This window comes from Bos indicus, chromosome 25 (genome assembly GCF_029378745.1).
Source record: "Bos indicus isolate NIAB-ARS_2022 breed Sahiwal x Tharparkar chromosome 25, NIAB-ARS_B.indTharparkar_mat_pri_1.0, whole genome shotgun sequence".
Taxonomy (NCBI): Eukaryota; Metazoa; Chordata; class Mammalia; order Artiodactyla; family Bovidae; genus Bos; species Bos indicus.
The window spans coordinates 29,671,838-30,185,497 of NC_091784.1; the positions used below are offsets into that span (position 1 = coordinate 29,671,838).

The window sequence follows — 513,660 nt, forward strand, 5'->3', positions numbered from 1 at the left end:
AAAGATAACCAGCAAATCCCCTGCCCAAAGGTACCACTGGGCACCATTGAAAAGACCAAGTGTTCTTCAGGATCTTCTTTCTTCCAGGTTCCTCTGTGGGTTGGGGTCTGTCACAAAGCAAAGTTATTAATACCATTTGGGGATGTGAAGAATCTGAACCACTGTGGGCCCATCCAGAGGAAATTGATCAGAAGAGTGGTCACCCCTGAGGACAGCTCTCTCACCTGGAGAGAGAATTGTTACCTCCAGACATGAATATACATTGTGCCACGTGCCAGGGATACCCTGTAGGGTAGGGACTGCCATCATCCAGAGCTCTGGGGTGGGAGTGGCGAGGACAACCCCACCAAAGGTAAGGAATGGGGAAGAGCACACAGATAGAGGGGGGCTCTGTGTAGAACTTGGAGACCCAGTGATCACTGTGATGGAGCCTAAGGTCCATACACCCCAGGGCAGACAGGGTGACCCCCAGACCCGTTGATGAGGCCCCCACAGCCATGACTAATGGACATGAAGAGCTAATGGACTCCTCTCCATTCTTCAAACCTCTGCCAACACTGCCACCAAGAATAACAGGCACTTAGAAACTAATTATACATCTGGGCAAATCTGTCTCAGTCTACTGGATTGAACATAATCATATTAAAATGTAATGAATACATTCAAACACACAGTGGAACCAGCGCCAGCAGGGGAGGCTGGCAGCTAAGAGAGCGGGGCTTACGGAGCCTGGGGCTGCAACACATGGGAGCAAAGCCCCCATGGACCTATTGCTGCAGTCCTTGTGCCCTGATGTCTTGTCCACACAAACTGTGGGTGGTTCTGACCCTGACTTTGTTGTCTGATGTTTAATCTTTGTCTCACTTGGGTTGGAGAGGTGGAGCAGGGGTTGCAGGATGTTTTTAGTGTCCTGATGACCACAGCCCTCAACTATGGGCAGCCAAATTTGCTGGGAAGGTGGGTATATGCCTGCTAAGTCACTTCAGTCTTGTCTGACTCTTTGTGACGCTATGGACAGTAGCTGGCAAGGCTCCCTTGTCCATGGGATTCTCCAGGCAAGAATGCTGGAGTGGGTTGCCATGCCCTCCTCCAAGGGATCTTCTTGACCCAGGGACCAAACCCATGTCTCTTATGTCATCTGCATTGGCAGGTGGGTTCTTTACCACTAGTGCCACCTGGAAAGGTGGGTGGAAGGCATAAAACAGCACTCGTGCTTCCCGAACCCTGGCCTCCAGATCCAGTCTGAACCCCTTCAACTGTACTCATGGAGCATAGTCCTGCACCCCAGCTTGGATGAAGATTCAGGCCTCTCCTGGGAATCCCTGAGAAGCTGAGCCCCTTCCAACAGCCGACCCAGCACCTGAAGCATGTTTTGGCCCCTGGACCAACGCCTTGAGCTCCCTGCGGCTTCTTGCTGCCACCCTGCACTTCCATGCCTCCTGAATAAGCCAGCCCAGCCCAGCTCAGTCTTCAGCTGGGTGTGGAGTTCTAGGGCGAGGCTTGGAAAGTGTCAAGGGTGGGGTGAAAGGGCCCATGTAGGCATCAGTAGTAAGCTTCTGAAAGAAGAGCACTACAGCGTGGAAGGAAATTTGAGTTGGGGGCCAAGGCTGTTTCTCAGTTTTTGTGCTGCCTTTTAATGGAGAATCCTGGATGATACATCAGAGGCAGGCATCAGGGTGAGTACTGTTGAAGGAAGCCACAGGTGAGAGCTCGATTGCACCACCCAGCTGGGTCGTCATGGTGAGGCCAGTGACCCACTTTGTGCCCTGCAGCTAGACATTCTGTCCAAGGCCTCTTCCCACCTGCTGGGCTCCCAGCACCTTAGTCACTGCCCTGGCTTCCAGAACTTCCCAGGAGCTGCTTCTAAAATGAGATTGTGAACTGGTGGCTCCTGGGGCCAGAGCCAGCTCACAGAGAGCTTTGCCATTGTTGTTGTTTGGTGTTTTGTTTGTCTTTTTTTTTTTTTTTTTTAAGAAATGCATTCGTTTTATTTATTTAATTTTTGGTTGCACCCCACCACATGTGGGACCTTATTTCGCTGACCAGGATTTGAACCCGAGTCTCCCATGTTGATGGCAGAGTCTTAACCGCTGGACTGCCAGGGAAGCCCCAATTGCTTGGTTTTGTGTTGTTGCATTTTTTAATTTTGTTGTTTTCTCACAAAGTGTTTTAAACCTTTGAAGTAGTTGCCAGCCCTTAAAATCAGTTGATTTATTGTTTTAACTATCCAGATTTCTGGCTTTTCTTTAAACATACATCCAGCCATGCTGGGCCAGATTCCCTCACACCATAGTTGGCCAGGAGCTGTGGCCACCCCTTTGGACAAGGTGAACCGTTCCACTTTTGTCATCCACTTGCTTGACACTGGCTGCTTTGCCTCTCTGTTACTGCCCAGTCCCTGAAGGCTTTGGAATCACCATCCCCCATCTCATCGTAAGAAGGAAATAGTATTGATGAATCAGCAGTGGGTCACACACTAGTATGAATTAGATTCTAGTGCCCTGGAAAGGAGAAGGACACTAACCTTCTGTATTAGTCAGCTTGGGCTGCACAACAAAGTACCACCGACTGGGTGGCCTAAACAACATTTATTTTCTCATAGTTCTGGAGGCTGGAAGTCTGAGATCAGGGTGCCAGTATGGTCAGCTTCTGGTGACGGCTCTCTTCCTGACTTGGAGAAGTCTCCCTTCTCATATGGCAGAAAGAGACAGATGGAAAGAGAAAGAGATAGATCACTTCCTCTTCTTTCTTTCTTTTTTTATTTTGGCGAGGACCATCTTTAAAGTCCTCACTGAATCTGTTACAATAATGTTTCTGTTTTATTTTTTATGTTTTGGTTTTTTGGCTGTGAGGCATGTTGGAACTTAGCTCCCTGATCAGGGACTGAACCCTTGCCCCCTGAACTGGAAGGTGAAGTCTTAACCACTGGAGCACCAGGGACATCCTCCCTTCCTCTTCTCTTAAAACCACAATTCTGTTGTATTAGGACCTTTCCCTTATGACCTCATTTAACCTTGCTTACTCTTTTAAATGCCTGTCTCATATGGTAATGTTGAGGGTTAGGGCTGCAGTGCATGAATTTGGTGGGGACACAGTTACAGTCTACAGCGTACCTGGAATTCAGGACACACATTTGGAGGCAAGAAAACAGTCACAGGGATGGGAAATTAAATGCCGAATGGAGTCTCAGGCCATCCAGGCATGTCACAAAAATGGAAAGAGCTGCTTGTGAAAGATACTCAGCAGCCAGGAAGGCTGAGGGCAGGGAGCACACTGAGCCATGTGTTGGCAGTTTACCTTGGCTATTTCCAAATTCTGCTCTTCTTTCATATCTCTGGACAGTTTTAAGCTCCCATATTGGGATGAGGGTGATTGCATTGGGGGTTTCTGGGAAGGTGGTATGAGCGTCCTTCTACCGCCTGGTGTGAGAGCTCCTGGGCTTGCATCAGGAAGGCCTCTGGCCTGAGAGAGAAGCTGTGTGACCTTTAGAAATGGATTGACCTCTTTGAGTTTCAGTGTCCCCAACTGTGAACTCAGGGGTGGAGGGACCAGATTGGTCCCTTTCTCTGGTTGCATGTTTGATTTTAGCACATAATTTCTAAAAAAAATGTATTTGGTTTTGACTGCACTTGGTCTTTGTTGCTGTGCCCAGGCTTTCTCTGCTTGTGGTGCGCGGGCTTCTCACTGTGGTGGCTTCTCTTGTTGCAGAGCACCGACTGTGCAGTGTGGGCTCAGTAGTTGTGGTGCACAGGCTTAGTTGCCCTGCAGCATGTGGGATCATCCCGGATCAAGGATCTAACCCATGTTCCCGGCATTGGAGGGTGGGTTTTTAACCACTGGACCACCAGGGAAGTCCCTTTAGCACATAATTTTAAGCCCTCGTTAAGGACCCAGTTCTGAGTGGACACCCAAAATGGATGGTCTGGCCCCAGTCCCACCACGGGCTGTCCCGGGCCTTCTGCTAAACTCCCTGATCACACATCCTTCCAGTCTGACTCCAGCCCATGAGTCAGCTTCCTACCTCACTGCTCCCCACCTGACGAGGGCGATGAGAAGATATATTAGCTGCTAATTAAGTTATTAGCTGCCAAAGCTTCTTTGCTCTCAGGAGTATTTTAATTTTAGCAGGGGGCTCTTTAAAACAGAAAGCCTTAGAGACAGCAAAGACATGCTGGAAGCAGAAGAGAGGGTGTGTGTGTGTGTGTGTGTGTGTGTGTGTGTGTGTACACATGTGTAGCGGAATCTGGCTCTGTAACCTCTGCCAGTATGCCTGGCAGTGAAGAAACAGACGCTGACAACTGTCCATGCATGAGGCAGCCCCCAGATCTGAAGGTGGGACTGCTCTGTTCTGGGGTCTGGGTGCCAGCCTGCATGGCCTTCATGGAACATTCTCAGGAAGCTGGCAGGAGCAGGACCAGCTGTGTGCAGGAGACAAGTGGATAAACATTGTCCTGTAGGGAAAGCCAGCCCTGGACTGTAGCCTCTATGATCTGGGAGTTTTTTTGTGGGGAAGAGGTAGGGAGAGGCTGAGGACACTGGTTTTCCTCTGTCCCATGGTTGACTGGCTCTGGAAAATTTTATTGGTGATGGGGACAAAGGACTTTGATAAAGGCCTGGAGTTTGATGCAGAATGTGGGGTATGTTTGCTGTTCCACTTTATTCATTCTAGTGCAGGTTCAGTGGGGCAGGTTTGGGGGAGAGGGGCTGGGGGTCACCTCATCCAGTGTCTGGCCCTGGGGGAGGGGCACTGAAAGCAAAGGGCATGGCAGGCTCAGTGGTGCTGCAGGTGACAGCTGGGGCCCCTTTGTGCCAGGGTGGGGTCCAGGAGGCAGGCAGCACTTTAAGCACGGATTTGGGATTCATCTCAGTACCTTCCATTGTCCTTAGACAATGAAAGTCCACAGTGCCCTGATCCCAGCTGGGAGCCTGGGTGCCCTGAGCCTCATCCCTGTGAGGGGAACAGGGTGGAGCAGTGAAGGCACCAGCCCACCCCACCGTTCACGACAGGATGCCGAGAACCTGAAAGCTGAGAGCACACCACTGGCCCCTGATGTTCTTGACGTGCTTGAGGGGCAGGATGTGCAGTGTTTGCCACCCATGTTCAGGCTACGGCACGTGTAAGAAGTGACAACATATGTACAGAGCGCTAGGTAAAAAGAGGAGCTGCTGGTGACCAGAGTGACCCTGCCAGGATGCTCTGGGGGCCCCACTCGGGGCTGGGGGAGCACTGCTAAGTGGGGAGCTTGGGTAAGGAGCGGTGTGTGAGAGTACAGCTTGCCATTCTGCCCACCTCTGAGCCTCGGTTTTTTCATCTCTAATATGGGGACAGTATTAATCTTAGCACCTGCCTCATCAGGATATTATAAGGATTAAATGAGTAAATTCATGTAAAGCTCCTCAAAGTATACCTGGCACAGAGTAAGTGTTCAATTTGTGTAATGATTATTAGCTATTTCATACAATTCAAGATGACAGTGATTGTACCTTGATTTCAGAGCTGTTAAAATATGAAATAATTAGTCTTGGAACTGATGATAGACGGAACCAGCTGGTGTTGATGATGAGGGGATCAGGGTAAAGGGGGCCTGCCTATAGGGAAGCCCAAGACCACACAGCCAGCAGGACACCATCTGACTTCGGACGCTTCAGGTCCCATGTCCTAGGTTCAGAGGATGGATGTGGGGCCAAGTCATCCAGGGCTGGAGTGACAGTAAGGTGGTGAGGGAACAGCATGGGGTCCCAGCAGAATAACTGGGCCCAAGAGGCTGGGGCTGGTATAATCCAAGTCCTGCTGGGGCTACTGGCCTGGGGGAAGAGACATTCTGCCTGTTGTCCTTGGACCTTGAGCAGAACTGAGCCTCCTAGGGCCTTCGAAGAGGCAGTAGATAGATGTTGCCTCCTATTGTGCTGTTCCATGCAAGACTGTCTGGTTATGTTAATATCCTGGTACTATGAAGTAAGACTCACAATTTACTTCTCTTATTATTATTATTAGTTTTTACTATTTTAGTAACAACTTGCTTGCCATTTACCTTAGAACCAATGGTGACACTTTATTGTGTAGAGATCCCACATTTGAAAACAATTGCTGTAACAATGCCAGGGACCGAGGGAGCAACTATGATTAGCAACTGTGATTACAGAGGTTAGAGTCATTGTCATAGGCTAGTGTGAGCAGGGGCAGATTGTTTAAGACGTATTACAGCACATCCTATAGATGATTGACTTGATAATGTCTGGCATTCATTCAACAAACGTTTACTAGATGTCTGCTGATGCCAAGCTCTGAGCATACTTGTAGGGACAAGGCTGAGCAGTGATATCCTACCCAGCCCAGGAAAGCTAAGAAGAGACCCCTGTCTTGCACCCTGGTTTCTAAATATTTACTTATTTAGTTATTTGGGTGCATCGGGTCTTAGTCGCAGCATGTGGGATCTTTCGTTGTGGCGCATGGACTCTCTAGTAGTGGTGCTAGGGCTCAGTAGTTGTGGTGAGCAGACTCAGCTGTTCTGCGGTTTGTGGAATCTTAGTCCCCTGACCAGGGATTGAAACCACGCCCTCTTTGCAAGGCAGATTCTAAAGCACTGGACCACCAGGGAAGTCCTTGAGCCCTGGTTTCTAACCTGGCCTCCCCACCTCCATAACTACTCATCTCAGCAAATGCTGTTAAGTGTCAGTCCCACTTGAATGCAGAACTGACCTTATGTGTCCAGAGTGTATTTCTTTTCTTTTAAGACACACAAGATACTATGCTAAGATCCAGATCCACCAGGCTCTGCTTGCAACCATTTGAAAACTGTGGAAAGTTTCAAATATACACCAAATTAAGAGAGACTAGTATAATGAAACTAATGTGTCCAAACACAGACTTCAGTAATTACTGATGTTCTTTCAATCTTGTTTTATTTTTCTTCTTATAACATGTAATTTACATGTAAATACTTCATTATGTATCTCTAACAGATAAAGATGCCTTTTACTTACTACAACTAAAATACTATTGTCAGTCCCAACAGAATTAACAATTCTTATATCATCTCTGTGTTCTGTTTTCCCTGTTGCCTCAGTTATGTGCGTGCATTCATGCTGAGTTGCTTCAGTTGCGTCCAACTCTGTGGGACCCTATGGACTGTAGCCCTCCAGGCTCCTCTGTCCCTGGGTGTTCTCCAGGCAAGAATACTGGACTGTGTGCCATGCTCTCCACGCCCTCCATGCTCTCCTTCTCTGGCATTGGCAGGCAGGTCCTTGACCACTAGCACCACCTGGGAAGCCTGCCTTAGTTATGTACTTTATTCACATCCAGATTCAAACTGGGTCTGCACGTTACAGTTGGTTGATAGTTCTGTTCAGTATCTTTTAATCCATCATCGTTGCCCTTCTTTTCTTTCCATACCATAAATTTGTTACAGAGATGGTATAATTTTCCCATAAACTCCCCACATTCTGGTTTTGGCTCCTCTATCCTCACGTGTTGTTGAACATTATTTCTCTATGCTCTTGTGGCCTTCTATTTATAACTGAGGGCTTGATTAGATTCGTATTCTATTCTTTATATGAAGAACACTTTTAGGTCATGCCATGCGCTTTCTCTTGCCTCACATCAGAAGACACTTCATGTCTGGTTATCCCGCTTTGTTGATGTTAATTAAGGTTTAAGGTTCTGTCAGCCTGATTCATCCATGATCAAGTTCATGATCAGTCTTACACCTAATGGTTTAGTAGCCATTGATGATGATTCCCTAGAGTTATTACTTCATTTGAGGTGATAAAATGTGATGTTCTCATTCTATCATTCCTTCTTAATTTCTTAGCTGTGATTCCTCACTAAAGAAGAACTTTGTCTTATAATACAGTCTATATAGAAAAGGTAGAGTCATTGCTTCTTTCATTTATAATTTTTTAAAAGTAATAATTAGTTGTTGCCTCAGCAGTTTCATTCATAACAATTTTCAAGATAATAAATTTCCGCACATCTGGCCGTTGGACATTTCTTCAAATTTGTTCCACTGTCAGTTGGCATCGCTGGGAGTTTACCTGTATTCAGCCTTGATAAGAAGTCCCAGGCTGAGTTTTTACATTTCATCCCCTGGAGCTGATTACTCAACAGCTAGAAATGGTATTTAGAGACCACAGTCCTGCTAATGGTGCTCATTAAAGCTTTTATAGAGACAAAACTGGGTCCTACATTATCTTGAAAGAGAAAAATAAATCCTGCATTCATGCTAATACTCTCATTCAAATTACATTTCAGGGTTTTTATTTTGCTTTAAAAGTTTATATTTATGTTTCTTTTCTCTAACACTGAAAATCTTGATTCCTAATGACATTAGTTACATATACTTTCTCTAGGGTTTTTTGTTTGTTTTTGTCCTGAGGATATGTCTCAGTTGGAATTTAGAGTCAAAAAATTATGTGTTAAATTAATTTGAAAAATTTCTTCTTTCTGTATTTAAGCCATTAACCTGAAATAAGTTGTATTTGCATGTTTTAGTTTATTTTCTGTTTTTAGAAATTGCTTTACTTCTCCTTTTGATATAATTTAAAAATATGTAGCAATTCTAATTTATTTACTTTGCCTTTGTAAATAGGTTCTGCTCATATATTGCTTCTTTTAACCAAGTATTATTTCTTTATATGATGTATAATAATATGATGTTAATTTTACACCCTACAATTTTACTAAATTCTCTTATTATTTGTAATTGGTTTTTCTTAAAAAATTTTTTTCTTCCAGCTTTATTGAGCTATAGATAACATTGTTGCTGTTGTTTAGTCGTTAAGTCATGTCCAACTCTTTGCACCCCTATGGACTGTATCCTACCAGGCTCCTCTGTCCATGAAATTTTCCAGGCAAGAATCCTGGGGTGGGTTGCCATTTCCTTCTCCAGGGGATCTTCCCATCCCAAGGACTGAACCCATGTCTCCTGCTTTGGCAAGTGGGTTGTTTACCACTGAGCCACCTGGGAAACCCTATAGTTGATTTACAGCATTGTATAAATATAAGCTGTACAGCACAATGATTTGGCTTACACGCATCATGAGATCATTGTCACAATAAGTTTACTGAACATCCATCATCTTATATAGATACAAAATTAAAGAAATAGATAACATAGTCTCCTGTAATGAGAACTCCTAGAATTTATTCTTTTAATAACTCATATATATGTGTGTAGTTACTCAGTCATGTCCAACTCTTTGTCACCCCCATGGACTGTAGCCTGCCAGTCTCCTCTGTCCATGGGATTCTCTAGGCAAGAATACTGGCATGGGTAGCCATTCCCTTCTCCAGGAGAGCTTCCAGACCAAGGGATTGAACCCGAGTCTCCTGCGTTGGCAGGTGGATTCTTTACCACTGGGCCGCCTGGGAATCTGTATAACATATAGCAGTGTTAATTTTATTTATCAAATTTTCCATCACATCCCTAGTACTTTATCTTACAACTGGAAGTTTCTACCTTTTGACTGCCTTCATCTAGTTCCCAGTCTCCCTCAAGCAACCAAAAATCTGTCTCTCTTTCTATGAGTTTTGGGTTTATTTGTTTTTGAAGTATAATTGATCTACAACAGTATTTTAGTTCCTGTTATACAAGGTAGTGACTAGATATTTCTATATATTTCAAAATGGTTACTCTGGTAACTCTAAGTGTTATCTGTCACCATAAAAAATATTACATGGTTATTGGCTATATTTCCCACAATGTACATTTAATACCTATAATTTATTTAATTTGCAACTGGAAGTTTATATCTCTTAATCTCTCTCACCTACTTGTTTTCTTTCTGTACCCCTCAGCCCTCTGGCAACCACCTGTTTGTTCTCTGTATCTGTAACTCCGTTTTTGTTTTGTTAGGTTTGTTCATTTGTTTTGGTTTTTAGATTCCGCTTATATGTGAAATCATACACTTGTCTTTGTTGGACTTATTTCACTTAACATAATGGGAATCACTTGTTGCTCAGATGGTAACAAATCCACCTGCAATGCAGGAGACATGGGGTTGATCCTTGGGTCAGGAAGATCCCCTGGAGAAAGAAATGACAATCCACTCCAGTATTCTTGCCTGAGAAATCCCATGGACAGAGGAGCCTGGCAGGCTACAGTCCATGGGGTTGCAAAGAGTTGAACACAACTGAACGACTAACACTTTCACTTTTCATTTTCAATACCCTCTAGGTTCATCATGTTGCCATAAATGGCAAGATTTCATTCTTTTTTTGCAGCTGAGTAGTAATCCAATGTATATATACATTCTTCTTTATCTATTCACCTATTAATGGGCATTTAGGTGCTTCCATATCTTGACTATTATAAATAATGAGGCAATGAACATAGAGGTGCGTATATCTTTTTGCACTGCTGTTTTTATTTTCTTCAAATAAATACCCAGGAGTGTAATTGCTGGACCATATGGTAGTTCTATTTTTTCATTTTTTGGATAATTTCCCTACTGTTTTCCATAGTGGTTACACCAATTTGCATTCCTACCAACAGTGTGCAAGGGTTCCCTTTTTCCACATCCTCACTAGCAATTGTTATTTGTTGTCTTTTTGATAATAACCTTTCTGACAGGTGTGAGTTGATAAGCTCATTGTGGTTTTGATTTGCATTCCTCTGATAATCAGTGATGTTGAGTGTCTTTTCTTGTGCCTGTTGGCCATTTGTATGATGTGTGTGTGTGTGTGTGTGTGTGTGTGTGTGTGTGTGTGTTTGATGCTGATTTGAATGCGTGTTTTTGTATATTTTGGATATTAATCCCTTATCAGATATATCATTTGCAAATATATTCTCCCATTCAGTAGGTGGTCTTTTCATTTTGCTGATAGTTTCTTTCAGTGTGTAAAAGCTTTTTAATTTGATATGGTCCCATTTGTTTATTTTTGCTTTTGTTTCCCTTGCTTGAAGAGGGAAACAAAAAAAAAATATTACTAAGAACAATGTTAAAAGGCTTATAACCCATGTTTTCGTCTAGAAGTTTTATGATTTAAGGTCACACATTTAAGTCTTTAATCCATTTTGAATTTATTTTTGTGCATAGTGTGAAGAAGTAGTCCAATTTGATTCATTTGCATGGAGCTGTCCAGTTTTCCCAGCACTATTTTTTGAAGAGGCTGTTTGTTCTCCATTATATATTCTTGCATCCTTTTTGTAGATTAATTGCCCATATAAATGTGGGTTCATTTCTGGGCTCTCTATTCTGTTCCATTGATCTGTGTGTCTATTTTAGTGCCAGTAAATTGTTTATAATAGGTTTTTTTTCATGAATCCTTTTGGGTTTTCCAGATATATAATCATATCATCTTCAAGGAGAGATTAATTTTATTTTGTTTCTTCCTGTCCAATCTTATGCCTCTAATTGCTTGTCTAGTCATGTTGGTTAATGCCCACAATGCAGTGTTTATAGTAGAGGAGACAGTGAAAATGCAGTGGATAGTGGTGGTGACAGTGACTTTTCCCTAATTTTAGCAATTGAGTCTCTGATATTTCTTCAGAAGTAAGAAACTGGATGCTGGCTTTTGAACTGTTGTGGATATATGTATTTATATTCAAGAAATATTCATTGTTTCCTATTTTTTTGTGGTTTTCAACTTAAGTCACTCTGATCTATTTACAGATCCTGGTTTTCATTTTGAGGATCTAGGATTTGGAATGTCTTGCTTATGTGAGCCTGAGCCAGCAATGTGAAGGGACACTGGGGCTCCTGAGACGTAGCACTTGCAGAATTGTGTTGCAGTTTTATTAATAGTTTTCTGACTTAGGCTTAGAATCTTGGCTTTACCTCGTATACATTTTATCTTCTTGATATTGAATTGTTTTTTGACAAGACCGAGAGAAAAGAAACTTTCATTTTTATGTCACAGTGAAAGGAGCACTTAGCATATGCTTTTGCATTTTTCAGGATCTCATTGGAGATTTCCTATGTGTAAACAAGCAGGTTATTGTATATTTTTATTTGTGCTTTTGAATGCTCTTTAGTATTAAAATACTTGAGGCTGGTGAACAATTACCTCCCAGAATGACAGCATCTCAGAGTCAGTAAACACCAGCACAGACTTTTTCGCTCATCATCTCTTTAAGCATCTCTCCTCTATAGAGGAGCTCCAGTGTTCACATGTTCCAGTGAAGGCAGGACTTAGCTTGGGGGCTGACTGGACCTCACACTATGTCTCTGACTTCTTGCCAAGAGGCAAGTTGTTCCTCACCAAATCCCACGTGGCATGACTCTCTCCATTCCACACTTTGTCCAGAAGGTACCTTCAAAACAGAATTATATTAACAGAAACATTTGTGCATTGTTGGTAAGAGCGTAAATTGGTATAGCCACTACTAAAAATGGTATGGAGGTTTCTAAAACAATTAAAATAGAACCAGTATAAGATCCAGCAATCCCACTTCTAGGTATATAACCAAAGGAAATAAAATCATGGTCTTGAAGAGATAGTTTCTCTCTGGTGTTCACTGCAACATTATACACAGTAACCAAGATATGGAAATAACCCAAGTGTCCATCAACAGATGAGCAGATATAGAAAATGTGGTGTTTACATACAGTGGAATTTGGCCATAAAAAAGAAGGAAATCTTGTCATTTGCAACAACATGGGTGAACCAGGAAGACATTATGTTAAGTGAATTAAGACAGATTCAGAATAGCAAATACTTCATGATATCACTTCCACATGGAATCTTAAAAATAAAAAAAAATTAAGTTCATGGTAACAGAGCAGAATGGTAGTTATCAGGCTTTAAGGGGTAGGGACAAAGGGAAAATATTGACCTTAGGGTACAAACTTTTAGTTACAAGATGGCTAAGTTTTGGAGACCTAATGTACAGTTCGATGACTAGTTAATAATAATGTATACTTGAAGTACTCTAAAAAACCCAATAACAAATTTATTAAAAGTGGTGAACAAAAAAACAGGATTATATTCAGTTGTAACAAAAATAAATTTTACTTGTGAATCAAATTCGATGACACCTATATAGAGGGTTTTGATAGAAAAGACCCACATGCAAAACCCTTGTCAAACAGGAACAGAGGACTCAGTTATAATTATTCAGGATAATGTGGCCATCAACAGCTGCCAACTATATTAGGGAACACAAGACACAAGAGTCTCTAACCTGATGCCCAGTATGATCACAATAGAATGGAGTGATTTTTGGTGGATATTTGAACTGGGTCTTAGAGTATCAGCTTGAGAAGCATTGTTTATTGGGTTTTCCAGAAACTGAATAGCACCAGCTACCCCGTATTTATGAATTATTCATGCCAATAAACGATGCTGGCTCATACACTCCATTCACACACATTAGATTTTCATCCATCCCCTGCTCCCACAGTGATTGTAGTTTTAGATCTTCCAACAGGGACAAAAATCTGTGAAGGACTGAGTTTGCCTGTGACCTGAGCACCCAAATGGATGCTCAGAGCCACAGATGCTAGAATGATGAGGTTGACCATTTCTCCCAGACTATATCCATATGACCCCTTGCTCAGAGGCAGGTGTGGGATCCATTTAAGGACATACTTTGTGGCATTGAAGAGGAGACTCAAAACCTCCCCACCCAAATACCCTCAGGGACAAACTGACTCTTCAAACTGAAGGAGTAGGAGCAGCTTCCTTCTCTGGTCTTGTGTTTGTGTCTGTGCCCCCAGCTTGATTCTGAGCTCTGTGGGGCTGTTCCTATAGTGGATTCACTTCTGCCTCTCCCTGCCTGACTCTATGGTGTCAGTCTAGCACCATCTGAGCAGAGTAGGTGCTTAGCTACTGCCTATTAAGGGAAAAAGGAAGGAATGAATAATGATAGCTAGTGCATATGGTACTTACTCTGTGCTAAACACTTTATATTAACCTACAAAGTAGGTGTTATTATTATCAAGTCTATTTTGCAGGTGAGGAAACTGAAGCACCGAGAGGTAAAGTTGTCTAAGATCACACAGCCCATATGTGGCAGAACCAGGATTTGAACTGCATGGTCTAATTCAATTAGCCATGTTCTTAACTATGCCACTACCTTAGTCTCTGCATATTATAGGTTGCAGTGGGGTCAGTGGAGGACCTTGAGGGTAGGATGAAGATAGCATCACATGTTGGGGAGCCCAGAGTGACTCACACTGAGTGGCCAGTGCTCAGGGAACATTTTAGGTGCTAAAGGATGTAGATGGGTCATTTGCTGAAATGAAATGCTGAAGACAACACTCATATGGGTCCAGCAATTAGTCCAAAGTTCTGACTTCAAGGCTTGGGCTCAAAAACCAGCTCCTGGCCAATCTTTCAGATGATGACAATAAAGATAACTGGCAAATGGACTCAGAGGAGAAATTTTGGAAATTTATTGCCCTTAGGTGTCTCACGAGGAAATGAGGTAACCGGTTAATTTGGGAACAAAGAGTAATTCCTGTAGGTAGGTACTGTGGGTCCCAAGGTGCATAAGGCCGTTGGTGACTTGGAAGTGCATGTACCACGGCTCAGTCTTTGAGAAGCTCCTGGTGACATGGGGAGATGCAGGTCCATCTTCCATCCAGATTCTGACTTAGGGTGGTTCATTAGTTGGCAGTGGGCAGTCAGTCCTATCCTGTGAAAGGTGGCTTGGCTTCCGTCATTGTGTGTCAGGCTAGTCGTGACCTAGGGAGGAGCATTCTGGTGAGATGGCTTCTGGCTGGAGAGGCCAGCTCCCTTTTCAGCTGAGGGACCAGCCCCTGGCTTTGTGTTTCTCTGGCACATCCCAGGTGCTGCAGTGAAGGGCACCAGAGGCCAGTCGAGCAGCAGGAGCAGTTGTTCCTTGTGGGGAACTGCCACCTCCAGTGCCACGCTCCTGTTGAGCTTCGAGCAAGTTCCAAGTAATTAAGTGGATTGGGTTCTGAAGCCTCTGTGACCATCAGCTTGGACATCCCTGCTAAGTACTCCTGGCAGATCCCGTCACCTGCCATCCTGGAAGCCAGAATACCACTGGGGGCTGCCCCTGCCCTGGTGTCCACTGGGCCTGGAGGCAACTGGTGAGGGAGGGCACCCTTTGGATATTCTTGTGTATGGGGAGCTAATTACTCTCTTTAGAAATCTGCATTTGCCACCAATCACAGCTTTCATGGTGCTGGCACTGTCATGGCAACTAAAAGCATATCTGAAAATAAAATGTCACTTTTCTTTTGCATTTCTAGTATAATGACACAGGAAACTTGTTTTTCATTTTTAACTTAACATAACTAGAGACTCAAAGAGTATAGGTGTGAGTGCAGCACATGTGGGCAAGTGGGTGTTGTAGTGTGTGTGAACATGAGAGTTGTGTGTGTATGTGTGTGAGGGTGTGTACAGGTGCTCATGTTGATAGGGGTCGTGTATGTGCAGGTGTGTGGCTGTTGTTGAGTCCTCCTTGTGTGTCTGTCCAAGGTTAGGGGCTGACTTTGGGGTTGAGATCACACATGGGCTGTGAATATTTGAAGACTGATCTGTGACTGTGTGTGTGTGTGTGCGTGCCTGAAGCAGTGTTGGGGGAGGTGAGTCTGCAGACAAATGCTCTTGCCTGTATGTGTTATACTCTCATTTGGTGACACAAGCCTTCGGGAAGCTTTTTCACTATAGCATATCTCTGTGGTCCCAACTTTTGGGAGGTCCCAGCCAAGTCATGGCTTCCCAGGTGGTGCTCACGGTAGAGAACCCACCTGCCAATGCAGGAGACACAAGAGACACAGGTTCAATATCTGGGTTGGGAAGATCCTCTGGGAAGAAGGAAATAGCAACCCATTCCAGAATTCTTGCCTGGAGAATCCATGGACAGAGGAACCTGGCAGGCTACAGTCCATAGGGTCACAAAGAATTGGACATGACTGAAGTGACTTGGCACACCCAGCGCAGTCATAGGAGATCCAGCACCTTATTTTGGGAGGACCCAACTCCTTGCCACAAACTTCAGAGAATCAGAGATACTGTAGATCATGAGCAACCAGACACACTCTGACACAGCCCAGAACTAGATGATGAGGGTTTCTGCTCAAAATGGAAGGTACAAAGCATGCAGATGGTCTGTGTGTCATACATTCTAGTAACTGACACACCTTAGGCTTAGGGCTGAGCCTGTCCTATTTGACCTGGGGTAGGGCTGGCAGTGCCTACCGCATGTACAGATTTGCAACCATAATTTACGACAGTGATCGCGTTTGCACACATCCAAGGCCTCATGCTTCCTAAGACTGTTTTCTGAGCCTCTTCTCCTATGGGCTGGATTCTCCAGGAGAACACTTCCCAAGCTTGGAAATGTGCCTCTGGTCAGCATCAGAAGGCTGCAAGTAGAGTAGGGAGCCTTTTCCCAGGAGGCGAGGTGCTGGGGCCGAGCCCTGAGGGATGGAGACTCATCTGCCTGTCTCTGGAAGAAGCTGCCACCTGCTGCCATGAGCAACACCCCCTCAGGGGCCAGCTTTCTCAGGTAGGGGCTCCATCCATGGTCAGGGCGATTTCTTTGCATCACCAAGATTCTTGCAGTTAACTTCCTTGTACTTCACATCTCTGGAGATTCTTTGTTTTATTATCATGTTTTTAAACTTCAGTATGAAACTAAAGAGAACCAGTATCGATTAAATAGTTAGTTCAATAAGTGTTTTATTGATCACCAGTTATTCTCAGATTGTCTCAGCCTGGGCCCAGGTGATACAACATGCATCTGAATGATTCCCTACCTGGAGCTTTTCTCAGTGCAGTGTTGTGGGGATGGAGGGAAAGAGGGAGGCTGTGGATGACAGCAGATATAGGCACAGTTGAGGGGTGCCTTAATCTAGCCAGGTGCCTTAACCTAAGCAGGGTTGTAAAGAAGGGTTGACCAGATGTCTGGGGTCAGGGGAGGCGTGAGAGGAAGTCACCACTTGATGACATCAAACCAACCCAGAGGCTCTATACATATGAGGGGCAACTCTAGACCAGAGCTGGTAAAGGGGCACTTAGTCTGGGATGCTCTTTGCTTTGTCTAAGGAAGTTAGGATGATGTTGTGTTGGGTTGGCGAGCAGCATCACATGCTTAAGAGCTTTGGCAAGAGTCCACTCCATTAGATGGCTGTGCAAACTCCTCTGCACCCCTCCCCACACATATACACTTTGTTTCTGTGGCTTTGTTGATGTCAACTGCCAGGAAACAAATTCTGCTGGCAAGGTGCTGGGCTTTCTTGCAAGTTGCAATCACATTGGCTATTCAGGCTACCTCTGCATAGCTTACACCACGGCAAAGCCCATGGGAGTGGGAGTGGAAAAGAACCTGTAAATATGAAGGTCGGTTCCAAAGGCACATTATTGGTTTCTTGTGCAATAATACCCTCTGGTGACATTGAGGCCTTATTAATAACTAAACATCTGTCACAACTGTAATTATATTTCTTGTGCCAGGATTGTGTTTCTAATCATTGTCCTGTTTAAACACGGAAGGGAGGGTGTGAATTATTTAGGCAACTGACTTTGAGTAAATAACCCACCAGCGCTGTGCAGGCAGTAAGTTTCTGTCAACTCCTTGCAGAGTCTCAGTGTCTCCGCTGACGTTCCCTTGATGTGCTCACAAATCTCTCTGAAAACATCGCCCTGGACCCCCGATGCGGCTGCCTGAGCAACCCGGAGAGGGAAAGCCTGAGAATGAGGAAAAGGGGGGCAGAGGAGCCCCTGGAGGGGGAGAGGAGCCGCCGAGGACCCAGGCCCCCGACTTCCCCACTTGGCAAGTCTTCTACCCCCAACCCCCCGGAGAAACGAGCTTTCTCGAATGTTTGCTCAGGAGTTGATTGTGTTCAGCCCGCAGGTAGGGGGTGGTGTGGGGGCTGGGAGCCTTTGTGCTGAGTGTCCAGGGACAGGACACCCGGGAGGGGTCCCAAGGGGATGCATGTCCCAGCGGGGCCAGAGATTTGACGATCTATCTTGAGCCTGACAGCTGTTCATTAATTAAATCTGAAATTAAAGCTGTGTGGATGGGTGAGGGGATGGGTTTGAAAGCTGATGCTATCAGGGACTGATCAAGTTGGAGGGGGTGCTTATTAGAAAAAAAGCAACAGATATGTTTTATTGAGTGCATATTCCATGGCAGCATAGAAGTGGGAGCTCTGCATAGGTAATTTCAGTTAACCTACGCAACAACCCCATACGGGTGTTATTAACCCCATTTTTGCAGGGGAAAAGTAAGACAGTTGGTAAGTAGCATCACATAGGCCATATCACAAAGGCAAAGGTCAATTCAGGACTCCTACCCACATCTCTGAATACAAAAACGTATTCCTAACCATTAGATCATCGTGCTACTCCCTTGCTTATGGGTGAGGAGGTCAGCTCAGGGGGAGGGGTTGTATGTTTTCTGAGCCACAGGCTTCCCAAGGTTTGAGCTCTTTTTTTTCCTTGGTTTTTCATGGCTGTAAAAACTCAAGAGGAATTTTAACTCTGGGTGGTTTTGTGTAGAAGGAAATGTTGATCTATGTGATGCTGACATCGAGGAGTTGGTCTGGGTGAGTCCTTTAAATGGGTATGTTCTGCTGTGGTCTCCCCAAGGTTGTCTGGAATGGGATCTCCAGCCCTCTCTGTCACTAGCTCCTAGTGGGGGCCACGAGTGTTCATGGTGGGGGCCATGAGTTCATGATTAGGGTTATGGCGAACTAAAGGAAGTCTGAATCTCTGCAACCCCATGGACTGTAGCCTGCCAGGCTCCTCTGTCCTTGGGATTTTTCAGGCAAGAATACTGGAGTGGGTTGCCATTCCCTTCTTCATAGGATCTTCCTGACCCTGGGGATCAAATTCAGGTCTTATGCATTACAGGCACATTCTTTACCATCTGAGCCACCAGGGAAGCCCAAAGGAAGTGAACACATTTCTGATGAGTAGAGCTCTCGAACTTCAGCACTTTCTCTCCATAACTGGGAGCTGGACTGCAGGGCCCAGCACAAGATACTATAAGATTCTATGCAGAACCTTTTCCAATACAGCTCACTGGGAATCAGTGTGGGAGCTGGCAGAACCCCTGGCCAAGGGCATGCTGGCCTGCAGGTGTGCCCTTCTCATCAATTCTGAGGACAGATCTGGAACAGGGCAACATGAAACTGGAATGCCATACACTGAAGGCAGGCTCAGAGGAAGGGTCTGCTTCAGAAGGCTGGTCAGGAGTCAGAGGACAACCTGGCCTGGGCCTCCCCAGCCAAAGAGGAGCCCCAGCAGGAGACAAAGTCCAGTCCAAGATGAAATTCCTGGTTGGTTTATTCTCAGGCTGGGATAAGCGGTACCATCCTGGGCACTTTCCCTGGGAGATGGGTGGTGTTGAGGGAAGGAAGGTAAGGATTGGGACAGAGAAATGGTTCTGTATGTCCTACAGGGTCTGTGGCAAATGACAGATGAGGCTGATGCTACAGAGGATACAGAGAGTTGCCCACCTTAGTGAATGTGCAGGTATGATGCAGCAGACAGACAGAGAAGTCGGATGTAGTCAGAAACCCTGTTTACTCAACACACACCCACATTACAAATATTTCCCTGTTTGTTCCAGTGACTTTGGGTTTTCGAGTTTTGGAGCCAGAATTGTGATGGGCTTGAATTAGGCAGGTTAGTTTCTCTTGTCTCTTGGGGACAGCAGTATCCCAAGAGGAATGAATGAATCTGCTCCTCCCAAGCCATCAACTTCTCCTTTCGGGGAGAGTAAGAAATCTACTTGGACCCCAGGGCTGAGAATCTCTGCCTGTTCTCATCACACATTCACACCCCCACTCATACACAGTGCACATGGCACTTTTGTTTACTCCTTCTTTGGGGGCAAATGCACACATTTCTCAAAGATTTCTTTGTGCAGTGGGCAGAGAGAGAGAGACAGCTAAAAGGAAGAGGGGTAAGACAGGACCAAGAGATGGATGGTGGTCACAGTCTCTGCACCAGGGCTTGGACGTGGAGGGAGAGGGAACACAGCTCACCTGGAACACATTTTCATATCACTTTCCAGCAGTAAGTTCTTGAAGAGTACATTGTCTCCTTGTCATCCAGTTCCTTCGCTAGGAGCCTCCTTCAGATAAAGTATAGGTATTGGGTTTTGCTTACAGGGCATCGGGGACCTCAGACCTGAAAAACTGTCTGGGCCCACGTGGCTGTGGTTGATGTGGGCAGGGTCAGCAAATTAGAAAGTCAGAAAGAGTCTCCTCCATACACCCCATTTTCCTGCCCTGGATCATTTTCCCAACTCCTGGTACCATTTTAGTTGCTAGTAATGGAAATCCAGTAGAACTTACTTCAGTGAAAAGAGAAACACAACGTTCCAACAGAGGATCCAGGCAAGGGTGGATGGTGGGGGAACATGTCTCAGAGAATCCAAAGCCTCAGGGATGTAGAAAATCCATTTAAGTTTTCTGCCAGTTTTCATCTCTTTGGTTTCTCTGTCCATGTGAAAATTAGTCCTTTCAAATAGCTACCAATTTGGCAGTCAGCCTCAACTGGGAACTTGTATGGTTTCAATTCAAAATTCCCTGGGGGAACAGGCTTATAGCTGCCCATCCATGAGCACTCCATTGTGTCTGACTCTTCATGACCCCATGAACTGTAGCCTGCCAGGCCCTTGTGTCCATGGAATTTTCCAGGCAAGAATACTGGAGTGGGATGCTGTTTCCTCCTCTAGGGTATCTTCCTGACCCTGGGTTTGAATGTACATCTCACACATCTCCCGCAGTAGCAGGCAGATTCTTTACCACCAGTGCCACCTGGGAAGCCCTCATAGCTGCCCTCTCCTGATGAAGTCGACACTCGCTGTCTAGGGGAGGAAGGTCAGTGGGTATGAGCATGGCTGCTTCCACTATAAATACATGGATGGAAATGGTGGCGAGACCACAACCAGAGGAGTCGAGCAGCTCCTCACCCCAGGTCCTTCACATAATGGTTTTGTATTCCATTCTTGAAGTTGGTCAGCTATCCATGAAGTGCTGGTAAGATACTTGCTAGTCATGCTCTAAGTTAGTGACTTTATTTATATATTTTTGCCTTTATTTTTATTTTTTTATTTTTGTTTTTTGCTGCTCTGCATGGCACATGGACTATTAATTCCCTGACCAGGGACTGAACTTGCATTCCCTTAATTGGAAACACAAAGTCTTAACCACTGGAGTGCCAGGGTAGTCCAACATTAATTTGTGTTTGTGTATTAATTTGAAGATAATCTGTAGACATTTTAAATTGTAAATGATATCAATTTCAATGGAAACTAGGAATAGGCAGTTTTGAATGCTTTTTTTTTTTTGGCTATGCCGCATGGCACGACCTGATCAGAGATGGAACCCTGGCCCCCTGCAATGGAAGCACAGCATCTTAACCACTGCACCACCAAGGAAGTCCTTGGAGCCTTTAAAAGAAGGTGGTCCCCAGGAGACCCAGAGGAGTGAATGATCACTGATGGGACAAAAACAGTGGGGTAGCTGGAGCTGGCTGGGGGCACCACAGTGACCTGTGGAGAGAGACCTCACGCAGAGGCAGGAACCGGAGAGGTAGGACCTAATAGCCTCCTCCCTGCCTATTCTCCTGCTTGTCAGCCTGGCAGCTTACCAGATTCCCCCAAAAGTCTATTCCTAGGTCTTGGCCAGGCTTTCTCTTGATGGATCTGGAGGAGATGACCTGTAGATGGGGATGTTCCTTCTCTTCTACTCTGAATAGTCTCACAGGGACCCACAGCAGTGGATCCCTGCTTGTCTCTGGCCCACCTAGGTACTAATGTTTTAGGCTGGAGGCTTGAAAAGATGCTCTTCCCCTTTGTCCATATTCTGAGATCTGAAACTCTTCTGAGTCTGGAGCTGACTCATGAGTGGTCAGCAGTTCTAGGAGATCAACTGGAAGAGAGTCCTAGGGAACAGAGAGATGCCCAGGTAGCTTCAACAATCTACTGCTAATAAACAGCCCCACTATCATGCTCCTCCAACCCAACCTGAAGGGAGCTTTTCTAATAAAGGGAGAAATGGATGTGCACTCTTGATATATGAGCTAAAAATAGCCCATGTTCCAAACAAATTGTTTTTTAGTATTTTGAAATGAAAATGTGTAGACAAAGCAAGTATTTAGAATGTATGACTCATTAAATTGCTGACTCTGAGAGCAATGAGAATTCAAAGGGAATCTTTCTCTCCCTACTTTTCCCTCCCACCCCTTCTCTGAATAGCTTATAAAGAGTCTCTTCATAAACAGGACCCATAAACTCCTCCATGATTTAAGGTCCTGCGCAGTGAGAGGCAGATGAAACTCAAAGTTTTATTGCCTGATTACTAAGCTGGCTTCCCTAGTTAGGCTGGAATCATCAACCCGAGTTGCCCCCTGCCCATGGCCCGCCCATCCTCATTTCTCCTCCTCAGGTCCCTAACAGGTGCCCAGGGAATTCCATGGCCCCACTATGGCCACTGCTCTTCCCTCCCCACAATGCAGAGCTCTATTGGACCTCAGCAGCCCTCATGTCACCAGCCCTAATAAGGATGTCTCATCACCGAGCATCAACTCTGGGCCTACATCCTTGAGAGAGCACACACTGGATGGTTCTGTGGAAGGATGCAGCCATGGGCACCTCCGTCAACTCACTGGGGGCCTCAGGCTCATTATTGGGTTGAATGGAAAGGTTAGGTCTCATCAGTGGTGTTCAGGGTTTTTGTTTCTGTTTCTTTTGCTAACAAAACCTTTCTAGATAAGTCTTCTGGGGAAATCCCAGTATGTAGAACAAAAAAGAGATGACCCATTCTGGTTGAATCAAGATTTGCATGTGTTTGGGAGGGTGGGGAGGCCCTTCAGGACCCTTGAAATGAACAGTGAGACTTTTCACTTGTGGGGTCTGTTGCTCAGCCTTCATAGCATGTCACCTCTCACCCCCGTACTCCTTGGATGTCTTAGTGCTTCTGTCTTTCATCTGCCCAGAGTCCTGATAGGAGGAAGCTAAAACCGTGTGAATGACCAGGCAACAATTCTACCTCATGTTACTTCAAATTCAACTGCAGACAACTCACACTGCAATGCTGTCCTCTTTGACAACCTCCCTGATGGTGTTTGACACTGTTATTCCTGTTTTAGGATGTAGAGAAAACCGTACATGGATACAAGACATGGGTAGGTGGCCCTCAAAACTCATAGCTTTCAATCCCAATGGGTCCGCACTGGGACTAAGAGATTCTTCTAGCAGCCAGGTCTCTTCTTCATTCTCCACCATGACTGTTTCACCCCTTACCCACTCATCTAAGGATGATGCCACTTCTTCATTCACAAATAAAACAAAGGCCCCGGGAGGAAACTTCGCAACTTCTTGAGCACCTCTGTCCCATTTTCTGCGTCCAGGTTCATCTTTGCCACTCCCTGCCCATTATGGTAGAGGAGGAAGCCTTTCACCAGGTTGAGGATTATGGTAGAGGAGGAAGCCTTTCACCAGGTTGAGGACCAGCTGCCGCAAGAGCCTAGACATCTGTTCCCTGTTACCCTCTCTTCAGGGACCTTATTTCATCAATTGTTCCTCCTTGGTTATTCTTCAGCTTCTTTCATCTTTCCCTAAGCATAACATTTGTTCTGACGCAACGTATCTTGGAAAAAAATAAAGGGCTGATACGAACTTTTTTAAAAAACATTTTATTTGTTTACTTATTTTTGGCTGTACTGGATCTTTGTTGCTGTAGTTGTGGGGAGTGAAGGCCCCTCTCGTCACAGTGTGTGTGGTTTCTCATTGCACTGCCTTCTCTTGTTGTGGAACACGGGCTCTGGGGCACATGGACTTCAGTAGCTGCTGCACGTGGGCTCAGTAGTTGGGCTTACGGACTCCAGAGCATGGGCTCAGTAGTTGTGGTGTGTGGGCTTAGTTGTGCGCTTAGACGTGGGATCTTCGCAGACCAGGGATCGAACCTGTGTCCCCTGCATTGCAAGAGAAATTCTTAACCACTGGACCATCAGGGAAGCTCTGATATGAACTTTTAAAAAGTTCTTCGAACTTCTTGGAAAAATTGCCTACACTTGTTCCATTTCTCCATTTTTCATTCGCTACTCAGCCCTCCCTTGCTGTGATCTGGTCTCTCCCCACATCAGGCCACTGATCCTGCTCTGACTGGAACAAGGGATAGTGTTAAAGCAGAAGGACCAATGCCAAGGTATAGTCAAAATTTATCTGGTGAGTGTACAAAATCTATGTATGTATTACTAAATCAGAAAATTTTCAAGTAGCACCCAGGAATCTGCTACCCCAATTCCCTTCTTCCTGAGACCTTCACCAACAGCTCACCCTGGTCCCCAGAATTGGGAGGGTCTCATGGACAGAGGAGACTGGTGGGCTACAGTCCATGGGGTCGCAAAGAGTCAGACACAACTGAGCACACATCTCCTCTCCTCTCTTGACACAATTTCACATCAGCAAGCATGCTTCACGTACTCTTATTAGGGTGGTCAGATCTTTTCCTTTTCCCTTTAGCAGGTCCAGCCATCCAGTTTGAATTTCAAATGATCTTGGTTAAGAAACTTTTAATCACTCTTTCATTCTTCTGGAGATTGTCTGACCCTATCACTCAGGACCTATTTACTTCCTTTGTGATTCTTCTAATACAGCGTGTTCCAAATTGATGATCCTCAGACATCAATGTTAATAAATATTCCTCTAAAAGTGCTTCATGGTCAGTAAAATTCAGATTATGCTCCTCACCATATCTACTTGTTAGAGAACATCAGTGCATATTAAAATCCTAGAGATATCCTACTGCAAAGAAAATGGTTTATCTTGGCTTAAATCAACTTTTCCAAACACAGTTTGAGCCTGGAACACTGGATATGAGTAAATATGTGTGTATAGGTGTGTGTAAAGGTGAAAAAATCACCTACTAAGTGTTTATTTCCTCTTCCTAGGGCATACCTAGTTCTATGGAAATGATACATAACTGGTATTCCTGGGTCCAAGAAATGCTAACACCCATGTATTCACAAAAACACCAATAATTGATGTGCCAGGCTTTGTGCTGGGTGTTGGGAATTGAAATGAATGATTCCTTTCCTCTTATAGGTTATAGGCTCATGGAAAAGATGGATTGATACTCACCATAGTGTTTATGTGTTAGGATAAATTCATGCACAGGGCGTGCCTTGAAGCATCACCGTGCACACACACACACAACCCAGGCAGTTATACAGCTCCAGGGTCTGCCATTCACTTATAAAACAAGAATACAATGTGAATTTCATCCCCTGAAGTTGTGTAATATTCCTAGAATAAATAAACCCATATCCATCTAAATATGCAGTTTGTTCTCACTGATGTGGTCACATTACCCCACAAGGTTTTTTCATTCAACAATTTATTGCCAACATCCTTTTCTGTTGTACTGTGATTGATTTCTCCAGTTCAATGGCTGTTTAGGCTGCCGTTTTTGCTTTCACAAGCAGTGCTGCAATGAGCAGCTCTATTTATCCTTATGAACTTGTGCAAGTCTATCTAAATATAAATTTTCTAGAAGTGAAATTTCTGGGTCAGAAAGTATATACTTTTTTTTTCCTTTTGCTAGATTTGCCAAATTGCTCTCCACAATTAGGTACCAATTTACCTAAGGGAAGGGCTTCTGAGGACAGGGGACACTGGAATGGAGGGGAAGGAGGCAAGAGAGGAGAAGGGCTTGAAGGTGATAATTAATGGAGTACTGTCTCTTAGGGAGTGAGGGGGCATGGGATCAAGAACATAGTCTTCATGAAGAAAAAATTTCTACATGCACAGCCAAAGTGTAAATTCTGGACTCTACAGAGAATATTACAAATGATCTTAGCTGAGAATTTTTGATCACTCTTGCACTCTGGAGATTCTCTAACTCAGTCTCTTGGAAATCTTCTTTCATTCAGGATCCATTATTTCCTGCATGATTTTTCTAAGAAAAAAATTCTTCAAAATTTTTTGAATTTTATTTTATATTGGGGTATCGTTGATTTACAATGTTGAGTTAGTTTCAGGTATACAGCTAAGTGATTCAGTTATACATATACATATATCCATTCTATTTCAGATTCTTTTCCCATGTAAATCTACAGAGTATTGAGTCGAGTTCTTTGTGCTATACCAGTAGGTCCTTGTTCATTAATAGTTTATATATAATAATATGTATATGTTAATCTCAAATTTCTAATTTGTCCACCCCCCACTTTCCTCTTTAGTAAGCATAAATTTGTTTTCAAAGTCTGTGAGTCTGTTTCTGTTTTGTACCTAAGTTCATTTGTATCCTTTCTTTAGACTCCACATATAAGTAATATTATGTAATATTTGTCTTTGTCTGGCCTACTTCATGTAATAATCTCTAGGTCCATTCATGTTGCTGCAAATGGCATTATTTCACTCTTGTTTTATGAAATATGCCACAAATTGATGTTTAATATTGACATTGATAAGCATTCCTCAAGAAGTGCCCCATGCTCAGTAACAGAGTTGGCCCCTAGGAATCTGATTTCTTTGACAGAGCTTTGGGTATTAGGATGCTATATGCTTGTCCTCCTGGCATTTGCATGGGGGATGCAGCAATGGATCGAGGATGTCTAGCATCATTGGATAAACGGGGTACCCATTCATGCAATGTCCACTTCACCTTATGGCAGGTAATTGAAGATGGTTTAATATTAAAACCATGCTTGATATGTTCTTGTGCAGGACACCAGTTTTTAAGACAAAAATCTTGGGCTTCAAAAGCAGGTTCTTGATTGCAGGGGGATGTTTGGGGTATCACCTCATCATTCTTTTATTAACAGAAGCTCTTTTATGAAAAAATGGAGGATTCCCGGACCTGATCTAAATCATCAAGCACGTTCCCTGTGTTTGTATCAAATTTTAATTTGAGCATTTTACTCCTATTGGGAAAGTGGGGCAGGGGGAGGGAGAGGCAGTGGAATCTATGCCCTAACAGACTTGCTGTCAGCAGAATACTGTAGAAAACAGCACTTTCCCTTAAGGTTAAGCCAGTCCTGTCCATCACAGAGTTCAAAGGGGACTAGAGGGACAGAAAGGACCCTCGGGCCTGTCTTGCCAGGTGCTCCTTCCCCAGACTCTCCCCTCGGAGCCACGTCCAGCTCTCTGTCCATGGTCCATATGTGGCCATTGCAGGAATCTTTTCTTCCTGGACCTCTGTCTCTTCTTAGTCCATCTACTACAGCTTTGCAATAAACCACCCCAAACTCGGTGGTGTAAACCAACAAACACCTTATGCTCATGGAGACTCTGGGTCAGGAACTCAATGGGGGTTTATCTCTGCTCTGGGATGTCTGGTGCCTCTATTGGAAAGACTCAGATGGCCGGGGGATAGACTCATTTGGTGACTCATATGTTTGGTGCCTGGGCTGGCTGAAGGACCAGCTCAGCTGGGAGTATCTACATATGACATCTCCACATGGCTTGTGCTTTTCCCAGTGTGGCATCTGGCTTCTAAGACAAGCATCTAGAGATGAACCTTCCAAGAGCACCAGCTGGGACCTGGTTGGCCTTTTATGACTTGGCCTTGGAAGCATCACTTCTAGCATATTATGGCAGTCAAAGTAGTCCAAATCCTCCTGGATTCAGGGGGTGGAGGCATAGAGAGCACATATCAGTGGTAAGGAGATTCGAAGAATTTGGGACCCACATTTCAAAACTCCCACACTTTGCCTTCATGGATCCTGGATCCTTCTGTTATGTGGTCCCAGTGTTGCACTTCTTTTAGCATCTTCTGGATTCTTCCCAAGCAGCATGGAAGAAGAGGATGCTGGTTGGGGCGGGGAGAGTCAAGATAAAGGGCTTTCCCAATGATCAGAGAATCCTGTGCATAACTCAGAACATGATTATGTTAGAAAAGTGTTTGTCTGCCTTTTAATTACCCTCACCTGGTGTGTGCCAGGCTCCAGGAGGAAAAAGGAACTGGGAGGAAAGATCCACGTTGGCAAGTAGAGGAAGTTTTGCCACATGGGCAGAGACATTGACCAGGACAGGGTTTCAGGAAAATTGATAAAGTATGTTCCAGGAGAGAGAGTGGCCAGGCCACCTATATCATGATGCAAGGACTTCCCTGGTGGTTCAGTGGTTAAGAATCTATGTGTTCCCAATGCAGGGGGCGTGGGTTCGACCCCTGGTTGGGGAACTAAGATCTCACATGCCATGCAGTGTGACCAAAATGGATTAATTAATCAATTTAAAAAGTGGTCCACTCCACAACTCTAGGGGGCACTCAGAGTATAATTAATTGGGTCGTGATCACACAGAACTTTGATGGAACTTACTTAAAGAAAAGCAGTAGTTGGTACCACTGTGTTGGTGTTGGTCAAAGGTCTGTCTCATTCCCTTACCCTGGCTATCTCCTCATATTATATTTCGGGGAAACAGATTAGACCTTGGGTCTGTATGTAAGTCAGTCCGCCTGCAGCTGATTCTGGTTCCTGCCCCCATATAAGGGCTTAGCACCATCTCAGCTTGGTGCAGCTTCACTTCCAGTCACATGGGGGCCACCATATTCTCCCGATAAGCAGCAGCTACGGAGTCACCAACCCCTGGAGGGGCAGTGCTGGCGTATGGGTGCGATTTTTTTTGCCTCCTCTCAATTTCCCACCCAGCCATCATCACACAGCAGATGGATATAAATCACAGATTTTACTGAAAGTTTGGGAATAACTGACATAGGGAATATTTACCATCTACAAAGAAATCTTCTTAGAGTCAGAAAAAATAATTTCAAGGCAGGGAAAAACTACCATCTACAAAGAAATCTTAGAAAAAACAAAAATATTTTTAGAGGGACTTTTCATGCTTGCATCCCTTTGGCAGTTTGGTGAAGCCTGTGAATTGTGTTTTTAAATGCATGAAATAGAATATTCAAGGGACCAATAAAGGAAATCAATTATTTTTAAGTATAGTGTGGCAATATTAAACAAAACAAATGGGTGATATAATAATACATGTGCTTCCTTGTTGATGTGTTAAAAAATAAGATCTGGCAGTGGGTGTAATAACAACAGTAATTTTGAAATACTGTGGCCATAAGTGTAAACAACACGGGGAGATAATTCTGACAACTGTAACCTGGTAGGCAAAGCCACGGTACAGCTAATTCCACTGAGCCATGAGACTTGCGTTCACAATGGAAGGAAATGCTAGATTCCATTTAGAGACTGATGACAATAAAGGTATACTCTTTCCCACCCAAATTCATGGGCCCCTTGATTCTGTCCTCGAGCCTCCAAGAGTGAGAGTCCCCCAGAACTCCTCTCTGGTGCATTTCTTAGCCTCTTTTCCTGGCTTCTTTTCATTTTCTCGTCAAAAGTTGGAGGGAAGAGTAGAAACGAAAAAGAGGCAGGAGAAAGAAGGCATGTGCTGCTTCCATCTCGCTTGGCGCCCAGGGGCTGCCTGAGGTCAGCACTGAGGATGAGCTCTGACCTCACTCCTCCTTGGGGGACCTTGGAAGCCCACCAGACACGGCCCCTGCCCCAGGATGTCATCTCTGGCCTGGTTCAATGTGTGGAGAGTAGATGGAGGCAGATCCCCTGAATCTCACTGAGTCGCTGTGGGCATAGACACTGAATGAGGAGGCGGCTGGTCTGTCACAGGGGCAGCGCCAAGGAATCCCCAGAAGAGAGATGTGTTTGTCAGAATTCTCCACTGCAAAGTTACTAATTTTTCTCTTTTCTCCATACTGTATTTTTTGGAAGGAAGTTACTGCACTGGCTACACAAGAAATGAGTCGTGCCCATCTCCATGAAGGCAGAGTGTCTACATAGATTGTCTGGAATTATTTTGTACAAGAGATTTTATCTTTTTCCCTATTTAGTTTTGCAACCATGTATTTTCATAGTATGGACTCATGGATATTTATATGTAGTTGACGATGCCATACAACTTAGTTTTGTGGCCCAAATGGTTGCAGCCTTGGTTATTGGGAGCTCTTGGCTCTTGCCTTTTGAACACTTTCTTATTTCCTGGCATGACAGGATGCTCCAAGCTCATCTTGTGTACTTCCTGACCCAGTTTCCTGGCCTGGTTTCTTTTCTTAGAGAATGGTGTTAGAAACCAAGATCTGAGCCCTAGGCATGCTTGTTGCTGTTGAAGCATTGTTGCTTCTAGGCCCTGTCACCTGACAGAACAAAAAAATATTTATGTAAACATTAACCTATATATATACATATATCTATGTATATTTCTTTTTTTTTTTTTTTTTTATCTATGTATATTTCTATATGTAGCATCTGTACTTGTATCAAGCTAAATATGGCTTTATACTGATGTTTCCAACTCAACTCCGTTAACACAGATCCTTCTAGCATCCTCCCCTTTGTTACCTGTAAACTCCCACTCCAACAGAGAGAAATCTGGCTCCTACCATCCACCATCCATTTACTTAATTGTGGTTTTTTGTTTTTTGTTTTTTGTTTTTGGCTGTGCTGGGTCTTTGTTGCAGCGCTTAGGCTTCTCTAGTCGTGATGCCTAGGCTTAGCTACCCTGCAGCATGTGGGATCTTAGTCCCCCAGGGATTGAACCTGTGTCCCCTGCATGGGAAGGCAGGTTCTTAACCACTGGACCACCAGGGAAGTCCCTACTTGTTTAACTGTGTTAACATGTAGAGCAGTATCAGAACTGTTAATACATACACCTGTGGGAAACAGTTTTACCAACTAAAATTCTTCAGAGTCCACTCATTTCCAGAGTTACCTATGTCAGCACTTTCCCTGTCTCTTCTGTGAGGTTGTTTCATATACATGTGTAATATAGATTGATTTGTCACATTCTGTATTCCATCCTGAAAATCTATTGATCTCCTAAATTATTTTTTTTAATTTGCATACAGTAAGGTTCAATCGTTGTGCTGAAGTTAAATGGATTTTGACAAGTGTATATTGTCATGTATCCACAATTATAATATCATATGGAATATTAATAGTTTTGCTGCCCTAAAAATATCCTGAACTTCACCTATTCAACCTTTCCCTTTGATTTCTGAACTTCTGGCAACCACAGACCTTTTCAATCTCAATATTTTTGTCTTTTCTAGAGTGTCAAATAATTGGAGACATACAGTATGTAGCCTTTTTATATTGGCTCCTTTCATTTGCATATATCCATTTAAGATCCATTGGTGTCTTTTTGTGGGTTGGTATCTCATTTATTTTTATTGCTGAATAATGTTTCATTTCATAGATGCACCATAATTTATTCACCTATTAAAGAACATCTTTGTTGCATCCAGTGTTTTGGTGATTATGAATAAAGGTGCTATAAATCTATATATTTTAGATTTGCATATGTATATATAAATATATTTACAAGTAAATATGCTATATACTTTGGCCACCTGATGTGAGGAACTGACTCATTAGAAAAGACCCTGATGCTGGGAAAGACTGAAGGCGGGAGGAGAAGGGGATGACAGAGGATAAGATGGTTGGATGGCATCACTGAGTCGATGGATGTGAGTTTGAATAAGCTCTGGGAGTTGGTGATGGACAGGGAAACCTGGTGTGCTGAAGTCCATGGGATTGCAAAGAGTCAGACACAACTAAGCAACTGAACTGAAGGGATATAAATCTGCATGCAGGTATTTTGTGAATATTAGATTTCAAATTAGTTGGCTAAATACCTAGGAGTATGCTAAGACTATCTGTAGCTTTCTAAGAAACTTCCCAACTTTCTTCCAAGGTGGCTGTACCATAATTGTATTACATCAGCCGGACAGAAGTTCCTTTTGCTGTATATTTTTTTATAGCAATTGGTATTATCATTTTTGGTTTTGGTTTTAGCCATTCTGATAGGTGTGCAGTGGTATCTTATTTTAATTTGCATTTCCTGATGACATATGATGTGGGGTATCTCTTCATATGCTTGTTTACCATCTGTATTTTTCCTTTGGTGAGGTGTCTATTCAGGGATTGTCCCATCTATTTCACTGGGTTGTTTGTTTTCTCATCACTGAATATCAAGATTTTTTTGTATATTTTGGCTATAATTCCTTTATCAGATACATGCTTTTCAGATACTTTCTCCCAGTTTGTGGTTTTCTCTTTTCATTCTCTTGATGGTGTCTTTTGTAGAGCAGATTTTAATCTTAATAAAATTCAACATACCAAATTTTTCTTTCATGGATCATGCTTTTACCAGAAAGATCATTACCAAATGCAAGATCATCTAGATTTTCTCCTATATTTTCTTCTAAAGATTTTATAGTTTTGCATTTTACATTCATGTCTATGATTCATTTTGATTTTTTATGAAAGGTCTAATTTCTGTATCTTGTTTTTTTGTTTTTTTTTTTGCATATGGACATCCAATTTTTCTAGCTCTATTAGTTGAAATCTACATATGCTTTCATTCTCCCTGTGGTCTCCTGGTGGGAATTTTGGAGAGAATTTACATGCATGCTCACATTTGTGAGCAGTCCCCTCCCAAGGACAAACAGTAATTCCCAGAGATAGTTTAGTATAGGTCCTTATAAAAGAAGAGAACTGTTTTATTAAGGGCAACATAATCTGCAAAATGTCCCCTACCCATAATGGAGAAAGCTTTTTGTCTCCTTCTCTCTCTGGGTCATTCTCAGGGATGCAATTATGCACAAGAAATGAGAATTGTTGTGATGATCATGTTACAACAGGATCACCTGCTTTATACCCCCACCTTTAGCTACACTGGATTGGAAATTAGCTATGAAATCCCTGCTGTTTCTCTAGATGGGAAGGACTCCATGTTTTTATAGGACTTTTCTCCTCTTTGGTATAAAAACTACCCCCACACCTTCCCAGAACAACCTCCCAGAATTATGAGCAAGTTTGTGTTTTTGGAGCTACACAAGGACCTTCTGTGCCAGTTATGGGGCACAAAAGTGAAGATAGTATCATATAGGTTCTGCTCTCCAGAGGCAGACCTGATTCTAACAGACCTGATATTTAAATGCAGTGATGAGAACAGTCATCAGGTAGCATTTTTCTGACTACCTGCCACTCATTCTTGGGGAACTTAAGCTCCCCAATGTCTCTAGAGGTGTTTCTCATATGTCTGTGCACACCGGTTGTCTTGACTGCAGCCTGACAGTTGACATAATTCTCTTCTTATCATCCTTCATCATCAAGGTGATACCTCCTCTCTTGTGAACCTCTGGTGCCTGACAGGAAAGTTTCTATTCCTGGTGTGGCTGGTGCTGGGCCATGGCTGGACCATGCCCATGAACTTCAATCAGCCAGAGGGCTTGTCACCAGCACATACAGTTTTGATTCATCTTACAGTCCTTCCAAGAGGCTTGGAGTTTTTGTGTGTGTTTGTGTGTGTATTGTGTTGTGTATTGCCTGTACAGTCCAATGATTCCCACCCCCCCTTATCCTTGAATTAAAAAAAAAATTATCAGTACATCTCTATGTGTGAGTCTCTTCTTATTAACTTTGCCAAGAATATGTGATCCACTATGATCTTCATTCTTATTCTTTAACTAGTTCAAAAAATTTTCTTTTTTCTTTGCTATGATGGCTTTTCTATAGTATTGATTTATTTCTTGGGAACACCTATAATTCTCAGGTTGCATCTCCATTTCTTTGCCCTGTGTATATATTTTTTCTCTCAACATATTTATATCCTGTTCTTTCCTTCTGCATACTGAGAGAGTGCTTCTAATTTTTCTCTCATATCAAAGCTTTGATTTATTTTCCAATGAAGCATCTGCTTTTTATTGCTTCTTTTTTAAAGTTTGTTTTTATTAGAGTATGGTTGCTTTACAATGTTGTGTTTCTACTGTCCAGCAAAATGGATGAGTTATACATATACATATACCCCTTCCCTTTTGGACTTCCTTCCCATTCACATCACCATAGAGCACTGAGTAGAGTTCCCTGTGCTATACAGTAGGTTCTCATTAGTTATTTATACAATAGCCAGGTCTTGGAAGCAACCTAAATGTCCATCAACAGAGGAATGGATAAAGAAGATGTGGTACATATATTCAATGGAATATTACTCAGCCATGAAAAGGAATGAAACTGGGTCATTACTGCTTCTGATGAGGGCTTTCATTCTGCAAGATGTTTCTTTCCTTTTTTCTCCTTTCCCCATTTGCCTCTTTGTCTTCACCTTGGTTTGTTCTTTCTGTGTCCCTGTCTCACAGAGTTCATGCCTTCTTTATCCTTATGATGACCCTGAGGACATGGTTTCTAAAATTTACTTCTGTTTCTTAAGATGGTATCTTCAAGAACAGGCTCTTTTCTTAAACCTTAAGGATGTTTCCCTTCCTACATGTTACAACATCATCTGATTGGCTTCCCCTGAAACAGTAACAACAACAACAGAAAACTGACAAGTATATGAAACAGTGGTTTTCAAGGTATTATAATAGTGCAGTGATGACTAGGGAGACATGAGAAATAGGAAACAAAATGAGTGCTATGCCTTCTTACTGCCTGAAGAATTTCCAGGCCTCAGTGCAGGAAGGGAGAACTTGGGAATGGCGGAGGTTTAAAATAAATAGAGTAGGGGACTTCCCTGGAGGTCCAGTGGCTAAGACTCTGTGCTCCCAATGCAGGGGGTCTGGATTCAGTTCCTGGTCAGGGAACTAGATCCCACAAGCTGCAACTAAGAGTTCGCTTAGGATAACTAAAGATCCCGCATGCCGCAACAAAGATAGAAGATCCTGAGTGCTGTCATAAGAACTAGCACAGCCAAAACAAAACGAAACAAAGGCTAAAAAAGAAATAAAACTGAAATACATGGAGTAAAAACTTATAGGACTTTCAGGAGAAATAGACATATCTACAGTCACAGTTGGAGAGCTTAACCCTATTTCAGACTTGAGTTGAACAACACTATCCTTTTATTAATATTTCCTTGTTACTCTCTAATTTGGTTCTCTAGTTAGAAAGCTGAAACTTTACCCCAATTTATTGTACCCTTTGTGCAACTGCACTTGTGTCCGGGACAAGCCAAGGGAGGACGGAGGGAGACAAAAAGAAATGGAGATCCTTCCCACTCTTTAGGGACCACATATTATCTCATCAGTGAGTACGGTTCTCCTTCCTCAGAATTTTATGTTGCTACTGGCTTTCAGTCAATCTTAAAGGAAATAAATCCTAAATACTTTTGGAAGGACTGATGCTGAAGCTGAAGCTCCAATACTTTGGTCACCTTTGGTCAGATGCGAACAGCTGACACATTGGAAAAGACCCTGATGCTGGGAAATATTGAAAGCAGAAGGAGAAGAGGGTGTCAGAGGATGAGATGGTTGGATGGCATCACTGATTCAAGGGATGTGAACTTGGGCAAACTCTAGGAGATGGTGAGGGACAGGGAAACCTGGTGTGCTGCAGTCCATGGGGTCGCAAAGAGTCGGGCACAACTTGGTGACTTAACAACAACACTGGCTCTCATGGGCTTCCCAGGTGGCTTTGTGGTAAAGAATCCTCCTGCAGTGCAAGAGACCCGGCTTTGATCCCTGGGTTGGGAAGATCCCCTGGAGTAGGAAATGGTAACCCACTCCAGTATTCTTGCCTGGAAAATTCCATGAACAGAAGAGCTTGGCGGGCTACAGTCCCTAGGGTTACAAAGAGTTGGAGACGACTGATCATGCATGACTACACCTATACTGGCTCTCATTTCCACTACCATTTCTGCTTCCAAGTTTCCTATCAGGGGCTGAGGCACAAGAGCACAGAGAGAAAAGAAAGAATGATGGGGAATTTCCATTCTTCTTTTGTGTGTTAGGAAACAACTTTCCTATTCATCCACCGAGAACCTGAGGCATCTTCTAGAACCTCCTCTGTTATGCTAACGCTCATTTTCAAGTTTCAGGTTGCCTTGAATTCAAACCTGTAAATACCAGAAAAAAAGAAAGGATTAAACTCACCACCAGTTGAGTTCAACAGTTGAGTTCAACTCAAAACTCCTTTGAGTTTTCATGTTCTTCCCCAATTTGCCTGTTAGGAGTTATTTTCAGAGTCCTCAGTTAGCTGCTCCACGTATTCTGCTCTGATCATAGGCTGCATTCAGTGGAAGATATAGGTGGAGTATACTTAACTTCATCTTACCCAGAAGTGGAAGCCTGGTAAATTGATTATTTCAAGGAAAGTGAAAAGGCAATTCAATGGAGAAAGCATAGTTTTATCAACAAAGCTTGTTGAAACACCTGGATGCCCATACGTAATACTTGCATACATACATATATTCTTCAGTCTCTACATCTCACTTATATATACAACTGAACTCATAATGAATCATAGACCTACATTTAAAGAAAAAAAATTATAGAACTTTTAGAAGAAAACATAAGAGAAAACCTTTGTGACCTTGGATCAGGTGAATATTTTAAAAATATGACCCCAAAAGAATGATCCATAAAAGCACAAATTAATAAACTAGACTTGATCAAAGTTAAGAACTATATTTTGGGAAGACACTAAGACTTTATTTTCTTGGGCTGTAAAATCACTGCAGATCGTGACTCTAGCCATGAAATTAAAAGACGCTTACTCCTTGGATGAAAAGCTATGACAAACCTAGACATCATATTAAAAAGCAAACATTACTTTGCCAACAAAGGTCTGTCTAGTCAAAGTTATGGTTCTTCCAGTAGTCATGTATGGATGTGAGAGTTGGGCCATAAAGAAGGCTGAGCACTGGAGAACTGATGCTTTTAAACTGTGGTGTTGGAGAAGACTCTTGAGAGTCCCTTGGACTGCAAGGAGATCAAACCAGTCAATCCTAAAGGAAATCAATCCTGAATATACATTGGAAGGACTGATGCTGAAGCTGAAGCTCCAATACTTTGGTCACATGATGCACAGAGCTGACTCACCGGAAAAGACCCTGATGCCGGGAAAGATTGAAGGCAGGAGGAGGAGATGACAGAGGATGAGATGAGTGGATGGCATCACTGACTCGATGGACGTGAGTTTGAGCAAGCTCTGGGAGACTGTGAAGGACAGGGAAGCCTGGCATGCTGCAGTCCATGGGGTCACAAAGAGTCAGGCATGACTGAGCGACTGAAAACAACAACAAAGAGGATGAAAAGACAAGCCACAGACTGAGTGAAAATATTTGTAAATCGTGAGTAAGTAGCCATTCCCTTCTCCAGGGGATCTTCCCAACCCAGGGATCGAATCTGGGTCTCCTGCATTGCAGGTAGATTGAGCCACTAGGGAAGCCCTATCTTATAAAACACTTGTAACCAAAACATGTAAGAGCTTGCCAAGTTCAATTAAAAAAACCCAATATAAAAATTAGTAAAAGATATAAAGGTAATTCACCAAAGAAGATATGCCGATAGCAAATGAGACGAGCACCTGAGAAGATTGATGATTCAACATCATCAATCATTGCGCTTGTGCTTATGAGCAGTCACTCAGTTGCATCCAACTTTTTGCAACCCCATGGACTGCAACCCACCACCCTTCTCTGTTCATGAGATTTTTCAGACTAGAATACTGGAGTGGGTTGCCATTTCCTACTCCAGGGGATCTTCCTGATCCAGGGATCAAACCCACGTCTCTTGCATATCCTGCATTAGTATGCCGATTCTTTACCACTGTGCCTCCTTAGGGAAATGCAAATCAACAACACAATGAGATGCTATTATACACCTATTAAAACATATAAAATTACAGTGACTGTCTATACCAAGTGATAATGAGAAAGCAAAGCCACTGGAATGCTCATACACTGCTGGTGGGAATGTAAAATGGTACAGTCACTGTGTAACAATCTGGCTTTTTTTTTTTTTAGACAGTTAAACATACATCTTAATACATTACTTTTTGCGTTATTTATACATGCCATATGAATACATGGCCATATGATCTGCCATTCCACTTCTAGATATTTAACCTATATACATGAAAGCGCATGTTCGAACAAAGACTAAACATGACTGCTCATTGCAGCTTTATTTGTAATAGTCAAAACTGGAATTAGGTTAGTGATGGACCAATTGCTACCTATTTATACAATTTAATGTTACTCAGCAAACTATTGTTACATACAAAATTATGGATGATTTAAAAAATCATTATGCTTTAATAAAGAAGCCGGACAACAAAAGCATATATAGTACAATGCTATAATTTCTGTAAAATTCCAGAAAATAGAAGCTGTAATGATTCTTATGGATGAAGGGTAAAGGTGAAGGAACAAAAATTGCAAAGAGATATGAGGAAACTTGAAGGCAGTGAGTATATTTTTCATCTTGATGGTGGCAGTTGTTTCACAGGTGTATACATGCATGCATTAAACACATCAAATTGTACACTTTATATGCAGTTTATTTTATGTAAATTATACCTCAATAAGCCTGTTTTTAAAATGAGTTTTCAAATCATTCTCTGTGATGGTGAAATCAGGAGAAATCCCTCTAGTTCTTGGGTTTATGGTTAAAATGCTATTTTCCACTGTGTCTTTTTCTGTAAAATATAAGTTCGTTAGTGGTCATTTGAAAGCAAGTGTATCAAATCCTTTCAGGCTACCTCAATATTATCTGATTGTTACCTAGCTCTTATCTTGATTACTTCATTCAACCCTGTCTCCATTTTGATTATTTATTTTTCTAACTTCTTGAGGTGAATGTTCAGTAAATTTATTTTCATTCCTTCAGTTAGATTGTGTTTTTCTGTATATAAATCTAGTGATACAAATTACACAGAAAGAAGCTAAATCATGCTGAACTCCTTCATCAGATAAAACCACTATTAACATTTCTGCCAGTATCCTTTCTGACATCTTTCTGTGCATGTATATGTATATACTTTGAGTGTGTTTGCGTGTGTCCAGAAAAGTACACAAATCATAAGTGTACTGCTGCTGCTGCTGCTAAGTCGCTTCAGTGCTGTCCGACTCTGCGTGACCCCAGAGACGGCAGCCCATCAGGCTCCCCTGTCCCTGGGATTCTCCAGGCAAGAACACTGGAGTGGGTTGCCATTTCCTTCTCCAATGCATGGAAGTGAAAAGTGAAAATGAAGTACAGATGATCACAAACTGAACATACCCAGGTAACTAGGATTCAATGAGTTAACAAAACCTTGCCGCCTTCCAGAAGGCATCTTTATATCCACTCCTAGTCATAGCCTATTCTTCACCAAATCAAAGATAACTACTGCCTTTTTTTCTTTCCTTAGACGGTTTTTGAAAAAAATTATTTATTTTTATTGGGATATAGTTACTTTACAACGTTACAATGTTGATTTCTGCTGTACAAGGAAGTGAATCAGCTATATGTATACATATATCCCCTCCGTCTTGTACTTCCCTCCTACAGCCCCGTTCCACCCCTCTAGGTCCTCACAGAGCACTGGACTGAGCTCCCTGTGCTATGCAGCAGTTTCTAACTAGCTATCTATATTATACACATGGTAATGTTTATATGTCAATCTTAATCTCCCAATTCAACTACTGTCTTGACTTCTAATGAAAAAGATTACTTTTGCCAGATTCAAAATTTCATTTAAATGTAATTATGAAGCATGTATTCTGCTTTATTTGTCTATTTTCATTCAACATTCTATTTGTGAGGTTCATCTATAAGGCTTTATTTTTTTTTTTTTTATTTTATTTTATTTTTAAACTTTACATAATTGTATTAGTGTTGCAGTTCATTCACAGCGGAGGTTCATTCTTTCTCCCTTGGGTGAATATAGCATAACTTATTTATCCATTTTATTGTTGGTAGGCATCTGAGTGGTTTCCAGTTTGGGGCTATTATGAATAATGCTGCTATAAATATTTGAGTGCATGTCTTTCATGAGCTTATGTACATCTTTTTTTTATTAGTTATATACTTATGAAAGAAATTGCTGGGTCTTATACATGCAACTTAAATGTATATAACTGAATAAATGATATCATATTAGACAAACTGTTTTGTAACTTGTGTTAATCACTGAACAATAACTTGTAGGCATCTTCCCATGTCAATTAATATTATTCATTATATGGGTGTACCAGGCTTTAATCATTTACTTGTTATTGATGGACTTCTATTTTGCTTTCAGTTTTTCAATAATAAGCTCTGTTTCATATCCTTATAAACATTTCTTTTTGTAATTCACTGGTTATCACTTCAGGATAAACGCTTAGAACTGAAATTCTGCATCCAAGGGTATGGCCACGTACGTTTAAATTTTGATGCATGTTGTCCAGTTTCCTTCTTGAAAAGGGGTACAATCTCACTAACATTGACTAAAGGCAACATTTTCCTATCTCTTCACTCACTGTGAATTTTATCTGTATTTTTAACTTCTGTCAATCTGATAAGAGAAGAATAACTTCAAATTTTGCATTGTTATATTTGTTTATTAGTGAATTTAAATATCTTGTTATAATTGTACTCCTCATTTTATATACTTTGCTCATTATCTTATTGTTACCTTTTAATCATTAATTTATATGCATTCTTTATATGCTGAGGAAAATAATTCTTTGACTCATCTGTGTTGCAAACAATTATTTCAGGCTTTTGTTTACCTTTTAATTTGGGTGCATGTATTGTGGCTGCTGGTTTGGGTGTTTTGGGGGCACATGTTTTGTTGTTGTTGTTACTGTTTTGCTTTTTCTTTAAATGGGATCAACTTTTAAAATCTTTTCCTTTACCGTTTTCATTTCATATTTTAGAAGGATTCTTGCCCCTCAGGATTATAATAGAACTACTGTATTTTTCTTGTAGTGTATTGTCATTGTATTTTTTTATATTTACATCTTTGATCTACCTGGAATCTTTTTTACCATATGGAATAAAGAATTTAGTTTAGTTCCTTTCCAAACAGCTAACCAGTTGATCCAACACATTAATTGTTTCTGTTCTAATATGAAATTTCAGTATATCAGTATCCAGAATCCCTGAGTATCTCTGTAAATCTATTTCTGTACTGAGAACTCCATTCTAGTACTTTGTTCATCCACTCATCCACTTTCTAAACACTGGAGCTACATCAGTAAAAAAAAAAAGAGGTGAAACTCCTCTCCTCATGGAGCTTAACTTTCAGAGGGAGATATAAAGACAGATAATAAACCATACACATTAGTTTTATTTTATCTCCTGAATTAGTTGATGAGGTTTTTACTACTATAGATTTAGGGTATATTTTAACACCAGCTATAGCTAATTCTTCACATTTGTCATTTTGTAAATATTTGGAAACATTGAATCTTACAGATGAACTTTTGAATCATTTCATCAAATTCCAGTGTCAATCCCACTGGGATCTGGATTGTGATTGCCTGAATTTTGAAATTAATTTTGGGAGATTTGACTTCCTTACAGTGTTTTTTATTTTTTCTTTTCTAATGGTAATGTGGGTTTCTCTACTTACATTTTCTTTATTCATCTGTACCCTATAGATCCCTTAGTAGAATTTAAACATTTTCTCCATATAGATTATTTTTTGGTTTCTGTTGTGAATGGAATTTTATTTTGCTTTCATCATGTTTCATATCTTGTTACTGTTATATATAAGAAAGCTATTGATTATGGCACATATTTCTATAACCTCTCACCTAAGTGAATATTATTCATAATAGTTTTTCAATTGATTTTTCCTTAGGTTATTTGTTGCATTTGTACTTTGTACATTAGAAATATTTCCACTGTGGATTGTACGCTTTATCCTTACTAAGTGACTCTCTTTATCCTGTTTAACCATTTTCATCTCGAATTCAAATTTCTCTGATATTTAAACTGTGAATTTCATTTTCTTGTTTGAACTGGCCAACATTATCCATACTTTCACTTCAAACTTTTAATTTCTATTACAAAATAGTATATGCTTGTTATTTAAACACCAACTGTTCTATTCTAATTCCAGTTGATTACTGAAGTTCAGTTCTGATTCTAACCCCCTAGAGTTAGTGCAGACCCCACAGACTAAGGGCTCAGTCCTATTTAAGACTATCCCCACTTCAGACATCAGTTTGAAGTTCATGGGATTCCCAGGATGCTTCAGTTCAGTTCAGTTCAGTTCAGTCATTCAGTCATGTCCGACTCTGCAACCACATGAACTGCAGCACACCAGGCCTCCCTGTCCATCACCAACTCCCAGAGTTTACTCAAACTTATGTCCATCAAGTCGGTGATGCCATCCAACCATCTCATCCTCTGTCGTCCCCTTCTCCTCTCACCTTTGATCTTTCCCAGCATCAGGGTCTTTTCAAATGAGTCAGTTCTTCACATCAGGTGGCCAAAGTATTGGAGTTTTAATTTCAGCATCAGTCCTTCCAATGGATATTCAGGACTGATTTCTTTAAGGATGGACTGGTTGGATCTCCTTGCAGTCCAAGGGACTCTCAAGAGTCTTCTCCAACACCACAGTTCAAAAGCATCAATTCTTTGGCGCTCAGCTTTCTTTATAGTCCAGTTCTCACATCCATACATGACTACTAGAAAAACCATAGCTTTGACTAGACGGACCTTTTTTGGCAAAGTAATGTCTCTGCTTTTTAATATGCTGTCTAGGTTGGTCATAGCTTTTCTTCCAAGGAGCAAGCATCTTTTAATTTCATGGCTGCAGTCATCATCTGCAGTGATTTTGGAGTCCCCCAAAATAAAGTCTGTCACTACTTCCATTGTTTCCCCATCTATTTGCCATGAAGTGATGGGACCAGATGCCATGATCTTCGTTTTCTGAATGTTGAGTTTTAAGCCAACTTTTTCACTCTCCTCTGTCACTTTCATCAAGAGACTTTTTAGTTCTTCTTCACTTTCTGCCATAAGGGTGGTGTCATCTGCATATCTGAGGTTATTGATATTTCTCCTGGCAGTCTTGATTCCAGCTTGTGCTTCATCCAGTCCAGCATTTCTCATGATGTACTCTGCATGTAAGTTAAATAAGGATGGTGACAATATACAGCCTTGACGTACTCCTTTCCCGATTTGGAGCCAGTCTGTTGTTCTATGTCCAGTTCTAACTGTTGCTTCTTGACCTGCATACAGATTTCTCAGGAGGCAGGTCAGGTGGTCTGGTATTCCCATCTGTTTCAGAATTTTCCACAGTTCGTTGTGATCCACAGAGTCAAAGGCTTTGGCATAGTCAATAAAGCAGAAGTAGATGTTTTTCTGGAACTCTCTTGCTTTTTCAATGATCCAACGGATGTTGGCAATTTGCTCTCTGGTTCCTCTGCCTTTTCTAAATCCAGCTTGAACATCTGGAAATTCATGGTTCATGTACTGTTGAAGCCTGGCTTGGAGAATTTTGAGCATTATTTTACTAGCATTACTTTAATAGAGATGAGTGCAACTGTGCAGTAGTTTGAGCATTCTTTGGCATTGCCTTTCTTTGGGACTGAAATGAAAACTGACCTTTTCCAGTCCTGTGGCCACTGCTGAGTTTTTCAAATTTGCTGGCATATTGAGTGCAGCACTTTCACAGCATCATCTTTCAGGATTTGAAATAGCTCACCTGGAATTCCACCACCTTCACTAGCTTTGTTCATAATGATGCTTCCTAAGGCCCACTTGACTTTGCATTCCAGGATGTCTGGCTCTAGGTGAGTGATCACATCATCGTGATTATCTGGGTCGTGAAGATCTTTTTTGTATAGTTCTTCTGTGTATTCTTGCCATGTCTTCTTAATATCTTCTGCTTCTGTTAGGTCCATTCTGTTTCTGTCCTTTATTGTGCCCATCTTTGCATGAAATGTTCCCTTGGTATCTCTAATTTTCTTGAAGAGATCTCTAGTCTTTCCCATTCTATTGTTTTCCTCTACTTCTTTGCATTGATCACTGAGGAAGGCTTTCTTATCTCTCCTTGCTATTCTTTGAAACTCTGCATTCAAATGAGTATATCTTTCCTTTTCTCCTTTGCCTTTCACTTCTCTTCTTTTCATAGCCATTTGTAAGGCCTCCTCAGACAACCATTTTGCCTTTTTGCATTTCATTTTCTTGGGGATGGTCTTGATCACTGACTCCTGTACAATGTCACAAACCTCCGTTCATAGTTCATCAGGCACTCTATCAGATCTAATCCCTTGAATCTATTTGTCACTTCCACTGTATAATCATAAGGGATTTGATTTAGGTCATACCTGAATGATCTAGTGGTTTTCCCTACTTTCTTCAATTTAAATCTAAATGCAGGTTCAATAATTTGCTAGAATGACTCATAGAACTTAGGAAGTGCTTATACAGATGGTTACAAACTATATAACTCAGAAACAGACATGTAGGGGGAGTTTGGAATGTACAGCTTCTGTGCTCTCGCCTCATGGAATCAGGACATTTCACCCTCCCAGGCAACACTGATGTGTTCACCAACTGGGAGCTCCACCAAGCCTTGGTGTTCAGAGTTTTTATTGGAGTTTCTTTCCATAGGCACGGTTGTTTAAATCATTGGCTATGTGTTTTAACTCAACCTCCAGCTTCTTCCCTGAGGTCAGGCTGGCTCAGAGTTCCAACCCTCCAATCATGAGATTGCTCTTTCTGTTGACCAGCCTCTATTGTGAAGCTATGATAGGGCTCACCATGACTCACCTAATTAGCATAAACTCAAGGGTGATCCAGGGGCTCAGGAATGGCAAAGACACTCTTTTATCATTTGGGAAATTCCAGGAGTTTTAGGAGCTCTGTGCCAGGAACTAGGGCACAAAGTTCAGACAACTTCCCTATTATATTGATACAACACTTATGTAAAACACAGAAAATGCATAGAAAGCAAAAGTTACCCTTCATCCCCCAGTGCAGAGCTGACCACTGCTAAAGTTGAGGGAATGTTCTTCTAGAGTTATTTTCTGTGCACATATCAGCATATAAACAAAATTGCTTTTTAGGCAAATGCCACTAAATTTAACATACTGTCTTGTAACTTGCTTTTTTCAGTTAATCATTTATTTTGGACCTTTCTCTATATCACTGTATATAAACCAATCTTGACCTCATTTTTTTAAACTGGTGTATTAAATGTACTACTGCTTATTTTCTAAAATTAAAAACAAAAAGAAAATACCCCTAAAATGACTTAGTGGCTAATTAGGGTTGTTTCAAGGCTTCCTTTCCTTCTTTTGGAAGTTACTACAATGTTTCCATGAACATAGTTATGCACTTGCTCAAATACACAAACACATACAAAGGAATACAGAAAGGAATTCCTGTAAGAGAAACATGAATGAAAGGCTACATGCATGGTAATTGTTAACAAATATTGTAAAGTGCTAGTCGCTCGATCATGGCCGACTCTTTGCAACCCCATGGACTGTAGCCCATCAGGCTCCTCTGTCTATGGAATTCTCCAGGCAAGACTACTGGAGTGGGTAGCCATTCCCTTTTCAAGGGGATCTTCCCAGCCCAGGGATTGAACCTGAGTCTCCTGAATTGCTGGTGAATTCTTTACTGTCTGAGTCACTGGGGAAGCCAGTGACTTATTATTGTAAATAAATATTTATAAGCCCATATATTGTAAATAGCTCTTTAAAACATTTAACTCATGTATATTCCCACCAATGCCTGCTATCAGTTCTTTTACTTTCAGCTCTTTGTATCTTAAAATATAAAACCTAGCCTGATACTTTTTTTCTTTTCTTTTTATTTTTTTATTTTATTTTTTAACTTTACAATATTGTATTTGGTTTTGCCATATACAGAGTGAAGTAAGCCAGAAAGAAAAACACCAATACAGTGTACTAACGCATATATATGGAATTTAGAAAGATGGTAACAATAACCCTGTATACAAAACAACAAAAGAGACACTGATGTATAGAACAGCCTTGTGGACTCTGTGGGAGGGGGAGAGGGTGGGATGATTTGGGAGAATGGCATTGAAACATGAATAATATCATATATGAAATGAGTCGCCAGTCCAGGTTCAATGAACGATACTGGTTGCTTGGGGCTGGTGCATACGGGGAGGGAGGAGGAAGGAGGGTTCAGGATGGGGAACACGTGTATACTTTTTTTCTTTTAAAAGGTGAGTTTTATGTGCATTTGTCTTCAAAAAATAATATGTCATATAATTAAATATTTTTTTCTCTTTGGTGATTTGGAATATATATGTATATATGGATATTTAGTTCCACTAATTTATAACTTTAATTTACATGCTGAAGCATGTTTTTCAATTAAACAGCTTGAAATAAAACAGGTCCTATTTGAAACTTTCTTCTGAAAGATAAGGAAACAGATTATATTCTTCCAGCTGTTCTTATTTCTCCTCCTTTTCTTCCCCCTCTTTCTGAGTCCAGTGTATGATAACCTGGTAAACTATGATAACATAGTCTAACATGTAAGTGTAGAACATACAGGGTATGATATCATGGTAAACATTTTAAAAAACATCTATAAACTAACCTCTGGATAGGCGGAATCTTTAACATTCATCTTATATGTCTGTCTGTCTGTATGCACTCAGTTGTATCTGAGTCTTTGCGACTCCTGGGGTCTAGACCACCCCTGGCTCCTCTGTCCGTGGAATCTTCCAGGCAAGAATACTGAAGTGGTTTGCCATTTCCTACTCCAGGAGATCTTCCCAATCCAGGGATCAAACTTGCATCTCTTGTGTCTCCTGCATTGGCAGGTGGATCCTTTAACAACTGTGCCACCTGGGAAGCCCCAATGGATACTTAGCATCCAGCCCTAGGGACCAGGGTTCTAGGAGCTTCTTGCTAAGCCCTGGTTGCCAGGTCAGGGAAACCCATGGGCTCCAGAAGTGGGGCGAGAGAGATTGGGTGTTAATCATGATTAAACATGCTTAATCATTGATGTTTAATCTTGATTTGGGCTTCCCTGGTGGCTCAAACAGTAAAGAATCTGCCTGCAATGCGGGAGACCTGGGTTCCATCCCTGGGTCGGGAAGATCTCATGGAGAAGGGAATGGTAACCCACTCCAGTATTCTTACCTGGAGAATTCCATGGACAGAGGAGCCTGGTGGGCTACAGTGCATGGGGTCACAAAGAATCGGACATGACTGAGTGACTAACACTTTCACTCCTAATTTAAACATGAATAAACAATGGAGATTTTTTTAAAGTTATCAAAACTAAACTTTTTAAAATACAAAACATTTTTTAAAAATACATTCTTATTGTAACAAATGCCAGCAATGCAGAAGTAAATAGAATGAAGGAGGTTGGGACTTGCCTGGTGGTCCAGTGGTTCAGTTCAGTTCAGTTCAATTGCTCAGTTGGTCCAACTCTGCGACCCCATGTACTGCAGCACGCCAGGCCTCCCTATCCATCACCAACTCCCGGAGTCCACCCAAACCCATGTCCATCAAGTCGATGATGCCATCCAACCATCTCATCCTGGTCCAGTGGTTAAAATACCACAATTCCATTGCAGGGGGCACAGGTTAGATTGCTGGTCTGGGACCTAAGAACCCACATGCATGCGCATGACAAAAAAATAGGGGGAGAAAAGAATAAGGAATGTTATGGTAGTTACCCTTCTGTCAAATGCCACCCCATTCTACCCTGCTCTGAGAGATGACTGATAGCCAATGTTATCAGCTTGGTTTTTATTAAACTCATTTTAAAATGCTTATATAAGCATGTATGATGTTTGCATTCTTTATTTTTTTAATTAAAAAAGGTTAAATCTAGAGAAAATTGCAAAAAATTAAAAACAACAATAACAAAAAACACTACCCCTTCACATCACCCCCTCCATTTTGTCTGTTTCTCTCTCTCTCCTGAATCTTTATTAGATGAAAATAAATTGAAGACATCACAATAGACTTCACCCCTAAATATTCAGCATATATTTCTTAAGAACAATTGCATTCCTTTATATGACCACAATATAATTATCATACTCAAGAAATTTAACCATTGATATAGTAAAGTAAATACAGACCAACATAAAATTTCCCTGATTGTTGCCATAATTGCCATCATATCCTTTACAGTTATTTGTTTGTTTTAAATCCAAGATGCAATCATAATTACACATTACATGTAAGTTGTCAGGTCTTTAATACAGAACAGTTTCCTAGCCTTTTTTCATGTATTTTATGGCATTGACATTTTTGCAGAGTTGAGGTCATTTGTTGAGCAAAAGGCCCCTCAGTTTGAGTTGAGCAAAAGGCCCCTTAGTTTGAGTTTGTATGATGTTTCCTTGTGTTTGGAATCAGGTTATTTTTGGCAGGAATACTCCATATGTGATGTTATTTTATCAGCGTATCATGTTCGGACCTACATGCCAGCATGCCCCATTATTTGTTATGTTACAGTTAATCATTAGTTAAAGTCATGCCTGCCAGATTTCTCCATATTCTGTTCTCCAACCATCTCTCATCTAATGCAGAGGTAGGCAAACTTTTCTGTAAAGGGTCAGATCGCACATAGTTTAGGTTTTTGCAGAGTGCATAAGATCTCCATCACATATTCCTTTCTCCTCCAACCATTAAAAATGTGAAATGTGAAACCATTCTTGGCTGGAGAGCTATACATAAACAGACAGACTGACAGTTCTTGCCTATACCAATCATGACTGCAGTGGTTGTAAAGTGATGACTTAAATTTCTGTTATTCCTTTTATGTTTATTAGTTGGCATTTCTCTGCAAAAAAGAGCTGTCCCTCTTTTCCTCCCTTTTAGAAAATGTCTTTGGAATCAATATGAATTTATTATGAAGTTATGGATCTGTTTCCATTTTTTAATGGCTGCAAAAAATGCTGAATGTGTTAATTTATTTTTCAATTAGAAGGTATAAAGTGCAGACTGTGATAATCCCTGGAGATGCAATGTTGAACATAAGTAGATATAGCCCATGTCCCCATGGAATTCACCTTCTCGTGGGGGAAACAGACATTGATCAAATGATCACATAAATTAATGTAAACCTTCAGTTACAATTAGTTCTGTAAAGGGGGAGCATTTAACAGAGCAATATGAGCTGGTCAGGGAGGTCAGCAGGAAATGAATGCTGCCCTGAAGAAGTGATGGCTGAGATTCAGAGAATAAGTACCATGACTTTTGTGAAGATGGGGCTGGAAGAGCACGGTCCTGAAGTCAAAGAAACCCAGGGGAACACCTGAGAGATGGGTAGGAGCCAGGCACACAGGCAGAACTCATTGATGGCCAGTAGTGTGGAAAGGTAGAACAAATACACAGTAAAAAATAGTATCAGAGAAGCACAAAGAGGTCATGGAACCAGGCCGTTGCAGGGGGGTGGTGGGCATTGTCCATGGAAGAATTTACATTTTCCTCCAGAGAGTGAAGAAAAGTCACAGAAGTGTATTTTATAGATAGGATAGTGCCCAGACCAGATGAGCCTTTGAGAAAACCACTCTGCTGGAGTTCCATGCTGGGAGCCCCATCACTGGGCCACCGGATAAGCTGGTAGAGAAAGGATGGCACCTTGAACAGAGTGTTCTATTGGCTATGGAGACAAGGTAACAAACTGAGAACTATGTATGGTGTGAAACTAAAAGCTAATGCAACTCTGGAAACTAATGGAAATATTTGAATCTTGATTTTGAGGTGGTCACATAGATGTTGCCATTGTTGTTTAGTCCCTAAGTTGTGTCCAACTCTTTGTGACCCCATGGACTGTAGCCCACCAGGCTCCTCTGCCCCTGGGATTTCCCTCACAAGAATACTGGAGTGGGTTGCCATTTCCTTCTCCAGGGAATCTTTCTGATCCAGGGATCGAATCTGCATCTCCTGCATTGGCAGGCAGATCCTTTACTGCTGAGCCACCAGCGAAGCCACATTGGCTTATCATTTAACAAAAGTCATCCAAGGGGCACATGTAAGATACAGGCACCTTGCTAGATGTAAATTTTACCTAAAAACAGTATCCTGCTAAGTGAAAAACGATGGTGCAAAACAGTATACAGTGTGGTACCTTTTATAGAAAGCAGCAGCATATACCTGTACGATGTACTTGGAAGGACACATAGGAAGGTAGTAATAATGCTTGATTGGAGGAGAGCAGTGTCTGGTAGACAGGTAGTAGTAGGGAGCTTTTTCTTGAATATTGTTCTTTACTTTGGAATTTTGAACCATGTGAGGGGACTTAGAGATGGATTGGAAATACCTAATAACATATGCTCAAAATATTGGGTTGGCCGAAAAGCTCATTGTGTTTTTCTGTAAGATGTTAGTGATAAACCTGAGTGAACTTTTTGGTCAACCCAATACATAAAGCAAAATTGATAGAATTGGACACATAGCCTAGTCCAACCCAAGCGATACGGTAAATAATCAAAGATGTAAAAAAACCCCATAAATCAAAATATATAATATCTGTAAGTTAAGGGAGAAAGCCTGAGCCTCTTATTTAGTCTGTACATGTTGAAAAAGATCTGTTTAAACATAGTTGCCTCAGGGCGGGTGAGAAAGCCTGGAGCAAGAATTTATTGCTTTTCAATGTAAATACTTCTGAGCTTATTTTTTAAATTCAGGGCAGGAAGGAGGGACTTCCAGGAAATAGGGCAGCATAAGTAGACATTTTTAAAGCCTCTTCCTTGAAACTTACAAAATTAACAGAGGCGTTACCAACTAAAATGAAAACTAAGCTGAAACTTGGGGACAACCTTATCCTTTCTCTACAAATGCTGAAGAATTGTTGCCAGACACAGCACAATTGGAACCAAAATGAAATAGGATGCTGGGGGTTGACCAAGTTTCCTGAGCTTGAGAACCAGCACAGAACTGTCAGTCAGAGAACATCCTGATAGTGTCCCCCACCCGGAACAAGAGCAGAGATCTGGAGAGGTGGGTGGGCTCAGAAGGAGCTAGGCCTCCCTTCACCTCAGATCAGCTTACAACAGAGAGGCTAGGGAAGAACGGGTTGGGGTGCTTCTGTGTCCAGCATCACCAATTTTCACATATCCTGGCTTTCTGATTGGGAAAGGGAGGAATTCAACCAGAAATAAAGCAAATTTCTAATCAAGGCAGAACATCCAAGGCAGAGAGAGATATTTGCTGTCACCGGTTCATCCTTCCCCCAATAAAAATGTCAGTGCTTTCTCCATCTTAGCTCTATAACATGATTGTCAGGGATGAGATTTTTGAATGTTTAAAATATTTTAAATATGTCATGCTAAACCAACCGAATCTGAATCTTACAAAAATGAGGTCCAGGCAATAACTGAAGTTGGAAAATTTCTCTGTAACAAGATAACATTTTTAGCCCAATCAATAGGTAAAATTTTAAGTATTCATAGCACTCAATATTGGCAGAAATGTGGAGAAATATGTTTATAGGAATACTGAGGGAAAAGTGAGTGGTAGGAAATCTTTTCTTGGATTTCATGTTTCCACACGGAGTGATATCAATTAGTATTGCTACTACTACTAGAATTGCTGTCTTCTTGCCCACATCTCCAATTGGTAAGTTTGGAGGAAGAAAAATGCGGATAGCTTAGCCTTTCCTTCTTTTTCTCATGGGCTATTCTTATCTGTGAAAAGCACTGCTGGCCTTGAGCTTTCATTGGCCCATCACCTCCTGTGACTGGCCAGGTGGTAAATTACCTAATTCTGCGTGCAGCATACGGAAGCTGACATTTTGATCTCTGTCTTCCTGGCCCCAGCATTAAAAAAAAAAGCCAACCAGAGAGAGAAAAAGTGCAATTTATTGATTCCTCTCCATCTGTCATCAGTGGCAAAGTCAACAAAGATTTATGTAAAAATAACATTGACTGCTACCTACTAAACATACCTGCCACCTTCATGGCATGCATTCTGCATCCTAGCTTCCTTCTTACCCACAGAAAAGCCCCAAGTCTCTAATTGCCTTAAAATTCATTCTGTTTGATATTAGCACACCTGTTCCAACTTTCTTTCAGACAGTGATTGCATGTACCACCCTTTCATGTTCGAAAATCCTGCAGCCTCCTCTTTAATGTGTGTTCATTTGGAGCAAAATCTATATCTAATCTATTTGTAAATAATCTAACAGTCTTTGTCTGGAGGTTAGAATATATTTAGTCTGGTAATATTGAATGCAACTGCTGATTTATCTGGCTTTCAATCAATGATTTACTTTCTGCTCATCTCATCTGCCCTGTGTTCCCCTTTTTCTCTCTCCTTCCCTTTTTTTGAAATTCAATCAAGTGTTTTTATCATTACATTCCTTGATACTAATTATACATCATTTTATTATTCTTTTAGCGATTACCCTAGAAATTGCAATGTATATCCTTGACCCACTGGTATAGATCTTTATCACTTCAATATGATGTAAGGACCTGAGAATACTTTTAACTATATTCACTCCCATTTTTTGTATAATTGTTATCATGGATTTTATTTCTTTATATATTTAACAACTTACCAAACATTGTTATTAAGATGTATTATTAGAAGATTAAAATATAATAATTGCTATTTAAATTTACCACCTATTTATTATTTCCAAGCTCTCTGTTCTACTATCTACATTCTTCTATCTGGAATCTTATTTCTTCTGCCTGAACAATTCAGTCTACCATTTCTTTTATGATGGGTGTTTGTGAAAAATTTTCTATCTGTATGTTTAAGATGTATTTATTTCACAAATTTTTTAAACATAATATTTTTAAGGGTTCACTTTTTTTCTTTTAAAACTAAGTTCGTTGAGGACAATTTACATACAATAACATGCAATCATTTTATGTGTACAGTTAGATGAGTTTTGACAAATGTATACACATGTGTATAACCATCAGTCAAGACATAAGCATTTCCATACCATCAACCCTAAAAAATTCCTTGGTGCACCTTGGCAGTCAACACTACCCACCCTGCCCCAGTCTGTACCCTAGGCATCCATTGATTTACTTTTCTGTCACTCTAGATTTATTTTTCCTGTTCTAGAATTTTGTAAGAATGGAATAATGGAATATATACTCTTTTGTGTCTGGCTTCTTTCACTCGGGATAACATTTTTGAGATTCAGCCGTGATATGGTAGGTATCTAGTTTTGTTCCTTTTAATTGCTGAGCAGTATGTCAGTGTATGCACATGCCATCAATTGTTTATCCATTCATTCAGTGATGAACATTTGGATTATTTTCAGTTTGGGACAGTTATGAATAAGGCTGCTATGAACATTCATGTAAAAGTCACAGTGTGGACTTCATTTCTTTAAGAAAATCACCTACAACTGAAATTGCTGAATCATAGTGTAACTGTGTGTTTAACTTTATAAAGAATGGACAGTTTTTCAAAATGAGTGAACTATTTATATTCCCAAGAACATGTACGAGAATTCCAGTGGCTCCACGTTTTTACCAGAACTTGGTACTGTCAGGTGTTTAAAATGTATCTGTTCTACTGATTGTGTAGCAGTATTCCATTGTGGTTTTACTTTGCATTCCCTGATGACTAACACAGTTGACCATTTTTCATATGCAATTGGCCATTTCTCTTTCTTGTGAAGTAATTTCCTATCACTTGCCCATTTAAAAATTGAATTATTTTCATTTTATTGAGTTACAAGAGTTCTCTTAAAAATTTATTTATTTATTTTTGGCTGTGCTGGGTCCTTGTTACTGCACGGGGTTCTCTCCAGTTGAGACAGGTGAGGGCCACTCTTCGTTGCAGTGAGTGGTTTTCATTGCGGTGGCTTCTCTTGTTGTGGAGCAGGGGGCTCCAGGCTGCGGGAGTTCCAGTAATTGCTGCACATGGGCTCAGCGGTCGCAGCTCCCGGTCTCTCGAGCACAGGCTCAACAGCTGTGACACACTGGCCTAGCCGCTCCTCCCAATGTTGGACCCTCCTGAATCAGGGATCGAACCCATGACTCTTCATTGGCAGGTGGGCTCTTCACCACTGAGCCACCAGGGAAGCCCCCCAAATTTCTTGATATAGTCTTAATTCAAATTATTTGCCAGATATATCGCATTATATACATACAAATTGTATATAATATAGGAATATAAATTATATGTGTAGAGCTTTTCACTATCTGTGGCCCTTTTTTTTTTTGGTCCTGCTGTGCAGCTTGTTCCCAGACCAGGGATTGAAACCAGGCCACGATAGTGAAAGTGCTGAGTCCTAACCACTGGACTACTAGGGAATTCCCCATTTTTCCCAATCTGTGGCTTTTTCCATTTTTTTCAAGGGTGTCTTCTGGAGTACAAGATTTTTATTTTGAAGTAGTAAAAGTATCAGTGTTTTCCTTTGATAATTTGTGCTTTTTATGTCCTGTTTCTAAAATATCTACTCTATTTGCTCAAAGTTGTAAAGATTTTCTCCTATATTTTCTTTTAAAAGTTCTGCGGTTTATGATCTAATTTTGATTTACTTTTATGTGTGGGATAAGGTAAGAGTTAATTTGGCACTTTTGTCAGAAGTCAGTTGATCACATACATGTAGATCTGTTCCTGATCTATTATTTCCTTGGGTCTATATGTCTATTTTTTTGCCAAAACCACACTCTCTTAATTAGTTTTATAGTAAGTCTTAAAATCAGGTAGTCCTTTCCAACTTTCTTCTTTTTAAAAATTGTTTTGGCTATTGTATGTATATATATCAATACAATTTTGCATTTATATATAAATTTTAGATTCTGAAGAAAAACTTTCTGGCATTTGGATTTGGATTACACTGAACCTATAGATCAATTTGGGGAAGAATTAACATCTTAAACATATCAAAACTCCAACAAATCATGAACATGTTATATCTTTCCATTTAGTTTCAATCTTTTAAAATTTCTCTCACTAGTGTTTTGTAGTTTTAGTATGCAGACCTTGGACTTATTTGTTAAACTTATCCATAGTATTTCATGGTTTTGATATTATTGTGACTGGTGCTATTTTTCCAATTTCATTTTCCAGTTGCTTATTTGTAGTGCTGATCTCACAGAATGTGACCTTGCTAAAGTTAAGCTTGTTGTTTTTGTTGTTGTTGTCGTCGTTGGTAGATTCCTTAAGATTTTCTACATATACAATCATGTTGACTTTGAATAAAGATAATTTTACTTTTTTCTTACTAATTTGTTTGCATTTTATTTATCTTAAATGATTTACTTGACTGGCTGGAGCCCCCAGCAAATATTCCATAGAAGCCTTCTTTCTGGTTTCCTAGAGACAGCATTCAGTCTTTGACCATTTGGTATAATGGTAGCTGTCCATTTTTTGTAACGTCTTTTATCAAATTGAGGAAATTTCCCCTTCTATTCCTACTTTTCTGAGAATTTTTAATTGTGCATGAGTGTTAACTTTGTCAAATGCTCTATATGTATGCATTAAGATGATCATGATTTTTTCTCCTCTGAATATGAAAATTTAATTGATTTTTTAAAACACTGATTAATTAAAAAAAATTAAACCAACTTTGTATGCCTGGGAAAGATCCCATTTTGCCAAGACGTATCATTCTTTTTATACATTGTTGGGTTCCATTTGCTAATACACTGTTAAAACTTTTGCATTTATATTTGTTTTATATCTGACTTTGGTAATGGGGTAACACTGGTCTCATAAAATGACCTGAGATGTGTTACTCTGTATTTCTGTATAAAAATCTGTATAAAAATTTGACAGATTTTATATCTGATTTTGGTAATGGGGTAACACTGGTCTCATAAAATGACCTGAGATGTGTTACTCTGTATTTCTGTATAAAAATCTGAAAGATTTTTATAAGATTGGTGTTTGTTCTTTGTTAAATGTGTGTTAGGATTCAACAGAGAAGTCATCTGAGCATAAAGGGATTTGTTGTGTTTGGAAGGAGGAGGTTATTAATTATGAATTAAATTTCTTTAAAAGGTATGAAACTATTCATATTTTCTATCTCTTCTTGTGTCTACTTCTCAAGGAGTTTTTTCTATTTTGTCTAAGTGGTCAAGTTTTTTGGAATAAAGTTATTTATAATATTTCTTTGTTATTTTTAATGTCTTTAGGATTTATACTGAAGTCCCTTCCATTAGGCCTGATCTTGGTAATTTGTATATTCTCCAGATTTTAAAATCAGGTTAGAGATTTACCGGGAGAAGGCAATGGCACCCCACTCCAGTAATCTTGCCTGGAAAATCCCATGGACAGAGGAGCCTGGTGGGCTGCAGTCCATGGGGTCAATAAGAGTCGGACACGACTGAGCGACTTCACTCTCACTTTTCACTTTCATGCATTGGAGGAGGAAATGGCAACCCACTCCAGTGTTCTTGCCTGGAGAATCCCAGGGACAGGGGAGCCTGGTGGGCTACCATCTATGGGGTCGCACAGAGTCGGACACAACTGAAGCGACTTAGCAGCAGCAGAGATTTACCAATTTTACTTATATTTTCTTTGATTTTCTCTATTATTTGTACATTTTCTATTTCATTGATTTCTTCTCTTACCTTTATTATTTCCTTCCTTCTGTCTTCTTTGGGTTTAACTTGTTTTTGTTCTAGCTTCTTAGAGTGAAATCTTAGAATATTACTTTTAAATCTTTCTTTTTCTAAAATAAATATTTTAAGTTATAATTTTCTCTCTAAGCACTGTTCTAGCTGCATTCTACAAAGTTTAACACATTGCATTTTCATTTGCTCTAAAATTTAAAAAAATTGTTTTTTTAATTTTTTTTCCTTTGACTTTTTATCCTTTGTTTTTTATTCTTTGGCTTGTGCATTATGTAAACTGTGTTTTATTTATAAAATATTTGAGAATGTTCTAAATGCCTTATTGTTATTTATTTCTAATACATTTCCATTGTGGGCAGAGAATGCTTTCTGTGTGATCTCAATATTTTTTAATTTATTGAGAATCATTCTGAGGCCCAACATATGGTCTTTTATGGACATTCCATGTATACCTGAAAAGATTGTGTATCTGGCAGTGGCTAATGCAATGCTTTATAAATTCAGGCTGGTCAAGTTATTTCCTAGTGTTTCACAAATCTTCTGTATCTTTACATGTTTTATCCATGCTGAGGGAGGTGTGTCCACTACGTGTGTGGATTTGGTTTTTACTTCATGTATTGTGCTTCACCTATTTTAAAAGCTTTATTATGGGTACATTTTGGATTATTATATTTTCTTAATTAATTGGCTTTTTATCTTTATTAATTAACTCTATGTCTGGCAATACATTTTGTCCAATATTTAATGTAATTGTTCCATATTTCTTATGATTAATATTTTCATCTCTGTACTTTTTTCTTGTACATTTTCATTCTTGTACATTTTTCTATCCTTGTACTTTTAACGTATCTGTGTTTGTATATTTAAAGAGTGCATTTTGTAAACAGTCTCTTTTGGGTATTATTGTATTTTTTATCCAGCCTGATGTTTTCTGCTCTTTAATTATAGCATTAAACTCTTTAAATTAAATGTAATTCACAGTATATTTAGTTTTCGATCTACTAGCCTAATGTTTATTTTCTATTGTCCTGTCTGTTCTTTCCTCTTTCCTCTTTTATGCCTGCTTTAGTGTTAATTATTTTTCAAATATCTGGATTTTGTTGCTGTCCTTAAAGAGTTTTGAAGTTTGTTTCTTACCCAGGTGAGTTTACCTGAGAATTGGCTTGATTTATCTGATGATTTTTAAAGCTTGGTTATGGCAGTAGAGTAACTTCTATCCTAAGGCTAGTTCAGTCCTACTTCTAAGGTACAATCTACCTGCGGTCTCTACCAGAATCGCAGGTGTTTTGTCCACTCAGGCTCATCAGAACTTAAATGTCTTCCAGTTCTTTCTTAGCTCTAGGAATTGTTCAACTTACAGCCCTCCACCAGCTCTTCTTTGCCTGACCATGTGGAATTTTATCCTGTGAATGTGCATCTTAGTTATCAACCCAGAACTCGCAGGAATCCCTATAAAGATTTTCTCAGCTCTTTGCTGCAGTTTTCTCCCTCCAGTGTTCTGCCTGACAAATTCCAGCTCCCTAAGCCTCCATGAAGAGTGAGCTCTGTTTCCTCAGCTCAGTGAGACCACGGTGCTGTTTTGGTTTCTTTTTCCTCTACGTTGTACAGAAAATGACTCTAGGCAGAGACCGGGCAATTGTAGGGCTCCTCTTACTTCTTTCTGTTCTCATGTGGATTACCGTCCTTCACTGGCTATTGTCCAATTATTGAAAACAGTTAATTTATATGTTTTTATACGAAGTTTTCTAGTGGTAACAGTGTGGGAGGTAGGATGGGGGTAAGTCTAGCGCTAGCTTAGAAGCAAAAATTCCTCAGCTTTCTTTCTAATGGATATTTTCACTGCATTCAGAATTTTACATGGACAGTTGTTTTCTTTTAACACATCAAAGATTATACCAATGTTTCTAAGTTATACTTAACTTTTGTCATTTTGATGAGAAGTCATCTGTTGTTCCTTTGAAAGTAGTGTGTTTGTGTGTGTGTAAACAGGAGGGACTGGGTTCTTTTAATATTAATATTTTGTCATTGGTTTTTAGAAATGTAATTATGATTGCCCATGTATGTCTTTCTTTGCACATATCCTGTTTGAGTTATTAGGACTTCCTGAAATTGTGGCTTAATCAGTCTTTGGAAAATTCTCAGCCAAGATTTTATCTGTCCACATTCTGTCCACCAACCCCTCCTTTTTTTTCAGACTTCAATTACATGTTTGACCATTAATGATATTCTATGTATCTCTTAAGCTCTTTTCTCTATTTTTCTTTCTTTCCTCTCTTTATACTTCAATAAGATATTTTCTTCTGACTTAATTAACAGTTCACTGATCTCTTTTGTTGTGTTGGTCCTGCTTTAAGAACATCTACTGAAGGAATTTTTTGTTGTTGTTGTTCCAGAATTACCATTTTATTCTGTTTTCAAAATAAATTCTAGTTCTTCCCTGGTAAATTTCTTTGTCTTATCATTCATTTTCTTGAACATGCATCGCAGTTATTTTAATGTTCATTTTACATAACTCAAGTATCTGGATCACCTATGTTTTTACTGTCTGTTGGTTTTTCTGTTGGTTTTTCTTATTTTGGCCTCATTACCTGACATGTTTGGCAATTAAAAAATTAAATGCCAGATATTATATTTGAAATGTTTTGTGGTTCTACATGTTGTTCTGTCTCCTCAGAGAGATAACAGTTTTCATCTAGCAGGCAGTTAGGAGAGATGTAGATCAACTTTTACTAACAATAATTGAGATAATTTGAAGATGAATTTGATTCTCTTAAAACTTCTGGTCTGCTATTCATCTTAATACATATTGTCTTTTAAGAGCTTCAGATGAAACCCTGGGGTATTTATTTGCGCTTTCCTCCTTGTCAGGTTCTAAGCTCCAGTTTTTCATTCTGCTGGCATTGTGAGGTTCCTAAGTACTCTCCTTCTCCGTGTAGCCACTTAGCCTCGGCTTGGTTTCTTTTCTTTGTTTTTCACTCTGTGCTGCTTAAAATGAGGCAAGTGCCTTTAGGGGGAGAGTGGAACAGAATAATACATTCACTTTTCTGAGGTTTTCTTTCCATGGATTTTAGTCCCTCAGGTCCTGACTGTCTTGGTAGTACTGCAAGCTGATTATTTTCTCTCTAAGTCTGTGATATTCTCAAAATTTCTGAGATAGTACTTTCTTTTTGGCCTTTTGGTCCAATGCAACTTGGAAATCAGGTAATGTTTCAAAATCAAAGGCAGCAGAGAATTTCAGGTTCACACCAGTGCCCTTTCCTTCTCTCTGGATTCCTGGACCCATTCTTGAGTTCTTCACTTTGATTCCATTTTTTTTTTTTTTTTTAATTGGCTAATGCAAGTCTTTGAGTGTTTTTCCAGAATATGTTAAAAAAAAAAAAAAAAGACCATTTATTTTCTCATTTGTTTCATTTGGAAACTATTTTCTTCTTAGTTTCATACATGATAACAACCTAAATATATGTATAAGTCCTATATGAGACCAGTTATCCTGTTTATTGGTTCATTTTAATTCTGTGATCTAGTGTTACATACACTCCTGAAGCCAGTCTTTCTCCCCCTTTGTTGATAACTTGTTTTTGCTTTGTTGGGAACTTAAATTTTCTTTATCCTAGAGATGAAAAGAATTATCAGCACGTATATCAATATAATCTCTTTTCACTAATAATCCAGTCACAGAGTAAATCCTTTGTTTTTTTTTTTTTTTTTAAAGCAGAGAGTGTGTTATTCTTTTTATGGTTGTATACAAAGTGTTTATTGCTTTGAAATAAAATAAATATGGGATATTTTCTCACTTAAAAATTAAGCCAATATGAAAAACCTTTGTTACAGAATGTTCACAGAATGTATATCTAAAAGTAGAAATCTTCTTAGTACTGATTCTCCAGAGTTAGGTCATGTATAGCATTCTAGTTATATTATGTATATATGGACACTATGTGCAAAGTTTTCTTTTTCAAGAATGTTGTCATGTGTGTTATTTTGCAATTCACTCTACAATATAGTTTGTAAATCTTTCCAACTTACCACATTCTTTCCGGTTATCTACTGCTGCATAACAAATCACCCCAAAATTAAATGGTTTAAAACATCAATGTATTACTATACTACCTCTTTTAGTCTGTAGGTCAGGAATTCATATAGTCCTCAGCTGGGAGGACTCTTACAGCAGGGGCTAGAATAGCTGAGGACTGACCAGATCTCTCTCTCTCCTTCAGCAGCCCCGCTCTCTATTTCTCCTTCCTTACCTCCCAACTTCCTTTCCTCCAGCTCAAGCTAGCTTGAGCTGCCTTGCAGCATGGTGGACTGTGGGTAATTGGCCTTCTCACATGGTGACTTAGAGCCCTAAGAGAGTGTTTCAAGAGACAGAAAACAAGAGCTTCTGGTTTAAGTCCTAAACTAGAACCTGGCACAAAAATAACTTTAATTCTTTATTCGATTAAAGAAGTAACGTATCCTAGCTAGAGCAGGATATCAAGGGAATCCAGATAGTCCAGATTCAAGGGAAGAGTGATGTAGATTCCAATTTTTTTAAAAAGTTAATTTATTTGCCTGGGCTGGGTCTTAGTTGCAGCACGTGGGATCTTTACTTGCAGCATGCAGGGTTTTTAGTTGTGGTATGCAGGATCGTTGGTTGTGGCATGTGAACTCTTAGTTCTCTGACCAGGGGATGAACCCAGGCCCCCTGCCTTGGGAGCATGAAGTCTTAGCCACCAGAGAAGTCCCGTAGATTCCAACTTGATGACAGGAATATTAAAGAATTTAAAGCCATCTTTAATTCAACACAGTCAAAAATTCCCCTTCAGCCAAGCATTATTTATATTCTTCTAACATAAAACATATCCAGACACATTCACAAGCTCCAGAAAGTCTCATCTCCTTGTGGGCACCATGCTCACAGGTCCTGGATCTGTTTATCTAAAGCAGGTTCAGGGCAGGTTTTCTCAGCCTGAAGATCTGTAAGCTCCTTTTGCCTCTCCTCTAAACACCCCACATATGGCAGTGAGGCAGAGATACAGTAACTTTGATAGAGTTTACTGAGTGTGACTGCCAGTCGCTGTTGTGACTGAGTGACTCTTTGCAACCCCATGGAATCTAGTCCGATAGTGTCCTTCTGTCCATGGGATTTTTTTGGGTAAGAATACTGGAGTGGGTTGCTATTTCCTCTTCCAGGGGATCTTCCCAACAGAGGGATCTAACCTGTCTTCTGTGTCTCCTGCACTGCAGATGTATTCTTTACCCAGTGAGCCCTGGGGGAAGCCCAATTGCAATGGACACCCATTCAGTAAGGGAGGATGTAGGTAGTGTTTCCCATAGCAGTCACTCCAGTTCACAGCAGTTCTGAAATCCAGCTGGGAGCATGTCATCAGTTCTTTAATTAAGACCCAGTCCTGCTTCTTGGGAATGATTCTTCACGGCTCTTGGCTTTATCTTTTGGGCTCTTGGTTCCTCCAAGAGTCCTTCTCCCTCAGAAGAAATGGCTCCTGTGTGCAGCCATTAAGGGTTGGGGATCCAGAGGCCTTCTTTCCTTTTGTACCACCTCTGTCCCTTTTAGTCCCAAACTGATCCAGTTCCAGTTCATTCGCTCCATTGTGTCTGACTCTTAGCGACCCCATAAACCGCAACACGCCAGGCCTCCCTGTCCATCACCAACTCCCGGAGTCCACCCAAACCCATGTCCATTGAGTCGGTGATGCCATCCAACGATCTCATCCTCTGTCGTCCCCGTCTCCTCTCGCCTTCAATCTTTCCCAGCATCAGGGTCTTTTCAAATGAGTCAGTTCTTCACATCAGGTGGCCAAAGTATTGGAGTTTCAGCTTCAACATCAGTCTTTCCAATGAACACCCAGGACTGATCTCCTTTAAGATGGACTGGTTGGATCTCCTTGCAGTCCAAGGGACTCTCAAGAGTACAGTTCAAAAGCATCAATTCTTCAATGCTCAGCTTTCTTTATAGTCCAGTTCTCACATCCATACATGACTACTGGAAAAACCATAGCCTTGACTAGACGGACCTTTGTTGGCAAAATAATGTCTCTGCTTTTTAATATACTGTCTAGGTTGGTCATAACTTTCCTTCCAAGGAGTAAGTGTCTTTTAATTTCATGGCTGCAGTCACCATCTGCAGTGATGTTGGAGCCCGCAAAAATAAAGTCAGCCACTGTTCCTACTGTTTCCCCATCTATTTGCCATGAAGTGATGGGACCAGATGCCATGATCTTAGTTTTCTGAATGTTGAGCTTTAAGCCAACTTTTTCACTCTCCTCTTCCACTATCATCAAGAGGCTCTTTAGTTCTTCTTCACTTTCTGCCATAAGGGTGGTGTCATCTGCATATCTGATATGTTTTCTTTAAAACTATTGAGGACTTACTGTGACTCAAGCTATTGGTGAGGCGGCTGAGGCACCATATCTCTAAGATTCTTGAAAGCTCGTTTAGGCCTGCACTTAAATATGTGTGAGGTTTTTTTTTTTAATTGTGCTGGGTCTTTGCTGTAGCACACTGGGCTCCTTGCTGCTGTATGAGGGCTACTCTCTAATGAGGCACATGGGCTTCAGTTGCCTTGTGGCATGTGGGATCTTATTTCATGGAAAGGGATCAAACCTGTGTTGCCTGCATTAGCAGGCAGATTCTCAACCACTGGACCACCAGGGGAGTCCCTGTGTGAGGTCTTAACAAAAGTTCTGACTGCCTCATCCCTAACTTCATCTTTATCTGCAGACCACATTTTACTGCCCCGGGATTTGAATGTTTTTGCAAGGAGATGTCAGAATCAGGAGGAACAGTTCTCCACTCTAACCCAGCAGGTCCTGGTTCTATTTCCTCTAAATTCTACCACAAAAAGGGGAATAATTTCTGCTTTAATTCATCTCCGCTTGTCTTTCATCATAGGCATCTCAAAAAGCCCAGTTGGCTTCTTCTGTGCTCTACTTGGAACTCTTCTAGTCAGGTCCATGAACTCATTAGGTTGCCTTCTCATCTGTCATGTCTTGCTAACTGACCCATCAGTCCATGGCTTAGGTGCTCTTTTGTCCAGGAACAGTGTTCTCAGTGTCCTTCAGGTCCTCTCCAAGAGTCTTCCTGAGGCCCTTGCAGCTTTCACTAACAGTCTTATGGGGCACATCTAGCTTCTGTTCATTGTCCAGTCCCAGAGCCAATGTTTTAAGTGTTGGTTACAGCAGCAGTCTACTTCCAGGTACCAAATTTCGTTTTGATTATCTGTTGCTGCCTAACAAACCACTCTAACCTCTTGCCACAAAGTAAAGAATGTGTATTGTAAAGAAGCCAATGCATTCCATAGTCTGCACTTTGATAAGATACATGGAAAATGTTATCCTCCAACACGTACCCAGATGATTTTTTCTTTTTCTGCTCATTTCTTTTCAGAATGCAACAGACCCTTCATCACCCCCTACCCTTGACTGTCTTGGGCACTTGAAGTAAAGATATTTATTGAAGGTAAAATAAAGGAAGGAAAGACAGGGGAAGGGCTGAGGTAGAAGTGATAAAATCCCCATTTTTACCTCACTGGGGACAGTGAGGTTTTTATTTACTTATTTAATTGGAGTGTATTTGCTTTACAATGTTGTGTTAGTTTCTGCGGTACAACAATATGAATCAGCTATCTGTATACATATATCCCCTCCCTCAGGAGCCTCCCTCCCATCCCCCATCCAGCCCTTCTTGGCCGGCACAGAGCACGGAGCTGAGCTCCCCGTGCTGCACAGCAGCTCCCACCAGCTACTTCACACACGGCGGCGTATGTATGTCCGTGCTGCTCCCTCAGTCCATCCCACCCTCTCCTTCCTCCTCTGTGTCCACAGTCCATTCTTTATAGAGGACAGCAAGATTTAGAGAGAACAAACAACTTACCCACATTCACACAAGCAGTGAGGGCAGAGATCTGATAGACGTGTCCTCCTCTGGTTAAAGGGTTAAATCTACTTTGTACCAGGAGCTCCATGTGTGTTTATAGACTCGCTTAAGGCTCTTTGGTGACCTGGTTGCCATCCAGAAAATGCCAAAACAACTGATTGCTAGGGGAGGAAACATTGCTAGAAGATGCAGCTTTCATCCAAACTTTCAGAGGGAAAGATGCTTCTGAACTCTACCAACTCTATTAGTTCATGTGCCTGTGACCTTTCAGAAAAACTTCTGGAAACGATTTCTATGTACATCGTTGAACTATGTACATAAGATTCAGCCAGTGGCTTAAGAAGATAATTTGGGAAGTAGGGCAGGTACAAGAAAAGATAGGAGAATACAGGGTAGCAAAGGTTGAATGCCCAAGGTATAGTATCAGCAATGAGTGTGTTACTAGGGCTCAGAGGAACCACACCCAGGGTGCAAACCAGGAGGTGCAGGGAAGGAGGGGACCCTGATTAACTTGTGCCCCTGGCTGGCAGCACCAATGCCCACATTCTCTTGGCACCTGCACCAGCCAGAAGAGAGGTGATTACTGAGCTATTTGGACCAGAGGCTTAGGGCAGTATTGCCTGCTTTGCTTCTGATTGGTGTGAGAATGTTTATGTATCTCTTTTCTTTGATACTGGGAATTGGAAGAATCTGAGCTGGTGGCTTAGTCTTTCTGCCACCTAGAGGGGGGCAAGAAACTGGGGACCTTGGAAAAGAGGGTGCTGTCAGGAAAGACTAGTCTGCTCCAGCCAGGTGAGTTCTTTCTCCTATGGCACACCCTTGGGAGGGGCAGAAGGAGACTGGTAGGTGTTTGTCTATGGGACAGACTGAGATGCCTCCTGATGCTTTTGATTTTTTCTTTTTGCAACACAAACCTTGGTAGCACTGTGTAGTTTGTCAGCTTCTGGGCACATGAGAGGTAGACAGGTAGGGGACTAGAAAAGGTGACTGGAGACTCAGTTAAAGGGTTGCCCTTGAGGCATGGGGCAGGGGAGGAAAGGGGCCTATCTGGGTATGGACTTGGCAGAGGGCAGTGTGAGGGCAGGTTGCAGACAGTCTTCGAGATGTCAAGCTCACACCTGTGTCCAGGCACCCTCAACCCCTCATCGAATCCATTCTGTGACCTTGGGAAGGGAGGTGAGGGGCCAAACCACGTGTTCTCAGACCCCCGGGAGCGGGATCAGAGGTCAGCAGGCGGTCGCTGCAGAAGTGCCTCCCTAGGTGATACTGCGGTGGGCACCCCGAACCCTCCTCCTCCCCCAGTTCTGGCCGCCAGTACCTTAACTCGGCGCCTGCCCTAGCCCTGGGCGCGGATGCAGGTGTGATCCTGGCGCCGGGGATGAAGTAGTTAAGGTGGGGGGCGCTTCGGTGAGCTGTCCAATACGGGGAACAGCAGTTTGCCGGAGTTAACGTGGGCAGCTTCTTTGGGGAGGAAGGAAGGAGGACCGTCTGCCAAGCTCCAGTTCGCCCCCCGCGCGCGTGTGCCTGTGTGTGCAGTGCGTGTGTGTGTGTGTGTGTGAGCGAGTGTGAGTGCGCGCGCGCCGAGGCGTTCCTCAGGTTGCGCTGCCTGGAAACCGAGGGAGCCATTGGCGAGGCGGAGGGGTGGGGGTGGGGGCTCCCCGACCCTCCGAGGCGAGGCGCGCCCAGAAACCCGGCTCCTGACGCGGGCGAAGGCAGGGCGGGGACAGCGCCGCGGGCTGCCTCAAGGCCCCGGGGGGCCCGCTGGGGAGGAGCCGGGGAGGAGGCCAGAGCTGCATGGAGTTTCTAGGGCGCGCAACTCCGGCGGGGCCTCGGCCACTAGGCTTCGGGGCGCAGCGAGGAAGCCGCGCACATGGGCTGAGCCCGCGCGCCGGGGCTCTGCACGGCCAGCGGGAGCGGGAGGGGTAGAGCCGCGCGCCGAGCCGGGGTGCGGGGCAGCGTCCCCAGACGGGAGCCGAGGACAAGGACAAGAGGAGCGCGCCCAGATCGCGCTCCGAGCCGACGAGGGGCTCGCGCCGACCCCGGCGCGCGCTTGGGGAGCAGCCCGGGGCGCCGTGGGAGCCGGCGGCAGCGAGGATGCCGGCGCGGGGCCGCGGCGGCCGGCCGGGGGTGTGAGTGTGAGGCTGAGCGCTGCCCGCCGGCGCCTCCCCCCGCGCCACCTCCTCCCTGCGGGCCTCGGAGGAAGCCCCCGGCGCGCGCGGAGGCGCCTCGGAACCCGGGCTTCGGGGCGGCGGGCCCGCGCGGCCGGCCCCGGCCCAGCCAGAGGTGAGTGCCGCCGCCCGCTCGCTCCCGCCCTCGCCTCTTCCCTCCGTCCGCCCTTCTGCCCCGTGCCCAAAGCCCGGGGCTGTGGCGGGCCCTAGCCCCAGAGTGGGCGGGCTGGCGACAACGCCTCCCATACCTGTTGGCGCTGGAAGAGGGCACCGGGCGGCTGGGGGTTGCCCGAGCCTCCTTGCTCTCCCTGGGGGTGGCGGGTGTCCGCCCGCCTGGGGGCGTGGGGTCCGGGCAGGGCGACGGGTGTCCCACCCGGGTGTCCCAGAACTGTGCGGGCTGCAGGCTGGGCGCCGTTCGCCGAGTCCCCGGCGCCGGTAGCCGCTTGTCTGCGCGCCCCCGGCCGCGGGCGCCTGGGCGGTGGAAGGGAGAGGAACTGCACCGCAGCCCAGGTGGAGAGCCGGGCGGCTTCCAGGTACCCGGGAAGCCGGGAGTCCTGGCATTCGGGGGAGGATTCCCTCCACCTCCAGCCCCGGCGAGGGCTATTCGCCCTCCCGGGCGCACGCTCCTCGCCGCCACCGCCCGGTGTCTGCCGGCCCTGGGGAGCGCGGGATCACCCGGAGCCCTCCGGCAGCCCAGCGTGGGACCTGGCTGTCACTCAGCTGGCCTCTGGGTCCCCGGCAGCTTCCAGAGTCCCGCGCCCCGGCAGAGGCGGGCGCCGACTCCGCCGGGCGGTCTGGGTTTACTGGATGCCCCAGCGTCCCCGGACTGGCGCGACGCGGAGTGAACTTCTTCAGACTTGGCCTGAGGGCGCCTAGGCAGCAGCAGGTAGTTCTGGGGACGGCCTCGGGGCCAGGGAGAGCGGAGGATGCCTCACCCCGACGGGATGGGGTGCTGAACGTGGAGCGAGGGCTACTTTTTGCTATCTAGGCGCCAGCCACGTGCGCCCTCTGCCCCCATCCCCAGCATCATTTCCCTCTGCATTTTTTTCTTTGAGGGCCAGTGTGTGTGTGCGGAAAGCGCCTTCCTTGTGTTGATGAAGTCCTTTGCCCCGTGAAATGATGCCTGCAGTTCCTGAGGTCCCAAGACTGGGGCGCCATCCCCAGGCCTTGAGCTCCGTATTTTGCTGGGCTCGGGGGAGAACAGCTCAGTGCCGGTGTGTGTGGCTGTGTTAGGTCGTGCCGACTGAAGTCTGATTAGTGCTAGTAATAACTATATAAGAACAGCCTCAGGGATGGGGTTGGGGTGGCCTTCTCTAGGAGGAATGGGTAGATTTCTTCCCTTCGTGTGTCCAGACACACAGAGCATTCGTGCAAAAGTGAAAACTCTTAGGATTTCCACGTTCTGCTTCCTTAACTGCTGACTGGCAGTCCAAAAGATAAACTCTCTTTCAGTTCAGGCCTCTGAGCCTTGGAAAGGGTTTTAAAGCCATTTGGTGTGAAATTGTCTTGAGGCCAGAGGAGGACACGGTTTTCATCCAACCCTGACCGCAGCTCTCCTCCTTGGTTTGTTGGTGGTTTTCATTTCATCTATTTTTTGGGGAAAAAAAAGTGTTGCAGGTAGAAGGAGGTGTTGATGGAATCTCCATTGTCTTTGCTACTTGGTTCTTTGAGGCTGTGAAGTCTGGAGGCAGCTCGGACGGCGCCTGTGTTGCTGCTCTCTTGAGACACCCCCAGCTAAGGATGGATTCTTGGGCTCCAGGAGCTGCAAAACTTTGCTAGTTCCTTAGGCAATTGGCCCCTACACATGCCTGATGGATGCCCCTGGGCAGTGTTTCCCCGCGGCCTGTTCTAATGGAGGCCCAGCTGAGGCCCCCCCGCCCCTTTCTGAGTTCACTGCAGACATGTGGGTTTTTAATGGCAGTAGCTGCCTGAAAAACAGCTATGTTTACCAAGAAGCTGGTCTACAACACTGATGTTGGTTACTGACTGTATCCAAGTGGAGTAATGAAAACAAAACTCTCTGGAAACCCAATCCCTCGGATATTTTATTGGAGGAGCGCTAAATCCTCTTAGAATTGTTCATTGAGATTACCTTTCTCTGAACTCGGACTGTAACTACTGCCAGTAATCAGGCCTTTAGTGAGGGTGCTGCAAAGGGCTTTGCAGAAAGAAAATAATTTCATTCAGCTGGTTCCATGGAGAACATGATGGGCAGGACGTGATGGAGACCCATGGCTCCCTTTCCTTGCGAAGGGATGGTGGGGATTGGGGTGAGGTGAGGGTGCAGGTGTGAAGGCTGCTTGGTTAACATTTATCTCCACAGTGGGAGGCCTCTGATCAGTGCCCAAGCATTGGGCAAGGTTAGGCGGCCGTCTAGAAATTTCTTTTCCGTTGCAAGTGGCTTTGGGAGGGACGGCGTGCTTCTGGATCAACAGTGGGAGAGATGTATCTGAGGGCTGGTCTTAGGTCCTGGCACTGTCTGCTAGCTAGATTTGGCAGCCCACTCCGGCTCCGACAGCCTCTGCAGTGCCCATTGGGTGGCAGAAGGGGGCGCTAGTTCTTACATAGAGAGGAATTCTGGTGGCTCAAAGAGAACTTGGACGTTTAAGGCCTTTGCACACCCTCTTAATTCAGATTTCTGGGACCCTTCTTGATGTCAGACACTTCTACACATTGGAGCTCACGTAACCTTCATGTTTTATATTTGGAAACTGATGCTGAAGGTGGGTAACTAACTTTCATGTGAGCAGGTAGTTTGTGGGTAAGAGGCAGGGTTAGGGTTTGATTCTAAGAGGCTGGTGTTCCTGATTGTAGGTCCAGGGCTCTTTGCACCCTGCTGCTCATGATCTGAAGAGTGTTTTAGTAACCTTTGACCTTCAGTGCCTTGTCCAGGATCAGACCCAAGGCGGGTGCCCCTTCTGTGCTGAGTGAATCCAGGGCAGCATCTCATTCCTTATTCCTGACAAGGAAACTCAGGCATGGAAGGAGCTCTGTCTTGTGCAGTGGGTCAGGGAAGGAGGCCTTGCCCTCCACGTGTGCCCACATTGGAGCCACGTGGGGCTCAAGTCCACGCTGGCTTAATTATAGATGGTGGTGCCTTTGGTCGCTTGTTCCCTCTCTGTGCCCACAGTGGTATGGAATTGGGTGACATCTTTGCCCTTCCCTTGAAGCTTAACCTGATGTAGTCAGAGTGTCTGAAATGTCTTTTCATGATGGAGAACCATTAGGCTGCGCAACGAGCCACAGCCTCCAGTGCTTGTTAAGACAGTGTGCATCCCAACTCGCAAACAATGAAACTGTCCTTCAAGATGGGCAAGGCATTGGCTGACCCCTCAGTGGCTCCCTTGGAGGCTAATTCTGCATGTGGTTTGAAAGGAGGAAAATGAAAGCACAGTTGTGGCATCCAACCTGGGGCTTTCTGAGTGAATGATGTTTTTAATCATTTAACATTGAACAAAAATGTATTCAGTGCCTATTATGTGGTATGGATATAGAAATGAACATGAGATGAATATGACACAGCGGCTGCCATCAGAAAATTTACACATTAATGGGGAAGGCAGACCATGTGTGAGGGATACACATTTGTGAGCAGAGATGGGAGGCAGTCAGTCTAGTGTGACACTGATGTCTGAGCTGAGCCTGAAGGATGGCTATGAAGTAGCCAGTCCTCCATGGGTATTCCAGGCAGAGGATGTTATGGGAGAGGTAAGAAAACACATGGAAGATATGATAAAGCAACTGGTAATTTGGACCCCCTGGAGCTTCAAGAGTGAGGCAGGGAAGGACGAGAGAAGAGGCTGGAATGGTAGCAGAATGCTTGTGGTCAGGACTAGGGGGCGAGTGGCAAGGTCAGATTGGAGTTTTAGGTAAGTCTGGTTGGAGACCTTGTGGAGAATGGATTTGGCAGTGAGAAGACCAGAGGCGTAGATACCGGTGAGGTGGCTGGAGCTGAGGCTATGGTGGGGACTATGGAGGAGAAGAGATGGATTGAGCAAACATTTAGGAGAATTCTCAGTTAGGGTTTCTGGGTTGCAAGCAACAGAAACCAGCTCTAGCTAGCAACTAAAGCCCACAAGGAGAATGTTGTACAAGCTCTGATGGAAATTCACAGGGCTGGGGACACGCCTGAAGAGCCAGGCTTGGAGCAGTTGGGAATTAGGTAGTCGAGGGGATCTTGGTGGCTGGAGTAGTCTTATGGTTTCTCTCAGGTGATGCTATGAAAGTAAATGATCTCTATCCTTTCCCTCCATCATCATCATCATCATCTTATTATTATTATTATTCTGCTATATTCAAAATGCTCAGAGGAAATCTCTAACTGGCAAAGCTTTGGGTCTTCATATCAGGAATAGCTTTCTGAAATTTCATTGGACTGGGGAGAGGTAGTTTTTCTGAAAGGAAGCTGGAATAAATCTGCTGGAAGACTTGGGCGTGTCCTCCACAGGAGGCTTAGTTGGTGGGACTCACTGATTGAGTAGGAGTATTAGTAGGAGAAGGGAAGGGTGTAGCATGACCACAGAGTTTCCAGCATAGGTAACGAGGTGGATAAGCAAAATGAAAGTCTGGCCAGACTAAATAACTCACTTGTTTCCTCACTGGCAGAGCTGTGGGCAGTTCTCTGTGATCAGGCCGTGGGAGAAGGTAACAGCCTATTTTAAAAAGTCTCATTAAGGGGCAGTGCTGCTGAGGATAAGGCCTGTTTAAATAGGTTACTTTAGCTCATGCCCCACAAATCTGGGTAGTTTGAAAGCATTTTCATTCATTCATCCTGTATTTATTGAGCATCTCTGTACCAGGTACCAGGGACAATGGCCAATTAGATAGAGGTGGTACTCTCATATTCTAGTGGTGTAAGACAATGAAAAAACAAAAATGGAAAATAAAATTAGGTGATATCATGGAGGAAAAGGCAGGGATTTCTTCAGATTGGGTGGTCAAGAAAGTTCTTACTGAGGAGTCATAGTTAGGCTGGGTAAGTTGGGAGAAGGTCTAGGCAAGAACTTCCAGGCAGTGTCATCTGCCAGTGCAAAGGTCCTGAGGTAGACACTGCTGGGTGTGTTGAGGAACAGGAAGGAGGCTAGCATGGCAGGAGATGTGTACCGAGAAGTAGGGGCTAGTTCATGGGGGGCCTCGGAGGTCACCCTGCAGAGTTTGGATTTGATACTGAATTAGTTAGGAGGACCAGGAGGGGTTTTAAACAGCAAACTGACATGATCCAATTTCTGTTTTCAAAAGATCACCCTGGCAGCTGTGCCTTCTGTGTGTACTACCTTAGTGCAAGAATGTGAATCTCTATTCATCAGAGTCTAAAATGAAATGTAGTATTTGAGAGTAACAGATGGAGAGAAAATGCTTTAGTGACCTTAATTTAGTGGTTTCTCATGTACCAATTAAATGTGGGTATGGACAAAACCACATTTCTAGTATGATTTCAGTTTTGTTTAAAAATGTGGTATAGAAGAATAATAGAAAGAAGTGGACTTAAAATGTTAACAGTGCTTGTCCAAAGGAATTGGCATTATGAATGATTTTTTTTAAATGAGCTCAAATTTCTTTTATAATCAGAACCAATTTTTTTTTTAATGTATTCACTGATGACCACCAATGTCATGGATGGGGTGTTTTGAGACTGTATCAACTAAATACTCTTTTCCTACCGTTTTATTTCTGGAAATTTTAATGTGAAAAACCCATGGGTCCTGGTTGGGGCCGAAATTAGGGTGCTTAACCTTGTACAAGCTGTCCAGTGGGTGGCTCTTTGTTTTATGCTTAAAAAATATTTTCATTATGAAAGCAAACATTGTTTTTTTAAAAAAAGTAATTAAAGTCATATGGAAATGTTACCTTAAAAAACGAAAGCACCTTTCTGCATTCTCCTTCCCCAGATCATTCATATTTTTGTACATGTATCATTAGATTTTCTTCCTCAGCATTTCAAATACCTCCATCTATATTTTGTTGAAGGATTTTTGAATATTGCTGTAACAAGTCACCCTTTCTCCAAATGACTCTCCCAGACTCCTTCCTCTAGAGCTTGAAACCTTGATGACCTTTACCCCCTTGAAACAAAATCATTAGGAAACTTGAACACATAATTTAGCTGGGAGAAACGGCCTCTTGCCTTTTCAGTATTCAGAGTGTTCACTGAAAGCATACTTTATACTTATAAAAAATGGAGCAATTAAATATTCATTAAAAGTTCATCTCTGAGCATTTAAACAATATTACTCTAGTGTTAGAACCCCAAAGTTGGGTTTATGATTACAAATCACTTTTGTTTCATTAACACAAGTTTGCTCCTATGAAAACTTGAAAGTGCAAGTCAGGGAGCTTGGTTCATTATTTTGGTGACATGTTTATTACCTTGGAATATTATCCTTTGAAAACAGGAAAAGCAAAGCATTCCATGGAGTGTTACTCAGAGCCATGGATGTGTTTGGGAAGTGCTTCATGGTCTCATCCTGCAGACTGGCCTTGGGGGCTGAAGTGTCAGGATTGAACTGCCATCAACTCCGTGCTCCTGTGTTGGATGGGAGACTCATGTGATTCAGCAGAATTACTACCTTTCCCATCAGTTCTTTAATTAAACACATCCTTTCTTGGGGAAGAGGAGAGCAAAGACGTTCTTAGAAGAGAATGCTTGAAAAGTAATAGAACCATGGAGTTGATGAGTGAGCAGGGACCTTGGTTATCTCATTTTACAGATGGGGAGAAAGAAGGACTGGAGAGAGCACATGACATGCGTTCTGTTAAACAGAGTCGATTTCCCCACCCCAGGGCCTCTTCCCTACACTCGGCACCCGCTCTGTGTTGTCAGAAAGATGAATTTATTTTGGTAAACCCAAGAATTAGGAAAGCATGCTGAACCTGATGAAAAATGGGAGGGTTTTTGTGCTGTTCATTCATTCTGTAAAGTGTAATCTGTTTGTGTACTGATAACAGGCCTAATTACTGTGTAAACATTTTTATAGCCTGGTAAGAAAAACCTCAAAACATCTGTACTGCACATTGATGGAGCCATTCAGCCTCCAGCATCCCACTGCTCATTCTTAAAACCAGTTGCTCTGTTATTTCATCTGGTCTATGGTAGATGATTCATTTGATGCACAGACACATAAACACACACTCCAGATCCAGCGGGAAGTGACAAGTAATATTAGGAAACTTGCATCGTACTTACTACGTGTCATCCACTCTCTGATTATGAGCATTTCCCCCATTTTACAGATGAAGAAATGAACAGACAACTCAGGGTCCCAGGTTCACTACACTATAGACTCCCCTCTAGAGATAGATGTGTAACTCACTAGTTAAATCTCCACCTTCCCTCTTCTCCCAAAGAGAAGCAGACTTTCTACCACAAAGATCAGGTGTGACTTTGTGAAATCACTTTAGTCAAATCACTTTTCTTTTGGCCAGACTCATGAACACAGAGCTGCGAAGAGTCCTCTGAGGGGATGGCGTTTTCAAGTCTGTTTGGTGAGTTGTCCCAGTCCCTTTCGTTCCCGAGTCACTTGGCGGTAGCTAGTCCACACATATCATCTGCCCTCAGCTGAGGCTGGTGGTTCTCCTTTCATTTGGAGACTCAACTCTCAAGTTAGTTGTACCAACACTAACCAACCTGTGAGCCCCGGTATACTCAAGAACTGCTGGCTCCCAGCTTGGCTCCTACAGGGTGTTTACATGTAGGCTCCTACAAGGCTCCTTTGGTGTTTACATAAACACCAAAGTTCTCAACTTCTCACACCCAAGGAGGTAGATGTGTCTTTCAAAACCCCAGAAGCACAGAATCCATGGAGCCTTCAAAGGGCAGGAGGCAACAGGGAGGAATCATATAATTGAAGAGGAGGGAAACAGACATGCTGGTGGGTACTGTCAGTGGGTCCTCACACAGAGACCTTGGGCTTAAGGCGTTCGTTCTGACGCAGGCTGACTCAGAATCTGGCACACTAGAAGGGACTGAAGCCAGGGAGGACGTGCCCTGGACTCTCCTGGCTGCGGGTTCCAGCCGCTGGCCGGAGGATTCCCTGTACTTGGAGATCCTTGCATGAGAGGTGTTGCTAAATAAGTGAGTTCTTTCCTCTAATTTGGAGTGTTGTGGTTGTCATGAGAGACAGAGAGAAGGAAAGAAAGAAAGAAATAGCAAGTCAGTGCTGCCAGGTAGCTTTCCCTGGGAGTGTCCATGTCCTGCAGGACCTTGGGGGCTACAGGGCCGTGATCTTAAACACAAAGGTACATGACAGAGGCCGGGCCTGACTTGGGACGGTGACCCTTCATCAGGTAGAACTCCAGGGAGTGGGTGACCCCGCTGTGATCTTGGGAAAGGTGATGCATATCTTTCTAGGGGGAGGTTGGCTGGCTCTGGGCTTCCTTTGTGGCTCAGCTGGTAAAAAATCCACTTGCAATGCGGAAGACCTGGGTACGATCCCTGGGTTGAGAAGACCCCCTCGATGAAGGGAAAGGCTACCCACTCCAGTATTCTGGCCTGGAGAATTCCATGAACTGTTTAGTCCATGGGGTCGCAAAAAGTCGGACATGACTGAGCAACTTTCACTTTTTCTTTGGCTGGCTCTGGATTTGAATTTTAGAACCTGAACTTGAGAGTTTAGTTCAGTACTTCACAGACTTTGCTGCATGTTAGAGTTCCCTGGGAAACCTTAAAAATGTCCCAGTGCCCCATCACATCCTAGGCCAGTGAAACCTGAATCGTCGCTGTGAGGGTGGGGGAGGGAGCGAAATGGGACAAGGTTCTCGCCCCACCCCCACCCCAGGTGATTCCACTGTACAGCCAACTTGCTTTCCTCTAAGGAGAGTGCCTGCCAATTGCCTGAGGATCTTGTTCAAGTGCAAGTTCTGATGCCGGGTCTGGAGCAGGCTGGGAGCCTGCATTTTTAACCAGCTCCAGGTGCTGCCACGGGGTCGCAAAGAGTCGGACATGACTGAGCGACTGAACTGAACTGAACTGAGGTGCTGCCAGAGAACAGGGCCCAGTTAGAAGAAACATGTTCCAGACTTACTTAGCCTCACAAGGAGGGCTTCTGGGATCATCGCTTTTTCATGAGAGTATGGCCTCCTTAGTTCATCCGAGTTTGGAGAACAAGGGGCCCGGATCCTGCCTTTTCCACTTTGTATTCTTATAAAGAACAATAGAGCAATTGAATATTCATTAAAAGTTCATCTCTGAATATTGAAATGTTATTGCTCAGGTATTGGAGCCCAAAAGTTAGCATCATAATTACAAATCACTTGCATTATTTTTGTCTTTCTGGATCCAGAATGTTGTCTTGTCCCTGGTCAGCATTTATAGAGTCAGAATCAGAGGTTCTGACTGCTGGAAAGGACCATAGGACTTATTTTATCTAAACCACTCAGTTATGGAGAGGAGTCTGCTAAGACTCAGAGAGGTTTGTCCAGAGTCACAGATCATCAGGCTGGGGCTGCTGTGAATGTGAGACCAGGAGGAGAGACATGACAGGATGAATCCTGGGGAAAAGATCCCCCTCCCTCCCACCCCATGCTGCTCCTGAAGCAGGGGAATCAAACGACACAGGCATCCAGAAAGATGGCTAGTTATAGTCATGTTCAAACACCTGTTTCACAATCCAGAATCATTGCTGCCAATGATACCTGTGTTTTTCCATCAAAATGTCTCAAAATCCAGAAATATTACTGCCAATAATATCTGTGTTTCTCCATCCTCTCCCTGCAGCTTCAGGTAAGGATGCAGAAGCACGACTAAGCACTTTGCTTCTGCAGTTAGAGTTGACACGTTGACAGAGATGTTCAACAACCCGGTCCCAGGCGGGATGCTGACGCAGGCTGCCCTGCATCATGCAAAACAATTACATTTACCATTTCTACTCCAAATATTTTCCTCCTGTGGTCCAAACAAATAAAGAATATTCTCAACATATAGGTTTCTGGATGTCGTGGTGGATAATGTTAAACCTGATGTAAGAATAGTTCATAATTGATGTTCTTGGCATTTATCACCCAGCCATGACATGTTCAGCAGGTGATGACTAATAAATTATATTTTGTTGGATCCTTTTTTCCCCCCAGTTTTTTCAACTCCAGACACCTGTTTCAGCATGTCAGTGCTGGCAGGGACATTTTCTGCCTTGTCACTTTTATGCTTTAGAAACTAACTTGAGATGAAGACCGGTGGGTGTGAAACTCAAGGACCGAAATGGACACTGCTTTCTCAGGGTGTGTGTATTTTGACCTAGGAGGTCAAGTCTTTAAACAGAGTGGGAGAAGACTTACGGGCACATGAAAGTTAGTAGAAAGATGAGGCAGTATAATTATAGCTAATGGTTATATAAGTCCTCCTTTCTGAGTACTTGGTGTGTGTTAACTCCTTCAGTTCTTTCAGTGAAGCTTTGATGAAGTAGATCCTGCAACTGTCTCTATTTGTGTGGATGAGGACCCCAAACCACAGAGAGGTTAAGTACTTTATTGAAGGTCCCGCAGATAATGACTACTGAAGCTTGACTCATGACTCTAAAACTCATGTCCTTAAGTCACCAGGCTATACTACCTCTGTAACTTTGATTACCCAAGACATGCCAGGGGCTGCAGAGGACTTCCACAGGACATTGTCACCCAGACCCCAAGTCTGCCATTCCCCTCCTGGAGCACCCTTTGACCTTTGAGTGGAGGCCTGCTCCCTCATACTGCTGGAGTGGGTGCTGATGACATTGGCCTTCTCCTGTTTCCCCCATCTTTGCTTTTCTAGCTCTCTGTAGATGTGTCCATGATGGGCCCACCTCTGGGCAAACCCTAGTTCATAAACAAAGAAGAGGATTCAATATGTAGGTTTGGAATGTCTTGTGGGGCAACTCTGTATATGGAAGCATCAGATACTTGTGTCCTACTTGATTTTCAGACTTCTACTTTCTCTTGTTGGCCACGCACATACTCAATTCTGGCTTTCATCTTCCCATTAAACTCAGGGGTGAGAACTCTGCCTTAGTCTCTGCCTCATCCTTGCTGAACTGTTCATATTGGTTGATATTATCTCCCTAATATGAGCTTCCAGTGGGGGTTCTGTGCAGATTAATGGGACACCCCGAGTTCTCCCTTTCTTCAGGCCTGATCTCTGGCCTGTATCTCCTGGGTCCAGACCTTGCCTAAGTTGTGCCATGATTGCTCTGCCCTGTGGGCTTGGGGGCCCTCATGCTTCATTCTCTCAGCCCATACCCATTGCCTTGGGTTCTGATTAGCCTGGTTTTGGCTCTCCCTCTCTTTCTGCCTGTCTGGTGTTGCTCTCTGATTTTCATGTCCATTCCTTAGGGGTTGGCAAACTTTTTCTGTCAAGAGGTATACAGTAAGTATTTTGGGCTTTGCAGGTCCTGTGATCCTTGTTGCAGTGACTCAGTTCTGTTGTAGCTGGAAAGTAACTATGGACAAGGTGTAAATGATGTGAAGAGCTGACTTATTGGAAAAGACCCTGCTGCTGGGAAAGATTGAAGGCGGGAGGAGAAGGGGACAACAGAGGATGAGATGGTTGGATGGCATCACCGAATTGATGGACCTGAGTTTGAGCAAGCTCCAAGAATTGGTGATGGACAGGGAAGCCTGGGGTGCTGCAGTCATGGGGTTGCAAAGAGTCAGACATGACTGAGTGACTGAACTGAACTGATCAATAGGTGTGTTGTGATAAAACTTTATTTACAAAAGCAGAAGGTGGGCTGGGTTTTGGCCCATGGTTGTAGTTTTCTGACCCCTGTTGCAGAATGCCTGTTGGCTGCCTCTTTCTGACTTCAACCTTCAATTCTGTCTCTTAGAGGTCCTTGGCATGGGTAGCCTAGAACCCTGCACTATGATTTCTATTCTGAATTCCCTGTACATGTTGACCTTCCTGACCTATTGCTATATTCACTTTGCAACCTTGACTTTGAATGAAACCAACCATTCACTTTTTCAAGTTCTCAGTCAGCTAAATCAATTCTACTAAAAATGTAGGTTGTTCAACAACAGGTAGGTCTTAAATCCATTCTGCAAATCCTTGTATTGAATTCTGGCTGGTTTCTTGACCAGAAATACATTGGTTGTATCCCCGAGTCTTTTCTGTCAGTGTCCTCCTCTCCTCTCCCACGTGTGTTCTTGGCAGTTATCCTTGCTTCCTGCTTTGAGAGATTGGGGCCTGTATCCCATTGCCTCTTCCCTTGACCTCAACATTCTCCATCATTTCTGCTTCAAAATTTCTCCTTTCTTCCCATTTCAAAGGAAGATGTATCCTTACTCTTTTACAAGGAAAACTTGACTGTGCCATGAATCTCATGTGTTTCCATTTCTCCTTTGTCAGATCTCAAATTTTCCTTTCTTTATCTCATCGTCGTAAGTCTCTCTAAAACTTCGCTTGACCCTGCTACCTACCTAGCCTGCCATCCTATTTCACTTCCTCTCTTTAAAGGGAAGCTTCTGAAAAGAAGGCTCTGCCCCTGTCACTCTCACTCTTTGACCTTATTCTTGTCTTTTCTGTTAACCCTTGGCTGCTGGCTGACCCTACTGTTGGGCCCCTATGAGAGTAAGTCTTAAATACTTAATATACCGTAAACTTGCTTTTGGAAAGGTCACTGACAGCCTCATTTTAAAATCTAATGATGTGGACTCACTTCTCATGCTTGGCAATATATGATGCCATCAGCCACCCTTTCCTCAGGTAACTCCCCCTGAGTGAACTCTCATGGTTTTATTCTCACCTCTTGGCCTTTTATATGAGTCCGCTAGGGCTGCTGTAACAAAGCACCACAGGCTGAGTGGATTAAACAACAGGGATTTATTTTCTCATAGTTCTGGAGGCTGAAGCCCAAGATCAGGGTATCAGCAGGGTTGGTTTCAGAGGTTGAGGGAAGGATCTGCTCCAGGTCTCTTTCCTTGGTTTGCAGACAGCGCCTTATCTCTGTCTTCAGATGGCCTTCCCTGTGTCTGTATCCAGTGTTCTGTTTCTTATAAGGATACCAGTCATATGGGATGAAGACCCACTCCGATGATCTCATTTTAACTTAATTACCTCTTTAAAACCTATCTCCGGACATGGTCATGTTCTGAGGTTAGGACTTCAACATATGAATTCTGGGGAAAGACACCATTCAGCCCGTAACACTTTTCTATCTCCATATTTCCCTTTGTATGTGTGTATGTGCTCAGTCCATTCAGGTGTGACCTAAATCAAATCCCTTATGATTATACAGTGGAAGTGAGAAATAGATTTAAGGGACTAGATCTGGTAGATAGAGTGCCTGATGAACTATGGACAGAGGGGTTCATGACATTGTACAGGAGACAGGGATCAAGACCATCCCCATGGAAACGACATGCAAAAAAGCAAAATGGCTGTCTGGGGATGCTTTACAAATGGCTGTGAAATGAAGAGAAGTGAAAAGCAAAGGCAAAAAGGAAAGATATAAGCATCTGAATGCAGAGTTCCAAAGAATAGCAAGAAGAGATAAGAAAGCCTTCCTCAGCGATCAATGCAAAGAAATAGAGGAAAACAACAGAATGGGAAAGACTAGAGATCTCTTCAAGAAAATTAGAGATAGCAAGGGAACATTTCATGCAAAGATGGGCTTGATAAAGGACAGAAATGGTATGGACCTAACAGAAGCAGGAAATATTAAGAAGAGGTGGCAAAATACACAGAAGAACTGTACAAAAAAGATCTTCACGATCAAGATAATCACGATGGTATGATCACTCACCTAGAGCCAGACATCCTGGAATGTAAAGTCAAGTGGGCCTTAGAAAGCATCACTATGAATAAAGCTAGTGAAGGTGAAGGAATTCCAGTGGAGCTCTTTCAAATCCTGAAAGATGATGCTGTGAAAGTGCTTCACTCAATATGCCAGCAAATTTGGAAAACTCAGCAGTGGCCACAGGACTGGAAAAGGTCAGTTTTCAGTCCAATCCCAAAGAAAGGCAATGCTAAAGAATGCTCAAACTACTGCACAATTGCACTCATCTCACATGCTAGTAAAGTAATGCTCAAAATTCTCCAAGCCAGGCTTCAGCAGTACGTGAACTGTAAACTTCCAGATGTTCAAACTGGTTTTAGAAAAGGCAGAGGAACCAGAGACCAAATTGCCAACATCCACTGGATCATGGAAAAAGCAAGGGAGTTCCAGAAAAACATCTATTTCTACTTTATTGACTATGCCAAAGCCTTTGACTGTGTGGATCACAATAAACTGTGGAAAATTCTGAAAGAGATGGGAATACCAGACCACCTGACCTGCCTCTTGAGAAACCTGTATGCAGATCAGGAAGCAACAGTTAGAACTGGACATGGAACAACAGACTGGTTCCAAATAGGAAAAGGAATATGTCAAGGCTGTATATTGTCACCCTGCTTATTTAACTTATATGCAGAGTACATCATGAGAAACACTGGGCTGGATAAAGCACAAGCTGGAATCAAGATTGCCGGGAGAACTATCAATAACCTCAGATATGCAGATAACACCACCCTTATGGCAGAAAGTGAAGAGGAACTCAAAAGCCTCTTGATGAAAGTGAAAGAGGAGAGTGAAAAAGTTGGTTTAAAGCTCAATGTTCAGAAAACGAAGATCATGGCATCTGGTCCCATCACTTCATGGGAAATAGATGGGGAAACAGTGGAAACAGTGTCAGACTTTATTTTTTGGGGGCTCCAAAATCACTGCAGATGGTGACTGCGGCCATGAAATTAAAAGACGCTTACTCCTTGGAAGAAAAGTTATGACCAACCTAGATAGCATATTCGAAAGCAGAGACATTATTTTGCCAACAAAGGTCTGTCTAGTCAAGGCTATGGTTTTTCCAAAAAGTGGTCATGTATGGATGTGAGAGTTGGACTGAAAAAAGCTGAACAACGAAGAATTGATGCCTTTGAACTGTGGTGTTGAAGACTCTTGAGAGTCCCTTGGACTGCAAGGAGGTCCAACCAGTCCATTCTGAAGGAGATCAGCCCTGGGTGTTCTTTGGAGGGAATGATGCTAAAGCTGAAACTCCAGTACTTTGGCCACCTCATGCGAAGAGTTGACTCATTGGAAAAGACTCTGATGCTGGGAGGGATTGGGGGCAGGAGGAGAAGGGGACGACAGAGGATGAGATGGCTGGATGGCATCACCGACTCGATGGACGTAAGTCTGAGTGAACTCTGGGAGTTGGTGATGGACAGGGAGGCCTGACGTGCTGCGATTCATGGGGTCGCAAAGAGTCAGACACGACTGAGGACTGAACTGAACTGAACTGATGTGCTCGTCAGTCAGTTGTGTCCAACTCTTTTGCAACCCACCAGATGGATTGCAGCCCATCAGGTGGATTGCAGCCCACCAGGCTTCTCTGTCCATGGAATCTTCCAGGCAAGAATACTGGAGTGGGTTGCCATTTCCTTCTCCAAGGGATCTTCCTGATCCAGGGATTGAACCCACACCTTTTGTGTCTCCTGCATTGCAGGCAGATTCTTTACCACTGAACCACTTGGGAAGCCCTATGTTTTCCCTTTCTACCCCTCAAATGTAGCTGTTCCCAAACTCGATACTTTGGCCCCTTTGTTTTTTAAAATTTATTTATTTTTAATTGGAGGATAGTTGCTTTACAATATTGTGATGGTTTCTGCCATACATCAGCATGAATTAGCCATAGATATACATACATCCCCTCCCTCTTGAGCCTTGGCCCCTTTCTTTTCACACTCTCTCTAGTTTCTCTCTTGGAACAATCTTCTTTCCCTCCACACTTTAATTAGCTTTTGTAACATCACCTCTTATCAGACATGAGATGTAAGTATTCTCATAGGCACTCCAAACTCAGCGTGTCCCAAACAGAATGGACCATTTCCTCCACAACATATAGCACATTCTCCTGCCTGGCCCTCATCCCTGAGCCCCAAGGATGATCAGGATAAGATGCTGGTTGTCATCTCTGACCCTCTGTCTCCACCCACCTGTGATTGATGGGTGTGTCACGGGCACCGACATTCCAACCCCACTGGCACTGCTGTTATTTTGGCCTGGACTTGAGCCTATTCCTCCAGGTCCATCCACTGGAAACACGATGGGAGTCATGCCGCTCAGGACTTCTAGAACCTTCCAGCTGCATCTCACTGAGGTTGAAATTCCAGCGCCTTAGTGCCTTTCATTTGGTCTCCTTGGTGGTTGACCACTGTCACTTTCACGATCCATGTATGTCTCTGCGCCAGCTGCTTCTGCAGCCTAGAAGCCCCTTGACATTTCAAGGCAGTTAAATCTGAGTTTCCCGGTGGAGTGTTCTTGATCCGCATGATGGATTTTATTTCTCCTTCCTCTGTGTTTGTGTAGTTTTTATTATACAAATATGTTTGTTACCTCGACATTTACTCTAATTCTTATTGGATTGGGCTAGATAAATTTAGAATTTCAGAGTCCTGGAAAAGTAAAAAATAAAGGGATTTTAGAAGGTATCTGCTTTCTTCCAAGGAGGAAATAGACCCTCAAAAAATTCACCTGCTGTTCCGTCTCTGATGGAGAGGGTTGTTGATGGTGTGTGTGTAGATGCATGTGTGTGTGTATTTGTATGTTTTCTCCTCTGTTTAGGGCACAGTGCTTTGCCTGTAAGACGTTAGGAGATGTTTCTTAATTTTAATTGGAGGGAAGTGCTGTGGGGAACTAGCTGTGCTTTTGGCCCTCTGTGGCCTTAAGACATGGATGTTAATGTTGGAAGAACAGACCTATGTTGGTTGGCAAGATGGTTCTCATTGCAAGTAACCTTTGTCTCCATCACTTGCTCAATGATTATTTGCTGTCTTTGAAGATGGAGATGATGGGTGCTAGCAGAGGAGGAATGGAAATAAAAAAACTCTTCTTTCTGGTCCTTGAATTTCCCAGAGAAGAGGCAGGAAAGGAAACAAGGAAAATTAAGGTGCTTCTTAAAGGGACCTTTGAATCTGAACAGATGAATAAGGGAATCATTATTGCACTGAAATAAAATGATTCACTGTAGGGCTCTCTTAAAAATGAACTCCCCTCCTGAATTTAAGTGAGGTTTCTAGATCAGTAGGTAATTAACAGAGAGAGGTGAGGGCAGGGGAAACCATCCCCATGAACAGCAAAAGGAAGCCCAATCAGAAATAATGGCACAGGTCAGATATTACAGTGTAGATCATTGGGAAATACAGTTTAACCTATTGTTGCTTAGTTGCTACATCATGTCTGACCCTTTTGCAATTACATAGACTGTAGCTTGCCAGGCTTCTCTGTCCATGGGATTTCCCAGGTGAGAATACTGGAGTGGGTTGCCATTTCCTTCTCCAATGCAGATCACTGGAAATTAGGGTTTGATTTATTGCATAAATATTTTTCTGAAAAGGTGTGGTGGTTTAGCATTCTTCTTTCTACCTTTCCAATGGTGGTGGTTTAGTCACTAAGTCGTGTCTGACTCTTGTGACCCCATGGACTGTAGCCTGCCAGGCTCCTCTGTCTGTGGGATTCTCCAGGCAAGAAAGGGTGTGGTGACTTAACATTCTTCTTTCTACTTTTCCAATGCATGCGTGAATCTCTGCATTTCACTGTTATCAAGAAAGTCTTTGGGGGACTTCCCCTGGTGGTCCAGTGGTTAAGCCTATGCACTTCCAATGTAGGGGGCACGAATTGGATTCCTATTTGGAGAACTAAGATCACACATGTTGCATGGTGTGGCTGGAAAGAAAAACCTTTAGGTCTCTGCATTCACCAGGGCTGGTGGTCAGTGGTACCTCCTGGAAGGTCCTTGAGTCCTTTCCCCTGGAGGAGCTGGAAGAAATGAGCACAGCCCTCGCCCCTTTCTTTCCTCTGGCTCAGAGCTCCTGGCTGTATCTGGGGGGCACTTCCTAGACCAGGACTTTCTGGGGGTCAGGATCTCTGTCCCCATCATTTGCTGATCTGTCATCCTGCCCTGCCAGATGCTGGCTGCCATGGGTCCCCTGGTGGAGCCAGCCAGGTGGAGTGAGCTGAGTTGTGGGAACAGTTGTAGCACCAAGCCACCCAGGTTAGATGCATTCAGTCTTGGTTTAGAAGCACTTGGGAGTAAACTCTCCTGTGGGATGATGAGAACTCAGACTCCCCAACCCAACGGGGCCCTCTGAAGGAGTAAATTCCTGCCATCTGGTCTTGCCTGTCTTGTATTAAAATGCTGCTCTAAGTACAGAAGTGAAAAACGTGCCATCAAGCTTTGGAGAACAAGTGAAGAGAAGACAATAAAATTTACTCTTAATCCTGTGGACCCAGAGATAGCTCAAGGATCACAGCTTGAGGATAAAAGCTCTCAGAATTTGTATTTGTAAGTGTGGGTGTTTTATATGTATTTATGAAATAGTCCTCTATTTATTGGAAGGAGTCATGATATGAATACTTTTGTATAAGCTGGTTTTTTTTTTTCTTATACTGAATATATTGTGGGTGTCTCTCCAGGTTGTTATATGTGTTCCCACCTCATCATTTTTAATGAATGCACTCTATTCCACAAATGGCTGTGCTGTGTGTTGTTTTTGATACGTGTTATTTTTCTAAGGATAAGTTCTTAGACATGGAATGAACAGATCAAGGATTTGGGAATCTTTATTAAAGATTTTTTTTTTCCCATTCCCACTTCTGATAATGTGGGATGGCTCATTCTGATGACTTATTTCTATATATCCTCACCATCCGCTATGGGCATTAACTCATTTTTGAAATTTGGTAGCCAGGTGGTTTTACATTATTGTTTTATTCTGGATTTATGGAACCATAAGCAAACATACACATTTTTTCATGTGCTTATTGGCTGTTTGATTTTTCCTTTTGTGAATTATGTATTGATATATCTATTTCTAAAAAATAATTTAGAACTATATTTTCAACTAATTTAGAACTATTAAGAACTATAATAAGAAGAATAGGACCCTTTGTTTATTCTATGTTGCAAAAATTTCCAAGTTTGTTGGTTACCTTTTTATTTCTTTTATATTATTTTTAACTTACTGGGTTTTTGATGATGTTTTAATAAATTTTTTATCCTCCCCCTTTAAATATTTCAGTTTGAAAGTCATGCATAGAAAATGTTTCCTCACAACTAAGACTGTATAAATATTTACTTCTAAATTAAAAAAAATCATTAATATAGCATATTACATAGAGCTAAAAGTTGAGTAGTATTCAGTGGCTTCTAAGACCAGATGGTCTTAGAAGTCCTTTGATGTCCTTGGGAGTTGCTCTGTGTGGCAGAGGCCAAGGAGCTTGGGTACAGGAATTATGCCATCAGGTCCCATTGCCCCACCAGTCCTTTGTACAGACTGGCCCCTACATCCTTGTGGGCACTGCATCCTATTCTTTAAAGGATGCAGTTGTCATTTGTTTCTTTGACTTACTTGTCCTTCCTGAATTTTCTAAACCTGAAGCATCTTTAATGAAGTTATATTTTTAAAAATTATATTGCAAAAACAAAAATCCCCCTGGAATGGGGATTTCTTGGTGTGCAGGTAAACTATGCATGGTTTTACCTGTAATCCAGTCTTCTATCCCCTTAGGTTCAAAGTGCAATCTGTCAAGGGGAATACAGCTAGTGGATACAACCTGTGTTTGAAAGCAAAAATCACCACACCATAAAGGAGTGACTCATTGGAACCAGACTTCTCCTTGTAGTCTGGGCAGATGGCCCTTGGCAATGCTGGGAGATGTCAGCTGAATGTTCCAGGCATGAGTGGATCTTACGTGGTTGGAAATGGCTGCCTTGTGGCAGGTGCCTTCTGTCATCTTTGGTTTGCTCCTTCCCTGTTTTATCACCCACTTTCCTGTGCATCTTTCCTATTCCCTGGGTCATCCATATTTTTATTTAAAGTCTGGGCTTGGCCATGGCATTCAAGGGCTTCCTTGGTGGCTTAGCAGTCAAGAATCTGCCTGCAATGCACAAGACACAGGAGAACGGGGGTTAGATCCCTGGGTCGGGAAGATCTGCTGGAGGAGGGTATGGTATCCCACTCCAATATTCTTGCCTAGACAATCCCATGGACAGAGGAACTTGGCAGGCTACAGTCCATAGGGGCACAATGAGTTGGACATGACTGAAGTGACTGAGCATACATGCATGCATAGCATCAGAACCTTTACAGGTCAACTTACTCCTCTTTAAAACATACACACACACACACACACACGTATTTGGTTGGCCAAAATTTTCATTCAATTTCTCTGTAACATCTTATGGAAAAACCCACACAAACTTTTGGCCAACCCCAAAAGACGTTAAGACAGCTGAGTGCCAAAGAATTGGTGCTTTCGAACTGTGGGACTGTAGAAGACTCTTGAGAATTCCTTGGACTGCAAGGAGATCAAGCCAGTCAATCTGAAGGGAAATCAACTCTGAATACTCATTGGAAGGACTGATGCTGATGCTGAGGCTCCAGTACTTTGGTCATCTGATGTGAACAGCTGAGTCACTGGAAAAGTCCCTGATGCTGGGAAGGATTGCAGGCAGAAGGAGAAGTGGGCAATAGAGGGTGAGATGATTGGATGCCATCACTGATGCAATGGATGTGAACTTGGGCAAACTTTGGGAGATGATGAGGGACAGAGAGGCCTGGAATGCTGCAGTCCGTGGAATCACCAAGAGTTGGACACGACTGGGTGACTGAACAACAGCATATATATTCCATGTTTTTTGATCCTTTCATAGTAGACCGTCTGCATTTTCCTTGTTGGCCACTTCTAAAATGTCACACTTTTCCTGGTATGTTTCAATGTCAATGTCATCAGATTTCCCTACCTCCATCCCAGTTGCTGATTGAGGTCTAGAGCTCTCCAAGGTCTTGTCTAAGATGGCACCAGGTGGGTATCAGCATCATAGCCACTGAGGTCACATTCTTTTTGCTCTTTCCTCTCCCACCTTGGACCCTCCTGACCCACTAATGTTAGTGAATGAGGTCATTTCTGTGGGTGATAGGATCCTGAGAACCAGGAGCAGATGTGTTCCATGTGCCAGGCTCTGCACTAAGCATTTTCTGGAGAATCCCAGGCAGCACCCATCACTGCCCAATACTTTTGATTCCCATTTCATGGATTGGGGAAACTAAGACTCAGAAAGGTGGTGTTGGTAGGGCCTTACCACTAGAATGTGGCAGAGCCAGGACTGGATCAGGGGTCTGTTTGGCTTGAATGCCTGTCAGCTGTGCTGCCTCTATGTGAGTGCTTAGAGGTTGAAGGCAAAGGCCTCCTCCCCAAGCAGGTCCTTAAGGTGGACATAGGGAAGAGCCACTTACATCAGTCAGAGGCTGATGACCTGAAGGGGCGGTATGTGGGGCATGATAGGAAACTCTGGTAGGGCACTGAGGTGGGAGAGGGCTGGCAGATGTCCTTTTGGAGGTGTCAGCACCTTACCCTCTGGGTCTGAAAACCTCCCTACCCCTGGGCATCCTTGAAGCAGGAAGCCCAGGCAAAGCACATCCTCATTCAGACTTGGACCATCTCCCTGGCCCTGGTGAGTAAGGTCATTTTAGGAGAGAGTGAGGAGAAGATGACTAAATTAGGTTGGCTTTTGTATCTCTTTGGCTGGGAGTGCAGTGTGGGAAGTGATCCAGTGTTGCTTTTCCTGGCTGACTGGAGGACAGAAGAAGACAGCAAACAGTGGGGGACCTTGCACTCGGGTTTGTTTGCCTCTTGGTGCCCTTCCCTGCCTGCCACTCCTGATCCATCAGCTTGCCTCTGATGCCTGCAGCCAAGGGCTCTTGAAGGTGGCTTCCTTTCCTCCATCATGGTCACTTCGCCGCATTCCAGGAGTCCCCATTTGTTAACTGATGTGAATGCTTCCCTCCACCCTGTTTTTGGGTGTTTTGTACTGCCTTGTACACCTGATAGGTTTGTGTTTCCAACCCACATGACCTTGGCGGGGACCCTTTGTCAGAGGAGAGAGTTCCATTCCTGAATTTCTTGGACCTTTTGAGTCTCACACTGGCCTCCAATGTATTTCTATTAAAAAAATTTTATTTTATTTATTTATTTTTGACTGTGCTGGGTCTTCATTGCTGTGCATGGTCTTTCTCCAGTTGTGGTGAGCAGGGGCTACTCTCTAGTTACAGTGCATGGGCTTCTTAATGAGGGGGCTTCTCTAGCTGTAGAGCATGGGCTCTAGAGTGTGGGCTTAGTTGCCCCACAGCATGTGGAATCTTCCCAGACCAGGGGTCAAACCTGTGTCCTCTGCATTGGCAGGCAGATTCTTAACCATTGGACCATAAGGGAGTAAGTCCTCCAGTGTATTTCTTTGTAGACAGACTAATATGCACATCTCACAGAACAGAGGTCCTCTCTCATATTATGGCATCAGAAAGGCAAATACACATTTCTAGAATAAACGAATGCCTTCATTGTTGTTCCTTGTCTGTCCCAGGATGAGTTCTGAACATTCTCTCACAGGATCCTGTCTCTAGGTCCCTGTCTTAGGAGGCAGCTGGGGAGGTTGTCTTAAGGTGTGACCTCTGGAGCCAGGCCACTTGGGTTTGAGTTCCTGCTCTACCACTGATGTACTCTGCACTCTTTGGAGCAGTTGTAAATTTTATGACTTCATTTTCCTCATCTGTAAAATGGGGGGATAATATTAATCCTGCCTAGCAAAGTGTAACTGAGACATTACTTAACATTGCTTAATTAGAATTGCCTATCACACAGTAATCACTCTAAAAATAGTCCCTCTGTTTATGCCTGACCTATTCTCAGAAATTTTCCTTTGGTATGTTCAGGCCAGATGGGCATGGTCCCCAGAGAAACTTCTAGCATCCTTATGGCTACATGAGAATTCTCATTCCTGAGTTTTTCTTTTCTGCCTCTAATGGCCCCAGGGATGTGTTTCATCCTAGGTTCACAGTGAAAGGATAGTGACTCCAGAAGAATCATTTTGTTTCCTCTCTGTCATGTTGGTTCTCTGGAGGGCAGGCTTCTCCATATCATTCATTCATTTGTTCATTCATATATGCATTCATCCAACATATATTTTGAGTACTCCTATGGCTGATGCTGGGCTCAATGCTGGGGCAACATTGTGTTTGAAGAGCTCAGTGTCTGGTTGTACTTTCTGGATTTTTTAAAATATAACTTTAAAAAAAGTTGATATGTTGTGTTTTCATTTTTATTCAGTTCAGGAGATTTTCTTTTTCTTTTTTTGCTGTGTGGCATGAGGGATCTTAGTTCCCCAACTAAGGATTGAACCCATACCCCCATGGTGGAAGTGTAGAGTCCCAGTCCCTGAACTGCTTGGGAACTCCCTACTTTATGGATTTTTGTTGTTGCTGATGCTGTCTGGTTTTTCTTGTCTCTTGAGCATAGAATAGCTTCTCATTTCTTTTAGTAGATTATACTAAAGATTAAACATTCACAAAGACTCCTCTCTACTACAGAGTGTTTGTGAAGGTTTGATTGTGATGGAGAGGCCTCATGGGATGTCCTCCCAGTGAACTCAGCATCTTGGGTTATGTTCATTTTTGGTCTCTGCATGTGACTTTTCCCATCAGCTAGGACTCTCTTCTTGCCAGCAGATATTCCTGAGGTGACTGCCTTCCTGCCTTCGCTGTCCTCTGCCCTGCTGCCAGGGTGACCTTTTTGTCCTGTTTGTGACATTCCTGGGGCCACGTGCTACCTTGGGCATGGCTGCCTGCAGGGCTTCAGTGTCTAGCCTGCAGGTGAGAGGCCTATGCCCAGTGTCAGCTTTCAGATACCACCTGGACCACAGGCTCAGTCAGGATGCTTGCTTCTGAGCCTTGTTCTTTCTAAGTGGATGGTTCTGAGAAATATAATATTTCCTGCCATATCAGTAAACAAGGATGTCACAGTCATCAGTGAGCTGATGAGTCTTGAGGGAACACAGAAGGAAAAGAGTGCCTGCCATCTAGCAGCCACCAGACTGCAGCCACTCCTTATGGTGAGCCGCAAGGAAGCTCAGGATGTGAAAAGCACAGAATACTGGCCCCAGATAGCTGAGACGCATATCAAAGGAATAATTTCAGTGAGCCCAGACTCTTGCATCTTCCCATATATAGAAAAGCACTGAATTCCTTTACTTGGGATGTCTGGTTTTCTTTAATTAGCAATAATCTTTCAATGTTCAGACTACCTGTCCTTTGTTGCAAAATTTCTATATAACCTGGCTTCTCCCCTTATCTACTCTGAGCAGTTCTCTTAGGGTTACTTGAGTTGCTGTCTCCCAGGCTTGAAGTCCTAAACATTTCCACCAAATAAAACATAACTCTCAACTTTTAGGTTGTGAATATTTTTTAAGTTGACAATTCTCAAGCGGTTGCATGGCTCAGATAGTCCTTAATCTTGAGGACATGGGCTGTGCCTTCCTCTGTAACACCATCCTGGATCATAGCATTCTAGGTGATCTAAGTCCATACTGCCCCAACAGCTGAATGGATGAACTGACCTTCCTTGCGGCTAGATCTGCTTCAGCCCCCTACCTGAAATGCCATCCCTGGGCATATCCTCAGTTTTACAGCAGAATGAAAAGAAATCTTAGAAAAAAATGAAGTCCTTGTCCTCAGTGCTATTGCCCTATTTCCAGATAGTCTTATGCTCTCAACTCCAAAATAATAGTTAAATTTCAAACCACTTTCCATTCAAATGATGGATTGAATGAATCTAATTTACATGCTTTTCATGTAAATTGGCCCAAATGACGTTCAATCTCCTGGGGTCCTGTACCCTTGTCTGTCTATCTCTTATAGCCTCTTCTGCATAAGTTAGGGCTAATTCAAGTTTGAAAAAATAATGAGAAGCAGCAGATTTTTAGACTTTTGCTTGGTCTTGTTGTTGTTTAGTTGCTAAGTCATGTCCAGCTCTCTCACAGTCCCACAGACTGTAGCCTGCTGGGCTCCTCTAACCATGGGATTTCCCAGGTGAGAATACTGGAGGGGTTGCCGGGCCCTCCTCCAAGGGATCTTGCCGACCCCTGATTGAACCCGAGGCTCTTGTGCCTCCTGCATTGACAGGCAGATTCTTTACACCCAAGCCACCTGGGAAGACCTGGGAAGCCCCTGCTTAATCTCGTCCATCTTCAAATATATTTACTCTCAACTTGGTTAGTGCTATGGAAGGAATTGTGTCCCTTTCAAAATTCATATGTTGAAGCCCTATTCCCTAGTGGGGTGGTCATTGGAAGTGGAGACTTTGGAAGATCATTATGTTTAGATGAGGTCATGAGATTAGTGATGGAATTAGTGCCTTTATAAGAAGAGCCCCCACAGTTTGCTTGCTCTCTCTCTCCTTCCACCATGTATGAACACAGTGAGAAAGCAGCTGCCTTGACCTTGAACTTCTAGGTTCTGTAACTGAGAAAACAAATTTCTGTTGTTTAAGCTACCCAGTCTAAGATATTTTGCTTTGGCAGCTAGTAAAGAACTGGAAGGGCCATTCTGGAGACCTCTTTACAATCAACATTGGGGACCATGTGCAGCGATTTCCCACAGATCCAACAGTTTCTTGCTTCACACTGTCTCAGGTGGAGGGTTCCCAACTTAGCCTACAGAAGCCCCCATCTTTGCAGAAAGGTGTCTGTGAAGATACAGATGCCCCAGCAGCCAGAAATGTCTAGAAGAGATAGCAGGACAGATATATATATAATATATATATATATATATATATATATATATATATATATATTTATGGATGTCAGGGGAAGAGACATAAAAATATATTAAAATCAAGTCCTTTCATATTCAACTTATTAATTAAAAAAGGTTATAATAGCCTTCAGGAGGAGACTTAAAAAGCAGTTGAACTTTTTGTGTAATTACATTCAGAAAGAACAACTCAAAATCATCTGCCAGAAGCCTCTCTGTTGGCAGGAGAATTTCAACGTCCGTGTGATGCTGGTGTACAGCTTCTTCCAGCAGGTGCATTCGTCTAATTACCCGCAGGCTCTCGATCCTTGGAAATTCTCGGAGAGACAGTGCCACTCAGAATCAAGATTGGTTTAGGAGATGCATATCCGTTCTTGTTGACACAGCCTGTTGTTGACACTAGCCCTTAACGTCCTCCAGTCAATGCTTTCTCTTCGAGGGCCTGTGCTGTAGCCACATCATGTGCTCATTGATGGCTGTGAGTCATTTGAGTCCTGACCTCGAAGCAGCCTTGATCTTGCCTTCAGATTCCCTGGTACCCTCCCTCCACGTGGAGGGAGTTCCAGGCAGGCTCTTTAGTTTGTAAAATCCTATTAGTTTCTTTCTAGCTCTAGCTCTAAAAATGAAATAGACCCATGGTACTAAGTGTGGAAGGCTTGCCAAGTGGTGCTAGTGGTAAAGAACCTGCCTGCCAATTCAGGAGATGCAAGCGCCTAGGATTCAATCCCTGGATCTGGAAGATCCCCTGGAGGGAGGGCATGGCAACCCACTCCAGTATTCTTGCCTGGAGAATCCCATGGACAGAGGAACCTGGTGGGCTATGGTCCATAGGATTGCAAAGAGTTGGACACAACTGAAGCAACTAGCATGCATGCACACACTAAGTGTGAAAAGTTCAAATAATAAGAATGCAATAACAGTAAATCCATCACTCATCAGTGACTGGTATTTACATTTTAGTTGATTTCCTTCAAATAACGTTTCCTATGAATATGTATGTATTAATATATCTATATATGTGTGACTAGGTAATTATATTTATATGCTTACAATTACATTCTCCACATAACTTTAAGGCCTGACCTTATAAAAGTAATACAAGAATAAGATAATAAAAAAACAATAGAAATGGGTATACATGAAATGTAAGAGTTCTTACCAGCTAAACTTTATTTACGTGTCAGAGGTGACTATTTTTAATTATTTTCATTGTGAGTGCCTGTGGTGGATGAAATCGATCCAGATAAGTGCTTCTGTGTTTTTGCTTCTCCACTTTAAATGGAATCTCTCCATCCTGTATTATGAATGATAGATCCCTGTTGCTTTACAGCACCCTTCCCATTTACCTGGGGCTTCTGTGATAGCTCAGTTGGTAAAGAATCTGCCTGCAATGCAGGAGACCTTGGTTTGATTCCTGGATCGGGAAGATCCCCTGGAGAAAATGTAGGCTACCTACTCCAGTATTCTTGGGCTTCCCTTGTGGCTCAGCTGGTAAAAAATCTGCCTGCGATGCGGGAGGCCTGGGTTCAATCCCTGGGTTGGGAAGATCCCCTGGAGAAGGGAAAGGCTACCCACTCCAGTATTCTGGCCTGGAGAATTCCACGGACTGTACAGTACATGGGGTCGCAAAGAGGCGGACACGACTGAGACGCTTTCACTCACTTCCCTTTCACCTTACACTGATTTTTATTTTTATTTTATTTTTACCAATTTTTAGTGTATTAGGGGGCCCAGGTTCCATTCCTGGTCAAGGAACTAGATCCCACATGCCACAACTAAGAATTCAAATGTCATAACTAATTTTTAAAAAGATCCCATGTGCCTCAACTAAGACCCGGCAATGGCAACCCACTCCAGTACTCTTGCCTGGCAAATCCCATGGACGGAGGAGCCTGGTAGGCGGCAGTCCATGGGGTCGCTAGGAGTCGGACACGACTGAGCGACTTCACTTTCACTTTTCACTTTCATGCATTGGAGAAGGAAATGGCAACCCATTGCAGTATTCTTGCCTGGAGGATCCCAGGGATGGCGGAGCCTGGTGGGCTGCCGTCTATGGGGTCGCACAGAGTCGGACACGACTGAAGTGACTTAGCATAGCATAGCATAGCAGTGTATTTAAAAAATATTTACTATTTATTTGGCCATGCCGAGTCTTAGTTGAGACACATGGGATCTTTTTAAAAATTAGTTGTGACATTTGAATTCTTAGTTGTGGCATGTGGGATCTAGTTCCTTGACCAGGGATGGAACCTGGGCCCCCTGCATTGGGAGTAGGGAGTCTTAGCCTCTGGATCCCCGGCAAGTCCCAACAGTGATTTTTGTTTTTAAATCTTTAAATAGCTTTATTGCTTCAGCTCATCTGCTTAAATCTTTATTGCTTTGTTCACTTTAAACAATACATTTGACCCCCCATCATGAAAGACGAGGTACTTGAACACCACAATCCTTTTTCCTTTTTTTAAATCACTTTTATTACAATGGACATGAACTTGGGAAACCTCTGAGAGATGATGAAGGACAGGGAGGGCTGGTGTGCTGCAGTCCATGGGGTCGCAAAGAGTCAGACACAACTTAGCGACTAAGCAATAACAATCACTGGAGCATCAGAGGGTCAAGCATTTACACTCTGTTCTTTGTCTAGAATGGGAACTTCCATGATTTGTCTGTCGATTTCAGATTCAAAAATAATAGTGTTTCTAATACTATGATTATGTAAATATTTTCCCCTGCAGAAACAAACACTGCATTGTTAACCCTTTGCCATTTGTAGGAGAAATGCATAAAAAAGATCCAAACAAATCATAACTTGGAAGCAAGAGTGAAGGAGGGAGGGGAAGTCCGTTCTGTTTATATTTGACATTTTTTAGAAGTGTTTTAGAGGTTTTGTTTTGAATTGATGACATAAATAGTATTTCTATTTGAAGTGTAATTGATTTACAGCATTAGTTTCAGACAGGTATACAACATGGTGATTGAATATTTTTGTACATTATACTCCATTTAAAATTATTACAAAACAATGACTGTATTTCCTTGTGTTGTACAATATATCCTTTTTGCTTATCTATTTTTTGGTTTCTTTGTTTTAATTTTTTAAAAAAACTTCTGGCCATACCATGATGCATGTGGGATCTTAGTTCCTCCACCAGGAATTGAACCCATGCTCCCTGCATTGGAAGCACAGTGTCTTAACCACTGGACTGGCAGGGAAGTCTCCTTTGCTTATTTATTTTGTATGTAGTAGTTTATATCTCTTAATTCCCTATCCCTGTTTTTGTCTCTCTCCCTTCCCTCTTTCCACTGGTAAGCACTCATTTGTTCTCTGTATCTGTAAGTCTGTTTTTTTTTTTTTTTAATTCTATATATTGGTTTATTTATTTTTTAGGTTCCTCATATAAGTGATAACATACAGCATTTATCTTTCTCTGTCTGACTTATTTCACTAAGCTTAATACTCTCTAGGTCCATGTCCACTGTTGTAAATGGTAGAATTTCATTCTTTTTTATGGTGGAGCAGTATCACATTGTATGTGTCTAACGCATCTTTATCCATTCACCTGTTGATGATGCTTGGGTTGCTTCCATGTCTAGGCTATTGTAAAAAATGCTGCAGTGAGCATTGGGGTACATGTATCTCTTTATATTTGACATTTGTTATGGAGATTTGGCCTCTCCTTCTTCTTGGGCAGATGATTCAGCTTCAGCCACTGTAGGCTGCTGTGAGTCCCTTTCCTTCCTGCCCTCCGGACTCGTAGTCTGATTTGCCCCCTGGTGATCCTCCAGGGTCACACCTCATCCTGAGATTTCACCCTTGATATTCATCCCACATTCTGATCTCTTGGATTTCTTTGTATTTTGCTGAAATAATTTATTGAGTAATCCTGTTTGCAAGTGTCCATGGATGTAAAGCTTTCTAAGCCTCTCTTTTGATTGGATGTTGACTGGGTGTAAATTTTTACTGTGAGGCTAAAGGACTTGTTTCACTGTCACCTAGTAGCTGATGATGCTGATCTGCACCTGATGCCTGTATGATTGTCATTCATTAGCAAGTTGTCTCGTCTCTGTTAGAAGCTTGACAGTGCTTTCTTTATGCTTGTGTTCTGAAACATTATGAAGTTTTGGATGATTGACGAAGTTTTGGCTCTATGACAGGGCTTTTCAGTCTGAAGGTTCATATCATCGGCTCTTGAAGTTTTTTCTTCTGTTACTTCCTTTCCTCTGTGTTCTCTCTTTCTGAAATGCTTCTTAGGTGGGTGTGGCCCTTCTTTGTTAATCTTTACTGTTTATTAATTGAAATTTCTACTTCTATTTTGCTATATTGTCTGTGTTTTCCATGACTTGTTCCTCTAGTTCTTCTGTTTTTTTCTCCAGCCAAAATTTTCACTTCCCTGACTTCCTAATCTCAGACTGCAAATTTTTCGTGGCAGCCTTTCAGATCTACCTGAAGTATTACATGAACATTCTTTCTATTAATAATTGTCTACTCTTTCTAGAATCATCCTTGTTATTTCCAGGGTCACCTTTTTTGGTAATGCTGATTTTCCTGAAGTGTCTGACAATTCTTGTTTGGCCCTTGGCGTTCCTGACTTGTCTGAATGAAATATGCCAACAAGAGTCAGGTTTCCTCTGAAAACCTTCTTTCCCTCAAATGAGAGATGGCAGCAAACCTTCAGAGCATGGGCCACGTTGATAAACAAGACTCATCTTAAGATTCAATACCAGGAGGGGATGAACAGGATGCCCCCATGCAAATGCCAGAGGAAGAGAGTCTCACCCCAAGGCACCCCTCCAGCCCTCAGGCACATCTTTCCTTTTAAAAAACCTTGTTCTCTGAATGGGAGACTCAGCTTGGTGCTCCAAGTAAAGGGCTTTAATCAGTCCCCTTGGGGTCCACCCCATCTCCATTTAGTTCTTTGTACCAGTTAACTTGGGAGTGCTCTGTAGCGCCCTGCCACTCCTCTCTCCACCATGAACGGTCTTCCCTTGTCACACTTTCAGCCCTTCCTTACTCTGCTCATTTGGCTTCCCTGGTGGCTCAGATGGCACGGAGTCTGCCTGCAGTGTGAGAGACCAGGGTTCGGTCGCTGCGTCAGGAAGGTCCCCTCAGTGCAGTTCGGTGCAGTCATGCAGTTGTGTCTGACTCTATGAACCCATGGACTGCAGCACGCCAGGCTTCCCTGTCCCTCACCAATGCCTGGAGCTTGCTCAAACTCATGTCCATCAAGTCGGTGATACCATCCAACCATCTCATCCTCTGTTGTCCTCTTCTCCTCCCGCCTTCAATCTTTTCCAGCATCAAGGTCTTTTCTAAAAGTCAGTTCTTCACATCAGGTAGCCAAAGTATTGGAGTTTCAGCTTCAGCATCAGTCCTTCCAATGAATATTCAGGACTGATTTCCTTTAGGATGGACTGGTTGGATCTCCTTGCAGTCCAAGGGACTCTCAAGAGTCTTCTGCAACACCACAGTTCAAAAGCATCTGTTTTTTGGTGCTCAGCTTTCTTTCTAGTCCAACTCTCACATCCATACATGACTACTGGAAAAACCATAGCTTTGATTAGACAGACCTTTGTTGGCAAAGTAATGTCTCTGCTTTTTAATATGCTGTCTAGGTTGGTCATAGCTTTTCTTCCAAGGAGCAAGCATCTTTTAATTTTCAGGGAAGATCCCTTGGAGAAGGGAAAGGCTACCCACTCCATTATTCTTGCCTGGAAAATTCCATGGACAGAGGAGCCTGGCAGGCTTCGGTCCATGGGGTCGCAAAGAGTCGGACAGACTGAGCAATTTCACATGTATATATATTACTCTGCTCAATCTTGCCCATCAAATGAGCCAAGTAATTCTACCTTCCAGAGAGTTGCTGATGTTTTGGAGTTATGTTCTCCCTCTTCTCCACATTCAAAGCTTTTATGATTTTATTCCATTTTGTCCCTTTATACCATGATTTTTATGGGATTTTAGGAGAGAAAAATATGTTCCGTTTTCCGACTTGAAATACTTTGTAGAGTTGAGAGCATGTTATAAAGATTTCTACATCATTAAAAATTTAGGAAACAACATTGATATACAGCATACTCTGATATAAATGTATTTTGCTTATTGATTTCTACGTTTTTAGATTTCTGTTTTGTTTTGTTTTCTTCTTTCTTCCTTTCTTTTCATTTCTTATCTTTGTTTTTCTGATTTAAATACAACACAATGCTTTTTTTTTGGTGCACAAGTCTTTGTCCTTATCTCTGGATAGATTTCAAACAATAGAATTTTGGGGTTAAAGGGTGAGAACCATTTTTTGAATGGATACCTAATGACCAAATTGTTTTCTCCAAGCTGTTGTTTTAACTGCTACAAAGTACTAGTCCCATTACAGTGTAACTAGCATGTTAAAAGTACCCCCTACCCCACTTGAAAAAGCAGATAGCCACAGTACTCTTGCCTAGAGAATCCCGTGGACAGAGGAGCCTGGTGGGCTGTAGTCCATGGGGTCGCTAAGAGTCGGACACGACTGAGCGACTTCACTTTCACTTTTCACTTTCATGCATTGGAGAAGGAAATGGCAACCCACTCCAGTGTTCTTGCCTGGAGAATCCCAGAGATGGGGGAGCCTGATGGGCTGCCATCTATGGGGTCACACAGAGTCGGACACGACTGAAGTGACTTAACAGCAGCAGCAGCATACAAATTACACTTCTTGACTACTTAGGAGTTCAACTATTGTTTTCATATTTTTTGTGTTTATTTTTATTTATTTATTTTGGCTGCTCTAGGTCTTAGTTGCAGCAGTTGGGATCTTTGATCTTAGCTGCAGCTGGGATCTTTGATCTATTGCGACATGCAAGATATTTTAGCTGTGGCATGTGAACTCTTAGTTGTAGCATATGGGATGCTACAATATAGGAGTTCCCCTCCCAGAGATCTAACCTGGGCGCCCTGAATTGGGAGTGCTGAGTCTTAACCACCAGACCACTGGGGAAACCCTTTATATGTTTTATTTAGTTATTGTCTTTCCAGTTTAGCGAAGTGTTTGCTTCTGTCCTTTTTGTACTCCCCGTTTACCTCATTTTATTTTTGGTGTTTATAATGATTAGCAGTTTATGTTTTTGTAGTGGTAAGGTTCTCAGTCTTTTCCCTTGTGATTTCTTGAGCCATATTTAAACTGTGAATGTCCTTTAACTATAAAAGACGAGTTAAACATTTACATATATTTCACTCTAGGTTTTTGCTTATTTGGTTTTTTCTTGGTCTATTCCTTTTAAATAGTCTGGTGGTTTTGTTTATGTCTGACTGCATTAAATAGAAATTCTAGGGAAGTGTTACTTAATAGCAGAAGTAATGGGCATCTTGTCTTTTTTCTCATTTTAATGGCAATGTGTCTGCAGTGATTTTCAAAGTGAGGTGTGTGAAGTGTTTTTTTGGGGTGTAGGGAGAAAAAAGACAAAGAAGGGAATTAAGCTTTGCTAATACCGACTGTAGAGAGTGGCACTTACATCCTCAATTGGCCATATGTGTGCCAGTCTGGTGTGCCAGGTGTGATATGTTCAGGAAGGTGGATGTCCCATAAAGGAGGGCATTGCCATAGGACCTTCCCTGTGCACTTGTTACCAGTTACTTGTGACACAAATGCGTGACTAGGGAGATTTAGAGATTATATTAATCAATTTTAACTAGACTAATATCCAGAAAATAAACAAGATATCTGCCAATGAGCCCCAGCTTTTGGATCATCCTGATCATGCAGGCCCAAGTGGATCACAAGGCAATGGCTGAGTTGGCATTTCCTGTGCTTCCCAGGGAGACCTTAATTAACCACTTTATGGGTTAAAATGATAAGCCATCAGACTGGGCAAAAGTTGACCAAAACAATTAAAAAACTTCTAAAATACTATCTAAAATGTTGATCTGTATTCACTTTCGTGAATAATGAAACCTGGCCTGGTCTTTAAAATGAGATGGAAAATGATTCTAGATGGCTTTCGTACCACAATAGAGTGTGCAGCTTTTATCAGGGCAAATTTCTTCCAAGAGTTGTCAAACAAAAATCGGAGTCACACACTTTCTGTCATAAACAGGCAAATGGTCTGCATTTGTGATCTCTTCTGAGATGGCAGGATGTCGTCTGCTACATAGACTTAAAGATGACATTTTAACAAAGACTGAGGAAATAAATGCTTTTTAAAGGAAATTCATGCTAGGGAAAGAACAGTTTTGAGAATGGATGTTTCTGGAAATGTTTCAACCATTACTTGATTTTGTGATTAGAAAAGTATTGTGAGTGTGCTATCTATAAGCTCAAATCTGTGAAGTAAAAAAAAGTGGAGACAGAATTTTGTTAATTTCTTAATCTTCTAAGTGAAGAGATCAAGTATTTTTGGTTAAAAATAAGAAAATGCAACCGCTTTCAATCAGTTTGCAAAATCATCTGTTGACATTAAGCGAGATGAAACTTTACCAGCCAAATATCAGCAAAAATCTTGGCGTGTTTGTGGGATGGATTGGAGAGCAAATATTATGATTTAGTGAATACTGACAATGACATTTTTCTCCCATTTGGATCTGTAAATTTTTCTGAGGTGTATTTTTGGTTATGGCAGAAGTTAAGTATGGACATACACACAACCTAAAACCATATCTTCAGATTACTATATAACAAAATGTTATGTCAAGATTTTCAACAAGCATGAATAATATTAAGTCACAGCTTTCCATAAAAATCCAATTTCTGTATTTTGAGAGAAAAACTGTTCATTTAAGTGGTGTTTTAAATTTATTAGTCTAGAGTTGCACGTAGAATTCTCATATTTCAGACTGCTCTATTCGTGCTTTCTCTGTTTGTTTTAATAAACTTGTCAGAGATTTGTCTGGTTAATTGCTTTTGTTTCAGAGAGCCAGCTCTTTTAATTTATCTGTTTTCTAATTTATCTCTTTCATTATTTCTTTTTTCTGTTTTCTTAATTTATTTTGTTGTTCTTTTTCTAAAAAGTTTGTGTTGAAGACTTATTTAGTGTTTGCATTTTTCTCTTAAGAATACTAAAAAGACCTCGCAGTTTATCTGAATGCTACTTTGTTATGCCTAATATGCTTTTTAATAAGAATCATTTCCCTTTTAAAATTTTAAATATAGTCTATAATTTTAATTTTAATTTAAGCTTTGATATAGGAGTATGTTAAAATTTTCCATTTTAATGGATAAATTCTAGAAGGCAAAGGTCCAGCTTGGTGGTTATAGTTAATAACACTGTGTTATATACTTGAGAGCTGCTGAGAGAGTAGATCTTAAATGTTCTCACCACAGAAAAATGGGTAATTACGTGACATGATGGAGGTGTTAGGGAAAGCTGTGGTGGTCATCATTTTGCAACATATAAGGGTATCAACACTTTGTATGGCTTAGGCTTACACAATGCTGTATGTTGGTTATAGCTCAATAAAGTTAGAGAAAATATCCATTTTAGCATTTAAAATATTGACTTGTTATTGTTTCTATTTATATTCAATTGTGTCAGACCTGCTTTTGAAGATCTTTATTGAAGCTTGCTTTGTGGTCTTATATTTGATAAATTTTTGTACGTTTTGCAGATATCTGAAAAGTGACCTCTGGGTGGGCAATGGGAACACACACACATACACATACACACACTATATCAGCCTCCATAGAAAAATGTCTACCTCATTCATATCCTCTTTGTTTTTATTTTTTTGTCCTGGTGATTTGCCAAAGGCTTAGAGAGTATCTTTAAAATATTCACCAATTTAATATATCAAAAATGTATTTAAATTATTTTTACTTTATAATGATATGATACGTGATACAGAGGTTTGTGACTAATATATGATTATTTTGGATTTTACTCTTTTGAAATGTACACTGACCTTCACTATATTTTCAGTGCTTTTTATTTTGAATTGTTTTGCAGTTAGAACTTTCTTTTCTTTGACCTTTGCCTTTAAGTCTTTTTCCATAATTTATTTGGTAAACTTCTCTACTCATTTTAAGTGACCCTTAAAGGCAGCTGGGATAGTTTCTCTGTTGGTGGATGCTTGCTATTGTGAAGGGAGCTGAGTTTCGTCTTGATCTTTTGTGGGTAACCTGTTTTTTCCAATCTGGATGCTCAGAAGAATTTTCCTTATCTTTGAAATTCAAAAATGTTGTAAGGATTTCTGGTTCTGTCAGTGTGGTCACTAAGCTCACGTGGATTATTTTCCTGCCATAAATACAGAGATGCAGGATAAAAATATAACAAAAAAGTTAAATCTGTAGCTCAACCAATTGTGTGCTTGCTTGCTTACAGATTTATCCTTCTCTTTCCTCCTAATTCACTCTGTATAGTAAGGTCCATTCAAGCAAAGTACATTTCCAGATTCCCTGACCAGAGGGAGGTGCCAGCAGGAGGTGAGGAGGTGAAGATGGATTTGCCTTTGACAAATGTCTCCATGGTGCCTCTGTCTCTTAAGTGTTCCTGTCCTTGATCTTTGCAGAGCAGAGCTTTCCCTTGCACCGTCTCAGATCTTATTGGGCATCCTCTACCAGTTCTAGTTCCTCTGGGCACCCCAACTTTGAGGTCCGGGTAATACAGCCCTTTCCGTATGTGCCTCCAGACTAGGGGTGGGAATAACTTTCTGCTATTGCTGATCTCTGCTAACCAGGCTCTGGGGGGCTTTGCAGCCCTTCTGCCTGCTTGGTAGATAGCTCACTGTTTCAAATCCTTTTAATGAATTAGCTGACCTAGGCTCTGTTTTCCTGACTACATTCTTCCTGTTATTTTCACACTAAAATAACCTAGTGTGAAAGAAAGGAAGAGGAGACTCAGAGCCTAAAGATGAAAGAGTAGGGGTGGGTGCTGCTGCAGGGTAAGAGCACCCCATAAGACTCTGGCAGTTGGGAGTCTTGATGTCCATGCAGGGAAGAAAGGCGTGGGCTTAAATCCATAGCAGGCAGGAAACAGGAACTGAGACCCTGCTTCTACTGATGGCCGCCCCTCTCGTAAGTGGGGATTAGAGTCAGTCAGCCCACCGCTCAGCAAAGTGGCCAAGAAGCTTGTCTACTAGGAACTGTGGCTGCCAAAGGAAGAGGCACACGTGACAAATCAGAACTGCAAACCTGTGCCTGGGGTGGGGGTGGGGGTGTAGTCGACAACTGAACAGCCCACGTGGTGCAGGCCTTCCAAGCTAAGGATGAACGGACAAACTTGTCCTCGACTGGTGAAGCCTGGGGGACCAGTGCCATGGATGTGGGTCGCTACGCAGGTGCGGCTCCAGAGGGAGAAAATGACACCCACTGAAGATGCTCCTGCCCACAAAGGGAAATCACACCTGGAAACTGTTTACTGCTAGTGACAGAGAAGCACCAAAAAGAAGATTAGTGCCTTAAGAAACTGAGGTAACAGAATGACATTCCAAAAGAAAATATGAAAAGGACAGAGAATAAAGATTATAATGAAAGATTATGCTCAGTGATAAATAAAAGATGGATTTATAAAAGAAACATTACACTCCTAGTAATGGAAAACATCATCATTTACATGAAAACCGAGCAGACAGGTTAAACTGTAACTGTTACAGTTGTAACTGAGTTACGTTACAACTGAAAAAAAGAATGTGAATGTAAAAATAATTTTGAAGAAATTGCTTATAACATAGATACACAGATTTAAAAAAATGAAAAATTTAAAAAAATTTTTAAAGAAAGTTGGAAGATACAGTATCAGTTAAGGTTTAGTTCAAGGACCAGTAGAGTTCAGGGACTGGGTATTTTAAGAAGGAAGGGATTTAATACAGGGAGTTTGATGCTTACAAAATTGTTGAAGGGCTCAAGGACTGGATTTTGGATGAGTCTCCAGAATGACTCCCAGAATAATTCAGATCAACACTCTAGGAGGCTTACTGCCACTGAGACCCCACTGGCATATGCTTCTTGTTCCTAAAACTTCCTCTTGACTCCTCAAAAGCTGGAGGATGAACTTGAAGTTCATCTGAGGATTCAGAAACCATTGCTCTTCTGCCAACACCTTGACCACTCCTTCACAGCCAGGAAACTAGACAGTGGACAGAGGAACACTGTTGCAAGAAAGCATCATGTTTGCATGACTTTTCTTGCCTGTAGCAACAGCTGGAAATGGTCAGGAAAGAGACCTTCATCCAGTGGTGTGCTGCAGTCAGCTCATACCAGCCCATGAAAGCTACAACTGGTGAAGCTGGTGGCACTGGTGCCAAGGGTGTGGATCTTGTTAAATGTTCAGGAATTTTATGAGCCAGTTATTAAACATGGCTATGCTTAAAGGCATGATAAGAGAAATCTAAATGTAAATTCTCAGATGAAGTATAGACTTACAATGAAATAAAGAAATGAAATGGCCAAAAACCATATAAAAAGATGCCTGAACTAGCAGTTAAGGAAATCTAGTTAAGAAAAATGAAACGGTCTGCTTATACTCAGTGTCAGCAAGGCTCTGGGGGAAATAGACATGCTGATCGGTTAATGGTGGGTCTGTAAATTGTTACAACTATGGTGATGGTTTTAAAAGATGTCTACAAATTCTCTGATACTTCATCTTTCAAAAGATAGAGCCTAATTTCCTTCCCCATGTGTGTGGGCTTCGCTTAGCATCTTGCTTCTAATGAATAGAACGTGTTGAAAGTGACTGTGTGATTTCTGAGACCAGTTCATAAAAGCACCCTCCTCCTGTGTCTTGGAACACCTGCTGGGGAAGCCAGCTGTCCTATCATAAGAACACCCAAGCAGCCCTCTGGAGAGTCCCCCGAGGATGTTGTTAACAGCCACGTGAGTGCCGTCCTGGAAGTGGATCCCACAGCTCCAGGCATACCTTCTGATGGTGGTAACCCTGGTCAGTGTCTTAACTGCAACCTCATAAGACCGTCTGAGCCAGAGCCACCCAGAGAAGCAATTCCTGATTCCTGACCCATGGAACCTGTGAGACAATAGATATTTGCTGTTTTAAGCCACTAAGTTCAAGGGTAAGTTGTTATATAGCGATAGACAGCTAAGCCGACCACTTTGGAGAGCACTTTGGAAAAATGCTGTAATATTTGATCTAGGTATGAAGGATGGAGAAATTTCCCGAAGTATATGCAAAGAGACACATATGAGGATGTTCACTGCAGAGTGCTTTTCTTTCAGTTGGATAGTAGATAAATAAATTGCAATATGGAAAGCTGTGGCACAGTTAAAAGTAAATTAGGTATGTGTATATGGATTTGGCTAAGTCCCTAAGCTCTAAGATAGATTGAAATGTGCACATTGCAAGAGCATATGTATACTGTGATATATTATTTATGTAAATTGAAAGATAGATACAGCAATACTGTGTGTGTGTGTGTGTGTGTGTGTGTATGTTGCTCAGTCATGTCCGAAACTTTGCAGCCCCATGGACTGTAGCCTTCCCAGGCTCCTCTGTCTGTGGAATTCTCCAGGCAAGAATACTAGAGTGGGTTGTCATTTCCTTCTCCAGAGGATCTTTCCAGGGATCGAACCTGGGTCTCCTGCATTGCAGGCAGATTCTTTACCGTCTGAGCCACTGGGAAAGCCCAGAGCAATAATATAATATATTCTATATAATTATACCCATAAAACCATGAACCAGAAGGATACATTCTGCCTCCTGAATAGGGTTGTTGCAGCAGAGTGAAGGAAGTGGAGAAATACAATAGGTGGGCAGGGCTTCAATATAAGATATTTCTAAAAAGAAAGCTAAAGCAAATGAGGATAAATATTAGCCCATATTCAGTCTGGGTGGTGGGGCCATGGCTCATTATATTATTTGCTGCATAGTCTGTTTACTTGAGATATTCTTTGTTGCCATTAATGTAGATTTTCTGCTACTATTTTTGGGTTTCTCCTTTGCTTTGCAAAGACCTGCACCTTTTCCAAATCAGCTTGCCTCTTAGCAAGCTGTCTTCTCTTTTTGACTTGATATCTCCTCACTGTACTCTGAGATTTCCTCATGAATTTGCATTCTTATTCTTATTTCACAGGCACCCTGCTTTCTTATTTTTAAGGATGTAACCAGAAACTTATTGTCTTCTTTCTTGTATCATACTGTTGTTGACAATCTGCTTTTGGCTGTACATCTTCTTGAAAGTGCTTCCTCCTCTAATGATGCAGAACTTTTATTTAGCCCCTCACGTTGGTGTTTTCTGCTTACTCATTCCTGTCTGATTTGAGCTCTGTCCAAACCCTCCTTGCCAATTGGCCTGCCCCTGCAGGATCTTTATAAGAGAACACAATTGTTTTGTAAGTACTTAGCCAAACGCTCTGCTGGCATCCATCTAGTGCATCTTTGCTGGAATGAGAAGGGATCTTCTTGTCCCTGTAATTTAACTCTTGGACTCTGAGGAGGAGACATGCATTTCTAGGGTATCTGAGGTTTTCTGCAGTTCTTCCCTAATCAAAAGCAATATGGGGAAGGCCTACAGCAAATTTCACATCTTCACGTGCAGGACCCATGCCTCAGACCCTTCTGTTCCTAGCTGTGTTGCAGACTGGGAGGGATGATCCCTGCCTAGCCATAGGCCGGGGATTGTTGCTTCCCAGTGGTGCTAAGGACCGAAGGAACTGGATCCAGACTCCTTTAAAAAAGCAGTTCCAGCATGGTCAGTTTGAGAAGCACTTCTCTCTAAACTACTTTAAGTTGCACTTTGAGAAAATTTCGGAAAGAAGTTCAGGTGGATTTCTCTAGATGTCTTTCTTCTTCTCTCTCTGTAGCCCATTACCAGTAATTGATGAAACAAAGTAGTTTAGAGAGAATTACTTCTCAAACTAAACTATTTGTGGGGAGGGACTAGTGTTTTGTCTTTTTTGTTTGTTTTTTTCCCATTTTTTGTTTAACACCTCCATCCTTGGCAGACTGATTTTTGTAAAATGCAGAAAGCGTGAATTAGTGGAAAAATAAAGTTAAAAAAACAGAGATATAAAAAAAAAATCAAGTCCACTGTTCACATGCTTAGGTATTTGGACAATGCTCCAAATTGGTATAAAAATTTCAAAGCTTTCATTCAATTCTTGTCCTTATCTCATTGCAGACAAGCAGCAAATAATATTCAGTTGGCAGTGGTCCACACACTACACTCTGAGTAGTGCTGCTTCAGAGGCCCTGCAGAATTATGTCCTGGAATACTCTTTATCCAGAATAATAATATCAGCCTACAGCAATGTGCCTGGGTCTTTGGTACTGCAGAGAAAAAAAAAGAAAGTTATATTACTCTACGTTTTTTCAGAGAAATATAACCAAATATAACCAATAACATATATACATATATATACACATAGAAAAAAGTTTATTGTAAGGAATTGCTCTGGTGAGCCAGAGACCCAGGAGAGTTGTTGGTGTAAGCTCCAGCCTGAGCCCAAGTCAAAAGGCAGGAGAAGACCAGTGTCTTAGCTCAAACAGTTCAGACAGAAAGAACAAGTTTTCCTTTACTTTTCCTTTCTGTTCTATTCAGACCTCTAACAGATTGGATCAGGCCCAACCACCTTGGGGAGGGCAGTCTTCTTTACTCAGACTGCCAATTTAAATGTTAATCTCACCCCAAAACACTCTCACAGACATACCCAGAATAACGTTTAACCAAATATCTGGGCACCCCGTGATCCAGTCAAGGTGACAGAAAATTAACTGTCGCTGAAGAGCATCATCTCAAGGCAAGGGGAGTGAGCCTCTTTGGTTTGTTACTTTGCCAAGAAGTGTACCAGTTCCTCAATCCTGAAAACAGGAACTTCTTTTGTTTTTAGCCTCCTGACAACTCATCTTTGATATGACCATGGAGCCTGGTGGTACCCAGGAAATAGACTCTTTTTCATCGCTGGTGCTTTTCATTCAAATAGCCCCCTCCTCCTGATACAGTCAGGCTTCCCTGGTGGCTCAGATTGTAAAGAATCTGCCTGCAATATGGAAGACCTGGGTTCACTCTCTGGGTCAGGAAGATACCCTGGAGAAGAGAATGGCAACCCTCTCCAGTATTCTTGCCTGGGGAACCCCATGGACAGAGAGCCTGGTGGGCTGCAGTCGATGAGGTTACAAAGAATCGGACACGACTGAGCAACTAAGCAGGAGCAGAGCCTGGTACAGTCAGCTGCTTGCTGACACCGCTCAGTGCTGGGGCCCCTGGTGCTCTGTTGTGTACACACTGAATTGCTTGGCACATCCATGGCATGCAATGCCAGCCAGCTTCTCTCTGAAACTCACCCTTGGCCAGGTTCTTCCTGATCCTCCTTCAAAAGCCAGCGTGTTTTATCTTCCACCTGACATATTGTGACCTTCTTCTGCCCCGCATCCCACTTCATGTAATCCTTAGCAAATAATTACTGATGATATTTATTGAGAACATTTCTGAGGCTAAGTCAAGTGCTTTCTGTATCTTATCTTATTTCATGGTTACAAAAATCCTATGCAGTACATGTCAAACCCCCAGTTTTACAGAGGAGAAGGCTGAGGCTTACAGAGGTTAATTTATTTACCTACATGGCTAATCAGTGCAGAGCTAGGATTTAAATCTAACACTGCTTTTGACCAGATAGTCGTGTTTCGTAGCCAGGAAACTACAAATTCACAGAAAATACAGAAAAAAATGTTCACATGATAAACAGTCACTTAATAGTTCTCAATGAGTAAAATAACTATTTAAATGTATATATAAGGACCCATCTCTAAGCTTTAGTTCAGGACCACGTCTGTCTTTGCTGATGAACTGATATGTTTCCCTTCCTTCCATAGCCAAACAGAGAACCTTAAAAGCCTGGATTTCCCCAGGTGGCTTGGGGTGAAATTTAGTCTTTAATTGCAGCGGCTGTTTTTAGCTTACTTGGGATAATGTTCTTCCCTTTCTCGAACATGACTTTATTTATCTCTACGGATGGCTCAATTGCACGTGTTTCCTTTCACACTAGACTTTGAGCGAAAGTTTCGGGTGAATGAACTGAATATGTATCTAATTTTGTAGACTGCTTTTTCCAGAAGCAAATTATGTTGGTCTATCGAGTGGGACTCAGTTGCGACCAGTTTTCTCTGCAGAATACTCAGCATTTATTCTGCAGCTGAATGTGGCTTGGACACATGTGTTTGAGTATAACCTTGTTACGGCAGCTGTAAAAATGCGTGTGGTGGGGCCAGAGCTTCAGACAACCAAGTAGAAGGTGATCATGGGAAGAGGTTTACAAAATGCTGAGACACTGGAGTCATGAGCGGTGGCGTGGGAAGAAATGCTTTCCATGCCTTACTGACCTCAGTGGGGCCTCCTTCCAGGTGGCAAAATTAGAGATCAGTGTGGGTGCTTTCCTATGTTTATGAAGGATTTAAACGATGGTTAAAACAACAGATTGACTGGGTCCTGGGGCCAGTGCTGAGAGGGATGCTGAAACCACACAGGAAATGTTAGCCAGTATGGATATATCACTCCCAGGACCATGGGACTCAGTCTAGGCTGAAATGACCACGGTGGCACATGGTGCCCCAAATCAGGGCTAGCCATAGGAAAGGGAGAGTGGCCCTACTTTGTGCGTCTGATTCTCATCTTTAAACCTGTTTGGTCTGGAATTTAACTTTGAGAAAAGAGGTGATGGTAATTGAAGTTGTCTTCCGAAGAAAGATTCTTTAAAAAATTTTTTTGTTATTTTTATTATTTTTAAATTTTATTTTATTTATTTGGTTGCACTGGGTCTTCATTGTGGCACACAGGATCTTTTGTTGTGGCATGTGGGATCTAGTTCCCTGACCAGGGATGGAACCCAGACCCCCTGCATTGGGAGCTCGGTGTCTTAGCCACTGGACCACCAGGGAAGTCACCCAAAGAAAGATTCTTGCCCGTTTACGTATAAGGATAGATTTGGCTGGGAGGGGAAAAGTCTGACTTATAATTAGCTGGAGATGTGCCCCTTCCAATTGTCAAAGGCTTGCATACTCTGTGATTCCCTCCTGTTACTTGCGATCGGCCCATGGATGGAGGGATGTTAGCCGTGGAAAGATTAAGGGTGCATTGGAGGCTGGTGGCTGGCTCCAGCCTCAGCCATGTGTCTGTTTTACTTTTCAGGGCCCTGAACATTTGTGAGAATCGTCCCAGGTGTTATGATGAGAGAAAAGTACCTTTGATAGAAATAGAGAAATCAGGAAGTGTGGCCTATTTTTTTTGAAGATAATTAATTCATTTTTCGACATCTTAAGTTTGAAATGAGGGTTTGACATCCGGGTGGAAATGTCTGGTGGAGAGCTAAGGTTGCTTAATTGAAAGAGAGCTTAGGAGGCTTGTGTTCTAGAATGGATTCTTCCACTCACCGGCTTCCTGCTCTTGGTCAAGCCCTGTAGCTCTTAGGAGTCTCATGGGTTGATCTCTAAGTCAGTAGCTCTCAGTCCATCCAGGAGTATGCTGGAGTGGACTCTAGTCAGGAGGGAGAGAGAGGAAGGGGCATCCTGCCGGCCTGTCACTCAGGCCTGTAGTGTCACAGGGAAAAGAAGACAGTACCCTGCCCCCACAGCATCCATCACCAGGGACAGTTGATTGTCATGAGTGTGACTTGAGGGACACAAGGTTTGGGAGCCCGGAAGCCCTGAACAGTCATCCCCACAGACTGGCCTTCTGTTGGCTGTCTCTTTCTGTAATTTACACCTGGTTGCTCAGCAGTGCCTTAAGGGGCTGTTAGGACCACTCTGGCTTAACACACAGATGCAAATTTTAATGCCCAGAGGGACTCTACAAGGGACTCACTTGGAGAATGATTGGTGTGTGGGAGACAACACAGGGGCCATTTCTCTCCCACAGAACCCCTGGCAAGGGAGGCCTCAATTTCTGCTTGCATGCCCCCAGTGGTGGGAAGATTACCCCTTCCTGTGCCCCTGTTCACCTTTCTGGAGCTCTGTTAAAAGGGTGTCCTCTACCTGCACCCGGGAATTGACTCCTGCTCTTTCCTGCCTGTTCCCTAATTCCACCCAGAGGCTTCTCTATCCTCTTACCCCCTTTGCAGATGGGGAAGCAGAACCAGATATGCCCCATGACTCACTCACTATAACAGAACTTGCTCTTTCCGCTATGGGGAAACCCAACTTTCTCTCTCTCTCTTCTTTTTTTCATATTCTTATCCATTATGGTTTATTACAGGATATTGAACGTAATTCCCTGTGTTACACAGTAGGACTTTTTATGTATTCTAAATGTAGTAGCTTGCATCTACCACCCCAAACTCCCAGGAAAACTCTTCCCTGCTTCCCCTACCCCTTGGCAACCACAGTCTGTTCTTGTGTCTGCGAGTCTGTTTTGTAAATAAGTTCATCTGTGTCGTATTTTAGATCCACATATGTGATATCGTTTGCTGTTTGTCTTTCTCTGTCTTCACTTACTTTGGTAATCGCTAGGTCCATCCATGTTGTTGCAAATAGCATTATTCCACTCTTTTTAATGGCTGAGTAGTATTCCATTGTGTGTGTGTATGTCTCTCACATCTTTACCCGTTCATTTGTTGATGGCTATTTAGGTTGTCTCCGTGTCTCAGCTGTTGTGAATAGCACCACTGTAAACGGGCGTGCGTGTATCTTCTTGAATTAGAGTTTTGTTTGCGTCTGTGCCCAGGAATGGGATTGCTGGATCATCTGGCAACTCTGTTTTTAGTTGTATGAGGAACCTCCATGCTGTGAGAGACCAACTTTCTAACTGTATCTCTCGTCCCTCCCTTTCACCTTAGTCTGGAGCCTCTGGCCCCCTTGCACTGGTGGGAACTTCACACCCCCAGGGGTAGCGCTCTGGGCCGAGGATCCCAGAGGGTTTGTTAGTCTGGTCTAAGGGGATGCTTTCATTTCCTGTGGGAGTCCTGGAAGCTGCTTCGTTCTGAGACACCTTGAGATGCTGCCCGCCTTTCCAGCAGGTCAGGTGTGATTGACACCTCAGAGGGCTGTGCTCATGAGCCACTCGTGCTAATAGGCGCAGGGCCGCTTCTCAGAGGTGCAGGCTGTTGCCTGTGTTCGCTCAGAGCCTGGCACGTCCGACCTGCTTTGAGTGCAGGATAAGTGCAATACCTGCTTTACTTGGGGAAAATGAAACACTTGGATTTCTATACAGTCATAGCTAAGACATCTGGTCCCTGGATAAACTCACATTTCTAGGGTGTTCAATCCTTTCTTATGAGGACAGAGAAAGTGTTTATCAGGCCAGAGAAAGGAGCAAGTGCATCCTTGTTTGCATGGAGAGACAGCTGGTTGATGCCAGGGTATCCCACAGTCTGCCAGAACCCCATGGCTTAAGTTCATTATTAAATGGGGAAAATGAAGTAAGATGTACAGTGAAGGAAAGGATAGAATTTGGGGGCATTTGGGAATCGTTCTGGCTAGGGGGACCCTGGTACTCTCTGACTTTCCCTCTACCAATGTTATTGTTATTAAAAAAAATACCCCTGGCCGTCCAAACACCGGGATGGTCCTTCAGGAGGGAAAAGAGGAATGGATGATGATGTCTTTCTCTCCCCCTCTACCTCCTGTCTCTCGTGAGCAGGGAGAAGATGCCTTTTCACCATGTGACCGCTGGCCTGTTGTACAAGGGGAATTACCTCAACCGATCTCTCTCTGCTGGCAGCGACAGCGAGCAGCTGGCTAACATCTCCGTGGAGGAGTTGGACGGTAAGGAGCCCGCCCAGCCTGGGAGGTTAGCCACCCAAGGGAGCCATCTGGGGCTGTCGTTCATCTAAGACCCTGGCCATCAGTTGTGGCCAGGTCTAACCATGATGCGGCAGGAACAAGTTCAGAGATCACTTTTGCCCAGACGACTTCTTTGTGTGAGATGGACCTGGTGCCCTGAGAAATCTATGGTGAATGTTTTGGTTCCTTTGGATACCAACTTGGGAGACAGCCTTCAGCTCCCCACATGTTATTTTCCAGTTGATGGAATCTTGATCACCGATAGTGTGGCTCTATTTCCCTCTTGTCCAGGATGGGGCCCAGCTGTTGGGGAGATTGTAGCCCTGTTAATGGCCATCTGTTGACTTGAGGCCTTTGAATGGTGCTTTGAATCTTGTCCAGATCAGAATCATTTGAAATCTGTGTCCAGGTGGAAATAGCCAGCAATTATTTTGATTGCCTCTGTAACAGTGTAACCCTGCCTTAGGGTTGGGAACGAACCAGAGAACATGGTGACTGAATTCATCCTGGGACAGTGCCCCCTCTGTAGCCTGGTGAAATCAACTCCTTAATTAAAAAATTAAAATGAGGAAGACAGAGTTTTTTTTTAGGATAGAGAATTAGGTTGATTCGGCCAGATGTTTGCCTAGGTACTACATCTGCTGAGGCCAAGCCAGATCGGTTTCCCGTCTTGTTTTGGAATGCTGTGTTCCTGGTAACACACTGTTTTAAAACAAGAAGTTGAAATTTACTTTCTAAAATAGGGAAGTTAAAATTACCTCACATGGCCCGTATCTTTGCTTTTAAGTGTAATAGTCTGAACCAGTGCGCTTTCTCTTGGCACATTTCTTCCAAGGGAAAGGTGGGGAGTTTCAGTTCTGGGCCAGGGAAGCCGAACTTGCTTCACAGTGATCAGCAGGAAAGGCAACAAGCAAGGACAGGGACATGGGATAGCTTTCTTGCTCTCGCCCATGTTGTTTGCTTACTTCTCGACAGTCATACCACGTTTTATTACACTTTGCCTTATTGCACTTCTCAGATACTGCAGTTTTTTGTTGTTTTTTTTTTAAACAAATCTAAGGTTTGTGGCAATACTACATTGTAAGATGCTGGTTAACATTTTTTATTGCTAAAATGGTTTTTAATTAAGGTACGTACACTGTTTGGACATAATGCTATTGCACACTTAATAAACTACACAATGTAGTGTAAACACAACTTTTTAAAAAAGGATATTTTATTTTATTTATTTGGCCGCTCCGTGTGGCCTATGAGATCTGAGTTCCCCAGCCAGAGATTGAACCCATGCCTCCTGCAGTGGAAGCTTGGAGTCTTAACCACTGGACCACCAGAGAAGTCCATAAACATAACTTTTACACTGGGAAACTAAATGATTCAGTGATTCCCTTCATCGTGATATTAATATAAGCTTTATTGCAATGGCCTGGAACTGAACTCATGGTATCTCCCAGGCCTCCCTGTAGAGGCTTGCTTATTTCCATGATGAAGCAGTGAAGCTCAGGGCCCAGTGGGTTTAGGGGAGAGGCCGGAGGGGGTCAGAGGAAGGGGGAGTGATGTGGCCAGAGCCAGGCTCCTCAGGCCCAGCAGCTGCTCACTATGGTCCAGACAGACTGAGGGCCAGAGAGGAAAGCTGTGCCTGCATATCTCCTTGCCTTTAGTTGGCTAGAGGATATTCAGACAAGGACTTGGAAGCAAAAAATAGAGCCCTGACTGCCTCCAAAAGGAGCCCATCCTGATGGCCACAAAGAAGACTGAGGCTGAGCTGTGGGTGTTTGGCAGGTGAGGTGAGGCCCCGTCTTCCTTGTGTCCCGAGCAGGGGTCTGCTCCAGTGGGGAGCTGGGCAGTGGTGCATTGATTCGGGGGGTGGGGTGCTGGTGTTTGTTTGAGTAGGTTCCCCCCGTTCAGTCACCAGTTTTCAGGAGGGACCAAGAGCCTCCTGTGTATTTAGCCCCATGGAGAAGAAGCCATGAGAACTGGGCCAAAAGTCTATGTGTTTCAAGCAACTCTCTCTCTCTCTTTTTAAAGTATAGTTGATTTAAAATGTTGTATTAGTTTCAGGTATACAGTAAAGTGATTCAGTTATACATACGTATGTATCTATTTTTAAATATTCTTTTCCTTTTATTACGAAATATCAAATATAGTTTGATATTTAAGTTTCCTTTTAAGTTATTACGAAACATCAAATATAGTTCCTTGTGCTATAGAGTAGGTCCTTGTTGTCTGTCTGTTTTATATATTGTTGTTTAGTCTCTCAACTTGTGTCTGACTCTTTTGTGACCCATGGACTGTAGTCCGCTGGGCTCCCCTGTCTGTGGGATTTCCCAGGCGAGAATACTGGAGTGGGTTGCCATTTGTAGTGTGTATGTGTGTTAATCTCAAACTCTTAATTTGCCCCTCCCCTACCTTTCCCGTTTGGTAACCAGTTTTTTTTTTTTATGTCTGGGTCTGTCTCTGTTTTATATATGTTCATTTGTATCATGGTTTTATTTCACATGTAGGTGATATCAAATGATACTTGTCTTTGGCTTACTTCGCTTAGCATCCATGTTGCTGCAAATGGCATTATGTCATTCTTTTTTATGACTAATATATTCCATTGTATATGTACCACATCTTCTTTATCCGTTCATCTGCTGGTGTTCATTAGGTGATTTCCATGTCTTGGCTATTGTAAATAATGCTGCAGTGAACACTTGAGTGCCACATATCTTTTTGAATTATAGTTTTCTCTGGATATATGTCGAAGGGGTGGGGGTCAGGGGTCCCTAGTTGAGTAAAGCTGGACTTTATGGTGTGATGTTGGCTGGGGAAAATACTGTATTTGTTCTTTAGGAGGGTAATCCATACTCTGAGCCTGGAGAAAGGCCATTTATTTTCTGATGGAAGATTCCTTCTGCTTATTTATTTATTTTTGCCAAGGTGAACCCTGAGTTATGACTGCTCACGCTTTGTTACAAGCATCTTGGGGCTGTGGCAGGGCTGTGAAGATGTGTTCTGCGTGTAGAGCAGGTGTTCTACGTTGGCTTGCATCAGTTCAGAGGACTGCAGGTTGGTTTTTAGGGAAACTGCCGTTTCTGAGACGATGTCTGTTTGCTGTTCTCTTGGGACTGCCTTGTGTCAGGTGAGCCCTAACATCCTACTGTTTGGGGGTCCACTCATTTATCCCTGCAGGACACAGGGTGTTGCACAGGGAGTTGATGTGTTGGCCACTGGTGGATACTGAAGCATCCTCTGTGGTCGAGCCATATTGGGCACAGATGTTAGTTGGGTACCATCCCCACCCTGCCATAGCTATAGCCTCGGGCTTATGGATCACCAAGGGCAGGTTCCCTCACCTGGTCAGTGACTGTCACTGGGGATGGAGTGTCCCTTTCCTTCAGTGTAAGGAGCAAAGGCACCCACTCCATGAGAGGTTACCCTCTGAGAACAGGGCCACTTGCCATGCAGGCTACCTCCCTCTGCCATTCACTCTGAGAAGTTTCTATTTCTTCTCTATAAACAAAGTTCAGGAGGGAATAATGCAAAGCTGCATCAAGTTGGTCAGACTGGAGTTGGAAATCACCCAACAAACTCAGCAGTGACGATTTGGTTGAGATCTTAATGTTCATTCATTCATTCATTCGTGTTCATTCATATATTCATTCCTAATTACTCATTCATTACAGGAATGTTTACCCAAATGTTTTCTGGGTGGAAAGAAAGTGAAAGTGAAAGTGAAGTCACTCAGTCGTGTCCGACTCTTTGCAACCCCATGGACTGTAGCCTACCAGGCTCCTCCATCCATGGGATTCTCCAGGCAAAAGTACTGGAGTGGGTTGCCATTTCCTTCTCCAGAGGATCTTCCAGACCCAGGGATCGAACCCAGGTCTCCCGCATTCCAAGCAGACGCTTTAACCTCTGAGCCCAAAGAAGTATAATATTTGTTGTCTGGTCCAAGGAGTTTACAATCTACCCAGGGAGTTTATGTACATACCGAATTTATTAGTAGATCTTGTGTTTTTAGAATGTGTCATGTGGAATTTTATTAGACACATGAATTATAATATTTTAAAAGCAGTTTTCTCAGTGCTATTTATTGAATAATCTTGTGAGGCTGTCTTAAACTAAACTTGCTTCTTTCTGAAGTTTACTTATTTTCATGAACTATGGTGTTCCATTGTATATAAATATATCTCAGTTTCTGTATCTGTTCCATTCAGGATGTATTTTGGGGTTGTTTTCAGTTTGGCGTTGTTAGGATGTAGTTTAGCCTCCCCTTCTGTTGCAGCTGTGATGTTGCAAATGCTGTCCTCATGGTTCTCCGTGACCATTGTGAAATGTCCGAGTGTGGGTGTTTCACGTTATTCTTGCCAGTCACAGTGTCAGCTTCTTGGATTAATGTCTTGGGTCTTCCTTCTAGCCTAGGTTAGTTTGCTCTCACATCTTGAATGGTTGTTATTTCTGTTTTTTTTTTTTTCTTTTCTTTTCTTCAGGAGTGCCTCCCATTCGAATGCTAGATCTTCATTTGATATTTTCCACAAAACGGGTCTCTTCTCACATCATTTTTCTCTTTTTTTGCAATTCTCTGTTCATTCTTGAGTCTGTCTACCACTTCATGGATTTAGTTGTTTGGTGTCATTTAAAACAATTTTTACTATTGCCTTTAGAACTTATTTTCATTATGGTTGAAAGTTTCAGTTTCATTGTAGCTTGATTTTATTTCAGTAGCTATCCTTTAACATTTTGGTCAAAGTGTGATACAGAAAAGTTTGAGAGTACAGTTCGATTGTTATCAAATATGAACACTCATGCAACAACCCCCCAGGTTAAGGAATAAGGTGTTACCAGCACCCTGAAGTACCTTTGAAGTTTTTCCTATTATCTCTTCCTCAGTCACCTATCATTGTTTGTTTTCATGTTTTACCTTCATCTCAAGGGGGTCACATTATATTTATGGTTTTCTGTTTAGCTTTATACTTGTGAGACTCAACCATGTTTTTGAGGGTAGATGAAGTTCATTCATTTTCATCAATATATGGTGTTTCTTGAGAGGTAAATACCTAAGTTTATTTATCTATCCTATTCTCTTTTTTTATCCATTCTATCTTGGCAGGTATTCAGTTTGTTTCCAATTTGTAGCTCTTAGGCTGTAGTCGTTGAGTTGCTGCTGTAGTCTTAGGCTGTGCTCTTCTCATGGCAACTTCTTTGTCTTTTACTGGAGTCATATTTTTTTATTCTCTCCCAACCCTTTGTCTTATTGAGAACAACTTGTACACAGTTTATCCAAGTCTCTTCTGTTTCTTGTCATAAATTATATAGAGAGATCTTTTTATAATAAAAATCTGTTTTTCTCCAAGTCTCCCAGCTGATGCTACCTTTGTTTTCCATTAGAAGATGGTTTTATATGTTCCCTTTTGCTTTTTCTGTTCTGTTCTGTGACTCAGCAATGGAAGTTTCTTGTAGACCCAGGATCTGTCAGCAAACAAGATTTATAAAGAGCCTTTAGCCTTCTTCATTCTATCTTCACTTTATTCCAGACCTGGGGTAACGTCCCCCCTTTCAGCCCCAACTGGAGAGTCCAGTTTCTAGAAGGCATTCCTCTAGTCCATGGCTGCTGATCAGAAGTGGGTTCTTGATGGCCCCTCCTATTAAGTTGGCTCTCTTATGCCACAGAATTCTATTAGTTCCTTTATTCTTCCCTGCTTTTGGTCTCTTTCCTGTTCCCAAGCTTGTATTCAACATTCTGGTACATTTGGGTTCTCATCACTCTCGCACAGATAATGGGGATGAGACACACTCACCCATGGCTCCTGTACCATTAGAGAGTTGTGTTCCCCAAAGGAGCTTAGAAAAGAGGTGCTGTTACATAGATAACCAACAAGGACCTACTGTATAGCATGGGGAGCTCTTCAATATTCTATAATAACCTAAATGGGAGAAGAATTTGAAAAGGAATAGATACATGTGTATGCATCATGGAATCACTTTGCTGTCCACCTGAAATTAACAGCATTGTTAATCAACTGTGCTACAATATAAAATAAAAATTAAAAATAAGAAAGATGCTGCTGAGGTGGGTTTGGGTTGAGGAGTAGATCTCTGTGGAGAACACATGCTGTGAAATAGAGATCGATTGCTTGATTTGCTGGTCGGTGTAGCCTCTGGGTTCCTAGCAGGGCGGATAATGGTGATGAGCCATGTCTTCTGTATGTGCCTCTGTGGTGGGTGGAAATTATGTTACACTAGTTTAGTTAGTGTGGCAACTAGTGAAAATGTCTCCTCAGCCTCTGACATATGTGTACATCTCACAATAAATGTTTCTGGGGATGTGCATACATTATCCTACCTTTTTGGAGAGTATTTTAATTTGAATTTTAGAGCGATGTATCAATCCAACTTTGTAACCATAAGTACCACTTTAGTAGTTGGCTACCTCCATTTGGACTCTTCTAGACCCACTGCATCAGCACAGCCCAGTTTCCTCAATAGCCTCCTGTTTGCCTGATGCAGTAGACACTCAATGTTTATCCGGCATCTGGCAACGTTGCTCACACCCTGGGTTTTGGTTTGTCACTGGCTTGGCATCCTTGCCGCTAGCTGGCTCTCCTCCTCCCTCTTTTCTACTTCTTTGTCATTTCCCTCATCTTCTGCCCACTCCTGATGCACTGTTGTCTCCTAGGATTGGTTTTGTTGTCATCCCTAGGAGCAACTGTGTACCAATCACCTCAAGATAGCTATATTCGATCCATGCCTCCCTCCTGAGTTTTAGATCTGCTACTTATAGCCCTATATGCTGCTGCTGCTGCTGCTGCAAGTCGCTTCAGTTGTGTTCGACTCTGTGCGACCCCAGAGATGGCAGCCCACCAGACTCCCCCATCCCTGGGATTCTCCAGGCAAGGACACTGGAGCGGGTTGCCATTTCCTTCTCCAATGCATGAAAGTGAAAAGTGAAAGTGAAGTCGCTCAGTCGTGTCCGACTCTTAGCGACCCCATGAACTGCAGCCCACCAGGCTCCTCTGTCCATGGGATTTTCCAGGCAAGAGTTCTGGTGTAGGGTGCCATTGCCTTCTCTGATAGCCCTATATTCAGTTCCTTAAATTCCAATGTCCAAAGATGAACAGATTTTCTTTTTTTCCCTTAAATTGCCCCTCCTCTGGATTTTTTCCCAGAAAATTATATCCTATTATACCCAGTAAGGCATGATGGTAAATTGGGGATCATCCTGGACCCCCATCCCCGCTTTTGTCTTACTCTACACATGGCATTGGCAAAGCCTTGCAGATCGTCTTTCTTCTTCTCCAGCCATGTTGCTGTTTTCTTGGGCCAGGTCCCCCACCTCCTAGACAATTGCAGTCACCAAGAGGTGATCTTGTGCCTCATCCAGGATGAGGCCCTATATCAGTTCAGTTCCATTTCACTGGAAGAAAGCATCTCAAATACAAACTTGATTAAGTTATCACATTTTCCTTCTTGTCCTACAATAACACACACAAAGATATATACATAAAACAATAATGTCTTTAATATTTCTTTAATCATTTCTAAAAATTTTTTAATCTATAGGGATTCTGGTAAGTACAGTAAATAGCTGTGTACCCTTTGTCAACTGCTAATATTGCAGCATTTGCTTTCTTTCTATTTCCATTTCTCTCAACACACACACACACAGTTTTTTCAACTCTAGAATTTTAATTTGATTCTTTTTTATAGTTACCATTTATTTGCTGAGATACTCTGTTTACTCATTTAAACAATATTTTCTTTAATTCTTTGGACATATTTCTTACATTTGTAATAGCTCTTTAAAGTCTTTAGTGCTAAATCCATCATCTAGGTTCTAGGCCATGTGAGGGTTGATTTCTATTGTCTTTTTTTAGATTATGATCAAGTTTTCTTGTTTCTTTGTATGCCTGTTAATATTTGACTGTATGCTGAACTTTGTAAGTGCTATGTTGTAACAACTGTGTTCTGTTAGCTTTCTTTGAAGAGGGCTGATTTTTTGGTTCTAATAGGTAGTTCAATTACTAACCGACCTCCTTAAACTTCTGTTGGTTTGATTTTTTTGTTTTTATGTTAGGGTAGATCTCTGGAAATCCCATGGTGGCTGGCTCCCAAGCCTGTCTAACTTGATGGGGACTCAGCTTCCAAACTCTTGTCTTCCTTGTGGATCTTGTCAGGGCTTGGTTTTAGGTTTTGTGCAGGTGGATCTTATGTAGACCTTCAGAATGTTTTACTCTTAAGTTGTGGTCTTTCTGGTGTCTGGATGCCTGGGGTATTAATAAGATTTTTCAGATATCCCCTACAGATGCTTAAATTTTCATAGCTGTCTTCCATTTTCAATCTCATAGTGGCTGCTCCCTGGTAAGTCTGGTTTAATCTCAGCTTGCACTGGGCTGCCCAGCCTTCAGCCAGTCACTCATAGGGAACCCACACACAAGCTTCTGAGGCCCCCTCTCTGCCGAGTTTTCTTCTGTCTGTGGCCTGACCCTATAAATTCCAGCCCCTTCTGCTACCCCAACATAAGACTATGGTTGGGAAATTGTCCCCAGGCAATGAGCCAGGGAGGACATGGGGCTCACCGTATGAATTTCCTCTCACCCTGCAATTGCAGTCTTGTGCTGCCTGTTGTTTATGACCTGAAAACAGTTGCTTTATATATTTTGTTTAGGTTTATGCTTGTACACCATGGAAGGGTTGTTCTCATATGGTTACTTTGTCACAGTAAAAGCTTATTATCAGTAGTTTTTTTTTTTAACCTGAACCAGTTAAAAGTAATTTTCAACCATTCTAGCATTTTACCCTTTAATGTTTCACTTCTGCTGATAATTCTGAAATGGCTCTCTGCAGCCTCCAGCTGTTAGCTACAGCGCATCGCTGTGACAAAGTGTATGAAGCCCTGTGTGGCCTGGACCCTTCCTTTTTGTCTGCTTCACTCCCACCTTGCCTTCCAGATGGCTTCCTGCTGCCTCACCATCTCTCTTGCTTCTCTGCCTTTATTTTAGTTGCTTCTTTCAAGAATGTTCTATGCACCTGGGAAACACCTAATCATCTTGTAACTTTCAACATTGTCCATTGTTATCCTCATCCTATCATTACAACTGGAGTTTACTGAGTGCTTACTATGTGCCAGGAACTGTTCAACATGCAGGTGATGGTTTAGTCCATTTAACCCTCTCAGTAATTCTATGATACAGGTGCTATTATGAACCTCGTTCTTGCAGAGGTGGAAAAGGGATATGTTCACTAATAACCTTCTCCAAGGTCGCATAACTTGCACGTGTTGAAACTGGGATGCAGACTGCCACCTGGCTTCAGAGCTCATGCTTTTCAAGTTCTATGCTCCGAATCCTCCTGCCTGCTAAGTAAGACCCTTTGTGCCTTCCCTGCACCCTCATGTCACTATCATATATATCACTGCCACCTCTGTGACACCTGGGTGAGAACTTGGCTGATTAATCAGACTTTCAGTGGGTGGAGAGATATTTTTAAAGCTCTGTGTGAGCCCAGTGTATTTCTCATGAAGAGCAGAGGTGCACTGCAGCCCAGGAAAAGGCTGGTGATGGGCTTGAGTGCACGTTGGAAGGAGTCTGCCTTCTGTGCTGTGAGCTCTGAAGAGCCCCTTTCCACCCTCATTTGTCTGGTCCATCATATATTTTCTTGTAAAGAAGACTCCTCCCACCCCCTTTTTTTTCCTTCTCTACTTTTGATGGTTGATTTAGAAATCCCAAAGGCACACCCTACTTGCCTTTTTTGAGATCCTTCCCTCTCCAGGCCTTTCAAGTGGGGTTTTAAGAAGGCAGAAACATTACTGTCACAAGAAGAGAAGCTCTCAACTCTTATCTGAGAAGGCTGATGGCTCAGAGTTCTCTCTCCAGAGGAGGCGATAAAACCTACACAATGAGCCACATCATCCAACAGGAGTGGGAGTGCCAGATAGATAGCTGTGCTTCTGAGCTGGGAATTAGCCTTACAGCCTGGGCCTTTTATCTACCTGGCTACTTTCTCCTGGAGGCTTGACTTGCCTTGGAGCCTTGAGAGGGTAAGTCATTTGTGGAGAGTTGTGGAGCTTTGTTAGCAGTGCCAAGGAGGGATTTCTCTGATGCTAGCTGCTTCTGAGGGCCCACTCCTTAAAGGGACATTTGCCTAAGTCTTCTTGGAGTTCCTTGCACCTGGTTCTGAAAGTGCTTTTTGATAGCTGTGACCAAGAAGAAAACCTGAGTACTATCCCTGCCACTTTCATTTTCTTCATTGGTAATTTATATGCTGCATGTTTCCCAAAGTGATAGAGACATCATATGATAAAAGAAGAAACATAAACTGCAAAGGCTGTCGGAATAGAAATAGGAAATAAAAATTCACATACCAAGAGGAAGAAAAAAACATGACGGCCCCTAAAACTAATACATTTACTGTGAGCATTAAATTTAGCTCCAAACTTCCAATTGATTGGGGCAAAAAGGTAACATACCTTATTCCAATCACAGCCTTCAAGGATCCTATTGGAAGAATCATCTTCTCATCTATATTTTAAATAAGAGCTCCTTGAAAGTGAAAGTGATAGCCACTCAGTTGTGTCTGACTCTTTAGAACCCCATGGACTATGTCCATGGAATTCTCCAGGCCAGAATACTGGAGTAGGTAGCCTTTCCCTTCTCCAGGGGATCTTCCCAACCCAGGGATCAAACCCAGGTCTCCCACATTGCAGGCAGATTCTTCACCACCTGAGCCACAAGGGAAGTCCATAATAAAAATACCCAACATACAAGAACTTTGTATTGTTATGTCAAAGGTGTTGGTAGGTTTCAACTTTTTCTCAGCCTCTAATTTCTGAAGGTTTTTTGAAACCTGTTTTCCCTAGTAATGGTGGCTTTTGATGATGGTGATTCTCAGTGAAGGACTAGGTGCTAATTTTAGACTCCAGATGCAGAGAGAGGAGGGCAGATTGTAGTTTAAAAAGTCTTTCCACCAGATGATACCAAGTACCCGTGTTGGGACATGTTTCTCTGGTTTCCCTCTCCCCCTGCTTGAGATAGTAGGCAGAGGTGATATCTTGGTATGAAAGTTCAAGGACCTGCATTGTGAAGCATGACCTTTGACTTGGGATATTTGTGGAACAAGATCTAACAATTCATCTCTATCATAAAATACCCTTGATATTCTTCCATGGAAGCTTCTACTTTCAACAGAAATGCATCCTAATAGATCTGCTAAGGTAATTAAGCTCCACGGTGCTTCCCCAGATAACTGAATAAGTTAACCTGTTGAGTAGAATTATTCAGCGTTATCCATCTGGATACTGAAGAGAGTTTGCCAAAACTCATCATTCTGATGTTGGCTTCATTGATACTGAGCTGTTTCTCTTGGTGATAATTGGCCAACAGCAGGTTCAGCTGTTTCCTGGGATGTGATATTAGCAATATGTTCTAGCAGGAATGACCTACTGGTTTTTCCTCCTCACAGCAGTATCCAGAGCATCTCATCCAAACACATCTACAAAATATTTAAAAGCAGGTCATGAGCTAGGACACAGCCATTTGAAATACAGATTTTGTCTATCAAGGTGGTCTTTTCTACTTTCTCTAATTCTCAAATCGGAAGAGCACTGAATTTGCATTGAGACCTATGTTGTGGTGGTGGTGGTTTAGTCACTAAGTCAAGTCTGACTTTTGTGACCCCCTGGACTGTAGCCCACCACACTTCTTTGTCCATGGGATTCTCCAGGCAAGAATACTGGAGTGGGTTGCCATTTGCCTTTCCACGTGATCCTCCCAATCCAGGGATTGAACCTGCATCTCCTGCATTGCAAGCAAATAAATTCTTTACCGCTGAGCCACTGGGAAGACCTTTATTGCTGTGTGACAAAGTACTCCTAAAGTTGCTGGTTTAGAACAGCAAACATTTTTATCTCACAGTTTCTGTGGATCAGAAATTCAGGAGTGGCACAGGTGGCTGGTCTAGCCCCATGTCTTTCAAAAGGTCGTAGTCAAGACACCTGATGGGACTGCAGTCATCTGAAGGTTTGTGACTGGGAAATCCATCCAAACCCACTTCCAAGGCTGTTGACTGGAGGTCTCAGGACCTTCCATGAGGGCCTCCCCATAGGACTACTTGAGTGACTTCATGACATGGGATCTGACTTTTTCTAAAATGAATGATCCTTTTATGATCTTGTCTCAGATGTCACATATTTTCACTTCTGCCCCATATATTTGCTAAAAGTGAGTCACTAAATAGAGCCCCCACTTAAGGTAAGTGGAATTAAGCTTTATTTTTGAAGAGATGATTATCAAAGCATAAGCAGGTATATTTTAAAACCACCAAAACACATACACATTAGCTTGGAGATGGTTTCTAGCTATTGAATTGAAAGCTAATGAAATGTTATAGAGTGTTCTAAAGTCGTACTTAGCAATTTCTTTATGCAGTGAGGAAGAGAGGACCAAAAATCTTTGCTACAAAAATAGAATTAAAGCCTACCTGACAGAGTAGGGTCTCAGCAGTCCCACAGATGTGGACTGTCTGAATTTTACTACTTAGCAGCTACAATAGAGTGGGTTAGCTCTTCCCCAATATCATTTGTTCTTCAGTAGAAGAAATTTTAGCTGGACAAATGTGTGCTCAAATACAGACTACATTTCCCAGTCTCCTTAAGAACTGGGTATGGCCATATTAGTAAGTTCTGGCCAATGACACCTAAGCTGAAGTGACATTGGGCAACTTTGCTGCACTTTGCCCTTTCTATATCCTTTCCTCCCTCTTATTATTGCCGTGGGAATGTCATCACTTGGCACCATGAAGACAAAGGTGGCAGAGTGGTGAGCTGGAATGACGCTGGGTGCCTGAGGATAGTGGAACAGAGAGAAATTGGCTTCTGATTTGTTTTTCTTACTCACAGCCAAACCTACACCCACCAAATCAGCAACCATATGACCACAGACAATTAATCCAACCTGTAAACCTATTTTCCCATTTTAAAATTAGTGTCTTACACATAATGATACTTTGAAGAATCTTCTGCTTACTATTTTTAAGGAGGAAGTATTGTTGAATAAGATTAGAGATAATGGATCTACAGTTTCAAAGCATGGGAGTTTGTCCTTTTTCTAACATATATAGACTGTATTTCAAGTTCATTTGTTGAAATGTGAAAGGAAGAGGTTTAGCAGGGCAGAAAGAGTGGAACCAACAGGGAAGGCTGGATGGCAGAGACCCAAAATGCCTCCAGGAGAACATTAACTTTTGCTGGGTGTGTTTCATTATGACGTTGGGGCCCAAATACACCATGTTCATCCCTGTGAGCAAATGTACTGAATGTTTAGACAAACAGTGAGTTCTCAGAAATATTTGTTTTTAAAAATTTAGATTGCTCTCTCTCTCTTTCTTTTTTGGTGGCACCATGGGGCATGTGGGATCCATTTTTGCTTTAGTTCCCAAAGCAGCAATCAAACCCATGCCCCTTGCAGTGGAATTGCAGAGTCTTGACCACTAGACCATTGGGGAAGTTCCCCAGAAATACTTGCTAAATAAAAGAATGCCATAAAATTTGTCCCAAAGTGAGCTAGTTGCTCCTGATTAATCATTCTATGAAATTAAAAGATGCTTACTCCTTGGAAGGAGAATTATGATCAACCTAGACAGCATATTAAAAAGCAGAGACATTACTTTGCCAACAAAGGTCCGTCTAGTCAAGGATATGGTTTTTTCAGCAGCAACAGCAGTAGTCATATATGGATGTGAGAGCTGGACTATAAAGAAAGCTGAGCACTGAAGAATTGATGCTTTTGAACTGTGGTGTTGGAGAAGACTCTTGAGAGTCCCTTGGACTGCAAGGAGATCCAACCAGTCCATCCTAAAGGAAATCAATCCTGAATATTCATTGGAAGGACTGATGTTGAAGCTGAAACTCCAATACTTTGGCCACCTGATGCGAAGAGCTGACTCATTTGAAAATACGCTGATGCTGGGAAAGATTGAAGGTGGGAGGAGAAGGGGATGACAGAGGATGAGATGGATGGATGGCATCACCGACTCAATAGACATGATTTGAGTAAACTCCAGGATTTGGTGATGGACAGGGAGGCCTGGCGTGCTGCAGTCCATGGCATCACAAGAAGTCAGACACAACTGAGTGGCTGAACTGAACTGATCCATTCTATGGTGAGAGTAGAATTGGGATGATATATCTGGTGGTGAAATATGGTTGATTATACATGGCATTTAGAGTCAATGATCTACTTCAATGCTCCATGAGTTTTGGTTTTCTCGCCTGTATGTGTCAGTTGCTCAGTTGTGTCTGACTCTTTGTGACCCCATGGACTATAGCCTGCCAGACTCCTCCATCCAAGGGATTCTCCAGGCAAGAATACTGGAGTGGGTTGCCATTTCCTGCTCCAGGGGATCTTCCTGACCCAGGGATTGAACCTGGGTCTCCCTCATTGCAGGCAGACTCTTTCCTGTCTGCGGCACCAGGTAAGATGTTCTCGCCTGTACAGTGTGGATAACAGTATGTAGTTTAAAGGGATATTATGAGATAATATATGCAGAGTGAGTTACTATTGTATTTAGTATGTAGTAAGTACCTAATAAATAGTAACAGTAATAGTATCAATTCCCTGGTGGCTCAGATGGTAAAGCGTCTGCCCACAATGCGGGAGACCTGGGGTCGATTCCTGGGTTGGGAAGATCCCCTGGAGAAGGAAATGGCAATGCACTCCAGTACTCTTGCCTAGAAAATTCCATGGATGGAGGAGCCTGGTGGGCTACAGTCCATGGGGTCATGAAGAGTCGGACACGACTGAGTGACTTCGCAACTCAATAGTATCAATAATAGTAATTATTGCTATTATTGTTGTTATGATAATAATGATGGTGATGGTCACTACAAGAATGACAAGACACATCCAGACAGGATTATTACTTCCACCTTGGGGCAGATTGGCTCCTTGGAGGAGAGAGTAAAACACTAACCAGTGTCCTACGCAGTTGTCCTGTCAAGACAGGCTTGCTTCAGGAGGTGAATGCCCCTAATTGGAAAGACCTTTCAGTGTGGAAGAATCTGGACACCCGATCACAATTCTCAGTGTTTAAGCCCATAAAGATGCCTTTCCTACTCCTCTGGCTTTAACCTCAGCACTTTACCTTTCAAAGACCCTGTCCTCCCTGGAATGAAGGTTAAGAGTTTGAGCTAGTGACACCAGCTTTCAAACCTTAGGTTGTCCTGAGAAATAGAATTAGACGTGGGAAAATTTTGTGAGTGGCTGACAATTCAGGCCTTCCAACTCCTCATTGTCACTTCCAAGGATCAGGAATGAACATGCTCATAAATTTCCGTTTTAAAAATATCTCACAAGACTTATTCCTTGGGTTGGAGGGGAGATGGTAATGGGAGACAGGAAGGCTGAAGTCACGGCCACATAACCAGAACCCATTCCCTCTTGGAAGGGGACATTGCCAGCTCTTTGCATTCAACACGTTGAAAAGAAGTCTTCCATTCCTTCCTCTCTGTTGCAGTAGTGATGGTTTCTGGAAATGGAGGAGTCTAGGCATCGGTTTTGCTGGGTGTAATTTTCTATCCGTTTCCTATTGAGTTTCCTTTCCTGGCTTTTTCTCACTCTCCTAAGTTTCCCCTAACCTCATCTGGTTAAAATTCAAGGCTATTTTTGTTTTAATGTTTCTCCCAGACTAGAAATGTCAACTTCAGTATTAATGGTTTGTTTGTAACACTAAAGTTTTATAGTGATAGTGAAAAAAAGTGTAGTTTTTTTTTTTTTTTTTTTTCCTCCCTGTAAAGCTGCTGAAACGAATGGCCCCAGGACCTAAGTCATGCTGGCTTGAGGAATGTGCTACCATTTTCATGCTCAGGCATAGGGCTGGTTCTTAGGCTGGTGCCAGTTGGCTTTGCTGGTTATTACTCTGCTGGTATCCAGTAAAATGAGCCTCAGGATACATAGCTCACCTCAACCATCTGGGTGGCAATCTAATGTCTCTGTCTCGAAGCATTATAGGAAGGATGGGTTCTGCAGTTCTTGGTCTGATGCCCCTAAGCATCTTGTAGGATTTACAGAGCTTAGTCTCTCTGCCATCTGGTGCTCAGGTGGGGAGCGCTGGGGAAAGGGGGTCACGGGACACACCTGAGAGGTCAGTGTTTCCTGCCCCTCCCTGGTGCTTCTTCCCAGACCTCCAAGTGCAGTTTTTTAGTTGCACCTACTGAGGCTGCAAAAACTTCTGAGTTTTGATTGATCCTAATTTGATGCTACTTTCTTTAAGACCCCTTCCAAGGTGCCATCGATTTCTGGGAAACAAGTCTTCAGCTGCTTGCTAGATTTTCTTGCTGGATTTGGGGGACCCTGAATATGCACGTGAAGAAATGTGCTGTTTCAGATTTTGAAGCCTCAGTGATTGAGGTTAATCCACCTGGAGGACAGGTTAGGATGAACAATGAAATTACCAAAAGCCAGGCTGAAGAATGTTCTAAGTCAGGGTTTTTAAAGCTGGGGTCTGTGTCTCTCCTATGCTGCTGCTGCTGCTGAGTCTCTTCAGTCGTGTCCGACTCTCCTCTAGCTTCTGACTATTTTGTGTGTTTATACGTAGTGCTTTTTTCCTGGGGAGAAGCTCTATATCTTTTGTCATATTCTTTTTTTGTTTAATAAGGTATTTTTTTCGTTTTATTTTTGGCTGTCCTGAGTCTTTGTTGCCGCTCATGGGCTTTCTCTAGATGCAGCAATCAGTGGCTACTCTAGTCGCAGTATGCGGGCTTCTTGCAGTGGCTTCTCTTGTGGCGGAGCACAGGCTCCAGAGCTCGAGGGCTGCAGTAGTTGTGGTACATGGGCTTAGTTGCCACACGGATCTTAGTGCCCTGACCAGGGATTGAACCTGTATCCCCTGCATTGCAAGGCGGTTTCTTAATGACTGGACCACCAGGGAAGTCCCTTGTCATTTTCTTAAAGGGATTCAACAAAGGGTAACACAAGTTGCTTATCTACACCTCTTGAACTGGACGTTTTATACCCATTACTCCATAAAGGTTTTGTTTTGCTTTCCTTTGGGAGACTGGACAAGGTGCATCCATGCATGCTGGGGAGGTTCTTTATGAAGACTGCACTTGTGATGTGGAGAAAGGGTATGAGGGGAGTGGGTCTAGAGGCTGGAGCATCACCAGCCTCTCATAGTCAGGGGAGAAGTGGTGAGGGGTTAAGCTTAGCAAATGACAGCGAGCCAGAGAGAAGTGGGCTTGGGATGTTAAAAATACAGACACTTGGCAGTGTTTGGGCTTCCCAGGTGGCACTCGTGGTAAAGAACCCGACTGCCAGTCCAGGAGACATAAGATATGTGGGTTTGATCCCTGGGTCAGGAAGATCCCCTGGAAAAGGTATGGAAACCCACTGCAGTAAATCTTGCCTGGAGAGTCCCATGGACAGAGGAGGCTGGTAGGCTACAGTCCAAAGGGGTGCAAAAAGTTGGACACGACTGAAGGACTTAGCACACACTCACAGCAGTGTTTATTTTATCCATTTTAATGTTTGCAATACCTCTTGCAGACATCATTGTCCTCATTATACAGATGAGGGAGATTGGTGTGAAAGTGATGAAATTACTTGCCCAAGGTCACACAAATAATAGTTAATGGACTAGGATTTGTATGTAACTTCCTCTAATGCCAAAGCCCGGGCTTCCCAGGTGGCTCAGTGGTAAAGAATCCACCTGGCAATGCAGGAAATGTGGATCCAGTCCCTGGATGGGGAAGATCACCTGAAGAAGAAAATGGCAACCCACTCCAGTATTCTTGTCCAGAGAATCCCATGGACAGAGGAGCCTGGTAGGTTATAGTCCATGGAGTTACAAAGAGTCAGACATGACTTAGCAACTAAACAACAGTAACAACGCCAAAGCCCCCACTCTGCACTAACTCCCATGCTATCCTGTCTCCACATTGTAGGTCTTGATGTGTGGGTGTGAAGCAGGTGAGGACAAGAGGAGTCAGGTGTATGGTTAACTAATGAGGTGACTAGGTGCAGCGATGCCAGTCACAGAACAGGGACACGGGAGTTTGAACAGAATTGGAAGAAGCTGATAAGAACTGAAGATATCCCATTGAGACAGTCAACAGCCCTTCAATATTAAATTCTGGCACTCATTAGCCTTAAGATAAAGATTTTGGAATTTTCATTATTTTGAAGTGATGGATTGAAGGAAAGAGAGCCAAAGACAAGTACCCAAGGCCCAGAAGCCATTCATTCCTTGGACCACAGGCAGTCACTGGTGACTGGGTGTTTGGGAGGGACCACATCTCCAGTTAAGCTCCTTCATGTCCTTGAGCCGTGCTTTATATGTCATGGTTAGTCTTGTGGGACTGTGAAGGATATGGCATCCTTCATATTCTCAAAAGCCAAAATCCCATATAAGGAGGAGGTACTCTTTGGGTTAAAAAAAATAGGTCACCTATTTGTGCTCAATTAATTTGCTTTATTGATTGATTGATAACACCCTCTTTTTCAAACTCTTCAAGTGAGAAACTTGCCTAAAACCCACTAGCTGTCTTAGATTTTAAAAGAAGTTCACACACTGGCTCCTGGCCACAGAAATCTCTTTTTCAGGGTACCATAGAAATACTCTCTAGTTTTCTCCACTAAATAGACCTACAAATAGACTGTGTTACTCCAAATGTCACTCACCTAAAATGAGAACTGCCCTAGGCCACTCTCAGGCCAAGGATAAAGAGCTTGACTTCTTGGGACTTCCTTGGCAGTCCAGTGGTTAAGACTCTGTGCTTCTACTGCAGGGGGCATAGGTTCAATCCCTGACTGGAGAACTAAGATCCTGCATGCCATGCAGCACAACACCGCCCCCCCCGCCCCCCCCCCCCCCAAAAAAAAAAGAACTCGACCTCTTGCCTGCAGTGGTGAATTTCAGGGATTCTGGGATTAGCCTGAACTTGATTCAAACCTTTGACCTGTCATTTATTATCTCTGTGCTTTGGCAAGTTTTAAAAACACATCTCCATGTCCTCATCTGTAAGATGGGGTCATATAGTTCCCACTTTGTTGGGAAGAGCGTGTAACATGTGGGCATGGCAGCGTGCTCTACAGGGGCTGTTGGTATCCTTGCTTGGCAGGCTATGGGGAAGGAATAAGATGAGAGAGAAAGTCTGAATTTCTTTCCTTTTTCTTCTCCCCAGCCAATTCTTCTAAAGTGGATTGAAGCAAATTAGGAAGGGTGAAGGATGTTTCAAAGTGAATGAACAAAACTAAGTCTCATCTGTGAATATGAAATTTGGTGTCACCTTTACATCTTTTTCAGGTGTGTGTGTGTGTGTGTGTGTGTGTGTATAGGGCTCAGGGGTACTTTCTGGGCTTGACCCTGAACCTTCTCCATAGAACATCTGGAACTCCCCAGACCACAGTAGCCCTTTCACCCCTGACATGCCATCACAGTTATTACAATCCAACAACATTTTGCTGATGTAATTGTACTGGGCAAGCAGGGCAGAGGAATCCACATTTATACTTATATTTATTTCACACACACAGTAGGCTATTTCTCTGTAATTCTTTGTCACCATCATCATCCCAAAGGCTTGATCTCCTCACTTATCCAGCTCTCATTTCCTCCTTCCTTTTCTTTGACCCTCAGCCATACACTGGTTCTGCTGCAGGAGAACCAGGTAGGGGTCCTGAGATGTGGCTAATACCCAGGGGTAAAGGGCCTACGGTGCATTTCCGCATCATCTGGGTGTGACCAGGGCTCATTTGCCAATGATTAAGGCAAGAACTCCTCAAGATGGAATGTCTTTCTTGGAGCATAGAGGTACAACAGTAATAATGTCCCCACAGGTTGTTAAATCTTGAAACTTATCCATCTGTTCAGTATATTCTGTCTTTAAAGAATGTTTATTTAAGGGAGATAAGACATCAAGCTAGGTGCTAATGGCTTCAGGTTGACTTGTGGCCCTGTCACCCCTGTGCGCTCAGAAATAGACTGTCCCCTCCATGTGCAGGCATGCACAGACACACACACACACAACTGTAGAGGGATCGTGTTTTCCTCCAAGCCTCTGATGATAGTTTTTTATTATAATATGTTTTTTGGCTCAAAGCATTGCCTACTCACGGCAAAACACATTTGTCTTCATAGAGAAAGCGGCGCAGTATGTGTGCTCGGCATGGTTACAAGTCACTTGGGAGGCTGATGAGTGGGGATAGCAGACAGTAGATCCAGGGCAGGGTGCTCACACATCACGTCGTACCTTCATGGCCTTAACAAATTGCCAGGCGGAGACAAATCCACTCCACTCTCATAGTCATGTTCTTTACGTTCTTCCCAGATTTGATCCAGTCCTGGGGAAATGCTAAACAAACAAACAAAAAAGACCCCAGACAACCCCCCTTCCCCCAAACCCAGTGATTTGTAGAGAAGACAGCTGTACAACTGTCCATTTCCAGGCTAAGGAAACCTAATGAGAAAAGCCTCCTAGCGAGACTCTGCAGTGCACTGGGCAAGACAGACAGCACAGAGGCTTCTTGAGTCTCAGTTTCTCTCTCAGTAAAATGGGCATTATCTCAGAATTAATCCTGCCCCACACAGAAAAGTTATGAGAACCAATGCACCAGTTATGTAGAGCTAATACCTACAGGAGAAATAAAAGCCCAAGTTGTGAATTCAGTGTGTTGAGTGGTTAAGAGCAGAGGCTCTGGAGCCCACTGTGCACCCTGCACCCCTCTCATCCAGTTCTCACATCTGCTCTGCCAGGCCCTTGCTGTTAGGATTCTCGTTTCCAGGTGAGGCCACTGAGGCACAGAGAGGTTAAGTCACTGCTTCAAGGTCACACAGCTTGTGAGGACGAGCCAGGTCAAAGACTTAGGCTGTCTGACTCCCATCCCCCACAGTGTTAACCTTTAATGGTGGTTTAGCTTCTCATAATTCTAATTCAGAGGATAAGCTCATTTAAAAATATTTCATTGAAATATAGTTGTTTTACAGTGTTGCATAAATTTCTGCTGTATGGCAAAGTGATTCAGTTACCTATCTATTCTTTTTCACATTCTTTTCCATTATGGTTTGTAACAGGATATTAATATAGTTCCCTGCGCTATACAGTAGGACCTTGTGGTTTACCCATTCTCTATATATGTGGTGTGCATCTGTTAATCCCAGATTGCCCTCTCTTCCCTGCCTCCCCTCGCCCTTGGCGACCGTGGGTCTGATCTCTATGTCTGTGAGTCTGTTTCTGTCTCATGGATAGGTTCATCTGTGTCCTATTTTAGATTCCTCGTATAAGTGCTGTCATATGGTATTTGTCGTTCTCTTTCCAATAAGCTCAGTTTTTCAAAGGGGAGGAGTCAGTAGATAGGAAAAAAGAAATCTGAGTGCCTTTGGATAGAATTTTATCGTTGAATCTGAGGAGGGAGTGTCAGAGAGAGTATGATGGAGTTGGAGGGGAAGAGGAAAGATTTGGAGTGGGGACTAAGGAAATTGTGGAGAAGAGGCTGAATCAAAGGAAGGATCTTCCCAGGCCCCAGCAAGATTCACTGAAGGTTTATTTATTGTTGAAGATTCTGTGGATGTGTTGCTGGCTACCCGGGGAAAGGTGTACTCTCTGGGCTGATTCTGCCTATTCCAGTAATTAAGCATGTGACTTTGGTCAAGCTTTTGACTTCTAGACCTGGCAGAGGGGGTGGATATGGTTGGGTGGCCTCTCTAGTGGCTTCTCTGCAGGGTTAGGGTGATGGTTTTCTGGGATGTGCACTGGCTTGTGGCTGGTGCTTTGTACAGGAAGATGGTGCCTCTGTGGTTCTCAGTTTACAACATGGGCCTGGCGAGTCCATTGGAGTTTCGGCTGCAGCAACACTGAGCTAGGCAGTGGTGGCCTGAGTCTGTCCCCACTCGGGAGGAGGCATTGGGTAGAACGATGAATCGGCATGTCCCGTGTTTAATCAGGTCACTTGGAACTATAGGATTTCTAGTTGCTTTTTAGCATAAGCTGTGTGATTTTCCAATTTTTTTTTTTAAACGAAGGAATGTGTGACCTACCACTGCTTATGTGATTTTTATTTTACCTAGCTTTTTTTCATAGTCTTGATTAAATTTTTTTTTAATTTTTACTTTTCTTTTGTATCTTGGAATACCATCAAATTTAAAATGCCTCTCACAGCACCAAAAATGTAATCTATTATAGACTGTTCTGATTCTCAAAATGTGATTGAAATGATATTTTTGAAAAAAAAATTCAGATTGAAATTTATCAGGTCTTCTGGTAGGCTGAATAACACCCCCCTCCCCCACTGCCAAGTATGCCCATGTCCTTATTCCTGGTTCCTATGAATATGTCACTTTACGTGGTGAATGGTCTGTTGCAAATGCGATTACATTATGATCTTGAGATAAGACTATTACCCTGGATTATCTGAGTGGGAGCTTATGTAATCATAAGAGTTCCTATAAGTGGGAGGCAGGAGGCTCAGTGGTGCTAGTGGTAAAGAACCAGCCTCCCAATGAAGGAGACATAAAAGAACCTGGGTTCCATTCCTGGGTTGGGAAGATCCCCTGGAGGAGGAAATGGCAACCCATTCCAGTATTCTTATTTGGAGACTCCCATGGACAGAGGAGCCTGCTGGGCTGCAGTCCATAGTGTCACAAAGAACCCAACACAACTGAAGCGACTTAGCACACATACGTGGGAGGCTCGGAGTCAGAAAGAATATGAGGATTAAAGCAAACAGAGAGAATGATTGGAAGATACTACGCTGCTGACTGTGAAGATGGAGGAAGGGGACACAAACTGAGGAATGCAGGCAGTCTTTAGAAGCTGGAAAATGCAAAGAGGTAGATCAGTCCCCCGAGCCTCTGGAAGAAATGCAGCCCTCCTCAAACCCTGACTTAGGACTTCTGACCTCCAGCACTCTACAGGAGTAAATTGATTTGTGGTAATTTGCTGTGTGTGTGCTCCATCACATAGTTGTGTCCAACTCTTTGCGATGTCATGGACTGTAGCCCGCCAGGTTCCGCTATCCATGGGATTCTCCAGGCAAGAATACTGGAGTGGGTTGTCATGCCCTCCTCCATGGCATCTTTCCGACCCAGGGATTGAACCCCTGTCTCTTGAGTCTCCTGCATTGGCAGGCAGGTTCTTTACCACTAGCACCACCGAGAAGCCCTAACACAGTTGGTTACTTACCCCCAGAGCCAAGTCCTCATACTTGGAGTCAGTCTGGAATAGTTTGACTGTCTTGAAGGTGTCAACATTTTCAGGCCAGTTCTTAAGTTTGAAATGATACTTTCTGTCTTCTGCCAAAGGTAGGAACTTCAGGTGTATTTGAGGGAAGGAAGGAGAGAGTGAGGGAGATGGCATTTTTGAGGTAGGGCTTCCTATGGTCCAGAGGTCTCACTGCCTAAAGACTTGCTTATTCACCCCAAGACGCAACATGAGTGCACTTAGGAAGACCTCCCCCCAGGAAGATACCTGGAATGACTTTTGTCAATAACATGAAACTGTGGCTCTAGGGGTGGGAGAAGGGACCCTGTGTGGAGAAAAGAAATAGAGTCTACGTACATCTGATGTTTGAGTTGTGTTTTATAGTGACTTTTTTTTTTTCAATTAAAAAAGGTGGAGGAGGCATAATGATATAAGCATTGTCCCAAAGACCAGGAGACTTTGTGGGCAGCTGCGTTTCTTGGCAGTTTGTTGCTGGTGGAAGAGAAAAACAAATGTAGAGACAGTGACTAGCAGAACACTTGTGCATGCTTCCTGTGGAGAAAAGAATTGAGCTTTTGAATTGTCTGAGGCTCCAGCACAGCAAAGACCTGGCTTTGGAATCACATATACCTGGGTGAGAAGCCCAGCTTTGCCTCTAGCTGACTAGCATCTGGGAAGTTACTTTGACTCTCTGATCTTGATTTGTGTGTGCCTGTGTGTGTGCTAAGTCACTTTAGTCTTATCTGACTCTTTGTGACCCCATGGACTATAGCCCACCAGGCTGTTCTGTCCATGGGATGGATTCTCCAGCTAAGAATACTGGAGTAGGTTGCCATGCCCTCCTCCAGGGGATCTTCCTGACCCAGGGATCGAACCCAGGTCTCTTACATCTCTGGTGTTGGCAGGCAGGTTCTCAGTATGCTGCTGCTGCTGCTAAGTCACTTCAGTCGTGTCAGACTCTGTGTGATCCCATAGACGGCAACCCACCAGGCTCCGCCGTCTCTGGGATTCTCCAGGCAAGAACACACCCCACTCCAGTACTCTTGCCTGGAATATCCCATGGATGGAGGAGCCTGGTAGGCTGCAGTCCATGGGGTCGTGAAGAGTAGGACACTTCCAATTTTCACTTTCATGCATTGGAGAAGGTTCTCAGTATACTCAACTTTATTTATTTATTTTTTAAAATGTTTATTTGACTGCACTGGGTGAGTCTTGATCCCACCCTGCGGCATGTGGGATTTAGCTCCCTGACCAGGGATCGAACCCGTGTGGAGCCTTAGCCACTGAACCACCAGAGAAGTCCCGGTTTACTCAACTTTAAAATGACTCACATTCCAGTACACCAGGTAGTGTTGTGGGTGAAGCCTGGCACATCACTAGCACCTAGCAACGGATAGCTAGGGTGATGATGGTCCTTTCCACCGTTGGACCTAGCTGCCTGACACAGGGCATGCAGGACAACTTGAACAAACTGAAGGGAGTGGGGGAAATAATCAGCCTGCCGGCACCTCTGGAGGGAAGTGATTTCTCTGCCTCACCTCACTCAAGCACCTTCCTCCGATAGAACATGTTGCAGATGATGTTTGGGGATGGGGAAATGTAATGCTGCTGCTGACTAATGTCCTGATTGATTTCCCTTCTGGGAGAAGCCCTAGCCCACGACAAGGATGAAGCCATGGGGAGTTGGGGGTAAAAGGCAAAAATGGTTGGGTGTAATTTAATTCATTGTAATTTGAGTTTTTTCTCTCTTCCATGTAAGTGCTAGGTTACAGAAGTTATTGCTAGATACAGTTGAGAAAGGCAGTGATCACCCCTTTGTCAATTAGTAATACAGAAAAAGTACATTTTTGATCTCCAAAGTGTTTATAAATATTTTTCTTCTGTCTGGGCAGCCCTTTCTACCCATCCTTGAATTTTTTTATTTTATTTTATTTATTTATTAAAACTTTTTAAAAATTTATTTTGTATTTCTTTGGCTGCGCTGAGTCTTAGTTGCAGCACACAGGATGTTCACTGCAGGATGCAAACTCTTAGCCGCAGCATGTGGGATCTAGTTCCCCAACCAGGGATTGGATCTGGGTCCCCTGCATTGGGAACATGGAGTCTCAGCCACTGGACTGCCAGGGAAGTCCCTCTGCCTGTTTCTTTATCTGCTGGGATCCTCCCTGACCCCCTTCTCTTTCAATTGCCACCTTGTCTATGAAACCCCCAAAACCTTATCCCACCTAGACAGAATTTATTCTCTGTGTTCTAACTTGGCTTATACCTCACTTATCTCACAATAACAAATTGTAGAGTTTGTTTGGGTTTTTTATGGTGTCTCTTAGTTTCTCCAGAATAGATACCAGATCATAACCCAGAGGGTGCTGTGCTGTGCTTAGTCGCTCAGTCGCATCCGACTCTTTTCGACACCGTGGACCGTAGCCCGCCAGGCTCCTCTGTCCATGGAATTCTCCAGGCAAGAATACTGGACTGGGTTGCCATTCCCTTCTCCAGGGGATCTTCCTGACCCAGGGATCAAACCTGGATCTCCCGCATTGCAGGCAGATTCTTTCCTATCTGAGCCACTGGGGAAGCCCTTCAGGAATATACTGACCAGTAACAAATTCTCTCTCTTTTTGAGAGAGATTTAGCATTAACTGATAGCTGTTCAAACTGTGTGGACCAGTTGACCAACTGAACTGGTAGTGCTGCTGGCATGATGGCCCTAGAACCAGCTTGATTTGTCTTCCTTGGACACTGGCTTTAACGGACATTCAGAAGAAGGTTCCTTGAGTGTTTTGAGCAATGGCAGCAGCCGAGATCCTGTGAGACTCCCCTTAAAGGACCCCCATGCTCACTGGAGAATGTTAAAGACATCACATGTCAAGACAGAACTTTAGGGTGAGCAATGAGCTGGTTGTAAGAAAGACTCACTCATATTTAAACTTGAAACTTGATTTCAGCGTTGCAGTGAGACTCAGGCACAGTTCAGACCTGGACTGGGAACCACCAAGTTGTGTAACCCTTGGCTTGACTTTGAATGTCCCTACCTTTCCTGGCTGTGATTGTCCAAAGCTCGCCTGCTTTCAGCAGGACAGGTGCTTTGAGGCTTATTCTACTGGTTTTATAAAGGGGATGGTGCTGATCTAAGCTGTAATTGCTGTCTGTTCTGAACTTGCTGGCATTGAGGACACATTCATTGCCAACCAGCAGGGGCTGGGCAGGCTGAACCATTAGACAAGCCACACTTTGGTTTTTCTGTAGAATTACATTAGCCTGCTGAGCCAGCTGACCTACCAGCCCACTGACCTTGGGGATTTAGAAAATGAACGCCTTAGAAATGTGATTCTCAGAGTTTAGAAAGGTTTTGCTATTTTCATATAAAATACAGTATGTATACATGTGTGCTCAGTCATGTCTTATTCTTTGCAACCCCATGGACTATAGTCTGTCAGGCTTCTCTGTCCATGGAATTTTCCAGGCAAGAATACTGGAGTGGGTTGCCATTTCCTCCTCCAGGGGATCTTCTGAACCCAGAGATTCAGCATCTCTTGCATCTCCTGCATTGGCAGGCAGATTCTTTACTACTGAGCCACCTGGGACAGTAGTGCACTGAATTTTATTGTATGTTGACACTACTCGTGTGCAGAATTATTTCATGCAGGATATAACAGAAGTGAAACACATTGTCCCTGCACTTGGAGGAGGAGCTGAGATGGCAGAACACCATGGAACGTTCAAATGGGTGATGCTCTAGAAATCATGGCATGGGACTTCCCTGGTGGTCCAGTGGTTGCAATCCAGGGGGCACAGGTTCAATCCCTGGTCAGGAAAATAAGATCCCACATGCCATAGAGCAACTGAGCCTCCAGGCCACAATTGGAGATAAGACCTAGAGCCACAACTAGGACATAACACAGCCAAAAATAAAATAAAGAAAGAAAGGAAAGAAATTATGACCTGCCCCATCTTATCTGACAGATGAGGAAGTGTAGGCACAGATGGGTTTAGACACACCCATGATTTACTGTCAGTTGGGGGGACATGGACATCTGAGGCCCCTCCCTCTTGCTCCTTGTGAAAGTGAAAGTGAAGGTCGCTCAGTTGTATCTTGACTCTTTGTGACCCCATGGTCTATACAGTCCATGGAATTCTCCAGGCCAGAGTACTGGAGTGGGTAGCCTTTCCCTTCTCCAGAGGATCTTCCCAACCCAAGGATCGAACCCAGATCTCCCACATTGCTGGCGGATTAGCCTAGTCTATTTCAGTGGGAGCTGTCTGACCATGGTGGGACATGTCTGTCTCATTATAATCTTTTTCTTCTACTATATTATGACCAACCTAGATAGCATATTGAAAAGCAGAGACATTACTTTGCCAACAAAGGTCCGTCTAGTCAAGGCTATGGTTTTTCCAGTGGTCATGTATGGATGTGAGAGTTGGACTGTGAAGAAAGCTGAGCGCTGAAGAATTGATGCTTTTGAACTGTGGTGTTGGAGAAGACTCTTGAGAGTCCCTTGGACTGCAAGGAGATCCAACCAGTTCATTCTGAAGGAGATCAGCCCTGGGATTTCTTTGGAAGGAATGATGCTAAAGCTGAAACTCCAGTACTTTGGCCACCTCATGCGAAGAGTTGACTCATTGGAAAAGACTCTGATGCTGGGAGGGATTGGGGGCAGGAGGAGAAGGGGACGACAGAGGATGAGATGGCTGGATGGCATCACTGACTCGATGGATGTGAGTCTGGGTGAACTCCAGGAGTTGGTGATGGACAGGGAGGCCTGGCGTGCTGTGATTCATGGGGTCGCAAAGAGTTGGACATGACTGAGCAACTGAACTGAACTGAACTGATACCCCTCATTCTATGAACTCCTCTGAAATAAGTGCTGGCAGCTCAGGCCCCTTGCTACCTGTCCTGCTAGCAATTTATTTCGCTGCTAAAGCAGGCTCTACATAAAATGGAAAAGGCCAAGAAAAACAGTTCAAGCATCGAGACTCCATTTCAATGTACCCTTAGAACCAACTTGAATTATTGCTGAGCACAGTTTCAGTGCTTCCCACAACCAAACCACACCATCCCTGGATAGCCAGCCCTCACCTGGAACTTGCTGAACCTGCCTGTCTTTCACAGGTCTCCTTCTTTTTGGGGTCATTTCCCTGACAAGCTTCTGGAAACCACCTCTGTTCTTCAAATGCTTTAAGATGCTAGATTATGCACATGCATTATTCAGGCAAAATCTCTTCTTTTATGCATTCGTGGCCAGGCAGCGAGGGCCGTAATGTTGCAGGCACTTCCATTTTTCGTGGTAATATTTCTTGGACACTCTGTGTGGAACAGTTCCATTCCCCAGGTGTCTGCCGTCTTGTCTTTCATATAGATTTCCACACGAGTAGCCACAGGAACTTAGGTTGGTGGAGAGTGGAGAGAAAGATCTCCACCTTTCTTAAAATTTTTAAAATTTATTTTGGCTGTGGCACACCACATGCGAGAAGTTAGTTCCTCTACCAGGGAGTGAGTCTGTACCCACTGCATTGGAAGTAGAGTGGACTGCCGGGGAAGTCCTGGGTCCCTTTCTTCTTTGCCTTTATGTTAGGCATTTTGAAGCACTCCATCAGCTCAGGGCTCTTGAGTGAAGTCAAACCACCTACAGATCAGCCCCAAGCACCTTAAAAAGCCCCCCTCCATGGTCCAACTGCCTGCAGATGGGCCTTCAGGATTTCTCCTTGTTCTGATGCTCGGGCCTGGTCTGGCGTCTCCTCTCCCTGCTCTGTGTGCTGATCTTCCTGTGATCTTGTTCTGGCCTCTGTCCCTCCTGGTCTGCCACTCTCTCTGGTTCTTAGTCTACTTGGTGTGGCTGCCTCTCTGGGCCTGTGCTCTCCGCTTCACCTCCCTCATCTGGAATGAGGACCCCTGACCGCAGCTTCCGGGCCAGGAGTGGAGGATTCAGACCTCCAGATGTTTGCCAGATGTTTGCAAGACTGCATGTCATGATACCTCAGATCCATTCCACTTACTCCTATCAGCATAGTAAGAATTCCCCCAGCTAGTCAGACTTCATCTTCTCTGCACATCCACTAATTTGGGCAGAACTACAGGTCCTGAGGGGTGCCGTAGGACATAAACCTGCCCTTTGGATACAGACCATGAATATTACATATGAAATAATAGCAACTAACTCACAAGTACTTGTATTATATTGTTTAGGTTGAAAATCAATGACCTCCCTTATTCACCTTCCCCCATAGCACAGTTTGCTCTGGGGTATTTCATTCAGAAAAATTGTAGGGATAATCTGATTTGGGGAGGGCTTGGTATTATCTGCCATCATACAAAAGCAAAAACAAACCAACACCACTACCAACAAACTGCAACCCTGAACTTCCATTGCATCCAGATGAATAGCACGAACTAGGTTTCTCATTGTGTCTTTGCTGTATCTTTATGGACAGAAGTACTGCTTGCCTGTTTTATTGAAAATATTTATTTGAGCCTCTGTTTTGTGTGTCTTCAGCAGAATTTCCTTGGGGAGAGATCACCCCATTTTGTTGATTTCTTTTCTGGTAGATCTGGATGGTGGGTGAACTACATGAGTAAATCTGATGCTCTTGAGTACTTTGTCTCTGGGTATTTTGTGTGTTTGCTTTCAACCCTATAAACCAATCAGTTATTCATTAAAGACTTAATACTGAACCTTAATGAGTCCTGATTCTGTGACAGGCATCATCTTGTGTACATAATAGTCCTTAAACTTAGATGACCACTGTTCCACTTTTAAAGATTAGGTGATTTTTCTGAGATTTTGCAGCTAGTAAGGGCTGGAACTAGGATGTGAAATCAGGCCTTCTGAACTCTGGAGCTTGGTCTTAATTAGGACACGATCCTTTCAGGTGCTAGTAATTCATCTTATAGGTGGGGATGGTGCAGGTATGTGAGAGTGGGGCAAGGACTGGGTAGGGCTTAGAGAGAAATCTGGTCCTGACTTGACCTTCCAGGATTGTCTGGCCAAGTTGAGGACAGGAGGCAGAGATCTGATTGACAGATTTAATCACAACATAAGACAACTGTGCGAGAGAGATCATGGCAGAGTCCAGCATCAGGGGAAATGGAGAGCTTTTCATACTTTTAGAAGTGTGCCAGGTCCCCTGAGTGGAGTCCCGAGCGAGCCCTTTCATAGTGGAGTCCGTGAAGGCTGCTTTAGCATCCTTCTCTGTTGCACAGCATGGTGTGTGGGACTCTTTCTGGTGAGTCTGTGAAGGGTTTCATTTGCAAGCCTGTCTGTCCTGGTGTTAAATAATTTTTACACCATGATGATACTTCTTTAGGAGTTCATGGATTTCAATAAAGCAGATTCTTTTAAAAATGCCTTAATGGAGCTCAGTATTTAAAGACCTTCTGTAGGGCAGGGTCATCTTAATTTGTCTGTTTTATACATTTTTATCTACTGTGTTTTTTTTTTTTTTTAGTTGTGTTTCTTTAAAGCAAGTTTTAAACAATATGTTGGGCACGAATATTGTTCTCTAAATATTGCTCCTCTCCCATGCCTTGCCACTCATCGCTGAGTCCTCCTTGACCATTTCTGAGATCTAGGATCTAAGGTGAATGCAAGCTTAAATTAGAAATGGTCTCTGTCCTCAAGAAGTTGGGAAGATTAGACAAACCAGATGCAGATAACAGTTGAAGCGACAGTTCAGGATTTGTGATGGATCAGCCTCAGCTGTGTCAGGCTTTTGGGGGTGATACCAGGTGGCTGGAGGCACCAAGATAGTCTAATCTTGGCCAGGCTCTGATGGATGTTTCTTTTCTTCTCTTGTTGACATCCAAAACTGAGCTCTTAGCTTTTCTCTGCTCTCCATAAGGCTCTGACAGCCTCTCTATTTGCCAGAAAAGATTGAGGCTGTCCAAGGCGAGTTCTTCTCAACTTTACTTTTTTCCTAGTAAAATATCATTTGATCCCTTTTTAGTCATGCTGTCTCTCTTCACTTAAGTCTCTTTGTTTACACCATCTCCTTGTGTGTGCATGCTAAGTGTCTGACTGTAATCCTATGGACCATAGCCTGCCAGGCTTCTCTGTCCATGGGATTTCCTAGGCAAAAATACTGAGTGAGTTGCCATGCCCTCCTCCAGGGGATCTTCCCCACCTGGGGACTGAACCTGCGGCTCTTAAGTCTCCTGAATTGGCAGGCGGGTTCTTTACCATTAGCACCACCTACACCACCTCCTTCTCTCTGCTCAAACTCTTAACGCCCCATCTCCCTGCCCCCTAGTCCTAATCTATCATCCACCCTCCTACTTTCCCCCAAGAATTCAAGTGTGTTCAGGAGCCTTTGATAGTAAGAAACACTTTTCTTCCATTTAGCTCCCTGACTGGCTACCATTTAATCCTCTCCTTTTCTCCATCTTGCTTCGTGTGAATCTAAAAAAGGGTTTTTTGTTTTGTTTTGTTTGTCACTAAATCATGTCTGACTCTTTTGCGACTCCATGAGCTGTAGCCCACCAAGCTCCTCTGTCCATGGGATTTCCCAGGCAAGAATACTGGAGTGGGTTGCCATTTCCTTCTTGGGGGGTCTTCCTGACCCAGGGATGGAATCCCCATCTTCTGCATTGGCAGGGAGGTTCTTTACCACTGAGCCACCCAGGGAAGCCCAGAAAAATGGTGTAGATGAACTTATTCGCAAAGCAGAAAGAGAGACACAGGTGCAGAAAACAAACCTATGAATACCAAATGGGGAAGGGGAGATGGGATGAATTGGAAGATTGGGATTGATGTGTATACACTACTATGTATAAAATAGATAACTAAAGAGAACCAATTGTATAGCACAGGAAACTCTACTCAATGCTCTGTGGTGACCTAGAGGAAAGGAAATCCAAAAAAGAGGGGATATATATATATACATATATATACATATATACATATATACATACATATATAGCTGATTCACTTTGCTGTATGGCAGAAACTAACATGACATTGTACAGCAACTATGCTCCAATAAAAAATTTTAAAGATAATAATAATTTTAAAATTTTTAAAAAGGAATAACATTTAAAAATTAAAGAAAAAGATAATATCTCTTCTTCCTTCAATCTCTTACTCCAGTTATCCCTGTAAATCCAGTTCTCACTATTACACCAGCATTGAATTAGCCCTGGGAGGGTCCCAGATGACCTCAAAACCCTGTGCTCCTCAGGCTCGTACTCTGCCACCTGATTTGCTACTTCAGCTTCTCCTAATGCCTAAATGTGCCCATGACCTAAGTTGTCCCCTCCAGGCTCTGCCTTGCCATGCTGGTGTCTGCTTCCACCACCCCAGTCACTTTTGGCTTTCATCTTGGCACTTGCAACTGCCAGGCTTTTGACCCAAGTTGTAAATTCCTTGCTTGATGCCTCCATTGGTTTATCCATGTCTCCACCTCCTCTTGGTACCTCTGCCCTCCTGTGGCAGTCAGCTCTCCCAACCCGGTCGATGGGATCACTGTGCCAGCCTTGTGGGTCTCTTGGAGTCTCTTTTGGCCCTGGCATTCAGGAAGTTACCAGATCATGTGTATCTACCCTCTCCCCTCATTCTCCAGCAGCTCCACTCCTCACCATTTCACAAGAACAATGTCCTGCCTGGCCACCCCGCTCCCTCCCTCCTGTTGCTCTAGGGGACCTTACATGCTGCCAAAAATTAATCTCACAAAACATAGCTCCAGTTTATCCCTCTTCCCCTTAAATCTGCTCTCACCCTGAATATCAAGGATTTCTGCAATGTGGTCCCTGTGTTAGTTTCCTATGACTGCTGGTAAACCATTACCACAAACTTAGTGGCTAAAAATATTACAGAGTTATTATCATACAGTTATGGAAATCAGAAGTTTGAAATGGGTCTTAAACTTGAATGATGTATAATTTACATACTGTAAAATTCACCTGTTTTAGGTTTATAAATCCATGACTTTTGTAAATTTACTGAGTTGTGCATACATCACCACGGTCCAGTTTCAGAACATATCTATCACCCCTAAAATTTCATTAGAGAAGATCTCAATCCAGAGGGGAAGCAAGATTTCTGAACTAATTATTCTATGATTCACTCATCTCAGGAATACTTACTGATGTGTGTTACAGAAGCACAGAGGCTGGAATGTGGGGGTGGGGAGAAGGAAAGCTTTCTAGCCCTTAGAAAGACTACTTTGTCTCCTTGGCCTATTTAAATAGATGAGACAAATAGCCACTGGGTCCATGGATAGCTCCCTGACTTGAGCTCAACCCTGGTTAGGCTGTTGCATTGATGGAAGTTCCCACCACAAGGAAGGGCAAAGCTGCATTGATGGACACTGCAGATATTCAGTATTCCAAAGCCTGGTCTGAACTGTTCCTGTTTGCTGTGAACCTGAAATCTGGCATTAGAAGGGCTCCGCTGAAATGAGATTGGGGTCCGGGTGTCTATGAGCAGCCTGGCTCCTCAGGCTCCTCTGGCTCCACAGCACAGTCCACGCTGTGACCCAGGAGGAGCTGCCCCCATATTCTGGTGCCTCCCCCTCTTGTCTTCATAATGGTCCAGAGACCTCCTTCTCTCCTCATCTCCAGGGAAGATGCAGTTGGTAATGATAACATACATCTTGTTCATGTAAGCCCAGAGGAAAACATAGTTGGTGGAGTTTGACTTTGGATGACATGTCTGAGGGGGAATGCTAATAATGTAGGGAGTTGAAGTTGGGTCATCTATTATCGCTGTCTCTTTTCTCTACCCTTTCTTGCAGTTTATTAAGTGAGGAAACCGAGGCCCCAGAGGGGAATGGACAGGACCTACTAAGGTGGTGTACTCTGTTCCAGGTGTGTCTGTGCTTTATGCTATCATGTCACCCCTGAGAGGTAGATGGAATCATCTTTCTTTTGCAGGTGAAGAAACTGTGGTTCATAAGAGTCTGGATACCATTCAGAAATGGTATCCCCACTGCTATTTCTCTCCCAGTACCCTTTTGCTCACAGAAAATATGTGTAATTGAAACTGCACGCCTTAGGCATGTGGGTGCTTGTCACGGGTTCAGAAGCAGCCGAGTCTGATTTTCTTGCAAAGAGCACAGGGAAGTGGGGAATGCACAAGATGGTGTGACATTTTCTGCCCTTTCCGTGTAAATTCTACAAAATCATCAAGGTATCGCGGAGGGCTTGGCTTTAAAATGGAATACACACTGAGTTATCTACCTTCAGAGACTGAGCTATGTCTGATCTTCCTGTCGAGTCACTGGTCTTAGGTGCTGAAAATGGAAAATGATCCCTTCGAACCATCTGTCTGCTCCTTTTGAAGATCCACAAACAGGCTGAAATCCCTTGGTCACTTTTTGAAAAGGACCCCTTTGGGGTGTCGTTTCCTACCCTATCTGACTGGGAATGGGCACTTAGAATACTAAGTCACTTGGAGGGGCTTCCCAGGTGGTGCTAGTGGTAAAGAACCCTCCTGCCAATGCAGGTGACATAAGAGACTCAGGTTTGATTCCTGGGTTGGGAAGATCCCCTGGAGGAGGAAATGTCAACCCACCTCAGTGTTCTTACCTGGAGAATCCATCCAATGGACAGAGAAGCCTGGTGGGCTACAGTCCATGGAGTTGAAAAGAGTTGGACACGACTGAGTGATTTAGCACTCATGCACAGAAGAGGAATAGGGGGTAGGCATGGGTATGCAGGGATACACCAGAGGATGGCTCTGCCCGAGGTTTGCCCTGCTGGCCCAGAAAGCACCCCTGCAGCTGATCCAAGTGATGGAGCCTCCCCGAGATGAGGAGACATCAGGGTTGGTCTGAGCTCATTGGGTAAGGGCCTGCTGGGAACCACCAAAGGTCCATGAACAACCAGGTTCAGGTAAAGTACTGAGACTATCCTGTTCTTTCTAAGCAGCAGAACTGTCTTCCTTCAGTTCAGTAGGTTCTATTTCTAAGCAAGTGTAGCAGCCGTGGGCGAAAACAGCTGTTTTCTTTATCCCCCTATAATGTCTATCAAGGAATCAGTTTCCAAATGAGCTTATTTTCAAAACAAATAGAGTCTCAGACATAGAAAACACACTTATTGTTACCAAAAGGGAAAGGGAGGGGGTTGGATAAACTAGGAGTTTAGGATTAACATATACATAATACAGTATATAAAACAGATGAACAACAAGGACCTACTGTATAGCACAGGGAATTGTATTGAATATCTTATAATGACCTATAATTGAAAACAATCTGAAAAAGAATTTATACATATGTATGTGTGCTAAGTCACTTCAGTTGTGTCCAACTCTGTGCAACTCTATGGACTGTAGGTTGCCAGGCTCCTCTGTCCACAGGATTCTCCAGGCAAGAATTCTGGAGTGGGTTGCCATACCCTCCTCCAGGCAATCTTCCCGATTCAGGAATCAAACCCACATCTCTTATGTCTCTTGCCTTGGCACACACATACATATATGCAATATCAGTTATATAATATGTGTAACTGATATTGTACCATATATTATACCATATGTATATATAGTGTATATAATCACTTTGCTGTACACCTGAAACTAACACAACATTGTAATCAGCTACTCATTGGAAAAGACTCGGATGCTGGGAGGGATTGGGGGCAGGAGGAGAAGGGGACGATAGAGGATGAGATGGCTGGATGGCATCACTGACTCGATGGACGTGAGTCTGAGTGAACTCCGGGAGGTGGTGATGGACAGGGAGGCCTGGCGTGCTGCGATTCATGGGGTTGCAAAGAGTCGGACATGACTGAGCGACTGATCTGATCTGAGCTGATACTTTAAAAAAAAAAAAAAAAAAAGCCATCACCTTCCATCTTACTGTGATCAGAAGGAGCAGTTTCTCTGTGTGGGCTCGTTTCTAGTTTTTCAGTGTATAGGTAATGTTTCTTTGTGCTTGCCCTCCACCAGGTCTTTGGAAGTCATTCCTTGGGACTGTGGTTCTCCTTGGTAGTTGAATGCTGTGCCCAGCTCTAGCCTCAGTTTCAGATCAAGTTCAGCTCTGCTGGCCCTTAAGAACCAGATCATCTCTTCTCCCCTCCACTTGACAGCCCACCAAGCACCCAGCAGCGAGGAAACCAGCCATCCTCCTTCTGGTTGACTGCCCCTTCCCCAGCATTGACAGCTTTCCTGGGAGCCCATGGCTCACCCTGGCAACCTGTCCCCTTGCTCGTAAAGTGGTGTAAAGAAAGGTCCTGAGGGGTGGGTAGGAAATAGCACTGGCCCATCCAAGCCATGCATGTGGTGGCACTGATGTTCTTAAGTGCCTGTGTGGGAGCCCTGTGCACCCCAGAATTACCAGAGAGCAGTTCCTCATACGTGGGCTGGTGGCATGCCCAGATTCTGACACAGAGCATCTCTGGGAAAGCATGGGCACGGGGTTGGCATAAAGCCCACACACAGATAGCCACCCAACCAAAAGTCCTTCTATGATTGTTCCATTCTGCACCTTAGTAGTGAAGCATCATTATTCAGAAAGGTTTGCTGGCATTTTGGTGGTGGGCTGGGTTGATGATGGAGTGGGGCATTGGGGAGAGTTTCAGGAGTGGGTCAACCTTAGCTGGGGTTCCGTTTATCTTGGCCGGCATGGGTGTGCCACCAGCTCTGTTTTCCAATCTATCTCTCTGACTTGTAGGTTGTAGAAATGACTCTGTGTTGTTCTTTGGTCTTTTTGTTTGTTTATTCATTGGCATCTAGTGGGAAATGGATGCTGTCTCAGAGACAACAGTCAGATGCCACTTGAACTTGAGCCAGCTTTCATGGATTGAGAGCCTAGTGTGTCCCTGGCAGCCCTGCCTCAGTCATGCTTCTCTAAAGGTGGTTTGGGTACAAACGAGAAGGTTCGAGAAGGAACTAGACCCTTCTTGCCCTCTGAGCCTTACTGTCTAGTGAAGGAGACACAGGACCACTGAGAAGGTGAAAAGGTGTGAGAGCTCACATCCAAGGAGGCCAGAGGGAGCTTTCCCTGTGAATTCTCATCCTTGTTATATAAAGCCATATATGAAGAAAGTATGAATATCTCCATCTAATTTCAGTACGTGGTAATAATGCATCTCTCCAATGGATTCTCTCTGTTTTTAATCAGACAGTAAGAACTCTATTACTCAAAGGGTTTCCTATTCTACTGAAGCTGTCAGGAGCCACAGCGCTAAATTCTGTACCTTATTGTAATAATCACTCCCTAGTGTCTGGTGGCAACTAGATGCCTGCCCCTTTTATCTCTTTTCCATCCCTTCCATTCTTATTGTTAATTGTTCTTTTTTTTTTTTTTTTTTTTGGTGGGTTTAGTTTCATAGGGAAATCAAGTCGCTTTAGCCTTTGGAAGGAACCTGAGGGTAGAAATCTCAAATAAGTAAGATTGATTGGCCATCCTGCACCCTTGTGTTCCTTCCTCTATTCATTCCCCCCTCATCCCCCCACAGATGTTTTTGCTTCAGCTTACCGTAATTCATCTCAGATTCAGAAAGTCAACTCCCTATCTTGGTGAGACTCACTGCAGCCCTGAGCAGGAGGCCAGAAGCTGATTCGGGGCAGAATCTGCCTAAGGGGGCAGAACGGGTTAATGGCAGGTCTTAAAAGGAAGTGCTTCCTGGAAAAACACAGCTAATGGAGAGATACCTTTAATATCATTTATATAGTCCTCCCCCTGTTGTTAACCGTATTTCCAGTTTTCCCTGATCATGTGCGCTGCCATGATGAGTTGCTGTAGAAGAAATCTTTGCCTGTATTTGTGATTGTTTTAAAATTTTTAATTTTATATTTTATTTATTTAGCCATGCCTTACAGGATCTTAGTTCCCCAACCAGGGATTGAGCCCATGCCCTCGACAGTGAAAGCCCAGAGACCTAACCACTGGTCCACCAGGGAATTCCTTGTGATCATTTTTTAAAATCCAGACTTGGACCAGTGAAAACACTGGTTCCCTGTGTGTAAAATGTTGTGGGCTCTTGTGATATATGGCCAGATTGCTGCCTAAAAAAAGTCTCAATTTCTACTTCTCCCAACCATGTATGAAAATTCCATTTCATTCTCTCTTACTAACATTATCTTTAGAGTTTTAAAAGTTGGTGCCTATTTGGTAGTTTTAATTAATGCTGTCTTTTGGTTTTACTTTGATTAGAAGTGAGGTTGAATTTTTTTTTTTCTTTTCTATAGTGGGTTAGTCAAAGTCTTTTCATGCATTCTTTGATATCTATACTGTTCTGGTTTAGAAGGTAGTTCTTGCCTGTTCCAGAATTTTGTTTCTCAGATTGACCCTACTCACAATTTAGCCATGGAAATTTCTTCTGTTCACATGTGACATTCTCTTATATACATTATTTTCTTATTCGATTGTCTGTGTGTATGTGTATGCACGCACATGTATGTGTAGAGATATGTGTGCATGTTTATGAGTGTATGTATTTAAGTATGCATGTGTGTAAGTGTGTATGTGTATAGGTAGGTGTGTGTGTGTGTGTGTGTGTGTGTGTGTGTGTATTTTAATGGAGAGTTGGGTCAGGGTTTACTGAGTGGTGTGCATCTCTGCTTTCCATGTTGACTCAAAAGTTGAGTTGACTCTTCAATAGAAGGCATTTGACTCAATGAAGAATGGCTGTGTGGTGGCCACTCCAGAGGGATTTTGTATGTTCTGTGCTCATGGTCGGATCTTAGAATGACTAGAGGTAGTTAGGGAGTGGAATGGCTGTGATCTCATTTACACAGTGTGTATCCAATAAAAGTGCAGGTTGGCAGAATCAGAGTCAGGGTGGGGAACCCCAGGTGGGGATGTTTCCTGTTTCACTTGTGTGCTGCCCGGGGTTTCTGCAATTCTCTGCATCCAGCTGCTCTTGGAACAGCCAGATCTGCACCTCTTCCTCCCCCTTGATTTTTTTTTCAAGTTTGAAACATATATCTAAAATATAATTTATAAAATGCTTAATTGGCTGCCTCAGGAGCCTGCGGTGAGGAGTGGTGTAGGGTGGGCAGCTGCCCACTGAGCACCAGAGCAGGACTGCAGGGGTATAGCCCTCCCTACCTCCCACACTCTTCTATTCAGATACCCAGGGGCCCATGTGCACCTCTAGGATCAAATGGCCAAAAACGGGACCCCAGAGGTTTCCAGAGTCTCTGTCTGTCACAGGGGTTGGGCAGCCCTGCTGGCCCATCCCTGAGCGGAGCGTCCAGATGGTGCAGAGCGGGGTGTGGCTGGGCTGGACAGGGTAGGGCAGTGGGCTCTGGATGGGGCTGATGCTAGGAGTTGGGTGTTGCTTCCTGCCTGCGGGTGGGGAGCACCCTGACTGAGTGGGTGGAGAAGCGTTGGTCACCAGTCCAGACCCCCAGCTCCTTTGGTTAGAGGCTGCCTTCAGAATAGTGGCTCATCTCCTTGGACTTTTCTGGCTAGAACAGGTGAGGTGAGTTGAGCCAAAGTATCAATATCGCTGAGTGGATCTTGAGGCCTTATCCCCCTATGGAGGAGACTCCAACAGTAGACACGATGCCTGCTATGGACTGAAGGTTGTGTCCGCCCAGAATTCATAGGTTGTTATCCTAACCACCCAAGGCGATGGTAATAGGAGATGAGGCCTTTGGGAGGTGATTAAGTTCAGATGAGGTCCCCATGATGGGATTAGTGCCCTTAAAAGAAGAAATACCAAAAACTTCCTCTCTCTACCACGTGAGGACACAGCAAGAAGGCGGCAGTCTGCAAGCCGGGTCTGTCACCTTGATCTGACACTTCCATGATCCAGAACCATGAGAAGTAAGCATCTGCTGTTTAAGCCACCCGGTCTGGTATTTTGTTAAAGCAGCCCGAGCAGACTCTACTGTTACTGTTGTTGGATCACATCCACTAAGTGGCTAAGAAGGACTCAGTGGCCACATTGCACCTACATGTCCGGTGTTGCCATGAGTGGCCTTTCGTTCTTTGAAGGACAATTAACATTTATTTAGACCTTGTATACTAAAGCAAAATAATGTTTATTTTTTGGAAACTTCTTCAGCGAACATGCTATTTTCTGTGTGGTGAGGGTAGAGATTTCCCCCACCCCATTCCCAACCCCGTAGAACAGAAAACCAAGCAATCACAAAACAGACCATGTCACCGTTGCTTGGGACACTCTGGTCCAGACTTGACGATGCCTGTGACATCTCTCCAGACCTTCTTTGGTGACAGCCTCTCAACTTTTCTTCGTGACTTTCTGGCCAATTCACTTATTTGGCACGACTTAGTGCCTTCAGTTTTTAATTCTGTTTTTCAGTCTCCCACATTTTGCTCTTTGAAGTGCACTGGTTGCCATAGAAGCGGTGATGTCAGGGCCAGGCAGAGAGCTTTATTGGCATGGACAAGTGCTTTATAGAGTTGTTTTCTCAAATAATGTTTGGAGCTGGTGTTAGTCATACTATGAGCAGCAGGATGCTCAGCTGTAGACCTGCCGCTATCCTGAGGCTCCTGAGTTCTACTACCCACCTGGGGACTCTGCTCTACTATGCTCGCTTTTCTGGAACCCTCCTGTCTGTTTAGCCACATCCTACGGAGGGTGCAGTCTTAGAGGGAACCTGGGGGTGGGACAGGCCTTCATCTTCATCAGCAGGGAAGCAAACCCTTCAAAAAGACATTTACTGCCACCTTTCTGAGTCCTCACTGGCGTTCTCACTATTTCCTGTAACATCTTGTCACATTCACACATTGATTTTAAAATGCTGAAAATGTGCCTCTTGGAGAAAGAGCTTGGGGGAGAGGAACCAGACAGGTACTGTCCTTTGCTTTATCTGGGCATCTGAGGGGCACCAGACCTACCTGACTTTTGTGTCCAGTGTCCACCAGCAAGAAGATCTCCCCAGCCCCAGTTTATGTCAGACCTCAGGAGTGAGAAGACAGGTGAGAGGGAAAGAAAGGGATGAGAAGGTTAGAACCACTCACCCCAGGCTTCTCTTCTCCAGGCTGATGCTTCTGTACCTCCCAAGGTCAAGGCATCATCCATCGGGCTGTGCTCGGTGGTAGGCAGAATATTGGCACCTCCAGAGATGCCCATGTCCTAATCCCCAGCACCTGGGAGTTATTATACATGGCACGGGGGAATTAAGATCACAGACAGAACTGAGGTTGCTAGGCAACTCACCCCCATATAAAGAGACCATGTTGGATTATCCAGGTGGGACTGATATAATCAAAGGGTCCTGAGAAATGAAAGTAGGACACTCAGGATGGGTGATACAGAAGGAGGAAGACTCATCCGGTGTTGCTGGTTTTGAAGATAGGAGGGACCCCAGAGCCAAGGGATGTGGGCAACCCCTGGCCATTGGGATAATCAAGAAACAGACTACAGGCTCAGAAGGAACTCAGCCTTGCCAACACCTTGATTTTTGCTGAGACCCGTGTCAGACTTCCGGAGAAGGCGATGGCACCTGACTCCAGTACTCTTGCCTGGAAAATCCCATGGATGGAGGAGCCTGGTGGGCTGCAGTCCATGGGGTCGCTAGGAGTCGGACACAACTGAGAGACTTCACTTTCACTTTTGTGCATTGGAGAAGGAAATGGCAACCCACTCCAGTGTTCTTGCCTGGTGGGCTGCCGTCTATGGGGTTGCACAGAGTCGGACACGACTGAAGCGACTTAGCAGCAGTAGCAGCAGTGTCAGACTTCTGACCTCTAGAACTCTAAGATAGTACTTTTTTCTGTTGTTAGAAGCCACCAAGTTTATAGCAATTTGTTACAGCAGCCATAGAAAACTGATTCACACCTCTAGGTCTCCTCCAAATATTTGGCTATCTACTAAAGAGACTCCAGCCCCTTAGACTGTGTCCCCCATGAACTGAATCTCTTTGGGGGTTCATGACCCTTAGGACAAGAACTCTTTGCCTTAGAAGTAAGACTGTGACCGATTGTAGAGTTAGGTTTGTACATGGAAAGGGGGCATCACCGTGACTTTTAAGGTCATCAAGCGTGTCAGCTGGGTCTTCCTGGGAGCAGAGGCTGAGATGGAGGGTGCAGGGCTTATTAGGGGGAGGCATGGAGATAATAATGCCTGTCAAACATAAGGGGCCAGAGCAGGACTGGGCAGGGAGAACTGCAGACTACGATGAAGATCTGACCAAGCCTTGGCCAGACCAGTGGGCAACTCTACAGCAAAGACTGCCCATCAGAGTCCTGTGTTGATCAGAGTGGCCCAAGTCCCCTTGTCTGGGGCTTCCTGGGAAGAGTGTGACCATGGTCCCAGAGCTGAGGCAGGATCTTTCTTTCTTTTTTATTTTTTTGGTGGGAAGGAAAGTTTGCTTTATTTTGGATGTTGGCAACCAGAGGAGGGGTGGGTGAGGGAAATATGTCTGTCCAAAGGCTGACTCCCCCGCACTGACAATCAATGGCAACAGCTTTTAAAGACAGAGAAGGGACTACATGCAGAAACAGCAGAGTCGGCTCTGATAGTCATCTTGAAATAGGTCATCAGTGGTCTGAATAGTGTCATCTTGGTTGCTTTAGGTGCAGTTAATCTTCAGTTCCAGGGTCAGTTTGTTTCCACTTCTTTGAGGCTGATTCTGGAACTGTGGCAGCTTATTTTGTTGGTACAGTCTGGTCATCACATAGTTAACTTCTTCCACCTGGTGGGGATTTCAGTATCCACAAGATAGCTCACAGGCTATGCTATTCATACTCCTTGAGAAGGAACTAAAGGTCCTTGACTATGCTTAGTGAGTGGTAGTGGTGGTTTAGTTGCTTAATTGTGTCTGACTCCTGCAACCCCATGAACTGTAATCTGCCAGGCTCCTCTGTCCATGAGATTTCCCAGGCAGGAATACTGGAGTAGGTTGCCATTTCCTTCTCCAGGGCATGAATCTGCCTGCAATGCAAAGAAGACTTGGGCTTGATCCTTGGGTCAGAAAGATCTTTCTTTTTTTTTTTAATTAATTTTTTTTTTTTTAACTTGGCTGTGCTGGGTCTTAGTTGCAGCAAGTGGGATCTAATTCCCTGACCAGGGTTTGAACCCAGGCCTCAGTGCATTGGAAGCATGGAGTCTTAGCCACTGGACCGTCAAGGAAGTCCAGATTCTTTCTTGAAGGGAGATCCTGGCGGTGCATCCATGACCACTATATGAAGGCAGTAGTTACTTGGGAAGTTATCTCTTGGTTTTAAGTCTTTCAGAGTATTATGGGACTACAGTGATTCCCACTGGGTCTTCACTGCCTTTTCTCTCCTCTGACTTGAATGTTTGAGACAGGTGCCATTTCAGTTTGGGCCAGGTTTCTGTAAATATGATGTCATCTGGTGGTATAGGCTTTGCAGAATGGACCAGATTCAGCTTAGGCACCACCTAGATCTGTGCACCCAGATCTTTGTCATCTGAGGCCGGGCCACCCTAGTGCCACCCTGGCTTCTCCTCTGATTGTAACAGCCACCCCTCTACCTCCCCTGCCACTCCAGACCACAGACTACCCATGGCAGCTGCGCCTAGACCCTCTACTGGCTCAACGCGTGTCCCAACAGTGCCTCTGCCTGGCACTCTAGTCTCTCCCCTTAGTCTGTGTGGCCCCTGAGGCGCTTGAAGCTGCTAGACCTTCTTTGGGCTCATATGCAACCTAGTAGTGCGGGGTGGGTGGTGTAGACTGGGCCTGGGGGTGCACGCCTCTTCCTCTCTACCTGGGACCCACAGTTCAGGGACAGGCCACCTTCACAAAGGTGTCAGCGAGGAGGTGTGGCCATGCCATCTTCCTGAGCATCTGTACCCCCTTCCCTGCCTCATTGCCCATCGCTTTTCTCTTGCTTGTCTGGGACTCTGTCTCCCAATAAAGTGTTAGCCCTTCAGCTTTTTTTTTTGGCGGTGCTGCCCAGCTTGCTGGATCTTGGTTTCCGGACCGTGGATTGAACCCACACCCACAGTATTGAAAGGGCTGAGTCCTAACCACTGGACTGCCAGGGAATTCCAGGGTTTTTTTTTTTTGTTTTTTTAAATAGCTTTACTGAAGTATCATTTATATACCATAAAATTCACAGCATTGCTCAACCATCACCAAAATCTAATTTTAAAACATTTCCATCTTCCCCCAAACATCCCCGGGGCTATTTCCCATCTTCCCTGTTCCTGTTCCAGCCCCCGGCAACCACTAAGCTGCTTTCTGCTTCTCTCGATTTGCCTTTTCTGCCCCATAAGCTTTTGCCTCGGGCTTTGTTGTTTCAGGAACCCATATTAAGACCCAGAGCAAATGCTGCAGAAAAGTCCTTGAAGGATTGCCACTTGGCCTCCTCTGACTCGGAGGCAGGAGCCACCATCCTGGGCAACTTGCTAGGAGTGGAGATAGAGGACGTGGGAACAGATTTGAATTATTTTTAATTAGAACATGAGATGCATTAACAATGATCATGATGAGGCAGGATAGAACGTGTCTTAGTACTTTAACAGTTTCTACCGAAATGGCCCTGTTTCCTGAGAGTGATTTTTATTCTGACCAGAAATTCCTCATCTGATCACATGCTCTGCTAAATGAGAGCCTGGGAGTCAGTAGGGCCCTTAGGTCCTGACCAGGGGAGCTTTTTCTGGTGATTCTATTGAGTTTCTTTTCAATTTGGGGGCCCCCCAGTCAAAAATTCCCCTCAATGAAAGATGTTCTGTGTTGTCACTCTTTACAGGGTAACGTGCTACCCTCTTTAGAAATGTGTTCATATTAAGTCAGGGCTTTGACACTAACCCCACAGCATCATTGGTAGTAGGCTGCTGATTCACAACAGCTTTGGTCGAGGCCTGGGGGCGGGCATTCCTTCACCAGAGTCCTTGGTTTCCCTGTTGCTTTCATATCAGGCAGGCTGAGACCTTTATGATGTTAAAAAAAAAAAAATGGTTCTGAAGTATAAAACAATTTGCTGTCTTGGAGCCAGGACAAAGGTTATTCTCAAGCATCTATTATGAGTCAGGTCTTAAATGATATATAAAGCAATTTGTTGTGCCTTTAATGTGGGCTTGAGTGTGTGCCAAGTGCATGTTATCCTCGTCTCCTTTAAATCCTCTTAACAACACCAACAGGTTTCCACTTTAGAGACGTGGAAACTGCCCAGCGAATGAGTAGCCAGGTATAAACTCAAACCCAGGCCTGATGCCATTGCAGGATGTATCATCATTGGCAGCAATGTAGATGAATAAGGTGGTGCTCAGGGGCTCATATTTTAGAAACATAGAACGGAAATAGAACAGGTGCATTCTGTGAAGTTTTGTGATAATAGCTGGCATTCATTGAACACATATGATGTGCCAGACACTTGCTTTTAAGTGTGTTCTCTAATTCTCAAAAGGACCCCAAGAGTTGTTTCCTTTAAAAATTTTTTATTTATGTATTTTTGACTTCTCTGGGTCTTCATTGCTGTGCACAGGCTTTCTCTAGTTGCAGTGAGCAGAGGTTGCTCTCTGGTTGCGGCACTTGGGCTTGTCATTATGGTGGCCTCTCTTGTTGCGGAGCACAGCCTCTAGCGGGGGTGCTCACTGATTGTGGCGCAGGGGCTTAGTTGTCTTGCAGCATGTGGGGTCCTCCCCGACCAGGGATCGAGCCCGTATCCTCTGCATTGGCAGGCAGATTCTTAACCAATGGACCAGGGAAATTCCCCAAAGAGCTGTTTCTGTTATTAATATCATTTTATTGATGGACACACTAAGGTTCAGGGGGGATTTAGTCAACCTGCCCAGAGTCAGGAGACAAGAGACACGCTATTCCCCATGGCCTTTTAGGTGATGAAATAGGCAAAATAGAACTTTGCTGATGAGCTGGTCATCCCTGCTATGAGGAGTAGGGAGGAGGTGTTTTACACAAGGCACCAAAGACAGATAGGCAGATGATTGTTTACCTGGCAGCCAGGGAAGGGAATAGAAGGGAAGGGTACTTGAGGCAAAAGGAGCAGCTTCAGCCAAAGCCAAGGTGTGTGGAAGAGTGTATGGATTTGGGGAACCCTCAAAGGCTCCCCTTGTCAGAAGCTTCGATTTGGGAAACAAGGGTTCCCTTTGGAGCAGGAATAGGTTAGGAAAAGAGGTGCAAAGACTGAGGTCTGTGAAGCTGGGAAAGGGGCAGATCAGGACAGCCCACAGGGTCAGGCTGCTGGGAGCCCGAGTTAATCTTGTTGGCAATGGAGAGCCTTTGGAAAGATTTCATTAGAGGTGTAGCAATCAAATTTTCCTTTTAGAATGACTACCCTGACAGCACAAAATATCTTAACAAAAATAATTTATAATTTTGCATCAAGGCTGTCAGGGATAGAATACACACAAGAGGAGTCTTATTAGGGTCAGGGGTAGGAAAGCAAGGAACTACCAGCGTGCCTGTTAGAACATACATTGGTGGTTGCTTAGGGCTATGGATGGGGTGATAGCCAAAGAACATGGGGTTTCTTTTCCAAGTGATGAAAATGTTCTAACAGAGGGCTTGTTCAGAGTTGGGCGTGGCAGGAGGTGGGAGGTGGGGTCAAAAAGGGAAAAGGCCAAAAGGCTATCAGCAAACCTCACCACCTACCATTGTCCTCAGTAGGGGAGGGGGACTGAGAAGGGACCTCCCCCAACCCTGCAACATGGAGGAGAATGGGGAGGACAAGCATCTTCAGAAATAACAGCCTCAGGTGGACACTGCTGGAACATGCTCTTTGGACTTTGTGTTTGATTTTTATTGTTTGGGATTTGTTATTGAAGTATCCAATATGCATAGGAATATGTAAAATGTAGTGTACAGCTCAGACAATTTTCACAAAGTCGGGTAAGCAGCACCTGTTTCAGGGAGCACAACATGAGCCTGGAAAACCTGAGGCTCACCAAGTGAATCCAGACATAAAAGGCCCCATGGTATATGATTCCATGTATACAAAAGGTCCAGAATAGATATATCTATAGCGATAGAAGATATACTGATGGTTGCTTAAGGCTATGGATGGGGTGATAGCCAAAGGGCATGGGGTTTCTTTTCCAAGTGATGAAAATGTTCTAAAGTTGACTGTGGTGATGACTGGATATGCACACACCTGTGAACATACTAAAAACACCATTGATATATAGAATAAAAAGAAAGAGGAAGGGAAGGATGGAAGGGTGTGTGGGTAGATGACCAGGATTTCAGAGCTAAGGTGGTGGTGCTTCCCAGGGCCCAAGCCTTCCCAGAGGGTAACCACAGTCCTCTTTTCTAACACAGTGTATTTGCTTCTCCTGTCTTTGCATCTTATGAAAAAGGAACCAAATGGTCTATTGTGTCTGGCTTCTTTAGCTCAACATTTTGTTTGTGAGATTCATACATATTGCATATGCCCTTAACTTTTTTAAGAATAGTTTTTTTTTCCCTCATTACAAATTAATACACATACATCCAAAAAGTCTCTGGAAATTACAGAAAAGCAAGAAGAAGGAGTAAAGAGCTCCAAACATTTCACAACCCAGATAGAACCACTGTTAATATGAGTGACTTTTTTCAAGTATTTTGACTCTGCATATTAACTTCTACACAATTGCCAGTAGGAGGTATCCCCCTCTAGTTTTTAAAATATTTTCCATGAAACTGCCATCTTCCGTGGACAAGCTTCAGTGGTTTGTGTAAATGTCATATCCACATTTAGTATTTTAAATAGATTCCAGTTTATTTAGAGCTGTAACAAAAATAACACACAATCAAATGCATAATAAACAAAATTTATTAGAAACTACTAGTGTGAAAATTTGTGTAGCTTGGTTCATTTGTGATGGTATAAACTTGAGAATAACTTTTAGATATCCTTTTAAATTTAAGAATGTCATAAGAACAAGTGACTTACTAAAAACTCTTACTATTGCAACTACCTATCTACATGAATCAGAGTTTTTCTCCATACCAAATGACTAAATTAAAATAAATGAATGTCATCTGAGATTGTCATAAGAGAAACTTTCATTCATACTCTTCAGTTTAAAATTTAAGTTTTCATTGAAATAGCCTCATTGTTTTAATGGTTGATTTTATAAGAAGCAGGTATTATAGTCTGAACTTTAAAACTCGTTGTTTAGTCACTAAGTCATGTCTGACTCTTTGCCATCTGGTGAACTGTAGCCCACCAGGCTCCTTTGTCCATGGAATTCTCCAGGCAAGAATACTGGAGTGGGTTGTCATTCCCTTCTCCAGAGGATCTTCCCGACCCAGGGATGGAATCTGCATCTCCTGCATTGGCCGGTGGGTTCTTTACCACTGAGCCACCAGGGAAGCCCTTAAAACTCACTGATAATAATGAAATACTTCTTTTGTCTCTTTTATGTATTGGAAAAATCCACACAGATTTTGTAGAACAATTTGCTGCTGAGAACTTCAAAATCCAGTTGTACATTTAAAAATTACATAGACTTTCTTGCTTTAAAATACACATTTAAAACTATAAAGGTAATATAAATGTAATTTATTATAAAATATGAAAAGTAAAGACAAATAAGAGAAAAATAAACTGAGAGTCCCACCTATTGTATAATCAATATTCACTCAACAAACATTACATGTCTGCTGTTAACACAAAATTGTTTTAGATTCTGGAGTTGCAGTGATGAAAAGACAGAGAAAATCCATGCTCTTACAGATACATATATTTTTCTTTTTTCCCTTGCCTTATATTGCTTCTCTCCCAACTGGTACCCACTGACTTGTTTTCTATATCCATGAGTCTGCTTCTTTTGTTTATTTGTTTTATTCACTCATTTGTTGTATTTTTTAGATTCCACACATAAATGATATAATACAGTATTTGCCTTTTTCTGTCTGACTTATTTCACTTAGCATAATGCCCTCCAAGTCCGTCCATGCTGCTGCAGAGGGCAAAATTTCATTTTTTATGGCAGAGTAGTATTCCATTGTATATATTATATACAACATCTTTATTCATTCATCTGACACTTAGGCTCCTTCCATACCTTGGCAATTGGCAAAACTGCTATGGACCAGTTTTACATATTTCTTTGACAGGGGACATATACATATAAGATAACAGATAAGCAAGATAGTCTTAGGTACTGGAAAATACTAGCAAGAAAATAAAACAGGCTGGTGAGATAGGAATGACATGGGAAGGTGGGCAGTTATGATGGTCAGGGAGGGACACTTGAAAAGAGACCTGAAGAGGAAGAAATGGTCTGCCATGGGAATACCCAAAGGCAAAGTATTATTTTCAACTCATAACTCAAAGATGGGAATATGTTTGTGCTTGATTGAAAGACAGATGCCAGGGTGGCTGGGGTGGGGAGAGAGTGGAGAAGAAAAAGCAGAAGGGCCAGATCCTGGAAGTCCTTGTTAGCCATGGTACAAAGTTCAGATCTTACCCATGTTTTGAGTAGTTACTTAGAGTCTTTTTGTTTTTGTAATGATTTGTTATTTGTATCTTATCAAACATTTCAATATAGAGATGATAGCGGAATTGTTCAGAAAACTTTCCAGTTTAGGCAGTGATATAAAGAGGGGTTAGGACTTCCCTGGCGGTCTAGTGGTTAGAACACTGTGCTTCTGTGGCAAGGGGGACAGGTTAAATCCCTGGTCAGGGAACTAAGATCCCACATGCTGCGTGTCTTGGCCAAAAAAAAAAATTAAGGAGAGGTTAATAACAGATAAAGTCTGCATTCGGGTAGATGATTAGTCTTTATTTCTCATAAAAACATAGGGATCTCAGTCATTCAATATGATTCCCAGCTTCCAGGTGCCATATGAGAAAAATATCATTAAAGGCTGCTGCTGCTAAGTCACCTCAGTTATGTCCGACTCTGTGCGACCCCATGGACGGCAGCCCATCAGGCTCTCCTGCCCCTGGGATTCTCCAGGCAAGAACACTAGAGTGGGTTGCCATTTCCTTCTCCAATGCATGAAAGTGAAAAGTGAAAGTGAAGTCGCTCAGTCGTGTCCGACTCTTAGCGACCCAATGGACCGCAGCCTACCAGACTCCTCCATCCATGGGATTTTCCAGGCAAGAGTACTGGAGTGGGGTGCCATTGCCTTCTCCAATCATCAAAGACTAAGTTAAGTGTATTCTCAGTGAAGACTAAGAGGAATAAAAGCCTTCAATATGGGATCTATAAACAAATCTGCAGCATGAATGGAGGTAAACATATCGTGCTCAAAGCAAAGAACGGGCATATTTTTAAAAAGTTTTTTTTTTCAAAAACAAATTTTAGTCAACATCTGTTTTAGTCATAAGGAAACTTAAGAAACTATAGACTCTAAACAAGAGATCAAATATAAGAAAGATAAGCTTAGATGATAAGGCAGCAGACCAAGATGAAAACTTTAGAAGCGAATGCAAGGAAGCAAGTCATTTGGGACCAAAGCTGTAGGTAGTGTTATAAGCACCAGTGAGCAGAATTAATATTACAATGAATCTATTTGGTGATAAGGAAGATGGGGTTGAGAAAAACCTGAGAATGAATAGGACAAGGATAAGAAGTTAAAAGTTATCTGAAAAGTTATGAACACAGAGGCTAGACAGTGAAGATCCAACATGTGGATAATTTATACTTCCAAAGAATCCAAAACAAATAGAATAACAGCTGTTGTGTTTCAAATATAACAGCAACAACAAAAGTCCCACAGGGCCTTTTTGGGGGCAGTGTGACAGAATAATTCTAAGTTCATCTGGAGAACAAATTGCTGTGAAGAGCCAATTAAGTCGTTTAAAAAACAAAAACATGTATACCTGTGGCAGATTCATTTTTATATTTGGCAAAACTAATACAGTTATGTAAAGTTTAAAAATAAAATAAAATTAGAAACAAAAAAAACAAAAACAAAAACAAAATGGTGAATGAGCACTTGCTCTTCCAGACATTAGAATTCACTTGAAAACTATTATAATGAAGAGTGGGGCTCTTGTCAGAATAAGAAAAACATGAAAATGGAAAGGAGAAGCCAGCGGTATATTTGAGTTTACATGTTTAATACATGGGGAAGATCTGAAGTCAGTAAGAAAAAGATTTAGTGAATATGGGTGGGAAAGTGTGTTCACATATGGGGAGAAAATTGTTAGTTTCTTTCCTTATGTTAATTCATAAATAAATTGAATTTGGATAGAATTAAAGTATGAAACATGAAACCACAGACCTGTCAGAGATGATAGTGTAGGTGAAATATATCTAAACTTGGGTTTGGGAATGCCTTTCCAACTGTAACATCAAAGTTTTAATTATAAAGGAAAAGTTTAGTAGATTTGATATTATAAAATATAAAGCATTAAAAAACCAAAATATTATAAACAAATGTTTGTAATAGCTAATGCTAATGACAAACTGAGGTAAAATATTTCCAATGTATAAGGTAAATGTTTATTCTTAATACATGAAATTTTTTGGCAATCAGTAGAAAAATACTCCTTAACAAAAAGTGGACAAAGCACCTGAACAGGTTTTGTGTAAACAGAATAAAATCAAAATCACATATAAGCCTTCCGAAAAATGGTCGGCTTTATTCATAATAGAAATGCAAAATAAGGAAACAAAATGTCGGTTTTATCCATTAGGTTAGTAGAGTTGGGGGAGAAAAAAATAGATATCCAGTATTGGTCAGGCTGTGTGAAAATAGGCATTTTCATTTATTTGTGGTTGGGATTATAAAATTGTACAGCTTCTTGATATGAAATTAAATAATGTGTACACAAGTTTAAAAGTGAATTGCCTCTGGACCCAACAATTCCATTTAGAAATTTATCCAAAAAAAAATCATATGAGTTTTTATGCTTTTAAGGTATATCCCGAAGGATGTTCATTCCACATTGTACCAAAGAACTGGAAAAAGAATAACCTAAATGTACACTGTTGACCAGGCTTCCCTAGTAGCTTGGCTGGTAAAGAATCTGCCTGCAATACGGGAGACCTGGGTTCAATCCCTGAGTTGGGAAGATCCCCTGGAGGAGTGCATGGCCTCCCACTCCAGTATTCTTGCCTAGAGAATCTCCAAGGACAGAGGAGCCTGGAGGGCTACAGTCCATGGGGTCACAAAGTTGGGCACGACTGAGTGACTAAGCACAGCACATATTGTTTACCATGTTGCAGAGGGTGTTCTAAAGCCTTTACATTTATTCATTCTTTTCATCCACGCAACTCTGAGTTAAGTACAGTTGTTAATGTAATCCCTGTAGTTATTAATATAATCCCCATTACGCTTATGAGGAAACAGGCACAGACTGTTGATCTAATGTTGCATGGCTTGTAAGTGCTGGAATAGGACTTGATCTCAGGAAATTTTGGTTCTGAATCTAAACTATGGTTGTTTCATTGCATGGTGTAATATGTACTGTATAGTATAATTCCTATACTGTTCAATAATCAGGAATTCATTAAGTGAACACCATTATTCATGGTGTGGAATGCTGTATGACCCTTCAAAATATTTTTTGATTGGGAATTTTGAAAATTGTATGATACATTGTAAGCAAACTATGAACTGTGTACAGTTAAATACATTCATATGAAAAATAGTACTCAAGAGGGATGTGTATGGAAATGCATGAATACCATGTATGTTAGCAATGTTTCTCTTTGAGCATCAGGATTATGGATGCTTGTCTGTATTTTTGGCATTGCATGTGGTTTGCTTCTGCATTTCAAAAAAATGTTTGTTTTTAAATTGGAATATAGTTGCTTCACAACATTGTGTTAGTTTCTGCTGTACAACAAAGTGAATCAGTGAGACATTATACCCCCTCTTTTTTAGATTTCCTTCCCATTTAGGTCACCACAGATCACTGAATAGAATTCCTGTGCTGTATAGTCAGTTCTCATGAATTATCTATTTTATTTTAAAATGTTATTAAGTCATAAACTGAAAATCAGAACCAAGTTGTTTGGTGATGAAAATACCTTTTAAACTGTTTATGTTGCCCTGTTCGGGGGAAGGAGAAGCAAACTCTTTGTATTATTCATCTATGGTGTGCAACAGTATGAATACTTTAGCCTTTGCTAGTTAGAAGGGAGCAGAGAAGCACCTGCTGTTGTTTGAAGTGGTGGGGAAACCTGTGGTTCGAACTGTCAGCTGTAGGATGTGTTCTTGGTCCTGGGAAGTGAATAGAGAAAGGCAGTTTCACAGAATACTTGGCCCAGGGTATCCAGAAACATCCCCACAGTCCTTAACCCACTTGGGTGCTGGAGTCTGGGGACTAAATTAAGTGCTAAATTGCTTCAATCCTGTCCGATTCTTTGCAACCCTCTGGACTGTAGCCCTCCAGGCTCCTCTGTTCATGGGATTCCCCAGGCAAGAACACTGGAGTGTGTTGCCATGTCCTACTCCAGGGGATCTTCCCGACTCAGGGATCAAATCCATGTCTCTTTTTGTATCCTACATTGGCAGATGGGTTCTTTACCATTAGCACCACCTGAGAAGCCCAAATTAATTAGGGAAAACCCCCAGTTCCATTATAGCATGACCTCATTTTGGGGCATAAGTTTAAATTGATTTTTTTTAAAAGATGGTAATTGGTGGTATACATTCTCAAAGGAGGAAAAGCCAAACATTGGCTTCACAGATGTCAGACTGCACAAGTGCATTTTCAAAATCTTGGGTCTCTAATCCTTCCCCTCAACTGTTAGATGGTGTTTCCATGTTTTCTAGAACTTTTATTACAGAGAATCTAGGATTGCTCTGATCTTTTTTTTTTTTCTAAGTATTTTTTCCCCTCAGCTCTTTGAATGGTTTTGATTTTTCCAACATTTTAATAAATATTTTGCTAAGATATGTCCATATGAGGATCTCTTTTCATAGAATATGATTTTTCTAAAGGTCAAGAGAAAGTGTTTTCTATTCCTTTTTTCCTTTAGTTATTCTATTCTTCTGAAAAAATCAATTATTTTTATATTGGAGTTTAAAAATTGGTTTTCCCTTGTCTATCATTCTCATTACTTTAATTTCTTGATCCTTTTCCTCTACATTCATGGGGAACCTCTCAAGTGTATTCTTCACATCTCTGATTTGATTTTTCTGCAGTATCTCTCTTTCCTCACCTCCGTGTGGATATTTAAATACATTTTGACTTCTTATAATTCTTGTATTACAACCCTTTCCATTTCCTCTTGTTTTCTTTTTCTCTTGGGCTATTCTCTTGCTATAGATTTTTGCTCCTGTTTCATGAAATTCGTGTGTCCTTGAATTCTTTGAAGCCATGCTCTTCTCCTGGGACTCTAGGATACTGCTCTGAAGTAGTTTTACAGACCTCCCTGTCAGATTTTACTCTTTGTTTTGAAACAAGGTCTGTCTGAATGATTTCCTGACAACTGACAGGGTATGTGGAATGTTCTGGGCTGCACCTTCTGTCCACTTGGGTGATGGGCAGTCAGATCTCTTTCTAAAGCTACAGTCAATTGTGATTCAAGAGATTCTGAATTTAGGTCTCGAATCTAGTCAACTTTCTCCTGATAAAGCTACTGCTTTGACATGGTGACATCTTGTCATGTCCCCAGTGTCTGGCTCTGTTTTATTTTAAACCTACAGTTTGCATTTGCAAAACAACTGTCATCACCACATACTGCTACCCAGCTTGGTTTTTCCTTTGTCTTCATATGCTGAACTTCATCCATGGAGGGCGGGAGCATGGTGTGTGGATCAAGAGCTGCTAAGTTTGATGTCAGCCCTCAATTCAAGTCCCAGCTCTTTCTCTGCTCACTCCATTGCCTTGGGCTAGTTTCATAGCTTTCTGAGCCTTGGTTCATCTGTATAATGGGACACCAAACATTTTTGTGGTGATTAAATGAGATAGTATGAGAGACTCATTATCCAGTGCTGGGAACCTGAGTGCTTACTATGGCCAAGTTTTGTTCTCTGTACTTCCCGTGTTTTAAAATAAGAGGGAGGCACTCAAGATTTCTGATCCACAGACAGGAAGGAGGCCCTGAGAGGTTTAGATACTTAACTGCGGTTGCACAGCTCATAGGTGCAACTCCAGGACTCACCCCAGGCAGTCAGCTCCAAAACCTGGACTCCTCACTATTATGTCCCCATGCAGACTGCCTCAGAAATGCATCACTGTGTCACTGCCATTCTCTCCATTCCCCACATTTCATATTCATTTGGCTCTTTTTGAGTTAATTGATCAGAATGTATGAAGAAGGATGATGGGATATAGTGAGGGAGGGAGGGAGAGCCCAGGGTGCAGAGTGCCCTGGATGGTGGGAAATTCATTTCTTTTAAAAAAAAAAAACAAACCAATTTCTTTTCTAAAAGATTTTTTTGGGATGTGGACCATTTTTAAAGTCTTTATTAAATTTGTTACAATATTGCTTCCATTTTATGTTTTGGTTTCTTGGCTGCAAGTCATGTGGGGTCTTAGCTCCCTGACCAGGGATCGAACCTGCCCCCCTGCACTGGAAGGTGGAGTCTTAACCATGGACTGCCAGAGAAGTCCTGGGAAATTCATTGCTTTGCAGCACAGTTTTCTGTTCTGTGAAGACTGAGGCAGGTGGGTGGATAGTAAGTAGAGGTCAGCTGAAGCATCCTGCTGACTTTCCCAGATGACTGTCTTTATTTCATGAGCAGAGCTGGGGATACCGTGAAGCCAGACCTGAGTACTTTTTGTCAAATCAGTCATCTAACTTGGGATGAGGTGGGGAGATTGTATCTGGAGTTGGGCTGTAGTTCAACCATCAGCTTTGTTTTTGAGGATGAGCTGAGTTCCCATCTTTTGGGGTTTTGACTTTCATGGGAAGCTAGGAGAATGGGCATTAGATGCTACCATTTAAGCCACTAGTTCTTATTCTTCAGATGGTTCTAGAAAGACCCTTCCTTCCATGGGGTGCCTTTGAGAGCACAGAGGTCACTATAGGGATTGGTGAGGTCTTAATGACACCCTCCTCTGATGGTAGCACCTCTTAGACTGTACCCAGGGATAAAAATCTTCTCGGTGTGGATATAACAGCAAGCATGTGGTCCCTGGGCATCTATGTGCCTTTCAGTATGGTCTGTATACTGTGTGGAATGACAAATATAGTGCCTGAGGACCCTTCCGCTCTTCTCTGGCACCATTTTGATGATGAATTCTTTGTGTACTTCCTTGTTCTTTTTTAGGTTGGTGTCTTACTATAAATGTAGTGGTTGGTAGAAGGCAGAATTGGTGGGAGTGGGTTATTTTAAGGGGAGGGATGTGTAGCAGGCAGGGAAGAGAGGGTAGGAGGGGTGGGAGGAGAGTGGTTTCTATGTATAATATACTTGGAAATCCTGTTCTGTAGACTTTGATGTCAGGACAAAGTGATCCTTGCTTGAAAAATTGCACATTATTTTAGGAAAAAGCCTGGTAGGATTTGATAACAGTGATGTTTTTATCTAATCTCAGGTAATAAATAAAGCAAGGTACTTGCGATCCTTTGCCAAAATTCAAATGTCAAATTGATTATGTAAAAAGCAGAGGAAGCCAAGTCTTTTACAAGTAGGTTTATATCTTTTTATGGCCATTCATAGTGCTGAAGTTAAAAGCTTTGCCAGTATCTAAATATCTGATTACAAATGGCTAGGTTCTTCCTGGCCTTTTGAATTACTCAGACGTATTCTTCCCCTTTTAACTTCTAAGTGTGTTGCTTGCATTAAGAATGTATTATTGTGAAGGCCATTGCTATTTTGAAAATAATTTAAGAGGAAACTGGAATTTTCTCTTTTGAAGGTCTGTAAATGATAAAATATATTTACTATAGCAGGGTAACATTTGGCACCTCCTCTGCAAAAGGGAGAATGGACCTTCTTTTCTAGAGTCCATGGGGTTTTTACAAAACTTGATAATGGTAGATCACAAAGAAAATGTATTAAATCCCTCAATGCAGAAACTGTGCCAGCCACATTCTCTGGGAATAAGGTAACCCAGTCTGAAGAAGCAAAGCTACCATTTGATAATGAAAAACCAACAAGAGAAAATCAAGTATTGAAAAAAACAAATTATTTGGACAACAAAAAATGAGGTCAGTGCAAAAGACATACAGCTGAAGTTCACTGAAAAATTACAAGGAGGTAATTTCAGAGATTTAAGTACTTCCATTATTAAAGCAACACATGAGTCAACCAAAGAACTTTAAAAGTTAAACTTCTCTGCAAGAACTGAAAAGGAAAAACTCCAACATACCCACCAATTCCATAAACAAAGCAAAATGGTCAAAGCATGTGGATTTTGGAGCTAGTCTGCTTGCATTTAAATCCTGGCTTTTGCCCACTGCTTGAGTGCTGTTAGGCAAGTGACTGGAACTATCTTTGCCTCAGTTTTTTTCATTCAAGATGTTTTGACATGGACCATTTTTAAAGTCTTTGTCACAATATTGCTTCTGTTTTTTGTTGTTGTTTTTTTTTTTTTTTTTTTGTCCAGGAGGCACATGGGATCTTAGTTCCTCAAGCAGGGAACTAAGGGAACCTGTACCCCCTTCATTGGAAGGAGAAGTCTTAACCACTGGACTGCCAGGGAAGACCCTTCTTCAGTTTTTTCTCACCTCTAAATGGGAATAAAAATATCTAACTCATGGGAATTAAAGGAGAAAATGCAGATAAAGTCCCTATAGCATAATAAGTGACACCGTGAGAGTTTAATATGTGCTAACTCTTACTCACTCCCCTATTTTCATCCACCATCAGTGGGGCTTATCTCCCAGTGCTTCTCTGACCTTTTAAAACATTTTTCTCATTAATGAATTATATTTGGTTCCAAATTTGACATCTTTTTTTTTTTGGTAACAGCTTTATTGATATATAATTCACAAATTCACAGCTCACCCGCTTTAAGTGTACAATTCAATGGCATTTAGTACAGTCGTGTAGTTGTGTGTCCCTCAGCATGATCAACTTTACAAGATTTTTATTGCTTCATAAAGAAACTCTGTACCCCTTAGACTTCCCTCCCCTCAACTCCTCACGGCCCCCACCCCCCAGCCTACTGGGGTGGGGCAGTAGCAGCTAACCTACTTTCTGTCTCTATGGATTTGACTGTTAAGGACATTTCACATGAATGGAATCATACAGTATGTGGTCTTTGTGACTGGTCTCTTTCTCTCAGCCTAACATTTTTGAGATTTATCCATGTGGTAGCATGTGTTGGTACACTGTTCCTTTTGATAATTGAATGATATTCTATTGTATGGATATCCCACGTTTTGGTTATTCATTTGTCCATTGATGGACCACATATGACATCTTGCAACTTGTAATGACTTTATTTTATTGATCATCTTTTTTCATTGATTCATTCATTGAACATTTATTTTGAGGTGCTATGCTATGTTAGCCACCAAGAATTGGGTGATAAGATATGCTCTTGATTTTGGAGTGCTTATTTTCCAACAGCAGGACACTTAGGGATCTAAGTATGTGCCTGTATTTAAATAAGGGAAACCCATACCTGACTCAGTGATAGGGGGAGGGCAGTGGTCATTCTACTGGAAAGGCCATAAGGGAATGAACAGAGGAACAAAGTCTCAACAGATGAATATGTGTGCACAGTCACAGTTGGACAATCAGGGCAGTGGTGGTGGGATGAATGGATGCGTGAAGACAGCTAACAATGAGCTATACTGGGTAATAGGAACCATAAAGTGATTTGACTTGGCTGACGTTGAGGGTTGAAATGGGATGAATGGTGAGAAATACAGCTGGAGGCATGGGGAGGGGCCAGACCATGAAGTGTCTTATATTGTAGACTGAGGAGTTGATTTTAATGTAAACAAGTATAAAATGAGGGGAAGGAGGAAGAAAAGGGAAGGGATCAGGTAAGAAAATCCGTTTGTCCAAATCTGCTCCACTTTGGAACAAGTTTCTATCTTGGTTAATAGCATCACACTCCTCATTCAATCAATCAAGTCTTTGTCAGTTATACTTGTTTCGGTTATTAGGAACCACTTACTTTCCCCGCTCTGCATGGTATCTTAGCAGATCTCCATGCCTCCAGTCTGCAGCTGCTCCAGGCTGTCTTTTTGTATTGCCATCAGAATTCTTCATCTTAACCTTATCACATCACTTTCCTGCTTAAAATATCTCCCAGGGCCCCTTACTGCCCATAGTGTCACATATAGTTGTGTGTCCATCAGCATGATCGATTTTACAATGTTTTTATTGCTTGATAAAGAAACCCTGTACCCCTTAGACTTCCCTCCCCTCAACTTCTCATGACGCCTGTCCCAAACCCTAAGCAACGAATCTACCTTTTGTCATTATATATAAATGTATTAGAGTCTTTTTCCATATAGATCATTACAGAATATTGAGTAGAGTTCCCCGTGCTATGTAGCAATTCTTAATTCACACACCATTTTTCTCTCTTCTCTTGCCCTCTCTTCTCATGATCTGTAGCCTCTTCCTAACTGCTGTGTGATTCTCTATTGGCTTTTTAGAATCTTTTTGAAGATGGCATCAATTCCTTCAGTCTGTTAGCCATTAAAAGTTGTCTTCACAGCCTGTTTGCCTTATTCCAATTGCATCCCTTATTACAAGGCATCGAAATTATTTGTTTATGTGTCTGTCCCTCACACTGATCATGAGTTTTCCCCAAATAATAACTTAGCCATTTTCATGCCTGGCTTCTACTCTGTAGTCCTCACTTCAGTCTTTGTTCAAGGAACACATGCAAAAGATGAACAAAGTTAGAAATGAAAATGTGTATAAGACAACAGTGAGGAGGCATATTTAAACATGAGAACATACCATGGAATGCTGATCAGGCTTTAATCTTTAAACAAAAGAATGCATTTTTTAACTGAAAAAAAAAATTAACCTGCTAAAAGTAGGAGACTCAACTAGGGCAGAGTTAAAAAAGTACTAAGTGAGACTTTATTGAGTTCAGTCTCTCATCATGTCCGACTCTTTGCAACCCCATGGACTGCAGCACGGCAAGAATCCCTGTCCTTCACTATCTCCCAGAGCTGCCATCCAACCTCTCTCATCCCCTTCTCCTGCCTTCAGTCTTTTCCAGCATCAGGGTCTTTTCCAATGAATCAGTTCTTCACACCAGCTGGCCAAAGTATTGGAGTTTCAGCTTCAGCATCAGTCCTTCCAATGAATATTGGAAAGAGTTTATAAAACTTCTAAAAAAAAAAGTCCCTTTCTCAGGAGATATTTTGTGGAATTACAGGGAATTCTTTCAAATTTTCAAGGTATAGGTGATTCCTCTATTTAAAAATCCCTTCTGATTCATGGACTCATTTATAAAATTTGTTCTATTATGCAAACATGATCCTGAATCCAAACCTTGATAAAGGAATTTCAGAAACAAATAAACAAGTCTTGTTCTTTGATTAACCTGCAATTTGAAAATGGGTGTTCTATAGCGCACCATTCTTAGAAATGTAAATAGATGTGCTGGGAAAAAGTTCCCTTGTCAAATAAGTTTGGGAAATATGGCACGATCTTTCCCCCTTTTTGAGATTCACAGAGCACGCAGCACTTTAGAGCCTCTGAGTATTCATGTAGGAGAGACCCGCTAATGTTGTTTTAACCTACCATCTCTCAAGCCTGAGAATAGGCCCTTTTAAAAAAATCATTACACATTTAATAGTATCCTGCTGAATAGTTTAGAAAATGCTATGTAGGCACAAAAGTCCAAACAAATTTACTAGGGGACAGAATTTGGCTATGTGCATTCAATGTATGGCACTCCAAGATAGGAAGGCTCATTTTAGAAATGCAAGGATAATTCAATATGAAATAATTAACACAGTACATCTTATTAATAGTTTAAGAAAGAGAAGAAAAAGAATCTCAATACCTATTGAAATGATTTAATAAGGTACAATACTTATTCCCAACTAAAGCTTTATCATTCTAATATAAAAAAATCCTATTTGAACCCAGGAGCCAAATTTTAGCTGCTAGAGAAACAAAATCATTTTCCATAAAGCTAAGAGTAAAGCAAAAATGTCCATTTTTCTCATAGTATGTGAATATTATTTTGGAAATTTGGATACAGAAGAAACAATATAACTTCTTGGCTCCTTGACATCAACTCCACAGGTTGGGATATTAATAGGCAGGCTAATTTCCTGTAGGTGATAATCACTGAGGATTCTCACCCATGATTATGTCTATACCATTTCTGAAGATAATTTATATTAAAGTTTTCTTTCTTTTAGCCCTGATTATATACAACAGCATCTAAGGACCACTCTTTTGTTCTTCCTGCTTCTGTTCATTGTTCTCACTGCCAGACCCATAGTCCTGAAGGCAGGGAGAGTCTTGTTGGGAGGATGCTTGTTTGCCTCTTCTGGACCAAGATGGGGGAACACCCTCTGTGTGTGTGGGAGCACTGAAGATGAAAGACTTGTGGAGTGATGGTTCCTACTGGGGACCCTCACTGCTTACCCACCTAGTTCCTATATCAAGCTTTCCTTTGGTGATAGTCCCAGAGGCAGCAGCTATCCACTGTCCCCGGTCCCCTGCCCAGGGGGAAGCCGAGTGTCAACCTTACCCTTTGTCAAAGTTCGTGGTTTTGGCCCTCGAGGCACCTGGCCCTGTGGCAGTACTGTTTGGTATCATAAAGTCAGCTCCTGGGAAGAAGGAATGCAGACGGACATAAGACAACTTTGGTTTTATCAGCTATGTTACAGTTCTAGCCTAGTTAAATATTACAGGGTGTGTTTTTGAAAATGTGAACTCATGACTATCATGCTGTATGCTTGTGCTTAGTCGCTTAGCCGTGTCTGACTCTTTGCGACCCTATGCACTGTAGCCTGCCAGGCTCCTCTGTCCATGGGGATTCTCCAGGTAAGAATACTGGAGTGGGCTGCCAACCTGGGGATCGAACCCTGGTCTCCCACATTGCAGGTGGATTATTTACCATCTGAGCCACCAAGGAACAGATATAAAATGAACATGCATCAAAGACTATATTTAAGTCATCAGTTGAGAGAGCCAGTAAGATGATACGCCTTGTTCTAAGGAACAGTCCAAGGACCAGACATATACAGGCAAATAGGAAATACTGATGTGGATTTACAAATGGGTGCAAAATGGTCCATCCACTGGGCACTCAGTGCTACTAATTGGCATCTCTATGGGAAAGAATTGCTTGCATTGTTATTAATTTTCCCAAACTTACAGATTATACAGTAGTTCAAAGTTGATGAAAGACTGAGAGAACCTGGCAAAGTATGTTAGACAAGACACCCGGGAATCCTTTTCATCCATTTCAGAGTCTCACAGTTTTCCCCCACAGAAAACAGGACAATAATAATAATAATATTAATAGTACTCTCTCACAACTCCTAACTGACTACAGCAATCACATTCTTTGACCAAACTCCATTAGGCTCATGGAGAAGGAAATGGCAACCCACTCCATTATTCTTGCCTGGAGAATCCCAGGGACGGAGGAGCCTCTTGGATGCCGTCTATGGGGTCGCACAAAGTCGGACATGACTGAAGCGACTTAGCAGCAGCAGCAGCAGCATTACGCTCAAATAGGTTTCACGTTCCTCTTTTTCTAAACAACCTTCCTATCCCATCACTTTTTAGCCAGTGGCATGCTCTTTGCTCTGCCCGTAACTTGTCTCTTGCTGTCTCCTGTCTTCTGACATATTCACAGACCTCCCACTTTCTGTTTGGGCATTTGTTTCCTGTTTTAAGAACGATCACAATCTTGGTGGTTTACTGCAACACAGAGTTGTTATCCTCTGCTTCTGAACGTCAGAAGTCTAAACTGGGGCAGCAGAGCTGTGTTCATCTGGAGGGTCTAGTGGAGAAGCCCTGGCCTTTTCCAACCTCTTGAGGCTGCCTGTGTTCCTCGGTTCCTGGCCGGCATCACTGTGACTCTGCGTCCCTGCCCACCTCTCCTCAGACTCTCCCTGCCTTCCTCTTAGTAAGAACCCTGTGATTATACTGGACCCACCCAGGTAATCCAGGAGGATCGCCCTCATCTCACAATCCTGAAATCACACCCACAAAATCCCTTTTGTGTGGAAGGTGACATCATCAGAGGACGTGGACAACTTTGGAGGGCCATAATTCTGCTCACCACACCCTGGTTTGCCGGCCTTGAGAGGGTGAGTTCTGTGCCGGTCTCTGCTCATCTCAGGGTCTTTCCAGGAAAGCTTTTTAAACAATCCTGAAAAATCTCTAATTTCCCCCACCTACTCATTTGTCAGAGCTTCCCAGGTGGCACAGTGGTAAAGAATCTGCCTACCAATGCAGTAGACACAGGAGACACGGGTTCAATCCCTGGGTTGGGAAGATCCCCTGGAGAAGGAAATGCAACCCACTCCAGTATTCTTGCCTGGAGAATCCCATGGACAGTGGAGCCTGGCGGGCTACAGTCCATGGGGTCACAAAGAGTGGGACATGGCTGAGCATGAGCAGCCATTTGTCACAGGCTCACCCTCTTTTTTGTCTTTCCTTTTTCTTTAAGGCAGTCTTCAGCATTTCAAGAACATATTCCATTTATGTGTTGGTGTACATTTTTCCAAAGAGGAAACTCTATGCTTGGACTCTTTGGGTGAGGTGCTGACCCAGAGAAAGTGTTAATGCAAGTTCCTGTGTCCAATGCACAGTGAGGCCAGACAAACTGAAACACAGAAATTTGGAGCAGAGAAAGGTTTATTGCAGGGCCATGTAAGGAGAGAGGTGGCTCATGCCCTTAAAAGCCTTGAGCTCCCTGAAGGGTTTCTGCAAAGCGCTTTTAAGGGCTAGGTGAGGGAGGCCGGTCGCAGGGTCTGTGACCAGCTTATGCACGATTCTCTGATTGACTGATGGTGAGAGAGCAGGGTGTGCCTGCTCCAGGCGGCCTGTGGCTTTGTGCTTATGGTCATCAAGCAGTTAGTTAGCTACTTCCAATTGTTGGTGGGGAGGGTTTACATCTGTAAAAGAACTCAGGAAATGTGCCTCAGATACTACTCTTCAGAGAGGAGCTAAAGCAGCGGATATAGGGCAAGGCCTGTCCTCCTCCCCAGCACCCCATAGTCCTGTTTGGTTACAATTCCCCTCTTTTCTTTGGTATTCCTCAATCTTGAGGATAACAAATTTTGAACAAGAAAAGCAATAAAGGTTCAGGAGGTTAATCATAAACTTGACAGAGGTACCCACAGGGTGCTGCTCGGTTACAAAAGATTCTTTGGGCCTGTTGTCCAAAGGATGCAAAATCCTCACACCCATGAAGAGATGCCTCGGGCTGTTGACTGCTTCGTCCCCTACACACCTGCAGAATTCTCACCCTGCTCTCTCCAGTTACGGCAGAGGACACATATAATAAGAACACCAGTCCTGCTGCTGCTGCTGCTGCTGCTGCTAAGTCACTTCAGTCGTGTCTGACTCTGTGCGACCCCATGGACGGCAACCCATCAGGCTCCCCCGTCCCTGGGATTCTCCAGGCAAGAACAATAGAGCGGGTTGCCATTTCCTTCTCCAATGCATGAAAGTGAAAAGTTAAAGTGAAGTCCCTCAGTCGTGTCTGACTCTTAGCGACACCATGGACTGCAGCCCACCAGGCTCCTCCATCTATGGGATTTTCCAGGCAAGAATACTGGAGCGGGGTGCCATTGCCTTTTCCGGAACACCAGTCCTAGCCGAGAATTACTGAATGCTTACTGTGTGCCAGGCCTGTGTCAAACACCTTAAATATTTTAACTTATTTAATGTTCACGGTGGGGGAGGGCACTATTTCTAGCTCCATTTTACAGATGAGGAAACTGAGGCACAGAGGCATTGAACAATTGCTCATGGCCAGAGAGTAAGGGCCAGAGCCAGGATTCAATACCAGGCTCTTCAGTGAGAACGTGACCTATAAGATCAAGGCCTCAGACATGTCAAGTCCTTTTGGAGAAGACAACTGAAAAGTTAACCGCTGTGCAGGGCTGTGCCTCCAGGATGGTACCAGTGAGAAGAGACTATTGTGTGCCAGGGTTAGTCAAGGATGGGAAACGGACACTAATATGTATTGAGGATTTTAGAAAGCTTTTTAGAGAAGGTTGCTATCCCTGGTGGCTCGGATGGTAAATAATCTGCCTGTAATGCGAAAGACCCAGGTTCGATCCCTGGGTGGGGCAGATCCCTTAGAAGAGGAAATAGCAACCCAGTCCAGTATTCTTGCGTGGAAAATCCCATGGACAGAGAAGCCTGGTTGGCTACAGTCCAACCAGGTCACAAAGAGTCACACACCACTGAGCCACTAACGCTTTGGAGAAGGTGCGATGCCCCCTGCTGGTGGAACAGCTTCTGTTTTCTTTGTACCTAAGTCCTAAGGTCAGTTTTTAATGATCATTTCTCCCTGCTCCTGTTTGAAATCTGTGAAAGACTTTACTGGGGAAAAAATGCCCATTTTTCTCTGCTCAAGGGTACTCTGGTTGCTAAGCAACCTCGACCTCAAATTTGGGACTCTTCTTTGACTCTAGGGACAGCATCCTGGTATAAGTGGACATCCATAATTTACTACAAGGAGAACATTAAATTTTTAACATAGACAGGCTATAGATGTTAGTGGCTCTGCCTGTATTTTCAAGATGGAAATCCGGAAGAGTTTATTTCTCTGAGATGTTTTTTGCAACCTGCCTATTGGCAAACACACTCCATATGAATTCTTTAATCCATTTGCACTCTGACTTGGCTCATTAGTAAATGGAATTGCCATTCCACTACTGCTTCTTGACCCTCAGAGACCTCAGTCATCCTCTAGTCTCTTTCTCCCTGACTTCTCACGTGTCCTCAGTCACCCAGTTTTTTTAAGGTTCACTTTTGAAAAGCTTTTTGATTCAATTTCAACCTCCTTTTCTCTACCTGGCAAATTCAGTATACTTCTAGGCCTCATGCTTTTTCATCAGGACTATAGTAAGCTTCCAGCTCATCTTTTTTCTGCATTTTTTCTCCCTTCTTATTCATGTCCCCTGCCCTGCTTCCCTTGAGTTACCCTTTTAAAATGGAGATGTGACCGTATTATTCTGCTTGCACAACCTTGATGGTTCACTGATAATATCCAGACGCCCTGTCCTGGCTGTCAGCACTTTCATCACCTGACCCCACCCCACCTTTCTCTGCTGCTTTACAAGCACACACTGTCTTCTGGCCACTCGCAATGTACAGCTGTGTCCATATGGCTATTACAAGTCTGTGCCTTTGCAGAAGCTCATACCTGCTGGAATGCCCTGTCCTGCTTTTCATCAACACTGGTTTTGTGTCATTGTTCAAAGCCTGACTTCTGTTTCTTTTCTCACTGAGATGTTTTGAACCACAGACTTACCTACATTCCTGTAGCACTGTGAGAACATATCACATTGTATTATATTAATACTTGTCTGATGATACATTTCTGTTACTAGGTGCATTTTTTTAGACGATGACACGCTTGATCAATGATGCAGGTGTATAGGGCTCCCTGCCGTGTGTAAAGATCCAGCTGTGTGCTCCTCCTGGCCTTCTGAATATTGAGATGCATTGAGATAGGCGGCACTGTAAGGCTGACACCAGACTTCTTCTCATTTACTGTTCAAAAAACAAGCCATTTGCAAACATCTATACTCTTATCTGCGGCTAGCAATAAATGGTTTACGACAAGCTGCCCACCTGATTCTGAAGAGCTGATGGGCAGCATGCTGTGCTCATAACAGCAGCTCTAATCCATCCCTCTTAAGAACAGGGCTTGTGTTTTATCTGTCTTTGTCATCCAGCTACCTCACACGGTGCCTGAGATGGAGTTGGAATCCAGTAAATTCTCATGATACAGATATATTGAATAAGCTGAAGACTTGTGTTCTTATTGATCATTTTTAAGTGGAAGTAAGTTTAGCTTTCATATAATCATAGATTAAAGTCATAAAACTTATGAGACACATGGTGTGTTAAGTCCAAAGACTAATGGGTCATCGTGAGAACTAAGAGTCACAAAAAGGTTCTGCTGCCCCTGTGTTCACCAGGGCCAGTCATCACTCTGAGTCAGAGTAGGGACATTCAAGAAAAGTCTATGTTCTTTAAAAAAGGATTTTAAATTTCAGGCATGTTATTTTTCATGCAAATGATATTAATTACCCATGAAATTTAGTCTTCAGAGCTGTCCTGGTTAGATATATAAATAGAACATTTTTCTTATCTGCTTCCTAATGTTATTGAATGCCCTTGAAAGTCATAATGAGGAATTTATTTTTAAGAATTTCTAATTCAGATCAACTTTCAGCCTAACAGTCCAACTGAAGTCTGAGTCTAACTAAGAACTTACTTGCACTTGATAAAATATCTAAATTTTACTCTTTGTTGATTTTAGTCCAAAAAAATTACCAATCTTCCTTTAACGTGTTGTATGTTTCAAAGAAAACCATCATTGTTTCAGAATTAGTCTTTAAGTCATGATGCCTAAAGACCAAAAGACCATTAAAATATGGGAAAGCTCAGACTTCAGATTTTATCAAGCACATGTAAAATACAAGGTTAAAGTATTTCAGAATTTACTGGTTTTTTTTAAATGAACTCTAAATTTGACAAAATGAATTTTGTAGTCTCTAATTGAAATAGACATCAATGATATGTTAAAAAGCACTAAGCATGTGAAAAACAAAATATGTCAAAGAACCCATTTTCAAATTTTATTAGTATGTAAGTTTATTAATACTAAAAGATGCTTTAGGTAGATTTGTCATCTCCCTAAATTAAAAAAAGAATTCATTTTCAAATTAGTAATCTTAGTGATTTTATGTGGATGTTATTCAATTTAATCTCTTGCACAAAGATTAAGTGCAGCCTTCTATAGAGCACGCACTTCCCGCTGTTAATGTAGAGCTTTAATATAGAGCTAAAATAATTCTCAGTGCTGACCAGAGCATGATCTGGATTTTCTGGAAAAGAGGGGAGGGTCTTTCCTCCTGGGCCTGACTCTACCTTTGTTTCCAACCCTTTGTTTATTCTTCCTGGATTCACTTTCCTTTACCCAGTGCACACTGGACCTTATTCTCCCTCTGAACAGCTTACGGATTTTTCCATTGCACTTTCCCAGTGTTATTTGGAAGAGCTAAATGCAAACACATCTTCCTATTATCCTCTTAAGTTGGGGCCAGTGAGATCAATGAAATTAAAAATACTCAGATCAAGCCTACTGACCAAATGAGCTGCTGCCTTCCCTGTATGAGTGAGAGCAGTTGGCGGGAAAGATAAATGGTTGGATCTGAGTGGGTTCTTTTTTTCACACTTACTCAGCCCCTGGTGAAGCTCTGAATGAACATTGACTTGTCCATAAAAGAGAGAGCTAGAGCAGGGGTAAGAAAGAACCAGAGCTTGGTTGCCTGGGTGGCTGGAGTCCTGGGAAATGACTCTTTATCCTATGTTAGAATCAGATCTCCAGAAGTTGTCCCATTTCAATAGAAAGCTTGGCTTAGAGGATATGAATCCCAAACTTCTCGAGCATAATCAGAAGTTAACAACGGAAATCCTGAACTATTTATCTGTCTAACACTGACCCTCCAGCCAGGCCTAAGTTACTTGAACTCCCAGGAGGTCTGTTTCTATATAACGTCCTTAAACGTGTCTCCTCCTCCCAAAGTCAGGTTCATCACTTGAAATTACAGTGAGAAGAATTCACTGTCAAAGCAGGGAGGAGAGCCTCCTGATGCATTAGAGTGCCCACGTGTTCATTGGCTGGCTGACAGATTGAATGAATGAATGAGTTCTTGCAGTTTTTGTAGTTTATCATGATGCCTAAGGCTGACATGCATGCATCTCTGCAACACACTGCTTCAGCAGAAGATGTGAGTGAATGTCACGTGATTGTGATGTTGAGAATATACTCCCACAAATTACACTCAGTGTTTCCACCAGTGGGTGTGCTCACTTCAGGCAAGTTATGTATGATAATATGGGCTTTTGGAAAGCAAAAGTCATCTCTGCGGGCTTCCCTGGTCGCTCAGTGGTAAAGAATCCACCTGCCAATGCAGGGGACACAGGTTTGATCCCTGATCCACTAGGATCCCACATCCTTAGTTGTCGTGGAGCAGCAAAGCCCATGCACCGCAACTACTGAGCCTGTGCTCTAGAGTTTGGGAGCTGCAGTTTCTGAGCCCACATGCTGCAACTACTGAAACCCAAGTACCCTAGAGCTCTTGAGTCCTTGAGCTCCGCAACAAGAGAAGCCACCACAATAAGAAACCTGGCGTATCGCTGCTAGAGAATAGCCCCCACTCACCCCAACTAGAGAAAAGCCTGTGCAGCAACAAAGACCAAGCACAGCCAATAAATAAATAAATACAATTTAAAAATGTCATCTATGTTCAGTGAACGTGTTCCTGGACCAAAAGAAAGACCAAGGTTGGATACCAAACGAAGAGGGCAGAAAATTCCTACTTAATCCCATCCTGACATTTTAATTGTCTTTGGGGCAAATCATCCAGTAAAAGGAGATGATGTTGACTTCGGGCTTCTTTTCCTTTTTTGTAATTTCTTTTCATTATCTTTGATTGCGCTGGGTCTTCGTTGCTGTGTGCAGGCTTTCTCTGGTTGCAGTGAGCAGGGGCTACTCTTTGTTTCAGTGCACGGGCTTCTCATTGCAGTGGCTTCTTTTGTTGTGAAGTAGGGTCTCTAGAGTACAGGCTCAGTAGTCCTGGTGCACAAGCTTAGTTGCTCCAAGGCACGTGGAATCTTCTCACACCAGGGATTGAACCCATGTCCCCTGCATTGGCAGGAGGAATCTTATGCACTGGACCACCAGGGAAGTCCATCTTTGGACTTTTCTATACTAACAGTAAACAACAGGGAATGTCCAGTCTTGCAGAATTCTAGAATCTTCAAGTTGAAAGAAGCCTTAAAATTCATCTCTACCTTTCCAAAAATGTTTCTCTGAAGTCTTAGTCAGCCCCGCTTCTCCAAGAATATCTCCAGTACCAAGAAACTCCCTCTTCAACATGGTGGCCAGTTTTTCTTTTAGATTATTCTTCTGTGTTAGGAAGTTGTTTATTTTTAGGTGAAGTTTGTTGCCTTCAGATTCCACCAGGTCACCTTGGTCTTGAATTTGATTGCCCACCAGACCCCTAATGGCAGAAATTACGTTCCCCAAGAATCTTCACTTTTTTTCTTAGATGGAATGCTTTCTTGCTCCCTCACCCTATTCTGAATTGGCTTTAGTTTATTATCATTTTGAAAAAGGTATTGAGATATAGTTTGCAGAGAATAAATGCACCTAAAGTGTGCAATTTGATGCATTTTGACAAAATACACACCTATGAAACTACCACCATGATCAAGACATCAAAGATTTCTATCTCATCCCCAAACCTCCTATTCCCCTTGTAATTCATCCCTTCCTCCACACACCTTCTTCCTTGTCCCTAACTGATCTGCATTCTTAGGCACAGATCAGTTTTCATTTTCTAGAGTTTTATATAAATGGAATCATACAGTATACACTCTTGTGTCTGGGGTTCTTCCTCATTCTTGAAGCTTACTGTTCTCTGGGGGAGTGAGAGAGTCAATGCCTCTGGGACTAACATTCATCCTGACATTCCTGAGACTTTGACTGAGTTACTTAAAAATGGCCGTGAACTTTTAAAAATTCTTTTTGCTTAATTTTTTTCAGTTTTAATATTTTTTTATGGAAGTACAGTTGATTTACAACATTGTGTAAATTTTTGCTGTACCTCAAAGTGATTTAGATATTTATACATATATGTATATATTCTTTTTTAATATTCTTTTGCATTGTGGTTAAAAATCCTTTTAAACATTGTCTTGCAAGTGGTTGCTGACTGCTGCTCATCTTCTTGGCTTGAAGTGGAGTTCTTTGTGGTTGAAGCCTGGATGATGTTTGCTAGAAGAATATGAGGTGCTTTTTAGACTAGCTTCAGAGTAATCTAGGCCATAAGTAGACAAGGGAGTGGAACTAAATGGCAGCAAAAGAATAAGTGAGAGAGAGAGTGAGGGTATAAACAAAAGGCCAGTAGGAGACATAGAGAATGAAATTCTCTTTTGGTGGGAGCATTTTTCTCTTTTAAGTCCTTTTGATAGTAAGGAGATGCAGTGTCAGAGTTCTGGCCCTTCATTCAATAATTATTTCTCTCCCGCTGCATCAAGTATGTGGAAATGTAGAGGAGGGGGTAATAAATCACATGTTGACATTACTGTCTGCATCCTTGAAGAAGTTATCATAAAAAAGACACAAAGCTTACTACTATGAAACTGACAAATAAAGGGTACTATGGTAAATCGTATTGGCAGGTTTATAGCAAAGAAAAAATATAATAATAGACTGAATTACACTGAGAGGAAGTCAGAACATGGTCCCTTTTTACTTTTCTAGTTATAGTCCATAAATCTGGTTTCAAAAATATATTGGAAGAGACAGATGGGCACAGTGTCTAGTTTCCTGCAAACATTATAAATAAAACATTTCTTGTAATCCTTGGAATTCTGCTTGGTGCATCTTAAAAGATCTATGCTTTAAAGCCCTGAGCTGTAGATTCACTAGAAAATGTAATTTTACTACTGATGCTAAACATAAATACAAATCCATGTAATTTTCTACAGCTTGAATAACTTTTTATTCCAACATATTCACCGTATACTTCACAAAAATCAACTTTTGCTTCTTCACCCTGAAGATTATCAGTTTTGTCTACACGACAGTTTCATCTCAGGCCTTCTTTCCAATTCACAATCCGAGTCACTCTTTGTTTGTCTGTTTTTTGCAAAAAAATGTGTGTCCTGACAAAATGTCAATGAACTTAATGGTGACTTCAGGGGATAAGTCATTTTACTATCTAAAAAAATCATTACTGTATCTCCAAATCAAATAAAAATGACTTTTGGCTGTAGATTGTTATAGCTGTGACAACAAAGTCACATCTTACCTGGACAATAATTCCTCCTTAAGTTCACGGCTGCTGTATTAGAATGTTGAGAGCTCTTAGAAAGTTATTATCTTTATTGACAGAATTCTGTCATCTATATCCTGCCCTAACCATTTATGCCAAGTGTTTGGAGCTTGGGATAATCAATTGCTATAGCTCCCTTGACAGGACTATGCTGTTTCATAAATGTTTTATGAATTGTTATAAATCTAGCCAAATTACTTGAGCCAAGTTACTTAAGCCAGACTAAATAGGTTGGAAATTAGAATGTTAAATCTTAAGTGGACCCTGTGGATAATTGCCTTAAAGAAAAGAAAAGCTATCCCAGAGATATTAAGTAATTCTCCAAATTCACAGAGCACATAAGTTGTAGTGTTAAAACTAGATTGCTGCTTATCTACTGATTCTCAGTCTGGTGCTCTTTTCTACATAATTTTGGTAGCAGTCCCAGATAGCTGGTTGACTCTAGAATCCTTACTGGTCATGTTTCTCAGCATTATCATGGTACAAGTGTTCCTACCTGAACTGATAATGCAATGCATATAAATCACTTAGAACCTAGTAAGCCATCAATAAATGTTAAAGTTCTCATTTGTCTTCTCTTCTTGCTGCTTTTATTAGAAACTGCTTTACTTTAAAAAAAAATCTATTTATTTGACTGTGTTGGGTATTAGTTGCAGCACATGGGCTTCTCTCTAGTTGTGGCATGTGGGCTCTAGGGCACATGGGCTCAGTAGTTGCAGCACATGGGCTAGTTGCCCCATGGCATGTGGAATATTAGTTCCCCAACCAGGGATTGAACCAATGTCCCCTGCATTGGAGGGCAGATTCATAACCACTGAACTGCCAAGGAAGTACCAACTGCTTTTACTTTGGTATTTTCATGCTAGAAGATGCCAATGAGTAGATTTATATCCACTCATAGCCTTCGAAGAATACTTGGTATATTTATAATTCATTTTCCACCCCCTCTTTTTCCTATACAAAATTAAAAGATACTTGCTCCCTGGAAGAATAGCTATGACATACCTAGACCGTGTATTAAAAAGCAGAGACATCACTCTGCTGATAAAATTCTGCATAGTCAAAGCTATGGTTTTTCCAGTAGTCATGTACGGCTTTTGAGAGCTGGACCGTAAAGAAGACTGAGCACTGAAGAATTGTTGCTTTTGAGCTGTGGTGCTGGAGAAGACTCTTGAGAGTCCCTTGGACTGCAAGTAGATCAAACCAGTCAGTCCTAAAGGAAATCAACCCTGAATACTCATTGGAAGGATTGATGCTGAAGCTCCAATACATTGGCTGTTTGAAGAGCTGACTCACTGGAAAAGAACCTGATGCTGGGAAAATTGAGGGCAGGTGGAGAAGGGGATGACAGGCGGTGAGATGGTTGAATAGCATCATCGATTCAGTAGACATGCATTTGAGCAAACTGTGGGAGATAGTGAAGGACAGGGAAGCCTGGCATACTGCAGTCCATGGCGTGGCAAAGGGTCGGACATGACTGAGTGACTGAACAACAATAACAAAAGAACTTACTTAGATATCATTTAAAAAATCTGATTATTCTTATCTGTTCCTATAAGTTTCTGCCTTCTTAGACCTAAATTTATGGGCAATTATCTTGAAGAAATTTGAAACAGTAGATTCCAATGGGTAGAAATCATGCTGAATCTGTTCCTTGCTATAAGAGTCTCTGATCATGTATCTTGATAAGGCATCTGCTTCCTTGCTTAAATATTTAAAAAAATTTTTTTCCCCTTTTTACTACCAATTTAGAAACACTGAAACACACAGGTCTTCAGTGCACATTTTGATGGGTTTCAGTAAATGTGTATGTTCATGTAACCTAGTAAATACATATATCTATGTAATCACGTGTATTATTTCTTCAGGGCCGCTGTAACAAAGTGCCACAAACTGGATGGCTTACAACATTAGAAGTTTATTGTCTCACAGTTCTGGAGGCTCAAAGTCTGAAGTCTGTAGGCAAGGGTCCTGCCTTGCTTATTCCTAGCTTCTGGGGGTTTCCAGTCATATTTGGCATCTTTATCCTGTAGCTGCATAACTCTAATCACTGCATTCATTGTCACATGGCCTTCTGCCTTTCTCGGTCACATGGTTGTCTTCTCATAAGGATGCCAGGCATATTGTTAATGAACCTGTTTCCAAATACTTTCACGTTGTTGGCATTACTTCACTATATTATATATATTCTGGGATGGACATAATTCAACCCAACCCTGCGTGTAAATGTTTACACCCATGAACTGTGTTATCCCACAGAATATGTACACACTGGAACAGAGGTCAGCAGCCACCACCCCCCCCCCCACTTTTTTTTTCTGTAAAGAACCAGATGTTATGGTTTGTGGGCCATCCTCTATTTCACCTACTCAACTCCGCCTCTGTCATCTAAAAGCAGCCATAGACCATTTGTAAACAAGTGAGTGTGACTGTGTTACAATAAAACTTTATTTATACAATAGGACCTAGGCTAGATTTGACCAATGAGTCATAGTTTGCTGAGCCTTGTATTAAGACAGTTCCACACCCCAGAAAGTTCCATCAGTCCCCCTTCCTGTTCAATCCTCACCTCCCATAGGCAAACACTCTGTGGCTTTCTATCGCTGTAGATTCATTTTGCCTGTATTTGGACTTCATATAAATGAAATCTTACAGTATGTGCTCTTTTGTGTCTGTCTTCATTCGTACAACATAATGTCTGTGGGACGCAACCAGGATTGTATTCTTCTTCTCCCCAGATTGATTGAGGTATAATTGACAAAATGGTAACATATTTAAAGTGTGTAACATAGTGATTTGATATGAATACACACTGTGAAATGATTATCATAATCAGTTTACACATCCTTCATCTCACATAATTACCTTTTTAAAAAAAATACTGTAGAGAATGCTTTAGATCTACTCTCTTAGCAGATTTCAAGTATACAGTGCAGTATTATTAACTATACATTGAATCTTCAGAACTTAATCATCTTATAACTGAAAGTTTGTACCTTTTGACTAATATCACCTTGTTTCCCACATACCCAGCCCTGGGCAACTGCTGTTTTACTGTCTGTTTGTATGAGTTCAACTTTTTTAGATTTCCCATAAAAGTGATACCATACTGTGTTTCCGTTTCTCTTTCTTTTTCTCTTCCTGGCTTATTTCACTTACATAATGCCTTCCGGTTTCATTCATGTTGTTGATATGGTAGAATTTCCTTTTTATGGCTGAATAATATTCTATTCTTTATTCATCTGTTGATGGACACTTAGGCTGCTTCCATATCGTGGCTATTGTGAATAATGCTGCAGTGAATGTGGGAGTGCAGATAGCTCTTTGAAATAATGATTTTGTTTCCTTCTGATACATGCCTAGAGGTGAGATTGCCAGGTCACATGGTAGTTTTTATTTATTGAGGAATCTGCATACTGTTTTCTATAATGGCTTTACCAGTTTACATTCTCATAAAAAATGTTCAAAAGTTCTTTTCCCTGTATCTTCATCAACAATTGTTATCACATGTGTTTTTGTTAATAACCATTTAAACAGGTGTGAGATGATATCTTACTATGGTTTTGGTTTGCATTTCTCTGATAATTACTAATGTTGAGCATCTTTTCATATACCTACTGGCCATCTGTATGTCTTTGGACAAATGTCTTTTTTTTTTTGCTATTAAGTTGTATGTGTTCTTTATATATTTTTGATATTAACCCCTTATCACATATACGGTTTGCAAATATTTTCTCACATTCCTAGATTACATTTTCATTGTGTATGTGTGTGTACGTGTAATCTTTTGTGTTGTCAATAAGATCATATTATCTGCAGATGTCATTTTATTTCTTCGTTTCCAATTTGGATGTCTTCTATTTATTCTTCTTGCATAATTGCTCTACTTTGGGGTTCCAATACTTTGTTGAATAGAAATAGTAAGAGTGGGCACTCTCGTCTTGGTCATGATCTTAGAGGAAAAGCTTTCAGCTTTTCACCACTGAGCATGACATTAGCTGTGATCTTGTTATTTGTGGCCTCTGTTATGTTGAGGCATATTCCTTCTGTATATAATTCATTCAGAGTATTTTTTTAGTATCATGAAAAGATGTTGAATTTTGTGAAATTCTTTTTCTGCATCTGTCAAGAAGATTACATGCTTTTTATTTTTAATTCTATTAATGTTATTACATTGATTGGTTTATGTATATTGAAGCATCCTTGCATCCCAGGAGAAAATCTTACTTGATTATGGTGTATGAGACTTTTAGTATATTTTTGAACTTAGTTTACTGATATTTTATTGGGGCTTTTTGCATCTGTGTTCATCAGGGATATGAAGTTGTAGTTTTCTTTTCCTGTAGTGTACTTGTCTGGTTTTGTTATCAGGGTTAATACTGGACTTGTAAAATGAGTTTGGAAGTGCTTCCTTCAATTTTTTTTTGGAAGGGTTTGAAAAGAATTGATAATTCACCAGTAAAGCTACTCCTGGACTTTTCTTTTGTGGAAAATTTTAAATTAATGATGCAATCACATACATGTTATCGCATGTTCAGATTATCTATTTCTTCATAATTCAGTTTTGGTAGAGTGTTTGTATCTAGGCATTTATCCTTTTTTTTTTTTTTTCTAGCCTATACAATTTGCTGGTGTATAATTGTTCATAGTATAGTCTCTCATGATCCTTTGTATTTCTGTGGTATCAGTTGTAATGTTTCCTCTTTCATATCTAATTTTACTTATTGACATATTCTCTTTTTTTCTTAATTTCATCTTTTCAAAACACAAAGTCTCAGTTTTGTTGATCATTTTTTGTCTTTCTAGTCTATTTCATTTATTTCTGCTGTGGTCTTTATATTTCCCCACTTCTACTAACTTTGGGCTTGTTGTTTTTTTTCTTCTTTCACTAGTTTGTTGAGATATAAAGTTAGGTTGTTTATATGAGATCATTTTTTTTTCTTAATGTGGGCACTTATCACAGTAATCTCTTCTAGTACTATCTTTGCTGTATCTCATTTTGGTATATTGTGTTTCCTTCACTTGTCTCAAGAAATTTTTTTCATTTCTCATTTGATTTGTTCTTTAACCTATTGATTGTTCAGGAGTGTGTTGTTTAATCTTCACAGATCTGTGAATTTTCCAGTACTCCTGCTCTTATTGATTTATAGTTTCATACCATTGTGGTTAGAAAAGGTACCTGATATGATTTCCGTCTTAAAGTTGTTTTGTGGCCTAATGTATGATCTGTCCTGGAGAATGTTCTGTGTGCCCTTGGGAGGAATGTATATTTTGCTGCTGATGGATAGAATATTCTGTGTTTATCTGTTAAGTCTCTTTAGCCCAATACAGTTCAAGTACTATGTTTCCATATTGATTTTCTGTCTGGGTGATCTATCTATTGCTGAACATGGAATTTTAAAGTGCTCAGCTGTTACTATATTGCTTTCTGTTTCTCCCTTCAGATCTGTTCCCATTTGCTTTGTATGCTTAGGCGCTTTCATGTTGGGTGTATCTTTTTCAGATGGATACATATTATTCTATTGCATCTCATTTGTTTATCCTGTATCCTGAGGATGAACAGTTAGGTTGTTTTCCATTTAGGGCTCTTACGAAGAAAACTTTTTTGATCATTTTTGTGGACATTTATTTTGGTGGTTATATATTCTGTTTTTCCTAGGGGTCAAATTTCTGGATTGGTATAAAGTTGGTTTTTGTAAGGACCTGTCAAACCATTCTCCAAAGTTGTTGCATCATTTTATATCTCCATATCTCACAGGACACTGAGGTTCTAGTAATATTTTTCTGTATCTTTTTCTTCTTCAGATTCAATGATTTCTATCGATCTGCCTTCAGTTCAATGACTCATCTGTCCATCTATTTTTCTGTTAAGCCTATCCAGTGAATTTTTTATTACTGACATTATACTGTTGAGTCTAGAATTTTTATTTGGTTCATTTAATAGTTTTTGTCTTCTGAACTTCCCCCATCTGTTCACTCCTTAGGACACATTTTCCTTTGAGTCTTTGAAATTATTTATAATTGCTGTTCTAAGGGCTTCGTCTGCCAATTTCAATATCTGGATTATCTTTGGTTTCTTTTGACTGTTTTTTCCATTAGCTGTGGGACACCTTTTTTGTTTTTTTGCATCTCTAATAAATATTTGTTGTATACTGTACATTTTGGATAATGCCTTGTAGAAACTTTTAGTTAATTTTTTTTTGGAATGATGTTTTTATTCTAGCAGGTAGTCAAACTGTTGTTGGCCAATCACCTGGAACTTAAAGGTTTTCTTTTATACTTTTTTATGGCATTTTCATTTAAATTTTACCCTGGGTCTTAGGATGAATCCATTAGTCTCAGAATATAGTCTTTATTAAGAGGAATAGCTGTTTGAGTGAAAATTCCAAGCTTTATACCAATTCTTCCAGTTAGATGTGACTTGAACCCAAACTCTGCCCATGCTGTGGAGGGGAGAAGCTGAAGTCTCTGCTCAGCTCTTTCAGCCTATAGCAATTGTGTTCTGTTGGGATCCTTAAATTCTTTCCTGTGCCTGACCAGTTCGAAGGTCAGCCATGGATTTGAAGTGTTTTTCCCTTTGTAGTTTCTTTTTTTTCTGGGATAATCTCCTATTTTCAACTCTTCTGGTGACCCCAAACTCTGTCTCTAATCTTTCAAGCCACTAAAACTTTAGGTTCTCCACCTTAAGTTTTAGTCACTTCATGACTCATACAGACTCAGGAATGGCCTCAGAAGAAAAGCAATATAAGCATGGATTTCTCCTTCTGGTCTTTTTAACCCCCTCAAGAGTCCAATACCATTTGGTTTTTGTCTGCTTTTGATCACCAGCCTGTGCCGTCAAATATTTCCTTTCTATATTTTATTTAGAAGTTATTGTTACCTGTGGGAGGGTTAGAGTGATAAAAGCTAGTCTGCCATTACTGGAACAAATATTCTCTGCCACAATTTTTATATATTTAGCTTAGGGCACAGAAATTGACTTTTAAAATCCAAGGCAATGGATTATGTGGCTCTCAGTAAAATTTGATTCCAAGCTGAAGGTACAGAGTAATAGCAAAGCTGTATTTTATTCTCTCTTTGCTTTAAGGACAGCTGTCTTTAGTGGACGTTTGTCCCTTCCCTATAGAATTTCAGTGAAAACTTCAAAAAGGAGCTAACACATACCAACATATGAAATTTTTCTACCATTTCCATATATATGTATATATTCCATATATGTATGAAAGTGTATTAGTTGCTCAGTCAAGTCTGACTCTTTGCAATCCCACTGACTACAGCCTACCAGGCTCCTCAGTCCATGGAATTCTTCAGGCAAGAATACTGGCTGCTGCTGCTGCTGCTGCTGCTAAGTCGCTTCAGTCGTGTCCGACTCTGTGCGACCCCATAGACGGTGGGCTGGAGTGGGTAACTATTCCCTTCTCCAGGGGATCTTCCTAACCCAGGGATCAAACCTGGGTCTCCTGCATTACAGGCAGATTCTTTACCATCTGAGCCACCAGAGAAGTTCATATATGTATATATATGTAAAATAAACAACATCCAGTCCTTATAATGAGCCAGGTACAAATCTAGAAGCTGAACCTGTGTTGACTGATATATAATTAGTTGACACAAGTTTAGCTCTTAGATTTGTATCTATATATATGTATATATATGTATGTATATATATGTATATATATATTATATGCTAATAACTAAATATATATTAGTTATATAGATATATTTTAGTATATGATATATACTATATATCACATTATATAGTATTACTATTACAACATACTATTATAGTATATCCATCAGATCAGATCAGATCAGTCACTCAGTCGTGTCTGACTCTTTGCGACCCCATGAATCGCAGCACGCCAGGCCTCCCTGTCCATCACCAACTCCCGGAGTTCACCCAGACTCATGTCCATCGAGTCAGTGATGCCATCCAGCCATCTCATTCTCTGTCGTCCCCTTCTCCTCTTGCCCCCAATCCCTCCCAGCATCAGAGTCTTTTCCAATGAGTCAACTCTTCGCATGAGGTGGCTAAAGTACCGGAGTTTCAGCTTTAGCATCATTCCTTCCAAAGAAATCCCAGGGCTGATCTCCTTCAGAATGGACTGGTTGGATCTCCTTGCAGTCCAAGGGACTCTCAAGAGTCTTCTCCAACATCACAGTTCAAAAGCATCAATTCTTCGGCGCTCAGCCTTCTTCACAGTCCAACTCTCACATCCATACATGACCACTTTTTGGAAAAACCATAGCCTTGACTAGATGAACCTTTGTTGGCAAAGTAATGTCTCTGCTTTTGAATATGCTATCTAGGTTGGTCATAACTTTCCTTCTAAGGAGTAAGTGTCTTTTAATTTCATGGTTGCATCACCATCTGTAGTGATTTTGGAGCCCAGAAAAATAAAGTCTGATACTGTTTCCACTGTTTCCCCATCTATTTCCCATGAAGTGATGGGACCAGATGCCATGATCTTCGTTTTCTGAATGTTGAGCTTTAAGCCAACTTTTTCACTCTCCACTTTCACTTTCATCAAGAGGCTTTTGAGTTCCTCTTCACTTTCTGCCATAAGGGTGGTGTCATCTGCATATCTGAAGTTATTGAGATTTCTCCCAGCAATCTTGATTCCAGCTTGTGTTTCTTCCAGCCCAGCGTTTCTCATGATGTACTCTGCATATAAGTTAAATAAACAGGGTGACAGTATACAGCCTTGACGTACTCCTTTTCCTATTTGGAACCAGTCTGTTGTTCCATGTCCAGTTCTAACTGTTGCTTCCTGACCTGCATACAAATTTCTCAAGAGGCAGATCAGGTGGTCTGGTATTCCCATCTCTTTCAGAATTTTCCACAGTTTATTGTGATCCACACAGTCAAAGGCTTTGGCATAGTCAATAAAGCAGAAATAGATGTTTTTCTGGAACTCTTTTGCTTTTTCCATGATCCAGCAGATGTTGGCAATTTGATCTTTGGTTCCTCTGCCTTTTCTAAAACCAGCTTGAACATCAAGAAGTTCACGGTTCACATATTGCTGAAGCCTGGCTTGGAGAATTTTGAGCATATGTATATACTATTATAGTACTACACGTGTGCTCAGTCATGTCCAACTCTTTGCAGCCCCATGAACTATAGCCCACCAGGCTCCTCTGTCCATGGAATTTTCTAGGCAAGAATACTGGAGCCAGTTGCCATCTCCTACTCCAGGGGATTCTTCCAGACCCAGGGATCAAACCCTTGTCTCCTGAATTGGCAGGCAGATTCTTTACCACTAGCACCACCCGGGAAGCCCATTATAGTACTATAATACTGTGTATTCACTATACTACAAACTAGGCTATGCTAACTGTAATACCACACTATATAATGCTACATATACTATGTAATAGTATATAGGTTTGTTGGATTTATTTGGGGTGGTTGCCCTTGCTTCTCTGTCCATTCTCAATCAGCCTTCACTTGGACATATCAAAGGAACCTCCACATTGTCCGCATCAGATACTCTTCCTGTGTTCCCTGACATTGCCAATGACCGTCTATTTGTCACAAACTTCAGGGACATCTGTTTCTCCACTGATAATTAATCACCAAGTCCTGTTGTTTCTTCCTCCTAAATAATTTTGCATCTGCCCACTTCTTTAAACTTCCACTGCCAGCATCCCAACATTGCACTGTTTTGGATTGCAGTAAATAAAATACCTGACAAAAAACAACTTAATCTCTGTAAGATTTTTTTGTTTGTTTCTCTATAAATCTCACATGGTAAAAAGTAAGAGGGCAGTTCCAGGGCTAATTTAATGGATTATAAATATCATCAAGACACAAGTGGTTTCAAACTTTCTACTCCACTATCCTTAAGTAATGTTATTCCCCTGGGGTCACAAGATGGCTATGACAGTTCTCAGCTCACTTGTAGACACAATCACATGAAGCAAAGAAGATGGACACGTCCTGCTTGCATGCCATTTTTTATGCGTGAGGAAGTCCTTTCTAAGATGTCCCTCTGCAGACTTACTCTTGGGTCCCAGTGGTCATCACTGAGTCACTTGTCCATGCTCTAGCTAAAGAAGGCTGGAAAAGTGAGTTTCTGGTGTGTTCAGTGGGTATAATGGAAGGCAGCTTCTTCTGGCCAGAAAGAAGATTGGGATGGGTGATGTAGCTAGAGGGGCTGTTATTTTAGAGAGGTGTGTAATAGGATCTAACACATACACACTCATCTGTCTCCTGGACCATGTCCAGAGCCTCCTATTCTTTCTCTGTGTTTCTAGTCTTACTCTCCTTCAATCCGTTCTCCCCCATTCCTGCTACCAGAGGAGTCTTTCTGGTAGCAGAAGCCCTACCACAAGTGCATAAATACCTGGTTCATTTCTTTGCTTGTTTATTGTCAGTATCTCTCATAACTATGTATACTGCCTGAGGCAGTATGTTCTGTTCCCAACATTATGCCTGAGACCAGGCCTCCCACATCAAAGGTGCTGTCACCAGACATTTGTTGGCTAGATGACTAAGATGCATACCTGGTTCCATCAGTGCCCTCTTCAAACCTTCAAATGTTCCCTTTGCCTCTGAGATGGGGTCAGGCCTTGTGAAAACTGTAAGGCTTTTCGTGAAGTGGTCTGTACCTGCGTTTGTACCTCTCCCCACTCCTTCTCACATCTGTCCTCTTCTCAAGCTCTCTAGAATGTTCTTCAGTTTTTCAAATGCACCATGCATTTTCTTCCCTCTAGAACGGTTTTAGCTTTTAACTTTGCCTAAGCCCTTCCCTAGAAATAAATTTCAATTTCAGTGTCACCTTTGCTGGAAAATCTTCCAGACGTTGTTGGAAGCCCCTGGACTTCTCCATCCTGGAAGTCTTCACAAGTTATTGTGACCACTTAATTATGTTTCTCTACCACCATCATTTTAAAAAATCAGCTTTATTGAGATAGTATTCGCATTCAAAACATTCACCTATTTAAAAGTACAATTCAATTGTTTCTAATATATTCATAGGGTTGTGCAGTCATCATTACAATCAATTTAAGAGCATTTTTTAATCATTCCCTCCAAATATGCATACCCATTAGCAGCTATTTCCCACTTTTTTTTTCCAGTCCCCCCAGTCCTAGGCAACTACCAGTCTTCTTGCTATTGCTATGAATGTGCCAATTCTGGGTATTTCATAGGTGAAAATTAACCTCTGTGTAGTCAGTGATTGTGTGTCCTGTCACCCCTGTATGTCCAGTGCCCACAGAGAACCTAGTATATTGTTGGCACTCAAGAAATATTTGTTGTATGACGGGCAGATTGAATAGTTAAAAATATCAATTTTCAAAGTCAATCACTCCCTTTTCTGTATATCTGCTACATTCTTACATATATTTATTGCTGTTTTTATCATTCACATTGACATTTTTAATGTACTTGTTTATCTCTGTGGATTAGGAGTTTCATGAGGACAAGAGCCATGCCTAATTCATCTTTGTATATCTTTGCTGAGTGTGTTACTTGGCACACCACACATTAGACAAATATTTGCCGGGTGGGTAAATGAATGAATGAGTTAGCTCTGAGCCCCCACTTCCCCAGATTGGCAGTCAAGCTCTCCCACTGGGACAGGTGGGCTCAGTACATTTGTTTGTTCATCCTGCCAGTGTTTATTAGCAACTTAGAGTGTTATTTTATCTTTCCCATCAGCATTCCATGAATGTTTGCCTCTTCCATGGTGATCATTCCCTCTGTGTGTAATCCTGGTGTCCCCTCAAGCCCTGCACAGCCACCATCCCCCAACACACAGATTTAGGAGTTCATCAAATGATGTGTGGTTTTGTTTTCTTTTGGCTGCACCATTCGGCATATGGGATCTCAGTTTCCCTGCCAGGAATCAAACCAATGCCCACTGCAGTGGAAGCAGTGAGTCTTAACCATTGGACCACCAGGGAAGTCCCACTGTATGGTTTATTTTTTTTAATTTTTAAATTAAATTTAATTTATTTGCTTTTAAGTCTTTATTGAATTTGTTACAATATTGCTTCTGATTTGTGTCTTGGTTTTTTGGCCTCAAGTCATGTTTAATCATAGCTTCCAACCAGGAATTGAACCCACGCCTCCTGCCTTGAAATGCCAAATGCTTAACTACTGGACCACCAGGGAAATCCCCTGCTGTGGTTTAAAGCCCATGTTTGAGAGGCTCTGAGGCTCTGGACATCAAGGGCAGGGTCACTGTGTCAGACAGGATCATGATGTTTAATTCCCTCATCCTGAGGTACATTAGTAGGTACTGCTGCCCAGAGGATTCAGCTGGAGTGGTCAGAGTGAGGGGTCATGTCACAGAGAGAACACTCTGCTTGGTGAGGCATCTGTGTCTGAAGGGTATGTAGAGAATGTCTCCATATGTTGGTTTACCTGGCTTGAATTGTACCAAAACCTTTTGCAGAAGGTCATTGGTGTGGCAACAAGGGAAACAGAAGGCCTATTTCTATAGGCTGGTTCTTTGCTGTTGGGGTGATGTTATTAAGTCGCTAAATCATGTCTGACTTTTTGTGACTCCATGGACTGTATCACACTAGGCTTCCCTGTCCTTCACCATCTCCCAGAGCTTTCTCAAACTCACGTCCATTGAGTCGGTGATGCCATCCAACCATTTTGTCCTCTGTCATCCCCTTCTCCTTTTGTCTTCAACCTTTCCCAGCTTCAGGATCTTTTCCAATGAGTTGGCTCTTCATATCAGGTGGCCAAAGGACTTCAGCTTCAGCATCAGTCTTTCCAATGAATATTCAGGGTTGATTTCCTTTAGGATTGACTGGTTTGATCTCTTTGGAGCCCAAGGGCCTCTCAAGAGTCTTCTCCAGCATCACAGTTCAAAAGCATCAATTCTTCAGTGCTCAGCCTTCTTTATGGCTCAACTCTCACATCCATACATGACTACTGGAAAAACCTTAACTTTGACCTTTGTCAGCAAAGTGATGTCTATGCTTTTTAATACACTGTCTAGGTTAGTCATAGCTTTTCTTTCTTTTTTTTTTTTGAGAGAGAAAACAAATTTATTATGACCTTGTGTGGATGACACCAATGAATTCAGCTTCTTACTCTGATTTGAGGTCCAGTATTTTTCCAGATTTCTTTTTTTTTTTTTTTTTTCTAATTTTATTTTATTTTTAAACTTTACATAATTGTATTAGTTTTGCCAAATATCAAAATGAATCCACCACAGGTATACATGTGTCATAGCTTTTCTTCCAAGGAGCAAGCATCTTTAAATTTCATGACTGCAGTCACCGTCCACAGTGATTTTGGAGCCCAAGAAAAGAAAGTCTGTCACCGTTTCCACTTTTCCCAATCTATTTGCCATGAAATGATGGACTGGATGCCATGATCTTAGTTTTTTGAATGTTGAGATTTAAGCCAGCTTTTTTACTCTCCTCTTTCACCTTCATCAAGAAGGTCTTTAGTTCCTCTTCTCTTTCAGAGCCAGACCTCCCGGTCTGTCAGCGTGGGGCTATAGCCAAGCCTGGTGGCCTGGGTCTTGGCTCTGTGTGTCCAGCTGCCCATGCTGCTGCTAGGGAGCATCTCCTGCAACACAGCCTGAGGACAAAGGGGCTCTGTCTGCAGTTTTGCCTTCAGTGCCTCTGCTCCTGGTCTCCCTGGGGAATGGCCAGCCATTGGCTGCTAACCTGTAACTGCCCTGCATATAAACTCAGAAGCCACTGCTGAACACGGGTGGCCTCACAGGACTCTGCTCCTCTGGACTTCGGCTTCTTCTGGGAATCCCCCCAAAATGCTTATAGCTGTTGCCTGTGGTAGGCTGAATGACAGCCCCCACAAAAGTACTCACATCCTGACCCTGGGACCTGTAAACATGTTACCTTATATGGCAAAGGGACTTTGCTGTTGTGATTAAGAGGTTTTCCTGGATTATCTGGGTGGGTCCAGTGTAATCACAAGGGCCCTTAGAAGAGGGAGGCAGGAGCTCATAGAAAAAAGATGCCACACAACCAGCTTTGAGTGTGGAGAGAAGGGACCTGAACATCCTCTAGAAGCTGGAAAAAGCAAGGCTTCTTCCCGGAGTTTCCAGAAGCAGCCATCCCTCCCAACACCTTCATTTTAGCCCTGAAAGACACCAAACCTCTGACCTCCAGAACTGTCTGAGAATAAATTTGTGTTGCATTAAGCTACGAAGCTTATGGTCATTTGTTACAGCAGAAATAGGATGTGAATATTATTGTCCTTACTGTGGTGTTGCAGCAGCCCTAGTACAAAGGGTTTGTGTCTGGCCAAATGGGAGATACTCAGTTTTTGAACCCAAAATGAGGCTGTGTTAGTCACCTTGGGCTACCAGAACAGAAGACCACAAACTGAGTGGCTTAAAGCACAGAAATGTGTTTTCTTACCGTTCTGGAGGCTGAAAGGTTAAGTTCAGGGTACCAGCAAGGTTGGTTTTTGGTGAGGGCTCTGTTTTTAGCTTGCTGATGGCCACCTTCTTGCTGTGTCCTGGCCTTTCCTCTCTGTGTGCATAAAAAGAGAGAGTGTGCTGATGTCTCTTCTTCTTATAAGGACACCAGTCCTATGGTATTAGGGTCCACCCTTATGAACTCAGTTAACCCTAACTACCTCTTTAAAAGTGTTATCTCTCAGTCACTTCGGAGGCTAAGGATTTAACATATGAATTTTGTGGAGATGCAGTTCAGTCTATAATACAGGCCCTCTGCAATTACCGATATCAGCAGAAGGAGCAAAGGTTCCTCAGGCCATTTACTGCCTGGGATCTCAGTGACCTTTGCAAATAACAGAGTGCAATATGGATGCCCTCATGACAGTGTCCTTGAGTCAATCCCTGTGTGAACTCACCTCGTGCTTCTGTCATCCAGGTCTTCATAGACTAACCAGAGGTGTTTGAGGCTTTTTTCACTGAACTTGTTTGGGCAGTCTGCTGTTGGCAAGTGTAACCCCTCTGGGATAATCATCAGAAAAGTATACTGAGAGCATTGGGAGTTAAAAGTACAAAGTTCTTAGGTGAAGTTCCATTTGGTTAAAGCAATCTGGTAGCCTGCCTCTTCCCCTACCCCCTTACTCCCCACCCTCCCCTGCTGTCTTTAGTAAAGGAAGCAGTTTGTTAGGTCCCTGGCCATGATTTCATCTTTCTAGAAGTTAAAATCATTTTATATCTTCCCATGCCAGCTTTCTCCGATCCAGCCTGATGCTATACTGTTCAAAGGATGCTTCTAACTCCATTCCAGGGCATCTCATCATAGCACCCAGTCCTAGGAACTTCCATCCTAAGGTCTAAGTCTCAAAAAAGTGACTTCTGGCCAAGTCCACTCCGCTGTGCTGGAATGTGAATTGTTATTGGTTTAGGCTACCCAGGAAACAGGGGAGCCTCATCTCAAGACAGCCAGACAGACACTGTGAAAGTGGTTTGTGGACACCAAAGCCTTCAGAGTGCTCTAAAGATGATGTCCTCTGATGGAAGCCACAGGCCCAGGGAACAATGGAGACCTTCCTACCCTGAGAGAGTCTCTTGTCTGGCAAGTTTCTGGAAATCCAGTGCTGGCAGCAGGCAGACAATTCTGATTAAAGATTCAGCCACCCCTATGCCCACCCCATATGTTCCCAAAGAGCAGGGTGCAGAAGGACCTCTCGTGTTGGCACAGTGGGCATGCTTCCTGGTATAGGAGCCCATGTGTAGATGTCACACTGGCTGGTGGGTCCTCTGCAGCCCAGAGGTGTTAGAGGCAGATCCTTAAATACACTGCTTGGAAGTGAATTCGGATCTGCAAGCTAAAAGTGTCAGTCTTAACAGTCACCATCTTAGACTGACGTGTAGGCAAAGGGACTCAATTTACTTGCCCGGAGAGCCCAGAGTAAGCCCTGAGTTTTTATCTTCCTCTGATGAGAGTTTTGATTTATACTCAGTTCTGAAGGGACATAGCTTCAGGCACTGAGAAAACAGCTGTGTATTTGGGTTTATTTGTCCAAGTGACCAGGGACAGTTTGGGGACAAACGGTGCCTTGTTTGGAGTTGTTTATGCTTCCTGTGCCTCTCCCCTATGGGATGACCCTGGCTAACCTTCCCCAGCTGGGGAAGACCTGGGTCATCTTATGTGCAGCCTAAGGGGACCTTGTCCATAGCTTGGGGGAAGCTTCTATCACATTCAGAGCCTTAAGGAGAACTTGCAAAGTCTCCAGTCCTGTCTGGGCCCCTCTCCCTTGGATGGTGGCGGGCAGTTAAGTCTGAAGACCAGTCTTCCTCCAGGGAATCCTGTGCTTGCCTTGGCAGCATCTCAGATTTCTGCTTCCAGGAACATAACTATGGATTTCTCTGAGTTATTCCTATGATTGTGCTCCTGGACTCTTGCAACCGTGGTTCCTCAGTGTTTCCTTAACATAGCCACTGTCAGTGCCACTCACTATCTTCAGTCCACGCACCTTCCTTCTCTTCTCTCAGTATCAGGCTCACCCTCTTAGGATCTTTGCCTTGGCTGCTCCCCTGCCTGGGTTGCTGTCCCACCAGCTTTCCGAATGACGGGCTCCTTTATCTCTTTGGGTCTCAGCCATGATGCTTTGTCTTTGGTGAGGGCCTCTCACTCTCCTCCTAGTCATCTCCACACACCGCATGTTTTATTTTATTTTTTTATAGCCCTCGCCACTGTCTGAAACTTCCTTCTTGCTTACTCATGAGTCATCTGTTTTAACCCATTGGAATGTAAGTTTTATGAGAACAGGGACCTTGCCTGGCTTCTTCTGTCCCAGTGTTCAATAACTCAGTTCCCTTTACTTAATGAGTCAAATAATCGGGGCCTTCTCAACCTGACTGGGTGCTTCCCTAGTGGCTCAGATGGTAAAGAATCTGCCTGCAATGCAGGAGACCTGGTTTCGATCCCTGGATTGGGAAGATCCCCTGGAGAAGGGAATGGCTACCCACCCCAGTGTTCTTGCATGGAGAATTCCATGGACTGAGGAGCCTGGTGGGCCACAGTCCATGGGGTAGCAAAGAGTTGTATATGACTGAGCAACTAACACTTTCACTTTGACAACCTGATTGAAGCTTGGGCCCCATCTTGCATAGGTAACAGATTTGGGAATATATTCTGCTAAAGAAAAAGTAGCTACTGTCTGTCCTTATAACCCTTTTGCAGTGTCAAGGAACTGGAGGAAGCTGTAACACTAGGCCTTCCCTGCTGTGGGCCTGTAAGTGGAAAAGAGAGGCAGGGAAATTGACTTTCCCACTGGGTGATTGTTGCCACCCTTCCCAGGAGGCAGAGAGGCTAGAGTCAGTGACTGTGGCCTTGGGTCAGTCAAATAATACTGTGCCAGATTAGGCTCACTCCCCAGGGCTGCTGTAGCCCGAGTCTGCCATGTTCCCCACTGGGAGATGGGTGTCCTCTACCCTCCATTAGAGGGAGATTCAGAAGGGTGCCACCTGCCTCCTCTCACCTGAACACCAGCTGCCATAGGGTTGTCAGGCAAGGCCCCAGTGCCCTGAGATAGGCAGCAGTGGTTTTCCTCAACACATCTTCCCTTTCCTATCCCAGGAGCCAGGGCCGCCAGGACTGTGTGTACAGAATCAGAGCCACATTCTAGTCTATTCTATGAGTCCGTGAGCTCCAACAGACTGCCACCTAGGACACCGCATGCAGCTTCTAGGCCCTGCCGAGGCTATCCTACTATTCCTGCATGGGGTCAGCTCACACGACTTGAGATCTACCCAGTGCTGTTCCGGTCATTCATTTATTCTGCCACTTGACAGACAGTTATTGAGCTCCTCTGTGTGGGGGAACAGATGGAGGGCCAGTAGCCACAGGAGCAGTTACAAGAGACAGTATTTCATGGGGACATGTTCATGAAGTGCCATCTGGCAGGTGGTTGGCCTTGGGTGCCCCAACCTCCTTCGCTGGGCAGAAGTGACTGGTCCCAGACTAACGGCATCCCACCTGCAGGGCTAGGGTTTTATCCCCGAGGGGGCTTCTTGCTATGTCTACCATCCTTTGACAAATGGCCAGGGGAAATGCCTTCCTCGGGATTTCCTCTGAGCAGGCCCCCCTATGCTGCCCCCTGTACAGAAGCATTGAGACAGCTCCAGCAGGAAGTTCAGGGGTGAGGGGGGCAGGGCTGAGCCCAGGTCACTTCTGAGCACACTTCCTAGCTGCCCTCGTGGAATAGTCCACAGAATTCCAGAGAGAATCAGAGCTCGCCTCTCCCTTCCCAAGGAAAGCTTGGTAAGAAACCTGACTTTGGTTATAAATCCTAAAGATTCAGTAGGTATTTGTCATTTGCAGAAGACAAACGGAAAAGGGTATTCTGAGTAGCAAAATAGTCTGTAGTCTAGGAAGAAAAGATCTGGTTCTGATACAGCAAAAAGCAGTATCTGGTGTGGAGTGGGTGAGGGATGCTGAGATGTGGGAAGAGACCCAGTTTGGCAAGAGCCTGGCACATTGAAGCTGGAGTCAGGGGGTGGTCTGCCTTTCTCCATCACAGTGGGCTCTGGCCTGGCATTGGACAGCAGCCCCATAAATACCGGGTTGGCCAAAAGGTGCATTTGGGTTTTTCCATAAGATGTTCCAGAAAAACCCCAAAGAACTTTTTCGCCAACTCAATACTTGCTACAGTGGTAAAGAATCTGCCTGCCCATGAAGGCAGTGTGGGTTTGATCCCTGGATTGGAGAAGGGAATGGCAACCCACTCCAGTATTCTTGCCTGGGAAATCCGATGAACCAGGGACTGGAGCCTGGAGGGCTACAGTCCATGGGGTCGCAGAAGAGTGGGACACGACTGAGGGACTAAACAGCAGCAATACTTGTTAAATGAATGAGGCCAAGCAAGCTGTGGTTGGATGTGCTGTTTGTTTTACACCCACTACCCTGGATGGTGGAGGCACAGTCACCAAGCAGGGAGGGGTCAAGGGAGTATTTTTGAGGTTGAATTGTGGATAATGACATTGAAACTTTTAGAATGTGTTCAGGGGAAAGAGCAGAGTAATGAAATGTTTTTGTATTTTTTTTCTCTCATAGAATGTGTGAACAGTCCCGGTTCACTGCTCTGGAATTTAAAAAATTGTCCCAACTTGTTTCTCCATTGAGAGACCTTCATTTTCCATTTGAGGTGACACATCCGAAAGAAAAGATGATGAGTTAAATAGGGAGGATGCGGGAGGGGAGGCAGGTCTGCCAACAGTTCCCCTCCGTGTCATTTTTTTTATCAGGTATATTGTTGTGAACCAATTTTCATGTTGAAATGGCTTTTCTCCCCACATAAAAATTGCTTTTTATGTTGTTGAATGGGATGGCAGGCGCCCTCTTTGGAGATTAGCTAACTCAGTTGTCAGCCTGTGCTAAAATACACACCTTGGAAGCCCCTCAAAGGGCAGAGTCTGTGACTAGTTTGCTCCTCACAGCTGAATTGATGAATATGAATTGGAAGGAAACAAGGAGTTTCCAAAGGAATCAGGTATAAAACAGACGCCTTGAGTTTTGTGGTTTCCCGTTTGAGATTTCATAGAGTCCCAGGAAAAACGGACCCCTGAAGGGAGAGAGTGTTTGTCCTCCAGCCCTCACTTCATTCATGGCTTTGGTTTGTTTTTAAAAATCACATGTGGTACTTATAAAAATCAGACACATGGGCACGTAAAGGAAAATTTAACGACCACTCCCAACTGCCTGCAATCATCTGGAATACTGCCATTCCATGATCATTTACCTATACATTCAGTTGTATTTCCTTTCTGTCTTTTTATCCTTAGGAATGTTTTAATAGTTAAAATCACAATGGACTGTAGAAAAATGGCATAGATGATCTTATTTGCAAATCAGAAATAGAGACACAGATGTAGAGATCAAACATACGGGTACCAAGGGGGAAGGGAGGGTGGGATGAATTATGAGATTGGGGTTGACATATATACACTGTTGATACTAGGTATAAAATAGATAACTAATGAGAACCTACTGTGTAGCACAGGGAACTCTACTCAGTGCTGTGTGGTGGCCTAAATGGGAAGGAAATGCAAAACAGAGGGGATATGTGTATATGTGTAGCGGATTCACTTTGCTGTGCAGTAGAAGCTAACATAACATGGTGAAGCAACTGTGCTCCAATAAAAATTAATAAAAATAATTTAAAAATCATGTTGCTTTTGTAAGTTCTTATCCAAATGTTGTTTTAAGAAAAAAGGCTTTCTTGTGTCACTTATCAAATGTGTTTCTTGATTATGTGTAAATTCTATCACAGGGATGTAATGAAATTGATGTTGCATAGTCTTTTTTGTTTTTACTGTTTTATTTTAGATAACTTCAAACTGAGAGGAAAGTTTCAAGAATAGTACAATGAACCGCTGTATGTCCTTCACCCAGGTTCCCTGAGTAATGACATTTGAATACATTTATTGCATCAGTCTTGCTCCCTTCCAAATCTATACAATTTTTAGAATGAGCAGCAGATATGATGTTCCAATGAGTCTTGAATTCTCTGTGCATATTTTTCACACCTTCCTGCATAACCATGACATAATCATCAGAATCAGGAAACATAGTGTAATACCGTTATCTAATCTATGGTCTCCATTCAGGTGTTCCCAGTGCTGCTGTTCATAGCTAAATCCTGCCACCTATGATCATGTTTAGCACTTCTCTGTGATGTCTTTTCCGTTTTCTGCAGTCTCGACAGGCCCCTCAGGTTTTGTGTTGTTACTTTACTTTCACTACCTGGACATCTTTGAAGATATTACTTTGTAACATACCCTTCATGTTAGGTTTGTCTGATGTTTCCTTGTGGTTAGATTTAAGTTGTGCGGCTTTGGCAGAAATGTCACAGAGGTGATGATGATGTGTCTTTCTCATGGCATCTGATCAGGTGACACGTAATGATGGTTTGTCCCATTACTGATGATATTAACTTTGATCACTGAATTAAGCTAGAGTCTGCCAGGCTTCTCATTGTAAAGTGACTTTCCCTTCAGATATCTGATCTGCATTAAACTTTCACCCACTAGTTTAGTATCCACTACTGATTCTTGCCTGAATCAATTATTACTGTGCTAGTTATCAAATGATGGTTTTTCCAAGTCCATCATTGCTTCTAGATTTGTGGGCATTACGCTGTAAGCAAGAGCCTTTTCTTATCCACATTCATTCTTTCATTTATATCAGAATGTTTTATGTAATAGATCATCAATCTCTTTCTGTGAGTATTTATTTTGATGCTACCAATAGTCCCCCTTCAGACTAATTCCTAGCTCTTCTTGGTATAATCTCATCATTCAATATGATGATCACATAACACATGAAGTTTAGAAATTTTTTCTACTTGACAATAAATTATGAACATTTTTTATATGACTAATAATCTACAACATTGTTTTTAGTAATTGCACATCAAATGTCCATCAAATGCACTTGATGCTTCAGCCTTCCTGGTGGCTGATGTGGTCTGGGAGAGACCCCTCCCATATGCTAATGCCTTTATTTCATTAGGCAGGGACAGAGAATATTATCAGAAACAGAGCTGGCACAAGAAGTGGAAGCAAGCCCAGCGTTATTTGGGCATAATCATTTCCTGGCCCCCAGCCTGAAACTTTCTGTGCAGCTGCTAAGAGTAGAGGCAGTGTCTACACAGGATGCAAGAATATTCATTGTGATGATACCTTTCATATAAAAACATTTTAGCAACCTATTAATATCTACCAATCAACTGGAGATGGAATACTACATAATCATTAAACTAGCGTTATATGAGTCGACATGTACATATATATGTGTGTGTGTATCCTTTATATTAGATATGCATACCCACCCACTCCCATACACATGCACACACTCACGAATGCATGTATATTCACAATAAAGGTGAAGAAGTCCTGGTGCTCAGTCATGTCCGACTCTTTGTGACCCCATGGACTGTAGCCTGCCAGGCTCCTCTGTCCATGGAATTTTCCAGGCAAGAATACTGGAGTGGGTTGCCATTTCCTCCTTCAGGGGATCTTCCTGACCCATGAATTGAACCTGCGTTTCCTGCGTTTGAAGGCAAATTCTTTTACCACTGAGCTACGTGAGCAACAGTAATTACTGAAATCATTATGGCCGTTACTATTGGGTTGAAAGAAAAGGAATAAAATTGGGAGGTGGTCTATAGGGAAGGGGTTTCAAGCTACTGAATATAAATTATACTTCCATGAAACCATTTTTAAAAAAGCAAGCTTTGAAATAAACAACTTATAATATATAAACCTGATTAGCCTGGATTAGGTAAACATTTGTTACTCTATTTTCCTTTTTTGGACTTACATTTGAAACATTTTATAAGAAATAAAGATTTTTAGAAAACAGGAATGGGAATGATAAATACCAAAACCAAGACAGTGATTATATCTGGAGTAGGGGAGAAATGGGAAAACAAGGAGAGAGATATGGAGAACTTCATTTGTATCTGTGATGTCTAATTTCATTGTGTTTTTCTAAAAAAATTAAACCAGATGGCAAAGTGTTAAGATTTGATAGAGTTTGGTTGTGGGATTTTAAGGATTTGCTTATATCATTCACTGGGCTTTTCTATATGTACAAAAAGATATGCTATAGAAGTAAGGGGGTAAAAAAAAAAAAAAGAAGTAAGGGGGTAACTAAGGTTCAAAGTTTCTGGACAAGAAGGAAGTAATGGGGTTAGTCATTGCATCATTAATAAGAAGGAAGTAATGGAACTCATAAGCTGCATGGCACCTTAGCTCCAAAAGGCAGAGCCTGAGGCAAGGGTTAAGTACTAAGATCTTTGGGGAGGTGCAAACATAGGGTAGCAAGAGTAGGAAAAGAGAAGTGAGAGAAAGAAGAATGGAAAGTAAACACCAAGGGATGCATTGCTAGGTTGACCACCGTGTCCTGAGGTCTCAGCTATGCAGTATGTCTCCAGATAGTGTAGAGAAATACTGTTTGGAAAGTCCAGTAGAGAGAGGAATGGAGAGGAAGTTTATTTCCTAGCTCTTTCCTTTCTTCTCTTTCGAATTGGTCAAAACTGAATTTTCAGGAAGTGAATACTCTTGTGCTTCTGGAGTGTCATCAGACCCATTTGGCCACCGCTTGGAGAACAGATTGCATACACTTCTGTGTTGCTTCATCCAAACGTAGAAACCATAGTGGAGTGAGAGACCTTGGCCATGGCTTTAGGCCTGGGGTCACAGGGCCCTAACGGACTCCGATTTGAGTCACCATACTGGCAACAGCTACAGCAAAGCAAGTGGCCAAGAGTTTGGAAGGGGGATGAGGTCAAGAGACTCTGGGGAGTCCCATTAGATGAGGCCGACACAGATGGGATGGGATTGTTGTTGTTCAGTTGCCAAGTCATGTCTGACTCTTTGCAAACCTATGGACTGCAGCACACCAGGCTTCCCTGTCCTCCACTATCTCCCTGAGTTTGCTGAAGTTCCTGTCCATTGAGTTGATGTTGCTATCTAAACATCTCAACCTCTGCTGCCCTCTTCTCCTTTTGCCTTCAGTCTTTCCCAGCATCAGGGTCTTTTCCAATGAGTTGGCTTTCTGTATCAGGTGGCCAAAGTATTGGAGCTTCAGCTTCAGCATCAGTCATTCTAATGAATATTCAGGGTTGCTTTCCTATAGGATTGACTGATTTGATCTCCTTGCAGTCCAAGGGACTCTCAAGAGTCTTCTTCAGCACCACAATTCGAAAGCATCAATTCTTCAGCTTTCAGCCTATTTTGTGATCCAGCTCTCATATCTGTACATGACTACTGGAGTGAATAGTCCAGTAGAATGGAATGGGATACCTCTTATCTAAAACAAGAGAGGGAATGAGAATGTATTTTGTGGTAGGTAAGTTTACAGGGGGAAAACGGTGAAAAATTAGAACCATTCTGGACTGATAACTCCTTTCTTTTATGAAGAACAACTTTGGGAATGGTTTTAGGAAATGGGATGGGATTTGGAAGAGAATGATGAAGATCTTGAACAGAATGATGGGGAAAGGATTGTGTCTGACTGTGGAGATGGGGAAGCGGCTTGAGGTGCACAGAAGAGGCCTCACAGGAAATTAGGAGGTGATGGTAAGAGTATTGGGAAGAGAGTGGATGAATTGAATTGGGCTCTAGGTAGCTTGTCTAGTGGGGCTGAACAGGAAAGAAAGACAAGGGCGGGCTGACAGTCTGGAGAAATGCTGAGGAATTAAGGTCTTAAAAAGGTAAAAGAGCATGCTTGTGGCAGTGACTGTTTGGAAAAATATGAGGTTGTGGTATGAGAAAGAAATGTTAGTGCTTCATGTTTCAGAGTTGGACAATGTTGGATAAGGCTGAGGACCAGAATGTGGCCAGGTGTTGGGTTTCTTGAATGGACTAGAAGTAAAAGCCATTCAAGAAGCAGTGGCTAAGGATAGTGAGTTTACTTAGAAGAGCCAGAGTCTGGGAATGTAGAGAGATTCTTGTTCTTTAACCTAGTCAAAGTGAAAAAGCTTGAAGAGGAGCCATGAGTGAGTAGATTCAGCTCAGCTCTGCACTGGAGAACCTAAGTAGATGATTAGGAACTGTTTCAGTGCTGAGTCACCAAGGGAGGCCAATTATAATAACAAATAGGGTCAGCCATTGCATCGTTGACCCTAGACTGAATCATCACCATATAATCCTGAATCCAATTACCATCCATCTTAAAAAATCTTATGCATTTTCCCCACTGAAGAATCAGTTTCCTCCTATGACACTGGGAAGCTCCCCTGCCCTGACTCCCAGCTTTCTTAAGTTGTGATTATTATAGCACTTGGCATGCTGCATGCAGTCCATTGGGTCATAAAGAGTCAGACACAACTTAGTGGCTGACCAACAACAGCATAGCACTTATCTCATAGCACTGTGATTGCCTGTTTGTGTTTCTGCCTCTTTCCTCAGCTGCCCCACAATAAGAGCTTAAAGGGCAGAGCCAGATCTCATCAGCATTAGGTCCTCACCCAGCCTGGTCCCTGCTGACCTGTGGATGCTCAGTGCACGGCCCCAGATGGTGGGGGAAGAAAGAGGGCAATGGCACCATCAGGCATGGGGAGTCTGTGGGTCACCTTCCGTCTGATGGTTGAGTCAAGCTCGTTGGTTAAGTTGTTTCCTGGTTTTTCTTTTTCAAATATAACCTCACTCTCTCCCCCAAATTACTTCAGAGATACGTAGAATATTTGGAAAAGAAAAATAATCACCTATAACCCTAACCTGCAATAATAGCTACCATTAATGATTTACTGAATATTTTAACAACCATACTTTTTATTTGAATATATAATACATTAGTCGGACACATTTCAAAAGGAAGAAAAGTGTATATAGTGAAAGTGTTTGTCCTGTCCTTCCTCTGCACCTAGTTCTCTTTCCCTGGGGAATCAGGCTTTCTTGAATCCTACATGTTGGGAAACAGTGGAAACAGTGTCAGACTTTATTTTGGGGGGCTCCAAAATCACTGCAGATGGTGACTGCAGCCATGAAATTAAAAGATGCTTACTCCTTGGAAGGAAAGTTATGACCAACCTAGATAGCATATTCAAAAGCAGAGACATTACTTTGCCAACAAAGGTCCGTCTAGTCAAGGCTATGGTTTTTCCTGTGGTCATGTATGGATGTGAGAGTTGGACTGTGAAGAAAGCTGAGTGCCGAAGAGTTGATGCTTTTGAACTGTGGTGCTGGAGAAGACTCTTGCAAGTCCCTTGGACTGCAAGGAGATCCAACCAGTCCATTCTGAAGGAGATCAGCCCTGGGATTTCTTTGGAAGGAATGATGCTAAAGCTGAAACTCCAGTACTTTGGCCACCTGATGCGAAGAGTTGACTCATTGGAAAAGACTCTGACGCTGGGAGGGATTGGGGGCAGGAGGAGAAGGGGACGACAGAGGATGAGATGGTTGGATGGCATCACCAACTTGATGGACGTGAGTTTGAGTGAACTTCGGGAGTTGGTGATGGACAGGGAGGCCTGGCGTGCTGCGATTCATGGGGTCGCAAAGAATCGGACACGACTGAGTGACTGAACTGAACTGAACTGAACGTGTTCATCCAGTGAGATCCTGAATGTTTACAAGGAAGTTTGTGTCCTCTTTTTTTTTCTTCTTTCTTCTTTCTACACAAATGATAGCATGTGACACACACCTTTCCGCATCTTGCTTTTCTCGTTTAATAATTCATCTTGCCTATCATTCCACATTAGGATATAAAGAACATTCTTACTCTTTTTACATCTGCATACTCTTCCATTCCTTGGGTGTACTCTGGTTTATTGAACTTCTTTTCTTTTTATGGGCATTTGAGTTGATTCTGATCTTTTAAATTTGTGGTGTTTGTTTATGGAAAATTCAAGTGTAATGAACACATGTGGGCCGATCACCCAGCTATAATTTCGGACCAAGCTTGTTTTAACTGTACCCCTTCTGCCAACCCTTCTCTTCCTTGTATTATTTTAGAGCAAATCCCGGACATTTTATCATTTCACCTGGAATTGTTTTAATATAGATTACCTGGAGAATCCACATGGACAGAGGAGCCTGGCATGCTACAGTCCATGGGGTCCCAAAGAGTCAGACACAACTGAGCGACTACACACAGCACACAACACACAAAAAGAATTAAAAGTAATACCAGCATCACACCTAACACAATTAACAATAATTCCTTAATGCCATTAAATCTATCTTTTGTGCACTGCCATGTGTAAAACAGGTAGGTAGCGGGAACCCACTGTATGGCACAGGGAGCTCAGCTCTGTGCTCTGTGTTGACCTAGGTGGGTGGAATGGGAGATGGGATGGGAGAGAGGTCCAGGAGGGAGGGGATTATGTATACATACAACTGATTCACTTTGCTCTACAACAGAAACTAACACAACATTGTGAAACAGCTATACTCAAATTAAAAAAGAAAATGTATATATAATCCCTGTGGCAACCAACAGCCTGATCCATGCTTCATTCCACGTGTATGAATGGAGCTGTAACATATATTTCTAGAGGTTTGTTGAGCTAAAGCGTGCCTTTTTAATAGAATAGACATCACCATTTTGCACTTCAAAGAGATTGTACTGATTTACAGTTCTACCACCAAAGATTCAGAGGATCTGCTTCCTCTTGGCTTTGTCTATACAGGATGTTATCACATTTCTTGATCTTTACTTGCCTCACAGGTGAAAATATACAAATGTGATTTTGATTTGCATTCCTCTTTTTTTGAGTTGGGTTGAACATTGTTTTATATATTTAAGAGCCATTTGTAATTCTTTCCTGGGGACTAACTGTCTGCCTAGATTCTTTGAACATTTTTCTTTTGGTTGGCTCTTTTTCTTATTGATATATAAAGCGTTAGTCGCTCAGGCTTGTCCAGCTCTTTTGAGACCCCATGGACTGTAGCCCGCCAGGTTCTTCTGTCCACGGAATTTCATAGGCAAGAATGCTGGAGTGGGTTACCATTTCCTTCTCCAGGGGGTCTTCCCGACCCAGGGATTGAACCCGGGTCTGCTGTACTACAGGCAGATTCTTTATGTCTGAGCCACCAGGTACCTTCCTTGTGTATGGAATCACAGCCCTCTAAATTGATATATACCAGCTTTTTTAAATGTGAAGGAATCTACTCCTCATTTGTAATATAAATTGCAAATATTTTTATTTTGTTTCTCATTTTTGACTTAGTTTACAGTGATTTTTGCCATGTAGAAGTTTTAAATTTTTAGTTAGAATTTGTCAGTCTTTTATTTAATGGCTTTTGGTGTTTGTTTCCTACTAAGTATAGTGTTATTCACTCAGATTATAAAAAATTTCCTCATGTTTTGTTTCCTCTTACAATTATGGCTTCATCTTAACATATTTAGTCTTTGGTTCTTTGGAACTATATTTCAGTATAAAGTGTGGAGTATAGTTTCATTGTTAATCTTTTCCATATATCTACTTACTGGTCCTAAAATTACTTATTAAATCCATCTTTTCCCTTTGTCTGAAATGTCACTCTTATTATATACTAAATTTCTGTCCATATCCAGACAAATTTCTGATCCTTCTACTGCTTCCAATCGAATGATTTATTATCATTTATTTAAATAGATTGCCTCTATTTTTTGTCGTTTCCCACTTGATTATTAAAAATAAGGCTGTGATAAGTAACTCTGTAAATAAATCTTTGTATACATAAATATAAATTTCCACAAAAGGAATTGCTGGGTCTAAAGATATGTATGCCTTTAAGATAGTTTATTATGGAAATCATCAGTCTTAGTGAAATACAGAGAGGAGAGTGTGAACCCTGAAATAGCCCCCACTGGGCTTCAGGGAATTTTCAGCATTTTGCCAGTCGCATTCATTCTGTCACCCTTGGCCCCTGCATGTTTTCCTGGAGTATTTTAGAGGAACATCCATAATCATTTCATCCATAATCCCATCAGTATAGCTCTCTAACTTAAATCCATTTACTTCTATATTATGTATCTCAAAATACATAAGCCATTTAAGATTTGCTCTATTTAGGATCCAAGCAAGATCCATGTTTGAATTTTGTAATTGGAGGATAATTGCTTTACAGTGTTGGGTTGGTTTCTTCTATCAGATCAGATCAGATCAGATAAGACGCTTACTCCTTGGAAGGAAAGTTATGACCAACCTAGATAGCATATTCAAAAGCAGAGACATTACTTTGCCAACAAAGTTTTGTCTAGTCAAGGCTATGGTTTTTCCTGTGGTCATGTATGGATGTGAGAGTTGGACTGTGAAGAAGGCTGAGTGCCGAAGAATTGATGCTTTTGAACTGTGGTGCTGGAGAAGACTCTTGAGAGTCCCTTGGACTGCAAGGAGATCCAACCAGTCCATTCTGAAGGAGATCAGCCCTGGGATTTCTTTGGAAGGAATGATGCTAAAGCTGAAACTCCAGTACTTTGGCCACCTCATGGGAAGAGTTGACTCATTGGAAAACACTCTGATGCTGGGAGGGATTGGGGGCAGGAGGAGAAGGGGACAACAGAGGATGAGATGGCTGGATGGCATCACTGACTCGATGGACGTGAGTCTGAGTGAACTCCGGGGGTTGGTGATGGACAGGGAGGCCTGGCATGCTGTGATTCATGGGGTCGCAAAGAGTCGGACACGACTGAGCAACTGATCTGATCTGATCTGAAAGATTAGTGATGTTTTTAGCCCCTTTTGTGTAGCTGTTGGCCACCTGTATGTCTTCTTTGGACAGAGGCATCCCTTTAACACAAACCACGTATAACCACGTCACACCTCAGCTCAACAACCTCTATGGCTCCCTCCTCACTCAAAGTAAAATCCAAAGTGTTGACAATGGCCTACAAGGGCCTAATGATCTGCGTTCCCACCAGTCTCTCTCCAGTATTCCCTGCTACTTCTCCCTGCATCCAGTTCCCCTTGACACTCCATCCCGCCTCTGCCACTTCACCCCCTGGCCAGCCTCCCAGCATTCCAAGCATTCCAGCATTCAGGATTTAGTCCTGACTGTTCCCTGGTCTGAAACACTCCTGCCCAGAAAGCCCATGGCTACACGCCTTGCTTTGAAGCCTTGGCTCAAATGTCTTCTTGTTGCGCCTCAGTTACCCTCCCTCTGTGTTTACTCAGGAACCTGTTCCTTGCAAGCCCCTCTCCCCCTCCCTGCCCAGTTCTGCAGTGCTGTTCCCTCTACCTTGTACCATGTATCACCTTCCTACACCTGGTGTTATTCATTTTACAAAAGGCCTGTTTTTTACTCTCTGTCTCCTCCCCACCCCCTTGGAATACAAGTACACGGTATCAAGGATCTTCGCGTGGTCCTATCAAAGCCTAGCTTCTAGAACATAGCTGGCACATGGTGGACACCAACAAATCCTTACTGGCTGAGTATAAATTCAATAGACAAAGCATGGTGTACTATGGTTCTACTTGTGCTAAAAAATTAATAGTAAAATGTACCACAAGTGAAAAAATTAATAATGAGATGGAACTTGATTTTATATGATTTGGGGCTGTCTGTATTTTTCCCCTTGGAAACAAGTCATTTGTGTTTTTCCATTGTTCTGTTGGGGTCTTCCAGTAAAACCTTTTACATAGCCACGATGATCCCTTTGTTTGCCATATGTTGATTCATCTTGGTTTATTTTTTAGGTTGTTTATTTGAGTTACCGGTTTTTTAATGTATCAGTCTGCCTCCCTTTTTTTTTTTTTTTTTTTTTTTATGGCTGTGCTGTACAACTCTTGGGATCTTAGTTCTTCAACCAGGAATTAGAACCCAGGCCCTCAGTAGTAAAAGCATAGTGTCCTAACCACCAGACCACTAGGAATTCCCAACCTTCAGTTCTTTAGAAAGAACTTCTTTTGCTGTTTAGTTATTATAGTTTTCATTCCCTCTATATTTTAATTTCTCAAAAGTAGGTTTGGGTAGATGATGTGAAGTTTATCTATAACTTAGTATTTTCCAAGTTCTCAGCTGATTGTTACAGCACTCGGTATGAAGCCACCTTTCTTTTCTGCCATGGATTGAAATGTTTCCTTTATCACACTGTTCGCTTCCATGATCCGAATAGCCACATGGCCAGATGTGGTCCTCAGCTTCCACCTTGTCTGCCAGTCAGGTTACCTCTTTCTTTAAGAGAAATCTGGAATGATCTGTGTGTGCACTTGTGTGTTCTGGAATGGTTGGCTTATTCTTTTGTGACTCCCTTAGGATTTAGCATCTGGTTAGAATTCCTAAAGCAATTTCTCCCCTTTCCTGAGCTGCCCTTGTAATATTGGAAGGTTGGCGCAGGATCAGTCTGCCTCAGCGGATTTCAGTTTTATTTCCCAAGCTGGAGCCAGTGCCAGGCTTTGCAAATAGTCTTTTCAGAGGTGCAGACTTAATTTGATAGAGAACCAGCACATTAAAACAAAATGAGCAAATTGGATATTTTAAGCAAATAAATTGCTTCCTATTGATAATGGGTGACCTGCAGTGGAGAACAATTCCTTTCATATCCAGGTCCTTTATCCATGCTCAGGAAGGCACAGTGGAGTAGGAAGCAATGGGATAGACAGGTTGCAGGAGTTTGGTGAGCTAATGGAGGGGGTTGCTCCTCGGACTTCTCACAAGTGTCTGAACCAGTCCAAACCTGTCTTTTTCATTGCACAGTTCAATGCGGGGCTTGGGCTCACATTATCTTTTTTTTTTTTCATATTTATTTACTTAAGTGGCTGCATCAGGATCTTTGTTGCGTCATGTGGGATCTTTTATTGTGTTGCATGGACTCTCTGGTAGTGGTGTGTGGGTTCAGCAGTTGCAGCTCGATGGCTCTAGAGTGCATGGGCTCCCTAGTTGTGGCTCTCCATCTTAGTCATCCTGTGGCATGTGGGACCTTAGTTCCCCAACTAGGGATTGAACCAGTGTCCTTTGCATTGGAAGAAGGATCTTAACCACTGGACCACATGGGAAGTCCCTCATGTTGTCTCGAATTCCAGAGATTCGAAATTGATCCCTGCTCTAGGAAGATCCCCTGGAGAATTAAATAGCAACCCACTCCAGTATTCTTGCCTGGGAAATCCCATGGACAGAGGAGCCTGGCAGGATACAGTTCATGATGTCACACAGAATTGGACATGACTTAGCAACTGAATGACAACAACAGCCTCTCTCTAGCAACAAGTTTGGGGCAGCTGTAGTTTTCATATGAGAAACAAAACTGGGCTGTGTTTATGTGCACCCTTGCCAGTGAGCAAAGGAAGGACAGGTTTGACAAGAGTTAAAATTGAAAAAGTTCACAACAGAAGAGGAGTTCTTTCCTGAATTCGAGTCAATTCCTACAACTCCCACCATTTGTCATTTTGCCCTGAGTCTCAGTGCCATGAATTGTTTGGAAGATGACTGTATGAGGATTTTTATTTCATGAGCTGAGCCTGTCTTTGGGGCATGACATGAGCTGGCCCAAGAACTAAATATGGATAATTAGGAGCAAGCAAGTCAGGCTACACACGCGTGACTGTCACTGTCCTCTTGTTTTGTCAGGCTTGGTCTGTAAAACTGGTAAATCCCCATGGCTGGCAGAATATGCCTGCTTCTGCCTCATCCCTAATGTTGGTATTGAACTCAGGTCCAGCTGCTCGATTCTCAAAAAATCAATACTTGTGAGAGAGATAAATGTTGGTATAAAGGAAAACTGCTTTTAATCAGAATGCTGGCAATCTGAGGAGATGGTAGACTCAGTGTCCCCCAAAACCATCTCTGTAGAGTCTGCTCTGCCATGAAAGCTTTGAAAAGGAAAAAGGGAGGTAAGCTCAGTCAGTCATTGGGCTGGGGGAGGTCAGAGTCATGGTCACCCCACTGTGTGCAGGCCTGTTGATTTCTTGTGAGTGTTCTCTAGATCCTATCCTATTCACATAATTTGTTCATGGATTATTGAAGGGGAAACTCTCTGATCATCTGTTAATTACTTATTCTTCATTTCTACTTCTTTGATCTATGGAAAGAACCTATGAGTTAGGCAAGGTATTGTGCGATCAAAAGCTCTGAGGAGTTTTCCCAGTAGTCCAGTGGTTAAGACTCCAAGCTTCTACTGAAAGGGCTTCGGTTTGATCCCTGGTTGGGGAACTAAGATCCCATATGCCAATAGATTTGGCCAAAAAAACAAAAGCAAAGTGAGATTTGAAAGGAGTGCTAGAGCCTGAGGATGACAAGAGCCTGGTTTGAGGTTGGTGACAAGACAAAGAGGCCTCCTGCAAAGAGCTTTTTCCTACCAAAAGCTGCTCACACCCTGTGATGTTGTTACAGGTAGGGCAGAGGGCGGGGGCAGACAGTAGATTGGGGTTGGAGACACAATTGGGAGGTTTTAGACTGGCAACCCACTCCAGTACTCTTGCCTGGAGAATCCCAGGGACAGAGGAGCCTAGTGGGCTGCCGTCTATGGGGTCGCACAGAGTCGGACACGACTGAAGTGACTTAGCTGCAGCAGCAATAGCAGACTTAAAACTAAACCTGTCACTGGGGAAGTCTTGAGTCCTAAGATTGGTAGGCCTATGGGGGTGCTAAAAAACAAAGACTTTCCTCTAACTCTCCAGAATGTAACATCCCTCTGGGACCCAAGAAAGATGTCTGTTAAGTAGACAGGGGTGCAAAGCTGGGTAGCTGTGCTGCTTTGTGGCAGTGAATGAGAGCTGACTGGTCAGTGCAGAAGTGGGAAATGATATGGTCCCAAGATAGCAGCCATGAGGGAGGAGGGCATTGATTTAGCGGAGACAGAGAAATGCCCGGAGCATCCTAGGAGGAGCTTGGGAGGCTGCTAGGGAGAGTCTGAAATCGTACCAGAGAGTCATAGAGACTGCTCTGGGGAACCCAGACAAGGGCAAGGGCAGAGCTTCTCAAAATGTGGGGCCTGAACCAGGCATGAGGAGGGAGATCAAACTTGCCGACTGGGGTATGCATGAAAAAAAATAAGAAGAAATAAATAGACTAGAAACTAAAATATGTCACAGGTGGGAAAAGTGTGTCCTTTTCAGGAAGTATGTGTTTAAAGAGGTAGACTATGAAGTTTAGGGAAGCCTGGCATGCTGTACTCCATGGGGCTGCAAAGAGTTGGACATGACTGAGCACCAACAATGAAGTTTAGGAGTGCACTCAAATCGCTGCCCTGACACTTAGAACCACATCGCCTGAGATGAAGGGCAATCATCCATGGGTTGTTGCCAGGAATAAATGAGCTTGATAGACAAGGATCGTTCAGAGCAGCGCCTGGGACTAGTAAACACACAGCAGATTTAGCTTTTACATAGTACCTGGAGCCAGGATAAACTGCTGCTGTTTGACCTTTTTTTTCCCCTATATAAAAGCAATTTTGTATGGTTCAACTTAATATACTCATACACCTCCCCTGTGTATATTACAACTATATTACACATCTGTCATGATGTACAATGCATTTGTTACTGTGAATTGGAATTAAAAAGGCTATGTGCTGTCTTGGCTTTCCCTGGCTAGGGAGTGGCTATGAGGCATCAATTTTAATACCCAAGTGTGATATTGCCATAGGTATTTCGCTCTGAAGGTCCATGACATGCTCTTTGACTGTCTTTTTGCAGCCCACTTCCACTTCCACTGAAGGGTGGACTGGGGGCTGGGCTTCCTGGAGGTCGCCCTTGCCTAGTGGTGAACAGAAGCATCTGGGTCACAATGGAGGTCCTGAGTCCACTTCGTGAGCCACCCAGGCCTCCTCCTTGGCTCCCTGAGTCTGTGCACTGGCTGCTGCAAGTCTTTTCATTAAGCCTGGATTGATAGAATCAAAACAGAGCTGTATTACAACATGGGTGGGCCTAGAGATTATCATACTAAGGGAAGCCAAATATCATAATATCACTCATATGTGGAATCTAGAAATGATGCAGATTAGCTTATTTACAAAACAGAAATAGAACTTATATTGAAAACAAACTTATGGTTCCCAAAGGGGAAACAAAAGGAGGAAGGGATAAATCAGGAGCCTACAGTTAGCACATTATTGACCAGGGGGGTTTTACAGAAACTAATGCCTGTGGCATTTATTGACAGGACATAGTACATGTCCAGTCGATAATGTGTTAACATACATGTGCACACTACTATATATTCCTATAAGGTAGGAATAACTAACAAGGACCTGCTGTATAGCACAGGGAACTGTACTCAATATTCTGTAGTGGCCTATATGGAAACAGAATCTAAAAAAGAGTGGACATACGTGTATGTATAACTGAATCACTTTACACCTGAAACTAATACAAAATTGTAAATCATCTATACTCCAACAAAATTTAAAAAACAAAAATAAAACACAAAAAAATTCAAAGCTGTATTGCCTTTAAAAATAATTTTTGCCTCATTAAAAAATAAAACCATAAAAGAGCCCCTCTTGTTTCCTTGGATTTTGTTGTTGTTCAGTTGCTAAGTCATGTCTGACTCTGTGACCCCGTGGACTGCAGCATGTCAGGCTTCCCTGTCCTTCACCATCTTCTGGAGTTTGCTCAAACTCATGTCTATTGTGTTGGTGATGCCATCCAACCATCTCATCCTCTGTCATCCCCTTCTCCTCCTGACCTCAGTCTTTCCCAACATCAGGGTCTTTTCCAATTAGTTGGCTCCTTGCATCAGGTGGCCAAAGTATTGGAGCTTCAGCTTCTTGGGTTTAGTGGTTCGTTTTTTGTTAGAAAGTTGTTTTCTGTCTTCAGCCTAGGAGAGATTCCAGAGGTCAGGGAAAAGACTTGGTTTCTAGAATAATGCTTTGTGAGAGCCAGAAAAAGAATCAGAGTTCCAGCCACTAAGCTATCCTCCACAGTTCCTTCCCACTGGGGGCTTTGGTCAGGGCCCCACCTCTGCCTGACCGATGTCCTGTTTTCTATTATTATTTTTTAAAAGATTTATTTACTTGGTCGTGTTGGGTGTTTGTTGCCGTGTGTGGGCTTTCTCTAGCTGCAGTGCTCAGTGCTCGGGCTTCTCACTGTGGTGGCTTCTCTTACAGAGCACGGGCTCTAGGGCATTTGGGCTCAGTAGTTGTGGCACACGAGCTTAGTTGCCCTGCAGTATGTGGGATCCGAGTTCCCTGACCAAGGATTGAACCTGTGTCCTCCACATTGGCAGATGGATTCTCAAGTATTGGGCCACCAGGGAGTCCCCTGTTTGCTATTATACCTTGGTGTCCTGGGGCCTGGTCTCCAGCAGCACTCAGAAGGGTGCCTGACACAGTCGGTGCCCAAGAAATATTTGTTGGGTTGAGTTGAATTGAACAACATGAAGATAAACTTAGTTTTTCCAGAGGATTTTCAAGACCCCAGGGAGGGGAGGGTTGAGCCGTGCCTGAGAGGCCTTCTCCTTCTCTCCATGCAATTTGCTTCAGGTTTATTTCTGGAACTTGGATCTTGCTCTTCTGGCCACCATATCAGTGCTAAATCCACAGATTTCTCAGATGCTGATTAGTCTCTGATCTCAGGATATTCAGCTTAGGAACAGTGTGACTTAATGAAAAATTAATTATATTGATTATTACCATGTTGCTCACAGATAAATTCCACTCAATTTGCTGCTTGCAGATCCATGCAATACTGCCTTATGTGCCAAATGGTACGATGGCTGTTTTCTGCCTTGGGCTATTTCCCTGAGAAGGTGCTTGTTGCTGTGGGAGAAATGGGTCTTTGTGAGAAATAACTCCTTCTGGGGAGAAGCACCAGGCTTGTTCCCAGGATGCAGCTAGTCTGCTGGGCTGTGGGAGTTGGTCCATCTCCTCATAGAGGAACAACCCAGCATCCTGCCCTGGAAACAGTCCTGACCTAAAGCCAGGAGGGCAGGTCTCTCCCCTCTTATCCCTGCTCCTCTCATATTAGGGGAGCCCCTTTCTTCTCTCTGAGCCTCAGTTTCCTCATCTCAGCCATGAGTGTGGGTGTTTTCTGGGCACATCCTTTGGGCCAGGCTCTGTGCTGAGTGTAGGGTCCACTCAGGTCCTGCAGTTACCCTGCAGGTCTTTTTGAGACAATATCTGAATTGTCTCCCTTTTCCTGAAGCCTCCCATTATAATCATCTGGATATTGAACTTCAGAATGGCAGGATGAACAGTATATCTCATAGGAGATTGGGTTTCTATGCATAGAAATGATGAAAATGGAGGATGGTAAGGACTGATACTACCTTTTTTGGAGAGTATGATATTATGATATAATAAGAAATATGTATTTGGTCTTCCTCCCTAGTTCCTGGCTCAGAACTCCTGAAACCCTTGGAACCTCTGAAGTGATGAGAGTGTCATTTGTATGCTAAGGAAATGACTGGTGGCTGGGGTCCCTAGAAAGCTTCAGGATGGGGGCTGGTGACCAGAAAGACCAAGGCATGATTGGAAGGTTGGAACTTTTAACCCCATCAAGTGACAGTCCCCTGGGGAAAGGAATGGCAACTCACTCCAGTATTCTTGCCGGGAGAATTCCATGGACAGAAGAGCCTGGCGGGCAACAGTGCATGGGGTTGCAAAGAGTTGGACATGACCGAGCATCTTTGACTCACTCAGTGACCTCCAGGGAGAGAAAAGGGTCTGGAGACTGAATTGTGTTGCCAATGGCCAAAGATTCAATCAACTATGCTTACATAATGGAACCTCCAATAAAAACCCTAGATGATGGGGTTTGGAGAGCTTTCAGATTTGTGAGTACATCAAGGTGCTGGGAGGGTGGTGAGCCCAGAAAGGATATGGAAGCTCTGCAACCGCTTTACCTGGTCCTATGTGTGTCTTCCATTTGGCTGTTCCCAAGTTCGACCTTGTATAATAAACCAGTCAATGTAAATAAGGAGCTTTTATGAATTCCGTGAGCTATTCTAGCAAATTATTAAATCCAAAGAGGACTTGTGGGAACCCTTGACATTATAGCCAGCTGGTCATAAATCCAGATGACCTAGACTTGTGACTGGCATTTAAAGTGAGGACAGTTTTGGGGGACTTAAGCTTCAGGGTCTGCACTGACTCTAAGTAGTTAGTGTCAGAATTAGACTAAATCATTGGACAACAGATTAGTATCCAGAGAACTGGAGAATTAGTTGGTGTGGGGAAAACTCTGACACATTTGATGTCAGAAGTGGTATGAGTAGAAATGAATCATAGAGGGCAATTTGGTGATATCTATTAAATACCTTAAAAGAGTTTTTGCCTTTGACCTAATAGTTCTGTTCCTAGGATATCATCTGAAGGAGATAAACATCAAAATGCATGAAAATTTATGTACAAAGATTTCCACTGCAGCATTATTTAAAATCAGAAATGATCTAAATGACCCACACTAGGAGTTTGGTGATATCAGTTTGGCTATCATGATTTAATGGAATACTACACAGCCATCAAAAATGATGTTTTAAAGACTACTTAACAATATGGAAGATTGAAATGAAAAAAAAAAAAATAAAGCTCTAGAGAGAGCTTGATCCCAATTTAATTAAGGATATTTGTACATTAAAAAGTTTGGAATAAAGCACCCTAATATATATTAACAATGGTTATTACTTGCCAGTGAATTATAGATTTTTTTTCCTTTATATTTTGGAGGCTTTTTTGTAAAAAGCATCAATTAATGTGTTCGATTCTTTTGTGACCTCAAGGACTGTAGCCTGCCAAGTCCCTCTGTCCATGGAATTTTCCAGGCAGAAATACTGGAGTGGGTTGCCATTTCCTACTTCAGGGGATCTTTCCAACCCAGGGATCGAACCCATGTCTCTTGTGTCTTCTACATTGGCAGGTAGTTTCTTTACCACTGAGCCACCTGGGAACTAGAAAATGTAGCATTCCTCTGCAGATCTAGCTCTAGTCTTTTGACGGGGGTTGTCCCCATCCCAGACAGAGGTCAAGTCCAGAATCTCTCAAGACAAAGAAAACTGCTGCCTTGCTTGATGTCCTCTTCCTTTCTTCTTCACTCTTCACGCTGTTTTTCAGTACAGAGACCCTCTGACAATGCTCACTCTCATCCATATTCAAATCAGTTTAATGGCTCTCCTTTCATCCATGCTGGGCAGTCAGTCCATCACTGGGAGCCCATGGTCCAGATGGGCTTTCATTGTTACTTTCAGTTCTCATTTGCTTTGTTCTTTTGCTGTTGGGGAATTTTCCATTAGCTTCAACAGACCTGGCATGTTAAAATCAATTCAGCTTAATCTATGGAGATGTAAACTTTGGGGACAAATAAACTCTGATCTAGCTCCTAAACCCTTAGAAATGCCCCTGGCTTTCTGCTGCCCTATGTTAAGAAAGAATGATTACTTTTCGTGACCTATTCGGTCTGTAATTTCTCCACCTAGTAAATAACTGACAAGCTTTTCTTTCCAAATGCTAGCTAGGGAGGGAGTTGGCTTGATTTGTGAATTCAAGGTATCATTTGAGCCCTGAGGTAAGGAGAAAGGCCAGGAGCGTAGTGACACCAGGGATCCACAGTATGGACCTTGAACCATTGTCCCACCAGCCTCGAGCACTGTGCCTTTGAACTGTTTTCCCCAACACTGCCTTTTGCCTGCCCTCAGGGTTAACAGTGATTCCTGATGAGCCAGAGTGGGATCGGGGGTGGCCAGGGAACTTACAGGAGCCATGCTTAACCCTGAATTCTAACTGTAGATCCCAGATACTGTTATAGTCTCAGGGAGGAACAGTCAATAAATGAGCATTTATTGAAATGAATGCAATCACATCTCAAATAGCAAATAACTAGGAGTGAGGGTCCTTTGTTGTTTAATCGCTAAGTTGTGTCCAGCTCTTTGCAACCCATGCACTGTAGCCTGCCAGGCTTTTCTGTCCATGGGATTTCCCAGACAAGAATACTGGAATAGGTTTGCCATTTCCTTCTCCAGGGGATCTTCCTGACCCAGGAATCAAACCCTGGTCTCCTGCAGTGCAGGTGGATTCTTTACCTTCTGAGCCACCAGGAGGCTCCTTTAACCCTCTTTAAAATGTACCAAGAAAGCTAGGTTAAAAAGTGAATTAAAAGAAGCAGCATCATAACCCTTATCTTGCCCCCATCTGTTGGCATCAGCACTATTCAATGCAGGACACTCCTCTTTGCATCCCTACCTCCTCCCAGCATGTTTCCCTCCTCTTTCAGAGCCCCACTGCCTTGCTGCCTCAGCTCTCACCTCTGTCGTTCCCTAATTACTGAAACCAATTAGTTGTAAAGCTTGGGTGGCTTCTAGGGCTCTTTCAGTCTTGTCTTAGCGTAAGACTTCTTCCCCTTTGTCTCTCGATGTTTCTATAACCACTGTGCAGCCATGTTGAACATACCCATCTTGGTACATTTTCCCCACTCAGCCTCCTTTCCCTTCTCTCTGTGGCCTTAAGATTCAAAAGATTTCACAGAGCTGTCTCTGTCCTAAGGAAGGACTTCCATGAGATTTATGTAGACTTGTATTATTGTGCTTGTCATTCTCTGTTATGAATATCTGGTCACCCTCTGTCTCTCCAACTAGAATGTAAGCTTTTCAGAGCCTGGAAAGTTTCTTTGGCTCCCTGTATATCTCAGGATTGCATCTGGCATATGATAATTATGCAGTAACTATTCAGTGAATGAATGGTTGTATTAGTCATTTCTACATATGCATTTGTTGTTTTTCATCGAAAAGGGGGAAACTTTTCTAAATCTCTTTTGTCATTGGCTCAGCCCCTGTCCTATTATTTCTCCCAAATAACGAGCTGCAGACTTGTATCTTATAATCTGGTGTGTTTGTGTTCAGTTCAGTCAGTTCAGTTCAGTCACCCAGTCATGTCTGATTCTTTGTCACCCCGTAGACTGCATCGTGCCAGGCCTCCCTGTCCATCACCAACTCCCAGAACTTGCTCAAACTCATGTCCATCGAGTTGGTGATGCCATCCAACCAACTCATCCTCTGTCATCCCCTTCTCCTGTCTTCAGTCTTTCCCAGCATCAGGGTCTTTTCCAATGAGTCAGTTCTTCACATCAGGTGGCCAAAGTATTGGAGTTTCAGCTTCAGCATCAGTGCTTCCAATGGATATTCAGGACTGATTTCCTTTAGTATTGACTGGTTTGATCTCCTTGCAGTCCAAGGGACTCTCACGAGTCTTCTCCAACACCACAGTTCAAAAGTGTCAATTCTTTGGCATTTGTGTTACTAGTTCATAATTGCTCGCCTAGCCTTACTGAGCTGTATCTCTCCAGTTTTGCAGTTTCTCAATGATGTGAATCAAAAGAAGGCATCTTATTCATTGGTAAAGACCTCACATTTTGTGGTTAAAACCCAAGTGCTTCCTAAACATACCTTTCTGTGGATAATAAACAGATTTCAAGCTAATGAGAAATGAGATAGGAAAGATTGTTCTTCATTACTGATTTGAGTTTGCCAGTTAGCACAATGAATTTCAGCTGACTCTTCAGAGCTAGACCATTAGCAGATAAATACTGACTCTGCCTGGTATCTGGATTTCATCTGATACACACTCTGTTTAGGTGGCTTGACTGATGTGCCTCCACCATTGTTTCTGCCTGAATTGGCTATGACCCTAGAGAGCATCATGGAACCAAAGCATGGTTCTCAGAAGGCATTGGGTCAGAATGTAGCAGGTACCAGTGGTGGCTCCAGATATATTTAAGAAAATAGATTTGCTGGCATAATGCACTGTACATCTCTCGGTCTCTAGAGCAGGACCATTTCTATCCCAGGTCTTGCTTGGCTTCAGAACATTAGCCTCATTCCAAGGAGAAGAGGCTCAGATCCTTGTGGGAGTGCAGACTTTGATTCTAGAAGACTCCACAAGCAGAGAATGGAATCCTTTTTTCAGAAGATGTGTCTTACAATGTTACCTTTTGTACTCCACACAATGACAGTTGGACAGGCTCCTGTGGCCATCATAGATGGCCTGTGGTCCACAAGGCATCTTAGATGGGGTAGAATTGGCCATGCTGGTGCCTGGTGTGCACGTGTTGTGTGAGACTGCAATGCAATCAAAGACCAAAAGCACAGCATGGTTATATAACTCTGGAGCACAAGGGACTTCATCCTAAAGAGGGGATACATTCCAGTGGAAAGCACACCACGTGACTGAGTCGTTCTTGAAAACTTGATCTGTGGTCTCCACTTCCCGAGGATGTGGAAGGTGGCCAGAGCCCCTTCGTGCTGCACCCTGGCTGTCTGCAGCCGGAGGCAGAAAGATCCGGCCTGCTCCCATGTCTCCGCCGTTTTATGGGCATATTTCTCACACCCTGTTCTGCTATTAAAAACAAAATGAGGCACACATCACATGTCTCAGACTGCAAGACCCATTTCCTTCTAATAAGCTTCTCGTTTCCTGGGCTTTCCCTTCACTGGAAAGATTAAATGTCCAGAGGCTCCCATTATGGATTTCTAGTTTTGTACCTTCCTCCTCACCCCTTCTGTTATTTTGAAAGAAAAATAAGTTAGTAGGCTTTGTCTGCTTCTGTGCATGCGTGCGCACGTGCACACACACACAACAGCGGTAGATATTCTTTTTTAAAAAAATAATTTATTGCTTGATTATTTCTTAAGAGTTATCAATTTTGTTGATTTTTTTCCCCAAAGCTCCAGCTTTTTTCCTTTTTTTGGTGGCACCACATGTCATGTGGGATCTTAGTTCCTCAGTCAGAGATAGAACCTGCATCCCCTGCAGTGGAAGCTTGGAGTCCTAACCACTGAACTGCCGGGAAAGTCCCCTTGGGAGCAAACAGAGAAGGATGACTTTGTCCCACTGACCTGGGGCCAAAGAAAACAGAACTCTGAGCTGAGCTGTTTCTTCTCCATCCTGTCCTGGGCTGAAGCAGGGCCAGCCTGGATGCATATTGCAAACAGGAAAACCATGGGGATTTGGGGCCTCGAAGGAACATGTTCCTTCAAGCAGGGCAGTTCCGGAGGGATCCCCGTCTGAGGTCTGAGTTACCAAATCCAACAGTCCAGAGGTGAGGCAGCTTAGGGTGTAGCCACCAAGGCTCTCACTTCCAGGTCATATTCTCAAACATCCATAACCAAGCCCTCTGGAGTAGCTAATGTTAGGATGCAGGCTCTTTCCCTGGTAAGATCTAGGGCATGCAGAGGGACCACAGGGCTGAGGCCAGGCCCTATCAACAGAAGGGGATCATCCTTCAGTGCGACAGCATTAGCCCAGAGTTGAGGATGGAGTCAGAGGGATGTGAAGAGGAGATGGTGCCTTGGAAAGGAAGTGGTCCAGAGAGCAGGGGCAGGGCTCAGCCTGCAGCTGGCCATCAGGCTGGCCCACCTGGGACCCCAGCAAGGGTCCTATCATCATCTGAAATTTTCTACTGTTGCACGGTTTTGTAAGACCTGTTGTAAAACCCTGTCACAGAGGCTGGAAGGAGATCCAGCCCAACCCAGTTTTCAGATGGGGATATTGAGGCTGAGGGACAGGGCTGCCCTGATCATGGGGACTGGATGGACTTCTTTGTGAGCTGATTCCCATCTCAGGAGACCCTCCGTCTACATCCCCCTACCCTCAGTGTCTGGACTTAGGCCGAGTGAGGCATTACCTCTGCCCTGGTCCTTGAGTGCTGTGTGCCATGATCTCGAGCTGAGCACTGGCTGTAAGCTGTTTTAGGTCCACCCAACACATGGTTGGAAAACATATGGCTGCTTTAGATAATCTTGGGCATGTCTCATTGACGAGAAAAGTCTAAACATGCAGACAAACCCCTTAATTCAGAATTTGGAAAGGGCTAAAATGTTTTCTGTATCATCAGTGGAAAAAAGAGGGGTGTTTGAACAGCAGATTAATAGGGTATGAAGAAGAACACAGGCTTCCTATTCTTCTTTTAAATACTGTAACGATGTCCACGGATCCTTAGAAAGGGGCTCAAAGGACCTCACGGAGTCTCTTGGCCAACCTGGTTCATTTTACACATGAACAAACCAAGGCCTCAGGGTTTGGCTGCAGACCTAATTCGCTAATAGGCCTGGCTGGGAGCCCAAGGTCCTGACTCCCAGACTAGTCTTCCTTCTGCTGGAGCACACATTTATTCATGGAACGCATCCAGCATGCTGAATTAGTATCGATAATGAATCTGCTGCTGATATCTGGTGCTTACTTGTTCAGAATCATCATCTATTGAACAGCTGTCTGTCTAGCACCTCCTTCAGCACATAGGTGGGAACTTACAGCCTTGAATGAAATGTACAAGGCACTTGTAGCTCACAGAAGCCATGATTTCGGCACCTTGATTTCCTCATATTTCTAGGTGGTATGGGCTAAGTGTCATGAGGCAGTAGTAAATGTCCTGCTGACCAATCAGTAGTGAGGGAGGTAACTTGGCTGTGGTGAGTGAGGGCATTGCTGTGAAACACACAACCCCTGACTTGGCCTTGGAGGACCAATGTGATTTGGGCAGGTAAAGAGAATGTCAAGGTGTTTCAGATGGAAGAACTGGCTGGGAGAGTGCAGAGGTCTGAAAAACAATCCCCAAAGGAATCAGATCCTCAAGCCTAGAACTTATAAATGTTACTTTGGAAAAAATGGTCTTTGCAGCTGCCAATAAATTAAGGATCTTGAGTTGAGGAGTTTATCCTGGATTATATGGTGGTCTCTAAATGAAAGCACAAGTGTCCTTGTAAGAGGCAGGCAAAGGGAGATCAAAGACAGATGAAGAGAAGGTAACCGCAGGGCAGAGATTGGAGCCTTGCAGCCACAAGCCAAGGAAAGTAGACTTGTAGGAAAAAGTGGGAAAAGAATCTTCCCTGGAGCCTCTAGGGGAGGGTAGTCTGTCCTCATCTTGATTTTGGTCCAAGCGTGCATATTAAATCACTCAGTCGTGTCGGACTCTTTGCTACCCTTTGGGCTGTAGCCCGCCAGGCTCCTCTGTCCATAGGATTCTCCCGACAAGAATACTGGAATGGTTTGCCATGCCCTCCTCCAAGGGATCTTCCTGACCCAGGAATTGAACCTGTGTCTCTTACGTTTCCTGCTTTGGCAGGAGGGTTCTTTACCACCTGATTTCAGATTTCTAGCCTCCAGATTGTGACAGAATAAATTTCTGTTGTTTTAAGCTACTACATTTGTGTGATTGATTAAAGGAACCACAGGAAATTAATGCAAAGAGGAAAGGAAAAGCATGCCTGGGTCAGGGTTCAGTGTGCTTGCTGGGAGGATAGTTAGATATTTCGAGAAGTGGTAACTACAGTTGGCCCTTCATGGATGCTGAACCCGTGGATACAAGGTCTAGCTACCCAATTCCATTTTATACATTTTATATTAGGGGACTTGAGCATCTGTGGATTTTGGTATGCACAGGGTCCTGGAACCAATCCCCTACCAATACCAAGGGACAACTGTAAATGGCTAGGGCCGATGTCTTGCATTAGTTCAGAGTTCCTGCAAGTTTTTGACTGGATCTTATCTTCCTACCTAGAGTATGGGTCTCTGGAGGGGAACCATGATGCTGGGCAGATCACTGTCTTTATTCTCTGCAGTCCTAACTCCCGTGCTCCTCAGGTAAAGGCAGCTTGTTGAATGGCCCCAATGAGTGCTGGCAGCTGCCGCAGCTGAGCTCACACTGGATTTATTGATGAAAAATCAAAGCTGTCCATGTCTGGTGCTCAGATACAATTGACGTACCTCTCATCTCTAGACTGTGATCTCAAATCGAATTCTCATGCCTCACGGGAGTGTGAGGTGTTAGGAAATGCTTAGCCAACCCACGATGAACAGAAGGCGAAGAGAGATCAGGGCTCTGGAGGTAGGGACTCTGGGTTTGGAAAGCAGAGCAGCTCTGGTGGTGGGTAAGAGGATGGGCGTCCCCCTACTGGGGGAAATGACCTTCTTGATGGTAGAGTCAAGTTCTCTGCCAGCCCCAGAGAATGTGATTAAAGATGCCTCTGGGGCTTTTATGACACTCTTATTGATCTGAGGTTGTTTATAGCCATAAAACAGCTGTAAATTAGAGGAATGAAATAAAAACAGCAGGATACTTCAACTCCTGTCCTCCTAGGAGGTTGAGAAAGCTTTCTGCACAGCTCTGTGGCAGCAGGGAGCTGAATGTAAGTCTGCAACAGGGACTCTCATTCTCCTTTCCTCCCTAGCCCAAGCTGGGAGGTCACTGTCTTCCCGTCTTATCCCCACTGAAAGAGAAACCTCAGCCTTGCCGGGGAGTGTCCATGGCTAATGCGATTCCCAGCTGGGACTCCTGTATAATTGTGCACCCCCTACTTTGTGTTGGGCGTTCCTGGTGACTCAGATGGTAAAGAATCTGCCTGCAATTCAGTAGACCTAGGTTTGATCCCTGAGTTGGGAAGATCCCTTGGAGAAGGGAATGGCAACCCACTCCAGTATTCTTGTCTGGAAAATTCCATGGACAGAGGAGCCTGGAGGGCTACAGTCCATGGGGTCGCAAAGAATCAGACACAACTGAGCGACTAACACAACACTACATTATGTTAGCTGCTTAGGGTTAGTTATCTCCTCCTTCCAAAGTTGTTTTTCTGGTTTTTTTTTTTTTATTTGTTTGTTTCTTACCCCCTTCCCTCCCCGTCTTTTCTGTCTTTTTTTCTTCCTCTTCTGGCCACCCCCTTTTTTTAATCAGGTTAAAGGGTTTTGACACATCACTCTTTGTAAAGTAATTAGGAGTTTTCTGCAGACAGTTGCCTATCATTTCAATGCAGTAGAGCGGTGGTCCCCAACCCTTTTGACAACAGAAGACAATTTTTCCATGGATGGTGGGGTAAGGGGCAGGTGTGGTTCAGGTGGTAATGTGAGCGATGGGGAGCAACAGATAAAACTTTACTTGCTGGCCCACTGCTCATGTCTAGTTCCTAACGGGGGCTGGGGACCCCTGCAGTCAACCATGCCTTGTGACCATTGGACTTTCTCTGCTTTTCTGTTGTAGAGATCCGAGAGGCCTTCCGGGTTCTGGACCGAGACGGAAATGGGTTCATCTCCAAGCAGGAGCTGGGCATGGCCATGCGCTCTTTGGGGTACATGCCAAGTGAGGTGGAGCTGGCCATCATCATGCAACGCCTGGACATGGACGGTGAGACTGGAGCCCACAGCATCCCCACCCCTTACCCCCATCCCCATCCCCTGGGATGAGCCAGGACTCATCAGAGATCTTGGGTTTGAAGGGCCTTGCAAAATAGAGACTTGGAGTCAAAAGACTTGGATTCATGTCCTGGCTTACATTTCGGGCATGGAAACTTGAACCAAATCTGGGTTTTTCAAACCACATTCCACAGACCTCCAGGGGTCTGCAGAGGTGGCTCTGGGGCCACTAGAGGGAGCCGAGTGAGGGGGGAGGCCCTGGCTGGTGGAGCAGTGAAAATGATTCTGTTTCATTTTCAAAATAGCTTTGTTGAGACAGAATTCACACACCCTAAGATTCACCTGTGCAACCTGTGTAATTCAGTGGCTTTGAGTGTATCACAGATTTGTGCAACCAATAGCATTATCAATTTTAGAACATTTTCATCACCCTGAAAGAAACCCTGTACCTCTGAATTATCACCTCCATTCCCTCTGAAAGTGAAACTGTTAGTTGCTCAGTCATGTCCAATTCTTTACCCCATGGACGGTAGCCCACCAGGCTCCTCTGTCCATGGGATGCTCCAGGCTGTCCCTCTATCCCTCACCGAGTCCTGGACAACCACTAATCAACTTTCTGTCTCTATGGACTTAGCTCTTCTGGATCATGGGATACACGGTCCTTTGTGACTGACTTCCTTCACTTACCGTAATATTTGAAAGGTTCATCCATAGTGTAGCATGTATCACTATTTCACTGCATTTTATTGCTAAATCACATTCCATTTTTTGGCTATAACAGCTTCTTTTCTCTCTTTTACACACTGGTTTCTACATACAGTCTCATTGGGGGAAAGTGTTTCACTATCCTTAAACGGTTCTGGAAAATGACTGCATTTGATGATCCTTAAGATTCTTTCCTGCTCTAAAACCCTAGGAGTTTATCCCAAACTGGCTATGACCTTCCTGCCTTGGCTGAAGGTCCAGAAAGCAGCTTTCTTATTTTAGGTTTTTTTTTTTTTGGATGTGGACCATTTTTTAAAAGTCTTTATTGAATTTGTTATATTATCGCTTCTGTTTTATGTTTTGGGTTTTTGGCCACGAGGCATGTGGGATCTTAGCTCCCCAGCCAGAGATTGAACCTGTATTCCTTGCATTGGAAGGTGAAGTCTTAACCACTGGACTGCCAGAAAAGTCCCCTAATTTTGTTTTTTCAACACACACTCTCCCTCTCTGGAAAGCAGCTTGATCCCAGGTGTAAGGGGTCCAAAGTGGTAGACTTTGGGGATTCTTGTGTAGAACATGAAGTAAAGGCCAGCTAAATGGAAACAGAGGATGGGGCAGGGTGTCTTTTGGGAGAGACAGATGAAGACCCTGGTAGTGAGGGGTTTGATTGGTCTGCAGACTAATTGAACACAGCTGTGTCCTGTTATCTTGCTGGTTTGTTGGAAAAATGATAATTTAATGGTGACTGTATGGTGAATGGACCCCAGTCCCAACCACCAAGTGCAGCTGTGGGCATTTATTTTCTGGTTCAGGAAAGAGATGTTCTATCAGGGATGTTCAGTTGTACATGGAGTGCTGGCTCTGTCCTTACATCTCTGATTGATTGTGACTCTCTGGGTCTTTGCAGGCCTGATTCGACTTTGCTTTATAGTTAGAGGTACTGGATTGGCCAAAAAATTCTTTTGGGTTTTTCTGCACCATCCTATGGGAAAACCCAGATGAACTTTTGGCTAGCCCAATATTTCTGAAAAGCTGGAGCAAAGCACATGTTGTATAGCAAAATCTCTTCCCTGGATTCCCATCATCATTTCAGAGAAACACTTCCAGGAAAAAAGAGTTTCTTCCTTAAAATAATAGAAATTTTAACCTATCTTCTTTGTAGAATTAAGAAGGTTTTTGTGCCTTTGAGTCTTCTCTCATAACTTAGCAAAATAAAACATGGTCAGATGGACTAAAAGCAAATGGACTTAGCAACATTTAGTCAAAATGAGCTGGGGGCTATCATGGGAGAGTTACTTCCATGGAAGTTTTATGGATCTTCATCCAAGTACATCCTTGCTGTCTGTCTATTCGTTCATCAGACCCTGGCTCATGGGGAATTTTTACATTATTGCAAATCCTCCCTGATTGCAGGAGGGCTTGGAGTCCCCTGGGGGCCTCGGGTGATGGTGCTGTTCCAGGAGCCCATCAGGACTCAAGCAGCCAACAAGATGCAGCTTAAGAGATGCCAGGTTTCACCCATTCATTTGCAACATCATTCTTAGTGACCAATGCCGAGGGCGGGACTTCCAAGCAAAGCATATAGAGAATTCTATTAGTTCCTTTAACAGAAGCCTAAATCATCTGTTTTTTCATGGTGACCCCATCAGGTGAAAGCACAGTTATTTACTTTTCTTCATTTATTTAAATATATTAATTTTTTTTTTTACAAATTTCTGCCATACAACAATGCAAATCAGCCATAATCATATATATCTGAAGTGCAGCTTCCTCAAACTTTTGTTGCCTACAAAAGAATCAATATACAACAAATGAAGGCAATGCAGCAGTGCAGGCAAAGAGAATTGCCTTTTGCAACGCAATCAATGCCTAAGTGGGGAAAGAGCTAAGGGAGAAATACCCAGGCTGAGGCGGAAATGCCTTTATGTTATTTGTCAGTGACACTGGTAAGTGAAATTTCTGGGTTCTGAGTTCTGGATATACGTGGATTGACTGTTTTTCAGTGTCCTTCTCTTAGTGGGGTCTTTTGAGCTATTCTGGTGGTGGTTTTTTTTTTTTTTTAAGTCAGGTTCTAATTATATCCTTCCTCCCAGCTTCTGTAACTGGAGATTCTCTGCAGACATTTGGCCCTACCTAATTAAGCTTCTCTTTGGTGTGAAACTTGTGGAATGGCAGAGATTTTTATGAGAATAATGCCTCATGCACACACACACACACACTCACACAAGGGTTTTGGGCCAGAACTTAGGATTCTTCACTGTAAGATGACCATGCCTACTGACCCTGGTCCTGGGATCCAAGGGCATCGGGAGAGATGGCGGTGCCTCCGTGCATCCCAGCTGGCCGTGATTTGAGGCAGGTCTGGCCCACACACCGATCCATTCTCTCTGGGGTCCCTGCCGTTTTGCTTTCTGGTGAGGTCATACCTTCGGCACGAGGCCCAGATGGAATTAGACCGAGTCTGTACAACCTTAGTCTCTCCATGAGGCTTTCATTAGGTGGTTCCTGGGGAGTGGGGTGCTTTGCTGACTCTGTGTGTAGCAGTAATCTCCCTGGATTAGGGAGCTCGCTGGTTTCCTGGACACAGAGCCTGTGGGAGGCAGACGGTTCCAGTGTGTGTGTGTGGCGGGGGGAGCCGGTTTTCCAGAGGGCAGAATGGAAGACAGGCAGTAGTAGGGTCTGGAATTGCTCTCCTGACCATAGCCCATTAGACTTCAGAGCTGGGACTGACCCTGTGTGTGTGTATACCGCATAGGCTGAACTGCCCCGAGTTAAATAAACAGAAAATCCAAACTCCCAGTTGCCCAGTGCTTCCTTTATGGCTGCAAAGGTTCTTTTAGCCTCTGCAGCTGAGGTGACTTCTGACCTGACATCAGTTGGGGACTAGGACTCATGTTTCCCAGATGCTTTTGCCAGCATCTCACCTTCAGCCCAGATTCTGGAAGTCTGAAGTTCTCTTCCTCAGGCTCCTAGAACCATTTAAACTCAGTGACCTAAGGCTCTCCTTGCATCGGGAAATCCATTTCTCTCCAGTGCATTGAAGTACTGTCCTTAGAAATGATAAAATAGTCACCTTACAAAAACATCTCCAAAGCTTAAATCTTTTATAGAAGCAAGTTGAGAAAGTGACTGTGGGCTCTGCCATGCTCCTGTTGCTCTCATTAGCTCTGTGGTTCCCACAGCAGTTCCTGGGGCCCCTTGGAGCTTCCTGTACTGCCCACTGGGGGAAAGGGGCTTGATATCTTTAAGACCAAAGGGACGTTTTTGACTCTTTTCTACATCATAATGGTTTCACCAACTACACCACTGTGGGCATCTGGAGTGAACCCAGCCAGCTTTGTAAGTAGTTTCCTGAAACTGTCAAACCAGGAGATGCTTTCAGAAGCCCATGGTTTCTGCCTGGGTCCCCGCTCATATTTCTTAATGCAATCTTCCGTTCCTAGCTGTCTCCACCTCTCCTGCACTCAAGGAACAAAACAAATGCAGCCCTTGCCCTCTGCATTCTTAATTTCCCTTCTGTGCCTCAAAGATGCAGAATCTTTTGAAATTCCAACAAGTTTGGGGTTTTGAAATGAATTATTATCCCTCAACAGGTTTGTAGGGTTTTTTGTGTTTGTTTTTCTTTTTTTTTTTTTTAGGTTCACCACTGTCTGGATGGTGAGTATGATTCAGCTTTGTTCCATTTAGAAAAGATTTTTCTGGTGTCCATTATGTGTGAATTTGCTTAACTTTATGGTTGGCAAGATGCCCTTTTGCTTCATTTTGAGGCAAACCACTGAGCTCAAAGAATGAAATTATGGCCAGAGTCACATGAAAGAGTTGGCAGGGTCCCCGTTGTTAGCCTGTGTGTCTGTATGTTCCCTCTTTTCCTACCCATTCATTACATGTGTTGACACTTTGCTGATCAGTCATATGATTATGACTTTCCTATTTTCATTTGTGATCTTCTAGAAGACAGAAAAGTCTATGCTTAATTCCCAGTACAGCCCATTTCCACTTCACAGTCAAACGTGTCAGTGTACTCGTGTGGAGGCTCTGGAATGGGCCTAGGTCTATGTTGTGATTTCAAATACATGCTTCCTTCTTTCCTTCCTTTCTTTTTTTCTGTCTCTCGTTTTTCTTTCTTTCTTCTCTCTTTCTCTCTTTGTGCTGAAGTATAGTTGATTTGCAATGTTGTGTTTAGTTTCAAGTACACAGCAAAGTGATTCAGTTATACATTCACATATAGCTATTCCTTTTAGAATTCTTTTCCCTTATACGTCATAACAAGATATTGATATATTTTCCTGTGCTATACAGCAAGACCTTGTTGTTTACCTATTTTATACACAGCAGTGTATGTATGTTAATCCCAGGCTCCTAATTTATCCTTCCCCCACCCTTTCCCCTTTGGTAGCTATTAAGTTTGCTTTCAATGGCTGTGAGTGTGTTTCTGTTTTGTAAATAAGTTCATTTGTATCATTTCTTTAGATTCCACATCTAAGTGATATCGTATACTATTTGTCTTTCTCTACCTGACTTCCTTCACTTCGTATGATGATCTCTAGGCCCATCCATGTTGCTGCAAATGGCATTACTTCATTCTTTTTATGGCTGAGTAATATTCCATTGTCTATATACACACTTCTTTCTGTGTGTGAGGGAAGATGCTCACCCACAGATTTCATGAAGGGGGATGATCTGGTGGAAGTACCTGGGGTTTTAGCATTAAGCAGAGGTGCATTAACTTCAGTGCACAAGAAAAAAAGAAGAAATGGAAACATGCTAAACAGACGCGCTGAGTCAGAATCCCCAGCGTGAGGCACAAGAACCTTCATCCTTTAACAATCCAGCCAGGTATGGACAGCAGTGTGTCCATCAACATCACTGGGTGACTTCTGGTTAAAAGAAAACCTTTGGCTGAGAGAAATCTTCAAGCCTATGTATTTGTATGGACAAGAAGGTCTGAGGAGGAGTAAATGCCTGAAAAGCAAATAAGGATATATTTCCTCTGGGGATATGACGAAGCAGGACTAGTCAGTCCTGCTTGAAAGTGGGGGCCTTCCCAGTGCTTGCGTATGCTGGGGCCTTGGCTTCCTCCCTTCTCCAGCTGTGGTCCAGGGACCCACAGAATCACCATATCCTGGGAGCTTACTTGCAGTGCTCACCCTCAGGCCCACCTGAGACCTGCTGATTCAGAGCTTGAGTTTTAACAAGAACTTACGTGCGTGGTTGAGTTTGAGAGGTGCTAGTCTAAGGGCTTTTCTGATGGCTCAGCAGGTAAAGAATCCACCTGCAATGTAGGAGACACAGGGGATGAAGGCTCAGTCCCTGGGTTGGGAAGATTGCCTGGAGAAGGAGATGGAAACCCACTCCAGTATTCTTGCCTGGGAAATCCCATGGACAGAGAAGTCTGTCGGGCTACAGTGGAGTTGAAAAGAGTCCAACATGACTGAATGCACACACACACACACACACACACAGTCTAAGGCATACCATCAGAAACAGGAAGCAACCCAACTGTGATTTCTTGTTTGACAGTCTTTTCCATGGAGTGCAGTCCTTCCTTAATCTCCTGCCAGTAACCCTGGGGGAAGATGTGTAACTTTAAAAGCTGGAAGTAATTCACAAAGTCCTGGTGATGGTCAGTCACAGGAAAATCTCTCTTTATGTGTTTGCATTTGTGAATAAGCATGATTGGCATCAAACTATTTCACATTTCATTCTGTTAGGGAATTACTGCTGAACTTATTTTGACTTCATTGTGGTAAATCTTAGCTAGGTAATGACAGCGATAACTAAGACTTCTGTAGTGCTCACCATGCTTCCAATAATGACTTAGAGTGATGATAGTAGTAGCTAACACAGTGGAGTCTCCATTGTAGACTGCTACTCTGGCACTTTATTAACTTAGTTCTCATAACAGCCATAGGGACTCATATGATTCTCATTTTAGAGATGAGGAAAATGAAGTACAGAGGTTTCAAGTTACTTGCCCAGGTCACACTGCTAGTAAGAGCTCCATGAATCTAGCCTGAACTCCATGGGAGAGATTGTCAGATGAGGAAACATGGTTGGGTTGCTTCCTGTTTCTGATGGTATGCCTTAGACTATGTGTGTGTATGCTTAGTCGCTCAGTCACGTCTGACTGTTTAACAACATATCTTGTCAATATGTTGTTATTCTTTTTGTGATTTAGTGGATATAGGTCACTTAGGCTGACAACGAGGCATTGAAGCAGTGACTTAACGGGACAGAGATACACATGCACGCACACTCCCGTCATGATGTCACGTAGATATTTCAAACCTATGTGAGTGTTTTGGTTATCAGTTGCTATTCCAGACAGTCTCCTGCCATCAGCTTTGGCTGGATAATAAATTCTAGCCACTCCCCAAATTATTCTTGAATGAGTCGAGCCTGATTCTAGACCAGAGTTTATGAACTGAAGATGATGTCTTTGGGTTTCTTGCTGCTTTAGCAAAGGGGCGTCCTTTTGGGCTTCTCGGGATAAGTAGTGATGGTGGATGTTTGTGACAAATCCACTCCAACATCCCTATCTCCCGAGGTAGCTCCTCCCTCTGCATTTTTCTAAGAAGACTCTGCCATCTCAATTGTATTGACAGTTGCCCACACTGAACCCAAGTTTCTGCTAAAGATTAAACTGTTCAACCTGTTTGCTGCCACTCAATCCAACATAATGAAAACAGAATTTCTGGTTCATGCACCCATTTCATTAAGAGTATCTGGTATTATATTCTGTCTCTCTTATTTTAATACCTTAGAACTCATGGCTACACTGTTTACAACAATACAAATTAGCAACATCTTGAGACTCTGTGTTCGTCTCCCATAGTGGACTTGGGACTTCTCCTGGAATGTGCTGATCTGATTGGAGTCATGGATTTAGAGTCAGTGAAACTTGGTAGGAATAGATCTTAAAAGTGGGCATCTCTGTTCAAGGCAAACACAAAAGTTGTGTTCGTTTCCAGTTTTCATGATCCACAAGTTCTTCAGACTGATCTTGTCTGACCTCAGAGAAGTATCAGAGTGGACATCAGGGAGACTTGATCATTCAATTTTCTGAATCCACACAGAATTCCCCATTCTAAGTCTCAGGTCCCACTTCTTTCCAACCAGTACCTTAAATTTCACATAAGTGACTTGATGAGTCTGTGATTTCATTATCATTCTATGGGCCACCCAATTAAATCTGAGGTCTTCCCTGAGGTTGTAAGAAATAAGTGATGATTTGGGGGCTACCCTAGAAGCACTCTAGTTCTCTGACTGTAACCTAGCTGAGAGTTTCTGGGCCTGAGCTTGTTGGAGCAGCCATTCCACCTACAGCCCTTGTAGTCATCATTGCTACTATAAAGGTCAAACATAGTAACTACACGGGTCTTTGAAAGCCTTGCTTTCGATGATTATTTTATCCCAAGAAACCACAGATGACATTTAATTAATTATGATGCTGGTCATGCCATAGATAACAGTATACCATTTTTCATTAGGAAGAAGGTCATTACTTCATTTAGGATCATAGATAAGCAAGACAATCTCAGAATCCCAGTTGGAAAGTTTGTTTCCTCCTGGTACCATGTACTGTGTCATTGTGAAAACAGAGATTGTGCTGAATTCCTAGGAGAGAGAGTATTATGTGAAAGATAAGAAGCTGCTGAAATTCCTTATACAGAAATAATATTTCACTCAGGCAGAATTTACTAAAAGGAATATAAGAAAATGCCTATCTCAGAACACCCTGACCAATATTGAGTATTATTTAATACATCTTTACTAAGGTGATTGGTGAAAAATGGGGACTTAGTTTTCACTCATAAGTGAGATGATGTATTTTCAATATGTTGATTAGTTATCTGTTTTTCCCTTTTCCAGATTGTCTATGTTTGTTGTTGTTGTTTGTGTTTCAGTAAGGATAGGCTAAGTTATGCTGCAGTAATAAATAATCCTCCCTGAATATCAGTGACTCAATACCACAAAGTAGAACATCTCACTCATGCTGTATGTCCATTGTAGATTGGCTGGGTGTTTCCTCTTAGTCATCCTCACTCAGGAATCCTGGCAGAGGGAGGCTTCTGTCTGTGCTTCCATGACAGCTGAGGCAAGGGAAAGAGACTGAGTGAATCACATGATGACTCTTAAAGTTTCTGTCACTTCTATTCACATCTCATTGGCTACAGCAAGTCATGTGGCCATGCCTCATATCAAGGGCTATTAGGAAGTTGAATCTGACTCCATGACTAGAATGGAATGAATTAGAAATGTTTGGTGAACAACATTAATGATGACTTAAGGATTTTAGGCTTTTCGTTTTTCATTAGGATGTAACATTTATTGCAAAAATTTTATTTCAGGAGAAAAATTTAGAAATACTATGAATAGGGGCAGAAATGATTATGAGAGATTTTACACATTCCTTTCAGTTTGATTCTACAGATAAAACTAAGGAACAGAATTTGAATGACACTGAACGTGTGTGTATGTGAATATGTGCCTGTGTATGCATGTAATATATCAATAAATTTTGTTCCCTTGAAAAGAGAATACTCTTCTTTTGAAATGATTCTGGAATGTTAACAAACATGGCTGTGTATTAGGCCACAAAGACAACCTAATTAAATTCCAAAGGACAAATATTATAGGCACATTCTTTGACTACAGTGCAATAAACCAAAAAGTAATAACAAACATTTGAATAAGAATCCCACCCACTTGAAAATTTTAAAGTGAAAAACCAAAAATTTTTCAATAAGCACATCCAAGAGCTGATTTTTTGGGAAAAAATGTAATACATTGACAAATAAAGCATGTTTAATTAAGAATTAAGAGAGCACTGAACTAGAAGAGAAAAAAATGTGAAAGTTTTTTAAAAAGAATACACAATGCAGTTTTGTGCAAATACATTTGAACATCTACATGAAATGGAGATTTCTGGAAAAATATAACTTGTTGAAACTGATTCAAGCTGAAATAAGTAGTCTAAATCAGAAGTTGCATACTTACGGCCTACCAGCCAAATTCAGCTCTTAGCCATGTTTTATTTGGCTCACACATCATTTTATAAAGCAGAAAAAGTATCATATTAAAAATCTGCATTTCTCCCTCTTAAAAATATAAGAGAATTTGGCAAGTCTGGACTTGCATTCTTTCATTGCAATGATTTGGTGAAGTTGAGTAGCTGTCCTTTTAGGCAGGGCAAATGCCACAGTCTCTACCACTCCTTACTGTCTTACACCTGCCTGCTCTCTTGATGGACAAGCGTGGTCCCTATCAACTTGGGAGTTCACAACTCTACCTAAATGGACCAGTGCATGATGAGGGCATTGTTCCCTGCTGTGACAATCAGTTCTTCACTTCCTTTAGTTTTCATCATAGGATGTTTTGATTTTCTGTTTTTATTTCTGTTCCACTTATTTGTTGTCATTTCTAGCAACTTTGGTAGATTTCTTATTTTAATTCCTCACTATTTAATAATTAAGGCAACCAAGACAATAATTTTGCCACTGAGAAGACACTAGTAATATCTCAGAATTTTGATAGATAGTTTTAATTGTTCCATTGTTTTCTTTATAATATTTTATTGTAGTTTTTAATTTCCTCTGCTCTTCTACAATTTTTTGAGAGAAGTATTTTATAATTTCCAAGTCCAGTAGGGTTTTAAATTTCTAGTTTACATTTAAATTTTCTATTTTTTTGTACATTGGAAAATTAATATGGCCTGCTCTTTGCTAGGATTTTCCTTATAAGTGAGAATAAGATGAACTTTTATGAAGGTGTTGCCTCTTTGGTATAAGACTTTTATATATGCATAGAAGTTATCTTCATATTACCTATATCCCTTCCGCCTGTGATTTTAGTTATTTTATCCAAGGTAAATTAATATGATGTATTGAAATCTCCCACTGCTGTTACCTTGCTTCCTCAGTTTACTTCTAACAGCATTTATTTTAATTTTCAATGCTCTGTTGTCTTTACAGTGGATTTTACCTCTTATCAATGTAAATATTCTTGAAACACTTTTGAATTATGCTTTTGCTTTCTGTTGATTTTTGCTATGTAACCTTTCCACTTGTGTTTGCATAACATTTATTGTTATGTGTGGTCATTGGAGAACACTCAGAATTATTCAACTTCTTCCAGGAACATGGTATTTCATGTTCCTGAAATACACAGAAGAGGCATGTTCCTCACGCCCTTTCTGTGTGATTTTGTTAGGGGTATAAAGCAATATGTGCCACTGTGTTTAAATTTTTAATTATTCTGAGAGCCTTCTTATGAGAAAGCTTGACCTATCATTTATTTCCAACCTTTCAGTTGGGTCTTAATTCTATCATTTTGCTTTATGCTGGTTACCATGTGACTAACCTAGACAACATATTAAAAAGCAGAGACATTACTTTGCCAACAAAGGTCTATCTAGTCAAGGCTATGGTTTTTCCAGTGGTCATGTATGGATGTGAGAATTGGACCATAAAGAAAGCTGAGCGCCGAAGAATTGATGCTTTTGAACTGTGGTGTTGGAGAAGATTCTTGAGGGTCCCTTGGACTGCAAGGAGATCCAACTAGTCCATCCTACAGGAGATTAGGCCTGGGTATTCATTGGAAGGACTGATGTTGAAGCTGAAACTCCAATACTTTGGCCACCTGATGCAAAGTGCTGACTCATTTGAAAAGACCCTGATGTTGGGAAAGATTGAGGGCAGGAGGAGAAGGGGATGACAGAGGATGAGAGGGCTGGATGGCATCACCGACTCAATGGGCATGGGTTTGGGTGGACTCCAGGAGTTGGTAATGGACAGGGAAGCCTGGTGTGCTGCAGTTCATGGGGTTGCAAAGAGTTGGACATGACTGAGCGACTGAACTGAACTGATGTGCACTTAATGTATTTAATTTGTCTTCTTTTTTTTTGACTACAGTGAATTTTTTAAGATTGAAAGACATTTGACATACAACTGAACTTTGGCTATACAGTGTAATGATTTACTATTTATTTATTTTGCATAATGATCATCACAGTAAGTCTAGTTAATATCCATTCACTGTACATAGTGAAATTTTTCTCCTGATGAGAACTTTTAAGATCTATTCTCTTAGAAATTTAGCAACTTTCAATTATGCAATACAGAATTATTATTAACTGTAGTCACCGTGGGGGCTTCCCAGTGGCACTAGTGGTAAAGAACCCACCTGCCAATGCAGGAGACATAAAGAGAGGTGGGTTTGATTCCTGGGTCAGGAAGATCCCCTGGAGGAGGAAACAGCAACCCACTCCAGTATTCTTGCCTAGAGAATCCCTTAGACAGAGAAGCCTGGCAGGCTACATACAGTTCATAGAGTCGCAAAGAGCTGGACACTATTCAGGCGACTTAGCACACACACGTAGTCACCATGCTGTACAGTACATTCCAATGATTTGTTTATTTATAATTGGAAGTTTGTAACTTTTGACTGCCTTCACCCATTTCACCTCCCCATCCCCTGCCTCTGGCAACCACCAGCTCTGTATTCATGAGCTTGACTTTTTTTTTTTTTTTTAAGATTCCGTATATGAATGAGATCATGCGGTATTTGTCTTTCTCTGACTTATTTCACGGGTACCCTCAAGTTCCATCCATGATGCCACAAATAGCAAGGTTTTCTTTTTCATGGCCAAATAATATTCCTCTGTGTGTGTGTGTGTGTGTGTGTGTGTGTGTGTGTGTGTGTACACACTGCATTTTCTTTATCCATTCATCTGTCAATGGACAGTTTGTTTCCATATCTTGGCTCTTCTAAACAATGCTGCAGTGAACAAAGGGATTGCAGGTATCTTTTTGAGTTAGTGTTTCATTTTCTACAGATAAATACTCAGAAGTGGATCCAGATGGATCATATGATATTTCTATTTTTATTTTTTGAGGAACTTCTGTACTGTCTTCCCTAGTGGCTGCACCAGTTTTACATTACCAAATGGCAACCCACTCCAGCGTTCTTGCCAGGAGAATCCCAGGGACGGGGGAGCCTGGTGGGCTGCCGGCTATGGGGTCGCACAGAGTCGGACATGACTGAAGCGGCTTAGCAGCAGCAGCAGCAGCAGTAGTGCACAAGCATTTCCTTTTCTCCACACCCTCACTGTGCTGTGTGCTTAGTCGCTCAGTCATGTCCGACTCTTTGCAACCCTAGGGACTATAGCCCGCCAGGCTCCTCTGTTATGGGATTCTCCAGGCGAGAATACTGGAGTGGTTGCCATGCCCTCCTCCAGCGAATCTTTCCAACCCAGGGATTGAACCCAGGTCTCCCACACTGCAGGCAGATTCTTTACCATCTGAGCCACAAGGGAAGCTCTCACTAACACTTGTTATTTCTTGTCTTTTTAATGATAGCCGTTATAACAGGTGTAAAGTAATATCTCATTGTGGTATTTATTTGTATTTCCCTGGTATTTAGTGATGTTGAGGATCTTTTCATGACCCTGTCGGCCATCTGCATATATTCTTTGGAAAAATGTCTATGCAGATCCTCTGTCCATTTTTAAATAAGACTTCTTTTTTTTTTTTGCTATTGACTTTTATGAGCTATCTATATATTTTGGAAAATTAACCCGTTATCAAATATATGATTCCCACGTATTTTTTTCCATTCAGTAGGTTGACTTTTCATATAGAAAGGGTGCTTTTGTTTTGCTTTTTTAAAAATAGTACCCTCTCGGTTGTTTGAAAGTTAGATGTCTTGCTTTCAATTTTTCTAGTAATGGCCATATAGTTTTTGTGAATTTAACTCCTAACATCAGTTACAAATTAATAATATTTGCTCATATGAAAGATGAGAAATTAACTGTTTTCACTTTTTCTCTTTTCTATTCTTTGTTAATTTCAATATACTGCCATTATAAATATGCCTCCTCCTTTTTTAAAACCAATTTTTATTATTTTCAATTTAAAGAATATTATCAATTTTATAATCACATTGGAAACACTTATTTTGCCTGTACATTTAACTGGTTTGACTGCTTAGAGACAGCCATATTCAACTCATTTTCTGCTTCTTATTTTAATTAATATACATTTGTTCCTGCATAAACTTTCTAAAATTTCATTGTTATTTTTTTTGAGGAAGTTTACTTCAATTCTAAATCTGCTGAATATTTAGAATCTGAGAATATCTTTCTCTTGATACTTGCACAGATGACATGTTGCTTTAGGTATAGAATTCTTGGATTTCAGCCTTTTGCTTTTAAAGTTCTACAATTGGTATTCCATTATTTTTGGTTTTACATATTGTCAAGAAGCTCATGACCAACCTGCTGTTTATTCGTTGTGAGCAATCTAATTTTTTTTGGATGTGATTATTATCTGTGAAGTATGAACACCTCAGCAGTCTGTTTACTTCGCTCTGTTATAGTTGCTAACGGAGATTGGTGCTTTGTTGCTGTTAGGGTTCCTTGCAGTATGAGTCACTCTTTCAATTTTCTCAAGTTTTTTCCTAGACAATATTTTTTCCCACCCGTTTTGTTTTACACCCTTTTCACTCCGCAGATTTCAGTCTTTTTCTAGCCTTCCGTGATAGCTCAGTTGGTAAAGAATCCACCTGCAATGCAGGAGACCCTGGTTCGATTCCTGGGTTGGGAAGATCCACTGGAGAAGGGATAGGCTACCCATTCCAGCATTCTTGGACTTCTCTTGTGGTTTAGCTGGTGAAGAATCCACCTGCAATGTGGGAGACCTGGATTCGATCCCTGGTTGGGAAGACACCCTGGAGAAGAGAACAGCTACCCACTCCAATATTCTGGCCTGGAGAATTCTATGGACTGTATAGTCCATGGGGTCGCAAAGAGTTGGACATGACTGAGCTACTTTCAATTTTCTAGCCTTAAGTAGTTTAGATCCTGGACTGTGATCTCTGCATTTTTCCCCCCACAGTTTTTGTTTCTCTTTCTTTTTCTTCAGTCTTCTGCATTTCTCATATATATATATTTTGTTTGTTTTTCTTTTCTTCTCAGGTTTTCTGCTGAGAATTATACTGGATTTTATTTCTATGACATTGCCTTCTCTGTGATTATTTTCTTGTCAGTTTTCTAATTTGATTGATAAGACATCTTCCCAATGTTGTTGAGGAAATATGGTAAATACTTTTCAAACATTCTTTGGCAAATCTATTTGAGAGTGAGGTAGTTGTTGAGTTCTGAGTAACTGATTGTGACTTTTGAGCCACAGCATCCCTTCACAGCAGAAGCAGATCCAGCGCCTAATTCTTGATTTTCCAGCAGAGGCAGATCCAGCGCCTAATTCTGACTCATGATCAGGTTGGACTAGGCTTCAGCAGAGATGAACAGGAGAGCAGGCAAATCCGCTTCTAGCCCTATGCAAAGAATGAGTGGTGTAAGGGAATTATAGGCAGTACTTAGTCAGCAACCTATCAAAATAGAAGAGGAATCCAAGCAGGTGTCTCTTATTATCCCAGTATATCTAGAATCCCTGTAAAAAAAAATGCTCTCTGAAGTTTCTGAGCCTGTGCTATGTGGGTCCATCTCATTTTTCTTTTTTGCCTAATTTCTGTGGGTAGAAATTTTAGATCAAACAATAACGATGATTTCAGACATTTTTCTTGTTTTTGACTTTAATGGAAAAGGCCCCAGAGTTTGAACTTAAACTTGCAAATGGAATTGCTTGCTGTTTGATATGAATGTTAGTTATAATGTTAGGCTAATATATCCTATTCTTGGTTTACCTTTTTCTCTTTTAAAGCAATTGTGGCTATTAGGTAAATTTTGACATCTATTGAGATAATTATATAGCTTTTATTATTTCACCTGTTGATCCTATGTATTATTTAATTGAATTTACTAACATTAGAAAATCTTCTATGGTTCAGGCATGATTCTTCAGGATGAGTTTCTGTCACAACATCCTGTTGTGTTTGACTAGCTACTGTTTTGGGGTTTTCTTTAGGCTTTTGTATGTATACCCATGAAAAGTAATTGATCCATTACCTTTTCTTTCCATTTGGCAGGTTTTTGTATCAGGGTTTTGCTGAACTTATAAAGGTATTGGAGACTTTTCCATCTTTTTACGCACTGGAAGTGATTATAAAATAACTATTTCTCAATATTCTAACACATATTCCTGTGAAATGTATAAACATAAAAGTTTGGGAGTATTCTATATCAGTATTTAGTTTATATTATGTTTACTAATTATTCAAAAGATCATTTTCTTTAGTGAATTTGATTATTTGTCCCCAGAAATCACACATTTCTTTTTGTTTTGAAATGTTAATGTAAATGTGTACTTGTCATTCTTTATATTTTGATGTCCTTTAATCTATAAATACATCATCTTTGTGATTTCTAGTTTTATAAGTACTTATCTTCTTTTTCTTAATTTGACATCCGGATAATTTTCCTTATAAATATATATATATTTTTTTTTCTCAGAGAACTGAATCACTGTTTAGTGGTATTAGTTTAGTTTCTGGAGGGAGGGTTTTATATTTTGCATTTTACTTCTGCTAGTAGTTTTTTAGATTTGCTGTATTCTTTCCTTATTTTCTCCAGCTTCTTTTTCAACTTCGCCTTTACTAACTGATTTCTAATTTTTAATTGATTCATAATTCAAATAATCTAAAATGCATATTTCTTGAGTGTTCGGGTTAAAGGATTTGCTACTGCTAAGTCACTTCAGTCATGTCCGACTCTGTGCGACCCCATAGACGGTAGCCCACCAGGCTCCCCCATCCCTGGGATTCTCCAGGCAAGAACACTGCAGTGGGTTGCCATTTCCTTCTCCAGTGCATGAAAATGAACAGCTATATAACTCATACCGTAGTATAAAATATAGAAAATGTCTTTAGTTCCTTGAGAAATACATTTTCCTACTCTGTGGCTTATATATTGATTTCTTGATAGAGTCTTTTGTCTAGCAGATACTTTGTTTTGATTAAATCTAGCTTATCACTTTTTTCATGTCCAGTGCTTTTTGATTCCTGTCTAATGATTTTACTTACATCAATAATGTTATAAAATATTTTATTACATTTTCTTCTAGAAGATTTATGATTCTAGCTTTTAAATTTAGGTCTGCAATCCATGTGAAATTTGTTTTTGTGTATGGAGTGTGGTAGAAGTTGCGGTTCAGTTTGCCCTGTACTAATTTTTGGTTATTTTAAACACAATTTGTTTAAAAATATATATTTTCTGTCCAAGTCATTGAATTGACTTGGAACCTTGGTTTGGTATTGATTGACCATAAATGTGACAGCCTATTTCTGGATTCTGTCTTCTGCTCTGTTTATCTATTTGCTCTGTTTTGTGCACTAACATACTGTCCTGATTTCTATAGTTTTCTTTCTTTATTTATTTATCGCCGTACCACAAGGTACGTGGTATCTTGGTATCAGGGATCAGATCTGCTCCCCCTGCATGGGAAGATTGGAGTCTTAACCACTGGACCACTAGGGAAGTCCCTTATGTCAAGTCTTGAAATCATGGCCCATAGGTCCTAAAACTGTTCATCTTTTCCAAAATTGTTGTGGTTATTCTAGATCCTTTTCATTTCATACAGATTTTAGAATTGGCTTGTCAGTTTTGTCAACAGAACTATCTGGGATTTGATGCTGATTGCATTAAATCTGTAGATGAATTTTAATAGAATAGATATACTAACAACAGTAAGTCTATAAGAAGGAGCTATCTCTCCATATCCTTAGATCATATTGAACTTCTCTCGATGGTATTTTATATGTTTTGCTTTGAATGACTTGCATATCTTTTGTTAGATTTATCCCTGTTAGTCGCTCAGTCATGTCCGACTCTTTGCTACACCATGGACTACGGTAGTTCACCTGGCTCTTCTGTCCAAGGGATTCTCCAGGCAAGAATACTGGAGTTGGTTGACATTCCCTTCTCCAAGGGATCTTCCTGACCCAGGGATCAAACCTGGGTCTTTTGCATTGCAAATGATTTCTTTACTGACTGAGCCATCAGGGAAGACCCTAGATTTATTTCATGGTACTGATGATTTTTGATGTCATTGTAGATTGTATTGTTTCAAAATTTCACTTTCAGTTTGTTTGCTTCTGGTATGTAGATATAGAGTGGCTTTTAAAATTGAATTTGTATTCTGTTGTCTTGCTAGTTCTAGTAATTTTTAATAGCTTCCATGGGCTTTTTTACATTCACAAAGGTGTTGTTCGTGACTAGTAGTTTTAATTCTTCCCATCTAAGTTTTATGTCTTCTGTACTTCTTTTCTTGCCTTGCCACACCAGCTAGGATTGATTAAAGTGATAAGAGGAGACATTTTTATTTCTTTCTTGATCTTAGGGAAAATCTTTCACCATTAAGCTTTTTGTTGATGCTTTTATCAGATTTTCTTTTGTCTATCCAGATTGCTGAGTTTTCATCTTGAACAGGCATTGAATTTTTCCAGTTCTTTTTCTGCATCTATCAAAACAATCATATTTTTTCTTGTATTCTGCTAATATATGGAATTACATTGATATATTTTCACATTAAGCCAACTCTATATTCCTAGAATATACCAGAACGATTCATGACGTATTTTCCTTTTCAGCTATTGCGGGATTTGATTCGCTAATATTTTGCTAAGGCTTTTTGATTCTATGTTTATGAGGCATATTGGGCTATAATCTTGCACTTTCTTTGCCAAGATATCAAGTTTATGCTGGTCCTATAAAATGAGTTGGAAAGTGTTTTTTTCTCTTTTAAGTTCTGAATGAGTTTGTTTGAAACTGGCATTTAACTTCCTTAAATGTTTATTTGAAGCTCTCTAGACCTGGAATTTTCTTTGTTGAAAGGATTTTTTTATATTATAAAAATTTTCAATTATGCAGAAGTGTTGAATGAATTCATACAGTGAGCACCTATATACTCGTCACACTGATTTTACAATGCTATATTTGCTGTATCATTTTTTATTCATCTCTCTATGTGAGAAGCTTTTTGATTATGAAACACTTTCTTCAAAATCATAGAGCTATTCAGATTTTCTGTTTCTTCTTGCATTAATTTTTGTCACCTCTGTGTTTCAAGATGTTTGTTCCTTTTAGTGAGTTGTCAAGTTTATTGACACAGATGTTTCTTAATATATTCTAATTATCTTTTTAATGTCTGTGCGTGCACACTCTGTCGCTCAGTTATATCCAACTCTTTGCGGGTCCATGGATGGTAGCCTGCCAGGCTCCTCTGTGCATGGGATTTTTCAGGCAAGAATACTGGAGTGGGTTACCATTGCCTTCTCCAGGCGATCTTTTTGACCCAGGGATTGAACCCACATTACCTGTGTCTCCTGTATTGGCAGGCAGATTCTTTACCACTGAGCCATCCTTTAATTCCTAACATTGTTAGTTATTTTTACTTTGTTTTTTTTTTCATCAACTTTCTTAAAGTATTTTTTAATCATTTTATAAACTAGCTTAGACTTTGACAATTTTCTCTACTGTTTGTTTTCATTTCATTGGTTTCTGCTTTTATTTTAAAATTATTTTTTTCAATTCACAGGGGTTTAATTTCATCTTCTTCATCCAACTTATTAAAATGGAAACTTAGATCATTGATTTTAGACCTCTGTTTTCTAACACAAGTATTTAAAACTTTAGATGTATTCTATAAATCCTTTTTTGAAAATTATAGTAAATCTTATTACATGTTCAGAGAACTAGGTTTGATTTGAATAGAGAAAAGAAGTCAGTTAGACTAACATTGATTGAGGACTTCCTTCACATGGTAAGGAGGTAAGCACACACCCATTTTACAGATGAGGAAACCAAAAGTCAAATCAGTGACTCTCATGCCTCACAAGAAGCTGCAGACCTAGAAGAATAATGGGACTGTGGTTTCACCTCTGTCCTTTCTGGATTCTCACTCCTCCCTGCTGCTATCCAGAAAGACAGATCCTGGAATGTTATAACCACATGAATGACAATGATAGTAATTATTTGCTTATACAAGAATATTTTAAAGTTTGGAAAGTGTCTTCACCTCTTTCCTCTCACCTGTTTTTCCAGTATTCTTGTAATGATCAGGTGTGTGTGTGTGTGTGTGCATGTGTGGCACACAGGAAGGATGTGTTTTGGGAGAAAGGGGAAATGGAGACAGAAGAGATCATGCCTAGTCTTCCAGGCTGCATAAGGAATGCTGCATTCTCTTTTCTGGGCATTCAACATCTTTGGTATTCCATAAATCTTGATATGATGTTTTTTTTTTTTTAATTTTCAGTTTGCAATCTTTTGTTAAAGATTTTTTTTTGATGTGGACTGTTTTAAAAGTATTAAATTTGTTACAATATTGTTTCTGTTTTATGTTTTGGTTTTTTTGACTGCAGGGCATGTGGGATCTTAGCTCTCCAACTAGGGATCAAACCTACACCCCCTGCATTGAAAGTCTTAACCACTGGACCACCAGGGAAGTCCCTAAAATCTTTTCTAATTTCTTTCCTGTGTTGTTTCTTTTCTTTTTTTTTTTTTTTGCCTCTGACTCCTGAGTGGGTTAGAGATACCATGCTTAGTTTCTAACTAATAGAAGGTTTTATAGATATCTTACTGTGATTGTTAAAAAATATCATCAAAGTATCTTTACTATTATCATTTGATTATCATTGCCATCAGAAAACATACCTTGTATGAATTAGACCCTTTGAAATTTACCATGTCTTGTTTTGCTGCCTAGCATGTGTTTCTTTATGCATTTAAAGAGAACGTGTATTTTGCACCCTTGGGTGTAGTATTCTATAAATGTCTATTAGGTCACACTGGTCAGTGATAGGGTCCACATGGGGTCTCACTGATAAGATGGCTCGTTATGTCGACCTTGCAAACAAAGAATAGATCACAGTGATGCTTGAGACTCACCAAATTACCCAAGTGGCATCCTGCAAGCTGCGAGACCACCAGATTCCAGACCTCGGGCTACGTAACCATCCATTCAGAGAATTTTTCACTGGTGGAGTATAAGAAAGACCCTGACAGAAAGGGAGGACGCTGGTTCTCCTTAAGGGCCAGTCACCCTCTCTTTTCCCCCTAATAAATTTCCCTTTTCTTGCCTGACTGCCTGGCTTGCTCTCTTTTTCTCTCTACTCACCTTACACTTAGTAGTTCAGATCTTCTATAATTTCCTTGAAACTTTTTTTCTTCTATCATTACTGTCAAGAGGTGTTAAATTCTCTATGTGGGCTTGTCTGTTTTTCCCTTTAGTTCTATAATTTTTTCTTGTGTATATTTTGATGCACACGCATGTAAAATTATGTTTTCTTTATAAACTGACATTTTTGTTGTTATGAAACGTCTGATGATACTCTTTGTCTTGAAGTCACCTTTGTATGATATAAATATTGCCACACCAGCTCTATTGCTTTAGCGTGTGTCTGGCAGGCTTTTTCAGCTCTTTTACTTCTCGGTTATTACCACCTTTATATTTAAAACCTGTTTATTAGGAGCTTCAAATAATTGGGTTTCCTTTTTATCCAGCTAGCCATTAAAAAAAAATTCGTGTCTATTTACAATTTATGTACTTGTTGATAAGACTGGATTTGTATTTTCTGTTAGAACCATGTATTCTGTTTTCTTCTCTTCCTCCTTTTCTGCCATCTTTGGGTTAAGTGAGAGTGTTTCAGTATTTTATTTCATCCCTCTTACTCCCTTATTAGCCATATTATTTTGTATATATGTATCTAGTGGTTGCTTTAGAGATTACAAATGCATTTTAACTAATCACATCTTTCTTTGAATAATCTTATGCTACTTCCTGAACAATCTAAGAATCTTACAACATATAAATGAATGTTGTCATGTATTTTATACCTCCATATTTTATATTGTATTTATCACCATTTCACCTTTTCTGGTGTTCTTTATTCTTTCTCGTATGTGAGCTTTCTTCTGGTTTCATTTCCTTTCAACCTTAATGTCTTTTAGCATGTCTTTGACTATACACCTCCAAGAGAAGAATAATCTTAGGTTTTGACTGACAGGAAATGTCCTTTATTTTTGAATTTTTAAATTGTGGTTAAATATATATAATATACAATTTGCCTTTTTAGACATTTTAAGTGTACAATTCAGCAGCATTAAGTACATCCACCATGTGGTACAGCCATCAGTCAGTTCAGTTCGGTTCAGTCACTCAGTCGTGTCCGACTCTTTGCAACCCCATGAATCGCAGCACTGCAAGCCTCCCTGTCCATCACCAACTCCCGGAGTTCACTCAAACTCACATCCATTGAGTCAGTGATGCCATCCAGCCATCTCATCCTCTGTCGTCCCCTTCTCCTGCCCCCAGTCCCTCCCAGCATCAGAGTCTTTTCCAATGAGTCAACTCTTCACATGAGGTGGCCAAAGTACTGGAGTTTCACCTTCAGCATCAGTCCTTCCAATGAACACCCAGGGCTGATCTCCTTTAGGATGGACTGGTTGGCTCTCCTTGCAGTCCAAGGTACTCTCAAGAGTCTTCTCCAACACCACAGTTCAAAAGCATCAATTCTTCGGCACTCAGCTTTCTTCACAGTCCAACTCTCACATCCATACATGACCACTGGAAAAACCATAGCCTTGACTAGACGGACCTTTAACCAATCTCTATTTCCAAAACTCTTCCGTCACCCCAAAGAGAAACTCTGTAGCCATTAAGCAGTAACTCACCATTATTCTATTACCGCCACCCCTGGGACCTCCCAGTCTACTGTCTCAAAGGTTCTGAGGTGGATGTCAGGACTTTCCGGTCCTGACAGCCCTGATGGAACCCCACAGATCTCTTTTTGCTTCAGAGCTGAGCTGCCAGGTTTTCTGCAGCTTAAGGGGAGTTATCTTCCCTCGCCTGGTTTTCTGAGTTGTGCAGGAGCTCTGTCTTCGTTCTGCTGCCTGTTCCTGGTCCTTGGAGAACAAGTGCAGACACTCTGTGAAGCCCGGGGGCCTCAGAAGGAGTTCTCTCAGCTCTCCTGCCCCCATCCCCCAGCTTTCACCTCATTTGCTTCAATCACTCAGTGAAGGTCCCGAGGATGCAGGTGGTGAGTGGTAGAGAGTAAGTGCTCTGCATCTGGGCTCCTTGGGATTCGAATCTGTCACAGCAGCCCACACACAGCCCCTGCAAGTTTGTTAGAAGTCAGGCTGATTCCTCCTCAACCCAGTATGCACCATGAATGAAAGCAGACAGTGGTGCTTCTCTGCTTGGAAGGGCTCATCACTTCCTGGAATTTAGTTTGTTTAAGTTTCTTTGATCCCTCAGCTCTCGGATGGAATTAAAAAAAGAAAGAAACTATGACTTTCTGGTTTATCCTGCTTGTTCTTATTACAAGTGAGGAGGGTGGTCTCTGTGACTTTCCACATTCCAACCATAAATGCAATCCTAGCTTCTTTTGCTTTGTGTTTGAGTCCATGATTTCTAGGATTCTCTGAGAACAAGAAGTAGATACTTTTAAAAAACATTTCTTGTGGTTTCTGCAGTAAAATTTGCTTTTTCCACCCTAAAGCAAAATCCTTTCAGCTACCCCTACAGATAGAACACCATTTACTGGTTCTCAAATGAGCAACAAATTAAGAAGGCCTGAGCTGTACATTTGCCAAAAGACAGGCCCCATGGATTGCCCGTGGCCCACACTGACAGTGTCTCAGATCTACTGAGCACAGCCCTCTTCCTGTCTCCAGACTAGCCAGAGCTCATTGAGTGTCCCACTGGATTGAGTGGGCCTCATTCCTGCTCCGGGTACGCCTGCTCTGTTCTCTGTCAAATCAGAGCAAACACCCTGCCAAGTGCCTCCCTGTTCCAGCACATCTCCATCCAGTGTGCCCTGCTCTGTGGGTACTTCCTCACCCCTGTGCAGACATCTCTCCTCCTGTGCCAGAGGCCCAAGGGCATAGTACCCCAGGGGACTCCCCCTGGTACACGCCTCACACCCTTTCCCCATTGCATTCAATGTTAGTAAACAGTCAACTCATTCATTCCCTAGACTCTTGAGAAACCCCTTTTGACCAAAAAAAAAGCACCTAAAAGTTGAGAATTGTGTTTTATTCAGTGGACTTGCTGAGGACTTAAGCCAGGAGACAGCCTCTCGTATAGCTCTGAGGGGCTCTTCTGAAGAGGTAAGGGAGGAGCCAGGTTATATATTAATAGGAGTTTAAAAAAAAAACCAAAAAACAGATAGTCAGAACATTGAAATATTTCTGTTAAAGAAAACCAGACATCTTAGTTAATGAACTTAGTGCTTTTCTATGGGTGGAAAGATACAGGAGTCTGGGCTCATTGAAATCATTCCTTTGATATGCACCTTACCTATCTAGGGCCAGTATCTTGTTTTTCTCCATCCTGAATCCCCTCAGGTGGCACAGTCAGGGCAGCTACAGTGGTTGATGGCTTGATGGCCCCCAACATCCTTTGTTTGCTGATGTAACAAGTGACCTTCTTCATCCATACCTCCTCTATGTGTCACACAACATTCTAGGCACTTGGCATTGAACTGTGGGGATACTGAACAAGCCACATCCCTGCCTGTATGGAGCTTCCATCCAGTACTTCTTCTGTCCTCACAACCTTATGAAGTGGGTTCTTTCACTGATGTCATTTTCCAGGTGAGAAAGTAGAAGCACAGAGATACTAAGTAAATTGCCCCGGGTCTCCCAAAATGATACGGGTGAAGATTCCTGCAGGAACATAATTTATTTGCAGAGCAGGAGGGGCTGTTTTCTTCCCAGTTGTCGCAAGGACTGAACTATTCTTACCCAGCGGGCCCACCTCCAGACAGTGTGCTTACTTGATAGTCTGCAGATTTGGCCTCTGGATTTCACTTGGATAAATTGCTGTTGCCAGTTTTTGTGTGTTTGTGGATTTTCAGGGCATTTTAATTAGGAATCAGGGGAGGGAAGGCAAGCCCTGTTAGTCTGGCTGCCGGGATAGCTTGGAGTCTCTTAAGCCTTACTTATGACACAAATCACCCACGTGGATCAAAATTTGGGCTCACTGCTTGTGATTTAAATGCTTGCTGCCATTTTTCCTGAGGGGCCCTAAGTACAGGTGGCCTGTTCCATGTATTTTTATTTAATCCTGGTTCCCTTCTCAAAGTAGGTAGCTGTAGATAAATTGCTTGATGGGGGCACCACCAAAAATAATCATTTCTCATGGTATGCTCTGAAGGCAAACATTTCACCAAAATTTTAGGAAACATATGCTTTTCTAACATTCCACCCCTCACTCGCCCAAGCCTCAAAAAGGGCAGGCACTTAGCACAACTGGCAAAAGATGAATAAATTTCCCCCTCATTTACATAACTATTCATTAGCTAGGGTTGCCATGGTAACGGTGCCTTCCAGACACAGACCTGTGGGCCCCGCACAACTTCATTTTGGAAACTGTCTGGAAGCCTGTACAATTCTCCTGGAGCTTGACAGGGGAGGGTGGTTTTAGGCAAGAAGGAGCCTAGAGGTTTCCAGTCATCTGCAGGTTACAATTACCAGGTAAGTAGACATAGGAAAGTGAAAGTGTTAGTTGCTAAGTTGTGTCCAACTCTTTGCAACCACATGGACTGTAACACCTGTCCATGGAATTCTCCAGGCAAGAGTAGTAGAGTGGGTAGCCTTTCCCTTCTCAGGGGATCTTCTTGACCCAAGGCTTGAACCTGGGTCTCCCAAATTGCAGGCAGATTCTTTACCATCTGGGCCACCAGGGACACAGGAAGAGCAGCATTTTACTGGAAAAGTCTGTGTTGCTCTGGGTGTTCTCTGCCTGCCAGTCACTGGGTGCAAGACAGTCAAATACAAACACAGTGAGTGAGCTCTTATTTAACCCCTGTCATTTGTCCCCTTGGACACATGCCTGTCTATTTGAGATCCTGGGATATGAACACACGCACACACACACATACTCATCCCTATAGACTTTTTTACAACGAAGGCAAGATCCCTGTTGAGGAAAAGGGATTTGGGAATTGAGGGTTTGTGCGAAAGAGAGAGAGTGCTGGAGACTTTTTGAGGTGGGTTCTAAACTTCTCCCTGCCTCTGGCTGGTCCAGGGTCCTGGTCCAGTCCAGTGACCTCGAAGCCACTTTCAGTCATCGTGGAGGTGGTTCTCCAGCTTTGCCAATGAGACCTTTCCGCAGCATAGCAAGTGGCTCACAGCTGCCTTCCTGATGTCGCAGATGTGCTGAGCACCATCCTCCTTTCATCCTAGGACTGGTCAGAACTCATCCAGAGTTGAGTGGGCATCTTTCTTGCTTCAGGTACCCTTGCCCTATTGTCTGTCCAAATCAGGGCACACGCCATGCCCAGTGCCTCCCTGTTCCAGTACACCTCCAGTCCTGGAGCGTCATTCTTGTCTGGAGAACCTTGACATGTCTCCTTTCTTCAATTTTTATAGCACCTAACTGTAACCCTTATATCTTCCTTTAAACTCTTTATTTTATATCAGAGCATAGCCAATTATGGATTCCCTGGTGGCTCAGTGGTGAAGAATCCGCCTGCCAATGCAGGAGACACGGGTTTGATTCCTGGGTTGGGAAGATCCCCTGAAGAAGGGAATGGCAACCCATTCCAGTATTCTTGCCTTGGAAATCCCACAGACAGAGGAGCCTGCTGGGCTACAGTCTAAAAGATTTTGACAGAATTTAACGACTAAACAACAATAGCCAATTAAAAGTGTTGTGACAGTTTCAGGTGGACCGCAAAGAGACTCAGCCGTATACCTGTGTCCCTTCTCCCCGCAATAAATCTTTTAAAAAATATATCTTGTCTCATGAAGTTTGAACCTTCTCCCAAGCGTGTTCTACTCAAATTTACATTTGGCACCCCTAGCTCCTAGCATGGTGCCTGACGTGTGATAGATACTCTGTAAATATTTGTTGATTAGTAGAATAGATGAATGTCTGTGCACTTGGCAAGCAGGATGTAAAGAAACCGTATCTGATGCCGGGTTTCTCATAAAACCGGCAGCTGCGCAATTCGTTTTATGGTGGGGAGCTGGCCACACAGACTCATCGAGGTGGGCCCTGAGGGGTCCTACACAGATGACTAGGGCACTGCCTCACCTCTGCAGCCCAGCTTGGACTGCATTTTCTCTCTGGAAGTGGTTTTACTCATGAGTCCAAATGTGATATTTTCTTTCTCTGAACTCTTAGCATGACTTGATGTGACCTCTCTGGTTTACCTTCTCAGTTAATTGACCAAAGGCTGGTCTTAACTGTCTCATTAAGAAAGACTGATGTGGAAGCTGGACTCGTGTTTATTGCCCTCTGTGGGATAGTCAGCTTCTTTTCTTATGTATTAATTTTTATGAAGCTATAATTGGCACATAAGTTGTATGAGTTTTTGGTGTACAGTGTAATGATTTGATATGTAGTGTGATGTGATTATCACAATAAGTTTAGTTATCATCCATCGCCATATGCAGTTACATTTTTTTCTGTGATGAGAACTTTTAAGATTTACTCTCTTAGCAACTTTCAAATATGCAATACAGTATTGTTAACTATAGTCACCATGCTGTCAGTTAGATCCCCAGGACCTATTTATCTTTAGGAAATTTGTACCTTTCTTTTGATTACCTTCACCCGTTTTACCCACCTCCACCCCACCCCACCCCCCTCACTTCTGGTAACCACCAATCTTTTCTCTGTATCTATGCATTTGATTTCTTTTAGATTATGCATATAAAGAGATTGTGTAGTATTCGACTTTGTCTGATTTATTTCACTTAGCATAATAGCATTTATATTGTCACAAATGGAAAAATTTCCCTTTTTAAGGCTGAATCATACTTCTATATTTATATGTATACATGTTCTCTCTATCCATTTGGTATGGTCAGCATCTTAAGTGTAGGGTTCTGGCATATTAGGGCTTCCCAGGTGGGTGTAGTGGTAAAGAACCTACCTATCAATGCAGGAGACATAAAAGACATGGGTTCGATCCCTGGATCAGGAAGATCCCCTGGAGGAGGGCATGGCAACTCACTCCAGTATTGTTGCCTGGAGAATCCCATGGACAGAAGAGCCTGGTGGGCTGCAGTCCATGGGGTCGCAAAGAGTCGAACAGGAGTGAAGCGACTTAGCGTGCTTGCATGCACCTGGCATGTTGACTTTGAGTCCCTTGGTTACCCGACCCCTTACACATGATAGGTGCTCAGCAAAAACTTTTGGAAGAGGGACTAAATGAAACTCTAATCCTACCTCTTCTGTTCCCAGAGAAACACTCTTATGATCTTATGATACCCATCCCCCCAGGCTAAAGTTTAACACCCACACTTGTAGCCTGGAATTATAGGTTCTTGGAGCCATGGGGAACTAGAAAGAAATCAGGACTGATGGGAGGCTCTCCACCTGCTTCTGTTTTGACTTTCCAGGTGGGTTCAATCAGGCCTTGGGATTGAAAGCACTTCTGCTTAATTTCACAAGGTTTATTGAACCAAACCTCCAGTCAGACTTAAGAAACAGTCATCAGGGTGGGGCAGGGGTGTATTTTACAAAAACACATGACAGAGTCTGGTCCCCTCAGAAGCCGCAAAAGCTAAGAGGGGACACAGTTAAAATCTATAACCCAGGATTATACATCAGATTTTGAAACTGGTGCTTTGGGGTCCCTTGGATCTCGAATGACAAGTTTTGTATACAAAAAGTAAGTCCTACTTCATAGACCTGTAATATGTTCAGGAAACTCCTCCCTCTTGAAGAAGAGAGAAGGGAGAGATGTAAGTGGATTCCAAAGTGGTGAAGGAGATTCATGAATCACAAACAGTGATCCAGAGCGGGAGGGATATAGTCCATGTTTGAGGTTCCCTGTCATGGAGAGGAACCCAACTGGGTCCCAGAGGCCTCCGTGCAGAGAGAAGGCCAGGCCAGGGGGAGCCTCCTAGAGGGCCTGGGACAGTTGGACAAATTCTCTGGCCCAGAGCAGACTTCACCTGTTCTTGCCTGGAATCCTCAGGAAGCAGTGTGAAAATGATGACCTAGTGCAAGTTTTCTTCTAACTTTTTGGAAAGAAAAGAGATGGAGAATGTAATGAGTATTCGACATTTGTGACAGCATTTCACCTTCATCTTTCCTCTCCCTTCATATGTGTTATTGTGGTTGGCTGACCAAACTGGTCTTGACAGAGAGACCTTTTGCTTTGTAGTGACAAGAGTTTTTCCTCAAGCAATTAGAAAAGATCAGGTGGAAGGGAGAAGAGGTTGGGACAGCCCAGGGCTGGAGGGAGTTGCTTGAGGACAGTCAGGCACCAAGACTGTCCTCTGTGCCCCGTGGGGTTTAGGGACAGATGCTCTGTTCAAGGGAAGGACGTTCTCTATGGGGACCTCTGTACACCCTCAGGAGGCCACGGTCCGGCTCTGCCTCCTCTCAGCTTTAAGCTCATTATGCCGTTTATGTAACACCCTGCTTTTTTGTGCTGTTGCATATGCATTAACCATACGATCACAGGATCTCAGGGTGTTTTGCCGAAAGTTTTCACTTTTGTCTCAGGTTCAAAGGATCTGTTAACAAAATAAGCCACTCATTATATACAAATAAATAATACAGATATTTATTAGAGAATTATCTAGCTTCTTTTCAACATACTAACCTTAAAAGAGACATAGAGCAGAGAATACATCACCAAGTTGGGTTTTAACCAATATCCAGACTTAATCAGCACTGAGAAGTCCTGTGTCACAGCACACTTGGAGTCTCAGTTGGAAAAAGGGTCCCAGGCAGCACATCGGCTCCGTGGATAAGACCTCAGATTGCAGTTCGGTTCCCATTTATAATCCCAGGACAGAAGCAAACTGGTATGTCGTCAATCTGTGACCAAACTGCAAGCCTGGTTTCATGTTAATGCTGTTTGTTTTGTTGTGTAAAACTTGGAGTGTTGCTAAGCCTGGAGCTTGATTGGCTAGGCCCTCTCCAGGGTCTCAACAATCTTAAGATTCCACCCCCCACCCCCGCCCATCTTATCTATGGTGCTGCCAGTCTTGCACTCACAGCAGGCAGTCACTCCCAGTCACTCCCAGTCAGGGCAATGTCCAGGCAGGTTAGAAGCAAGGTCAGAGGCTGCTCTGCTTTGTCTCTGAAGCCTGAACAAGACTATTTATTTAATTTCCTTAACAAAGGGTAAGGAGAACTGGAGAGCAGAAGGCACACAGAAAAGTGGTCCTCCAAAGACAGTAGGTTCTAAGCCTTGAAACTTGAAAAATGTTACCTTATTTGGGAAAGGGATCTTCAAAGATGTGATTAAGTGAAGAATCTTGAGCTGAGGAGATAATCCTATATGATCAGGTTGGACCCTAAGTGCCTTCACACCTATTCTTTTTTTTTTTTTTTTTAAAGATCAGCTTCTTCTTTAAAATTTTATTTTTTTGTGTCTGTTTTGGGTCTTTGTTGCTGCATTCAGACTTTCTCTGGTTGTGGCGAGTAGGCATTACTCTTCTTTGGGGTGCTCAGGCTTCTCATTAGGATGACTTCTCTTGGTGAGCAGATTACCGGCCCTAGAGCACGTGGGGTCAGTAGTTGCTGTGCATGGGTTTAGTTGCACTGCTGCACGTGGGATTTGCCTGGACCAGGGATGGAACCCATGTCCCCTGCATTGACAGGCAGATTCTCAACCACTGGACCATCAGGGAAGTCCCACATCTATTCTTCTATTTGTGTGTAGGGGGGAAGTTTTTTCTTTTAAATTACTTATTTTTAATTGAAGGATAATTGCTTTACAATATTATGTTGGTTTCTGCCATACATCAACATGGATCAGCCATAGGTATACATATGTCCCTTCCTTCTTGAACTTCCCTCCCACCTCCCACCCCGTCCCACCCCTCTAGGTTGTCACAGAGCACGGGGTTATAAGAGGGAAGCAGAGGACAGATTTGGCATGTGCAGAGTAGAAAGCCATGTGGAAACAGAGACAGAGATGAGAGTGATGGAGCCACAAACCAAGGAACTCGGGCAGACACCAGAACCTGGAAGTTTCTCTGGAGGAAGTGATCTTGATTTTGACCCAGTGATGCTGACTTTGGGTGTCTGGCCTCCAGAACTGTCAGAGAAGTTTTTACTGTTGTAGGCCCCCAAGTGTGTGATGATTTGTCACAGCCGCCACAGGAAGCTTATACAGGATGATACTCACTACAGGCAAATGTCCCACTTGTCCTTGATTGATGTCTCCCGAGCAGCAGCTGCTTGAATCTAGTACTTTCTACGGCCACCCATCCCACAGTCAGAGAGTTCTGATGGGGTGATCAGGCTGGTTCCAGTGAAGTCTAATTCACCCCATGGGTCCTCAGCCACTCAGTGTCACCTCTGCTCCCCATGTGCTTTGACACCTGATGTCCTGGTTGACAAGTCAAATTGTCCTTAATGGGAAAGTGATTTTTACTGTTCTCAAAAATTGTTCTGAACTCTACTGCAGCTTAGAATAAGTCTACTTCTACTTCTGAGAGTTCTCCATGTGTCTTCCCCCCACCCCCAGTTTTCCTGCAATTATCAATATAAAAATTATGATAATAAAAATAGTGTTGTTTGGAACTTCCCTGGACCAGTGGTTAAGACTTTGAACTTTCAGTGCAGGAAGTGTGGGTTCCATCCCTGATGGGGAACTAGGATCTCATATGCATTGAGGCCAAAAAACCAAAACATAAAACAAAAGTAATATTGTAACAAATTCAATAAAGACTTTAAAAAATAGCATTATTTTGCATCATTGTTATGGTTTAACCTTTTCAGATTTTTTTTTTTTTTAACTATCTTGAGTAAGGTAGCTAAGTGAGCATTAGTCCAATAGAAAAATATGGAAAATGATGTGAAAAGAGGAGGAATGACTGGGCCCAGGTCAACAAGTAATTAATGGAAAGCCATGATTATCATCCAGGATCCTTTCAAGTTCATCACGATATGTACCACTGGAATCCAAGTGGTGTGAAGGCAGCCCAGGGGTGTGGAAAAAAATCCACTGTGTTGTGGTAAAAAAGTACTAGGAATTCCTCATCTGTATTTTGAATCTAAAATCAAGAAGAATGTGGAACTTTGTTAATATTTGACAACAGGCCATGCATCTAATTTATGAATAACTGAATATCCTGTGTGTTTTCAAATCCTCTACTGATGGAAGTGCATACTTTTTAAAAAGTAAAGAGATTGCTATTCCTCACCATCCTTGTCCTTTTTAGCCAAAACATGTTGTTGTTTTTTAAAATTTCCACTGAATTTTTTTCCAAAATAGATTATTTGAGGTTTGATTCAGGATGATATTTATGCGTGAACGTGTGGACACAAATTAGTAGGTGCTAATGAGATGACTGAATTAGTCTAGTTAACTCATCGTCTAGTAGGGGAGCCAGACGTGTAAACAATGACTAATAGACCACACACTTAGACATAAAGAGAGATGGAGGTATTACATTTTGAAAAATTAAGATACTCCACAGAGTTTGGGAGGTGGAATGGAACTGGCTGAATTTCTTCTCCGTTGACCTCTGATTTGTATCAACCACTTTATGAAAATGAGAGAGATGGCAGAGGTGGATGGAGGCCAACCCTTGATGTACCACTGCCCACGCCATGTGATGCATGGACACGTGACAGGGTGGGCTGTTCAGCGCATCACTGGGCAGCCCATGCCCATTCCTCCTTAGCAAAGTGGCTTATTGACCAATTCTCTATACTTTTTTTTTTTTTGAGAGATACCTGATACAGATAAATTTTTCCCTACAAAATATTGCTCTCTAAAGTGTTTTGGAAGCTTGGAAGATGTGAAGGACCCATTTTGGCTCTGTAGACCTCAGACAGCTTGAATTTCTGCCTCTATTTTCTCATCTTCCCATCACTGGACAAAAACATCGAAGTAGCCTGTCTTTCTATTAGGTTGGCCAAAAGGTCTGTTCAGGTTTTTCCTTAGGATGTTACAGAAAAACCTGAACAAACCTTTTGGCCAAACCAGTATTTCAGCTCAGCCTACTTGAAGGAGTAAGTACATATTGAGTAAGTCCTCTTCAGTGACTCCTGGCTGCTCTGTGCCTCACTTTCTTGTCTATAAACCTCCTAGGGTTGTTGTGAGGGTTAAATTAGTTGGGTGTTTCAATTTCTTATGTGTCTGCCACATAATAAGTGATCAAAGGTGTAAGCTCATTTTATCATTGCTATTGTCAAAGTCCCCAGTAAAGGTATGGATCTAACACTTCCTAACTCCTTCGGTCTGGTGGGGTGCCCTCTTCTGGAACGTGTGCCTGGATCACACTGAACCTGAGCACCTCTAACACTGGGAGCTCGTCCTTTTCCACTACTGGTGTGCAATGTCCATAATGACCCTCAGGAGTCCTTAGATAGTTTCCATGTATCATCAGATACCCCAGGGCAAACAGGTGTCCTAGAGTGGGGAGTTCTCAAAGGTTGGTCCTTACTGACTTCTGACACTTCCACTGGCCTTTGTAGAAGTCAAATCACACAGAATTCCATCATAATTTTATTATTGTTGTTGGTGAATGTTTGAAACCTTTTTAAAATTCACAGTGTGATTGTCTCCAAAGGCAGATCAATTCACGTATGGTTGAATTTGGTTAAACAGCAATAAACAGAAAAGAATGCTTGATCTTGGAAGCATTTGCTTTTATTGAAAAAAAATACATGTCCTGAATAGTATGGGAAATGACTGCCTTAGAAAGAGTGTATTTGAGTTTCACCAAATTCAGCCGGTTAATTTTTATATGGAAAAGTACTAATGGACAAGCTAGAAAAGGATAGGCTGAATGCTAAACTAAAATTAGGTAAATTTGTAACTGGATGAATAATTGTGCTCAAGGGAAGGTTCCTAGCAACACACCTCGGGGCTTTGCCACCAACTTTATTTTGTTCAAAAATCTTGGCAGTGATTTGCTGAAGCCAGTGCATGATGGGATTAGGATCCAAAAAGGTCTTGACAGGCTGGAATAATTAGGCTGAATCCAACAAGCTGAGACTGAGCAGAAACAATTGTAAGGCCTTGCCCTTGCCTCCTAACAACCAGCGATGCAAGAATAGGAAGCGAAAAGCTTGATAAGAGAGGGACAGCTCTCAGCACAGGTGCAGATGCTTGGCACTGGCTTAGACGTGGATCCATAGAACGATGGAATGGTACTTCCAGGCTGTGTAATTAGAGGTATTGTGTCACAACAAGAGAAGTCATTATCCGCCTCTCCCCTGACTGTTTGGACCACAGATGAAGTATGGGTTTCAGTTCTGGCCTCCTAATTTTAAGATCCCATACAGCACATGTGGCAGGGAGGACCAGGATGCTAGCTGGACTCCAGATCATGTTCTCTGATGCATCAGATGGAATCGGGAACGCTTGCTTTGTAGAGAAGATTCCGGGAGGTCATGAGAGTTGTCTTCAAATATTTTAGGTTGCCATTTGATAGTCAAAGAGCTGTCATGCTTGAAGAATTAAACAATTTCTGGGGGACTCCTCAGGACTAGAATAAAAGTCAATGGATGAAAGCTGCTTCTGGGAAAGCAAAGTTTGACATAGAGGAAGACGTGCCATAACTCTTCAGTACTAACATTTCCAGCAGTCCATAGACAATTGAATTATAGTGGGAACACACTTTAGAACAATGCCTCAGAGTCACCTCTCAATGGCTCAGCCAATAAAAGATCTTCCTGCAATGAAGGAGATGAGGTTCTATCCCTGGGTTGGGAAGATTCCCCTGGAGAATGGAAGGGCTACCCACTCTAGTGTTTTTGCCTGGAGAATTCCATGGACAGAGAAGCCTGATAGGCTACAGTCCATGGGGTCACAAAGAGTCAGACACGATTGGGTGAGTCACACTACACTTTTTTTAGACTTAGGAGTTGAAGTTGTTGGCCAAGATTTGAGGATAGGTTGTATTGTTGATTTAAAGGTAGCTCGTGGGTTTTTTGTTTTTGTTTTTGTTTTTGTTTTAAGATTCTAGATGTATAAGTGCCAAGGTCATTGAGATGTAATAGCCTGATGTCTGTTCATGACCACACATATAATAGTAGTGCTGCTGCTGCTAAGTCGCTTCAGTCGTGTCTGACTCTCTGCGACCCCAGAGACAGCAGCCCACCAGGCTCCCCCATCCCTGGGATTCTCCAGGCAAGAACACTGGAGTGGGTTGCCATTGCCTTCTCCAATGAATGAAAGTGTAAAGTAAAAGTGAAGTTGCTCAGTCATGTCCGACTCCTAGCTCTAGAACCACCTAAAACCAAAGTCAGAATTTTTTTTCAAAGATGAATTTGAAATCAGTATTTTAGCCACCTCATGTGAAGAGTTGACTCATTGGAAAAGACTCTGATGCTGGGAGGGATTGGGGGCAGGAGGAGAAGGGGACAATAGAGGATGAGATGGCTGGATGGCATCACTGACTCGATGGACGTGAATCTGAGTGAACTCTAGGAGTTGGTGATGGACAGGGAGGCCTGGCGTGCTGTGATTCATGGGGTCGCAAAGAGTCGCACACGAGTGAGTGACTGAACTGAACTGAACTGAAATGCCTGAGCAAACACTCACTGGACATGTAGGGGTCCTGCATCAAGAAGCATGAAGGAAATGACCTTGAGTCTGAAGATTTGATGCCAGGATTTACAAACACCTCTTCCTACATTAAAATAATACATTTATTGCAAAATACAGTTTTCAGTAGGATTATACCATCTAGCATAGCCAAATGAGCTGGCTCCCAAACCCTTCCCCACCTAATTTGATGAGTTTCCCAATCTAATTGGATTGTTTAGAATTGTCCATCTGGACAACAAAAGTGTCTGCCAAAAGTGGTTCGTTTTATGTTACCTTAATTGGCTTTGAATAGTTTTCTCAGTTAAAGGTTCAATTACACCTTGATGGTTTATAGAATCTTTATAGAGAAAAACATGGTTTTCCCTGATTTTCTGTTAACAAGGTGTGTATCCAATTCATCAATAAAAGCTGTTCAGAGTAGTTCAAATATATATCCAGGCTTACTCTTCAAGTTAGACACTTTCGGCTGCCAGAACATGGAATAATATAACTTTTTATTAGTACTCACGATAAGTCTGGAGATAATAAGAGTTTTTGGCTGGTTTAGTTTAGCCACTCACGGCTGGTATGTGTGCGTGCTCAGTTGCATCTGATTCTTTGTGACTGCATGGACCGTAGCCCACCAGGCTCCTCTCTCCAAACGTTTTCCAGACAGGCCCTTTCCCAAGAGACCACCAACTCCATTTTCTTACATTGCATCACCTCATACCATTTTGAAAGATTTTACATGATTTTGCAAATGTTAAAGCCTGCTAAGTCATGCAGTCTGAGAGTTAGAGCCTTAGAAGATTTCGTCTTTTTAATTTTGATTTTTAAATTAACATACAGTATGACTGACTTCTTTTGGTTGTACAGTTCTGTGAATTTTTAACATGTAGATTCACATAACCATCAGTTCAGTTCAGTCGCTCAGTCATGTCTGACTCTTTGCTACCCCATGAACCACAGCACGCCAGGCCTCCCTGTCCATCACCAACTTCCCGAGTTTACCCAAAGTCATGTCCATTGAGTCGGTGATGCCACCCAACCATCTCATCTTCTGTATTCCCCTTCTCTTCCTGCCTTCAGTCTTTCCCAACATCAGGGTCTTTTCAAATGAGTCAGCTCTTCGAACCATGAACACATTCAAAGTACAGAACTGCTTGATCATGCCCCCCACATCCTTTGTATCTAAGTTCCTGAGAGATACTGGACTCCAGATTGTTTGTTGGTTTTTTGTGTGTTTTCCTTGTAATGTCTTTGGCTGGTTTTGGTTTCAGGGTAATGTTAGCCTCATAAAATAAGCTGAGAAATGTTCCTTCCTCTTTTATTTTTCTGGAAGAGATTGTGTAGAATTGATACTATTCTCCATAAATGCTTGGTAGAATTTGCCAATGCAGCCATCTGGGCCTCTAGATTTCTTTTTCAGAAAGTTTCAAATTATGAATGCAATTACCTCAATAGGACTATTCAGCTTATGTCATTTTATTCATTTTTGGTGAGTTCTGTATTATCTAAGGAATCAATCCTTTTCTTTTGTCTTACTTGCTTGGAGCTTATATATTGTATGTACTGACATTGAAAACTCCACCAGACATGTAATTTTTGGTTTTCAATCTGCAAGCATTTTTTAAAAGAATAGAATAGGATTAGGATAGTCTATCACCTTTACCCATGTATTACCATTCCTTTACTTTGGATGTTCTAAGTTCTCCTCTGGTATCATTTTTTTTCTCTCTGAGGAAGTTTCTTTGTCTGCTGACAATGAATTTCTCTGTTTTTCTTCGTATGAAATGTCTTTGTTTTGCCTCCATCCCTGAAAGATATTTTCACTGGATGTAGAATTCTGAATTGACAGTTCTTTTCTCTTAGCACATTGATTTCTTTTTATATTTTTGGGCATGTGCTGTGTGAGATCTTAGTTCCCCAGTGAGGGATGGAACCTGCCCCTGCTGATTGGGAGCTTGAAGTCTTAACCACTGGATCACTGGAAAGTCTGTCTCTTAGCACTTCAAATATTCTGTTCCTCTTCTGCTGACCTCCATGTTTCATGATGAGAAGTTCGCCATCATTTGACTTGTTACTTCCCTGTGGCTCAGCTGGTAAAGAATCTGCCTGCAATGTGGGAGACCTGGGTTCAATCCCTGGGTTGGGAAGATCCCCTGGAGAAGGGAACGGCTACCCACTCCAGTATTCTTGCCTGGATCATGGACTATAGTCCATGGGATCTTGAAGAGTCAGACAGGACTGTGTGACTTTCACTTTTCCTTGTTGGTAATACATCCTTTCACTCTGGCTGATTTTTAGACGTTGTTGTCTTTACTCATCAGCAATTTGATTATGATGTCTCTGAGCTTGTATTTCTTTAGGTTTACCCTATTTGTGATTCATGGAGTTTCTTAACTCTAGTGGTTTATTTTGGCTAATCAATTTGGAAAGTTCTCAATCATTATTTCCTTAAATGTTTTTTCTTCTCTGTAGCTTTTCTCATCTCCTTGTATGACTCAGATAGAATGGACATTAATCATAGGAGAGGAGAAGGATCCATCATTTTTACTGATACTAATTAAGTTCATCAACTCTTTCTTCTATCATTTCCATTTTGTAATTGAGCTTATCTATAGAGATGTTTTGTTATTGGTGCTTTTTGTCCAGCTCTAAAATATCATTTAGGTTCTTATTTATATCATCTGTTTCTTTGTTGAAAATTTATGTCTTTTTTTCTCTCTAGGATATTTGCTCTCACTTGTTGCAGTATTTCCATAATAGTTTGGTTTAAGCTTCTTTCAGATAATTCCAATACATGTGTCATTGGCATCTGCTGTTTGTATTTTCTTGTGCAGATAGAAAGTTTCCTTGTTCTTCATATGTTGAGTAAGTTTGTATTATTTTCTAGACATTTAGAATATTACCTATGAGACTCTGAGCCTTATTTACATCCTATGGAGAATGTTGATATTTTTGTTTAAGAAGGGAGTTGATTTAGTTGGGTTTAGGCGAGTTGAGCTATTTCATATCCTGAAAAATGATACTGTGAAAGTGCTGCACTCAATATGCCAGCAAATTTGGAAAACTCAGCAGTGGCCACGGGGCTGGAAAAAGTCAGTTTTCATTCCAATCCCAAAGAAAGGCAATGCCAAAGAATGCTCAAACTACTGCACAATTGTACTCATCTCACATGCTAGTAAAGTAATGCTCAAAATTCTCCAAGCCAGGCTTCAGCAGTACATGAACCATGAACTTCCAGATGTTCAAGCTGTATTTAGAAAAGACAGAGGAACCAGAGATCAAATTGCCAACATTTGCTGGATCATAGAAAAAGCAAGAGAGTTCCAGAAAAACATCTATTTCTGCTTTATTGACTATGCCAAAACCTTTGACTTTGTGGATCACAATAAACTGTGGAAAATTCTGAAAGAGATGGGAATACCAGACCACCTGATCTGCCTCTTGAGAAACCTGTATGCAGATCAGGAAGCAACAGTTAGAACTGGACATGGAACAACAGACTGGTTCCAAATAGGAAAAGGAGTACGTCAAGGCTGTATATTGTCACCCTGCTTATTTAACTTCTATGCAGAGTACATCATGAGAAACGCTGGACTGGAAGAAGCACAAGCTGGAATCAAGATTGCTGGGAGAAATCTCAATAACCTCAGATATGCAGATGACACCACCCTTATGGCAGAAAGTGAAGAGGAACTCAAAAGCTTCTTGATGAAAGTGAAAGAGGAGAGTGAAAAAGTTGGCTTAAAGCTCAACATTCAGAAAACGAAGATCACGGCATCTGGTCCCATCACTTCATGGCAAATAGATGGGGAAACAGTAGAAACAGTGTCAGACTTTATTTTGGGGGGCTCCAAAATCACTGCAGATGGTGACTGCAGCCATGAAATTAAAAGACGCTTACTCCTTGGAAGGAAAATTATGACCAACCTAGATAGCATATTCAAAAGCAGAGACATTACTTTGCCAACAAAGGTCCATCTAGTCAAGGCTATGGTTTTTCCAGTAGTCATGTATGGACGTGAGAGTTGGACTGTGAAGAAAGCTGAGCGCTGAAGAATTGATGCTTTTGAACTGTGATGTTGGAGAACACTCTTGAGAGTCCCTTGGACTGCAAGGAGATCCAACCAGTCCATTCTAAAGGAGATCAGTCCTGGGTGTTCTTTGGAAGGAATGATGCTAAAGCTGAAACTCCAATACTTTGGCTACCTCATGCGAAGAGTTGACTCATTGGAAAAGACTCTGATGCTGGGAGGGATTGGGGGCAAGAGGAGAAGGGGATGACAGAGGATGAGATGGCTGGATGGCATCACTGACTCGATGGACGTGAGTTTGAGTGATCTCCGGGAGTTGGTGATGGACAGGGAGGCCTGGCGTGCTGCGATTTATGGGGTCGCAAAGTCAGACACAACTGAGCGACCGAACTGAACTGAGGCCACTGATTCTAACCAATTTTCTTGGGATTATGGTTCCACTGTCCAGCTTCCAAAGCTTTTGTATAGCTATTCAGATCTGTTCTGCTTGTGCACACCCCACTGGCCCTTCTGGGATCTGAGTAGTGGTTAATTTCCCCATTCAGTTTATGGTAAGCTGTTTAGGGTATGCTGCATGAACATTGTGTGAGTAAGCTTGGGATTTCATAACTAATACTATGGAGGAGCTTTGCCAAGCTCCTCACTCTCTCAGACCTTCCTGACACTTTTCAATTCTTTTGTTTTTTTATTCCTACAGTCAGAAATTGAGAACTTTATTTGTCCCATTTTATTGTGCTCTTTCCATGCACACCCACTTGATTCAAACGGTATAAAAACAGAGAAAATCATCAGGGATTTTTCCCTCCTTGAAACAATGACTCTTTTGATCAAAGCAGAAGGTCCCCCCGCCCCCGCTCAGAGATTTTAGGATCGTACAGATTGGGGCATGAGGAAATGGGAAAGTGAAAAAACATTCAGTATTTACCCCACCCTTTCTGAGCACTGACAGACCCCCTTTCCACACCCAAAGCCACCACTAGAGAACCTCCTGGGGTCTCACTGTCCACACCAAGGTCCACTCCCAGGCTTCACACCATAGTGCCTCTTGCCTGGAAATATCACAGGAAAAAGTAAACTCTTTGCTGGTTTCGTGGTACTTGAAATTCAGATCTTCTTCCCTAATTCCTCTACTACTGCTTACTTCTCAGAATCTTCAAATTGCTGCTGCAGGCCTTCTGTCCAGATTTTATAGCTGCATTCAGTGCAAGACACGGGGTGGAATCTATCTACCCATAGCCAGAAACCCTTGGAAAATTTTAGCAAACGTTTTCTTCAGCCTACATGATGAATTGAGTGTTCTACTGCAAATGAGGTCACTATATCTGAGCCATGGAGAGTCAGGGGTCTGTAAAATGCTGAGTGATGCCCCAGGAGCACCAGAAATAGGAATATCAGCTCTCACGAATCTTTCCCTTTTGGTACACTGTGAACACCTGGGTCTGTGATTGACAGCCATTGTCTGAAATCTATTATAATTCAATTTCTTTCCGGAGTAAATTTTGTGCTTATAATAAGATTTCAAAGCAAACTCATTGCCAAATACATAGTTTCTATTAAATTTAGTTTAAGTGCTGACATACTGGATTTTTCTTTCAGGAAGCTTTTGTCAGTGCAGAACACTTAAGAGAGCACCCTAAGTATGAGGAGTGTCAGGATTTGGGGTTCAGTCTGTCCATCTCTCCTTGGCATGTGTTTTTGAAGAAACCTTCATCTCTACTATTTTCACTTGAGTGTTGCTCTCATACTCCATTCCTGTTGCTAAAGAAGAGAAAGGGTTGGTGTTGGGAGGAAGTAATCCCCGCTGACTTAGGTTAGGAGATCAAATCTTGGAAATACAGGAACAAAGAAAGACTGAAATCATAGATTGGGTTACATTCTGAAGAGTGGTTTGTTAATTTTCCTTGATAAATATTTTTTAAGAGTTCATTTAAAAGAAATAAGTTCTGCATATCTCTTATACATCCTGGAATTTTCTGAACTGTTTCATATACTTCTGAAGTTTCCATTTAAAAATATATATGAAATTGGATGTTCCCAATCCAGGAACCATAACATCTAGGTTTAAGTCCAAATTTAAAACCTTGAATCTTCAATGAAATGGAAACATGTCAAAATGATTATATGTCCCCTTGTTGATGACCATATTTTAAAGTCAGACGATTCCAGTAATTGATTATTTTTAACTCTTTTTGTTTAGTGCAGTCTGTCTTAGGTTCTTTTGCATATTACTCTCCTTTGGTATTACCTCGTCTCTCACTGTGACCAATGCCTGTGATCTACATGGGGCAAAGGCATAGTTTTCATAGGGAATTTGGTAAAGTTCTTTTCCTCAACTATTTTTGTTCAGAAGTCACCATCTTCCAAAGTCCTGGACCCTTGCTTGGCCTTCTGGTCAGTGTGTGGACACATTCTATGGAGACACCCCTGGCTGTGGGCTAAAGCACCCAGGTGGTTACAGCCTTTATCAGCTCCAGCAGCCACCCCGTAGTATTTACTCCTACTTTGTACTCAGTCAAACTAATAACTTCTGGAAGTAGAACAATCGAACTTATTATCATCAAGGGACTCATTGCAATGAGATGTGCAGCATTTAGAGATATTTAATGTGCTGTAATTTTTTTTTTTATATGTCGTGTAACAGTGGGGCCCCAGAAGAACAGTTTTCTATACAATTCTAATTTTGCATGAAATGATCTGGGTGGTGGTTGTGTAACATTCTGTGTAAGATAGGTTGGTGCAAAGGGACACCCTACTTCTGTACAACTTAGAAAGCTGTGGTGCATGATCCACAAAGGAAGTCCTCAAGATTCAGCCGCATGCTTGTTCCAGGAGAACCATTAACCCTTTAGAACTATTGTATGTATAATACATATATAAGATAGTTCCTAACTTAGGAGTTTGGGATTAACATACATACACTACTGCATATAAAATGGGCTTCCCAGGTGGCTCAGTGGTAAAGAATCCACTTGCCATGCAGGAGATGGGAAGATCCCCTGGAGAAGGAAATGGCAACCCACTCCAGTATTCTTGCCTGGGAAATCCCATGGACAGAGGAGCCTGGCGGACTACAGTCTATGGGGTCTGAAAGAGTTGGACAGAACTTAGTGACTAAACAACAACATATATAAAGTAGATAATCAACAAGGACCTACCGTATAGCACAGGAGACTCTGTAATAACCTTTATGGGGAAAGAATCTGAAAAAGAATGGAGATATGTATATGTATATATATAACTAACTGAGCCACTTTGCCATACACCTGAAGCTAATACAACATTGTAAATCAACTACACGCCCAATGTAAAGTAAAAATTAAAAAAGAACTATTTTGTATGGACCTTTTAAAAGCTTTAAACAAGAGAAATAGCTTTCTGTTTTATTATAACCCAATTACAGGCTCATATAGAAACTTTCAGACTTTCCAAAGGTGCGAGACTTATTGAAAAAACTATGGATCCATGTGAGGTGTTACATGACTGATATTATATTATAAAGATTTTTAATAACATGATAAATGTTCACAATTGAATGTCAAGTAGAAAGGACAGGAAAATATTATTTCAGTTATTTTATTTATTTGCTTAGAAGAGAAGACTCATATGTTGTTTCTGAGTGGTGTGTTGATTTTCATTTCCTGTTTGTATTCTTTATTCTTTTCTGTTTTTCTTTAGTATAAATAATGCCATGATAAACGACATAGTGCAGAGATAGTTATCCAAATTTCGGATTAATTCCTTAGGACAGGTTCCAGAAAAGAAATTATGGAATGAAAGAGAAAAACATTAAAGAGGAACTTTTTATCTAAATGGCATGCCAAATTAATATCCAGAAAGGCTCTGCCAAGACCTGTTCCCATCACAGGGGATGAGGAGTCTCGGCAGACTGCACACTGTCTTCTCACTTAAAAATAAAATCTTCACGCACTGGGGATGTGGGAAATGCCATCTTATTATTGCTTTAATTTGCATTTATTTTCATACTATTGAAGTTGAACATTCCCACATGTTTAACAATCATATTTTCTTTTGTGAATTATCTATTCACATCCTTTAGCATTTATGTCTTTTTAATGAATTTCTTTGTATTTGAGCAGTATTACCCTTTTGTCAAGTTCATGACATAGAATTTTCCTCATTTATTGCTAAATAATAATTTCATCTCTGAATTTTTTTAACATAAGAAGTATGTTACCAAGTCTGTGAATCTTTTCTGCTTTTCTTGTATTGATTTGAAGCTTAGAAAAGTTTTTCCCTATTTCACATATATATTTCCTTTACATTTCTTTAGGGTTTTAGAGTAAAATAGAAAGTGAGGAGCAAAAATGGATTTTTCTGTCTAAATTCTTAAGTTATCTTCCCAACACCTTTTGTCAAATAAACCTATTTTCTATTCAATTATTTCTGTTTATTATCTATATTTCCTATAGCTTATTTCTCAGTAACCCTGTATCTCCTATTCATTCTTACATCAGTCCTTTTTTCATTACTGTAGTTTTGTAATACATTTTATTATTTGATACAGCATTACTGCTCTTAATTATTTTAAAGATTTTCTTGCCTGCTTATTCTTCCAAATGACCTTAAGAGTCATTGGGAAAGCTTCAGAAAAATTCCATAGTGACTCTTATTGGAATTGCTTCAAACATATAAATTAATTTGGAAAAAATTAATATCCTTACAATAATCTTTCTGTCAAGGGTCATGGTATTATTTGCCATTGTCTTTAAAGACTTTTAAAATATTTCAGTAAAATTGTACGTGTGTATACCTGTACCCACACATATGTATTTTCATTCCTGGCTCAGGAAGATCCCCTGCAGGAGGAAATGACAACCCACTCCAGAATTCTTGCCAGGATAATCCCATGGACAGAGCACTACAGTCCATGGGGTCACAAAGAGTTGGACATGACTGATCGTGCAAGCAAACTTGAAAATGGCATTTAGGATCCATATGAGGAAATCATTTTATTCATATGTATATATGTATGTAGTAGTCCAACTCTTTGTGACCCCATGGACTGTAGCCCACCAGGTTCCATTGTCCACGGAATTTTCCAACCAAGAATACTGGAGTGTGTTGCCATTTCCTACTCCAAGGGGTCTTCTTGACCCAAGGATCAAACCCACATCTCCTACATTAGCAGGCAGATTCTTTACCACTCACCACTTGGGAAACCATATGTGTGTGTGTGTGAGCTCAGTCATGTCCAACTCTTTGTGACCCCCTGGACTGTAGCCCTCCAGGCTCCTCTGTCCATGGGATTTTCTAGGCAAGAATACTAGAGTGGGTTGCCATTTCCTTCTGTGGGGGATCTTCCAGACCTAGGGATCGAACCCATGACTCCTGCATTGGTAGACAGATTCTTTACCACTGGGGCACCTGGGGAGCCCTACAATGAAGTATTACTCATCCATACAAAAGATTGAAATAATGCCATTTGCAACAATATGGATGGACCTAGAGATTTCATACTAAGTGAAGTAAGAGGAAGATAAATACCATATGATATCACTCATATGTAGAATCTAATTTAGAAAAAATAAGAAAGAAAAGAAACAAATGAATTTATTTACAAAAGAGAAACAGACTTACAGATATTAAAAATAAATTTATGGTTACCAAAGAGTAAATATGGTGGGGGAAGAATTAATCAGAAACTTGGGATGAACACACACACACATGTATAATATAAATAACCAACAAAGACCTACTGTATAGCACAGGGAAAGGCTCTCAATATTCTGTAATAACCTTTTTGGGCAAAGAATCTAAAAAGAATAGACCCATGTATTTGTATAACTGAATCACCTAGCTGTCCACCTGAAACTAACGACACTGTGGATCGACTATACCGCAGGATAACATAAAAATTAAACTACAAGACAAAGCTACAGGGAGAGGGAAGTCTCAGTTTCCATCTTGTAGCTGAGCAGAGAAGAAATGCCTGTTTTCTGAGGATGCAGGGGGAAGCCCTCCCTCTGGGGGCTTCCCTACTCAGAAGCATGGAGACCCCAGCCCACAGAGCAAATTTTTCTCCACAAATTTTAGGAGTCAGTGGATCAGGATGCCCCTGCCACCCATCTAGCTCATGTACACAGGTGAGGTCCTTTCTCTAGGAGACTCCCAGGTGAGGCAGGCCTCCTTTCTGCCGGCCCCTGGGCAGCCCTTCTCTGTACCATCCCTCCACCTGTGCTCCATCATCTCTGAGAGCCCTGCCCACCTGGGTCTGTGCCTACAGCAGAGGGGACTTGCCAGGAGGATGGGAGGGAGAGCCAGTTGGGATATAGCTGCAGGCTCAGAAGTCTCTGGTCTCTTTTCCGTTAAGTTTGCTAAATGGTTATTGCTGTCACACAAGAAAACTATTGATTTTTAAATGTGTGTCTGATGCATAGCCACTGTTACTAAATTTCCCAGAATGACTGTTGTTCTTTCTAGACAATCATACTGCCCTCTGAATAGTGGTAATCTTGTCTTCTCCATTTCTGAGGTGATTATTTCTCACTTCCATTTCACATCATAATATTGACCAGCATGTTGAGAATAATATTGAATGAAAATGATAGCAAGTATCCTAGGCCTTACTTATCTGAATGGGGATTCCTCCCTGCATGAGGATATCTGTTCTGGTCTTAAAGTCGATCACTCTTACCCTTTTAAGGAGGTCACTCCTACTTTTTCCATGGAGAAGGAAATGGCAACCCACTCCAGTATTCTTGCCTGGAGAATTCCATGGACAGAGGAGCCTGGCAGGCTCTAGTCCATGGAGTTGTAAAGAGTCAGACACAACTAAGCAACTAACACACATTCTTTTCCCAGTTTTAAAAAGTCCTGATGAGATATTATATTTAACTCAGCTTCTGTGTGATATCCATAGAGATAACCACTTAAAAAATGTATTTCTTTACTTATCTGACTGCATCAGGTCTTAGTTGCTGTGTGCGGGATCTTCACTGCATCATGCAGGGTCTAGTTGCCTGACTAGGGATTGAACCTGGACCCCCTGCATTAGGAGTATGGAGGCTTAGCCACTGGACCACCAGGGAAGTCCCCATCATCTTCTCTTTCATCATTTCTTTTCTCTCTTATTTTCCTCTGTCTTTGTTTAGAGTAACTTAGGGATGTAGGTTATTCCTACAACTATTTCTGCTGCTGCAGCAGCACCTACCTTTATTACTGCTACTGCAATTGCTCCTCTCCCCTCCAACAGAATATGATAGTTTCCAAATAACACTTGTGTTTGCCTACATAAAATTAATATACTAATACACTACTTTAAGTAACAGACTGACCAAGAAGAAGCATATAAATAGCAAGTTGATATGTACAGGTTTTGGCTTTCCCAGCACACAATGACCTCTCTTTTTTGCCCTTTTCAATTCTTGCATCCTTGCCCCCTCCCTGTTTATCATATTTATATCCAGGCACTACTCTAAAAATAAATTTTGGACCTTCTGAAGTGAAGTGAAGTGAATAGAAAGTCGATCATTCGTGTCTGACTCTTTGCAACCCCATGGATTATACAGTCCTTGGAATTCTGGAGTGGATAGCCTTGTTTCTTGTCATCCCTTTTCTCTCCTTCTCTGGTACCTCCATTTGTAGGTACAACCCCAGAATATCACATGAGGAGAAGTTCTAGCACTGGCCAGCATCGTGCTACAGGCTCCAGTCTCCATGCCCTAAGCAGGGGGGACACTGTGGGAACCCAGTGGACACCCACTGGAGTGGGTAGCCTTTCCCTTCTCCGGGGGATCTTCCCAACCCAGGGATCGAACCCAGGTCTCCTGCATTGCAGGCAGATTCTCTACCAGCTGAGCCACAAGGACCTTCTAACACATACCAAAAATTAAAAAGATAAGGATGGAGTGATATTCTTTTCTAGCACCACAATGAGTGTTCTTGAGCATCCTTTCTCCTTCCTCCTACCTTGGAGAACTGTCCTAGATCATATCAAGTTTCTCTGATTTTTGCCTCTGTGAAGAAAGCTGAGCGCCAAAGAATTGATGCTTTTGAACTGTGGTGTTGGAGAAGACTCTTGAGAGTCCCTTGGACTGCAAGGAGATCCAACCAGTCCATTCTAAAGGAGATCAGCCCTGGGTGTTCTTTGGAAGGAATGATGCTGAAGCTGAAACTCCAGTACTTGGCCACCTCATGAGAAGAGTTGACTCATTGGAAAAGACTCTGATGCTGGGAGGGATTGGGGGCAGGAGGAGAAGGGGATGACAGAGGATGAGATGGCTGGGTAGCATCACCGACTTGATGGACATGAGTCTGAACCAACCGGGATTTGGTGATGGACAGGGAGGCCTGGCGTGCTGCAATTCATGGGGTCACAAAGAGTTGGACACGACTGAGCGACTGAACTGAACTGAATTGAGTACTTTTATAGTCAACACACACTTGCGATGCCTTGTTTGTCTCTCTTCCCAGCTGAACTCGAATTTCCTAGACCACAGATTTGATGTCCTCTATGTTCATTTAGCATCCCCAGGTCTAGCGCAATGACTCTATGTAATGGGTCTGGGAACCTATTTGTTGGCTTGAGTTAGAAGTCATAGTTTTCTGCCAATGGATCCCAAGTAGACTTTGACTTTGCTAGAGCATTGATGGTGTCCTCACCTTTTCTCCTCGCTGAAGCTGGGTCCCTCTTCCTTCCATTCATGTCTTTCACCTCATCCTCATATGTTTGTACAATCTCTTAATTGCATAGGACTGTTTTCTTTCTTTCTGTTTTTGCTTTTTTCCCCTTTGGTTGTGCTGAGTCTCAGTTGTGGCACGTGGGATTGTCATTGCTGCATGCAGGATCTTTGTTGTGGCATGCCTCATCTCTAGTCACAGCATGTGGGTCTTGTTCCCTGATCAGGGATCAAACGTGGGCCCCCTGCATTGGGAGGGAGGAGTCTTAACCACTGGACCACCAGGGAAGTCCTGCACAGGGCTGCTTTCATCTATCGTACTGGGAATACAAGCAGGTGTTCCTTAAGCCTTCTTCTCTAATAGTGAATGAGTTTCAGGAGTAAATTTTTCTTTGGGTATTCAGGATAATGTTTCTCCTCTCTTTTTGAACTCACCCATATTTTTTCCCTTCATTTTCGGTTCTTAATGTGGAGACCTGGTTCCTGGAATTAACCAACTATCATTTGTGTGGGTATCACTGATCACCTTCTTTTCCCACTTGAGTTTCAGAATATCCACTTATGGGGAGGAAGTGTGCCATACCTCATGTAGTTTTTGGTGACTAATAAGTATTCAGTAAAAGAATACCGGGCAGGGTTTGTTTTCATGCTTACACTCACCACTTCTTTAAATCTGAGAAGCATTTATGGTTAAAGAATCATGATCAGTGGGAGGGGGTTTCAGGATGGGGAACACCTGTACACCTGTGGTGGATTCATGTTGATGTATAGCAAAACCAATACAGTATTGTAGCCTCCAATTAAAATAAATAAATTTGTGTTTTAAAAAAAGAATCATGATCAAAGGGCTTCCCTTGATCCAGTGGTTAAGACTCTGCTCTTCCAATGCAGGGGGCATGGAACTAAGATTCCCACATGCTTTGGGATACAGCTCCCCAAAAGTTAAAAGATAAGAATCATGATCAAGAAGCAGCATATTAAACAATGATAACAATTCCCAACACTTATTACACTCTGGGTTCCCACAGTCTCCCCCCTGCTTAGGGCGTGGAGACTGGAGCCTGTAGCACAATGCTGGCCAGTGCTGGAACTTCTCCTCGTGTGCTATGCTGGGGTTGTTCCTACAAATGGAGGTACCAGAGAAGGAGAGCAAAGGATGACAAGAAACAAGAACAAGGTGCCAGACTTCCTAGCAGCCCAGGCATACACACTTGGGAGCTGGTTGCCTGGGTCTCTAGGTTTCGCAGAGTCTGGGTCTCCGAGCTTGGCGAGGACCGAGAGTGATGCTCATGGCTCTTCCCATCACTTCTTGGCAGGTGCTGCAGCTCCCTTTCCAAGAGTGCAGCCTGCACAGATGACCCGTTTTATTTCTCCATCTGCTTCACTTGCGCTGTGGCTGGCAAACATTTCCTTAGATTTTTTTCACGTGGTTGATGGGTAGCCTCAGGTTTTAGAACTTCTGTGATTTTTTTTTTTTTTTTTGGTCTTTTTCTAGTTTCATGGATTTTTTTATGGAAAGTTGAATGAATACACATTAGAGATTATCCTCATTCTTTTTTATTTGATACATTTATACTGGTAATGTGGGAGACCTGGGTTTGATCCCTGGGTTGGGAAGATCCCCTGGAGAAGGGAAAGGCTACCCACTCCAGTATTCTGGCCTAGAGAATTCCACGGACTATGTAGTTCATGGGGTTGCAAAGAGTCAGACACGACCGAGCAACATTCACTTATAGTGGAGTATGGAATATGCTAGACTGGCATTAGCTGACACCTCTGTCATGCCGTGCAATTATTTTTGTCCAGTTTGGGGAACAATTAAGACCTAATCTCTTAGCAAGTTTAATGTTTATAATACACTTTTGTCGGCTACCATCACTGTAGTGTGTATAAGACCTCTGGGACTTATTTCTCCACTAGTTGCAAGGCTGTATCCTTAAACAACGTCGTCCAACACATTAACCAAAACACCCAAATAATCGGATTGAAAAATGGGGTCTTCCTTGTGAGTCCAGAAGTAAAGACATCACCTTCCAGTGAAGAGAATGAAAGTTCAATCCCTGGTCAGTTCAGTTCAGTTCAATCGCTTAGTTGTGTCTGACTCTTTGCCATTTCGTGGATTGCAGCACACCAGGCTTCCCTGTCCATCACCAACTCCCAGAGCTTGCTCAAACTCGTGTCCATTGAGTTGGTGATGCCATCCAACCATCCCATCCTCCATTGTCCCCTTCTCCTCCTGCCTTCAATCTTTCCCAGCATCAGGGTCTTTTCAAATGAGTCAGTTCTTTGCATCAGGTGGCCAAAGTGGTTTCAGCTTTAGCACCAGTCCTTCCAATGAATATTCAGGACTGATTTCCTTTAGGACTGACTGGTTTGATTTCCTTGCAGTCCAAGGGATTCTAAAGAGTCTTCTCCAACACCACAGTTCAAAAGCATCAATTTTTTGGTGCTCAGCATTCTCTATGATCCAACTCTCACATCCATACATGACTACTGGAAAAACCATAGCTTTGACTAGATGGACCTTTGTTGGCAAAGGAATGTTTCTGCTTCTTAATATGCTGTCTAGTTCAAGCTGGTTTTAGAAAAGGCAGAGGAACCAGAGATCAAATTGCTAACATCTGCTGGATCATGGAAAAAGCAAGAGAGTTCCAGAAAAACATCTATTTCTGCTTTATTGACTATGCCAAAACCTTTGACTATGTGGATCACAATAAACTGTGGAAAATTCTGAAAGAGATGGGAATACCAGACCACTTGACCTGCCTCTTGAGAAATCTGTATGCAGGTCAGGAAGCAACAGTTAGAACTGGACATGGAACAATGGACTGGTTCCAAATTGGAAAAGGAGTACGTTTCAAGGCTGTGTATTGTCACCCTGCTTATTTAACTTCTATGCAGAGTACATCATGAGAAATGCTGGACTGGAAAAAACACAAGCTGGAATCAAGATTGCCAGGAGAAATATCAATAACCTCAGATATGCAGATGACACCACCCTTATGGCAGAAAGTGAAGAGGAACTCAAAAGCCTCTTGATGAAAGTGAAAGAGGAGAGTGAAAAAGTTGGCTTAAAGCTCAACATTCAGAAAACGAAGATCATGGCATCTGGTCCCATCACTTCATGGCAAATAGATGGGGAAACAGTGGAAACAGTGTCAGACTTTATTTTTTGGGCTCCAAAATCACTGCATATGGTGACTGCAGCCATGAAATTAAAAGACGCTTACTCCTTGGAAGGAAAGTTATGACCAACCTAGATAGCATATTCAAAAGCAGAGACATTACTTTGCCAACAAAGGTCCATCTAGTCAAGGCTATGGTTTTTCCTGTGGTCATGTATGGATGTGAGAGTTGGACTGTGAAGAAGGCTGAGCGCTGAAGAATTGATGCTTTTGAACTGTGATGTTGGAGAAGACTTTTGAGAGTCCCTTGGTCTGCAAGGAGATCCAACCAGTCCATTCTGAAGGAGATCAGCCCTGGGATTTCTTTGGAAGGAATGATGCTAAAGCTGAAACTCCAGTACTTTGGCCACCTCATGCGAAGAGTTGACTCATTGGAAAAGACTCTGATGCTGGGAGGGATTGGGGGCAGGAGGAGAAGGGGACGACAGAGGATGAGATGGCTGGATGGCATCACTGACTGGATGGACATGAGTTTGAGTGAACTCTGGGAGCTGGTGATGGACAGGGAGGCCTGGCGTGCTGCGATTCATGGGGTCACAAAGAGTCGGACACGACTGAGCAACTGAACTGAACTGAACTGAACTGAGTGTGGTCATAACTTTTCTTCTAAGGAGCAAGCATCTTTTAATTTCATGGCTGCAGTCACCATCTGCAGTGATTTCGGAGCCCAAGAAAATAAAGTCTGTCACTGTTTCCATTGTTTCTCCATCTATTTGTGATGGAGTGATGGGACCAGATGACATGATCTTCGTTTTCTGAATGTTGAGCTTTAAGCCAACTTTTTCACTCTCCTGTTTCACTTTCATCAGGAGGCTCTTTAGTTCCTCTTCACTTTCTGGCATAAGGGTGGTGTCATCTGCATATCTGAGGTTATTGATATCTCTCCCAGCAATCTTGATTTCAGCTTGTGCTTTATCCAGCCCAGCATTTTGCATGATGTACTCTGCATATAAGTTAAATAAGCAGGGTGACAATATACAGCCTTGGCATAGTCCTTTCCCAATTTGGAACCAGTCTGTTGTTCCATGTCTGGTTCTAATTGTTGCTTCTTGACTTGCATACAGATTTCTCAGGAGGCAGTTAAGGTGGTCTGATATTCCCATCTCTTTCAGAATTTTCCACAGTTTATTGTGATCCACACAGTCAAAGGCTTTGGCATAGTCAATAAAGCAGAAGTAGATGCTTTTCTGGAACTCTCTTGCTTTTTCTATGATCCAACAGATGTTGGCAAATTTGATCTGTGGTTCCTCTGCCTTTTCTAAATACAGCTTGAACATCTGGAAGTTCATGGATCACATACTGTTGAAGCCTGGTTTGGAGAATTTTGAGCATTACTTTGTTAGCATGTGAAATGAGTGCAATTGTGCAGTAGTTTGAGCATTCTTTGACATTGCCTCTCTTTGGGACTGGAATGAAAACTGACCTTTTCCAGTCCTGTGGCCACTGCAGAGTTTTCCAGATTTGCTGGCATATTGAGTGCAGCACTTTCACAGCATCATCTTTTAGGATTTGAAATAGTTCAACTGGAATTCCATCACCTCCACTAGCCTTGTTCATAGTGATGCTTCCTAAGGCCCACTTGACTTTGCATTCCAGGATGTCTGGCTATAGGTGAGTGATCACCTGGGTGATTATCTGGGTTGTGAAGATCTGTTTTTGTATAATTTTGTGTATTCTTGCCACCTCTTCTTAATATCTTCTGCTTCTGTTAGGTCCATATCATTTCTGTCCTTTATTGTGCCCATCTTTGCATGAAATGTTCCCTTGGTATCTCTAATTTTCTCAAAGAGATCTCTAGTCTTTCCCATTCTATTGTTTTCCTCTATTTCTTTGCACTGATCACAGAGGAAGGCTTTCTTATCTCTCCTTGCTATTCCTTGGAATTCTGCATTCAAATGGGTATATCTTTGCTTCTCTCCTTTGCCTTTTGCTTCTCTTCTTTCCCCATCTATTTGTAAGGCCTCCTCAGAGAACCATCTTGCCTTTTTGCATTTCTTTTTCTTCGGGATGGTCTTGATCACTGCCTCCTGTACAATGTCATGAACCTCCGTCCATAGTTCTTCAGGCACTCTGTCTATCAGATCTAATCCCTTGAATCTATTTGTCCCTTCTACTGTATAATTGTAAGGGATTTGATTTAGGTCATACCTGAATGGTCTAGCGGTTTTCCCTACTTTCTTCAATTTCAGTCTGAATTTGGCAATAAGGAGTTTATGGTCTGAGCCATAGTCAGCTCCCAGTCTTGTTTTTGCTGACTGTATAGAGCTTCTCCATCTTTGGCTGCAAAGAATATAATCAATCTGATTTCGGTATTGACCATCTGGTAATGTCCATGTGTAGAGTCCTGTGTTGTGTTGTTGGAAGAGGGTGTTTGCTATGACCAGTGCATTCTCTTGGCAAAACTCTATTAGCCTTTGCCCTGCTTCATTTTGTATTCCAAAGCCAAATTCGCATGTTACTCCAGGTATCTCTTGACTTACTACTTTTGCATTCCATCCCCTATAATGAAAAGGACATCTTTTGGGCTTGTTAGTTCGAGAAGGTCTTGTAGGTCTTTATAGACCATTCAATTTCAGTTTTTTCAGGATTACTGTTCAGGGCATAGACTTGGATTACTGTGATATTGAATGGTTTGCCTTTGAAACGGACAGAGATCATTCTGTCATTTTTGAGATTGCACCCAAGTACTGCATTTCAGACTCTTTTGTTGACTATGATGGCTACTCCATTTCTTCTAAGGGGTTCTTGCCCACAGTAGTATATATAATGGTCATCTGAATTACAGTCACCCATTCCAGTCCATTTTAGTTCACTGATTCCTAAAATGTCAATGTTCACTCTTGCCATCTCCTGTTTGAGCACTTCCAATTTGTCTTGATTCATGGACCTAACATTCCACGTTCCTATGCAATATTGTTCTTTATAGCATAGGACTTTACTTCCATCACCAGTCACATCCACAATTGGGCGTTGTTTTCGCTTTGGCTTCATCTGTTCGTTCTTTCTGGAGTTACTTCTCCACAATCTCCAGTAGCATTTTGGGCACCTACCGACCTGGGGAGTTCATCTTTCAGTGTCCTATCTTTTTGCCTTTTCATATTGTTCATGGGGTTTTCAAGGCAAGAGTACTGGTGGTTTGCCTTCCATTCTCCAGTGGATCACGTTTTGTCAGAACTCTCCACCATGACCCATCTGTCTTGGGTGATCCTACACGGCATGGCTTTTAGTTTCATTGAGTTAGACATTGCTGCTGCTACTGCTAAGTCACATCAGTCATGTCCAACTCTGTGTGACCCCATAGACGGCAGCCCACCAGGCTCCCCCGTCCCTGGGATTCTCCAGGCAAGAACACTGGAGTGGGTTGCCAGACTGGTCCATATGATCAGTTTGATTAGTTTTCTGTGATTGTGGTTTTCATTCTGTCTGCCCTCTGATGATAAGGATAAGAGGTTTATGGAAGCTTCCTGATGGAGAGGCTGACTTATCTCTCTGGTCAGGGAGCTGAAAATCCCTTACTTGTCTTGCAGCCAAAAGCACAAAACATAAAATAGAAGCACTATTGTAATAAATTAAATAAAGACGTTTAAAATGGTCCACACCAAAACATCTGTACAACATAAAATAGAAAAAAAAATTTAAAAATAGGCAGAGGAACTAAATAGACATTTATCCAAAGGACCAACAAGTCCATAAAACTGTGCTCAAAATCTGTTCCTTGTGATCCTCAAGTCAAGATTATTCTGAAGTCGCTGCATCCATTTTCTCATAACTCACTCCCTGATGTACTTCAGACCCGAAACTTTCTAGTCAACACTTTTCTCTGAAGGTTAGAAATGACCTTGCAGCTATTGGAGTAGAAGGCGAGTTTGGTGCTAGTAAGATGCATGGTCTGTCTTGTTTTGAGTTTCTTTTCCACATGGATACCCGAGGAAGATGTGAATATAAGAGCAATAGGAATAAGGAAAAAAGTGCCTGTGTATATTCAGCCTTGCCCGTGGGCTATATCCGTATGCAGAAAATAAGAGAGGAGGTAGCATGGCTGCGCTAACTCTAAGCAGATTAGGCTTGGATGGACCCATAGCATAGATGAGAAACAATACCAGAGGAGCATGGGCCCCAGCTGTGAGCACAAACTTTGCACACCTCCTGAGAGCCAGCCTTATTGATTACTTCCTGGTCCTATTCAGAAGGGAAGTGAGAGTGAGCAGTGCCAAGGCTAGGACATGTCTCCACCCTCCACCAACTCCCTCCTTTATCTCACTATCCCTCAGCTCTCTACTGTGCATGTGTGCGTGCTAAGTTGCTTCAGGCGTGTCTGACTCTTTGTGACCCTATGGACTGTAGCCCACCTGCAGGGCTCCTCAGTCCGTGGGATTCTTCAGGCAAGAATACTGGAGTGGGTTGCCATGCCTTCCTCCAGGGGATCTTCCCCACCCATGGATCGGACCCATGTCTCTGACATCTCCTGCATTGGCAGGTGGTTCTTTATCACTTGTGCTACCTGGGAAGCCCACTTTCTACTGTGGTCAATTGCAATTTCCCATTTGGATATAAAGCGGAAGTAGAAGCATCTTTTCTATCATTCTAGGATGCATAAGAGGTGTAAAAGCTCTGCTTAACGTCCAGCTCCCATGAGAAACAGGCTTCCCGGGATGCTAGGTTGCCGGCGGCCTGTGCACTGCTTAGGGTTGTCTGGGCCTTGGAGCTGCTTTGACAGGCAGGTTGAGGATTGGGCAGTTTGGGAAGTAGGAGGACTTAAGTATGTAAAATTCTGAGCACAGAGGCAGAGGATGGAGAGAACATGCTAGTCCTTTCAGAATAGTGGCTGAGCCAGCCTGCTGCCCACAGTCAAGCCTTCACAAGGAAGAACCTTGCTTGTGTCACCAGCTGCTTTGAGGTCTATATTAGATCCCTAACCAGGGATCGAACCCATGATATCTATAGTGGACACACTGAGTCCCAACCACTGGACTGCCAGGGAAGTCCCTGTTTCTCTTCTTAAAAGGATACCAATCCTATTGGATTAGGGTCCCACCCTTATTACCTCACTTAACCTTAATCACTTCCTTCAAGTCTCTGTCTCCAAATATAGTCACACTGGGAGTTGGGGCTTCAACCAATGAATTCTGGAGGGACACAGTTCAGTCCCTAACACATTATAAGAGGTTGATGTGGAAGCATTACTGCTACTGCTAAGTCACTTCAGTCATGTCCGACTCTGTGCGACCGCAGAGACGGCAGCCCACCAGACTTCCCCGTCCCTGGGATTCTCCAGGCAAGACACTGGAGTGGGTTGCCATTGCCTTCTCAGCATTAGGCACACAAATTTCACTGGGTGGAGTTGGTGGATGGGGTGATGCTCTCACTCCCCACTTGGACACTTCCCACTGACGCTGCATCAGAAACAAGCAGGGCTTATCTTGTCCTGTTCTCTTCCCACAGGAGTCCTTGTTCCAGCATAAAGGGAGGGTGGTTACTGCTCCAGTCACACAACATCCTTCCTGGGGTCCATGAAGTATTCAGGATGCTCATCTCCTCTTTCAGCTTGCTAGAACCTCCCCTCCCTTACGGGTTAAGGGTTCTGTTGACTTTTAAGAAAGTGCACACCATGAGAGCTGCAAGTCAAGTTTTATTTGGGGCAAAATGAGGACTGTAGCTCAGGAGACAGCATTAAAGAGAGCCCCGAGAAACCACTCTGAGGAGACCAGGGGGAGAACTAAATACATAGGCTATATAGCTAGGATATATTGCAATAAGGGGCTTCCCTGGTGGCTCAGCAGTAAAGAATCTGCCTGCCAATGCAGGAGATGGGTTTGATTCCAGGTCGGGAAGATCCCCTGGAGAAGGAAATGGCAACCCACTCCAGTATTCTTGCCTGGGAAATCCCATGGACAGAGGGGCCTGGTGGGCTACAATCCATGGAGTCACGAAGAGTCTGACTCGACTTAGCATCTAAACAACAACAACAATATTTCAATAACGCGCAGGTTATCAGGAACATCAAAATATTATTATTAATTGAAGAAAACCAGATATCTCGAGTTAAGGCATTTAGCACTTTTCTAAGTATGGGAAAATGCAAGAGTCTAAGCTCACTGAAATCATTCCTCAGGTATGCACCTGAGCTATCTGGGGCCAGTATCCTGTATTTTCACACCCTATGTTCCCTCAGGGCTCACCACAGGGAGTGCCTGCAATCTATTGGCTGCTAGATGGCAGGTGTTCTTTTCAGCCCTGAATTTCCTCGGGGCTCACTGGCTCATGTTGGAGGGCTGCAATTGCCGATGACTGTGATATCCTTGTTTACTGATATGGCAGGAAATATTCTGTTTCTCAGCTCACTCCTGAGCCATCGAGAATTTCCAAATTAGAGCCTTTGCTCCTACTGTGGTGCTGCCCTAGCTCAATGCTTTTAGGTCAGTCCCAGCCCCTACTAGATTCTGCCCTGGGTGATGGATTGCAACCTCCTGGAGGGTAAGCCTGTGTCTATTCATCCCTCTCTTGCCCCACCGTATACCTCACATCTCCGTGCTTTTGGAATTGAGTCAGTTGATTGGAACAGAGTCTCAAGCAGACATTTCTTCTTCCTCCCAAGCTATCTCCTCATTACCCTTCTTTACCCATCATTTTTTCTGAATATGCCTTTCCTTCCTTTTATTTTGCAGGGATTTTTATTGTTATTTTACCTCTTGGTGAAAGTTTCAGCTGGTTGGTCTTAACGAATGTTGTGCAGTCCTGGCCCTCCCGCAGCTTCTTGCCCTCGTTCAAGTTCATTACTCTGACTTACATAGCAGTGGGAAGCAATCAGATGCAGTCCTGGGCAGGTTAGCTTCCTGCCTGTCTTGCTAAGTGGATCATAATATTGGAAGCATGGGGGAGGTTAGGAATGATTCCTTATTGGAGTGAGTTTCATTGTTTTGCTCTGCACTTACTGTTAAAGATTCGTAAAATGATTTAACCAAATGAAGTTTTTGCATTCGGAGGTCGCTGCATTCTGTGAAGGGTCAGGGGAGGGCGGTCTGGGAAGATGTCCGGTTTGTCTTTAGGGGACACGTGAATGCCAGCCTGATGTCTTTAGGGGACACGTGAATGTCCCCTGCCTGATGTCACCCTGCCAGGCCTGGTGGAAGAGGGTGCCTATAGGATTGTATGGGAGAGACCTGGATCCTCTGAGAACTGACCCTCCAAGGAGAATTACTGAGACCCTCATTGCAGGCAGGATGGCAATTTGGGGGAACAAAGAGCTTTCAGACCATGGTCATTTGTGTTAAAGCCTCTAAAGGCCATTTTCCCACTTCCCACTAAATTCCGTCCTAAAAGCTCAGTAGGAAAACATATTATACTCTCAGACTTTGCAGAGAGGTGTAACCTGAAACAGGAATTGTACTGGGGCCTCTGACATAGAGGGAGGCTTTGCAACGTGGGGGTTAAATCAAGAGTTCCAAGTTGATCCCTCGGCAGGCATATACTAGCTGACCAGCCTTGACCCAGCTCCTTTTAACCTCTTCTTGGTGAAGTTTTCTCAAGGGTAGAATGTGGAAGGGCAGAACCTATTCACAGTGTTGGGATGGAATCAAACACAATAATATGTCAGACCTTGAGTTCAGTGTCTGGCATATAGCAAATGTTAAATCAATATTTCCTATTACTTATTATGACTCTTTTAAATGCTTAATAAAGGCCTCCAGCAGCTGCCCTGAGACTTGATAACTAGACAAAAAGACAGCTTAGATTTCAATTTGCCTCTTTGTGCCAGAAGCCACAGCATTCCCCAGCTAGGGAACACTGGGGTCAGATGAATTAGTGTTCCTGACAGTGTCATACATCACCTGGCCTCCCAAGAGGAAGCAAAAGCATAGGCAAGCTGCTGGGTTGGGAATCACCGCTCTGCTCCTCTGTGTGAGCTTCTGCAAGTTACTGAACCTCTCTGTGCATCAGTTTTCTCATCTGTAAAATGGGCTACTGGCAGACTTCAGTGAACTAGGCTGTGCAATGTCTTCCAATGATGCCATGGCATTGTGAATGCTCAGTATGTTAGATGTTAAGATCATCACCAGACTTCCCAGACTTTGCCTCTGCCGGCGGCTAGTTTTTGTATAAGGAACTTAGGGAGATATGTCTGAAATTATACTCTTCTCAGTACTCCTGGGATGGATGCAGGGTGGGGTAGGGTGAGGTGGACGTGGGGCCAGACTGCTAGGAGCAGCTTTGAAAGCTTACGGAGTGTTCCCAGTCCTGTCTGTCCTTTAAACTAGGATCTGCTGAAGGGGACTTTTATTCAGTCTCCATCTGAATAGAATCTTGTACTCCTGGCAAGACCAGTGACGAGCTGTGTATGTGAAGGAGGACTCTGTGTACTGAGGGTCTGCAGAAAATGTGCAATATGCACATGCTACGGAGCCAGAGCTGAGAAGATCCCAAGAGACATAGACAAAGTCAAAGAGGCATCCCTCTTATTTCTCCAACTATGGGCCTGCAGAAATCTCCCTTGGCTCATTGATAATGGAAAAAAAAAATGGAGGAGAGAATCACATTTTGACCAATAAGAAATCTGAGGTTCCAAATGTCTTCTGCTTAATAGCTAGAAACAAATCCTTCCATGAACCAGACCTCTCCTCCAACTAGCAGAAAGGCTCTGCCAAGTCCCCTGTGCCCCTGCACTGTAGCTGGCACCACCCTGGGGTTGCTCACCATGACCCAAGCTCTTTCCTTCTGGTCAGCGGTTTCGGGAGCAAAAAAGCTGCTCCCTTCACCGAGGTCAGGATATGGTTGGAAGCATCACTTCCATTTGTCAACTTTGAGGCTGATGTTCTCAGCCAAGGGCACCATCTGTGAGTGCTCCCTGATGACTTTGACCAGGGTTCTGTGTGGACTCCAGTTCCACATGCTGCTCTCCCATCACCTGGGTTGGGGGGAGGTTTCAGAGAGGTGGGTGATCACTTTCCTCTTACCTGAAAGTTAGATTGTTTAAAAACAGCCTCATCCTCCTGGTCCTCAGGTGCCTAATATACTGAGAAATATACTTGGCACATACTCTGGACCTCCCCCATCCCCATTCCATTCAGCTCCCAAGTAAGAGTGCCTACTACACCCCAGCCAGAAGCTTGTATGACCCAGCCCAGTGGATGTATTTTAGATAGGGTCTTATGAGGTCTTTGTAAAAGAATGATCCACACCTTCGAGCTTCTAAACCTTTATGAACCATTGCCCTGGGTGACAGACGGTTGGGGTGATGCCCATTGTTACTAGACCAGCACCTCAGAAGGAGGTCCCTGGAAGGAGAACCATAGTACAGTAAGTCCCCTACATATGAACAGGTTTCATTAGTAAGTCCAGTTTGTTCTTAAGTCTAATTTGTTCATAGGTACCCAACTAACACAATCAGCTATATCATACTATACTGTAATAGGTTTATAATACTTTCCACACAACTAATACATAAAAAACAAACACAAAAAATAAAGAAAACATTTCTCATCTTATACTAGTACAGCACAACAGCTGGCATCCAGGGCTTGGCATCAAGGGTTACCAACTGGAGGAGGGAGAGGAGGTGGGAGATGGTGGAACTGAAGGATTGTCAGCAATAGGAGATGGAGGGCAAGCTGCAATTTCACTCATGCCTGACGTTGATGGAACAGGTTCTGGTTCCTTGCTGGAACTAGATGCACGTTTGCATCTTTGAAAGTTCACGACTTGACGATTGGCACGGAGGGGACTTACTGTACTTGAGACATTATCTAGTCTAGTGTTTCTCAAACTACTTCCTCTTCTTGTCTGCTTCTTCCTCTTGTCCTGCTCCTGCTTCTTGTTCTGCCACTCACCTGCTCAGATGCCTTTTAAGACACTTGTTTCTCTAGTTGCCCCAACCCCATGGCATTTTAATAGTACAGATATAGTGTGCATATGTCTCTTTATGTACTGTGACCTTAGGAGGGCCACTAATGATTGTAATGCCTAAGATATTTTTTGTCCCCTAAGAATCACTTTCCATCTCACTGAAGGTGACACTTTCTCTCTTGAGAATGCATCTTCTGGTCTGAGACTTTTTGGCCATCCAGCACTGGCTTTTTGTTTATTTATTTATGGCTGCACTAGGTCTTCATTGCAGCACACAGGCTCTTCATTGACGCATGCAGCCTTTCTCTAGTTGTGGTGAGCGGAGACTACTCCCTAGTTGCAGCATGCAGGCTTCTCATTATGGTAGCTTCTCTTGTTGCAGAGCATGGACTCTAGGGCACTCTGGCTTCAGTAGTTGGCTCAGGGGCTTAGCTGCCCCATGGCTTGTAGAATGTTAGTCCCCAGAGCAAGGATCCCATGTCCCCTGCACTGGCAGGCTGATTCTTAATGACTGGACTGCCAGGGAAGTCCCCAGTGCCAGGTTTGACTAGCAGGAGCAACTTGGGGTGAGCAGCAGGTTAGTGCATGAGCATAACAAGTGTGACTGTCCTAGACTGGGAGCCATGTGGTGCTAACTCATTGTGAATACCAGCAAGACTGGGCCATTCTCAGCTTCCTCCAGCTTTCTACTTTCACAAATACTGGATGATTTATCTTTGGGTAAACATCTTGGACTGCATTTAAGGTAGTTTCCTTGCTTTGTCTTTTTCTTTAAAAGTGAAGTTGTTAAGTGAAAAGGAACCAGCAGGATACAGCATTTTGAATCCTGCTAGTCAGTGTTCAGGATGAGCACACAGGGGTGCATAAGAGAGCTCGTGTCTTCTCCACATCTCTGCCAGCATTGAACAGTATTCTTTTAAGAAGTATTTGCTGGTTTGAAAGGCAAGATGCTAACTTGTTGTCGGCTGATGATGACCCGCCAGGGTGAAATTTTATATCCTTTCATCTTGTCGAATGGTAAGAGGTACATTCCTTTCTCAGTGGTCCTTGGACTGCCCCACCCCATTTGGTGGCTTAGTCTTCCCTTTCCCACTGACTTGTCATGCTTCTCCTATCCTCTTGGAAGTTTTATCTACACTTGGATCTGTTCCTGGACTGTCTTTTTCTGAATTATTGACATCTTGATGATGACATCTGCTTGAATTTTGGAAGTAGGTTTTCAGCAAAGGCTCATGGAAGGCTATTACACTCTGGGAGTGGATTGATATGTCTGCACTTTGGCAAGCTTGTATGCAGCCACCTGGGCTGTCTTTTTCACCTGGGACCAAGGTGTGGTGACTCTTGGTGGAGACACCCTCCCAAGCAGTCCGTGCAGAATGCCACACTGATGAATCCTGGGGGCTCAGGCCATGCCCTGAAGGTCTGCTTTTGTCTAAGTTGGCCTAAGTTCACTTGGCCAGTGTCAGCTCTAGCATGGAAGTTCCAATACATTTGAACTGAGCAAAGAAAATACAAGCAAGAGATATCATTCATTCTCTAAGGGCACTTTGAGTGCCCACCATGGTATCAAATATAGACTTTTCAGACTGGGTCCTTGGCCTTGCAGAGCTAACAATCTAGGTGGGAGACAGGCATGCACATTAGTGGCTGAGATAGAGGGTAATCAGTTCTAAACAGGTGCACATTAAGTTAGTAGGAGAAACAGAAGTTTGCCCAACTCTGTCTAGTGAGATGAGAAATGGTCAGGAAAAATATCAAAAGAGAACATGATATTTCAGCTTCATCTTATGAAACAAGTTAGAGATTACCCAGTAGACAAATGGAGGGAACAGTGTGTACAGAGGTCTGGAGCTCCGAAATAGCATGACATCTTGTGCAGAGGTGGGGAGCAAAAGGTGTCAAAAGGCATAGTGGGACTTGAGGTGGGTGGGTTCTGAGGTGGTTTCCTTATTTTTGGTCAAAGATGCCACTGAAGTTTATAAAGCAGGATCAGATAGGCTTTGGGAGAAGTAAACTCAACTGTGTGGAAGAAAGTATGGAGGTGAGAATATGAGGACAAAAGTCATTCTACTAGTAATATTGTAATTATTATTAGAACATTCATTCTTGGAAACGTTTTCCTACCACAGTGTTTTTGGAACTGGACTAGCAATTGAATTAATGAAGAAGGTAGAGCAGCTACAGGTATTTAACAAGTGAAATCAGTAAGACTTGATGACTAAATCTATGTGTGATTGACCAGTATGAAGGAAGAGATTGGGATAAAGGTGTGATTTCTCTCCTGTACAGCTAGGCAACTTGGGGTCCAGGAATTACAGTACCTGTGAGGTTGTGGGAGGTGTTGGTTGGGATTTAGATATAAATAGTAACAAATGATTAGGGATAGGTGGTATTGGAGGTACTAATTGTTGCCAGTTTCTTTTGGTTGTCTTTTGGTATTTTAAGATGTTGCACAATTTTCAGAAATGGTTCCAGCTCTTCATTGATCAAGGTCATGCTGTGTAGAAAAGCATGTAGATGTTTATTTCATGTTTATTTTATTCATCTACTCCCAGATGTTTATTTCATTATTTCAAATTATTTCATGATTTTATTTCATGGAGATGTTTATTTCATATTTCCAGTGAAATAATGAAATAAACATTGGGTAGGTCAATTTCAGCTACTTTTCAACTCATACTTATTTCTTCTCCTTCCAGGGGATGGCCAGGTGGATTTTGATGAATTCATGACCATTCTTGGCCCCAAACTGGTGTCTTCAGAAGGTCGCGATGGTTTTCTTGGAAACACAATAGACAGCATATTCTGGCAGGTGAGTTAAGATTTTGTTTAAAGATTAGATTTGGGTTTGGGACTAACATTTGACTGTGAATTCTTGAGCTTATGTTCAGCATATGAAGCTCTCTTTTGGGCTCGACTGATGTACATTTCTTGAACTGGACAACTAAGTTGAGATCATACTGCTGCTGCTGCTAAATTGCTTCAGTTGTGTCCAACTCTGTGCGACCCCATAGACGGAAACCCACCAGGCTCCCCTGTCCCTGAGATTCTCCTAGGTCCCCTGAAAACAAGTATCAAAACTATACTCTTTTAAGTCTTGGAAGAGTGAAATATCTCCCTATTTATTCCTTATTTCAAAAATAGTTTTACATTTTGGAGAAATGAGATTCCTCCTCTTCTGGTTCACAAAAGCCTTTTTCCTGAAGACACCTAGGAAGGACATATTGGTATTACCTGTGCTCACTGCCATTCCTGGTTCAGGAGGTCCTTGCTGAGAGGATGATATGATTGCCTTGTGTGTTTGGATCCTATCTCTCAAGAGGACAGAAGGGTTTTATCTCAAAATTTGTATTTGATACTTCTCAATTTGCTTCTGTTTCTATCTGCAAGCTGTTTTAGAAATTCCAAGTAACAATGACCTTTGAACTATTTTGATGTGCTATAAGTCATTTCTTTATATTCTTTAATTTTAAAATGTGAATATTATTTTATGATTATGGAATTTGGGGAATGGCTCATCAATAATTATTTTTAAGATGTGAATATAATTTGTCAAGTTAAATTGAATTATAGTTTAGACATGTAAAATACCATTCCAACACAGGGTGGTTTCTTTAATTTCTTGATGTGTTTTTTCCCTTAACCAACGATATTTCTCTCATCTAGTTAAGGATTGCAGTCAGCAGTGTACCTCTAGTCTTAATCTATCATCTTGCATATAACCAACAAGTACTTAGTAAGAACTTGTTACTTATCCCGTAGTCTAACAATCACTATGGGTTTTACAAAAGATGTTTAAGACAGTCCTTCACAGAGAATAGAGTGGTGGTTGCTAAGGGGAAGGAGGGTGGGAGAGAGTTGGATTGGAAGTTTGGGATTAGCAGATGCAAACTGGTATGGGGAGAATGAATAAACAACAAAGTCCTACTGTATAGCACAGGGAACTATATTCAATACTCTATGATGAACCACGATAGAAAAGAATATGAAAAAGAATGTATATATATATATATGTATAACTGAGTCACTTTGCTCTACAGCAGAAATTGACACAACACTGTAATTCAACTATACCTCAGTCCTATTGGTTACAAAGTGCATCCGCATTCAGTGGAGGGAGAGGACTCCTCCCAGTGAATCCCCAGAGGAGGGGTCATTGAGGACCACCTTGGAGACCGGCGACCACAAAGGGGAATGTGGCTGTACTTTGGCTTCAGCTTCCTGGCCTGACACTGCTGTCACGGTCTTTCATTTTTTTCAGGTTTTGGTTTCTCCCTATCTTAGAGGAAAACTGACCATGGATGTTCTCTGTGTTCTGAGAAGTGAGCCCACCAGGCCCTAGGCTCACCTTGCAAATTAAGTCTGCTCTCCAAGGCTCACTCATTCCTGGCATTCTAGCCTACAGGGCCAAGGGGAGAAGAAAATCAATTGGGATTCTGCAAAAAGGGCTATTTATCAGTTGGTGCTCATCCCCAAAGTTTTGAGCGCCTGGCTCTTTGCAGGAAACTGGTATCAGTGAAGATGGAATTGATTGGCTACTAACATGAGGGCCATGCCCCAGAGTGTCTGTCCTCCCTGGGTACTTAGTCTGGGTGTGAGACTCACAGATTTCTTGGCTGCCAGTTCAGAACCTCTCCCTTGTGTAGCAAATAATAACCTGTGGAATTCTTATTGTCTTCTCCTTTATTCATCAAAGTCGTGTGTGTTGGCTGTTACTGCTGTGATGTAGTTGAGCAGAACTTGGTGTATGTTAGTGGTGGAGAGGAGAGGAGAGGAGGGGAGGGAGGAGCTGAGAGGGCCAGATGCAGGGTGGGGGCGGGGGAGGGCTTTCATGCTCAACACTTCAACTCCATTGCAACTGTAGAGCAGCAGCATCCTCAAAGTCACTTTATTCTGCCAGTCACTTGCACCACACACCACAAGGCCACTTGTACCCAAGAAGGTATCTAATGCAACAGATGCTCCCATGCTGTGAAACATCTGCATCGAGGGTTCACCTGAGTCCCCACAACAGCCCTTCATCTTTCCTCCTCTATGACCTCCAGCACTGTGCACAGCTGTGTTCTGCCACGAGCTCGCAGACTGTGGTAACGACCAAATGGCAGAGGTAATGACCAGCATCACGGGAGATCATGCAGCTCTGGTGATCCAGGTTCAACCAACACTTCTGTTAAACTCTTCTCCCTTTAAAGAGAGAGAGATGAGTCCCACCCTTAGCTAGGAGAGGAGCCAGTGGTGTCTTACTATCAGGACTTACCTGTACCTGTAGAAGGAGCCAACACCTTGGCTCCTTGGCTCACGTTTTTATCTTATGCATAAACTTCACTAAGACTTGACTAATTTACAGGGTTTTTTTTGGCTGTGCTGGGTCTTATTGCAGCGCATTGGCTTCTTTTGTTGAAGAGCACGAGTTCTAAAGCACGTGGACTCAGTAGTTGCAAGTATATGGGCCTTAGCTGCCCTGCGGCATATGGGATCCTGGGCCCCTGATCAGGGATCAGACCCGAGTCCCCTGCATTTGCAAGGTGGATCTTTAACTACTGGATCACCAGGGAAGTCCCTAATTTACAGTTTCTGATTTAAGAAATGAAACACATCAATATTTAAGCAAATGGATCTATTCAGTGGATGGCATTGGATGTGTGGGAACAGGTTTGGGGCTGGAGGTTAAGAACAAAGAAACTCACAGGGCTTCCTGCTCTTTGTGCCTGCTCCAGAGTGAGTTTTTACTTACCTGTTTACACACAGGTCTAGTTTATCTCACATCTGTGTGCACAGGAAAGAAACACTCTGGAAAGCTCCAGGTACAATATGATGCCAAATCTTTTATGCATAAAAGAACTGGGGAAAATATGTCAGATTATTGACAGTGACATTCCATATGTGATAGCATGATGAGTGATCATATCTTTCTATATTTTTCAAAAGCTTCACAATGGGCATGCATTACTTGTATAATCAGAAAAAGATGAAAGGAAAGTAAATATAGTCCCCAGCTAGTCAAATAACTATGAAGTATCTACAATGTTTTCATCTGTGAAACTGTAAATTATCTGCCCTGTGAGGTCGACCTTGGATAAAACTTGCAGGGAAAGCAAGTGAGACAGAAGAAATTATATTCATTCACATGAGGTGTTTGTTGCATGTGACCAAGACCTAGAAAATACCAGGATTTTGACTTTTGTTCTTTTATGGATAACTTGCATTCCAGCAGGCAGAGTCGCTTCTTACATCAAATCTGGCACTAACAGAATGGTTCTCTCCTCAATATTTTGTCAACGTGCCACTCTATCAGAGTTTGGGATCCAAAGCTGCTGTTCTTAATCATCTTAGGAACCAAATAGCTTTCAGCAGCCATGCCCATCATGAGGCCTGTTAGATTGACAGTGAATGCTTGAATCCCCAAAGCGATTTTACTGCCTGCGAAATATGGAGCATGGAAAACTCAGGAGAGGTTCTCAAAGTCTGGTTCCTGAACCAGCAGCATCAGCATCACCTGGGACATGTTAGATATGCAAACACCTGGACCCCACCCTAGAAGTACTGAATCAAAAACTCCAGGGTGGAGCTGGTATCTGGGTTCAATCCACCTTCCAGGTGGCTCTGATGTTTGCCCAAGATTGAGAGCTACTGAGATTTCAGCGATCCTGGCACATGGGGCAGGCATCCAGTAAGGCTTACTGGTCTGATTCAAACCTTGGTCATTTGGGTTTTTCCCTCATTTACTCATATTTATAAGTATCATTGGTCTTTAGTCCATATAACAGTATATGTTTTAACTGTTTTAAAAGATGGAGGAATTACATGTCAATATGTAACTAATTTTCTAAGTAGGAATTGCCTTTCTAAGCATTAAAGCAACAGAAGAATCATAAATAAAAACTATTAAACTATTGAAAGGATGTTTCAGAAAGTAATTGGGAGACTTCTCTGGCAGTCCCAGCGGCACTAGGTTCTCTTACTGGTCAGGGAGCTAGATCCCAGGTGCCACAACTAAAGACCCTGCATGCTGCAACTAAGACCCAGAGCAGCCAAATAAATAAAGAAATAAGTAGTTTAAAAAGTAATAGGAAAAAATACAGCAATAGACTAAGGTATATGTGGAGAGCATTTCTAAAACAATATGGAAACCTCTAGATATGATAACATATGAGTGGGATAAGAAATAACAATTGATGTATACTTTAAACAAACATTAAAACAGTTCTCAACCTCACTAGAAATCTAAGGGATATCTACTAAAATAGTAATTGGATAACAGTTTTCACCTACCAAGTTGGAAAAGAATAAAACATATAATAGTGCTGTCAAGAGGGAGGAAATGGGCAAACTCATATACTACCAGTAGAAATGTAAATTGTAAAACTTTTCTGAAAACTATTTGCTGATAGTTTTCTACAACTTTTCCAATGTTAAACCCTATAATTAAAAATAATTCTACGTCTAAGACTCTGTCATATGAAATTAGTTAGAGGTGTAGAAAAATGTACTTACAAAGATGGAATATAGTGCAATTTTTAAAAATAATATTTTCACTCTACGATCTAGAGATTTTAATTTACAGTGTAATTACATCCTTGTCCTACAACTATTATATATCCATTTATATTCATACAGAGACAAAAACTGGGGAAAATGTAGTAATTCTGACAATACTAATTATGACTTGGAATAGAGGTGAATGTAAATTTTCTTTATCCTTGTATGTAGTTTCTGAAATTTCTACAATTAGGCCATAGGATCTATTCTGTTATTATTCAATGAAATTAACAAAATCACATTGTAAAACAACTGTTTTCAGTGCCAAAAAAAAGTGGTTAGACTTTCTAATACATGTACTCATTGCTATGGTAAATAAAGTACACAAAATTTACATGAGAGTTTATAATCAAAATGGTGACTGCCAGCTGCCTGGAGGAAAAGAATTCAGGCAAAGCCTCTGAGAAGCAGTGGTCACCCCAAGCAGCTGGGTGGCTACTTGTTCCAGAAGCCACAGGAGGCCTGAGGCCAGCTGCAGTTTCCAATGTATCAGTCACCTTATATTCAGTTAGTATATCGAAAACTCACCCTTTAGAAGAATGTCTGCATTGATTTCATAATCAGAATAAAAATAATGTTAATACTAATTTTAAATATCCCTTCTAAATAAATTCATGATGGGTTCTCAGCTTTGTGATTGGGTTGGGCTGATAGGTAACTTCAGGCAAAAAGAGGAAAAAGTCACTGGTCATATCCAGGAAACTCCTGGCTTATGTCCAGTGGAATCTTCCCATGTTACAGGTAAAGTTGTTTTCTTTATTTAATCTACTTAAAAGTCTAACACACAGGTCTGTGTGTAATATGAATATACTGTCGACCTCAGGAAAGCATAGAATTTTCATTCAAAGTTATCTAAAAGAGGACTGGGTCTTGTAAGGGTAATATCTTGCATTCAAGTTCAGAGGGAAGAGAGAAAGAAACAAGGCAGGAGCCAGTGGAGACTTCTTGGGGTCTGGCTGATGAATCCTCTAAAATCCACAGTTGAGATCAATTCAGTCGCTCACTCGTGTCCAACTCTTTGTGACCCCATGGCCTACAGCACCCCAGGCTTCCCTTTCTATCACCAACTCCTGGAGCCTACTCAAACTCATGTCCCTCGTGTCAGTGATGCCATCCAACCATCTAGGGAAAACCACTAGACCATTCAGGTATGACCTAAATCAAATCCCTTATGATTATGGAGTGGAAGTGACAAATAGATTGAAGGAATTAGATCTGATAGAGTGCCTGAAGAACTATGGACAGAGGTTCTTCACATTGTATAGGAGGCAGTGATCAAGACCATCCCCAAGAAAAATAAATGCAAAAAGGCAAAATGGTTCTCTGAGGAGGCCTTACAAATAGCTGGGGAAAGAAGAGAAGCAAAAGGCAAAGGAAAAAAGGAAAGGAATACCCATTTGAATGCAGAGTTCCAAAGAACAGCAAGGAGAGATAAGAAAGCCTTCCTCAGTGATCAATGCAAAGAAATACAGGAAAACAACAAAATGGGAAAGACTAGAGATCTCTTCAAGAAAATTAGAGATACCAAGGAAACATTTCATGCAAAGATGGGCTCAATAAAGGACAGAATGGGACCTACCTAACAGAAGCAGAAGATATTAAGAAGAGGTGGCAAAAATACACAGAACTATACAAAAGAGATCTTCATGACCTAGATAACCATGATGGTGTGATCACTCACCTAGAACGAGACATCCTGGAATGCAAAGTCAAGTGGGCCTTAGGAAGCATCATTATGAACAGAGCTAGTGGAGGTGATAGAACTCCAGGTGAATTATTTCAAATCCTAAAAGATGATGCTGTGAAAGTGCTGCACTCAGTATGCCAGCAAATTTGGAAAACTCCACAGTGGCCGCAGGACTGGAAAAGGTCAGTGTTCATTCCCATCCCAAAGAAAGACAATGCCAGTTCAGTTCAATTCAGTTGCTCAGTCATGTCTGACTCTCTGCGACCCCATGAACTGCAGCATGTCAGAGTTCCCTGTCCATCACCAACTCCCAGAGCTTACTCAAACTCATGTTCATTGAGTCAGTGATGCCATCCAACCATCTCATCCTCTGTCATCCCCTTCTCCTACCTTCAGTCTTTCCCAGCATCAGGGTCTTTTCAAATAAGTCATTTCTTCATATCAGGTGATCAAAATACTGGAGTTTTAGCTTCAGCATCAGTCCTTCTGATGAATATTCAGAACTGATTTCCTTTAGGATGGACTGGTTGGATCTCCTTGCTGTCCAAGGGACTCTCAAGAGTCTTCTCCAGCGCCACAGTTCAAAAGCATCAATTCTTCGGCGGTCAGCCTTCTTTATAGTCCAACTCTCACATCCATACATGACCACTGGAAAACCCATAACTTTGACTAGACGAACCATTGTCAGCAAAGTAATGTCACTGCTTTTTAATATATGCTGTTATATGCTGTCTAGGTTGGTCATGACTTTTCTTCAAAGGAACAAGCATCTTTTAATTTCATGGCTGCAGTCACCATCTGCAGTGATTTTGGAGCCCAAGAAAATAAAGTCTGTCACTGTTTCCATTGTTTCCCCATCCATTTGCCATGAAGTGATGGGACCAGATGCCATGATCTTCGTTTTCTGAATGTTGAGTTTTAAGCCAACTTTTTCACTCTCCTCTTTCACTTTCATCAGGAAGCTCTTTAGTTCTTCTTCACTTTCTGCCTTAAGGGTGGTGTCACCTGCATATCTGAGATTATTGATATTTCTCCCGGCAATCTTGATTCCAGCTTGTGCTTCCTCCAGCCCAGTGTTTCTCATTATGTACTCTGCATATAAGTTAAATAAGCAGGGTGACAATATACAGCCTTGATGTACTCCTTTTCCTATTTGGAACCAGTCTGTTGTTCCATAACCAGTTATAACTGTTGCTTCCTGACCTGCATACAGATTTTTCAGGAGGCAGATCAGGTGGTCTGGTATTCCCATCTCTTTCAGAATTTTCCAGTTTGTTGTGATCCACATAGTCAAAAGCTTTGGCATAGTCAATAAAGCAGAAGTAGATGGTTTTCTGAAACTCTCTTCCTTTTTCGATGATCCAGCAGATGTTGGCAATTTGATCTCTGATTCCTCTGTCTTTTCTAAATACAGCTTGAACATCTGGAGGTGCACGGTTCATGTACTGTTGAAGCCTGGCTTGGAGAATCTTGAGCGTTATTTTGTTAGCGTGTGAGATGAGTGCAGTTGTGCAGTATATTTGAACATTCTTTGTTTGAACATTCTTTGGCATTGCCTCTCTTTGGGATTGGAATGAAAACTGACCTTTTCCAGTCCTGTGGCAACTGCAGAGTTTTCCAAATCTGCTGGCATATTGAGTGCAGCACTTTCACAGCATCATCTTTTAGGATTTGATATAGCTCAACTGGAATTCCATCACCTCCACTAGCTCTGTTCATAATAATGCTTTGTTGGAGAAGACTCTTGCGAGTCCCTTGGACTGCAAGGAGATCCAACCAGTCCATTCTGAAGCAGATCAGCCCTGGGATTTCTTTGGAGGGAATGATGCTGAAGCTGAAACTCCAGTACTTTGGCCACCTCATGCGAAGAGCTGACTCATTGGAAAAGACTCTGATGCTGGGAGGGATTGGGGGCAGGAGGAGAAGGGGACGACAGAGGATGAGATGGATGGATGGCATCACTGACTCGATGGACATGAGTCTGAGTGAACTCCGGGAGTTTGTGATGGACAGGGAGGCCTGGCATGCTGCGATTCATGGGATCACAGAGTCGGACACGACTGAGCGACTGAACTGAACTGAACTGAAAACCCACTTGACTTCACATTCCAGGATGTCTGGCTGTAGGTGAGTGATCACCTGGGTGATTATCTGGGTCGTGAAGATCTTTTTTGTATAGTTCTTCTGTGTATTCTTGCCACCTCTACTTAATACCTTCTGCTTCTGTTAGGTCCATACAATTTCTGTCCTTTATAGTGCCCATCTTTGCATAAAATGTCCCCAGGTATCTCTAATTTTCTTGAAGAGATCTCTAGTCTTTCTCATTCTATTGTTTTCCCCTATTTCTTTGCATTGATCACTGAGGAAAGCTTTCTTTTTTTTATTTAAATTTATTTATTTTAATTAGAGGCTAATTACTTTACAATATTGTATTGGTGTACACCCGTGGTGGATTCATGTTGAGGAAAGCTTTCTTATCTCCCCTTGCTATTCTTTGGAACTCTGCATTCAAATGGGTATATCTTTCCTTTTTTCCTTTGCCTTTTGCTTCTCTTCTTTCCCCAGCTATTTGTAAGGCCTCCTCAGAGAACCATTTTGCCTTTTTGCATTTATTTTTCTTGGGGATGGTCTTGATCACTGCCTCCTATACAATGTGAAGAACCTCTGTCCATAGTTCTTCAGGCACTCTATCAGATCTAATTCCTTCAATCTATTTGTCACTTCCACTCCATAATTGTAAGGGATTTAATTTATGTCATACCTGAATGGTCCAGTGGTTTTCCCTACTTTATAAGGAGTTCATGATCTGAGCCACAGTCAGCTCCCTGTCTTGTTTTTTGCTGACTTATAGAGCTTCTCCAGGGAGAGGCAATGGCACCCCACTCCAGTACTCTTGCCTGGAAAATCCCATGGACGGAAGTGCCTGGTAGGCTGCAGTCCATGGGGTCGCTTAGAGTCGGACATGACTGAGCGACTTCACTTTCACTTTTCACTTTCATGCATTGGGGAAGGAAATGGCAACCCACTCCAGTGTTCTTGCCTGGAGAATCCCAGGGATGGGGAAGCCTGGTGGGCTGCCATCTATGGGGTCGCACAGAGTCGGACACGACTGAAGCAACTTAGCAGCAGCAGCAGCAGTAGCAGATCTTCTCCATCTTTGGCTGCAAAGAATATGATCAGTCTGATTTCAGTATTGACCATCTGGTGATGTCCATGTGTAGAGTCTTCTCTTGTGTTATTGGAAGAGGGTGTTTGCTATGACCAGTGCATTCTCTTGGTGAAACTCTATTAACCTTTGCCCTGCTTCATTCTGTACTCCAAGGCCAAATTTGCCTGTTATTCCAGGTATCTCTTGACTCCATACTTTTGCATTCCAGTCCCCTGTAATGAAAAGGACATTTTTGGGGGGTGTTAGTTCTTGAAGGTCTTGTAGGTCTTCATAGAACTGTTTAACTTCAGCTTCTTCAGCATCACTGGTAGGTGCATAGACTTAGATTACTGTGGCATGGAATGGTTTGCCTTTGAAACGAACAGAGATCATGCTGTCATTTTTGAGACTGCACCCAAGTACTGCATTTTGGACTCTTTTGTTGACTATTGGTGCCTACTCCATTTCTTCTAAGGGATTCCTGCCCACAATAGTAAATATCATGGTCATCTCAGTTAAATTCACCCATTCCAGTCCATTTTAGTCTGCTGATTCCTAAATGTTGACGTTCACTCTTGCCATCTCCTATTCGAGCACTACCAATTTGCCTTGTTTCATGGACCCAATGTTCCAGGTTCCTATACAATCTTGCTCTTTACAGCATCGAACTTTACTCCATCACGGGTCACATCCACAGCTGAGTGTTGTTTTTGCTTTGGCTCAGTGTCTTCATTCTTTCTGGAGTTATTTCTCTGCTGATCTCCAGTAGCATATTACACACCTACCAACCTGGGGAGTTCATCTTTCAGTGTCTTATCTTTCTGCCTTTTCATACTTTTCATGGGGTTCTCAAGGCAATACTGGAGTGAGTTGCCATTTCCTTCTCCAGGGGGTCTTCCTTCTCCAGGGATCAAACCCCGGTCTCCTGCTTTAATAGGGGGATTTTTTTTTTCCCCACCAGGAAATCCCCAGGTTAGGTACTACACAACTTTAAATAGAACATGAAAAAAATACTTCTCTGAGGAGATGATGTTTGAACTTACACTTAAATCATGAGGAAGTACCAGCAGTGCAACCTCCAGGGTAAATGTTCACCATGGGGAGGCAACAGCAAATTCTAGGACCCTGAGGAGGGACAAGCTTGACTAGAGCTTGGTAGGCAAGTGGTAGGAGATGAGATTGGGGATGTCTGTGTAAAGATCAGCTTTTGTGGGACACTATAGGTCCTATGTTGGGATATACATTCAGCAGAATGTGATTGAAACCAATCTAACAGTGGTACAAACAGAATAGAAGCAAATAGAAATCACCCTTACTCAATTCTCTGCTGCCATCTGATTCACTACTCTGAAATCCTCCAATATCACCCTATCCCTGTGGCTTATGTCCACATCTGCATCCACCCATCAGAAAGCCAATGAAGGGAAATGGAACACAAATCTTTGAAGAAGCTGCATACGTGGCTTCTATTTATGTCCAATTGGCCAGAAGCTAGTCACGTGGTTGACCAGAAGTTGGTCATGTTGCCACACCCAGCAGCAAGGCATGTTTGGAAATGGTAGTCTTTCTTTTGGACAGCCATGGTCCCAGATTTTTAAATTAAGGGTTATTTATTTATTTATTTATTTTGCTATTGGGCTTCCCTGATAGCTCAGTTGGTAAAGCATCTGCCTGCAATGCAGGAGACCTCTGTTTGATTCCCGGGTCAGAAAAATCTGGTGGAGAAGGGATAGGCTACCCACTCCAGTATTCTTGGGCTTCCCTTGTGGCTTAGCTGGTAAATAATCCACCTTTACTGCGGGAGACCTGGGTTTGATCCCTGAGTTGGAAAGATCCCGTGGAGAAGGGAAAGGCTACCCACTGTGGTATTCTAACCTGGAGAATTCCAGGGACTGTATAGTCCATGGGGTTGCAAAGAGTCAGACATTACTGAGCGACTTTCACTTCCTTTTTGTTGCTGTTTAAGAAAGAGTTTATCGGAGAAGGCAATGGCACCCTACTCCAGTACTCTTGCCTGGAAAATCCCATGGATGGAGGAGCCTGGTGGGCTGCAGTCCATGGGGTCGCTACGAATCTGACACAACTGAGCAACTTCACTTTCACTTTTCACTTTCCTGCATTGGAGAAGGAAATGGCAACCCACTCCAGTGTTCTTGCCTGGAGAATCCCATGGATGGTGGAGCCTCGTGGGCTGCCGTCTATGGAGTCGCACAGAGTCGGACAGACTGAATCGACTTAGCAGCAGCAGCAGCAGCAAGAAAGAGTTTATGGGGGACTTCCCTGGTGGTGGAGTGATTAAGAGTCCACGTTTCCACTGCAGGTGGCACTGGTTTGATCCCTGATTGGGGAACTAGGATCTCACATACTGAGCAGTGCGGCTAAAACTTTTTTTGAAAATTTTAAAAAAGGAGAGGGAGTGAATTGACACTTATGGGAGAACTCTTTGTCTCAGGTCCCATCAAGACAAGGAGTGTGGGTATGATTTTATGTAGAAGCAGTACTCTTTGGAGTATTTTAAGCAATGGAGGGGTATATTTTGATTTACATGCAAATAACATTATCACTGCTGTGGTAATAATTCCATCCACTGTCGATGGAATATAGGGGCTTAGAATGGGGATGGGGACTCTGGAAGTTATTCAAAAGTAGGAGAGCCATGTTGATGGCTTGCACTAGGGTGGAAGCAACTAAGGTAGTGACAAGGGGACAGGGACGGGCTTTATGCTGGAGGCAGAGCTCGTCACTAAATACAATAGTGTCATTTCCATGATGCATCTATTATTACCATTTATATCTACAAATAACCTTCTTGGCCCACCCACTATTTTTATCTTGAATATTCCTTTTCTGATAGTAACACTAACCTCAGTTCATGGGCTGCCGTCTATGGGGTCGCACAGAGTCGGACATGACTGAAGTGACGTAGCAGCGATTCATTTTCTTTTGTTGTTGTTGTTGGTTTTACTGGTTATTTCCTTAGCCATGTTCTTTCCTTTAAAAAATTCTACTTTTTCAGGTGTCCCTCTCTTTATAAGAATCATGTCAGATTTGTCTTTATAAGCTGATCTGAGAGAATTTGTCTTTAAATAAAGTGGTTTAATCCACTGGTTTATAACTGATGTGTATTCACAGTTCAGTTGTCATATAGTTTCGTTTTTATCTGTGTCCTTTGTTTTCTGTCTTTTGCTATACTGTTCTGTATGCTTTATCCTCTAAATTAAACATAAAGATAGCTCTTCTTGTTATATTCCTATTCCTGATTTTTACCTTTATGAAATATGTATTTTAAATTACATTTTCTGAATATTAAAGTGAAAGGAATAAAGAACTTCTGACATTTCCTTAAAGAAAAAATGGGCTTATATTTATTCTCTCATTTCTCTTCTCAATTTCTGTTAATATAGCTTGTTATTACATATTCTGATTTTGTAACATTTTTATTGAAATGGTTGTAGATTCACATGTGGTGTTAAAAAATTATTCAGAAAGATCCACCCAATTTCCCCCAATGGCAATGTTTTGCAAAGTCATATTACATTATCATAAATGGGATTTTGACATTCATAAAATTCACCAGTATTCCTCATATTTCCCTTATTTTATGTGCACTTATGTTCATGTCTGTGTAGGTTCACTACTCGACAGTTTTTTCAGATGTGGAGGTTTCATGTATCCAACACCACATTCAAGACAGTGAACAGTGTCATCATACTCTCATACATCTACCCCCCATCCCTAACTGTAGCTAACCACTATTCAGTTTTTAGCTCATAAGATTTTGTCATTTTAAAATATTTTTATAAGGAGAATCATGCAGTATGTAACCTTTTGGAATTCACTTTTTTAAACTCAGCATAATATCCTTGAGATTCATTCAAGTTGTTGTGTGTATCAGTAGTTAGCTCTTTTCTGTTGGTGAATATATCATGGTGTGGATGTACCACATTTAATTTAACCGTTCACCTGTGAGTGACATCTGTGCTGTTTAAAGTTTTGGGCTATTATGAATGAATAAATCTGCTCTTAACATTTGTGTACAGGTTTTTGTGTAAACATACATTTCCATTTCTCTAGGATAAATGCTAGGGGATGACAGAGGATGAGATGGTTTTATGGCATCACCGACTCAATGGACATGAGTTTGAGTATGCTCCAGGAGTTGGTGATGGATAGGGAAGCCTGGCGTGCTGCAGTCCGTGGGGTCGCAAAGAATCAGACATGACTCTGAGTGACTGAACTGAACTGAACTGAGGAAAAATGCCCTTGAGTGCAATTGCTGCATCATAAAATAATAGCATATTTAGTTTTATAAGAAACTGCCAAATTGTATTCCAGAGTGACAGGGATGTTTTACCTTCTTACCAACAATATGTGAAATGATCCAGTTCCTCCAAATGTTCACTAGGTCTGGTATTGTCAGTGTTTTTATTTTAGCCATTCCGTTAGAAATGTAGTGATAGCTGACTGTTCAGTTTGTATTTCCCTGATGGCCAAGCTTTTCCAGTGGTAATATGCCATCTATATATCCTCTTCTGTCTGTTCTATTTCTGGGCATCTATTCTGTTCCACTGGTATATGTGTCCATCCTTCTGCCAATGTAACACCATTTTGATTACTGTAACTATATCAAAAGCCTTAATACCAAGTACATGATTCCTTCTACTTTAGTCTTGCTATCAAGATTGTTTATGCTATTCTAAGAGTCTGTGTTTTTCCATATAAACTCAAGAATAAGTTTGTATATATCTACTAAACTTTGCTAAGATTTTGATAGAATTACATTAAACCTATAGATGAAATTGGGGCGATCTGACATCTTTATTATATTGAGTCTCTCCATCATGAACATATGCCTTTCCATTTATTTAGATCTCTTTACTTTTGGCACTCTTGCTAGAGTTTTGCAAAGTTTTTTGCATTTTTTCAAAGCTCTCCTTTTTTGTTTCATTGATATTCTGTATCATTTTCTCATTTCCAATTTCATTGGCTTTTACTCTTATTTTTATTGTTTCCTTCTTTCTGACTGTTTTGGATTTTGTATTTGGTTTTTTGTTTTTCCCTTTTTCTAGGAACTTTGATTGTAGATTCATGTTATCTTTTCATTCAGTTCTCCATATTTTTATTTATAGTCTTTTAAAATCATAAATTATTTAGAAATGTGTTGTTAAATCTCCTTGTATTTAGAGATTTTCCTAGTATCTTTCTGTTACTGGTTTTTAGTTTTATTCTATTATAATCAGAGAACAAACTCTGTGATTTCAATTATATAAATTTTTGAGGTTTGTTGAATAGTCTCAGATATGGTATGTCTTGGTGAAATTTCCATGAGCACTTTAAAAACTTACTTTCTGTTGTTGTTGGGTTGAGTGTCCTATATATGTAAATTGGATCCTAAGTTGGTTGTTTGTGCTGTTTAGGTCTCTATATCCTTGCCAATTTTCTCTCTAGCAGTTCTGTAATTTGCTAAGAGGGGTAGTATTGAAGTCCCCAGCTATGATTGAAGATTTATTTCTCCTTTAGGCTCTATTCATTTTATTTCATGTATTTTGAGGCTCTTTTTTCTCTTTTGTTGTGTCCATATTTAAGATCATATGTACTTTTACTGATCCTCTTGGTGAGTTGATCCTTTTACCATTATGTAATGTTCTCTTTCCCTCTAGTAACTTTCTTGCTCTCACATCTACACTATTGGATATTAATATAGCCACTCCTGCTTCTTAAAATTAATATTTGCATAGTAAACAGCATACAATTGGGCTGTATTTTTACCTATTCTGTCAGTCTCTGTGTCTTGATTGCTGTAATTTGACCATTCCTATTTAATTATTGAAGTATATGTTTGCCATTTTACTATTTGTTTTCTTTTTGTTTGTTCTAGTCCTTGTTCCTCTGTTTTTCTTATCTTTCTGCAGGTTACTTGAACACTTATATGAATCCCATCTTGATTTATTTATAGTACTTTTGAGTGTATCTCTTTGTATAGTTTTCATAGTGGTTGATTTGGGTATTACAGTACATATTTTTGTCTTCACAATCTACTGGTATCAACATTTTGCCTCTTTAGGTGGACTGGGAAGACAGTACTTACATTTAACTTCTTTTGCCTTTCTACTTTGACGTATCAATATCAGATGGTATTATAATTTTGTCCCAATCATTAAATATGGCTTATAAAATTCATGAATAAAAGAACAGTTTATTGTATTGACCTAGGATATTTTTGGAGAAGGCAATGGCACCCCACTCCAGTACTCTTGCCTGGAAAATCCCATGGACGGAGGGGCCTGGTAGGCTGCAGTCCATGGGGTTGCTGAGAGTCGGACACGACTGAGCAACTTCACTTTCACTTTTCACCTTCATGCATTGGCGAAGGAGATGGCAATCCACTCCAGTGTTCTTGCCTGGAGAATCCCAGGGACAGGGGAGCCTGGTGGGCTGCCGTCTATGAGGTCGCACAGAGTCGGACACGACTGAAGCGACTTAGCAGCAGCAGCAGGATATTTTTATTCTTTTTAATATCCCATCTTCCTTTTTGATTCTTCAAGATTCTTTATTTCATCATTTCTTTTCTTGTCTGTAGAACTTCCTTTAGGCAGTCTTCAAAGATAAATTTGATAGCAGCAAATTCTTTTACTTTTTATTCATCTGAGATTCTCTTGGTTTGCCCTCATTCCTAGAGGATAACTTTGCCAGTTGTGTCCTGCAGATGATAGTTGTTTTTCTTTCTTTCTCAGAACTTGAAAAATGTTATGCCACTTCCTTCGGTTGCCATGATTTCAGAGAAGCAATCTGTTGTCATCTGAATTGTTTTCTCATTGTAGGTAATGCATCATCTCTCTCTGGCTGCTTTCCAGAATTTTTCTGAGTTTTTAATTTTTTAAACTTTAATTCTGAAATACCTTAGAATGGATTTACTTGGGTTCATCCAGTTTGAGGTATGATTAACTTCTTCAATTTGTAGGTTCATGTTATTATTATTATTGTTATTGTTATTTTACCAAATTTGGAAAATGTTAGCCACTTCTTTGATCATTCTTGTTTATCATTCTGTGATCCCTCTCTGGGACTCAGATGAATGTTGTAACTTTTTTATTGTTGCACAGGTCCCTGAATTTCTTTTGTTTTTTTCATTTAGTCTATTTTTTTCTACTGTTCATATTGTGTGAACTCTATTGACCTATCCTCAAGTTCATTGATTCTAACCTCTGCCATCTCTACTTTACTCTCCTGTTCAACAACTTTTTTATTTCTGCAGTTATATTTTTCAGTTCTATAATTTTCATTGGGTTCTTTTTTTTTTATAACTTCTATTTCCTTGTTGAGATTTCCTCATTTTTAGTTTGTTTTAAGAAAGCTTGTGATTGATCATTGAAGGATTTTTATGATGTCTCCTTTAAAATCCTTGTCATTTAATTCCAACATCTGATTCATCTCAGTGTTTGTGTCTGTTGAGTGTCTTTTCTCATTTAGGTTGTGATTTTCTTGGTTTTTTATATGATAGGGGGTTTTCTATTATAAGCTAGAATTTTTGCCTTATATGTTAATGTATTTTAGCATTTAAAGATTTATTTAGTAGATAATCATACTCTTTAGGCTTCCCTAGTGGCTCAGTGGTAGATAATACAATTGCCAGTGCAGGAGATGTGTGTTTGATCCCTGAGTCAGGAAGATCTCCCGGAGAAGGAAATGGAACCCACTCCAGTACTCTGGCCTGGGAAATCCCACAGACAGAGGAGCTTGGTGCGCTTCAGTCCATGGGATCACAAAAGGGTTGGACACAATTTAGCAACTAAACAAAAACAACAACATCCTCTTTAGGCTTAATATGTAGATCCTGTCTTACATTTTTTTGGGCCATGTCTCTGATGACACCTTCATTTCAGAGCATTTGGGATGATACTTTGGTCAACTTAGTTTATCTGATGCTGCAGGGGCCCCCAGTTGGGCCCTCCTTGTGTTGCTCAAGAGGTGGAAAGGAGATGTCCTTAGGCCAGGTTGACAAGTGTCTTTTCTTGGGGAAAGAGATGTTCAGGCAGGAAAGGAGAGGCTTCATTAGCTAAGTATGTCTTGTGGTGGGATTCTCCTCTGCCTCTGGGGACCAAACGGTGTTCCCCAGGCCAGGTGCTTGTTGTGATCCATTTGATCCAGTGAATCTACAATGAGATCCATTTTGCTGTTGCCTTCAAACTCTGGGCAGAAGTAAAGAGTCTCCAACCCATGAAGACAGAGGTTTCCTGGGTGCTGCCTTTATTTGGGTGGAGATCCTTCTTGCTGAGGCTCCCTTGTTAATCACCATGACTGAGGGGAATTTCAAGCCTGCCAGAGAAGGAAAGCACTTCCCTTGGGTGCTTATCTAGTGGGGCCCCCAGTAGATCCCCAGGGCCCTTTGTGGGCTTGCTTGGTGTGGTCTAAGGGACTCCCGTTCAGTCTTGGGAGGAATGAGCCTACCTTCTGTTGCTAGATTTAGGGACAGGAAATATCAGATATGGGTTGCTTTCTTCCACTGGGTGAAGGTTAAAATATCCTGCACCATGCTGTTCCTCCAGTGCTGGTTCCCAGACTTGTTCACCTTCCTCTTAGCACCTTTGGGAGTTCTCCTTTGGTTATATCTTACATTATTTCCACAGGTTATAGTTGTACCTGGCAGGAAATAGCAGGGAGAAACAAATCTACAAAATGCTGCCTAGGCTAAAATCCAATTATTATTAAATAGATCCTTTAATCATTAAATTTTCTTGTCCCAGAATATTTTTTTGGTCTTGGTGTTTACTTTTGTAACTACATTTATAACAGCTAATTTTTCTAAATGGTTTTATTTACATTGTCATTTCTTTATCCTTTAAAATTCTTACATTTGAATTGTTAATTGTAATTCATTTCTCAGTTGACTAGAGAACTTTGTAATTTTTCATACTGGGGATCAGAGAGTTACTCAAGAAAAATGTTTTCCAAGCCCTCTGCAAACTTAAAGATAATCCTTTTGTTAACTTTTCCCATGAAAGAAAAATGGTTGAATATACAGTTCTTGGGTGATAAAATGTTAATCTCAATATCCTATTAATATTTTTCATAGTGTTTTACATAGAACTCTACTTTTCCAGATGTTTCCTAGAAGGAAAATGAAAGTTCCTTTGTCAAATAAATTATAAAATGCTTCCTATTTCAAGCAGGTCACCTCTAGGAGATTCATAATGTCCATTCAGTTCAGTTCAGTCATTCAGTCATGTCCGACTCCTTGTGACCCCATGGACTGCAGCATGCGAGGCCTCCCTGTCTATCACCAACTCTCAGAGTTTACTCAAACTCATGTCCATTGACTTGGTGATGCCATCCAACCATCTTATCCTCTGTGGTCCCCTTCTCCTCCCGCCTTCAATCTTTCCCAACATCAGGGTCTTTTCAAATGAGTCAATTCTTTGCATCAGGTGGCCAAATTATTGGAGTTTCAGCTTCAACATCAGTCCTTCCAATGAATATTCAGGACTGATTTCCTTTAGGATAGACTGGTTGGATCTTCTTGCAGTCCAAGGGACTCTCAAGAGTCTTCTCCAACCCCACAGTTCAAAAGCATCAATTCTTCAGTGCACAGCTTTCTTCATAGTTCAACTCTCACATCCATACATGACTACTGGAAAAACCATAGACTTGACTAGGCGGACGTTTGTTGGCAAAGTGATGTCTCTGTTTTTTAATATGCTGTCTAGGTTGGTCATAACTTTTTTTCCAAGGAGTAAGCGATTTTAATTTCATGGCTTCAGTCACTATCTGCAGTGATTTTGGAGCCCCCCAAAATAAAGTCTGCCACTGTTTTCACTCTTTCCCCATCTATTTGCCATGAAGTGATGGAACCAGATGCCATGGTCTTAGTTTTCTGAATGTCCATTAGTTTAGTAAAATCTAATGTTTAGTAAAAGCTAAAACTAGTTTAGTAAAAACTAAAACTAATGTCCATTAATTTAGTAAAAACTCTGTTATTGCCTTCATTTGAGAAACTTGTTTAATTTTGTTTAGCCTATTGATGTACTGATTATGGTGGACTTCCATTTTGTGCTTTTCCTATTAACACATATTCATAATGTTTTCAGTTATAAGGAATAGGAAACCTAACCCTAGATTAAATAGTAGACAATGGTAAGAAGAAGTCTGGAGTGAGCTGTCAGAATGGGACAGAGGCTCAGTAATGTCAGCCCAGGTCTCTGAGCCTCAGTCTTCCTTTCTGTCATCCTCAGACTGTTGAAAGCACATCTTCATATATGTTGCCTGCTGGTTGTAAGATGGCTGCTACAGCTTTGGACACCAGAACTGTATGAGGAATGGGGTGGAGATGGCAGCAAAAGCTCTTTTTTTTCCTGAGAATGATTCTCTTTCTTACAAGGAAAAGACTTTCTCAGAAGGCTCTGGAAGGTTTTCCCTTTAAATTTCATCAACCAAACAAAATCACTGCTAGCTGCAAAGGAGGCTGAGAAGATGGGTACCTACCTGGCAGAGATGAATATAATAGCTTAAATCTGTAATGATGTACCCTCAGGGCTCAACTTATTGTTCTCCTGAATTAAATCAGGTTTCTTTAGGAAAAGAAGATGGCAGGTAAGTGGCTGCTGGGTACACTATAAATGGTGCCCACCACAATCTTCCTCTAAGTAAAATGGTGGGCAGAATGCATCACTGGATATACTTTTAGCTGTCTGTCCATTGTGTCTTGTACTTTGTAGGGAAGAATTTGGAGGATGACTTGATTATATCCCTCACAGAGAACCTGTTTTGTTTTGCCCAGTGCTTATAATCTTTCTTACTTATGTAAAATCTTATATTGCGCAGAATGAGTCTTTTTATATTACTTTGCCTGGCTTTCAGGGAGCTCTTCTAATATGTGAACTCGGGCCTTTCTTCCACCCAGTACTGTTTTCTGTCATTATCTTTTTAATTATTACTTCTTCTCTTATTGTTTTGTTTTCCTCCCTGTGTAACATAAAATTCTTAAGATGAACTTCTGTTTTCTTTCTTCTTATTTGTCACTTTCTATCTTCCTGTTTCATTCCTTTTCCATCCTAACTCTGAGAAAATCTAAAGTTGGTCCTCTGCATATTAATCCTATGTGACCTTCAATGTAATTTTAATTTTTCACTTAGCTTTTGAGTTTCTTAACATTTTTTTTTCTTTTCTGTTTCTTTATTTCAACTTTTTTTCTCCTATAGCTTCCTATTTCTATTTCATAATGAGCATATCCTCTTGGATATTTTAAGGTATCATTTTTTGAACAATGATTTTTTTTTCAGTTATCCACCCCCCACCTCGCTGCCCCAGTCAGCATAATGTTTATTTTCCCTTGATCTTCATTATCTTTTCAAAAGTACTATGCTAACTTTTTTTTCTAATCCATTTTCCCCAGTGTCCTGGTATTGGTCACAGGGCACAGGGGCTATTTAGCGTGGTTTCTCAACTTCTTCAGGACTGTGTTTTCCTCTTGTGACTCAAGGGTATATATAGCCGTTGGTTTCTTTCCACATTCATATCCAGGACCATGGCAATTAAGGGAAATTCCTCCCAGATTTTGGCCTGTGGTCTTCTCTTATCTTCAGTTCACAGTTGGTACTGGGCTGGCTTTCCTTTTTATTTACTCCTGTGTGTATTCTTTGGGGAAATTAGCAAGCAAATGTAGTTTGACTCTGGGCCAGCACTTGTATCCAGTTGGTGGAGACTTGGGAAATTCCCAGGGAGGCAGTAGGCAATAATAGAAAAAAGCCCAGGACTTTTGAACAATCTGTCTTCCTCCAGATCTGCCTCTTGCTTGCTGTGTGACAGTAAGCCCATTACTCTACCCTGCAGAGCCTCTGCTTCCTTATCTATAGTAGGAATATCCCTATAACAGGGATGTTGTTGCTGTTGTTCAATCGCTCAGTCGTGTCCCACTCTTTGCCACCCCATGGACTGCAATATGCCAGGCTTTCCTGTCCTTCACTATCTCCTGGAGTTTGCTCAAACTCATTTCTGTTGAGTTGGTGGTATCATCTAACCATCTCATCCTCTGTTGTCCCATTCTCCTGCCTTCTGTCTTCTGCAGCATCAGTGCCTTTTTTGATGAGTCTGCTCTTTGCATCAGGTGGCCAAAGTATTAGAGCTTCAGCTTCAGCATCAGTCCTTCCAATGAATATTTAGGGTAGATTTCCTTTACGATTGACTGGTTTGATCTCTTTGCAGTCTAAGGGACTCTCAAGAGTCTTCTCCAGCACCACAGTTCATCAGGGATATTGAGAATGAAGTGGAAACCACCTCTGAGGAGCTTGTAAGTTAAGTCCCCTCCCTCCTGTTTGTGATACTCCACAGTGAAACAGCAAGCATCCAGACAAGCTTCTTGCAGTCATCCCTTCTCTCATGGTACACTGTCCTGTACCTGGACCCCATTCTCTTCTTCATCTTGAGAGACCCTTTCCACGTGGACAATGGGTTTGAGATACTGAATATCCTCCTGAGATACACCCTCTGCCAACTTTTCTCTGTCTACCAGGACTCTCTCAGTGTTCCTTTTTGAGAGGCAGTGTAGTGTAATGGTTAGGATCACAGGCTGCTTGTGAATTCTAGATCTGCCTCTGATGAGCTATGGGACCAAAATCAGATTTCATGTCCTCCTCTCTGCTTCATTTTCCTTGTATTTAAAATGAGGATAGTGATATACCTGCCTCATAGGGTTAACTGAATTGTGTGGTGCTCTTAGATCACTTCCTGACACAGGACAAGCAAGGTATCAGTGTTTGCTGCTGTGATGACGGTGATGTTTATGATGATGATACTGATGGTAGCTGCCACCATCACTACATCAGATCCTCCTGCTACAGACTTCTGCATCTGGGCACACCCCTTTCTGTCCAACCCAGTGCAGTCTTCATGGCTTTATCACTCCTCCCCTTCCCCCACCCCTGTTCCTGTTGGCTCCCAGAATTGCACCTGATTCCCTTCCCTGTCTGCCTTGCCCTCCAGCAGTCACCTTCTCGATTCCCAGCTCTATTTGCTCCAACACTGTGAGGGATGAAGGATGGAGACTGCAGAGTCTCTGTCCTTGGAGATGTTGCAAAAAAGACAAGCCCGCCATGTGGAAAGATTTAGACATTTATCTGCCTAAAGGCAAAAAACTGAACAGGTGATCCTTCAAGGTCATGCCTGTGCTCAAAATCTTTCAAAGGCTCCACTTCTCCCTCAGGACAGAGTCCAGATTCCAAAGCTTCTTCTGATCTTCCCTGCTCACCCCTTGAACCCGGTGCCCCTGGCTGGGTTCAAGCTACCAGTGAGATTCCAAAACTACTGAGTCCCAACCACACACCACTTCCTTGTGCCTCCACACCTTCCCACTGGGGCTCCCCTTGGCCTAGCCAACCCCTCCCTTCCCGCCTGTCTCCCTAAATTTGGGGAATCCTTTGGGCCCCCCACCCAGGGGTATAGCCTGCATGTCCTTCAGCCCCCACTGGGGAAACAAATGGCCCACCCAGCCTTGGGGACCTGCTCCCCAGTCCCCACAGCCTCTGCTTATGTGGCATCATGTGGGCCATCTGCTTAAAGCAGTGATTTCTTGTGGTAACAGGATGCTGAGTAAGCATCACTTGTGACATCACCAAAACACAACGTTTTGTCCTCTGTTGCTCCTTTACAACGTTCAGAGTGGTCCCATTCACTGCCCCTAGATGAAAACCCTGGTAGCCCATGACTTCTTATTCACAAGACTCTTAAGTCTTAAGAATTCAATATTTTGCTGACATGGATAGCATAGAGCAAATAGAACAAGCATGATGTTACATAATACATTACCCATACTGAAGAAATGGTAACATGATACAATATCTGCTCCAGAATTTCTTAAGAAATTAAATAAAGATGCAGGCTCATGTTCCTTCCTTTTGCCCATTATGCCAAAGTTGGTTTTTATCTTTTCTATTCATATTTTTAGACTTTTACTATGTATGTATGTTCTGTAAACAATCATTTATTTTGCAGCTTTACATAAAAGGTATCAAATGGAGGTGGAGCCCACAAAGATAGACTTTCATCTCTATTCAGCCAGTTTCCTACACACTCTGTGTGTGTCTAGAACAAGATCTCATCTTAATGTTTCATCTAAATGGTATAGTATTGTAACTAGCTAGGATTTTGTTTTCATGCAAGATGCTTTTCAAGGTTTACCCATGTTGATGTGTATAGACCTAGATGATTTTAAATGCTGCACAGTAGTTCATTTTACCATCAGTGAGGTCGTCCATCTCATACCCTCCTCACTTAGATTATTTCCAGGTTTTTGTTATTATAAGGTAGTGCTGCTATTAAAATCTCCTTAAGTATCTGTGTGTGAGTTTCTCTAGGACATATACCTGGGATTAGAATTGCTGTGTTCTGGGGGTACAAATTGTCAACTCCGTTAAGAATTTTCCAACTGTTTCCTAAGACCTCATTTCAATTCACCACCCCACCCGTATTTCATTTGGCCCCGCTTACCTGCATCCTTGGAAACAATCTTTGCCAACAAGCAGCATGTGAGATGGTAATTTCATAGTTGTCTTAGTTTGTTCTGCGTGAAACACTGGAGAGGATGATCATTTTCCTCCTATGAATATCGGCCATTTGAGTTTTCTCTTTTGTGATTTTCCCGTTCCTATTCCTTCTTTTTTTTAGTTGAAGAATAATTGCTTTACAGAATTTTGTTGTTTTCTGTCAAACCTCAACATGAATCAGCCATAGGTATACGTATATCCCCTTCCTTTTGAACTTTCATCACACCTCCCTCCCCATCCCACCCCTCAAGGTTGATACAGAGCCCATTCTTGAGTTTCCTGAGCCATACAGCAAATTCCCTTTGGCTATCTATTTTACATATGGTAATGTAAGTTTCCATGTTACTTTTTCCATATCACCCTCTGCTCCTCTCTCCCCATGTCCATAAGTCTATTCTCTATGTCTGTTTCTTCATTGCTGCCCTGTAAATAAATTCTTCAGAACCATTTTCTAGATTCTGTATATGTGTGTTAGAATATGATATTTATCTTTCTCTTTCTGACTCACTTCACTCTGTATAATAGGTTCTAGGTTCATCCACCTCATCAGAACTGACTCAAATGTGTTCTTTTTATGACTGAGTAATATTTTATTGTGTACTACAACTTCTTTATTCATTCGTCTGTCGATGGGCATCTAGGTTGCTTCCATGTTCTAGCTATTGTAAATAGTGCTGCAGTGAACAATGGGATACATGTGTCTTTTTCAACCCTGGTTTCCTCAGGGTATATGCCTAGGAGTGGGATTGCTGGGTCATATGGTGGTTTTATTCCTAGTTTTTTAAGGAATCTCCATACCATCTTACATAGTAGCTGTATCAATTAACATTCCCGCCAATAGTGCAAGAGCATCCCCTTTTCTTCACACCCTCTCCAGCATTTATTGTTTGTAGACTTTTTGATGATGGCCATTCTGACCAGTCTGAGGTAATATCTCATTGTGGTTTTAACTTGCATTTCTCTAATAATGAGTGATGTTGAGAATCTTTTCATGTGTTTATTAGCCATCTGTATGTCTTTGGAGAAATGTCTGTTTAGGTCTTTTTCCCACTTTTTGATTGGGTTGTTTGTTTTCCTGGTATTGAATTGTATGATCTGCTTGTATATTTTGGAAACTAATCCTTTGTCAGTCGTTTCATTTGCTATTATTTTCTCCCTTTCCGAGGGTTGTCTTTTCACCTTGCTTATAGTTTCCTTTGCTGTGCAAAAGTTTTTAAGTTTAGTCAGGTCCCACTGTTTACTTTTGTTTTTATTTCCATTACTCTAGGAAATGGATCATAGAGGATCTTGCTTTGATTTATGTCATCGAGTGTTCTGCCTGTGTTTTCCTCTAAGAGTTTTATAGTTTCTGGTCTTACATTTAGGTCTTTAATCCATTTTGAGTTTATCTTTGTGTATGGTGTTAGGAAGTATTCTAATTTCATTCTTTTACATGTAGCTGTCCAGTTTTCCCAGCACCATTTATTGAAGAGGCTGTCTTTGCCCCATTGTATATTCTTGCCTCCTTTGTCAAAAATAAGGTACCCATAGGTGTGTGGGTTTATTTCTGGGCTTTCTATCTTGTTCCATTGGTCTATATTTCTGTTTTTATGCCAGTACCATACTGTCTTGATGGCTATAGCTTTGTAGTATAATCTGAAGGCAGGAAGGTTGATTCCTCCAGCTCCATTCTTCTTTCTCAAGACTGCATTAGCTATTCTGGGTCTTTTGTGTTTCCATATGAATTGTGAAAGTTTTTGTTCTAGTTCTGTGAAAAATGCCATTGGTAATTTGATAGGTGATTGCACTGAATCTGTAGATTGCATTTGGTAGGATAGCCATTTTCACAATATTGATTCTTCCTACTCAGGAACATGGAATATCTCTCCATCTGTTTATGTCATCTTTGATTTCTTTCATCAGTGTCTTATAATTTTCTGTGTACAGTTCTTTTGTCTCCTTGGGTAAGTTTATTCCTAGATATTTAATTCTTTTTGTTGCAATGGTGAATGGGATTGATTCCTTAATTTCTCTTTATGATTTTTCATTGTTAGTGTATAGAAATGCAAGTGATTTCTATGTATTGATTTTGTATCCTGCAACTTTGCTAAGTTTGGTGATTAGCTCCAGTAATTTTCTGATACTCTCTTTAGGGTTTTCTATGTACAGTATCATGTCATCTGCAAACAGTGAGAGTTTTACTTATTTTCCAATCTGGATTCCTTTTATTTCTTTTTCTTCTCTAATTGCTGTAGCTAGAACTTCCAGAACTATGTTGAATAATAGTGGTGAAAGTGGACACTCTTGTCTTGTTCCTAATCTTAGGGGGAATGCTTTCAGTTTCTCACCATTGAGAACAATGTTTGCTGTAGGCTTATCATATATGGCCTTTACTATGTTGAGGTAGGTTCCTTCTATGCCCATCTTTTGAAGAATTTTAATCATAAATGGGTGCTAAATTTTGTCAAAGGCTTTTTCTGCTTCTATTGAGATGATCATATGGTTTTTATCTTTCAATTTGTTAATATGATGTATCACATTGATTGATTTGCATATATTGAAGAATCCTTGCATTCCTGGAATAAACCCAACTTGATCATGGTGTATGAGTTTTTTGATGTGTTGCTGAATTCTGTTTGCTAAAATTTTGTTGAAGGTTTTTGCATCTATGTTCATCAGTGATATTGGCCTGTAGTTTTCTTTTTTTGTGTGTTGTCTTTGTCTGGTTTTGGTATCAGGGTGATGGTGGCCTCGTAGAATGAGTTTGGAAGTGTTCCTTCCTCTGCAATTTTTTGAAAGAGTTTTAGAAGGATAGGCATCAGCTCTTCTCTGAATGTTTGATAGAATTCTCCTGTGAAGCCATCTGGTCCTGGGCTTTTGTTTTTGGGGAGATTTTTGATCACAGCTTCAATTTCAGTGCTTGTAATTGGGTTGTTATAATTTCTATCTCTTCCTGGTTCCATCTTGGAAGATTGAACTTTTCTAAGAATCTGTCCATTTCTTCCAGGTTATCCATTTTATTGCCATAGAGTTGTTCATAATAGTCTCATAATCCTTTGTATTTCTTCATTGTATGTTGTAACCTCTCCTTTTTCATTTCTAATTTTGTTGATTTGATTCTTCTCTTTTTTTCTTGATGAGTCTGGCTAAACATTTGTCAATTTTGTTTATCATCTCAAAGAACCAGGTTTTAGTTTTATTAATCTTTACTATTTTTTCTTTCATTTCTTTTTCATTTATTTCTGCTTTGATATTTATAATTTATTTCCTTCTACTAATTTTGAGGATTTTTAGGTGTAAAGTTAGGCTGTCTATTCAATGTTTTCCTTGTTTCATGAGGTAGGATTGTATTGCTATAAACTTACCTCTTAGAACTGCTTTTTCTGCATCCCATAGGTTTTGAGTTGTGTTTTCATTGTCATTGGTTTCTAGACATTTTTTTATTTCCCTTTTGATTTCTTCAGTAACCTGCTGGTTATTTAGAAACATGTTGTTTAATCTCCATGTGTTTTTGTTTCCTACAGTTTTTTTTCTTGTAATTGATATCTAGTCTCATAGCATTGTAGACAGAGAACATGCTTGATATGATTTCAATTTTCTTAAATTTACTGAGGTTTGATTTGTGACCCAAGATGTAGTCTATCCTGGAGAATGTTCCATATGCACTTGAGAAGAAGGTGTATTCTTCTGCATTTGGATGAAATGTCCTGAAGATATCAATGAGATCCATCTCATCTAATGTATCATTTAAGACTTGTGTTTCCTTATTCATTTTCTGCTTTGATGATCTGTCTGTTGGTGTGAGTGGGGTGTTAAAGTCTCCTACTATTATTGTGTTACTGTCAATTTCTCCTTTTATGTCTGTTAGTGTTTGTCTTATGTATTGAGGTGCTCCTATGTTGGGTGCATAGATATTTACAATTGTTATGTCTTCCTCTTGGATTGATCCCTTGATCATTATGTAGTGGCCTTCCTTATCTCTTGTAATCTTCTTTAAGGTGTATTTTGTGTGATATGAGGATTGCTACTCCAGCTTTCTTTTCTTCCCATTTGCATGGAATATATTTCTCCATCCTCTCACTTTCAGTCTGTATGTGTCTTGAGGTTTAAAGTGGGTTTCTTGTAGCCAGCATATATATGGGTCTTGTTTTTGTATCCATTCAGCCAGTCTGTGTCTTTTGGTTGGAGCATTTAATCCATTTACATTTAAAGTAATATATGTTCCTATTGCCATTTTCTTGTTTGGGGTTGATTTTGTAGATCTTTTTTCTTCTCTTGTATTTCTTGACTATATAAGTCCCTTTAACGTTTGATGTAAAGCTGGTTTGGTGGTACTGAATTCTCTTTTAACTTTTGCTTGTCTGAAAAGCTTTTGATTTCTCCATCAGTTTTGAATGAGATCCTTGCCAGGTACAGTAATCTTGGTTGTAGATTTTCCCCTTTCAGTATTTTAAATATATTCTGCCATTTCCTTCTGGCCTGCAGAGTTTATGCTGGAAGATCAGCTGTTAAGCATATGGGTTATGTTATTTGTTGCTTCTCTCTTGCTGCTTTTAATATTCTTTCTTTGTGTTTAGTTTTTGTTAGTTTGATTAGTATGTATCTTGGTGTGTTTCTCCTTGGGTTTATCCTGTATGGGACTCTTTGTGCCTCTTGGACTTGATTGACTATTTCCTTTTCCATGTTGGGGAAATGTCAACTATAATCTCTTCAAAAATTTCCTCATACCCATTCTTTTTCTCTTCTTCTTCTGGGACCCCTATTATTCAAATGTCGGTGTGTTTGATATTGTCCCAGAGGTCTCTTAGACTATCCTCATTTCTTTTCACTATTTTTGCTTTATTCTGCTCTTCAGAAGTTATTTCTGAACTGATTAACTGATTCATTCTTCTGCTTCAGATATTCTGCTATTGATTCTTCTAGAGTATTTTTAATTTCAGTAATTGTGTTGTTTGCCTCTGCATGTTTATTCTTTAATTCTTCTAGGTTTTAGTTAATTAATTCTTGCATTTTCTCCATTTTGCTTTCAAGGTTTTTGATCATCTTTACTATCATTATTCTGAATTCTTTTTCAGGTAGTTTGCCTATTTCCTCTTCATTTATTTGGACTTCTGTGTTTCTAGTTTGTTCTTTCATTTTGCCCACTCATATTCTTTGCCAAATTTTCAATTTGGTGGTGTTTTTTTTTTTCTTATTGATTTGTTTGACTCATTCTTCTACTCCCACTTCTGGGTGACTCAGTTCTCCTGAGTACTAGTAAAGGTAGAGAGAATAATTTCAGCCTGTATTATAACAAACTCAAACTAAATCACCACTTCCCCTGGAGAGAGAGAATTTCCATTTTTCCCTTGGTAGCATAATCTAGATGAAATGAGTAAAGCAGTCAAGATAGCATGGCTCGGTAACTGCTGGATGGGTAACTCCGTGGTTTATTTCTTACATTGGTATAGCCAGTGTCACTGTATGTTGGAACTTGTCTGCATTACCCAGATGCTTTTCTGAATCTGTGGGGACAAATTAACCCTTCTATATATAATTCAAAGTGTTTGCCTTCATAATACTATCTTTTGCTATTTTTGCTATTGTGATTCTTTAAGGAGGACTCACTAAATCTCTCTTCAAATTACTGTTTACTTCATGGGGTGAGTGTTCCCAATGCTGTGGTAACCCAGCACGGATTACACACCTTACAGCCTTAATCGAGCATTTAAACTTGCTTGGTTGGACTTCTACTATTTTCTCAGCCTCCTTATTTATGTGATCAGAAGAATCCCAACCATTTCACACTTCTGCCTGTTCTTTCTTTCTCTTCCCTGCATCTTCCAATGAGCTATGACTTTTCTGCAAGGCCTGGAGGACCTGTTTTGTTCTCTTTTCCCTGAACCTAATAACTTCAATGACTTCACATAATGTTTTTCTTGACCTCATCACAACAGAATTTCTTTTGATTAGTTTTTGATGCTTAATAGTTTATAGACTTTTTTGGAGAAGATTAGCTACTGTTATCTTTTGATTTGGTTTATTATCTCTCCAACTTTTTAGATTCTTATGTATTAATGTCTGCTCTTTTAACATAGTTCCTGTCTATGTATTTTCAATATTTCTGTGTATTTTTCCTTGGACTTGTTTTTATAAGTACAATATAGCTAGATTTTAAAAAACCCAACCAGTTTGTCTGTGTTTAAATAGATAAGTTTAGCCTACTTCCTCTGTGTGTGTGGTATGTGTGCTTGTGTATATTTAAGGAATATAGATGATTTTGGACTTATTTGTACAATCCTTATCTTGTGTTTTCTGTTTACCATTGGGTCAATGACATTGTCACCCATTGAACAGGTTACTCCCTTTTTTCTTTCCTGTTTGAAAGCTATACATTGTGCAATGCTGCTGCTTAGGCTCTCAGTCATGTCCAGCTCTGTGCAACCCCATGGACTATAGCCTGTCAGGCTCCTCTGTCCATGGGATTCTCCAGACAAAAATACTGGAGTGGGTTGCCATGCCCTCCTCCAGGGGATCTTCCCAACCCAGGGATCAAACCCAGGTCTCCTGCATTGCAGGCAGATTCTTTACCACTGAGCCATCCGTATAAATTGTATTTGTGTTATTTCACATATAAAGTATATGCTTAAGAATTTTCAACAAAATTCAGAATTACTTAGCATCTGTAGGTTACTAATAAGTTAGACCATGGCCACCTCTTTCCTATCCTTGACAGTGTTGTCTAGAATTTGGGTGATGCTGATCATCACCAAGGGCACCTTGGCCCATACCCTGGTGTGCCTGCATTCTCTGGCCTCCCTAGAATTAGTGCTCTCTCAACCCCAGGGGTGGTTGGAAACTTGTGGCCTCCTCTCCTGAGTAGAAGTCTCATAGCTGGTGCTCCCTCCATCCTCAGTATTGTCCTCTGCTTCTCCTCCACCAGCTCCATAAAGAACTCTCAAGAGTCCCTGATGTTGTGCAGCAAGGTCTCAAGATTCAACATGGGCTGGAGATGTATGACTGCATTTGGTTGAATGAGGGTTAGCCATAGAAGCTGATTTTTGAGGGTTTATTCTGAGAAGTGAGTTCAGATTCCCACCAAGACACTCATGGTAGGGAAGTTTCCAGACTTAAAGAAGGAAATTCAGATCTTAAGCCTGTTTGCTTTAGCACATGTATGTGTGTAACAGCCACTATGTATATTAGTTTGCTTGGCTTTGATTCAGGAGCTGGTAGACATGAAGACGGGTGGTGTTTTCTTTGCATTGCTTTTTGTAAGCACCATGGTATAAATATGTATCAGGTAAACCCCTGAAGGTTCCATCACCCATGGGACAGGCCTGTCAGCTGAGTATCATACACCCATCCCTCTGACTGTAAAATCTGGTGGGAAGAAGCGGGTAACCTCTTTGTGTCTTTAAGCCCTCACCACCAAGCACAAGTATTGTCAAATAGGATAAGTGTCCCAGTTCACCTCCCACCTCTGGGGACATCTCAGTCATTCCTCACCTGGCTCTCTTTTTCCAGCTGATATGAACGTGGGCTAGGTTCCATGAAGAAATCTGTAGAGGATACTGTTGCTTGAAGACAAAGTCCCCTGATATTTCTGTTTGGGGAGGGGACAGCACTGGGAGCTTGTGGTTCCAGACCATCCTCACCACTCATCTCTGGGAGGACTGCCTAGGGTGTCCGGTCCAGCTGCCAAATTTGCCTTTTCCTCTGGTTTCTTAATCTACCCCACCTGGGGACACTATTTGTGCATGACCCTTTAGTCATTGGCATGACCAGCTGGGCAGCTTTTTCTTTACCCTCATATGTTTCACACCCCTCTGTCCCATGACACTTTTTTATTCTTGACTGAAATCACTGTCCAAAGTCAAGAGATGACTTAAGTCCAAGTACCAAAAAGAAAAAAAAAGATGTTTATCTCAAGAACCCTCTAAATCAGTTGTATATAGCTGGAAATTGTCTCTCATGGAACCCTAAGTCTGGCATAGAGTGTACTTGAGATCTCAAATAGAAACACCTTAATACAGCTGATAATACTGTGTTTCACACTGGAACTGATAGGAACAGAAGATGAAGGAATAAGAGGGTATGAAAGTCAGTGCCCAAGCAGAAAAGAAGCTAAAATATCCTCAGTTCCTCTCATAAACATGTACCCCAGCCGCAGCACCTCTCCTGGGCCTGTCTGTCTGGGGTGCGTCTGCATACAGAAACACATCTATATGTGCACAGCACCTCCTTCCTGAGGTGAGGCATTGACCCAGGCACTGATTGGGTTAAGAGGAAGGCTCTGGAGATGTGAAGCCTGACTGTGGCTCCTGGCTGGAGGACAGGACCTTCTTCCCCCAGACCAAAGGTTAATGAGAACACAGAACAAAATATATCAAGAGCCTTCGTCCCAGCTTCCACAACTGCTGCCCAACTGGAGCCCGTGCTGGCCTCCAACCAAATTGCTAATCTAATCATTTCTGCCTTGTCCTGGTGGGGGCCACAGGGCCGTGAGCAGAGCCAGGACCAGGTTCTGATCAGCTCTTTTCCCCCAGGGCTGGGGAAGTTGCTTCCCATTGACAGCAGGACTGGAGAATACAACATCTGCTCCTACATTTTCTGAGTCACAGCTATCTCTGCTGCTGGCTTATTTCTTAGAACTTGCCAGAATCTGCCCACTTATTCTTGCCAACTCATCCAGGTCACAGAGGATCACAGCTGTGACTATTGTCCACAGATTCAGTCCAAGAGCCCTTAGGGATGGAATGATCAGTCAATAGAGTAGCAGGAAAAAACACCCAAGGGATCAGTGGAGCAAGGGCCTGGAAGTCAGGCAGAACCTGATCATTTATTCCTTCCCAGGAGTCGAGCAAACAACATGGTAGTTCTGCCTTAACCTTAACCCTAACTGGCTGGAGAAGACTCTTGAGAGACCCTTGGACAGCAAGGAGATCAAACCAGTCAATCTTAAAGGAAATCAACCCTGAATATTCATTGGAAGGACTGATGCTGAAGCTGAAGCTCCAATACTTTGGCCACCCGATGCGAAGAACCAACTCATTGGAAAAGACTGATGCTGGGAAAGATTGAGGGCAAGAGGAGAAGGGGGCAACAGAGGATGAGATGGTTGGATGGCATCACTGACTCAATGTACATGAGTTTGAGCAAACTCAGGGAGATAGTGAAGGAGAGGGAAGCCTGGCATGCTGCAGTCCATGGGGTCACAGAGTCGAACATGACTGACTGAACAACAACTGCAAGGATGATTCACATTAATAAACATGATTATGTTGTTGGACTTCCCTGGTGGTCAATGCTTAAGAATCCACCTGCCAACATAGGGGATATGAGTTCAATCCCTGCTCTGGGAAGATTCCATATGCAACAGGGCAAGTAAGTTGGTGTGCCACAACTACTGAGCCCCTGCCCTAGAGCCCATGCTCCACAAGAGAAGCCACAGCAACGAGAAGCCTGCTTGCCGCAACTAGAGAAAGCCCGCATGCAGCAGTGAAGACCCGGTGCAGCCAAATAAATAAGTAAATGTTTTTTAAAAGATGATTATGTTGTTGACTACATATTTGGTTGAACTGCATCATTTCAGACTGTATAGGGAAAGTCGTCCTGCACTCATTAGCGATATCTCATTACTTAGGCATTTTTAAGAAATGGAGCTTTATCATGGCATTTCTCCACATTTTTGAATATTGAAGGTAATTGGAATTAACTGCGACTTTTTAAAAAGTGTTTTTAAGTGGAAGCTCTGAGAGACATTGGTAATTAGCATCATCTTATCCCCTCAATTAAACTGCCAAAGTCTCTAGCAGTTTTCTTCTTTCTCAAGTTACTTAAACATAACTCTGTAATTTTGTTTACCCAATTTGTTTGCCCAGGCAGCTCTTTTTTTTTTTCCAGTGATAATGAAGGGGAAGACTTAGCCACACTTGCACCAAATTATCATAAATTCTAAATTCGCCAAGTCTAAAATTCTTAACGGAGGTTTACAGTGTATAAGTGTGTCCTTGGTTTTAAAAGCCTACGTCTTGAGCAAAGAAAGAGAAGACACATTTCTGTTCTGACGACACAGTGAGTCTGCTGTCTGTCGGCTACAGGCTCATATCTACCAGTTTATTCATTTTTTTCCTGTGGTGTGAACATCAGAAACAGACCCTTGAAGCAGAATTCAGATTTTAGGAAATGCGTCTGTTAAGCAGTGCAGGATAATTTTTTCAGAATTGTATTGAGTACCTTCCTGTGTCGGTTGCTATGAGACTACCCTCAAGGAACCCACCACTCAGTTTGGGGATGATGGGAGGGGTTCAAAGGGTAAGCATGGTTGTGACCTGCTGGGCATCTCCTAGTACTCAGCGCTGGACACCTGGCCTTTTTATGAACTGCAAAATCTGAGATCATACTCTAACCACGTGCATTGCAGGTCTCCAACCAGCCTCTCCTGATTGCAGCTGAAACAGCAGATGCTTGATGGCTTTATAGGAATCAAATTAGAAGCATTAAAACACCTATCAATCATGGCCAAGCACATGTGCCAGTGAGGCTTGACGTCAAAAGCTGTATGGTAATCAGCGGCAAAGAGCTCATTAAAACCGGCTAACTACAATCTCTTTAACAAGTGGTGCTGGGAAATCTGGTCAACCACTTGTAAAAGAATGAAACTGGACCACTTTCTAACACCATACACAAAAATAAACTCAAAATGGATTAAAGATCTAAACGTAAGACCAGAAACTATAAAACTCCTAGAGGAGAACATAGGCAAAACACTCTCCGACATACATCACAGCAGGATCCTCTATGACCCACCTCCCAGAATATTGGAAATAAAAGCAAAAATAAACAAATGGGACCTAATTAACCTTAAAAGCTTCTGCACATCAAAGGAAACTATTAGCAAGGTGAAAAGACAGCCTTCAGAATGGGAGAAAATAATAGCAAATGAAGCAACCGACAAACAACTAATCTCAAAAATATACAAGCAACTCCTACAGCTCAACTCCAGAAAAATAAACGACCCAATCAAAAAATGGGCCAAAGAACTAAATAGACATTTCTCCAAAAAAGACATACAGATGGCTAACAAACACATGAAAAGATGCTCAACATCACTCATTATCAGAGAAATGCAAATCAAAACCACTATGAGGTACCATTTCACACCAGTCAGAATGGCTGCGATCCAAAAGTCTACAAGCAATAAATGCTGGAGAGGGTGTGGAGAAAAGGGAACCCTCTTACACTGTTGGTGGGAATGCAAACTAGTACAGCCACTATGGAGAACAGTGTGGAGATTCCTTAAAAAACTGGAAATAGAACTGCCTTATGATCCAGCAACCCCACTGCTGGGCATACACACTGAGGAAACCAGAAGGGAAAGAGACACGTGTACCCCAATGTTCATCGCAGCACTGTTTATAATAGCCAAGACATGGAAGCAACCTAGATGTCCATCAGCAGATGAATGGATAAGAAAGCTGTGGTACATATACACAATGGAGTATTACTCAGCCATTAAAAAGAATACATTTGAATCAGTTCTAATGAGGTGGATGAAACTGGAGCCTATTATACAGAGTGAAGTAAGCCAGAAGGAAAAACATAAATACAGTATACTAACGCATATATATGGAATTTAGAAAGATGGTAACAATAACCCGGTGTACGAGACAGCAAAAGAGACACTGATGTATAGAACAGTCTTATGGACTCTGTGGGAGAGGGAGAGGGTGGGAAGATTTGGGAGAATGGCAATGAAACATGTAAAATATCATGTAGGAAACGAGTTGCCAGTCCAGGTTCGATGCACGATGCTGGATGCTTGGGGCTGGTGCACTGGGACGGCCCAGAGGGATGGTATGGGGAGGGAGGAGGGAGGAGGGTTCGGGATGGGGAACACATGTATACCTGTGGTGGATTCATTTTGATATTTGGCAAAACTAATACAATTATGTAAAGTTTAAAAATAAAATAAAATTGGAAGAATAAAAAAAAAAAAAAAAAAAAAAAAAAAATAAAACCGGCTAACTTCCCTGATCTGGAAATTGATTGCTCCTACCCGGCACACCTTCTAAATCTCATCTGACAGTTTTGTCTGACACCATTTATCACTTGGGACAAACTATGAATGGAGATGTGGACACGCCTTTGGCCAAATGATCACACTTTGGTTCTGTTTTTTTTTTTTTTTTTTTTTTCTGCTTATGGGGAGGTGACTGAACTCTCTCCTAGCAAACAAAAACAAAAGAAGATTAAAATATTCTCCTTTCAGATATGAACTAAAGCAGTTTTTTAAAAAAAATGGATTGGACTTCCATATCATGATTGTCCAGCGAGGCCCCCATAACTTGATATCTTTTGGGCAAAGTAACTTTTTAAGACTTAATTAATTAATTTGGCTGCATCAGATCCTAGTTGAGGCACACGGTATCTTCATGGCAGCATGTGGGATTTTTCACTGTGGCATTCAGACTCTCTAATTATGGCTTGAGGGCTCAGTAGTTGCAGCATGTGGAATCTTAATTCCCCAACTAGAGGTCAAACCCACATCCCCTGCATTGGAAGACAGATTCTTTCTTTCTTTTTTTTTTTTAATTGAAGGATAATTGCTTTACAGAATTTTGTTGTTTTCTGTCAAACCTCAACACGAATCAGCCATAGTTATACATATGTCCCCTTCCTCTTGAACCTCCCTCCCATCTCTCGCCCATCCCACCCCTCTAAGTTGATACAGAGATCCTGTTTGAGTTCCTTGAGTCATACAGCAAATTCCCATTGGCTATCTATTTTACATATGGTAATTAAGTTTCCATGTTATTCTCTCCATACACTTCACCTTCTCCTCCCCGTTCCATAAGTCTGTTCTCTATGTGGAAGACAGATTCTTAACCACTGGACCGCCAGAGGAGTCCCTGGGCAAAGTAACTTTGACGTCAGATACACACTGTTTCTTTTCCCACACATGCAACAGAAAGCAAATATTCATTGTTAAGGCATCCTATGGGGAATTCAGAACTAGCTGGATGTCATTGTTGAGCTTTGGGTCTATGTAGCCCTGGAAGACTGAAAGTTTCAGAGGGCTACAGAAATTCTAATGATTAGGGTCCAGATATCTGGAGGCCCTTGTGTGTCCATTTGCTGGATCCATTTGTGGGTATTGAGCCTATATTCTGCTCTTTTTATTTGGGTTGAACTTGAACAGATAGATTAAATACTCCCTCCCTCTTGTTTCTTCACTTGTACAATGGGGAGAGTAGTATGATACTGTTTCTTGCAATTGTTGTGAAGATCAAATGAATAAGGTACATAAAATATCTGGTTTGGTTCTCAGTGCATAGTGGGTGCTCAGTGAATATTTGTCTCTTGTTTTGAGTCCTTCCCACTTGCCCTCTAATGTACTAATACTTCTGTGGAACTTTCTAACTTAAGATCTGTGCAAGTACTGACAATCTTTGCTATGGAGGATTTACTTTGGTTTCTGGGGACGATGTTAATCCTGGGGTGGAGAGTTAGGTGCATTTTGACATCATCAATTGTCTCCTCTTTTTGGCTTCTTTGTTCCCCCACCCTGCCCCCCCCTGCTTTATTGCGATGGAACTGACACCTCACGTTGTGTACCTCTAAGGTGTACAGTGCGATGATTTGATGCACGTATATATTGGGAAATGATTCTCACAGTAAGGTTCAATAAGACCTCCATCATCACCTCCCATAGTTACCTTTTAAAATATTGTTGTTTTTGTGATAACATTTAAGATCTACTCTCTTAGCAATGTTCAAGTATACAATACTATGTTGTTAATCTTAGTCAACATACTATACTTTAGAACCCCAGAACTTAGTCATCTGATAACCAGAAGTTTTACCCTTTGACTGACATCTCCCCATTTCCCCCTTTCCTTGGCAACCACAAATCCACTCTCCATTTCTAAGAGTTCAATTTTTCCAGATTCCACATATAAGTTAGATCAAAACATCTTTGTCTTTCTCTAACTCATTTTTATCTGACCTACCCTCAAGATCCATCCATATTGTCCCCAAGAGCAGGATTTGCTTCTTTTATGGCTGAAAAATATTCCATTATATATGTATATGAGATACAGGGGCTTCCCTGGTGGCTCAGTGGTAGAGAATCTACCTGCCAGTGCAGGAGACGTGGGTTTCCTCCCTGGGTTGGGAAGATCCCCTGGAGAAGGAAATGGCATCCTTACTCCAGTATTCTTGCCTGGGAAATCCCGTTGACAGAGGAGTCTGGAGGGCTGCAGCCCATGGGGTCACAAAGAGTCACACATGACTTAGCAACTCAATAGCAACAACAAGATATAGACCCCCAAGTGGGATCGCTATCTTTAATGATAGTTCTCTTTATTTGGAGAAAATTCTATTTTTAATTTCTGGAGGAACATCCCTACTGTCTCCTATAGTGGCTGCACCAATTTACATTTCCACCAACAGGGTACAGGGTTCCCTTTTCTCCACAGCCTCTCCAACAGGGGAGGGTTATCTCTTTGGGGTTATCTCTTGCCTTTTTGATAATGGCCACACTAACAGGTGTGAGATGACACCTCCTTGAGGTTTTGATTTGCATTTCCCTGAGGATTAATGATGTCGATTACCTTTTCATATACATCTGTGTGTCTTCTTTGGAAAAATGTCTATCCAGGTCATTTGTTTTTGGCCTATTTTATACTGTGTGTGTGTGTGTGTGTGTGTGTGTGCACGCGCGCGCGCACGTCTGCGCTCAGTCATGTCAGACTCTTTGCGACACCATTGACTGTAGCCCCCCAGGCTTCTCTGTCCATGGGATTTGCCAGGCAAGAATACTGGAGTGGGTTGCTATTTCCTTCTCCAGGGGATCTTCCTGGCCCAGGAATCGAACCCGTGTATCCTGCATCTCCTGCATTGGCAGGAGGATTCTTTACTACTGCACCACTTGTGAAGCCCTTTTATACTCTGCCTTTTCGGAAAATATACTATTCTCCCACTTCCATGTCTTCTTTTATAGCTGTGCCTGCAATTCCCACTCGTACTGTGGCTTTTGCTCTTTCTTTTGCTCAGTTACTAGTTTTGTTATCAGACCTAAATTGCCTTCAGGATGTTTCTTACTAGTTACTTGTGTTTGCTGGGAATGGGGAGGAGTGGCGTCCACTGCCTTGGGACCTAAGCATTCAAGCCAGCCTGAAATCAGCTCTCAGTTTTTCAGAACTCATAACCCTCAGTCCCTTGAGCTGATGGACATGAGTTTTAAATTGTAGATCTGACTGCTTGGCAAAGACTGGGCTTTCTCGAATGGGGAAATGCCAGAAGATGCTGGCTTGGGGTCTTCTGTGAATAAGTAGCGCTTCTTTTTCTTGGGTTTTTATTGAAAATGTCATGAGCTTTATTGCCTAAGTGTTAAAGCACGAGGACAAAGTGGGAAATCACTTTAACTTCCATTCAGAGAGTGCTGTCTTGCCTGCCTGATTCCAGAGGGCACAAAAAAGGGCAGCTGGCCATGCAAGAAAAGGGTGTATTTTGCAAATATGAGTCGTAAAACTCTAGTTACAATTTTGTATTTCATTTTTTAAGAGCCTGGAAGAACATCTGCTTGCTACAACCTTTTAATTTGTCTTGACATATTGGGGTTATGATACAACTTAATGGAACAAAACAAATTGATGAGGAAGAAAATAATGGTTTTTGCTGAGTCAAAATAAGTTTGTTTCATATTGGAAGGGTATTGTTTTCTCATAGGAGTAAATAAATATTGAATCTTGAGATTATAAGGGAGCAAACACGTGTCTAAATGAATCTTTATGTGAGATGCTAGCTAAGTGATTATCCAGCCTATGTTTGGTTATATCCACTGCCAGAAACTCTTTCTCTACACTAGAAAAGTATTTCTTAACATGGATGGACCTAGAGATTGTCATACTGAGTGAAGTAAGTCAGAGAAAAACAAATATCTTATGATATCACTTATATGTGAAATCTAAAAAAGTTATACAAATGAACTTATTTACAAAATAGAGTCACAGATGTAGAAAACAAACTTAAGGTTACCAGGAGGGAAAAGAGGGGGAAAGGGATAAATTGGGAGATTGGGATTGAAAAATACACACTATTATATATAAAATGGGCTTCCCCAGGTGGCTCAGCAGTAAAGAATCTGCCTGCCATGCAGGAAACATGGGTTCTATCTCTGGGTTGGGAAGATCCACTGGAAGAGGGCATGACAACCCACTCCAGTATTCTTGCTGGGGAAATCGCATGGATAGAGGAATCTGGAGGGCTACAGTCCATGAAGTTGTGAAGAGTTGGACACGACTGAGCACACAGAATGCACATATACAGTATAGTATAGATAATTAAGAAGGACCTACTGTATAGCACAGGCAGCTCATCTCAATACTCTGCAATGACCTATGTGGGAAGATAATTTTTAAAAGAGTGAATATTGGTATACATATAACTGATTCACTCTGATGTACAGCAGAATCTAACACAATATTTTAAATCAACTATACTCCAATAAAATTTTTTTAAAATATACATATTTCTTACATTAAGCCCCAATTGATCCTGGTACAGTCTATACTCAGTCTCACTTCTAATTCAAAAGGACAAGTCAGAATTAATCCTCCTCTCTTCTACCTGAAAATGTGTAAAATATTTACAGACAGCTTTTTTATTTGCCCTGTCTTTTTTCTTCTCCAAGATAAACTTTACTGTTCCTCTGTTTCCTGTGTACCATTGTTTACTTTTTTCCAATAATGCTATCTTTGATTCTCATTTCTCGTGAAAAGAAGCCTCCAGAAATGAATAAAACATGTTTCCTCAATCTTCATAAAGGCAAGCATCAGAAATGAATAAAACATGTTGGGCCTGCGTGATGGTATGGGATTATGGTTTTTTTGGCCTGCACTTTGATTCTTCTGTGCCAGGAGGAGACATTGCTATGATTTGTTACATATTCCAGGATGTATGTGTTTATTTTGTTATGCGCACTATACCTTGATTAAAAAATAATTAGTCTGTGAAAAGTACATAGACCACATTCAGTAAGATCATTTGTTTTTATACACTTGATATATATACACCAGAATATTTTCCAAAATGGCTGTACCATCTTAAATTCCCATCAGCAGTATATGAATATTTCAGTTGCTTGATATCCTTGCTAGCACTTGATCTCTCAGCTTTGATTTTTTTCTTACATTTTAGCCACTCTAAGTGTCACTTCATTATGATTTTCATTTGCCTAATCTTCTTAGTGATAAGTATGTTCAAATCTTGTACCCGTTTTTTACTGTACTGACTATTTTCTTATGATTGAGTTTGGGAAGTTCTTTATACATTCTGCCAACTGTTTTTTGTTTGTTTTTTAAAAGCAAAAAAACAAGTAATATTTTCCAAGTGTTTTATGCCAGATTATGGCTTCTGTTTTCATTGTCTTCACAATGTCTTTTTAAAAAAGAAGCCTTCAATTTTTGTGAAGTCCAATTTGCTATTTATTTTATGATTCATATTTTATGTGTTCTAGCTAAGAAATCTATGCCTAACTCAGGATCTCATGTTTTCTTCTATACATTTAATTGTTTTAGGTTTAATATTTGGGTTGAATCCATTTTTAATTGCTTGCTCATTATATTATTAGAGTAAACATGTAAATGAGTTCCAAAGATATTTTTCCCCAAACAGTTCTTAGTGAAAGCCAATGACATTGTGTCAAAGAATATTCAAGAAACAACTTCTATTGGGGAAGCTGAACCAAGGGCATATCTCTCTGCTATTCTCTTGTTCTGACAGAATTCAGTGATAGATTAGAGTGTCTAGAGGAAGGTTCTTGGGGGTTTTGAAACTTATAAAGTTGCACATAAAATTAATCCAGTTGAACTGTTTTGAGGAGAAGAACTATAACTTTCATCCGACTTTCAAAGGAGATAGTGACCATTGTTTGCCCCACCCGCCTGCTGAAATGTTAAGAACAGTTTTCCTAAAGCAAGAGTCCACATAGTATAGCCCAGAGGCCAAGTCCAGTCTGTCACCTGTTTTGTTAGTAAGGGCAATGTAGCCACACTAGTGTGTATTGTCTAAGGATACTTTCTCATCGTAATTGTAGAGTTACGTAGTTAGGACAGACCCCATGAGGCTCACAAAACAAAATATTTATCACTTGACCCTTTACAGCAGAAGGGATGGATTACATATCCTTCAGGATAACCTGAAAAGTAAACATTGTCTCACTAGGTTTCTATTGACCATTGTGTTTGTTGGAATTCAACATTACACTCCCTGATGTATGAGCAGATATATACTGTTGATGGTTATATGCAGAACTCTGTATCTGTAACAGTTGAAAGCTCTAAGAAGCCCACGATCTTGACCTGAAAGCTACCCTCCTTTCCCTCAAAGAGAAAAGAAGATCTTCTAGGCTTGTCAATATCAAGTTATCTTTGCAAAGTTATTTGGAAATCAATGGAGTGATCCTGGTGTTCCCTTTTGTGTCTCAGAACGAGGTTGAAATAATTTTAAATTGGGAAATACTACAAATGGTCATTCCCATACACCCAGCTCTGAACTTTGAGCAGCGTGGCTTTTGGCTGTGGTCGTGATTGAAAATGAGTCTCTGGGAAATGGGCAAGGTGATTTTCTTCATAGGAAGTTAGCTATAAGCCATTTAAAAGCACTTAATGTTTGTTTGTTGTTACTGTTTTTTAATAACAGGTTGGAAGCCCTTCTTTCTAAAATGAATTCAGTGTCTGTTAAAACTAATCCTAATTCCTGATGGTAAAATCATGCTGTTTGCAAACAGAAAGGTTTTTAGTTTTCCTTTCAGAAGGTTGGAGGAAAGGGCACACACAGAGGATCGAGCTTTTCCAAAAGTAATATCCAAGCAATTAACAGCTCACTTTTAGAAAAATGTGAGCCAGAATCCATTCTCTTTTCCCCTCAATTCTCAAAAACTATTTCTACCAACTCAGACTCTAGCAGTGCTGCTAGGGTGCTGATTCAGAGGTCAACCCAAGTCAATAAAACCATGTTATTCTATAGAGATTTCTCCTTAGGGTGATAGAATACTGTATTGTTCGATACTGGAGAAGTCATACCTAAAGACCACCTACCTCATTTAGAATATTGTCTGAGAAGCCCAGACTTGTGATTCACATAGAAGAAAACAAGCATTAATGAAATATTCAATCAGTTGAATGCATCTGTATTTCAGGGAGATCACACAGTGTTTGTCTTTTTTTCCTTTGATGGAAACACTTTTAATTTGTCAAGGACTAGACCCTGAGCTCCTCTGTCCATGGGATTCTCCAGGCAAGAATACTGGAGTGGGTAGCTGTGCCCTCCTGCAGGGAGTCTCCTCGACCCAGGGACTGAACCTGCGTCTCTTACATCTCCTGCGTTGGCAGGTGGGTTCTGTACCACTAGTGCCACCTGGGAAGCCCCTAGAGTCACACAGAGTCAGACACCACTGAAGTGACTTGGCGTGCTGGTCCTGAGCTCAGCGTGATTAGAATCCACATTTTCTTGTTTATGTCCTCCATTCCTTGCTTAATGCCTGTCACACAGTAGGCAATGAACAAATGCACAGATGGATGATTGAAAGAGTACTTCCTGGACCGAGTTAAAAAATTGCCTGAGCAATCTGTAAGAGCTTAATGGTATTAAGTATGCATATTCCCAGAAATCCCAGGCTGGATATTCATCCTACAGACATCCTCACACCAGATATATAAAAGGATGCCAATCATGGTCTGTCTGAGATACTGAGTTGGAGGTAGCCTAGGTGTCCATCCCTAGCAGAATGATTTAGTTCATGTTTATAATATGAAACACTTTGCAACAATTCAGGTGTACTTATATAGCCATGTGGATGAATCTCAAAAGTATACAAAACACAGTGGGGTTCATAGCATGATACATTCGTGTAGTGTCAAGCCTGTGGGCACTTAACACATATTTTGAGGCAGTGTTCCAGGGACAGTTTAAGATTATGGATTCTGGGGCCAGACTTCAGGGGTCTGAATCTCAGCTTAGGTGAATTACTTAATTTCTTTGTGCCTCAGTTATGTCAGTACCTAACTGTTGTGTTGTCATCCCAGTTAGATGAGTTAATGTAAGTGAAGCATCTAGAACATAAGTGACCCACAGGTGTTATCTGTTCTAACTATTATTACAAAAGAATATGAATAAAGACGTGTCAATCACATTAGAGTGTATGATCAAGAGGTGAGGGAAGGAAGGGAGTGGGATTTGGAGAAGAAGGGAGGAGGAAAAATAAGAAAGGGAAGAAGAAAGTTACTTAGCGATTAGTATGAGGGGCAGGTGACTTTAATTTGCGACACTAGTAAGAGCACACTTTCCAGGTTTCCATGGTATCAGATATTCTAAAACTTCAATAACAGTTTCAAATCTTGAATACCCATGTCTGGGTCTGCCCTCATTATAGTATTTGAAAGCCAAACTTAGATCCTTATGGAAGACTTTATTGTACCCGAATCTTCCAAGGTTCCTAGACATTGTGTAGAATTGATGAAATCTCTGCCAATTGCTTCTGATTTCACTTTTCCTGGTCACTCCTCATCAAGGTTTGTGTTTTTTTATTTTTCTAACAAATCAGGCATTGGTGATCAACATTTGCTGTGACATCATATAGATAAAATTGGTTTTACATTTTCAGCCATTTGTAGATAAGATTTAGAAGAGAAATCTTTTCCTCAACACAGCCAAGGTGGAATTTTCAAAGGTCTTTGAATAATCAAAGGCTTCTAGTGGAATTTAAAATCTTCCTAGTCAATCTCACTGTTTTGAGTCCCTGATCTCACCAATATAAAGGATTAAAAGGAGGGGAAATAGTCACTCTATATAGCGCAGAATGTCCATCCAAACATTGGTAGCAAGCACAGAGGGACCAAATACAGCTGGGTCATGGCCAGCCATCCCTCAACGTGGAATGAGGTTTGTTACAAGTTATTCACTCCTACTACATCGATTTTTTTGTGTGCATATGTGAGTGGATTCAGGTTATTCCTATAATAATTTACCTCTCCATCATCTGCATTTTGTATCAGAATTTCATGAGGAAATAGAATACACCCAGACACAAATGAGGAGGTGTTAATGAAGGATTGCTTACATGGTGTAGGCAGATTACTGGAAGAAATGAGAGACTAAGAGACTAATATAGCTGGAAGATATTCGCATCCCACCAAGGACTGAAGGGAAAGGGTCACTGGAACCCCATTAGAGTTGGAAGAGCACCACCCAGTGGGAACTGGGGTCATCGAGGGGCACAGCCTCTGCCAGAGTAACACAGCCCTTCCTTCATTCAGTCGCTCAGTCGTGTCTGACTTTTTGCTTCCCCGTGGACTGCAGCACACCAGGCTTCCCTGTCCTTCACTATCTCCAGAAGCTTGCTCAAACTCATGTCCATTGAGTCAGTGATGCCATCCAACCATTTCAGCCTCTGTCATCCCCTTCTCCTCTTGCTTTCTATCTTTCCCAGTGTCAGGGTCTTTTCCAATGAATCAGTTCTTCACATCAGGTGGCCAAAGTATTGGAGCTTCAGCTTCAGCATCAGTTTTTCCAATGAAAATTCAGGATTGATTTCCTTTAGGTTTGACTGGTTTGATCTCCTTGCAGTCCAGGGGACTCTCAAGAGTCTCCTCCAACACAGCCCTAGTAGGAAGCAAAACAGAGGAGAAATACCCCAACTTCTCCCTGAGAGTTCCATCATTGTCTCCCATTGGCCTAACCCAACAAGAAGCCAAGAAGCAAGGCTGTGTAGGAGATGCAACAATAGGGGTTAGCTTCCCAGGGCCTAGGACAGGGAGGTGCAGAAAATGGATTGGAGGGATGGTAGATAGAGAATTTTCAGCATTCATTTTCATTTCATATTTTTTTTAACAAGGAGAGAAAGGAGTTTGAGAATTTCATTAAACAGTACCCATGGGAATATGGTACAAGTGTGAACATAATCTACTAAGCGTTTTATGTCAGAAAAGAGATTGGGAATTGCTGGGCTCTGAGGCTGACTCCCAAGGTAGAAATATAAGTTAACATTTTCCTCAGATAAATCTCGTATGCTATCATTGAGCACAACTGGGTGCTATTTATAAATACATTTGAAAGGCAATTTTCTATTACGGTTTAAATATCTGTCTTTAGAGGAGGGGTCCCCAGGGAGTGTAGGCTCCATTTCCAATCCCCTGTCTGTCTTCTTTGCCATTGTATACCCAGAATCCAGCACAGTGCCTGCCATTGTGAATGAATTAATGGGAAGTGATTTTTCTGCGTCTTAAATGTTCTCGTATGGACTCAATGGATTCACATCCATTACAGAGATAATTAAAGTGACTTTGCTTATTATGTAAAACTCAAATAAATGATCTTAATATCTTGGTCAGATAGAAACACAGGTGTTTGCACCCTGATGATAAAGTGAAGGGATATATCTGTGAAGACATACTATATTCAGTTTGCCAAGGAGTGGCAGTAGATGCTGGTATTATAAGCCATGGAGTCTGATTGTGGTCCCCTGTGCCCGTAGAGATAGGGGTGGGGTGGCAATCATCTCTTACCTTTGCTGCAAATATTCCCTGCACATATCCATCCCCTCCCCCAAAGCTAGAAGGGTTAAAAAATCAAATACTTGAAATATATAGAGATGTCCTAAATTCCAACTTTCTTCTGCACATATAATATTCCAACTCATTGGGAATATTGGTATGCCTCAATTCTCCATGTTCTGGGAAAAGATTCTTAGTCATTTTGGTAGACATTCTGAGGATGCAACTAAACATGATTAAAAGGGAGTTGGGGGAGGGGAACCATTGAGTTTACTGTTTGTCCTAACCTCTGATAATGCCACAGCCTCCAGAAGAGTGGTTTGCTGTAGATCAAACAGTCTGTGACTATCTGTTGTGACTAACAAGTATCCCAAAGTAGAAGCATCTGTGGGGCTTGACACTCCAGGTCACCCATCATGGAGAAAGCCAATTGGAGAGGTCAGTTAATGTGTATGGAAGTGACCCTAGGGTCTAATCTCTCAGTCAGCAAAGTGCTATGGGTGATGTCTATTGTGAAGCTAGGTGAGAGATACAGCCTGTCAAGGTGGGCAGTGATGGGTCAGGTCCCTTGGTGGGGAAGGAGCTGCCCTTCTGCTGGGTCTTGCAGACATGGCAACACAACGTCTAATGGAGGGAACTTCACAATGCGGCTACTGCTCTGTGATCAATTATAAAGGGTGAGCAAGTTGTCCTGTGTATCCTGTCCTTTCCTGTGGATCACAGACATAGGATTGGAGAATCCAGACTCTGTTGTTTTTGTGTAATTCAGAGAACTTTCCTAAGATGGAAGGGAGAATCAAGTCCCTTAGAGAAGAAGTAAAAGGGTCTTCCCTTCTCCTCAGAACTGGATAATCCAAGTGTCTTGGGCCAATCAATGAGGCCCTTAACAAATGGGAAGACCATCCACAGGGGCCACACTGAGATAGTTTGATATGTCTCTATAATGAGAAACAGGAACTGAGGAAGCCAAGAGTCAAGGTTCTTCTGAGAGGGGAGCAGATCCAGCCAACAATGAGCTCATTTCAGATGGGTCAGGATGAGGACAGGACAAGGTGCCCAACTCCCAGCCCATTAGTATCCTCCTGATGGACTCTCCTCACCCCAACTCTCCTGCACTGGCCAATGGCCCCCAGAACCAGTTGTAGGAATTATTATAGCAGAGTGTACAAGCTGAAGCTCTACCTTTCAGCCAGAGGGGCAGGAAAGGCGGGGGCTGCTGGGCACATACAGAGAGGAGAGACCTTGGAAAAGCAACTTAATGAACTTGTATGGACTTCCAGGCTCACCCCCAGGTTACACAGTCATGGGTCTCATTCTGAACCAAAGTCTTGGAGAACTCATTCATAGTGTAGACCATCACCTGGGTTCCAGACTGGCTGGCAGATGGCACACACACACAGGACAGATCTAAATAGCACTGCAGAGGCTTTGTCAACTGAACCCGATGTTGGAAATACAACGGGTGGATCAGAATTTGTGGCCTTGGTGTTAGGCAAAGACCTTCGTGACCTTGACCTTGGGTTAGGCAAAGAGTTCTTAGACATGACAACAAAAGCACAACCCATAAAGGAAAGAAAGTAAAAAGATCAATTGAGTCTCAGCAAAAGTCAAAGGTTTGGGACTTCCCTAGTGGTCCAGTGGCTACGACTGCACTTCCAGTGCAGGGGCCCGAGCTTAATTCCTGGTCAGAGAACTAGATCCTACATGCTGCAACTAAAGATCAAAGATCAAAGATCAAAGATCAAAGATCTCACGTGCTCCAACTGAGTCGGCACAGCCAAATAAATAAATAAAATATTAAAAAGAAAGAAGACAGACTACTGCAGGCTGTACAAGGGACAGTGGTACAGACAGCAGTCAGTGTGACCTCAGTGAACTTCCCAAACACCAAACGTACTATAGTAGATTCGAAGAAGGATTTCCCAGTCTTAAATAAAAACGCTCAATTTCTCCCCACTTTGTTTATAAAACCTTCACCAACAAAATCCAGAGTATCAATCACTCATTTCTGTCTCACTCACCTCCTAGAAATTGGCTCCGTATGCTGAGAACTGAAGTTACTTAATTAGTGACTTACAATCAGCTTTAAAATTTGTAAAGCTGAGCAGAGCATCCTAGGTTGGCTGTGATCAGTATGGGAGACAGTAGGCTGAGGGCTTTACATGGGGATAGGAAGGGAGGCAAGTTTGGGAAGCAGTGTCTTTAGGGGTTTGAGTTTTTGAACTATTCCTACAGCAGAAGACTGTCTTTGTTTTATTCTTCAAACCTTTTCGTTTTACTTTTTAATACCCTGATATCAGCTTTCTTGATGTTTTCATCTTTCCAGAAACAATAATGATAAATGTCTTGGAGTCAAGAAAAGTATTAGGTTTAACCATGAATCAAAGAGTCACAGTCCCACCCACTTTCTATCAACCTTCTCCAAAGGGTAAATCAGAATCCTTTAACAGAAAATGGAAGAGGATTGTCAATCTAACCTGAGTGACTGTTAGATTGCTCGGGTGTTTAAACCATGACTTCCTCTGAGATAAAAACAAGATGATTAATTTCAGAGTCTCTCTCGGTGTCTCATTTAACTTTCCCCACTCTCCACCGATTCATAAAGCTCCCGCAAAGGGAGATGAAGGGCCCAGCTATCAAAAAATAAAAAATATAAATGTTCCTGGCTCGCCGTGTCTGCATTGCTAAGTTCAATCAAGACTTTGAATTGAAATAACAGAATCATAAAATTTCCAGACACCCGTGTCTGCCGGCTTTGCCTTGCTGGCTGCTCCTCCCCCACAGCATAACACAGTCACCCCAGCCATCGCAAAAAGGGTTCTTTTCTGCTACTGAAAAGCCAGAGATGCAGACTGCTCACTCTACACGTTCCAGATTGGGGGCTTTCAGTGAAACTGCCAGCTCTAGGATCACGAGGGACCACCAGGCTGCCAGACTGTACAAGCTGACTTCAGTCTCAAGCACCCAGGTCCTCCTGAAATATGTTATTTTTCTGATCTTCTGCCTAGGGACAATCATCCACTCATTAAATACATCCTAGTCAGGTCTGCTAAAATCTGTCTCCGGCCTATGTGGCTCCCCTGAGTTCCAGGGTATCATAGGCCCATTGAGCTTGGATCCCCTGAACCCTTAGGTCTATCCCATATCCTGACCTGATATTGATTAGTTTGTTTTGTTTTGGAATATAATTGCTTTGCAATGTTGTGTTAGTTTCTGCTGTGTAATGAAGTGAATTAGCTACAGGTATACACCCCCTCCCTCTTAGACTTCCCACTCCCCCACCATCCCAGCCCCCTAGGTCATCAAAGAGCACTGAGCTGAGCTCCCTGTGCTATACAGCCAGTTCCCACTAGCTAGCTATTCTACACATGGTAGTGTACGATTAGTTGGTTTCTGACTTGAAGAAAACTGAAACTGATACGGCCTGTTCCACGTCCTACATGGAACAGTGGGAAAGCACTCATGTTGGAGCTGACCAGACCTGGGTTTGAACTCCAGCTGTGCCATTTACTATGTCATCTTTAAATTCACTAGTTGTCAGAGCTCACTTACAAAGTGGGAAGCATGCCTACCTCACTGAGCATCTTGAGGCTTAAAGAAAAGAACAAATATGTTCATCGGCTTGATGACAGAAACATCTTAAGACAACCCTCACCCTAAAAAGCAACAAGCAAGACTCATACAGAGTGAAGCAAGTCAGAAAGGGAAAAACAAATATTGTATATTAACACATATATGTGAAATCTAGAAAAACGATACGGACGAACCTATTTGCAAAGCAGAAATAGAGACACAGATGTAGAGAACAAATGTATGGACACCAAGGGGAGGAAAAGTGGGGGGTGGGATGAATTAGGAGATTGGGATTGAAATAGTTACACTACTATGTATAAAATAGATAATTAGTGAGAATCTACTATATAGCATAGGAACTCTACAAAATGCTCTGTGATGGCAAAGAGGGGATATATGTATATGTGTAGCTGATTCACTTTGCTATACAGCAGAAGCATAACACTGTAAGGCAACTGAACTCCAGAAGGAAAAAAGCAAAAAAACAAAGGAAAACCAAGCAAAACAAACTCTGCTCATACCCCACCCCCTCTGATTTATAACTCTTATCTCTTCTTTCCATGGAAAACCCTCCAGACAGTAGTCTAGCCCCACTCACTGCCACCAGTTCCCTTCTTGCACCGACTCCTGAATCTCCTCTGATTGACCAGAGAGTCCCATTCCTGCCTTTCCATAAACGGCTCTAGTGAAGGTCACGGATGACCGTCACGTTGCTAAATCCAAAGGTCAAGTCTGATCCGTATATTCTTGGCATTCCAGCAGCCTCAACACAGTCAGCCATGCTGTCCTTGAAATGCCCCCTTCACTCGGCTGCCAGGACGGCACATGCTCCCATTCTGTGTCTCCTCCTTCTCCGTCTCCTTTACTGAGCCTTCCTCACCCCTGCTGCTAAACCCTGGGGAGCCTTGATTCTTCTCGCCGCTGGAATTGCCCATGCCCTTGGATTTAAACGCCTCTCTATGCTGAAGGCTCCCAAATGAATGCGTCCAGATGTCTGCCCTGAACTCCAGACTCCTCTCACATCCTCACTTGCTTATTTATTTGTTTATTTTTATTTTTGACTATGTTCAGTCTTCACTGTTACAAGCGGTCTTTCTCTAGTTATGATGCAAGGGTTTCTCATTGCGGGGGCTTCTCTCATTGTGGAACACAGGCTCTAGGCACACAGGCTTCAGTATTTGTGGTGTCTGGGCTCAGTAGTTGCACCTCTAGAGCATGGATTCAGTAGTAGTAGCACACAGGCTTAGTTGCCCCATGGCATGTAAAATCTTCCCTACCAGGAATTGAACCTGTGTCCCCTGCATTAGCAAGCAGATTCTTAACCACTGGACCACGAGGAAAGTCCCATCCTCACTTTGTTATTGCCACGGTGTCTTCACACCCCACATCCATTCTGCCAGCAAATCCTCTCAAGACAAATGCAGAATCTGGTTCCTTCTCCCCTCTCCTCCTGGTTCAAAACACCATCATCTCTTGCCTGGCTTAGTGCAAGACTTTCCTCACTGATCTTCCTGCTTCTGGCCCCGCTTGCCCTACTTGACCAACGCAACCAGAGCTACCATGTTACAATGTGAGGCAGACTGTGTCACTCTTTTGCTCCCCCTTCAGTCTGTTTGAACCTATTTCTAGGGCAGGAATAGAGCTGCAGATGTAGAGAATGGACATGTAGACACAGTGGGGGAGGAAGAGGGTGGGATGAATTGGGAGGTTCGGATTGACACACTACCAGGTGTAGAATAGCTAGCTAGTGGGAACCTGCAGTATGACACAGGGAGCTGAGCTCGGAGCTCTGCGATGGCCTGGAGCGGTGGGACTGGGTGGGGAGAGGCTCAGGAGGGAGGGAATACATCTGTGCTTCCAGCAGATTCACTTTGTGGTACAGCAGAAACTAACACAACATGGTAAAATTTTTTAAGTGCTAAAAAAATAAAAGAAAAACGCTCCCCGGTTTGCCTGTGCTGCCTTTGCTTCTGTTCCCACCTTCGCCTACCGCAGCCAGGCCGGCCTCCTTGCTGCTGCTCACACAAGCAGGTGCCTGCCTCAGGACCTTTGCATGTGCCATTCCTCTGGGTGGAGATCCTCCCCCAAACACCTAAGGGCCCTGTGCTCGTCAGGGGCTGAGAGGTCTTCACTGACCCCGCTACCTACAGCAGCATCTCCTTTCCTCCTGTCCCTTCCTTGGCCTTGCTTATCCCCCTTGTCCTGCCTTAGTTTTTCCCAGAGCATGCCTCACATTCTTTCATAAAATGTGAAGGCTTTTTCTTAATGTATCGTCTGTCTTCCTTCACCAAAATATAAGTTCGTTCAGCAGGTTATGAAACCAGTGCCTCAGTTTTCTTATCTAACCAAATGGAGGAAAAGCCCAGTTTTCATGGCCGCCTCCCAAGGATATTGTGGGAGGTGTTTAGTAACATTAAAATTGCTATCTAGGTGTAAGGCATTAATTCTGTCATCATCATTATTAATGAAGGTTCCAGGCTGTGCCTGCTTCTACCCTCTCTGGATAGCTATCTTCTGGGAAGGTTTTCCTTCTTTTTGCAATTGGAGAGGCAGCCTAAATCTTTCCTCACCTGTCACAGACAGGACAGCTGGCGATGAGGGGGCCATCTGGGCCAAGGAATGGGATGAGTGGCCCTGGACAAGCCACATTGTGCTTTCAGAACCTGAATTTCCAAAATGAGGTACATATAAGATCTCAGAGTTGATAAGTTCAAAAAATAGTAGTTATGCAATTGCTTGCTCTATATAAAAGATCTAGGATAGTGACGAGGTGCAGAGTGCTAATGTGGACGTGTTCTGGTTGTATAACCTGTGACCTTGGGTGCGGTATCTTACTCCTCTGTGCCTCTGTTTCTTCAAGCGTAAAGCAAGATGCTAATAGAACCCATCTCTTAGGATTGTAGTGTGGTTAACACACCAGCACTTACAGCAGTATCTGGTGGTACCAGTAAATGTTGCCTTTCTTTATAATTATTATATTATTATTTGTAAAGTATGAAGTTCAGGCCAAAAAAAAATTGTCTTTATATTACTGTATATTCTTTTTATCTGGGGGCCAATGAAAAGTGATTTAAAGGATTAGGGAGACTTCCTTTATACATTTATTGAATCCTGCTGCTGCTGCTGCTGCTAAGTCATTTCAGTCCTGTCCGACTCTGTGCGACCCCATAGACGGCAGCCCACCAGGCTGCCCCATCCCTGGGATTCTCCAGGCAAGAACACTGGAGTGGGTGGCCATTTCCTTCTCCAGTGCATGAAAGTGAAAAAATAAAGTGAAATCGCTCAGTTGTGTCCAACTCCTAGCGACCCCATGGACTGCAGCCCACCAGGCCCTTCTGTCCGTGGGATTTTCCAGGCAAGAGTACTGGAGTGGGGTGCCATTGCCTTCCTAACTACCCACTAAGAGCATTTTAAAGAGATGTTTAATAACCAAAGTCAAATTTATATATAAAAGACCTCACTCTCAGTCTTGTAGAATTCTTCTGATGTCTTTTGATAATTCTCTTAGGAAAGAATAAGTGACAGAAACCAGAAGATTCAAGAAGTCTCTGGTGTAAAGTGAGAGATAATAGGAAGGGTATGTGAGCTGAGCTTGGTTTGCACCCAGACTGTGATTAAAACTGCATTTCATGGGGGTCTTTCCCAAAGGGATTTGGGGGTAATCATTAGCTCTTTATAGGCATTCTTCTAAGTTGCTCTCCTTTTGTGAGTGAGTCTCAGTTTCCACATTGTAAATTTGAGAGTAATAGTAACTGCCCTAAAAATGATAGCAGTCATTCTCTATTCCCCTCTCATCTTTGCTTTTCTAACAATCATAATTACAGTTGTTCCAAAAAGCCAGGTCCTCTCTTTCCTCTGCGATTGAGTTGTGACTTTTTTTGCACTGTTGACTCCAATCCCATCTTGCCAGACCATCTTCTCCCTCTTTTTCAAGGTTGTCCCTAGTTATATTCCACTGGGAGAGGGCCTGTGTGTCCCTAGAAACATACATCTGCACCATCAGAGCACTGGCCACATGATATGGAATTTGTTCCTGTGTTTGTCAGTCTCTGTCTTTAGCCTCAGGCCCTCCTACCCACTGGAATCCTAATACCTAGCACGATGCCTAACACATAAATGACACCCAGTGCATAGTTCTTTCTCAGGAAATTTTATTTACAATTATTCAAAACACTTTCCCACATATCTTGGAAGAATTGTTATGCAACTAAAATGCCATAACAGATGTGAAAACATCTTAGAAAGCTAAAAGCACTATGAAAACCATATATATTAAAAATGAAATAGACCTTTCAGAAATGCCTTGATAATGTGTAAAGGAGAAAAAGAGGTAATTGCAATGTCATCTGTCAATGATATAGCCCTTTTATTTGCCTAAAGTGATCATTTAACCCCTCTAAATAATAAACCCATTCTCTTAACAGAAATGTGTGCTGATGGCATCTACAATGCAAGGCACACAGCTGTGTGGAGAATGCAGAGAACAGAGTGAAGGAGATAATCTCTGGGCGCCAACAAGTCAAGGTAGAAAGTGTGGAGGACTGAGACTCTGCATAAGAAGTGCAGAGGCATTTATAGCATTTAGAGGGGGAAACACTTCCTACCACTAGGGGAAGCAAAGCAGATTTTATGGAGATGACTTGAGGGGTGAGTACAAGCTGGACAGGTCTTCCTGATGGATTTTGAATGTGAAGGTGAGAAGGAGGCAGGGGGCCCACAGTGCTGAGCTGACAAGAGTAGGTTGAGAACTTAGTTTCAGAAAGAATGATCCTAGCAGACCGTGCAAGGAAGACTGGGCATCAGTAAGGATACTCCTGTAAGAGTCCAGGTAAGGACTGAGAGGGTCTCATGTAAATGGAAGGCAGAGGACAGGTACCGATGTCGTAGAGGAAGAAATGATTTCAGTTTATGTGTAGGAGGCCATGGGAGGAAGTTGGAGCATCAGGGTGGAACCAGGAATATGAGGGCGTGAGCACAAGGATGTCATGGCCCAGGAAAGTGCTGCCAAGTGGCCTCTGATTTCTTCCGTTTAGCAGTTGCACTCAGCGTATCTAATTCACCAGATCAGTGACTTGATTGAGACACAAGAAGGAAGTTGCTGCAAAGGCGAGGCTGTTCATTTTTCATGCTTCAGCAAGCAATTGTTTCCCTTCGAGATGCCCTAGAAAGCAGACTCCATTCTGGGGTGGTCCTGCCCCGGTTCTCACTTTGCAATCAGCAGCTGCATCTGTTAGTTTGGGCAAGTGATTGATGGCTGAGGCTGCCTCCTGGGGTGGGGGTGGAGAGGGGAAGGCTGCAGCAGTTTTGACAAACTAGAGCACAGAAAAAAAAACCCAAGAAGAAAGAAGATCCACAATTGTTCAGGTCACTTGACTGCATTTCAGAGTCAAGGGTTTTGATTTCAACTGCTGGATGAACCAAGCAGAACAAGCCATCGAGCCAAAGCTGCTGGTTTTCTGGTTGTTATCTGTGTGGTCTTGTATGGAATGTGACACCTTCAAGTCCAAAGAGCATATTTTGAGATGCTGTAACAAGCCAAACTCCTCTCTGAGTTCTCTTGGACGCTGGAAAGCCTTGTTCCTCTTATTTACTTCTTCACTGAAATGTTTTCCTGAAACCACTGGGTGCTAGATCAAATTCCAGGATGCCATCCAAAAAAGTGTGTTGTGTCCTAAGGGTGGCCATGATAGTCATCCTTTAATAGAGTCGTTAAACCCATAGCTATTAAGAGCCTACAGTGTGCCAGGCAGGCTTCAGAACCAGTGGTGAATGAAACAGAGGGAGAGACAGTTAACAAACAATAAACTTGTAATTTACTTAGAAGTGCTAAGGTGAAAATAAAGCAGGGTGATAGAGACCGGGGCTCCTTGGGATTAGCTGGTCAGGGCAGGCTTCTCCAAGGAGGTGAAATGACTGGGAAAGGAATCAAGGGTGGAGGCAGCTTTCAGAAGGACAGTGGGAATGGCATTCTGTGCTGAAGGAACTGCAAGTACTGGGACTTCCCTGGGGGTCCAGTGGCTAAGACGCTGGGCTCCCAATGCAGGGGGCCCAGGCTTGATCCCTAATCAGGGAACTAGATCTCAAATGCTGCAGCTGAGTTCACGTGCCCCAACTAAAGATCCTGAGTGTAACCAAATAATAAAATTAAATTATAAAACAAAGAAGGAACAGCAAGTACAAAGTCCTAAGGTGGGAATTTGGCATGTGCCTGGAACAGCAAGACATCCTGTCTGGCTAGAGCACAGTGAGGCAGCAGATGGGCAGAGCAAATCAAAGGGAATGTCCAGGCCACCATGGAGCCTGGATTTTACTTTTCCTCTGGTGGGATGCCATTGTGACTTTAAACAAAGGTTTGTCCTGATTGGATCCATGGTTTCCAATCCATCCATCCAAAGGCTGACTCTGGTGGTTTTGGGGATTGGGGTATGAGGGACACAGGGAGTAGATTCTTTGAGCAAGAAATAGTCTGGAGTTTCAAAAAGCACAGTAGTGACAGCCAGAGATGTAGATCCTACGCTCAATCCTTCTACCTGTCTATTTGTGACCCTGGACTAAGACCCCCCTCCCCCATCCCAGTTTCCTCATCTATAAAATGATGGAGTTGGAGCAGGTTATATCCAGGATCTCTCGTCACTCACCCAGGTCTGAGCTGCAGGATAAAACCAGCGTGAGCAAGTATCCCTTAAGAGCTTCCTCTCCAGGAAGTCGGGGAACAGCGTCATTCCTCTGAATGTCCATCATCTTCATGGCCAGTCCTGAATGTCCAGCATTGTCGTGCTGTAATAATGACGAACTGGCAGCAGAGAAAACAAAATCTAATGGTGTCCAGAGGAGCGTGTGTTTGCTACTCCTGCCCAGGTAGTCATGTGAAGTGAAGTTGCTCAGTCGTGTCTGACTCTTTGCGACCCCGTGGACTGTAGCCTACCAGGCTCCTCAGTCTATGGAATTCTCCAAGCAAGAATACTGGAGTGGGTTGCCATTTCCTTGTCCAGGGGATCTTCCCAACCCAGGTAGTCATGGCACCCTTGTAATATACAAGTTTCATAGAGCTGGAGCATTTTGAAGACCCATCAAGTCACCTTTCATTTGCCATGTGCCCCTGGGAGGAATATGTTTGGGGGGCTCAGACAGTAAAGAATCTGTGGGCAATGCAGGAGACCCGGGTTCAACCCTGGATTAGGAAAATACCCTGGAGAAGGGAAATGGCAACCCACTCCAGTATTCTTACCTGGGATATCCCATGGACGGAAGAGCCTGGCAGGCTAGGCTAGGCAGTCTAGGGCTAAACAGTCCATGGGGTTGCAAAGAGGGAGACACAACTAAGTGACTAACACCTTCACTTTCTTTTTCAGGGGAGGGGTAACCAGGACCCTCTCCCCCAACTCAGAGCAGAGTCCAGGCAGAACAACCCCTTCTCTGCAGACACACTGTGCCCAGACCTGGTGCTGAGTCACCTAATTGCCTACCATTTTCCTCAGGTGCTTGCTCAGTGAGCCCCTTCCCATCACGCTCCACCAGCACATCCTCTGCAAGTCTGAACCAAAGCTGGGAGTCAGGCTCCCAGGGAATGTATCACTGGATTTACCTCCATCCCTTCCTCCCTGGAGAGGAGGCAAGGAAAGCACACGAGATGCTTCTCTGAGAGGCAGCTATCTGAGGAAGCTTCTTCATCTCTACTGTTTATGATGCTGTTAGCCTTCCTCTCATCGGATCAGATGTCTTTCTTTGGAACTAGATGATTTTTTGTTTGTTTGTTTTGGCTCTGCTTCATGGCTTGTATGATCTCAGTTCCCCAAACAGGGATTGAACCTTGGCCCTAACCACTGGACTGCCAGGGAATTCCCAGGACTAGATGTTTTAAAGTCATCCATACATCTACCCCTTTCTGTATTCCTGTAAACCAGTCCTAAATAGAGAGGAAGCAAGAATCCCATGGGTGGCATGGACGTTTTCTTGGAGGAAGGATTTCTTAAGCCCAGACTTAAAGGTGGTCTGATTCTGAGGTATCGAGGGAATAGAAAGCGCTGACCTATGACTGCAGCAGTGGGTTCTAGAAACTGCCGAGAATCATTGGGAAACACTAGCTTTAATATCTCTAAATATTGGTCCTTAGAACAAAGGGTTCTAAGGACTCTAAGGAAGGGTTCTAAGGGTTCTAAGGAAGACTCTTGAGAGTCCCTTGGACTGCAAGGAAATCCAACCAGTCCATTCTGAAGATCAGCCCTGGGATTTCTTTGGAAGGAATGATGCTAAAGCTGAAACTCCAGTACTTTGGCCACCTCATGCGAAGAGTTGACTCATTGGAAAAGACTCTGATGCTGGGAGGGATTGGGGGCAGGAGGAGAAGGGGACGACAGAGGATGAGATGGCTGGATGGCATCACTGACTCGATGGACGTGAGTCTGAGTGAACTCTGGGAGTTGGTGATGGACAGGGAGGCCTGGCGTGCTGTGATTCATGGGGTTGCAAAGAGTCGGACACGACTGAGCGACTGAACTGAACTGAATTGAACTGAGAACAAAGGGTATTTCAACAGCAAGAGTTTGGTAATACCAAAGGTCACCCAAAGAGGTGAATTTAAATAGGTAAGTCTGAGCACCTAAGAACTGATGCTTTTGAAATATGGTACTGGAGAAGACTCTTGAGAGTCCTTTGGACTGCAAGGAGATCAAATCAGTCAATCTTAAGGGAAATCAACCCCAAATATTCATTGGAAGGACTGATGCTGAAGCTGAAGTTCTAATACTTTGGCCACCTGATGCAAAGAATTGACTCATTGGAAAAGACCCTGATGCTGGGAAAGATTGAGGGCAAGACAAGGGGGTGACAGAAGATGAGATGGTTGGATGACATCATCAGCTCAATGGACATGAGTCTCAGCAAGCTTCGGGAGATAGTGAAGGACAGGGAATCCTGGCGTGTTACAGTCCATGGGATCACAAAGAGCAACTCAACAACAGCAAATGGCCATTTACGATTGGTAACTTTCTTAATCATAGCTGCATTGTGGCAAGAGGATTACAAAGCAACCTGACTTATGTGGAAATTCTTAGGGGAAAAATAATAACTCCAGTACAATAAAAAAACTTTTAAGTCCAATAATATTTTCAGAAATTCCAAAACAAACACAGGGAAGTTGTGCGGTAAAGAGTCTTTAGGATTAAATTCCTGGTCTCGTTCTTATTGTAAGTATTGTAACTGTATTGTAAATTGTAACTTAATGCTTTTCCATTCTGACCTCTCAGTAAAATTGCCTTGGTTCATGGTGTGGTCATATCAACTGAGATGAACAGAAAACTCCCAGCAAGAGCTAGCGCATAATAGGTGGCAGTTATCAGTTGCAACTGCAGCCACTCCCTTCAGGGTTCAGATTACTGCAAACTAGAGTTTTCCCTGCCATCACACATCACCAGGGATTCACAATCAGGATGCCTGGTTCTAGTGTGTCAGGTATCACCCGCAGGCCACAAACTCTATTTTCCATCTCCGGAAAAAAAGGCTGTGCAGGGCTTGTCTCAGTCAGACAGGTGTGGAAAATTATGTGTTTGTATTAAAAGTTCTTGGAGCCCTCGGGATGTAAGATAATATATAAATTCAGGCTACCTTTATCATCACGGCTCTATTTATGTGAATTGGATTTTGTTACTCAAGGTCTTTGGAAACAGACAGAAATAGAAATGTATGAAGACACCCTGATTTCCCTCCTTCGGAGGAACTTTTTTCTTGTTATGTGATTCAGCTAATTAAAAGAAAATGAACCCAGAGTCTACCATTTCCCTGGAGACTACTATTTCCAGAAATGATTTTGGAATCTGATGCCTGATGGATCTACAAAGCAGGCATTCAGGCCTCCACCAGGAGCCGTCCCCAGAGTGGTCTTGACCCTCTGCATCTCCTCAGCAGAAGGCGGTTTTGTGGATACATCCTTTAGAAACCTGCCCAGGGCATCACTCCACTAATGACTCTCAACTCCTGGAGCACTTCTGGTCTATGCCGCTGGTGTTGGCACTCCCTGGGTTCTGCCTTGTCTCAGGGCTGAACTGTGCCGTTTGCGTCTGGCTCACTTTGCTGTATTTCAGTGTGGTCACCTCTAAGAGAAACCATTAGTGTGTTTTCTCCCCCTTCTTTTCCAGAGATGTTGAGCAACAGGTACCAAATCGGTACCCAGTTTCTTCACGAACACAGTTCAAAGATCAGAGGGAGGCTAGCAAGTGTTTGTAAACATAACAGATCCTCAGTGTGAGACTTTTATTAAGTAATTGACTAATTCATAATTATTTATTAACTCATTAAACAGAAATTAGCTTTGTAAATAACTTAATCAGCCACGGTAGAAATATTATTCATGAATTTACTCAGCAGTCTTGTTCAACTCCACAGACATGTCATATAAGTCAGAGTTTAGACCACTGAGCTCCTCTGAAGAAGAAGGTAACACTTTAGTACTCAGCAACAGGATTTGGTTTTAACTCTTTCAAGTTTGGGAGAATCTCAGGCTCAGAAAGCTGAGTTAATTACTATTATTTGGTTCAGGACACACTATTTTTCCTTCAGTGCATGAAAGACTGTCACCCCTGCCATTGATTGGTGTCATTAACCCCTGCCATTGATTTATGTCATTACTTTTTTCATCTTCATCTTTACTCCCTTGTTTCCATCCTACCTTTGCATACCCACTCTAAAAGTTTTAGTCAATGTCTTTGAAAACAATAATTGTTGATAACTCTAAGCAATTTACCAGGGCCCTGTTCTAAGCATCTTTTACATACTCTATCCCTTTTAATCCTCTCAACAGCACTGTGAGAAAAATTCTTTTTTTTTTTTTTTTTAAATTATTTGGCTGCTTTGGGTCTTAGCTGGGGCACACAGGATCTTTGTTGCATCGTGCGGGGTCATTTGTTGCAGCACACAGATTCTCTACTTGTGGCACACAGGCTCAGTAGCTGTGGCAATCGTGTTTACTTGCCCCGAGGCAGGTAGGATCTTAATTCCCCGACCAGGGATGAAACCCAGGTACCCCTGTATTGCAAGGTGAATTCTTAACCACTGGACCAACAGCGAAGCCTTGATAAATTCTTTCAAGATAAATTCTTTTGTTGTTCTCCCTTAACAGATGAGGAAACTGAGATACAGATATATTAAGTAACTTTCCCATATAGCACATCGCAGAGGGAGAATTCACTCAGGCAATTTATGCAGGGAGCCTGAGCTCTAAGCACTCTACAGGACTGTATCTACTATATATTTTAAAATAGTGTGTTGTTTTGTGTATTGATGTTTTTAAAGTGTATTTGAATATTATACTGCTATAGATCTCCTTCTATATCTTACTTTTTTTCATTCTACATTATGTTTTTAAGATCTAAACAATTGCTAAATGTACCCGTCAGTTCAGTTCAGTCACTCAGTCGTGTCCGACTCTTTGTGACCCCATAGACTGCAACATGCCAGGCTTCGCTGTCCATCACCAACTCCTGGAGTTTGCTCAAGCTCATGTCCATCGAGCTGGTGATGCCATCCAACCATCTCATCCTCTGTCACCCCCTTCTCCTCCTGCCTTCAATCCTTCCCAGCATCAGGGTCTTTTCCAGTGAGTCAGTTCTTGGCATCAGGTGGCTGAAGTATTGGAGCTTTAACTTCAGCATCAGTCCTTCCAATGAATATTGAGGACTGATCTCCTTTAAGATTAACTGGTTGGATCTCCTTGCAGTCCAAGGGGCCCTCAAGAGTCTTCTCCAACACCACAGTTCAAAAGCATCAATTCTTTGGTGCTCAGCTTTCTTTCTAGTCCAACTCTCACATCCATACATGACTCCTGGAAAAACCATAGCTTTGACTAGACGGACCTTTGTTGGCAATGTCTCTGCTTTTTAATATGCTGTCTAGGTTGGTCATAGGTTTTCTTCCAAGGAGCAAGTGTCTTTTAATTTCATTAATTAAATTAATATATTTCATTAACTAAATTTAATGTACCTCTAGTTCATTGTTTGCCACAGAGCATTCCCTTATACACATCCATCCCAGTTTACTCTTTTCGCCCCAGTTTACTCTTTAATTTCTTTAGTGATAGACACTTAGAATGTCTTCCGATCCCTAATCCTCAAACATTGTTGACATAAATATCCCCATAAAAGTCCCCTTACAGACCTGGAACATCATTTGAAACAAGATTGTCGTTATTTAGTTGCTAAGCCACGTCTGACTCTTTTGCGACCCCATGGACTGTAGCCCTCCAGGCTCCTCTGTCCATAGGATTTCTCAGGCAAGAATGCTGGAGTGGGTTGCCACTTCCTTGTACAGGGGATCTTCTCAACCAGGGGACTGAACCAGCATCTCCTTCTCCTCCTGGCAGTTGGATTTTTTACCACTGAGCCACCTGGAAAGCCCTTGGAACAGGATTGCTGGGTTATAAAGTATGTACTGCCTGTCAGATTAATTTCTGAAATGGTGATACCAACTTGGTCTCATGGTGGTATCAGTATAGAAGGCTCTCTCTTCATTATTCTCATAATATTTATATGACTTTTTAATTTTTACCAATTTGATAATTGTAAAGTGGTACACCTCTATTGTTTGTTTGCGTTTCTCTACTCACTCGTGAAATTGAATGTCTCTTTGTAAACTTGCGATTTGTTTTACCTTTACATGAATTGCCTATCCATAATTTTTGCCCATTTTTAATGCTGGATCTCCTATCTTGCTGTGTCCTAGGTACTAACTGTTGGTTACTTTAAGAGATTGCAAATACGGCCTCTCAGTCTTCCCTCCATCAGTTAACTTTGTCTATGGTGTCCTTTGTTGAATAGATTTACAGTATTGATATAAGTATGTCCATGGCTTTTTTTGACTTGTTATTTGAACTTTGGAGTCTTGTTATTCCTCTAGACATATGCTTCTGAATATAATGGAGAAACTTTGTGTAAGACTAAACATTTATCACAGAGGGTTTTAAATATGCATAATTAAAAGCATAGCACCAATAGTACAAAAAGGAAAGGAAGTAGATTGGGTTAAACTATTGTAAGGTCTTTGCATTTTTCTCAGAAGTGCTGAGTATACTAATTCAAAATCATCTTTTATAACTCAAGGATGCAAATACCAAGGTATACTTAAGCCCAAATATGTCAATAATTACATTAGTATTAAATGGACAAAGTATTCTAATAAAAGATAAAGATTTTCAAAATTAAAAATAATCAAAATCCAACAGTATGCAGCTTACAAGGGACACAGTTAAATATAAAGATGCAGAAATGTTGCAAATATAAAGGCAGAAACATATGTATTCAGCCAGCATGAACCAAAAAAAAAGTAGTGTAGTTATATCAATATCAAAGTAGACTTTAAGACAAGCCTTACTAACGATAAAAGGGTCAACTCAACAAAAGGATGTTGCAGTTCTAAATTTATATGCATCCTAATAGTAGAGTTTCAAAATTCAGAAAATAAAATCTGACTCAACTAAAAGAGAAATAGACAAATCCACAGTTATATTTCTAAACTTCAACATACTTTTTAGTAACTGATAAAAGAAGCAAGCAATTAATCAGTGAGGACACAGGAGGTTTCAGCATGATGAATAACAAATTAATGACTTAATTGATGTTTAAAAATATTTCTTCGAACAACTGCAGATTATACATTGTTTTCAAGTGCATATGGAACATTTACCAATATAGACCAGATGGTGGAATTTAAAATAAGTTTCAACAAATTTCAAAAGTGAAATAATAAAGTATGTTTCCTGATCATAATGGCTCTAAGTTAGAAAACAATAAATAAAAAAGAAATTTAAAATCCCCAGTACACTCCTAAATTAGCCATGGGTCAAAAAGAAAACACAATAAAATTTGAAATGTTTTGAACTGAATGAAAATGAAAATATGCCATATCAAAATATGTGGAATCTATATATTTAAATGCCAGTTCTTTCTTTTTCTGTTAGCTGTTAGTTTGGATCTTTGTATTGAAAATATATAAACCTGTCTTTTATGTGAAAACACAGTCTTGTGAATTAATAGGAGCTTTTAATGTAATAAGTAAATTAGAGCTTTTGTGTTATTTAAGCTACAACAATTTTTCTGGTATGTCAGTTGGATTTTAAGTTTTTAAAGACAGAGCAAAAGTTTTTATTAAAAATTTTTATATAATCAAATTTATGAATTTTTCTTTTGTGGCTTTTGGCTTTTGTGTCATAGTTAAAAATCCATCCTCACTCCATATTTTTCTAGTACTTATAGTATATATATTTTACATTTAGATATACATTTGGAATTTATGCTAGCATATGGTGTGAGATGTGGATTCAGTATTTTTTTAGAGACAACAGTCTTTTTATATCATTATCAGCTTCTGTTGATGGACCGAAGTTTCCAGGATTTTGCTACTACACGGTCTTTAAAACAATTAACCTCGTGCATTATCATTTATATATGTTCAAGCATAACAGAGGGATACATTTGTAGAGGTGAATTTGCTAGGTCGAAGCATATGTCCATTTATAATTTAAATCCAGTGTTTCTCTTAAGAGGTATAATGCCAATACAATCCTTGCTCCTGGGAACTCTCCAGGATAGGTTCAAGAAGGAAGCCAGCAAGCTGTGTTGGATTTCAACCTTAGCAGCAGCCAGAACCCCACCCTTGGATCTCAGCATGTTGTTTTCTAGAGGTGTGCAGCCCAGTAGGTGATATGGTGGACAGTGGACCCAGAGCACTGTCTGTGAGTCCCAGAGTCAGCTCCATCATTCCACACAGTGTAACGTGGGCATCTTACTGCCTCCTCCTGCCCCAATTTCCCCAACTATAGAATAGGAGGAATTATGGCTCAGATAGTAAAGAATCTGCCCGCAATGCAGAAGACCCAGGTTTGATTCCTGTGTTAGGAAGATCCCCTGGAGAAAGGAATGGCAACCCACTCCAGTATTCTTGCCTGGAGAATTCCATGGACAGAGGAGCCTAGTGGGCTACAGTCCATGGGGTCCCAAAATAGACACAACTGAAGCTTCTATCTCACACACATCATCACTACTAACTATCCTCTACAAGCACTAAGTATATTAGTACTGTGGTCACCACTATATGTCTAGTACCATCTCTAGCATGTGGTAAGCACAGATTAAATCCTATCTATTGCCCAAAATTGTTGCTTCCTGACCTGACTTGCCCTTGCCTACCATTTGTGTAGCAAGAAGCTTAATATTTATACCTGCTTTTTACTCTGTCCTCTTATTCTTTTATTAACACTTTGCTGAAAGTCTTTTTTTTTTTTCTGTTATCATTTTGCTTCCTTCCAACATTCCATTTAAGATTCAGGCATTCATTTATTCACTTGTCCTGGAAGCAGTAAGTGCAAGTATTGGACTGTCTCTTGCTCCTCTAAACCTTGTCTCCCCTCCTACCATTCCACCACACCTCTCTAGACTCAAGATGGATCTATATGCAGGCACCATCCTTATATTGTTCGTCTTTTTGTGTTTGATATTTGTTTATTCATTTGGCTATGCCAGATCTTAGTTGTGGCATGCAAGATCTTTGGTCTTTGTTGCAGCATGCAGGATCTTTAGTTGTGGCACGTGGGAGCTAGTTCACCAACCAGGGATTGAACCCAGGCCCCCTATATTGGAAGCATGGCGTCTTAGCCAGTGGACCGCCAAGGAAGTCCCTATATTGTTCCTCTTGATGCCAAAAACTTGGCCTCTGGGCACTGGTGCTGAGTCAAATCTCAGAGACAGAGTTTTTGGTGAAGTAAAAAGGAATAACTTTATTGCTTTTCCAGGAAAAAGGGGACACAGTAGGTCCCTGTCCTGAAAAATTGTGTGTCCCAACCCAGGAGGATTTGGTGAGGAGTTTTATAGTAATAGTTCAAGGGTAGGGCTCAGGGTGTGTGCAGGGCCTGCACTCCTTTAATCTGACCTCAGGTAATCTCTTGATGAGCTTCTCTAGTTCCTTTAACCTGACATTAAGTGGTCTTCTCTGGAATGAAGAATGCTGACGTCTTCCATTTGTAGGAGTGTTCAGTTCTATAAAGAGCTCAGAGATATTGTTAGGTGTATCCCTTGAGATGGAACCGGGACCCTGCCCCAAGGTTTCACTGTTGTTTCTTGGCTGTTCTCCCTTGTCTCTGCATCCCCTCCCTTTGCTGATTAGAAACTGTTTTAATCTGCCTACTGGGACTCAGGGAAGGTCATAGAGGCTGGAGTTAGTTCCCTGCAAACAAGGAATGAGGGACATGTAAAGACTTCTGTGCCAGGAGCCCCACAGGATCCCGCTCAGTTTCATTCTCACATCCCTCACATCCTCATTCATCCACCCTTTCCTGCCCCCCACCACCCACACACACTCTATGGCTATTGTATTCCCTGATAGGAAGTTCTTGGAAGGTTGATCAATGACCCTGCCCTGATTCCTGCCTTTCTTATCGCTGACCTCACTCCATTCATTTGCTCATTTATTTACCAAATGTTTGTTGAGTATCTTCTGTCTTCCAGGCCCTGAGGGTATAACAGTGAACAGTAACAAACCCTCTTTTTCTAGACAGGGTAGGGACAGCTGCTTATCTCTGTCTGGAAATTATCTGTACAGCATGAAGGCCCAGCATTCTTGGCGGATGGTAACTGGGAACTCTTTGGCACCAGGAGACCATGCAACCCTCATCCCTATGATGCTTCCAGATTTTATCTCTTGGGTTCATTGCCCACTCTGTTTGCTGAACTCCTGCTTCTGCAAGCCTCAAGTCTGATGTCACCTACAATGTCAAACCTTCCCTGACTCCCTCAAGGGACCACTCTGAGTGCTGCATGGATCTGTGTTGAATAAATATGGACATGGATAAAAATAAGTGTGCTTCTGAAAAAGGGCAACCAGACTGGTGGAACCATGGCCTCTGCTTCACTTGAGTAGTGGTTGATGGGACCTGGATTTTTTTTTTCCTTAAAAAAATAGCAAGTATGAAGGAGACTTAGACACAGCCTTGGAATATTTAAAGAGCTGCCTAGTGGAGTTTGGGACTGGGGAACAAAACTGAGCATGCCTTTCAGGAAGGTCAATGAACGAAATGAGAGCAGCTTGGCAGACGAGACCTAGACGTCCACGTGGAGCCTTTGTTGCAGTCCAGCATCCAACATGGAGGGTTCTGTGAACATGGAGGGTTCTGTGTCCTGGATCCCTGAATAAACATTTATCTCCCATCAGAAGTTCCCACAGACCCAGAGAGTGGTCGGGTAGTCTCAGTGGCTCAGTGTTCAATGCCAATGAAGTGAAACAGAGCTCCGTGCACCTCTATTTTTAAGCAGTCAGATTTATGTAGCCATGCCTAAGAGGCCCTGGGAGACTGTTTATTGTTAGATTAAAACTGTGGTTTCTAGAAGCCTTTTTCTAACTCAGCAGGCTATGCCATTAGAGGCCTGACATGTTTTCAAGTCATGCAGAGAAGAACTTCCAGGGTATTATTTTAAGAATCTCCCAATCCGCTGCACAACTTCACCCCGCACACCTGGGAGTCTATACTATGCTGACAAGTCAGCACTCCCCCTCTGCCTGTGTTGTCAAAGTGAGGTTATAGGCAAGAGTTCAGAGAAGAGCAAAAACCGGATGCATCTTTCTCCTGTAGGTTGCCTTTTGTGGCCGAGTGTCCTCTGTTACCATGGGCCAGATGAGCTTGCTCATCCCACTCATAGCTGAAGGAGGGAGAAGGGAAAGCAGGACTGTGTACAGTGACAGGAGGGGTGCCTTTTCATTCGCTCCTTGCGATGACCAGACAACCTAGCTCCTAGCAGACAGACCTCTCCACTCCTTGCTGGGGCCGTGACTGCCTTGTCTTTCTTTCTTAAATGTTATTTCTTTATTTTGGCTGTGCTGGGTCTTCCTTGCTGTGCACAGACTTTCTCTAGTTGTAATGAGTGGGAGCTACTCTAGTTGCGGTGCGTGGGCGTCTCATTGTGGTGGCTTCTCTTGTTGTAGGGCGTGGGTTCCAGGGTGTATGGACTTCAGTAGCTGGAACACTTGGGCTTTGTTGCCCCATGACATGTGGAATCTTCCCAGACAGGATATAGAACTCGTGGATTCCTAACCACTGAACCACCAGCTAAGTCTGACAATGTAATCATCTTTATTAATTTGGATCATCCTCTCAGTTAGGGTTAGGGTTAAAGTTAAGCCACAGCTTCAGGAGTTGCAGCTCATGAGTCCTAGAGGCGCAGGCTTCAGTAGCTGTGGTGCATGGGTTTAGTTGTTCCATGGCATGTGGGATATTAGTTCCCAGACCAGGGGTCAAACCTGCATCCCCTGCATTGGCAGGCAGATTCCTAACTCCTGGACAACCAGGGAAGTCCCTGCCTTGTCTTTCTTTCAGTCTTGTAAATAATTTCTATTCTGTCCCCTGCTCTCTTTTCTTCATTGCAACCCTCTCTGGTCTACAAAAAGCTGACAACGCCTTTGCTGGGTGGATATACATGCTAGTGGATCTCTGTCCAGTTGTTCTCTGGTAAAGCCCCCACGACTGCCTTGTCTTGGACCTCCCAAGCATTTGCATCTAGCCCAGACCCAGAGATGACTCAGTTTACGCTGGTGACCTCAGCGTTGCATATCCCATGAATACTAACAACTTTCCCTGGGATATCCATCAAGTCCAGTCAATAGAATGTTTTTACCATTCCTGGTGATCTAGTGGTTAGGACTTGGCACTCCTGATAGAATGTTTTCAGAATGAGATAGAAAAAAGAACAGTTCTCATCAAACATGATCTCTCTTTGGTAATTCCTTTCTTTTGGGTTGTCGTGAAAGCTGTGGAAGACAGAGGTTGCAAACTGCTGACCCGTGATCCAGACCTAACCCGAAGCCCTATTTTGTCTGGAAAACGCAAGTTAAAAATTTTTAATTGGTTGCCAACAAGTTAAAATAGAGTGATTTCTTCTTTATGTTTTCAATCAAAGTATTGTTGACATATAATATTATATTAGTTGCAGGTGTACAGAATAGTGATTCAATATTTTTATAGATTATACTCCACTTAAAGTTATTACAAAATATTGGCTATATTCCCTGTGCTGTACAATATGTCCTTGTCTCCTGTTTATTTTATAAGGAGGACTTTGTACATCTTAATCCTCTACCCCAACTTGCCCCTCCCCCACCCCTCTTCCCACTGATGACCACTAGTTTGTTTTCTGTATCTGAGAGTCTGCTTCTGTTTTGTTATTTTATTTGTTTGCTTTGTAAGATAGGGCGATTTCATATAACAACTCAGATCAACTGTTCTGGAAAGAGCAGGCCTGCATTCCCACATGGCAGCCTCAATGAAGCTGAGCATAGCTGCTACTTTTGCACTGAGATCCATTTCTAGTTTCCTGCATCTTTGCTGCCTCGACTGTCCTGCAATTGTATTTCATCCACTTGTGTTCTCTGGCCCTGGAGCTGACACCCATCGACTCCTCCAAGGCTCATAATTATCAATATCTCTGTGAGCCCAGCAGTGTGACTTAGAATGTTTACTCTAAAAAGTCTCTCAGCCTAAAGGAATGTACATTCATTACCAGCGAAACTGTATGACAAGAAATGAAAAGGATGTTCTTAAAGCAGAACAGATAAGATAATGAGGGAAACGTGGACCTAAGTGTAAAAATGAAGATTTCTAGGAATAGTTGAAATGTAGGGCAATATAAATTTAATTTTTAATCACTCTAAAAATTTGTTGATTTGTTGACCTTTGTTGATTTATGGCCACACTGCAGCTTGTGGAATGGGAAGTGAAAGAGTCAAGCTTGTGGAATGGGCAGTGAAAGAGTCAAGCCCTAATGCCAGGACAACCAGGGAATTCTCTACTGGCCTTTTACAGTAAAAATAGTTGTAAGGTTTTGCGTGTTTGTAGCACTTATAAAGTTAGATGCATAGCAACAGTAGAATAAAAGATGGGAGGGAAGAACTGGGATGAGGGCTGTTTTCAGGTGGTTATAGTCTGTGTCATGTTGCATTGAATTCTTGGAAATTTGGGAAATCGTAGCCAAAATGCTGAAATTTCAAGTTAAAGAGAAATCAGGAAGGCAGACAGAAAGAAAAGGAAATCTTATACAGAAAAAAAAAAGCTACAGCCATTTAAAAACAAAAGTTAGAAACACAGTCTTCAAATAGTGTTTCCTACCCCTCAGGTGATTTTTTAAAAAATTAAAGTATAGTTGGTATATAGTGTTATGTTAGTTTCTGGTGTATAGCAAAGTGACTCAGTTATACGTATTGTTGTTTAGTCGCTAAGCGTGTTCCACTCTCTTGCAACCCCATGGTCTGTAGCTGGCCAGGCTCTTCTGTCCATGGGATTTCCCAGGCAAGAATACTGAAGTGGGTTGCCATTTCCTTCTCCAGGGGATCTTTCTGACCCAGGGATTGAACCCAAGTCTCCTGCATTGGCAGGTGAAGTCTTTTCCACCGAGCCACCAGGGAAGCCCCAGTTTATATATATGCATGTATATATACATACTGGAGAAGGCAATGGCACCCCACTCCAGTACTCTTGCCTGGGAAATCCCATGGACCGAGGAGCCTGGTAGGCTGCAGACCGTGGGGTCTCGAAGAGTCGGACACAACTGAGCGACTTCACTTTCACTTTTCCCTTTCATGCATTGGAGAAGGAAATGGCAACCCACTCCAGTGTTCTTGCCTGGAGAATCCCAGGGACGGGGGAGCCTGGTCGGCCGCTGTCTATGGGGTCGCACGGAGTCGGACATGACTGAAGCGACTTAGCAGCAGCAGCAGCATATATACACACACACATTCTTTTTAAATTTTCTTTTCCATTATGCTTTATCATAGGGTATTAAATACAGTTCCCTGTACTCTACAGTAGGACCTTGTTGTTTATACAGTCTATCTATATATAAAAGTTTACATCTACTAACCCCAAACTCCCAAACCAACCTCCACCTACTCCCTTCCCCTCTGTTCTCTGTGCCTGTGAGTCTGTTTCTGTTTCATAGGCAAATTAACGAGTGTCATATTTTAGATTCCACATATAAGTGATATCATATGGTACTTGTCTTTGTCTGACTTACTTCACTTAGTATGATAATCTCTAAGTCCTTATTTTATTCCTTTTTATGACTGAGTAGTATTCCACTGTAAAAAATATGCGACATCTTCTTTATCCGTTTCATCTATTGATGGTCACTTAGGTTATTTCCATATCTTGGCTCTTGTAAATAGTGCTGCTCTGAACATAATGGTGCAGAAACTAGAATCAGAGTTTTCTCTGGATATGTGCCCAGGAGCAGGATTGCTGGATCATATGGTAACTCTATTTTTGGTTTTTTAAGGAACCTCCATATTGTTCTCCATAGTGGCTGCACCAGTTTACATCACCACCAGCAGTGTAGGAGGTTCCCTTTTCCTCACACTCTCTCCAGCATTCAAATACTGTTTTATCTGAGCTAGTATGCAAAAGGATGGGATGAGGAAGACTGCATAGATAAAGGCAAGAGTATTGGTTATGTTCTGGGCCTTACGGTGGACAACGGCCTCATAGGTCTATAATGCTTAATAGAGTCACAAGAAATATACCCGCATTCTTTTATATATATTAACTATTATATTAAAAATTTGGAAATTATTTAATTTCATATTTCCTACCAAGAAAATATAATCTGTATCTGGAAAAGTAGATTCTGAGGAAGATGGGGTTAGTTCTATCAGCCACTGTAAAAAGCAAAAACACCTGAAATCCGAGTCTCAGTCTGCAAGCGTCTGGTTACAGACTCATCAAAGATGATCCTGACACCGATAGCTTTTAAAAACCAAGCGGCCTTGGGGGAGAGGGCTGTGTTGTCTCTAGTGATGCTTTAAAAAATGTGTACATGTCTGTCTACGTCTCTCCTGGAGGGATGAGAACATCTTTATGTACACTTTCTAATTTTTCATAGAATCCGAAAATTGTATATGAGGATATTATCCCTGAGCCAGGTCATTGCTCTAAATCTTCTTGGCACCCAGAGGAAACAAACAGCTAGCTCTTTATTTAAGTTAGGTGGTCACACTCTCTGGCCCTCGGAATCACATGGAAGGAGGAAGGAGTGGGCTACAGATAGAACTGGTTTAATGAAGGATTTTGGAATAATGGGGTGAGTCTACTGTCTGAACCTCGCTTGAATGGCACACCTTTGAGGTTAATTGGATGAATCATACATATTTTCCTCCTGTCTTTAATCACAAGTGCAGGGGGGAAGCCACCATGTCCTAAATAAAATGCATTCTTCCTTCGAGCCCATTCTAGTTTGAAGCCATCGATTATGTTTGTGTTTTTACAGGGCCTGAGAGAACCAAACAGTCAAATAAACCCAAATACCAACAGGACACAGAAGTCATTGTTCTGAGGTTGGCTGTGAATTTACAAGTGTTCTTCCACTTTAAACAAGAGTAATGCCCTAAATTGTCACTAATTAGTTGTCACTTCAGGCAAGACCTACATATCCCGGTTTTCACTTATTGAATTTAGCAGTCACTTACTCAGTCCAGAGGTGATACATGCCCAGTAGATGTGCGCACAGTACTATGCCAAGTTATACAAATGGGAACCAGATATTATGCTCAAATACTTCACAACCAGCAGAGAAGACAGCAAGGTAAACCATTAAAACAAAATCACTTGATTCTCACATCTCTTTTATTCCTTCATAGCAATTCCTTCACAGTACTTTGCCTGGCTGTTTACCTGTTTGGTGTCAGTTGTCCCATCAGGCTCTAAGCTCCAGGAGGGCAGGACCACCTCTGTTTGGCCTTTAATTGCATCTTTGGATCCCCTTCCATAGTAGCCACTTGGAGAGAAATGGAAAATGTCCTGCCATATTAGTAAACAAGTATGTCACAGTCATAAACAGTTATAGCCAACAAGCATGGTAAGTTGGTGAGCCCTGAGGGAGTTCGGGAAGGAAAGAATACCTGCCATTTAGCAGCCATCAGATTGCAGCCACTCTCGACAGTGAGCTCTGAAGGAATTCAGAATACAAAACAGGATCCTGACCCCAGATTGCTGAGTTGCATATCACAGGAATGATCTCAGGGAGACCAGACTCTTGCATATTCCTATACATAGAAAAGGGCTAAATTCCTTAACTTGGGTTATCTGATTTTCTTTAATTAACAATAATCATTTGATGTTCAGACTACCTGCTCTTTGTTGCAAAACTTCTCGAGGGGGAAGGAATAGTTAGGGAGTTTGGGAAGGTCATCTGCACAATGCTGTATTCAAAACGGATAACCTACAAGGGCCTACTGTATAGTACATGGAACTCTACTCAATGTTACGTGCCGGCCTGGATGGGAGTAGGGGTTAGAGGAGAATACATGCCTAAGTATGGCTGAGTCCCTTAGCTGTTCACCTGAAACTACCACAATATTGTTAATTGACTATACCCCAATACAAAATAAGAACTTTAAAGTTTGAAGAAGAAAAAAACTTCTTTATAACCTGGCTCCCCACTTGCCTCCTCAGCAGTTTCTCAGAGATATCTGAAATGCTGTCTCCCAGGCTGCAGTCCTCATTTTGCCCCAAATAAAACTTAACTTGAAAGTCTCACATTATGAAAAAAAATTTTCAACATGGTGTGCATATGTACTAAGCTGCTTCAGTTATGTCCAACTCTTTGTGACCCTATGGACTGTAGCCTGCCAGACTTCTCTGTCCATGGGGTTATCCGGGCAAGAATACAGGAGCGGGTTGCCATGTCTTTCTCCAGGGGATCTTCCTGACCCAGGGATTGAACCTGTGTCTCTTACGTCTCCTGCATTGGCAGACAGCTTTTTTACCACTAGCGCCACCCAACATAGTAAGAAAGCATTAAATGTTGCCTAATGGAAGTGTTCAGAAAGCCCAGAGGGTTTTACATAAGTCAACCTGGGGAGTCAAGGATGATGTTCAAAAGAAATGCTGCTTGGGCTGTATCTTCAAGGATGTGTGGGAGTAGTGAGGCAAAGTGAGAAAGGGTTTTTTCAAGGTCAATGATACAGCATGTGTTCTAGGCCATATATGGAAAAGAGTATTGCCTCACCTGCTTTTCAAACTCTGCTGTTTAAGATTCTTTCCAACTCTAACATACCATAATCTTGATCCTAACACAACACAATGGACATGGGTTTGGGTGGACTCTGGGAGTTGGTGATGGACAGGGAGGCATGGCATGCTGCAGTTCATGGGGTTGCAAAGAGTCAGACATGACTGAGTGACTGAACTGAACTGAACTGAACTGAACATGGTAAATATTTCTGTTTCCAGACTACATTTTATATAGCTTATTTTTCAGTCAATATAGAGCATCAGGTTACTCAAACATTATGGTACCTTATGTAAGAAGATGGGTATGTTCATGATCACACATGTATTAAGGTTATTTTTTCTTCTTTTTATTATAATTTTTATAATTTTACAATTTTATAATTGGAATATTTCAGGGAATTCTTTTAGACTGACGTGTGAGTATCAGTAAACAAGAACCATTTGAGAACCACTGTAAAGAAATGGCACTAGAATTTGAAGGGAAGAACCTAGCTATGTAACTCAGAAGGTTCAGCTAATGTGTTTGATTCATAATCTTGAGCCAATGATAATGAAAGGGACTTCTTTATGCTCAGATTATGAGTCAGGCAGATGTGCTTAATGAAACCACCCTATAGAGAAAGTATATTTTATGTCCATTTTACAGATGAGGAAACTGTCCATCAAAGATTTAAGTAACTCATCCAAGATCAAACAGTAAGGAAGTGATGGATATAATATTCAAAACCAATGTGTTTGTTCCCAAAGCCCTTGTGGGGGTAAAGTATAGACCAGTGTTTCCATACTGTTGGCAATCCTTGGATCCCATCCTGCAGGGAATACACAGTGGTGGTATTTTCTTTGGCTAGATCAATTTGAGACACTTTAAACAGCTTGTTGTCCTGCAAGACTTAGCAGAACCTTTAATATGCTTAGGAATATTGTAACTTCCCAAAGTGGAAGACAGCATGTATTTATTGGGTTGGCCAAAATGTTTGCTCAGGTTCAGCCACAAGCTCTTACAGACAAATTGGAATGAACTTTTTGACCAACCCAATACTTTGCAAAATTTTAACCGTAGGACACTTAAAATTTTTTTTATCCTGATGGCAGTCCTCCTGATTGCTTCTCAAAACTGAGTTCAGGAACACGAGTTGAGCAATACTAACATAAATAATCAATACTACTTCACACACCTCAAGGATCCCTTTTAGTTTGAGTTCAGCTCCAAATATGTCTTCCTGAACCACCTATAAATTTACACCATGTTCTCTTAATGTCCTTGGTTTTCTTCCATGTTTGTTTCTGTCTGTACCAAATTCCCTCTCTTTACCCCACCTTACCGGGTCTTCCTGGAAAATCACTTTGACTTGGTCCCTTTTCCGCTGAGTTTCCCCTGACTCCCTTAGGGCAACCTGGGCACTGGCTTTTCTACACTGCTGGGATCTCTTATCCCTTAGAATTGTAATATTTTCTTTATTTTCTTTCAATCCACTGGATAGTAATTGCATTGGTGTCAGGGATGGTGCCTTTTTATATATAAATCTCTGCATCCTAACACAGTGATGGTGTAGAGCAGGCACTTAACTCATGTTGGATGGATGGATGGACAGGAGAGTGAGCAAGTGAATGAGCTGACCAGCCTCACTGGTTTGGGAATGTATGCATTAGAAGAGTTTTATTCTCTGGACTAGAGCCAGCTGGTGGAAAGTCTTTCCCTCCAGGCTTTGAAGTTTTTACTTTTTCATGTAGGCAGTGCGAAGCCTTTAAAATATTTTGAGTGGAAAATTTAAATACGATATTAAAATGGCATTCAAATAAGATGAATCGGGGAGGCCAGTCTGAAGACAAGAGGTCTATAAAGAAGTGCTGCAATATCCCAGGCATTATGTGATGAGGGAAAGATAGCTCTCATTGCTTATTTATAGGACTGGCTCGAGACAGATGATGAGGTGAGAGTTTGAAATATATTTCAAAAAGCAGATATCATTATGGAGCAATGTAAGGGACACAGAGATGAAAAATACATACTCCTTGCTCTCAGAAATCTCATAGGGGAGATAGCCCAAGATGCACACAAATAATAAACTATGAAAACTGGAAGGATGCTCTCAAGGTAGTAGGACCAAGAAAGGTGGGAGAATTAGAGAAACCATGGAAATTCTAAATGAGGAAGTCTGGGAATATCTAACAAAGGAAGGGAGGACTTGAGAATGGCCTCAAGAGGTAGATGGAATTCCAAGGAATTGGGGCTGGATTGAGCACTTGGTGGACACCAAGAAGGGCCCCTACCTGGTGACTCTCAGCCAGTGTTCATGGTCCAGGCTGGTTCTCACCTTCCCGGGGACATGCACTTTCTGCCTGGGAAGGTGAGGGGTGTCTTTGTCCCCCACACCTTCTTCTTCGAGAATTTCAGGCCTAGGGCCAACTGTCCCTCCAGGTTTTCCCATTCTGGTGCCTGTATGCAAAAGCAAACAAAGGAGCAAAAACCTCGACATGCCTCACTCTACTGGTGAGAAAGCAGCCTGCACACACCACTGCCTGTTCTTGGCTGCACTGGGTCTTCACTGATGCACGCTGGCTTTCTCTAGTTGCAGTGAGCAGGGGGCTTCTCATTGTGGTGGCTTCTCCTGTGGTGGAGCACTGGCTCTAGGCATGCAGGCTTCAGTAGCTGTGGTGCATGGGCTTAGTGGGCTTTGTTGCCTGAGGTATGTGAGCTCTTCCCCAGACCAGGGATCAAACCCATGTCCCCTGCATTGGCAGGCAGATTCTCAACCACTAGACCACCCTGGAAGTCCCACGCCATCTCCTTTAATCATCAGAAATTCTAAAGGACTGAGTTCGTGTTCCCATTTTGCAGATGAAACAACTTAGGGTTCATAGATGTTAATATCTTCGTTCAATTTCAGTCTTGAATCAGCTTAATACTGAGAAGCCTTGGTTCACACCCCTGATTCACCCAGATATGCCATTTCATGGAGAGCAGACTGACACTTTGGGAAGTCTTCAGCTGGACAAGGATGACAAGAGAAATTTTTTTCTCACAGAGCTTCATGAAAATGATTCACCCAGGCAGCACACATGGGCATCTTTAGTGTTTCATTATTGGTAAGGATGAATGGTAGGCGCCTATGTCTTTACACTTTACAAAGCACTCGTCTATGCATTATTCAATTTGATTTTTATGCTAACGCTATTTTCTAGATAAGTTAAATATTATTATCCATATTTTGTCAGTGAAGAATCTGGAGCCAAAGGAGAACTCAAAGAGAAACCTTTTGCAACACATACCATTAACCTGAAATGCATTTGCTCCCAAGGAATGGATTTTGTTTATTTCCTCAGCTGAAACACTGGCCCTAGGTCATTCCTGACCCTCTGATATTTTGAGTAATTCCCCAGCTAGAGGAGCTTTCAGAAGCTAGATGGCAGAATCTTTTAAGAGTTGCTGTAAGACTTAGCCTAGCGAGCCAAGGAGTACCCCTGACTGACTGACTGCTGGAATTCGGAACTAATGGAAGCCAGCCTCCATGCCCAGCCAGGCAAGCCCTCCGTTGCTCTTTTTTCTTCACCCCTTCACCTCTTCCTCCTGGCAGGAAGCAGCAACCAGCCGGGGTGAGCAGGTAGCCCTGGGGGTCGGGTGCACATCTGGTCCAAGCATCAGGCTTTAATGGGAAATACTCTTTCGAGCCTCATCTGCGAATGTTTGTGCTGGACGCTGCACCCAGCCTCCACTTTATAGGTGCTGGCTCGCCACCAGCTCAGCACCCCAAGCCTTCGCTCTGAGGACTTCTGGCACGGTTGCACCCTTGGCTCAGTTCTTCAGGCCTGTCTGAGCCAAAAGTGCTGAGTCTGTGAGAATCCCACGTGTGGATTGTTTTTACAAGGTGGTGTCCTGGAACCCAACACTGCAAAACACACCTCAGAGCTGCCAGATCCAGGGTGAAGGCCATAACACAATCACTGGACACCGGATTCCCGGACACAGAGGGTAATCCCCACCCAAGCCACTGCATCCCCAGCCGGACTCCTTGCTTCTTGGGTTGCACTGACACAGCTTCCGTTCTGCCAAATTCTTGGGTTCCTACTGTCCTGCCAAGGTCAGCAGGAACTCAGTTAATCTGCTGGGTGAGTCCTAGCTGGGAAGTAGCCAGAACTGGGGAGTAGAGAGGGAAGCAAATCATTTAAAAAACCCCCTACCCTACATTACAGACGGAAACGCTTCAAGCCACATTTCTGACATCAAACGCAAACAGGCACCTCTTTTGCGTGGGTGGTTTCTCTATTCATAAGTGGCCGCAGGTATAACAGTTGTAACCACGTTAAAAAGAAAAACAGCTTTTTTGAAACACTTGAGAACCTGAGCTCCTAAAGCAACCAGACGTTCAAAGTATGAACCGAGAGTGTTTGCTGGGCAAATTCCATCAGGATTTTGCGCCCAGCAGAAAGTCTCAAGTTTCACATGAGGGGCCCTGGCTTGTCAGGACCTTCTGGAATCTATGGGTAACCAATGCTTCTTCTGCTCAACTGCTCAAGCCTTTAGATTGAGCCCTTTCAACTCGGGCAACTTTTCAGAGAGGCAAAAAAAATCTCATTACCAGAGGTTGTCTCTGACCACAGCATGCGGAACCAACAGCTCAGAGGTTCCGCTGGCCACTGTCTGCTGTGATTTGGTGAAGCCCCTTCATGTGTGTGCAAGACCAAACATCATCAATGCCCAGTAGTGCCTGGACTTCATTCTTACTTCACCAGGGCTGAATATCTTGAAAAATCCCTTTTTATAAATCTAAGAGTGAGGGAAGAGTCTATTTTGGCTAAAGGCAGGAAGAATAATGTGTACAGAAAGACCCCTCTGATTTAGTGAGTCATTCATATCTCAGTAACATCATCCTTTTCTTCTAGGCAGAATTTTAATCAGAGGTGAAACTTATTCATAGGAAAAGTCATCTCATTTTTCATCTGTGCACCCACCTGCTGAGAAATACTTAGGATTTTCTCTCTGCCCAGTGCCTGGGGTTATTCTAATCAGAGCCAGAGAGCTGAAAGTTTTATAATCATTACTTTTATTGATATTAATACATCTCAGTGTTCTGGAAATATCAGGTTCTTCTGCCTCTTGGGGATGGCTACTAAGGTGATGTAGAAATGAAGGACACCCTCAACTCATCTTGAAAAACTAAAAGATGTGACTGACGATGAGTAGGAATCAGGTGAGTGATGAGCATCATCACTTGGATTGAATGTCACTCCTGATGCTGAGGTGAATTCCCACCGTGGATGGTTTGTCCCCAGAGCGATGTCAGGATCTCTGTGCATTTGAAACATAAAATATAAGCAATCCACGAATTCCTTGGCTAATGCGATTCCAGGCAAACGTGTGGAGTTGACAAGTTATTTATCAAAGTGTGGGGCCTGGTTTTAGTGTCAATCAGGAACCAAAATATAGAGTTTGTGCTTGCAGTCCCCAAATGACACAGTCACAGTTCACTGGAGCCAGGAAGATCTTTGAAGATCAACTTCAGATCTTCGTCCCAGAGCGTCATTATACAGATGAGTTTTGGGGTTTGCTCAGGTTTGCTCAGCAAGATGAATGACAAAGCTGAGACTGGGACCCGATTTTCCTGGCTTCGAGTCTGATTTTCTTTCCTGCATGTCCCAGCCAATACATACCCACCAGTATATCCTTTCACGCCCAGATCACATCAGCTGGGCATTCTGTTTTCAGCTTTTTTCTGTTTGGAAAGTTTTGGATGCAGGTAACAAAAATTCTGTATTACTTAGCAAAAATATATTGGAATATATTGGGAAAGTTTTGTTGTTTAGTCACTCAGTTGTGTCCAACTCTTTGCAACCCATGGACTATAACCCTCCAGGCTCCTCTATCCATGGAATTTTCCAGGCAAGAATGCTGGAATGGGTTATTGGTAGGGTTCAAAATTCATAGAAAAGCTAATGAAACAGGCTGAGCAAAAAGGGGAAGAAAATGGGGCTTTCCTGGTGGTCCAGTGGCTAAGACTCCATGCGTCTCGTGGAGGGGGCCTGGTTCAATCCCTGATCGGGGAACTAGATCCCACATGCCACAACTAAAAGTTTGCAGGCCTCAACTAAAGATCCTGCATGCCGCAACTAAGACCTGGCACAGTCAAATCTATAAATAAATACTACCCTTAGAGCAAGGGCAGCTTCCGGGGAAGGCGGGCTAGATAACAGAGCGTAACTGACAGGATTAGCTGAGGGAGGCAGCTAGAATGAACGAGCCCATTTTTGTTCCTGTTGTTTTTGAATTCCGCTCAAGAACTCCACTCAAAGTTTTCTGGAGAGACTCTGATCTCCAGATTCAGCTCATTCAGTGGTATTTCAGGCTAAATAAACATTGTTTGGGAGGAGCCAGCTGAAGCATTTGGTGGACTGGATACCCTGGAGAGAGGGTACAGTTGGTCCAGCTTGGATTACCTGCCCTGTTAGGTGAGGATGCTGAGTGGCCCACACCAGCAAATGTCCTGCATGTGGACATGGCTAGTGTTCCCCAAGATTTCCTGATCTTGAATTTTAGCACATGAGAGGAGTACCTTTCCCATCCCCTGGAAGTTAGGCATGGCCACATGGCTTGATTTAGCAAGTGAAACTAAAGCAGAATCAGTGTGCGTTGCTTCTGGGACGAACACATTTAAGAGCCGTTAGATGACTCTGCACATGTTCCCCCAACCAAGGCAAACCCTTGGGCCTTGTGTCCACATGGCAGCATCATAAACTAATGGAACCTCTGTCTCTGAGGGACAGTCACTGACGGTCTTTGGCATGTTACAGCAGCATAACCCAGATTCTCCTAAACAGTGCATCCACTTGTGAATTATAAACAGCGTTCATATAAAGGGAACCCAGTGATATCAAAGGTCAACCATGTAACTTGGGGAGAAATCTGACTTTCAGCTTGAAGTACCATCAGTATGACATAAAGTTGGGGTGGCCTGTATTTCATCCCAATCCTGTTCTGATGAGTGTCTGCCCAACTTCATCCCATCAGTCTGAGATGCACAGGTTGAGAGGATTATTATGGGGCAATGAAGGTAATATGCCTAAGATGTCAGACACAAAATACCCACTTGAGCAGCCAGCATAGGTTTTGTTTGTTTGTTTGTTTTTGTCTTGCTCTTTGTTTTTTAATCAGCAAGTGTTTGTGTAAAGGAGGAATCATTTTTTTGTATGAGAAGAATATGTCTGTCCTTACAACATGACTTCATCTCGAGGAAGTTAGGTCTGACAGGTAAAGCTAGTTTAACACAATGGAAACCTTAAAATTAAATATTGTATAAAAATAAGATTATGATTATATAATCCTAAGGTTTTATGTCCAGAAAGGAAACAGGAAGATGCATAAAAGTATGACTAGAAGTTGTTATCCGTTCCTCTGTCAATGGACATTTAGGTTGCTTCCCTGTCTAGACTGTTGTAAACAGTGCTGTGATGAACACTGGGGTGCATGTATCCTTTTGAACCATGGTGTTCTGCAGATACCACTAGGAGTGGAATTGCTGGATCATATGGTAGCGCTATTCTTAGTTTTTTAGGGAACTCCATCCTGTTTTCCATAGTGGCTTTACCAATTTACATTCCTAACAACAGTATAGGAGGGTTTTCACTTTTCTCCAAACTCTCTCCAGCATTTATTGTTTGTAGATGTTTTGATGATGCCCATTCTACACATCTTTGTTAATCAACTATATCCCAATGTAAAATAAAAATTAGAAAAAAAGAAGTTGCTTGATCCCCTAATGGACATCCCTAGATGATATAGATATGGATTTTCCCTGATGTGTCCTGGATCAAAAGGCCCAGTTAATTCATTGGTACAGGGACTGGTGGTGAACACTTTTGACTTGGCATTGTCAGCTCAAGCAGGCCGGGTTGACCACTTGTTAGAGCCCCTGGCTCCATTTCCTTTCTGAATGCTGAATGAGGAGGACATTTCTGTGCTCGTCTTACCCCACTTTTTTTTTTTTTTTAAAGAAATTCAGGCAAGACTTTATGGGGGCCCCTGCTGCAGCAGGAGGGGAGTGAGGACAAGCAACAGGTTCCCTTGCTCACTTGCTCCCTGAGGGGGGCAAGCTTGTTCTTTATAGGGGAGGAGGGAAGGAGTATGTTCCGGGGTCTGGCCAGAGGTGTGGCTTAGGTGGTTTGCCCACCCCTTAGGTGGTGTTGAGTGCAGGGGGCAGGCACAGTAGCACAGTACCCTGCTTTTGCTCCTGGCTCTTCAGAAGTGGCAGTTCAGCTTTTTTTTTTTTTTTTTTTTTGGTCTTTTTGCATCTTTTGTCCAGAATCTGCCCCAAATGTGTGCACACAACACTGCAGCCTTGCAGCACAGGGTTCTAGTCCCAGTTGGACTCATTCCCCACTGAGAGACTCTACAACCTTTAATTAAGGTATAATGGCCTAACCCTTCTTAAGGAAGTGGTCAAGACACCAAACAGGGACAGGAGAGAAAGTAGAGTTTTGGATCAAAGCAGCCTAGTTATGCGTTGTTCAGTGCATTTCATGGTGTCCTTTACTATTGTCTGCTCTTCCCCTAAATCTGAGAATGTTGAAAATTAAAGGAAAGTAATTTTTGTCTTCCATCCCTGGAGCTTCCCTACTTCCCTGGTCACCTTTAGGTTTGGTCTTCCTCCAGGAGCCTCAGTATCTTTTCAACATGAACTTTTTGATTTATGTTCTGTCTTCCTTTGGCATTGGAAATAGCTATTCTCTTACATTCTGTGATTGAGTCTAAATTGGAAGAAAGATAATTCCAAAATAAAACAATGTGATTTAAAAAAAAATTATGGGGTGTAAGTATAGAAGAAGTGTCCCAGTTTGCAACATTTGAAGCTTAAATTAGTGGGAGGCAAGGGCCCAAAATGGGATAATTTGGGGTGGAGGTTGAGAGCAATGAGAGTCAGTGAATGAGAGGGAGGATTAAATATGAGTTCATTGCAGATGCAAAATGAGAAGTCAAGAAAAATCTTGTGTCCTAAGGGTTACAGAACCAAGTAAAAATGACTAGGACAGGGACTTCTCTGGAGGTTCAGTGGTTAAGACTCCTTGGTCCCAATGCAGTGAGTGCTGGTTTGATCCCTGGTAGGGGAGCTTAAGATTTCACATGCCACATGGGTGGCCAACATAAGTGAAATAGATGTCAAAAGATGATTAGAGTAATAGTTTGAAGTCTATATCTTAAATCCACAGTAATCTGCTGTGGGAACATTTCTAATTTGATAGAGTAATCTTTCATGCACACATACATATTCATGCACATACATTTTTTGTTAGTCTTTTATCTCTGGGGACAAGATATCATCAGACCTAACACTTTTGAATACAAAATATGAGCATGACAAGTCATCTTACAGACTGGTAGAAGAACAAGCCTTGTATACTCTGTGCATTACAAATACCAGCTCTAAAATGGGAATTCAGCTGTTTTCACCTTTCAGAGATATCTGCATCTGAGAATCCACAGAGTGCTAACCTTTATGCCTCTCACATAATAAGGGCTTAATATGGGTTGATTACTACTGTTATTATGAATTGTCTAATTCTCAGCAAGACCTGGTAAAGTAAGTGTTACTGCTTTCAGACATGAGGGAACTGGGGCCCAGAAGTTAAGCATTTTGCCCCCAAAACCACATGAAAAAAGAACTGAAATTAGAGTTCAGGTCTTTTTCCTGACTGCAAACCAGGTTCTTACCCACTATATTATTCTGCTGATATTGAAGTCCCGCCTGGTGTTCTTCATAGTTTATGCATGGAGAATCACTGACCTTTGAAAGCGAGAAAAGAAATGTTACCATTCAAACCCCACCTCCCCCAATTTATCATTTTGCTTTGCCATGCAAGAATGTGTGAACATGACTTTACAGAGAGGAAAGTGCACTGTTCTGTGGACCCTGTGATGAAATACATCAAGACTTCATTTAACTGGTTTATTTTTTAAAACCTCATTTCTGTTTAGAAATAAATTGATTTAGCATTTTGCACAGTGCCTCCCTGGACCATACTTTATGAAGTGGAACAATCACTTAAATGTTCAATTAGTCTACACAGCAAAGGCCAGAGGAAGCACACACACAAACCGCATCCAGAGCACAGCTCCCGCTCCATAGCCAGCAGGGCCCCGCCCAGGGTGGAAGCCTCAGGCCCTGCCCTCCAGCCCCCACCTGAACCAGGCAGGACACCTCCCCATCCAAATGCATGAAGGCAGTAAGTGGAGCAGAGCCATGGGCCTCAGCAGTCCATGCAGCCTATATCCAGAGAAAACCATAATCTGAAAGGATACATGCACCCCAATGTTCACCAGCACTGCTCACAACAGCCAGCACATGGAAGCAACCTAAATGTCCACTGATGGAGGAACAGGTAAAGAAGGCGTGGCACATATATACAATGGACTACTACTCAGCCATAAAGAGAATGGAATAATGTCATTTGCAGCAGCATAGATGAACCTAAAGATGATCATACTAAGTCAGCCAGACAGAGAAAGACAAATACCATAGGGTATCACACGTATGTGAAATCTAATTGAAATAAGTAGAAAGAAAAGAAGTACATGAGCTGATTTACAAAACAGAAATAGACTTACAGATATCAAAAACAAACTTATGGTTACCAAAGTAGAGAGGGGAGGAATAAATCATGAGCTGGGGATGAATACACACGCACTACTTTATATAAGATAGATAACCAACAAGGAGCTACTGTATAGCAGAGGGAACTCAACTCAATGTTCTGTGATAATTTATATGAGAAAAGAATCTAAAAAAGAAGATATGTATAATTGAGTCACTTTGCTGTACACCTGAAACTAGCACAAAGTTGTAAATTGACTATACTTAAAAAAAAAAAAAAAGAAAAAGAAGATACATGCAGCCATGTCTTTCCCCGCAAAGAGACACTGTGCACCTGTTTACCACCTGAACAACACAACTGTCACTGGGCTGCTGCCAGTCTCACCTCCTTCCCTTCTTCTTTACTCTGTAAGTAGAGCCCACACCCTAACTCTGTCTCAGTGTCATGTGTATTTCCTTCATCACACTCAATGGAAACTTGCCTTATTTTGTCTGTTTGCCTGCTTTAAGGAGCAGATGGAGTGCTTTTATCTTGTTTCCAGTCTCCCTTGCTACACTATCAGCTCCCTGGTGCTAGAATGCATCAATCTTGTTACAATTGGATTCACAGCATTCATGCAGGGCCTGGTCTAAAGCTCCTATTCTCTATTATTTGCTGAGTCAAGGCTCTTCCATCCAGCTGAGCTGCCTTCTTTGCTGTCTTCTTATAGTGTATAGTGAAGTCGCTCAGTCGTGTCCGACTCTTTGCGACCCCATGGACTGTAGCCTACCAGGCTCCTCCCTCCATGGGATTCTCCAGGCAAGAGTACTGGAGTCGGTTGCCATTTCCTTCTCCAGGGGATCTTCCCGACCCAGGGAGGGCAGACACTTTAACCTCTGAGCCACCAGGGAAGCCCTGCTGTCTTCTTGGCTCCTGACTAAAGTTAGTTTATTGCTTTTTGTTTTTAATTTTATTGTGGTAAAAAGACTTAGCATGAAATTTACCCTTTTAACAGATTTCAAGTGTACAATACTTGATTGTTGACTCCAAGATCATTGTTGTATGGCCTATCTTTAAAGCTTATTCATTTTGCTTAACTGAAACTTGATATCCATTGATCTTAACCTCATTGTGACCTGTGCCTGCTGTCCTGGGCTTTGTATTCCTCCCTGAATTCTGAACCCCGTAAACAGTTCCCCACACATCCCAAGCCTCTGGCTTAGTGTCTTAGTTTCCTTCACTGCCTGCTAGCTCCTGGCCCCGGAAATACATTGTCTATAACTGAACTGCACTTTCCAAAGCCTGGAGAATGGACGGTTATGTTTAACTGATGCCAAACTCCACAGCAAAAAGCATTTATAGTAATGACTGACAGAACATGTTGGAGAGGTTACACCAAGTACACTGCCCCCAGAAGAGCCATTGAGAGTGTCCATTTCACAACATTAAACACTCTCAGCATTAAAATACATGTCAAAATAATACATAAATGTGTATATATGTATGTATTTTAAGTTTTACCAATTTGATTTTTTTTTTAAGTTTCTCATTTAAATACGCCATTTCAAAAGATAATCAGAGCTACTTGCATTTTCATTTCTGTGACCCAAACTGTCTCCTTATTAATCTCTAAAAGCAACTGTTTCACTTATTAATGTACAAAAGCTCCAAGATTCAGGATGTTAAATGGCTATCACGATCATGGAGAATATTTTACAAGTTTCCTTTGTGTTGTTGTTTTGTTTCTCATTTCTTGTCATGGTAAAGTTTTAAAAATTTGAAGTTGACAGAACCAGAAATTTTTAATTTTGTTATTTACTCCATCGTGTTTATAATTAAAAATTCTTTCCCCATTTAGTCATGAGTTAGATAGCTATCCTTCTAACTTTTATGATTTATAGCTTGGTTTGTTGTTATTGTTCTTCAGTCACCAAGTCATGTCCAACTGTTTTGTGACCCTATGGACTGTAGCTCACTAGGCTCCTGTATCCATGGGATTTCCCAGGCAAGAATACTGCAGTGGGCTGCCATTTCCTTCTCCAAGGGATCTTCCTTACCCAGGAATGAAAGCCACATTGCAGGTGAATTCTTTATGGCTAAGCCACCAGGGAAGCCTGCCATAGCTTGGTTGCAGTTCAGTTCAGTTCAGTTCAGTTGCTCAGTTGTGTCTGACTCTTCATGACCCCATGGACAGCTACACACCAGGCTTCCCTGTCCCTCACCAATGCCTGGAGATTGCTCAAACTCATGTCCATTGAGTCGGTGATGCCATCCAACCATCTCATCCTCTGTCGTCTCCTTCTCCTCCCGCCTTCAATCTTTCCCAGCATCAGGGTCTTTTCAAATGAGGTAGCCAAAATATTGGAGTTTCACCTTCAGCATCAGTCCTTCCAATGAATATTCAAGACTGATTTCCTTAAGGATTGACTGGTTGGATCTCCTTGGAGTCCAAGGGACTCTCAAGAGTCTTCTCCAACAACACACTTCAAAAGCATCAATTCTTCGGCACTCAGCTTTCTTTATGGTCCAACTCTCATGGGTATACATGACTCCTGGAAAAACCATAGCTTTGACTAGATGGACTTTTGTTGGCAAAGTAATGTCTCTGCTTTTTAATATGCTGTCTAGTTTGGTCAGAGCTTTTCTTCCAAAGAGCAAGCGTCTTTTAATTTCATGGCTGCAGTCACCATCTGCAGTGATTTTGGAGCCCCCCAAAATAAAGTCTCTCATTGTTTCCATTGTTTTCCCATCTATTTGCCATGAAGTGATGGGACTGGATACCATGATCTTAGTTTTCTGAATGTTGAGCTTTAGGTCAACTTTTTCACTCTCCTCTTTCACATTCATCAAGAGGCTCTTTAGTTCTTCCCTTTTTGCTGTAAGGGTAGTATCATCTGCATATCTGAGGTTATTGATATTTCTCCTGGCAATCTTGATTCCAGCATGTGCTTCATCCAGCCTTTCATTTTGCATGATGTACACTGCATATAAGTTAAATAAGCAGCGTGACAATATACAGCCTTGATGTACTCCTTTCCCGATTTGGAATGAGTCTGTTGTTCCATGTCCAGTTCTAACTGTTGCTTTCTGACCTGCATACAGATTTCTGAAGAGGCAGGTCAGGTGGTCTGGTATTCCCATCTGTTGAAAATTTTTCCACAGTTTGCTGTGATACACACAGTCAAAGGCTTTGGCATAATCAATAAAAGCAGAAGTAGATGTTTTTCTGGAGTTCTCTTCCTTTTTCGATGATCCAACAGATGTTGGCAATTTATCTCTGGTTCCTTTGCCTTTTCTAAATGCGGCTTGAACATCTGGAAGTTCTCAGTTCACATACTGTTGAAGCGTGGCTTGGAGAATTTTGAGCATTACTTTGCTAGAGTGTGAGATGAGTGCAATTGTGTGGTAGTTTGAGCATTCTTTGACATTGCCTCTCTTTGAGGTTGGAATGAAAACTGCCCTTTTCCAGTCCTGTGGCCACTGCTGAGTTTTCCAAATTTGCTGGCATGTTGAGTACAGCACTTTCACAGCATCATCTTTTAGGATTTGAAATAGCTCAACTGGAATTCCATCACCTCCACTAGCTTTGTTCATTAGTGATACTTCCTATGGCCCACTTGATTTCACATTCCAGGATGTCTGGCTCTAGGTAAGTGATCACACCATCGTGGTTATTTGGGTCATGAAGGTCTTTTTTATATAGCTTGGTTTAGAAACATTAAATTCTTAAATCTTTCTAGAATTTACTTTTATTTACATGATGAGTATTTCACTTGAGTTTTTCCCCAGAGAACCAAATATCCTAATACATTGTATACATCGAGGCATATTCTGGGCCACAGACACATATGTTGGTTACTCCATCATTACCACAGCTTGTCAATTATTCTGAGCTATATTTTATGCTTTAATATCTGGAGATTCAGTCCTTTCACATTATTATTCTATGTTTATTTTTCATATCAACTTTAGGATGCTTTTTCTAATTCCAAAGTAAATATCATTGGCATGTTTATTAAATTACTTTAAGAGCAGGCACCTTTAAGATATAGGCTTTTGCCATTCAAGAATGTGGAATAGCTCTCTAAATGTTTATTTTTCCTTTATAAATTTCAGTGGAGATTTTCACTATTTCCCATGAAAGTCTCATATATTCTTGTTAGCTTTATTTCTTGACATTTTATAAAGGGTATGTGTGTGGTTGGGGGTTTGTGAGGGAAAGTATCGATAGAAGAGGGAAGTTTTGTGTGTATGTGTGTGTGTGTGTATGTGTGTGTGTGTGGTGATGTGTGTGTGTGGAATTTTTTTCTTTATCATATTGCTCTAGAGAAGTTTCGGGATTTTACTGAATTTCATTAATCCTATTGAATATGATTCTTTTTGGTTTCATAGATATATGATTATATAGAGTTCAACAATTATCAAAGAAGGCAATGGCAACCCACTCCAGTACTCTTGCCTGGAAAATCCCATGGACGGAGGAGCCTGGTAGGCTATAGTCCATGGGTTCGCAAAGAGTCGGACACGACTAAGCAACTTCATTTTCACTTTTCACTTTCATGCATTGGAGGAGGAAATGGCAACCCACTCCAGTGTTCTTGCCTGGAGAATCCCAGGGACGGGGGAGCCTGGTGGGTTGCCGTCTATGGAGTCGCACAGAGTTGGACATGACTGAAGCGATTTAGCAGCAGCAGCAACCATTATACTTTGGCCTTCAAATTTCTGATAGTTGTGCCCCTTATTTCTGAAATAAATTTCTAGGCAAATAGCTCCTTCCCCATCCTTGATGTGACTGTATTATTCCATCTTCTTCTTGCTTCTGTTGTTGCTAAAAAGACAATGAATATTATTTCTGTGAAAGTAATCTGTCAGCTGTCTATTTTTCACTTCTTTAAGGATTGTCTGTCATTATTTTTTCTGGCCGCTTTGAGGGGTTCTGCTCTCTCTTTGCATTTTGCAGTTTTACTACGACTTGTCTAGCTGTGGATTTTTAAAAAATATTTACTTGACTGGGCCAGATCTTAGTTGCAGCACACTGGATCTTCCGTCTTATTTGTGGCATGCAGGATCTTTAGTAGCAGCATGTGAACTCTTAGTTGCAGCTTGTGGGATCTATTTCCATGACCAGGGATCAAACCTAGGTCCCTTGCATTGGGAGTGCTGAGTCTTAACCTGGACCACCAGTGAAGACCCTAGTTGTGGATTTCTTTCTTTAAAAAAAAAATGCTTGTAATTATTTATCTATTTTCTGGCTACCTTATGTCTTAGCTGAGGCACATGGAACATTTATTGTGTCATGTGGGATATTTTGTTGTGGTGCCTGATCTCTAGCTGTGCCCCACGAGCTCAGTTATTGCAGTGCTTGGGCTCAGTAGTTGCAGTGCATGGGCTTAGTTGCTCTGCAGCATGTGGGATCTTAGTTCCCTGACCAGGGATTGAACCAAGTCCTCTGCATTGCAAGGCAGATTTTTTTTTTTTTTAATATTTATTTATTTGGCTGTTGGGTTTTCATTGTAGCATTCAAACTCTCAGCTGTGGCATGTGGAATCTAGTTCCCTGACCAGGGGTTGAACCTGAGCCCGCAGCATTGGGAGCTTAGAGTCTTAGCCACTGGACAGCCAAGGAAGTCCCATAGATTTCTATGTGTCTTCCTTGAGCTTTACTGGGCTTCTTCAAACCATGGATTGCATATATGAGCCTTTAAATCCTCACATAGTACTTCTGCCACATTCTTTCCCCTCCTTCTGCCACTCAAATTATCTTATGTCAGATCCTCTCCCTGTATCCTTTATGTCTGGTATACTCTTCTACCTCTATCTGTTTATTTCTGGAGTATTTGTCTGACCTATATTTCAATTCATAAATCCTTCTATCAGCTGTGTAAAATCTGCTCCTGAACCCTTTCCATTAACTTTTTAATATTTGGTGATGATCACATTTAGTTCTTTTCTCTGTTTCTTTTTAAAATTTGCAATGTCTGTGTTCTTTTTGACAGTTTCCAATTCATTGCCAAAATTGTCAAGCCTGGTTTATTTCATCATGCGTATTGTAAGCCTCCTTGTTCTACAGTCTGTATCTGTAACCTCAGTGTTGAAGCCCCTGCAGGTCTGTTTCTACTCTCTGTTATTTCCATTGGTCCTGGCTCATGGTGTGTTCTCTTCATTTGCCACACTATTTTTGAATGTTTGCTGGACCTTGAATTTGAACACTATGTATTGAAATATTTTGAAGCCTAGAAAGATGTTATATGTCTCCAGCTCCTCTTCTCCTTGTATCCTGTTGATATTGAACAAATACTCAATTTATTGCCTTCTGTATCTTTAGGAAATATATATCAAAGATACATACTTACCCTGAGTACTCATGGTTATATCCCCTTTACTTTGGATTAGAGGAGCTTTCCATAGGTCCATTGTTAAGTTTAAAATTTTTTTTTGGATTTTGAAGAAGAAGAAATGTATGCAGAGTTAGTATTTACCAACACATGGCCCATGTGGCAAATCCTTGGCTCTGCTCACTGACACTTTGGGTGCTGGTGTGTGCATGCTCAGTCGCTAAGTCATGTCTGACTCTTTGTGACCCCATGGACCATAGCCCACCAGGCTCCTCTGTTCATGGAAGTTCCCAGGCAAGAATACTGGAGTGGGTTGCCATTTCCTTCTCCAGGGGATCTTCCCAATCCAGAGATCGAACCCAAGTCTCCTACATTGACTTGCAGATTCTTTACCACCAAGCTACCAGGGAAGCCCCTTTGGCTGCTGGTAGAAAAACCCTGACATATCTGTGTCTGGAGGATGCGTTTAAGTCCAGAGCTGCTTGCAGGTTTCCAGGGACTTGTGTTTTGTTTGCTTTTCACCAGTGTTCATCTAGTAAGTTTCTATTGGACTGAGATGAGGTCTTTCTGTGGCCTTATTTGGGCTTCCCTTGCAGCTCAGCTGGTAAAGAATCTGCCTGCAATGCGGGAGACCTGGGTTCGATCCCTGGACAAGGGAAAGGCTACCCACTCCAGTATTCTGGCCTGGAGAATTCCATGGACTGTATAGTCCATGGGGTCACAAAGAGTGGGACACAACTGAGCGACTTTCACTTTCACTTTCCTTTATTTTCTGGTTTCCTGAAACAGAGAAAAGATAAAGTACAGGAAAACCTCTACCTCAGCACATTCCAGTCTCCAAATTGGTCCACATGAAGGGCTTTGCAAGTGAGGACCTTCTTTCCATGAAGCTCTCCAGTCCTGTACTTGGGAGCAGAGTGTTATTTGAGGGTTGCAGACTCCACATGGGCAGAGAAAGAGATTATGGTGGAAGGGAAGATAGGGAGGGGCTAACAGCACCCCCATATCTCTTCCACCTTCAACAGCTTTGTTGTTGATTTAGTCTGTGGCTCTCAGGGCCTGAAGGAGATGCTGATGGTTTTCCAAAGCCTTTTCCCCTTTCTGTTCATACACTAGAGGAAGAAATTTCATGGACCTACACAAGGCTTTGTTAATCCATCACCACAGGCCTTCATCTGTGGATTCCTTCAAGATTCTGGTCTAATTACAGCATTTATTATTTCTTGTTCTTTCACACGTATTTTAGTGAGAGTTTGGAAACTGTTGCATCAGAACTTGTAAGTGGATCCCATTTTAACCAGCTCAGCTATTTCTTGGAAACCTAATCTTTTATTAAACATTAGAAAATGCTGAGCTTGCAAGAGAGAACCAAATTCTCCCAGGACATGCTGACTTAATAGAGAGATGATCGTTTGTGACAAATCAGCCATCAACTATCAAGTTTATAGAGTCCCAGAGTTTTAAGTATTCACGTTGTCTGTGAGGCTTCATGTCCTGCAAAGAAATGTGACATTAGCAATCAAGTCACACCCTTTCTCACATCTGGGTGATGCCTCCAAATGAACAGACTGTTTTAAAAAATTAAGCATATATTATTGAAACTGAAAGACATTGTATGTGTCATTTTCATAATAACCAGTGCCCTTTGTAGAATTCAATTGACTTCTGAGACACAGCAGGCATTATATAGGCTTTCGACTCCTATTTTAGATGGCTTACTGAGATCATTATTTTCAGGAAATAAGCATATCAAGATATTTTTATGGCCAGCATGGTTCCAAGCTTCTTAACAATTGAAATTTGTAACAGCCCTCCAACTAGTTCAGCATCTAAGACAACGACGTTGCGGAACTATTTACGTGTTGCTTTGTACTCAGCTGGAGTCAAGTGTGAACTCTGTCTGGGTGGATGTAACCAGTGAGTGCATTTCTGGAAGACCTAATTCTTCCTCTCAGTTTCTTTTTTCAAGGTAATTTTGTTCCCCTTTGTATTAGTTTGTTATTCTATCATAACTCTTAGAGGCAGCTCTGGTGGCCTCGTGGCATGAATGCAATATTTATGTCAGAATTCAGTCCCCATGAGACCAAATCAGAAATTTCACCCACCAGGGAAGAGGGGAAATCAACCCAGCCAAAGATGATGCACGGGAAACATTCCCACCAAAACCAGAAACAAAATAATCATTAGTCGACTGAATAAAAAATCATGATCGTCATAATTACTTGACATTCATCTAAAAGTTGTAGGCAATCCAATGAACTAAAAACAAGCAGAACAATTAAAATGTGATAAAACTGACAAGAGAATCACTAGATATAATTCTAGAAATAAAATTAGAATTCATCAATAAAGCACAATACAACAAAAATGTTACAAAGTCAGTTTTCCTTATTTAGAAAAAATCAGTGAGAAATATGGAATATGACTTCATTCCTAAGAACAACAAAAACATAAAGCACAGAAGAATAACCATAATAAGAAATATACAATAATAATATAAATTAAACTACCAAGAGTTAAAATAAGATTTGATTAAAGAAGCATATCTATCTCTCAGAAAGCAAAATAAATATAGTAAAGATATGAAGTTATTTTTTCAAGTTAATGCATAAGTTAATGCAATATGAATCAAAATACCAATGGAACTTTTAGTGAAATGACAGATGTATTCTAATTCTATCTAGAAGGATAAAATCTTGAGAATATGAAGAGGAAAAGAAATTTTGGGTTGAGTGATGCTGGAAAGAATAATTAACGTTTTCAACAGAATAATAAAACATTTTATAACGCTACAGGATTTAAATCAGTGAAATCAACAGAATGATGGGTTAGTCCAGAAATAAACCCGTATATAAATTCAACCAGAGGATGTGATGAAGGAATAGGACTTGGAAATCTGGTTAGGGTATTAGGTGCCAGGACCCACTTTCAGTAGCGATGGGATTTTTGAATCCTGGGCAACTTGACAAAATAGAAGAGACCAAATTTTCCAAGCTTGATAAATCTTGCGAGGTTTTATCAACTTCATAATATCTTGCTGGGCAGCACCATGGGAGGCAGCTCTACCCTGACTGGCAAAGCAAACATCCACAGAGTGCCCCAAGATGACCTTTGACCCAGCATTATTTCCTTAGCCTCTCCTTAAGTCTTTCCTTCCGTTCCCACAAAGATTCAAGTCTCGAGAAGAATGAAGGCTCAGAGGGAATCCTAAGGCTCCACCTCACAGTACTGTGTTTTTGAAATTCTAAGCTGGACTTCCCTAGCGGTCCAGTGGTGGGCTCTGCACTCCCACTGTAGAGGGTGCCAGTTTGATCCCTAGTCAGAGAATTAAGATCACACATGCCATGTGGTGTGGTCAAAAATAATAAAAATAAAATGAATAATAGGGACTTCCCTGTGGTCCAGTGGCTCAGACTCCATGCTCTCAATGCAGGGGGGCCCAGGTTCAACCCCTAGTCCGGGAACTAGATCCCACATCCCATAACTAAAAAAGATCTCCAGCTGAAGACCTCGCATCCCTCCGGCATGCCGCAACTAAGACCTAGCACTGTCAAATAAATATTTTCTTAAACAATGAATAATAAAATGAAATGAAATATGTTTAAAGAAAGAAATTCTGAACATAACCTCAGACATCCCAGAAACATCTCATTTTAACTTATTTTAGTTTTAATCTCAATTTAATTTTTATCTCATTTTAACTAGATTGTAGCCATCAGGTTAAAACAAGTTTGTTCAACTTCAACATGACATTTGGAGGCCAGATAATTCTTTGTAGTGGGAGGCTGTCCTGGGCAGTGAAGGATGATCGACCTTCAAGCCCACTCACCTTTTCCACCATCAGAGGTGCTCTTCCTCCGATGCAGCTTGTTCTACACACACATTTTCAGTAGCATTGTTCACTCTGTCACTAAGGATAAGCCATGTCATCCTGTACTCCTCCTCCCTCATCCTCCAACTCCATCCTGTCACCTAGTTCTGATGATTCTAAATTCCTAAACATGTCTTGTCTGCATCCCATCTCTCTGGACAGCAGCAACTGTCCTAGGTCACACATTTATCACCTCTTGCTTTGACTCCTACAGATTAGAGCCCACCCCCAGCCCCGCCATCTAGTCTCCCTGCCTCCGCAGTTGCTGTCCAGGCTCTCTTCCTAAACTACAGACATCATCACGAACTTGCTGGCCAAAGACCATCAGCAGTGTTTGCCCAGTGCACTTGCCCTAATGGATCAAGCCCACAGACTTGAATAGAGTTGCAAAGTCCTGCCTGATAAAAACCTAACCTGCCTTGCCAACCTCACACAGTTCTCCTTCAACACCCCCACCCGACCACACACAATCCCCACCACTCCCTGTATGCACCATCCTTGTTATGTCTTCATGTTTGAAACTTTAGAATTTCCTCTGTTAAGAATTTTCCCTTTGGAGCTCAGCTCACTGCTCTGTGATGAACTAGAGGGATGGGTTGGAAGGGGAGGGGGAAACTCAAGAGGGAGGGAATGTGTGTACGCATGCATGTATGCTAAGTTACTTTAGCTGTGTCCAACTGTTTGCGATCCTATGGACTGTAGCCCACCAGGCTCCTCTATCTGTGGGATTCTCCAGGCAAGAATACTGGAGTGGGTTGCCATACCTCCTCCAGGGTATCTTCCTGACCCTGGGATTGAACCTGCATTTCTTAGGTCTCCTGCATTGGCAAATGAGTTCTTTACCACTAGCGCCAACTGGGAAGCCCTTGAATGTGTGTATACATATACTAAGAGCTTATTCACATTGTCATACAGCAGAAACTAACACAATGCTGTAAAGCAATTATCATCCAATTAAACATTTTTAAAGAAAAGAATTTTCCCTTTGCAGAATCTCATTCATTCTGTAAGATGCAACTCCATCACCTCAGATTGAGGTAGACTCTCTCCTCTAAGTTCTTGATCCTATTTTGACATTTCCACATTGTTGTGGCTTTGTGACATGTCCCTGTGCCCCAGCAGAATATGAGTTCTTTAAGAACAAGTGCCCTTTCTCAGCCCTTTGGCCTCCTCAGTGCTTAATACCACACCCATAGAATAGAAGACATGTCAGAACTGTTGAATGAACGAATGAGCAGGTGAACCTATGTCTCCATCCCTTTCAGCAGAAGCGGTGAAAATGGTGGACACTGAAGGAAGGGCTGGCTCTGAAATCTCTCCCGGGGCACTTCGGGCCGCTTGGGGTGCCATGACTTTGAGTTGTCATGTGAACCCAGCTGGATTTAATAATGAAGCTTTCAAAAGGGACATTTGCCTCAGGGGATGAGGGCTTTGTGGGTTACAGTGAGATGATGAATCACTCCCTTCAAAGCAGAGAAAACTTGCTACTTCCTTTCATAGTTGTGTTAAAATTGTGTCAGATTGTTTGTTAGGACTTGGAACCCACCCTGAATTTCTGAGCAAGCTATTTCTCTGGACTCTCAGACTGACTTCTTTGCACCATTCCTGTGGATACGTTTGCTGGAATGAATCAGATCGGTTCATTCTACTGGCAGCAGGGGTGGTTTGGAGCCTGTTACTATGGAAATGAATTTATTACTTCTGTGGTTCCTTCCTGATTTTCAGGCTGTATGGCAACCTTTGCAATACTCCTGTGAATTTCTCCCCAAAGAGGGACAAGGATGAAAATAGAATTGTAGGGATGGAGAGTCAGGGATCTGTGATAGTCGGAAACATTTGGCAAGTCTCTTTGCCCTAGGTCAGTGCATCTCACTCTTGTTTATTTGTTTCATTTGTCGTTAAATGTGCTAAGCTCAGCACTTTCCTGACTTTACTCACTTTGCCCAGACAGAGCTCACTTTCTAAGAGAAAGACTGTGTTGTTTTTTTTTTTTTTAAGAATCTGATGGACCAACATGGCCCAAGTACAGAGTCTGATGACTTCATGGCCCACTACCCACCTCCTCCTTCCCCAGGACCTGTAGCCTTTGTCCCATTTCCCATCCCATTGATTTTCACGGAATTCTGTGGCTTGATAGGGTAATTCTTCAGCCCTGTCTAATGCCTTGCTACAGGGGAGGGAGGCATCTCGACTCTCCTGAGATGTGCAAGCTGTTTAGGTTGTTACCTCTTGCTCGTTGTATTCCTAAGAAGAAATAGGAGGAAGGGGAAAAGAGGAATTGACAATTTAGGAGCCTTATGCTTCTGAGTTCTGAGAGCTCTTAAAGGCAGCCTCTCATTCCTGTTTTCATTCTACATTGTTAGGTAAGTGGAGGTTCATTCATTTATTCACTCAGCATCAAATGCTTTGGAGTCCCTATTTTGTGCCACAGACTTTCCTAGGTACTGGTGTCCTACAGAGAATTGTTTGATGTGGAAAAAACCTGTACATCTAATGTCAGGAGTATCACGAGTGTGGAAATAGCATGAGAGGAAAGGAGAAACACAAGAAGGGCATGCCTTATCCATCTCATCAGGGAAGAGATTGTACCAGAGAAATAAATACAAGAGTCATCCACAGAGAACCAGATGGGAAAAGGGAGGGGATGGAAAGGAGGTCAGTAGAGGTGGACTGGGCTTGGGGTCATTCCTGAATTTGGAGGCCAGACTGAGCCATGCAACCACAGAAAGGCAGAGCAAAGTTCACTCGACAATAGTGATGAAGTAATTACATTCCTCCTGTGGCGGCATCCAAGCTGCTCCAGAAAATAGAGTCAACCCTGAGAATGCCATCCAATGTAGAATTAGCGCTGTGTCAGGTTAATTTCTTTCCCAGCCTCACCTTAGGTTGATGAGCTCAATTTAAGGATCAAACTAATCACCCTTGAGTAATTGTTGGAACATGTGAAACTCTTCTGCTTTCTGTGACTTTCATTTACAGTGCACATTCGGGGCATAGACGAATATAGCCAAAATCCACTGTGTTCCCGAGTGTCTATTAACTCACCTCACAATCAGATTTAATCTGGCTCTAAGATTCCTTCACCAGCGTGTCAGGAAATTCAATCTCTGTCATGTTCTAGGAGTGCCTCCTCATCCTAGAGGCCTGTGAGAATCCAAGCGGTACCCAAAGCCCTGGGAGGATCCTCTGGCCCTTCTTTGAAGGTTGCCATGGTTACCCTCCTGCCCTTTGCTGTGGAATGATGCTTGGGAACTTCCTCTCTGCTATCTCTTGGGCCCCTCAGAGTATCCTTAATATTTGGACATCATTCTCTGAGCCTGAGGAAAGACTGACCAGCCTGACAGTTATCTTGCACTCACCTCTTCAAGAAAGGTCAGATCTCTACAACTCTCAGAAATGCCATTTCTCAGCCTCTGGAAAGGAAGTGCCTATCCACCAGAGAACATTCAGATAGGAATGTGGATGAGGTTATCTTCCCTATACCAGACCTTTCCATTTCTTGGTGTTGAAACTCTTCAGCTATTTATGACCCCCAAGATATGGTATCCCCGACTCAGAGCAGAGGTAACCTTCTTCTAATGGGGAGAGAAAAGTACATCTCAGTTTTTATCTATTGAAATTCATTTATGTATTTTGTAAGTTGATGTAACTCTTAGATTGAACAAATGCACTCTTGGAATAAAGCAATTCTCTTTTCATCTCTCAGCATCCTTTCTGCTTTATCCCCTGACATAAGGGGAAAACTCAGGCAAATTTTTCCGGTCCCTCTCAGACAATAAAAACATTCTGTGCTATCGTCACTTTAAGTCACGTAACACAGTCTCCATTTAGTCGTGAACACGCAAATTTGATTTAAAGTCACCAGTCTCTTGGGTTGCTGGGAGGAAACAATTATTAGGGAAGAGACTTAGGTGACATGTCTCTCTGTTCCCACCTGGTTCTCCTGCTCCTCCTTCAGCCCCGTAGCTGTGGCTTCTGAGGACCAGGACGTCAAGGAGCAGGCAGGGCCAGAATGCAGGGAAGGAGGGGGTGTTTCTATTGACTGGCACCATTGTGGTGATCTGGCATCTCAGCTCTCTGGGTTTGCCAGCTGGTTAAAACCTCCTCACATAGCATGTGCGTGCGTGTGAAGTCACTTCAGTCATGTCCAGCTCTGCGACCCATATGGCCTGTAGCTCCTCTGTCCTTGGGATTCTCCAGACAAAGAATACTGGAGTGGGATGCTATGCCCTCCTCCAGGGGATCTTTCCGACCCAATGATTTGAAACCTCGTTTCTTAGTCTCCTGCATTGGCAGGCAGGCCACTTAGCATAATGCCCCTGAATTTCATTCATGATGCCCATATCCCTCTCCTTATGGGCTGAATAATAATGCCATTATATACGCATACCACATATTCTTTATCCATTCATCAATTGATGGACACTTAGTTTGTTTCCACATCTTGGCTACTGGGAATAATGCCACAAAGAACTGTAAGTACAGATACCTCTTCAAGATAGTGATTTTATTTTCTTTAGATGAATACCAGAAGTGAAAATGCTGAAACGTGTGGTAGTTCTGTTTTTAATCTCTTGAGGAACCTCCATACTGATTTTTGTAGTGGCTGCACCGATTAACATTCCCACCAGCAGTGCACCAGGCAGGGTTCTTTTCTTCACATCCTCACCAACACTTGTTTTCTCCTTTTTTGATAAATATTTATTTATGTCATGTATTTATTTGGCTGTGCTAGGTCTTGGTTGAAGCATGCAGTATCTTCAATCTTCATTAGGGAATGTGGAGTATTTTTTATTTAATTTTTAATTGGATGATAATTACTTTAGAATATTGTGGTGGTTTCTGCCGTACATCAACATGAATTGGTCATAGGTATACATATGTCCCCTCCCTCTTGAACCTCCCTCCTACCTCCCATTCCACCCCACCTCCCTAGATTGTCACAGAGCACCAGATTTGGGTTCTCTGCGTCATATAGCAAATCCCACTGGCTATGTATTTTACATGTGGTAATGTATATGCAGGATCTTTAGTTGCAGCACGCAAACTCTTAGTTGCAGCATATAGGATCTAGTTTCCTGACCAGGGATTGAACCCGGGTCCCCTGCATGGGGACTGCAGAGTCTAACCACCAGAGAAGTCCCTTGTTATCTCTTATGTTTTTGATAATAGCCATCCTAACGACTGTGAGATGATGTGTCATTGAGTTTTGATGGCGTGGTCTTTCTGGTGACCAGCCCCAACTCTGAAGTTAACCAGGAACCAACCAAGAGTCGCCTCATAGAACAAAAGTCAGTCCTGTCACACAGGACATTCCAAGGATGCTTGGAGCTCTGTGTCAGGAACCAGGATCAAAGACCAAATATTAGAATAAGAGATGCTCTTAGTGTTCTTATCACTTGGGAAATTATAAGGGTTCCAGGAGCTCAGTGCCAGGAACCAGGATCAGAGATCAATATATATTCAATGTATTATGTACATATATATTCTTTTACAGTGGCCCTGTGGACAGCCCCATACCAACTCTGTCTCACATGGCCCATCTGGTCCATGAGAAGCTCATCCAGTGTCTACAGGGACCTGTACACCCAGTTGGCCTAGGACCATTCTATTTATGCCTCTTTTCTGAGCATAATATTTTCACACTTAAAAGTGTCCCGTTTTGGACAAAAAAATTATGTGGCCACTCTACTATTTCCGCAACTTCTGGGAGTGGAGAATACCCAACACAGCACTCTTTCCTTCCCTCTAGCCTCCTCTGCCACTTAGCAAGCGTCTAAATTCCCAGGCAGAAATCAGCCCACAGTCCGCTCTGCTTCTGAGCTGCAGGAATCCCACTGGAGACCCTTCTCAAGGCTTGAGAGGAGGGGCGGGTGCCTCCCTCTTCCAATGGGAGGGACTCTTCCTGAGCATCGTCTTCCCAATGGTGCCAACCCCTGTGATGTGGGCCCAGTAACAGGGTTCTCTTACTTTCTGTTTGATAAATTCATCATGGCACAGATTCACTAGAATGTGAACTCAGTGAAAGAGGGCTTTATTTTGTTTGCTGTCTGGATCAGAGCCTCATACATCGTAGCCATGTAATATTTATTTGTGGAGTGAATGATGGATGGGAGTGCCTGGCATCTCACTTTGGAACATAGTTACTGTTGTCTTTGGATCACAGTTCAAACTCTACAGTCATAAACACACCATTAATCGTGGCCATGTGTGATTTTATGCAAATATATCAATGTGATAATATCATATATGTTGGTAGCTTTTTGACACTGCTATTTTTTTCTTTTCCTTTCGGCTAGGCCTCTGCTACTCCTCTTCTCTCCCATCTTCATTTCCCTCAACCCGTGCTAACCATCTATACACATGATACATACATTCACACACACAGAGTATTGCCTTTTTCTTGAGACCACACTATACAAACTTTCATGCATCATACTTTTTTTCAGTCACACCTCATGGATATACTTTGTCATTTATTAAATATTCATGTATGGGGGCTTCCCTGATAGCTCAGTTGGCAAAGAATCTGCCTGCAATGGAGGAGACCCTGGTTCGATCCCTGGGTCAGAAAGATCTGCTGGAAAAGGGATAGACCGGCTCCAGTATTCTGGAGAATTCCATGGTCGGTAGAGTCCATGGGCTTACAAAGAGTCAGAAACGACTGAGCGACTTTCACTTTCACTTTCATGTACATTAGGCTAGTTTCTGGCTTCTCTAGTCTATTCTACTGTTTTTTTTTTTTTTTAATTTAATGTAATTGCTAATTATTATGTAGATTTGTTAAATAAGTTAAATAAACAGGGTGACAATATACAGCCTTGACGAACTCCTTTTCTTATTTGGAACCAGTCTGTTGTTCCATGTCCAGTTCTAACTGTTGCTTTCTGACCTGCATACAAATTTCTCAAGAGGCAGATCAGGTGGTCTGGTATTCCCATCTCTTTCAGAATTTTCCACAGTTTATTGTGATCCACACAGTCAAAGGCTTTGGCATGGTCAATAAAGCAGAAATAGATGTTTTTCTGGAACTCTCTTGCTTTTTCCATGATCCAGCAGATGTTGGCAATTTGATCTCTGGTTCCTCTGCCTTTTCTAAAACCAGCTTGAACATCAGGAAGTTCACGGTTCACGTATTGCTGAAGCCTGGCTTGGAGAATTTTGAGCATTACTTTACTAGCATGTGAGATGAGTGCAATTGTGCGGTAGTTTAAGCATTCTTTGGCATTGCCTTTCTTTGGGATTGGAATGAAAACCGACCTTTTCCAGTCCTGTGGCCACTGCTGAGTTTTCCAAATTTGCTGGTATATTGTGTGCAGCACTTTCACAGCATCATCTTTCAGGATTTGGAATAGCTCAACTGGAATTCCATCACCTCCACTAGCTTTGTTCATAGTGATGCTTTCTAAGACCCACTTGACTTCACATTCCAGGATGTCTGGCTCTAGGTCAGTGATCACACCATCGTATATGCAGAGTACATCATGAGAAACGCTGGACTGGAAGAAACACAAGCTGTAATCAATATTGCTGGGAGAAATATCAATAACCTCAGATACGCAGATGACACCACCCTTATGGCAGAAAGTGAAGAGGAACTCAAAAGCCTCTTGATGAAAGTGAAAGTGGAAAGTGAAAAAGTTGGCTTAAAGCTCAACATTCAGAAAATGAAGATCCTGGCATCTGGTCCCACCAGTTCATGGGAAATAGATGGGGAAACAGTGGAAACAGTGTCAGACTTTATTTTTCTGGGCTCCAAAATCACTACAGATGGTGACTGCAGCCATGAAATTAAAAGACACTTACTCCTTGGAAGGAAAGTTACGACCAACCTAGATAGCATATTCAAAAGCAGAGACATTCCTTTGCCAACAAAGGTCCGTCTAGTCAAGGCTATGATTTTTCCTGTGGTCATGTATGGATGTGAGAGTTGCACTGTGAAGAAGGCTGAGCGCCGAAGAATTGATGCTTGAACTGTGGTGTTGGAAAAGACTCTTGAGAGTCCCTTGGACTGCAAGGAGATCCAACCAGTCCATTCTGAAGGAGATCAGCCCTGGGATTTCTTTGGAAGGAATGATGTTAAAGCTGAAACTCCAGTACTTTGGCCACCTCATGCAAAGAGTTGATTCATTGGAAAAGACCCTGATGTTGAGAGGGATTGGGGGCAGGAGGAGAAGGGGCCGACAGAGGATGAGATGGCTGGATGGCATCACTGACTTGATGGACGTGAGTCTGAGTGAACTCTGGGAGTTGGTGATGGACAGGGAGGCCTGGCGTGCTGCGATTCATGGGGTTGCAAAGAGTCGTACACGACCGAGCAACTGATCTGATCTGATGTAGATTTGTTACCGTAACGGTTCTCAAAGAATATTCCCTACCCCAGCAGAGGCTGCATCACCTGGGAACTTGCTACAAATACCGATAATTGGGCCCCGCCCCCAGACCTAATGGATCAGAAGCTCTGGATAGGGCCTGGGAATCTGTACTTTAACAAGCCCTCCAGCAGATTCTTCTTTTTTTTCTCCAGCAGATTCTGATGCAAGCTAACATTAAAATGTGCTTTCTCAGATGACCTTGTTATGTCGCAGTATCTTTTAAAGCAAAACCCCATCATGTAGTCTTTTTTTTTGGCTGCACTGGGTCTTCGTTGCTGCATGGGGGGCCTTTTCTCTAATTGCTGTGAGCAGGAGCTACTCTCTAGCTGCTGTGCTCCAGCTTCTCATTGCTGTGAAGTCTCTTGTGGAGTACAGGCTCTAAGCACATGGGCTCAGTAGCTATGGCTCGTGGGCTTAGTTGCTCTGCAGCACTCGGAATCCACCCCGACCAGGGATGGAACCCATGTGTCCTGCATTGACAGGTGGATTCTTAACCACGGAACCATGAGGGAAGTCCTCCCACGTAGTCTTTTATTTCAGACTTTCTTGGCTCTTCTTGAGTGTTCTTTCAAATGAATGTTAAGATTGTTGTTGTTCAGTTGCTCAGTCGTGTCTGACTCTTTGTGACCCCATGGACTGCAGCACCAGGCTTCCCTGTCCTTCACCATGTTCCGGAGCTTGCTCAAACTCATGTCCATCGAGTTGGTAATGCCATCCAACCATCTCATCCTCTGTCATCCCCTTCTTATCCCGCCTTCAGTCTTTCCCAGACTCAGGGTCTTTTCTAATAAGTCAACTCTTCCCATCAGGTGGCGAAAAGCTGAAATTGGAGTTTCAGCTTCAGCATCAGTCCTTCCAATGAATATTGAGGACTGATTTCCTTTAGGAATAACTGGTTGGATCTCCTTGCAGTCCAAGGGACTCTCAAGAGTCTTTTCCAACACCACAGTTCAAAAGCATCCATTCTTTGGTGCTCAGCCTTCCTTATGATCCAAGTTTCACATCCATACATGACTACTGGAAAAAACCAGAGCTTTGACTGGATGGACCTTTGTCAGCAAAGTAATGCCTCTGCTATTTAATATGCTGTCTAGGTTGGTCATAGCTTTTCTTCCAAGGAGCAAGCATCTTTTAATTTCATGGCTGCAGTCACCATCTGCAGTGATTTTGGAGCCCAAGAAAATAAAGTCTGTCAGTTTCCATTGTTTCCCCATCTATTTGCCATGAAGTGATGGGAGCAGATGCCATGATCTTAGTTTTTTGCATGTTGAGTTTTAAGCCAGCTTTTTCACTCTCTTCTTTCATCTTCAGCAAGAGGCTTTTTAGTTCCTATTCACTTTCTGCCATAAGAGGGTGTGTCATCTGCATGGTTCAAAGTTGGGAGAGGAATGTTAAGATAAGTTCATCAAATTAAAAACAAAACAAAACAAAACTTGTGTTTCCAATGGGAAATTTCAATCTGTTGTACTCAGTTGGTCAAAAAGTCTGTATGGCCAAAGTTTTGTCGGCCAGAGATGTTTCCTAACATCTTATGGAAAAACCCAAATGAACTTTTTGGCCAATCCAAAGTATCATTGTTGGGATAATTGGCATTTTTGTGACATTAAGTGTTTATATTTGAGAAAAAAAACTGTCTTTTCATTTGTCATCCATTAGATTTTATCATTTTTTAATAATGGTTTCCTGGCTTATCAAATTTATTTATAAATAGTTTGAGATAATTATACGGGGTTAAATACTGTTCCCATTCCATTTCTGAACTAGAAAGAAAACTGTAAGATGGCTAAATATTTATCTTATACATAGTCATTTCTTTAAAAATCTCTCTTTAGTTCCAGTAGTGTGTCATCTCCAGCAATGACGTTGTCAACAAAATGATGATCATATTTCTTTTTCTCTCATGTGTATACCCTTCTTGATTTTGTTTGCTGCATTTACTAGGACCTACAGAACAATGTTGAAAAAGTAATAGCAAAAGCGAATGTACCTGTCTAGTTCCTGATTTAATTTGAAATGGCTTTACTGTTTCAACACTTAGAATAAAATTTATTGTTGGGCTCTGGTGGTCATTAATATTGAGTTGGCCAAAGAGTTCATTCCAGTTTTTCTGTAACATCTTATGGAATCCTGTACATTTATATTTAAGTGGTTTCCTTCTAGTCAAGTTTTAATCTGGATTTTTATTAGGAACGGCTGTTGATTTCTATCAAATGTCTTTTCAGCATCTATTATATGTTTTAACGGGTTTTTTTTTTTTCTTTTAATGTGTTCTTCTCATTCTTTTGAGTGTCCTTCTGTAGGAAGAATAAAACAGAAGTTACTGTCTCCATCAATTTTCCTGTCTCATTAGTTTCACTAAAAAGGGATTCTGATTACTTACTTGTGTAAATTATCTGAAGCTAAGAGGCTGGGAGGAAAGCAACATGAATCTGATAAGCTGAAATACAAATTGTTGTTTAGTCAGTAAGTCATGTCTGACTCTTGGTGACCCCATGGACTAGGGCCCACTAGGCTCCTCTGTTGTACATGAGCTACAAATGCAGGTATATAAATGACTCTTGGAGCTCTTTCCTCTTTGACCAGCTCAACTTAAAAAAAAAAAAAAAAAAAAAAAACAACCATAAGTAAAAAAGAAAATAATTGGAAACAGTAATCTTGTAGAGGGTCAGAGCCTGACAGATCTGGGTCCAGCTCTTAGTTCTGCCACGTGCAACCTGGACAGCTTTGGGCAGTAAAAATGGCTAGCCTTTTTGGAATTTTTACTGTGTTTTTCTAACCATTTTATATGGATTCATTTTGCTTACATGCTTCCTCTCTCTAAATCACGTGTTTCCTCTTACTAAACAGAATGGTGTATCTACTTCATTATAGGGTTATGGGAATAAGAATTGCAAGGAATTGCAAAAAGTTAGCTCCACGCTCTCAGTTGTGGACTTTCTCATTAAAAAGCTTTTCTTTTTCCTTGATAACTGCCAAAAATTAACCTACCATGAAGCAGAGCAAGTCACTTATGTGGTTTCTTGGCCAAATGGCCCCAACCTCTCCTCTGATAAATAGGTTCCCATGGGGGTGGGGGCTGAAAATTTCCTTTGGACTGTTGACCTTGAGCCTGTGCTCACAGTCAAGCACACCCTTCCTATTGACCCTGGTCCACGGGCGTGACCTTTTCCTCACTGCAGTGGACTGAGTAGGAAGTGATAAAAGTACCAACAGACCCCTTCCTCCCTGCGGAATCTCCTAGGCACAGAAAGTATAGGGGTCCCTGGAACTTGAGCCTCTTCTGTGTGGTGAGAACTTACATGGACTCCGTGAGCCCACCCTTTTCTCTCCTTCCAGGGCAGGACAGGCAGCTCCTTGCTGATCCACTCTCCAGATCATTCTCCAAGTGCCCTGGTGGCAGCTGCTTGGTCAGTGGCTGAGCAGAGGACTTGGGGCACACTCTTCATCCTCTCTTCCTAGTATCTATGGAAATAGAGCGACTCCTGCATCATTCCTTGTATTCGCACCTCAGTAGCACAGCTAGTGCCCTCAGTAAATGGCTGGTCCGTCCTGCCAATTGCTCACACCCAAGCCTTAACTCCAGCTGGCTCAGCCCTGATTCTGCTCCTTTATATCCCGAAAATCCTCTTGTCACTACTTTTGAAGCACATCAAGAATTTAACCATCTTCCCACCTCATTGCTACCATGCTGGTCCAAGTCACCATCATCGCTTATTTAGACAACTGGTAAATCGAACTGACCCCTGTTTCAGCCCTTGCCCCCATTCTGTCTGTGCACCCCACAACAGCTGGATGCCTAACCAGTCAGTCAGTCAAATGAATAAGATTTGTGCCTTGCTGTTCCTGTCCAAATGAGCAAGGACATCCTCCCATGGTGGTAAGGTGGTACTTCCCACCTCACCTCTCTGACTGCATCCCTGCCACCCTCTCATATTACCAACCCCTTGTTTGTGCTAAGTTGCTCCAGTCATGTCTAACTCTTTGTGACCCTAAGGACTGTAGCCCACCAGGCTCCTCTGTCCATGGGATTCTCCAGGCAAGTATACTGTATTGGTTGCCATGCCCTTCTCCAGGGGATCTTCCCGACCCAGTGATCAAACCCACATCTCTTTTGTCTCCTGCATTGGCAGATGGGTTCTTTACCACTAACGCCACTGGGGAAGCCCCACCAACCCCCAACCCCATCCCAACACACACAGCTCTCCTGATGCCTGCCACCTTGTTTGTCTTGGTGCCTTGACTTAGCTTCCCACTCTGGGCCTTTATATATTTAAACTCCTTACTGAACCCTGGTCTCCTCCAGACTTGTCTTCCACCACTCAGAGTCTTAGAAATCATGGTAAAAGCCAAAAGCATTGCCAGGAAACTCTTCTTGTTAGAAACGTCCCAGGGGTTGGACGTCCCTGGCAGTCCAGTGGTTAAGACTGCCTTCCAATGCAGGGCATGAGGGTTCAATCCTTGGTCAAGAAGATACCACATGCTAAGATCTCACATGTCTCTTGGCCAAAAAATCAAAACATAAAACAGAAGCAATGTTGTGACAATTTGCACAAAGCCTTTTAAAATGGTCCACATCAAAAAAAAAAAAAAAAAAAAACTTAAAAAATGAAAAAAGAAAAATATTCCAGGGGAATCACAGAAAAAGAGTTGTTCTCTTGTCCTCCAGACTTGGTTGACCTGCTGGTGACTGTACCCAAGTCACCACTAGTTCATATATCCACTGTCTTTTGATTGCAAAATTATCGCCTGCTCTGTAAACCAAGCTGGAGAATGAGAACTTAACTGCAGTGCGCATGCACTTGCTTCTGCTATACATGACCTTGTTTATCTCAAGGAAGAATCACCTTTCAGAATCCTGTTATTAGTCTTGATGGCAGTGATATCCTCTTAGGTCTTCATTCTTGACAAACGGATCTCTCTATTCCCCAGAAGGTGCTGAAAGAATCTAGAAATATTTCCTGATGTATAATCTGTCAGGGAAACACATTTTCTATTGATCACTTCTCTACTTACTGTACAGTACAGGCAAATTAAAAGGCTGAACACCAAAGAATTGATGCTTTTGAATTGTGGTGTTGGAGAAGACTCTTGAGAGTCCTTTGGACTGCCAGGAGATCAAATCAGTCAATCCTAAAGGAAATCAACTCTGAATATTGACTGGAAGGACTGATGCTGAAGCTGAAGCTCCAATATTTGGGCCACCTGATTCAAAGAGCTGACTCCTTGGAAAAGACCCTGATGCTGGGAAAGATTGAAAGCAAAAGGAGAAGAGTACAGCAGAGAATAAGATGGTTAGATAGCATCACTGTCTCAGTGGACTTGAACTTCAGCAAACTCCAGGAGATAGTGGAGGACAGAGAAACCTGATATGCTGCAGTCCGTGGGGTTGCAAAGAGTCAGACATGACTTAGCAAATGAACAACAACATCAACCAGCAAATTAGCTGAACCTATATATCAATGCTTGTGTGGCTTGTAAAAGAGTAGCTGCTACAAGTTTATCAGTAGGGAGATCATAAAAAGAGTACGAGTCTTTCAACTATAGAATAAAAACTCAAGGTGGCTTATACTTCTAATCAGAACATAAACTTAGCACAGAGGACCTCAGAGTCTATGAGGCATCAAATCTATCGATTTCTGGGTCCCACCCCCAAGATTGGATCCATTTGCTCTAGTAGGGAGTCCAGGGCAAGTGATTTTTAGTAGATGGTTTTGAACTGCACTTTTGAGAAGAACTGGATTCAATGAGAGAATTTTGGACTCAGAGGAAAACACTTGGGTCTTAATTCCAGCTCAGTGGCCTTAGGTTGCAATCCTTTGATTTTTGTTTTCTAGTCTATCAAAGGGAACCAGCCATAACCCTCTGTGTTATTATAGATATTATTTTCACAAAGATTGTTTTTGCAGGCAACCAACCTCTCTGAACAGGCCGTGAGTGTAACCACAGCAAAAGTCACAAATCTTATGCATTTGACTCTGTAGGATAAGAGAAGCACCCTCAAGCCTTTTTTCCAGTTATTTCTGTTGAAAAATAAATAAGCTGCATATTAGAGACAGCGGCAGGACTGCTTACTGATAAACAGTCAGTTAGTAGAAAGACTATAAAAACCCAGCACTCCAGTGCAGTTAATGAAAGGATGACATTAATGGTCTCTAAGGACACAATTTATTGCAGCATCATGATTTCTGTACAGAAAGTGACATTGAAATTGCAAGGAAACCATATATTTTGGTACTAAGTTAGGAAAAGGACATACTCGCTAGATCTTAGAATGATTGCTAAAAAATGTTTAAAGTAGAAACAAACTTTGGCACTTAAAATGATAAACTTGAGGTAACCACTGCTCTTTCGGCAAATATTTATTGAACACCCATTCTGTGCAGGAATAGAAGAAAGCTGCCCTTGTGGAGATTACATTGTAGAGGAGCAGATTATGGATGTTACAGTCATGAAGGTCATATTTATAGGTAACCAACCTTTGAACAAACTAGTGGGGAGATAAGTAAGCTACAGTAAAGTATAATAAATTATAGACTTACTCTGTGCAGTACAGTAGCCACAAGCCACACCTGGCTACCTAAACTTAAGTTATTTAAAATCAAATGCCATTAGGGATTTCTCTGGTGCCCCAGTGGTTAAGACTTCATGCTTCCAATCGAAGGGGGCATGGGTTCAATCCCTGGTTGGGGAACTAAGATCCCACATATCAATTAAATTGTCCAGTTGCAGAAAGTTCTATTGGGCAATACTGATCTATACTATGATATATGAAGGACTATATTCTGGTGGGTAGTAAAGTGGGGCAGGGTGACAGGCCATGTGAGGAATAGGGTCATTGTCATTTAAATTGATCTGGAGAATATCTCTTAAGAAGGTGACATGGGAGGAAGGACATAAAAGAGGAGAGTAAAGCATGGAAATTGGGGGGAAGAGCATTTTGGGAGAGAGAACAGAAAGTGCAAGTGCCCAGAGGAGGAGCCAAGTCTGGGGTGGTTCAGGAACAAGAGGAGTCCCATGTCAAGTGGGGAGCGGTAGGGACGAAGTCAGAGATGTAAGGTGGGAAGTGCCATCTTACTGCCACGGGAAGATGTCCCTTCTTGTTCATCCTGCTGTTGTGTGATGCACAGACAGAAAGAGGATAAGGGCTGAAGCAAGGACCAGTTAGGAGAATTACCAGTCTAAATGAGGGATGATGTGACTGGCTTGGTAGCAATGAGGTGGGAAGATGGTTAGATTCTGAATATGCTTCGAAAGTAGAGACAAGTTTTTCTGCATATAAGGGAGCAGAGTCAGGACTGAGCCAACTGGAGTTAAAGCTTGAGATCTGAGCAACTGGCAGAATGGACTTGTCATTTATTGAGATGTGCACGACTGTGAAGCCAGAAGACATGGTGAAAACAATCCCAAGTTTAATGTAGGGCACGTAAGATGGGAATGCCAGTTAGACATCAAGGTGGAGAAGAGGAGGAGACAATGGGATTCATGGATCTGGAGTCTAGAAGGAAGGTCCAGGCCAGAGGCACATCTCTGATAATCACTTGCGTCTTGGCCGTGAGATCTGGCTGAGGTCACCAGCAAGTAATGGTAGGTTGAGAAAAGTTCTGAGAACCCACCTGGGCACTTGAATGTGATGAGGTCTGAATGATAGGGAGGGACCAGAAAAGGAGGCAGAGAGGGAATGGGTCCAGGAGTGTGGCATCAAGCTGTCCAAAGCTGTGATACGTGAGATAATCATACCTCCTTCCTGATTTGCCAGACACATTTTACAGTCCACCTGTTACCCTGTCACAGTGTCCTTCTTCATTCTCAACATTCGTGTTACAAGATACGATGTATATTGAAAACTTGCTGATTAGATCAAGTTAAAAAAATGAGTCAATGGATTTAACGGTGTGGAGGTCATCGGTGACCTTGACAAGGGGATTGGAGTGGCATGGTGGAATGGGAGGTTGAGTGAATGGAGGACGAGAGGTCGCTCAGCAGCATCAGCTTTAGAAGAGTTGCTGAGACAAGAAATAGAGAGGTAGCTGGAAGGAAAATGGGGTCAAAGCAGGTTTTGGTTTGAGTTTTTGTTCTTGTAATGTAAGAAAAAATAATAGCTCATTTGTATGCTGATGGGAAAGATCCAGTAGAGAGGAAAATTGATGATGCGGGACACAGGGGAGGGAGACTTCTGGATAAATGAGCGGGCTGAGCTACCCGGCAAGAAGAAAGGGGGCCCTGGCAGGGGCACGGAAGGGAGGGCCAGTGTACTGGTTCTGGTGCAGGGAAGTGAGGTGAGGTAGAATCTGGGGGACGTGCTAGTCTTCCTGTTTGAAGCTTTTTTGTAAAGTAGAAGGTGCAAGTCATCAGTAGAGAGGACAGAGTGGGGAATGGGAGTGAGGGCAGGGGAAGAGAAGGTGTGACCCCTTGGTAGGGAAGGAGGAGAGGGTGGACAGGAAAACGTGGTTGCCCTTCACCCAGGACTGGATTGGGAATGGAAGTGGTGAATTTCCGGTGAGTCCAGGCAACCCAAGTGGGTGTTCTCCTCCAGCCACAACCAGCTGTGTGAGTGCAGACCTGGAGTAGAGGGCAGTCTGAATGTGCCCCATTTTTTGTCTGAGAGAGTCCAACAGGCCATACATACCAGGGAAATGAGGCTTTATAATCATTCCCAGTGATTTAAAAAAAAGAGGTCAGTTAGTGTTGGCAAATACATAGTTTTTTGAAAAGCTCTTTTATTCATTAAAAATTTATTCTATAATTGAAGTTCCACTGAATCTTGCTAAAATGAATAAATAAAGCTGTATTTAATTAGCTACAATATTTACATTTCAACACTTAATGAGCTAACAGCTATTAAGAGTTTGTTCTTATAAGTATGTTGAAAATCTCCCTTCAGTTTTGCTCCCCTTTTGTGCTGAATCATTCCTTTCCAGGGGTGGGTTGTCAGCCAGTCCAGTGTTAAGTGTTAGTTGCTCAGTCATGTCTGACTCTTTGCGACCACATGAACTGTATCCCCCCAGGCTCCTCTGTCCATGGATTCCATGGATTCTCCAGGCAAGAATACTGGAGTGGGTAGCCATTTCCTTCTCCAGGGCATCTTCTCAACCCGGGAGTTGAACCCGGGTCTCGTGCATTGCAGGTGGATTCTTTCCTGTCTGAGCCACTGGGGAATCCCCCTCCACATCAGCCAGTCTAGGCCCAGAAATCTCTGGAATGGAAAGAGAAACCAAACTTGTAGGAAACACATCCCCTGCCTGGAGGATCTGTGTGGTTGGACTACAGGAGAGAGTACGAATCAAGTAGAGAATGCCACCTGGTCCTGATAAGCAAAGTCATTCCTCACCAGTTGTGCAAGGTCCAACCCAATTGTCCACTGATTAATTCAGAATAAATAAAGGACAGATTCATGAGATTTAGCCACATTTGTGCTGTGTCATTGCCTTTTCCATTTGCCATTTTATCAGCATCATCCTTGATTCAGTGTATTCCTCGGTACATTCCTAGTTATCTCAGTTGATGCGTTACATGACTTAAGCTTTTCTTAATTATAAAAGTAGTTGTTTCAGAATTTATGTTTTCCTAATTATAAAAGTAACTAAGACTCAATATAAAATTTTTGTAAAATACAGAAAATTTAAAAGGGGGGAAATCCATTTTCAAAAACAGTCGCTAATAGTATTTTGTCTTTCTTTTCAGCCTTTTTTCTTAAAAAGTAATCTCTAATTATGAATCATTTCAAACATACAGACAAGTATGAAAAGATAACAAGCAACTCAGATTAGCAGATGTTAACATTTTGCTATATGTGCTTTAGAGCACTCTTTTACTTTTTTTAAGATTTTCTTTTCTTTTTTTTTTTTTTTATGTGGGCCATTTTTAAAGTCATGATTGAATTTGTTACAGTATTGTTTCTGTTTTATGTTTTGGGAATTTTTTTTTTTTTTTGGCTGGGAGGCTTGTGGGATCTCAGCTCCCTGACCAGGGATGGAACCTGCACCCCCTGCAATGGGAAGGAAGTCTTCACCACTAGGCCACCAGGGAAGTCCCTCTTTACTTTTTAACAAATCATCACTGACTGGATGGACGTGAGTCTGAGTGAACTCCGGGAGTTGGTGATGGACAGGGAGGCCTGGCGTGCTGCGATTCATGGGGTTGCGAAGAGTCGGACACGACTGAGCAACTGAACTGAACTGAACTGAAAGCCCATGCCCACCGCTTGCCCCACCCTCCTTCCCCAGAGATAACTACTGCCCTTGTCTATTGCCTACAATGCATTAACCAGTGGTCATCTGGGTTTGGCCACCTGGGCACTAGGAAAAAACCCTAGGGGTCTGTTCAGCAAGGCTGAGGCCTAGCCCACGGAGATGGTGACCCCACCTCTCCATCCTCAGTACACTATGGGAGCAGTCATCAGCCTCACTCACTTACCTTTCTATGATATTTTCCAACTGTATTATAAGATTCCATTTTTACCTTCATAATAACTGAAAGAATGGGGTATGGCATAGACTACTCATACAAACTTTAAAATATATGCAATATGTTACAAAAGTGAAATTATTCCTGGGTTAAAATGGTGGCAAAATAGCTTGAATTGCTCTTTCTTGACTTCACATTCAAAACCTACTGAATGCCTGTTATGTTTTATATGACATATGACAAAACACCAAAGGATATCTTTCCCGAAACCCACCATCAAACAGATTCAAATGTGGTCTAGTGCTAGTGGGCTTAATGCCTTTTATGCTTCTAAAGATATTTTGATGTGTTTTGTAGTTTTTATGTTATTGTCAATGGGATCTTTTCCTCGTATTTTCTAATAGACTTCTGATGTGTAAGATAGCTATTGATTTTGTATGTTTATTTTCATTTCAGATCATTCTCTACTAGTTCTGTGTTACTATAAGTGCTCTCAGATTTTCTAGTAGACAAAATATCTGCAAATATTAATTAAATGTATTTATTTAAAAAATTAAATGTGATTCTTCCTCTTTACTTTGATAACAAATCTTTTTTTTCTACTTTATGCCTATACTATATTAGTCTGAAATTCTAGAGTAATGAAATTCTTGAGTATTTTGAAGTTGAAAGGTATCCTGTATTATCGTTGATTTTAATTGCACCACTTCTAGTCTTCCCCCATCAAATAGTATGTTAACTAGTGGTTTCAATTAGATAATCCCAGTCATGTTAAGGGCTCTGTTCATCCCATTATTAGCTTAGTAAGAGGTTTAAAAATCAGAACTGAACATTGCTTTTTTTCAAATCTCTTTCCAGAATTTATCAGTTATTCGCATTTTTCAACCTATTACATGTTTATGTTAATTAATATACAATATATAGCAAAAGTAGGGGTAAATGTCTGTAATATGTTATTTTATAGTTACATATATATAATACATATATGTATTGCATATACATATATAATACATGTATGTAATGTGTGTATTGCATAATATATATGTAATTCAGTCTGTTCAGTTCAGTCGCTCAGTCGTGTCTGACTCTTTGCGACCCCATGAATCGCAGCACGCCAGGCCTCCCTGTCCATCACCAACTCCCAGAGTTCACTGAGACTCACATCCATCGAGTCAGTGATGCCATCCAGCCATCTCATCCTCTGTCATCCCCTTCTCCTCCTGCCCCCAATCCCTCCCAGCATCAGAGTCTTTATATCCCAAATTTCCTAGTATTAAATAATTTTTGCATTCCTCATAAAACTGCTATAAATATATTTTAAGTTCTGTTTGCTATTCTTTCCAAAATTGGTAATTTTATTTGGACTTTTTTCACTTAAATATCAAAAATAAGCATTTGTCATGTCATTAGATATTAATCTAAAAAGTAATTTTAAATAAGCTTTATATTGAATCTATCATACATAAGTAAAAGTGCACAAATCTTAATGCACACTGAAATTCTGAATGAATTTTCATAAATGAAACACCTGACCAAACAGTATCCTGATCAAGAAACGGAATATTTCAATATACCGGAAGCCTTCTAAGTGTCCCTCCAAGGTTAACCACGTGATGAAATTATGTTTTAATAGCTGCATGATGAGTGAGGAGGGTGAGTAATAGCAGACAAAGCCAGAGAGGCAGGGAAGAACCAAATAAATTAAGACTTTGAGAACCGTACTACATTCAGTTTCTATTGCCACATAAAAGATTGCTCCAAACTAAGTGGCTTAAAACAATACAAATTTATTATCTCCCAGTTCCCATTGCTCAGGAGTCTGAGCAAGGCTCAGCTGGATTCTCTGCTCAGGGCTTCACAAGGTGTCAGCTGCAGTGTGATGCCCATTTTGAATTCAGGCTCAGCCAGGCTTATTGTGGTTTGTTGTCAGAATTCTGTTCTTGTGGCTCCAGAAATGATGTTCCTGTTTTTTCCCTAGCTGTGGGCCAGCAACCACTCTCAGCTCCTGGAGTCTGCCCACAGTTTTGCCGTGTGGACCACATAGTCATTTCACAGCATGGATATTTGCTTTCTGCCAGGCCAGCTGGAGCATGGCTCTCTGACTTCACCTTCTTTTAAAGGATCCTCTGATTTGGTCAGGGTCTCCCAGTGTAATTGACTTTGATGAATTCAAAGTGTACTGGCTAATAACTTAATCATAGGAGTGGTATCTTGCACTAAAAAGGAGGGAATTATAGAAGAGTGAGGGTCATTGGGGATTATCTTAGAATTCTGTTTGCCATAAATGGAGAAAAATGTACTTTTTTTCTGTTGCAATGAAAAGCCATTTGAAGGACCATAGTTACAGGGTTGGAGATCTGATTTAAGTTTAAATAAAACTAACATCAGTTGTCCATTGATCAGTGACTAAGTCATGTCCAGCTCTTTGCAACCCCATAGACTGCAGCATGCCAGCTTTCCCTGTTCTTCGCTATCTCCCAGAGCTTGATCAAACTCATGTCCATGGAGTCAGTGATGCCATCCAACCATCTCATTCTCTGCCACCCTCTTCTCCTTCTGCCCTCAATCTTTCAAGATTGTGCTATGTGGACAATGGAATAGGTTTTGGGTGTTATTGGATTTAGGTGTCATTAGAAGGAAGATGGTAACATTTTCTGAGACCAAAAAGAACATGGAGGTGGAAATGAAGAACTTAACTTGGGACATGCTAAATTTTAGATTCCTGTTCTGTTCAAACATCCAACAGAGTTCACAGCTAGATACACATACATGGAGCCCAAAGGAGAGATTAGAGCTAGAAATGTACATTGAGAAATCATTATCTGGGGTGGAATGTGGATTCCAGAGACTTAATGAAAACACTAGGGGGAGATTTAGATGATGCAGTTTGCTCCAGCTGCCACGATTTCCTAAGTTATAATTTATGGTCTTACAGTCAGTTGCACAGATAGACTCTTGCCTGGAGTCTTCCCATAAGCGACCCCCTTGTTTGGCAGTATATTTTCTCCGGCATCAAGTTAGTGTTTCTTTTTTCTTTATAAATCTCGTATTGAAGCAAGTTCTAGCCACAATGAATTCTTGTCATCAGCATCAGTTCATAGAGCCAAGGGTCACGATGTAAATTGGGAGTTAGAAGTTGAAGGAGAAATCAAAATTCATAGGCACCTCTGATTGAAAAAGCCCACAAACCTTCCTTTCAAAGACAGCATTGAGTAATAGGAACACAGCCACACAGATCGTTGGCTGACTGGGTGTCATGGGAGGAATTGAGAAAGGAAAAACTGCCCCTGAAGAGAGGAACCCTGGCACTCGGAGTTTAGGGACACTTGATCAGTTTAAATCTTCTGTAACATTTTTATTACTGTCCAACTTTTCCCCTTTCCTTCCTTGACAATAGAATGAGCGATGTTCCTATGAACGCTGTGTGATCTGTGGAGCTTCTGAACCAGAGAAACTCAGCTATTACTTATTCTGCCCATTCCTTTTCTACTTATTGTTTTATATTTTCAAAAGTCATTTTGGTTAAAGATACCTCAGTCCTTGGATCCTTCTCCAGTGGAACGAGTAAATTAAACAATTTACTTTACATTAGAATTCACGAGGGACTGCCGATTCTGTGCCTGGGGCGATCAGAGTCCTGGGCTGCTGGTCTGATGAAATGAGCGTGGGCAACTGAGCAGCCAAGAGAGCAGGACAGGGGAGGGCAAACGAGTCAGTGAGACCTCCAATTGGCTGGAGTCGAGAAGGAAGGAATGGATGGGTGCAAACCTCCTCTGATGCTTTCCAAGGGGATCAGCTCTTTGAGATGCCCTAGGCAACAGCTCTCACCCAGGATGGATGAGCCACAGTCCCAGCCAGCGTTTTAACTTGCTTTGATTCACAGACTGAATTCCCATTTCACAAATTTCTTATGAGTCCCTTATATTGAATTCTTAACTCAGAAAGATGGCATTTGCTTTGATGGTGCCAGAAAGCGTGAAGACATGGAATGAACATTTCAAAATTCTAATATCTCATAGCCATATAAGATTCTAAATAAGGACACAGCAAAATTTATGTAGCTGTTGCCCATTTGTGAGGTGATTTAACTCATTTCCTTTGTGCTAATTACAAATAACTATAGTAGATAGTACTGACATAAATCTTTGTGTGATTTTCTGATATTTTTAAGATAGAAGGCTGGTCCATTTGAATAATATGATTTCACTACCTAAGCCTTGGTAAGTTTAAAGTTCACATCAGATGCCACACACACACAGGCATTATGATCCCGTCCAAAAATAAGAACTGTTTCTAATTTTTTATTAGGACCTTAATGTATATCCCTGGGGAAACAAATAATAAAATACAGTAAAATGTAAAATAAAGCAGAGCAGTCTGTTTCCTTTTTTTCCAGATTTTTTACTTCCAAATACAGATTAGGTATCTTCATATATATGACTTTTTAAAAACATTCTAAAATGCCTTTGTCTCCAAAATATACCATTAAAGTAAAAAGAGCCTTCAGAGGGAAAAAACAAGTAAAACAAATCACTAAGCACTGCATTAGATACACATGTTGTTAGGATGCTGTGCGCCAGCCACAGAAATCAACCCTGGCCAATTTAACATTTTTATTATTTATTTTATTTACTTTTGGGTGCACTGGATCTGCATTGCTGCGCGTGGGCTTTCTCTAGTTGCGGTGAGTGGGGTCCACTCTCTATATGCAGTGTGTGAGCTTCTCACTGCAGGGGCTTATCTTGCTGCGGAGCACAGGCTCGAGGGTGCACAGGCTCCAGTAGTTGGTTGTGGTTCACGAGCTGTAGAGTGTGGACTCAGTTGTTGTGGCACACGGGCTTAGTTTCCCCATGGCATATGGAATCTTCCTGGACCAGGTATTGAACCCGTGTCCTCTGCATTGGCAGGCAGATTCTTAACCACTGGACCACCAGGGAAGTCCAACTCTAGCTAATTTAAATAAAATAATTTTATTTTAATAACATTGGGTATCTGATAGACTTGATAAGAAGGCTGGCGGACTAGGCTTTGGGAAGGTAAATGAAATACGTGAGACTGTAGCTGGCACCAGAGTCTAGACACCACTGCTCCAGCTAGCCCTAGACTCACAGTCCCACTCTGTGTCACAGTGGCACTGCCCAAAGTCAGACAGAACCTCTAGCGGGCTTCTCTGCAGCTCTAGCTCCAGATGCAATGTCTGGGATGGTACATCTGGCTGGCCAAGCCTGGGTCACACACCTGAATTGCAGTTGCATGGGAAGCTGGTGGCATTTATGGTCTTTGGCGTTTCTCAGGTGATGGGTGATATACTTCTCAGGGCTCATAGGGTGGAGGATGCTCCAAACACAGAAAGGAAGCTTAGGTGCTGTATCAGGGTTCTCCAGAGAAACAGAACCAATAAGAGACATAAATGATACAATAAATCTCCCCTTATGTATGTGTGTATATGCACACATGTGGGCTTTCCTGGTGGCTCAGCGGTAAAGAATCCACCTGCAATGCAGGAGTTGCAGGAGACGCAGGTTCGATCCCTGGGTCGGGAAGATCCCCTGGAGGAGGCATGGCAACCCACTCCAGTATTCTTGCTTGGAGAATCCCACGGACAGAGGAGCCTGGTGGGCTACAGGCCATGATATCACAGAGAGTCGGACACCACTGAGGCAAGTTAGCATGAACACACACATATGCACACACGCACATACACATACATAAGAGGAGATATTATAGAAACTGGCTCATGTGATTATGAAAGCTGAGATGTCCTGCGATCTGCTATCTGCAAGCTGGAGACCCAGGAAAGTAGTGATATAATTCATTCTGAATCCAAATGTCCAAGAACTAGGAGCCCTGATGTCTGACGAGAGGAAGAGATGGATGTCCCAGCTCAAGCAGAGAGCAAGTCCCTCCTCCTGCACCTTTTTGATCTATTCAGGCACTCAGCAGGTTGCATGAGGCCCATGTTGGTGAGGGTGAGCTTCTTTACTCAGTCTACCAACTGAAATGCTAATCTCTTCCAGAAACACTGTCACAGACAGGCCCAGAAATAAGCTTTGGCCAGCTATCTGGGCATCCCTTAGCCCAGTCAAGCTGATACAGAAAATGAACCATCACAGGGGCCCTCTGTCAAAAAACAAATTGTCAAATTTCCACTAGAGCAGTAATTTTCCAGCAGAAAAGAATTCCCAGGAGAACTTCATAAATCATGGATTCTTGGCAGTACCAGTTGAGACTGTGTGGGTCAGATGTGAAACCTGTGGATTGGCATCCATAGAGAGCACTCAGATGATGTTGATCCTGCCCTTCCAAACACCTCACTTTAAACACTTCACTAGAACATACACTATTTTTTTTTTTTTGGTGTATTTTAAACATTTTTATTGGAATATAATTGCTTTACAATGTTAGTTTCTGCTGTACAACAAAGCTAATCAGCTATCTACATACATATAGTCCCTCCCTCCCCTCCATCCCATCCCCTAGGTCGTCACAGAGCACTCAATTGAGCTCCCTGTGCTATACTGCAGCTTCCCACTAGCTATCTATTTTATATACACAGTTCAGTTCAGTTCAGTTCAGTCACTCAGTCGTATCCGACTCTTTGAGACCACATGAATTGCAGCACACCAGGCCTCCCTGTCCATCACCAACTCCTGGAGTTTACCCAAACTCATGTCCATCGAGTTGGTGATGCCATTCAGCCATTTCATCCTCTGTCGTCCCCTTCTCCTCCTGCCCCCAATCTCTCCCAGCATCGGGGTCTTTTCCAATGAGTCAACTCTTCGCATGAGGTGGCCAAAATATTGGAGTTTCAGCTTCAGCATCAGTCCTTCCAATGAACACCCAGGACTGATCTCCTTTAGGATGGACTGGTTGGATTTCCTTGCAGTCCAAGGGACTCTCAAGAGTCTTCTCCAACACAACAGTTCAAAAGCATCAATTCTTCAGCACTCAGCTTCCTTTATGGTCCAACTGTCACACCCATACATGACTACTGGAAAAACCATAGCTTTGACTAGATGGACCTTTGTTGGCAAAGTAATATCTCGGCTTTTCAATATGCTATCTAGGTTGGTCATAACTTTCCTTCCAAGGAGTAAACATCTTTTAATTTCATGGCTGCAGTCACCATCTGCAGTGATTTTGGAGCTCAAAAAATAAAGTCAGCCACTGTTTCCACTGTTTCCCCATCTATTTGCCATGAAGTGATGGGACCAGATGCCATGATCTTAGTTTTCTGAATGTTGAGCTTTAAGCCAACTTTTTCACTCTCCTCTTTCACTTTCATCAAGAGTATATATATGTTAATCCTACTTTCCCAATTCAACTCACCCTCCCCTCCCCTCCCCTCCCCTGTGTTCACATGTTCATTTTCTATGTCTCCATATCTATTCCTGCCCTGCAAACAGGCTCATCTGTACCATCTTTCTAGATTTTAGGAGGTTGCTTAAAAAACTAAAAATAGAACCACCATATGACCCAGCAAGGGCTTTCCAGGTGGTTCAGTGGATGAAGAATCCACTTGCAATGTAGGAGATACAGGACATGCAGGTTCTATCCCTGGGTTGGGAAGATCCCCTAGAGGAGGGCATGGCAACCCACTCCAGTATTCTTGCCTAAAGAATCCCATGGACAGAAGAGCCTGGCGGATTCCAGTCCATAGAGTCGCAAAGAGTCAGACATGACTAAAATGACTAGGTGCATGCACACACACACACACATTCACACATGACCCAGCAATTCCAGTACTGAGCTTCTACCCCAAGAAAGCCATAATCCAAAAAGACACATGCACCCTGGTGTTCATTTCAGCACTATTTACAGTAGCTAAGATGTGGAAGTAACCTAAATGTCCATCAACAGATGAGTGGAGAAAGAAGATTTGGTATAAATACACAGTTGAATATTATTCAGCCATAAAAAGGGACAAAACTGGGTCATTTGTAGTGATGTGGATGAACCTAGTGTCTGTCACACAGAGTGAAGTAAGTCAGAAAGAGAAAACAAATATTACACATATAAATTTTTGACTGACCATGGTACAAACAACATTGATGCAAGCATTATGTGATACTTTCTTTTTTATTAGCACAAAGGTTATGTTTTAACTGTATTCATATTTGGTATGGAGAATCACTCTCTGTCCTAAATCCTAAATCACTTTTGGCCATCAACATTTCTTTAGACAGAACCTCAGAACACCAGCCAGCTTTTTACAATATATATCCCTCATCATGACAACTTAGTTTTTGTTTGAGTTTGAGATGTATCAAAGAATTCTGAGGTTTCCTGCTATTCATATTTATGAAGAGCCATAGTTTCTTTGCTTTGCTTAATTGAATTATGTTTAGCTTCATATTAAATAGTTTCTCTTGGTATCTTGACAGATATCACCTCCTGAGTGACAGACATTCACAAAGAATGATTCAACCACATAGCTTCTCCAAGTCTGAAAATTTCTGTACTCCTTCCGGAGAGATTTGGCAATGTCTAACATAAAGCTGCCAATCTTAATTGTTCAAAATAACTTCTTTATTGCTATATCATAATGTACTTTTTCTCCTTTTAATTATGAAAAAAATTTAAATAAGGAAAAGAGCATGCCTTTCCAAAAAACACAATGTAGTTACTATGCAAAATATCACCAACTTCCTACAATTGCTTCTGACCTTTTCTTTCCTTTTAAAAACAATGATACATTACTGATCTAGTTGATATATGTTTTATATGCTCTTCCTTTTCTTTCAGGCAAGGCTTCATTTGGGCCCCTGCTGCAGCAGTGGGGGAGCAAGAGCAAACAACAGGTTCCCTTGCTCGCTCACTCCTTAAGCGGAGGTGAGCTTGTTCCTTATACAAGGTGGGGATAAGGGTATGTCCAGGGGTCAGTCTGGAGGGGCGGCTAGGTGGTTTGCCCACCCCTCAGGTGGTGTTGAGTTCAGGGGGCATACGCAGTACCCTGCTTTTGCTCTGGACACCTGGTTTTTGCTCCAGGCTCTTCAGAAGTGGCAGTTGGGCTTTTTCAGTCTTTCTGTATCCTTTGTCCAGAACTTGCCCCAACTGCATAGGCATAAGCGTATTTTTAGTCCCCTAGAGTTTCTTTGTATTTTTTTTGTTCCAGGAGAAGTGTGTCCAGATACAACTTTTGCAGCACTGGAGCAAAGGGTCCCAGGTCCCAGACTGTTTCATTCCTCCTGAGAGACTCTACATCCTTATTCTTAAGGATAAGGGGCCAAAGGTCTCTTCTTCTGAATATTCTTCCTGCTGTACAGAGGCCATAGACCCTAGCCTACCCTAGAAGTGTCTCTCCCTACTCCATGCCTTTTCAGGAGAAACCACTGTCATGAGTTTGGAGTGTTTTCTTCTAGCCTATGTTTTGTGGAGATATTTTTTAAGCAAAAATCTGGGATCCAGATTTAAGTTAAAATTCTACCATCTGCTTGGCCCCTACCTCACACCCTACACACATACTCATAAATTAATTTAGGGTGATTCATAGACCCAAAAGGCCAGAACTATAAAGAGACAAGAAGGAAATAGGAGAGTATCTTTTCAACCTGGGGATAGGCAAAAGTTTTCTGGATAGAACACAAAAATCTCTAACCATGAAAAACCTGAATCATTCAACTTCATTAAAATTTAAAACTTATGTTCCTTAACAAGAACCACTAAAGGGTATGAAAAGGAAAGTCACAGATTAGGAAAAGATATTTTTAGTATGTATATCTGAGAAAACGCATATACAGATATATGTATGTATAAAGTTACAACTGAAAGGTGCAGAGAGAAACAACCCAATAAACAATGTACACAATATTTGGTCACTTCACAAAGGGAAACACACAAATGGCCGACAAGCACGATAAGTGGAAAGATGTACAACACTGACTATCTCAGAGAAATTGCAAATTGAAACAGCCATGAATTACCCACTTCATGCCCACAAAGAAAGCTGAAGATGAAAAGACTGACAGTACCCAATGTAGGCAAGGAGGTGGAGTGGGTGGGATTCTGATATATTACAGGTAATAATGCAAAATGGTACCATCACTTTGGAAAACAGCTAGGCCATTTCTAATAAAGTAAAATATGTACTTACCCTAAGTCCAAGCACCTTCTCCCAGAATTTTCCCAAGAGAAGTGAAAATACAAGTCCGTGAAATAATGTGCCCAAGGTGGTTCAGAACAGCCTGATCATCATAGCTGCAAACTAGACACACTAGACGCTACTGCACGCCCACCAACAAGAGGATGGAGGAACACAGTTGTGGCGAATGCGTAAAATATCTGTCTCCTGTTTCTTCTGTTTCTCTGGAGAACCCAGAACCCTCACTAATGCAGCTTCCCAAAGATCAATGCTTGGTGCCTTTCCTGTTCAGCAGACAACCAAAAGCCCTTCTTTCATCATGAAGGATCAGTAATGTTACTTTCGTAACCATGGACAGGGCCTTGTTCTGGCCTCTACCTCCAGCCTGACATCTCCCAAATGTCCTCTAATCTCTGTAAAATAAGATAATCAGAATTGCAAATGATACGCCATCTGAGAGGGTTCAACCTCTGTAGCCCTTGACCTAAATATATACCCAGTATGAAGTGTATCTAACCTCACAGGGAGATTCTTTGTTGGTATACCCGTAATGCCCCGCTCAGTGCCTGAGATCCAGCCCTCCTCGTGTGTGGTTGGAAGCAGGGGGCACCCGGGAAGAGAGTGCCTCAACCCAGCAGAAAACCCAAGTCAGCACCAGAAGTGATATGTCAGAATCACCCAGATTCTTCGTGCTGGACCCCACTCTGCCCCCAGAGTCTCTGGGGCCTGAGAATGTTCATTTCTAACCCGTTTCCTGGCAATACTGATGAACCTCTGCATTAGAGCTCAGGGCTAGGGAAAAGGGCAGGAAGTCAGAAGCCTCACACAGAAGTCAGGCAGCAGGGGGTGAGCAAGAGGAAGACCAGGATATGGGCCAGGGACCACACCAAGTTGCCAAGAGATTTTTTACGTTGGATGCTGGCCTCTAACAGTGGAGAAGGGATGGGTTACTGACACACACAGTGGCAGAGCACACCTAAACAACACAAGTGTGAGCCCACCCAGGCCTTCCTGCCTCAGTCCTCACGGCAGGTAGCATGCATGTCAAGTTGGAAAGAGCAATGCCTTCTGTCAGTATAGATGTCCAGTATGAAATGCTCAGTTGACACCGATTTTCAGACTTAGGAGATGGGAGCCGAGCCATGTGAAGCTTAACTAATAAGACACAATTAGAGAGCACAGATGGGAAAGTATGTTCTCTCTTGTTTGTAACATGTAAAATTTTCAGAACTTCCCCGGTGGTCCAGTGGACAAGGGTCCATGCTCCCAATGCAGGGGGCCTGGGTTTGATCCCTGGTTGGGGAACTAGATCCCACATGCCACAACTAAGAGTTCACACGCTGCAACTAAAGACCCTGAATGCCGCAATAAAGATGGAAGATACTGTGTGCCACAACTAAAGACCCGGTGCGGTCTAATTAATTCATTAATTAATTTAAAAAATGTAATATTTTCAGTAAGGCATAGATCCTCAGGTAAAGGTGGAATTTAATCTACAATGCTATTTCTTCCCTTCTTCCAACATATTTAGCAGCCTTGAGTCTGTTTTACAGTCACGTCTTAGTTTATCCAGATTTTCTTCCTTTTCTCTTCTGCCCTTCCCACAAGTGCTTTAATTCCCTCCAGCCCATTCAATATTAATCCTTTTCCATCACCTTAAAAACTTTAGCTATTTTGATATATTCCCTAGGAACTCTGGAGTCTGATTCATCAAAGTGATAACAAGAAATTTTGGGGGGAATTTGTTCCAATTTAAGTGACAAAATTATTTCCCCATTTGTTATTTGTCTGCTTATAGATATTCAAAGGCTCAATACCAAATTTATACTTGAGAAGCTGGTTCTCTCTGTAAGCAAGCTTTTTCCAGGGTAAGGGGAGCACAGACTGAGAACCTGCGTTGTATCCTGCAGCAGTACAATTTTTTATATTTATTTTAAATTTATTTTTATGTTTTTGGCTGTGCTGGGTCTTAGTTGTGGCATGTGGGATCTAGTTCCCTGACCAGGGATCAAACCCAGGCTCCTTGCATTGGTAGCATAGATTCTTGGCCACTGGACCACCAGGGAAGTCTCTAGCAACCTGTTTTTAAGCCAATATAAAGAAGTAACACTGAAGCAGAAGAAAATGGACCTTGCTTGAACATATTTCCCTGGGAAGAGTCACGTGGTGATGAAAGTGACATCTGATCAGGAAGGAAGTGGATCCCACGTGAAAAGGATTCCACCCCAAGCCTGAGGCTTCTGAAATACAGCTTTTCCACCCCTGGAAAATCAGGCCTCCTCTTTTAGTGGCTGGCCCTCCAAAGAAATAGAAGATGCATCACAATGCGCTTCTTGTTCAGATGGGACATGACTCTCCTACCTTGAGGGTCCATCTCTACAAAGCCAGAAGGCCCAGGGCATCCCATTGACTACATAGCTGCTGAGATAATTCCTAAGTCACCTGAAGCTTAGTGTCTGGTCTGCTTCCCTAACTCCTCTTCTTCTCCCTTATCTGTGAATCCAGAAAATAAAGTACACTGTGTAGAGCTACTAAGGGCATCTGATGTGTGGGCTTCAGTCACCACACAAGAAGAAAGGGGGCTCATAGGGGAAAGAAATGAACATTTATTGAGGGCCTGTTGCTACAAGACTAGGCATTTTAACATGTCTCATGTCCCAGGGGCCCATGAAGTGAGCATAACGGGTCAGTTTCATCTATCAGCCGCAGTTGATAAATGAGGACACCAATGCTTAGCTTCACCATGAAGAACCTTGCTTAGCTCTCTTTATAAACAAAAAGAATGTGGAACTTGTACTGCTTAATATATACTGTTGTCAGGGATTGTTTACTTAATCCTTACAACATTCATACAGGAGGGTACCTTGTAGCTCAGACAGTAAAGAATCTGCCTGCAGTGCCAGGAACCCAGGTTCAGTCCCTGGGTTGGGAAGATTCCCTGGAGAAGGAAATGGCAACCCACTCCAGTATTCTTGCCTGGGAAATCCCGGAGGAACCTTGTGGGCTACAGTCAAGGTCAAGGTCTCCGTAATTTGCTTGCTTTCTTCTTCATTGTCTTAAGATGGCTGCTCCAGCCATCGGGGCTAGGCAGGAAGGAAGTGGAAGGAGGGAGGGAAAGGGTTGCCCATTGACAGTAACCTCCTGTTACTCCAAGCTCTACTCACTACTTTTGAATTTGTCTGTGAGGGAGGCCTCTTGATGAAAGTGAAAGAGGAGAGTGAAAAAGTTGGCTTAAAACTCAACATTCAGAAAACTAAGATCATGGCATCTGGTCCCATCACTTCATGGCAAATAGATGGGGAAACAGTGGCTGACTTTATTTTTTGGGCTCCAAAATCACTGCAGAAAGTGACTGCAGCCATGAAATTAAAAGACGCTTGCTCCTTGGGAGAAAAGTTATGACTAACCTAGACAGCTTATTAAAAAGCAGAGACATTACTTTGCCAACAAAGGTCCATCTAGTCAAAGCTATGGTTTTTCCAGTAGTCATGTATGGATGTGAGAGTTGGTTGATAAAGAAAGCTGAGTGCCGAAGAATTGATGCTTTTGAACTGTGGTGTTGGAGAAGACTCTTGAAAGTCGCTTGGACTGCAAGGAGATCCAACCAGTCCATCCTAAAGGAGATCAGTCCTGGGTGTTCATTGGAAGGACTGATGTTGAAGCTGAAACTCCAATACTTAGGCCACCTGATGCGAAGAGCTGACTCACTGGAAAAGACCCTGATGTTGGGAAAGATTGAGGGCAGGAGGAGAAGGGGATAACAGAGGATAAGATGGTTTGGTGGCATCACCAACTCGATGGGCATGGGTTTGGGTGGACTCCAGGAGTTGGTGATGGACAGGGAGGCCTGGCATGTTTTGGTTCATGGGGTCACAAAGAGTTGGACAAAGAGCGACTGAACTGAACTGAACCGAACTGTGAGGGAGGCTAGGCATCGCAGTGACTGATTTAGAACAAAGGGGAGAGTAGGGATTGATTAGGCAGCAAATAACCTCTGCAACGAGTTCCTGTTGGCCCAGGATTAGACAATCATCAACTCCAGCATCAATCTCCAAGCCTCTGCTGCCTGCTGCAGAACCCCAAGACTAGGCAATCATCAATTCCATTATCAGTCTCCAAGTCTCTCCTGCCCACTACAGAAGCTGTAGGAATAAACAATGGGCTGCTTCAGCACTCCAGCTGGCTTGGACCAAGATTCTAGGATTCTAAGAGCCCAGTGCATTTCAAACTGTGAAAGATCAAAATGAAGACAATCTATATTTCTAAAGCATTCATTTTTAAAATGGAGAAATAACCCCAAAATTTTTTTTTTCAGTTTTTACTCTTACTTGTGATTGGTTTGTTGGTGTGGTTGGCCGCCATTTTCTATACTTGTGAGTCAGGATGGTGGCCCAGTGCATCTACCAGCTGCCTCAACTTTTAAGAGATCTTCAGGGACCATAGAAAAGACATATTCAAAGAGGAGAATATGACTATCCCCTTGTTTTTTTTGTTTGGTTTTTAATTTTTAGTTTATTTGACCATGCTATGCAGGATAAGGGATCTTATTTGCTTGAATAGGGATCAGACCCATTTCTCCCACACTGGAAGCTTGGAATCTTAATTACTGGACCACCAGGGAAGACCTGATTATCCCCTTGTTAATCAAGGCTGAGGGAGAATAAGCCTAAGACATGTATCAGATGGCTATAAAGTATGTTTATTACCCACATTTCTTTCTTTTTTGGCCACACAGTGCAGCTTGTGCCCTTAGTTCCCTGACCAGAAATTGAACCTGTGCCCTGGGCAGTGAAAGCGCAGAGTCCTAACCACTGGACCGCCAGGGAAGTCGCTACCCACATTTCTTGCTCTGAGGATGTCCAGTCCTCGTATCTCTGTCTGTTAAAGTCTAGTGGAGAACAAATTAACAACCTCTTACCCCTCTAGAATTCTGAGTGTCCAGGACTTTCCTTCACTGATTTTCCAAGAAACACTGAGAGCAGAAAAATGCTAAATAGATTATGGTTGGATAAAATGCAGTATTTCATTCTAAAGTAGTTATAATACAATCTAACTGAATTCCAAGGAATTGGGCAATGCTAGGGTTCAGGGAAAGACCCATAGGCTCTTTGGGATAATTCCTTACAGAAGTACTCATAGTTATTGGGGTTCAAACCCAGGAAAGCTTCAAGAGGCCCTATTGTTTCTTTTTTACTTCACTAAGTGTATTACCATGTTTTCAAAGCACAGCTTGCAGGCATCTGTAAAGACTGCAAATGGAAACAGAAGCTAATGTACCAGTGCATTTCGCTGGCTGGATTCCAAGCTGCACACAAGTTTGCTGAACTTAGAACTGACTGTAAACTTGGATGTCTTGCTCTTGTGCTGCTGACCATGCCACCAGCATCCCAGGAAGGATCAGCTGAGCCACAGGGGCAAAATACTGAGAGCTCTGAATCATCTTTGATTCTTCTGAAACAAGAGTTGAATCCCCCAAAGATGGATTTTGAGTCTCTGGGAACCCACACAAGGTAGCAGCTATCAACATCAGAAGAGACATTTGGAAAGGACGCCAGGCAAGTCAGAGTCAGCTGGAGAACAGTGCCAAACCCTCAGGGTGGACCCCACTCCTCCCAGAGGAGCCACAAACAGCCCCAGCAAAGCAACGTGGCATTTCCTTCTTGAATCATCTGAGTTCCATGCTCAAGCTGTGATTCTCCAAATGTCACACCCAGTGACCCCTGTCCTTCTGAGGCAGACATGTGACTCCATATATCCTCCTCCCCCTGCCTCTCCAAGTGAGGTCAAAGCTACGCATGTCTCCCTCCTGTCACAGCCAGAACCCAGGTGGACCTTTGACCGACATGGGCTGGGAGATGCTTTCCTTCTTGAAGTTGACCCTCAGTGATCTTAGTCAGTCTTTGTTGGCATGAACTGAAAGGTGCAGGGCCCTTTCCTGCCGTGGACACAGAGAAGTAGAAAGTGTTGAGGGTCTTAGAATCCCAGATTGCGGACAGGGAGCAGCCTTCCTGGGGTGCCCTTGCCCTGCTTTCACATTTTCTATGGATCATGGATGTCTTGAGAATTGTATCCTTCACTTTCTCTCTTATAATTCTTTATTTTTTTTTTGGCTGTGCTGGATCTTCATTGCCGCACGCAGGCTGTCTCTAGTTGAGGCGAGCGGAGGCTACTCTCTAGTTGAGGCATGCAGGCTTCTCACTGAGGAGCACGGGCTCTAGCACACGCAGGCTTCAGTATCAGCAACACACGGGCTTAGTTGCCCCACAGCATATGGGATCTTCTCAGACCAGGCTCGAACCTGTGTTCCCTGCATTGGCAAGAGGATTCTTATCCACTGGACCACCAGGGAAGCCCCTCCCTTGTAATTCTGTATCTCCCCACCCTCTATCCTTCCAAAACAGCCCTTCTTTGTTACTTAACTCAGTTTGGATGGATTTCCAGGTTTCTGCCAAATTTCTCCACTAAGACATTGAAGATCCCTCGGCTGTCATTTTATGACAGATCCAGCGACAGTTTTTATGTTCAAAAACACATTCTTACGGGGGGAAAGAAGATTAGTCTAATAAATACCTAAACACACAGACATATCCTAGTAAAATATAGAAAGGATATATATCCTAAACATGGTTCTTTCCCCCAAATGTCATATATTTCATGGTAAAACAGTGCTGGTGAAGGCTGTCATTTATTGTGTTCTCTGTGCCCAGCACAGCGATAAACATGTCACAAATGCTGGTTCATTTCATCCTCACAACAACTCTACGTTCCCATTTTACAGATAAGGACACTGAGGCTTAGCCCTCAGAGGTTGGGTAAATGCCCAAGAAGACCCAGCAATTAAATCTCCACATCTATCTTCCTCAAATGTCTGCACTCTTTATGAGCACACAAACACTGTCTGGGCAATTTTCTCCACACTCTTGGCTCTGTGGGGTGTTAATAGCTGTTTGTTTCTGTTAGAATGCTTTTGCTGCAAGTAGCAAAAACAGCAATTCGAATTGGCTTAAAGGGTAAGGAATTATCACAGAAAACAGAAGTTCAGAGTCGAATGAGCTTCAGAGTTGGGTGAGTCAATGGGTTTGTTCTTTTTCTCCTCCTTCATGGTGATGCCTGGGGAGACTGTATTCTCCAAATATGGCCTCCGTGCTCTGTTCTTCTGTGATGTGACCTTGGTAGACTTTCCGTTGAGAGAGGAGTCCACCTCCCAACCCTTTGTGTCTGGGTGGGCTTCTTTTAACCAGTAGAATGCAGTGGAAGTGATGTTTCCAGGCCCGCTGATGCTAGGTCAGCAAAGGCCTGCGTTGTCTGCGTACTGGAACACTTGCACTTGGAGCTCTGAGTTGCCACGTAAGAGGTCCAGCCACTTTGTGGCTGCCATGATGTGAGGAAGCTAAGCCCCACAAGCAGGTTGTTGGCAGTCCTGGTCTGGAATCCTCCTAGCCCTGCCGCCAACCTCGTGGGTGAACGAATCTTCAGATAATTCAGCCCCAACTGTCGAGTCGCTGCAGGTTTTGAGTCTTTCCAAATGCAGTCTCAGAAAACATAGACAAAATGTGATCCCAGAACAAGGTCACTTTCACACTGGTGACAAGATGACATCACAGTTAGACATGACAGTACACGGAGATTAAAGAGGAGCCATCTCTTTCTGTGACTCTCTATCTCTAGCCACAAGGACATAATGCTTCCTTCCCAAAGACCCTCAGCAGGCGTCACAGCACATGTCTTTAAAAATGGGTCACATGAGGGCTTCCTGGAGGGTCAGTAGTAAAGAATCCACCTGCCAATGCAGGACACACATGTTCGATCCCTGGGCCAAGAAGATCCCACATGCAGTGGAGCAACTAAGCCCCTGTGCCACAACTATTGAGCCTGTGCTCTCTAGAGTCCGGGGGCTGCAACTACGGGAGCCCAGCAGCCCTAGAGCCTGTGCTCTGCAACAAGAGAAGCCACCGGAATGAGAAGCCCACACACTGCAACTAGAGAGCAGCCCCCACTCACCGCAACTAGACAGAAGCCTGCGCAGGACCCAAGACTCAGTACAGCCCAAAATAAATAAATACAGTTTGTTTTTTTTTTTAAATGGGTCACATGCCCACCTGGAACAGGATGGTTGTTAGTGGACATGCCAGCTACATGTCAAACACAATGTCACCTACAATATTACCCAAGAAAACATCTCTCTGGTTAACTACTGGCAAACACTACACTAAAAAAGGTTAAGCTGATCTCTTTAACTATCAGTACAAGACAGCTCAGAAACATTTATACTAATCATAGTTTTAATTTCCAGTAAGGGCAATCAATCATATGCCACAGTTCTCATTCAAATTCACCATGAAAGATTTTTTTTTTTAATTTTAAGGTGGAGTGCAATTGCAGAACATTTCACTTCCTGGAACTATTTTCTACAGAAAAAAAAAAAAATAGGAAAAAAACAGTACAATTATATACAACCTCTAAAGGTATTTCTGTTAAAATCAGAAACATGACAAATGTGCCCATTACCAAAATTGGCATTTAACATCCATCTAGTAACCAGTGCAATTAAGAACTCTGCCCCTATTTAAAGAAATTACATAGAACTTTTTTTCCTCCTCTTTATTCCTCTAGTTTCTACTTTTTAAAAAATCTGTTTACACAGTATGGGATTTAAATCCAATGGATTATGGTTAAATTGTTGGGGTTCTGTATTATATCTTCCCTTTTAAGAGATAGCCACCTCATTTGCATTTGGTTCTGTAGTCAAGTCTATACATTTATTTCACTACATTTTAGATCTGGATGGTTTCAGTTCTCAGAAAAGTTTCCACTATACCATGATTTCTACCTTCTTGAATTCCCTTTTTTGATTCATCTCTTAGTTGGCTGATAGGATTTTCAATAATTTATTTATGAAGGGTGTTGAATTTTTTGCTTTCTGAGCTCTTGCATAGCTGATTTATGCTCTATTGCCTTTGTGGATGAACCATAACCCCACCAGGTGTCAAATTCTAAAACCTCTTTCCTCTAAATCTCCATTACATCTCACCACTGTGTCCTAGAGTTAAGAGCTGCATAGGACATGATTCTCTTACCCTATTGTTCACCCACTTTTTATGCCAAAATGTTTGCAGAATTTTATTCTTTATTCTTGCATTTCAAACACATCATTGAGATACATCTATTTGTGTTGACAGTTTTAAATGATGTTACCCGCTTAACAATAAGCCCTAAAAGATCCAGAGAACTAAATTTTTAGAAAGTGGGTGGATTTTTCTTTTCTTTTCTTTTCTTTTTTTTTTTTGGTTCTTGCTTTTGTTCTGCTGCTTCTTGGCTCTTCTTTAGAAATAATGATTTTCTGTATATCTCTATTTTATGTTCTTCATGTTTACCATTTCTTACATGTTTTTCATCCCTGAATCCTTCTCTCTGTAGGTCAGAGCTAATATTTATTTTGCCATCTGAATCACTGAGTCTATTTTCTATTCTGTAAATCTTGCTCTTTACTGCTTCTCTGTCCTTTCTGCTCTGGTATTATTATATTCTTAAAACACTGAAAAGTCAAAGTGTTCGTCACTCAGTCATGTCTGACTCTTTGTGACCCCATGGACTGTAGCCCACCAGCCTCCTCTGTCCATGGGATTCTCCAGGCAAGGATATTGGAGTGGGCTGCCGTTACCTACTCCAGGGGATCTTCTCAACCCAAGCATCAAACCTGGGTCTCTTGCATTGCAGGCAGATTCTTTACCATTTGAGTCACCAGGGAAGCCCTCTTAAAACATTTCCTTTTTTATAGTAACCAGCTTTCTTCTAATCAATAAATTTGTGTATATATTGGATTGGCCAAAAAGTTCATTTGAAGTCTCTGGAAGATGATTTGGGAAACTCAAACTTTTGGCCAACCAATGACTACTTCAGGAAGCATAACACAATTGCTAGATAAAGTTTACTTTTATTTCCTATAAACATTTTTCAAAAGTACGTTTTCTTCAGTCTCTATAATGTTCAGTTCTCCTGCAATTTTTATGTCTTGAATCCCTTTCACAGATTGCAAATTTTGTCTGTTCTCATTTCCTTCAATACAAATATCCTTTGCATAAAGAAAGATAAGTAATAGAAAAGAATTTGCCATAAAATAGTATAAGTCTCATTAAGGCAGCAACTTTTTTTTTTGCTTTTTAAAATTTATTTTATTGAAGTATAATTGATTTAGAGTGTTGCGTTAGTTTCTGCTGTGCAGCAAAGTGATTCAGTTATTGTTGTTGTTCAGTCACTCAGTCATGTCCGACTCTTTGTGACCCCACAGGCTGCAGCACACCAGGCTTCCCTGTCCTTTACCATTTCCCAAAACTTGCTCAAACTCATATCCATTGAGTCAGTGATGCCATCCAACCATCTCATCCTCTGTCGTCCCCTTCTCCTCCTGCCTTCAATCTTTCCCAGCATCAGGGGCTTTTCTAATGAGTCACCTCTCCACAGCAGATGGCCAAAGTATGGAGCTTCAGCTTCAGCATCAGTCCTTCTAATGAATATCCAGGATTGATTTCCTTTAGGATTGACTGGTTTGATCTCCTTGCAGTCCAAGGGACTCTCAAGAGTCTTCTCCAACACCACAGCTCAAAAGCATCAATTCTTCGTTGTTCAGCCTTCTTTATGGTCCAACTCTCACATCCATACATGACTACTGGAAAAACCATAGCTTTGACCATATGGACCTTTGTCAGCAAAGTAATGTCTCTGATTTTTAATCTACCGTCTAGGTTTGTCATAGCTTTTCTTCCAAAGAGCAAGCGTCTTTCAGTTTCACGGCTGCAGTCACCATCTGCTGTGATTTTAGAGTATGTCACTGTTTCCATTGTTTCCCCATCTATTGAAAACATTTTTCAGTTATACATATATATACCTTCTTTTTCTTATCCTTTTCCATTATGTTTTATCACAGGATATTGAATATAGCTCCTTATGCTATACAGTAGGACCTTGTTGTTTCAGTTCAGTTCAGTCGCTCTATCATGTCCAACTCTTTGCGACCCCATGAACTGCAGCACACCAGGCCTCCGTGTCCATCACCAACTCCCAGAGTCCACCCAAACCCATGCCCATTGAGTCGGTGATGCCATCCAACTATCTCATCCTCTGTCATCCCCTTCTCCTCCTGCTCTCAATCTTTCCCAGCATTAGGGTCTTTTCAAATGAGTCAGCTCTTCCCATCAGATGGCCAAATGAGTCAGCTTCAGCATCAGTCCTTCCAAAGAACACCCAGGACTGATTTCCTTTAGGATGGACTGGTTGGATCTCCTTGCAGTCCAAGGGACTCCCAAGAGTCTTCTCCAACACCACAGTTCAAAAGCATCAATTGTTCAGTGCTCAGCTTTCTTTATAGTCCAACTCTCACACCCATACATGACCACAGGAAAAACCATAGCCTTGACTAGATGGACCTTTGTTGGCAAAGTAATGTCTCTGCTTTTTAATAAGCTGTCTAGTTTGGTCATAACTTTCCTTCCAAGGAGTAAGCGTCTTTTAATTTAATGGCTGCAGTCACCATCTGCAGTGATTTTGGAGCCCAGAAAAATAAAGTCAGCCACTGTTTGCACTGTTTCCCCATCTATTTGCCATGAAACGATGGGACCAGATGCCATGATCTTCGTTTTCTGAATGTTGAGCTTTAAGCCAACTTTTTCACTCTCCTCTTTCACTTTCATCAAGAGGCTCTTTAGTTCTTCTTCACTTTCTGCCATAAGGGTGGTGTCATCTGCATATCTGAGGTTATTGATATTTCTCCCGGCAATCTTGATTCCAGCTTGTGCTTCATCCAGCCCAGTGTTTCTCATGATGAACTCTGCATAGAAGTTAAATAAGCAGGGTGACAATATACAGCCTTGATGTACTCCTTTTCCTATTTGGAACCAGTCTTTTGTTCCATGTCCAGTTCTAAGTGCTGCTTCCTGACCTGCATACGGGTTTCTTAAGAGGCAGGTCAGGTGGTCTGGTCTGGTATTCCCATCTCTTGAAGAATTTTCCAGAGTTTGTTGTGATCCACACAGTCAAAGGCTTTGGCATAGTCAGTAAAGCAGAAATAGATGTTTTTCTGGAACTCTCTTGCTTTTTCCATGATCCAGCAGATGTTGGCAATTTGATCTCTGGTTCCTCTGCCTTTTCTAAAAGTGTCTCATTGCCCAAAGCAAATCACCTGACCAAATCTAACACCAATGGGGCAGGGATATTCTCCAGTCAATGGTAGAAATGGGAGGAGAGGTAAATCTTTTCTAAAACTGTGTCATTGGCCAAAGCAAATCACCTGCCCAAGTCTAACACCAATGGGACAGGAATATCTCCAGTCAATGGTAGGAATGGGAGGAGGGGGTAAATATTTGCTTTGCAATAAATCAAATTATAATATGACTCTCTTCTTCAATGCTATGATTCACAATTTCAAAAGAGCTTCAAATGGACTGTCCACGGTCTATCTCATTGCTGCTCAAATGTCCTTACATCACCCAATCTGGTGCAGTTGGTGTGTTTCTCCCAGAATCCTTTACCTCAACTCCGTAACTTCCTCTGAACGATCTCCACCTGGCTTTTTAGTGCTTGTATGGAGCTGGTGATTTTATGACCTCAGTTATTTCATTTCTATAAAATGTTTGTTTTTCTTTAGCTAATTAGAGTTTCACAGGCAACAAATTAAGTTTTAAAAAATGAGACTGGGATGTATAATTGAATCCAATAAAGGCAGCTCTGCGGCAGCTTAGCCCGGCGCTCAATTTGTGATCTGAGAGTTAATGCTTCCCTCCAGCCGCGTGATGTGTTTATTAACAGGGAGAGGCCACTGCTTAACCACGGTCTGAGGTTGTCGTTCGGTTCCTAAGTTGGAAATTCCTACCAGTTACCCACATGCTCTGTTTGTGATCTGGTTATTAAAACAGAGTTGTCACTTCTCACCACGTGCCTTATTTGTGATCTGGTGAGGAAAACAGAAGAAAGCACGATTTAACACAAGGGCCATATTGGTGATCTGGTTACTGAACAGATGACCGTGCAGCTTGACCACATTGTTGCACTTGTGATCTGTTCTAAAACAGAAGGCCAGGGGCTTAACCAAGTGCCATGACTGTGGTCTAGTTAGTAAAACAGAGTGTCTCCTACATACCCACACACCATATTTGGGTTCCAGTTACTGAAATAAAGAGGCACATGGCTTAACGCAATCTACCTTTGTGATTTGGTTGATGAACAGAGGACCATGGACCTAACCTTGAACTCCAGTCTGGCTCTTTCCTGGAGGAAGAAGGAGGTCGCTGAACTGCACAGGGTTTCCTCTGGGAAATAAAATTGGGCTAAGGATATTCTAACTAATGACAGGTTCTAAGGAAAAAAATAACCACTTTAGTTTTACTTCTCAATCTCAGAACAAAGGATCTTAATTTTTAACAATTGATAGTAATATTTCTATGTCATGGAAGGGACACACAGCCCTACCCTGCCATGCTTTTGCTCACTTCTACATGCTCCTTTTCTTTATTACACTCCACTTAGCCTAGACCCATTTGATTTGGGTCTTCTGATTTTTTTAGCCTCTATTTGGTCATCTTTTCTTTCTTCATATCGCTCACTTGTACATGCTCCTTTTCTTTATTACACTCCACTTAGCCTAGACCCATTTGATTTGGGTCTTCTGATTCTTTTAGCCTCTATTTGGTCATCTTTTCTTTTCTTCATATACTTTGCATCCCATATTTTCCATATACTCTAGCTCTCTTCATTGTTACTAGATCTTGTTCCATTCCTCTTTTTGCTTCAATGCTCCTATCCGTTCAAGGCCCCTTTTGTTGAATATTTTCATTTGCCATGCATTTCTCTTCATGCATGGGGGTCTTTCTTGATGCATTGGTTACTAATGCATTTAACCCATTTTTCAAGAAAACAGGCATTCGTTCTCTAATTTAACAAATACTGATCAAGGGCTAACTTCTGCTAGGTACTCTGGAGATAAAATTGCCAACAGGTTTTTCCAAAGTATCTTGTAGTCTAGTGGACAAAGCAGAAACGTCAGCTGGTGATTTTCATACATTGTTGCAGGTGTTGAAGAGCATTCAACCTCATGCAACACCAAAAGGCTGACCATAGCAATGTCAAAGAAGTTGAGGTCTTAAAGAGGAATTGGTTTGGAGGAGGACATGGGGCAGAGAGTGTGTTTTCGAGAGAGGGAATAGACAAAAGCCCAGAGATGAAAGAATATCCAATACATATGGCAGCCTTCGAGGAGCTTAGGATGGATGGCAAGGGAAGGATTCAGGTATAGGGGGTTGGATGAGGCAGGGTGGATGGCAAGGCCAGATGCTAGAAGCACATGGGAAGCTGCGTTGTAGACCTTGGACTCCGTGGTGAAGGTGCCAGGGGGGTCATGAAAGGATTTCAGGAGGTCACTTGGCTTCTTGACCTTGTTTCAGAATAAGTATTCATGTCTAGAATGGTCACAGTTCATGCAGACAGCATCAGGATAAATCTAAACCTCATTCATTTGTACAGCCTGAGAAGGTCTACAGTTTCTCTTTTTCTAATAGACACATTTATTTATTTGGTCATGCAGCATGAGGGATCTTAGTTCCTTGAACAGGGATCAAATGCCTCTGCATTGGAAGCTTGGAATCTTAACCCCTGGACCACCAGCAAAGTCTCAAAGATCCACATTTTCTCATCTATATTTGCAGTGGCTTACTGTATGGCTCTCCCCTCACCCCCACCCCACCCCCACCTCTATCACAGACGGCCCTCTTCTCTCTCTGAAGGTACTCAGCAAGAATGACTTGTCTAGGGTCACAGGTGTAGTCAAAGGAATGCTCCGGAGTGAGACAAGTGATGCAGTGATTATCATCTTACTGCTTTGCTGAAAGCCAGATGGAGGCTGTCAGGAGCATCCTGAAAGCCTAAATGACATTCTTAAAATGAGAAAGAAAAGCTGGTGTGCTCTGGCCATGAGGAACATAAGTCTCACTCTTCTCAGACAGACAGAATTATGTGTTGGCCAACTTCAACCTCCAGCCTGGAGCAGACATGGATACTACGAACCTAAATTAGAGATGAGATTGGATAGCCCATCATTAACAGGCTATCAAAATTCTGCCTTATATTCCTATTGCCTCACAGTTTTCATTAAAAAAGATTTAACATTTCTTATTTGATTGGATATTCACAAAATCTCTATGAGGTGGATAAGGCAGATCTTTTTCTTGCTTTTATTATTGTTATTATCTCATTATTACTATTCTTATATTTTTATTATTGCTATTATCTATTCAACAGATGAGGCAATAGAGTCCAAGCTATTAAGTGACCTGCCTAAGGATACTTAGATAGTGGCAGAACCTGTTCTAGGTCATGAGTTGAGTCTTTGCACATAGGACATTTCCATCAATCCCCCCAAATACTCTGAACCTCTTTCTGTATTTATGTATGTGATGGTGCAGATAACTCAGCTGATTAACTTTCTTTTCTGAAATTGCCACCATTGCCAGCTAAAGTGTGAGGAAGGGACTTGACGTGGCATGTAGGCATCAGTTGAGTCTTACATCTGTGATAACTAGCCCAGTGACTCAGGTTGCACATAACTTTTCATCTGTGAGCCACAGCAAAACAAAGAGTTGGAGAAGCAAAATGTATGAAGTCCAAGGAACTGTGCCTTTTAGAATAAAAGGATCTTTATCCAGATAGCAACCCAATGACATGAATAACATTATCTCTATTTTCATTTGTCTTTTTATTTTTTTGGCTGTGCCACTCTAGCCTGCAGGCTTCAGGATCTCAGTTCCCCCACCAGGAATCGAACCCATGCCCCCTGCAGTGGAAGCGCGGAGTCTTAACCACTGGCCTGCAGGGAAGTCCTTCTCTCTGTTTTTCATGGGGAATACTGAGGAACAGAGAAGTTCAGTAGCTTTCACTGGACCACCCAGTCAGTATGTGACAGTCTACACAGAACTACGTAGTTCACACAGAAATCAAGGTTACAGACTTTTTCACAATTTATTCCTACCAAGAACACATGCTCACACCCATGCGCGCGTGCGCACACACGCGCGCACACACACACACACACACAGAGGCTTCTTCATTATGCCTTCTTTCCCCTTCAGTCATATCTGTCTTTCATTAACACCCTATCTCACATTAAGAGCATGAGCCCCTTGGGCTCATCAGCACATCCTTTTAGATCTGCAAAGGGGAACTTTGTATGTTTTTATTCTCAAGAGTTGCTATGAGGAAATGAATATTATTCCCGTGCTCTCCTACATGTTTCCCATCTTCCCATCTCATCATCCTCAGACACCACAGACTCTGCAAACATCTCCCAGGAGTTGGCCAGAGTGGGTGCCCCATTAGGACCCTCTCCCTGTGTCTCAGGGGAGCAAGGTCTTCAGGAAAGCACTCACAGTTTATCCTGTGCCCCCAAACTGTGCATCCAGGAACTGTGACACCTCACCCAGCAAACCCCGGCTTACCCTGTGTCCAAAATTACAGACGTGAGATGACTTCTTTCCAGACCTAAATGCTTTACTTTATAAACGAAAACAAATGTAGGCCTGTATGAGATTCTTGTTGCTGCTGTAACAAAAGACCACATGCTTTGTGATTTAAAACAACACAGATTCATTCTCCTAGAGTTCTGGAGATCAGAAGTCTGAAATCAGTTTCCCTGGGCTGAAACCAAAGGGCTGTGTTCTTTCTGAAGCCTCTGAGGGGAGACTCTTTCCCATCATTTCCAACTTTTGATGACTGCCTGCATCATGTGACTTGTGGTCCTTTCCTCCATCTTCAAGGGCATCACTCCGGGGACTTCTCTGGCAGTCTAGTGAAGACACCATGCATCCAATTGACCGGGTTCAATCCCTGGTCAGGGAACTAAGATCCCACATGCTGCATGGCATGGCCAGAGATTAAAACTCAAAAAAATTAAAAAAGCATCACTCCAGTCTCTGCTTCCTTCATTATACTGCCTCTCCTCTTTAGCCAGATGTCCCTCTGCCTTCCTCTCAGAAGGACCCTAGTAAGTATAATACTTAGGGCCCACCCAGATAAGCCAAGGAAATCACCACCTCCACCCCATATTGCAAGGTCCTTAACTTAGTCACGTCTGCAGAGTCCCTTTTATCACATAAAAGAGCAGATGTATAAATTCCTGGGACTGGTATGTGGGTAACTTTGGAGCTATTATTCAATCCACCACAAAACCCACTTTTCAGGGGTAGGACTAACTCAAACTCTCATAAGTTTACACGGTGCACACAGACAGTTCATATCTGAAGTCATACATCCCATCCCTTTGCTCCTTATCTTCCACCACGTTGTTTAACCTCTCTGACTCCACCATCTTTATCTGTAAGATGGGTGTAGTGTGGGCTCCACCCCCTGAATACATTAACCCCTGTGAGGCTTAAATGAGGTCTATGATGTACCTGGCACAGAAGAAGCTTCCCTTCTTCCAGCCTTCCCTCCTACCTGCTATCATTCAGGCCAGCTGGATGCTAAGCATTTGGTATCCAAACAGACCAGTCTTGGGGGACCTCCTTTCCCAGATCTGCAGCCAGAGGACCCATTGGTGAGCTCAGCTCCCAGACGAGTTCTCTGAATTACGGATCTTCATCTGGAAGGGCACTTGCCAGTTGAAATGCAGCCTCCCCTCACCCACACTTTGGTCAAACACATCCTCTGTGGAGCCTGATTCTGTCACAGGGCGACAGTCCAGAGAGTCAAGCTGACCCTGGACTCTTGGCAATAGCGTGTCAGTAGACACACAGTTTCCTCCAGAGCTTGGAGACCATTTCTTCATCTGAGCATCACTGATGTGGCTGTCTTGTGTTCAGGACCATGCTCTATAAGAAATTTGGAGCTGGAGGCACTACTGCGACCTCAAGTGGGCAGAGCCACCTTGCGTGGAAATGAGAGCAGAGGGAACAGCAAAAGCCCACTTCAGGTGCTGGACAGGCGATGGGGAGAAACGGGCCTCTTCAGCAGCCCCTCCAGCTGCCCTGTGGTCCATCACCTTTGAAGAGGAGTGGAGGGAGAGTCACTCACCAGGAGGGCTGGGGTCCGAGCTGCTTTAGGAGCAGAGACGGGGAGGGGACCCTGCCGTGGGTGTGTCATCCCCTTCTTGCCGTCACTCAGAATGGAGACATTTCCAGAAGGCAAAGCGTGTCAGTGTCAGCTACGGACTTGGAGTCACATGTCCACCCCATAGGGCTGGCAGGAAGTGGGAAATTCCTTCCAGACCGTGGTGGTAAATAGGTGCTCCATCTCAGTTTGGGTGTGACTCTGGGTTTTCATCTTTCTTCTGAGTGGCCACTGCATTCCAGGGGGAGTTTGCAAAGGCTGAATCCTGTGTTACAACCCAGTCCAGGAGCTGATTTGAACAATACCTTATAGAACAAAGGGATTCCCTGGTGGCTCAGAGGTTAAAACGTCTGCCTCCAATGCGGGAGACCTGGGTTCGATCCCTGGGTCGGGAAGATCCCCTGGAGAAGGAAATGGTAACCCACTCCAGTATTCTTGCCTGGAGAATCCCATGGACGGAGAAGCCTGGTAGCATACAGTCCACGGGGTCGCAAAGAGTCGGACTGAGCGACTTCACGCACTTTCACTTTACAGAACTAAAGAGCGCAGTGCTTTCCTCCTCTCTGTGTCCTCGTGTCCTCTGCCCCAAGTGCAGGGACACCTGCCTGAGTCCAGATGGTGCCGTCCCAGCCTGACACCCACTGTTGGTTGGTTTGTTTTTCTTTTTTCCAGTGCTCTTACCAGTCTCCCATTCCTTGCCCAACCTGTGCACCTTGTTTGAGCCTCCGGGTGTACCTGCCTCTTTGTTCATGGTTGGGGCGAGGGACTCCTACAGCCTTTCATTTCAGTCTCACTGTTTATTCTTCATATGGAAAAAATCTTGGAGCAGGAAGGACTTTAGAAGTCTCCCTGGTGTTGCCTGCACTTCACATCTGGGTACCATTGGCAGGCTGATGGTGGGACACACCTGTGAGGGTCTCCTTTTTTAAAATATAAATCTTTTAAAACTTTTTTAAAACAAGTTTTATACTTTATTATTATTATTTTAATTTTTGACCATATTCTACCGCATATGGGATCTTAGTTCCCCAGCCAGGCATCGAACCTGTATCCCCTGCATTGGAAGGTGGAGTCTTAACCACTGAACCAATGAGGAAGTTCCAGGAAGGTCTCCTTCTTAGACAGAGGAACCTGTGTTGCCCATGATATAGCACCAACCACAAAACAAAAGGTGCAGGCAGGAAGTTCTGTAGCTCTAATGACATTGCATGACCTTGCCACATGAGGTTCAGGGCACACTTAGTAAATGGTTATATTTTTATGTATGGATGTGAGAGTTGGACTATAAAGAAGGCTGAGCACCAAAGAATTGATGTTTTTGGAGTGTGGTGTTGGAGAAGACTCTTGAGAGTCCCTTGGACTGCAAAGAGATCCAACCAGTCCATCCTAAAGGAAATCAGTCCTGAATATTCATTGGAAGGACTGATGTTGAAGCTGAAACTCCAATACTTTGGCCACCTGATGTGAAGAGCTGACTCATTTGAAAAGACCCTGATGCTGGGAAAGATTGAAGGCAGGAGGAGAAGGGGACAACAGAGGCTGAGACAGTTGGATGGCATCATCGACTCAATGGGCATGAGTTTGAGTAAACTCTGGGAGTTGATGATGGACAGGGAGGCCTGACATGCTGCAGTCCATGGGGTTGCAAAGAGTCGGACATGACTGAGTGACTGAACTAAACTGATATTTTTATGCTGCACCGAGATAAATGTATGAGCCATGTGGGTGGGACTCTGCCCCAGAACATATCCAGATGCCCCAGACTACAGGGGTCACCACCGTGACAAATGTAACCATTTCCACCCCTGGTTGAGAAGCGCTGACCCACTGATCTTCCCCGCAGCCCTCTGTCTCAGGGGCATGATGCCTCCTGAAGATGAGCAGAGGAAAGAATAGACGTGGGCCTGTCCCACTGTCTTCTCCCCAGAGGAGAAAGGTCTGTGTCATCAAATTCATTTCACACCTTCTGTGAAATTTGAAATAAGTTAGTATTCATCCAAAAGCTGGTCGAGGAAGAGGTGGCCTCCAGCTGTGCAGGTCTCCAGCTTCAGGCAGGGATGGGACCTGGGGACAAAGGTCTGGAGACCATAGCACCCAGCAGAGAGCAGAGGCTCCATCCTTTCAGCAGGCGCATTTTATCTGATCAAGGATTCGGGACTTGCCTAGAAGCACAGGGCCCCCTGAGGTTCCTCTCTCAGCAGGAAAACACATTCAATTTCTCAGCTTTTTCACCTTGAAAAGGTAGAGAATTTGATCATGGGAGGTTTCATTGCACTGAGAGCGCTTCCTGGGCTTCTCACAGATGTGGTGGGGGCGGTACTGGGTGGGGGAGCAAAGGCATGCAGGGAGGTCTCTGCTTTGGAGCCAGTGGAGGAGTCAGTTATTCATTCAGCAAGTGTATGTCCTGCATCCAGCTGGGACCAGGCTGTGTGAGAAGACAGGGTGTAAATGCTGTGTAGGGCACCGTGCGTGCTCAGAGGCCTCACCAGCTACTGGCAGAAGCTGATAAGCAGACAAAAGTAACTCCCAGTGGAAGAGCAGCGATAAAGAGTTCTGAGGCTCCAGGGCTGCCCGCCTTCGAACCCTCTGAACTGGTGGAGGGAGGGGGGCATCTAGAGGGTCCAGCTTGCAGCCAATACTGCATGCTCCTTCCTCTGAGTCCAACTAGGAGAGATGACCCCCCAAAAGGCCAGGGGAATCCTTTGACTCACCCCACCATCTATATCAATTCCCCAGAAGAGAAAAACAGAAAGTATCCTGAGAGAAGGATCTTTGTTGGAGCCACGGAGCTACCTGTCTTCTATGACCCATCAATTCCTCTGTTTATGCATCTATTTATTTTTTAAATCATTTTTATTGGAACATAATTGCTGTACAATGTTGTGGTTTTACTGCAAATTGGATCAGCTATACGTACACGTATATCCCTTCTTTTTGGATTTCTTTCCCATTCAAGGTCTCCACAGAGCACTGAGTCGAGTTCCCTGTGCTTACACAGTGGGTTCTCATTAGTTCTCTCTTTTATACATAGTATCAATTATGTATGTATGTCCATTGCAATCACTCAGTGCACCTATTTAAAGATGATGATTCCCAGTGTACAATGAAGGGGAGAGCACAGAAGGCTTGGATGTTTGACCACCACGGTGGGCAGCTGCATGCTGGGAGAAGAGTCTCCTTTTTGAACTAAAACTTTATATACCTTTGTACAAACATAGGTATATGTGAGTGAACATATTTACCTATATACCTTGAGTGAACATTGGAATCCTCTGGAGAGCTTGTCAGATATAGGTTCCTGGGACCCACCCCTAGAGCCTGTGATTCGCAGGTCTGGGATGGGGCTTTGTTGTTGTTCAATCGCTCAGTTGGATCCAACTCTTTGCGACCCCATGGACTGCAGTACCAGGCTTCCCTGTCCTTCACCATCTCCCGGAGCTTGCTCAAACCCATGTCCATCGAGTCGGTGATGCCATCCAACCATCTCATCCTCAGTCATCCCCTTCTCCTCCTGCCTTCAATCTTTCCCAGCATCAGGGTCTTTTCCAACGAGTTGGCTCTTCGCATCAGGTGGCCAAAGTATTGGAGCTTCAGCATCAGTCTTTCCAATCAATACTCTGAATTGATTTCCTTTAGGATTTGTCAGGTGAGTGTATGCTCCTCGGTTCGGTCTCATCACAACAAAGATTTGGAGTGACGGACATTAAAGCCCTCGGTGAGTCACAGCTCTCGGGTCTTGGACAGACCGTGTTATAGCTTTTAGACAAATCAGTGTTACAGCTCTATTTTATTTAGAAGATAGCAGGAGAATCCATCCTCAAAGCGTGAGGGCATGCCAACCCAAAGACGTGAAGAGAAGAGAGTGGAGGAGCGCACCAGCGCACGGGAAAGAGAGAGAGAGATAGAGAGCCCCCGCCTTTTGGCTCCTCTTTTTATATGTTTTTTTCCTCCCCCTGGGCCTGCCCTATGTAAATTGGGCTAGCCAGGAGTGTTGTTTGTTCTACTTGAGGTCCTCACTCTGGTCCTTGGACCTTCTTTTGTTCTATTCTCGCGGGCTTTTCCCTTCCTTGTCTTTTAGCCACCGGCCATCCGGGACTCCTATTTCCTATTCTAACTACCTAACAGATTCAACTCTGGAATAGGGATGGAGCTGGAAGTTTGCATTTCCAACTGGTTTCCAGATGACTGCTGGTCCAGGGAACACACTTTAGAATCGCTGGGCTAGATGAATCAGGGATGAACAGCCATCTTCCTGCTTTAGGAGAACCAGGCTTCCTGAGCAAGATGATCTGTATCACAAAGCTGCAGCTGAGGAATGGCTGTAAGACTTGTGCACTGAGCTCACAGACACACACACAGTGCCTGATGCTCAGTCAGAATCCCCACAACCATCTGGGCAAAAGGGCCCCAAAACATCCTCATCACTTTCTCCATTGGCAAATCCAGCATTTGGGTCACCAGTTTCTCATTTGTGTATTTAGAAACAATAATAACCATAGCACTGGATTAATTACAGTTTAGCAAGTCTAAGGAAAAGAGAGCAGAGAAGGAGTTATCATGTGAGAATTGTAGAAGAGGTCTGTCACATGTTCCTTAATATTTTAATCTTTAAAAGTGATGCAATGGGGGGTGGGATGAATTGGGAGATTGGGATTAATTTATGTGCATGTGTAAACCAGATAGCTAGTGGGTAGCTGCTGTATATAGTACAGGGATCTCAGCTTGGTCCTCTGGGTTATCACAGAGGACCCTATTGGGATAGGGCTGGGGTGGGAGGGAGGCTCAAGAGGGAGGAGATATATGTATATACATAACTGATTCAATACATTGTATAACAGAAACTAACACAACATTGTAAAGCAACTGTACCCCAATTAAAAAAAAAGTGATGCAAGAGACTTTTAGATCTTTTTTTTTTTTTTCAGAGCAGCAACCATAACCTTGGGCAGGAGCACAAAAGGAATGGATAAATAAAATAATAATATAATACATAATAAAATAAATGATATAAAGTAATAAGATTAGGGAAGGAAACAAAATTACTCTGCAGAATTAAAATCTTCCCTAGAGATAGTAGGAACAGAATTAACAGTACATTAAAAAAAAAAGTTATATGAAATACAAAACAAAGTGATGAAAATTATTAGAGAAAAGATGAAAATTTTGGAAACAAAGAATAGAAATCTAAGAAGCATTTGTGTTCTGGATAAAGGAAGGTATCAGATAGAACAGGAGAAAGACAAGATCTAAAGTGGTTGTCAAGAAACAGGAGGCAGAAAATGACATGAGTGTAAAAATTATTAATAAAAGCCTGCTCATGAAACTCCAGCCAAGATTAATGCAAAGACATCATTTAGCAGAGTATGGAAGACATTTATTTTTAGTTTCACAGATAATAAAATATTCCTACTAGTATCTAGGTAGAAAAAAAAATTATCTTCAAAGTGAGCAGTTAGGCCAATCTCTTTGCTTCTCCCCCACAATAAATAACACTGGAACTAGAGACATTCCAAAGGAGCTTGAGGGGAAATTTTGTGCAGTTCTAGAATTTTCTACGAGACTAAGTGGTCTATCATGGAAAGTGGAGAATGGAGCTAAGTATTTTCAGATTATAAGAACTCAGAAAAGGTAATGTTCACAAATGTTTCATTGTCAAACATTTTTTTTAAGTTTTGTAGCAGATAATTGGATGGAAATCAGGGACTTGGGGTTGAGAAAGTCATAGAAAAGTGCAACTGAGCATTGAAGTCAATTAAAATACAATGAAGCAGCAGTAGCTGTTAGAAATGTTGTTACAAAATTAAATGTGGATGCCAAATACTATTCTAGAACAAGATGAAAATAGTAGAAAACGTGCCATGATAAATCTCAAATTAAACTTACAAAGACTTTAAAGTGTAGGGTAAGAGATAGGAACATGAAGGTTTATGAGTTTTCTTATCATATGTAAAGAAAGATGAGAAAATGCAATTCAATTTCTTGAATTTGATAATATAAGAAATTATGAGTTAAGTAATGCATTTGATAAATGGAAAGATACCCACCACTATAATCAAAACGAGGAACACTGTAGGTTTTCTTTTTTTAAAAGACAAAAGGCAAGGAAAGCATAAGGAAGATCTGAAGGCTAGAAAGCAGGAGATAAAACAATGAAAGTATAGTCAAATTTGTTTAAATGATAGATGAAAATGTAACTAGACTCCACCATTGAAGGCAAAGAATCTCGTTAGATTTTTTTTTTAATCCAACTCTATTGTCTTTATAAAGAATATGCTTTTTTTTTGAAGTTTTAAAAACATTTTTATTGAAACAGTTGATTTACAATGTTGGGTCAGTTTCAAGTGTACAGAAAATGACTCGGTTATATATATACATATATATACACACATATATATGTATATATACTATATATTTATTCCTTTTTAGATTCTTTTCCATTATAGGTTATTATAAGATATTAAATATAGTTCCCTGTGCTCTACAGGAGGTCTTTCTTTATTGGTTATCTAATTTATATATAGTAGTGTGTATATTTTAATCCCAGACTCCTAATTTATCCCTCCCAAGAGCCATGCCTTTTATTTTTCAGCTTAATTCTCATGAGTCTTTATTTCCTTCAATGTTTAGGATAATACCTGTTACCTAGTAAGTTAGGTGTTCCTTATATGTTGTCCTCATTGGTTGTAAATTGTTTCCTGGTTTTTTTTGAAAATAAAAAATGTTTTATTTTATTAACATGTTTCTTATTTAATATGTGGAACATGAACTTTTAAAAATTTTATTGGAGTATAGTTGTTTTACAATGTTGTGTCAAGTTTCTGCTGAACAGCAAAATGAATCATCTGTGCATTTACATGTATCCCCTCTTTTTTGGATTTCCTTCCCTATTAAGTCACCAGAGCATCCAATAGAGATCCCTGTGCTACACAGTATGTTCTCATTAGTTACCTATTTTACACATAGTATCAATAGTATATATGGGTTGATTCCAATATCCTAATTCATCTCACCCTCCCTCTCCCCTTGGTATCCATGCATTTGTTCTGTCTATGCCAAGAATCATACCTTTATAAAGAGATGTGTTTAATATAACATGAGAGGCATTTCTTTCAATAGCCTCAGATATGCAGATGACACCACCCTTATGGCAGAAAGCAAAGAGGAATTAAAGAGCCTCTTGATGAAAGTGAAAGAGGAGAGTGAAGAAACTCAACATTCAAAAAACTAAGATCATGGCATCCAGTCCCATCACTTCATGGCAAATAGATGGGGAAACAATGGAAACAGTGACAGACTTTATTTTCTTGTGCTCCAAAATCACTACAGATGGTTGCTGCAGCCATGAAATTAAAAGACACTTGCTCCTTGGAAGAAAAGCTATGACAAACCTAAACAGTGTATTAAAAAGCAGGCATTACTTTGCCAACAAACGTCCATCTAGTCAAAGCTATGATTTTTCCAGTAGTCATGTATGGATGTGAGAGTTGGACCATAAAGAAAGCTGAACGCCAAAAAATTGATGCTTTTAAACTGTGGTGTTGGAGAAGACTCTTGAGAGTTCCTTGGACTGCAAGGAGATCAAATCAGTCAATCCTAAAGGAAATCAACTCTGAATATTCATTGAAGGACTGATGCTGAAGCTGAAGTTCTTTGGTCTCCTGATACAAAGAGCCAACTCACTGGAAAAGACCCTGATGCTGGGAAAGATTGAAGGCAGGAGGAGAAGGGGACAACAGAGGATGAGATGGTTGGATGGCATCACTGATTCAATAGATATGAGTTTGAGCAAGCTTCGGGAGATGGTAAAGGACAGGGAAGCCTAGTGTGCTGCAGTCCATGGGGTTTCCAAAGAGTCAGACACAACTGAGCAACTGAACTGAAGAGAGACGTTTAATAGAAAACGCACACAGAGAGAAAACAAGCATAGCCATGCTGATGTAAAAATTGACTTTTTTCAAACAGAAAGCACTGAAATATTTTTTAATAATGGATTGGGTATACTTAAAACAAGATACGCCACAATTCTATACCCATTTCTAATGTGTGGATTTTTTTCCCCCACCACAAAGCAATTCTCCATCATTAGCTGGGTGTCCTACCATTCAACTCAATTCTGACACTATCTACCCAAAGACAGTATCAGATTCCAGAAATTAAGGGCTCGATCTCACAAGACTGCCCACCTACTCCACTACCTCAGATGCCAATCACAAGTCCAGGTTGTCACCTGTACTTCTAACTGACTGGCTATAAATCAAATGTTCCCACAACCCACTCCTTGGTTCTATTAATTTGCTAGAGCAGCTCACAAAACTCAGGAAACCAGTTTACTTACTTGTTGTTGTTCAGTCACTAAGTTGTGTCCAACTCTGAGACCTGGGTGGACTGGAGGACACCAGGCTTCTCTGTCCTTCACTATCTCCTAGAGTTTGCTCAAGCTCATGTCCATTGAGTTGGTGATGCCATCCAATCATCTCATTCTGTCTCCTCCTGCCCTCAATCTTTACCAGCATCAGGGGCTTTTCCAATGAGTATCAGGTAGCCAAAGTATTGGAGCTTCAGCTTCAGCATCAGTCCTTCCCATGAATATTCAGGGTTGATTTCCTTTAGGATTGACTGGTTTCATCTTGCAGTCCAAGGGACTCTCAAGAGTCATCTCCAGCACCACAATTAGAAAGCATCAATTCTTCAATGCTCAGCCTTCTTTATGGTCCAACTCTCACATCTGTACATGACTACTGGAAAAACTATAGTTTTGACTATATGGACCTTTGTTGGCAAAGTGGTGTCTCTGTTTTCTAGTACACTGTCTAGGTTTGTCATAGCTTTCCTTCCAAAGAGCAAGCATCTTTTAATTTCATAGTTTCAGTCACCATCCACTAATCCACCATCCAATAATTTTGGAGCCCAAGGAAATAAAATCTGTCACTGTTTATAGTTTTTCCCCTTCAATTTGCCATGAAGTGATGGGACTGGATGCCATGATCATTGTTTTTTGAATGTCGAGTTTTAAGCCAGCTTTTTCACTCTCCTCTTTCATCCTCATCTAGAGGCTTTTTAGTTCCTCTTCACTTTCTGCCATTAGAGTGGTTATCACCTGTATATCTGAGGTTGTTGATATTTTTCCTGGCAATGTTGATTCCAGCTTGTGATTCATCCAGCCCAGCATTTCTCGTGACTTGCTAGATTGCCAGTTTATTACAAGACTGTTAAAGGATACAAATTGATGGCCTGATGCATAGGGTGATATAAAGGCCCGATGCATATGGTGAACAAAGAGGCATCTACCTCATGGAGCTGGGGGCCTGGCATGGCAGAGCATGGATGCATTCTGGTTTACTAACTGAGAAGGTCTCTGAACCCCCTCCTTCTGAATTATTATGAGGTTTCATGACATAAACATGATTGATTAAATCACTGACCATGAGTGAGTGATTGAACATCCAGCCCTTCTCCACTCCCTGCATAGCAGGAGATAAGACTGAGAGTTCCAGCTATTTATGACTGATTCTCCTGGTGACCATCTCCATCTTTTGTCTGTCTGTCAGAGATTTGCTCAGTCATGAGATTTGCTCAGTCATGTCTGACTGTTTGCAACCCCACAGACTGTATGTAGCCTACCAGGCTCCTCTGTCCATGGAATTCTCCAGGCAAGAATACTGGAGTGGGTTGTCATTCCCTTCTTCAGGGGATCTTCCTGACCCAGGGATTGAACCTGGGTCTCCCACACTGCAGGCAGATTTTTCACCATCTGAGGCACCAGGGAAGAGGGTTTCCAAAAGTCATTTCAGTAACATAAACTCTGTTGTGGATGACAGGGGCTTGTTACGAATAACCAGATACCCACTTACAGTTCTCAGGAACTGAGGACAAGAGACCAAATACGATAACAAAGATACTCCATTGCTCTTCTCACTTAAGAAATTCCAAGCGTCTGAGGAGCTGTGAGTCAGGAACAATGGACAGAAGACCAAAATATATACTTATTATAATTCCTAATATCATGCACACTTTGCCCATTCTATAATGGGGGCTGCCCATCTGTTTCTCTTGATATCCTCCCAATGCCTGGGCTTTTTCGTATTCAGTACACTCTTCCAAGGTGTTACCATCCTTTCTGATGACTTTTATTTTCATCTGTATGCGAATGACTGTCAGGTCATCAGCCCATATCTGTGCGACCTACTGCCTCTTGGGCTATTCTGTTAGGTTATCCCTCTCGAACTGCCAATGACCACATCCACGAGTTCACATATCACCTTTCTCTTCAAGATTGTTCTCCCTCTGTTCCCATTCAGCTGAACACGAAACCTGGTGTTATCTGACCAGTTCATTCACCTTCAACCTCCACACACAGTGACTCACCTTGTCCACCTCTTTCTTACACAGCTCTTGAATGCTGTCAGATCAGATCAGGTCAGTCGCTCAGTCATGTCCGACTCTTTGCAACCCCATGAATTGCAGCACGCCAGGCCTCCCTGTCCATCACCAACTCCCGGAGTTCACCCAGACCCACGTCCATCGAGTCAGTGATGCCATCCAGCCATCTCATCCTCTGTCGTCCCCTTCTCCTCTTGCCCCCAATCCCTCCCAGCATCAGAGTCTTTTCCAATGAGTCAACTCTTCACATGAGGTGGCCAAAGTACTGGAGTTTCAGCTTTAGCATCATTCCTTCCAAAGAAATCCCAGGGCTGATCTCCTTCAGAATGGACTGGTTGGATCTCCTTGCAGTCCAAGGGACTCTCAACAGTCTTCTCCAACACCACAGTTCAAAAGCATCAATTCTTCGGTGCTCAGCCTTCTTCACAGTCCAACTCTCACATCCATACATGACCACAGGAAAAACCATAGCCTTGACTAGATGGACCTTCGTTGGCAAAGTAATGTCTCTGCTTTTGAATATGCTATCTAGGTTGGTCATAACTTTCCTTCCAAGGAGTAAGCGTCTTTTAATCTCATAGCTGCAGTCACCATCTGTAGTGATTTTGGAGCCCAGAAAAATAAAGTCAGCCACTGTTTCCACTGTTTCCCCATCTATTTGCCATGAAGTGGTGGGACCGGATGCCATGATCTTCGTTTTCTGAATGTTGAGCTTTAAGCCAACTTTTTCACTCTCCACTTTCACTTTCATCAAGAGGCTTTTGAGTTCCTCTTCACTTTCTGCCATAAGGGTGGTGTCATCTGCATATCTGAGGTTATTGATATTTCTCCCGGCAATCTTGATTCCAGTTTGTGTTTCTTCCAGTCCAGCGTTTCTCATGATGTACTCTGCATATAAGTTAAATAAACAAGGTGACAATATACAGCCTTGACGAACTCCTTTTCCTATTTGGAACCAGTCTGTTGTTCCATGTCCAGTTCTAACTGTTGCTTCCTGACCTGCATACAAATTTCTCAAGAGGCAGATCAGGTAGTCTGGTATTCCCATCTCTTTCAGAATTTTCCACAGTTTATTGTGATCCACACAGTCAAAGGCTTTGGCATAGTCAATAAAGCAGAAATAGATGTTTTTCTGGAACTCTCTTGCTTTTTCCATGATCCAGCAGATGTTGGCAATTTAATCTCTGGTTCCTCTGCCTTTTCTAAAACCAGCTTGAACATCAGGAAGTTCATGGTTCACGTATTGCTGAAGCCTGGCTTGGAGAATTTTGAGCATTACTTTACTAGCATGTGAGATGAGTGCAATTGTGCGTTAGTTTGAGCATTCTTTGGCATTGCCTTTCTTTGGGATTGGAATGAAAACTGACCTTTTCTAGTTCTGTGGCCACTGCTGAGTTTTCCAAATTTGCTGGCATATTGAGTGCAGCACTTTCATAGCATCATCTTTCAGGATTTGGAATAGCTCAACTGGAATTCCATCACTTCCACTAGCTTTGTTCATAGTGATGCTTTCTAAGGCCCACTTGACTTCACATTCCAGGATGTCTGGCTCTAGGTCAGTAATCACACCATTGTGATTATCTGTCGCCATAGCCCACAGTTAAAAAATGATTAAAGAAGACAGTTCTGGTGATATCAGCAAACTTTATTTAATGCTTCATGAAGCAGACAGTCTCCATTCTGAGAACACCACCATGGGGCAGAAGGCAGGAAGCTTTTGTAAGATAAGAATAAAGAACAAAGAAGAGAAATATAGGAAATAGCAGATTGGCTGGGGTCACAAGGTCACCCTTGTTTGGGATGAGAAGGCCCAGAGTTGGGTTGGCATTTGGTAATTGGCTGACTGGACATCCTGGGTTTCTGGTCAAGAGAAGTGTTTACAGGGACATGAAAGTTATGTAGGTTTTGATTTGCTAATGTGATGCCTCAGGTAGAAGTGGCTTCATCTTGGGCCTGGCAGCTTCCCCAATGGCTCATCAGTAAAGAATCCGGGAGATGCAGTCACGGGAGATGCAGGTTCAATCCCTGGGGTCGGGAAGACAAACAAACAACCAAGCTGTGGGTGGACCTAGAGATTATCCTACTAAGTGAAGTGCGTCAGACAGTGGAAGATAAATATCCTATGATGTCACTTATACGTAGAATCTTAAAAAAAAGATACAAACGAACTTATTTACAAAATAGAAACAGACTCACAGACATTGAAAACAAACTTACACTTACTGAAGGGGAGAGGGAGGGAGGGATAAATTAGGAGTTTGGAATTAACAGATGCATGCTGTTATATATAAAATAAACAACAAGGACGTCCTGTATAGCACAGGGAACTATATTCAATGTCTTATAAGAACCTATAATGAAAAAGGATCTGAAAAAGAACATATATATATACACACTCACACATATATATGTATATGTATGTGTGTGTATAACTACATCACTTTGCCCCACACCTGGAACTAACACAACACTGTAAACCAACTATACTTCCATAGAAACAACAGCAGCAACTGAGCTCCTCATCATGGCATACAGGTGTTTATTGACTAGCACCACAACCACAATTCTCACGTCATCCCCGAAACCCTTCTGCTCCAAGTCCTTAGACGAACTCAACATATGGCTGTATGATGGACATTTCCCAGGGGTTCCAAGCCATCCTGGGCTGCCCTTGTCACAGCCAGTTATCCTACTGAATCGAAATCGCTCGTTTGCTTGCCTTTTGAGAGCAGGATCAATGTCTTGCTCATCTCTGTGTCTCCATCACAGTGTCTGGTGTGGAGCTGGCCTCCATAACCATTTGTTGAATTAGGAACTCAGTTGTCTTGCTATGAAGAAGAGCCTCATTTAAAAAATATTAGGACTAAAAAAACAATATATGGAGATGCGATTCTTTTCCACAGACTGTAATGCATTACTCATGGTCTTTGACAATTCAAGTCAAAGAAAGTAAGGTTACAGGAGATACAGATTATACTTATAAGGCTACATAATATAATTAACAAGGGCAACTATATTTGTGTAATTAACTCTACAGAGATTTTACCATATTGGGAAACTGCTTAGAGTCCTAAAAACAGCAGATGTACAGGCTACATTCTTTAATCGTGATCCACTAGAAACAGAAGAAACAACAAAAATCACACCTAGAAGGAAGACAAATAGGGTTAAAAATACAAAGTGAGATATAAGAAGTATTGAGAGAAATGTAAAATTGTGGTACTCTTGTGCATGGTTCCATGCTAACAATAATGAAAACCTTTCTGCTGGGTTTCTGAGAAAGGACATAATTTCAAAATTGACTCAAGAAAAATGGATTGCCCATGATGGAAAAAAAACTTGTTGGCACTGTGCCCATACTGTTTTATAGTGACTTCTTTCAAACTTGTAAAAGATCTATTATGACAATATAGAAAACATGGAATTCTACTCAACTGATTTTGCTTAAACCATAGTATTCTAACATTCAACCTGACCCAGAGAACCAAATTAAAGGAAAACTATAGATTTCTGGAATCTCCATTTTTCCTTCTCTTTTTACAGCCCTTGAAGTTCTTTTCACCTAATACCTGAATTTCAGCAAATTCTCAGCTGGGGAGAATTTTTCAGACACTGCAGTCCTTTGATTGGTCTTCCAGGAACTGGCTGCTCATTTTCTCAGAGTCTCTTTGATGTTGTCACTCTTAGTCTCTAACCATGGCAGAGGGACCCCAAATTTCCCATCTGTGAGGTCCATCATCCTCACCATACATTTTTCCAGGCTTCTCTCAACATCCAGGCTAACAACCACACGTTCTCCTCTCAAATCTAAAGGGAGATGATGTCATGGGTCAACCCTAAGTGTATCTCGGAATTCACTTTCACAGTCAATTAAACTGTGATGCAGAAAACAAATCCACTTACACACACACTCCCCCTTCAATTATTCTCACTCATATAAATGGCTTTGAGCTCGAGTCATTTAGGTTTCCAGCAAGTTCCAGTAACCCAATTTAATTTGTCAATTAAATTATTGAAAGGAAGGTGGCAATCGCTTTACAAAGAAATCAGGGAGAAAGAAAATGTCTTTTTTAAAAAGATAATTTAAAAGACATTTTCAAAAAATGTCTCAAACTTCCTTTCATTATGATCCAGTCTAACTTCAATCATTGACTTCTGAATTCAGTCTTGGGTGAGTTATCCTGCAGAAATCCCAATGTCAGGCGTAGTGGCTGACAACCAGGGTTTATTTCTCACTCAAATTACATGCCCCCTGTGGATTAGCTCCATGTTGCATTCACTCTGGGGGCCAGGATGAAGGAACACCCCCTATTTATGTGCTTTTGTGGCAGAAAAAAAAGAGAAATGGCAGGACACACTGATGGGTTTGAAACTTTTCCTCAGAATTCCATCACTTTCATATACAAATTTCATTCTCATTTTATTGGCCAAAGCCTGGTGCAAATGGGCAGGGAGACATCCTCTGACAGGAAAGGGGAATAAATCATTGGAAATAATATAACCCGTTACAGCCCACACTCTTTTCCTAAATACTCACTTCCCTCCCTTCAGACACAAAAAGCATTCATCCCCTCCCCAAGGAAGACACTTGGAAGTCCCACCCAAGGACAACGGAAGACTCAAGATCTAGAATCTCAAGATGTAGGTGACTTCTCTTGATCTAAAGACATATGAGCTTATGGAGACAAATTACCCTCCCCTGCCACCATGCACACACATGCATAATAATGGCAGAGTTGGGCTAACCACCAAGAACGTGCTCATCCAGAAAACAAACAATGGAAGATACACATCAGCCAAAGCCTCAGAGCAATTCTGAAATCCTGTTGAACAGACCTTGGGGTGAAGAATGTTACTTGATTAGATTAGACCCTAGTTCTGTTTCCTGGTGGCTCAGGTGGTAAAGAGTCTGCCTGCAATGCAGGAAACCTGGGTTTGATCCCTGGGTCAAGAAGATCTCCTGGAGAAGAGAATGGCCACCCACTCCAGTGTTCTTCCCTGGGGAATTCCATGGACAGAGGAGCCTGGTGGCGCACAGTCCATGGGGTCTCAAAGAGCCGGACACAACTGAGAAACTTTCACTTTTTGGAGGGCTTCCGTGGTGGCTCAGATGGTAAAGGATCTGCCTTCAGTGCGGGAGACCTGGGTTCATTCCCTGGGCTGGGAAGATCCCTGGAGAAGGGAATCGCTGCCCACTCCAGTATTCTTGCCTGGAATATTCCATGGACAGAGGAGCCTGGCAGGCCACAGTCCATGGGGTCATGAAGACTCAGACACAACTGTGTAAGTCATGTAGGAGGGTTCCCTTTTCTCCACATCCTCTCCATATTTATTGTTTGTAGATTTTTTCATGATGACCATTCTGACTAGTGTGAGGTAGCAAAGCTTTTGCACAGCAAAGGAAACAATAAACAAGATTAAAAGACAATCCTCAGAATGGAAGAAAATAATTGCAAATGAAACAATATGACAAACGGTTAATCTCCATGATATCTAAGTAGCTCATACAGCTCAATATCAGGAAAACAAAGAGCCTAATCAAAAAATGGGCAGAAGACCTAAACAGACATTTCTCCAGAAAAGACATACAGATGTCCAATAAACAAATGAAAAGATGCTCTACATTACTAATTATTAGAGAAATGCAAATCAAAACTACAATGAGGTATCATCTGTTTATTTCACTCTGAGTTGATTTCTTTCTTATAGATGAGCAACCACTTGCAACTTGCAGCTAGACCCTGCTGCACCCAAACTTTTTACCTAAAGCCACAGACTTATTCAATATGTATCCACCCTCTGAGTTATCACAGGCAACAGTTTTACCAAATGTTTTGCTACTGCGTAACATGGGTTGAAGAAAGTAGGGAAAACCACTAGACCATTCAGGTATGACCTAAATCAAATTCCTTATGATTATACAGTGGAAGTGAGAAATAGATTTAAGGGCCTAGATCTGATAGAGTGCCTGATGAACTATGGACTGAGGTTCATGACACTGTACAGGAGACAGCGATCAAGACCATCCCCATGGAAAAGAAATGCAAAAAAGCAAAATGGCTGTCTGGGGAAGCCTTACAAATAGCTGTGAAAAGAAGAGAAGCAAAAAGCAAAGGAGAAAAATAAAGATATAAGCATCTGAATGCAGAGTTCCAAAGAATAGCAAGAAGAGATAAGAAAGCCTTCCTCAGTGATCAATGCAAAGAAATAGAGGAAAACAACAGAATGGGAAAGACTAGAGATCTCTTCAAGAAAATTAGAGATACCAAGGGGACATTTCATGCAAAGATGGGCTCGATAAAGGACAGAAATGGTATGGACCTAACAGAAGCAGACGATATTAAGAAGAGATGGCAAGAATACACAGAAGAACTATAAAAAAAGATCTTCATGACCCAGATAATCACAATGATGTGATCACTGACCTAGAGCCAGACATCCTGGAATGTGAAGTCAGGTGGGCCTTAGAAAGCATCACTACAAACAAAGCTAGTGGAGGTAATGGAATTCCAGTTGAGCTATTTCAAATCCTGAAAGATGATGCTGTGAAAGTACTGCACTCAATATGCCAGCAAATTTGGAAAACTCAGCAGTGGCCACAGGACTGGAAAAGGTAAGTTTTCATCCCAATCCCAAAGAAAGGCAATGCCAAAGAATGCTCAAACTAACGCACAATTGCACTCATCTCACATGCTAGTAAAGTAATGCTCAAAATTCTCCAAGCCAGGCTTCAGCAATATGTGAACCATGAACTTCCTGATGTTCTAGCTGGTTTTAGAAAAGGCAGAGGAACCAGAGATCAAATTGCCAACATCCACTGGATCATGGAAAAAGCAAGAGAGTTCCAGAAAAACATCTATTTCTGCTTTATTGACTATGCCAAAGTCTTTGACTATGTGGATCACAATAAACTGTGGAAAATTCTGAAAGAGATGGGAATACCAGACCACCTGACCTGCCTCTTGAGAAATCTGCATGCAGGTCAGGAAGCAACAGTTAGAACTGGACATGGAACAACAGACTGGTTCCAAATAGCAAAAGGAGTATGTCAAGGCTGTATATTATCACCCTGCTTATTTAACATATATGCAGAGTACATCATGAGAAACGCTGGACTGGAAGAAACACAAGCTGGAATCAAGATTGCTGGGAGAAATATCAATAACCTCAGATATGCAGATGACACCACCCTTATGGCAGAAAGTGAAGAGGAACTCAAAAGCCTCTTGATGAAAGTGAAAGTGGAAAGTGAAAAAGTTGGCTTAAAGCTCAATATTCAGAAAACGAAGATCATGGCATCTGGTCCCATCACTTCATGGGAAATAGATGGGGAAACAGTGGAAACAGTGGCTGACTTTATTTTTCTATGTTCCCAAATCACTGCAGATGGTGACTGCAGCCATGAAATTAAAAGACACTCCTTGGAAGGAAAGTTATGACGAACCTAGATAGCATATTCAAAAGCAGAGACATTACTTTGCCAACAAAGGTTCGTCTAGTCAAGGCTATGGTTTTTCCTGTGGTCATGTATGGATGTGAGAGTTGGACTATAAAGAAAGCTGAGTGCCGAGGAATTGATGCTTTTGAACTGTGGTGTTGGAGAAGACTCTTGAGAGTCCCTTGGACTGCAAGGAGATCCAACCAGTCCATTCTGAAGGAGATCAGCCCTGGGATTTCTTTGGAGGGAATGATGCTGAAGCTGAAACTCCAGTACTTTGGCCACCTCATGGGAAGAGTTGACTCATTGGAAAAGACTGTGATGCTGGGAGGGATTGGGAGCAGGAGGAGAAGGGGACGACAGAGGATGAGATGGCTGGATGGCATCACTGACTCGATGGACGTGGGTCTGCGTGAACTCCGGGAGTTGGTGATGGACAGGGAGGCCTGGCGTGCTGCGATTCATGGGGTCGCGAAGAGTCGGACACGACTGAGCGACTGAACTGAACTGCACTGAACATGGGTTGTTATCTTCCCAGCCACCAATACCATTTTCTTTCTTTTTTAATTTTGGTTGTACTGGCTCTGTGTCACCGTGTGCAGGCTTTCTCTAGTTACAGAGAGCTGGGGCTACTCTCCAGTTGTGGAATACGGGCTTAGTTGCCCCAAGGCATGGGGGATCTTCCTGGACCAGGGATCAAACTGGTGTCCCCTGCATTGCAAGGTAGACTCTTAACCACTGGACCACCAGGGAAGCCCCCAATACTGTTTTCTTATTTCCCACTGCCTGCCTGACACGGGAATCCACACATCATATTTTAGAATTTTTGTTATGGTAGCTTCTCATTTCTATGTACTAATTTCTGTATTGTTGACTCAAACCAAGTTATACCATAGTAATAAAGAAGCCCCAAACCTCTGTGGCTAATAATGACAAAGGACATTTCTTACTCACATTACTTTTCTTTTATGGGCTGTCTTCTCCACTTTATCCTCATTCTGGGACCTGTTCTTTTTAGGGCATGCTGTTCTCATCGAAGAAGGAAAAGGTCACAGACTAGAACCACATGATGGCTCTTAAAGTGTCTAATCGATAATACCCTATGTGAGTTCTACTCTCGTTTCATTGGCCAAAAAAGTGATAGAACCAAATCTGATAGAAATGGAGTGGAAAGGTTAATCTCCCTTGCGGGGGAAGAACATTAAGTGGAAACGTTACACCTTTTTCTCAGCTGTTCTGCATAAACATGACTTTGAACGTGCAAACGTGCATTTTATCTTGTTAGAACAAGATACATACTTAGAGCAAGATGAGAGTTGCTGATTTCTTGGAAGGTTTAAAACTTTCTAGAGACATATGCATTGTCTGAAGTGTGACACAACTCCAAAGTACGTGAGGTGTGGAGGGGTGATAGCAGATGGCTGGATGAGCAGGAAGAAGCCAAACGAGCAGGTGGCGTGTTTTTCACCAGGAGTCTCGATGGAGCGGGGAATGTCGCACTCCCTGAATTCTGAGAAGTTCCTGCAAGTTCACAAGTGTGCTTGAAGCTGAGTGTGGCGGAAAACTGCTCATCTGATGTCTTGAAAAGCTGGGACAAGTTTGCGTAGAGGAGGCTTGGGACTTGCTAGTCATGTCCCAGGTGGCGCTAGTGATGAAAAACCCATCTGCCAAGGCAGGAGATGTAAGATGTAGAAGATCGAATCGCAAGACACAGGTTGGGGAAGATCCCCTGGAGGAGGGCAGGGCAACCCACTCCAGGATTCTTGCCTGGAAAATCCCATGGACAGAGGAGCCTGGTGGGCTACAGTCCATGGGGTCACAGTCGGACACGACTGAAGCAACTACACATCATACATCATGCCCCAAGCTAAGTTCTCACCACCGTGTGCCCAGACCTTCTCATGCCCCTTTTATCTCCACAGTTCGACATGCAGAGGATAACTCTGGAAGAGTTGAAGCACATCCTCTATCATGCCTTCCGGGACCACTTAACGATGAAGGACATTGAGAACATCATCATCAACGAGGAGGAGAGCCTGAATGAGACCTCGGGGAATTGCCAGACAGAGTTTGAAGGTGGTAAGTACCCTTGTTTTTTTAATCATCAGTATTTAGTTTAAAAAGTAAGTGTTTATTTTATTTTTTATATTTATTTATTTATTTGACTGCATGGGGTCTTGGGCTTCCCTGGTAGCTCAGATGGTAAAGAATATGCCTGCAATGTGGAAGCCGTGGGTTCAATTCCTGTGTTGGGAAGATCCCCTGGAGGAGGGCATGACAATCCACTCCAGTATTCTTGCCTGGAGAATCCCCATGGACAGAGGAGCCTGGTGGGCTACAGACCATGGGGTCACAAAGAGTTGGACTGAGCACATACATGGGGTCTTAGTTGCATCACGCAGGGTCTTCTATCGTGGTACACAGGCTCAGTAATTGAGGTGCTTGGGCTTGGTTGCTCCACAGCATGTGGGAGCAACTTAGTTCCCCGACCAGGAGTTGAACCCACATCCCCTACATTGCAAGGTAGATTCCTAACCACTGGACCACTGGGGAAGTTCCCAGTAAGTACCTTTGCTTCTGCTCTCTGCCTGCTTTAGAAGAGGCCAACGCCTCCACATCCTCTGGATGAAAAATGTGTTTACAGACTCCTGGGGTGAAGTGGCCATGGATGGAACCCACAAATCCAGGACCAAAGCTAAAATATTCTTTGTGCAAAGATGCAGTAGGTTTCTGTTTTTTCTATTTTTCCCCCAAACTCTGAATTTTTGCAAGACTTGTGTTGACCCTTCCTTCCTTTGGTGACTCTGAGGTCTGTGACTTGCTGAGGGGCTTAGTGATGTGGGCCTTTAGTTAGTGGGGGCCGCTTGGGTGGTGCAAAGAGCCTGTTTGAGCTACTGGATGAAGTCGAGTGGCTAATTGTGTGACCTTGGGCAAGGGGTGTAGCTTCTCTGAGTGTGTATCCTCACCCGTAAACATCGAGGTAGTTACATCTACTTCACAAGATCCTTAGAAATGGATTACTTTTATGCTATGGTCTCTGAACACACTGGCCAAAAAAAATAAAAGCCATGCTCATGAGAAAAGCTTTGATGAACCCCACCAAGTAGTTACAGAAGAAATAGCTTCTCCTAGGGCCAAAAATGAGATCATGAGAGGTCATTTCTTTTAGGTTCATGAAAGAAAAATAAAGCCTACCTTATTCCCTAATCAGTAGAGAGTTCCAGGGAAGTTAAATAATTGAATCCCTCTTTCCAACTTTGAAAGTCAGAGCTGTTAAAACTCTGATGTACAGATATTTTTTAAAATTACCTTAAAACAGCATAGCAGGCTACCAGCAATTTTTAACTTAAGGTTGAGACTTTTTAAAAAGGTCTACTACTTTCTTCTGTTTTTTTTTTTTTTTTTTCCTGAACATATTGCAACAAGCCAATATGTGCAGATGGTAAGCTGTCACAGAAAGACCAGAATGCAATTTGGTTCCCTGGTCTTGGAGTTGCTGCATTAGAACCGGCTGAACCCCACAACAGGCAGACGACATGGGGCTGAGTTGGTCCTGGGCACCTGTGGGCCCTGTCTGGGCTGAACTGTTGCGGGAAATGGCTTATCCTCCGTGACAGCAAAAGTAACCGAAGTCTGGGAACTAGGCAGGGGATTGGGGTAAACTTAAGAGCAATGCACCCTTGTTAACGGTGTTCACATTTAAAGGTTTCAAAAGTGCTGGCTTCCCAGGTGGTGCCAGAGGTAAAGAACCCACCTGCCAATGAGGGAGATGCAGGTCAATCCCTGGGTCAGGAAGATCCCCTGGAGGAGGGCATGGCAACCCACACCAGTATTCTTGCCTGGAGAATCTCATGGACAGAGGAGCCTGGCCGGCTACAGCACATAGGGTTGCTATGAGTCGGACACGACCGAAGTGACTTGGCATGCAGTGTACACAGCGAACAAAACCCACTTGTGGTTCAGAAGGTGCCTTGGTCACCCTGCCTGGGACCTGGGCCATAGCATCAATGACTGCATTTGGAGTTGGAGCCACACAGACCACACTAGGGCAGGAAGGTCACAGCCAATGCCATTTACAGCTGGGCAGGCAGGGGAAGTGGGAGGATGAACAACGGTGAGGAGGGCAGGGATTGGATTAAAATTTCATATAACAGCAGGCCTGGCTTCTCCGTTCCATCTGGTTCTTAGCTGATAGACTCGGTGCTCACACAGTAGAAGCATTGGGGGGTGGGCCCCAGCTGTCAGACACACTCTTGAGATGGGTAGGAAGAGTATTTCTGGGCATTGCTTTTTTCCACAAGAGCCTTTGTTTATGGATCGGTGTTTTATTCAGAGAAATGTCGCAAGTCTTAGTAATTTGAGAAAGGTCAGACTGCCCTGGGAAATCATCTGAACTCTAAGCACTGTCTTTTTATTACCCAAAAGCTCATCTATTAATAAAATAAATGGCTGACTTAGGGGTTTCCTGGGTATGCTTTAATGATTAGTTCATATAGGATTAGCCACAGTTCCCATTTAGGGGTGATTGATAAGGACCAGGAAACTGTGCTTTAAAATTCATGGTCTTATTTAATAAAAGAAATATTATTTGTGATTAGCACCTTGCTTTCTTGAGTGACCTATGTGACCTTGATTACACAATCCCTTTTATGTATTTTCATGTCAGAGAGGGTTTTTAAAGTACGTCAGCGCTTTTTGGCCCCAAACACAACCTCGTGTGTTTAGTGGTAAGATTTTTCCAACCTGGGATATGATCCGTGTCCCCAGTGCATTTATTTAATGCCTGCAGCCCTCCCCAGATTCAGGAAGGAGCCTCCCCGATTTCACTCTGGAAAGAGACGGACACACAGACACAGAATTCACCCTGGTGCCCCAGGACCGAGAGAGTCCATTTGAGACCTTGTGGTGACCTTGGCCTTCTCCCTTCCATCTTTCCCCTATGCCTGCTGCCCACAGACAGGGGCCTGTTGGCAGTTTGAGCCTCTCCCTGCTTCTACCGCCGTCTGATGGCCTAATTGCATGGCTTAGGCTTCCTGAATCTTCTTGGCCTTCAGCTGTTTGGGCTGACGCATCCTGCCAGCGGTCAACCTCTTCCTGTCTGCTCTCACCCTTGATCCAGGCTGCACACTCGCCTGTCCAGTCCCTTCACCTGTAGCCTGGCTGACATCTCAGAATCCCCCTCCAACCTGGCAGTATCCACCATCACACATCTTGGTTGGTAAATGCAGCATCTAACTCTGAAGGGACATGGTGGTTTCCTTTCTTTCTTTCAGTGATGGACCTCTTTATTTATTTATTTTTGACTGCACTGGGTCTTCGTTGCTGCTCGAGGGCTTTCTCTAGTTGCAGCGAGTAGGGGCTACTCTCTAGGTGCGGTGCATGGGCTTCTCATTTCTATGGCCTCTCTTGTTACAGAACATGGGCTGTGAGTGGCACAGGCTTCAGTAGTTGTAGCTCCCGAGCTCTAGAGCACAGGCGCAGTAGTTGAGGCACATGGGCTTAGTTGCTCCGTGGCATGCGGAATCTTCCTGGACCAGGGATCAAACCCTTGTCCCCTGAATTGGCAGGTAGATTCTTAACCACTGGACCACCAGGGAAGTTCCGCGATGGAACTCTTCTCTCTCCAAATTTTATCTTCTCAGCAACCCCAATTGACCGATGGAGAAAGGGAGCTGCGACATTCCCCCAGACCCAGAGCCCTGCTCCCAGACCACCTCCCCTCTTGCTGCTCCCCACCCAGGATGCTCTCTCTTCCTCCTCCTCTTTTTAGAGCTTTGCTGAAGCCAACATATTCCCATGCTGATTAGCTTGCCTGTAAAGCTGGATGACCCACGGTGCTTGGAAATTCTGCTGTATTTGGTATCAGAGGAAGGAATCAAGGAGGAATAAAAACCTAAAGATGCAGGAAGTCTTTGCCTTAAAAAGGTGAAAGGGCACATCTGTTTCAGAGCAAAGAAGGAGGGGATAGCCAGGGAAACAGGCATTTTGCAGCAGAGTCAGAATCTGAAGAAGCCCACGTCAGATGTCTTGTAGCTCAGCAATGCTGGAGCTTCTGGAGTGTGAAGGAAGTTTGAAAATGCTGTAGTGTGAGTCCCTTAGAAATTAACAGGAGGGTTTTCAAAGGCCGTCAGCATCATTTTATGTCAGTGACTGTATTTTTTTAAAGGTCACTAGCCTTTTATTTATTTATTTAACAGTGAAAATGTGTTAGTCACTCAGTTGTGTCCGACTCTGCAGCCACATGGACTGTGTAGCCCACCGGGCTCCTCTGTCCATGGGATTCTCCAAGCAAGAATACTCAGTAGGTAGCCACTCCCTTCTCCAGAGAATTTTCCTGACCTGGGGATCAAACCCAGGTCTCTTGCATTGCAGGCAGACTCTTTACCATCTGAGCTACCAGGAAAGCCAATTTAACACTGAAGTCTTTTAAAATATACATTTTTGTGTTTATTTGGCTGTGCCACGTCTTAGTTGAGGCACGTGGGATCTTTAGTTGTGGCATGTGGGATCTAGTTCCTGGACCAGGGATCAAACCACAGGCTCCCTACAGTGGGAGCCTGGGGTCTTAGCCACTGAACCACCAGAGAAGTCCCTCAATGGCTGTATTTCTCACTTTTATGAATCTTGGGTCTGATACTTTCACAAATGTGTTCAGATTTTGATCATTAAGTTAGGAAGTATTGATTATTCCACACGAATGGAAAAATTTGAAGAAACGGGTCAGGAGTCTGAAGGTTGAGGTGCCTCTGATAGGAGATGTTTCGGGGGGCAGTTGTCTACTTTTTAGGTTTCATTTTGCTTTGGTTTCACTTTATTTGTTGGATTTTTAGGTCAACACAGACCACACACCCACTCCACCCCACCTCATGCACACACAGCCCTTTGCATAATCCGATCTGCCTTATCTTCATGGTAGGTAGGGCTCTGCAATCATTAGGTAAGCATTACTTTTCTCATCTTCTCCCACAAAAAGGACAAGAGGAAATAGAATGAAATTCCGAGTTACATGTAAGGAAAGTTTTCCTGACATCTTCAGGAAGTCCTGAATTAGGGCCTCACAGCATGGGTAGATTTTCCTAGAGCCCCAGAAGAAGTCATTTACAGAAAACCCCAGGAAGGCAGAGAAGAGCCTAGAACACTCTAGAAGAATCTAACACAAAGATTCTGATGTGGACTTCCTATCATTCACACCTGGTTTAATAGGGAGAAAATCATCAACTTGAGTCAGACACTTGACCAGGTGTCAAGCCACATCTGGGTGCTTTGGATAACAGGTCGTTAACCCCACTAAGTTCAGGGGCTCCCAGGTGTTACCCAGAGTTGGCAGTCTCTGTGTCCCCAATCCAATGAGACTATTTCACTAAAAGCTGAACTTCCAGGCCCTCTCAACCCCTCGTTTTTAAAATTCCTTTACTAAGGTAGAATAAACTGATGTACTAATGTGTTGTCAGTATTTGTGTCTCAATTATTTGGTGAAATAGATAGGTCAGCATCTGCCAGCACAGGTCAGATATAAGACTTTGTGACCACTCACAATGCCCACTCACCATCCATCCCAATTGTGCCTGCTCAGTCACTCAGTCGTGCCCAACTCTTTGTGACCCTATAGACTGCAGCCTGCCAGGCTCCTCTGTCCATGGGATTCTCCAGGCAAGAATACTGGAGTGGGTTGCTGTGCCCTACTCCACGGGATCTTCCCGGCCCAGGGATCAAACCCTCGTCTCCTGCATCTCCTGCACTGGAGGCAGATTCTTTATCCACTGAGCCACCCGGGAAACCCATTCATGCTAATAAGGGAGGTTTCAGATGGTTTGCTTTGGTTGGACCACCTGTAATCACTGGCTATTTTGACTCTGGAGAACATAAGCTTGGTGACACTAAGAGGCAAATTTCCCATTTTATTATTTGGTTCCAGTCCCTTGACATATATGGAATTCAGTGGCCTTGTGTTTGAATCATCTATTCTCCCATCACTGACGCCTTTTTCAGAATTCTTACAATAAATCATGTTGAATGTTAAGTTCAGTAGTGTTTGCTTCCAGAATGTTTACTGCTTCACTCACATTGACCAGTCTAGGAGGACTGGGATAAGGGATAGCTGTCTGGCATGCCTGCCAAGTGCTGTTCATTTGTTAGCACACTGGACTGACCTGTAGGCAGGTACTAAGGGATCAGTTCTGTGGCCCCCAGGCAACAGATGAGGAAACCAAGACTCAGCAAGGTGGTCACTTATCCAAAGTCAAACAGCAAGTAAGGATTTGAATCTGGGTCCACCTGACCAAACCATGCCTTGGCTCTCCATTCGTGGTCCTGAGTCATTTCCTCAAGCTTAGGCATTTCAAAGACACTTTACAGAATGGCTCTTCACTGTCCTTACTCCTTTTCCATTTCTTCGAATGAAATCATATTATTAACATATCTGGAAGTTGAGTAGAATTGCACGCAGCAGGATCTGTGTGTGAGCCCTTTCAAGACACATCCCTCAAGTGTTGTCCCTAAATGGAATACCAGCTGTCGGAGTTCTGTAGACAATCTGACAACATGCACGGGAGAGGGAAATCAAGCAAAAGTCATCAACTGGGGAATAAATAGTTTCTCTGAAAGCCACAGCAGAGCTCTTCCGTACCATTCAGCATGATGGACAAGGGATACAACTGCCAGAGGGGTGACCCAGGCCAGGCAGCCCCAGAGGATTCCTATGCAGTCATTCAGGTTCTCTTCTCTGCCCTGTGTAGACTAGCCATGTGATCCAGGGAACTTACTTTAAAACTCTCTGAGTTGTGCAGACATAAGGAACAGAGTTTTGGACACAGTGGGGGAAGGAGAGGGTGGGACAATTTGAGAGAGTAGCATTGAAACATACATTGAAAGTGAAAGTCACTCAGTTGTCTCTGACTCTTTGTGACCCCATGGACTATACAGTCCATGGGATTCTCCAGGCCAGAATACTGGAGTGGGTAGCCTTTCCCTTCTCCAGGAGATCTTCCCAACCCAGGGATCAAACCCAGGTCTCCCGCATTGCAGGCAGATTCTTTACCAGCTAAGCTACAAGGGAAACCCAACATATACATTACCATTTGTAAAATGGGTAGCTGGTGGGACTTTGCTGTATGATGCAGGGAACCCAAATCCGGTGCTTGGTGACAACCTAGAGGGGTGTTGATGGGGTGGGAGATGGGAAGGAGGTTCAAGAGGGAGGGGTTGTCAGAGACAACTATGGCTGATTCATTTTGATGTATGGCAGAAACCAACACAATATTGTAAAGTAATTATCCTCCAATTAAAAATAAAATTAAAAAAAAATGCCCTGCATTTAGCACAATGACACACATAGCAGGTACTCAGTAAATGTTTGCTGAATGACTGAAAAAAAAAAAAAAACTCTCTGAGTCTTTTTTTTTCTTTCCATCCATCCCATGGAAAGATTGGACAATGGTGGTCACAACTAGATTCAAATACTTCTGGGCTCCTTGAAAGGTCAAAAAGAATTTTGCAGCTGTGTCTCCTCAAGTCGTCCCTGCTGAAATCAGAGTGTCTCTGTTGGATGTCAGATGGACATCTGGATTTGGAGACCTGGCCGTGCACCTTGGGTATCACATGCCTATCCAGCTGAAAAGGGCATGGCATGTCACCCACACCATCTGCTCCCAGCTCAGAGGGGGTGATAACTTTACTAAAATAAAACCTGTTCTCCTGGGGTAGGTGTTGGAGGTTAAGGGGTAGGTGAGGTCCATGGCAGGTAGTGAGACAGTAGACAGTTTGAAAGAAAGTTAGGGCTTTGGACCAAAAAAAAAAAAAAAAAAAAAGGATTTTTCTTCTACTATTTGGGGACCTATCAAAGCAAACCTGTAGGGAGGTTTTTCTGGAGCCATGAGTGAAGAGTGAGGAGATTCTGAGATACATGATAGAGACCTGGGGAGGTCTTTACCCTCCCTATGCTCTATTTATTTTTGATAAATTGGTATGATGGTTAACAACTCCAGCTCTGAGCTCTGGACAGGGCTTTCTTAAAATCTTGCCTCACCACATACAGGTTACATGAGCAAAGCACTTAAATAAATACTAAGAGCTGAATTTTCTTCATCTATGAAATGGGAATCATATCATGACCTACCTCATATGGTTGTTATGAGCATATAACGTGTGAGAATTTTTTTTAATTAATTTATTTTAATTGGAGGACAATTCCTTTACAATATTGTGATGGTTTTTGCCATACACCAACATGAATCAGCATAGGTAAACTGTGTCCTCCCCATCCTGAAACCCCTCCCACCTTTCTCCCCACCCTACCCCTCAAGGTTGTCCCAGAGCACCAGCTTTGGGTGCCCTGCTTCATGCATCGAACTCACACTGGTCATCTGTTTTACATATGGTAATGTATATGTTTCAATGCTATTCTCCACATGAAAATATTTAGTACAATGCCTAACACATGGCTCAGCCGATAAAGAATCTGCCTGCAGTGTAGGAGACATAGGAGATGAGCGTTCAGTCACTGGGTCAGGAAGATCCCCTAGAGAAGGAAATGGCAACCCACTCCGGTATTCTTGCCTGAAAAATCCCATGGACAGAAGAGCCTGGCGGGCTACAGTCCAAAGGGTCACAAGCAGACATGACTGAACATGAGCACGATTTAAAAAAACAAACAAAAAAAAGCACTCAAAACAAACAACCAAAAAAAAAACCCTGGCCAATCCCTGGCCCCAGTTCTCTTCTTGTTTGTTTGTATTTTTCAACCTGGAGACATTGCAGAGTATGTAATGCTGGAACACCACATCTTTGAAAAATGGTCCAGAGACCAAATTTACAGGGTTTGAACCATATCCTCTTGATATATAAAGTCAAGTCCTTGCCAACATTGGAGTTCCCATGAATATTGGTCAAGACTCTTTTGCTTGTAAGTAACAAAAACTCAACCCAGACCCCCTCAAACTAAAAGACACTGGCTCAAATAATAGGGAAAGTCAAAGGGATGAGCTTTGGTTGACTTGGAACCAAAGAGCTCAAGCAACATTCTTTCCCTCCCCTCGTCTTGCTATCTCTCTCTCTCTTTGTTCTGTCTTCCCTCTTGGCATTATTCTTGAGCAGGCTCTCTCTCCCCAAGGTAAACAGGATTCTCTCTGTTAAGATTCAGTTCCATTCTGAAAAGGGACTCCAATCAAATCTGTGTGGCCTGTGTGCCTATCTCTGGACTAAGCCCAGAGCTCAGGGTACTCTATTAGCAATCTGGTTTGTTATGGGGGAAAGGTGAGGCCCTGGATTGAGAATTCCAGCAGGTGCAAAGGCACAGATCCCTAAACCAAAAGATAGATTTTGCTACATGAGGGGGAAGGACGACTGGAAAGGTCACAATAACACCTGGCCACACCACACCAAGGATCCTTGGAGGACCCGCAAAGCCAGACACAGCTGTCTGACCTCTAGAAACCCGAGAAGGTTTTGTAGAAAAGAGACCAGCTCATACCCACACAATTACAGGTGGCCTGTCCTCCTCCTATGAAAACATCATAAAACGCACAATCCTGTTTTCATAGAGGCCACATCCTCCACCTCTAACTTCAGGTGTTATGTGGGTGCCTGGCCATTTCTGTTATCACTGATGTATAGAAAAATCTCTTTTGCGAGCTCTTAATTAGTTCCACTCTAGGCTATGGAACTATCCAATTTCATACAATCATAAAGTGTCAGACTTGGAAGGATCACAGACCTCTAATAGCTCCCAGACCTGCTAGGTCTGGTTTATGAGTGAGAATCACCTGAGCTGGGTTTTATATTGTTTTACCGTTTCCTTGGGCCCCAGACTCCCTGCCAGGACTATCACTTATGTGGGTCTATGTTGAGGCAATTAGCCAGAATTATTATGATCCTGATTTGCCTTACTTGGGAGCCTGTGTCTCTGAAAATTGAAGCCAGAAAGATTTTGAACCCATTCTATCTAGGATCACCCAGCTGATCAGTGGCAAAATTGATATAGACTCCTGTCTCTGGGAAAAAATTCAAGAGCTACTACCTGGCATTTGCCCAGTGGAGCTGTGTGAATCTCTGTTAAAATAAGAAGGGGAAGGAACAGTCTATCACTACACACCCAGGTCCCGTCACAGCAGCCAGGAGTCTGCTGAGGTGCACAGATTCACTAATGAGCTTTCAAGAAAACAGAAAACCTCGCTTCTATGTCCTCCTGTGTCAACCTTCCCCAATGCACATTTCATCCCCCTGTATTTTCTGGACTCCTACTGTGACATCTATGTACTATGTACTATGTAGAGAGAGATCAAAATCTAGCTGGAGGACTTCCCTGGTGATCCAGTGGTTAAGAACCTACTGTCCAGTGCCAGGGAATGAGATTCAATTGCTCACTAAGTCCAGGAGCTACAATCCCACACGCCGCAGGGTGACTAAGCCCACATGCCACAACTCCTGAAGCCCACGTGTCTAGAGCCCATGCTCTGCAGCAAGAGAAGCCCCTACATGCTGCAATTAAGCCTACATGCTGCAATTAAGACCCAACACAGCCAAAAAATTATATATACACACACACACACTCAGGAGAAAGACATAGAAAAAATCACCAATAGCGTGATGTATTCTTGCCATTTTAAGTGTTCAAAAAGATCAAGAAGGAATAGGTTCCTTGAGAAATTAAGCACAGAGTTACCATATGACCCAGCAATTTGGCCCCTAAATTTGTACCCAAGAGAACTGAAAACACATCCACACAAACACTTGTATTAGTACATGAACGTTCATAGCAGCATTATTTAAAATAGCAAAAAAAAAAAAAAAAAAAAAGAAACAACACAAATGTCGGTGAATGGATAAGCAGAATGAGGCACATCCATTCAATGGAATATTATTCAGCCACAAAAAGGAATGAAGTACTCATCAGTGCTACAGCATAGATGTACCTGGAAAGGATAAGTGATAGAAAGTGAAAGTAAAAGTGAAGTCGCTCAGTCGTGTCCGACTCCTTGCGACCCCATGAACTGTAGCATACCAGGCTCCTCCCTCCATGGGATTCTCCAGGCAAGAGCACTGGAGTGGGGTGCCATTTATAGAAGCCAGACACAAAAGGTCACGTAGTGTATGGTTCAGTGTATATGAAGTGCCCAAAAGAGGCAAATCCATAGAAACAGAAAGTGGATCAGCGATTGCCAGGGGCTGGGGAGGCTAGGGGATGAGGAATGACTTCTAATGTGTTTGGTGTTTCTTTTTAAAGTGATGAGAACATTCTAGAATCAGGTGGTGATGGTTTCACAACCTGTGGGAATGTACTAAATACCACTGGATTGTACACTCTAAAAGGGTGAATTTTATGTCATGGGTTCTACCTCAATTAAAAGTAAGTAAATATTAAGAGCTGGTACAAAGAAGAACACTCATGCCTGTCGTGTCCAACTCTTTGCAACCCCATGGACTGTAGCCTGCCAGCTTCCTCTGTCCATGGAATTTTCCAGGCAAGAATACTGGAGCGGGTTGCCATTTCCTTCTCCACAAGATCTTTCTGACGCAAGGATCAAACCTGCATCTCCTGTGTCTCCTGCATTGGTAGTCTCTTAACTCAGAGACAAAGAGCTCCATCATTTAAAAATATTTAAATATGAGGCACTTTGAGAGCAGGATAGATGTTCGGGAGAAGCCTCATGGAAAAGTTAAGTTGGGGTTAGGCCTGGAAGAAATGAGAGGGAAGGTAGGGTAAGCACCATTAGCAGAGGGAAAAGTATGAACAGTGCTGCAGAGTCTTAGGTAGAGAAGAAACCTGCCAGGCTGGGACAGAGCTTACTGGGGGAGGGAAGGAGCCATGGTCTCAGAACAGAAGGAGATAGGAGGTGATCTGTGGTTCTACCTGCCGAGCTCAAGAGCTGGACAGAACTGCTTCCCCCAGCTAGGCAGGGGGTGGGGGAGCTTTGCAGGGAGATTGCAGGGTGTGGTGATGCATAGCAAGCATGGCTCCAAGAGGGTGAGTCTGGCTGCAGTGCAGGATGAATCATTGAGGGAAGAGACCAAGGCAAAGTTCTGGGAGCATCGGGTGTAGGCTCAGCCCAGGACTCCTGCAGGAAACAGGAGGAAAACCAGCACCTCTTTTCTCTGATCCTCAGAGGATACAGGGAGGAAACGGTGCATTTCTCTGGCAAGTTACGGTTGCACCTAGCTTTTACTATTTTATGAGCTGGTTTATCTCAGAACTAATTCTTGACATTAGCAGAACAGTTATCATTGGCTCCTTTTACAGAGAGAGAAACTGAGGCTCAAAGAAGTTCAGCCTCTTGCCCAGGGTTCTTCCTCAGTGCAGTGAGGAGAAGTCATGTCTCCAGCTTCCAGTGCATCCTGGGCTGACCTGTCATCTTGTTGGGGAAACCAAGCATAGACATCGAGAATAAAAAAATACACCAAAGTATGCTGCTGCTAAGTCGCTTCAGTCGTGTCCAACTCTGTGCGACCCCATAGACGGCAGCCCACCAGGCTCCCCCGTCCCTGGGATTCTCCAGGCAAGAACACTGGAGTGGGTTGCCATTTCCTTCTCCAATGCATGAACGTGAAAAGTGAAAGTGAAGTCGCTCAGTCGTGTCCGACTCTTAGCAACCCCATGGACTGCAGCCCACCAAGCTCCTCCGTCCATGGGATTTTCCAGGCAAGAGTACTGGAGTGGAGTGCCATTGCCTTCTCCGACACCAAAGTATAGTGCAAGGCAAATATCTGATAGCCAAAGACAGGCATTCAATTATCAACAAGCATAGCAATTAGCGCTGGGTTACACTGCTGACCGCACCAAGTGTTTGAAGTGTATTTCCTTTTAACTAAAGTTTAAGAATTGAGACAAATGAAAGCAACGTGTAGTTAACATTCTCTTTTTGGGAAGACTAAAGCATTTTCTTTGTATCTTTCTATGGCTGCACTTTTCTATTGCTAAACAAATGATCAAGAATTTGTACAGAACTTTGGAACCTCCATGTTCGAATCAGACCTGGGTCCAAATCCCACCGTTTTCATTTGTCAAATGATCTTGGACTCTACTTCTCCGAACGTCAGAGCCCTTGCCTACTGAATGAGGATGACGTACTCAACTCTTTGAGGACTATCGCTATCAATTCTGCCAGGACATCTATAAAGCACCTAATGTGTACGTTGCCCACTGATGTGGGTGTTCACTAACTAAAGAGTTTTTTCAAGGTTTACAAAGGGGAATTAGAACTCACTGGGCACAGACAACATCCCAGTACCTTCCTATGTTCTTAATCCTCACCACAAGGTAGGTCTTATTAACCCCCATTTTACAGATGAGGAAACCGAGGCCCAGGGAACTTGGCTTGCCCAAGGTCAAACAGCTACTGTGTGGGATAATGTAATTGTGATTCAGATTTGGGTCTGGCTCCAGAAGTCATGACTTTTTCACTCTGCCACACCACTTCCCTGCGAGTGACTTCCCTGATGGTCCAGTGCTTAAGATTCTGCCTTGCAGTGCAGGGGACACAGGTTTGGTCCCTGGTCAGGGAACTAAGATCTCAGAAGCGGTGAAGCCACGAGGCCCACATGCCACAACTACTGAGCCCGGACGCCACAACTGGAGAATCCGTGTGCCTCAAGGAAAGATTCTATGGGACCCAATGAAGATCCTGCGTACTGCACCTAAGACCTGACACAGCTAAATAAATACATGTTTTTAAAGAGAGTAGAGCAATTATATTAAAAAAAAAAAAAAAATACTGGATGTGAAAGGAGTCTCCTTCTTGACCAGAGTCTGAAAATCAGACTCCAATGATGAGGGGTTTCAGAGCGACCCAGGCGTGACCTGGAGGCTTCCCTCTGCTTACAGGGCTCAGGTCTGGATCCAGACTCATGGCCTCAGGAACCAACTATTAGGTCCCCAGGCCTTCCGTCCTTTCTTATTTCTCCCCTCCCACGCTTTGAAGGATTTTTAGATCAAAGGTGCAGCCGCTCTCCTGGGGGATAATCCTATTCCCTGTAACCTTGTTTTCTGGGTGTCCTTCACAAAGCAGGGCTTCCGCAAAAAATCCCTCCCTCAGCCCAGTCACACAGTTTTTCTTTCCCTTAAGCCTTCACCAGCCCTCAGGACAGGAAGGTAGAAGTCTGCCTTCCGAAGCATTTCTATGCTGAGGAGCAGCTCAGAATAAATTAGCTAGTCCTCAGAAAGTGTGAGATGCGCCACTTCCACATCCTCATCTTATTTTCTACTTGGGTCCCTTCCTTCCCAAACGCTACCTCCCTTTTCCTTCCTGAGGGCTGCTATCTTTTCACATTTTGCCCATTCCTGGGGGCAGGCACATCTCCGCACCAAGGAAATTTTCTTCCTCCAGGTAAGAACTTTTAAGATTCTAAGACCCAGGCATGATGAGCAAGTGGTAGAGAACAGAGCCAAAAATACTTTCAATCACCCGAGGGAAGCCCAGTGGGCCCAGAAGGATTAAAGATAACAAGCCGAGGCCTGATAGACAAGGCAGAAATAGCCAACAGGTCTCGGGGAGGAGGGTGACAGAAGCTGTGCTGGGAGTGCTGGGTCTCTGTGGAGTGCGGCTTGCTAGAGGAACTTTCTGGTGGATGTAATTTTTAGAGGCCCCTCAACGCCTTGTCTCAGGGGAAGCTAGAAACATCACACGCTACCTGCTTCTTCTCTGCTATTTCTAGGGCTTTAGATGAGCCATTGAGTGTCAGGGAGGAGAGGAACTTGAACTTTTTTGCAGGTTTTTTTTAAAAGGTATGTGGACCCTACTTTGACCATTTTCTTTTGCCATGCTTCTTTCTAGCAGAGAGTAATTTTAAGGGAAATTATATTTTTTTCTCCAGTTAATTTGGCCTAAAGAAAAACCAACGTACAATAGAATGTCTAGCAGAAGGACCCCTTTGCAAAATGAAAGCTAATCTGAAAATGTTCTTCTGTCCTGGTCTTGGGTTTCCACAATACCCCCATCCCCACGCGCGGACACACACACGCATTCACGCACATAAACATATGCAGTCCTCCGGTCCCCAGCAACTCAAACTCTCTCAGACCTTTGGGCCCCACCCAGACCTCCTGAATGAAAAGCTCTGAGTGGGGGAGGGCCCAGAGATTCCTTAGTCACCTGGTGCACGTTTACCAAATCGCTTCAGTGTGTCCAGCTCTTTGTGACCCCTCGGACTGTAACCTGCCAGGCTCCTCTGTCCATGGGATTCTCCAGGCAAGAATACCGGAGTGGGTAGCCATGCCCTCCCATGTTCAACCCAAGGATTGAACCCCAGTCTCTATGTCTCCTGCATTGGCAGGTGGGTTCTTTATCACTAGAGCCTGGAGAGCTTATTAAAAACACACATTCCTGGTCTCCAGCCCCAGAGATTGGATTCAGTCATCCTATGGAGGGGCTGGAGAATTCACATTGATATCAAATTCCCAGATGGTGCTGATGCTGCTAATCCAGTGAGTAGCCCTGAGGTAGGTAGCCTTCCCACCAGCCTCCCAGGAAGGGGTTTCTGCCTCATAGTAGGTGGGAAACTGTGTATAAACACCACTGCAGGACCACGAATGGACAGGGAAGGAGGTGAGATGAAAAGAGGAAAAAGGAGGAAAAGAAATTCTGTCATGGGAAACAATGCCTGGAGGAGAGACCTGTCCCTCTTTTTTTCAAAGCTTTTCCTTTCTTGGGACTTCCCTGGCAGTCCAGTGGTTAAGACTCTATGCTTCCAATGCAGGGGTTTGAGTTCTATCCCTAGTCAGGGAACTAGGATCCCATGTGCTGAGCAGCCAAGAAAAAAAAAAAAAAGCGTTTCCTTTCTTGTTATTTCCATCTCCCTATTTCTGGTCTATATTCGTAAACCATATTTGTTATTGCTTCCTGATCAAGACCAACTAATGGTTTCTTGTGGGTCTTATAAAAATGGTGACACAAGACCTCGCCCAACAGAAAGATGAAGAGAGTGCCACCCCAGGAGCCAAGGTTAGACCCTTGGTGCCACAGAATCTGGGGGCAGGGACACCCTGCCTCCAAAAAGTATGAGAGGAGTTCATGCCTCCCTGCTTCATGCTGTCCACAGTGCTCATGGTCCCCATGTCTCAGATCTCATCAGGCACAGGGTCACCTGGGTAAACATGGACGATCACTGGCCCAACTCTCATGCATGCATGCTAAGTCGCTTCAGTCGTATCTGACTCTTTGCAACCCTATAGACTGTAGCCTGCCAGGCTCCTTGGTCCATGAGATTCTCCAGGCAAGAATACTGGAGTGGGTTCCCATTTCCTACTCCAGGGGATCTTCCTGACCAAAGGATCAAACCAAGTCCCTTATGTCTCCTGTATTGGCAGATGGGTTCTTTTACCACTAGCGCCACCTGGGAAGAACCCACTTCCAGAGTTGCCCATTCAGTAGATCTGCGGGATGCAGGGGTGGCCTGAGAATTTGCATTTGAATAAGCTCCTGATGATGCCATGCTGCTCACCCAGGAACCCTGCTCTCGAGACACTGACATGCATATTCGCCATAATGCTGTAAGTCGCTTAGAGTCACTTCAACCATCAGCCACCCTAGGAACAATCCTAGGGAAGGTAAGTGTCTTCCAGCCCCGAAGGAGTCTGTAGCGAAGCACTGGAACCTGGTTCTGTCTGTACCAGCTGCCTCAGACATGGGAGACTGGTGCTCTGCAAAAAACGGGCATGGCAGGCCTGAATGATGCCTTCGGTGAGACTCACTCTAAAAGGTTGCCTATTTCCTCCATTGCTGTAGCTCCATTATCGCATCCAGAAGCCTGTACCTCCCAATGAACATCACATCTGTCATGATTTTTGTTCTAGAAGTTTTGCCACCTCCTACCACCTGCCAGGACACGGGATGCCCAGTGTCCTCCCAGAGCTGACCTGGAGATGCTTTGTTGGAAGTGACCAGTCTTCATGCTGGGGGCTGGTCCCTGGGTTTGTTGAGGAAGAGGTGCCCGGTCCCCAACCCCTTCTCACTGTGTCGTTTTTCTCTCCCCTCCCCACCCTCTCTCCCCGCCTCCTGACCCTCTGCTCCCCTCTCCTCTCCTCCCCGCAGTGCATTCCCAGAAGCAGAACAGACAGACCTGTGTCCGGAAGAGCCTCATCTGCGCCTTCGCCATGGCCTTCATCATAAGCGTCATGCTGATTGCGGCCAACCAGATCCTCCGGAGCGGCATGGAGTAGCCGCCTCCCCAGCAGCTGCGCTCCCGGCTCCGCGCATGTGCTTGCCCCGCGGGCAGACTCGTCCTCCACACAAGCGGATGCGGACGGTGCAGAGCGGCACCGTCTGGCGCAGAACCCAAGGTTGCAGTGCAACCCCGTGTTGTGGCAAACCCACTCCATCCCCTTGGCAGGTACACAAAAGGGCTGTCTTCAATGCTTTAATGGTCTTGTTTCCAAATGCAATAAATAGCCAGGAGTTCCGGACGACCGCTTCAAACGCCGGTAGGACCTCGAAAAGAGAAACTTTACGTTCATCTCGGGATTCCCATGGCAATCCAGGTTGGCGGTGTGAGGGAGCAAGAGAGAGGCTGACCACCACCGCGCCCCCTTCGTTCTCCCCGGGGGTCAACTGGAGACTCCCCCGACCTCCACCTCCACCTCCACCCCCACCCCAGGGCGACCCTCAAGTCCCAAGAGGCTGACTTCTGGGTTGCTGAAGAAGTGGACGTTCCTGTCCCACCCTGGCTTCCTTCCTCCACCCAGTGGAGCCCCCTCCCCACCCAGACGTGAGGGGAAAGCCATTGAAGGGGGTGCAGCGCCCAGCGGTCTGCAGGGTGCACCCCTCCGCTTCCGGTCTACTGCCTTTTCTACGGGACTCTTGTTGGCAGAGTTGGGGAGCCCTCGGTTTCCGTCGGCACTTGGCTTTCTGTTCCTAGAGCACACCGCGCACCAGCATTTTGGAATCTGCAGAGAGCCTTTCTCCCAGCTTTGCCGCCTGTGCTGCCATTTAGACGACAGAGAAGCATAGCCGTGGGCATCTCTATAACCTGACACACAGACAGACGTATCTATCGGGCTTCTTCAGGTGTGACATCCATCCATCGTCCCTCATCGCTTTACTGCTGATAGTAGCCTGTCCTCCGACACACATCCCTGCCTCTTGGGCTGGGTCGTTTGGGGATGGGGAGGGGCCGCGGCTGGTGGTGAAGGAGGTGTTTGTTGCAAGCCACGCCCCAGCTGTCCAGAGTGATGGAGTCTGAACACATCACCATGTGTAAGAGACCTCTGTAAGTCAAGGTCCTTGTGCGCTCGCCTTTCTCTCATCTTCAGATTTGCTTTGTTAGTCTGTCTTTCCCAGATAGAGAAACACCATCCCAACGGGAAAGATGGAAGGATCCAACGATTGTATTTCATGTAACATGGTCCTGCAGTTGGATTCTGCAACTGACTCATTTTCATGAGAAAATGAAAAGATGTTAATAAGCTCAGCCGACTCCACAAGTAAAACATTTCTGTTGGGGAAGGGAAGTGAAGCCAACCCCATCTCAAGTCTCTGATTTCCGGACTTTTCCTAGTTGCCATATCCACCACCGTCACTCACCCAAGCTCGAGTAGTCTGATTAGCCAGTAATCTTTCGTAGTAGTACTTCCCTTTGTATGTTTCCAAGCTCAGGTCTTGATTTCTGTGGTGGGATTGTCTTGCTCCTCTTTCTTTCCATTGCATCCTAGAGCTACAAGCTTTTCCTCCGTCCCTTTTCCCTTTTCATTCAGTATGGAGGTGCCAGACTCCTCTTTTGCTGCACCAAGTGGTTTTGGGGGTGCGGTGTGTGTTTTGGAATCCCTCCTCAAGCCTCCTGTCCCTTTCTGCCCTCTCCCTCCAGTCTTCTCAGACTTGGAGCACCCAAGCTGTCAGCTTGGGGTCTTCTTCCAAATTACCCCTGCAAGCACTTTGGACAACAGCCCGGGAGCAGCTCTCAAAATTTCCCCACTGCAAATATCCAAAATGAGCACAAGTAGAAATAGGGTTTGAGCCATAGCATGGAGGGAGGAGCAGGAGTCAGCTCCCTGGAGCCTGGGAGGTTGTGAGTGAGTCCCTCTGTGAAAAATGCCCAGGGTCCCCCACATCCAGGCCAAGTAAGGCAGCGACCTGCCCACCCCTCTTGCCCGCCCAGCCCTGCCAGACACTGTGTGTCTGTCTGCCTCTCCTCTCTCCCCTCTTGCCTGACTCACCTCCATCCCTCAGGACCAGACTTCAGAACAAGAACAGGTGCAAATGCAGAATATGAACGCACAGGGCAAGTTCACCGTTAGTTTCCACCCTAAGCAGTTTGCCCCTTCTCTCTCTCTTTTAACTGGACTTAAGTAAAAGGGACTCCATGAATGACTCAGCCATGTCCTCCTGGGGAAAGGGGTATGAGAGACACCAGGTAGACTGGATCCAGACGCCAGGGGTGACTCTTAAAGGACCCTGCCCTATGCGAGGGCAGTGCTGCAGGTGATGCTGGACTTCAGGGCAAAAAACAAAGAGTACTTCTAGAAAGTACAAGTGCTTGTGCCTCCTCCTGGGGGGAAGGGACCTTGACGGATATGAGGGTTAAACCTTAGAGAAATTAGCTGCTGTGTAAGCAAGGAAATCTAGAAAGACACCGACAGCCTGTTTCCCAACAAGTCCTCAGCATCCTCTCCCTAAAGAGGACCCTTTTCATCTCTCCTAGTGACCAGGAAGTAAGTTCATCCTACCCAGGAGAAAATCTAGGAGAAGGTGTCCTAGAGAGGATGACTTCTAAGGATGTTGCTAAGGAGAGAGGGCAAGAAAGATGCCATAGACTTTGATGGGCTTGAAGTTAACCTCCTACCGTGGTAACCTCACACACTGTGCCAGGGCCTGAGTGTGTGGAAACAGCCCAGAGGCAGTGGCAACCTGCAGGCTCTGGGTGCTAAGAGCTGACACCCTGGCAGCTTTGCCTGGATGGTCTGTCAACGGTACTGGGTATAAGATGTTGGCTTCCCACTGTCCCACTCCAAGTCCTGTCCACACCCATGATACTTCAAGCCAGTCAACACCTTCCACACTGTGGGATTTCCTGCGTGCCTGGACGAAGACTCTAGGAGTCCCGGTCCTCCAGTGTGCCATGCGGCCCCTGGCTGGAGGGGACCTCTGCAGAAGCTGAGAGGGAGTAAATCAACTCTTACTCTGTCCTCCCAGTGAGTAGACTTAGGAATCTCCTATGGGGTGGCTGAGTGACTGGCAAACCAAGCTCGGCTCATTCTTGTCCTCTATACCACCTCTTCCTACCACACGAGTGATGATTTGGGAGTCATATGCGTGAGAGACAAGGGGTACAGACCCTGATCCCCAGAGAAGCTGTCTCCCATCACTCCCAGAGCCCCCAGACAGGACCCAGCCCGGGAACTATTAACCGTGGCTTCTGGCATATGTGTGGGTCCCACATGACCACCAATCTGGTTAAAAAAAAAAAAAAAGGGTGTTGCCATGGAAACCCTTGCATTCCACCCTGAGTGTGCCAAGACTCACAAAAATAGGGAACATTTCCTTAAAGAACAAACACTTGGGCTCAGCCTGCTTGCATTCTGACTCCCCGAATCCATAGCCCGCTGGTGGGAGAAATTAGCCTGAAAGAAGCTCTGCCTTTGTCTCTTCTGTTTGGACCTGTCCTTCTATTTGCTCAGGAGAACAGGAGCCAGGTGGTACCTTCCCCACCTCCCAGAGCCCAGAGCAAAGACCCCCTGAATCTGGGCAAAAAGGCAGGAATGCCACCTGGAAAACAAAAAATATTTTAAGCCCATCTTTAAAAGCATCTGTTTGCCTGTTGAGAAGCTTTCCCACAAGCCAGAAACGTGAACTAAAGTGAACTGAGGTTTACATGTGGTCCTCGGCCAGTCCAGTGGTTTCAGAAGTTTCTAGGTGTTTGATTTGCCAAGAACAAGATTTGTACAACATGTCTTCTGTCTTGAAACCTGCTACCTGTCTCAGTTTGCACCTGACGAATGGTCTCCTGTCTGCTGTTAAGCCAAAAGAACCTAATGAAAGATTGCACGCTTATTTTGATAATCATGTCCCCATCCCAACCTCCCATCCACAGAATCACAAAGTGATGTATTGAAGAGCTGGGAGAGAGAAATTTATCCTTTATTCCAAACGCCTTCTCTCGGCTTAAGTCCAGACTCAGGTCATAAATCAAAGAGAGCTTTGCTCGTAACCAATAGCTAGCAGCCTCCCTGGGACAGTAGAGGACATGACCGGAAAAGTAGGGTGTGACCCCCAAGATCCTCAGCATGGCTGGCATGGCCGTGCGTGGCTGCACGCCTTGAAGCCCTGTTCTGCTGTGCTCTTCTGCTCTGCCCCCATGGAAGCTACTGAGTTCTGCTCCTCGAACCATACTGGTCATTTACTGCACTGACTATTTGTCCAAAAGTCTGTAGTGATCGTGTTATTCATTCTATCCCACTAAGATACTCAGAAGGCCTGGAACCCGACTGCAAAAAGAAGGGGCCCCTTTTTCTATAATACCATGATGATACAGATGGATTTGGGCTTCTAAACTTGGGCAATATACTGGTTGTGTTGCCAGGAGGACTGTGGAGCCATCTTCCCTGGAGATCATTTATCTGAAATGAGCTCAGATTTCTCCTTGGCCTCTTCTGCAGTCACGCCAGGGTGAAGAGTTCATAACCTAAAGATCCGGCTCTAGCCATCCTCCACCACCACCTCTACTCCCCCAGAAGGGGAAAAATATCCTTCAGGAACAGAAAAGAAGCATTATTCCACAGCTAAGGTTTTCAATTTGAATTATTTAAAGCAATGGAGAAATAGAGCAGGGTTCAGGCTGCCTCTTTCGGACACTGTCTCCATGACAATTTAAATGTCAGAACTGTTCAGCTTCACTTCTTCCTTCCTTTGACTGAGTCACTCAGGGGACTGTCCTCCATTATGTGGCCTTGTCATAGGCACTTGGTTTGGAGGGAAAAGGTCAGGCGTGCAGACCAGCCAAGCACTTCTCTTAGTGTCCTATGCTCTGTGCTAAGTCCACAGTCATTGAAATAGCCATGGTTTCTAGTGAATATTGGTTTAGGACCCTCTTTATAAGGTCTCAAGAGACCAGATAACAATACTCAAAAAGCCTTGGAGGCAAAATTAATGTGATTGTTGGCTTGAAATATAGTCACAAAGAATCATGTTCTGCCAGTCCCCCAAAGACAGTCGTCTGAAGTTGGGAAAAACTTGCCAAGTATCCTGCCTTCCTGCCCCTGCCTTGGGTAGCTTATCCATTGAGCACATCCCCCCCCCAATTCTGTGCCCCCCATATTGGGTGTAGCTCTCATCTGCCTCTTTTCCTTGAGAAAGCTGGCTTGGCTTTCAAACCCATGCTTCTCGCAGTGTTACACATTATTGTTCAAGTGAAACGGAAGTAGAGGCTGGAATTTTCCAGGGGAGTAGAGCAGCAGGATAATTAGGGAGGAATATTCCAGGGAATGTAAAATTCAAGTATGATGTTGCTTCATCCCTGTACCTGGGAGAGAAAAAGTTTTTAAAAGGTGGCTGTGGCTGATCTCTGAACATTTTCCATATACATCTGGTCTACCCTGGGAGCCTAGATGGGCTTGAGTGCCATAGGGCTGCTGCCCACCAACCTGATCCCAACCACATGCACTGGGAGCTTCAAGAGGGGGCTGGTAGCTCACCTTTCCTTGGGGGATGCTGATTTGCCAAACCCCAAAATGCCTTTCCCAGAGTGCTCTGTCTGGGCTCAGACCTGTTGAGGCTAGGAGAGAAGACATTAGTACTGGATATGTAAGCAACTCGGTCAGCCAGAAAGATCAGAGGAGGCAGGGCCCCAGGTGCCTCTGCCACCCACCGGTCAGATAATTCTGAGTGGTTTTCCCTCCCAGCCTCAGTCTTCTCATCTCTAAAACAAGAGGAAAGGTCAACCTGATGACTCAGAAGAGCCCTCCTCTTGTGACTATCTGAAACAAATCAAAGTGAATTCCCACACTTGATAGGGTCCCTATGTCCCCTATGAATTGTATTAAGAACTTTTTTTTTTTAATACAAATCCCCAGAGGCCGTTGTGATAAAGTATCTCTTTTGGTGTCCTTTGTCTGTAGATGAAACAATGCAATGTCCAGTGCGTCTTGTAGACAGGAGGTTTTGTTTGTTCCCTGAGGACTTGCTGATTCAAGGGAGCATCCAAGAAGGGCTTTGTGTCCTGTCTGAGCCAGGGTCAAAATGAAGGGCATGGGGTCACTGTACCTCAGGTCACATGGATCAGAATTCCTGACTAAGGAGGGTAAAACAAAGCCAGATTCCGGGAAAAGATGCAGTTTCCCCATCTGAAAAAGCCTGACTGGAAGTTACTGAGTATAAAGAGCACAACTTTTGGTCATTTCTTTCTTTACTCATTTTTCTGACCCTTGGAACAGCAGTTCCTGTACGTGTGATAGTGGCTTGTAATTATTCGTACCACTGCAGAAGGAAGAGAGTCATGGTCTCTGGGGATTGTTAGGAATTCGATTAACTGTCTGGGGAGACAGGCACCAGCAACACTCCTTAGATGGCTGATGAGTGATGCTGAGCACAGGTGCCTGCTTTAGAAGCGATCCACCCATGATGAAGGATAAAGGGCAGAGAGAGCGCGGTTACAGGGTCCACACAAGTCTCCAGCCCTCTGCCCATGACAACCTAAAATCCTATGTCTCTCTCCTGTTTTTTTCTTTTTCTTTTCCTGAAGTAAATGGAGGTCCCAGTCATTGTTTTTCTAGTGAGCCCCAACTGCTCTTTCCTGCAAAGTCCTAGATTGGCCAGGGAAGGGTCCTCTGAGCTCCTGGTGGAAACTGACTCAAGTCGCCGTCGGCTCTCTCCAAGGAAAATCAAAGAACGCGCTTTCTTTCTAATCTGGGAGTCAGGCTTCGGGGGTCTTTGAATGGCTTCTTAGTGGGGTTTGATTTTCTTTCCCAATTGGAAGTCTAGGAAGAAGCTATTTGTCCAAGGACTCACCAAAGACAATGCCCTTGGAGGAAAATCAGCCCCCAAATCTGGCTGGGGAATGGGTTGGCAAGCTGTCATCTGCTGGGGGTTGGGGTTGTTGTGATCCTAGGGGTCCTTGGAATTGAGATGTGAGTTTTTTTCCAAAGCACAGTGGTAAATGGCGGGATGCAAATTGGAGCACAGATAAGGATTATTACAAGCAGAATGACAAGAGCTTGGCAGATCTCCTATCCAGAATAGGCCACTAAGACTGCAATCCTGGGTCACAATCTTCCCATTTACCTCATTCATATTCCATCTCTTTTATTTTTCCATTCAGTATTCATTGATGATTTCTGCTATTAAATAATGAGAGAGTCAGCAGATTAGTCAGAAGAAAATCTTTATATAAAATGTAAATACTAATATAAATTAACTTGGCATGCAACTTACTGATCTCATGAAGTACATATTATTATTATGTTATCTTAGTGTATAAAGGAAACCTGACTGCCATATTTACCAGATGTTTTCTCTAACCAAACTTGTCTGTAAATATATAATCTGTATAAAAAAAAGAGTCTAATTTACCATTATTTATGCAATAGAAAAGAATAAAAGTTTTTTTTTTTTCTTTTGATGAGAGATTCAGCTTGTTATCTGGGGGTGTTATTTGCAAAAGTGTCGTAAAATTCATTTCCATGACCCTGAAGGGCAACCAGATCTGTCTGCTGACTGGCCAGCAACATCACCCGCTTCCAAGAAGCAAGAAGCCTGCAAGAAGCCTGCAAGAAAGCTGCCGGGGATCTGGTCTTTGGCGAGGCTTCGGAGGGGGAATGATTGACAGCAGGGGCAGTAGCTGACTATGGAGCATATGGTGAGAAATAGGAACCAGCTTCCGGCTGGGGAGCAGACAGTCTAATTAAGAAAACTTTGCAGACACCCAAGCTAATGGTGTTAGCCTCTGGGATTCCATTTGCCAAGCCCTTCCCAATATTAGTATTCAGGCACTGCTTAGCTTTTGCTTAAACATTTGGAATTTTTCATGTTAGTTAAGCTTCTTGGGCATAGGAAAAAGAAACCACACATTCCCTTATAATATATATAAGGAAATGTGCTGTGCTCTGCTTAGTCTCTCTGTCATGTCTGACTCTTTGCGACCCCAGGGACTATAGCCCCCCAGGCTCCTCTGTCCATGGGATTTTCCAGGCAAGAATACTGGAGTAGGTTGCCATTTCCTACTCCAGGAGATCTTCCTAAATGTCTTAAGTCAAAAATCTTGAGTTTCCTATGAGTAGAGTCTCGCAGTGTCTCAGGGTCCTCTCTTCTGAGTACTGCATCTTATATACCTTCTCAGGGGAAACTTAACGAGGTAAAATCACTAAGCTTTGCTTTTTGCTTAAAAATCCTAAATATAGAGTGTTCTACAAAAAGCACATGTTCCCCCACCCCTTCTGTTAAAGGGGGCCTCTGGCAAATTCCAGTGAGATAATAACTTAGTTTTTATCATCTCTGATCTGGGTTTTAAGAATTATTTTTTATTATAAGGGAATAGTTAGTGATGAATATTCATTCTCCTGGGTACTTACTCCAGGAGGGGGTGTCATGCAGGACAAAAGACTCACCAGAGGGCTGAGAACAGAACTCCAGTCTGACCCATGACCATGGAGATCATGAAGCCTGAAGGCTCAGAGATAATATCCAGGACAAAACAAAGCTATCCCTCAGAAGGTGAAGTATCTTTGAATTTATTGGGATTTTTCCATACTTCTGGTGATAAGTGAATGCCTTTGTCTTTTTCTTTTTTTTAAGGTAAGTGAATTTCAAAGGCTTTTCTTTCAAACAAAGGTATGTCTGCCACCCTGTGTGCAATTAGAAAGCCATGCCCCGGGACTTCCCTGGTGGTTCAGTAGTTGGGACTTCATCTTCCAATGCAGTGGGTGCAGGTTCAATCCACAGTCAGGGAGCTAGGATCCTGTGTGCTTTGTGGCCAAAAAAACCCAAGACATAAAAAATCAGAAACAGCATTGTAACAAATTCACAAAAGACTTTAAAAATGGTCCATGTCAAAAGTCTTAAAAAAAAAAAATTAGAAAGCCGTGCCCATCGCTTCTCCTGCCAGTTCTGGAAGGTCTACCTGTGGCAGGTTGCCTGGCCTTGAACGAAAAAGGATGGGTGGCCTCCCTGATGGAGGAACTGAGGTCATGTTTCCAGGTTGCTCTCACTCACCCCCCTGGTTTTACTTCAACCCAGTACACTTGTGCTTTACTCACTGGTGATGGACCAAGAGAGGACGCAGCTGCTCTCCAGCCCCCTGGCTAATCGTGCCCAGGTCCTGGGGCATCCACTGTATGTGGGGCCATGCTGCAGCCCCCCAAGCACAGGCCAGTGTGTAGCCGGAAGACTCTTCTGACTTGGGACGTCTCCAGCCCTGTAGCAGTGCTCAGAGGCAGCAAGGCCCCACTCTCAACTTCTGAATTTCCTAGAATTAGAAGTAAAGGTACCATTGATGCTACAGGGCTGTGCCAAGGTGACAGGCTGGTAGACGCTTTGGGGCTTGGCGCCCCACTCTGGCTCTCATAAACCTTGTCCCCATTTTTTTTTTTCTATGCTGTCAAGATAATTTGAAGTTAACTGATCTTTAAACACGGCGGCAGTTCCCAACCCTGGTTGCACATAGGAATTGCCTGGGGAAAAAAATCCAAAGTCTTGGGACCAGCCCCAGATGCCATGATTCCATCGCTCTGGGATGCAGCCTGGGCTCAGGGATGCTCGCTCTCCAGGGGATTGTTTTCAGGGTGAAGCACCAGGGCAGCAGGTTCCTACTCTTTCTGATTTGGGTCATTTCCAGAGAAACAGGTCAGTCCTCTTAGCACTGCGCTATGCTCGGTCATGTCCAGCTCTCTGCGGCCCCATGGACTGTAGCTCCTCTGTCCACGAGATTTCCCAAGCAAATTGGGGCGGGTTGCCATTTTCTCCTCCAGGGGGTCTTCCGGACCCAGGGATGGAACCCGCCTGTCCTGTGTCTCCTGCATTGGGAGGCAGATTCTGTGCTACTAGCGCCACGTGTCGGCACAACGGCCTTCAGGGTGTGTTCCCTCAACTAGAACCTGGGAACTTGCTAGAAAGGCAAATTCTCAGGCTACGTGGAATATTTCCTGCCCTGACAGTGAACAAGGGGCTTTCCTGGTAGCTCAGTTGGTAAAGAATCTGCCTGCAATGCAGGAGACACTGGTTCGATTCTTGGATTGGGAAGAGCTGCTGGAGAAGGGATAGGGTACCCACTCCAGTATTCTTGGGCTTCCCTTGTGGCTCAGCTGGTAAAGAATCCACCTGCAATGTGGGAGACCTGGGTTTGATCCCTGGGTTGGGAAGATCCCCTGGAGAAGGGAACGGCTACCCACTCCAGTGTTCTGGCCTGGAGAATTCCATGGACTGTATAGTCTGTGGGTTCGCAAAGAGCTGGACATGACTGAGTGACTTTCACTTTCACTTTTTTATAAGTGAACAAGGATGTCATAGTCATCAGCAATTGTGACCTTCCAGTGTGAGCCGTTGAGCCCTTAGACACTTGGGAAGGAAAAAACACCTGCCATCAACAGCCATCAGACTGCAGCCACTCCCTACTGTGAGCCCTAAGGGAACTCAGGATACTGGCCCCAGACAGCTTATCAAAGGAATGATTTCAGTGAGCCCAAACTTGCATCTTCCCATACATAGAAAAGTCCTAAATTCCTTAATTTGGAATATCTGAGTTTCTTTAATTAACAATCATCTTTTGATGTTCAGACTATCTGCCCTTTGTCACAAAAATCCTATATAACCCGGCTTCTCCCCTAGCCTCCTCCAAGCAGTTCTCTCAGGGTTACTTGAGATGCTGCCTCCCGTGCTTGAAGTCCTAAAAATTCCCACTGAGTAAAACACAACTATGGCTTCCCTGGTTGCTCAGTGGTAAAGAATCTGCCTGCCAATGCAGGAGACGAGAGTTCAATCCTTGGGTTGGGAAGATCCCCTGGAGAAGAAAATGGTGACCGACTCCAGTATGCTTGCCTGGGAAATCCTATGAACAGAGGAGCCTGGTGGGCCACAGTCCATGGGGCTGCAATAGAGTCAGGCATGACTTAGCGACTAAACAACAACTCAATTTTAGGTTGTGAATATTTTTTTTAGGTCTACACACCCCAGAGTATGGAATCTGAGATTCTGGGGGTGAAACAAACAACAAGCCCTACAGGTGATTTGGAGGGTGATGCTCCCTCAACAGTGTCACCTCCTTCTTAGTGACAATGTTTTTCACAATGATGGACAGTGGAATCAATATATAATTATGATTATGATCAGATTCACTGGGTGCTTTATAAATGAGGGAATGCCAGGGCCTCTCACTGCACATCTATGGGATCAGAACCTCAGGAGAAAGAGTTGTGGGTGGGGATCATTCAGGAACCCTCTGGGTATATTTGGAAGGGAGGTTTGAGCTTGAGTCTGCTCAGCAACTAAACACAGCAAGCCAGGATCAGGAGCCAGTTCTTTGCTGGTGGTTGTTGTTCAGTCACTCAGTCGTGTCTGACTCTTGGCGACCCCATGGGCTGCAGCACACCAGGTTTTCCTGTCCTTCACAATCTCCTGGAGTTTGCTCAAACTCATGTCCATTGAATCGGTGATGCTGTCCAACCCCCTCATGTTCTTTGGTGGCCCGGCAGTAATGCTCCCAGCCTGGGTCTCAGGAGGAACTCCCTGGGCCTGGTCCCCAGGTCATCACCTGCAGTGTAGCCCACATCCCCTCAGGACAGCAGCGGAGACCCATGTGGACTGCGGAGACCTCTGCTCTCCACTGGCTTATAAACCAGAGGCTCTCAGTGCCTTTCTGATGTCAAAGCCATGGCCGCCAGGCTTGTCACTAGGAGGTCAGGGGGTGGGGGTGGAGCGTGCAGGATGAGTGACACCCTCCCACTTTCCCCTAAGATTCACCGGGATGAGAGCAGAATAAAACTGAGCACAAAGAAGCAATGAATTGTCTGGGGTGTGAATTACATCTCTCTAAAGCTGTTATAAAAAGTGAGCGAGCACACGTGCAGCTCTGAAAGAGGAAGAGAAGCCAGAGATGGAAGGCTGGGGATGGCACTGAGCCTCCTATGGGCCTGGCAGCCTCAGGTCACCACCTGGGACAGCTGGCAAGGGCCTCACGATTGCCTCAGGCAGAAAGTCCTGCATCTCAGAAGCAATGTGGCCAGGCACGAGCACCCCATCCTTCAGCCTCGGCTCTCCCCCGGCCCATCAGAAGGAAGAGGACCCAGCTTGAGGCTCGTGTGTTTGAGTCTCTCTGGTCCAGGAACCACGGGGACTGCTTTTTCCTTGGTCTGTGTCACTCCAGGGCTAGCCCTCCGTTCCTCTGCCAGCCATTTCCTCTAAGGATGACGTGTTCAGTCTGGAAAGAGAATGTGGGGGTTAGGAGGCCCTCGAGGTGTCTGCAGTGCTACCCGAAGGGAGGAGATAGGGTTGTGTGTACAGGGCAGGGATAGGCTATGCAGAGACTCCAGTTTATCTGTGACTCTGGAAGGACAATAACTTCAGTCATGTCACTAACATAAGGTTATTGAGCCACAGCACAGTTTATTTTGCTCATCTTTGCATTCCCAGCACCTGGCATTGCACTGATCACATAGTGGGTGCTCAACAAATCTTTGCTAAAGGAATAAATACAGCAGATTAGCTCACCGTGTTCAGATCCTCAGACTCGCCAGTGGCTCAGTGTTCCCGGGCCCTCTTTCTCTCGGCTGTGTTCCTCTGTCTCCTGTCCTCTCGTGCCCCTGGTTCCCATGCCTCTGACAAAATCAGGTATGCCCTGTCCTTACAGGGTTTATTTGCTTTTAGTTTCTGCAGTCAATCCAGGAATTCTTTATCCTCTTTGAAGAACCAAGATCAGGGACTTTCCTGGTGGTCCAATGGTTAGGAATCCACCTTGCAATGCAGGGGACATGGATTCAGTCCCTGGTAGAGGAATTAAGATCCCACATGCCTCAGGGCAGCTAAGCCTGGGTGCCGCAACTAAGCCTGCGTGCTCGGCAGCCTGTGCGCCAAGCTGGAGAGAAGCCCGCAGGCTGCAACTAAACCACGGTGCAACAGAGATCCTGCGTGCCACAACTGAGACTCCATGCCACCAAATAAACAAATATTTTTTAAAAAAGGAACCAAGTTCAGCCCCTTCAGTTTCTTCTTAAGGGCGCTCCCAACTGGCCTTTGGTGACACAGGGCCGGACTCCCCTCCAGCAGGAAGACAAGCCCATCACCTTTCCTGAAAGCCACAGTATCGGTCCCCTTGGTTTGGTTTGATGCTGGGACCTTAAGGTCGTCAAGCCTCAAACTCACCACCCTCCTGGGCTGGGATGAATGTGGTCCTGCCGACTGCTCTATACAACTCTCTCTCTTCTCTGGGGTCAGAATCACGCCTTCAACTGCCAGTCCTACTGTGGCGCACCAGCTTTCACTATCTGCCTGATGCTCCTTTAAGAAACTAGCAAATGTCTACCAGGTACTGGTAGGATTCAAAGAGAAACATAAACAAAGCACCGGAAGTTTCTAGTCTAGCAGAAAAGACAGACTGCAATTATAACCCAGGGTCAGAGGCCTAGGGAAGAATTCACTACAGAAGATCATAGTGATACAAAGGAGGGAGCATTGCTCATTTTAAAACTTAAAAAAAAAACCTAATGAGGAAATATCTTAAACACACAAAATAACAGACAACAGTACATTCATCACCTACATGTAACAGCAGTGAATGTTTTCACTGAGACATTGTTTCTCTTTTAAAAACCTTAGAGATATGGCTAATGTTGTGGCCCAGTTCTAACATTTTTCCTTCCCCTCCTTCATTTGATGTGACCACCTTCCTGAAATCGATCATTCCTATCTGTATTTCTCTGTAGAGGGGTTTTTGGAGGGGTAGGACAAAGACCTGGAATGTTGGGTCCATGAATCGAGGCAAATTGGAAGCAGTCAAACAGATGGCGAGAGTGAACATCAACATTTTAGGAATCAGTGAACTAAAATGGACTGCAATGGGTGAATTTAACTCAGATGACCATTATATCTACTACTGTGGGCAAGAATACCTTAGAAGACATGGAGTAGCCATAATAGTCAACAAAAGAGTCTGAAATGCAGTACTTGGATGCAATCTCAGGCAAACCATTCGATATTACAGTAATCCAAGTCCATGCTCCAACCAGTAATGCTAAAGAAGTTGAACAGTTCTATGAAGACCTACAAGACCTTCTAGAACTAACACCCCAAAAAGATGTCCTTTTCATTACAGGGGACTGGAATGCAAAAGTAGGAAGTCAAGAAATACCTGGACTAATGGGCAAATTTGGCCTTGGAGTACAGAATGAAGCAAGGCAAAGGCAACAGAGTTTTGCCAAGAGAACGCCCTGGTCATAGCAAACACCCTCTTCCAACAACACAAGAGAAGACTCTGCATGGACATCACCAGATGGTCAACACCAAAATCAGACTGATTATATTCTTTGCAGCCAAAGATGGAGAAGCTCTATATAGTCAACAAAAACAAGACCGGGAGCTGACTGTGGCTCAGACCATGAACTCCTTATTGCCAAATTCAGACTTAAATTGAAGAAAGTAGGGAAAACCACTAGACCATTCAGGTATGACCTAAATCAAATCCCTTATGACTATACAATGGAAGTGACAAATAGATTAAAGGGATTAGATCTGATAGAGTGCCTGAAGAACTATGGATGGAGGTTCTTGACATTGTACAGGAAGCAGTGATCAAGACCATCCTCAAGAAAAAGAAATGAAAAGGCAAAATGGTTCTCTGAGGAGGCCTTACAAACAGCTATGAAAAGAAGAGAAGCTAAAGGCAAAGGAGAAAAGGAAAGATATGCCCATTTGAATGCAGAGTTCCAAATAATAGCAAGGACAGATAAGAAAACATTCCTCAGTGATCAGTGCAAAGAAATAGAGAAAAACAATAGAATGGGAAAGACTAGAGATCTCTTTAAGAAAATTACAGATACCAAAGGAATTTTTCATGCAAAGATGGGCAAATAAAGGACAGAAATGGTATGGACCTAACAGAAGAAGGAGATATTAAGAAGAGGTGGCAAGAATACACAGAAGAACTATACAAAAAAGATCTTCGCAACCCAGATAATCACCCAGGTGACCACTTAGCTAGAGCCAGACACTCTGGAATGTGAAGTCCAGTGGGCCTTAGGAAGCATCACTACGAACAAAACTAGTGGAAGTGATGGAATTCCAGTTGAGCTATTTCAAATCCTGAAAGATGATGCTGTGAAAGTGCTGCACTCAGTACGCCAACAAATCTGGAAAACTCAGCAGTGGCCACAGGACTGGAAAAGGTCAGTTTTCATTCCAATCCCAAAGAAAGGCAATGCCAAAGAATGCTCAAACTACTGCACAATTGCCCTCATCTCACACACTAGCAAAATAATGCTCAAAGTTCTCCAAGCCAGGCTTCAACAGTACATGAACCGTGTACTTTCAGAAGTTCAAGCTGGATTTAGAAAAGGCAGAGGAACCAGAGATCAAATTGCCAACATCTGTTGGATCATCAAAAAGGAAGAGAGTTTCAGAAAAACATCTACTTCTGCTTTATTGACTATGCCAAAGCCTTTGACTGGTGGATCACAACAAACTCTGGAAAATTCTTCAAGAGATGGGAATACCAGACCACCTGACCTGCCTCCTGAGAAATCTGTATGCAGGTCAAGAAGCAACAGTTAGAACTGGACATGGAACAACAGACTGGTTCCAAATCAGGAAAGGAGTACGTCAAGGCTGTATACTGTCACCCTGCTTATTTAACTTATATGCAGAGTACATCATGTGAAATGCTGGACTAGATGAAGCACAAGCTGGAATTAAGATTGCTGGGAGAAATATCAATAACCTCAGATATGCAGATGACACCACCCTTATGGCAGAAAGTGAAGAAGAACTAAAGGGCCTCTTGATGAAAGTGAAACAGGAGAGTGAAAAAGTTGGCTTAAAACTCAACATTCAGAAAACTAAGATCATAGCATCTGGTCCCATCACTTCATGGCAAATAGATAGGGAACAGTGGAAACAGTGAGAGCCTATTTTTGGGGGTTCCAAAATCACTGCAGATGGTGACTGCAGCCATGAAATTAAAAGACGCTTACTCCTTGGAAGAAAAGCTATGACCAACTTGGTCAGCTTATTAAAAAGCAGAGATATTACTTTGCCAACAAAGGCCTGTCTAGTCAAAGCTATGGTTTTTCCAGTAGTCATGTATGGATGCGAGAGTTGGACCATAGAGAAAGCTGAGCACTGAAGAATTGATGCTTTTGAACTGTGGTGTTGGAGAAGACTCTTGAGAGTCCCTTGGAAAGCAAGGAGATCAAACCAGTCCATCCTAAAGGAAGTCAGTCGGGAATATTCATTGGAAGGACTGATGCTAAAGCTGAAACTCCAATACTTTGACCATCTGATGCAAAGAACTGACTCATTTGAAAAGACCCTGATGCTGGGAAAGATTGAAGGCAGCAGGAGAAGGGGACGACAAAGGATGAGATGGTTGGATGACATCACTGACCCCATGGGCATGAGTTTGAGGAAGCTCTGGGAGTTGGTGATGGACAGGGAAGCCTGGTGTGCTGCAGTCCATGGGGTCGCAAGAGCCGGACACAATTGAGCGACTGAACTGAAGGGCAAAGAAGTCCACGGAGAGTCGGCGTGTGCAAAGACCCAGAGGCCTGGCCCACTTGGCTGAGAAGCCAGTTGTGAAGCCTTTGTACTAATCCAGAGGAGAAACGGTGGTGACCTAAGCTCGGAAGGGGAGAGTGGGAGTGGAGAAAGAGGGCAGGACCCGGAAAGATTGAGGAAAGAGAGTCGGTAGAACTCAGTGACTGATTCAGTGTGTGGTGTGATGGAGAATGGCTCAAGGATGACACAACTTTCTGGTTTGAGAAGGGGTGCTGCTGCTGCTGCTAAGTCTCTTCAGTCGTGTCGGACTCTGTGTGACCCCAGAGACCGCAGCCCACCAGGCTCCCCGGTCTCTGGTATTCTCCAGGCAAGAACAGTGTAGTGAGTTGCCATTTCCTTCTCCAATGCATGAAAGTGAAAAGTGAAAGTGAAGTCACTCAGTCGTGTGACCCCATGGACTGCAGCCCACCAGGCTCTTCCATCCATGGGATTCTCCAGGCAAGAGTACTGGAGTGGGGTGCCATTGCCTTCTCCGGAGAAGGGGTGGGGGAGACACAAATTAACCGATCATGATTCACTGGGGGTGCCTTTAGGGTATCCTACTGACGATCAGATGATCTACCTGGGCTATATCACTTTTGCTGCAAAAACAAAGCAGGGAGCAGTCTCTCAGAGCTATCTGAGATGCTGTCTCCTGGGCTGCGGTCCTCATTTTGCCCCAAATAAAATTTAACTTGCAACTCTCAAAACAAAACAAAACAAAACACAAGCGACCATTTGATTTGTCGGTTCCTCTAGAGGAGAAAGGCACCCAACTAGAAAAGTTTGTTTTCAAACCGTTCCCATCCATTTCTTCCTTCCTTCTCCACCTTGTGGCCAGAGAGAAAACTGCAGCCTGCCTTGGGTGGTTTCCACAGTCCAGACCTTGAGTTGTACCCGTGCCTCATGTCAAGCAATTCCTCACTTCTCTTTCAGTTCTTTGGTATCGTGTAGACCTGGCGCACACTGGCTCTTCAGGAATTGTGAAGATGAGACAGCTTCATGTGAGTGGCCGGCTAGAAGGTGGGAATAAGTCTGAGCTGTGGTAAGCAGGCTGGTGCCATGGGAACAGAGCCTGGCGTCTCAATTGCCCACATGATAAGAAACCCTGCCGCTGACTTTGTCATTGTTCCTTTGCAATCAGTGATGGCTTTCCAAAAAAAAAAAAAAATGGGGGAGAAACTGCAGGGATTTCCTAGGGTCTGAATAGGCAGAGGTGGAGGATGTGGGGTCAGATGGTCACACTCAGAGCTTTGCTCTGCTCCGTTCAGGCGAACAGAGGGCATAGACACCCGGAAGCCCTTTCACAGTGTAGACACCTAAGCGGTTGGTCAATCACACCCAGACCCCCCACCCCACTGTCCCGCCACACACATGACTCATCTTGACCTTTGCTCTATTATTGAACGGATTCCTTGCCAAACTGGGGTTTTCATAAATGATTTCCAGGAAATGGGAAGGTTGAAATCAAGTTGAACTCGTGCGGTTTTGCTCTTTAACTTGAGCTTCCTCTGTGATTCCTGGATGGTCTCACAGCTCTGCCTTCCATAACCACTGCGGGTTGCTTGTTTTGACTCCAGGAAGCTCCGAGGTAATCTATCCTATTAAACTCAAATAGAATGTTGGCAAGTAAAAAAAAAAAGTCTGAGCATCAGCCCACACAGAAGAGTTTATTTTGCCCGAGAAGTAGAAAATCAAATCTCCATCGCATGGGAGTGAATTTCCCTTGCTTGGCTTTCACAAGAAAACATGCTTTGGACTCCCTTCCCAGAGGTAAAAATAAAAGAGTGAAAGTTCTTTGTTTGAGTCATTTTGGCAAGACCGCTGTCCCTATCTTAGTCTCTCCGCCAGTTGGGAGACTTCAGAATTTTTACGAGAGTGTAAGCGCTGAGCCATTTCCTAAGCATTGTCACTACAACTGCATATTAAAGACCCCGAGAATCATTTTACAGCTACTTTTTTTTTAAAGGCTTTTTTGGCTATTATTAATGAATTAATTTACTTTTGGTTGCTCTTGGTCTTTGCTGTGGCTCACACACTTTCTCTAGTTCTGATGCATGAGCTTCTCATTGCAGTGGCTTCTCTCATTGTAGAGCATGGGCCCTGTGGTGCCCACTGGGCTCAGTTGCCCTGTGGCACGTGGGATGCTAGTTCCCAGACCAGAGATTGAACCCGTGTCTCCTGCGTGGAACAGGGGGACTCTTAACCACTTAGACCACCAGGGAAGTCCCTGCACTCACCTATCATGACAGAAACCTTTAGGAAGAGCTGATATAAAAATATGAGACCTCACAGCACAACTTGAAAATTGGAACGTCTTCTGGCTTTATGACTGTTCCTTAGTTTTCAAATATATTTTAGCTCAATTAGGAGATATAGACGCCCATAGAGATTTGACCTGGCCCTGCCCGACAAGCCTCCCGTTCACCATTCCACAAAGCAAACAAAAAAAGGCAGCTATTCACAGGGAACCATCTTCCAGTTTCTTATCATGGTTCTTTTCTCCTTGTTCTTCTTTACTTCATTGCTGTGTTACTTCTCAAGTGTGTTAGTCGCTCAGTCGTGTCTGACTCTTTGCAACCCCATGTGTCAAAGCCACTCAAGAAGTCATAAGCGTGGTTAAAAGATAATGCTGCATTTTCCTTCTCCCCATTTCCATTCAAATAATCATGAAGATGGAAAAGTGGAAAAAATACAGCACTGAAAACCAAAGAGTTTCAAGGGAAGTTTCTAATAATCACAGAACCAATGAGATTGAATGAAGAAATACAACAGATGAAATCAATTCACATTCTACCTTCTGGGCCATGATGACTCTGCCACGCTCCAACTGGTAGAGACTCCTCAGCCAGCTTACAGCACAGAGGCTGTATATAACAAGGGTCCCCTACTAGCCACTATTTCCTACAACTGTGTTTTCAGGGAGCCAGAAACGCTGTACCCTAGAGACATTGACTGTTCTCTCCTTGAACTCATCAGGGGAAGCAGAAACTATTGGAGAAGGAAATGGCAACCTACTCCAGTGTTCTTGCCTGGAGAATCCCAGGGACAGGGGAGCCTGGTGGGCTGCAGTCTATGGGGTTGCACAGAGTCGGACACGACTGAAGCGACTTAGCAGCAACGGCTGATTTCTTATCAGAGATCCTGAAGACTCAAAGCCAGCAGGATGACATATTCAAACTGCTGTCCTGCCCACTGTCCACCCAAAGCTTTTGGAGGTTCAACAGGCTCGAGCCTTTCAGGGGGCTGCTCCCAAATACCACTCCCTGCCGTGACGATGCCTGTTACTCCACCACTATGGCTGAGTGGAGTGGAGACTTTTCTGTTTCCAGGAGTCTCTGTGTTGTTGTTGAGTCATTAAGTCATGTCCGATCCCATGGACTGCATCAGGCCTTCACCATCTCCGAGTTTGCCCAAGTTCATGTCCATAGAACTCGTGATGCTATCCAACCATCTCATCCTCTGTTGTCCCCTTCTCCTTCTGCCCTCAATCTTTCCCAGATCAGGATCTTTTCCAATGAGTCAGCTCTTCACATCAGGTGACCAAAGTACTGGAGCTTTGGCTTCAGCCTTAGTCCTTCCAATGAGTGTTTACACTTGATTTCCTTTAGGACTGACTGGTTTGATCTCCTTACAGTCTAAGGGACTCTTCAACAGTCTTCTCCAGCACCATGTTTCAAAAGCATGTTTCAATTCTTCAGCGTTCTGCCTTCTTTATTATCAAACTCTCACAACCGTATACGATTACTGAAAAGACCATAGCTTTGACTAGACTTTGTGGGCAAAGTGATGTCTTTGCTTTTTAATACACTGTCTAGGTTTGTCATAGCTTTTCTTCCAAGAAGCAAGCATCTTCTAATTTCATGACTACAGTTATCATCCACAGTGATTTTAGAGGAGTCTCCTATGAGAATGCAGACATTTCTTAGCAGGAATTAGATGCCAGAGGTTTCCCGGTCCTGGCTGCACACTCAAAGCACCCGAGGAACTCTGAAAATGTATGGATGCTACACTCTTCCTCAGACCAGTTACATCAGAAAGGCGGTGGGTTGGGGAAGAGGGGGAAGTACCCAGGCCATAAGATTTTAAAGCTTCCCAGGGAGTTTTCATCTGAACCAAGGAAGGCTGAGAACATGGACCATTTGACTGCCTGAAATGTTAGCAGAAAGGGACTCTAGAAATCAGCAGAAACTTTTTGGCAGGTGGGGGAAACTGAGGCTCAGAGAAGGGCAGGTTGGGGAATCCATGGCAGAGACCAGGCTGGGAGGGGTCACTCTGCTTGCTCCTCCACCAAGACTCCCTCTAGAAGTTCTGAGAAGGCAGTGGAGAGGCACTGGGTGGACGAGGCACTGGTTGGCACCAAGGTGAACTGCCAGATTCACCGTTCTGTCCCCAAGGTCCTGGCATGAAGTCCCCAAGGTCGGGACTTCTGGCACAAGGCTTCCTCTCTCTCTCCCTTGTTTCCTTCTTTCTTTCTTCCCTTTCTTCCTATATGGGCTTTATTCAAAGCTTGCCCTCACAGAGATTTTTTTTCCCCCAGTGCCCTAGAAAATCATATACTAAAATTAAGACTTTACAGATGGGGTCTGAGCTACACAAAGGCAAAGACTGTGGGGGTGGGGCATAGGGAGGGGGAAGGGGGTACCCGCCCATAGGGACACAGCAGGCCTCTCTTGGGGCTGGTGGATGGACTTGAAGCTGTTTCTGTGGCAGAAAGTTTTCTTAGCCAGCATCCTCTCTTTGGCTTCTTAGCTGGGAGTTAAGGACACAGGCCCAAGAGGGCTGTCCCACCTTGTATGACATTGAGCAGCTGGGGGATGGAAGGCAGACTGGGGTTGGCAGGGGCCCTCCGTACCTACTGGCACAGATTTCTGCCCACGCCAGCAGCATGGGCGCATCAGGGGGGTCCCCAGGGGATGCAATTAATTCTCTGAGCCATCCTGTGAGCCATGGGTGCCCAATTCTGCCAGGGGTCATCCCTAAAAGTGTGACCCCATGGCTGGGCACAGAATCAGGCAGATAGCCCGACCGCCCCAGTAAGGAGCCCTTGGGAACAACCTCAAAGAGAGGTCCTGAGTGTGATTAGGAGGGCTGCACGGGGGAGGTGCTCCAGCCTGAACGAGTCGGGGCCCACCACCTGCCTACTGCGGCCACAGGAGGGGCGGAGCCGGGTCGGCCAAGAGTGGCCCAGAGCGCGAGGGCTGGTGGGAAGCCTGGGCGGGGCGGTGGGCGGTGAGGACCCCACTGCAGGGTGCGGGGCGTTCCCGCAGCCCCCTGGGATTCGGCCTCTCCGAGTAGCTTCCCGCGGCGGCCGCTGGCGCCCTCTAGCGTCCAGCAGTGCTCCCTGCCGACGGCAGCTCAGCGTTTTCGCCGGCAAGCACCCCTGACCCGCAGCCCATCACTGAGCTGCCGCTGGCCCTGCTCCTATTGGCTGCTCTTGCGGGGTTGCACTCCCTGGGACCCTGCGCTGTGAAAGATTTTTGTCTTTATTAAATAATAACACATATCCTTTACAAAACATGTGAAAAATTTATAAAACGAACAAGATGGACTGAGGCAGCAAGTATCACAGCAGGAATTAACATTCCCGCAGGCAAAAGGGAAGAAAGAGGACCTTTGGCCCACCTCTGCTCTCGCCAGCCTCGCAGAGTGCGACCCTGTGCCCTCATGCGTGTGTGTGTATACAGCCACACGCACTGCCTGGCACCAGGCTGGTGCACGTTTCTGACCTGGGTCGTGTTCTCTGCCGCTGCTCGTCGGCTGGGACCGCCGTGGACCTACTACCTGCCTAGGTCTGCTTTAGGCCAGCCTCCCGGCTAAGGTGAGCCCAGACCCTGGCCGGATCTCTCCGGGTCTCTGCCCTCTGGGCATTCTTTCTGTTGCTGATTTCCATCTGTGTCTTTTCACTTGGCGGTTAAGGTGGGGGGCGGGGAGGGGGGAGGCGGGAGGCGCGGGAACCAATCTTCTGGATTCTGAGAGCCTATCTTGTGAGTTATCGAACTCAAGGGCGATCTGGGGGTCCCCAACACACTGCCTTATGGGGTGAGGGTGAGGCCGATCAGGTTTATAAAAAGCACTTGAAGAGAGAAGAGCTGTCTTGTGGTCACCCAGTAAGTAGGCGGCCGGCTAAGGGGAAAGCCGCGGAGGCACTTGGCCTCCAATAAGCTCTCTGACCTGCTGCCAGAACTCCATTCATCAAACTGATGGGAGCCGGAGCCCCAAGTGTCCGGGACACGCCCTCTGAAGCCATCTGGGTGGCCAGACCAAGTGGTGCACTTAGAGAACAGGGCTCAAATCCTGGTATCCAGGCCGATTGCCAGAGGGGCTGAAATGGAGCCTGGAGGAAATGCCTGCTCCGGGTCCTCCCCACCCCACTCCGCTCCGCCCAACCGTACACACACATTCAGGCCCCATCAGAACCATGGCAACCCCTAATGCTGTCTCCAACTGACTCTCACCAGCTTGCTCTCGAGGCTCCTTGTATAGGAATCAGGAAAGAACACTGCAGTGGATTGCCATGCTCTCCTCCAGGGGATCTTCCCGACCCAGGGATAGAAACCGCTCTCTTACGTCTCCTGCGTGGGCAGGTGGGTTCTTTACTTCTAGCGCCACCTGGGAAGTCCCTAGGAATCATTGGGGAACTTGATAAAAGCAGTTTCTCAGGCTTCTGTCCAGGGGGTTCTCACCAGTAGGGCTGGGGTAGTTCAGATCAGTCGCTCAGTCGTGTCGGACTCTTTGCGACCCCATGACCCCATGAACCACAGCACACCAGGCCTCCCTATCCATCACCAACTCCTGGAGTCTACCCAAACCCAAGTCCATCGAGTCAGTGATGCTATCCAACCATCTCATCCTCTGTCGTCCCCTTCTCCTCCTGCCCTTAATCTTTCCCAGCATCAGGGTCTTCTCAAATGAGTCAGCTCTTCGCATCAGGTGGCCAAAGTATTGGAGTTTCAGCCTCAGCATCAGTCCTTCCAAGTGACACCCAGGACTGATCTCCTTTAGGATGGACTGGTTGGATCTCCTTGCAGTCCAAGGGACTCTCAAGAATCTTCTCCAACACCACAGTTCAAAAGCATCAATTCTTCAGTGCTCAGCTTCCTTTATGGTCCAACTGTCACACCCATACATGATTGCTGGAAAAACCATAGCCCTGACTAGACGGACCTTTGTTGGCAAAGTAATGTCTCTGCTTTTGAGTATGCTATCTAGGTTGGTCATAACTTTCCTTCCAAGGAGTAAGCGTCTTTTAATTTCATGGCTGCAATCACCATCTGCAGGGCTGGGGTAGGGCCCAGGAATAGGAATTGTTATTAATAATAGCACCCTAGGGGCAGCAATGGGATCTACGAATGGCCCTGTTAGGCTAAGCCGGAGGCACAAGCCTTCTCCAAAGGAAATTTTGAAATAACTCGGTTTCATGCCTACCCCAAATATTTTCAATCTTTTTTTAACCTATAGTACTGTAGACAACTCCTTTTAGTCCCGTGAGAAAAAGGCATTCAAGATCAAGGCAGTGCGCCACCTTGTGGACCTCGTTGGAAGGACTAGGCATCGGCGACAAGAAGGCTGTATTAGGTTGCAAGCTCCCGGGCAAGACCAAGTCAGCGACATGAAACTACACGCTGCAGTCATGAAAAGCCACCTAGGGGATCACAACCTTGAGCAGTGGCCTGTAGGGAAAAAGTAACCAGAAGGATAAGAAGGAGGAGATGGGAGAAAGAAGGAAGGGAGGAAGGAAGAGAGAGGAAAGAGGAGTGCAATAGAAGAAACACTAACTTTCAGACCAGCAGACTGTTGTGCTCAGTTGTGTCCCGCTCTCTTTGGCCCCACGGCTCCTCTGTCCATGGGATTTCCCAGGCAAGAATGCTAGAGCCGGTTGCCAGTTCCTACTCCAAGGGATCTTCCCAACCCAGGAATCGAACCCGAGTCTCTTGCATCGCCTGCATTGGCAGCTGGATTCTTTACCACTAGCACCACCTGGGAAGCCCCAGGGACTGTTATGAAAAAAAAAAAAAAAAAAAATTTAAGGTGGGGGGGGGGAGTTTGCTCTGCCTGATATAGTACTTGTAGGAAAATTTGCCTTAGCAGACCATGATTCTGTTGGCATTTACCAAGCCATTAAAGATAGTGATTCAGGAAAAGGATTATCTGCAAGACTGTCTTTAATGCCAAGGACTTTGACTTGTTTTGAGAAGAGATTTCTTAACAAAACTTTTATTAGCTGTATTTTTTAAAAAATGTATTTAATGCTATTTTTAATCCCCTTCCAACCTTGATCTTGCCAGTTACAGCTGGCAGCAATATTTTCAGGTACAGAAACTGTCAAGAAGGTCTTCTGTTTCCAGGATGCTAGAGTTTCTGTTTCTCTGCGCCCCATTTCCAGGACTGATCCATTTACGAGGCTGCCAGTGTGTCTGGTCACTGATCGTGACAGGGTGGGGAGACAGATCCCTTTCTCTTATGGAGCTTCGTTTCCTCCTCTGAAAACAAAAATGATTGGCTGAGATATTCCCCAAGGGCCTTCCCGGTCTGATGTTCTAGATTCTGATGCCTTTTCTGAAGTCGGCCAACGGCCCTACTTACTGGCCCAGAATGAGGAAATTAGTGCTTTGGCTCTCTCACCTGTAAAGTTGGGGGGAGGGGATAAGACTGCCTTGAGCACCACAAAGAGATGCTAGGGGGCTCCAATGTGCAAGAAGGTAATTATAATTAATTTTTATAAATCAAAACTGTAACAGCCTTTACAAACGTGTGGGGCAAAGTACACCCTCAAGACCAGCCAGATAGATGCCTTAAAACAGCGGCTCTTAACTTTCTGGCAATTTGATATTTTGAGAATTTAATAAACACTTTGAACTCCTTTTCCCGTCCCCCCACCACCTCCAAATGGACACACATTCAAGTTGTGCTTAACCAGGGCTCACATTTTCTTAGATAATAAACTACTGTGTTTTCATTCCCAGTAACCCCTAATTCTTGCTTGTGTCGGTCTCTCCCTCACGTATTAAATAAGAGGGGTCATTGCTTCAAAGTGAGGTTAGTGCAGCCTGGGACAGACACATCCTCGTTTAGTTCTGTATTTCAAATTACACTTTTCTGGGTCGATAGGAAGCTCACAATTGTAGGCTTTGTTGACAGAGAAGAGGATTCCTGGGATCGCACAGCCGCCCTTTACAGAGCAAGGGCAAAGCTGCGTGGTCTGGCTTTAGACTTTCATTTGGTTTCCGGTACAGGGAGGTCCTGTCCGCTCCCCTTCCCCAACCAGGAGGGACGGCAGCCCCCTTTCTCTTTCAAGTACAGAGTTGTGCTGGGGAGATTTGGTGATGGAGGAAGAATAGGAAGAAGCCAAAGAAGACAGGGCTTTGGCATTTCGTGGGGAATTTCTGGGGAACAGACTACCCACAAGGTGCCCTGGATCAGCACGTGGCCAGTGACAATGTGCTCTGCTGTATCTGACTATGCGACCTCATGAACTGTAGCCCACCAGGCTCCTCTGTCCATGGGATTGTCCTGGCAAGAATACTGGGTAACCATTCCCTTCTCCAGGGGATCTTCCCCACCCAGGGATCAAACCTCAGTCTCCTGCAATGGCAAGTGAATTTTTTTTTTTTTTTACCACTGAGCCACCAGGGAAGCCCAACATGTGGCCAGAGCACTGTGGAAACAGAGCCCAGCCCAGCCAGGAGATAAGGCTTCTTCCCCGTGGCCTTGGTGAGGTCCGTAGGTCTCTGCAGGCACCGTTGTGGGGACCCCGAATCGGTGAAGGGACAAATGGTACAGAAGAAGCCTGGGGGCAGGATAAGATGGCCACAGAGATGTCCCCTTTGTGTCCAGAAGGTGCCTCTGATAGAGCTAAAACCATCCATGAGGTCAGCCGTGATCCTGAGGCTGAAAAAGAAAAGAGAGGTCAGGAGCTTAGAGTCAGGAAGGACTTTTTCTGAAGTTTAGTGGAGCTGAGGGAACTGGGAAGGTGGACTAGGTCAGCATTTTCTGGCCGCCCAAGTTCTGGGGGCCAATTCGAGTCTCATCCGAGAACTGTGACACTTCCTCTCTTGTCCACTAGATGGCACTGCTGCAGTGTTTGCGTCACCATCTTTGGGAGGTGGGCTCTCACATCCAGGGGCTTCCCAGGGGGCTCAGTGGTAAAAAATCTGCCTGCAGTGCAGGTGACCCAGGTTCGATCCTTGGGTCAGGAAGGCCCCCGGAATAGGAAGTGGCAACCCGCTGTTCTTGCCTGGAAAAGTGCATGGACAGAGGAGCCTGGAGGGCTACAGTCCACGGGGTCTCAAAGAGTCAGACGCAACTGAGTGACTGAGCATGCGGGACAAAGGCTCAGTCTGTGACTGAACCAGAGAAACGTGCTGGAAATTGGTCATCGAAGCAGGTGACATACGCAAGCCTCTTGGGTCCAGTGTGTGCCAAAGTGGAATTTCGAACTCAGAAGGCTGGGAGCAGAGAATAACAGGGGAGGGTCAGTTACCAGAACAAATTCTAGGCTGAGACCCTCTTGCAGTGGCTGAGAGACTCCCCTTCTAGCCTGCATCCTCTAGGGACCTGGGGCTGGGGGCTGGCCATGGTCATCCAGGAAATCTATTGTCAGGTTATCTGGACTGGTGACAGGGCTTGGGGTGGGCAGACTGAATGAGATAAAGGCTTCTGCATGGTGTTGGCACATAAGACATTCTGGTTGCCATTTTTTCCCTTAGGTGTACACTGCTACTGTTACTATCAGTGACCAGGGAGCCCATTCATTGAAACACTGCATGCCTTTAACTTACTTGGGAGTTTTGGCTTCAAAAAAAACTGTCTTATACCATGTGGTGCCTTGGTGAGATGAGATATGGATAAGAACCCTGTCTATGCAGCTTCCTAAATTCAGGTTCATGGACTCATAAGGGCTCCATGTGTAGGATTCAGGAGCCTGTGAACCTGGATAGGAAGAGAATGATGCTCTTGGTTTCTTTTACCTCTAAATGAAATTTAGCATTTCCTTCAATTGTGAATCTACCTGCAATGCAGGAGACCTGGGTTCTGTCCCCGGGTCAGGAATATCCCCTGGAGAAGAGAATGGCAACCTACTCCAATATTCTTGCCTGGAGAACTCCATGGACAGAGGAACCTGGTGGGCTACAGACCATGGGGTCACAAAGAGTTGGACATGAGTGAGCAATTAACACTGCTAATCAACTGCGGAAGGAGATAACCACAGTAGTGAAAAGTACCTATACCTCAGTCAGCAGTAGAAATCACAGATAGTTTCATGTCAAATTAGTTATTGGAGAAATCTTATAATACTTATATCCATGGAACTTTATGAGCATATAAGTGATAGTGATGTCATGTACCTTATTTAATGTTTTAATAAAATGGCATACATATTTATATCATGACGTTTGTATGTTTCTATGTAAGTGGATTTCTTGGTAATCCTATGCATGTTATTTTACACATTTCTAAAATGTTATTCTAAGAAGGGATCTGTAAACTTCCACGGACTGCTGAAAGGGTCTGTGGCAAGGAAAAGGTTAAACGCCCCTGGCAAGTCCTACAGTGCCAGAAGGGACAAGGTCAGCCAAGGCTGGTGCCACCTATCAGACCAGAGGCCAGTGCACACAAAGGTCCCAGAGGATGCTGGTCTCCTTGACTCGCTCTTCCTTCCCACCCCCCAGGGAATCTCCAGGGACACGACTTCCCCTAGTTTCCTTTAACTCATTTCAGAGGAAAGGAGCCGGGGAAATCAATGCCAGGCGCCGGCAGGGGGTGTAGCCGCATCGCTCTGAGCGCCTACAGGGAGGAGTACAGCCTCCGAGCCCGACCGCATCTTTTCACACATCCACCCACCGACTCCCCGCCTCCCACGCTGCACAACGCGCCACCGTCCTTGGCGACCATGGCAACCACTACACACCAGACCGAGCCACGGGCAACCGGGAGCGGCTTACGATCCTCTGTCCCTTCTGACCCCACCATTCTCTGGCCTATCAACAGGTGTGGGGGACGCGGGGTCCCTGCCGCGCAGGAACGGAATTCAAATTTCCAGCAGGGGGCGCTGGGCATGCAGGTGCAGGAGAGTCGCCTGCGTTTCTCCTTCCCGGAAAAATGTGCCCTGAAAGATCGGAGGTGACCAGCCTGCTCTATTTTTTTTTTTTTTTTAATATCTGCCTGTCCATCACACTCTCTGCTTATCTCACTCTTTCTCTTCCATCTTTTTGTTTTTTCTTCTTCTCTCTGTCACCTTACTGTAGGAATGTCTCTCTTGTCGCCATGTCTAATACTCTGCTTATTTCTCCCTGTCATTCTGTGCCTGGTTCTTTATGTTTTTTTCTCTTTATATGTCTCTTTCTGCCTCTCTCCTTTCTTCTCCCTTCCTCCTTCTCTCTCTCACACCCTCATGATTCCCCCCTAAGGCTGCAGGCAGCTTTTGGGGGCTGGGGGTCAACCCTGCAGCTCATGAGAGCAGAGTCTATGCTGGGGGCTGGGGGTGGGTGGGCAGTTGCTCTTTTCCAGGCTCCCAGGTGAGTGATTTCTGTTTCCTGGCCTCGCAGCTGGGGTTGATACCCTTGCAGCCTGGATGGGGCTGTGGGAAGACAAACACAGGAGCTGGCCCCCCGCAACTGGTTCTCTCTCTACCACTGAGGACCCCTGTAGCCCTGGACAGGCACCCTCTCTGGGGCTCAGCTTCCTCGTTTCGATGGCCCTCACCAAATCAGAGTAAATAGTGGATTTAAGTAGGATTCTTGGGAGTTCTAAATATGTCTAGTGGGCAGATTTAGTGATCACTGCTTCTTGACACCCAGGCCCTGTGTACCCTCTCCCTGAGGATGGACCGAATGTAGTGATTGCTTCTGGTGAATGGAATATGGCAGAAGTGATGAGCTTTCACTTCTGAAGTTGGGCTACACCAGACTGTGATTTCCATCTTGCTGACTCTTTTTCTCTCTGGTGCTCTTGCTTGCTTGCCCAGATGAAGCTGCCAGGTCATGAACTTCCTATAAAGATGACAACGTGGCAAAGAACTGTTTGCTGGCCAATGGTCAGCAAAGAGCTGAGGCCATCAGTCCAACTGAATGCTTCCAAGAACCATGGATCTTGGAAGGATCTCATCCATCAGAAGAGTTTTGAGATGACTCCAGCAGAAGCCAGCGTCTTCATTGAAGCCTGAAGGTCCTAAAGCAGGAGACCAGCTCAACTGCCTTCAGAAGCTGAGCCACAGGAGCCGTGGGATCATGGATGTATGATCTTACATGACTGAGTTTTAGGATTGTTTCCTATGAGCAGTAAACAACTAACACAGTACGTGAAAGATCTTGTATTAGCTAGGGTAGGCTAAAGTACAGTAGCAAATAGACCGAAACATGCCGTGGCTCAGTGCAACCATCCTATGTCAGTATTCAGGTCAATGAGAGGGTGTCTCATGTAATCATTCAGGGCCTGAGAGTCCTTCCACCTTAAGGTTCCACTGTTCCTTAAGACCCCACTGGTGTCTGCATCCAGCCCAGAAATGGCAAGGAAGATTGGTGAAGGCAGGGGCTTCCCTGGTGGCTCAGTGGTAAAGAATCTGCCTGCCAAAGCAAAAGACACGGACTGGGTCTCTGATCCAGGAAGATCGCATGTGCTGAGGAGCAACTAAGCCCATGAGCCACAACTACTGAGCCTGTGCACTAAAGCCCAGGAACAGCAACCACCGAGGCCATGTGCCACAGCTACTGAAGCCTCGCGCACCTTAGAACCTGTCCTCTGCAACAAGAGGAGCCACTGCAATGAGGAACCTGAGCGCCAGACATTTTAGACCAATCTAGATCAGGTTTCCTGAATCAGCAGAGATTTTGTTTCAAAAGTAGTAAAGATTAGATTCATATATCAAGAAACCAAGTAACTGTGGCATAAACACTTGCTCCTTGGAAGAAAAGCTATGACCAATCTAGACGGCATATTAAAAAGCAGAGATGTTACTTTGCCAATAAAGGTCCATCTAGTCCAAGCTATGGTTTTTCCAGTAGTCATGTATGGATGTGAGAGTTGGACCATAAAGAAAGCTGAACGCTGAAGAATTGATACTTTTGAACTGTGGTGTTGGAGAAGATTCTTGAGAGTCCCTTGGACTGCAAGGAGATCCAACCAGTCCATCCTGAAGGAGATCAGTCCTGGGTGTTCATTGGAAGGACTGATGCTGAAGCTGAAACTCCAATACTTTGGCCACCTCATGCGAAGAGTTGACTCATTGGAAAAAACCCTGATGCTGGGAGGGACTGGGGGCAGGAGGAGAAGGGGATGACAGAGGATGAGATGGTTGGATGGCATCACTGACTTGATGCATATGAGTTTGGGTGAACTCCGGGAGTCGATGATGGACAGAGAGGCCTGGCATGCTGCGATTCATGGGGTCACAAAGAGTCAGACACGACTGAGCGACTGAACTGAACTGAACTGAAAGAAATCTTTAAGTAGGCAACCTGGGGTTAGGATGATGACTTCACTAGAAGCTCAGGTACCATTACTTTTTGCCACAGTACCCTCAAAGTCACCTTCTAATTTAAAATGGTTGCTGCAGCTCCAGCCATCACATCCATGTTCCGAGCAGCAGAGAAAGGGGCAAGGACCAAAAGGTACCTCTCCAACTTGAATGGGCCTCTTTAAAGAATATTTTCTGCCTTGAAGGGAGGCTGGAAAACGTGGTTTCCTAGCTGGGCACCTTGTTCAACACAGCAATCCTGAGGTTCTATTATTGAAGAAGAAGGGAAGTTGAGGAGGCAGCTGGCAGTCTCTAATACATCCTCTCACTCCCTGCAGGGGCAGAAAGATAGATTCCCACAGACCCAAATCCCAATTGGCTGTTTTGTAATAGCCGTTAATGGTATTGACTAAACTGTCTGTATCATTGCACTTTTACGGCTCTGCTGAAGGATGCCCCCAGGCCACTGTGTCTCTGTTACAGCTCATAGTGGCCGAGTGTGAGAGAGAGGCAGTGCTGTGTCCTGGGCAGATGGACAGTCACTTCCCAGACTCTGGCATCCAATGCCTGAGACGATTGGATAAGACCATGCTCATGTCTTTTTAAATTTTTAAAGTTTATTTTCTTATTGAAGTATAATTGATTTTCAATGTTGTGTTAATTTCTGCTGTACAGCAAACTGAGTCAGTTATACACATATATACATTCTTTTTTATATTCTTTTCCATTATGGTTTATCCCAGGATATTGAATATGGTTCCCAGGCCTATACAGTAGGACCTTGCTGTTTATCCCTCCTGTATATAATAGCTTGTATTTGCTAATCTCAAACTCCCAATCCATCCCTCCCCCAGCCTCCCGCGCATCCACAATCCCAAGTCTGTTCTCTATTAAGACAAAAGTGCTCCATAAATGGAATATCAGGAATCAAGAAGGGTCCTTGGGAAAATTGATGAAGCCACTGAATATTTTGTGAAGCTTATTCATTATGATCCTGTTGTAAAATAAGAAAGATGCCTATTGTAATATCATACCATTTTTTGTTAGAAAGGTCACACCAAGGAAATCTGCAACCCGCATTTGATTGGTTCCCAATGTTTAATGTTCCCAAAGACTCTTCTCTACTCCTGATATTCCAATTATGGAACACAGTTTTGTTTTTTTTTTAATTTTAGTAGCAGGAGACTTATTTTAGAACAGTTTTAGATTTACAGAAAAACGAAACAGTACAGAATTCTCATAATATACCCCCAAACACAGTTTCCCCTATTCTTAACACCTTACATTATGATATATTTGTTATAATTAATGAATAGATATTGATATTATTATTCACTGCAGTCCATAATTTATTCAGATTTCCTAATTTTTTTTACCCAATGTCTTTGTTATTGTTCTAGGAGCCCGTCCAGGACATCGCATGACGTTAGTTTCCACGTCTCCTTAGTACCTCTTGACTGTGACAGTTTCTCAGACAATCTTTGTCTTGGAGGACCTTGAGTTTCTGAGGAAGGCTGGACTGGTATTTCTAAGATGCTCCTTTAGTGCAATTCGTCTAAAGTTTTTAAAAAAAATAATGGTTTGACTGTGGTTGTGGGTTTTTTGGGTGAAGACCACAGAGGTAAAGTGCCGTTCTCGTTGTACGGCCCGCAGGACCTGTTCTGCTCACGTTGACCTTGGCCGCCTGGCTACAGCAGTATTTGCCAGTTTCCTCCACTGTGAAGTTTCTCTCCCCGCTCTGCTTTCCAAACTGTATTCTCTGGAAGGATGTCCCAAGTAATACGGAGTGGGGAGTTAGGCTCCCTCTTCTTAGAGTGAAGAATCTCCGTAATTTATTTGGAATTCTTCTGTGCCTGAGATTTGCCTCTTCCCGTGGAGAAATTTTAAAACGATGAGTCTGTGATCATTTCTTCTTTTCACTGCTAGACTTAAAATAAGCGTGTTTCATTTTTTGAAAGCAAAAACTTAGAAACGCACATTTTGACTTGGCCCATCATTAAATATGTAGCAATGTCTTTTGAAAAAACAATGATGTTTTATTTTCTTCTTTGTGAGTCATCCTGTTAAATAAACTATGAACTGTCAAGGCGTTCTTCTCTTCAAAAGTGACATGTGACAAGGATAACTTTGATCTCTCAGCTGTCATGTGCATCTTCACGAAGAGACGTGCTTCTGACACCCTCTTCTGTCAGCCAGCATACAGCTCACCTTCTTACCAGTGCTGGAAGCTGCAATGGGAGCCAGCAGAAGGTTCCCCAGTGGAGTCACATAAGCACAGGACTGGCAGTAGCATTAAAGGGCACCTATTCTGCTTGAACTTCTCCAGGAATACAACTCGCTCCCTCCTGAGACCTGATCCCAGCTTTGGGTGGACGGCTCTGTTAAAAGGCAGATTCTTACCATGAGCTCAAAGCTGCAGCCTGACTTCCATCCATCTGACCCCATTCTGAATCTCCGGGTCATAAAAAGAAACAAATCCAAGCCGTCTCCCATGGGTGTTCTCCTCCTTCCGCCCCCATAGCCCTGAGTCTTCAGAGAAATGACCATCTCCTCCAAGTTCAACATACTTGGTTTCTTCCTTAATAAGACATGCTGTTCAGGCTCTGTACTCTCCCAGCTTCCCTCCTTTCAGGGGACTCCAAGGTGGCAGGACACCATTCCTCCTGGATTTTCATAAGATCCCATTGACTTCTTCTGGAGACTGCTGACCCCTACCAAGGCAGCTATTTTATAAAGCCCATTTCGTTTTATACTTGATGCTTGCTAAGCTGTATCTCCCCAAACATGCATTAGTCCAGCTGGCTTTTTAGACCAAAGTACAGAAACATCAACTTATCCCATTATATTTCGTTGTGTCGTGACCCCATTGTGTGCGATATCCATGAAGCTACAGTTACCCATATGCAAGGAAAAGGTAGGGAAGGATGTTTGTCAGTGCGATGAACAATAGCTTGGGGGAATGGATCCATGTATATGTCAGGCTGAATCCCTTCACTGTTCACCTGAAACTGTCACAATGTGGCTTGTTCATCAGTTATACCCCAATTCAAAGTTAAACATTTTTTTAAAAAACAGTAGTTTGAGGGGGCCTCTCTGGATGGTGAGATTCTTTTTTTTTTAATATTTATTTTATTGACGTATAGTTGATCTACAATGTTCTGTTAATTTCTACTGTAAACAAAGTGACTCAGTTATATTTATATACACTTTCTCATACTTTTCACTATGGCTTATCATGAGATATGGAATATAGTTCCCTGTGCTATACAGCAGGACTTGTTGGTTATCCACTTTAAATGTAACAGTGTGTACATGTTGATTGCAAACTCCCTAACTATCCCTTTCCCCCACCCTTCCCCTGCTGGCAACATTAAGTTGGTTCTCCAAGTCTGTGAGTGTGTTTCCGTTTTGTAAAGAAGTTTATTTGTATCATTCCTCCTCTTCTCAGACCTTGGAGCAAAGCTGCTGGGCAGGTAGTGTCGCCTAATGGTTAGGAACAAGTGCTTTTGAGTGAATTTGATTTGCAAACCTGCTCCTTCCAGACTCCGTGACCTCGGGACATGCTTGGACCTCTCTGAGCCGTAGTGTCCTCACCTGTAAAGGGAAAACAATAGTCCTGGCCGGGAGGTTGCTGGGATGATCAAGAGAGAGGGTGCTTGTAAGTCTTTGCTGTATGATGCAGGGAACCCAACGCTGGTGCTCTGTGACAACCTAGAGGGATGGGTGGGATGGGGAGGGAGGTTCAAGAGGGAGCGGACATATGTATACCTGTGGCTGATTCATGTTGACGTGTGGCAGAAGCCATCACAATATTGTAAAGTAACTATTCCCCAATAAAAAAGTTAAATAAAAAAGCCTTTGCCTACAGCTTGCACACAGGACGTGCTTACATAAAGGTGGCCATTATAGTTATGGTGACAATGACATTTTTCGTGCCCCACTCACAGGCACATGGCTGGCCCTGTCCTGCCAGCAAAGCCCACCCCCTCCCCAACCCTCACCCCAGAATCAGCAGTTCACTAGACTGATGAGGAAACCAGCCCAGCAACAATGAGAATCCAGGGAAAGCAGTAGGAACAAACAAAAAAATGGTAAAACTAAAACAGAAACAAACACTCTTTGTGCTTGATAAGAGACTCTGGCCCATGCTCACCTTTGCCCAATCTAGCTACCGGTGGGAGACCTCCTCACCCTTCTGGATAATTCTTTTGGGGATAAGAAAGGTTTTTCAGCAGCAAACTTAAAACGAAACCCCAGAACTTCAGCCCTGAACAAAACCAAAGAATGGCAACAATAGCAAACTTCCCACCACACAACCGAAAGCGCAGACTTATTCCTCCACGGAGATGGCAGCTCCCTTCCGCTGAGAGGGCATCGCGCACGTTTGTCCCACAGCTGGCAAGGTCTGGGCCCTGTCTGATACCTTTGGGAGACTGCCACGTGCTCTGGGAGGGCCGCAAGGAACTGAGGCTCCCTTAGGGTCAGGGGTCAGGGTCAGGGTCAGGCTGGGTACCACCTGAGTGCAGGGTGGGTGGGAAGCGGAAGTTTTTGGCCTTTTCTCACCCAGGCTTGTCCAGAGAACCAATTTCCTCTGCTCCCTGCCTGCTTCCAGCCTAGCGCTGTGCTGGTTACTGATGCGAACCTCGTAGAAAATGCTCCAGAAAGAAATGCAGGTTCGCTCCAGGGGCTGCAGCAACAATTCCATCCTTGAAATGAATTCTAGAAACAGTCCCAAGACAGATTAAGAATCTCACGTATTTGGGCAAATTCATGGTAGATTAGGATTGGGCTTCTGGGGGCCGAGAGACCCTGAATTGTAATAGAGTGGCAAGGAGATACATTCTCAGTGCACATGGGGACCAGAACTTTTTTCCGGTTTCCACCTTGGTGCTAGACAGGGGACACGCTTCACAGAGCATCCAAGAAGTGGGTATAAATATCAGAGTGATGGGACGTATGTCCAAGGGGCTCCCAGGGGGCACTCGGCAGCCATGCAGCTAAATAGCCTTCATTTTCTAAGCTTCGCTCATAAGAGCAAATGTCCAGGCAAACACAGACTCAAGTATCCGGAGTCCTGAATTGGAATGATGTGGAGAAACCTGGAGATGTGAATTTGGGCACCAGAACCTTGGTTTGGTGACTTGGGCCAGCACGGGGAAGTTGCATTCTCTCCTTTGTGTATTTTTTAGGGCAAAAAAGTCTGGCAAGAAAGTTTTGAGCAGAGCAGCCTACATTTAATAAAAGCCTGGACATTTGTCGCAACATTGCTTCTGTTTTTATGTTTTGGTTGTTTGGCCAGGAGGCATGTGGGATCCTGACTCCCCAGCCAGGGATCAAACTCACACGCTCTGCATTGGAAGGCGAAGTCTTAGCCACTGGTCCACCAGGGACGTTTTCCCTGTTCTGTTATTACTAGTTATTGATCTCTCACTGTCTAATGTATGAACTTTGTCACAGGGATGTATGGATAGGGAAAGTATAGTCTAACACAGGGTTTAATGCTATTGCGGTTTCAATCGGTGGGCCATGGAACGTGGCCTCCCAGCTAAGAAAGTGAACCACTTCGCCAGGTGGCAGAGATGAGCTCTGTCCGTGATAAAGTTGCTGCCAAGGGAATACCGGTTGCTCCTCTCTCAGAGACAACCAGCAGCATGAAAGCTCCAAGGGGGCCTGACTTAAGGTGCCAGGCGGATGCTAAAGGGGAATGAATCTTGCTTTTGCTTCCCAGGTGGCTCAGTGGTAAAAAAAGAATCTGCCAGCCAATACAGGAGGTACAACAGATATGAGTTCGATCCCCAGGCTGGAAAGATCCCCTGGAGGAGGAAATGGCAACCTGCTCCTGTATTATTGCCTGGAAAATTCCATGGACAGAAGAGTCCATAGGGTTGCAAAGAGTGACATGACTGAGCACACACACACACCTCTCTCATACCTGATCTTGTTTTCAGAACAGTGCGAAGTGGTTAGTGAGACTCAGACTTTGCTTGGTTCACTGTCAGAAAGAGTTTTCTGGCCTAGGATGAGCTGACTAGAGTTTATCAAGCTAATGCTGAGTAATTACCTGGACAGGTAGATGAGCATCCAATGCGAGAGTGAATTAGATGGCATTTTGACCGTGGAGTAACAAGAAAGTCCAACCATTTATTAAGGGCGATGCTGACTGGCAAGGTTGACAGCCTCTGGGGTCCTGGAACCAGCAGCAGCCTCAGTGATGCCTGTCTGGCTTTCTCACGTCCTCTTCTCGGCGCTGTGCTTGGATGGGGCTGGGGGCCCACATCAGTAGGCAGCAGATGAAGTGAAGCGAGAGCCACACCTGTAAGCTCCCTCCAGAGGCTGGAGCCTCTTTGGAGAAAGAACACTGGAATCTGCTAACATGCCAGGAACCCATTTATGCCAACAGGCATAGACCCCATCTCATGACCGCCCCAGCTCCAGGGGTGGCGAGGCAATATCCTGTGTCTGTTTCCTTCTTTCAGATAAAAGCTTTAAAGGGTAAAGACCACGACAGTCATCATTCATCCTGGTGCCTTCCACTTGCTCAGTGTCTTTGAGCTGTTTCTTCTTCATTTGCTCCCTCCCTCTCTTTCTTCCTTCCTCCTCTGTTCCTCTCTCCCTCCCTCCCTCCCTGCTTCCCTCCCTCCAAGTAGTCTTAAAAAGGACACAGAATAGGTGTCCAAATATATTTGTTGAACTTAGCCAGAGTTTGGGGCCCAGAAAAGCTATGACAAACCTAGACAGTGTGTTAGAAAGCAGAGACGTCACCTTGCTGACAAAGGTGCATATAGTCGTGTTTTCCCAGTAGTCGTGTACGGATGTGAGTTGGACCATAAAGAAGGCTGAGCACCAAAGAACTGATGCTTTCTAATTGTGGTGCTGGAGAGGACTCTTGAGAGTTCCTTGGACAGGGAGGCAATCAAACCAGTCAGTCCTCAAGGAAATCAACCCTGAATATTCATCGGAAGGACTGATGCTGAAGCTCCAATACATTGGCCACCTAATGCAAAGAGCCGGCTCATTGGAAAAGACTCTGATGCTGGGAAAGGTTGAGGGCAGGAGGAGAAGGGGACGACAGAGGATGAAACGGTTGGATGACATCACTGACTGGGTGGACATGAGTCTGAGCAAACTCCCGGAGATGGTGAAGGACAGGGAAGCCCGGCGTGCTGCAGTCCATGTGGTTGCAACGAGTTGGACACGACTTAGCGACTGAACAACAATAACCAGTCCCTCTATGGAGCTCTCTGAAACTTACCTAAGTGAGGAAGCAGAGTGCTGAGAGACTCAGGGATCTGTGTTCCGGATGAGAGGAAGGGGCAGCTGATAAGGAGCTGGTGATCAGCCAGCCCAGCTGCTCATGTGAAGCTTAAATCAAAGCAGGAGGCTGACATGCTGGCAATGAGTGGGGATCCGGAACCTGAGTCTGCCCACCTGGCAGTTTCCAGACTCCCTGGACCACCTGGCTCCTCATGCAGACTCTGAGCCCCTCCCCAGTTCACGCTGGGCTGCTGGCACTCAGCCACTCTCAGAGCAGCCCTCGAAAGCGAAATGGAAGGAGTCAAAAATGCATGCAAATCAGAGACAACTGATCACTGGGCAGCCTTGGGAAAGTGGCCTGCTCTGCCCAGGCCTGACTTCTGTCCTTTGTGAAAAAAGGTTACTTTTCAGGATTAATGAAAAAAAATAATCAGCTGAAAAAACATGGTTTCAGAAACCCAAGTCAAAGAGCTTGGAGTTGTGGCTTAACGTTGGTGGCTTCTGGCCCAAACTGAGGTTCTCTGTCCTTTCTGTTTCTTCTCCTTCTCTAGCCCCCTGAATCAGTTTCCTGGTGGCTCAGATGGTAAGTTCAGTTTAGTTGCTCGGTTGTGTCCGACTCTTTGTAGCCCCAAGGACTGTAGCACGCCAAGCTTCCCTGTCCATCACCAACTCCCGGAGCTTACTCAAACTCATGCCCATTGAGTCAGTGATGCCATCCAACCATCTCATCCTCTGTTGTCCCCTTCTCCCGTCTTCAATCTTTCCCAGCATCAGGGTCTTTTCAAATGAGTCAGTTCTTCGCATCAGGTGGCCAATGTATTGGAGTTTCAGCTTCAGCATCAGTCCTTCCAATGAATATTCAGGACTGATTTCCTTTAGGATGGACTGGCTGGATCTCCTTGCTGTCCAAGGGACTCTCAAGAGTCTTCTCCAACACCACAGTTCAAAAGCATCAATTCTTCAGATGGTAAAGACTCAGCCTACATTGCAGGAGACCCAGGTTTAATCCCTAGATCAGGAAGTTCCCCTGGAGAAGAAAATGGCTACCCACTCCAGCATTCTTGCCTGGAGAATTCCATGGACATAGGAGTTTGGTATGCTACAGTCCATGGGGTTGCAAAGAGTCGGACATGACTAAGTGATTAACACACTTGAGAAATAACACATTCAAAGGCATCAGCTTTGATGGCTTGGGCCTGGATCAGGAATACCATCTCTGATATTTTTTTCCCCATATAAATTGAGGGGAAACAATGAAAGAGAAGGAATTGGCCACCAGACAGGAGAGTGGGCAGTGTGTGGATGGAGGGAGATGCACAAGTGTTGTCAGAACTCAAGCCTGATGCTTGCAGCCTGCATCACGCAGAGATGTGGGTCTCTGGAACTTCTGCAATCCCCCAAAGCACTGAGACCCAAGGCTCCCCTGGGACCCTGCTTGTCTTTTCTCTCCTCCTCCTTTGGCTACGATTAATTCCTCTTCTCTGCCTTGGCCGCTGGCCAGCCACCCCCAAGCCTTCAGGTCCGTGCGATGCTGTGGGGTGAAGAGGATGTTGATTGGACACTGGCCTCAGGCTCCGCCTTTTGGGAGGAGCCAGTGCTGATATGAATGGACAGCTGGACGCTGGAACCGAGGCACAGAGCCAGGATTCGGCGGAGGTCACATCCTGGTGCCAGGAGGCTAAGAGCCTCCCACGGCCCTAAACCAGCACCCTCGTTCCTCATCCCCACATAAACAAGTAAACCCAAGCATCCTGCCTGCTACCCTGTGACCCCGAATGAAAGCAGCCATTTTCAGGGCTTCCCTGGTGGTCCAGTGGCTAAGACTCCAAGCTCCCAAGGCAGGGGGCCCAGGTTCAATCCCTGGTCAGGGAATTAGGTCCCATGTGCCACAACTAAGAGTTCACATGCTGAAACTAAAGATCCCGTGTGCTGCAGCAGACTGAAGTCCCTCATCACACAACTAAGATCTGGTGCAGCCAAAAAAATAAATACATTTAAAAAAAAGAAAAGAAAAGCAGGAATTCTCTCTGGAAAACTCCAGGGCACTTCCTGCTCTCCGTAGGCTAGGGGTGCAGCCTTGGGGAGTACAAACGAGCCCAACACACAGTGATCATGTCAGAGGGTCGGGGCTCCGACTCCACTGGGGAACCAGAGTTTGGATGTTGGGAAACACAGAACAGGTCTTCTGCTTCTTTGGTCAGAGTCCGTTTTGGCCCATTTTGTGGAGGATGAAGGATCCCACAAGGGCTCTTTGAGTACCTCATGAGGATTTAGGCTCAATGCCTCAGCTCATGGTAAAATGGAATATTTGCCCTTTGAGTTTCTAC

At 42.9% G+C, this 513,660-nt stretch overlaps 1 protein-coding gene across 2 annotated transcripts; it reads left to right on the plus strand.

The window, feature by feature from the left end:
• Positions 1 to 17,571: 17,571 nt before the first annotated feature.
• CALN1 (calneuron 1) lies at positions 17,572 to 480,511 on the plus strand. Of its 2 annotated transcripts, XM_019988189.2 has the most exons (6): positions 17,572 to 17,694; positions 112,225 to 112,345; positions 230,444 to 230,587; positions 294,120 to 294,232; positions 455,902 to 456,058; positions 472,999 to 480,511. In XM_019988189.2, the coding sequence occupies exons 1-6, from the start codon at positions 17,572 to 17,574 to the stop codon at positions 473,124 to 473,126; spliced, it is 786 nt and encodes a 261-aa protein (XP_019843748.2). In that variant the 3' UTR covers positions 473,127 to 480,511. The 2 variants fall into 2 exon arrangements, with proteins under 2 accessions (XP_019843748.2, XP_070636099.1); XM_070779998.1 differs by lacking the exon at positions 17,572 to 17,694 and having other exon boundaries at positions 112,228 to 112,345.
• Positions 480,512 to 513,660: the final 33,149 nt, after the last annotated feature.

Coding starts and splice junctions, on each gene's coding strand:
- CALN1 (XM_019988189.2), top strand. CDS start 17,572: ATGCGGCTGCCTGAGCAACCCGGAGAGGGAAAGCCTGAGAATGAGGAA. Junction 112,346..230,443: donor CTCCGTGGAGGAGTTGGACG/GTAAGGAGCCCG, acceptor TTTCTGTTGTAG/AGATCCGAGAGGCCTTCCGG. Junction 294,233..455,901: donor TAGACAGCATATTCTGGCAG/GTGAGTTAAGAT, acceptor TTATCTCCACAG/TTCGACATGCAGAGGATAAC.